The 493,326-nt window shown below is 37.0% G+C and overlaps 1 protein-coding gene and 1 long non-coding RNA gene across 3 annotated transcripts; one reads left to right on the top strand and one right to left on the bottom strand.

The window, feature by feature from the left end:
* Positions 1–36,058: 36,058 nt before the first annotated feature.
* Positions 36,059–366,946, top strand: SEMA3A (semaphorin 3A). Of its 2 annotated transcripts, XM_050324359.1 has the most exons (19): positions 36,059–36,125; positions 123,998–124,068; positions 199,768–199,965; positions 247,767–247,924; positions 250,487–250,549; positions 267,468–267,587; positions 298,755–298,848; positions 305,415–305,534; positions 328,176–328,318; positions 329,457–329,571; positions 329,670–329,739; positions 330,802–330,946; positions 336,830–337,049; positions 341,956–342,047; positions 344,823–344,864; positions 350,477–350,634; positions 354,770–354,837; positions 360,539–360,681; positions 362,651–366,946. In XM_050324359.1, the coding sequence occupies exons 3-19, from the start codon at positions 199,854–199,856 to the stop codon at positions 363,104–363,106; spliced, it is 2,319 nt and encodes a 772-aa protein (XP_050180316.1). In that variant the 5' UTR covers positions 36,059–36,125; positions 123,998–124,068; positions 199,768–199,853; the 3' UTR covers positions 363,107–366,946. The 2 variants fall into 2 exon arrangements, with proteins under 2 accessions (XP_050180316.1, XP_050180317.1); XM_050324360.1 differs by lacking the exons at positions 36,059–36,125; positions 123,998–124,068 and having other exon boundaries at positions 199,755–199,965.
* On the bottom strand, positions 189,291–192,336 carry LOC126644701 (uncharacterized). The gene is made up of 3 exons (XR_007630000.1): positions 192,294–192,336; positions 192,016–192,179; positions 189,291–191,180 (listed from the first exon to the last, which is right to left on the bottom strand). It is a non-coding gene; the product is annotated as an uncharacterized LOC126644701 (long non-coding RNA).
* Positions 366,947–493,326: the final 126,380 nt, after the last annotated feature.

Consider the following 493,326-nt stretch of genomic DNA (forward strand, 5'->3'; position numbering starts at 1 on the left):
ATATTACTCAACTACCATTTTTTGCCTGTATATCTGTGCCTATGCTGGTTCTTTCAATGTCCTCATGCTTTTAATGCTTCTAATTAGCATTTACCTGTGTTTCTAATCCACAATCTAAGCTACCAGCAATAAGTAGGGACCACACATATTGGGGAAGGGTTTTTAGGTGTCCTCAACCTTTTTTTGGTATGAGACACCTGCTAACCTTGGGCAGAGCTGGGTCAATTTTCATGACTCATAAGTCTGAAAGGAGACAGGGGTAGAGTCTTAGCATTATACTTTCTACCTGTTGACCTTCTTTCTGTGTTGGCTGTCCTCACACCAGAGAGTACAGAGGATCAGACCTTGTTCTTCGTAACCTCTCTGAACCCGCTCACACCTGCGTGACGCACACAAGAAAACATGTTTATCCATTTGAAATAAGTCAAGGGAACTATTGCGTAGCACTCTCTGGATCTGGCCAAGAAGGAATGGCTTTATTGCTGCAGCATGTGTTGGATCTTTATTTTCTAAACATCCTGCTGGGAGACATGCAATAAAAACCCTTTTTGCAATCGTTTCTCTCTCCACGGCGCTAAGGGTTCCCTGTTCCATCCTATTCCAAATAACACATGTGAATGCCTTGCCTTTTGTTTTTAAGTTAGGACAACTCCACAGGGCACATATTAACACACATTAATGAATGGATTATGGGCTTGTCAGAGCTTCCGGTGATGAATTTAGAGCCCATTAAAGACTAGGCATTGATTGCACTGGAGACTGTAGCTCTCTGTTTAATCCCTAGCAGGTGGGCACTGGTGCAAGCTTCACCATCTTGCATCAGCAGTGAACCTCGAACGTGACCTCTCCAGAGGGAGAAGGGTAATTCATTTGCCGTGTTTACTTTATCTTCAGCTTCTTTTTAGAGGGAGGCTCCTAACTGTGCTGAATTGTTCTAAGCGAGGAGTGGCAGATGTGAGATGTGGCTCAGGTTCTGGAAGGATTCTGTAGCAGTCTCTGTATGCTTGACCTTCAGACAGTTTAAAGTCAAGTCCCTATGGCTAAGAAATGAGTGTATATTATGAGCTCTGTTAAATTAACTGTAGCTTTCTTGGTGGACTTTCATTCCCAGAACATACATTAAAATTACACTTCTGCACAATGACTCTAATTTCTGTTAGGTAAAAGCACTGCTCAGCTACTGTGGTGCTTTTACAAAACAATACCCAATAAAAAGATGAAAACACACTAAATAGGACAAAGTTATAAATAAAGTTGTTTTTTTTTTCTTAGATCTTATGCCAACACAACATACTCTCTTTTCTAAATCACAATGCAGTCCCAAGTGTCCCTTGGATACCATGGTGGTAATCAGATCTAAACAAACAAACAAAAAACCTCACAAAAACAAGAGGAAACCTATGCAGCCTAAAGTTTCATTTCATGCCAGACACTTTTCCTAACCACTATCAGTCACTGAAAGATACTTTTGTCTTGATTTTTGCAGGTATAGACCCACATCTGGTCTAGGCATTTGCAATGGAGTATGGAAAGAGAATGCAGTCTGTTGCTCCTTAGATAATCTGAAGTATGTGCTGGAAGATGGTGTACTTGCTATAGACTCAATACCAAAGTTCAGAGATTTTCACATCTGGGCATGAGGAATGAATGCTTTATTATTATCTGGCAGTTTAATTCACACTAATCCAACCAGATTAAAGGAAAGTGCAACTGGAATAATTTTCTCCCAAGACCTAAACAATGTAATACTGTTAGAAAGAGACAAATATCAAAATGATAGGTGTGAGGGACTGAAAGGAAAGTATGCTCAAATTATTTTAATCTTATATTGAATTCAAATCATGATGTTTTTCTGTCTTTCTGTTTCCTTTACTGAGCTCCCCTTTCATGACTAGGTAGTTGCCAGTGTCTCATTCCTTATACATACTACATGCCTAACTCTCAACTTTTGGAGATAATTTCTCTGTTTACGTGACTTCAACAGAGAGTACGTGTTCTTGCAGGACATTAGCTCTTACAGACTCTACTTTGAGGTCTCCTAGGAGACCCAGAAGGATATATTATTTCTTCTGTAAAAGCTCTGAATTTCCTCATTAACCATGAGAGCAGTTTCCCAGGTTTCTTAAATAAAATAATAATAAAAAAAATTCAAACAAACAAACAAACAAACCCAGAAAAACACAACAACAAAAACCAACCAACCAAATAAAACCACAAAAAACCCCACAAACCAAACAAACAAAACCCCTCATTATTTTGATGTTAAATAGTTGAAGGTCTCATTCTGTTATATCACAAACTGATCACCTTATCAATACCTTTAGCAAGCAATAAAAGTCTCTTAGTTTTTCTCCTTCCATCTTTGAGGATTTGTTGACATATTTTCAGAAGTAAGTTACCTTACAATGGACTTGATGTCTTTATCTGCATACCTTAACCAACACAGTCAATATGAAACCCTGAACAGAATATGTGTATCACTCATTAGCTGGTTCTTGACAGAGGTGAGACATGGTGGCACTTCACCCTTTTTGTTCTTTTTCCCTCTCTGTTTTTCTGATTGAGATTCACGTCTGCAAATAACATCAGTGTAGGTGCTGAAAATGAATGTTGGTACAAAACACTGAAACATCCAATAGGTGAATATCTCGTGGAATTTGCAGCTGGCTCTGGGGAAAACAGGTTTAGGATGAAATCTCTTGGCTCTTCTTTAATTCAGGAAGAACTGAACTTGTTCAGAAAACTTTGATAGGTCTCTTCATGCCATCAGTACACAGCTACTGTTATATCAGTACATTTTTTTACTAGTGAGGCAGTGTACCAAGACCACCAGAGAGCTCTTGCCCACCAGAGATTTTGATTGCACAATGTTTCAGTGGTTTTATTTTCCCCATGCCTTTAGCATTCCTCTGCTTCTCAACAGCTGGTCTGAGGTCTGATCTTTGTTGACTTCGAAGATGTTTTATCAGTCCTGAACTGGAGCTTAATCAACGTTTATCTAAATACTGACCTGGAATCTGTGAGGCAGAGCAGCAATCAATCTGTGTTGTGTCTCATTTCCCTTCCTTCCTCTGGCACCAGCCTTCCTGACTTCATCACTTCCAATTTCAGAAGTGCACTTCATGCTCATTTTGCTGTCCAGAGTAGTGGGGCTTTTCTGTTCATGAGAACAACTCTGCTGGTAGATTGTAACATTCTTAGCACCTATCCAAATCTATTAGCCTATATGAAAGATTCCTCAGTTTGGAGACATTCAAAATGTGCAATTTTAGTTCAGTTGATTAGGTGTGAGATACATGTCACGGTGGACTACCTATGCAAGGTGACTCTCAACTCCTACACCTGCAGAAGGGGATTCTCTTTGGTAGAGTTACAGTGTCAAAGAGATGAAGCTCTGCTGCTCCATCTCGTGGGAGGAAATAAGCACACTATGATGCACTTGTCAGGCAGGTGCAACATCTCTGTAGCCAGTTTAACTGCTCCTAGTAAAGGGATAAAATCTCCATCTGCTGTGAAGGCAAAGATTCAAACTGGAGAAAAAAGTGACACAAACCCAGCAATGTTCTCTGAAGGTAAGTTTTCACTTACATAAAAGTTTTCATAAGTCCACTTTCACATTCCTCAAGAAATGAAATTCCAGCGATTGTGGATGTAGGAGCAAGACTAGACCAATCACGTCTACTAGCCTCAGTTAATACATAGCTCCTAAGAGTTGTTGCCTCATAGCTCCTTCAGTAATCAAACTCTCTAGCCCTACATAATCCTGTGTCCTCAATCCTCACCCACTCCCTTTGAACCTATTAAAACTACATTTAATGAAAGTACTGGCAGCCAGATGATTTTCATGTCATTAATGGTGACAAAGTCTACATTGTTTTCCTCCCATTTATTTCTAAATCTTCATGTCCCTTTGACCACAAGTTAAGTGTCTGTTCCTTGCAGTGTGAGGTTTTTGTGTGACTGATCAGTAATGACAGATCACCAGGCACTCCTTTGTGATGATTTTTATCAATGAAAATGACAATAAACTCCCTGTTTCATTGGTATTGGCCTGCACAGTCCCTCAATGACTGTTCTCCTTCACAGAGTCCAGCCAAACAGGAATATCTTAGTAGAACATAGTTTCCCCTAGGATTTTCTTGTCTAACAAGTATGGTATAGTTTTTGATTTTGATTATTTCAGAAAAAAAGACATGTCAGCTAATATAAAATTGAAAGGAATAAATTCAACATGATATAAAAAATTTTAAGCTTAGTATTCTAAGAAAGGCACAAAGTCTTAGATACACAAGCATACACATATTTTCCTTTTGAAAAAATTCTACTTTTTAATGTACATCTTCATAAACATATATATATGAATTTATTCAATTTAATGATATTTTTGAAGGAAAATTGTGCAAAATCTTCAGGATTGCCTTCAATGTGATCAGGTGAAACCATGGAAGATTAAAAGGAATTTTAGTCTACTTTTTGTATTTACCAATCCTTTGGAAGACAATCCTGATTTCATTAAATATACCATGTAAGCAACTCTTTTCCTTTGAAGACTGAGAGTGTAGGGCCCTCAGAATGTATTATTGAGAGGGGAAATCAGCTGAACAGCCTCTATTACCTTAGTCTGGGAGGAATTCCATGAAAGTCAAACATGAATATTTTACTGGGGAAGGGAATGCCAGTTTGACTTGCTGTAACTTATTTATGAGTTAAATTTCCAAAGCTTTTTAAGACACGTGTATGCTTTTTGGGTCACACTCTGCTTTCATTACATCAATACACAGAATAACTGCAATGTCTTCAGTGAGGTCATGGCATATTTACGGAGCTAAGAACTGAACAAATATTATTAACCAGATTGAATCTAGATCCTTCACTTTGCTTACTCACACAAGCCAAAAGAACATCGTAGTTTCAGGTGTTAGATGTCTTAAAGAAAATTAACACATTAGGTCTAATATCCCCCACGTGATCCATAGGGAAATAAATGCCTCACAGAGTTTGTGTTTGGCCATAGTCTGCAACTATCTTTTTCTTGTCTTCCAAACAAATGAAAGCAAGGCATGCTTTAACTAATTAGTTATAACAAGGTTTGATAATGACTAGGAGTTTCCCTCCAGTCCCAAAATCTGCCAACAGTTCTCTGATTTTTAGGGGGATAGAGGATGAAATCTATGACAGGTCCTTGGCATATAGGAAGAAAGGTCTAGAATTATTAATTGCAATGTCACTTGTAGTACAAGTAAAGGTAAAATTTGAACCCAAAGAACTGAAGAACATCTGATGAAAAAGAGCCTTAAATCCACCAGGCAGGTATTTTAGATCAGAAAATTTGAAACAGTGCAATTTTCTTATTTATTTTGTGGTCCTTGATTTAGCAGTGAATTTATAAGGAGGAGGAATTGTCAAATTCTGAGATGTTAGTGAATGATTTATTAGGTGTCCAAAAGCAAACCTGTGAACCACAAGATATAAAGAAAACAGGCCTCAAATGGTCGGTCCAGATTTCCTGCTAAGGTAAAGACTGTTATATTCATTAAGGAATCTAACAAAGAAAAACATTACAAATATCAAAACCACATCTGATCTTAGAGCTGTAAAGTAGGAGTTTAAGAAATTTCAAGATGGTGATTTGTTTAACATTTGCATTACCTGCATGACATTGTGTAATCTTAGTGTCACACTCTTGAATGATAACTCTGAAGATCAAACTGACCCCTTCGCCTCATGCTGGCTTTCCCATCCCTTGCTAATTATGATGTTTGCCTTTGTGGGACTTTTATGTGCTTGGCATTCAAATGCTTTTTCCACTTGTGGCCTCAGTTGGTGTGATCCTACTTCAACAAGAAGGCATGAAGCAGGACTGGTTTTTTTTTCCATGTTTCTCTTTCTGTGCTTTCACCTTCCAGCTAGAGGTTGACAGAATTTTGTCAGAAACACCAGAATCCCAGTAGGTTAGTAGATAAATATTTAACTCAGGAATATCCCTTACCTACCCTGGGTTGTGAGATTATTAGCTAATGTCTGCAAAGAGCTCCAAAATCCTTGGATGAAAAGCAGAATGAACATGAAAAGCAAAACTAAATGTACATCTAGACTTTTAAATGTATGTGTGCGTGTGTGTGCAGAAGTGGGTGGGTGTGCATCTATGTGCTTCAGTATATATACATATGCATTCCCATATACATTTAGAATCACTGCATTTAGGAATCTGTAGCTGCTGCATATCAACACCATTCAGAGGACTTCTTAGCACCTCTCCAGAACTACATATGAGACTCCCCTTTTCAGTAGTCTGGACTGTGCTCTGTATTTTTCCCAAGAAAGCCTATCCAGAACGCTACAGGGAAGAGAGTTGATTTCACCACAGCTACAAAAACTGAAAAGAAAAAATAACTTTTGTAATAAATTGAAATATTCACTGAAGAAAGTTATAGTCACCTCCCAAAAATTACATATTCTGGCCTAGAATGCTCAGAAAAAATAATCCTTCCACACAACTGCTTTCATTGCTTTCAGGCCATACTACCCAGTTGCCTAAATGTAAACTGGTTATGTATCTGCATAGTAGAGAAGTGTTCATGTATCTTTGGAGTTCTAATGCAGCTGTGTAGGCACAGCTTTTTGAACATATATTCACCAATCTTTTTTTTTTTTCTTTCTGCAAGATCTCAAGCGGTTTCAGTTTTCCCTGAGTGTTTCCTATACTTCAGTATCTTTGACTGCATCCAGTCTTTTTTGTAGGATCTTTGTCATGGATTGTCCTGGTCTTTTTCTAGGAATTCTGATTTTTGAAAAAAAATTTAGAATTTAGGCAAATGGTGTGATTATGAGATGGCACTCTTCTGGACTAATACCCAGCCAAGATTGTTATGATTTGTTTCATTACTGAAGAATTTTCTTAAACTTTTCTTTATCAAAAAAAAATATTTGTAATTCATCTGCAGTCAGTAAAGATTCTGGAGCACATTTCACATCCTTACAGCATTTTTTTTTTGTCCCCGTCTCATAGTCAGCACTAGTTATCAACAGATGTGGTTATGTTTCTTTTGTATCAACTTTGGAACATACCCTTGCCTCCTTTGGGATGAAAAGTGCTTTATAAATGTAAGCTTATTGTTATTTCTTTATGAGTATCTTTGACAGTTCACTGCTGTTGCCCATGGAACTTTGCCCTGGTAATAAAGCTGTTAGTAATACACTATCAGTCAAGTTTAGGAAAGTAATGCAGTATTTATTGGGTTAGCATCAATGTTTATCATTCTTGGTTCAGTGCTATACATTACTTGTGTATTATCTCTGATGGATAAACAGGGTCATTGGTGAAAAGATGGATGTGATTCTTCAGCGCCTTGGTACAAACCTTGAGTCAACATTAGTGGGAATACAGAATTTTCTACATTAAATGTGATACTCAGTGAGCTGTAGGTTAGTGCTTATTGTATATACCTCATTTACACACAAAACCTTAACCCTGTGAAAACAAGACAGCATTCTTTCAGTAAATAATGCTGAGATGAGGTGGGAAAAATGCCTATCCACACATTTGTTGCTAATTGCATGTTAACTTTGATGCTCACAGGCCTTAATCCAAAATCTCTGCACTTAATCCAAAATTTGGTGCTTTGAGAGATACTTAGAGAGCTGAAGAACAGAGTATCAGAACAGAGCATAACAGACTTTTATTTTTAGTAAGGTAGTCTCAAAAATTGTACAGAAATTTTTACCTTTGTTTTACTGTTCAAATAATAAAAGTGTCAGTGTACCCAGAGTGCAGCACAGTATCATGGAGTAGAAAGCAGTATGTAACAGAAACAGTTGTCAAACTGCACTTTCCTGCCTCCTCAAACTATGCAAAACCTTTTGAATGTTTTATCCATTTTGTTTATGCATCTTCCATTTAGCCTTTTACTGATATCCCACAAATAGAAGAGAGATGTGATATCAGTGTCCTTGATGCTTTAAAAACACACAGATGCAAAGGCAGTCATAGGAAAAGATACAAAGAATGTATAGGCTGAAACAAAAAACAGAAGATACAATGAAAAAGTTTAAGAATGATATGTTTTAATAAGCATGAAAGTCAGAGTTTTAAGAGAGAAATTAAAAGGGCAAAAATTGCATAGTCTTCCCTATCTTTATAAGTAACATAAGAAGCAGCATGGGAGGAAGTACAAAAGTGCTTGCCTGAAAATGGAACATATAGATAGGAGAATAAAGTACCACATGCCAAAGTCTGTTGCCAAATTCTGGATATGGAATGAGATCATATTCTGTCCTTGTTTCAATTATTTATCCATAAATCATATGCAAAAACTCTTGTGCTTTTCCTTCTAAATAGACAATAATGCAGAAATATTTACACTTTTATTGATGTACAGCTTTTCTTTTCATTATACACCATTTATTTCTTCCACCAGGAAAGCTTTTTTCTGCACTAGCTACAGTATAGTCCAGTTGATCTCAGCCTTTCATTCTTGGTCTTTTGGGGAATGGACACCTCAGGGATTCATGAAAGAAAAATAAGGATATATTTACAATACAAACTGGTAATAGAAAATGGCACTATAAAATGGAAAAGATTGAAAATTACTTATAGGAAGAAATCACTGTCTTCTTTTGGATAAGTGTAATTAAGAATAAGTTCCAACTGTGATCTCTGCAGGCTTTGGATTTTCATTGAATTAAAACTCAGTCTACCATCTCCAGCTAAGTGATTATCACTGAACAGGAGTTATAGAAAAGCAGAATAACAGACCAAAGCAACATCAAAAATCCTGTTTTTAACATTGTTCCCCACAATCTCTGTTGCCAAATGCTTACTATTATATAATTAAATTCTGTCAGAAGCATCTAAAAAGCAAAAAGACTTGGTCTGCCTGCAAATGAATCCTCATCATTATTTAGTTGTTACTAGATGTCAGCATGGCAGACTGAATATAAACTGCAGTGTGAGTGAAAATGTAAGGAGAAATTCTAAAGCAGTACATATTTGTTCTGTGGTCTCTTCTCCGTCACATATAATTTGCTAATACCTTTGTCATAATCCAATGGAAAGCAGTAGACTTTTTATTTTGTTTCATAAGCCAAGATGAGCCCCTTTGGAGATAGATTTCTGACAGACCTATTCTTTATATCATTTTAAATGAAGCCCATTGTAGCTGATTTCACTCCCTTTGAAATCCTCTTTACCTTCATAAACCAAAGGATCTAAAATATCTTAAGACTGATGTAATGGACAAAGGTTTAAACAAAAGTCTGCAAAACCTGGGATTTCATTTCTATAAACCAAGTCTGCTTCCAGCAGTATAGCTTTACAATTAAGAAAATTAAGGTTTCTTAAGACAATGTTGCCTGGAAAGATTGCCCTTATGGTTAAAAGATTTTTTGCTAAGTCATTTTAGAGTTGAGTGATGGATTGTTGCTTGCCATATAGCATTGTTTAAGAAAAGCTCAGACAAAAAATATGGCAGGGAATCATATACTTAAAACTGCAAAGAGTCCAAAAGAAACAGGAACAATACTTTAATAAACTTCACCACTTATTTAGCAGTAGTTTTTTTAATGTCTGAAACACAAGAGAGTTAAACAAAAGAAAAAAATATTAAGCAGAACTGAAAGTGATACTTTTGTGGTGGATTTTCACTGATATAATCTCTCTCTTTTTATTCCAGAATTAAAAAAAAAAATCTTTATTGTTTAACTCTACTAGGTGACCTATACAACAAAGGAAGCTTAGTATCTCTTTCTGTCTTAACAGTGAAGAGAAAACCACAAATTAATTGTGTTAGAAAGAAATCACAGCTGATATTGCTAAAAAAAAAAAAAAAGTCGTTCATAGTGTTGAAAGATGATTCTGCTGAGAGACTTGCTTGTTCATTTGTTCTGAGATCAAGTACAATGAAGTTTTGCAATATATCATGTCTCTCCAGCCCACTAGAAATTAAAACAAAAGGAATTTTTCATATCTCTTTGGTATTCAGACCATACAGGATGGTGCCAATTACATAGTAAACTTCAGCTAAAGTATCTGCTAACAAATGTCGAGTGTAATGGAATTCATAACACAGTAAACGTTCCATTTCTGGGACAAATAGCTTTGGTACAGGGAGAAAATAAATAATAAAAATCATGCCTCATATTGACTGATTATAATAGAAACAAGGCACATGGATGCCTTGGAAGCATAGATGCTTTCAGGATATAACTGGCTACATAAATATATAGTTTAAACACCCTTTATTTGTTTGGTTTTTGTTTTCTGTTCTTGAACTTCTGTTTGCATCTTCCATTAGATCAGGGAAATTTTCTATTGTCACCTGCAGCCACAAGACAATTCAATGTGATAATTATTGGTATCTAAAAATAGATGGGTGAAGATAATTTGGGAAGCTACAGTCCATTAGCAAGTAAAATAGATAACATCACTGATATAAGAAAAGGTTATTGATACTTGCTTCTCTCAGAAAATATTCTCCATTTGTACTGTGATACAATTCATTTGTAGATTCTGGAGAAGTGAAATTGCAAAACAAAATCTGCTTCCCAAAACCAGTAATGAATATACATCTTATTTGGAGGTTTCCTTTTTTTTTTTTTTTTTTGAAAATCAGTGTATTTTCAGAATTGCAGATTCTGTTGACATGTATTTTAGAAACACATAAAGTTTTCATGTGAGTTGATTTTACAGATATGAGGCTTATGTCTTCTTGGCTCATGTCCACAAACAAGGTGTCATCTGCAATCCAGCTATCATTTAACTGAATTTCGAGATGGTAATCTAATATCTTTATTTGTGTGTGTCATAACAAGACCTCCAAATACAGTGCTGGTCATGGAAATGAGAGCATAGCAGGACGCTTAGCTGAGAATGCTGCAGACAGGAGTCTCATGCTGTACCTAAAGCTCTGTTGGGGTATTGTTGATCTCACTAGAGACACAGCAAGTGGTGGCAGGGTCAGATTCTCTTCAGTTGAGCAGTGATGGAAACCAAATGTGTTCTGCATTGTTTCCAGCAATGAGACTCATTTTTGTAATATTGCAAGGTAAATAACACTGTCGTTCATTTCTAGGGATTTCAGTGCCCTGTGCTGCACTGATATGCTCCATATTCTATCTCAAAGTACCTGAGGAATGTCAGTGAGGGATTAAGTTTAGACTGGACGTTAGAATGAAATTCTTTGCTGTGAAGGTTGGCGAGGCACTGGCACAGGTTGTCCAGAGATGTTGTGGATGTCCCATCCCTAGAAGTGTTCAAGGTCAGGTTGGATGGGGTTCTGAAAAATCTCGTCTAGTGTAAGGTGGAACCAGGTAATCTTTAACTTCCCTTCCAGTTCAAAACATTCTATGATTCTCTGAAAATGCTACCCTAAAATTCATGACCAGGAATTAAATTCAAGACACCGTCTTCTGCAAGAGAAAGTATTTCCCAAACAACAATCTGTCAAAACAAATAGTACCACAGACTATGATAGGCCTCTCTTTGTGATAAAGAATCACCATCGTCAGGAACAAATGCACAGAGACACTGCCCAACACCCCCCACCCATAACTTCTGTTGCTAAGCAGTAATTTATTAAAAAAGATAAGATATTTTGGTTGTACATTGTTGAAAGATTCTTCTGGAGTCAGATGCATTTTCTTCTATCTCATATTGCTTTTGAGAAAGAAGTGCAAGGCAATACATTTTATCATAAGTTGATTCTGGCAGATCCACGTGTTGCTTAAAGACACCATGATTTCTGGATGAGTCAGAATTACATTAGAAATTGCATAGAAAGAAAAGACATAGCAGAAAAAAATGTAAATACAGGAGTGGCAATCAGAAACATATTGCAAGTTTTCACCATCAGATTTTATGGGCAATATTTGAGTATCTGAGTATCTGATCTGCATACGGAGAGATGCATATTCCTAGCTTAGGTACCGAGAATTATTCCTTGAAACTCTTATGGAGCCTGGGTGTTAAAACTGGACTCGCTTCCTTAAACTTGGTCCCTGAAGTTAGAAAGTAGCAAATGTAGTAGTCATTTGAGAATATAAACTTTAATTTAATAAGTAGTGTTCTCAAATTTCAGCTTCCTGAAAAAGTTTTCAAATTGCCTTGTTTTCAGGCTAGGATAGGTGGCAGGATAGAATATAATGAAAATTTAATATACAAGAAGACCCTACATGAAAAGTAAAAAAGGTTACAAATTTCACTTTAGTGCTTCTTTCCCTTTCCTTTTGCTGGATGCATTTGAATAGCTAAAGATTTGGTTAGATCACATCACAAAAAAATTCCTTCTGGTCTCCAATGCAGTAATATCAGTTTCTCGCTCTGTCTACTGAGAGAAGCAGAATGAATCTGAAATGGGAAATGTGCACACCAGGTAAGAAAGCTGTATTAATGAGTTAACTTTTCACTTGTGACTACTTTTAAAAACAGAAGCAACAGTGAAAGAGGTGGATCAAGTGTAAGGGTGGATAAACAGTCTAAGACAATCAAAATGAAAGGGTGGACATACCTGCTGTATAAAGACAAGTAAAATATATAAACAGTTTGAACTTCAATGATTTTATCAATATGTTTAAAAAAATAAGTCAAACTGTCAGCAGGTCTGAACGACTCAATTCGTCCCTTATGTTTTATAGCTTCTTAACCATACATTCCTTGGTCACGTTTTTGCTTCCTGGAGTGGTGTACATGCCTTCACACCAACAATGTGAAGTATGTTTTCACTTTATCACTGGAAATATGAGCTATTAAGAAACCTATTGGACTGAAATTCAAGGAATAAACGAGTAATTTCTGTGTCATTATGCTTTTCAAAAACCTTTAAACGATAAGACTGTTGGAGATATTTCATTTGTAATCAAGGATTTTTTTTTTCCCCTACCTGGAATAACTTGTTTTGGCAGAAGCATCTACTAAGGTAAGCTGAGTGCTACTAAACTGCTTAACAACTACTTTCTTTCATATGGCAGGTTGAATGAGAGACTCTGAAGCTGAAATCCATTTTTCTCATTAAAGACTGTGTTACTGTCTTCAAAGCAGTTAACCACACAATAGTTGATGCTTATTACCACTTATCTGCATATAGCCTAGCAAAAGCAAACTCCCTCCTCAAGCAGAAATCAAATTTTATATACCAGATTAATTCCAATGGCATTCAGTGAGGTGTCCTGTGAACTTTAGAAGAAATTTCACTAAAATAGTTTAAGCAAATTGCAAATGAGTTCCCACATCTGGCTTGAACTCATCTATCATTCATTGTAACAAGAATAAATGAAGACATTCATCACAAAGCACGCAACAGAAATTGTGTTCTTCTATTGATATAATTAAATACTCATAGAGGGCTAAATGCATAATAGCTTCCAGACCTTTTATTTCATGCCAGAATTCAATGGCTCCATCCTCATATGTTCCTAGTCAGAATCATTGTGAACGCTCTCCAGTTTCTAAACATTTATTGCTAGTGCAGTAATAATAAACATCTTGCATTTATAAAATGTAATGTTGCCTAGAATTTTTCATTTTTCAAGAATGTAGATCACACTGTCTAATGGCTCTCATATGTCCAGCATGCCCATGAACAATTTGTCTTCTGAGTGGAGTGTTAATCTGACACCTCAAGGACAGAGCCAGTTTCAAGAAGACTCCGAGAAAAGCTGGAATATTTCATGTGTTGCAATAACTACTGAAAGTCCAAGTATACTTACTCTGGGATTACTCAAAACTCTGGATTATATTACTTCTGCTTTTCAGTGTTTTATTCAAATGGGAATTATTAAAGATGCCAGGAGATATTTTTTTTCCTTTGGGTGTATGCCAAAAATAATTAAGAGAATTTTGTAATAATAATGACATTTATTGTGCAGCCCTAAACTGGATTTAGGGAAGGGTATGCAATAAGTTTGCTGGATTTCTAAAATGCTTGGAGACAAAAAAAAGTGATGCTCACAATTCAAACTTTTGAACATGAACTGTCTACTGTGCAAGGATGAAAATCAAGACATGTTCTATCATCCGTGTCTTCCTTTGATGTTACTGTCTCGCTTCTCATGTCCTTCATGAAATAAATTCCACTCATGAAATAATTATATTGACCTGATCCAAGACACGTTTAATTCTACTGAGTTGTCTTCTGTCATTACGGAGCTTTGAATCAAAAGTTCCTATGCTTTTAAAGTTACTATTTTATCCAGAGTGAAAATAAGTTGAAGAATTAAAGTTGTTTAATTTTCTAGTTAGAAAATAAATTAAATTGAGACATAATGAAAATTAAACTCAATTTAATAGGAAAAATACTCTGTCCTTCCAAAGTGACATAATTACACTGATTGAATTGATTAAAATGATTTCTCTAGGCTTGTTTGCATATGGTCCAATTATATATGTGATTGCTTGCTTAAAATAGGGCCCAAAATAGCTGGCAAGCAAGTCAGCTCATGGGCCAAGGACCTGAATCACTCAGTTTACACAGTTTCCTGCCAGCAATATTTTGTATCAGAAAATTGGTGACCATGTCCTAGAATTGTATAATGGCTGCGTTAGCCACTGGCTGTGATATTGTCTCGTTGGACTTTAGATGCCCACGTAGCTCATTGAAAGAGCAGATCATGTGATTTATTGTTAGATATCTTATTTGAGATGAGATGAATCATTGCCTCAACATGCCTGCTTCTCCTTATGGATGCTGAAGTGAGCCTGAAGTGACAAGCTGAGGTGTGGATATTTACCTGGAGCCAGATGACACTTGCTTTGTGTCTCCTCAATGGGAGTAACAGTAAGTGGTGACAGACACTGACCACATTGAGTCTTACCTAGGTGTTATTCCGAGGAACCTTTCCTATATGACTGTTTTCTGTTGTGAAAGAAAGGAGAAATTTAAGTGGCTCTCCATTTTACAGTCATACAGAGCTTTCTTCTGCTTTGAAAACAGAAAATCCATCATTTGGCATGAGGAAATTCCTACTCTGATGATGAAAGTTGGATGTTAGCTCTGATCGTATAACCATTTGAAGGAGAATGTTATCTTTCCAGCTTTATTAATAACTTTATAATTAATTTGAGTTCTATTTTCTAGACTTCACTGCCACGGAAACACTGCTGACATAGCAGGAAATGGAAGGATTGTAATTGGGGAAATTTTATTTTTATGAACTGCTCACTTTGTTTTATGAGGAGGATGCAGAAGGCAAGAGAAGCTTTCTTCACCTTCTCCAGCCATGCATTACTTTATCACTAGAATTCCAGTGTGAAATTTCTAAAATCTATAGGTCAATGAGACACAGACATTTAAAAACTGAAGTCTTTGTTGAAAATTAGAATAGTAATGTGACAGTCAGGTCATTTAGTCCTTGTCTAAAGTGTTAATCAAAATCAATTCTCACTAATTGCTCTATGAAAGGGCTATAAATTAATTTAAACCTCAAATTCTAGCTCCAGGACTTAAATGACAAAAGTATGTTCCTGAATGACTGGTAAATTTGTATTCCTAAATTGTTTTGAAACACTTCGCATGTTTTCTTTCTTGGATTTCTCATTTCATTTCACCATCCTTTTCTTGCCAAGAAGTTCGTTGTCTGGCTGAGAAAAAAAAATTTTTTTTAAACTCATATTTTGTTGTCAAAAAAGTGATTTGATCTAAAAATTCCATTCATGTACAGTCTTTTCCCCAGACTCTACAGAATCCAGAAATCTGCACTCAGTTGGAGTTGGACTTTGAGATTGTAATTCATATATTTCCAATTGAAGTAAATAGCCTTTAGTCTGGCTGCTATAGTGTTATAATTTCTTTCAATAAAATGACAAAGAGTGCAACCAAGTAAATTGTCAAAACGTTCTGCAGTGGTGTTTTTAATCATATGTTTATTCTGCTTTTAATTTATCACTTACAGAGAAATCTATTTGTCCCTCTCCTTATTTCTTATTTTTTTTCTGAATTTATTTTTTGTCTTCTATTTCTTTGACTTTAGTAGCTTTTGGTATCAAATCCTACTTGAAAAGAATATAAAGAATACATGGTTTTAGACTGAAACTCTGTTTAGGTGTTGCATAAATGTACCCACAGGAATTGCAGCACTTGGAAAGATTTCAAGTATGAGTTCTAAATCACACTCTGATATCATTTTATATTCATATGTGCTTCTTGGAATATCTTTTACTTGCCGTGATCCAACACAACTGGCAAGCAATATCTTGGGCACTCTCAAATCTTAGGAGTATATATGCAGGATGACAGTGCTCAAGGAACAATTATATATGGATTTTTTTTTCTTTAAGTACAGAGACTCTTGAGTTATTCTCACTGGTTTAAAATAGTTACATATGAGGTTATTTGTTCAAATAGTTTGGGTGCAAGTTATGGCTGAAGAGTGACCTGTAGTGATCTGTTCTCGGTAAGGACACCTGCTCGCAGGCACCAGCCGGGGATGACTGGAGTGTACATGACCTTGAACTGAAATCTTTTACCCCTAGTTCAGTTTTGGGGTGCAGCATTTGCGTGAAATCTTTGATAGCTTTTGTATCACCTATAAAAAGCCTTTCTGTAAGCCATGATTATCTTCCGACACCAGGTAAAATGTCCTCAGGAGGTCTGACTTTGTTTTATACACCAGTCATTTCTGTATTGTTCTAGAGAAACCTTGACCAACTGCTGAACAGCAAAATTGGCAGTGATGGACAACACTGAACAGACATGTTTCTCCTTATGTTCGCTTACGTTCCTGATTTAACTCAGTACTTGCTGGTATTTCAAGTGTTTTACTTCAGATTCCCTTTACTGAAGAGGAAAAAGAAGGATTTGCCTAATTTCCTTGTTTTTAAAGTGAAAAAAAAAGTAAAAAATTGAAGGCTTTCTAAAAATGAAGTTTTAAAGTCTGATAATCTCTCTGGTGGAGCCCCTGGTGGTCTAGTGGTAAAGGCGCCACGCTGTCACTGCCGAGACCCGGGTTCGATTCCCGGTCAGGGCCACTCCCGGGCAGGTGGGGCTCGTTAGCCCTTAAAGGCAACCCACCTACGTCCTAAGGACCTCACTGCCACTGTCCAAGCTCGCTTGGCCCCAGCAGATGAACCTTAGGATTAAAGGGTGGGCTCAGTTCCGCGCACACTGTGTCTCACCTAAAAAAATCCAATGCGCAGGCTGGAAGGTGTAAAGACCTTCCCTGGATCTTCGCTCGCGAAGACTGGTCTTATAATCTCTCTGGTAATTCTCTTCTTTCTGATTCAGGGCTTTATAGGTCAGAAAATGTAGCTATGGAATTTTTAAGACAGTTGCCATACTGTCATTTCTAGTAAAGGTGAGAAGTGACAGCCTTTAACAGGAAAGTCAGAAACTATGGGTGTTTTTGCTGGTGTAATAATTCTGGAGTCAAAGACTTTACAAGATCAAATTTATAAAGTCAATACAAAGCTCAAACCAAAACACACTAAGTTGGTCTAAGTGCTACTATAGTCATATCACTTCAGTTCTTTTGAAAGTGCAATTTTAACCATGACCAAATGAAAATTAAGAGATCCAACTTCTTATCATCAAAAGAATAGGATTTTTTTAAGTGAAGAATCAGGAAAAAATTCCTGTTGAAAGAGTTTTTTAAAATAAAAACTAAAAATTAAAGTGAAATTGGCAAAACTATTTTTACAAATAATATGTGTGACGAAATCACATCTTTGAAAACTTTACCTCTAGTAGTATGGACTATCAGTTTTTCTACAATTATGACATTATTAAGATTACATCAATCCATAACTAAAAATGTGATAATACAACATATAAATATTGACTACCATTTTAATTTGGGTCTATGTTAGACAAAGAACATTCTAATTTAAATACAAATTAATATTTCTAAATTTGTTTTTTTCTTTTTTTTGCAGTTTTTTTAAATTCTAGGAACCTGACTGCTTTCCTTATGTGTCTATTCTGCTTGGGAGTTGCATTCATTTCATTTACTTTTCAATATCTACACTGTATATATTTAGAGTGAGGTTATTAACTGTAATTTTTAATTTTTATTTAAGTCTCAGTGACTCCTCAGTCAATGAACTTTCTTATTTTATTTCTTATGTATTTTATTTTACTTTCATCCTTTCTCCTCTTCCCCAAAAATTTTAAAAAATATTTCTCAAGGATTAACAGAAGTATTACTTCTTAAGTGCTTATTCTGCCAGTATTAGTGTACTTTTTTGTTACAAAAAATATTTTTCTATAGGTTTACTTACTTCAATTTGACATTATCATTACAGAGATGTTTGAAATCCCCCAGTTCAGGAATAATAATACTAAACAATTAGTGAAGGTTCATAACAATCACAATATTTTAAGGTTTTTTTGAAACATCTACCTAATAAAACTAATTTTTTTATTATTGAAACTGCACACAGGAATAAATTCAGGAACTAATTAAGCCCCACATGGCCATGCTTCATTATGATACACTACATACTGGCTTAAGGATGAGATGTATTGATAGTTTCTAAAATTAAATACTTATGAAACTTCTACAGAAATGCCTATCATTACCTAAACATCTGAAAAATGGCTTGCACTTGCAATTCAGGTATATGGTTTCATTTTTAAAGCTGTTCGAAATCTTCTAGTTTCTGAAACACTAATTTGGGCATTTGCTCTGCATTCAACAACTTACAAACCCCAGGAGTTTGTAACTCTCTTCACTCTTAAGGCTACTGTATTTCATTTAGCCTCTTTATTTTCAATTACATGGCATAAAAAGGATTTCCAGCATGACACATGGGAAGAAATGGACACAGCTCCTATAACTTGTGAGTATATAAAGGGCATATAAATGCTATTTGCCTGGATGTTACACTACAAAAGGCTGATGTTGGTGGGATCTCTTGTATCTGAATGCTTAGTAAACTTCAGAATTATCTTCCATTTCCCATCTGTTTCTGTTTAAATTTGCAGGCGTATTAGCACAACTCCAAAGTGTGTCTTGTTATTTTGACCCATTGCACTGTAATTTACATGAATATGGAACAGAAAGAAGCTTCAATCAATAGCTGGAATCAAAACAGCCTGAAAACCTGGATCCAGATGCTCCTCACTCTATTGCTATAGAATAAACTCTTCCACATACAAATAGTCTCCAGTTTTAAGAATTTGTGTCTTTAGATCCTTCATTTGCCATCCTTCAGATAAGTCCACCTATAAAACATCAGGAACTGCTCTGAAAATACACCTGTACAGAAGGTCTGCAAAAGGCCTGTATGCGACTCTTTTAGTGATGTTTGTGCCAGATTGGACCCAAGTTTGAACAGCTATGAGTTTATAGTAAAAAGAAGTAAAGCTTGCTAATAATTCACACCATGTGGACTGAAAGTTCCTTAAAAAAATAAAGCGCTCTTGTCTCAGTTTCATAATATGAAGATGGATAAAAGCAGTAGCAAAATAAGCAAATATGTTTCTAATTGTGACCTTTAGCAATAAGTAAAAGGCGGATGAGGTAAACCACTAATGAAGCCAGTATATTTTGGAACAATGAGTAGTTTCTATATTAGTTTTCCGTATGTGTTGATTCAATTAGGAGTTCATGAAGTTTTTCTTCTGAATTGTCATCTGGCTTTTTCTATGGTCAAATAATCACAGGTTACTGTAGATTTACACAAATTTTGCAGGTGAAACTGTTTCTTTCTTAAGTTTGGAATTAAATCAATCTGTCTTTTACTCTCTCATTCTACCACGCTCCATTTTGTTTCCACAAAGTGTTCCAAAATATCTCACTTAGGAAATTTTTAAATATTTGGACTTTTATTTTCTAGAAAAAAAAATTAATCAGGCAAGTGTCTTCAGCTTACTGAGACAGGTGTATTGAGTTAGTGCATCAGTACATGCTTATCCAGATCCTGTCTACCAGGTCAGGATCCTAAATTCTCTGGAAAAGCATAGATTTACAGACTCCATAACATTAAACCTACTGGATATTTTACTACAGTGATACTTGAAAAAGAAAGGAGGAAAAAAGAAAAGCAAACAAACAAACAAACAAAAAACTCCCCACTATACTGAGTGCCCATATAGTGTTTACATATACATGTAAGTATATGAATCTACACACACACATGTACATATAGACGTGTATATACAAATCCTTACTTTCTCCAAAAAGGAGAAGGAAACAGCCTTTTACACAGCACTTTTATTGCTGTCAGGCAGAAAAGTTGCTTGAGCCTTCGTGGAAGAGGATTTGACATTAACTCTTTCCAGCAAACTCTTTTTTTGCCAGCAGGTTGCTATTTCCTAAAAAAAATGTTTTCAGAAGGTTTCTAGTTAGAAGATCAAACTCTGTTACAACTTATAGGTACAACTCCCACCAATTTCAGCAGGAGGTGCAAGTGTCCATCTATACACTTAAGAATGATGAAATAAATGTTCTGGAATTTTGTAATTTACTTTTGTTGCACATGTAGCCCCCCTGCCAGGTGTTAGTGGTACTAACCAGGACTGGGTTCAATAACATGTCTAGGGGACTCCTTCTAAAATAAATATAAATGGCGGCTTGGTCCCGCACCTACAATGCCAACATTTAGGAATTTAATAATTTAACCTTTTACAGGTGTTCTTTCTCCCATTGCAAGTACACAGGAGTTCTGAGACTATGAAACCACAAATACCTTTTATTTGGGAAAATAAAATAAGTATATGGTTTCAAGAAGTCAGGGAAACCTACAGAGCATGCTGGGGATATGACCAGCTTCACAGTTCCATTGGTTATTCACACAGCTCTTTATGGTGTGGCACATTCATTCCAATGGCAAAATAACCAAACCAGATGGGACCTCAGGTAATGTTACTCTACAGCACTTCTTCCTTATGAAAGATCTGCACTACTCTTGTCATGTTACCACATTATTATTTTTTACTGCAAAAGCAGGACATAGACCTGCTAGAGTAAGTCCAGAGAAAGCCATGGAGATGATCCGAAGACTGAAGCACCTCTAGTGTGAACACAGGCTAAGAGAGTGGGGCTGTTCAGCTGGGAGAAGAGAAGGCCTTAGAGCACCTTCCAGTACCAAAAGGATCCACAAGAGAACTGGAGAGAGATTTTTACAAGGCCATGTGGTGATAGGACAAGGAAGAATGGTTTGAAACCTAAGGAAGGTCAAGTAGATCAGATGTTGGAAAAAAAATTCTTCACTATGAGCATGGTGAGACACTGGAATAGGTCTCAGAGAAGCTGTGCATGCCCCATCCCTGGAAGTGCTCAAGGCCAGGTTGGATGGAGATCTGAGCAAACTGACCTACTGGAAGGTGTCCCTGTACAAGGGGGATTGGAATTGGGTGATCTTTAAGTTCCCTTCCAACCAAAACCATTCTATGATTCTATGTCACATATAGCATTTAGGCTGTTGCTTTTTCTTCTCAGTTGCTGCTCTTAGTTTGTTCCTATAAATTCATATCTTACAATATTGGTCATTGAAGAATCTGTACACCACTGCCAAACTTCCTGCTAAAAAAAAATCTTCCTTATAGAAATGGATAATTACCAACAGTTAAAAAAAAGAGAAAATACTGGTTTCTTTATAAGAATGGAAAACTTGTTAAGCCATGAAATGATGTCCTATGACAGAATTTTCTAGCATGTTCTCCTGAAGTCTTTTTTAATTTCTGTTGAGTTTTTTTTCAAATCCTCATTAATTTTTTGAAAAATGGGCAGTGACAATATTAAGTCTATTACTTTATGTTACAGTCAAATTAGATGGAAATAATGGTGAAAAAAAGGAAAAATCGAAAGAAAATATTGCGAGAAATTAGAAGTATCAGTCAGAAAGTTAAAAAATTATAAAATAAGCTTCAGTTAGACAAGAATTCTAATGTACAAAGGGAAAATTAATCAGACAACCCAATCACTTTAAAAGAAAGAATAAAGAAATAGTACATTTCAAAGATGTTTAAATCAGATAGGAATTCACAGCATGACATGATGGCTTAGGTGAACGTGATATTGGTCTGCCTGTATGGGAACATCTCAGTGTGTCTCCTTGAATATAAGTGATCACACTACAGCAAAGGGACTATTCAAAAGGATGCAGACAAATTGGAAAGGACTTCACAGATGTGAAAGAAAATATAGGAGGCCAGATGTTGATTAAGGAGTGCTGTGCTTTTGTTGGCTAGCTTTAAAAATTAAATCCATACACATACAGCATAAATACATAAACACAAGGGGAAAAGAATTCTTGTTTGCTGAAATACAGGAAAGTACAATTGAAAGTGCATTAGAAGGGAGTTAAAGATAAGAGGAACAGCAGGGAATATCTCTCACAGTAGAAGAGTCTCCTGGGTGAGATGAAAGGATCTCTTTCACCTGAAGTATTTACAACATTTTTGCATGGAGAGAGGTTGTCTCACACCCCTGTGGTTTCGTGGAGGAGAGAGTTTGGGAATTTTGGACAAAAATTCTACTCAGTATAAGAATGGAGTTATCAGACAAACGTATCATTTAGAGAACTGGGTATTGTTCTGTAGCAGACTTGGAAAGACATTTTTTCAAGCTGAAATTCTTCCACCCTTGTTTGTGACATTGAATTAACTGTCACCCTTGTGTGACATTGAATTGTCAGTATGAAAACAGCAGATCCGTTAATTATTATGGATTTTTTATTTATACCCATTTTATCAGCTAATGGGAGTGACTGAGTTGCCATGTGAATCCCGATGGACCTATAACACTGGCACAGAAGTCCACAGTACTGCTTGTTATCAGTTGTTATTGTTAAAGCTACAGGCAAATGGCTGGGCTGTGGGGCTTGCCCTGTCCTGGACTGATGTTAACTGAACAAAGCATGGAAAACTGCTGGACATGACATGAGAAATTGCTGGACATAACTGATAGCCATGTAAGAAGTTCACAAAAGTAACAGACAGTGTTGGAGGGAAGGGTTGAATTTCAGAGGTGGTTCAAGGTTATGTGAGCAACAACCAAACTCCAGAAATAGTTGAATTATGTCTGGATTAGGTACTAATCCAGTTTTCAGGGAGTAGTCCTGGATTTGATTGCTCCAGCCTAATCAGTAAAATAAATCACATCTATTCTTATGGTCATAGCTCATGAACTGAATCTGCTTCCTTGTTCAGAAAGCCTGGAGTACTAGGGGTAACTTTCCCAAACTGTTGTCACCAGGATGGTGCCCACTACAGTCTCAACAGCACTGACATCTAGTCATTGCTTTTTAACACCTATCAGTATAAAGATAGCCAAATTAAATCTATATCTGTTCGGATTGCAAAGTAAATATGCCCTAAACATGAGTTGAAAGCCACAATTTGGAAGATTGAATCCACCCTCAATTTCAATCCCCCCTCCTTAGGGATTTAGAACTTGTTCTGATTTTCATACAACAGTACTAAAAATATTTACAAGTGTATTGTCTAGAAAATGGTGCAAGCAAGTACTATAGGAGTAATAATAATAACAACTGCAATAGCAATAATGATACTAGTAAATTGAAGCATCAGCCACCAGTAACCACATATATGCAAGATCACAGTAACTCAGAAGAATTAAAAGGGTTAAATCACTGGGATAGCAGAAAGCCTCATTTGATCATGCTTGTCTTTCATCACTGTCCATCAACAATTTAATCTGTAAGGCTAAGCTCCATACACACATTTGCACCTCACTCAGCTATTAGGCTACTCTGGGAAGTCTGGTTAAGTAGAGTAAGGCTGTCACAGAAGTTTTTATATGACTGACTGACATTTATACCTAGCGTGTCCCCCAGGCTTTATAAAGAACACTGTTTAGTGCCAGTAATGTTACATCTCGGTGGGTGAACATGATACAGCCATGGTGAAAAAGAGAAATAGATTAAACCACAACTTTGGAAACTAAATCCTAGTTCTCTGGAAAGAATAATTTTGTCTCAGATTATCCTGGGGGGGATCAGTTGTCCTGTTTTTTATTTCTTTCTTTTTTCACTTAAAAAAAAAATAAAAAAAAAGTGCTGAGTTCTTTAACGTCCATCTGAAACCACATCAGAGCTGAGCAGAAGCAACCTTGTTTTTATCAAGAGTTGATCTTAAGCAATCAGGGGAGATATCTGGATTAGCTGATCAGAGCTACTCCATTGCTCAGCATAACACATTTCCCTGTCTTCCATTCTGTAGTTTTTGGCTCTCATCCAGCTTCAAAGCAAACTATCCTGAAATGATTCTTTTTCTTTTTTCTTTCTTTTTTTTGGTTTTTTTGTTTTGTTTTGTTTTGGTTTTGTTTTAAGAAAATAAAACCTGCATGAATTTTACAGTAAGAATTATGCCATTATTTTAGAATTACCTCCAGGTTCCTGGGTCTGCGTTCTGAAAGATATGCCAATAATATGTTTAATGCAAAACCCCTGATATCAGTGAGGATATTTGAGTACATTAAACCTTAAATCAATGCCACTGGAGAAAGATGCATGCCTTCATTATACACATTTATGCCTAGTCACAGTTTCCTAAATGCTGCATTTGCTTTTGAAAATATATTGTAAGGATGGTTTGGGAGGTGGAGGTTTGTCTGGATGCCATTCTGTTACAGACAAAGCCAGGAAAATCCTGAACGAGCTCCAGGAAGAGAGAAATTTGCCAAGACACTAGCTGGAGCAGGAGGTTCCAATTTGTTTGGACACTGTAATATGTGCCTGAGAGCTTCTGAGGGAGCAGGAAGAAGGCAAAACAGCACGGAATACTCTAGGATGAGTGAATGCAATGTCTACTGTTATCTCTTTGAACATTTTGGCTCCATTAAACTATGAAACAGATTATTTTAAACAAAGTACTGACTGTGTTGTTGACGATACAGTCATTGGGATGGTGTCAGCTGTTGTGTATCTTCACAACCTGTTTGCAAGAGGAGAACACAGGTGCATTAATATTCCAAAACAGGGAAGCAATCCACCTGAAGCTGATTGAGCTTTGAAGCTATGTCTGGACAGTTCAGAGGTGGGTAATTACAGCTTAGTTTTCAGGGAGAATTTTACCTGAAGTAGGTTTAGAGACCATGGAAGTAACATGGATTCAGTGCTCTGGGCAGGTAGGGAAGAAAAAGTGAAGAAGGGACAGAAATACATTGACTTCTGAGGCTGTCCCATCTAAAAATACTTGTCTTCTATAGTCAGAAGAGAGCATTAAGCATCTCAGATTATTAAAAGGATTATTAATCCTTTTTAAAATAGGTATTCTGGATGTGTGAGGAGGATCACTTTGTAGCCCATCATTTTTTCCCTCTCTGTGAATGAAATTTTGTCATTTTGCTTAGATTTAGCCAAGGAGTTTGAAACAAAGTTAGCTTTCAAGACAGGATCTATTTGACTGTGACTAGGTACAATTAACTTGCTGTTTTCTCCTTGATATTTTCATATTTCTCTGGAATTATCCTCTGTGGTCTAATATATATAGGTATTAGAAGTATTTCAATAAAAGATAAGGATAATACAGTCCCCAGAAAGTCATATTTGAATTTTTTTTGGACCCCTTGAAAACTAAACTTCTTCTCTGAAGTGCTTTCAAAGAAATAAGAATGGCTAAATGTGTCTGAGACTCCTATTTGTTATGTACATATTACTTTGGAGTGTAGTAGGAAAGGAAGGGATGAGGAGAGTGGGTTGACAATATTGTTTGTACAAAAGGATTTAACTAACTGAATGACTGGACATTGATTTAAACTGTGTGACCAAATTCAGTGCTTAAAAGTGTGAAGTAACAAAAAAGAGGATATGCCTAAAGGGGGTCTGAACTAGCTATTGTGTCACTCAGAAAAAAAGTGTGCAAATGTTTGAATTTTGTTTGGAGGCAACTGAAAAAAGCAGATAGCATATCACAGATAGAAGCCTGGGAAGTTGTTAAATCTCTGATGAGGTTGGAACATCACATCTTCTGCCACAAAGAAGGTATGAACTAAATTAAGAAAAAACAGCAAGGGGGACCAAAGATAGTAAAAGTCAAATGTAAGTAAATCAATAGAGCAGTGACATCTCTCTTCATGTGGAAAAGACACATACTATCCTGAAAAGGCAAATTTGAATTTAGTCAGACTAATTCTGGCCTGAAGTACCATTAAGTCTTCAGGTAGAACCCATGTGAAAAAGTTTCAGAGATGAAAATAAAATTTGTGGAAAGATACAATGGTTTAATTTTTGAGTGAACCAGCCTTATTTTCCCCCATAAATGTTCTGTTATGGCAACTGATTTTTTATCAAGTTTAGATTAAGCTTTAATTTTTTATTAATAAGAAAAATATTTTTTAAAAGTGAAAAAAAGAAAAAAGAAGAAAAAAGTTGCATCCTTTCTTCAGGAAAAAAACCTATCCCTAAACTTTTCACAAAAAAAAAAATATTTGAACTAAGTTAACTGCACCAATTTCATTAGACTAAGAAAAATAAATAAACAGTAAAAGTTTTGAGTGTACCAAAAAAGGGATGTTTTTCTACATCTACTTCTTTCATTCAGACAAGGTAACAGGCCTCAGAAAAATCTCAAAACTACCTTCTTACGTTACCTACCCCCTTGATTGAACTTCTAATCACCAAAACCTCAATTGAGACTAAATTGTGTAACATGTACACAGCAGTACAGTAGCTGTGCTGACCACCAGAGAACCTGTCATTCCTGTGGCAGGGTTCATGGTGGAACAAACTGGCTACGAGAAAGAAATTTTATGGAATACTGGGGGGGGGAAAAGGATGGACAAGGAAAATTGTGAATAGAAAATAAACAAAACCAACCAACCAAACAAAAATCTTTAAAATGCTTTAATCATCCTAACACTGCTTTCCAAACCTATTACTATTTTAGTTCTTCCACACACCATGCTGAAAGTTTCATTGTTGCAAATAGTCACTGAATATCAAAAAAATCTTTTTTCTTTTTTTTCCTTCCCATTTCAAGTAATTTGTGTCTGACTCCTTATGTTTTTATTGAAAATAATTAATGTTATACATTTCAAGTCTTGCACTGTATCTGTATATGTTTCTTTTTCAAATGACCACTTAAATTGAGTTTAGTTGGACCTTTTTATATGATTCTGGTATTTTATTTATCTAGACACAATGAGTCTTGCACTAAAAAAGACAGAGACTGCAGGAACATGAGATGTTATGAACTCCAGATAGAATACACACACTCCAGCTTGCAACAAATCGTCATTTTCATGAGTGTTAAGAGCAGAACTTTAAGATTTTCCTGAGCTTTGGTATATTCGTCAGTGATTTTCCTCAGTGGAAGTGATCTAGGGGAGATATTTTATGTACTGCGTCTTAATTTTGAAGACTTTAGGTCGTCTTGTATGAATCTACATATGGAAAGTTATAGCTGCAGAGCAGTCAAATGTTATGGCTGATCACTTGAGATTTTATAATACCAGTTGATCTCCTGGAAATACCATTATAACATGACTTACTGAATCCTCAAAACATCCTGTTGACAGTCTTGACAACTACTGGTGATGAAGTTTTCAGGCAAGGTCTGTTTCCAGTACCTGATATATTGTGGCCCTGGTTCTGTCCATTACGTGTCTATGTTACTACAATAATGTGTTTTTAAAACACCCTGTCCCTGTAAGTGTTGCACATCTAGAAGTATATACAGCAATAGGTTAAAAGTGCCCTTCAGAATGCTCACTCTTTGTCTTAGAAAAACTATCATGCACTCTGAGCCACTCACTCTGCGTTGCTTCTCACTCAGTGTGTTCTGTCTCTGTGAGAGGATGTCATGGTCTGTCCACTCAATTCAATGCAGCTAATTGCTTTTAATGAAAGGAATTATTTTGGCTCCAAAGGTAGAGGGTTTAGCTCTAGTTTCAAGAGAAAATGGTTTGTGGAAAAATAATTCAGAAGCCTGAGGAAGAGAGAGCAAGATATGAGTGAGCAAGAAATTGAAATTTAAGACTTAAAGCTTGAGTAGGAACAAGGCAAAATGGGAGTATAAAACAGAGAAAAAATTATGCCTGGGACATAAGGAAGTGGAGAAGGGCTAAGTGAATAAAGGAGTAGGAATTAGAAATTGTATTAAAAACCTGAATGACATCAAATAGTGATAGCAATGTAAGAGATCTTAAAAATGAGCATAGTCTGGAGATTACTGTTGGAAAAGTAATCAAAAGGCTGATTCAGAGATGCAACCCATGACGCTGTGATGAGATCTGAGCACAGATGACATGAATCTGAGCCCATTCAGTCAAACCACCAATTCCTCTTGGAGTCTGAGATGAATTTGGGATAAGCTCCAAACCTCAAGTTGTTCCTTTAGGTTCCAAAATAAGGTCTGGCAACTCTCAACAGGAAATGATTTATTTTCTTCACTACCCCCAACCAGGGAAAAGTCAAAATGTGAGGACAGAGTGGGGGGATATTGAAGGAGAGTTGGTCCATAGAAGAACAGAAAATAGTTTGGTAGAAAGTGCAACTACAAAGGGTCAAAATGAGAAACCTCTATGGGATCCCGGGCAGTAACACACCACTAAATTATGAATGAAGAGAGAGAAGAAAATATTATGCTAAAGAAACTGAACATCCTGTGCTTTTAAGTTGTGGTCATAGCAAAATCTGGACTTACTAAATAGGTTGCACTTGCCTTGTAGGGTTCCATGACATAAATTAAATGACACATGTAATATGCCACTCTAAAATGTGAATTTACTGTAGAATGAGAATTTGAACAATGAGAAACAGCTTCCTCTTCCACTTGAAATTTCCTGTGCAAAAAGGCCTCAAGATTTGTTTCTTTTTTTTGACAGTTACACGTAAATAGGCCAAAGAGTCATAATCAAAGTTTTTTGTTTCATAAATTTGTAGCTTCATAAATGCAAAATTTGTAAGTAGGTATAAGGAAGAATTATGATTTTATTTACAGAAATACCAATATCATTACCTAAAGGACCAAAAGAATTTTCACCTGATAACATCAGAGAAGTGGATCTTCAAAGCGAAATAATTCTTTCTATCTCTAATAAAATCAAGGAAATCCCAATTCTTAGCTAGGAGAGCTATGCTAATTTAAAATAGTGAGGAACTGGCCATTAATTTCTCTTTCCCATTGCAGCTTTCTGTCCTGTAAGAATTAAAGAAAGTATATTACTGTTGAAAAATACGTAAACCCTTAGTGAAGTATGCATTTTGTGACATTTAACTAGGCTTGTGGAAGACCCACCTTGTAACATAATAATAAAAACGACTTCTTGTTCTGCATTTGCCATCCATAAATCTCTAACCACCTTCCTGGAGGACAGTATCATTGCCTTTTGACAGGTGGTGAGACTAAGGAGCAATAAAATAAAGCAAGTTACCCAAAATCACACAAAAGAACACCAGCTTCCACTGCTTGTCCAATTCAGAAGTAATATCAGAAAAAAATACAGGGGCAAGGCTGCAGGGGTGGTCTGAAGCATTTCTGTCTGCAGTATCATTTCTGCAAATTTGTGGTGGAGGGAGAGGATGGTATGTGTCAGCTTGGACTGACAGAAAAGGTTCTGCTCCTCCATGCAGATTAGATCCATCCTATTAGTCTGGAGTTCAGCCACTTCCACAGAAAAGAAATGTGTTTAGCAGGGGCTACTGGAGGAGGAAGAGTGGGAGGACTAGATGCATGAATCCTAAAACATACTAACCTGCTCAGTATACTTTTTCACTCTGAAAGCTGAGCTTTGGGTTTCTTGATGCAACTGGTTTGTGGCAAGAGCCGAGCAACTGACGTTTATCAGCACTGCTGAGAAGCCCAGTAATAAGTCACTACAGAAATATTTATTACCTACCAGTAACCGCTGGTAATTGCTGAAAAAACAACCTGAAATACACGTCTATGCTCTTTCTGGAACGACTCACCATGATGTAATTCCCTAAGCACCTCCACTAGGAGACAGTAGTAAAAACTTATGAACATGTTCTCCCTGTTAACATTCTTTCCTTCTCTCTTTAATATAGCCAGAAAAAAAAAAATCAGTGTGTACCCATAAATTCACTAAAAAGCAAAATCAGTTGCTATAAGTGGGCACAGCACTGCAGAAAGACATTTTAGAAAGTCCTGTAATCTGTAAGGGTACTGCAGTTTTTTCATGTTAAGGTGTTTAATTCACACGTATTTTCCTCATTTTGTATTTAAAGGCATTAACACAGAAATAGACCAAGTTCTGCAACTATTGTCGTCGTTGAGGCGATAGAGAAGCTTCTGATAAAATAATACTAAGTTTCTGTTTTGGGTAACCTTCACCTGGTATTTGGGAAAGCTCTGAACGAATTGATGCACCTTTTACAGCAGTAAGAAATTACAAAACTTGAGATTTTGTGAGACACTGTGAGCCACTGTCCCAGTTCACTGACACAAGGGAAGCCACACTGTGCCTGCAACCTAGCCCCATTCAGGATGGGGAGCAAAGGCACCTTCAGGTTCAGCACTGATAAACTATCAGACCGGCCAAGATTTGGGCAAAATCGCAGCAGCAGAGCCTGGTCTGTTACCTCTCATAGGCAAACTGTTCTCCTAACAGGGCAAGAAGGCTTTAATTACCATTCCTCCTCCCCCTTCCTCTCCCCCCACAGCACACTCAGCAATTCCCAACTCATCTGGCTAGTTTCAAACCCATATTTACACCAACTGGTTAGTTTTGTTCTATTAGCTCTCAGACCATTTAAACCATCTGGTTTTCCTCTAGCATGTCCTAGACCCCTGACCTGAGTGATCTCTCCATTTGAAGTTCATCCATGTCTGAAGTAACAGTTTTTAGAGGTGACAATCCCAATTTCACTCACTGGAGTGGGCATGGTCCCAAATCATGCAGTGTGGTTATATGATGCCTGTGCATCTTCTCCCCTCCACCACCTCCTGCCACATTTGAGCCAGGATTATAAAGTCCTTGCTACACGCAGTGCACCAATAGAAAATATTCATATTTTGTAACCACAAGAAGAATCTTGAGTATTAGTGCACTTTATATCTCCTACACTATTTAACTAGCGACAAAATTGTGATATTTTTTCCAGGAACAGTCTCACAACAGAGAGTGCCTGGGTTTGATTTCTAGGGATTCTTGCTAAAATTGTTATGTGACATCATCTCAGGCCCTCACCCAGAAACCTGGGAAAATAAATTGCCCTGTCTGGGTGTTCAGAATAAGAAGTAATTCCTCATTTAAAAACAATAGGTTTACATAAAGGGAGTTAAATGAACAGAGTTTTATCGGGGGAGAGACCTTCTAAAACATTACCTTGGGAAACTTAGGTAACTCAGAAGGTGAGACTGCCATCCCCAAGGCCCAGCCCTGGCCCTGAACTCTTCCTACAGCAGCAAGGGGCGGTCAAGGTTGTGGGCACTGTCCTCCCCCCTTCAGTTGCATCCAATACACACAACTCATTATCCAGGCTCAAAATCCAATTTGAGGGCAGTTTAAATCCTCTGGCCCAAGTCAGAGGCAATCAGTTTGTACTAGTGTGTGGGCTGTATGGGATCCTAAAAGGGCAGGTTAATGCATCACAGGCAGCTTAGGAGCAGGCAGGAGGTGGGATGAGTTGTTCTGGCAGTGCTGAAATCTGCCCCCCAGCATCATATTTTTCCTCCATTACAGCTTTCTGCATCCTTCTCCCCACTAACTCATTGCTTCTGAAAAAACACACAGCTTTGCTGGACATAGGTGCACTCATTCAGTGTGCAACCCAAAATTCAAGGACTGCTGGACAGAGCTTGATCTAACGCGCACACAGATGTGGCAGAGAGACTTGTCATGCAGGCTTCTCCAGCACTGTTTTCAGGCAGCAACCACCAAGCCTAGAAGGTTGGCCCTGCTCTCTTAAGAGTTGTGTAGCTTCTGTGAGGTTTTCTCCCCATGCCTAAATTAAAGACCAGGCTTCTCTCACCAGAGAGGAAGTGTCAGTAAAATCCATACCTTGACAACTGCTCCAGGTGAGTCCTATCATTCCACAGGCAACTCACTGAGCTTCTTCCCACTGCCACATCATCTTCTCTTGTCTTCCCATTACAGTCATATTTTGCCACAATTTTGCTGCCAGAGAATCAGTCTTCCTTGCAATACCATTGCCCATTGAGGCAGTCCTTACAATTTCTTGAGTATTTTTAGATAGACATCAATGACATCATATGGGAAATATTGACTGAATATTAGTTTCTTTGAACAAGACACTTGAATCATTTAGTTTCCATTGAGGCAGCTGTAACCTGAACTGTTTCAATAAAGGGAAGATATGGACCCAGTTTCAAAATTTTTTTTCTTTATTTTTTTTTATTCCACCTATATTTTTGTGAAGAAGGCATTTTCTACATCTTGTGACTCAGGTAAATCTCAATATAATTATATGTGAAGGGAGAGCCATTTTCTACCCCAGGAGAAAATCAAAATGGGAAAATCAAAGGCTTTTTTGCCAAAAAGAAAAAAAGTGAGAATATTTCCATACAAGGTCACAGTTACCTAAATAAATCACAGCCAGCTTCACACTCCAGACTGTATTTATATTTTGAGCCAGGGAACATCTGTTTAATAGTGGGTGGTCATGTAACAGTTCCATAGACAACAGAGCCATCCGAACACTCTTGGAGACATCAGGAAGGGACTTATCCTGAAGTCAGTGAGTTGTAAATGGGATGAGAGTAGGCCCCACTACTCTGGAAGTTCTCTTTTCAGAAGCCAAGTAAATCTATGTGCCAGGAACTACATGGCAAAAGACAGACTGCCCAGGAAAATTCTTATTTAAAAGTGTAAAGTACAAGTAAGAACACCACATCAGTTCCTCAATAACAGCTACAGTATTTTTTTGCATAAAGACATGAGAAAAACTCAAAATATGTCAGTAACTTCTCAAGCTGGCAGAGTGCTGTCTCCTAGCATCTCCCAATGGTTGAATGAGGAGCACAGGGGAGGCAAAGACCCTGAAAGATTTTACCTGTACCTTATGCAGGTCAGTCACCTTCATAAAGAATTAGCACAGAAAATGAACACTGTATAGTTTTGGGTGTGGAGTTGACTGAAAGCACAGACATTACCAGAGCTAAACTGTATTATTCTTCTCAGTCTGTTGTCCACGGTCTGCTGCCACTTGTAGACACATGACCTCACTGACTATTGAGGGGACCTTTGGGGAACTATTCTCTTTTGTCTTTTGTGCACACACTCTGACCCTTTCCACAGCACCCAAGAAACCAAGAACGTAATCCTCAGCATGCAGGGTGCTGATGGAGATGCCACAGTGAACAGAAGAGGTGATCATTGTTGAACACCTCCTTCTGTTTATCTGAGGTGCCTTGTTTATTTGTCAGATTATGTATCTTCTTTCATTTTAGGTTATTTCCCTGAAAGTCCACTGATTCCACTTCAGAAGGTCAGAGAAGGCAGGAGAAGGGCAGAAATTATGCCTGTAACAGAGCTGCCTTCCACTCTAAAATATTTCTGTTGAAACCCTCTTCTGGTATATATAAATATATTGATCCTTGGTCCAGTCCTTTCTCTTTGTGAAGAGACCAAATCTATCTCTGCATTCTGTCACAGATGGTCAATGTATTTTTCATTAAACTGTCTTTGATTAAACAGTCTGTGGTAAATAGAAAAAGTGACATTTTCCATCATTGTTACCTCAGGTGAGGCTCAGCTGCAAGACTAAACAATGTAGCTTTCCCATGCTGAATCTGAGACAGGGAATCCTTTTCTATCTCACCGAAAGTGCAGACATTTAAAACACCTAATTCCAACTAGTCTGTTGTTATTAGCTGGACAGTGGCATTGGGGGTTATAATCTTTCTTGTTGCCTTGAAAATTGGAAATTCACTTTTTACAAAGGTTAGACTTCTACCAGAAGTCTAACAAAATGCTTCAAGATTGAAGGTGAACCCTTCACTTTTTAAGAATGCCAAAACTGTAGGCTTGAAAAGGGCGACAAACTGTTCAGTGTTGTGAGGCCTGAGACATTCTGCTACTGTCAGACTCAAAATTGAAGACTTGATGAGGTTTAAATGTAGACTTCTAACTTTTGGCAACTTTAGTTCTTCTAACTTTAGGCAACTCTCACATATGCATTTTAAGCCTCATTAATCCCTAACTCTTGCTTAATTTCTTTTGTGTGACTAAGAAACTTGGTTGAGAGAAGAACGTGCCAACAGTCTACCTTCTTAACCTGGGGGAGCAATGAAAAAATACAAACTTGTGAAACAATTCTAGGATGAGGGAAAAAAAGAAACTTTATTAAGAAAAGAAAAATATTTGTCCATTTTTTATGTTTCCTTTGCTGTTTCAGTTACCTGGATATGAATGGACCTTATTGAAAAATTAATAACAAGAGCTTAGATGGGAAATATCCATAGGATTTTGTATATAAACCACTCTTGTCTAAAGGTCTTGATAAAACAGCTGGTAGATATTAAGGACCAGCATTCCCCATATACAATAAATAAGGACTATAGTATTCTACATTGGTGTCCTAAAATACTGTAGTAGTATTGTTTTGGACTGCATGATGATAATCTCAGTTCTTATAAAACATCATAATTATGCTGATCAATGCTGATTTAAACCAGTTGTGGATCAGACACGGAGAGAGATGGATTTGCCTTAGTTAACTCAAATTGGAAATCAACAGGCACAGGATGTGATTCACTCAACCTCTTTTAGATATCTCCATAGGCTCAGTCTAGCTGCCTTCCAGCAGTGCCTGTTTCTCACCATTGGCCCTGAAGGCATCCCAGGGTGATCAGCTCACATGCAGGCATCTGCACTGTAGGATGTTTCACTGTTAGTGGAAAAAAATGAAATATAGATTCACTGAGGGAATTGTATCAGACTCATCATTTCTGAGTAGAAGTCCAGCAAAAAATGGATAAGCATTATTTAAGTTCTACTTAAACCTCAAAGTAGACAGCCGGTGCACACATGATCTCACACATGGGAGTTCTGCACTTGAGATCATTTCAGTACTGTACAAGTAGCTCTTCTCTCCTGTCTGCGTAGGAGTTTAACGTGTACTATTACAAACCATTGTTGTGATAACAGGGATTCTCCAACCATCTGCTGTGGCCAAGTTTCAATAACCTGGGAGAGGCCACATGAGAAAATCACCCCTGACATATACTGGTGCAGTTATACCGGGGCTGATTTTGGCCCTATACATGTCAGACAGAAGTTTGTAATAAGGTTTTCTTGTTCACTTCTCCGACAATCTGCTTCAACCATTCTCAGAAATAACTGCTAACGGCAGATTCACTCCCACTGTTCAGCTTCTCTTTTTCTTTTAAACTGAACCAGACGTGAGAGACAATGTAAAAACCCTCAAAGTAACTCTAATCCATTTCCAAAAGATGCTTCAGACTGTACGGTAGCCTGGGATTCTGTTTTGAATAAACCCATGCTCATGCTCTTTGAAACTGAGTATTTCTAATGTAAGTGCCTGCAAGGAGGAGGAGGAGGAGGAGGGGAGAGAGGCTCATTAATAATCATGATCAGGGTTTCAGTATTGTTGCATAACTCGGCCAATTTGATCATCCGCTGTGCTTTATCAGGTTTGTTTTATTGCAGTCTGCTTGTGTCTGTGCCGTTCCCATTTTGGGGAGCTTCAGTTCCTGGGAGCTTTCATGCTATCCCCACTTCCAAGCACTGTAAAGCGGCGGCCTGCTGTTTTAATCACGCCTCTCTTTCTCCAATGTTGTTTGCGCCCTGGTACAACCCATCTGCCTCGAATCGAGTGCTCCGCTGGGGCTGCACACATCTGCCAGCCAGACTACCTTCGTACACAATTACTCAATCCACCGTAAGGCTCTTTAATAGGAAACAAGTGTGACAACGGCAAGCCCTTTTTTCTCTCACTCTCCCTCTCTCTTTCCCTCTCTCCCCCTCTCTTTTTATTTTTTTTTTTTCTTCTTTCAACCACATAGTCAAACTGCCCTAATAGAGATGAAGCTTGATAGATCCACCCAGGTGTAGGTGAAATGGTAGAGCCTCAAGCGTAATAGATGCCGTGCTCTTGTGCTGAAGTTCAGCCCTGTGTCCTGAAGGGTTGTCTAGCAGCACAGAGATGGGTTGCTCTTTGCACAGTTAAAAAGTCACTGTGCTTCCTCCAGCTCACATGTATGACTAATTTAGAAAGCAACCTGGATCTAGGTGAGTGCTGCAGAACTGTCTCTTCTCTTCAGTGCATGGACAAAGCACAGCACACAGTAAGTGGAAAATTTGTATTTACTTATTTTACTTGGGAATTAATTAACTGTGTTTACTTTTGAGGGAATCCTCTACAGGCTGGTGAAGAAATGAAGCAGAATAATGTTTGCATGCAGATCCCTTATGTATATCTTCCTGTTTTATTTTACACTGTGCCCTTGTCCTGCCACTTCAGCCTGATTTCTCAGATCATACAGCTGGTCTGAAGCTACTTTCTTATCTAAAACTTGAGCTATTTAATGATATCGGTAACACATGGGTCCATTTCTTTATTAAGGTATGTGTCTGTACAATATATGATTGCTAAGCAAAAGTGGGGTTTAATCACTTTTATTAAAAACTGTATAAATGAAAAATTTTAAATTAAGAAAGTAAAATACTTCAAGCCTCCTCTTTTTCTTTTTCCTTTTTTCTTTTTTTTTTTGGAGGGGGGGGGAATTGAGGAGGGAAAGGAGGATGCAGGAATCAGAAATGTTAGGTATTAAAAAGGGAAGTCATTTAATGTGAAAAAGAAAGCTGCGTTATTTTGGTAAACAAACCATTAATTGAAACATACTGAGAATGTTGCCAAACTATAAACTAACAAACTGTATCAAGTACAGTGATAGTAAAGCTTGAAACAAGAAAAGAGGGTTTCTTGTCTAAAATGCAAGAGGCATATTAGAACCAGATGTACAGAATCTCAACTTTGAATACTCAGTCTTTCATGCTTGGTTTAAAGCAGCCTTAAAATTGCCTTTACTTTGCATTTACAACTTTGTATTCGCTGTTAAACTGCACTTGAACTTGAAGTCAAGATTTGATCTTAGTACACACATATTATTTGAGCCTCCTACCAGAGATTTACTTTGCTATTGGGAGTCTGTTTACTACTGTACCGTATATCCTGAAGGACATTAACAAGCTTTCTGTGATGGACTTTCAGGTGGAATGCCAGCCCATGTAAAAGAATGTGTCCGTTGCATATACGAAATGTTCTGTCTGAGAAATAAACACATGCAGTACAAAAAGGATCTGTCGGCATCTCAAGTAGATGATGACACAGTGTAAGAATTCATATAAGAAGTATGTCTGAATTTATTTTCTGGAGGATCCAATGAGCTGACACTTCTCACTTTAGACTTAATTTATTCTGAATATTACCCAGGTTGGAGGCTGTTGTCAACACTGGAAGTGGAACAAATGAGTCTGCACAGTTATGTCTATAAAACATTTTCAGTAGTCTTCCTTTCTGCAGAAGAGTTATTTTCTTTGCTCTTGGACAGACAAGTATATATGGTTCTTTTAATTAGCCATGGCTTTAGGCTGCTACAGTTATCCTTTGTGCATGATAGCCATTAGCCTGATGCCGCTGCTGCAAAACACTCAGTCTGTTAACACCAGGCTTCTAAATATGGCAGTTTAAAAGGGATGAAGTTGAACATTTGGGAAAGTAAAACAACCATCCCAGAAGAAATATTTAGACCTCTAGTTGCTGGCATCAGACAGTGGTCAACGTCTACCCCCTACAGGGAGAGAATCTAATTTCATTGTGTCTCCCCTCGTGCATGAACACTGGAGCAGTTCACTTCTTACACTTGAACAGTGGAATTATTCTCTGGCTCCAACAACCTCCCTGTAATGGCAAGGTCAGGCTGTGATTAATAGAAAGTCATTTGCAAAGAACTAATAAATAGCATAACTAATAAATAGCAGTAGGCCTTTTCTCTTTCTTAAATTTAACCCAGTGAAAAAGGGCTTTTAGACTTTCAAAGCCATAGTCAGCTGGGCTTTCTTTCCCAATTACAAAGTGCGTGTTCACAAGACATTCCTGCTTACCTTAAGTCAGTTGCATAATTTATGTATCTGGAATACAACTTTGCCACAATCCATACGTAATACTAGTGTAAAACATGGCCCTAGATATCACAGTATGGCTATGAGGTTAAGGTACAACCAAATACAAGTGAGACGACAGAGTTATGGGACACATTGTTTTTGTCATGTTCACATCTATTCTAACAAATTCTGAGTGATTCTTTATTCTTTGCTTTCAATACAACCCATTCCTCTGTAAGGCATTTAGGGATAGCATCAAAAAAGGATGATGGTGATACCAACTTTTAAGTTTCTGCTTACATAAACACACCTGACAAAATTATCCCAAGTTTCTAGTTAGTTAAATTCACAAAAACTAAAAAGGTGTCATGTGTTTTGATCTTACATACTGTGTAACTATTGTGCTTTAATGTAATTTTTAATTCCAATGTTATGCATTTGCATGTAAGTTACAGTATCATCTGCTACTTTATAGAGCATTTTTGCAATAGGACAACTTTTAAATATTTTAAATAAGACCATGTGATACCCTTTCTTCCCATTTGTTTATTATGACTATGGGTTTTGAGTATGTGCAGTGTGAGCACCTAATTTACTTCTTTTCTCTCTTTACTGTCTTTCTTATATACACACGCACATACACTCACAAGAAATGTTACATCCTATCCTTTCTCCCCACTTGGAAATGGAGGTTTGGGTCTTTCAAGACCTCTTATGATGGTTTCAGTGTCTAAAGTAATTTCAATGGGAAAAAATATGACATTTCCATATTATAAAGCCTAACCCTGACCTCAGGTACAACTCAGGAGTGTAAGTTTTGGCTTTATGCATAAACTAGATTGTCATTACCCTTACTCAAAAAAGAACAAGGAGCAGTATGCTGAGCAATAAAGTTTATTTCTATTATTAATTAGTGGCGACAGTGTACTTTACAGCAATATGTCCATTACTGTAATTATTATGCCATCCACTTTTAGAATTAATTTGCTGTGTGGAAAAAAAAAATAAAAAAGCAAAAAGCATCAGGGTCTGAAAAAAAACCCTTGATTTTAAAACACACAGACCTAAGTTTGTCTTCATTAGATCTTTTGTTTAAATGGACGAATACAACCCTGGGAGCCTTAGCTTAGTCAAAGATGTTTGAGGTTTTTTGCTATATTAATTGTAAGTTTAAGCAAGAGCCCAATGGCAAATTGTCAGTTATACTTCAAATTTATAATGGAGGCATAGAGCCTAATACTTCAGTAAACTATAATAATAAAGAATTTTGCTAATTAATCACTATTAATTTTGAAAATTTTGTTAATAGACAAAATTTGACAAAAATGTTTACTAACAAAACTCTACTGAAGACAGAAATATTAACCACCTCTTTTTTTCTTTCTATAGCTTTCAGCAGAAGGCTTTAATTTTACTCCCACTAGCTAGTGTAGTGGAAGCTATAGGTATTGTATGACACAATGAATCCTGTATTATCTTCTTTGATACGATTACTCATGGCTGCTAAAGATTTAATGAGTCTTAAACTGAAAAAGATGTAGAAAAAGTGCTTATAGGCATAACAATGTGTTACTGATGAGCATCAAAAGATTACCAGGACATTAGCTAGGGTTACAGGAAAACCTCAAACCATGTATGTTCCACAAATCCAAAATATTTTCCATAAGCAATCACTGATGAAAGTTTCTTTTCATCTGTATTATTATTCTTCATATAAACCATCAGTTCTAAACCAGTTCAGATCTTTGTTCTTCTAAGCCCGGTGTGCCACAGGTCTGGTTAGCAAGCATTGTTTATGTTATTTACACTAAGATCACACCAGTTATTTACAACAACACATTGCAGATTTGCAAATTTTAGTTTCCTAAGTCTTGATTGCTTCAGTGAATTTATGTAGAAATGAACATAGTTTAGTTTTCATTCTTCTTACCTTAAGTAAGTATCAATGCTGATTTGATGCATGAGCTTCTGCTTAAGAGGGCATTTTAGGTACTGCCATTGAAACTAAGCCTTTGATCCAGAAAGCTTAAGTCCAGTGATAATTAGGTTTTGGTACTGAATGTCCGACACATACTTTTTAAATAAGGTTTAATACCAAGTAAATCTGATTTAAAGATAAACAAACATTTTAGGAATCTGGATACAATAAGATTTCTTGCTGATGTCTATATTAAAACTAAATCACCCCAAGTATAAAAAAACCCCTGTTTTTCAAAATTTCTGGTGTATTTAGACAATACTACATTTTATGTCTTGCTGCTCTATATCAACATGAAAGTATTAAAATACCACAAAGCTATTCTTTTCACTTATTTAACTCAGTGATATCACAGTAAAGAGGTGTTGATCTGTTGATTGTTGATAATTTTCCTCTTAATATATGGACTTGCAGATGTTCGCGAGAAGTGCTTATATAAAATAATGCTGTCATTCTGATTTATCATTCTGATGCTTTAGTACCAGTTTGTGAAGTGTTTTTTTCTCATAAATACTGGTAGGTTAATCATCAAAGGAGCTTAGATGCTGATGGCAGCAGGTACAAATATTCAGGAATAATGGAAGTTAAATTTCAGGAAGAAATAGAAAATCGTGCTTTTCTAGAGCCAAGCTTCATACTACCCTCTTTTCCCTATGAGGCATAGGAGTGCAAATGTTATTAAAACAAACAGCAAAGGAGTGCATTTTAAGAGCAACGTGCCTCTCTCCTTCTTCTAAAAATGTGAGTTCACTTGAAATGATTAATGGGAAAGGCTTTCTGGGTTTTTTTTTACTGCTGTTCTTTAAAGGGTGATAAAGATATATGAACCCCATGATATGCACAAATCCCATGCATAGTGACTATGAGTTTGATTCAGTAGCTTATACTCTGGTGTAAAACCTCAGAAAACAGTGGTAAGGAAACCATGAATCAGAATAATTTATTTTTCATATGTTTTTTCCTTTAAATATAAGAGTGAAAAAAATATTCAACCAGACAAAAATAGGATTATTTTGTGGTTTTCCTCAGATCTTATTTCGAATTTACTATTTTAAATTCAATTCAGGTGTTATCTCATTTTCCTCCTTGGAGTTAACAGCAGGGTACAATTTTTATTTGGATTGGTTTTAAAGTAACACCAGCTACACATTTTGTTACTCTGACAACTTTGAAATTAAAAAACCTGTAAAATTGGGACAAATTGGCCAACAGTACTGCACAGAGGAAGGACTGAGGTCAAAAATTAGTTTTCTGATGAGTGTAAGAACTTTAAAAGTTCCATGAATGTAAACCAGCTTTTGAAATGTCAGCACAGCAAATTCTTGTAGTGCATATCACAGATGTGGCTCATACCTGTATAATAACATTAGTGTTACCCTCAAAATTTCCATTAAAATGATAAAATGAAGGAAATAAACATTGTACAAGGTAATGTGATTTCCACTGGAACTTTTTGCTATCCCATGTAGAGTCTTTCAGCATCATCCCAAGAAGGTTTCCTAGTCCAACCTGCCCTATCACAAACTGGGACATTCATCTCATGATCCTGGGCATCATGCTTTAAAAATACCTCTTAGGAAGCTGAAACAGCTCTCACAATATTTCCCATGAATCAAGATGAAAAAAAAATAAAAATTCAAGTTTTGGATCATAGAGTTGTCACATGAAGACTTATGCCTCTCTGAGCCAAACAATAAGCAGAAAGGTCCTGGTTTGTAGAGCCTTTTGCTCTGTGGGGAAAAGCCGGTTTTGGTTTGTTTTAATCAGCGAGACAAAGACTCATCCCTAACAAATCTTCCACTGGTTAATGCACAGCTGAAAAGTGATACAGCATTATGGTCTGGATGGAGAAGGATACAATAGAACAGAAGTAACAGATAATCACAATTTCAACTTTATTAGTGGGACACCCCTCCCCTTAATTAAATAGAGCTGGCATTCATTTGCTGTTGATGAAATGGAGATTTGAGAAGGCTGTGCAGATGGCCAACGCTGCAGAGAACAGATCTGTCAGGGCTCCTTACGCATCCACAAGGACACAGCATGCCAGCAAAGCTTGATGGTCCATGGATCAGTGCTTCCACGTCTTCATGGGCCAAATATCCACAAGCTGATGAGTGCACGGGTGAGGTGGTAAGGATATACCAAGCTAAACAAACACTGTTTGTTATTTTGTGGAGTTACTTGTGGTTCATCATTTGTCCTGTTACAAGGAACTCCATCCAGGTGACCTTACTTGGCAGCTATTGTAGCAGAAAAAAGATTTAATGATATATTAAGTGAGCTACTCTGTTATCACTGCAATGGTTCCCTTCACACAAGTTTAAGGCACATTAACAGGGTATTGCGGGAGAGCAGACACAGCTGATGCCCAAGCTCGATTGGATCGGTGAAAAAACAGATAATTGCTGTCTCCAGAGGGAAAATTCTGCCAAAACTCACACTGACTTCCATAGTGCATGGATCTAGCATACGGTTTTTATTTAGCACCTTTACAAAGATTTAAATGTATATATACTTGCATTCATAATACGTCAATCACACTTCACATTATTAGATTTAAGATCTTGTACGCTACAAATTTACTTATTGTTAGCATTTACCAGCATTTTCATGACCAATCACAAATTTGATGAGGGATGACAACACCCATTTGCAGCAATTAATACAATCTCACAGAAAGCAAGGGTTTATGAACCTGATAATCTCAAGTGTTTTGGATTTGTTTGGGTTTAAAAATGCCAGTGGCTACTTGTCAAACTTCATTTGTAAATCAAAACTGTTTTTCAGTTCTACACCTGCAAAACAAGTGTTCAAAACTTGTAAACTTCTTTATGGATATGTATTCTTGGCCTTCAGATGTAGTGGAAAGAGTCCAAGACAATTTTTTATGGCTGAATTATAAACACTTGAAAAATGGAGTTTGAAATGAAAATGCTGACACAGCTTTAATTATTACAGCATGAATGGTTTTATTATACACTATCCACAGTGTCTATACATACAAAGTACATGCTCTAGCTTTCTAATATTTCATTTAAGAAAAAAAGCAATTACTTAGCAGATGTAGAGACCTAAGCATAAATGGTCTAAAGCAATACCTTTATGCTGTTTGAAAACCTATATGGAATGTTATTACCACATAAAAGGGTTTATACTTTAGAAGACTCAAAGGTACAGAGAACCAGCTAAAGCAATAAACTGCTCTGGTGTACTTAATTAAAAAGCTTCATGTTACTGAAGTCAATTGAAAAACAGAAGGTTTGATTCTTTAAGGTAATTTTGTCCTTTTCTGTTAAGTGCTTATCAAGTGTTAAAGAATTAAAATGCCGTCCCAGCAGTTTAAATAGAGAATAATTTGCTTTTCTTCTGTTGAAGGCAATTCTTTATGCTGTCAGCCTAGACACATGTAATAAAATGGGCAATATGGATGTAATTGGGTGACATGGTTGGATTTAATTTACCTTTAATTAGCGGAATTGTAGAAGAAGCTGGGAAATCAGTATTGAGGCATTTCAGAAAATAATTTTTTTGTGTCAATCTCTTTACATAAAGCTGGAAAACTTTGTAAAAAAAAAAACCACCAAAAACCCCCCAAAACCCCAAAACAAACCCTGTTAAAATATGTTCCAAGTTTATGAGCACAGAATTTCAGAGTGGATTTTGAGTCATGTAGAAGACCAACCTCTAGACTGGATTTGTTAGTGAAACTGGAAAGCCTATGAGAAATAATGGATTTCTGTGAGTTGTGCCTCTGCATTGTGCTAGTGTAAAAGCATTTTTTAGTGGTGTTGTTCATGATCCAGTTTAAAGAAGTACCTTTACATCTTTTTTTTTTTTTTCTTTCTAAAATGGTGCTACATTTCATTCAATTAATGAAAATGCCTCTTTTTGGGAAGTCTAGGGCTTGCATTCACTTTCTCAACAGATGAGAGTGGAATGTATATGGCTCAATGGTTCTTGTGGTTCCCTCTTTCTTGAGCCAGGTTTACATTATCCTTGGCATGGCTCATGTTGTGAAGTGGTACCAGGTGATGCCAAGAGCAGGCAGAGAACAGCAGTGCCCTGGACCCACTCCCAGGACACATTCTGGATCCAAATGCCATGAGGTGGGTGGTTTGTGCCATGCTCTGGGAATATCCACCTGAGGAGGCTAACTTCCAATGCCTTATGTACAGTGTTCAGCACAGCACAGAGACAGAGCAGCAATCTGCTTCAGCTGTAAAGAAATAGGAATTAGCGTAGGAATTATTGTTATTTCTATGTCTGCTGCCTGTGTTTAAAATTCTGCACTGTTTTACCATCTATGACTTGTATATGGGATCTAGCATTCAGATAACACAGACAATAAAAGCATTAAGAACAGCATTTGTTGCTGGCTCAAAAGAATAAGCATGTTGAGGTCCCATCTGGTTCCAGCATGGTTTTCTGTCTGGAAAGAAGTACAGAACAGGTATATTTTTTTTTAATTTGGAAAGAAGGGAAATAACTTGATGACAGTCAATTATAAAGCTGTTTAACCAAACTTATGTGATATGGAATTTCATTCACTCTGAGTTCATTCCTATTTCAAGTCTAATAGTCACAGTAGAATTAGAACACTTGATAAAAAATCCAGGTTGCTGCAACAGTTAACTACCATTTCTGAATTTTTCTACCTCCAGTTCCAACTATTCATTTTTGTAATGTTATTGTCCATATGTTTTATAGTCCTTCTATCTTTTTTTTTCCTTTCTGTCTAAAAATTGTGGTGTTTTTACAGATAGTGGTCTCTTATTAATTTCCAAGCCTATAGCATCCATCCACTGGATGATTAATTTTAGGTTGGTACTATTGCCCTCTGATCATAACTCTTTCTTTCCACTGAAAGACCAGTAGTAACTAGAAGGACTCTGCAGTACCCACTACCAATCTGGTGATGCCTGTATTAGGTGTTACTGGTGCACATGATAAATCTGGAGTTGAATTCAAAACTCTAATGTTATAAATCATATCCTCCATCTCTTTGCTCACTCTGTGAAAAACTCTGAAAGCACAGGCTTTGGAAAGCACAGAACTGGAAACAACATCCAATGCTAGTTACCCTAAGAGAAAAAAATACAGAAGTAATTTAATTTCAGTAACCCATATTTCTTTCTTTGGTTTTGATTACAGCCCTTCTTTTCATTTCAAGACAATGAAAGCAGTAATCCTATCAGTTATGCTTGTTTTAGAGGTGTGGCTTGATTGGTTTTCGTGTGACTCACATTTTGCGTCAGCTCATGTAAATTAGAATCAGGCTCTGTATATATAAAATTTTAGGTCTCAATGAGTTCATATTTCATTTAGTCCTAACCTTTTCCTTTAATTAACTGTATTTTACCCATACTACATAACGCAACATAATATTTCAATCAATCTTTAAGCTAGCTTCATGAGTGGATATTATGTTTCTTCTCCGTGATATATATTAGGTGAAATCAAATATAGTAAGATCCTATAGAGTTCACATTCAAAATTAATGTCTACCAAGCCATTTAGCAATCTAACTTGTAAAAAGGATGCTGACTAAATTTATAAATAATTTCTTCATTATTGTCAGAATGCTGGAATGTAAACCAACAGTGAAGCGAATTTTCAAATTCAGTATTAATTTTAGATACACTATAAAGTAGGGGAGGGGGAAAGCATGGTGAATTCAAGGGAGCAATATGATCTTAACCTAGAAAAGAAATTTCCTGTTTTTCAGATATTTAACAGTTGTTACTATTTCACTACGGCCATGCACTGAAAAAAAAAACTTATGGGCATAGAAAAGTAAGTAATGCTTATTTCAGAGTACTTAAAAACAAGCAAAAACCTAAATAGTTTGGTAGCCTAATATTTCATTTTCCAGTGACTTCAGTGACTGTAGAAGCAGGTCAGTAAGGGATGGTGAATCCACCCTTCTGTTCTCAGTTGCCCTGGTGTAAATACAGAAATGTTTCTTTCCTGCAGAGGTTAACTCCAAAGTACAGCAATGCCATCAAACCCCTGGCATGTGTAGAAGCAAGAAGTGAGTCAAGCTTGAAAACAATGGAAACAGATAGAAAAGGGGCCAATTAGTCATATCATTGATAAAATTAAATATGACACAAATAGAGCTAATTATGTCCTTGCTTTCAATTCAGATTTTATTAGTTTGGGAGCCCTTAGAGGTAGTCTAAATTATATGTATTATGTTTAGTTTGATGGGATTTTTTTACCCTGTTTTCTTTATGGCCTCATGGGCTGAATCCCCAGCTGGCACAGAAAGAGTTGCTATTACCTTCAGTAGGACTGGAAGCATTTACACAGTGGAGGATTAGGCACCCCAGCTGGATTTGTTGGCCAACTAACCAGACCCTTGGATAGTTTTTTGATTTTTTTTTCTTTTTTTTCTCTTTTTTTTTTTTTTTTAACATATGAAAGCATTTAGGTTTTAATCTCACAGCATTTCTCTGCAAGCTTTAGAAAAATGAACATTAATATACAATTGCTTTGATGGAAAAAGGAAAATTAACACTTGCTCAGTCTCTGTAAAAGATGAAAAATGCAGTGCAAGTGTGCTCTGTAGTACAACATTGATCTCTTAGTTTCCAGATCCTGGAACCAGTAAAAGTTCATGACAGTCCTTCATTTAGCATGTGCCTTTCCCACACAAATAGAAACATGGACATGTAGGGGATGACATTTATCCAGATATTGTATTACTATGAGGTAGCTCTCTTTTATTGTGTCTGTAGCATGACACATGGTACAAGGAATAATAGGTCTCAGCTGGCACTTTAGTAATACTAGTTATAATTACACCCCTGAAAGATGCATTAAAAGAACATTATTATTATGGTGGAGTTAATCACTTCACTGTTGCAATATGCTGGAATCAGTGTCACTTGCTCACATCCCCCTCAAGTCTTGCATAGCAATGTAGTGCCAACTTTGGGAGACATTTTTCAGTGTTTTGTATTCTAGTCATCATTTCCATGGGTGGCTACAGATCATCTTGTAAATACAACAGTCAAAATTGTTTTGATGGCAGACTTGTTAATATCTCTGTGGTTCTTGCCAGTTCTTCAATACAAACATATATTTGTATGTAGAACTCACTTTTTAAATAGAAGTGTGCTATTAATCCCATTTAGGAGGGGTCCTTTATCAGCAACATGCCTTTCCAATTGATTTACCCGGTACAAAATGTACATTACATGATATTTTTGAAAGGCAATTCCTCTAACAGATTTGTTGTGTCATCAAATAATATATAACTTTAATGAAGGATTTATTAAATTTATAAATTATAATTTCAGAGAGAATCTGGAGAAATCTCAATTGTCATAATTGTCAAGAATAACCATAATTCATTAATGTTGAATGTTAAACAGAAGTCAGTGTGAGGATCATGTAACAGCACACCATTCCTGAATCCGTGCATGTGACAGAGGGTATAGTGGTCAATCTTGTAAGAGAGTAGCTGAGAAGCAATGACACACAAGTGAAATTTTAAATCAGTTAAGGTGCAATATTCTCCACTGATTCACAGCCACTGAATTAACTGTGGTTGTTGAAGGCGTATCTTAAGAGAACAAAGTGAAGAGATAAGAGGATAAGTGATGAAATCAGACACACTAGAATAAACACAAGGTTGTGTTAATAGCAAGAAATAAGCAATAGCACTGATAAACAAATAAGCAATCGAACAGGCCAGATTCCTTCATGCAGGGACACAGAAAGAAAAGAAACTTCACAGGGAACTTACTTGTGTTTCTTGCTGTTGGAAAAAAGCCTTTCAGTTTTTTACTTCCAGGCTTTGTCTAAACCTCCCTGAAATTTCATAGAATTAGTTTTCCCATGGGCTTCAGTGGGTTTTGGTTCAGTATTTTTGAATGTAAGCTCTGGATCAGGTAGACTGACATCCAACAACTTCCTACAGGATGTGTGAAAAGATGAGGAGGGATATTCTAAATGTGATTGATATCTACAGAGACAGAAAGTTTGACCATCCATCGTCAATCCTTTCCCTTCTGTGAACTATTTTGTTTCTGATTCATTACATAATTTTGCAATGAGGCAATTACATTTTATTGGCTTTAAAGTGACAAGGTTAGGTGCTGCAAATGGTAGTATGCCATTTTTAACACCTGTTGAGAGTTTTTCCTAGCTGATCACAAAGAAGGCATTTTCTACAGATGCTATTTTCCTGAAAAATTGCTAACATAATCCTTTCATAATACGAGCAGCTGTAATAATAACATTAATAACCACTTGAGTGCTTAATCAACATTCATTGGTTAGCAGCAGCTTTCCACAATGTTTTTAAGATGATTTTGCACAAAGGTTGGCAGGAACTTTTTGACAGAGTATTTTTTTGTGTGAAGAAAATACCAGCTTCTCACAGGTACTTTTGAGAGGAACATGTCACTGCCAGTGACGGTCTAACCAGAGCCCATCTCTCAAGTAAGGGATAGTACAGATGGTTGTGTGGACCACAAATGGAAAGATAGAGAAGCTCACATGAGGTTTTTTTTTTTTTTTGCATCAGTTCATCTGTTTAGGGTGCTGTTTGGCCTGATGAAATTTCTGGTTTTTAGATGAGAGGATCAGAGATATTTTTCTTCCACCAACTGAAGGCCTCTGGGTCATAGTCTAGGTTGGGTGACGATGTCCATCCTGACATCCCCCAGCTCAGGCTATGGGAGAAAACGACTCAGCTTAATCTGTGTGTGTGTTAAGGACCATCACTGAACCGGAAGCAGGACTATTGAATAAACACAGATGCGACTTTTAATCTCTCTTCTTGATTTTCATTACTTTGGTGTAATTGATTCTCTACTTTGTTTTCATTATTTTGGTGTGATTTTTTGTTCTACTTTTTTGTGTTGTTACTGGTTGTTTTGTTGGGGTTTTGAGTTTTTGTTCATTTTAAAGCATTCTGCAGTAGAAAGGGAGACAACAGATTAAAAAATCATTTTCACCTTTTCTGTAACAAAACTTAAGAGACAACAAGGACAGTGATATAGGTAAGGAAATCTTCCATCAAAACCAGGCTGTCCACATGGGTTGATTGGTTCTGGATTTGGTTCTGGATTTGCAATTTGGATGGGAATTTAAGCCTTTTGGTCTGAAACATAGTGAAATGGAATCACTGGAAAAAAAAATGTCTAAAAACTTTGTGATTTTCTTGCAATAGTGTTACTATCTGAAATACTTTTTACAGGTGTTTAAGTTAGATTTTGGATCCTCTCATTCTTTATCCCTTTCTGCTGAGACTTACTTTCAACCAGTACCATTCCTATAGTGCCCCTTACCAAATGCAGTGCTGACTTTGTGAGCAGGTGTGCTAATTTTCAGTGCTTCCACCTTGACCTGTTAAAGCAAAAAAAGACACTTTGTTTAGGATGAGTGTCTTTTGGTGAAAAAGTATAAAACCTTTATAAAGATAAATAAATATGATGGGTTTTACCCTCTCTTGTGACACTGGAAAAGCACAGCAGGACCTGGAAGTATTGCAAATGTTTAACAGGAAACAATCAGCTAAATATAGAATAAGATCTATTTGGAAATTATAATGCATAATGATGAATACTTGTACTAATATTAAGATCGTGAAAAACTCCCATCATTAGAAGAAGGTGATTTTATTTTTTGCTGTGCATGATGAGCATAATCAACATCAGTATTCTCAAATACCAGAATGCTCCTATTGATCAGTGGAAATATTTATATCCCTGGTATGGGTGAGCCCCAGTGAGCTGCTAAACCCCACACAACTCCTCACTCAGAGGGCAGAAGGGCAAAAGTGAGAAACTCATTGGATGAGATAAAGAGAGTAAAATAAGCAAGATAGAAAAAGGAAAACAAGTGATACAAAAGTCATCTCTTCTCATCAGTGCACTGTTGCCCAGCCAGTCACCTGCAAAAGTCCTTCCTATCTTTTACTGATAGACACAACATTACATGACATGGAATTTCCCTCTGGTCAGCTAGGGGCAGTTGTCCTGGCTGTGTTCCCCCCCCCAGCTCCTCATTCACCCTCAGCTGGCAGTGCAGTGTGAGAAATGGAGAAGGGATTGGTGCTGTAAAGGTGCTGCTATACAGCAATAGGTGAAGCAACAGTGTTTTGTCACAGTTTCAGGACATAGTACTGTAGGAGTTGCTATGAAGAAGATTATCTCTATTCCAGCCCAAATCAATACAATTACTTAACAGTTACTATTAGATTAGAGGTTTGAGGGTTTCTTTCAGAGGGAAATGTTTAAGAGGTTGGTCTTTCAGCAGACATGTAAGTTACTTTGTGTGTTCCTGAAAATGCAGTGAAAATTGTTGTAGTAAATTCTTACGTTAATTTTTTCACTTCAAATATTTTTAATTATGCAGAAATAATTTGCTAAAATGAATTGCTTCAATTTCAAAACTTTAATGGCAAAACCAAATTTTTTTTTTTTAAGTTATAGTTCCTTAAATCTGAATGAATATTAGACTACATTTATGGACATGTTAACCTATCTAGTTTGGAACAACACAGGATACAGATTTTTTTGGTGAAAGTCTTGTAAAACTCCCAAGATTCTGAAGGATTTATAGTTTTCATTGTCCTTGAGATAAAATTTTGGGTTTGGTTTTGTTGGTTTTTTAATGACTGCAATGCAAATGAGACATGGTTTGGCTGTATTTCACTTTCTGTCATCAGATACAAAACAACCCAAAACATCAGTGGAAACAAAAAATTAGGAAATCCCAAAAGTATCGTGAGGTGAGGGGCAGGGGAAGGCTTTATGTAAAATTTTTGAAATCTAAGCCCAAAATTTCTGAAAAGCATTGAAATGTCTATACCTTTCATAACTCTTATTTCCCTTGATCTTGCATTCTCTCACTGAAAGTTTGTTGCATTTTTGTAGCATAAGCAGTCATTCAGCAGCTATTAATGCCTAATTAAAACCACATTCATGAAGAAGTTCCCCAAAGAGCTCCTTTAGGGATACCAGTGTATCTTTTCAAGACTTGCGTCTGTTTCTGCTATTTCTAAGACAAAGATAGCTGAGTCACAGTGAATGCTAATTTCTGTAATGAGATTGCCTCATGCAGAGGCATTCCCTCTGGAGCGAAGAACTGACAGTGCTGTAAATGCATCAGCTCATTTAGAAGGACCTGAACCAGCATCAACCTGTCATGTCCTCCAGGGAAAGACAGGTAAGAGGAAAAAAGAGAGAAAAGTCACCTCAACAGATAAGTTGTTTTCTCTGTGAAAACAAGGCTGCTTTGTGCTTGTCATTTCAACAGTTCAGGTCAAAAGTGACCTAGGAAAACACAATTGGGATTTTTTAATTGATTTTGTTATTCTTATTGCCTTTCACAGAATTCAGTCTTCCTGCACTCTGTCCCAGACACCCTCTTAATCTCTTTCTCTCCCACTTTTCTGGAATCTACATTCCTGTTCTACTGCCAATCTGACATATTTTGCATCATTTCACATCCTTTCCTTGTTGTATTCTGTCTCATGCACCTTCTTAGTCTCCTGTTTCTCTTTAGTTTGACTTGACTGGACAATATTTTCTTGATTTCCTATTTTCCCCTGTAGTTTGTATGAGATCTTGCTAACAGGGTTCTTGCTTTCTCACATAATTCATCAGTTTCTAGGATACCTCTAAAAACATCTTTGTCTTTTCAACCTCTACTACTTAGTCTTCATGTTAGTGCTTTTTCATTATTTTTATGCCCAAAAACGTCTTGTGATTAAGGTTTTGAACCAGATGCTGGATATGTGAAATTGTTAAAGTCCCATGAAAAAATCAGGAACACCGGTATTACTGGAGGGGGGAGGTACAGAAGAGACTGGTGTAAGAACTGAATTACTGCCTACTGGACTGCTTTCTCCTTTAAACTCTTTGTCCTCCTTGTTTAGAAAATACCCAGTGTTTGTACAATATTTACTGCAGTAGCAGTAACAGTAATGACCATATGATGCAGGACAAAGTGCCTTTTTTAAATGCACTAAGAACTTCACAAAAGGTTGTCATTACAGAGCTGTGGCATATTACTTCAGCCTCAGGTGCTCATTTTGCTCACTGAATTCCTAAGAATATGCTTATTCTTCCTTCCTTGTCCTAAATTCTTGCATATTGGTTTATATACTGACAAGCAGTTGCTACATTTCACCTCAGGGATTTCTGTGCTTCATTGCATGATGAAGTAATCCCTTTGTCTAGTTTCTACTTAAAATCTCTTGGGATAAAAGGTAACACATGAAGATGTGTAGAATTTCACTCATTTTATTCCAGTCTAGCTGTAAAAATCGAAAGAAATTATAATGCAAACAATAAGATATAGATTATAAAATTCTGTGAGGAACAAGTATTAGGAAAAATTACTGAATTGTTTAACTCCAATATAATATCCATCCACTGCTTGATTCTTGAACAGTTTTCATTGTGTGACTCATTTGTCAGATGTTGAGGTCAGCAAATAATGTTAACATACAGTAAAAATTCCTGATGACCACCCGTTGCATGTTAAGTATCAACGTTTTGCTTGTTGTATATGACACAGAAGGAGGAAGTAACACAACCTGCATTTTATTACTTGAATCAGACGCAAAAGGTTTTCAAAACTTCAAATTCAACTGAAAGCAGCTGTTGGGAAAATATCATTACATTATACCTTAAGCTACAAAAGCCAATTTAATGGTGACATTTTATTTTATTCAGATGGTCCCTTCTTTTATTCTGTCTAACCCAGTAAAGCCTGTGGAAATTGTATCTGGATGAAATCACCAGAAGGTGAAGGGCTCATGACTAAAAACATTCTTTAAAGATTATTCAAGGTTACAGTCAAATGGAATAGCAGCACTAACGAGAGCAAAGGTCTCCATAGCTACAGGAAGTAATATTACATCGTTTAGCAGGACCTATAAGAAAACACAGGCTTCTTACTAGATTTGGTTAGATGGTGATTAAACTGCTGAACAAAACCATTAGATTCTACAGTAAACACAGGCATTTTAAAATGGAAGGATGTAATTTTTTCAAATCAGTGTTCAGTGGAGTCTGCAGGTGGAACTATCTCACACCCAATTCATTTCAAATTATAGTCATTGCACAGTTTAGTTAACTATTCCCCCTATTTGAGTAAATTATTTTTTACCTGTCTCTCATCTTAGATATTAATGCATTTATCCTGCATGGGGACTGATCAGAGACATTGTACTTTTACCTTTAACTTCAGTAAATTTGATAAACTTGAGAGACGTCTTTCAAGTCAGCACAGAGTTGAGCCTGTACCAGTTTCCAGCCCATGACTGTACTCAACAGAGGACACTTCCAGGAGAATGAGCATAAAATGCCTCTGCCCTTCAGCATCTCCCCTGGTTTCTGCACTGCAGGTGCAGCTCATCTTTCTGGCTGGTAGTCCTCAAAAAGTTTTGCTTCCATAGAACTGTGACTATTACCTTCTTTAACTAGCTTAAAATTTTCAGTATCAGATCACCCCATGAATGTCAGCTTAAATATTTAAGTTTTCATTATATGAAAAAAAGGACTACTCTTTTCTTTTCAACCTACTTCTAGTTACCTTCACTTGGCATTCAGCTAAACTTGTTGGAGAAATGCTGAATGCTGCCTAATCAGATATTAGCATCAGAAGAGATTAAAATATAAAACTAAATTAGTCTTCCTTTTATGCCAAGGAGTTAAATTCTGATTAATTTCAAGAACTAAGCCCAAAGGCATAGAAATGTACAGGGAAAATAGGTATACAGATCCCTTTGGGGGTGGGGGTGTGGAAATTAAAGTAGCAAAGCCCGGGGATACTACTGGATAGACAAATTTGTATGTCTGCATTTTCATATACTAGGTCAAGTAATGCCTCCAGTCTGATGAGTTATCTTAATAATGAGGTGATTCTGTAATGTATATTCTGTTTGTTTGGGACCTTTATCAAACTCTTCAGAATGTAATGGTTGACATCATTATTTCCTAGAAAAATAAAGATGGGGGACTCCAAAGCTTGTCAGGAAATCATCATAGTTGCACCTATCCATGATCAGAACAAAATATACATGAGCATATGCATATATATAGCTATCCTTATGAATATACATTTTTACCAAAATCTAACTTAAGTTTTTCAATATATCAATTTCAGTTTATGAGCATTCTATGTTAAATAAAGCATAACAGTAAAACCAGGGTCAATTCACAAAGTAAACAAAGTTATTTGATTTTCCTCCAAATTCAATAACCTTAAAGTTATTATTAAATCTTTGGTTAACTGTTTAAATAAACAGCTATTAGAGATTTAAGAAATATTTTCAGAGGTGTCCTGACAAACAGTTATCCAGTCAATAGCCATTTTCATAAGTAGTTTACAACACACCTGAAAGTAACTGTTCCCTTGTTATGCATGTGCATAATCAAACCTTAAAACAGATATCTTTGTCTGCCCATGAAAGAATCAGGAAAACGACACTTTTACTCATCATTACAAAGACTTTTCCAAACACCAGCATACCAGAAGCTTAAATATACAGACCAAGAATTTTGAGAAAGTTCAGGACAGTCAGTGCTGTCAAAGAAATTTCTTGCAAAAAAGACAGCCTTGATTCCACTGAATAACAGTAATGCTGAGGTGGGAGAATTTTTCAAAAATCCCCTCAGATCCAACTTCTGTCTTTGCAGTTTAAAGTTCACTGGAGTGGAGTTTGAACTGATGGAGTGATTAGAGGAACCGAATCGCTGCTGAAGTTCTGTAACTGTTATGAAGCATAACCATTAGGAAATTAATTGATTTCTCCCAACTGAATTGCATACAGTGTGCAATATTTGAGTTGGCAAAGCATAAATAGGTTGGTCCTCTTGAATTAGATCATAACAAAATTTCTTTAAATTATTTTTTTTTCCATTTCCCACATGGCATTCCCATTATTTACAAAGCCAAAGTGGTTTTCCCTATTGTTTTGGAAAAGTCTTTCTTAGATCAAAAAATACAAGATCATATTTCTCCATGCATGACTTAGGCATCTGTTGACTTATGCATCTGTTCTAATGACTGTTTTAATACAAAAAAGATGAAGTGAAATAAAAATGAAATTGGGAATTTGTGTGCTTTTATAATTCAAAATGCATGCTTATGTTGAAACATTATGGCAATATTTTACTGTATTAAGTTAATTTGTTTATACAAATACTGCTCTGTATACTTCCTGCAAAAGATGCACACATTTGTATAACTGGAAAAGCAGATTGACATGTGAGGAAAAGACATCTTCCTAGATCAATTTTTAAGAATTTATGAAGCAATTCTAATGCAAGAGTATCTCACTGCAGGCAACATGCATTTGCCAGCTTTGGGTCTCACAGTAGCAAGGCATTTAAGCATGGGAGTTGAGAAGGAAAGAAAAAATTAACAAAATCTCCTAAAACAGAATTTTCAGCCTATCCTGCTAGGTTGGAGGGGAAGTCTGATTCAGCATTTCTGCATGCAGTAAGGATGTTTTGACACATTCAACCTTTTTTTCAGTCTGTCAGGCACATTGCACAACATGTACAATTTGTATTCCACATAATCTACATTTGATGATTGTCATGGTATGCTGTAAATCCCACTTTTTTGAAGTATTTACAACTACTGGAGAGTCCAAATTATTGTGGATCATTAGAAGGGAAAGAAAGTAAGTTTTAATTTGTCTAATTTGCTGGTTGTAATGAATATTATTGTTGTAGATGACAAATGTCAAGCAGCTTTTATGTTCATATATGCTAGCAAGGGCTTCTAGCTGCTTTACTAGAAAGGTTTTCTTTTTAACAGCCACCTAGAAGCACAATTTAAAACATTATTTCTAGTTAACATCAGTATGGAAGTAATTCTGCCTGCAGTGACCATATTTTAGTGCAAATCACTCTCAAAGTATAATGAACAGGTTAAAGTGTGTCTGTTGAGACAAGTCAGGGCAAATCATGTGTTAGTTACAGTTTTTGTAGTTTTGTGATGATTTTTCAATAATTTAATCCAAGAAAAAACTACGTCTCTCAGCTGTACCAGATAAAACTTCTAAGTCAGAAATCCCGTTAACAACAAGAAACAGAATTAAGACTTCCATGCTATGGAAGATATTCGAGTCTGTAGGCAAAAGTCTGTGCTTCTTTAGAATCTGTTCAAGGTGTTTAGTCTGTGCCATACACTGTAGCAGAAGTATAAACAGCTTTATCTGATGTACACCCCAAGTCATCCATAGCTGCAGATCTTGAAAAACTGTTTCTAAGCACCTCAAATCAACAGCCTATGCTGATAGTTTGGAGAATGCTGTGGCGGAATTCTCTCCTGCACTACTTGAAAAGGATGTAGTGGGTAATGGAAGCTGCACGTAACCCAGAATTTTTGCCAGCTTTTTTCCTCTCCTCCAGCTTGAACTTCTTTGAAGGCCCTCCTGCGAATTGCTGCATCCTAAGAAATGTTGATAGCTAGCAGTACTGTGCTAGTCTTGAAAAAGGACAAGCTAAAAAGGGCTGTAAATACTCATGTGCTTCAGTTTCTGCTGCTAAAGAGGAGAGATGCTGCAATACTGGAGTAGTAAGGATACAGATTGTGCTTTCTTCCATGTAAGGAAATCCTTTCCCTGGCATTTAATGGAACAAATACAGCTCCAAATACTTCCTATTCCTGTGCTAGTGTGGCACAGCATCTGGCCTATATTTGTTATCTCCTTCGAAAGTTACAGACCCAGATTTTTAGAGGCTGTTGGGTTTTTTTTTTACACAAATAGGGTGGGAGTGCTTCCCTTGAACACTCTGAATTGTTTTTGGCATAAAAATTATTTGACTGAGATCAGAATCAGACCTAGAAACTTGAAGTAATGAAACCTACAAACAGCTGGCAAAAGCACCATTTCTCCTTTCACATTTATCTTATTCAACTTGGGGGGCCTGGGGTTAATTAGAAGAACAAAAAGTCTGTTATACAAGGCTTTGTAAAGTAGATCTACGTTCTTTCTGGATTTAAAAGTCATTGGTTCTACTCTCTGGATAAGCATAAAAGAACTATTCACCTCTTGGTATACTCATTTCATCTCACCATTGACATTCGAGCAACTCAAACACAGCAAGAAGTCAACCTTTGGTGATGAAACACTAATGAATCTTTAAAAGGGTTGTTGATTTAATACTTTGCTGACTGGATAGTGAGTTCTTTATTTTTGTTTTTCCTACTTATAAACATGCTGATTGATGAATACTTCTTTAGATTCCTTAGGATTATGAGGGTTTTTTCTTGCTGAATTTTGATTTTGAAGTTTATTGTTCATTTTAATTAACTAAATATTTGCCAGCAACAGTTAGGGAATTAGGGAAATAGAAAGGGTTTGATACCAAAAATAAGATGGAGCAGCACTAGTTTCGATCAAAAAAGGACAAAATGAGAAAGTAAACAAAAATCAACACTAGTCACTTAAATTATTATTTAGGCATAATTCCCCACTGAAAATTCATGAATTTCTGTTCACTTTCTGTACACTGATTCGCTGTGTCCTGTTCTGTGCCGATGGGTCATTCACATCTTTTGCTCTGAGAAACATACATATTTCTTGGCTAACACAAGTTCAACAACAAGTAATAGTGTAATTTTTCCTACAGGAGTAAATTGGATGCAAAAGGCTGTTGTGTGTCGTCAGTTTCTGCTTTGCTCCTTTGTAGTACTTTATCAGAGCTTGTCTGTTGTCGTTCCTGACATCTTATTGAATGAATTTTGATATACTGTGTTTCAAGGAGGGATCAAAGTGTGTCTCCAGTTTGAAAAGATTAAGATTCTGAAAGAAAATGTCATAAATCCTTAGAATTTAAAAAGATACTGTAATAGCGTTTTACATAGGTAGGAAGTCTGCCATTTTCAGCAGGCAGCCACTCTGGGAACTGCACGCACATGGCAATGGAGATTGTACCAATAGCCAAGAACAAAAATGTTTAGGCAATTAAATCTACTGATGGATTGATTTTTCAAAGGCAGCCAACTGTCTCACTTTGGACACTTGGAGGAATCAGGACTGTTCTAAGAAATCAGCACCTAGACTGCTTCCAAAAATGCATCACTAGTTTTGAAATAATATTTATGGAAATGAGATATAAATTAAAACCAGGATATTTGTTCAACAAATACTTGCTCAAACGGGCTTATTTTCCCCCAGATATGTTATATGTGAAAGGCCATGTAATTTGAAAAGATTTATATAGAAAAAGAAAGATGAAGCTAAATAAGGAAAAGATTTCAGAATTTTATACTAATTTCTAGTCATATTTTCAAGACGATTAGAATCAATACAAAGGGTAAAATAATTTAGCACAAAATTGCAAGTTTTTTATAATTCAAAAAATTGCAGCTCCTTTATCAATTGAAAATCTACTTGAGAGGATACACAACTGTACATCATAATAAAACATACTGCATCATTCACATTCATAAAACTATTTCTGTCTTTGTCCTACAAGCAGAATCTTCTCAAGTCTGATCATCCTTCCAAATATTAGTCAGAAATTGTTTATCTTTTTTTAGCAACATATTTTCCTTTCCTTTGTTTTTAGTTTTCTATTATTCCATCTTTAAAAAAAAAATATACACAACAACTTGAACATTTTAATTGGATTCAAAAGTCTGAATGTGTAACTTGATTTAATATGGTGTATTTCAGTCCACAGAAAATATGATTTCCAGGGAGAAAAGGCCTTCAAATCTTTTAAAATTTTTCTTAAAGCAAAGCAAGACATCTTATATTACAGATGATACAAGGTGGCTTTGAAAATTCCATGGAGTCTGCATATCTTTAGGAGTCTGTGTTTAAAATTAAAGTTTGAGGCTGAAGTTTTGGGTATTTTTAGCAAAGCTCATCAAAACATTAAATGAATTCCAGCTTGTGATTTCTTATTGTTACATGTGGTATATAAAACCCAGAATCTTTTGATGTCATACTCTTAATGCTGAGAAAACTGTCTGATTATTCTCTAAACTTTGATATAGGCCCAATCTAGAATGAGCCCAGAAAATAATATTTTCTAACCCCTAAGAGATAAATTTTTATTCAGCAACAGTTATGGCAGGAAAAGTAACAACTTCTTTATTTAAACATGGTGCTTAATAAAAGTTTAAATAACATAACATACAGGGCTTGTATATAGCCTTGCAGTAACAGAGGTTTGCTTTTGTTAATGCCTGAGGTTTTGTCTAATGCCACATGCCTGTTTTCCTAATAAATCCATTGATATCTCTTTTCAAATAATTGTTTCTCTTCTATATAATATGGTATATTCTAAGTATTGTTTATTTAATTTATGATGTATCTCAGGTTACATCATCCCACAGCACATTTTTAAATATCCAAGAAGTTATATTGCTGTATACATCCACTGGGACAAATTCTCTTCCACTATACATACCAAGAGAAATCCTGTATGAGGAAGTCTACATGGAAGTCAATTAAGTGGCAATCATTTGCAGCACTTAATTTTACCATTAAACTCTAAGCAGGGACCATAATTTTTCAAATGTGTGTAGACATGTTATGATCAGGAGGTCTCAGTTGGTTAGGGATTAATTCTAGGGGTTATTGAAACACAAATACATGACATTCGTAGAGCAGAGCAAGAAGGATTTTTCTCAGTGAGTTTCACCCACAGTTAGAAATGAACTTTATTATGACAACAATGAACTCACAGTAAAACCAAATGCAGGGGTACTTCCCCCTCTCCCTCATACTAAACTATTACATAGCAGTAGTTGAAACAGTTTGTTTGAGAACGAACTCTTTCATTATGGTCAAACTAGTCACCTGTTAATGTCTGATTCTCTCTTACATGCTATTTAAAACAAACCAAAACAAAATAACAACATCAAAATAAAACAAAAAGAGAACAGCCTGCAAATTCCCTAAATATTTTTTAGCTCTAATCATGTGTTGTAGGGTTTCAGATTCCTGACCGTGTCAGCTTGACAAGATAAAGCTTTTATACATGTTTCTCTACAAACATCAACAAGGGAAGGGAAATATGTGACAGTTGCTAAAGATTTACGTCCAAAATCATGGTTTTTATTTGCTTGCACAAATGGTCAGAAGGAGTGATGAGTGACCTCTTGCTCTGAGTTCAGGCAAGTTACAAAAGGCAAAGAAAAATGGTACCACTGGTCACTGACAGCTGAACTCCCCATTTGTCAATACAGCTTCATTGGAAAAGCAGGTAATACCCTTGTTAACACCACTGATAAACTCCTCCATCAGTTTGGCCCACACTACCTCTACTTTGCTTGCAACTACTGCAGAAATGAGTAATGAAACCTTTGGACATCCTCAAGGGCTAATTTCATTAATATTTAATTAATATTATTAATAAAAATAAAATTGCTGAATTTTATAATACAATTTTGACAAAGATGGATGATATAGAGAAAGAATTATAATGAAAGAATACAGTGTGGGCTAATACTTTGAATTGTAGAACTGAGTTAAGTCTCAAAGCATCAAACTCCTCTGAAATGTAGAAAAGGCATAAACTTAGATTCAATAGTAGCTTTCTTTAACTCTAGTTTTTACTCTAGGCTAAAGTCCAAATTTATATATCCTGAAGTTCACTCAGAAGGTTGACAAAGCCACCTGCTTCTCTGACTGTTACAACACAGCAAGGTGGGAGGAAAGAATCAGTTTCCTCATACCATGGGTTCACATCTCTCTCCTTTCCAGATCTTCTAGTCTTTCTTCCATCCTTGATGAGTTTAGTCCACATCTCCTCAGTTCTTTACACTTTTATCAGTCCCATCCAGCATTAAACTTCAACAGCAGTAACCTCTAAGCCTGTTTATAATCTGCTAATGTCACTTGTCCAACACAGCTACCCACCCTTTGCTAGTGAAGTTCTCATAGTTTTCTGAAGCCTTCAAACTTTCTTCTCAATTTCAGCATTCAGAACAGTCCTACAATTCTCTCATGTGCAGAGATATATGTCATGACAAACAGACAGAAAAGGATTTAGTTATTGTAGGCTATTTTGTCAGATAATGACATCAGTTCCAGTCTAGAATGGCAACACATCCATCCCAGTTGCATGGTCTTTGCTTTTGTGGAAAAAATTTTAGTCTATTTTTGTTTCCCAGGGGACATAGGGTTATGTTTCAGATCAGTATCATAAGTAGAAGTCTGGCCCACCATTTTACATGAGAGCTGTCCAGTCCCGCTCTGCCTGACACTTCTCTGCCTGTGTTCTAGTCCTTGGGGGGCATGTGGAGCTGGTTGGATATTTGTGGTTTGTGAGGCTGCTGAGGGAGCTGGGCAGCCCTATTTCTTCCCAGATTACACCTCACACTGCAGCCACCTTTCTCTCTGTTGACCTCACATTTAACCACTTATTTCATGATGTAGTGCACTGACATATTCTGCTGCCCACCATTTTCTAACAAAAAGGAGTCTTATGCCTTGGGTCAGAAAAAAATTATGTATCCATAACTTGAACTTCAGTAACATTGCAGTTTTTATGGATATACCTATAATCCATCATTTAGAATTACGTACATGAGACAGCATTTTTGGTGTGCTGCTCCACTGCCATGTATTTTACAGTGATCTCTACTTTTTGTGGCTTCCAAAATCTTTAGAAACTCCCACACCAAGCCGGAGGAAGAAAGCAAAGGCTTTAACTTTTCATGGCAGTTAAACCAACAAGATTATTGTGGGTTGCTAAAACAAAGATAAAAACTAGGTGGAGCAACTTATTTTGCAAAGTCCTTGTTCTTAGATCAGTTTTAGCTTATATTTTTTTTAACTTGACTTTAATACTTGCCATCCTTAAGGTTTTGGGGTTTTTTTCCTGATTATTATGATTTTTCAGTAACATCATAGGAACAAGATGGGAGGGAAGAAATAATTGTGAGAATTTGAAGTGTATCCCTGGGGCCTGTTATGATACAGGAAATCAAGGACTGTGGAGAGAATAAACCCTGATGCTCCACCAGAGTTTAATTCCCAGGTCTTTGCCAGAGGCTGTGGAGTGGTAGCACTCAGTACTGAAAGGCGGGATCCGAGGAATGACTCACAGTGAAAAAAGTGGGAGACATCATACATGGAAAAGGTAGCACAGTTCAGTTTCCTTCCGTGCAGGCTGTAGAGATAGAACTGACAGCATAAATCCACGAAACAGTTTGGTGTAGGGTTCCAACAAGTATCAGTGTAGTGTCTGCAGGAGATTTAAACTGCCTGAAGAGGTCCTGCCTTGGGGATAATGCAGAAAGTACAGAAATCTCAGGATACTGTTAGCTGAACACATTAACTTTTTAGTCTAATATCAAATTTGAAGAGGAGGTAGAAGAATACAGTAGGATGCAAACCAGCACTGAATAGTACTGAAGCCAACTAAGCCTCATGTAGAGGTTGCAGTGCTAGTACAGAGACAGTAACAGTATCCAAGTAATAACTGCATTTTGGCTCTCACATTAATGCCCAGCTCTTCTTCCCCCACTACAGCACTGAGAACTTGCAAATTCCTCCTGTTTCAGGGCCCTTGAGCTGCCTGACCTTGTACGCTGTGTATGGAAAGGCGATGAGAAGTTGTGGTGCTAGGCAATGCCCAAGTGTATGTGCTTATCTTATCCTTGATTGTCCCACAATACAGGGCATGCCCTTGTCACTTGATGCAGTGGGCAGGAGAGAAAGGTTGTCAGGCAGCACTGGGTTGTGACTGCTCCTCAACTCCCTGCAATCCCTGCAGTCACAAAGCCAGAACTGATGACCCGGTAAAGCATGTCATGTAGTTACCACAGAAAATAATTGGAAACAATGGGCCATGAGAAGGTACAATGTTGAACAGTTTTATCACAGAATGATAACATATATCACTGTACACCTTCACCCTGCCCTGAAACATATATCTTTGCCTAGACCTCAAATATATTTATCCTTAGGGGTTTGATATTAAAAAATAAAATATTAGAAGCAGTTATGTGCAATTTTACTTTTATTTTTTTAATTTTTAAACCTGTGAAGTCTTTATTCAATACACATTCATACAGTCCATTATCTTATCAGTGATTAGATAACAGATTCCTTTTTATTTTCTTATTGTTTGTGCCATTTTGACATAAATTTGTTTTTTTAATGATTTTTAAAAGGCAAAGAAGAATCATAACAGACTCTCTACAAAACCACCAGTTTTTCTATATGGTAAAGTTATGTAAAAATTATCGGATTCTTTTAAAGAGATCGCTTTTTAAATACATTTAATTCTTTTCTCACTACTCTAGGGTCAACCCAGGAAGGATATGTCTTCATTTGATAGCCTTAATCTAAATCTTTGTGGTTAACCTCTGATAGCCTTTTTGGCCTCTGCTTAGAACCTCATATCAGACATGTCCACTCTTCTAAATATACCCTGATCTATGCCTCTATTTTAGTATACAACCCAGAAATTACCTTTCAAGCTCTGTATATGCAGCTCAAAGACATTAAATTGGCAGGATCTACACACAAACAGAAAGGAAGCAGCAAGAAATCTAAGGAGAGAAAAACAGAGAAAATAAGTGATTTGTATTTAAAAGTAAAGAATAGAAAGCAGTTTCAAATATGGTAAGATAAATAATTTTGAGAAATGTGCTAATTTTTTTTGCCTTTTTGAAGTTCTCTGTAGAAACCTTCCCTTCCCCCTCTGAACCTGAAAGTGAAATCTGATAAGAGGGGAATTTAATCTTTCTTTGAAGCCAGGTGGATTTGCACACATTAATATCTAATTGAAATCTGGTTGCAATATCACCAAATGAGCTGTAAACTTGCTCTCCCTACAATACTGGAAATCTTTTTGTCCTTTCTCCATGACTGAATGGTATGTTTGGTTTTTTTTGCACAGTATATCATTTCAGTTGGCCTTCCTGAACATAACCCTGAATTCTCCTAAAATAAATTTACCTGACCACAGCCTTCTGTGGTGGTTTCTGGGGTGGTGCTGTGGAGATGTCACACAGAACCACTGGTCTAGCCATATCTGAGATCATCAGATAAGGTGATACGCTATGTGGAGCATCACCACGCTTACGTGGAGAGAAAATCTCAGTTCTGAACACATAATTGTGTCAGCCCTATGTCATGCTGAGTCAAGTGGCAGTCTGACATTATTACCATATTTCAGGGCTGCCACACGCAGACCTGTTCATATATTCTACTATGCTGCTTACATGCAAATGTGGCCTCATGAAGAAAATCTGGAGAAAAGTAGGTGACTCAGCTAAACGTTCTGACTCACAGGCTTGTGCTCTGACTAGTGGGTCACTCTTCCCCTTGTCCACAGATTCAGCTGTTCCTGGCTTTCCTTCAAGGATCTCAACCAAAACTCATTGAAGTTAAAACAAATAATACCACTGGCATGTGTGGGCTGTGGGTCACTTTTAGACCAAAATAAATTTGGCTTTCAGTATTTTTTTCTGTATTATTCCTTATTAAAAACACATTCTTTTTTTCTTTTTTTTTTTTTTCCATCCATTTGTTTAGCTTTCTCTCCCTTGACACGATACCAGCTGAGGCTGACTAGTATTGTGCCTACTCCAAATAGGTCACTCCAAGAGCAGCAATGCAGACCTTTGGACATCTCTGAGATGACACTGGCAGCCTGCTGGCCCCAGTCATATACAGAAAGATAGAGCAGTGCTTGCTTCCTCAAGATGTTGTTTGCACTGAAAATCGTGCAGAGTAAGCAACCCATGTTTTCACACATGCAGAAATAACACTGTATTGAATGCTTTAAGGAGGATGTTTGGACTTGGGCAGTCCAGAAAACCCAGTTGCAATCTTGCCTCAAGTTTGAGAATTCTCATCTTTACCGAGAGCTTACTTCCAGCCATATATAAGATTCACAGTGTTCATGTTTCATGCTGCATTTGTTAGGTACATACCAAAACATAAATCACCTGGAACAGAAACAATACCACGTGGTGAACTGAGGATCTTCAAAATGAACTGTTCATAAATGAACTGCAGACCATGGTTTGTTTTCAGGGGGGAAAAAAAACTGCGAACATTTTTGAATTAGGGAAGCCATGAAAATTTCATGATCTCTTCATGAATAGACAGAAGGTGAAGGATATTAGAGAAACCAGCTTTTTCAAATTTTTGTTCTACTCAAAGTTATTAAATGTATCGATATCCGTTACATTTTCTGACTAAATAACATTAGAAAAAAGGTTGTGTACGAAACAAAAAATAAACTTGCTTTACTCTATTTTCAAACAAGGGTTTGATCATCCATCCTGTTTACAAATGGCTATGTTAATCACTGCAATCTGAGAATTCAGTGACATTTTAGTATAAATAGTTTATGGGTCTAAGCTTTCCTTTAGACCTGGTTCTTATAAACAATTGGCCTAATTACCTTTCAAGTGTTCCTGTATCTTCTGACTAATGAAAGATCTGTCTTGTGGCTTACACACTAGTTGTTTCAAACCTAATGACAAATAAAGAAAACAGAATTCTTATATAAATCCTAATGTCACAGACATTCACCTATTCTAGCCTAGAAAACACTTAAGCACATGCTCAGTTTACATTCATATTTACTTTTTTTTTTTATTTCAGTTGAAGTTAAGCAGGTGCTTAAGTGAATATGCAAGTGTTTTTCTGGAAAAAAGTAGGGGTTTTTTTACTGAATCACAGTGCTTTCAGCTGACCAAAACAGAAGTATCTTGATTGCAACACTGTTTAAATATAGGTTAGATCTATTACTGAGCCCCAGACAGCTGGCAAGCCAGACTAGACGTAATCAGTGGCCACCACATAAGCAGGAAGAACATCATATCAGTTGATATCATGCATCCATATGATTTCTGGTGGTATATTTAGGTATACACAAAAACAGAAGAAATTTAAGTGAAGTGATGTAGTTTGGAGGGCAAAATAAGACTAAGAGGACAAGAAATAAAGGGTGAAAACCTGAAATATATTCATTCCCAATACAGTGAACCTAATGAGGGGAGTACAATTGCATGGAGTCTTGCACCAAAAGTTTTTAAAGCTGATGAGAGCACGTTTGTGGCTTCACTGGAGGCAGAGGATTTTTCTTCCCAATAAAACATAACATTTCCTCCTAAGCACGCTATATCATTGCCATCACAAAGAGAAAGTATAGCCTTATTCTGGCTTCCTGTGTGTGCTTTTGAGGTTATGCTTAACAAAATATAAGTTATTCTCTGGAATATCAGGGACCTCTGTGGAATTTTGAAACCTGGAATTTACAAGGCCAGCTCCTTGCTGAGATATAAGATGGACTTTGATCTTCTAGTATTTAGTATGTTCTACTGAGACAGTTTCTTTACAAAAAGTATATATTTTTCTGGAAACTGTTATGAACTCAACTTGAAGTACCTGTGTTGACTCAAGTAAAATTATACCAATATCTGCCTTGTCCAATCTGACCACAGTTCAAAATTCTTATCTACATTCTCCCCAGCATGTTTGTTTTCTTCCTTCCACTCCAATAACTTTGGAGCTGCAAATAACAAATGTTTCATGGAAATGATCAAACTCCAATTAAAAGCTTTATCTCTCAGTATAAGAGAACATTTCCAGGATTTACTTTCTTTAAGGTCATCAGAAATATTTACCAGTGGAGGAAAAAGTCTCTGAGACATCTAATCTGAATGTGACTTCAATTAAAAAGACAGTCAGCACAGTTTCTTCAGCGGTGACTTTTGGTCTTGAAGGTCCTCTGCATTTCAGTTTCTTTTCACTACAAGCAAAAAGATATTATGTGTAAGATTAGGTAAAACTTTAATATTTTTCTTTATTGTAAACAAATATAGAATTATAATACTGCATGGTATCTCTTTTTGTATAATGGAAAGCTGTTGAAACTAGCTTACTTATTGAAAAGTACTGTTTCTTCATGGTAATCCATACCACACACATGCTCCTTGACTTACTGGACAGAGGAAAGGATTAAAAATGTAGAGATAAATGAGAGGAAGGAAATATGGTGGTAAGAGAATAAAGTCACTTATCAAATAATACCAAAGAAAACATTTTTTTTGTAGATGAGCTCAATGTTACTTTGCAGTTTGACAGCAAGATAAATCATTAATGATTAGGAATTTGTTTGTTGATGTATAAAACACTGGTGTGCGTGCACCTGAACCCTGAATATAGTCATCACTCCATCACTCTGAATATTTACTTTAGTGAAGGACACAGAGCCCCATCCTGCTCAATCATTAGTGCTAAGAACCCTGAGTAACTCCTTCGATGCTGGAAGAGTTATTCTGGATTTACTTTGTCATAACCCAACAAAACCTTATGCTCATATTAAAAAACCCCACTGAAATTGAACACATTCTTAAAGCATAATATAGAAAACTTATTTTATTTCATAAACCAAACAGTTGCCAGGTAAATGGAGAAGGACCAGAGATTGTGTTACCTCAGCTGTCACAGTCAAGAGTAAGATTCAGTGTACATGCAGTATGAAGAAATTGGTAGCAACACCCAGAGTTCAAGAGAAATGCTTTCCTCTTGTGGTTCCGTGGTACAGTAAATTAGCTTATAAATTACTACAATATCTATTACTGCATTTGCTCTAATGACTCTGAAAAAAAAAAAAGGACCTGTAATTATCAAGGCCAAGAGTTGGTATATTATAACACATTCTGCGGACTTCATTCTCTAAACAAAGGAGAAAAAAAATTAAAATAAGTTGGATTAATTTATGGTTTAATTGAAAACACGTGTTTTGAAATGGAAGTGATTTGGGCTGGTTGTGGTTGAATCCGCTTGGAGAATCCAAAGTCATGTCTGTTTAATGCTAGATACTACATTAGTATGAAAAGTGGAAATGGAAGTCCCATATGTGCTTAGATTAATAAATAGTGTCCAAATAGGTTTATGTCTGATGTATTCAAGATTATATGGAAAATGTACTCACAGTATGAGGGATGTCCTAACTGGTACCTTAATAGTAAAACAAAATGGGAAATAATTGCCTAATAATGCATTTACCATCTAAAGAACTGGTAGCACGTAGTCTAAGAGAATGTTTTTAAGTCAGGTTTGACTAAACAGAGAAATTACATATTTTGGATTAATCAGCACCTATGTGGGTATCACAACATTTTTCTTCTTTTAATTGAACCATTTCAGGATTAAGTGACACTCCACATTAAATGTTATTGATTGTGTGCTTCCTGAATTTACTCCAGTTATGTATAAATATTAAAGTATGTTTTATTTATATAAGATCTTTTTTTTTCCTCTTTTTTTTTTCCAATGGAAAAACATATTACCATACCAAGCACAGAACTTCTCAGACACTGAAGAGTGCAGACTGATAAATGAATTGGAAATTATGACTGTTGGATATGACTGAGACCAGGAAATTAAAACACAATATCCAACCAAAACTCTGTTCTTTCAATTATGAGTATGTCAGCTTTGACTCAAACTATGGTTATGAAAAAAAAATGTCTATGCCGTGGGATTCAATCTTCATTTTTGGTCTAGTTTTTTATGTAGACGGATAAATTTTTATTACCATATAAGGAGGATTCATCCATACCTTGCATTCCACTACTATTTCTACCTTACAGTTCTGTTCATGAAAAAAATATAGATTTTTCTATATAAACTGAACTAGCTGGATCTAGGAGTAACTGAGAGAGAATAAATAGGAGAACAAGTGTAATTTTCAAGATCTTTTTGTAACTATGATTGTATCATTTTACTACACACAGAACCGTTTTTTTTTTTTGGTGTCTTAATACATCCTAGGAACTGGAATGTTTAAAATTTCTCTATAACTGAATGCATTCAGATGTGTAGGTAATTTATTATATAACACTAAAGGCACTGAGTATTGCAAATAATTGAATAGTAGAAATAGAGTGTCTGAAGAATATATATATTTTTTTAATAAAGGAGTCCTTTATCATCTTCAACACAATAGATATATTCTTGTATTTTTACACATATGGGGGCAAAGTTTGTTTTTTGATCACTATTACAGTGTGTTCCTCTCAGAACAATACAGTTACTCGGAACCTCTAATTTCCTGCACCTTGTTTGACTGACCACCAGAATCAAACAGATTTCCTTGTGAAGTGAAACATTCCCAGCTGGATACACCATGAAGCACTCTGGACTGTAAAACTGATCATAGTCCAAATCAAATACCTATTACTTATTTCAAGTGCTCTCCTTTTATGTGTTAAACTGAATTACAATTCAAGTCAATGGCAAAACTCCCATTGGCTTTCAGGGAAAAAGATTAAACTCTAAAGTATGTACTAAATGTTTTGTTCTGATAGTCAGCTCAGAACTGTTGGGTGGGCTCAGGAGTATGTCAGACTAAAAATTCATCCGTATCAACAGCGTGAAAAAAGAAAAATATATTCTACAAAAGATGCTAAAAAAATCCTTTCTTCCCTTCGAGATATGTCTGTCATTAAATCAATGCCATATTAAATTATTATTACATGTAAGGGAAGTTAACCTTTCTGGGTGTGGACAAAGAGGAAGCTCAGTAACACATATAGACACCTACCTTTCTCCCCAGTGTATATTTATTTCCTGTTTTTCTGATGACGTGGGAAGCATAATGATAAGGAAAAGCTGAATCAAAGATTTAACCACAGTATTGTACTTCCATTACATTGTCAAGATAATAAGGGATATTTTCAGAATGCCACTATGTGTTGCTTTAATTATTTTCTTACTATTTTTTTATTGTCAAGACATAAGGTGGGTAGAAACTCTATAATGTTGTTCCCAACTATAATGGCCAGTCTTCGCGAGCGAAGATCCGGGGAAGGTCTTTCCACCTTCCAGCCTGCGCATTGGATTTTTTAGGTGAGACACAGTGTGCGCGGAACTGAGCCCACCCTTTAATCCTAAGGTACATCTGCCGGGGCCAAGCGAGCTTGGACGGTGGCAGCGAGGTCCTTAGGACGTAGGTGGGTTGCCTTTAAGGGCTGACGAGCCCCACCTGCCCGGGAGTGGCCCTGACCGGGAATCGAACCTGGGTCTCCGCGGTGATAGCGCCGCGCCTTTACCACTAGACCACCAGGGGCTCCCAACTATATAAACATAAATACATGCACCCAAGGGCAGAAACAAAAAAATAGGCTTAAGATAACAATCATTATTTTTCATATCAGAGCAACTGAAAATTCCAGGGCTGAAATCACTGTGGAATTACAAGGTGTATAAACACCAGTATTTTAGCAGGATTGGGGGGTCATTCTTTATTCATGGCAAGGATTTAGGCTTGGAATGGGAGGGGACAACATAGTTTATTTTCATTGCCAATTCAAACAATACTAGATGAACAGTCTCTGGAGAATATAGAAGAAAACACAAGTTTATCTCTCCTCAGACATGTGAATTCTAGTCCTTCATCGGTGTTTAATTTGTTTGTTTGTTTGTTTTTTGTTTATAATATTTTTTCTAAACCAGTAACTTAGCTGGGTAAACTACCTGCTCCATTGGCTCTAATAGTAAACTACACTAGTTAAAGACCTGATTCTTTCAGGATGTTTCCATCTTGTATTTTATTAGAAGGTACACAAACAAAGATTGCAAAATCTACTTTAAATCTAAAAAGATGTTTACAATTTTGAAAGAGGGAAAGCATTTGGAGAAAACAAACATCGGTTGTTTGTCCTTCTTTCTTTTCCCTTTTCATTTAAAGGCTGATTTTTCGCCCACCTGAGAGATTGGACACAGAGACAAAGTTGCTGAAAAATTAATATTTTTAAAATGCCCTTTGAAATTCTGTCACTTCTTAGAAGTTGTGTTTCTCTTCTGTAGAGTTTGTATGTTCCTGTTCTTACCTGAAGTTCCCTTATTCACAACTTTCAAGTCATCCACACAGTCCCAAGTGAGTAAAACGAGGTGAAAAAGCTGTGTCAAACAGCCTGGCTGTAAGGAGGGCCAGTGCCAAGTCACCTAGATGGTGATACAGTGTGTCTTGTCATAAAAAATTTTAAAATGATAAATTACTAAGTAGAAGCCAGGAGAACATGAAAAGAAAAAAAAAAAAAGCATGATTTAAAAATCAGGTAAGTGACTAAAGAGATAATATTTCTAAGAAATAATTTGGTCAACATTATATGGGATAAATGGTTTTGCCTTATTTTTCTGTGCTCTGTAAAGCATTTTATTTCCTTAAATTCTTCATAACAGTTAAAAAAAATATGTAGACCAAAGCATATTTTGACACCTTCTGCAGGACTGGAAGGCTCCTCTGGGAAAAAATTCCATGAACCGAGTAACCTTTAGCTGGACAAACACAAATACTCCTTGGCTTGAGATGGTTCTAGTAAATCAGGCATCACAGGTTTGGAATATTGTTTTCAGCAGACCTGTTCACCTTAATAGAGCTACTTTTACTGAGTAAACGTTGCAGATCAGAGAGAACATCTTGGCATACACTCAATAACAGCTTACACATACATGTCTAAATCTTAAACATCTTGAAAACACCAGGAGTGTTTATATTGACTTCAGAGTCTTTTCCCTCTGAGCCTGCTTCAAGAAGTTCAAGAAGTATCAATAAGTTCAAGTTTCCTTGACATTTTTGATGAGTTTGTGGCACAAAGCAAACTGAATTTTAACAAAATATCCTTGTTTGACTATTTTGTCATTCTTTTATTTGTCTTTTTAAAATAAAATTAAAAGTTAAGGTAGGTCTTTGATGCAGGATTGGCAATTTTACATTTCACTGTATCTTGTACAGCACATTGCAAACAGGTAGTATTTAGCACATAAGTGATATAAGAAAAATATGTATTATTTCTCTTTCACTCCTTGAAGTCCAATGGAGGATTTAAAAAAATATATATAAACATCAATTAAGTTTTCATCAGACCCATTTGGATCTAGAATTAAAAGAAAGAGTCTTTCAGATGGGATTTTTTTTTTCAGTTCAAGGGGTCTGACACTAAGTTTTGAAGCTCTTAACAGACAACCTCCACGGATAGGATTAAGATTCTCTTCTTTCTTCTAAATTAGTGGGTGGATCACCTATTTTATTCACCTCTTGTTTAAACCACTGTGGAACAAAAGCTACTCTCAGATAGCCAATGCAAAGAAAGGAGTTTTAGGGGGATTTCCAAGTGACAAGCACCGTTACTAATAAATTGTCTCAGAATGTAAAAACATGACCCTCTCAGGTGGTTCAGTCACAGTGTTTGCAAACTGTGACCAAGTATCGGATTCCTGCCTTTTTGTTTAGCACTTGCCATGGAACAATACAGGGCTGAGACTTCTTGCTCCAGCTCTGATTGTGCAGACCATAATTAAGGATTTGTATGAGGATGAATGGCAAAGAATGCCACTGTGCAATTGGCTGTAACCAATGCAACCTAAACTGATCCTGTATCGGGGGAAAAAAAAAAAAAAAAAAAAAAGAGAGAAAAAAAGAGAGAGAGAAGGAGGGGAAAAAAATGACCTCTTGTACCCTCTTCCATGATCCGTGTATGTAGTTAGCACGGACTCCCCTGCCAGGCTTTTCATCGCTGTGCTTTTAAAACCATTAGCTTGCTTTGTAGTCTTAGCAAGACATACATTTTTGAGCTATCATAAATGAAATCTTAGAAGATACCTTTCAACATATGCCAGGCACAGTTAAAAAAGAAAAAGACCATTATGGTTCTTTAAAGAAGGGGAAAGTACAGACGTTTTGTGGAATATGGAAAGTTTGAAAGGAGTTAACATATAATAAAGGGACACAAGAAAACACAGTTGTGTTATATAGAGAGGAGACAACCAGGATAGACTATAGTTTTAATAGGATTCTTTCTCTCTATAAATTAGTTTTCATCCTCTATGATAAGTCATAGGTGATGCCTATGATGCCACTTTGTCTCCTAATAGCTTGCTCTTGATATCCTTTTATTTAACAGAAATCAGAACACATTATGAAAGTGTTGTCTGGTATAATCCAGCTGTTATCTTCTGTCACAGGGGAAAACATAGGGCTGGAAAGAATGTATATCTCAGTTTGTTGAGGAAAAATTTTGTTTATGATTTTTCCAGTCAAAGTTTCATGTGGCATTTGGATAACACTGTGTGGAACAGATTCAACCTCCCAGCTCCCCTGTTTCCTCAGTGTACGGAGAGATGTGCCAAAGCTCTTTACCTGAATCTGGATTGCTGAGTCTAAACTTAGACCAGACATAACACTTTAATGATTGTGCTGGCTTTTGATTGGGATACAGATAATTTTCTTCATAGTTACTTGTATGTGACTTGAGCTGGAAACAGTGTTGGTAATTCAGGGGTGTTTTCTTTATTGTTAAGCAGAGCTTACACAATGTCAAGGCCTTTTCTGCTTCTCACCTCACCCCACCAGCAAGTAGGTTGGGGGTGCAGAAGAAGCTGGTAGGGGACACAGTAGGGACAGCTGACCCCAACTGACCCAAGGATATCCCAGACAGTATGACATCATGGACAGCATAAAAAATTGGGAGGAGAAGAAGCGGGGAGGGGGGGTGGATTCGGAGTGATGACGCTTGTCTTCCCACATCACTGTGATGCAAGAGGGAGCCCTGCTTTCCTGGGGATGGCTGAACACCTGCCTGCCTAAGTGGTGAATAAATTCCTTGTTCTTCTTTGCTTGCAAGTGTGGCTTTCTCTTTACCTATTGGACTGTTTTTATCTCAATACATAAGTTGTTTTTTTCACTTTTATTCTGATTTTCTCTCTCATCTGACCAGCACGGAGTGAATGAGTGGCTGTGTGGCACTGAGTTGCCGGATGGGGTTAAGCCACAACAATGATTCATAATGGCTATGGAAAGGGGTTTTTGTTGTACTAAAAGTATTTTGTTAGGACCTTGAAGCTGGCATGTTGTGAACTAGGGGTCAGAACACTTCTGCACTCCCATAATGGATGAAAAACAGAGAGGCAGATTTTAATGTTTTAAATCCTATTGGTAGTCAGGAGTGGGAGAGATCAGGTTCATTTTGCAACAGAGGAAAACATGTATATACCAGTGACGGAGGTCTGGGGCACACAGAGTCAGAGTGGGAAAGACTCTGTGCTCTTTTTATCTTCTTATAGTAAACAGCTGGGAAGTGTGGAGGAGTAAGGGCCCCTCATGGTAAAGATGCTTCTTTCTTAGAGCAATAAACAATAAAAATCCTGTAAGAAAATAAGTAACTGTTTTAACTGAAAGAAACACAAATGTCGGATTCAGTAAGACACACAAGCAAAGCCTTGAACAGATTCATTTATGGAATAATTATATTGAATTATAGTGTGTATAATATTTTTATTTAACTTTTCTGGTTTTATTTACCCTTTTTTTTTTTTTTTTAGTCATGCACATTTACTGAGTGGGAGGAGGTGGTGAAAAAGAAAACTGAAACTTTTTTTTCTTACTGTTTTCTGCCTGTTTAGAATAGACATAGCCTTAAAGTCTTACTCTCTTTATGCTCTGTCATTGTATTTTATTTACCCATGTTAATTCCCCGGAGTTAAATACATTCTAAAAAGAACACTTTGGTCTTAGGATTCCTGACCTCTGATCTCATCCAGACTGTTCCATACAAGGGATAGGTCCACAAAGGGGAAAAACTTCCCACTGACAAGTGATGATAACTTTCCCCTTCTCTTTAGCCAGGAGAGGGGTCTTTCAGGTACAATTGCACAGGGAGAAGTTTCATCTCAATATAAGAAAGAATTTTTTTCAGAACAAATCAGAGAACAATCAGTCTCTGGAACAACCTCCCCAGGTATGTGGTATACCTCTCATCAAAGAAGGTTTTCAAGACATGACTGAACAGAACGATAGATGATCTTATGCAGGATCCCTTTACAATGAAAGGCTGGACAAGATGATCTTTGAAGGTCCCTTCCAACCTAGAATTTTCTGTGATTCTCTGACTCTCTTTCTATTTATGACCCATTTAGTCAGTAAGGAAGACATTGCTATTACAATACTGTCATCCATCTCACTGACAATATTAATGAATTAAATCAAATCTTATTAGAAATGTTTGTTTCTACAATGAATGTGTGATTTTTTTATGACAGAACATAAAATAAAGAAGAGGTTAGAATAAACACTAGACTTATGTCTTCAAAAACAAAATATTTTTACAGTTTAGAAAGAAAAAGAGATGTGAGAAAGAAACTACCTAGTTCATTAAACAGCTGTAAACCACATATTCCAAGAAAGGAAGTATTCCCTAGTTTAGAATATTGACTAACCTTAGAATTATACAAGACTGTTCCTTACACAAATAAATGCACACACTCATTTAAATTGTTACACAGCACTGGAAATCTAAAGAATTCTAGTGTTAGGAAAATAAGGGGATTTTTAGTTACCAATTCTGCTTAGCACAGGTGTAGATTAGCAACCATAAAGAAGTTGTCAATACTGTGAGTCTGCCATTATGAGATGGTGCAGTCCAGGATCCTGCGAGGAACAAGATCACAGTCTTGAACTTCAGTAGAGTAGACTTTGGCCTCTTCAGGGATCTGCCTGGAATAATCCCATGAGACACATCCTGCAGAGAAGAGGGATCCAGGAAACATCTTTGATATTCAAGGGTCACTCCTGACAAGACCAAGAAAGATCCAACCTGATGAGCAGGGAATTAAGCTAAGATGGCAGGAGGTCTGCATAGATGTGACCTTCAGAAGTCCCAGGTCCCTGAGACTGCATGGGAAGTCTGGAACAAGGAAGATTTATTCTCAGAGGAAGAGGACAAGGTTAGGAAGCACTTAAGGAAACTGGACACACACAAGTCCATGGCCCTGATGATGCTCACCTACAAGTGCTGAGAGAGCTGGCAAATGTCATTGAGAGGCTGCTTCTGATTATGTTTGAAATGTTGCAGAAATCAGGAGAGGCCAATCAGGACTTGAAAAGAGATAATACACATCCTTGACCTAAGATGGTCAAGAAGGAAGACCCAGGGAACTATTGGTTTGTCAGCTTCACCTCAGTTCTGGGAAGGTGATGGAGCAACTATGCCATTTCCAGGCATGAAGAGCGAGGTGATCAGGAAAAGTTAGAATGAAATTACAAAGGAGTGATGCCTAAAATCATGCTTAACCAACCTAGTCACCTCAACAATGAGATGACTGGCATGGTGGACAAGGAGAGAGCAGTGAAATTAGTTTCTCTTGATTTTTTTTTTTTTTGCTATCTCCTATGACATTCTCACAGACAAAATGCTCAGGTATGGTCTACATACTATTGTATGGATAGTGAGGTGGACTGAAACCTCATTAAACTGATAGGTTCAAAATGTCATGATCTCCAGCCAGAGATCAGTCACAAGTGGTGTACCCTAGTATTGATATGAGAGCCAATATTGTTAAATTGTTCACTGTTCCCTAAGGAGATGGAGGACGAGACCAAGTATACCCTCAGAAAGTTTGCAGACAATATAAAATTTGGAAGAGCTGCTCATATACTAAATCTGTGCTGCTATTCAAGGAGAACTTGAATTGCTGGAGCAACGGACTGACAGAAACCTGAAATTTAACAAAGGAAAATACTAAATCCTGCCCATGGAAAAAGTAATCCCATGTACCAGTACACACTGGGAACCAACTATGTGGAAAGCAGCTTTGCAGATGAGGACCTGAGGGCTCTGGCATACAGCAAATCAAACATAAGACATCAATAAGCCCTTATGGCAGAAAAGATCAGAAGCCTCCAGGGATGCTTTGGGCAAAGCATTGCCAATAGGAGCAGAGAAATTATTGTTCCCTGCTACTCAGCACTGGTGACACCCATGGGGAGTACTTGGTCTGGTTCTGGCCTCCCTCCTACAAGAAAAAAACTCATTTACTGGAGAAAAACTAGTGAAGGGCTACAGAGTTGATTAAGGGGCTGGGCTATCTGTCATTCAGAGATGCTGGGAGAGATGAGGTTGCTCAGCCTGGAGAAAAAAAGACTCAGGGTGACCTTAGCAGTTTGTATGAATACTTTACTGGGGGAATCAAGAAGGAAGAGCCAGGTTCTTCTCAGTGTTGCCTGATGAGAGAACAAGAGTCCATTGACACTAATTGAAACCCAGCAAATCCCATATGAACATAAGGAAAACCCTTTTTAGTGTAAGGTTAGAGGAACTTTGGTTGCTTCAGAAAGGTTGTAAATTCTCAGTGCTTGAAGGTATTCGAGGCCCAACTGGACATGGTCCTGGACAAGCTGCTCTCATTGACCACGACTGAGCAGGGGGCTGCACTAAATGATCTCCAGAGGTACCTTCCCAACTTGGTGGTTGTGTGATAACCGAGAACCACACACTTAACAAGGTTTAGTGAGAGACTGACTGAAAACCTTCAGTTTACTTGCACTGTAACATTTACTGCATGTGAGGTGGTGATGGGCAATCCAGCTTCTTAATGAATCATGCGTTCGTGGTAAGCAGGCAAATAAGAGCACCTGGTTTACACACTGCATGTGTCAGAGCTGAGCTTGCTGAACTTGCTCAGTGAAGTGCATATAAAATTCTTCTTATAAAAACAACTTAAAGCAGTCTGAAGAAAAAAAAAAGTCTATTTTATTTAACTACCCACCTGTGAAATATGAAAGAACATCCTTAAATACTCTAGAGTGATTGTTTGGAAAATAGAAATGTTAAAGAGCCCAGCTCAGTACTGTGCTTAACACTGTGCTTAAACATAAGTATGTGTTCAAACCTTAATTCATTTTCACAGAGTTCAGTGATAAAATACACGTGTAACTGTGCAATTAAATGCTTTTAATTAAATACTTTGCTGAAAAGGTGCCCCTGACATTCCTGAGACATCATGTAGTCCAAGATGCTGAATAATGCTATGATTTGCAAATCTGTTTGTAAATGTAACTACCAGCAGGTATCTGCTACACTTAATGCCACTAATTTAAAATGCTGATTGTAAAAACTATTTAATCTATATTTGAGTGTATTTTAAAATTTACTTTTACTACTTTAATATTCACAGTCAGTTTTCCCTAAGACTTAAAAAACCCCCTGTAAAATCCCATTTTGCATTTTAGGTAGACATTATTTTAGAAGAAAAAAAAAAAAGTGGTATCATATTTCATTTTCCAGGATGCAGAAGTGGTGTTACCTGCTTGGGGTGTAAGATAATGTAGGAGGCAGTAAGACAATAACACTGACAATTTCACATGAAGAAAGGTCAATTTTTTATTTTTTTTTCCTAGCCTTTTTAGACATAGTGTGTTTAAGGATAAAGGGATTTGCCTCCTCTGAGTTTTTCAATAGAAATCAAAACTTAAAGTATTTTTCCAGCAACTAAAAAACTAACCAAGCAAAGAAAAACAATCAAACAAAACCCAAAACAAGAAAAATAAATTAAAAACAAACAAACAAATAAAACAAAACAAAAACCAACCTAAAAAAAACAAAACCAAAAAAAACTCCAATGCCCCCAAAAACACAAAAGCAAACTCAGAACTCAGAACTGCTCACTGAAGCCACATTTATTAAATGTGAAAAAATATGAAAAGCTGGGGTTTAGCTAAATTTTTTTTTAGTTTGTTTATTCTGTTCTATTGTGGGTTTAAACTCTATAGGGTTTAGATGGAATGACCAGTCACTGACCATTTTATGCACTCATTGAAACCCACCTTTTTAAATAATGAAGTTCCTCTTCAAAATGGCACTAAAATCATATATAGTTTAACAAAGACAAGATGTTAAGTATAGTTTTGATTCCAGGTGAATTTTCTTCCATAGATACATGTTGATTTGGGCAGGTGACCTGTGTGCAGTTCACACCTTCACTACTGCTCTTTGTCTACCAATGGTTTCCTTCAGTGCCCTTGAGCATAACAGTAGGACAGATCTGGGCTGTGTACTATTATCACGATTCTCCTTTAAATAAAAAGCTGGATTGTGTAGCACACATCCTCTTCTAACATCTCAGCAATATCACATGTAATCCCCTGTTCTGTTCTCTCTCCAGAAGGAGTGCTAATTGCATGTTTGATAATTAGACTATAAATATCCATCCAGTCAATGAGAATTAAACACCCTCATGGATTTGAAGCTAAACTTTTTGTGTCTGACACATCTTTTTTTTTTTCCTTTGATTATCTTGCACAGTAAGCTGTAATCGATGCCTGAGGTGTGGGGATATTTAGTTGCAGTAGAATGAGGATCTGAATGAGGAGGATGAGTTTGTGTTTATCTTAACTAATACAACATCAGGAATTTCATCACATCTGCAATGGAAGGCTGTTACCATATCTTCAGTCTCTCTGACTTTTTGTGTGATGCCACCTATATTCCCTTTTAATTAAAATTGGGCCCTCTAGAATCATGAATTTTCCCAGTGACATCAGTGGGAACAACATCAAGCCCTCAAAGACAAGCTCTTTAACTTTCTTACAACATTTAAATTCAGAAGAGCTTAACATAAATAGATATTTTCAGGTCTATTTTAAGACTGGATTTCTCATTTGAAACTAATCCCACCTGTCACCTGAAAAACTTCCTGAAGTGGCCCATCTTTAAAGCATGTTTGTGTATTTTTGAAGTATGCTAAGTACTGTTTGGAGTAATTCTTAGCCTAGGCTTGATGGAAAATAAACCTTTTGCAGGAACACAAAAACTCTGTGTATTCTGGGTAAACATAATTGTGCTCCCACAGTTATGTTGGTGAACAGAAGAAAACTATTGAGCTATGTTTTACCATTAAAATTAGTCATTTAAATGGGTTGTTTCCATTGTGCACAGGTGGTAAACTTATCTCACATGTTTTTTATATAAAAGTCTGAAATAAGTGAACACTGGCAAACAGAATCTAATGGTGTCATTAAAATGATTGTAAACATGCCTGTTGTGGCAGATGTGTGCTTTCCTTCTGTGGATACACATTCGGATTGTTGGTCAGGATCAAACAAATGCAGACTTTTAGCATGTCAAAAAATGTCTGTATTCTAACAGGTTCTGTTTGGAAAAAAGTCTGTTTCCTTGAGGCCAGAATAGCTATAAAATAACCAGACTACCTGATCATATCCAATGTCTACTGCTATTTTCTTTGATTAGAGCTGTATTCCCTGTATTCTCTGCCATCTATGGTTTCAGCTGAACAAGAGATTATGTGTTGCATCATTCTGGTTTGAGGAAACATTTCAACAGAGTAATAAATGTAGAGAAATATACAAAACTCAGGGCCAGGAAGTCATCAGCTTTTTCTTCTCTCTGAAAATGTTGCCCTTTGTTTAACTACAATTACCAGCTTTCCAGTGATTATTTACTCTACTATACAAGGTAACACAGGCATGGCTGTTGTTATTCACCAGAGGATAGGATGAATTTAAACACATTTCCTCAGAGCCAAATTCTCCAGCCTAAACCAAAAGTTGATGGACAGCTGGGAATTCAGCAGAACCATGTGCTTCCCTTCTGCTTGGAGCAGCTACTTGCAGAGAAAAGTATAGCTCTGTGGTTGCTCAATCCACCTTCTTGCAAAGAGTCCTCTGGAGTCTGGAGTAAGGCTCATGGGGAAAGAAGCCAGAGGATTTACAACCATCTGTCTGTACCCTTCCCCTGGGAAAATGCCTGTGCAGAAGTTACGTGTCCCAGAGGAGGAATTCCTTCTCAACATTTTTTTCGGGCAGCGTCTTCTACAAGAAAGGGTTGGTTTTGCCATCCAGGCTTTAAACTTCTGTTTAACCAGAGTAATGCTCAGAATCCTTAAATGCTCACAGTCTCACTTGTACTAAACCCTACTTTTCAGGCTTTATGATTTCAAAATTATATAGCTCACTTTAGTCAGCCAAGAAACATTGCTATATCCTAATCTACCTCTTATACATTGGCTAACAGCTCTCATCTTTGCTCAAGTGCAAAAGAAAGTCTGATATTCATTTTGTGTGTCTGTAGCTCTACAGGCAGTGATGGTGCTATGCCAACACATCAGCAGAGACAGCTGGTTTATAGACAGCTATAGTCATATGTCTGAGAAGTTAAGCACTTCTGTGTTGAGAATGTACTGAATTTTAGATTTGGGGGCTGAATCTCTTGTCATCAGCCTCAGTGAAAGTCCAGCACAGCTTTGGAATTACGTAGGTGTAATGCTGATGCATAAGACAGCAATATCCATTCCATACAGAACAATGCATCTTTAGAAATGGTAAAGGACATACAATGTCCCTTTCTTTTTAAAACACACAAAGCTCTTTACCTAAAAGTACATCAAAGTCTTGGACTTCTTGACTTCTTTCTGTGTTGTTGAACTGCCTGAATATAGCTTGCCTGTGGTGTTATTAGATTACTGTAGCTGGACTTGAGACTTGATACCTAAGCAACCAGTATCAGCACAATATCTCTATCCAATTTTCTTAGCTAATGAAAGCACCCTCCATGTTCTCTTAACCAGATGGAGTACAGAAGGTTATACAAGGAAAGTTTTCTTAGCTCAACTTGAATACTCCTGAATAAAATCCTTTATCTGAGTGCACCCGCAATGTAGATGAATAATAATGTCAGTGCAAGTATTTTGTACATAAGTTGATCTGAATAGGAAAGTGGCTCTTTATAGCAATTCCCTCTTACTTAGTTTCAAAAAACAGGTTCTGCCTGAGTTAAAAATAGCCAGGCACACATTTAGAATGAAAACATTTACCGTGACTTGTGGCTTTTGTGTTTCTCTGTTTACAACCAAAATTTCCAAAGAAAAAATGCAGTACACTTCCATATTTAGTAAATTGTTCTGGTGGAGAGAGAGTTAAGGAGCTACCCATACACCTTGGTGTCCAAATAGCCTCCTTGACTGATGATGCAAGGAGCCAACCTTCACCATGGGTCAGTGCCCAGCACAGCCCTGCACAAAGAAACATTGCAGAGTTCCTTGTGTAGGTGGAGACATTTCTACTCTGCAGCATTCAGACACATTAGATCTCTCCAGGAACAAGCTGAGGATTTATCATAATGGCAGTAAAAGTAGGTAATTTTTACTAATCTCAGCTTGGTTTTTAAACTTCTTTTTGTGGAAAGTAATCTTTGATTTAAATGTTTGAAGCTCTATCTGTCATAATGCTAAACCATTTAAAAGTAATTTTCTGCATGTTAACTCTCTCTCAAGCTACTGAGTCTTATTTTCATTTTGTGCACAGTGCAGCATAACTTTTTTAAATAGTGTATATCAACCTGAGAACACAGGTAGAGGTACTCAGACTACCTGCTCTACATCCATTTTATTTAACAATGCCTCTTTTATTAACTGAGTACCCTTGACTCTCAGTTGCTGGATAATTTCTTGATGACTGCTTTCTAAACAGCAGTACCAATAGCTTACCTGCATAGGGAGGGCTGTTGGCAGCAGCTGGATGATCAGGCAGGTTGCATTCCAAATTTCTTGTTTGAGTCGGGTTATGACCGTCACAAACACTGACCCAGTGCAAAGCAGTGTCCTGTCCCCACTGCGCCTGCTGCACTTGCTTTCAGAATTTCTTGTTTGAGCCAGGCTGTGTCCTTCACCAGCACTGACCCAGCACAATGAATGGTGCCTTATCATGTGGAGCTCTGAAGCCAGAAAGGAGCTTCAGTCTGGAGCATTAACACAGTCACTGTCCCTGTAGGATATTCCAGGAGCAGGAAAAACGTATTTACTATAGTTACTATCCACATGAATTGTCTACCTGATAGGATACCAAGGTAGGGTTGCTGGTAGGTTAACCGGGAAACTGGGGCAAAGTTGGGCTTCATTTCTGCTCATTCTCTATCTACTTCATTGACATGAGACTTTTGTTAATCCTTCATACCCTGTGTGATGGACAGCAAGGCATGTAACAGCCCTGTAGGAGTACAGTGTCCTCTCCTCCAGAACGTGTCATAGCTTAGCAACATCTTCTCTAAGAAACAGATGTCAGACTTCTGGATAAGGAAGGATTGCATCCAAGATTCCCCAGTGCAAATCAGAGTCATAGCCATGAGGCTGTTGCAGCAAAAACAACCTCTACTTCTCATGCTCAGGTCTATGCTGCTCATGGAATATTCATGGCACACATGCTCCTATGTATGTGTCCATGGGATAGGTAGGTGTAGCTCAGACTAGAGATGATGTTTCTGGTAATTCATATGGTAATAGGATTTTAAAACATCTTTTCCGTTTTCTGACAAAGCCAGTAAAAAGAAGTTAAAGTTATATTTAGAACAGTATCCACTGAAAAATTGTCATTGCATGTGTTAGATATAACTTCATTTTTCATGTTTGCGCAATTTTTAAAAATTTTTTAGAAAAAAACTCTAGGTATTAAAATCCTTTTGCAAATTTTGATGGTTGTCACTTCTAGTCTTCTTTTTCTTTTATTTTTTTTCACAGTGGCAGGCAAGATTGAAAGAGGGAAACTGCCATATCTAACGGACATTATTAAAAATAATTTCAGATTTTTAAATATTGCCATGCACTTGTAACAAGGCAACAAGCAGGATTTTCTCTCAGTCCTTTTTGGTTATTGTCTGGGGGGTTTTGTTTAATTTTATTTTTTTCCTTGTTTTCTTTCCGGGGAAGAAGAGAAAAGGTGTTGGGTAATGTCTTTTTCCTTTTTCTTTTTCCCCATTACTCCTCTATATGAAGGCAGTAACTTTTCTTGCACCTCTGATACAATGGTATTAAGCCTGATGCTTTGGCATTTTAAAGGGATACATCTAAAATTTATCCAGTATAGCAAAATTCCATTACTGGACATCTTATAGTCAGTTATTTGATGTCTGATAATGACCTATATTTTACAATTGGCAAGCAATAAATGAAAATCCTGTTGTCACATACCTAGGCTGTGAAATTACATTGCTAGTTAAAAGTAATTTAAGTAAAGATAGCATGGGATATGATAAGATGTATTTTAAAAAATAAATCATAGGGCTAAGACACTTTCTTTTCTGATAAAGATGTTTGATATCCATGCTTGGATTTATTCATATCTGTGGAAATTTTTACATAAAATGTGATTTTCTGCCCAAATTAGACGGAGTTCCTTGCAGAAAAAGCATGTGGCCTTACAAGCATTAGTAGCCATGGTCAGTAAATATTGGCAGTAGAGTAACAGGAAAGTCTCAGTAAGAAGTGAGGTCAGAGCTGGGTGCTCTGCTTTGCAAACATCTGAAGGCACAGAGGGTTTGCTGTCAGACAGTGGTAAATAAATGAAAGGTCATTATGTTCCAGTATAAAGTGGATGACTTTTTATTTTTTTAATCGGGGGGGTTGAACCTACTTAACCTTTAAGCCTTAAGTCATCCTCTGTTTTTTCTAAATGTTTCTGCCTTTTCACCTTATATTAAAACTACAGTTCTAGAACTTGCATCCACCAGGAAGAAAAGCAAAGGGAAAATAAAAAAAGAAGTCTCTTCACAGGCAAAAAAGGATCTTTGCAATTTATGAACTGTGTTTCTTTATATTTCTGATAACATATAGAGAAATTTAAATTATTTTAGATGGCTTTTAATATAGGTGCCTCCACCCACCCTATGAAAAAGCAAGTGTCCCCATTTTTGGGAGCCTCCTGTTGGTGCCCTCTGTGGTGTATAGAATGGGAACAGATGCGACACAAGCTCTTAATATTGTAGCAGAACACGCACAGTGGATTGAGACATTCTGAAAGAGGACATTTGGTACCGTGAAAAAAAAACGCCTTTGCCCTACACACACCCCATGTATAATGCCTTGTAATTTCCTGTCTCCTGCTCCCTCCCAAATTATGTGCAGAAACATCTAATAAACTGTCTTGCTAAAACATACTGCATAACCAAGACATATGGATGACAGAGAAATAGCACTGAGAAGAATATTCTGCACTGATGCTTAGTATGTGGACTTGACTTTTCACAAGGAATGACCTCAACCTCATTCCTCAAGGCTTCCCTTCTTTACAGTCCAAGCATTTGAGTCAAAATTGCTGGGACTTAAATGCCAAACTAATCTAATTTAATACTTTTAGCAATAGCTTGAGTCATGCTCTGAATGCTCTGCCTTGCTTCATTTAATTAAAAAACCAACACAAGGCAAAAATAATACAAAAGGAAGGCTGCCAAAGCTCTGTAGTCTGCTTGTTATCCAAGTGGGATTTGTTTACTAACTTTATACTTTATATAGCGAACAGTTAAGCTGTTCTCCCAAACTCATTTCTAACACCACTTCTCACCCAAGCTAAAGGCTATGAACTCTGCATCTCTTCCAACCAAAGAAGGAAAATGGTAGTTAATAATATATCATTTTTTAAACCAAATACTTCATTAATTTTAATAAGTGCTGTAACAATCTCAACATACCAGCATAGCAATAAAAAACCTGGGTATTGGTATGTCTGTTTGCATGGAAGAATTAACAGAAGACTAGCAAGAGAAAAACATAGGCAAGCATAGGAGGTTATTTTTTAGGCTTTATTCTTCTCATTTAGTAGATTAGAACTCCAGTAGAAATTACTGAGAACCTCCTTTGTTAAGTGAGATTCTTATCCACTTAGTCCTTTTGTTCTGATCCCTTATGGTACAGATAATCAACACACTATAATCTGGTAGAGGGTAAGGAGAAATTTCCCATTAAAAATTTCTGGTATGATTGTCTATCAGGAAGCTTCATACACTTGTTTCTAAACATCTACTCCTGGCCAATGTCCCATACTAGATGTTAATTTAGAGCAGCATGATAATATTTGCCCCCATTTACATATGTTGTATGTAAGGAAAATACAACAGTAAAAAATATTTGACATTTGAATGTGAACATACATGCAAACTTGTAGTATCTGTATCCTCTAAACTTTCAGGCTTGGGTTTTCTATGGCTACTTCATGTAAACTTTTGAAAGAATAATTCTAATCATCTTTAATTTACCTAATTTCCAGTCTCACAAAGTCATTGTGAGCATTTTCTGCACAAATATTGGGATTCATCTGAAGTGACATTAAATGCTTGCAATATAGATACACGTGTATTAACTGGTATAGATTGACAAAAATCCCCACTTGTAGAGAGTGATTTATCAGACCTATTTTAAATAATTTATTTACCAAAACATGACTCACACCTTCCAAGTTTCTACTCCTTCCTTTTGACCATAACTGAATCTAAAGATGGCTAGCTCAAAAACGAATTATAAGAGGAATTTTAAACAATCATGTCTGTAGTCTAGGTTAAGATCTCACAAGACTATGTTGACTGCAGAAATAGTTGAGCCTAAGTTGCAGCTTACTGAAAACTGGAGACATATTTTGATGCACAAAAAGATTTAATTCCATATATCTGTACTTACTGCTTAGACAAATGCCACAACAAAGTAAGAACAGAGTAGCACAAGTTGCAGCAACAGCACCAGCATCTGCCACCTCTGCACCGGGTCGGCCGTGGCTCTCTGAGCTCAGCGACCAGAGCTCACTGGCCAAGCAGCTGTTCCCCATCTTCTGGGGGGAAAAGGCAGTAGGCCAGATATTTTTCTGCACATACTTTGAAGTAGCTTTACCGCTGCCATTGGTACATATTCCATAATTAGATTTAAACAGTTTGTGCTTGCAAAGGGACCTGAAGCCAAATCATGTGTAGTTAAGACAATATTGTCACTTCCCATTTATTAAAATGAGGATTGAACATGCATGCCCTCATACTTTAGAAAAACAGTGGTATGTATTCATGCAAGAACGTTATGAAAATTCAAATTCTGTTGCAAGCAATATATGTTAGCAAAAAAAATGGATCTGATAATAAAGTTTAATTTTTAGGGCCATCTCTTTCTAAAAACAAGACCTCAGTTTAGGCTAGCCATGATTGCTGAAGCTTTATTTTCACAAGAGAAGGAAAAGGAATCTCAAGTCCAGTAAAACTCAGGATAGATGATAATATTTAATTCTTACCACCCACAGATGCTTCTTGAATTAAATAACAGGTCTGAAATCTATTTTCATCTTTGTACATCCTTGTCTGGCCCATTGGCAAATTCACTTTGACTCAGCTCCTAAAATCTACAAAACAGACAGAGATAAAAACATTTCTTCTTTTTCTATGTTTAAATTATTGACTAGGGAAGCCACAAAGCAGAGGCAGGTAAGTTAGAGGGCAGCCAGACACTAGATGTAATTGCATGTGAAATATTAGAAAATACTACATAAACATGGCATGGACTTTTGAATGTCTAGTTTTGTTTCCACTGAGGTTTTGTCTGCACTCCAAATTTACATTCACTGTATTGCTTAAGCCCATCTACTGAGCCACAGGTGACGGGAATAATCAGCATTATTGTTAAAGTCTTTTTTTGGACTTCTTAAAGTAAATAACATTGTAACTGAGAGGAAGAGGGACAAACAGGTATATGTTTCTAAAGAACCTGAGTAAACAGATGGTCAGAAGAGCTGTATTTGAGGACCTTTTAAAATAAGAAGAACATGGTCTAATATCACTAGCACTGGATCTGCAGCTATCTCTCTAACTGTCTTTGTAATGCCTAAATCATAAAATCCAAGGGCTGCTCTGCAGTTCTAGTGGTCATTCATCCTTCTGAATAAAAATATAAGGGCTGGAAACCATTCTAAAAGCTGAATTTAAAAAAAAAAAAAAACACACATTACTTTTTCCACCAGTCTGGCCAAATCTCTGCTCACCAAGAACATTTAGCATAAACATCAAAACCAGCTTTTCCAGACAGGCTCGTAAACAATTATAGCTCCTAACGAGACATTGACCTGACTTCCCATATTGTTGTACCTCGTTACTAATCCAAACTATTGTCAAGTATCAGTATGCTTTACTTTTACTGCCATATTACTCTGTGATTGCAGCGTGCTGATGTTATTTGAGTTATTACTATTGGTGGATAGAGATCAAAACTCTGACCTCTGAGTCAAATGACCGTTCATGAATAATGCAAGTAGCTATTTGTCTACTGCTTTTGTTTCTAAGTATTATTCCTCATTTTTTTCTTTCCTGTATTTCTAAAGACATAGCATACCTTTTATCTAGAGGCAGGTAAGCACCTTTATAAATTCTGCTTGGACTGAAAGATTTTTTTCATTTATTGTCATAAAAATACTTTGACAGTGAGATTTCCTGCTCTTGTGATTTCTTCCGTACATGGAGTACATTCCAATATTTTAGAAATGGGTCTTGCATTGCCAATAAAATGAAATCTCAATAATTCTTAACTATCCCCTAAATATTTGAGGGAAAACTAATAAATATCTAGGCATGTCAAACCCTTGGCAATAAAAGCCTATTAATCTAGAATAGTTTTTAAAGAATACCAATACTAGAAAAACCATCATCTCTCTATAGATATCCAACTGTCATGAACCTATCTTAATATATTCTCTGCATTTTCAATTTTGAATACAATTCCTTGCCTGTTTTACAATGAATATAATCTAGACCCTTGTATTTCCCTGTAGATATTGTTTAATTCTGATCACAGGAAAAAAACCCAAACCACTTTTCTCATTTCAGATCTTGCACTGGTATTTTCTAGTTACTAATAAGTACACTATCCCTACAGGAAAAGCAGAAACTATGTCATGATACCAATTCATCTTATAGATTTTTCTGGTTGGGTATACTCAGTGTTTTTTTCTTTCCTTCTATTCTTAAGACACTTCTCACCTTGAATTCACCTTTAGTCCCTGACCCAACATTTCCAGTCATCATCTGTATTTTGCACCCTAGTAGGTGACACTAAAATCTTTGAGAAAAATGTGCAGAACAATTGTGCTTTCAGTGTTAATCTGCTTTTAATGGAGTATTTGCTTTTAGCAGTCTGGAACAGTCTCCTTGGCTGGATCTCCTTTTAATCTAATGCATCTGGAGAAACAGTAGAAACTTCATTCGTTTTGTAAATGGATAAAGCATACCTTGCTCATCTTCTGTGTATGTGCATTGGAGTAAACTTTATTCATTTCAATTCAGCAATTTGTGGAAGATTTTTTAATTTATGGTAACCTTTAATTGCAATCCAATGAATTTTGGTTTTAGTTGCCCTTAGGTTTCTGGATCTTATCTTGGCTCAGCTCAACAAAGTGTGATCAACTGTCACAGGATAGACTGCTGCACAAAGATAACCTGTTTTGTGGGAGAAGATAGTTTATAACTTATTTAAGGGCTTGCTTCTTCAGTTGTTCTGTATGCTGAAATTCCAAAACATTCACAGGAGTTTATAAATAGCTAAAGAATCTTATGCTGAAATAACATGAGCAAAAATGACTGTTTTATTTAGCATGTGACTGGGTATTTACAGGCTAAATCAGAATGTCAAATGACTTCTGAGCCGGTGACACCCTGGATAATAAGGACTTGCCAATATATGACTAATGATCCAGTATAAACTGTGCTTGCCTAATTTTTCAGCTATATAGTGTTTTCCACATTAATTTTTTTCTATACTTTTTTTTTTATTATTTGAACTTCTCTGGGCCGGCAGCTGTGCATAGCAGGATGCTGACTTGGTTCTGCAAGAGTGATTTATAAAGGTATCGTACAAAGGCACATATCTCAGGACCCTTATTCAAGTTTTATAGTTCTCAGACAGATTCTTATTATAGTTGCTGCATACTGTTAAAATATTTGGCTGAAAGAATACCCATTAACTGAATTTTAAGTTAATCCTTCATACAAAACATATCACTAGTTACCCCAAAGGTATTTAAATACTTATAAACATGAATAGTCCTATCAGTTGCTACTTTATCTCACTGACCTCACTGTACTCCTGTTTTTAAGCAGTGCATTTCAGTGGATATCTCTTAAGTCAGATGTTTGTTTAAATACCTTCCTGATGTATAGACTCTTTCCTTCTTCACAACTGGTATGTTGGGGTTTTTTTTGTTTTTTAATGCATAGTAATTCTCTTACTTTAACTGCCAATATATATATGTTGGAGATAATTATTAATTACTAATTATCATTTCTAATCTCAGCTTCATAATAATGAAAATCGTTATTGTCATCATTCTGGGTACCCATATGTGTCCCCATTTTGAGTTTCACACAACTCTAATACAAAAGGCTGTTTCAAAAATATATATATATGAGAAACTAGAGAAAAAAAAAATCAAAAAAGGAGAGAAAAGGCCATGGAATTCATATGTATAAATAAATTCTCCCTTTAGCTACTTCTTCATGAGAAGTGTTGCATTTACATTCTTTACTTGCAGTACCCAGGCCCTGTTAAAACGAGGAGTTAAGCCGAGTGCTCTGTGCTGCTAACAAGATTTCCTTGAAATTAAAGGTCTTGCAAGAACACAGGTATGGGCTCGTATAGCTATGCTTTGTGCCCAAATGGAGGTGTTTTTGAACTTGAAAACACTTCAGACGTCCTGATCCCATGTTCCCAGGACACAAGGTTAGGATCTCCAAAGCAAGACCAGCTGCTCAAGGGACAGACATACTTCAGGCCTTGCAGGGGACAGAATTCTTTGCTGTTTTGCTGTCCTATTGCCCAACACTTTGTGTATTGCAGAGCCCACTCTCGGCTGCCAAAATATCTCCTTTGACTGAGACAAACTTGGGAGCCCATCTGTGAAGTCTATTCCCAGGACCAGGCATCTACATTTAGGCTCTGTCACACTCACGACTGAAGAAAAATTTGGTTGTTTTTCTTCCACTGTGGGTCAGGTGGATAAGAAATTTACCTTAACTTTTCAACCAGGTTTAATTTTATTAATGTCTGAATATATTGTGGGATGGTAGGGCAGCAATATGAGTTGGAGTTTTTTATCTTTTCTAATATTAAATTAAAAATATCTTTAAAAATAAGAAACTACTTCCTTGAAACTCTTTCGATCACTGCCCTTAAAACGAATAGGATTTCTTTTTCAGCCACAGGTAAAATGTAGTTAAAAAATTGAGGAAATAAAAGCAAAGGCTGAACAGAGTTTCTTCTAACTTAATAAATAAAGGGATTTATAAGTACTGTTTTCTTTCATTGCTAAAGCTCTCTCTTTTTTTTTTTTTTAAAAAAACCATGTCTCCCCAAAAGATATATTTTGTAAAATAATAGGACTTCATTAATATTTCTGGATTGTTCTTGCATTTTTCCAATATATTCCTGGTTTTAATTTTCTTTGGAATAATTTTAACCATTTGAAACAGTCCTTTCCAAGCTGGCAAAAATGGTAGTAAGAAATATAAAATGTATATGGACATTTCACTGAAAAGAAAGGCACTTTCCATCTTCCTAAACCTGTCTGTCAACACAGAAGAAATATGCAAAAAATGTGAGACAAACAAGCCATATGTTTTGCTTTTCATGCATCTGGCAAAAATGTGATTTCTTTTGCCATGTTTCTCCTGTGATGAGAATTTATTTCACAAAACTGACATCACATATTTCCTCTCATTTTTTTCCAAGTCCTCCTATTTGCCTAAATCTGCTATTCCACGCTTAATGTCCTGGTCTATTTTCTCCTAGGTCATCAGCAAATCTTGCTGGCCCATGACGTTGCTAAAATTGCAGGAGAATCTGTAATCCAGAGGAAAATGTAACTAGATCCAAGGGCTGAAACTGTAGAAAAAACAGTATAATAGCTTAACTGGGTGCTTTATTATAAACCTAGGTATTGCCCTTCAGCATGTGAGTTGAGCCTTTTATGATATCTTGCTGTAAGATATGAACTGGTTCAATCAAAAATTATGTGCACATTGCAAAATCATTGGTTAAATTCTTCTGTTTATGATGTGAGAGTTTAAAATGGATAACAATAGTGGTCTCTACTGTCCTTGAAATATAATAAAACACAATATGTCCTTTGGAGATATCTCAGTTGGATCATGCCTCATCATCTTTAATTGCTTCCTTCTAGAGTCTTTTTCCTATCTGAAATGCAGGACTGACTTTTTTTATTTACATAGTACAATAGAAACCTATTCAACCCCTCATTTGTTTCTACTTCCATACCTGTGGTATCACATTAATTTCTTAGTTTTTCTACTTTCAGTGCTCAAAATGTTCTCAGACATAAGATTTATTTTGCTATGCTCTATCCCATTGTTCTGGTTTAACCCCAACTTGAACTCATCCCCACACAGTGCCTTGCTCACTCTCCTCCGGTGGGATGGGAGAGAGAACTGGAAAAGTGGGAAAACTTGCAGGTTGAGATAAAGACAGTTCAACAGGTAAAGCAAAAGCTGCATGTACTAGCAAAGGAAATCAAGGAATTCATTCACCACCTCACGGGCAGGCAGGTGTTCAGCCATCCTCAGGAAAGCAGGGGTGCATCACGTGTAATGATGACTTGGCAAGACAAATTGCATAACTCTGAATGTCCCTCGTCTTCTTTTTCCCCCAGGTTTACATGCTGAGCATGACTTCATACAGTCTGGAATATTCCTTGGGTCAGCTGGAATCAGCTGTGTACCCTCCCAGCTCCTTGTGCACCCCTCCATCCTGCTTGCTGGTGGGGTGAGGTGAGAAGCAGAAAAGGCCTTGACTGTGTGTAAGCCCTGCTCAGCAATAACAAAAACATCCCTGAATTATTAACACTGTTTCTTGCACAAATCCAAAACATAGTCCTATACAATTAAATTGGTGGTAAACAACAACAACAAAAAAACCCAAATTCTTAGTCTTTATTCTTTGAATAGATTCCAAAAAACGACAATAACCTTAAATATATAGTCATTGTGTTTAAAATTTAAATTAATAACCACATTTATAGTAATTCTATAGAGTAACTCTATGTGGCAAAGGGGGTTATAGTAGTTTCTTGGATTCAGTAGATGGATAACTTCACAACTCAGCCATGATAATGCTAGTCTGTTTTTACAAACTCCTATTATCCTGTTCTATATCATCTGTTCATACCATATGCTTTCAAAACATTCATAGTTCAGAAATTTTAGGTTGACTACCTCTGAATTGAACATGTTTGTAAATGTTTGTAAGACAGAAACTTGATTTTAAATGCTAAAATTTTTACACTATGAAGCTCTCTTCCGTCAGAACAAAAACTTCTGGGCACTCTATCAAAAAATTAACTAAAACAACATTTTCTAAATTGTTATATCCCAAATAAAGCAAAAAATCTCTATATCTAAATGGAACAAGAAGAAAACTAAGGAAGTACATAATAACATAAACTGTTTTTGTTGAGTAAAGTGGCACCACATGTGGCAGATGAAATAGCTCAGGCAGAGATTTCTTCCTGCTTCCAGGTCCTCTGTATATCATCTACCATTTGCCACACATCAACAGCCCACAGTTTTGGCATGCAAAATTGCCAAACTATTTGGTGCAATTCTGGGGCTCAACTCCAAACCAAAGCACTTTTATTTCACACAATATCAACAAGCAGAAACTGGTGCAATGGGTTCAGTTCTCAGCTACAATAAAATGGTACAGTCTTATTGATTCCAAAGGAGGTGTGCTAGTTTATGCCAGTTCACTACTTATCAGTAGTAAAGAAAATACAATTATAAGCTACAAAACAGTATTCTATAAATTTACTGATTTCTGGTGGAAGTCTTTCATTTAAATGAAAGCCTTTAAAAATGCATCCCAAAGTTTTCTTTGATAATCTAAAGAACCAGAGTAGCTAAAATCTGAAAAAAAGCATCGAATATATAAACTACCAATACCAAAACACTAAATTAGTGCTTGCTTCAAATAAACTCATCCTGATAATTTATACTGAAGGACCCAATTTTTTTCCTTACCAACTCTTAGAATCATAGAATCATAAAGGTTGGAAAAGACCTCTACTATCATAAAGTCCAACTATTAACCCAACACCACCATGTTCAGCGGTTCATGTGCCCCCACGTGCCACATCTACTCACCTTTTGAACACTTCCAAAGGTGGTGTTTCCACCACTTCCGTGGGCAGCCTGTTCCAATGCCTGACTATCCTTCCAGTGATGAACTTTGTCTAATTATCCATTCTAAACCTCGCCTGGCACAACTTGAGACCACTTCTTCTCACCCTGTCACTTGTTACCTGGGAGAAGAGACCAACACCCATAGTTAGAGTTGATTCAGCTTTAAAAGAAATGGGGAAACGACCCTGCCTTTTTGCATCAGGCACAGAGACTGTAGATGTCTAACTAAACCTAGGTACCTGGTTTGTAGACAGCTACATTTTGATGAGGTGAATCCAAGGTTTAGACAAAAGAATAATGTCCTCACAATGATCCCAGATGCATATCACTAAGTCTCCCAATTTACATGGGAAAAGGAAAATTATTTCAATTAATAATCTCATTCTCTCAGGTATTCTCTGCTTCTCATTATTGTAACTATACTTTTAATGAAATTATTGCATTTATCATATTGATTTTAGTTTATCTTACACAGTTATCATTATTATTATAACTAAAGGCCTGTACAATCAATCAATTCATATTGCAAGAATACCCACAGGCCATAATCAAAACTTGGATCATATACAATCATGTAAAATGCAGCAATTGTACTAAATAGATAACATCCACCTAATTTGAAATGCAAGAGCAGGTCTACTGGCTGGAGGTAATGATGGCTGGTATAAAATATTTTCTGAACCATGTAAAAATATATTGTTTGTTACTTCTCCCCTTTATGTTCAGTAGAAAATAATCTGAAGTGTTATAAAGCATACATCTAAGCAATTTGTTCACATCTGTGCCTTGTCCTGGAGAGTGTTTTGGGTTTACACAACTGGGCAGGATTGTTATTTATTTATCGTTGATTATATTTATTTTGGAAAACCAACTCTCCATCATGGCATTGTTACAGGAGAACCAAAACAATAATTCTACCCTGAGCTCTATCTTGTGGAAACCAGGTGTTTTAGAGCTCTTATAAATTTAAAGTTGTGCTGCCATTAGTCTGATCATATTAACCACTCTTTGTTTTCTCTACTTTTATCTCAGCAAACAGGGAAACTGCTCATCAATTTGTGAACCGCCTCAATTTGGTTTTGCCACTGGCCTGCCATGTGGACTCAGAGCAGTAAATAACAAAGTAGATGTACTAGCAGATAAAGTAGATAACAGATGTACTGTAGCCCAGTACATCTGGCATTCATGTATTCATAGTACCTTTAGGCATATCGATCTGGTTTTGCTGCAGCACACAAAGATATTTACAGTTTCAAATTTTTGAAATACTTTCCAAAAAGATCATATGCATGTATTTAGTAATTGATAAGAATGGCATTTAGTGTCCTTTTCTTGGACAAGCAAACATGCAGAGACCTTAAAAATAAATTCAACCCACAGGAAAATACTGTGAATGGTACTTGGAAATATCTGTCTGAAGGAGATTTAGGTATTAAGTTTCTGAGATGGCATGTTGGAATGTCAGATGGGAAAAGTGATTTCACCACCCTCCTATAAGGGTGGGCACTGGCAATGGGGACTATTAATATTAAACAGATTTACTTTTTGAGGAGTAGAGGTTGAGTCTGCTGGAGCAGTGCCTAGGATGGTTTACTTTGCTGACCAGTTTATATAGGACAAAAGACAAATTTCACACCTTGGCCTTCCTACAAAAAAACTGATCTACATGGTAAGTGTGAATAAAAAATACGAAAGAAGTGGGATGTTTTTTTTCAGGATTTGGTTTGTGTTTCTTTTTCCTCTTGAGAAATTCTAAGCACCTTTAAGAAGAGAGTTAGAGAGTAGTTTTACTCAAAAAGTTGGAGGGTTTGTGGAAAACAAAACTCAACACAGGAGGTATGGTTTTCATCTTTGCATTTCTCAATCCACTTCCATTATAACATTCTGGGAACAGGTTTACAAATGTTTAAAATATGTTTTATCATTCCTTTTACTTTTAACACTTTAACTGTCTCAGTGGTTGACTCCCTTTGTTATCTGGGACAGTGAACTGAAAAGGTAAATGCAATGAGCAAACAAATTTTCTTCGACTTCTGTCAAGTTATTCTGTGTTTTTACCAAACTAACAAAGGAGGAGCTAAATTTGCAACAGGGGTGCTAAACTTAATAGCAATAAGCATTGCTAGAGCACAGAGATTTTCCAAAAATTTGCTCTGTTCAAGAGTTGATTGGTGTCAAGGATTAGAAAGAAAGTATTTACAAAGTCACTTATTTTAGGTATTGCACTTTTCTCTCATTAAATGATATGTTTTATTGATCTTTATTATGCAATGATGTGGCTTTATTTCAAGGAACCAAATTTACATTCACCTAATTAGTTTTCAGTGACTTGCTAGGAGTAATTAGAAAACACATTTTAGTAACTCTGTCATTAAATATGACTTCAAGTTGGACAGAAAGGTCTGGACTTTGCTATTAATTCTCTAGCTGTAAATAATTATTGCAACTTTGATTTTTTTGAACAGAAAACTTTCATATATGCATACTGCTGTGCCCCAAGCTGCCCAGCTCAAGAAGCTGCTGGTTTAGGATGCAATTTTGCTGTGCAATACACTTTCAGGAGTATTGACATATCTTACACTTAATTAAAAAATTACTATTAAACCCTCTGGAAGCAATAGAGTACGTATGACCACTACTATTCATCCAGTTTAAATCAAAACAAAACTAAATAGAACAACCAAAACTCAGAATCTCTTCTTGTGAGGAAGAGAGGTTGAGACATTTAGTGTTTCTTATTTTCTCATCTGAAGTGATTTCTCAGTATACAAAGTCTTGGTTATTAAGTTTCTTCTGTTGAGTTCTTTGAGGAATCTCTCTTCCTGTGATGCATTCTGTAGGCTGGCTAATTATCAGAAAGACACCATTTCCTGCTTAGGCTCTTTAGCCAAACTTTATGTAAAAATATTCTGTATAGGTGAACCAGTCTTTGCCATAGATTTGAGTCAGTCTTTTTTTTTGAGCACTTCCAGTCTTGCATTGGGTCCTGTAAATCTTCTATGTATCCTGTCTTTGACACTTAGGATCAGTAAATAATATAACTGCTAATGAAAGAATATCTATATACACACACACACACACACATATATATACACACATACTAATAGTACTACTCTTTGTTTGTGTCTGTTAATGTGTTACATTATTGTAAGAAAAACTACTGGGTCAGTTGAAACTCCCGGGTAGAAAAATTGTTCCTTCCTTAGAAATTATTTAGTTCATTCAGAGCAGACAAGCTTTCAGAGATTGAAATTTGGCCAGCAAAGAGTCCAAAATCATAGAAAGGTCCCCACACAACTGAGTGGGGAACTTGCTGAGAGGAGCAGCAGACAGAGACAACCAGGCATCAGAAATGAAGAAAGAAACTTCCCTAGGGCCACAAAGAGCTGTGCCAATTTTTCTGCAATTCCAAGCTACTGAGCTGGCCAGAAGCTGAGAGCATCCCTGCAGAGGCACAGTGGAGAGTTGTATATAGAGCCTTTTTTTTTGTATTGTGTTTGACTGAGTTGTGATTATTTATGGAGTTTTCCTAATGGGTATTCTAATTAAATCTGGCTTTCTTCAGGTTAAAAATCTTTCAGACTGTCAATGCAGATCTACCTCAAAGCATTAACCAGCTCTGAGTACTTTCAAAACGTCAGAGACTCTTATTGTCATAGATCTGACATAGTTATGCCTAGCTTTTTGTGCAAGAATTAACTGTAATCTGTATAGGCTTGCATATATATGTTTATTTATGTATATATGTGTGTCTGTGAGTAGGTATAAAGACATCCAGCCCAGCTTTGGTGAACACCCTTGGTTAAATACAGCTTTGCTGCAACAGCAGAAACTTCAGCCCCGATCAGTTTACTCTGCTTTTTTGATAGACCAGGTTAATCTACCTAGCTGTGATCTAAATACAACCATACAGTTCGGGTTTTTTCTGTGCACAAAGCTACAGGATGAGAAGACAGTATAATTGTATCAGAAACATTGTCTTTTGCTGTGCTATGTTTTCACTCTAAGCAATGGAAAGACAGTTTCATATATATTTTTTTTATGGATGGTTCTACAAGAACGCACTTGTAACCATGCACAGAATGTGCAATACAGTGAATCTGCACAATTTGTAATTCCATAATCATATTTTGTATTCTTAATGCCATAGTAGAAGGGGGTGGTAGCAATGGATGACTATTAAATCAATTATCTATTTATCTGGTTTGAATTTTGCATTAACTATTTGTTCACAGTAGATCGAGCATTCTTAGCCAGCCTCATTCAACATGTTTGGGCAGAGGGCCAGATTCCACCATGATTATTCCCTGAGAAGTACCTGACAGACCAGTTAACTCCTTGCCAATGGTGGTGCTAGTTGCCTAGGAAGGGGCTGCCTTAGGAGTGATTGAAGTCTGTAGAATCCAACTCTATAAGAATACTAAATGAAAACTGGGTATGGGATTTCAAGAGCATAAAAAAAAGTTTATTTCTGATCAAATCACCTAAATTCCTTTTACACTAGCCAAAAGGGTCAGCACATCCAAACACTGATTTTCCTTTTGCTAAAATAGGTATCAGTGTGTCTGAAAGAGTAACTGTTGGAGAAGAAGAATAACTACCTCAGACTTAAATATTGAACCTCAAATGGCTAAAATTTGGAGAAATATATCCTACCCTATGATACATATCCATAGGACTATGTAATATTGAAGAGTTGAAAGTTAGTGGCACAAAGAGGACAGCAGCAATTATAAGAGGATTTCTTATATGTATATGAGATTGTTACATCTTCCCTGCTTGGTACGGATATTTTTAGTCCATGAACATATGTAACAATGAAATGCTGTACAGATATATCAGATCAAATCTTTTGAAGGAAAATGCCTGCAGTCACTTCTGTGCCCCTCCCTCTAAATTAGCATCTGTGACCCAGCTGCATAAGCAGTTTTTCTGGCCAGGATTGAAGACTCCTTCCCACTACCCCATTGTAGTTTTTTTTATGGAGTGCAGCCATTTAGCATGGTTGTACTTCTTTCTCAAGGGTTGGGCCCAAAGCCTTTGACAAATTTTGCATTTGCAATTGATTTGCTCCCTCCTGGGCTTGAGAATAAAAAGCAATGGATAATGCCTCAGAATCCAACTTTTCATGATGAAATAATAAGGATCGGATGAACTGACAGCTTTTCTCTATAATGCTCATTAAGTTAGACATTGTTTTGATTTTTTACTGAAAAACTCATTTGCAAGGACTATAGTCAGAAGAAAAAGGATTGGGTGAAATAGATAACTATAAAAAACTATATAAACTGTAGCGCTATTATCCCAGAGCAGATGAAGGAACCAAGCATCTCTCCCAGAAAACTCAGAAAATTCATTTTTATAATGGAAATAGAAGTCTTTCTCATTTAAACTCCAGCTGTTTTGTTGGCTCATGCTCTAGCAAATATCAGTTAAACTTTGTTCTTTCTTTTGGAAATGAAACCAAAGTTACTTCACAGTCTTTTGCAATGAAACAATACAATCCAATGTCCTGTGGACCAGTTGAGAAATGAAGACCCCATGGCACTTTTAGGAAGAATAGGTAAGTTAGTTCCGGTATGGTTTTGACAATTATATACTCTCTGGTTTGAGATAACTTAACATTCAACTGTAAAAAATATTTTTCTTCACTTTCTTCAAACTGCCATGCCATGCTTCTTCTAGCTACTGGACAGTCTCTGCCAAGGCCAGACAAGAGGGAAGAAATAAGACAAGCAAAACTTTCTGAAATATGCATGCTGCTAAAAACCCAAATTCTGAACTTTTCACTACCTTTTAGTAAATTTGGACATTCTATAATGTAAGTTTATAATCAAACTATAGGCACTTTAGTATGATGATCATCTGGTGCTTATGAGCAAGGAACAAAACTTTGACTAAAAACTAGATTTTTATCTTATTATCTACCTTAGTTATTTGTAAAGGTAGGATCTTTAAGGAATGACTCTGTCAGAAGTGTTATATAGTTCAACAGCCTGCCTCTAAGAGATAACCAATCAGTCTGGTTCTAACAAAGGCATAAGTGAATACTTCATATGCTAATCTCAATTACTTAAGTATCAGATATGATTTACTGTCCTGGAAGATATACTCCAAACTTCTGGTTCTACAGTTGTAATGCGTCAGATCTACATCCTTGAAAAAATAAAAATAACATTAATGAAAGGATATAATGAAATTAATACTAATTTTCTTTGTGTAGGTCTCAATTACCTCGAGTGAATAGCAAAAAGAATGTGTTATCTAAAGAAGTAATGTTAGGTAGGTTAATCTGGCAAAAAATTCAACTCGATGGGAAAAGTGTCTGAGTTAAACCCTTTCAGGAAAATATTGTGACCTGCATCGTAGGTGAGGTGGTAAACTCTGCTGGAAGACACATGCTGCAGATAGCCTCTGCATTCCTTTTATGGCCAGAGACTCCAGAGAATTTGTTATTACATCATTACAAGTCATATTTTATGTTTGAAATATTTATAATTTTATTTTATGGAAGCTTAATCTTCAGCTAGGACACGGGGACATTTTTATACGCCTCCATTTTCACAGCCTCGTGTACACAGACTAGGCCTTCAGGGCAAGTTTTATTGTGCCAGTGTAACATATGTTCCCAATAGGTAAGTGACACATGAAAGGAAAGGAATGTGATTTAATGTTTCAATTTTATTGCTTGCAATTTAACATATGGCGGTGAAGAAGATACAATCAATAAAGTTACATGAATGTGAAAGCACACAATAAAAGATACCTCAGAAGGAAGGTCTGATTTAAAGATTTATTGAACCTAGCTAGTCAAATAATTCAACACAAAAATTGTATTTATGATCTTGGGCTCATTTGTTATTGGTGACTTAGTAGTGCATGGTTAATGATTTGTAAACTTCTTCCAGAAATTGTGTGCAGATTTTGTACTTCACCTATTTCCATTCCACTTGTATGAAGAAATTGTAACCCAAATCAACAGTGCACTACTATAATTGATTTTTTTTTTCCCCATGAGGTTAAAACTTTCGTTTTCTTATTTTGTAACCTCTTCTGTATCTCTTATTCATTGATTTTCCTGATGTCTTTTTTTCTCCTCTATACTTCCTTCACACTATCCAAAATTTCTTTCATCAGTTTTGGTCAAATAATGTCCAAGAAAATCATGTTCTGATTTCAACAGTAGTATATAATTCGGAAGCCTTTTAGGGAAAAAAAAAAAAATCAGATCCAGAAGCAGAAATAAAAAATAAAATCCCCCAGTCTTTCAAACAAAAAATGAATATTTTCCCAAAGCAAATTCAGTTTTAATGAATACAAAAATGTATCTGATTAAGAAAAAATGTCTGGTTTTATCAAAAAAACTACAATGAAAATCTAACAGTTTTCATTCCGTTTTCTAAAACACTCTAATCTAAAAAAAAAGAAAAAGAAAAAAAAAGAAAAATCCCTAGTTTTATTTCTTTTTAAAGAATAAATATTTTGGGGATACACTGGCATTTAAATGAAAAATATATATTCTTTTAAAAATAATTTATAAAAGACAAAATTATTAGCCTTGCAATGTGTACAGTGTAAGACTTCTACCAGTCTATTAAGTAGGCCCAAAGCCAAAATCATTTCACTTTCTCTCTTGGATTTGAATTAAATTATTTAGAAACCAAATTCCAGAAAGATTAACTTAATTACTTAAAATATTTATATGCCTTTGCATATAGTCAACATAACAAAGGACAAAAATTCCTCAAAAAAGTGTTTTCATGCCATTGTTCAGCTCGAAACAGGAGATTTGAGGTTTGTGTTTCCAGTATAGCCTAAGTTTTGATATTCAGTTCAATTTTGCATGGATGTGCAACCTTTCACAGACAGTATCAGCTGAATGCTTAAAGTTTTGCTTTCCTGCTTCTAAATATCCCATTCTGAACTCTTTCAGTCTTTTATCTTTTGGCTGCCATTTTCCATCTATAAAGCATAAACAACATTTGCAGATTTCACATTCTTCTTTCTTTGATTTACATTCACATAATTCCATGGATGGCAATATATGATTTAGCTTCAGCTTTGGTTTATTATCCTCTCAATATCTTCCTTTCAGAACATATCATTTTGTTAAAAATCTTTGCACACAAGATGACTTGAGAAAATTCTAGAAGAACTACCCGACCAGCATAGCACTAACCATTAGTAATAGTTTGCCATTTGTAAGAGATTAGACCTGAAAATATGATGTGGGCACCCATTGACAGAGATTAAGATCTCTCAGGTAGAGTTTGCTGTTTTGTTGGGTTGTTGTTGGGTTGTTGTTTTGGGTTTGGTTTGGTTTTTTCTCCTAGATTTGGGTTGGTTGATTCATAAAAACTAATTTCCAGTCAACTAGGAAATTTTAGTAGTAGTTTTTGTTTCACATCACAGCATATAAAAAGGTGTGCATCATTCTTGATAGAACAGATGGTAGATAGACAAAAATCATGCAATCAAATTATGTCAGATCTGATTATTAAAGTTCATTTAGCAACATAACTCTGTTGTAACCTGTAAACAAGAGCATATTTTAAATAGTACGTTTCAAGTTTTTAAAAAGGAAAAGAAGTTACTTTCAAAATAAAATATATTCTCACTGAAAGATACAATACGATGTCTAAGACAAAATTACGTATCATGCATTTTATTAAAAACATAAATTTATGAAAGTTCGGGATAGAAATTAAACTATTACCAGACTACTAGAAGTTCAGCATTAGGAATCTTAAGGTAAAATGGATTTTCTTTATGGTACCTACAGTTCTTGTGAGTTTCATGAAGTTTACCAAGAAGCAGTTTACGAACATCAGCATTTACTGTACATTATTAAAGCACCATTATAGAAGTTACATGTTCTATGTTTATACCACATGATTAATCTGGTTACAACAAATTGAAAATAAACTAATTGTCTGAAGGAACTGTTAGGATAGGATATTTTTAAAGATAACCTGAAATTTCATTTCACTGTGTTTTGCTTTCCCTTCTGTAATAATTTTTTTACTTCATGGAAGGAGAGATATTTCCTGATCCATTTTCTCCTTTCTTTGCTTTCTTAAGTACATGCGTTATTTCTTGAGGTAAGAGCCTTGGAGGACATAGATAGGTAGTTCAATGAGTAGATCATAGACTTACCTAGAGAGGTAGTGACCTTTTACAGGAAACCAACATAGTGCCAGCCAGATTTGTTAGTTTGAGGCCAATCAAGAATTTTCTTTCTGTCTAACATAAGCCTTTTCTTTGTGAATCTTTTTCATTAGCATATTCCCCCAATTTTCACACCCAAATGCCTTGAAACTGCTAGTTTTCAACCTTCCAGTCATGTAGGTATTAGACAAAACTGTACCTAAATCACATCAGGGTCTTGGCATATATGAAACTTACGCATGAAATAGGCATTGAACATGCACATACTATTCTAGTGAATCTAGAGTTTCTTCATGCATGGTATAACCTGAATCCATGCAGGTATATCACTGTGATCTCTGGGTGCCTGTAAATGTCTCTCCCATGACTATGTAGAACACATGGTACCTATTTGCTTTGTTGTCACATTTTATGGTTCATGAAGCTCCTTAGGATATGCCTTGCAATAAAAGTTCTATTTAAGAGATGATGGTAATTTTATATGTATGAACGTGTATATATACACACACAGGAAGAGAGAGGAAAGACATTTGTTAGACATCATCTGCATTTATGTCTACAGTCCCTGTCATTATGGTACAAAGGATTACCCAAAACATTTGTAAAGTCCGTGGGAGAGTGGCATAACTGTCAGGAATTTCCATGAGGTTTCTGTTGCCACATATCACTTCTTTTCTGTCTTCTGGCTTGAGTTGACACAAAGGTTGCTGGATTCATTCATCCTCTTCTATCTTCTAAATCCTGCTTTGTTTACCTTTGCCTCAATAGTGGGAGGTGGGACATGAAATATGTTCAGCACCAAGAGACAGGCATTGTAGGCATACACACCTCCTATAAACTGATGCAGCTGGAGAACTAGACCCATAAAATTGCACTGTGTGGGTGCCATATGGAAAAAGATTCCTGTGAAGCATTTGATCTGTATTAAAATTGTCAATATGTATCTTCTACACTTACAACTAGAGATGAAAATTCCTTATAATGTAGTGTTATTTATGTATTTATTTTTAAGCTTGTCAGCCATGTCCTTCAGGCAAAGAAGACCATTTGATTAAAAAGTGAAACTTTTTAATCAAATAATAGTAATTTACATTTACCCAAACAGAGTGTCCAGTAGATTTCTGTACAAATCCCACGTGACAAGTTTTCTATCATGATATACCTACATCATTCTCTGCCTAGCTTAATCATCCATCTATTGGCTAAAAATAAGTCCACTGCACCATGGTAACTGCCTACTGTTGCAAGGAATGTTGCTTTGGAGATCTTAAAAGGTCAGCAGCAAAAAACACCAGGCCTTCTTCACAGTGATATAATTAAAGCAAAATGATCTGCTTATTTGGGATCAGAAAAGAACCTTCACTATCTCTCTTACAATAAATAAATTGGAAGGTCCCCTTTCAGTTATTGTACTTACCCATATGTGTCTTTGAATAGTGCTTCACCCAAAATTATGAGTTTGACTGAAAGCCTGACCCGGCCTCACATGCTGGCAACCTGAAAGAGCAAATGTAAAGAATGAGCTATTTCATTACAAACATCCAACCATGCCTGACCTTGTAAGATCTATCAAGGAAAATGGCTGCAAACCAAAACCCTCAGAAATTTAGTCACCAGCTCTGAAATGCTGACTGCCTGATAGCTGCAGTTAAAGTGCCCAGGCTGCCCAACCAAAAACCACCTCAACTATTCACTACATGTGACCAAAGCCACAACTATGGGAAACAGCTTTACAGAAATTCTTTTCAGTACCTTCCCTTTTCCACAGTCCTTGCCAGCCTTCTACACAGTAGGATCCCTAGAAACAAGCTCCAATCCCTTTCCTTCTTGACACATCCATGATGAACAGCTGTAACTCCTTAGGCACTGAGAGCAGCTGCCTTGAGCTGCACCACTGAAACAATCCAAAAAGGCAGAAAAAATGGCAATATGTTATTGAGTACGTGGTTAGTGGTCTTCCTGCATCAGCTAGATGGGTGGTTTCCAATCTGTGTTACTGATGCTGCTGGAAACCATGCACAAAACACAAATCTGGTTCTTTTTTCACTGTTTTCACTCTGGAGATATTTCTGGGCAAGGAAAAAGTGAAGAAAACAAACAAGATTGTAATGCTCCCTTCTCTTCCTTCTTGGTTAAATTCCTCAGTGATATTATTACTAAACTTTTACTGCCTTCAAGGGAGATTCCTGCTGCATCCAAGAGACCAGCTAGTGGTCACAGTTATAACAATTCTGTGTTATTTCATCATATTCAAAGGACTTCAGATACTGAGAAAAGAGAGTCGTTAACATTGCTTTCTGGCTATGCTAAATTGGTAGACAGGTGAGAAATTGGTTATATAAGCTGAAAAGACTATTTTATGAACACTTGTATTCCTTCCAGCTCCCGAGGTAGCTCTTAAAGGACAATGCATTGCAGTGTTGGTATATCTCAAATCAGATTATGTTCTGATTTGAATTACTGGTAAAAGAGTGTTTGATTGTAGGTAACATAGCTGCCCTGAGCTCAGTTCTGTGCTCAGCAGACTATCTGGGCAGGCTTAAGCCTGTACACAGTGTTTTATGAAACTCCAAGTTGGCTGGTTGTTTCCTGTGAGGCCTACAGCAATTCCTACCACCAACATTGAGAGGAAATAAAAGACAACTGTGTGAAAAAAAAAGAAACGATAAAAGCTATTTGTAAAAAACAGTGCCCCACAGTGTTCTATTCATGGCACAAAATCATCCATCTGGGAAACCTTTGCATGATTATTGCTTGAAAACATTCTTCTTATCTGATCAAGTGTTTCTTAGGAATTTCTTCATAGGCTGGGGTCATAAGACTGCTTCAGAGAGACGTGGTGCTGCCTGGTGCTGGGCATGGCAGCCCCAGTCCAGAGAAATGCTTGGCTCTAAGCACGAGCAGCTCCTTTATTAACACATGAAAGGTATCTTGATTTCACAAATTAAGCAAGGGATGGAGAAATTTTGTTTTGGTTTGTGTTTCTATTTATTTGAAGCAAAGCAAGACATTTCAATGTATTTTCTACAGTTTATTTTACCCTTTCTTTTTTTCCTGGCAAGAGCGTTTATTCTTGTCTAATTCCACTTTCCTCTTTAGATGTATAGAATATCATACTGTATATGGTGAATTTGCTCTACAGTTGCTGAAATGCTTATTCTCTAGGAGGTTTAGGTGGGAATGGGCCAATTGCTTCCCAATCTAAAGCTGAAAGTGAAAAAAAATCTAGTGCTAGTTCTTGAAATTCTAAGTAAGACCACAATGTAAGTTGCCAAGAAATTAGCACTAGGAAATGAGAAGACAACAGGGTTTGGTTTTGGTTTGCATTTTAAGTTTTCATAAGAGAAATGGAAGAAGGCCACTTTGAGCTGTTGGTGCATATATTGAGATATTTCTTGCTAAATTTGGGAAAATTGAGCTTGCAGTTAGAAGATTAATAATTCATCATTGTAGTTAACTAGGGAGAGTACCTTCTCTTTGCTTTTGTCTTCACCAGGCTACTAGCACCAGGTGTAAATAGTTGCCAAACCGTGAAATAAATTAAAATAGACTTGTAATTTCTTATCATCACAAAACCAATATCTGACACAAGTAAATTCAGGCAAACAGGCTTTCTTCAGAGTCAGTATGGCAGAATCAAAGTCCTACAAGGTTCATTGATGTGTAAATGTGCAGTGACATTTTAAAAATGTGCATTGACTTTTTAAGAATACACTTGAAGAGTGGCTAGGAAAGAACCAGATATATCTATCAGGGTTCTGTGAACCAGTGTTTCATTATGGTAGGGGATGATGGATTTAGGCACAGGCTCACATACTTCATTAGGAAATCAGTAATTTTGGTTGTTAGGCTGAAGGCAAGTAAAAATATATTTGCTGCATCTGGGTTCAAAGATGAAAGTACACAATTCATGATTAGCTATGCATCTGCCTTCGATACCACACAGCAAGCAATAACCTCTTCTCATCATATATAAGACCTTCCAGACAAGAAAATCACAGTGGTCTGCAAAAACAGCATATCTTCATAACACTTCAAAGAGTTCTTTCTGAAGAGATATTATTTGCTCTATTTTACAGCTGAAAAACCAAAGCAAATAATAGTTACAGTCAATCTTTTCAGCCATTAGTTCCCTAAATTACTCCTGTTTGTCAGTCTTCAAGTTTTATTCTAGCACCTGTCAGAATAGTAGCCAAGCTCCTCCCATGCTAACTCCAAATGTTGGGTGTACTTCAGCTAGACATCTATAATTAGTGCCTAAGTAAGTAGAACTCAAGTCATCTGCGGTTGTTCATCATTAAGCAATCAGGGCATGCTTTAAAGTACCTACATTTACATTTAGAAATCCAACAGAAGCCAAGTAAAAGAGGAAACTTTTGGGAGTGTCTCAAAATGTCTGAGCCTGCAACCCACAAGTACAAGGTCATTCTCCCTTTTGAAAGGAAGGACGTAAAAGTGCATAGCATTGTACAAGACAATGAATGGAGCATAAGGAATATTTGCAAGTGTTTTCAAATGAATAAATTTAAATTTATAACCAAGCACATATTTCATATTCTGTTTTGTTACAGAACACAGTGAATAAAAAGTAGAATAATTTTTTACGTTATACTTAAGTATTAAAATAAATTTTAATTATTTTTACTAATAGCAAATTATATTTCTATGATAACACTCTAGGTTAAATGAACATTATTATATGCAGGTACAATTTGGAGCACTTAAGATGAAAAATCTGTCCTGATTAAAGAAACTCAGAAATGAGAGAGCTGACTAATAGAACCAGACAATGGAATCCAAGGTGCTGATACAGTTAATAATTTCTAACAGCTGCCTAACTCTTCTTAACATTGCAATATACTCATCAAAGAAAAAGTAAATTTTAGAAATTTCAGGAGAGATTCCTGTACTGTAAATTACTATAGGTCAATTCTGTTAAATTTTGATAGGAGAAATTCCATTAATATTTTCACAAATGGGCATATGTTGGTGACCTGAAAAAAATACAGTTACCTCTTGTTCTACTCATTAATATCCACAGCTAAGTCTTGTTAAACGACCTGAGTTCTTGTATCAGTGTGCTGGGGTTTTTTCAAGATAGGACACCTGGCACACATTTTTTAATAAATATCATGGAACCACAGAAATGGTGATTGGAAGGAAACTCTGGGTGCATTCAGTCCAGCTTCCTGCTCAAGGTGGGACTATTGCCAACACAAACGTTCTGGTTAATTTTTTTTCTTAAAGTTTGGGCTGAGCCTCCCAAGCTGCAGTTTGTGTTCCTTGACCTTTGCTGTGCTCTCTGCTGCTACCAAGGGGAGTTTGGCCCTGCTGTCAGTGCCACTCTCCTTCATCTCCCATCATTTCAGTTGTTGAGTTTAGAGTTTTGGCTCTAACATTGTTGAGTCTTTCCACTACTGAGTTTGGTATTATAACAGTATATTTGAATAAAAAAATCCCTGTCCCATCAAATTATACAGTTACAAATATGTTTTAATATACTTCTATATGAACACATATGCATGTACATGCATATATGAAATTAATGTTGATTTGTATAAAATGTCTCCCTTACAAATTGAAAGTAATTGAAATTTTAGTCTGAAAATGGTCATTTATTCTTGCTGATGGTGACCTCAAATGCATGAGTTTCTGTTCATATCCTTTTTTAAGATATATATTAGAATTGGAAACTAGATACAAACATAAACATGTGCATATAAACATACATATGTTCATTCCATATGCAGTCCAGACATGCCAGAGGTTGAAATATTTTATTCAGGAAACAATTTCATCATGGGATTTGTATATTTTTCCCTCTGACAAGGTTGCTTCTATGGCCTGAGCAAACTTTTGGCTTCACAGGCACCCATGGAAACGTGTAACTATTTGTGACTACAGTGCAATTCATTTTCCTCTGGGCAAACAGATTTTTGACTAGAGATGGACATCAGCCATGCAGATCAGATCCAAGTAATGATTTGAGAAGATTAAAACTTCCACTTAGTGCATCTTGGATCCAGGATTTTAATTTAACCCATTACAAAGATAGGGACTGTTTATGAAATACATGTACTGATCCATCTGGATGTTATTTGCATCTCTGATTTAGTTAAGGGTCTCATTTACATTTTATATTTGAATTCAAGAAACTCTTTAAAACACTTATCTAAGTAGCACTGGGATGCAGAAATCATTACACTGGAATAGTGAAAAAAGGCAGGCTGCAGTAAAATTATAAAATTAATAAAATTTCTCAAGCCACTACAGGAAAGTTTTATAAAAATCAGAAAAAAACTTACTCAGAACAAAAGCCACTTATACAATGTACTGCAGTACATATTTTCTAGGTATGGTGAAAGAGTTTTAAAATCTTTGGATAGTAAAAACCACATTTTATTTCTAAAAATAAGCCTAAGCCTTTCCTCCAAGTTTTTCTGTGGATGAATGCAAAACATAATCAATCTCACCTTCTGGTTACTCATGAGCACAGTAATGATCTTTTTTTGTTGTTGCTCTGCACAAAAGCAGACATTATTGTGAATTAAAAAAAAAAATTTGTCTGGAGTCCAGGGGCTATTTTATTTAATGCTGAAACTGGGAATAATGTATAGGGAGAATAATTTTAACATGTATAAACATTTATTCCACTAAAGAGGAGGAGGATGAGGATGCCTAGATTTTCAACAGCAGAGTTTACTTTCCTTCATCATCAAAAAGATAATATTTTTATTCTCATTTTACAGAGGAAGTGTCTAATATCAAAAAAAAAATGGGTCCTAATTACATTAGAAAATGTGTCACTAACTCTGAATTTAAATATAACCACATGTTATATACCATGTGATGATATTTTTAACATTGTTCTTTAACCTTGCTTGTTCTTAGACATCGTTAATAAAAAGACAGTAAACCCCACATTTACTATACATTTTTCTGCTACAATAAAAGGTAGTAGCTAATTCCTGGAAAAACTTAGCATATTAAAGGAAAATACTGTAAATCCAGTGAACTATACATTAAAAATGGCTCACACTTCTCAAGGAGTGTCCTCAAGAATATGATAATCACGTGATATAACTTGGCAGGACCCTGTAACTGTGTAGTTGCTCCGAGACAAAATGCCAACTTGTGGTTTACAGTAGCAGTCACACATCTTACAAAGCATCTTTGTGTGACTCATCAGATCCTACTTAAAACCTAGGCTAAATTGTTGCTTACCACCACAGTATTTTTTCAGTGTAAAATGCCTGTGCATATCCACTCTGCACATCCTCTCCTTCTTCAGTCCCTTGTGGGATGTCCCTTGTGGCAATAGTAGCACATTTTAACTTGTTATGTGAGTTGTACATTGATCTCTGGATTCTCTCTGAGGTTAAAAATATTCCCTACATAGATGACTATCTCTGCTTAGAGCTATTGTATTAGATTGACAGCATAATTTTTTAAGTATAAGAATGTATTTCCATGAGTTTTTGTAATATCAACGTTGAAACTGGAAATATACTGAGATTTTTCTGTGGACAGACCACTACTTAAAAGGAAGAAAGATTATACTTTATTTAGGATCATATGAATATAACATGGTAGATTACAGCATGAATTCAGAGCAAAATGATGGTTTCTTCTCCAAAGATCCTGCAACTTAACAGATGAAACAACACACTTAGGGAGAGTCCAAGGAAACAAAGAAATACTGATTAGCACCATGACCAGCGGTAACAATATTCACCTTTGGAAAAGATTGGTTGTATAAAGAACAGCAATTTTTTTAACAGCTTTTGATTGTGAAGTTATTTTCTCTCAGAAGACAAAAACAACACAAAACAGCAAACAAAGTCTATTAACAAGAACTATGCATGTTAGTTGCCATCTTTTGCTTTACCTGTGATATTATATTGAGATTATTACAAAGAGACGTAATATTTAATCAGTATGTACCTCAGCATAAAGTGAGAAACTGATTTCTCAGATTTAGATTACATATAAGAAAAAGGGTGCTGTTTTTCTGCACAGATTTTGTCCTCCAATTTTATCAACATTGAGATTGGTTAAACCTCAAATATTGGTCTGGATATTTTTGAAGTTGAAGCAAAAGGTTTATAAAACTGGAAAAAATAATATGCTTCATCAAACACATGAAAGAGACAGAGTGAGAGTAGAAGTAAAAGCTGGATATTTCATTTGTGTGTCCAGAAGAGTAAAATCACACAATGCAAATAAATTGAATGGAACTGTATTGATAAAAATAAAGACATTAATTTTTGTTAAAACATCTAGTCAGGGGTAATTTCAACAACTTGACTTTTAAAAAATTATCTTCTTGTTTTGCAGAGATCAGTAAATCCCTAAGTGACTCTTATTTAATGAAGAAAGGAATTAACCATAGCTTCTATGAGCTCTCACCTTACTTCACTTTCCACATACTGAACTTCCTAGCTGATCGTTGGCTTTTCTCTCATACTTCATTTGATATAAGTTTCAATTTGTCTCATGCCTAAAAGGACTGGTGCATGGTAGATAAATTTCTTCTTGCATAACTTAAAAGTGATTCAGTTCAATAGGTTTGTCTTTGTGTATTAGTTGTATTGCAGAGCAATGAGATTGTCTAAATTAGCATGACATTTACTCCAGCAAGCTTTTATGCAGTGAACAAATATAGCCAAGAATTACAGATATGAAAAATACAGCATGAAACTGCAGACAAAATCAATGGCTTAATGCTTTCTTTTCCCATTACGAACTACAGAATTGAGGCAAATCAGAGTGTTCAGGAAGGATGTTGCATTATTTGGGCTGGAGGGTTGCAAGGTCTCAATTCCTTTGTTCTGTTTTGGGCCCCTCGCTTCAAAGATAGACATTGATCTGCTGTGATTTGTCCAGAGAAGGGCAACAGAGCTGGGGAAGGGTCTGGAGCACAAGTCTGATGAGGAATCTGGGGGTGTTTAGCCTGGAGAAAAGGAGACTTGGCGGGGAACCTTATGACTCTCTACAGTCACTTGAAAGGAGGTTGTAGCAATGTTGAGGTCAGCCTTTTCTCCCAAATAATGCAATAGAATAAGAGGAGGTGGCCTCAAGTTGCACCAGCAGAGGCTTAAATCAGATGCTAGGATTAAACCACAGGAAGAGTTGACAAGCATTGGAACAAGCTGCCTAGGGAAGTGGTAGAGTCACCATGCCTGGAGATATTTAAAAGACATGTAGATGTTTAGTGAACTCTGCCCTTGGCAGGGGGTTGGAACTAGATGATCTTTAAGGTCCCTTCCAGCCCAAGCCATTCTATGATTTTATGATTCTATGTGGTGCTTAGGGACATGGTTTAGTAATGGGCTTTTACAGTATTCAGTTTATTGTTACATTCAGTGATCTGAAAGGTCTTTTCCTACCTAAATGATTCTGTGACTCTATGATCATTACCTGATTGAATTCTAATCAGATATAATGTCAAGATGATGAGGAATATGGGGAGGAATAGGCTAGGAAAACCAGAGATTAAATCTTCAGGCCTTCCTTGAAGACTCTGAAGTCAGAAAAGTAGACACTGCAGGAGAATTTTGCTAGTAATTTTTCCCTCAGAAGAGGACTGAGGTGGACTGAGTGTCTACGTCTATTCATTGGTTACAGAAATTTCATCAGAAGACATGGACCTATCTTAGCTGAAGGCTGAATGTCTCATGACAGGAGGTTGAATTGTGGCTTCTATGGGTCTGTGGCATGAAGAGTAGGAAATGCTGTTCTCAACTGAGAGTTGAAACATTCCTTTTAGGTAGTGTCAGCATATTAGCAAGAAATAGACATCTGATGTTCATTATCTTATTCCAGGAATTTTTGCAAAGAAAGCAAATTATTTTATTTGGTATCATGCGTCCTGAAATGTTCTTGTTTAGAACTAGTAGGATGGAGTCTGGGGAAGGATTTGTTTTAGTATGCCAGACAGTTCCATGGCTCAAAGGCTTGAAGCAAAGCTCTGTAATCATTTTTGAGGGAAGTTAGTGTTATTCAGAGTGTGCTCCTCTCCACCAGGTTGTTACTATATGTCTTAAGGTATGTGCAACTGAGTGAGAGCAGGATGCCTGTTTTCAGCTTGTGGAGCTGGCATAGCACCGCTACAGTGACATAAAACCATCAGGACCTTGGAGAAAATGGAACAGACGTTTTGAGGATGACTGAGTGGGAGTAGGGTGTTTAACCACACCCACCCTCCATATTTTAAGTCATCAAGCTGAAAACACCCAACAAAAACAAAGAATGGGCCATGACATTCAAATAGTTCAGTAAAGATTTAGATTCCTTGAGTTTTATTTCAAGCTGACAAACCAAGAAATTCCTACTGGTGTGTGAGCTAAAGCACCACTCACGCAACAGGCAGATGTTTGGTAGTGAACTTTCTTCTTCAGTTATACTTCAAATGCAATCATTCCAGGCACAAACAAGATCCCTGTGTTGCGGGTTGGCTGCATTAGGTAACGACAGGCCAGTGTCACTACTGTAAAGGTAACTGGGGCACATACAGAGCCACTGTTATGGCTCTGGACATGACCACTTGCTGCAGGGTTTGGTGCTCTCATTCTGACACCCCATGACTCAAATCACCTCAAGCAAACTGAGATGGTTTCATGGGTCTCTGTGAAGACTGAATGTCTGACCTTCTTTTCCAGGTTGACAATGACAATTTAATCACCTCTCTGTGCCACACAGGGCACATCTGCTCTCTGACTACACTCAGATCCAATCCATTGGTGATTGTCAAGGCTGAGCTCTGTTTATTTCAGGCTAAGGTGTGCAGAGATGCTTTTCCTCTTTGGAGTGAGAGAGTGAGATTGCCCTGTGTAGATCTCCGTGTGGGCAGAAAGGGAAGGACAGAGCATAAGATTATCTAAAATAGGGTTCCCATCAGATATGTGTTCATTGCCAGGGCATGTCAGGAGGGATTATGCACTCTTAGCACGGCAGTTTGCACAGCTGCTTGGACTAAGTGTCATCTCATCTATGGCTTTTGGGGAGATGTGGAGAACTCCAGCAGGGAAAATAAACATCTGCGGCATTTGGTGAGGAAGTGCAACTCTTGGTTAAACTCTCCTGACCTGAGGAAAGCTTTTATTTCAGCCCCAATCAGTTGGCTCAGATATTTTGTTTGCAGATGGAGAAGCTGATTTCTTTGGGATTCCTCTTTTGGGAGACCCCATGACCAGCTGAGATGAAATTAGCTTTTGAAATCTAGCTTTAAAAATCCAAAGTAGCAGAGATTGCCCAACTTCCTTCCAGTGGTGAAGCTTGCAATAAAAATGTTTCTTTGAGCAGAGCTCCTATTGCCAGACCATTTTCAGTGACCTTGCAGCCCCAGAAGTCATTTATCCAGGAAAGTGTATTCATTGGCACAAAGAAGGCCAGAATATAGGCATTATATACTCTGCATCATCAGTCAGGCATATATTATAGCTAATTTTAATATTCAATTTCTACTGTGCAGAGAAAGGAGTTGATTAAGCAGTAGAATAAGACACAGTAGATATACCGGTTCTTCTTGTGTTTCAACCAATAACAGGTTTCAGTAGGGAAAGGTGAAATAAGTCAATCACCTCTTTACCTTCTGATTCCTTCAGAAGATGGCAAAATGCTTCCATGTGCCAGAGACTTTCTTAGTCAAACAATATCAACATAAAGAACAAATAGGCCAAGAAGCAGAGAGTATAGTTTGTTTCCTTACTTTTATATTATCTCCTTTTCTTTGACAACTGCATAACTACACCCAGAGAAGTAGTAATTATGTTCAGAACCCAAAGAGGTCCATCATAACATGAAAATGTTGTGACATCATAGTCCTTGGTTAGGGAAATTATAATGATGGCAGAGATTAAAACCACAGTGTAGGACAGGCAGAGAAAGAGAAGAGCCTCAGAGGAGAGTTTCTTGCTCAAAAATGTACAAAACTCTCCCATTTTGAGGGAGGATTGTCACAAGGTAAGTCATCTTGCTTTTAAAGTGCTTCTTTGCATGGGAATGTTTTTGCAAGTGTTTTTCAATTGGTGTAGGCTTAAAACCACTCATGGGTGAGGTGGAAGAGAGGAAATAATGAGAAACAAATTCAGTGGAAAAAGAAGTGTTGATGGTGTGACTAGGCAATGAAGTAAATTTATGAACTGATTTGATCATGCATATTAGCACCTCCTTTCCTTCCAGTGTGAGTCAGAATGAACATAAACATCACAGCTATGTGGAAAAATTTACCTCTGAGGAAAAAAAAATTTAAAACCTTGAAATTTTTTGCAAGTTTCTTTGTTATCATTATTTTTTATATTTACTAAGAAAAAAAAACCCTGTTGAAATATCTGCTGCATTTCTCTTCTGACTAGGAGGAGAAAAAAATAACCAAGCACAGTGTGTGACACACCAATAAATTTCTAAGTTAAATGTTTCTAAGACATTAGGATTATTGTTTCTATTAAGATACCAACAAGCCAGGATCCACTATGTTGTGAACCGTACTATGATAGGACAAAAGCACTCTGAGTCACATTTTATTAACTTTTCAAACCTTCTTGGACTGATACAGGAAACGTTCTTCCTTCCCAAACTTGAAGCAGTCTAATATTTTCACAAGCAAATTTACATACCTTATACTTTTTTTCTTTTCTGTGGAAAAAGAAGACAACTTCGTGATGGTGTTTGTAATACATAACATTTGTCATGAGATTGTCTAAGAGAACCATTTGTCAACTATCTTACTTGCAGAAATTATATGAAGTGACTGCTGCTTCAATGATGAATTAGATATTCACTTTACTTTTCATTTTAAAATAAATAAAACTAAGTAGGCAAGTCTTAAACACAGATAAACATTTATCATTCCACTATGAGTTCCTCAGCTAAATCTTAGACTTCTTTCATCTCAGCCATGTGTTCGTTCTTTTGTGCAATATAACAATCTTGTTTTTGTAAGTTCATTGGAACTGGCAGATAACTGAGGGAGCTTGAATTCCAAAGCAGAGTCAAAATTTACTTTATATCCATGACTAATGTCAAATCTGAACTCTATCTAATAGAAATATTGAGTAACCTCATGCTAATCTCTTCTTGATACCAGCTATGACTGGTAATAATAGCTGAGGTCAGATCACTATCCCTGATGTATGTACTCTCCTCCCAGAGTTTTCTTTGGTAAGGGACTATACTGAGGAAGAATCCCACTTCTATTTCAGGCTGGCCTAGTAGAATGACACTAAAAAACATCATACACACCCTGACATTTAAGAGTCCTTGACTCATGGCTGCAGGAATACAAGGCTTAATTATTAAATCGGTAAACATTTATTCTCAAATGCTTACATGACACATATCTTCTAGGCTTTTGTTGACAAAACAGTTTTATAAATATAAAAAGTAGACCTTTGTGTAGCAGAATATGCAATGAAAAACTTTTGTCAATATCTTAACCTATATGAGGACTTTCCCCAAAACATGTTCTTGGAAAGAGAACAAGCAGATCCAGCTATGACTAGGTTTTTCTTCATAGGAGCAGAAAATTGCATGATGTAAATATTGTTTTTATTGTACAGATGTGCTGTAACAAAGAAAAATGCATACAATATTACATTTTCTCTACTACAAAATGAAAAAAAAGCTACAATAAAAAAGAGTAATCTTTACCCTGTGTTATATAAACTTAAAGAAATGGTAATCAACCTTGATGCGTGACTAAGGCACACATCTGTCTGTGTGATTTATGACAGAACACAATCAGAGAATAAAATGATTTTTTTTAAAAAGTATCCTCCCTGTAAGAGGATATTTCGCTCTACAATATAGCATAGAATATTTTCTTTCCATATTTTCTTTTCCCCTAAGCTAAGAGTTATTATTCAATTACAAGACCTAGTTTGTTAGCAGTCATTTTAGAAATCCTTATCAGTCTCTTCTGTATAAAGGCTCAGGGTTGTTCTTGAACAGAGAAAACATGTAACCTGTTTTATTTCTAAAGATGGTACAAGCTACTTCCAAAAAAAAATACTATATTTCTGAATTAAATGTCAAGGAAATTAAGAATTTTTAATTTCTATTCAAAAGTTAGTGTAGGGAAATAGAGAAAGCTATTGCAATTATTAGTGGTTTTTTGTAATGTACCTTAACTTTGAACAGGACATTTCTAAGGGCCAACAAATGTTGCAGCTTCACATTTATTTGATAAAATTTCCAGTAAAAGTACCAACCACAGTGAAGACAACATGGACCAGTGTCAGTATTGGAATTTGATGGAGACCATCTAACTAAAGTAATATAAGCTGATGAATTATCACAACAGATTAATTTTCTTTAATACAGTTACAGACTGTGTTTAAAGTGGTAAGATTTTAAGTAACACTTTTCACTTTTTGTCTAATGGGTTTGATTATAAATACAGGATTGTTTGATCTAGAACAGAAGGGCTCAAAACACTTGCACTGAACATCAGTTACAAGATTTCCACTATATTCAAGTGTATATTAATCAGTAATTTAGGACTCAATGTTTTCTAATGGACTGGAGTCCTAATTGGCTTAATTTGAGATCAAGGTCATTAATGTGGATTGAAATTTCTTCTATTGAACACTAGCTAACATCTCTGCAGTGCAGGAAATAACACAGCAGGATAGCAGAATATTTCACTGAATTGCAAAACAAACCCAGTCAGTGAAGAACTTAAAATCTTTTCCCTACTGTTGTTATTTGTTTAGAGCTGTAATGAATCGCTTTCAAAAGTATATCTCACCAAGTCAGTTTATGCTACTCGTGCTGGCTGAACCTGACAAACTGGCTGGTGGAGAATATGACGCAAGAGGCTCCCGTGCAAAATTTCTGAATCTCTGCCTAAGGGAGGAAGCAAATTGTGCTTAAGTGTTTGTCACATTTAATGACCTTTTCAGAAGGAAATTGCATGTCATGTGACATCTATCGGCAGGAAAGATGACTTAATAAAGACAGGGAAGGTCTTGCGTCAGTGAGAACAGAGTAGTCAACTGGTAATTCTACAGTCAGGACAAAGTTACGTGATGATGTTTATGCAATAGTATATTTAGATGGGCCTAGAGGAAACTTAAAAAGAGTGGGAGGCATGGGAGATGGATTCAGTCACTTCCTCTGCTATAAGTCAAATACCTCATAGCATTAGGTTATGTTAATCTACAATTATATCTGCTTCTGCATCTCTTTCATTCATAATGTATTTCTACCACAGAATGATCAGAAATGTCTTAAGCAATTCTGCATATGCAGGAAATGCAGTTGCTCCACTTAATAGAATTTAATTTGGAAGGCATAAACCAAAAGAGATGAAAAGAGAATATTTATCCCAATAAGTGTGTCTGCATGACACCACAAAATAAATGTTAAAAGACCTAAGCGAAGCTGATCAAGGATAACAGTTTAGAAACTACTCCGCACTCTGCTAAAATCTGTAGCATGCCCTAGGAGAAGGTTTCTACTTTTTCTCCTCTCTCCATATTCTAGTATTTGCCAGCATATTGAAATGGAATGAAACTTAGACCAGAATGACAAGACAACTCTATTATTCATTAGTCTATTGCTCTCCCAAATACTAGAAAATTGAATCATCCCAACTAATAAAGACCAGAAATGTGTGTATATCTGCACAGTAAAGATGTATTCAAAGACAGCAGTACATGGTTCACAGATAGCAGAGGCAAAAATTTAAAAAATATGAATAAGACACAGAATGTCATAGCCTACAAAGTACTAAATTGTTCAAGTGTAAGACTGGGCCCCTGCTAGTGCCAAAATACCAAATGTATTGGAACCTCTATTCAAAGTTATTCTAAAGCCTGTTGGAGTCAACTTAGACTCCGCTGATAAAAGCAGCTTTCAGTTGGGTCTCACCTCCATAGCAATCTCACATCAACCAGTTCGGGGAATAAAATGGATAGAATCATCTCATTCTCTTTGAATCAGATTTGGGAAATGCACAACATTTCCCCACATCAATCTGAGGAGGACAGAATACAACTTCTCTTGGACTCAAATATGGCATCTTGCTCCTGAGCCTGTGGGCCCCAAAGGTAGCCACTGGCTTCCCCCTTTTTATTTTTATTTTTATTTTTTTAAATGTAGCTAGAGCATAAAACTCTGGGTTTATATTCTTCGAAGACCACCCATCAGGTTTCCTCCTCCGGTTTTACAAAGCTGTTTTTCATTGGGAATAATGTGTTCACCCTTATATGTACCAGCAAGGAGAGGCTTTCATTAATAAGACCAGTTCTGAAAATGCCCATGTTCATTTTCACCAACAATTTCTAAGAAAAGGAAATGTTTCTGCATCTCTCTCCTTGCTGGTGAGTTTCCAAAATTTTATACACAGACACACACACACACACAATAGTATGCACAGCAGAGCTTCTGAAAACGTTTATGTCAGCTGGAGACCACGAAACCTAACTAAGAGGAATTCAATGTACTTTGTCCAAACACAAGCCCAGAATTTGCCTCTCTGCAAGCCTAATTTTGAAAAGTCACGTTTTCAGAAACACACCTTTGGAGATGGCTTGGGGAATAAAAATGAAACCTACAATAACCTGTTATTTGTCCATTAAAACAATACTTGCCCTCAAATGTTATCACTCATCATGGAATTATTATGTCTGGGATAAAGTTTATTCTCACAGAACACAAAAATATGTTTTACATAGCTTTCTATCTGCTTGCAGCTTATCGCAAGGCTTTGTGAAAAACACTTCTAACATTGGTTGAAAGCCAAACATCACCTCTTAGGACTTCTTGGTTTTGCAAATATTGATTTTTAGTGTCAGTGAGGATTTTTATGAAAATGTATTCACTCACATCTCTAGATTTGTGTACTTGATGAAATGCTGTGACAGGACACTTAAGTCAGGTATAATTATGATGTAAGCCTGTCCAAACTTTTTCTTTGAATGAGAAAAAACCCCAGATCTTCAAAGTTTTGTTTAATTAAAAACAGACAAACAAACAATCAGTGACTCAGAGAAAGCTCAGAAATCTTAGGTAAAGGAAATTAAAATAAGCTGGTTTGAAATATCACTGTTGCCCAGCATAGCTTTCAAATGAAGATCTTGTTCCCAGTCAGTACTGGGATTCCTGTTACCGGGGACAAATCTACTTTTCCATTGCTTCTCCATGTTTGCTCTCTACTTTTCCAAGGACTGTGTGTGCCATGAGCTCAGTCTTCCTTCTCACACTTCCTCCATTGACCCAGAGACCTTTTCTCTACTTGTGGCATAGGTACAGACTTCGCACTTGCTCTCAAGGAAACACAGTCACTCCTACCAGGGGGTCCTGTCTCACCTCAGGCTCAGTAGTTCATGTGAGCTCATGGAATTCTCTCTGATCTATCCCTCAGACCTCTCAATCATAAATTGCAAATAAAATACAATAATCATAGAGTGAAAAAAAAATTTAAACATGGAAAGATGAAGGGTTGTTTCATCTGAATTTATTTCATGTCTGTGTAAGACCATTAATCAAATAGGTACCAAACCTAACGCTTTATGTATGTGGAGTATTCCATGCTACTAACATGCTAACATACTGAAGTGTATGTGAAATACCTGCTTAGCTTATAATTGCTGTATGTCTGCAAAAGCTCATAGCTCAACAATTTATTTCCAAATTGGACTTTCAACTGAATAAAGGCTAATCATATCTGCAAAAGTTCCCTCTCTTCTCTCTCTCTCTTCCTTTTGTCTTATAAGAAAAATAAAGTGAGGAGAATTTCCTATTAAATTTTTTCTGGTTTAATTGTAGGACATTTAACAGGGTGGTCTACTCCTTTCAATCCTAGAGAAGTTGTTTGGGGAGCAGGGAGCTAGATCTGGGCTTGGCTGCTCATATTTGATTATCAGAGCCAGCTGGAAAGGGGTCAAACGGTGCCTATAAAGGACTGAGAAACCTCAGCTGTAAAAAAGCAGCAGGAGGTAGTTTGGCTCCTGTGATTGGCCCTGAAGTAGTGGGAGCACAGAAGAAGAAAGCAGTGAGGATCCTACAAATTGTTTAATAAAGATTATTTTTCTTTTCTGCATACCTATGTGTGTGTACATGTGGGTGGGGGGGTTGGTTGGTCTCTATGTCTGAGATATAAAAGAATTATTTGAATAAAATGTCTGAAAGAGGCACAAGAATGTTATCAGTCCCTCCTTGGCTGGTGAGGTCGACTAGTAAAGATGAAAATCAGTGGTACTTGTTCTGTTTATTACTGGGATGTTTAGATTGAGCTTCATATGCATAAGAAAGAAGTGCATGCACCTGCAGTAGGAATTTCAGAAGGGATTAATAATGTTGGGTGCTTAAACTTTTGATGCCCCTCCTGAGAATCTTTAAAAAACTTGACATTTTCTCTTTTTTTTTAGTGTATTTTCTGAGATGCTAGAAAGTCAGTTTAAAAAAAGAAAGAAAACCTTGACACTATTTTTTTTTTTTGTGGATAAAGATAACTCTAGATGTTTTCCACATGTGATTTTCAAAAAGCATAGTCTTGTTAACACAGAATTTTAATTGGAAACTTTTGTATGGATAACGCTTTTCTGTCCAGATGATACAAATTTAAAAATACAGATGTTTCTATATATTTGGAAAGTGTTGATAGAACTTTAACAGAAGCATTGTAATAATAATATTTTAATATCACTCAAATTCTACTATAATTCAAAGTATGTTTTCTTCAGCTGTTGTATCTTAAAGTTAATAGTTTAGTTATATGCACAAATATTGCAGGAAATACAGAAACTTTGAATTTAAAGTCTTTTAAAACTGATTTGGTTTGGGGGGTGGGCTTTTTAAAATTTTTTAGGAAAAATAAACAAGCGTGGTCCAGAGAGGACTGGATTAGCAGGATGTTCACAGAACTTGTGTAGTGATCAATAAAGCTCTAGCAGAATTGGAATGGTAAACCTGCTTAATACTGAGTTCACTCTCAGTTGTCTTCCCAAATAATAGATTAGGATCAGATTAAGAAAAGACAAAACATTATAATCCATAGAGGTATTTTTTATTAATTTTTTATCAGTTCACTTCTTAAATGTTCTCTGTTAGCCTCCTCAGATCTAGGGCTGTTAGATCTGATGTTTTGCATTAAGTTTGGATCCTGCTTCCACAAACCTTTGAAATGTCTTCCTTCACTGGGTTTTGTTCAGATTTTAACACAAGGCAGAGTAAGGTCTGAAATTTGTCTTTAGCCTGAAAAGAAGGACATCACTAGAGAAAAAAAAGTTATATTTCTGAAGAGCAAATCAGTAGCTATTGTTCCCTTTAGCAGATAAGGTAATTCATTTCATTTTAAATCACTGACAGTCTAGGTTACAGAAGATCAACTCTAGCATTTTTGAGATATTGAAACTTTATTTCTAATTACTGTAATTGTGCATCTTGGCTTCTGTTTGACAGCTGATGTGGGCAAGTTTGCAACACTTGTTTCTTCCACTGGATGAGGTTTCTTCTGCCAGCTCTTCAAAAACTAGAGACTAGAATATCTCTCTGCAAACTTCTTATAGTACATTTGCACAAGAAAAGCATTCTGTAATGTCATTTGCTTCTTCCTTGATTTCAAAAATATTTTAGCATAGTTCCTCCTGTGTCAGTCACATTTAGAAAGCCAGAGTACTTCAGGAAAACTGTAAATCATGAACCAAATACAGAAACTTTTTTAAAAACTATACTCACATGTAGTAAACTAGACCTTGCATAATTTTACGTGAGAATGTTGCTAGCTTTCTTGCCAAGGAATGTTAGGCATTGTGCAAGCACATATTAAAAATCCTACAAATCTATAGGGTCCCATAGCATCTGCCATCAGAAATATAACAAAATTAACCAGCACAGCCCATGTGTTCCAAACAGAAATCTTTAATTTGAAATGTTCAATGAAATGAATCAACCGTAGACCAAACTGGGTTTAATTCCATTTGGACTTGATCTTTCATGGATACACTCCACACAGAGAGTATTGAAAAGTATTATTCTCTGTTCATCCATAGCCCTGTCACTCTTTAGCATCTTGAGATCCAGGATGTACTCCATGCCCCAGAGCAGGAAACCAGCCCCGGGTTCATTCATGTGATGGGCATCAGACTGTCAAGTTTGTGCCAGTGCTTGAAAAGTCCATTTATGTGAGCAAATTTCTTGCTAATGAGTTGCAGAAATTCTTAAATATTTATCATTTACCTTAATTTCTTGCACATTTCCGGGGGGGGGGAGGGAAAAGAAAGGAACAGACTGAGTGGGGAAAAGGGGTTCATATAGTCTGGGTTCAGTGCAGGAAGGTCAATTATTAGTTTTTCCAGTGAGGAGTAAGTCTCTTTCACAGATGAAGTTTAAAGTTAGGTGCTCTGAGCTACTCCAATCTGAACCTGGCTTTCTGACAAACTCCCTTAGCTGGAGTTAGTCTTTGTGGGTGCCCACAAAGGTCTGAGTAGACCTTCAAGTCCAAAAAGAGCACAGAAGTTCTGTCTGGCTCTTAGGCAAGGGTAGCCAGACCACGTGTGTTGTGGTGTTCTGGCTGATGGTAGATGAGGTTCCCTGGCACTGGCTCTCTCTGGCTGCCTCTCTGACATGGGGTTATGTTTGCAGGGCTGCCCACCTGTGCTGTGTGCTGCTTCACACAGCACCACAAACCTGTGTCCCCCTCTCCAAATAAACATCTCCTCACTACCCCACCTTTCCCTAAGAAAGATTAACTGAATGGGCCATAGTAAAATGGTGCAATAATGTTTCAAAAAGTGAAACTAATTTAGTTCAATATCATCTGTGTAGGCTTGCTTTTATAAGGAGATGTAACTTCATTCCAGTAAAAATCAATACATTTAAAGGCTTTGGGGGCATGGAGGAGGTTGGTTGGGCTGGGATTTTTTTTTTCTCTGTTAATGATAGAATCCTGACAAACTTTACAGAAAAAAAGGCTGATACTTTATATAAGTGCAATAAGACTGTATTTCATCACAAGCCCCCTGCCATACACTTTCCTAAATCTTGTTGAATTTAGAATGGTCCCTGTTACATAGTCAAAGCTTTGGATGCTTTAAAGCAATGCTATGGTAATTGATTATGTTTTTACTTACCTTTCAGAAGTAGGTATGCTTTTATGTGTTTTTCTGTAAATTAGTTGTGGTTTTTAAACTTAAAATTTTCTTCCTTTAGGAGTATCAAAAGAGACATCAATCAAACTGGATAATTTTCCTTTGACCAGTAAACACTTGTGGCTGTTTGAGGTAAGCTCTTTTTCTCTTCTTTTTTTTTCTTTTTTTCTTTTTTTTTTTTTTGACATGCATTTAAATAAGTTGAAGCCAACAGTTCCTTCCTGTTTGTTTTACAGTAATTAAGAATTCTGTGCAAAATTACTATATTCCTTAAAGATCCTAACAATTGCTCTGAAATTTGTGTAAAGGATTAGGATACTGGTTTTGTTTAATTTTCTGTTAAAATCTCAGCTAGACCTTCATCTAGACACAGCTGATCTGATGGAGACAGGTAGATACCACACTTATAATAAGGCATTGATGTGCCCTATATTTCTGGTCCTTGGTATGAGTCCTGACAATGTCACGCCTGCTTGCTGGGCTGGGACCTGGCTCATTAGTTTGTGCATTTTAATTTATTTGGGAAATTTAGGTGGATGGCCACACCAGGGTCCTCCCTCCTGGGGAGGTGGGAATCGAGACTGGGGTATTTCTGCCTCAGGGTCAGATATGTCCACCACATGAATGCCTGATAGGACTGTAGATACACTACAGCTCTGAACTGTAAATGCTGTTTTCACACCTGGCAGCCTTTCTGTTCTGGAAGAAGCTCCATTTACAAGAGTTCACTCTTGCAGGTTAAGCTCTTGGCTGGAAAATTGGATGTCTGAAATAGTTTCAGGTGTAAGAGCTCAGTTATTGCGTCTGTCGTGGTTTTGCCCTGGGTCAATTTACTTTTATACCCCCACATACAATTACTATTAGTTGAGAGAAGGTTTATGCAGACAAAAAGAGACTGAATTAAAAAAAAGTATGAGTATTTATTATTAACAAGCTAACACTAAAGAATTATATTTACAACAATTTTACTTGAGTAAAAGGTACTATGTATTTACAAAAGATACTTTTCCCTCCACTTCCCTTTATATCAGTCCAAGGAGGAGAAGCAGTCTTTTTCTGTTCTCAGAATTCCAGCTCTCTCTCTCCAGTAACTCTGCAGCACTTTCGTTGCAGTTGGAACCTTTATTTCTCTCTCATTCTGTGTTGGCCTCCAGGGTTGGGCTTACCCCCCTCCTGGGCTAAAACCGAAGGTTGAGGGTTACCCAGGTCCTGAAGGGTCTCCTTCCATAGGCTTGCAAGGGGACACTTGCTTACTATGGATCTTCTTCCACAGGGTTACAGGGGATAATGGTTTAAGAGTTCACCCCTGTTTCCCTATGGAGGTCCCTCCCCATGGGAGAACAGTCCTTGATTGACTTCTCGGCATGGGTCTAGTCTGGATCCCTTACTCGGATCCCAATATCCCACCTGAGCCATTTTCTGCTCCAGCGTAGGTTCTCTCTAGCACCAGCAGCACGGATCCCACACATGGATCCCAACATCCCTACCTGAACCGTTTTGTGTTCCAGTGTAGGTTCTAATACCCGTCAGGGTCATAAATCTTCAACAGCAGCAGCATGGATCTCTCACTGAGATCCCAAGCTTATCTGAGCCGTTTTGCTCCAGCATAAGCATCGTCCCCTTCGAGGGTTACAAAGTCTTTAACAGGACTCTGCCTCATCTGAGCCGCTTTTACTCCAGCATAAGGCTTTCTCTCTGTTAAAGTCACAAATCTCTGGTGTATCCACAAGCTCCTCTGTGAGCCGCATGAGGGGTCTCTTCACCCCAACAAACTTCTACAGGTGGCAGGGTTTTATTTTTCAGTTTTTACCCTGCTGAAGGGAGAGAGAGCGAAAGGGAGAAAAACAGCAGCTCTCCCCCCTTCGAACTTTTCTTCTCTCTTCTGCGACTGCAGCTTTGACCTTGGAAATTCTGTTATCTCATGGCTGGAATTCTTCTGCAGCGGTTTCTCGTCTAAGCAGTTCGTCTTTTAAACCTTTTTTTTTCTTCACTCTCTCACAAGAGAGAAGAGAGGCTTCAGTACTACACCTGCCCCCCACCCCGGCCCAAGCCGGGGAGGAGGGGGCCTTGGCCCTCCTCGGGCCCGCTACCCTTCTACATGGCTGCTGTTCCTAATTTCAACTGCGCCACCAACCTTCTCTTCCGTTTTCTTAAAGATGTAATTAGCAAAGGCGTCATTGAACTTTTTGATTGGTTTTTTGTCCGGAAATCACCTGGACAAAACCATCCTCAGCCCCAGAGATGGGCTGGTGGGCAAAACCACGACAATTTCCCCCCTTTGCCTTTGTGAATTACATTTTAAGAAATCTTAAATTCTATAATAAACATACAATTATAAATAGACAAACTATAACTAAAAATTATTCTATTAAAAATTAAAACAACATCACTATAATATTTAATTCTATTAATCTCTTTTTACTACAACTGCAGTACACATGGTCAGTCTACTTTTGTCTGCAGACTTTTTTTTCAGTTATCTTAAAATCATTATGGCCAATTCCTTACATTAGGTACTAAAAATGTTGGGGTTTGATTCAGTCACTGTCTTTCTGGGCAGTCTTTGCCCGCATTCTCCACCAATAAATGTCGTGGTTTTGCCCTGGGTCAATTTACTTTTATACCCCCACATACAATTACTATTAGTTGAGAGAAGGTTTATGCAGACAAAAAGAGACTGAATTAAAAAAAAGTATGAGTATTTATTATTAACAAGCTAACACTAAAGAATTATATTTACAACAATTCTACTTGAGTAAAAGGTACTATGTATTTACAAAAGATACTTTTCCCTCCACTTCCCTTTATATCAGTCCAAGGAGGAGAAGCAGTCTTTTTCTGTTCTCAGAATTCCAGTTCTCTCTCTCTCCAGTAACTCTGTAGCACTTTCATCGCAGTTGGAACTTCTTTATCTCTCTCTCATTCTGTGTTGGCCTCCAGGGCTGGGCTTACCCCCCTCCTGGGCTAAAACTGAAGGTTGAGGGTTACCCAGGTCCTGAAGGGTTTCCTTCCATAGGCTTGCAAGGGGACCCTTGCTTACTATGGATCTTCTTCCACAGGGTTACAGGGGATAATGGTTTAAGAGTTCACCCCTGTTTCCCTATGGAGGTCCCTCCCCATGGGAGAACAGTCCTTGATTGACTTCTCGGCATGGGTCTAGTCTGGATCCCTTACTCGGATCCCAATATCCCACCTGAGCCATTTTCTGCTCCAGCGTAGGTTCTCTCTAGCACCAGCAGCACGGATCCCACACATGGATCCCAACATCCCTACCTGAACCGTTTTGTGTTCCAGCGTAGGTTCTAATACCCGTCAGGGTCATAAATCTTCAACAGCAGCAGCATGGATCTCTCACTGAGATCCCAAGCTTATCTGAGCCGTCTTGCTCCAGCATAAGCATCGATCCCTTCGAGGGTTACAAAGTCTTTAACAGGACTCTGCCTCATCTGAGCCGCTTTTACTCCAGCATAAGGCTTTCTCTCTGTTAAAGTCACAAATCTCTGGTGCATCCACAAGCTCCTCTGTGAGCCGCATGAGGGGTCTCTTCACCCCAACAAACTTCTACAGGTGGCAGGGTTTTATTTTTCAGTTTTTACCCTGCTGAAGGGAGGAGAGCGAAAGGGAGAAAACAGCAGTTCTCCCCCTTCGAACTTTTCTTCTCTCTTCTGCGACTGCAGCTTTGACCTTGGAAATTCTGTTATCTCATGGCTGGAATTCTTCTGCAGCGGTTTCTCGTCTAAGCAGTTCGTCTTTTAAACCTTTTTTTTTCTTCACTCTCTCACAAGAGAGAAGAGAGGCTTCAGTACTACACCTGCCCCCACCCCGGCCCAAGCCGGGGAGGAGGGGGCCTTGGCCCTCCTCGGGCCCGCTACCCTTCTACATGGCTGCTGTTCCTAATTTCAACTGCGACACCAACCTTCTCTTCCGTTTTCTTAAAGATGTAATTAGCAAAGGCGTCACTGAACTTTTTGATTGGTTTTTTGTCCGGAAATCACCTGGACAAAACCATCCTCAGCCCCAGAGATGGGCTGGTGGGCAAAACCACGACAGCGTCTATGATTGATTTGAGAAGCACAAATTTTGAAGATGAAAACTTCAGATAGGAAAGGAAAGCCATGAGGCCTTTTAATAGGCTCACAAAACCTATATATACATATATATATATATGGAGATTCTTTACTCTTGCCCTTCTGGGTTTTAATGTTCCCTTTTTTTTGCAGGAATTGTGACTGGCTGTGGGGTAATTTCACCTGTGTGAACTCTGGATCAATCACTGTTCATATGGGTTCTTCTCACAGAGGTTGACTTTGAGTACTAGTTTTATTTAGACATTTTGAATTCTTTTCGTATCAGCCTCTTTTACCTAATTGGAGTGTGCTTATTGTAGAGATGAAACTTAACATTACATAGTATGAATATATGTTTGTAGCTGCATCCTTCCAGTATATGCTCTGTGAAAAGGCTAAAGCACTTCTCTTATTTTCTTTGAGAATTTTTTTCTCCTCCCCAAGTGTCAGCTGTTGCATATGGAGCAAGGTGCACAAGGGTCCTCTCATATTCCTGTCCTTTCCCCCTGGAGTTACATTCACAGTAGGGAAAAAGGGAGGGAAGACTTCTCCCTCCCTTACGTTACCAAGAAAGAGTTATGATAATTTAGCCCTGAGTGTTTAAGCCATGCTTCAGTGCTGCTGAATTTGAGTTTGGCTTTATTTGAAGGAGCTTGCTGGAGTGTGAAAGGCACTGACGTGGGGATGATTAAAAAGTATTGAAAAATTATAGACCACACTGCAAGAGGCCCTCATTCAGGTGGATGAGGTCAAGGCAGGTTAATACACAAGGAACACTTTTGTAGCTGATGTCTGTGTACATCAGGCAGAGACATATTAAGAGTTGCTCCATCAGGTGTATCCTCTCCTTCACCTTACTGGCCAGACCACAATTGGCAGAACAAATTTTGTAGTAATGAAAGTTGACCTTGTTATTCCTATTTTTAGAAGGGATTATCTATTGAAAGGAGCCCTTCTCTGCACCTTCTTCTCTCTATCCTATACCTTTGATGTAAGTTTTTCATTTTTTGGTAGCTGAGAACCTGAGCAATAACAGAGAGAAGAAAAATAGAGAGTGGGGTATATGATGTAATCCCTCAGAACACACAGGTACTAAATGTCTAAAGGTATGATAAATTTTAAGGAGGTTGCTGCTTTCTTGAACAACTGTTTCCATATCTAATTGAACCTACTAAAAATGTAGTGTAAAGATTTTGCTTTGGGTTCATTTACAAGTAAAAGCAGTATGTTAGCAAGTGGCAAATTTCCAAGTTAACCACACACTTTTGGATGGGATGAATGTCATTTCCAACACTCTGGAACTATGACTGACCCCAAAGTATAAATATTTTTTGATACTCAATAATATTTTAGTCCCATTTTCATGGCTGTATCCCAGACTATAGATGAAAGCTAAGTATCTGTTTTCTTTTTTGGCAAACAATGATGTCCTGATTTTTCCAATCTAAATTGCCCTCCAGGGCACTAATAAAACAAGTCATGGCTCACAAAGTAAATTTCCTGTGTACTAATTGAAAACGGTTTCAAATTTATTAGGGTTTCAATCATCTTCCCAAGATCTAATGCTTGTGTTCACGGTATTCAATCTGACTGGTAATATACTTACCTGAAAGGTGAAAGAAACACTAAAAACAGTTCTCAGGTATTTTAAAATGGAGGTGGAGGACCAGAAAAGGGGGCTAAAAACAACAATAGCAGAAAACCACACATTTCATATTGTCGAAGGAGGTTTAAGACAACATCTGAAACTGAGTACTCATTCTCATTAAATATTTGGTTTTATTTTACTTGCCAAAACCTTTCCTATACGTGTTGCCAGACACTGGCTGTAGTGCAGGATCTACTAGGATTTGCTGGTAGACCTTGTTCTAAAGTGGTAGAAAAGGCAGGAAAGCCACAACATTCGTTTGTTCTTTTTTTGCTAGACTTTCTCTGTCTTTGCTGTACAAACTGCAGAAGGAGAGAGAAGGGCTGTTGAAATGTTCCAACTTTCTCCCCCTTCAAGCCACACCACAAAGAAGTGTAAGTGCTATGCAGACCATCCCCCAGCAACCCGCAGAGAGCCCGCCTTCTGCTCTGGGCTTCCTCTCTCCAAAATATTGTACTGGGAGGGAGGGCACTTGTCAGATTTTCTGGCACCACATTTCATAGCAGAGTTCCTCTAGCAAAAGAACCACAACTTCTTGTGCAGACTGAATTAATAACACGACAAAAGCATTTGGCCTCCATGTGGATGATTGCTGGCTGGAAAAATAAAACTCTGACTTCTGAAAGATTTCAGGGTTTAGAAGTTTGGGGTTTTTTCTTCATCGTGCTAAATCAAATTGTGAAAAGGATAACCAGTGTAGGGTAAAAAAAATCCCCAACACCTATAACCTTATTTTCCTAACAATACTAATATGTGAATGCTCTAAAATATCTCACTTGTTATGAAGATCATCTATGATTATAAAGGAAACCAAAATTTTTCTCTCACATCTCCAATAAAACCCAGGATAAAATCAGTCTCTTTTCATTGTTTTTATTGCAATTGTTTCAGTTTGTGCAAGTACTTAAATATTGGATGAGAGCTTGATAGGGATATAAAAATGAAATTTCTGTAGGGGACTGTTTTATATCTTGAGGGATGTGAGAGATTGCAGCTCAAATCTCACACTTGTTTTGGTTCATGGCGATCCCTCAAGAAGAGGAGGATGGGGCAAAGCCATGTTTGTGAAGTGTCTTCAAGGATCTCACTCTCTGTACGCTCTCTGTCCTTGGAGAGATACAGTCTTTCTGATTGTCGTTGCATATTTATATAAAATTATCTTCACTGGACCATGACACACATGCATTAATTCTCTGTCCTCATGTTTTGTCTAAGTAAAAGTACAGTCAAGGCAAATGTATTCCTTTGGGATAGTCTATGATGGATCTATCTGAGAAAAATTTCAAACACAAATCTTCTTGAAAACTATTCATTTTCATTAATTTTTTTTTTTAAATTGTTCTAACAAAACATAATTTTTGGATAGGAAAGGGACTTTGCTGGAGAAGTCCCATCCAGCTGTAACGCAGATGGCCTTTGCTCTGGGTATGTGCCCTGAAAGCTGCAGTTGAACAGCAGCAGTCCTCATGAGATGGATTCCAGCAACAGTTGTTGTTTGTCTGTGCTGCTGTACCTACAGTACCTTTCACCCACTCTGCCTTTCCCCTTCCAACACAAGAAGCAGCACTCAAAGCCTGCAATCCCTATTTTATTTAGCTCCAATTCTAAACACTGTGACTTCCCTCCACTTACAGAGGTATGCTCTCCAATAATATACCTAAGGGGACTACGTTAATATCTGCTAGCTATTTTATCCAGCTACAGCTTCTCTGTCAAGACTCATGTTCATGGTAAAGACAGCAGAAGCCCAGATGAGCCACAGTTGCAATTCTATAAACTAATTCCCAGATGTAGAAGAGACTAGTTGTAATGGCTGTACTGTACATGTGGAAATTAAGTCTAAACATACTGCAGTCCCCATAGGCTTGTGAACCAATTAAAATGTCAGTCATGACAGCAGCAGAGTAGATACTGTGTTTCTCCTTCTGTTCTCTTGTATGCATATCTTTTTGGTATGTTAGCAATAATTTATGGGAAAAAAAGATAATATAGATATTTCACCATCATATGGTTTCTACTATGCTTAGTACAATAGAACACTTAATTCCAAGAACTTTAGGAGACACCCATTGAACTCCAGTAATAACAGTTCCTCTCAAACTGTTCTAAGCAGCAGTTGCACTTTTTCAGTTTTACATACTAGTATTTTCCTATAAAGCTGCAGTAGATAATTTATCATTTTACAAACGTTATAATGTAAAATCCATGTTTTATACAGATGCATCTTTTTCTTGGCAGGATTGTACTCCATGATTCCAGTAAGAATCATGATGTGATTATGAAATCTGTCAATAGTCAGAAAATGTCTAATGAGAAAAATCTTGACACCCATTCTGTGGATTCTCTCAGATATGAGTCTACTTCTGAAGTTATAGCAAAAATATATTTTATTTTAATGGACACTTTATACAGAGATGAAAACATGTCTGATTTTCATTTTTATTTCCCATCAGTATGAGAGAGTAAAACAACTTCAAATTTAGCATAAATTATGTCCACTTTTGTACCGTTAACAGTGATGGAAGAGAGTAAAGTTATTCACTGGTTGTTTGTTGTTGTTTTGTTTTTTTTTTATTTTAAAAATCCTAAAGTTATAAACTGAGTCCTCTAGGACAGGTTATTTTACGTTCATAGTCAAAGTAGCATTTTCAGTTCTCCTTTTCAAATATTCAGTTTTCTCGTTATATTTCCCACTAGAAGCAAGGGGGGAAAAGAACATTAATTTAGAGGACACAGGTAGTAAGAAAGGGTCACAGAATCACTCTCCTTTATACTTCCATGCATTGATGAGCAGGGCTGCTGGATTTAGTGACAGGCCATTATCTTTCAGTGAAGTTTAGCTTTATAAGCAAGTTTGCATTTTCTTTATCTTTAAAAGGGAAGTGTTCTTACACCAAAGCCATAGTCTCAGTTGCTCAACCTTGAGCTTATTGAAAATACTGGCAAGTGAATGTTTTTCTTACACTGAAGAGTCAATGACCTCTGTCTCTGAGATTTCTTCCATTTCAGCAAATTTTGGTGCTTTATACTCTGGTTCCAAAGTACTATCAAGTATCTACCAGTCTTCATACACTGTTCATCTGAAGAATTTTCTTTTCCATACAGGGGTTTTGATAAGCCAACATACATGGGTCTAAATGAAAAAGAAGAAAAAAAAGGCTATATCTGTGTAAGGCAGAGGATTATTTAGTCTGGTTAGTGAGCAGCAAACTCTTGAGAAATCAATTCCTAGATTGAGCAAAGGCTCAACTGTCTGTGCTCAGAAAACAGTTACAGCTCTGATTATATGTAGATGGAAAAGGAAATCCCTGATGTCCCTCTCCCCTTACATATCACATCTTTGCATGATTTAACTAATTTTCAAATGAGTATTTGTAAAATTAACCACATCTTTTTCTCTTTTTTTTCTTTTCTTTTTTTTTTTTGTTATCAAGAATGCGATTGTGCAACGTGAGTTTCTCAACTAGTGTGACTCTGACAGGATTAGTTTAATGGTCTTTTCTGCTGCCTTTCCTTACATTGTTGCTTCTTCTTCCAGCTGAACTTCACTGCTTTCTGCTCTTCTGTTTGTTTAGGTCACATATCTGGGCTGCAATGTTGGGCTTAAGTATGGTGTTTGTTGTTCCCAGGATTTAGGAAATGGAAGGACAGAAATGCTAATGAGAGATGACTTCAATACTTCAGATCATTATCTTGTGTACCATTACAGTCATTTGTGCTTGTCAGAAAGCAAATACAAGTATTTAGCGTATTTTGATTGTATTCTTCTACTTCTGGATGGGAGTTCTTCTACCACATCTGGTTACTTTGTTGGGGTTCCAACCTAAAAAATGAATGTACAGGAACATTGACTATACCTCATTTCTGAAGACATTTTGAAATGGGATAGGAAAATTACAATTACATTGAACATTCTGAATAGCAGATGAGTTTGGTTTCATGGGTTTGGTCTCGAGTACCTTTTATAATTACGTAATTTAATTAGCATCCTTAATATTATGAGATTCACTGAAGGAGAACCCCTGCTTAGATAAATAAAGAATAAAGTTTATCCCCAGGTATCACAGAAAAATAGCTAGACACCACTTCAAAAGATTTTAGTACTTGGAAGCAACACTTCAGAATATTGAAAATTGCTCTGAGGTCACTAGTGCGTTTCTGTTCCTACAACACTTCTATTTGTTTCAGTGGGGGTCCAAATATTTTGGAATCTGAGTTGCATATGAATGTTGATTAGAGACCTCCTAAGAAAATAAGCTTTACCTTATCCTATTACTTTGGAGCTCTCACAAAATGTTTCCCCCAACAAAAACACAATCAATCCATTTAAATTTCAGAATCGAATTGTGTATTTTAATGATATATTAGGCGCAGTCAAAAACAGATGAAATAACCAAAGGAAGAAGCATGTTCCAATTTATAGCTCAAACTTCTATAAAGTTGCTTGGAATAACTTCTGCTAGATTTATCTCCCTATTGTGTTTCCTTTTGTCTCTGCATTCCTGTGCTAGGAATTAGGCCTGAGAGGGAAAGCTATACTTTTAGCCTAGCCAGGGGCCAAGTACCAATCAGTCTATCAGAACATTCCTCTTCTGTTAAAGGCAAACCTCACTCTAATAGAAAATCTCAGCTATGTCCCAGGACAATGCTACTTCAAAGGTCAGCGTGTCATTCACGTCTAAACTTCAGGGACATAGTAAAACTGACACCCGAAACCACGAGCCACAATGTTTCCTCAAGATTTTTTTTAACATGTAACCAGGAGTGGCTGCAAAGAGTCACACAGTCAGAAATAAACTGTGGACTCAATGAGGACAGAGGCATCCAAAAGGAAAGCAAAAGCAAGGCGATGTGTGCAGCGAAAAAATTGTTTCTAAAATGCAAAGGAACACTAGTTGCTATTCTGTTCTCAATATATGGTAGCTCGATTCAAGGGGGAAATATAGATTTTTAGGAATGTCAGCATGAAGATAAACATCACACTCGTAGGTCAAGGGGTTGAGGAAGAGGATATGCTCACCACATTTTCTGGCTTTCTGCCCTACCTATGAAGCGGAGCATAGTTGTACAACAAGTTATATGTGGTTATGATAATCATATTTAGAGACATATTGGCTATTTTGTTATTTAAAAAGTACATCTGTATCTCCCCAGGAGGAAATGCAGATTTGTTTCTGAGCCAGCTGACATAGCAAAATGAAAATCTGGACAGTCCCTTACTCAGCTGCACACACATTCTATTCTCACTGTCTGCTATTTTGAGTGAGTGTAGGATGAACTTAATAGTTACTTTATTTGTGTTGACTGCTTTAAGGGACAGCTTGGATAGGTCTGTATGACTTTTTTACCAAATTAGTGTTAACTGCCTAATTTTTCCTTTTTCATTCTTTTAGTATAGTACATTCTCTTCATTTAATATGATTGATAATACAAAAAAAAAAAATATTTACAAGTTTCCATGGTACTCAGAGATTATTTATATCACACATTGCTATATAACTTATTTTACCATGTAGAATACATATCACATATAAGTGTGTCACTTTGTTTTGAAGTGGTATCTGCTTGGAATTCAATGTCATCCAAATTAGGGAGTGTTCAAACTGAGATATTCATTTATACCAGAAAAAGTTACCTGTAATTAGATGTAGGGAGCTTTTTAAAAAGAGAACTATTAAAATCTTTGGGCCTTTTATTTATTTTTTTTTAACCTGTATTTTGTTTTGGTTTTTTCTTTTCTTCAGTTTGAAGTATTCTTTTATAGGGTATTCTTTATGCACTTTCATCTCTACATACAGACTTCCTTGGAATCAAAAAAACCCACCTTCACCTCTCATAATGAAAGTCATGTAGAACAGATATATGAGGCAAATTGTGATTGCTTTTGCCATCCACTCGTAAAAGTTACATGGGCTTCCCTTTCCATCAGCTTTTGTGCCCATTCTCTTGTTAAGACTTGTCTTTACAATTACACGCTGGGAAATGAACTGGGAAATGAACATTAGGCACAACGATCAAGAAAGAGAGTCTTTTTAAGCAGAAGTCTCAGTGTCTTGGTCTGATATAAATGCTAAGTAACGATTCAGGTAAGCTGCACCAATAAATGAATACACATTCTCAACTCTAAAGCCAGTGAAACAGTGGTAGCTATCGATTCCCTTTACCCCTCTTGACATTTGAATTGGAGTAGACAATTAAGCAATCTTAGCTTTCTCAAAAAGCCTGTCTTCCCAGTTGGAGCAGTGTGAAAGGAAGCTGTGAGAAATATTTAAAAAAAAAAAATAAGGCAAAGAGAGAGATATAAAGATTGATTTCTCTTCCCTTAGTGAGTGTTAGCAATTAGGTAAACTGATTTGCAGTGAAGTCATCAGTCACAATTGGAAGCTAATTTGAAAATGGATTAGCTTAGGAAGTAGCAATTTCTGCTCCATGGGATTCAGCAGCAAGTGATTCAGTTCTGTAACAGACCTCATAAAGTGGCTGAGATCAATGCCTACCTAATGTGCCATTACACACTGGGCACACTTCAGTGACAGTGGCTGCAGGGAGTTTCCCTACTGGATTTCCTCTGCTCCACACTCGTGTTCCACAGGTGTGTTAGCTGATTATTTTGCCTAAGGGAATAAACAGTTTAGGAGAATTAGAACACATGGAACTGTTTCCCCCTCTCTTGAGAATGAGCTTTTCTGTCTGAGATCAGTAGCAGCAAGTGAGAAGGATTAGTTAGCACACCCTGAATCTGCTATGTGAATGCAGGATTCTACAACAACACAGTAGAGTCTAATACAGGAGCTCCTGGCATTTACAGTGATGGGAGGACCTGAGTCTGGTCAGATTTTGGGGGCTGTGTGTGCACATAGGAGGAGAAAGACCCTGTCTTGTGCCCTGTCCCCCTTTTCCCAAGAAGACTTCCAATACCAGTCCTCTCTCTGAACTCCTTTGCCTCCTGAAAATTAGTACAGCTCTGTTGTCCCATCTATCCTTGGTGGGGTCCCATCTTCTTTCCCAACTCATACAAGCTCAGGTCCAGCTGAATTCCCTGAATGTGCTAATTGCCACCAGTTCAGTAACAGTGACCAGTGATGGTCTGGAGGCACTCAGGTGTATGGTTCAAGTAAGCTTTGTTGGGACAAGATTGAAAGTCAGAGTTAAGGTCCTCCTGGCGTGAAACATCTGAAAGAGTTTTGCATGCTACCAGTGGTAAGAATTCTGTAGTTCAAGACCAGGCTGAATTGAGTAAGTCTGGAGGAATATAGGTCTCTTGCAGTGAGAATTTTAGGATTTTTGAGAAATTTCTGCTCTAAATGTGGTCAAAAGCTTTGGGCTAATATATTTAGAATTTCACAATGGAAATCTAGTCGGATAACTGAAATGTTTTGATGATACTTTTACAGCATTTCCTTGAAATCAATTTTGACTTCTTAAAATTCTTACAGGATGGGTGGCTACCTGTGGAAAACTAGGTTTTGAAATGAAAATTGATCTTGAGAAAAAGGAGGGAATCTTTCCCTTAAAAACGTGAAAAAGCCAACAATTCCAAGACTTAAAATGAAAGTCTATGAAAACCACTTAGCTGTTTTCTGACCAAGACTTTTAACGAAGCTAAACCATAAAGACAAAGCATGATGTTACTGAGCTGTAATACCAATATAAATTTGAAAGAAAAAAATGGATGAATAATTGAAGTAGATAAAATATTAAACTTCACACTTGACTCCTAGGGCAATTTATGATTACCTTTTACAGTGAACTAATGAGAGAGACAATTCAAATACAAAGAATTTAGACTTCTAAAATTGAGGCTGTTTACCCAGATATTTGTGGTTATATAAATGTCACAACCATGCATACAGTAATGAATCACATTCAGACTTCAGACTCTTAGATACAGTTGCTAGCATTTCTTTTGTCAAAGCATTACTCAGAAAGATGCAATAGAAATCCTGAGACAAAATTTGAAGAATGCTTCAAATGGAGTCTTTAGGAATGAAACATTTCTATTGTCACAAGGAAGTTATTGTTAGTAAGTTATCTGATTACTGTCTTTTTAAAGAGTAAACAGACAACTATGTAATATTGCTAGAGTGTCATCCCACATGACCAAGCCATTTTGAAAAGTGAAATTTAACCTGAAAAATGACTTAGATGCCTACTACAATTTTACTAGGTATTAAGAGGGAAAAAAAAAAAAAAAAGAAAGAAAATCTGGAAAAAACAGAGTTAATGTGGCCTCTGTCAAAGCTGCCAGCGCCAAACAAAGGTGACACTCATGTTCACTTCCTTCCTTGCCATGCTTGCCTTGGAAAGGAAGCACATCCGCCTGGACCAGTGCAGAGTCATGGTGTGCTCTGCTATGTCTTGTTTAGCAGACAGCTGAGGAATCAGAGTGCCAAGGAACTGTATAAAAGTTATGTGCTTAGAAATTGTCTCTTATGATATCCTAAGTTCTATTTCCCTTTAATACAGAAAATTCAATATTTGCATGGAATTTCAGAGCAAATGTTTCAGATAATTATGAAAAGATGTACTTCCATTGTTTTCAATGTATTTTTACTTATCAAATTAATGATAATGTCTGGTTTCATAAACCTGTCAGCTATTCCTTGACATACTCTGAAAACTCAGAAAAATTAGTAGTAATATCTTGACTTTTTTTGCTTTGCTTGGAATTTGCCATCAAAACAAACAGAATGATGAAGAAAAAAATGGAAATCAAATATTAGGGGACAAAAATCCAACTAATGTTGATGTAAATTCACTCTAGGTTCTAAGAGAATTGTATGACGTCAATGACTACAATAGCAACAGTGTAGATGTTGAAAATCAGGATTTCTCTGGTGCTTTGTACCTAGCTATGCCTTTCTGCATCTTCACACCAACAAATACACTTCTTTTCCTGTGTCACTATTTCTTTATAAATTTTTCATGTGTGATAATTGTAAAAAAGAACTGTAAGATTTGGAAACAAAATATTATTTGCTATTTCCAGAGTTGGCTTCACATAAGCTTCACAAACACTCCTATGAAACAACCAGAACCCTGTAGCTCTCATCTTTCTCTTAATAATTGATAGTATCACTTAGAAAGTCTCTTGCTCACCTACTGTCACACTGGTGCAATTTTCTGCTTGCCTTTGGCAGCAGGGTGCTGAGTTTGGCAATTGAATGGGGCTACACCTGTTTTCAACACAGGAAGGGGAATTATTTAAACCAAGTCTAACCTGCCAGTGATTGCCGTGATTGGACTGTAGGGTCATTTTCATACTGCAACTGTATGCCAACATCTGTTCAATAAACAAACTGACACATTGTCATTATTGTATAGCAAACTAGAAGTGAGGTGAAATTTCCTGCCTTTTCTGTAGAAGAAAATCTGTAATGTCAGTGACACCATCTCCCATGTTTTTGGATCCTACAAGGTGAAAGAGGATGGTTGGGTGATTAGATGTAGGAAAATTAGTTTTTGATGAAGTGTTGGCTAAACGTGCCAAGTAAAATCCAGTCCTACAATAGCTCCATTGATCACACAGGAATAACACCAAAGTTTTTCTTAGTTTGAAAACAAAATTTCCTATATTTCCTAACAATTACCTTCAAAAATCCTTGCTGAAGTTCAGTGTGCCAAACCCGTCTACGCACAGAGTGAAAGAACTTTGCAGCAGACTTCAAGCCAAATTGACTTTATCTTTTTAACATAAAGCATATTAGCAGATGAGAAACCCTGTTGTCCTTTGGTCAAGAAAGTCACAAGTGCTCAAGCACTTTGCTGATATCTTGCAGAATGGAGCCATCAGCAACACTGGAGTGGGAACATCCATCTCCCACATAACCAGCTGATGCTTTATTACTCTCTACAAACAGGCATTGTGTCTTTCTCAATCCTCCTTCTAGGGGGCTTTGGGATACTGTTCTGTAACTAACTGTGATTCACCAAAAGTTTAACTTATCAAGAGTGTTGTTGGGTTAACTGGAGACAGATCCACAGTCAGGATGTAAAATTAAATACATGTGCTCCCTGATCCATTTTGCAGAGCAGAAATGAAGGTGTCCAGTTTGTGTAAGCTGACATGGTCCTGTTGAGGTATATGGGGGTATGATGATCTACAGCACCAGCACGTTGTCTGTGGTATTTACACTGCACTTCTGGTCTCTTGGACTTACCAGAGGTAGGAAAAAACAAGAACTAGGCTAAGATCTGCCCATGTACTATATGTGGTATATGTTGAAGTTTCAAAAAGAATGAAGTGGTTTCAGCCAGCCTGAGTGTCTCCTTCCTCACAGGTTCTCAAAGAATGTGTGCAACTCACTCTGTAAATCAGGTTGGCTCTTTTGTCATTTTAATTGTAAATGAATATCACCATATTTCATGGAGACTGGTCATTAAACTTCTACTGACTCAAAATGCTATGGGAGGGATGGGAACATAAGTCATTGCTGTGCCTGCTCTGCAATACCTTCCCACTATCTAACCACCCTGAAGGTATAAGTCTTTTTCCTAAGACATTCTGCAGTTAAAGTATCAATGTTATTGTTCTGGTGGGTTTTTTTATTTATTGTGCCAAGTAACTTCAAAGAGGGAATATATCATGGCTGTTTGCATAAAAATATTTCAACTTCATAAACACATGGAAATATTTAAAATTAAATACTGGTTTAGATAGCTGGAGAAACACCAAGTTCTTGTTAAATACACTTCTTGGTTTCTGTATATGAACATGAATCTAAAGCAAACCAATAATCATTTGTATATGAGTTTTCCTCTGAGTTTCTTTAGAGATCATTTCAAACCCACTATGTGTATTAAATTATGAACCGTAACTTACTTCCCCATATTTAATCCAACATCCATACAAATAACTTTTCAGCTATTTAACACAACTTAGATGGAAAAAAAAAGCATATCTTATTCATGTCAAAAAGTACCAGTGGAGAAAATAAAGTCCTCCACACTCAAAATGAGCAGAATACTATACTTAGCTTATATTGATAAGTATGACTGAGTTTTGTGTCCTATTGGATCACAGGGTCAAGAGAAATGCATATTGGCTAGTAGACACTTTTTAAACAGTTACAGATCTCCTATGTCTTAAAGGGAGAAGAGCCCATTAGGTTTCAGAAGGCAAAGGGCAAAGACATTTCACTGACACCAGTCGTCTTAAACTCTTTCTTCTAACATCTTCTTAGATGTTTCCATTATTTGAAAGAAAGCCAAAGTTGCCTGGAGTGTTCATACACTGCTTATAACCTCCTTTACCTCTAAAGAACCCACAGGTATTGTTTTTAGTCTTGATTGCTTCCCTTTGGTAACTTGACAGTTTGTTTGGGGATTTGGCTTGTAATCATTGGTTTCCTTGGATAGCCACACTCTTTTCTTTGTAAATAATGACTCACTGTGATTTATTCTCTGACTGACAGAGAGTATTGACAGTAGACTAAAAGTGGGATGAGAAAGTAAAATGTTAAATAACCACCCACTGGATTCATAAGGAACTTCCAGGAATCTAGAACGTGGTCTCTTTCCAATAAACTTAACCATTCAAAAGATGTGCACGTCGAGATTAGATATTAAATGGACTTGCAATCTGTAGCTACTGACTAAATCAGTGTCCCATCATGTATAGAAAGGATAAACACACCACTCCCAGTACTCAGCCTAAGCACACAGAGAAGTTCAGATTGTTTATACAGTGGTTTTCACATGAATAAACTCTGGAATCTACCCTCAGTTTAGCTCTTCTGACTTAAGAAATGTAACAGAAATCCTTTATCTTTCTGCCCAGATCATATTTCTTTCATTCAAACAAATGAATCAGAGATCTGGTCTGCTCCTTCAGGCCTGCTGTAGCTGTGTTTAACACAAGTCTTTAAGACTGGAGGACCAAAGTGTGTATCTTCTTTTTTTAGTGCCTGAGAAAGAGGCTTGATAACCAGCAAAGACAGGCTTCCTATTCCACAGCCCAGTAGCTTTGTTTGGAGCAACCTGCCAACTGGGTTTAATGCATAGCCTGTCCTGTTAACCCTTAATCTGTTCAGGTCCTCTGCTGACAAATTGTAAGACAGGGAAAACTTTCCAAGCCACTCAGGTCCATAATGGAGCATGGCAAACTGCCTTCAGGCCTGCTTTCCTGAATATTTAAGCATCCATGTGCTTGGGAACCTGCTGTGTTTTCTGCACATGTACAGCCGTAGGTTGTTCAGAGCTTTACGGCACATCCTCGCCTGGTGTGCCCTGCACGCTTTACTGTGACGCGTGTAATGACACAGGTCTTTTAAAAGGCAAATTTGATATTTTTAATAAGCCCTTTGAATTCAATCCTTCAGGTGATTTTCTAGTTATTGGCTGTTTGTTCATTATTTTGGGTCCCTGCTTTAAAAATTATGACTGCTATGCACTTGCATTTCAATATTTTGTTTAATAGTGGTGGCTTTTGCCTTGCTCTATTAAACACATTCTAGAATATTGCTTTGTTTCCCCACATACAGGTGTTATGAGGGTTATTTGTATTTTAAAGCTATATTTATAGTATATACCTGACTGCAATTTCATATTCTCCTCCCCTTCCAAATGAAAAAGAAAAAAAATAATGATTATTTAAATTTGTCTATTTAATGCATCTCCAAGGAACTTGAAACACCTGCTGTGTTAACCTATGCCTTATAACAACGGAGAAGTTATATATTTGATTTAGGCTTGTGAATTAAAATAAAGCTTTTCTTTATAGGAGTTCCACCTGGGAATGGCTGCCCTACAATTCTATAAAAACATGAGAAAATTTGTTTCCAGCCCAAATGACTTTACAAAATAGAAGAAATTAACATGAAAATGTAACTGAAACAAAGTTGACAAAAAAATGAAGTGCCATGGGAGAATCACAAATTTCACCCTGCCAACAACATTTTGAGACCTGCTGTTTTTCCTATAGGTGTCCACATGGCTTTGATTTTCTCCTGATTAGAAAAAAACATAAACATTGGCAAATGCAGTGAAGAAACAGTGCTGACCCCACTGTGTGAACTAGCACTTGATGCTTTTTGCCTTGGTAGAGTCTCAGTTTGACTATAAAGATGTATTCATTTGGTTTTAATTTGAGGAAATTTTATATTTCAATAAAATTAAAGTGAAATTCCCCTTATTCAGATTAGTAAATTGTGACAATCGGGTTTTACATAGATTTGATGACAGTTAATCATGGCTCTGCCATTACTTTTGTTGATTTTTTTGCTTAACATCTAAAGGAACTTTGTTAAGAACATACAAAAAAAAAGTGTAAAGAAAAATGGAGAAAATCTATAGAACAATAAATCAACACTTTGTAATTTTCTCTGTAGGTTGTGTACAATGGAAAAATCAAATTTAAGGTCATATTCAGGGCTGTAGGCAGCTAGTTGCAAGAGACAAGGTGACAGATTTAGTCTTAGAAAACTTTGGCCTCCTGGTATTGTGGCTGCAGTTGCTATTTGGCTACGTTGGGGTGTTGGCAGCGAGAACAGATTTATGCATATAAAGCTGCCATTCTGTTAGGGCTTTTATAACACAAAGTTCACTTCTCAAGTTGTACCTTGGTCTGAAAAGAGCTGAAAGAAAGAAGCAATTGAGCACCAGGAGAATGGTACCAGATGCTGGCCTTTTGACATCAACCAGTGGGCCATGGCTGAGCACTTCCTCAGCAAGCCCTGCTCTCAGACACTTCAGCTACCTTAAGAAACACTCATAATAAAAAACACTATCAAAGCCAGGGAGTTTCATGAACTCCATGTGACAACAAAAAGAAAAGGGGAGAAAAAAATAAAGGAGTTAACCAAACAAGAGGGTGATAAAACAAAGCATGCTGCTGTATTTGATTTCCAAGCTAGATGTAGGTTTTTAAAGGACTGACTCTCACCTTTTTAACACAGTAGAAATTAGTAATTAGACTTAATGGCAGGGCAGTGGGAAGAGCGTAGAGGCACTGTGCTAACTAGAATATCCCCTATATGAAGCAGTTGGGATGGGCTTTCAGGACATCTGCCTTCACATCCCGGTATCTGCTGCTGTTTTTATTCTATGCATCCTGAAAAAAAATACATGAAATTGTTCATGTTTGAGTTCTCCCTCTGTAAAATGGGGATGATAATTTTAAACTTCTTCTGCCCTTTCATCTGTACTTTCTGTTGGGATTTTAAGCTCTTTGGGTCTGAGTGTGTTTTTTATATCTTCAAATTCCACAAGGCCGAGGTGAAAAATCTGCTCATAAACACGGAGATACACATTAGGAATTGACTCCTGTAATTTCAATTAACTTCTTTGCACTTTTACAGTACCTTTTAGCCAAAAATCTCCAAGTAGTTTACAAACCATGTACTGCGCTATGTTCAACCTCACAATACTTTTATGAGTTCGTTAAATATTACTGCAGTTCTCTAGATGGAAAAAACAGGGAGATGTAGAAAGTCGGTGACAGAAAAATCGTTAGGCCACAGATTTTTCAAAGTGCCTATGCTTGGTCATAACAAATACTAACAAATGCACCATCCCTCCTCCCCTGCCCTCTGCCAACATGTTTGCAAAGTAATTTGTATGGAGAGTAGAGACATGTCAAACCATGAGTGATGCTCTCTCTCTAAGAAAAACCACAGGCACATATTGCTACATTATTACATCACCAACATGCAAATAATATGGCTGATGAAATATATGGAAATCAGTTTCAATGGTAAAAGTTGAGCATACCTTTCTGGATACAGAGTGAGGTAGTCTTCTTTAATGCAGTAAAGGGTCCTGTATGGAGGTATGTCAACTTTAGCCTTAGACTTAGCAGGGTGAATAAAGTGGAAATAGGTGACTGAAGGGTAGAAACAGAGTGGAGGTTGAGACATCCAGTTTATCAGTGTTGGATGAGTCCTCAACAGTACCTGTTCATAGAATAATAAATAAAATATTCTGTTGGCGCCTACCCCATAATAGATAAAGTACTTTTCCCCCCGCAGAAAAATTTCTTTTCAGAGATGAGATTAGATCACTATACTTCTTTGTTATACTATATATCTTCATCATATATTCTTCATTATATTACATATACATATACCTTTGTTATTTATTCTGCACTATATTACACAGTGTTTCTTCAGGGAAAGAAATGATGTCATATTGAAAACTGAAATCTTGAGACCTGGGTTAAGTTCCCACTTCTGCCATAGGCATCTCATGTCACTTAATTAAATCCTCCCAGGTTTTGTTCTTTTCTGCTTTGCCTGTTACACAATTCTTTAGAAAATGCTCTAACTAGATCAAGCTGAAAAATATTTCCTTCTGCTAAGACTATTCCAGGACAACTCTAAGTATGTGTGTATGCATTTATCCATATACCCAAGTAATCAGTACAAACAAGCAGACACATATAATTGTATGTCTGTACAAGTTTGTACACCTATAAATAGGGGCCATTTCCTCCAAGATGGGAATTCGGTCAGCTCTCAAACAAAGATTGGTAGATGTTTTCTGCTAGCAGTGTTTCTCAAGGAAGAGAAAGTGAAGAATAACTTCTCCAGTTGGGACCTCTTGGAGAACTTAAGCAAGTATAATGTCATTACGTAAGCTGGAAGTAAGCCAGGACACTGGGGTTAACACCACTGCTCAAGTGAAAGGAGCCAGGGGACCATTCACAGCTATAAAAGTGGTCAAGAGTTGTGGTTTTAGGTTACACCCTAAATACAGGTAACTCAAGGACATTGCTAAATGAGTACAAGCTTCACTTCTGTAGAATGGCCTAGCATTTTCTTAATATAAATAAATCCTTGAAGCAAGCATTTTCAGTTGTTACAGTTTTTGTTACAGAAAAGTTAAGAAGTTAAAGATGGAAGGAAAAATTACATTCAGTCCAAGCCAGAATTCAGTTGTGATCATGGTGAAACTTCAGGGATGTTTCCCTACTATTGAGAGAAGCATCAAGCGTGGTTTCATTTTTATTGTGCCTCACAAATAAAATGTGATTCTTTCTCTATGAACTTGCTTTGGTAGAGAGATCTCTACATGATGAATGTATTCAGTTTTATTTTCTGTATTCTGCTTGAGTGTTTTCTAAACACACACAAAACTTGTTTGGGAAGAACGTGTTGTTATATTAAAGATGGCTGTTCTGTAAAACTTCAAAGCACTTAGAAGTTTTTATAAAAAGTTTAGGAAGAAGATTAGTTGTGCTGTTGAGCATTTTCATTAACTTTCTTGCTTTTGCTCAGCTGAACTATGACTCTTAGGGGTTCAGAAAACATGTGCCCTAAAGGAAGTATACTCATGGACCTTACTTGTTAGAGACCCTTAGATCACATGTAACCTGAACTGCACTAAATTAATTTGAAGCAGTATTGGCATACCTTTTGATATAATTACTGTTACTTTTGATATAGTTATGGTTACAGTATTGCTTCAGGAAAGACAGGACTCCTTGTTTCCACACTACAGTGCAGTGCCTTCAGTCACTCTCTTTTGCAATATGTTCTGAATGAAGGGATTTTTCATCTATCCTAACAAACTATTTCCAGCAATGCAGGAACAGAGGGGTGAGGATTCATAGGTGTCCATATCTAGAAATCAGAACACTCAGCAGGGAAGTGGAGTCCTGGAGTTTCTGTTGTAAAGTCTACTCCTTGTTGCCTGCATTATTCTTTTTTTTTTCAACCTATTGATGTAAAATGTGAAAATAATTTATGTAAACTATCTAATCATATCTAATCTAATAGGCAGCTTTTACTTGATAACACAGGGCTTCTTAAGCTGACCTGAGTGACTTTGGTCTGAAGAGGATGCACGGCACTTATGGGTTCTGTTCCAGTGCCAGTGGCTCACATTGCCTACAAACTGGTGGGGACAGTAATATCTTACAGGGCGACTGTTTTCTTAGGGAAAGTCAGATCATGAGTTGCATGAACAACTGTCTATGGTGGTGTGCAGAGCCAATAGAACTGACAGAAAACGAGGGTATTAGGCACTTTCAGAGAGAAGATGACTGTGCAGAACGCTGTGAGTCTTCGGAAAACATCAGCAAGTGGTGCTTGTCTTCCACTAATTTGAGCCTTGCTGCATTTTGCTGCCTTTTCCTTCTTTCCCAGCCTGACTTACTCAGCTTGGCGTCACTCTGGCATCCACACCATGGGAACTTCTGCAGTAGCCCCTGTACAGCTGTGCTCAGCAGCCACACAGGTGCTTCTGCCTGTACTTTCTGTCTTGCCAACACTGGCACTGTATTTTCTCAAGGGCAGTTGGGATTTTTGGCAATCCCACTCGGATGTCCTGCAGCTAAAAGTGAGTGGAGCCCACCCAGCAAGAACAAGTGAAATCATCCTTGTTCCGCACTGACTTCCTGGTCATTCTCAGCCTTTGAGGAAGAAGTCAGAGGGGACAGTTGAATCATTTAGGAAATGTTTCTGTATTAGCATGCTTATTTTGCTGTTTTGTACCTTAGCCTGACAGGCTTGGACACAGCATCTGGCGTGCAGTGAGGTCCCGCCTTTCCCCCAGTGGTACTGTGGGATTGCTGAGGCACACAGAGGTCAAGAGACTGTCCACGAGGTCATCCAGTGACTGAATGCCTCAATTCAAACTCAGTCCCAGCATCTGTTTGACTCTTGGTTTTTTGTTCTGACCATGAGACTCACCCAAAATTAACTGCTGGGGAATTCAATGGTAGTTGGATTAAGTAGGTCCTTTTATGTTTGTGACAATAGTGTGTCAGTGCTTTCATGATGAATAGAGGAGATCTGGTACACAGCATCAACCCTTACAGAATAATCCAGTCCTTACAGGATGAACAAGCTTCAGAAGCTCAAATGATCACACATAAACAAATGAAGGAGACACAGACTTGGGGCTATTCATTGATTCAGTCAAAGACAAGTTTTCTTTGCTAACAGCTCTTGTGCTTCTGAGGCATTTTCTGCTGTGACCAAGGTCAGCATAACAGGGCAGAAATCACTCTGGTAGGAAAACAGCACTCTCAGTGCTGGTTTGTATCTTTCCCTTCTTCTTTTCTTGTGGTGTTTTGACACTGGATGGATGCCAAATGCACCATCAAAGCCACTACATCAGTCCCCTCCTCAACTGGACAGGAGAGACAAAATATAATGAAAGGTTCAGTTAGTTGATAAGGCCAGGGAAAGATCACTCATTGATTACCATCACAGACAAAGCAGACTTGACTTGGGGAAAATTAGTAGAATTTATTCCCAACCAAAATCAGGTCAGAATAATGAGAAGTAAAACAAATCTTAAAAAACACTTTGCCCCCCCCCTCTCCTTCCCAGACTTAAGTTTATTCCTGATTGTCTCCCTCCTCTACGCCAGCAGTGCAGGGAGATGGGGAATGGAGGTTTGCAGTCAATCCATCTCATGTTGTTTCTGCCACTGCTCAGAGAGAGGAGTCCTTCCCCTGTTCCAGTGTGGGGTCCCTCCCACAGGTGATAGTCCTCCATAAACTTCTCCAATGTGAGTCCTACCCAGAGGCTGCAGTTCTTCATGAACTGCTCCAATGTGGGTCACTTTTTTCTTTTTTACATGGGGTGCAGTCCTTCAGAAACAGGCTGCTCCAGTGTGGGTCTCCCACAGGGTCACAAATACTGATAGCAAACTTTCTCCAGTGTGGGTTCTTCTCCCCACAGTCCACAGGTCCTGCCAGAAACCTGCACTAGTGCTGGCTTCTCACAGGGTCACAGCCATCTTTTGGGCATCCACCTGCTCCAATGTGGGATCCTTCACAGGCTGCAGGGGGATTTCTGCTTTCTTTCTGCCCCTGTGGACCTTGCAGGGGCAGAGCTGCCTCACCATGCTCTGCACCACAGGCTGCAGGGGAATCTCTGCTCCTGTGCCTGGAACACTTCCTTTGCCTTTTTCTTCACTGACTTTAGTGCCAGAATAATTATTTCTCTCACATATTCTCAATCCTCTCTTCTCTGCTACAATTACTTCTGTGCAGTAATTTTTTTCCACCTTCTTAAATATGTTATCACAGAGCTGCTACTGACGTTGCTGGTGGGCTCAGCCCTGGCCAGTGGTGGGTGCATCTTGGAGCCAGCTGGCATTGGCTCTATTGGACACTGGGGAAGCTTCCAGCAGCTTTTCAGAGAAGCCACCTCTGTAGCCCACTCCCATGACCAGAACCTTGCCATGTAAACACAGTCCAATTCTATATCTTGCTTTTTATTGTTTCATTCTTTAAAAATAGAGGTTACACTGAAATTATATCTAAAGTCTTTGTTAAAGTCCCGAGTGTGAATTCAAAGTTTTAGAACATAATGTTTGTTCTCAAAAAATAGTCTTTAAGGGACAGAAAATAAAGTATTAACCTTGATTTTTATGTGTTTTTTTATATTCTTTTGTAACAATACTCAGTTTTGTTAAACATCCTTTTTTGTTGTTATTCCATCAGCATGCTGACATTATCCAGAATAAATTGCTAAAGAGAAGGGCATGGAACTGAAACATTGTTTTATGAATAGAATTTCTTGAAGTCTGTCTTTTAAGCCATTAGACCTTTGAGGAAGCCAGGACTTTCAATCTTACTAATATTTATTTGGATTTATTTAGCAAATGCTTTTAAATTGTTGGTGTTACAGTTGGATAAACACAGGAAAGAGTTTTCAGGGATGGTGGTTCCTAAGAAGATGAAGTAACTTGAGGTCATGGGGTGTTTTTTGATCAGCCACTTCTCACAAAAGAGAATTGCACAGGTTCATCATGTTGTGTTAGGGACATAGAAGCTTAAATTGAGAATATTTGTTTCTTTTGTAGGAGATTTAGGTAATTTTACACTTTGCCTGTTGCTGTTAGACAACACCTTTTCTTTCCATCTTTGCTGGAGCCAAGAAGCTGAGCTCTGTTCTAGATTAATCTCAGAGTGGAAATTACATACATACACACACAGAAACCACGAGAAATCTCGCTCCTTTCTATTCTGGCAATATTCCTGCTCCCTGCCTTCCTCCATAGGTTCTGACCAGTGTGGGCAAAGCAACACACAGGACAGTACAGACAGTTCGGAGGAGAAGGCAGAGAGAGAAGTCATCCATGACATGTGCCTGTCATATTGCCTGACACTATTTGGAGAGAGACCAGGTTACAGTAATGATAAAGGTGTCAAGAGCCTAGGCAGATTATAGTAGAGTTTCTAGGCCTCTGTCACTTGCTTTTACAGATAGATAATTTTGATCATGTCTGTTTTTCTGTTTTATTTTACACTGAAACCAGACCCTAAAACCCATTGTCATCCTACTTTTTAAGGAGATTTAATTTGGAGGTATGTGACTAAGTTTTCAAAAGCTGGAAACATGTAAACTTTCTGCATTCTCAAATGATCACAATGCACAGACTCTTTTTCCTCTTTAAATAAGTATTTTTAAGCAATTTCTCATTCAACTTTTTACTAGCTGTTTTAAAATGCCTGGGAATGAAATAGTCTGCTTGCAACTAAGTGGCAGCACTTGTCCTGGAAATGAAATTCACATTGCTAAAGTGTTTATGGAATATATGGAATGAGAGCATATAAATCATGGTCTCTCTATGTATAGTTCAAAACCAGTAATTTTAAACATTGCAGGCATTACAGTGAGTTGTGCTGAAAAATAAAGCACCGTTTCATGAGGGCAGGTGGGATGGCACTGACAAAACTCTTACCATGTGTACCAAAAAAGAATCTAACTTTATGTGCACTTGAATAAAGAATACACTTGATCAAACTTCACTTCTGAGCCTCTTTTAAAAACTTCAAAGGCACCGCTTATAGCAGCACTGAGACACACTGGTGGTCTGAAGATCACACACTCACAATTAGTTCTTCATTTAAAAAGGGGAAATACAACACCTTATTTACAGCAACTGAAAGGACCAAATTTCCATGAAGAATGACTCAGTGGGACAATTTTTTTCTGTTCTTGTGTATCTCAGTTAGTTCCGATCTTTTCATGAATTTGGTTTTATAGCAGAAAATTAAAGTGGTCAGATGAGATTATAATGATGTCTGTTCTAGTGAATATATAAATGAATTATACTAATTTTTACCATTTCCAGAAATGGTGTAGAAAGGCTGGCTTTGTGAATGCAGCTCTTAGCAGCCATAACCAGATGGAAAGAAATTACTTCAATGGGTAGAAAATAGAAGTTATTTGTCATGAGCTTCAGATTTGATACTCTAAAAGAAGAACTCCATTGTAGACATAAATATATCTTGTTATGGCGTTGCTTCAAATAGCATAATTAGATTATACTTTTGAACTAGAAGGTTTTATAGCCTGGGTTTTTTTGATTCCCCTTATCTTCCATTGTTTTATAAAAATGGACTGCAATTTCAAGCCAAGAATACCTGAAGTCAGCTTCCACATGCTGTTCCCAATTGCTGTTAGATAACTGTGTTCAACAGGAGAGTATTTGGCTTCTCACTGTACAGTACATAAATCTCCTGCAATTGCTGTTTCAATTTTTGTCTTTCCTTTGAACTCTTGAATGGAGGGAAAGAATTTCTTAAAGAGTTCAGTAGGAATGTCCCATTATGAAACATCAATCATCAAATGCCCATTGTACATGGAAAGTGAGGTGACTGTAATAAAATTGACATAACTAAGCAAGCAGCATCTGACCTTTAGGAGCCAGAACTTACGATCAGAAGACCCAGTCTTCTAAACCTTTAGGAGTTAAGAGTTATCATCTCCCACAAAAAAATACCTCAGTAAATGAAGTGCTACATATGAATGTATGTGATAAAAGAGGTGGAATAAATTCTTCCCTGACCCTTAGTAGGGGAGTGTTGACAGAACAGAGGTAGAGAGTGAGTTTTGAAAGGAAGGAAAAAAAGGAATGTATCTTTGGGTCTAGATGGGAGCAGCTGCTCCTCTTATCTTGCATCAGTGTTAAAGTAGTTGCTGTTCCTGCCATGTCAGCCAAGTCACAACACAGCATGCAATGCTGCCTGTAGTTGATCCAAAGAAAAGACGCAATGGGTACCGTCAAAATGTTGTATCCACAATATGAACATAAATCTTCCTTGTGCTTTGTCAACCTGTTTGCTTTTGTCTGCGCTCTGTTTTCCATGTAACATGCTGTCACTACCATATTACTCTTTTTGAGCTTGCCAGTTCTTCAAGTATTTCCAGGATTGCTTAGAGGAGACAGAGCTACTGAGTGTTCTGACTCAGCATCAGGCTGCTGAATTAATGCCTTTTTTGTACTGTTTTTCACATTTCATTGCTGCCTCCTTTTCTGCTTTTCTTTTTTGCTCTTCTGTTTTATTTGAGAGGAGTCAACCACATACACAACACATGTAGCTGATTAATGCAAACTAAAACATTGAGTGTTTTCTATCTTATCAGAAGGCTTTCAGCCATACCTTGAGGGGATTGCTCTTCCCATTCAGGTGCTGTGTTCTTTTGCAAAAATGAGTGACCATAAAGTAGGATGTAGTTGACTCCATGCATATACTTTGCCGAGAACGTAAATGTTACAGTCCTTTCCTAAAGCTAAATTTATAATATTGGTCAAATGAAAATGTACAGGAACTTAGAATGCAATATTTTGAGAAATTCTTGAGAAGGTTCTCTCTCCACATTATGGAGATCCTACTTAAATAATCCCTGAGTCAACTAGGTACACTTTTGATCAGATAATACATTAAATCAGTATACAATAGAATTGAACTGCATAGGGTCTGTTCACTGTAAAGTGAAAATTCCAAAGAATTCTAAAACAGCCTTATAAAATAAGTCTTTCCTCCCAAACTTAGACAGATTTGGACGTGTGCTTCACATTTATTACTTCCTTTAGGTTATTCTGTTAGAAATACTTTGGTGATTTAGGATGACTTGACTACTATCTTCTGAGGTTAACATCAGGCATAAGTGAAAAAGTGGTAAGCGATATTTCCTTATTACTCCTCGATTCATGAAAAAAAATGGAGATACCAGAGTGAGAAGAAAGTAGTAACAGTTAAATCCTTTCTACTCTTCTATCCCACTCTGAGAAATATTATGTGCAAAGAAAGAAATAGGGTAGGTTGCCCTCTACGTGTTTTTGCCTCCATCCCTCTGTCTCTGTGTTTATATGGCCTCCACTGCTGCGGTACTACAGGATCTGACAATTCACATAACAAATTCAGAGAGAGCCATTTCTGGCAGACAGTTACTATGGTCTCCGTTTTGCAAACAGGAAACTGGAATTAAACTTCAGAGCAGATCATCCAAGTAAGCCATAAACAGAGCAATACATTAAATTCTTCCTTGGTCCATCAGAAAAATCTTACTTGGGAGAGCACTTCAGGAGGTGCTTACTTCTCCTTTTTTCCCCAACACACTTTTTTACCCTGAGAACGATGTTATAGAAAGAATCTTTCACTTGGCCTAGCTTGGTAGTGTTTCCATTTAGGGGCAGATTTCTAGATTTCAGAATTAAGGATATTTATATCTCACAAACAACTTCATAAATAAAACAAAAAGAGGAGCTAACCATATACCATCTTCCAGTGTGTGTTTTTAGGGAATATAGTTCCAAGAGCTCTTTGAACTTGAGAGCTAACATGCATTTTCTACTCTGCAGATGTTACAGCAAACTATAACTCAGCATTGCTTTTCTGGAGTGTGGTGTACTGTGTCTTTAATTCAGCCAAGTACAGCATGTCAAATGTCAGGTTGTTATGACAGCAATAAACTTGTGATTCTCTTGAAGCAGATGTTTTAATTTGTTAGGTGTTTTTTTGGGAAAAAATCTGCTTGCATTTAAATACATGTTCAGATTGAGAATGGAATTTGCTTGAAAACATCTTTTCCACCTGTATGAAAACTTTATCAGAGAGGCTTATGACACATGTGTGAAGCGGAGAGAGAAATCATCACAAAGATGGCCAAAGTACAGAAATCTCCTTCACACCTGAGAGATGACCTTTCTAAAGTCACTTCAGTATAGAGTCAGACCTGGACCGTGGAGGAACCTGTTTAATGAATGTGATACTGCAAAAGGAACACTGAAATCAGGAGTCTGCTGAGGCACCTTCCTACCGAGGTGGTCCTTGCTGCTGTGAATTAACATCATGCTCTTCAGATCTTTCACTCCTTAGAGTGCTATTGCTTTCAACCTTTTTTCTAGTGACCAATGAGGTCTATAGTTTTAAAAGCAAATGCCAAAAGTAAAATCCTTTGATGGTTTTCAAAGGCAGGGAAGAATTATGTACCTGTTTGAGCTGTAGGTAAAGAGTTTTACAGCTGTGGGAACACTAAGTCAAACAATTAATTAATCTCATTTTGCTGTGAAATATGTATGGGACCTTACTCTGTCCTCAGTATATGGTAGGATTGTCCCCAGGCATAATACTGACACTAAAGTTCATAGCTTGCTGAATCTACATGGAAGGCAAAAATTTAGGAAACAGTCTGCCCCAAATAAACAGAGTACACAGCCAGATGTACTCAAAAGATTGTTCTAGAGTTCCTCTTGTGCTGGGATTTCATACTTCAGATATGGTCATTATTATGTCATATATGTTCACAGTTTAATTTTTTTTTCTGATTCTTTTTACGAGCTGGTGAAGGCCCAGTTGCTGAGGAACATATGCTCTTTAAGTTTCAGACTTTTTACCTTTCTAAAATCTAATAACCCCAAAACAAGCCTAAAACATTTTCTAGATTTTCCTTGAAAGAAAAATAATAATAATATAAAACCAAACCAACCAATCGAACAAAAAAAACGACAACAACGAAACCATCAAAACAAAACAAAACAAAACAAACCCTGCTTGGTTTAATGAGTCTTCTGTCTCTGATAACATTTTAGGAGCTCACTACAGTCCATCTAGGGTTAAAACAATTCAGCAGAAGCAGATGTGCAGAGTTAAAGCCCCACAAACCAAAATAATTTAGCCCAGTGTAGACTGATCCCAGAACCTGACACTCAGCAGTATTGTAGGGGCAATGTGGATCCATCAGCAGTGAGAGTAGAAGCATTTCTCCACATCATTTTGAATGGTTTATTTGTTGGTACGTCAGCCTACTAGATACTCTAATAACTAAAGTTGCATGGTAGACCATCAATTTTTTCTTTCTTTTATGGTTAAAAAATTCTTGCATATTCCTTTCATCTCAAAATTTCCACCATTCATACCTGAAAGAGTGGCTGCAGCAGCAACCATGGAGTCAGAATAGCAGAATCCTTTGAAAAGAAACTTACCTGTTTCTGGTTTTGAAACGTGTTTGAAATAAGAATTTGGGTAACCTGTAGAACTAGAATTAGGTTAATGAGAATTGACTTTGGAAACTTTGTTTTCACCTACAATATGGTTAATAATGTATTTCTAAAGACAGTAAGCTTGACAAAACACTGTCTTTAGGGAGAGTGGACTCTCTTGCTCCTGTTTTTTCCTCTCTACAATGCCAATACATCTTTGGGAGTTTGAGTATTTTAAAACCTGGGAGCCTGAGAATTTTAAAACTTTACTAAATGAATGGCCTCCCACATCCATGCATCATTACCATTTTGCTGGTACAGTGTTTATAATTTAAAAACATGGCATTTGACCTTTAGACCATGACCACAATATAATTACATTCACTCTGCCTCATTTATGAATGCAAATCAGGAAAATTTAACACAGCTTTGTGTTTACTCTGCGTATTTTTAAAAGACACTTCTTGCCACAGCATGTCTTTCTCCTAGACTCCTGCACTTCGTGGTAATTGCAGTGCATGCTGTCACGCTGGAATTGCAGGTATGGATAGTTTGAGTGGTGATGGAGCTTGAGTGGTCTGGAGATGCGTTGGATCTGTCAGCAGCCCAAACTGATGAGATAATTTGAACGGGACAACTTTGTCTTTGAATGGCTAACAGTACTCCAGATCCAGCTCATATACCAGGCCAACCAATATACGTTGGCAATAAAACTAATACATCTTAACTGAAACTATTTATGCTAGCCAAGGATCCAGCTCCCAGTTTGTTATACAAGTGAGAAGACCGCAGGTTGCAGAAAGCTCTGCCCCTAAAACTTGTCTACAGAAAGCCATTCTTCACTGTGCCTTTGAACCCTCATCATGCCTTGAGGTAAACTCCTCCCAAGTGCCAGTGGATTAAATAGCCCTTGTATGGAGCTACACAGGGAGAAGCAAGGGGAATTTCGACTGGTCATTATCAATCACGCAGCACAAACAGTTTGGAGAAGTAATCAGTCTCTCTGTCCTTCACACAAAGAGGTTTACAGCACCGGAGGAGTTTATTATTATTGCTGGCTTAAGATCATCAAAGTCATTTTGTTTCGTCTTGAACAGTAGTCACGGGGGTTAAAGGGAGGTTAGACTGCCTAAACAAAATGGAAGCAATTACACAGTGGGATCGTGGAGGACTGTTTGCTTTAACCCTCACTGACAAAAAAGGTACTATAAGAGAAAGATTGTCCGACTCTTCACAATCATTAAAAGCCTCTGTCTATTAAAGTTCATGCAAAGCTTCTTCACCTAAATCTTTGGGGAAATGTCAATGCTTTAAACACTATCAGCTTCTTCACAGTTCCCAACACAGCCCCTGTCCATCTGATCTTTGCAGCATTGTCATCACTTTACAAGTCGCTGCACAGGACAGGACTTACATGGTGCTGGAGATGTGCCTGTAAAAGTTATGCCTTAGCTTTTTTCTACATAATGACTTGGCAGGAAAAGACAAGGCTCTGTGGAAGAGCAGTATGATGGGGAATGCGGATTTGGCCCATTCCAAACTTTAAATTGCAATATGGGGATTTGACTCTTCTACTCCATTCAAGGTTATATCACAGCTGAATTGTCAAACTTGGCCTTCCAGTGACCTGCATCGTGTGCTGGGATGAGATCTGCCTCTCACTAGTTTTGTTTTTTCTGTTCCTTAAATATGGAAGGTATAGTGTAAACAACTTTCTCTTACAGCGTCAGCACTGCTGCATTATGAGGCTAAATGGAGTCTTTATGGAATTCCCTGAAGTTCCATTGCTGTTAAGCAGAAAAACACATCAAAGGGTACTAGAAATGTGATGTGCTTAAAGAAAGCATAGGAAAAAGTTTTAATTCTATAAGAAGGCCTTGACAGAGTGTTTATTGAAACTTGTCCTTCTGAAAGGGAACTAGGGCTTCTACTGATAACCCAAATGAAGAATTGCATGCCTAATTTTATCATTATGTAAGACACTTGCAAAATAGTTCCTCTGTACCCTGAAGGAGGGTTACTGAAATTGCTTTTTTATTGATGTGAATCTTTGCAAAGTTAATGGTGAAATATTTCTGTGATCTGGTGTCACACCTCCAAACACGAGGTGACTCTTTCAAAGAGTTCTCTGCATCCTGTGAAGCGTTTATCTTGTTCGAACTTGTTACAAGGCTTAAGGAAAAAACATCAGGGAATAGGATAAGAGGAGAACACTGCGTTTACAATTTGTAAAAGAGTTTGCAATTAAAAAAACAAACAAACAAACAAAAAACCCTTTTTTTAAATACAGAGAAAGCAATAAAACCAGCTTGTCAATGGAGCCAAAATGTTCGAGTACAAAAAAGATTTAGTAGAGTCCCAGTAAGAGAAGGCGGTTGCACAGGGATTAATCAGGCTCTTACTTCTCAAAACATTACTGTAAATGGCAAAGACTAAATAATATTCTTAGACAAATATCTGTGCATCTCTGATAATTAACCACAGCCAGCACATGAAGGAACATATTTTGTTCTGTCTTGCTTCAGATTTAAAGCAATGAAAATCTGTCAGATTCAATGAGACTATTCTTCATTTAAAACTCTGAAGTTGCAATGTGCTATTAGAACCGAGTTTATCATTTGTGAGGACCTGCTTTGAAAGTGCTGAAGCTAAAGACAAAAATACAAGTAGAGCGATGTAAAAAGGCTCCTATTTGACTGAAGTTTTGAATGGATGGACGAAAAGACTGACACCTGCTCCAGCTTATATGTTAAAAAAAATAAGAGTCTAATTTTTTTTCTCACCTGTCTGAGAGAAGATTGCATGAAGACCTAGTGGAAATGTGCTTTCTGTTACAACTCAGAAGCATTTGAATCTTAATAGTCAATATAAAAATGACAATTGACCACATAACATTAGTGTAGTATGCCATTCAAATAAATAAATAAATTACTTTTCCTTCCTCCAGATGAATAGATTATTGGGCCATGGCATGTTTTATGTGTGCTCCAACACTGGCTCCTTAGATGCAAGGACATAAATGTGATAGTAGAGGCACTGTTTTATAGGCAAGCAGACAACTAGATACGAGAACAGAAATAGGTCATGTTTTTATCATATAATGGTTATGATGTCAAGATCCTTGCTCTTGGGTCATGTCAGTGTAGTGTAGAGGAGAGTCTTATTCCTGTGGCCTCCAAAAGCAGGATCCTCCAAAGGACGTGTGAAGCGGCACCTGAGTTATGGAAACCTGCACAAGTCCAGATTCAGCAGCTTGTTTAATCACACATGGTGCAAGATCTTTATATCATATTTCTATCGATGTTTTTTCCTTGTACAGTCCTAAAATAAAAATTATATTATCCTGAACATAACTGAAGGCTAGCCTGGAAGTTATTTTACCCTGTCAGGGGTCAGTGGTGTTTAATGATGTTCAGGCTGTAACTTATTGTCACTATTTCACTGCTGGCAGCAGAGAAAAGAGCAACTGAACTGCCCTGCATCTTCCTCCCATTGCTGCACCTCCCCCTGCTCAACCCAGCTGCCAGCAGCTGCCTTGCCCAGGTAAGAGGCCACTGTAAATTACTGCACTATATAAAATAAACTTAAATCAGAATAGGATGCAGCAGAAAATGCTGTTGCACAGGGTAGTTACCAGTAGGAATCATTTCTTGAGGCAAAGAGCGTCTCTGAGGAATGCACATGGGTATTGAGTCTCACAAAGAAGAAATTTCTCAGACTTTCACTGAGAATGGCTGTTGGATGTCTGATGCTGCCAAATCAAGTTACTCTCAGAAAACACTGACACTGAGTGTCACTGATTTTCCTGTTCTGTACAAGCTGGACATCCACCTTCTGTAAGCAAGAGATCCGAGTATGCTGCACTCAAGATGCGGTAATAGTACTTTTGTCTTTGTTTCTAGCATTCAGAGGGCAGACTTATTTAGCAGAGAAAAAAAGAAGCAGTCATTTTGTCATTTAAGGTCCTTATTCCTGATACATACTGGCTTATGCAGAGAGGAGACATGAGGCTTTTGGACTATGCCCCAATAATTCCTTGAGATTTCATTCTTTCCCCTTAAATGGGCTGGGAGGATAAGATTGATAGATATTTTCAGGGCACTGCTCTGAATTAATGGTTTCAGTAGCAGGCACTGTAAACAATCAGCCTTGGTTACGATTTCTGATCTCACTCTCTCTTCAGAAGCTCTGAAGCCAGCTGATCTTTTTCTTTTTCTTTTTTTCTTTTAAATGTTTTATTTCCTTTCACAAACCAATTGCAAAGGATTCTTAAACTATAAAAATAAAATTGCTCCCTATAAAATATAATTGGAGCTGTATTGTAGTTCAAGTGACAACCAGATGCTGGAAAACAACCCCAGCAAACTGTTGGTCCAATTATATAAGTTTCTTAGTACTCACCGCACAAAGTCTGGTCCAAAAGAGATTTGCTTCTGCTAAGATCTTGCTGGTAATTTTTATGCACTCTTAACAACCCTTTTGATAGCTTTTCTCCTGTATCTACATGTTTTCTCCATATACAGACACTAAAACTTGTGTGTGTTCTGTAGGCTGAGAAGCAAATTCAGAAGTGTAATAGGTATGCGATCAGGCCATATAAAACCCAGAGCAGTAATTACAGGGACTGTTTTCTCATCATAGAATCATAGAATCATAGAATAGATTGGGTTGGAAAAGACCTCCAAGATCATCAAGTCCAACCCCTGATCCAACTCTAATTACTATATCATGGCACTAAGGGCCATGTCCAATCTCTTTTTAAAAACCTCCAGGGATGGTGAATCCACCACCTCTCTGGGCAGGCCATTCCAATGCCTGATCACCCTCTCTGTAAAGAATTTCTTCCTAACATCTAACCTAAACTTCCCCTGGCAGAGCTTGAGCCCATGTCCCCTTGTCCTGTTGTTGGTTGCCTGGGAGAAGAGACCAACCCCCACCTGGCTATAACTTCCCTTCAGGTAGTTGAAGAGAGTGATGAGGTCACCTCTACCCTTAACACACACAAGTCACCTCACCAAGTCAATGGATTTCCATCCATATTTAACAAACACAAATTAAAGAAAAATCAAGTCACTTAAGTTGGCAAAACTCAATCTTTTTTAATGAGTAAAAAAAAAAGTGTGTGTTTCCTGATAATTAAATACTTTGGGGTCTGCTTTCTTTTCTCCTCAAAGAACACCAGTCCCTGGCTTTGAGTGGCTGTCCAACCCACCCAAATTGTGTTAGAAATAGCAATTCTATTCTGTCTAATCTAGTTATCTGAGCTGAATATAGTGCTAGAAAATGTGATTTCTTACAGGCGATGGCAACGAGCTGAGTAAAATGATTGCCCTTGGCATCATTAGCATTGCTGAGTCAATGGCACAATGTTTTCCAAAGATTTGGAGTTTGTATGTTCAACTCTGGCACTGGACACAAGTATCACAGGATACAGATGAAAGAGAGATTTTTGGTCTTCCCACTGTTTATAGGGATCTCCAAGATCCTTCCACTGAGTTGCTGTATGACTAAGTACCTTGAACCAAGTTAGTGAAAGGGGCAAAAAAGGCTTAGTTTAAGTGCTGGAAATGTTTTGATGAAAGGAAATATTGGATAGACAAGGGGATTACACTCTTTGCTGCTCAAATCCAATGACATTTCAAGTGAAAATAATTGTCCTTTCTTCAAGTGATAATTTCAAAGTCACATACTTGTGAAGTTCAGTAGACAATATCTCTGTTTTCAAATGTCTGAACCGCAGATTAGTTCTTCTATTTATTTATATAAATCCCCATATTAAGATATTTTGTTTAATGGGTGAAATTTGTTAATCTAATTGTTTTTGAGCTTCAATAACAGAGCTATTGACACACATTGCACAAGAAAGTATGTTTGTTTTGAATCTCAATACCTCTTTCTGTTTCTTACAAGAGAGCACTGTGCAAATGGCCAGGCTTCTCCAACAACTGGCATTATCTAATGTCAAAAATATCATATATAAATTTAGCCTGAAGAGCCCCAGTTTGGACTTCGTGAATATCAAAGACAAAGCTGTTTCTATATTAAATATTTCTTGTACCTCCGCATTAGCAGCAGTTTCAGGGGGCTCTATAGGTACAGTCAGAGATGGAGAGCTGAGCAATAATTCAGTTCCAAGGTGATAAAGACATGAATAACTGTTGGATGTTTGGAGTCCCAAATCAGGTGTCACAACCCCTGCTTGTGCTAAGCATGTGTGTGCCCTTTGCAACCACGGCTTTTCAAATACAACAGCGTAGCTTGCTGTGATCAATGAGTAAGTTAGTTCACAGTCCTTTGGAGAGCTGAGGATTCCCTCTTTCTCATTACTGATACTTCACATACCCCTCTGGTGTCTCTTGAAGCACACAAGGATGACCGCAGTGTGTTTCAGTCTCTGCAGGCCTGGAATAAAAATTTTTACTCAGAGAAGAGAAAACATTAAAAATGGGTGAATATAAAAAGAGCCTTTGGATGTTTACCTTGGGCTGCTTTTGAATGAACTTTAACATCCAGGGCTGGAAAACCACAAACTTCTAACTAACAATGGAGAAAAATCAGAACCACTTTTTTTCTGGCAACTGACGTGCCCTGGTATTAGTTGTCAGAAGTAACATTAAAAGAGGAAGAATTGTTTCTAAATTAAAAAAAAAAAAAAAAAAAGAGAGAGAGAAAAAGAAATGAAGAAAGGGAAATTGCTTTGAATGGACAGCAATGTATGTGACATTTCTTTGCAAGTGGTTGCTATCTATATGATATACACCATGTGCAGCATGAGGTATAAACAACCAAAAGCAAAATCAGGAATACATTTGCAATGTTTTTAATAGGACTTCTTGAATATTTTTTGATTTCATAGTTCTTAATCTTTTGAACAGAACAACTTGTAACCAGCAGTGCAGACCAGTCTAACTGTCAAATACTGGCACTGGAAGTACTCAGTATTCAGACACACATACCCTTTCACATCAGATCTGTCTTTCTATCTCTGTCCAAAACTGTATGGATATTGGAGCTATAACACATTAAGCAACGTGACATACTCTTCATGTCCCTTCACAATTGCCCAGTGTCACCCTGAGGATATGCCTCTTTAAAACTCCCTCTCTTGGTAAGGGTGGCTAGAGACACCCCCCAACATTCAGGGTTTGGACGAAATCATCTTTAAAGACCCATTCCAACCCAAATCATCCTATGGTTCTATGAAAACAAAATCCAGGAACTCAGAATATTCAAAGCAGAATTTAAGATTTATTTTAGAGTGACACCATCAGCACCTGCATCTTAGCTGAGCTGGAAGGTTGAAATTTAGAAGCGAAAAAGGATCTTACTTGCCAAGATTTAGTGATCATTCTATTTACATCCTTAAAATCTGTGAATGATGGATATTCTTTTGTTTGTCTTTTCTGGTTCCAAATGCCGCTACTATCTTTAGCTTTCAGGTACAAGTAACAATTTGCATTGATATCTGTAGGCCTAAAACCAGGTCTCAGTTATGCACTAATGGTTCAGAGGTTTATACTGCAAATTATTTGGGGCAGGCATTATATCTTACTTGGTGCGTGTAACATATGAGTCTCTGAGGACCCTGGATCCCAGTTTTCAGTGAAAACAATTTTAATATTTTGCTTAACTGGGCTTTGGATGCGGCTGTCTTACTCCCTGAAATGCAAAATACAATTAGAATTAACAATTTTTTCACCCACCCTTTCCAAGAAGTGCCTGTAATCTGAATGTTCTTTGTCTTAAAGTCAGCTGTAAATTTTATGACAGCGTAAGTGTCAGAGAGCTTTGCACACAGACACGTTTCTCTGTTGTCAATAGCAGTTTGTGTCACAGTGGGAAGTTTGACTGCTGTCTTCAACACTCAAATGTAAGTGGCAGAATCACAGTTCACAGTCATAATTTTATGAATAAATTTACCTTTTCTTCACATCTCAGGGAAATTATTTATTTTGTTTGGATTGAGCACCAGCTCTTTTTGATGGTTCATATTTAAATTCAAGACAGTTCATTCATATGCAAATACTGTGCCAGGGGCAAGTGGAACAAAGTAAGTGATCTTCTGTTTTGCTACCCAAAGGCTGGTCCATGAGGCCAGGTTTCCATTCATATTTAACAAAAGTGCTCCTGTAGCACCTGATTTGGATTTAAGCATGCCATTCTCCTGCTTATAAAATAGCCATATCCTTGCCTATGATCTCCTGATATGAACATGCACCATGATGACAATCCTTTGCACAGGTCACCCTGAAATAAACAGCTTCTGAAAGCCACATCCTTGTCCTTTCCATCCCATAAACTCATAGTGCAAATCACACAGAGAACAACCAAAGCATAATATGTCATCAAGATGGTTGTGATTGCCATGAAATATAACAATATCTCAGTATGAATCTACCCAGGATCCATTTTCCCCCCTCAGACATTCATGAATACATCAGATAGAAACTCTTTCAAGTGTTTGCCAAGTGAATATAAATATGAACAGCTGGGACCAGGGAGGGAATCTTTCTTTTTTCTTGTTCTGTTATGCATCGACATTTGATTGGTTTGTTTAGCAGGTTTGGGCTTTTTGTTTTGCTTGTTTGTAGATGTACAAATTTTAATGAACAGAGTAGTCTAGTATGAATAAAATATCTGGAGACAACACAGACCAGTGATTGAGAGAGAGTGTTGATGTTCAGGTCATTTAGATCCCATTTCAAGTTCTGTCCCCTTTCAAAAATCTCTTCATTCAGTTCTAAACATATGCCCATCATCAGTCTTGCCCTCATCTTTGCTTTTGCTTATCATGTTTTTGACAATTCTTCCTTTTTTTCCCTGCTTTTTATTGCATCGTTTCACTGTTGTGCCTTTTCTTGCTATGTCTAGTTCAAGTCTTTAAAAATAAAAGGGTATAGAAAAAGTCAAAGCCTATTCATCATTTCCCATAACCTAGGGTTTAAGAGACCACAATAAAATTATCAGCTAATATACATTTTTTAATGAGGTATCTTTTTTCACAATAAAAAAATTATAATTTGAAGCCAAATGCTACTGGATTTTGAGACAAATAATGAAGTGAAGTGGACTAAAAAAACTCCCATGGAACGGAGGAGAGACCCACCAGCTGTGCCCTCAAAAGATCTGATTACGCTATGCTGGGAGGATGGTTCCCTTCATTCATTCCATTTTTCTTATATTATTTCCTGAAATGTCTACTGATATCTTCCACAGATAGGACTTGGGCTCTTAAAGCTATGGCAGCTTTAAAAGCTTTAAGTGAAGAAAGATTAGAGGAAAAAATGCAATGATCAAGGTGAGGAAGATATTCCATCTTCATTAAATAGCTATAGGAAGAAATCTTGCAAGAAAAGCAAAACAAAGGGAAGAAAAATGATAAGGCTCGACCAAAAAATATTCCAGTTGTCTTGTCACATAGAAGAAGTAATACCCAGACAAGGGTTTAGGCTTATTCCCGCCAATAAATTTCTTATAAAGAGACCAAACTGAAACACAGATGTCCCATCTCATCAAATGTATATCATGACTGGCCTTAAGCCATGCTGGAGTCTTACTCATAACTGATTGGGCATTTCAGAAATCCCTGTGTCTCAATTGGAAGAAGCAGCTTTAGGAACAAGAATGTGTGTGACCGGGACCTGCCCTTCAAATACTACTTCTGTTTTTTTTCTTGCAAAGTATGCACACAGGGCCAACCATAGCCTGAACCTAATGACAGAGTACAGTTAAAACCTGCAGTTTTAACAGTCCAGTGCCTGGACTGTGGAGTTTGATTTCACTGTAGTCTTTTCAAGGGTAGCAGGAAAATATATTGTTTGGTTTTCTCTGTCTTTGTTGTAGAGTATTTGAGAGAGCTTATTCTCACTCCCATTCTTTGGATAGGCTGAGCCTGCAGTAAACAGATGATTTAGGGGCACCTATGAATTCAAATGTCTTACAAGAGGTTATACAGGAGCAGAAAATCTTTTTTTCTTTTTTTTTTCTGTAGTAACATGATTATCAGGGTGAACTTTTGTAGCACAAATAGTGCTTTTGTGGGGATAGAAAATGCCCCAGTAGGTTTCTCTAATCCTTCTTGAGAGAGACATCCTGGGGCAATCAACTCATTTATACATTCTCTACATTTTTTCCCCCCTTTTTGTTGAAGAAAAGGGTTGGTTTGCTGCCAAGACCTGTTTAAGTGGTAACCCATGCAATTCATTCTAAAAACACTCATTTATCATTCCCAAATTAATCTTGTAACAGGATAGCTGCTCTTATTTTCATTGTCATTTTGCCCTTTGGATAAGAGATCACAAACACATAGATATCCAACTCAAAGATTCTAAGAAGCATATATGAAAGAGGGAAAATAGGAATGGCATTGCTATAATTATAAGCACAAACAAGTAGCCATACATCTTCATTTCTCACATATCACATCTATTAATAATAGAATGAAATGTAATTTGTGCTGAATATTGTTCAGAGTCTTGTGCCAGAAGCATAATTGTTTTCAATCAGACTGGTAGTTGGGAGGAAAGGGCTTTTTTTAAACACACAGTAAACACTCACAATTCATGCAAAATTATTAAAATATGATATATTCAATTTTTTTCTGGAACACAGTGCATTTTGACATGAAAAATTATATAAACAATGAAGACTTTGGTATGAAACTACTGTGCAGAATTTTAAAACCGTATATATACGCTGTTGTGAGTGTAAAAAATAATATCTTGGCACTGGCAAGAACATCTTGCTACAATGAAAAAGTTATAGATGTAACTTTTTTACTGCAAGCACACAGCCTTTTTCAAGCTATGTCTTGTAAAAGCATTGCAGACAAATTTAAACAAAGGGTCGAGGTTTCTGTGGCAGGTTTGGACGCTCGATTCTTCCTTTTTTGGGGGGGTGGGTGTAAAATTTTATGGGTTCTGCTCACACACTTAGAGGTTTTTCTCTCAAAGGACTTTCTTGTAGAGGAACACACTGCAAAATGTGTGATTTCTGACACCTCTCTTGTTCCCAGCAGCACAGGCCTAAATTTATGTTCTCTGTCCTGCATCCCACTCTACAGGGACACGGAAAAAATAATGTCTTATTTTTCCTTCATTTCCCCACGCACCCCCTTTCCCTTTATGTGCTGACATATCTCTTCAAATTGGCTTTCCCTGTCTTTGGATATTGAATATCTATAAGTGTTTTGGAAAGATGGCCCATGTCCTCACACAGTTGAAAGGGTTGGAAATTTTGGGTTTTCAAACACACATGAAAGTAGGAAGCATTCACCAAACCCACTAAACCATGATTTTTTCCATTGGCTACAATGAGCTTTAGACCAAGACCTTGATCTTCACTCTCCATTGTTAATTTTCTTTTTTTAAAATGAGTTTTCTCTCTAAGCTGTGAGTTATTATTTTTTGAACAGTTTACACAAACAAATTTAAGCTCACGGATTTAATTTTTTTTTAAGTGACAATTTGCTTTATTTATCCATCACTGGCTGCTCACTGGTTTGCCTGTGATGGGTCGCTGAGGTCACTGGTACTCTTTCTGCTCCATGAATGGAATGACTCAAGTGTTTGAAAGAGACTAATGACTCTAATAGCCAACAAAGGATGAATTTGCTTATGTATAAACATCTTTGTTTGTGTGCCAGTTAGGACATTTATGCACAGTACATCTATTCTTCCAGCATAGGTGTATGCAAATTGAAATAAAGCTGGGGGGGAATAGCAAATGGAGTTTGCATTTCAGATGGAGAGACTTGGGACCAGCCCAACTCCCTGGCGAGGGAGACAGCGTGGTACAGTAGGCGCCTCCGGTCCCCCTGTCTATGCTCTGGGTTTCCCACAAAAGAAAATTGCTGCAGGTCCCATCCAGTCTGCATGTCCCAACAAGTCCCTAGTTAGGGTGTTTGGAGCAGTAGGACTCCAGGGCACAGCACCACACAGGCCCACAGGTCACATTATAATGAGCTGGAGATGATCAGAGAGATGTAATGGACAACCTCTATTCCTGAAAACAGCTTGAGTTTCTGGTGTGCGTTACAAAGACAAAAAAAAAGAATAAAAGCAAAAGCCTTTTATAAGTCCCCCTCCATACCCCCAGAGTTGCAAATGCTGTAAAACGTGTTTTTCTGTCATAAGGGTCTGCTTTTCAGTACTTTTTTCCTGGTTTTTTTTTTTTTTTTTTTCACTTCTCTCATCAGAAAGTGACCTCAGAAACCTTCTATTTTAAAAATATCATCAATATAGAGATGCTTCTGTGGAACATTTTTGTTTAAATAGGCTAGCGCATATTGACTAAATTCTTTTTGGGTGAAAGTGTTCCAACTATCTGCAAAGGCAACCTTCTTCCAAAACTATTTCTCAAATAAAATAATTAAAATAATTTTTCAATCTCTTGTGGGTTTTTTCTTCTGTCTTTACATAGTTTGGATTATTTGTGTTTACTTGTTTTCTAAGACATCTGATTTCTTTTAATTAGTGTATCCATGAAAATGTTACATAAAAAAAAGAAAAATGAGGAAATATCTTACACTAGACCATTGACTATATTGGGGGTAAAGTTACACTTCAATTATTGCTGAATGTCAGAAGCACTAGCAGCAAACAAAAAAATTGAGCATTTTCTATTGAAAAACTATTTACATTGATTCTGTTTCAATGCTTCCTTCCATGTCTTTTTCTTCAGTCTTGACTATGGCATATTATTTTGTCCTAATACACTTCCTTGGTGTTCCTAATACACTTCCTGGAGCTCCATAGCTCACATCTTAGAACCTTCCAGGGCTCTGAGGGCCAGAAAAAGCTTTTAAGAAGCAGAAGTAGAGGTAGTGGTGCAGGACCTGCTCAGGTGAGAGCATCACAGACCCCAGACCCACCTCCTGCTGTCAGCTAAGGACAGTGTTGCTGAATGCCCTTACAGAGGGCAGAGACAAACTGATGCACATTAGTGCTTAAAGTCAAACCTGCCACAGCCTAAGATCTTTGGAGCCCAGCAGGAGCATTTTCAGAGATAAGCAAGAGTGCCAGCAGGTGGGACCATCATGTTCCACAGCTCACTAGGGTGCCTATCTGCCTTCATAACACATACAACCCAGTGGGCTCAACAAGCTGGAGCCCAGAGTTCCAGTCCAGGGAAATTTTAAGGTAGGTATTGCCATAGCATGTCTTTTCTGTCTTCAGTAGTGGTGATTCCAAGCTTCCACCCACAGCCTGCTTTAATGACAGTACTGTGGAGGACAGTGACGCCCACAGTTTGGTTCTAAGTCTGTTGTCAGCTCTCAAAGTTTCTCACAGAGTTTAGCTCAGCTATTTAGGGCTGATGAGATCATGCTGTTTAATAGATCAGAGACCAAATACAGATGATTTACCAGCGCTTTGGGGAACCACCGTTTCAAAATCGTTGAACAAAGCTAATCCCAGGACTTGATTCTAGCAGGTAAGATCAGCCACTGGAATTGCTCCTGTCTAAGAGGTGCAAAAAGCCTTGACTAAAGCAGTATTTTCTGGATTTAGTTCTGTAACACTGTTATGATTTCACTGATGCCTGCAGTAATGTATGAGAGTGAGAGAACAAACACAGCCATGACTAATACAGATCTTGGTCTTTGGCTTCAGCACTTTCAGAAACCTACATTTTCTTCTTGTTTGGTACCTGCTTTCAGTTTTTCTGAAGCTGTCTCTTTTCTGCAAGCCTATGTTGTGCCTTGTCTGTGGATGAATGGAGCTGTGAATTCCCCACAAGAAGAGATCTAATCCTTCTGGATAAGTGGATGTTGGTGGCATTGTATAAACACTAAGCTATAGGAGCCTCTGTGGTGATTTTTCACAGCTTGTTGAGAGTGGTTGGTCATGCTAGGGATTGAGAGAAGGCTGGCCTAATTCTTTCCTGCCAGCTGTCAGTGAGCCCATGGATCTGTCTGTAGGAGGATTAGGGCAGGTGCCTTCGGTCCAGCAGGTTTTCTTGAAGAGATGTCATACAAACCACACAGCCACTCTATTTGTCTAATGCTGTGTGGTGCAGATCCCAGCCAGGGCTTGGATTTGTGGCTGGGCTTGGAGCCTGCAAAGCAAAGGATTCAGGATTTGGCCTGAATCTGTCTGTGTATTTATATAATGACAGAAAAAGCAAATTCCTCAGGAGCAAATATGAGTCAAAACAAAAACACTGTGAAGGTCAGCTGAGCGCAGCAGTGAGATGTTATCCCAGCCACACATTCAACTCTTCAGCTGCCAGACCAGCCAGAAGGACTCTTGGGCAAAAGTCATGAGAAGATGCCAGCTGGGAAACCACCCACTGACACCCAGCTGGCTTCTCAAAACAACTGGAGCCCTAATGTTTGACACTCTGCTCCAGGCACAGCTGCAGGGCATAGCCCAGTCACAGAGCAATACCAAGGACTTCTCATCAAGTTTTCCAACAGAAATACTGCGTATGGATAACACTGTCATACATCCTAATTTGTAAGGATTTCCTTTTTATTTTTATAAGAGGATCAGCAATGTATTTAAGCACTTTTTTTTTTTTTTATTGCAACCTAGCTGGCACATTAATTCAGCAGTCAAACTCTATTTTAGGTTTTTTTTTTTCCTAAATATATTGGTTAGCATCTTGCTTTCAGCAAAGATACTATAAACAATTCACAGACACAGATCCTATCCAGAGTTCATTATGGCTGATCAAAGCCTATGTGCAGTCCTCAATTCCTAGTGCTGAGGATAAAAGCACTGAAGTCTTTGTTAAGGATGTGGTGCCCTTGGAAATATATATCCCCCCCTTATTTGTTTGGATTTAATTTAATTTCATTATAACCTCATGTCTTTAAATGCCCTTCCATTAAGTAATAACAATCTCTATGAAACTCTTCTTGGAAAAGTTTCGAAACTATCTGGAGGCATTCACTATAAATGTGTATTTCATTTCTGGAGTAATGTGTTTGCTATAGTCATTTTGAAAAGTTACATTGCATTGTGAACACTTTTTCTTGTAGGAAGGTTCCAGCTTTGGCCAGTTCCATTGAGTCAGGTGCTGTACTTAGGGAGATACAGTCAATACCTGAAAAGGTTTCCAGGCTACATGAACAAGACAAAAAGGAAATCCTGTATACATGCTACAAACAGATTTTAGAGACATTAGGGCTGAATCTAGAATGAAAATCTAAAATCTTGGCAATAGGGCTGCTTGTCCACTCCTCCCTCATCCATTGTGGGGCAAAGCCTGCATTTTTTCCAACCACCTACACTTCTGTTTCCTGGTAAAAGACGACCAAACCCACCAAGCAGAGGAGAATTTAACAAACAGCAGCTAGATATCTGTTGGAAATAGTTTTCAATTTGCACGCTGCATATCTACCATTCTTTTTAGAGAAAGCTAAAGAAATTAAAATCTGGACTTTAATAATAGCTTTGTTTGTTCAGTGTCATACAGAATAAGTTGGCCAGTGCCTCCAGTATGCACCAGCTTTGTCTCTAAACTAGGTTGCCTTTAATAGATACAGACCCTTCATGCAGACAGTAGGGTACTTCACAGTCCCAGGTAATAACCTGAAGTTGCTTTACTTCCTCGTACTTGCAGGAAGCATTACCTGGAGTCATTACCCTCTGCATTAACTGCCCTACAGGTCCTAACCCATGTTCATATTTATGACTTTAAACTGTTCTGGGCCTAGAACATGTTTCTTCCTGAAGGTCTGTACACACAGTATGTGCAGTCTCTACTCCGAGGAGTAGTTTTGTCTGTGAGGGAGAATCTGGCATGAAAGGCCCTGTGCCCTTTGACAGGACAAGCTCTCATGTGCAGTAGGTCCCAAAAGAGCTCTTTCATGTTACACACAACTATCTACCCGGTGCATTACGCTGATCGAACCCCAGATCAGGTTCTGTTTATGAGCCTACCTGTTGCCAGAATACAGTGCTCTCATAGAAATGGGAAATTGAAAATCTCGTATATAGCCTTGTTCGCTCCTCATGAATGGAGAAAAAAACAAGGACAGCAAAATTGGTCTATTATTCTTTCATATGGTAAATTACACAGACAGATACTTTGCTTTTATTTTTCTTCATTTTTCTTCATGTGTGAGTTTTGCCCATCTGGTAGTCTTCAGGACAAAGTCCCCTCACCCTATAGCATTGGTAGTTTCTCACAGAGCCTTCATTACCTGTAGAGGTAACTAAGTACTCTATTCCTGCTGTTATGATTTTGCAATATGCCCCTGAGAGCTTGATAAACATCATCAGACTTATTCTAGTGGGTCGCTGAAGGCCGTCTCTAGCCCAAAGCAGAGTTTCCATTTGGAAGTGGAATATGATTTCAAACTGGAAACCCAGAAGCAGAAGGATTATAATTTCTATTGTTCTTAACCTGGTCTTCAAAAAGTTTTCCTCTTTCAAGAGTTAAAAAAGACTATAGTAAAGTATAAAGCAAAATAATTTTTATTGACTGCCAGGTCTTGTTGCAATGAGTTGATCAAATTGGTAATGGGTTGAAGCCTTGTGCTCACAGTTACTAGAGAGACAAAACTATTGATGAACTTTGTGTTCTGCCTAGAAAATCAGTCTGGGCTATGTGGCTACTATTTCATGCTCTGCAGAAGTAAAACTATTTTTCCTTAACTGTTGAAGCAACAGAAGTATTCTCCTTTGCCATGGGGAAAAAAAAATAGAAAAAGGATTCTATCACTGTTGACAGCAAATCTTCAGTATTTAGTAAATTGTAGTAATTTCCTTTAGCCTATATTTAAGGAAATAAACCAACTCTTTGGGCTTGGATGAACTTGCAGTTAGAAAAATGTATTCTGTTATTATCTACTGTAGATAAATGAAAAATCACTAGTGGGAACACGACACAATGAAATGTCACGTCCAGCTTCAAATGTGAAATAGGGGAAAGTGCAACTTTTTAGTAGATTTTTCCATTTAGATTTTTCAGGGAAGACAGTTTCTGCTGCCTTTAAAATTAATTTCTGCTTCTGTTTTTCCTTCTAAATCACTATCTATTAGTCCTCTCTTCCCCATATCTGCGAGGACAGCTCTATATACATTTGAATTCTTCTGGTGTTTTAATTGGATGTGTCTCCAGTGTGATAGTTTAAGTATCTCATTTAGCGTCGGTGGTTTAACATCCTCTGGAGCAAAGTGAACCAATGACTTAATTAACTTCCACTTGGGCAGTTATCTACTCTAGGAACCTGCAGGAAGTATTATTCTATTTGAGGGTGACAAATGAACATACATGAGGTACCACACGCCACCCAGTGGGAGATCTGACAAGAAACATAATTTATTTCATTAGTGGTGCCAAAATGGGCTTTCAAGCTGAAAACCTAAATATGTAGCAGCGTCTTAGGAGAAGAGGAAACAGCATGGGCTTTGTCTGAAATAATTGATTGTGTACAGTTCATAACATATATTTCCATGGGAAAGTTTAAGTTTTGTGTCAGTCTTCATCCATCATACTGTAGTTTGTTAGGTGTTAACCTAAGTGGTGTATAAAATAAACACTCATATACACTTCTGGATTTGGTAATATTTATCAATTACATTATGAAAAATAGATTTAGAAGAAAATAACTGGTCTTGAATCAGAATTAACTTTGGTGATTTAGAACATACTTATAATTCTTCTGAGTATTGTAGATTTTGAAACACGGCTACAGCCTCAAAAATCTGTGGCTTTCTTCAGATTTATTGTAATTTATAGAGTAAAAGTCAGTGGCAGCCTCTAATTACCCACAGAACCAAAGTTTCCTGAGTGAAAACTTAAGATCAAAGGGCATGAATAATAGCCTTAAAGGCATCTCCCCTTACACAGGCTACTCTTAGCCCCTCTGCTGTCCTTTGGTATAAATTAAGCACCTTAGGATGAATAAAACATGAAGCACAGAAGGTTTAGATTTCACAGAAGATGAATGGTTGGATTATTGATGGGAAAAGGAGCATGGGAAAGTATAAACCATGTAGATCTAAAAATTTTAAACTCTGTAAGCAATCACCTTTGCTTTAGTAATTTTTTTCTTAATTTATTTTTCATCATTTTGTCCAAATCCTTTCTGTTGATAAGGCAGCTGGGTTGTTCTGTGTCACTGAGCTGCACTTTTAAGCAAGCTCAGAAGCCTTTCACAGTTCATTCTGTTGATTTCAGTGGGCATATGACCAGGCCATAAAACCACAAGAGCAATCACTGGTTGTTAAAAACCATACAAGCACTTACATTCAATTATAATGAAAAAGGTGCATACCTCTTGTGTCTCATGAAACTCAGACTTGAAGGCTGTTTGATTCCTCATATATATAGCATGAATCCAGTTCCTTCCTGATGTAAAGTTCATTGCCTTTCACTAGTGTTACACGTGCTGAATTTAATTCATTTCATATCCCGTCACGGTATAGATGTACGTAACCATAGGAATTGGGAAAGTAGGCTCAAAATCCTTTCTAATGTAGATGTTTATTTGTAGAAAAAGATTTTTCAAGAGGCAAAAGCTGTGTGTTTCTTTTGAACAAAATTCTGTATTGCCTTTCTATGAAGAACGCTTTCTTTAAAGGAAAAAAAAAGGTACAAAAAGACAAATCAGTTACTGTTTTGAGAAATGGTAAAATGAAATATTTCTCCACAATCTGTGAAAATGGCTGACTCTTCATGTGGGCCATATTTTGTCAGGAATTGAAATATTAACTTTGTGAAATTTGGACATTTGAAAAGTTATTCGTTTCATGTTTACCTGTATTGAAATCGATCAACAAAAGCAAATGCCCAAATTACCTTCCCTTGCAAATCAGAGAGATGTACTATTATAATCATATCTCATTAAATCCTACAGCCCAGCTATCAGGGTAGTCATACAAACATAGGAAAAGGGGCTTACTTTGTGCTTGATTAACATTAGGGCTTTGAACAAAGGTCATCTGCTTTCCGGGAAGTTGAGTCAGGCTTTGTCTCTCCTCTTAAGGCTGTTCCACTTTTTAGAATACAATTAAAAATTCATTGGACTGGGAACAGGAACCCAGGTGTCTCACATCCCTTGGGATGGGTCTACCCACTGTCTTATACAGTCATTTTCACGCTCTCTTGCTGGCTCAATAAATATTGAAGTATTTTATGCAAAACGAAAGACCCTCTGTGTCAGAAATGTAGATAAAATGCATTTAAAGAATCCTGTACATTGTGGGACTCCTGCTTTTAACCCTTTCTCTTGAATGAAGAGAAAAAGAGGTTTGAATCTCTCCCTCCTCATGTGGAATTGTGCTTGTTTTTGGAAACTGGATAAAAATTAGAAATTTAAACAAAACGGTGCATTGAAAAAATCTCACACTATCTCTTTAACTGGGTTTTCTAATTCCAAGTGCAGAAAGAACACAATTTGAAAATCATAATGGCAAGGTTGGGGCTATGTTTTAGGGGTTTTTGCAGTGTTTGTGTTTTTTGTGGGGTTTTTGTTTGTTTGTTTTTTGGTTGGGTTTTTTTGTTGTTGTCAGGGCTGTGTTGAAATTTAACATAAACTTTTTATTCAGTTCAGCTTATTTATGCAAAAAGTCTTGGAGTAACCTAAAGAACAGTTTCTCATATTTATCTTTGTTTTTCTCTTAAGAAATTAAATACATAATCAACTAAAGAAATAGAACAACCACGTTTCCTTGCTCATCTAATCTTCTGTAATTTTTTTCTCAGGCCCATTTATTTGAAGAAAGAGCTGTGAGTCAAAATTTTTTTGATTAGATTGTAGCTAAAAATCAGTTCCCCTCCCCTCTCCTCTCTCCCCCCCGTGAAGTGTGACAGGAAAAAGTACGATATTTCAAGCAGTTTTAATCTTATCTCCAAATAGGTGTAGTTGTGCTTAAATTGTCAGGTTTTAGGAAAACTTTGAGCTCCCAAAGCTGATCCAAAGCCCTCTGAGTAGGTGACAGTCTTTCTGTTGACTTAAGCTGTCTATAGAAGGGATGCTATCAGAGTTAAAACCTACAAAGTGCAAATCTGTGACTGTGTAATCTAGTATATTAAGACAGAGTTTTACAGGAAGAAGAGATACCTCAAAGTTATCTCAATATTGCAGAAATTTGATTAATTAAGCTTTTGAAGTAAGACTATTTGTATTTATTGTGTGTGCTGGTTTGGGGTTTTTTTTTCCTGCTAATTATGGATGTAACATATTGATTATGAGGGCACTGTAGAGGCCAATGATTTCCAGTCAATGTGAACGCTCAGAAACCCTCAGCAGTCAAAGAGTTCTAGCAAACAAAACCGTTTTATAACATATCAGCATACTCTTTGTATTACCCTGAGGAATAGAAAGGGTAGTTAGTTTAGGCAATCATGAAAAAATAAATCTTGAGAAGCAAATATTCTCACTTACAACAGTTTTCTGACAATAAGGCCATTTCTAACGGGAAGGGAGTTCACAGGTCATTCTTATTAAGTGCTTGACTGATTTATTTTAACACAGCTCTCCCTTTTGCTGGAGCTGGGAGAACTGAGGTGTATTTTTCCTTCAGAAAAGCCTGCTAATGCTGGGCTGGGCTGCTGAATGGAAAGGGTGAGCACTGCTATCCCAATGTACCAATTGCAGCATGCTTCCATCAGTGCAGCCAAAGCGCTCTGGAACGGAGAATTCTCCAGCTTGAGTCCACTCCCTTGCTGCCTCTCCCTGACCTCTAGAGTCTGCCAATTGTCCCTTTAGGAACAGTTAGGTGGTTGTTGTGCTTGTCCTTGCAACTGGATAAAATGTTCTCTCTATCCACTGCTTCTTCCTACAATATTAGTTGAGGAACAGCCCAATTCTGCCTCTGGAAGATGGCATTTTTTAATCTCTTAAAGCATTTGTGATGCCTCTCAAAGCCAGACTGTGTTGAATATTAAAACATAATAATGGATATTATTCCTCACCCATATTATAAACTGTATCCGTTGGGACTCCAGCTTTGCTTTTAATTACATCATTACCCTAATTATCTTATTAACAGCCTTCCCTTTATGGAAGGATAAAACACACATTTTTTTCTTTGCCCCCATGGCAGGCCCACAATCAAATATTCAGAAACTATTACACTAATTGTAACCATTTCACTGTTAGCTTCTACTTTGCCCATCTGTTTGCCCATATCCACTTGTTTCCTGCCATACTCTCAGACTGTCAGCTCTCTGAGGCAGGGTGTCTCACAGAGCTTTGCACAGAGCTTGTTCCTTATTGGGTTGTGTGGGTGGTGGAACAGTTATAGTGATAGATTTGTATTCCATATTATCAGTAACATAATTGCATTATATTAAGCTGTAATATTTTTGCCAATGCACTTTCTTACCTTATAATCTGGGAATACTGTGTAGGATTTCCAAGACAATGGGGGCCAGCAATTTGTTTATTAATTAAACAGATTGATAAATAGCAACTGAAGTAGTTTGGCTACAATAAGGGCATTAAATCCTTTAATGACAGACAATCATGAGCTCAACGCACTTAGCAGAAATGAGATAGGAAACAGTGAAAAATGAATTTGATTATGTGTTGTCACTCTAATTCATTCTTCTTATTTCTCACAATTGCTTTACGCCCTTCATGTATTTGTGTCATCCATGTAGCACTTCTATGCTCTTTTGTTTATCACCTCCTTCATTTATTCCTGCTTTGCAAACAGGACGTTTTTACAATATTGCTTGAGAGGAAATTGCAGATCAGACTAGCCAGTCACACTTTTTTTTCCTCTCCTTTCATTTATAGCAAGAAGAAATATGAATTGAAACCCATGTTCATCAAAAAGAGCATTGGTTGAGAACACTGGATGTTGGTTGCAGTAGTAAAGGAGTACAAGCTGAAAATATGATACAGCTGTGCCGATGTCTTTGTGATTATTTCGAAAAGCTGGCTATCTGCCCCATCTGACAGTCTGTGAACATGGTAGATAATTTAACATTCATGCAGCTCCTGTTTTGGCGTTATATATATGAATCATGTGGTCACCACTTTCCAAAATGGTAGTAGATCAGAAAAGAGTTAATGACTAAAGTTTTGGTCATGACTTGTTCCATTGTTCCATAATAAAAACCATTGTAGAATGAAATATCAAGGCATAAAGGACATTTGTGTCATGACTCATAGGTCATGGAGAACTTTTTTTTTAGTACATCTTAAGGAATTATTTCTAACTTTGGAAGTTTCCTGGAGAGCTGATCAGCTCAGTATGCCTGAATGCCAGGCAGGGTCCATGGATTCTTGTTGGACTCCATAGGATTCTACAACCCTGAATAACCAGCCACTTACTATCCCTTCTAGCGAGTTGAAAGAGAATATGCAAAGTCTTATTTCATCTGTGCTTCAGAAGTCTATGGAAGTTTTGCAATTAGAATTTCTTAAGTAAAAAAATACCTGTTTATTATTTGCCTGGGGTTTTTTATAGTATAGCTGAAATATGTGAGAAGGGCAACCCTCATTAAGTTACATGGGGAAAGGATGGCTTTTATCCTCAACACTGGAAAGTGGAGGGTCTTCATCACACTTACACCATTTGTGTCAAGCAAGTTTGACTGTGAAAATCCCTGTGGGGAGTAGCACTCTTGATCCTAAGTCCACCTGGGCACTGTGTTTATCTGCATGTCATTTCGGAGCAAAGATGATGACATAATTAGATTACATGCTGAGCCATTTTCAACACAGCATATCACTTCACCACTCCTTCCTCAGTGATTCAACACTGAGCACACGAGTGACCCCAATAGCTGACATGAGAGGAGCTTCTTTGTATCAGCGTCGCAGATTGGTTCTGTTAGAAAATCACAAGTTTCTGCTTATCTGGAAAGGACAAAAGTTTTTGTCCTTTTTTAAGGCCAAGCCACAAGTTAAAAGCGGTGACAAAAGACCTAAAGTTAGGTTTAATGTCAAGTCAACTTGGAGTTTTCAGAATAGGAAAAGCACATAAGGGCAGTAAATACTGATTCAGCTATGGCAGACACGTCCTGTACCTCTGTGCTTTGCAATCAGATACCTCAAAAGATCATGAGTTGCGTGGTCTTTTTGCTTATTTGAGAATTCCATTAAGATGTACATAGTATCACATTTACAAAAATGGGCAGAAAGAGGTTACCTCGATACCCGTTAGAGTAACATCCAATCTCTTTCCTTAACTCTCCTAGAAAGGAGTAAGCACAGTGTTGTTTCTTGAGTGCACGGAGAACAAGGAGGTAGGGAATAGTGCCACCAGCCTTCTTAGACCCCATGGAAGAGCCACCCTCCATTTCACAGTAAAGCTTGTGAGGCAACATGCACCAGCTTCTTCAAATGCACTGTGGGAATTCAAACACTGTCTCATCACTACCTAAATACTAGTCTGCTTATTTTGTCAAACAAGGTTCCTAGTTTACTTGCTGTTTGTGCAGAGCACATGCATACACCTGCCATATATTTGGCATCAAAGGCATTGTAGAGCTTATGTTCCAAAGCAAATATACAACTGATAGCAAAACACAGCAATCAAAAGCAGACAGTTCTTCAACTTGATGTAATGTAAAAAACATGAATTTGTATGAACCACGCTGATTTTATTTTTGTCTTCTAGTGCTATACAAGAACATTCTTTTCATGATAATTTGAGAAAACAAGAAGTCTGTTGAAACTTCTGTAGTCGGAACAACAGGAGTTGGATAACATTTTTTGGCTCGTGGGGTTGTTTGTTCGTTTGTTTGTTTGTGTTACTGGTGGCAACTGGAAATGTTCACATTACCCAAAGTGATGGGGAGAAACTGTCAGTATCACAGCAGTACCCACTGCCCCCCTCCATGAAGTAAAACACTCTCCTTATCCATCTGTGAAAATTCTGCCTTGATTTGAGATTTGTGAAGTCAGTTGCTTAGGATTAATAATGTTGCTAAGGATTGCATGAGAGGCTTAAAATCCTTGATTCAGACTTTATCCACCCAATATACCCAGTCTGGTTTACCTCTCTCTAAACAGACAATTACCTGTCATAACTAGGATTAAACAAACTCCTAGGTCATACAGTAGACCTTATAAATATTTTAACATAAATGGGAGCACTTAAAATTCAAGGGATCACCTTAATTTCTACAGCAAATTCTATGTTTGTCTGGAAGGTTAATAAAAGAAAACGAGGATTTGCAGCTTAGTCATTGAACAATTCTTTGAAGTTGTCTTTACATGGAGGTTTTTTTTAATTCATTAGTTAGCTCTGTCAGCATTTCCTTTCCAAAGTATCACATTAGTGTGAAAATAGCAAAGAAAGAATCACAATAAAGGTTTTGTGGCTTTAAAATTGTTCTCCATGGAAATATGGAATTCCCAGCTGAAAATGAGTAAGAAATCAATACAAGTGAAGTGATAAAACACAATCATGAGGGCAGTAAGCCTCGAAGTGCATACTCTACACATAAGCTATTCAGTTACTGTAGTGGGATTTTTTTGTCTCCACATAGAAATCAGATGAGTGTGCTATAGATGAAATGCAATTGGTATCATTTTCAATATACTGCTTGGTGTATCATTATCATACATACACACATTAAACTGTAACCAGATCATCTTCAAATACACTTTTGAAACCCTGGTTATACAACAGAAAAATGGGGATGTCATGGTCTAAACCCAGCCAGCAACTAAGTACCATGTGGCTGCTTGTGTGGTAGTATTAACAATAACAACAATAATAATAATAACAGTTGTAAAGAAAAGGAAAGAGAGAGACAAATAAAACCCTAAACAAGTGAGTGATGCACAATAAAATTGCTTACCACCTACTGATCGATGCCCAGTCCATCCCCAAGCAGAGACTGGAGGCTCCTGGCCAACTCCCCCCAGTTTCTATACTGGGCATGACATTCTGTGGTATGGAGCATCCCTTTGGCCAGTTCAGGTCATCTGTACTGGTCATGCTCCCTCCCCCCACCAGTTTCTTGTGCACCTACTTGCTGACAGAGCATGGGAAACTGAAAAGTCCTTGATTTAGAGTAAGAATCACTTAGCAACAACTAAAACATCAGTGTGCTATCAACATTTATTCTCATACTGAATCCGAAACACAACACTGTACTAGCCACTAAGAAGAAAATTAACACTATCCCAGCTGAAACCAGGAAAGGGCAGAATTTTTTTAATAATGATCTAAGGAAGCAAAGATAGATCAACAGTGATTTTTCACAACAGAATAAAAGCTGTGAACCATCTGAACTTCAGAAGCTACAACTGGATCAAGTACATTTCTTGCGTTTACAACACAGATGATATGATGACAATGCTGATGGAAGTAGCATAATAGCATATTTGAGACTGTTGGACTAAACCCCACTTTTTTAGAAGATAAGACATAGACTGATATGGGAGTGAATGAAAGGCCTGTAAGTAATATATGAATCACCTGTAGCCGTTCTGGGAGACATATTTCTTTATAAAGGTAGTGGCTTGAAGGTTCATGTCTCAGGAATATCAGAGGCAAGAGCCCATGTAATCTACTCTACCTGTGAGCAGTAATACCCATCAGTGGGATTTAAAGAAGCAGAAAATGATTCTTCAAGCTGCTTCACCAAGCAGCTTATCCTGGTGATGTTAGTGTTACAGAAGGGAACTGGGAAAACATATTCTAGAAAGAGTTTGAAAGGCAAGTCAGAGTAACATTTTTCAAATGTTTTCTGCACCAGTACTAAATATTTCTAAAATTATCAAATATGTATAAAAATTATTTAGATTAGATTAAATGGGTTGTCTGGGTGACATTTGGATATCTTTGTTTTCATGTTGCCTCTGTTCCTCTATTGCTGATGTTTCAACCATGAATTTGAGTCTGTTCACCTACCTTTTTTGCTTTTCTTAAAACTCACTCTCAGATGGGGAAGAGATGAGAAATAAGGATATTGCCCCAGCTTGTCGTTACTGCTGTATTCCTTCAAAGTTGCTCAGAGTTCAGACATTTGAGTACACTGTGCATCATTTGGTTTCTGAGTTTTTGAACTGAATAGTGCTACTTATATGAAACACCATATAAATTTGGCACTAGTTCAACAGACACGTGAAAAGACTTATTAAAAACATAGAATCTCATGTCTTCTTTTCACAGCAAAACATTAAAAAAATTCAGAATCATTACTAACATAATGGAGGATTTCAAATATGTGTAACCTCTTTTTTATTTGTATGTTATTCTCTAGTTGTAAATGCTCTGAAGTGACCAGTAGCCTCTGACATGCTGTCCCAGAAATGCTTTTATGCTTTCCTGTTGGGACCATCAGTCCCATTTATTTTTGTCTATGCCATACCTACAGGTTTCATTATGTCAACTTGCTGCAACTCTTACTCAAGTGATAATTCCTTAGGGAAAATGACCTTTTCAAATGTTTCTCCAAGAATTGTAAAGACATTACCCTTTCTTTAAAGTTTGTGTCAGTTTGGATGGACAGTTTCATCCAAAGTATGACATTGGTGACCTCTTGTTCTCACAACAAATTCTCTCTTCATTTTAATAAAATGGCCATTTCTCTTGGTGGCACCAAGTAAGTTTTTATTTTTCTTGTCTCTCTACTTTTAGTGTTGGGTCTGACAATGTTGGGTCTATTAATGTTTTCTATTCTCTCTGGGGCAAATAGTACCTCATGGCAGATTCATTGTAGCACTCCACAAGTTAGTCATGCTTAGCATCATTAAGAGCATGACTCAACAGGGGTTTTTATTAGTTTGGTGGTTTTGGAGTTTCGGGTTGGGTTTGGGTTTTTTTGGCACCATTTTCTTGCTTACCTGTAACATTAGGCATAGTATCAATTAAGGGTTGAATTCTATACCTGTACTGAAACTGCTTAAAATAACACTAGCTAAATTCTGGCAGAATTTACTGTGTAATAGGCTTCTATTAGACGTAGAGGTGGTTTAGCAAAAAAATGATTTAGTACATATGGCTACATGTTCAGCTGCAGTATTTTCTGTAAAAGTCATCTCTAGCAAGCCAGCATTATATTCTAACACAAGTATTTTGTCCTTGCCAATTTAAGCAATATCATCTATGTGTGCTTTCCTTCACAGTGCTGATTTTCCTTTATCATTAGCATGAGTTTATCACTCTTTCACTTAGTTTTGGCTCATGTGGTAATCCCTGACAATGTTCTTTATTTCACTGTTCATTTTGGGTTGCCATAAAATATTTTTGCCCTTTCTCTAAGATGTTTTTGGACCAGAGGATAACTTTTATGAATCATTTTGAATATGTATTCATGTAACATTTTAGCAATTGCCAGGTTGTTTCCTTTAACCAGAAGGCCATCCAGGACTGAATAGGCTGCCTTGAAATATCTTGGAAAATTCTGATCCTATCATCCCATACTAGTAACTGATGATTTTCCCCAGTTCTATCTCAGATGTAGCTCTGGCAATTTCAGTCCTCACCTATCCCAGACCTGAGGAGTTTGCTCAAGTGTTGACAACTCCATAACCTAGTTATAGACATTGTTCCACTGCTTGTTCACCCAGATGATGTTACTGTAGTTATTAAATCTTTCCCCCTTTTTTATCAGTTTGAATATGTAACTTTAGATCTGAAAAACTAATCATTTCCAGGTTCTCCAATACTGGAACAGTTTGTCAGATCCCCTTCTGATAGTAATAAATAATGTCTGACCAATTTCATTTTAAAAAGACATAAAGAGTTAGAAAGAATGAATTCAAGCTTCTTATTTATATTGCTTAAGGTCAATGCCTCCTTTTGGGCAGACTGAAGCTCATTTTTGGTTAGTGGTTAGTGTGGTTAGTGTGATACATGAACCAGTGCCGATCATTTTCAATCACACTACTGTGAGTAGACTCTGCCAGAGCCCTTCTTAGAACTTTCATAGAAAAAATTAGAGTTATGCTTTCTGGCATAGTAGCTATGTATTACTGCATCTTTTAACAAACCCATCAGTTTTAGAATCTCTTCCTCTTTGATAGCCATTAGGTTTTCTTTGCACAGTTTAACTCAGGCAGGAACATTTATCACAAATGCAGTGGTATGATTTAGTATTGAGAACTTCGGAAACTTTTTGTTGCATCAGGCATTTTAGTGATGACTTCAGCTTTATTATAAACTGCACATATACCTAATTGTATTAAGATCTCCACTGGATATATTATATCTGCATAGAGCCTGAATTATGGTTATTCAGATTTGGGTCACAATCTCTGTTTCTTTTCAAAACTCTAACATCTCAGAGCTGTTGATCATGGCTGTCTAATGTTTTATTTTGTTTTTCTAGAGCAAACAGTACTTGGGTGGGTCATAATATTGTCTACAGTGCAGACGTGCAACTTTTTTTATATAAACCAGCTATGCACAGCCTAAAGAAATATATCATTTAGTCCCTGGCCCCTTTAAATGTTTTCTCTTTTGTAAGGCAGAAGGATTTCCCAGACGATGCACTGATCCAGATCTCTATCTTCCTCAAGAATGTCTTAAGTCATTCTCTCTGTCATGTCATTTAATATATGCATAATGAATGTAATTATTACTTTAGAAGTGGTCTGTAAATCCATTTTTGTCAGGAAGGCCAGTTTTAATGAGGGTGCATTGAGCATTGGTTCTGTACTAGCATAATAAATCTGATATTCCTGGGAAGAGTGTACAGTATATCTAGAGAATGAGCATAGCACACCAAGGTCTCTCATTGCTCATCTTGCTGGTCCTGCATCAGCTCAATGGTGACAGGAACATATATTCAGATATATCCAAGAAGACAGCAGGGAAAGCAGGCAGACAGCTCCATGAATGCCACCTTCTCGAAAAACATACTTTGCGTAGAGTTATTCTCAGAAGGGTGATAGGGGAATCACTCTCACTAAAAACTTTACTTACTAATCTTTACTTACTAACCTTTAATACCCCAAGATATTGTTGGGAGGAAAAATTTAGCCACACTTTGGGCAACCAAACTATATGAACTCTGATATCACTGCTAATTATTCTGCCAAAGTTAAAAATGTTGATTTTCTTCTATGTTTATTTTGACAAATCTTCCCTCATTTAAAAACTTTCGTACTCTTGCTCAGATATATATGTTCAAATGACTTGTGAGTCTCATTTTGTAAAATGAGAACATTTAATGTGAAGTCAATTTAAGATCTCTTCCTTCCTAAGTTTACCCACTTATTCAGCTTCTGTTGCTGTACTGCTCATAGTTATTCCAGATTTCTTTGGCTCAAGTACTGTATGTGATTCCTTTCTGGTCATGGGATTTGGGGTATTAGGAAATACACAGATTATTCAGGGAAGCCTCAGAAGCTTCATGGTGGCTGGGAGGAGGCCTGTATCTCAACTCTCTAAAATTAGAGGTGACTGGATGGGATTGTCAGGTATTGATGGCACTATTTATCACAACTTTGATAATTTTTCTGATGTTTTTGATCTTCTCTTCCAGTATCTCAGTTTCCTACTATGCCTACTGCTCTTGCAAATGGCAGGTGCACTATTCCTCCTGAATGTAAATAGGATCAACCTTCTAATCCTGCTGGTTTATGTTCATATCTCAGAGACATCTCCACAAGCAAATGAACAGAGTATCCACTTGTTTTTCAAAGTAAAATTGTAAGACAGGTTTTACTCAAGCAATCAGATTTCCATGATATACATTAATTATTATTATTCATTGCATTAAGCTGATATCACCTGACAGTAGTATTCCTTTTTTTTTACATTTCCATAGAATCAGCAAACAGTTCACACAGCTTTTTTCCCTGGTTCTAAAAAGATATTACAGAGAATATATCATATATATTTTAAATAAAAGTAAGTAGAGGCTGAAATTCATACAAAACTCTAACAAAAATAGTGATTAATTTCCTATCATTACTCAAAGAACTTTATTTGTTGTGAAACAGCCCAGGTTCCAAAGGGTGTTGGTAGAAGACAGAGATATTTATTTATTTTTGATTTTTAAAACTATCTGCCTCCCCAGCCCTGGAGGCTGCTCACCTGTGGACAGTAGGAACACAGCAGAAATACAGAATCTGTGGAAACATAACAGGAAAAGAGAATCTAGATATGATTTTCTTTTCTTCTGAAGTGACTCTTCATGTGACTCTTCAGAGACATTTGGGAAATATTTTTACTTTTGAAAAACAGGTGAAATGAAGTGTGTAAAGTGTTCTTCATAAAAACCAATTCAGTGAAGCTAAGCTGGTTTTTGAAAGGGAATTTGTTACTAACTGAAGAATTGCATCCTTTTAAATACATAGAAAGAAGCAGCACGGATATAGACAGCAATGTATACAGTAAATCTTGTCCCGTTCACTAAGTGTGTTGTGGATGCATCACCTTCTGGTAATACAGCATGAGACAGTCTTTCTGGTTGTGCAGTTTTTGTTTCTCCTTTGACAATCAGTGTTATGACAGATTTTTTTTTGTAGTGTGAATTGTTGTCATAGAAAAAGTACAAGAAAATCCTTTAAATGATAAACTCCATCTGCCTTGGCCAGATTCCTTAGCTGACCGACGATCTGTAACCCATATTATTGGCTGTTGTGAACTGAAGTTTGTGTTACTTCTTTATCATTATTGTAACATTAACCTGTCCTGTTCCAGACACTGCTGATATTCTGGTTTATATATTCATAACAAAGGCTTCCTTCTGGAATGAGAGGTGTCCCAGCAAATATTGCAGAAATTAAATTACAGCATGTCCACTAACTCCCAACTGTTGTGAAGGAGGCAGAACCCTCCTGCTCTCTGTAACACAAATTTCTTGGTTCCTGAAAAGAGCTTTTATCTGATACTAACCAAGGTAGTAAAAATTCAAAGTCGGAAGTGGATCACAGCCAACTCTTCCACTTCTGCACAAGATAAGTGTGCCATTAACTATGTCTCTTAAAGTTATTTATCTCATGCAAGCAAATGAGTTCAAAGCCTTCCATTTACAGTTATATGATTGTAGATATCTGCTCTCAGGTCTTCCCTGGCTAAAGCTGGGCACTTCACAGGGACAGACAAGGAGTTTGCAGTCCAGTATGGCCCATGAATATAGGTTGTTTGCAAAATAATATGGCAGCTGATAAAAATACATGCCCTCTTCCTCTTTTTTTTCTCACTCTCTAAGTGCATACTGAGCACAGTATCAGCAGCAGCCCTCTCCTTTACAGGTATGTGCCCTGACATTGTGCTTTCCACCTTTAACTTGAGAGCTCTCAGAGACACAAGCTGGTCCAATATACTCACATCAGTTTGAGTTTATAGCATCTCATGGGAAAATTTCGTCATCTCTGTATCTCTGTTTCTCCCATCACTTGGCTTTTTCAGACGTTTTTCTCTTAGAGAATATAAAGGATATAGTACAAATATCAGCTCGATGATGTTACTAACCATAACGTTCTCTGGAAAGAGCTTCAATTTCTCTTCCCATCACTTAGCCTCTGAACTCAGAAAACTTCACTAGGTTTTGGGGATTTTTAACAATTCCTTTCCACATTCTTTTACCTCCTGCCTCTGATGAGATTTCCAACTAGAATGCTCAGTGATGGGTAAATTGCTTCTGTGCTGTGCTGCATTGACAGGAGTAAGGCTTAGTAGTGAATAGTTACTGTGTAGTAACTGTGGAGGCACAAGAAGGGACATAGGTGCTTTTTGCATTGGTGGCAGAGGTATGAGCTCACACATTTTTTACCATGAACTAACAACAGGCTGTGTTCACACAGTCAGATGATGCATAACAGCTCAGTCACACAGTACTGTATCTCAGCCCTACTGCCTAAGCCTCAAAACATGCAGCCTGCTGAGTAGTCCTAAGATGTTCCATACTGCAGAAAAAAACTACATATATATATAACTATCCAAGTGATAAGCTACCTGTTCTCTTAGCTGTTTCCATACATCCAGAGCTGTTTCTAGGTGGGTAATATAAGTGCCATTAAAACCACAAGCTCAGACAAGCTTTCTATAGCCACTCAGGGTGAACAAATACTCCTGGTGGCCTTGTACGTAACTCCATGCCCTAAATCCTTCTATGTCTTGCTTTTACCCCAGATTAGCTTTGGATAGGCCTTTGGTGTTCTAGCTTTCATGAATTATAGAATCATAGAATGATTTAGGTTGGAAAGGACCAAAAAGATCATCCAGTTCCAATCCCCCTGCTGTAGGCAGGGAAAGCTTCCACTAGACCAGGTTGCTCAAAGCACCATCCAACCTTAGCATCCAACTTTCAAGGATGGGACACCCACAGCTTCCCTGGGCAACCTGTTCCAGTGCCTCACCACTCTTACAGTCAAGACTTTCTTCCTAATATCTAATCTAAACCTCTTCTCTTTCAATTTGAAGCCATTCCCCCTTGTCCTGTCACTACATGTCCTTGTGAAAAGTCCCTCTCCAGCTCTCTTACAGTCACCTTTAGGTATTGGAAGGCTGCAATAAGCTCTCCCTGGAGCCTTTACTTTTCCAGGATGAATAATTCTGATTCTCTCAGCCTTTCCTCATAGGAGAGGTGTCCCATCACCCTAACCATCTTCATGGCCCTCCTCTAAACCCACTCCTATAGGTCTATGTCCTTCCAGTGCTGAGGAACCCACAGCTGGATGCAGTATACCAGGCAGGGTCTCACAAACACCACATAAGGAAACATATGGATGCAAAGCAAAGTGTTCCACAGAAGATACCAAAAGTCCATAAAGAAGTATCTTCCTTGTAATTTCAGGTTTTGAAAAGGAGACCCTTCCTTATTTGTCTGCTTGCGTACACAGACCCCATTGAATAGAATTCTAAATAGTTTAATTCCCCAAATTTAAACCCACAAATAATGCTTTCCAAGAGGTTTCCAGAAATGGTAGCTAGCTTTAATTGCCTCCAAATATAACATTCTATGAAAAACATTTTTAGGACACCCATTATTTCAAATTCAGGCTCTTTTAATTTGGTTCAGATGGAGGCACTCAGAATTAATACATGCTTGTGAAGATGATGGTACATATTGCACAAGGGCACGTGTCAAAGGGAGCTATGTAATACATTTCTCAACTGCCAGTAAGAATATGTTAATGATGTGATTGTGTGCAATGACATTGTTTTAACATAGTTGTTCAATGATTTTTACTTGTAGCATGGTAGGTATAATCACAATAACATGTAAGTAAAAAAAAAATTGAAAACCAGTAACAGCAATAATAATAGTATTATTTTAGTATCTTTATTTTAAATGTTAAAAAAAAAGGAAGAACTACAGTCACACACACACACACAAGATCTAGAATGTTTTATCACAAATGAACACAAGATAAAATTAAAAGGTCAAATGTGTGAGGATAAAATAGCATGCACAGAAAGTTTGCAAACTATTTCCTAGTCTCCAGACTTGAAAATGGTAGAGAAGAACATGTGGCAATTACAGAACCATTTTTATTGCTTTAAAACAACACAGTTTAATTGGTTTGATATAAACATTGGAGCATATCTCAACAATGAGCAAAGCAGTGTACTCAATCATGTTACTTTTAATGGAAATAGTCTTGAAAATAGATTGTGTGAAGAACATTTGTCATAACTGCTGGTCTAGCAAATCATGCAAGCACAACTAGATAAATAAGGTAATGTGTCCTGCCACTTCTATTTCATTAGAAAGGTCTTAATTTTCATCTGAATGTCTCTGTCTTAATGAGAACGAGACTTGAGTTTGGCTGAAGCCCAGATCAATTTCATGCAATAACAACAGCAACCATCTCAAACTTCTCCTTTCCAGTAATTGAACTGTATAATATGTTAAAAAACAAAACACATAAGTAAGCAAACAACTTAATAATCTCTATCATAAACTGAAAGCTTTGATTCAGGAGTCTTGAAAACACGATCAGTGAAGAAGTACGGCTTTTGAGGCAGTGGCTGTTGCACATACAAAATGTTGTAGAGATTAGTGAGAAAGCTTTTGCGTTCTTCATGCTGATTCCACTGGAGATGTGCTGAAAGCCATAAAGATGTGCTTCTTTCTCCAACTAATTTATTTCACATCTACAATAATTTGCGGTCAATAAATCTAGGGTGGATTTGCATGGTAAGGCATTGGTGTGGCAAACAGAATGGATAATAACTTTATCCATAATGTGGTTGCGGTATTTTTATAATCAGTTTTGTAATGTGATATTACTGGAGAGTATCATCAACGAGTGTTCAATATGAAACAAAGTTTTCCAAAGCAACACATGCTATATACTAATTCATGTCATCAGAGATCTATCTTATGGTGTATGAGACTCATCTTGTGTGCACATGGCTTTCGTGGAGATGATAGCACAGAGAAATATACTTTTACAGTTCTATAGCTGGGCATTCCAGATGGAACATTTTACCATACATTTTTACCAAAAAGAAACTAATTTTTTCACAAGCCAGAGTTCTCTTGACTTAGGAAGATAAAACTTGTGGAAGGGTTGGAAATTCTGGGATCTTTAATGAGAAATAGCAGCTTTAAAATAACAATTGCAGTAGAGACTATTAACAGAATATTAGTTTATTTCTTTCACCTGTTGATTTTTATATTTAGCATCTTATAAAAAGTAAAAATATTTAAATTAAGGAAGCAATTTCCTTAGAAATATCTGTTATAGAAGGAAACATGTTGAAATCCAGTCATTTAAACAGTCCAGAATTTAATATTTGTTAAAAATAATTTACAGCTCTGTATAATGGTCTACCATAAACATGAAACTTTGAAATTCTAGAAATCCTAGATCCTGCATCTGGCTGGGTTAGTGGTCAGGCTTAAATTTAGGCACAGTCTTCAATTTTCAAGTATTTTCAGTTGTTAAGAAGGTAAAATTTAAGTTATGCAGCATCTGATAACTTGTTTGCCTAGATAACTATTTTTCCTGGAGGTCCTTCCTTAAAGTTTGAAGTGTGATAAAGAGGAAAAAATTGTCTCTCTCTGATTTTGGATTGTGCTGTCTGTCCTAGTCTTTACAAAATTTCAACACACATGGGCATGGATCCAGCAAAGCATGTGCATAATTTGAAACCCATGAATAACTCCAGTTAAAGCTGCCAAAGATGGTAGGATGAACAGAGAAACCACTGAATTTCAGAGCAAAAATACAGGATAAAACTGTATCCTCAAACATAAGACTGCAAACTTTGGAAGGGTACTCATTCAGCGCTTGTCAAGAAGGATGTTGCTTTTCAAGTTATTCACATAAATCACTATGGTATCTGAAATTCATTGAACAATTCATGAGAATTATATTTGCATTTCATTTTCCTTTTCTTAAGCTCCTGTTTCTTGTGACTTTTAACTCCTGTGGGAGACTGGACTGAAAAGTATATGTAATGTTTTCTTCTTCAGCAAAATCATTAGACTTGTATAACCGAGCATCGCTAGAAAGTGGAAGTGTTTTTAAAGGTCAAATCATAAAAATGTAAACTATGGAGGGATTTATCTCTAGGGAGTTATATCAAGTGTACCACTCCCTTATATGAAAACTTAATTGATGTCACTTGGTTGAAATTATTATCTCTTGAGCTGAAAGTTGATATGACGTTATGTAAGATATCAGAGTAAAAGGCATTTTTTGGATCAGATTTTAAGCCCAGCTTGTAGTATCACAATTGGTCATTGTAAAAATTATTATTATGTCACAAACAGAGGATTATGATGTCAGGTGGGGAATAAGTGCAGAAGCAGATAAATTCTTAAGAAACAACGGTGATTCTGTTTTAAAACACTGTCCTCAGAAAGAAAGAACGAAAGAAAAGAAGTACAGGGAAATACACTGCACAGAAGAACACTTGTTTCCAAATAAGATATTTCATAAAGTTTTCCATAAGGTGACAGCTGCTTTTTCAAGCACCACATTCTGTTCTCTGTTACATCAGCATGAATCCAGAGGAATTGCATTTGAATTGGTTTTGCTTGGGACTGACATCAGGGTAACTGACAGTAAAATTTGGCTTTAGTACATTTTCTCAGAAATAGAACCCATTTATTCCCTTCAAAATAGAGAAGGGAGAATTACCACACATCATATGATGTCATGTATCGTTCAACACCTTGGAAGAAAAATGGGGAGCAAGATTTGTTTGAAGTCTGGGGTGTTGTTTTTTCCTCTTCTCCTTCCAATTTTCACAATTTATTGTGAAAACCCCTGTTGCTGAAGCACCATATAGACCTTTTGGGCACAAGGCAGCTCTCCCAACAGTTGGTTTTGCCATCATAATAAAACATTGTTTAGGTACACTGTTCCCTGTCGTTAGCAACATCACGCAAATAGTTTCAAGGCTCTTTATCAGCAGCTAAAAAGGGTGTGTTTAGAACAAAATTGTAATTGGTAAACAGGTCTGAGGTAGAACTCGGCTGCAAGTAGGTAAAGACTAAGCTTGTGTCCATCAGCTTTTGCAATTTCATGCAAAATCACCTTCCTGGAGTCAATGTTTTTCTCAACTTTGTTCTGTAGAAGACTGGGGAGAGAAAGAGAGTGAATTTTCAGTTGCTAAAAGCAAATGAAAAGAACCTGAATACTCACACATCAACCTGCTGCCTTCATTTGTATTCAACAGATGCCTTGGTTTTTCCCCCTCACTGACTAGTCTGTGCTGATCAGTATAAACAATGGAATTTTTGTCTTTATGAACATATTCTTGTTCTGTTTCACCTGAAGATAGAGATGAGCTTAAAGAAAAATAAGTAAAAAAGAAAGAAGAAAAGCAACCCTCATAGACATATTTATAGTTTATAAGGTTGTTGTGTAAAGCTTTAAGAAATACTCAGGAATATGGTTGAGAAATTCATGAAACCAGTGCATGATGCATATAAGCTTTAAACAAAAAGAAGAAAAAACCAAAAAAACACTCAACAAAAAAGAAAACCTGAGGGATTCATCTGTGAGACATTCTTAAATGCCAGGGGAAATGAAGATCCCTAATTATGCTAATTTTATGTTATACTATCAATATACAATATGCATTGTCTCTGTGTGTATATATATAGATAGATAATGTGCATATTTGAGTCCAGACTTTTTCCATTACTATTTTGGTATAATATAACATATGTTTTAATCAAAATACCTTACATACACAGAAAACCTGGCTTATTAGCATATAATTTTTTTCCTTCCTACTCTGGTCACAAGTCACCAAGGTGTTGCTAAGTAGCTAAATCTGGTCCAGAATTAAGAATTTCCATTGCTGTGGCATTACCAGCATCTTTGTCTTTCCTTCTCCCCAGTTACAGGGAATTACAGGCTCTGAGAGAGCAAAAAGGTGTTGTACAGTGTCAGTAGGTCTGCATTACCATATGATCTCCAATAAGCTGTCAAACTGACTTGGTGCAGTGCTCCTCCCCACATCTGGCCATCTTTGCCATCTTTACCACATCTATCACTGCCGTTAGTCCTCAGGGACTGGGTGAGGTGCTCTAAGGAGATCTGAGCACTGAAACTGCAGCTTCACACCCTGCTTGGAGAGAAGAGAAAAGAGAGAAGGTTAACTGCAACTGTTCAGACCTGGGCTTGAACCAAGACCAAGGTCTGGTATAAAAATCTTCATTGTAAAGTCAGGGATGTTTATTACCTGATGCTTCTCGTAGACATTCTCTCTGGTACGCACATACAAATGTCAAAGTATTTGAAGTACTTCTAGAATGCCTGAGTAACAGAAAATAAGCTGGGTTTTCAGCTATTTTCCTAGAGAATTGCTCTAATGATATATGTGTGTGCATGTGTCCAACCTATGTTTGGATTTCCACAAACAAGATTTATGTGACTGACTGGTTTAGCTCCATCCTAAATTTGTTTTGGATTTCAACACTTCAGGAGATAGAAGGAATCTTTCTTTTCTACGTCTATATTTACCTTCCTAAAATATCATGAACTCTGATGTCAGAGAAGCAAATAGAAAATTAATATAATGTAAAGATTTTCTGAAATAGTTACAAATTCAGCCTAGAGGAGGGATAAATTTCCTCTCCCCTGCTGAAATCCCTATTCACTGGGGACTCAGAGAGGGAAAGAGTTAGTTAATGCTTTCTTAGAGCTTGTTTTTCTTTGAATTCCCCTCCCTCTTCTCTTCTAGCACACACTTCTACATATTGCTGACTCTAAAAGCATTCCCAGAGGTCAAATTATTGAAAGCTCAACCAAGTTTTCCTAAGCTATCACAGTTTACTTACCATTCCCAGTTTCCACAGGTTATCTGAGTAGTGATTAAATACCTATCAGTTTTGGCATCAGAAGCCAGAAAATGACTGTTTAGCCCTTATGTTTTGTGTGATATTGTTTGATCTTCCAAAGGCAATTTGCACCTACACACTCTGTTCAACAGAATCAGACTTGTAATTTTTCCATGAAAAAAACATCCTCATTAAAAAGTTTTCCAGTCTAGAAAGTCAAATAGGGCATACGTATGAAGATGAGGAGTTGGTGGTTACAGTTTAGTTGGTCTTATATCTTTGTCACAGACTAATGAACCACTCAGTTTAAGAAGAAAAAAAACCAACAGAGAGAGAAGACGAAAGGTCCAGAAAAGAACGATGATCATAGAAGATGTTGCATAAGCTTTCAGTTTGTGGTTTGCTGCAATTCACCTGGAGTATTTAAAAGCCTGTGATGAATGGGCAGCACAAAAGATAGTGTTGTGTCTTTCAAGTCTTTGACAGTTGGCAGTAAAGATTACTAAGCAAAATTACATAGGGCCAAAAGGTTGGCCATGATGGATCCCAGATACAATAGAACTGGGGATTTTCTGTATACGGAGCGATAAGGAGGGACTTTTAGGCCTGACAGGAATGACTTACATACTATGACAAATGACGAGGTAAGAATGGGACTGTTGGCACAGTACGTGAGAAACACGGGATCGATTTCTTGTCATGTTAACGTCTCAGTGTGTGGCCTTGAGGAAATCCCTTGGGATCAGGCCTTGAAAGGTATACAGGGGTCTACAGATGCAAATCAGAACATAAGACAACTTTCAAAGATGAGCAGATAATCCTGAAAACAACATTTTTGTATTTAACTATGCCTTCTTTTTCTGACCATAGTAGTTTGTTGGGGTTTTTTGCAGGAAAATATTTTATGTATTGTCAGTTGTCCCAATTCAGAAAAAATGTGAGTGATAAAAGCTCAAACTGGATTTGAATGCCAAAGTAGCTGAATCTGTAATGCATTTGTGTGTAATAGACCTTGCAAGTTGTCTCTCCATCCACAAGTGGGGAAAAGGACAGGATTGCTTTATTATCCATCTTTTCAGAGATCAACCAGCTATAAAATCTGTTGGGTTAGAGGAGCAAGTGATTCTGCAGCTGGTCATTTGGGAGGAGACCTTCTGGCTTAATTAGACTTCCCTCAACAAAGTTCAGTACATCAGGCCTGGAATAGAATTTAAGGAGCCAAAAGTTTCATGGCTGCTGTTGCGTTGGTTTTCCCTTTATAACAATTTTTCTTAAATTGCCTTTTTTCTGAAGAATTAGAACATCAAATATTTCTTTGCATTTCCCTCATCTCCTGTAAAAGAAACATATGTCCAGTATTTCCTCAGTGAAGGCCCAACAGCCAATAAGCATAAGCAATTAGAGGGACGCAAGTCTCTGTACTTGGAAGTTAAAAGACTTGGAGGTTTTGTTCAATTTGGTTGAGTACACCAGTGTTAATCCATTGAAAACAGAAGCTACTGGCCCATACCAGGAATTGGGAAAAATAAACTTTTTGTAACTCTTATGAAAGTCACATGCCTGGCACTGAGATATTAAAGTGGGTTTCTTGCCATGGCTCTGGGTATCAGTGGCTGCACATTGGAGTATGAGATGAACATCAGGCAGCAGAGGCCAAGGGAACAGAAAAAGTTTGTTTAGGTTTGAAGAGAAATCTGAAAATGTTGCTGTTCAGACAAGCATATAACCTGTCTACAGAACAGGATGCAAAGAAAATTTTTGAAGAATTTGATGAGGTGTTTAATAGACCTGAAAGCATTGTGAATAAAACACATCATACTGATACAGATCCCATTATGCTGCCAAAAGTACAAGCATCACATAGAGTACCGTCTCATTAGTCCTGAGAAATGAAGGAAAAGTTGATTGTGACAAGATGGTAAGACGCAGTGTTTTTGAGAGAATGCAGATACTGACTGGTCTGGTTAGCAACCCAATCACATACAATAATAAAAAATGTTACGGATTTATGTAGATTGAGGAGATTTGAATAAGGCTACCAAATGCGACATAGCCCAAGGGAGCGCTGGGGAAAGACATGTCTAGACTTCCAATATCAAGGATATTTCCAGATCTAGATGCAAGCCTGTGATTTTGGCAACACCAGCTAGATAAAATTTTAAACTCTACACCTTCACATCTCCTTTTGCTGGTACATTTTTAAGTAACTTTGCTCTGTGATTGCTTCAGAACTCAAGAAGTACCACTCCACAGAATTTTAAATCCTTTAAAAAACAGATGGAAGCAGCTATTTATAACCTCTCAAGCTAATGTGATAATCATCAACGCTGTAAAAATAATAGCTGTTATCTAGTTCAGCTGGTCTGGCTATCAGAAGCATTTTTCTTTGTATAGGCCTTTTATTGGTTTCCTTCTTTTTTTTGTTTTCTTCCACAAGAAAAAGAGAACAACTGTGTCAGCAATAAGCTCTGTGTCAAATAGATTCCAGGTTTAGATTCCTGTCTGATATAGGCAAAGGCCTTGAACTTAGAGGTAGAGCTTCATGACATGTCACCTTCAGGAGTGAGATTAACATCTGAAGTTCCTCTGTATTGCTTCTTTACCCCAGTGCCACTTGACAATTCTTTTTTACTCCGTTAGTTGGTGCATTCACTCATCTGTGTGAAAAACAACCCTTTTCATATGCCCACAGGGACTAGTTTTAAACATTCTTCTTCACCATGTTTCTAGTATGTCCCCACAAAAAGTCTGTAGCGTTCCAAATGAGAGAGTGGCAGCCCGTGACAAAAAAGGGATTAGTGGTAGATGATGCCTGGATATTCTTAAATGAGACTTTGCTTCTGAAGTCCCTCTGCTGTGACACTGCGTTCTGGGTCTCTTGCATATCACATGACTACTGCACTTGTAATTGGTTTCTAGACTGAGCCTCCTTTTGGACCAATAATTATTAAGTTATTTGAAAGCATTTTTCAAGTATCATTATGTGTAGAACTGGAGCAATTTCAAAGGGACCCTTTACAGAACTGTAAATATTCTGCTTATCAAGCAATTCACCTGCTGTGGAAGAAAATTGCAGGGAGTTAAGATTTCACATTTCCTGCAGGAGTGTGCTCTCTAGGGAGGTTTTTAGCAATAAGATACGACTGAGATGGTTTTCTTTCTCTGATTTTAACCAAAAATTGCTCACTCAATCCAAGAAATCTTTCCCTCAGAAATTACCGGATTAGTAGTGAGTGTCAAAAACAGATTCTGGTAATTCCTGCGTAATTCTGAGAAGGACCTGATGACATGAATATAAACAACTAATGACTCATCCAAAACATAGGAAACAGTTCTGAAAACATATGTACATTTCTAAAGCACACTAAAGACTTTGTTAAAACAGTTGAGCTTTCGAGAGCTTCTAAGTATAAAAATCACAGCGGCAGCAAGGTTTGAAGTAATCATGAGTCAAGTAATACTATTTCTGAGTAATGAGAATGATGCACCAAAATGATGCCAACTTGTAAGTGATTGAAAGAGCAATTCTTCATGGATGGTTAACAGGGAAAGCCTAGAAACATCCAAGAAAAATTTTTTGTGGGATCTATCAATGTGAAGTGGCTGCACATATTGGAAGGTGGTATAAAAAAACCTCCAAATCAGAATGCAACACAGCATGAGAGCAGAAATGTTAAACAGAACCCACAAGGGTCTATCTCGGTTTTGAAACATAAAACACTATATAGAATGTCATATAAACACCATTACAGAAAATAAAAATAGGATCTGCAACAAATATGGGAAAAGATGCCAAAGAGTTGTTATTTCTTGTGAACTTACAGCACAGTAATGGAATAATTAATAAAGTTAATAACTGTGGTCTTCATTTCTTCAGGGGATAAGGGTATTATATGAAGAACTGGATTTTACTTTTTGCCTCTCTCTAAACTCAGCAGCTAGATCTCTTTTAAAAGACCAAAGAAAAAAGGTGAATAGATTGTTATTTGAAAGTGAGTTGTTGCCCACCCTAAATTCCCAGAGTTGATGTTTCTGGCACTTGCTGTAGGAGCATTGGCCAAATCATTCCTTCCAAACAGAGCCCAGTTTCGCCTTGGCAGAAGCACCATATGGCAATGGGTGCCTTTGAGATATAAAGCCTCTTCAAGCACCACTGAAGTGCTGCCATTGCCCCTCTCCTTATAAGGGAGTGTAGCATATGCTCTCCTGACTAGCTGATTAGCACTACTTAGAGCTAAATAGCAGGAGGATCAGGTTTTGCCCTTCTCTGTGTCTTCGGGATGGTGTATCCCACAGAGAAAGGCAAAAAGCAAGTGGTCTCTCACATGAAGGACGCAAAAAGTCTCATCTCTCCTCAAATAATGCTGTATCATATCTCTCAGGTGCAATCTTGGAAAAATCAGTATTCATTGTATTTAATCCATACATTTTCTGAGGAAAATATATATTGACTGGGGACGTGATTTGCTTATTTGATTGACATAAAATAGTCTGGAGTGTTACACATTCATTCTACATGAGAAAGACAGACTTTTAGCTTTGTACTATCTTTTCCTTATAAGAAAAAAAATAAATTAGCTGTCCCTTCTTTATGCAACTAGAAGTAAATTGAGTGTAACAACATCATTGTAAAATGATGTGCTTTATAAAGTCCTGAATATGGTGCATCTTTTGTGTTTTGTTTCTAATTGTTTGCTCTATACAAAAGGATAATTCATTAGGCCAATTCTCCAAATAATCTCAAAGTGACATGAATTCCTTTGCAGAGTGAATGTCTGTGGCAAGTAATCCATGGAAAACAGACAGGCGTCTCTTGTCATTTTGGAGCTCTAATCCACTGCCTGGAGCATGAAAATGCTCAGGATAACAAGTGTGGGAATGACCAAAATCAACACTATTTTTTTATTTTCTTTTCTTAACAATGCTGTTGATCAATAGAATTGCTGAATCTGGCAGATACAATGCCATGGGATTAATGAATTAAGCTCAGGAAGCAGAAGAATTTGTTAAAAAGGAGAGGAGGAAAAAGCCCCTTCTTTTCCACTGGTGTGTGAATATTAAGCAATGAAAGCAGCAATGACAGAATTTTAGCCCTTGCTTTTCCATAGCACCAAGCCTTGTTCTGCATGAGTCTTTACATTTTAATTAGAACCATACTGACACCCGCTTTTTAAACTATGAACTTCAGTTTTAAACTTAGAACTATTTCCCAATTGCTGATTAGTAGCTAGATCTGAACACAGAAAAGAGATGCTGTGTTCTGTAAAATTCAGAGTGTAGTGTGGTCACCATCAGTGGGACTAGATAACTGATTTTCAAAGCACAGTAAATAATGGTAAAAGGAAGGAAGAGACTCTCACAGAAATGCCATAGACTCTGTCACCACAAAGTACTCACATACTCTGTTTTCTGGAAAACCATAGAATGAAATAAAGAGAGGTCATCACACTTCCTATGATGATGCCAATGTTTTATAAAGGTCGATTGCCAGCATTTCTGTCAATACTGCATTAGGAATGTAATACAGGGTACATATCTGTGTAAGACATTACATTCCAAAAGGCACATTACATTGATATTCAGCACAGCATGGAAATTTTAATAAACCATCACTCACTAGAAGGGGGTTGTTCAGATGTGTGGGAGGAGAGAGCTTAAGTTTGCTTATATGTTTATATTTACAGCTCCTTAAAGACCTCTGGGGATTTTGTATATCCTTTTATTTAAACAAACAAACAAAAATCACTATCTAGTTTCATTGCACAAAAATATATTATAATAATCACAGTCCTAGAAATCGGGAGGTTTGGAACATTTTCAACTTATAAGAACACTTCAGAGAATACGCTGGTGTAATTTATGAGTCCCTCTAGACCTGTCCATGTCTTGAACTGATTGTTGAAGTGGGCTTTACTAGGAATTTCTTTTCCTGAATTGGAGTAGTGCAGGAGGTGGGGAGTGCAGGAGGTGGGGAGGGCGGGAGGGGTTAGAGCAACCTTCCCTAACAAGGCTTTAAAAGCTTCAGTTGTAAAGTTACGCTGATGGGGAGACTTTGTTACTTGTTTTTTAACTGGGAACAACCCGAAGCGGATTACGCTACGGGCAGGAGCTGTTATTTATGTGGGTAGCAACGTTGTGGGTTGTGTTGTGCTGTTGCTTTTAAAGGGGGAGGACGCGCATCTTTTGATTAGACCCGTAAAATGAAATTTTAAAAGAAAAAATAAAACAAACAAACAAAAACCCAAACCAAGCAAAAAAAAAAAAAAAATTACCACCCCAAACCCAACAACCTGGACAACGACACGAAACAGCTGGTGAAACGTCTAGCTCCGTGCCTTTCCCCAAGCTCGGTGGAGGTTTCTGTTCTCTCATCTCTGCCGCGATGTGTTTCTTTTTTTTTTTTTTTTTTTTTTTTCCCTTGCATGTGCTGTGCTGTGACAGCCGGGGAAGGGGAAGCGGGTGGCGGAGGGGGTGCAGGGAGAAGGGAGGGGGTCGATCCTGCCGGCGCTCCCATTGTCAGCCGCTCCCGGAGCGCGGGCACATCCCGGTGTCCCCCGCGCCTCCTCCATGTGCGGGGGAGCGCGGGGCCGCCCCCGCCGCCCGGGACCCGCCCGCCCAGCGGGAGCGGGCCCGGCCCGGCCCGCTCCCGGCCCGGCCCGGCCCCGGCCCCTGCCCCCGGCCCGCGCCGCCGCCGCCGCCCGCATCATGCCGCCCCCCCGCCCGCACGCCGCCCGGGGGCTGCCTCCTTTTCCGGCCCGCGGCGTGTGCGTGAGAGGGGCTTGAAGTTGCCCGGCGGCGGCGGCGGTGGCGAGCGGGGGACCGGGGCGGCAGCGACAGCGGAGCCCACCCCCATCACCTGTTACCTCCGCTCCCCAGGTTGCCTGAAGTTCCCCGGCGGCGCCCGGCAGGACGGGGAGCGCCACGGCTGCGGCTGGCGGGGACCCTACAGTGGCTGCTGCAGCATGGGCTGGCTCAGGGGGATTGCCTTGCTTTCCTTGGGAGTATTACTAGCGGGAAGAGTCAACTGCCAGCATGTGAAGAATAACGTGCCAAGGCTCAAATTATCCTATAAAGGTAAGACTGTTGTTCTTTCTCTTATTCTCGGTTTTCCTCCAAGCGCTCTTCTCCTTGCCCCGTCGCTCCCTCCCTCCCCACCTTACTCACTGCTTTTCCCTTATCTTCCAGAGGGGAAATTGGCATTAGGAGAAATTTATGAATAAAATTACTCGAAAAGCCCCTCCGTGCTGCGGTCGGCACCAGGCAGTTTAAAGCCAGACAAAGAAGAGTTAGTTGCGTTTGCAGACGAGGACTCCGGATCGTGCTGATCCGTGTTAGAGCATTTTTCAGTCTTGTGCTGTTTCATCGGACTTTACTCTTTAAAACGATGAGTCGTGTTTGGCCACCCAGCTCATCTTCCCCGTGCTGGGCATGCAGTGCAGCCACGATCCCAGATTTGTTTTAAACAGCGTGGAATAGATGATGATTTGTATTTATTTTTTTTTTTTTAGGCATGAAGTGGTTAATTTTCAAGTCATGAATATTCAGTTTGTACAAATCTGACAATCAGATGCCTAACATAAGCAGTAGATGGTGGGTTTGCCAAGAAACTATAAACTGAAAGGAACAGATCAGTCCAGAAAAGGAGGAGAGGACTGCTAGGCACCAGAAAATGCTGCCTATGGATGTTTAATGCAGTGCGATTTATTTGAACCAGCGTTGTTTTCGGTGTAGTCTGACGTGTGTCATTAGAGATCACAGGAAAGGTGTAACTGAAGAAAGAGAGCTGTGAGATTGCGTTTGCGTTTGAAATTGTGTAATGCCACTCACACTGCAGTTGTCAGTAATTAACTTTTGTATAGTAGTACCAGTATTAAAGGAGAACTGTGAAGTAGACAGGCTCTTCTCTTTATCAGCATAGTTCCACTCTAAGTACATTTTCAGAAGAATTCACCAAATCTGGGGAATGTGCAATTGGGAAAGAAGTTTAAAATGTAAAGAGCTGTAGAGTATTTTTTCTAAAAAGGAGAGCTATACACCAAGGTGTGTATACACATCCCTCTCAAGAGCTGCCTCCTCATAATTCTCAGATTATTGAAGGCTGAGAGAAGGAGCAGCAGCAGCTACGGTTCTGCAAGGGGGGAGGAGAAGTAACACACTGCTTCTACAGCGGGGAAAAAGAGAACATGTGTGTGCATGCCTGGTCATAGATGTCAATCTCAGTTTACATTGTGTCAATACATCTCTTGCCAGTAGAAATACGTTTTCCTTTTTTTTTTCATCTTTCTTGTGCTGCAAATGAGAGAGGGGAAAGTCCTCTCTGATACAGGGCAGGCGTCATTTTCACACTCCAGATGAAAAAAAAATTAAGCACCTGCAAAACTTGGATGCACTGTGTGAAATAAATGCATGTGCTGGATTTTCTTAAAGAACAAGTATATGCAAAGTTGTGTGTATTTAAACTTGAAAATACATGTATGGAAAGAACACTTTAGGGGTTCAGAATCCGTAATTTGATTTTAATGAGAAAAAACATTTGTATTTAACACAAAATTGATTATTTTGAATAATGGAGTCTGAAGAAAACTTCTACTGTAACTACATGTCATGTCAAAAAACTCATTAAAAACCTCTTAATTGCTTCCAAACCTTTACAATCATTCTGAAACTCAGATTAGTATACAGAAGCATAAATGCTATAAAAATATCCTGTAAAGGGGTTTAATGGCTAATTAATTATTGTTTATCTTTTTCACCCTTTTAAAGTTTATCTATGGCTCAAGTCTGCTACCCCTGCTCATACTGGCTAAATGCACAGAAACTAATTTCAAAAAGTGGCCAGATGTGACTGAGAGTGGTTTTCTTTTTTTTTCTTTTTTTCTTTTTTTTTTCTATTTTTACCCCGCTGGCACTGTATTCTAATGCAGTTTAACAACATTTTGCTACTCTGCTGATTGGTTGTTTTCCATTCTGCTCTTGCTGGGACAATGGGTCTAATTTTTGTTTTTTAAATATATGAGACGTCAAATTTTGATATATGATCGGTCCTATATGAGCAAAACAGGAAACTGAAAGGAACACTGAATCTATTTTATACGTGGTGGATCACTGTGTACCAAAAATGAGTTCAAGTGCTGAGCAAGCCTATCTAGCAAAGATAGTAAAGGCATAGTTAATCCAAAGCAAGTTAAAAGTCTGAAGACTTATGGGAATTCACACTCTGGCCTTTGATTCACATGTTTGACTTTAAACATGTAACTCTAAAAATCAGATCAGACTAATCACATACATAATGATAAGTACCAGAGTAAAGGCTTGGCCAGGTCAATAGGAGCGTGTTGCTAGTGCTGCTGCATTGATCACTGAATATGGGGATGTCATTATTAGTCAGGGAAAACTGAGTTTTGTCAGGTGGTGCTTTTCCAGACAAATTTTGCTTCCAGCACAGTATTCAGTGCACAGATCAATGTTAACACCTTGCGTAGGAACATCTTAAAAGCTCTGGGTATTGAAAATACATCTTTTAGGCACTGACAGAATGCCTCACATGCTAATATGTATCTCTCTGGATATACCTCACAGCTGTGTGACTATGTGATATCAAGTGATTCATCTCTATTTAAACTGCTTGCAAGTAGAAAAAGAAGCTACCCAGCTACTTACCCATTCCTCATCTCCATGAAGAGATGTGATTGAGTAAAAGAAACTTATGATGTTGAAAAAAAAACCCCAACCGTGCAGGGTGACAAGAATGACCCAAGTGACTTCACTTTTCTGTGACTGTGCTTTCTTTTAAGATGTGTGTTTGTTTTTTACCTAAACAAATACCTTGGAGCTAATTGTTGGTGCTTTATTTCAAAAGAAAATCGAGGATGTATTTTAACTTCTTGTTTGTCTCTACTAATTAGATGTCAAACATGGTTAAAAAGCTCAGGCATTTGCTTTAAAAGTTAGTGAAATGAGTCATGAAGGGTTAAATCCCTGCCAGACTTGATTTCCTATGGTCACTTGTTTTCAAAGGCCCAGTATTAGCTCTGCCATTTCCCAGGTTGCTGGACAGAAGTTTTGGTGAACCCCTGTTCTTGCTTCCTCTTAACTCCTTGTCACTCAGTCTTGCAGAAGATTACTAGCATCCTACGGGGCATGTTATGGATAGGAAGAGGAAGAGAAAGTGTATAAATGCATATGTTAAGCCCCCATCTGGGGTCTGAAAAGGTTCTTTTCGTTTATTATAAAACAGAGTTCTGGTTATTTGGTTTACATCACCTTGATTTTGGTAACATATTTAAGAAAATTTGAGGAGATCACTAGGGAAATCCTCGTCCAGCTGAAATCTGTGATGAAGCTCCTGTTCAGTAGGTTCAGGGTTTTGCTCTGTACTTTTTAAAGTTTCCAAGCATTTTCATCTTTGTGCATGGATTGGAAAGATTTTACGCAGATGATATTTATCTTCTTATTTCAGTCAAAGAGAATTAATATGATTAAAAGCCTGATCCAAAGTTCATTGAAGTCAGTAAGTTCTGGATCATAGCCTAAATGTGGTAGAACCAGCCATAAACCCGAAAGCTCCATTGAGCTTTTCAACCTCTGAGCTCTTCTTTTTGTGTCCTTCAAAGACTGTGTCCTTATTGTCAAGTAACAAGAAATGTCACTGTTGATATGTCAAAAGTAAAGGAATCTTCCTTTAAAGAACGTAGGGGACTCGTGTTTTGCTTTTTTTTGTGTTTGTTGTGTTTTTTCTAATCTCATTGACTTCAATTCTGGTGTCCGTTGTAAGTCTCTATATTGTGTCACTAAGTCACAGATTCTGTTCAGGAAGCTTCTACTGAGCGCAGAGTTCTCAGAAAGATGGTGATCAAGTTGAGTGTGCAAAGTTTAAAACAATAAATATAGCCTGAACTCCAGATGGATTTCTTGTATCGTTTATTGTTTCCTATTTTCTTTCGCTCTCCTCTGTATGGTGGTGGGGGGGGAGAACAGCACAAGCAGAGATGGAACCAGCTACAGTAACCTTTAAATATAAACAATTAAGCCCAAGAAAGAGAGCGTTTCCATTAACAGTTCCTTGATTTACGGATTTTTTTCCCAAGGCAACCCTGATTTTTGTCTCCAAACGAAAGTTGTGAACCCAACTTTCTCAAATCCATCTGTCATGTCTTATTTGTCTATTGAAAATTACTAAATGCTGTAAGTATGTTTTGCAAGAGTACATGTGTGGTTCTCCTTTGTTATTGTTGCTCAATTGGATGCATATTACTTGAGAATAAGTAAGTGGAAAAGCATTGCGCGCAGATTTAGCTGTATTACTCCCTGGCTCCTATTCAAGCCATATTAAAAATAAGTGTCTTGTTTAAAGTTGCAGTGATAGTGACAACTACTCCATCCTTGATGTGCAGTTGATTTACAGTTTTATAGGATGGATTTTTTTATCCAGATGAAATCCTGGCCCTAGTGAAAGCAATGGCAAAACTTGTGTCTGTTTCAATCTATCCAACATGCAGTGATGAAGGAGGAATGGCACTGCACTGAATTACCTGTATGTACACTGATGTAAATATGATACCTGGCTTGTAGTTTGTTGACCCAGTCTGGTTGTAGTTGATGACCTACTGGTGGGTTTGATTGTGGTTTCTCCTTTCCATCAAACTCCATAACTCACAATTCAATACCTCCACAAGTATTGGGAAAGCAGGGTGAAGTGGGAGAAGGAAATGGGGAGAGAAATATTGGCAAGGGAGACTGTTTCTCTTGAGTTGGGACCAGTATTGGAGTTTGTCTCATATTTCAAGGTATCAGCTTAAAAAACCTTTGCTTAAATGATGTTGTAAGAGTACTGTCTGAGGGAGGAGCCAATCTGATGTGCCTGAAAGCAAGAGAAGGACAGCCCCGACTTAGGAAGAGGACTGTAAAGAAAGGTAAACCAGGTACATTTGCATCTTTAGCTTCCACTGTTTCTGACATTTCTGCATGGCTCCAGCATTCTCGGACCTCACTGTTCAGTCAGTGCATGAGGCTGGGGGACAGTGAATATATCAGATGTAGCCACAGCCTCTTCACAATTTTTTTTTCACCCCAAAAGGATGAGTCTGTCGGAGAAGATCTGTCTGTTGGTCTTTCTGTCATTGGTTGATTGGGGCCTTCACGGCACTTGGGAACTTTCAGGGAGGTGGAAGGACTACCCTGCCTGCCTCTGACAGGCCACAGGCCGACAGGAGGGAGAAGCTGATGAAGGAAGTGCCTAAGCTCAGATCTTGCCTACATAGGGAAATTTTCAGCTAGCTAATTAGGATCTGAGACAGGCAGTGTAATTGGAGCAAGGAGGGTGAAAACCTAGCCCAACAAAATTCTCATTTTGTGTTTCCAACTTTCCCATTTAATTCCCGTGGAAAAAGTGGTTTTTGAATTACAGAGCCTCCCTTTTCTGAGAAGCTGGAGTTCTCTATAATTATTTGTGCTGTACGGTTTGCAAATGACTGAATTATTCATGTAAGGTGCTGTATTTACAGCCATGGAAACTCCACTCTTCTGCTGTGCACAAGCTTGCAGCACTTACTTGTACTGTTTGTTACAACATCTTTAAAACTCTGAACTAGTGGGGACTTTAAATATCTATAGTTTCACTGAGCTCAGTGATATGTGAAGTCTGCCTTAAAATTTACTTCTGTGCTTGAAGCTTTTGATCAGGACTGAAGTACCTATATATTTGCTTAGGGTTTATTAAGGTGTGTACTTATTTCATAACATTTAGCAAAACAATATTTTGAGTAAGAAACCTGGTCTTTGCAGGTTGTTATACTGTAAATGGGTTATTTATCATAATCTCTCCTGCATGTGCCTCCGTGTGCACAAAAAGCATTTTTTATGGAGTTCTCACCTGAAAAGAAACGATTAAATTATTTTATTTCTTCAAAGTGTTTTTTCAGGTTTAATTCAATGCATTATTACATATTGATCCTTTTAATATGCTTTTGGCTTGCTTAATCACTGATTCTGCATATGGCCTTTAATGCCCACAGCTGCTGTTAGAGATACATCTTTATTTACTTCCTCTAGCCCACAGACTTTTCCCTTCTGTGCATACCTGGAACACTGGAACAGAAGCAGCAGCAATACAAAGTTGCTCCAATATTTTCAACATTTTCTACATCAGCTGGAGCCTGACTCGACCCGAGTTCAATCTAAAGCAAAATCACATCTTCACCTGAGGCAGTGCCTAAGTGACTGAGAAGAAAACAAATCCTTCTAAGTGGTGTCAATGGTTGTGACATTTTCCAGTTGTTTGAAAGCTAAAAAGGGTAAAATTGTTTTCAGGCTCCTACACACTTATTTTTAAGCAAATGTGTGGGGTGGACCCTGGTAGCTCTATGTCAAAGTTTTAAATGGAAGTTCTGTAGCTTGTACTGGTGCTCTTGTTAATTAAGGTCACATGTAAAAGTTGCTGCTGGTGTGCTGGTGTGCTGGTGCTGGTGGGCAATTCAGCGAATTCCTTCCCTTGCAGGATTAAAGCTCCCTTCAGGAATGTCTGCAAGTTCACGGTCCTCCCACATACAGCCTTCATATAGGTTACCTGCTTTCTTCCAGTAACAGCTGGGGATAGTAAGAATAACTGTGGGGATAGTGCTTTTACTTGACTTTTCCTATTTTTTCTGAGTGGGATAGTGTCTGAATTCCAGGAGAGAAAACGATGGCCACAGCTGTTGAGAGCATCGGAAATCTTAAGAGTGTTGTAACCTTTCTCCTGCACCACAGGAGGTTCTCTGTGGTGTCTCTCTCTTTCTTTGTGACTGACATAGTTAGCCACATTAGGCTCTTTTCACTATCAGTGGAAGGAGTGGTACCTCCAGAGAGCTAATCTTAGGTTAGGCAGATTGAATGAGACTTTAAGGGTGCTCATCACTTTTCAGTGTCTGTAAAAGGAATTAAGCTTCTTGTTTATTTATTTAGCTTCTTTCTCTCTGGGAAGGTATCAAAAGAAGGTGCCAATTAACTGCTAGGGAAGAACTTAGGCTGTATTGTGATCCAAAGCTTCCTAATTTAAGAAACTCTTTCTGCTTAAATAAGTTGTGTAAAAATTGAGCTGATTAAACTTAGGTATGCCCTCACTATCTGTGATCTTGAGGTCACCTGTGACTACCTAAATTTGTATCAAACTTGCAGTTATGGCAAGAAATGTATAGTACCACTACAGTCTCCATATTCTTAAAATTACTACCTAATTTACTTCTCACATTTCCCATGCCTCTCCTCCTTAATAAGCTCATCCCAAATCCAGTGACATATGCTGGAAGTGACTGTCTGGAGCTGCAGAGCTTTACTAATTTAATAGCTTAATCATCCAGAGCTTTCAATAAGCTGTCCCCTGACCAGCTCCATTACTTTCTGAATGTTTCTACACTTTAAAGAGAAAAACATAGTCAAGACTCAATTCTGTGGAGTGTAGTTTGCAAATAAAAATCCATATGTATATGTGCAACTCAAAGGGCAGGTTCCTTGACCCTGAATCTACCCTTTTTCAGCTGAACTATTTCAATGGTGAGAGCAGGATGAAACCTAATTTATTAATTCCTAAAAATTCTAAATAGACTTACAGTTTGGGGGATTCTTTTCTCACTTTGAGGATTACAGATCCCCCTTGAGCTAGATGTATCTACAGCAATCCCTGAAATGTGTGAGCACTACTCTACTTTCTGCCACATTTAGTTTTCATCCCTTGCTGTTTGATAGCCAAATGCAGTAAAGTCAGAAGTTTTTGCCATTCTTCTAATGTTTTAAAGTTGTTTGACATTTATTGGGCCGCCTGCTTATCTCTCCAGCTGGATGTTGCAGAAACTTTAGAAGTGAGCAGTCAAATAAAATTCTCATCTCTTCTAAATATTTTCATGCAAAGTTGGATCTTGCAGGGAACAATCTGAGGAATGAAGTAGTTATTTGCTTTCATCTAACTTGTGGAAGGAGGTAAAAGAAAGCTCTCCTTTACTCTCCACTCTAATGAAGCAAAGCTGATGTTGGTTCTAACGGCCCCTCTTGGCTCCTTTTGAAATTCCAGCCTTGTGTGAGAAAAGGACACAAAAAAGCTCTGTGAGATAATTTAAAGGATTTAGAGTTGCCTTTCAAAGGGGAGGGGTTGGTGGCCTTTTCTAGAGGCAGGAGATGATAAATAAGCTCACAAGCTTCCAAAAGAGCTGCAGAGAGCGCAGGGTACAGCTTTCATGACCAGCTGACGCTGGAATAGCAATAGATCCCACAGGTGGCAAAGGCACAGAGCAAGGTTGCTTAAGATGAAGTGGTGATTTCAGGGTGTTAATATTACTTTTACTTCTTTCATGGATTTCCCACTGCAACTTCACTACTTTTGCATGAATGTAGAGTCTGAAATGGTTTGGACTCCTTTTTCTCAAAGCACAACAAAGGTCGTATCAGTAATGATGAGTGTTGCTCTGTGATATCTCTAGGACAACTTGGTCTCATCTCTATCATGCCAGGTCCTTCTCAAGGTCTTTATTCTGTTAAGCCCGTGTGGTAAATCCAGTTGCTGTCAAGTGATAGGAGGCACAGCAAAAATAGTGTCTAGGAATCTGGGAAGGACAACTTTTATCTTCCAGACTGTGTTTTTCCCCCCATATTCACTTCTACTACAGCAGATGAATGGCTATATCAAAATTTCTTGCTCTGATGGCCTTGAAGACAACAACATAAATGTATTCCTGAGCTACCTGCAAATTGCATAGTTAGGAAATCTCTTCATTCTAAATTGCTCTTCCAAGAGGTGTCAGAGTCCATCCACCAGACCAAGTGTATATTCAGTTGTTCAGGAAGGTATGATAACATTTCCAAAATGCTCTAGTTGGCACTTCTCTGGAATGTCATAAACATCAGCAAGGCACTATTTGCAGGATGTTGGCTGTGCAGTTATCAGTATGGTAACACTCTATCTATATTTTTGTTCCAAATATGTATCCATAGTTGTTTGTACTCTAGCCATAAAAACTGACCTGAAACAAATAGACAAGCAAGATTTACACTCAAGTGAAAAGATTCAGAAATTTGTTAAACTTGAAAGAAAATTCTTCATAGCTCATTTTAAAAGGGTGTTATAAACTAAATTATTAACAGCAATACTATATGTTGAAAGTTTTGCTTTTCTCTGAAGCCTGGAGTATTGAGATAAAGGATTTTCTAATTCTATTTATTCAGATTTTGTTTCAGATTTTGTTTCTCATCTGTAATGTGAAACTGCTAGGTATTCTACTTCCTTTTCTGGCATCCTTTAATAAGTTTGTGTCTTTTATCCTTCTTTAAGCCTGCATTGTAGTTCACATTCTTTACTGGCTAACAGTCACATAAATTAGGAATTTTGTTAATCTCAGCTACATCACCTACAAATGGAGGTTGGAGGTTAACAGAAAACCAGCACCACAGCTGATGATACACGGGAATTCTGTACTGTAAAGAGAATCAAAGAAAGTATCATAAAAGTGAAATCCTATTAATTCCTTGGCTCTTCTGTGTCAGCTTCTTCACCTGTAAAGTGGTATTAAGTGATTTCATGAGGAATTGCTTGAGGTCAGAGACTTGCCATGCTTATTCAGAGCTGTATCCTTCTCTCAGAATAATCCCATTAATTGTGTATTCTAAGTTCAGTTAGAACTTATTTTTTATCAACATGCAAAGGCCTTACAAGTACTTTAAGGTGATTATAATAATAATATTCACTGCTGTGTATGCCTGTGAAATCAAATACATTCCTATTATCCAGGAAGCATATCTAATTTAATTCAATTTAGATATTCCAGACAATTTTATACAGGAACCCTTCACAATATTTTTTGGAGTATCCACCTCTATTTCACACTAAATACACTGTGAAGGTGATTACAGATGGTTTGGGAGAAGAAGAGCCTTTGTGTTTAGTCTTTGCAATATTGTCTACTGAAGGTATGTGAGTGCTTGTGAGATTCTGCCCTATTTCTGAGTTTAAGCTAGGTTTCTCCCTTTTTTAATCATAACTGATAATATTTTAAAATTGAGAGAGAATTAAAAATTTTATTTTTTTTCTTGTGCTTATGAAACAAAACTAAACCCCTCCTTTGGGCAATTCCTCCCCTTTCCTCCCAGTCTGAACATATCTTCACAAGCCACTGGTGCATGATACTCCTTGGCTCCTACAGGTGTACGTGTTTCCTTCCCAACAGATTCTGGAGAAAAAAACCTTCTCTTTCTTTGTGCACATATCCCTTTTTCTGACTTTCCATACCCCAAAGGTTCCCCAACCTTCTCCAGGATAAGGGCAGCCTTTCTTAGCCACTTGGGGAAGCACTCAGTAACCTGTTGAGTCAGTTATAATTGCCTATCATTTGTGACTCACTCACTGGAAAACTGTTGCTTGACAGCCCTAGTTCAAACCTAATAATGAGGATTAACTCTTATAATAAATTCAGAAGTAGAATTTTGAATCTCTAGAAGACTTGCATCCTCATTCCTAAAATAAGTAAGAAAGGACCTGTTCTCTTCGTCATATATTCCACATACCTCAGATGCAGTATTTACATATTATCTTCAGTGAATTATCTCAAGGAATTTTTTTCTTTGCTTTTATACTTCCTCATGCTGCTTATGTGAAGTAATTGTTGTTTTGAATAGCATTTGTTTTTTCCACAATTAAGTACCAGTTTTCATGCTGTTAATTGAGAAATTATCAGATTTTCTATGACTCTGATGTACTTTTGAACTTCAGCCACAAGTCTCTAGTGTGACATGTTAAATTATGGTGTCTTACTTGACCACCTACTACAGTTTTTTTACAGTTTTGCTGGTGCTAGAAAAGCCAAGTTCAGTTCTTAAGGCTGGCAAACAGACCAATGTAAAAGGTCCTGTCTACTTGTGTCAAAACTGAATTTTTCATATGTCTTCAGAGAGGCAAGTATCAGGCTCATGTGTACTATTACTCTATATTAGAAATTTTAAGCTATCATAAATTATTCTGGTGTAAACCAAGTGTAACATCATTAAATGACTGTGTCTGCAGTGCTGCATGTTCAGACCACTAGTTCTGCTAATTGACATGGCACCAAAGGGAATGAGGACATGGCCAAGCAATGCAACTTGTTTTTTTTTAATACAATTTCCATAGCTGAGACCATAAACAGCCCCTTAAGGTCATTCCTCATAACTACCCCTGTCTTAAATATTTTTTTCTATCAGCATGTAGGAATATGACAAATGCTGAATTTTGTTTCACTGTAGATTCACCACCATTACTATGCATAGAAACTATTTTACCTTATGCCAGACATATGGAAGTGATCAATGTATGTAAATTGCATGAGGAGAGGTGAAATACAGCTTTTTAGACAAGGAAATGTGTATTTGTTTCTGGTTAGAAGACACTGAAATCACACCAGAAAAGACTTTGGGTCTCAAGACAAGTTTTCCTCTAAAATAACAACTGGCAAGTGGGTAGAATAGCAGTGATTTTTGATAATCACCATGAAAGCACAATATTGTCCTGAGCTGAACCACTCAGACAGGTCTCTCACCAGGGTTTAAGACACCAGGGTTTGAAAGGCAATTGCTTGCATGTGCAGGGCCAGACTGTGGACCTGTTCTATGCAGAGGTGAACTGTTCTGGGACCCACTGTGCTCAGCAGTGCAAGTCAAGTTTCTTCAAACACAAGGTTTAACTGGCAGGGCCCCCTTAAATGTCTGCTTTCCATTTTCCTTCCTTGATGTCCTGGTGTACCCACAGTGCAATGACTTGAACCTAGTCTCAAAATCTAGGGTTTTGAGGGGCTGAGTTACTTTGTTGGGTTCTGAGTTACCACAGGAGGAAAAAGCAAGAGCTAAAGTCTGCTATGCTTTTCAAATAGTGTTTAAAACTACTGTACCCCTGCTGGTCTCTAAGTAACCAATACTCATTTTATAACTAAGGCATTCACTGTGCTCCCCAAATTTTCCATTCCAAGGAAGTTGGACTTTTTTTTTTTTTTTTAATATATATTCAGTAATGCAGAATAAGAAACTAATCTAGAGTGTGGCAGGGCTTTATTCTAAGGCATTGTCATATCTTTCATTCTGAGTTGAAAAATGGACAGATCACTAGGTTTCATAAATGTGTGGAAAAGCTGTCAAAGCTTCTATTTGCATGTGAATGGTCAGCTGAGGTAGGAAGTGAGATATGTAAATAATTCTCTAGCTAGCTTCTGGCAAAGATCGTTGCATTTCAAAGTGCTGTGAAAAGCAGCACCATAAAACTTTAACCTATTCACAGGTATGGAAACTCCCACACCTTAAACAGATCTGCTGTAATAATGACCACTTGGGGAAAAATGAATCTTAAAAAGCAATATCAGGTCTCCAACTACTATACATTTTCCATTTCTTTTAATATTTCATAAAAGAGAAACTAAAAAAGCCACTCTCCCTCCTCCCACAAGGAAGAAAAAAAAAAAAGAAAGGGGGAAAAAAAGCACAAGATCTAAGCAGTAACCAGATGTAGACCTTCATTGAAAATCTGGCAGATAAATGTGATAGCAGTGGAAGAAATGTAGAGGATTTGAGCATTATTCTGTATTATGTCTGTATTTGACCCAGGAGGCACCCAAAATAATAATTACTTTAATTTTCCTTACTAACTGCTCAGCATTTCACTATTCTCTTCTGTTGTACTTCAGTACATGCTCAACTATGTAGAGTTGGTGAATGTTTTAGCTGAAAAATAAATGTGTCCTTCGAAATATACAGTTATTCATGTATCCAAAAAGGTGAAAAAGTAGAAGTAAACAGTAGAAAAATAAGGAACACCGAGTAAAGTAAAAATATTAATGGTCTCTGAGCCAGACAATTTTCTACATATTTTTTGTACCTTGTGTCTGCTTAGATAGAACTTGCATGTGTATATATGGACAAAGATTTACTAAGCCCTCTATGCCTGAAACAGCTTCAAAATCTGAGATTAGGCAGGCGCAAGGACTACAAAATGTTTTCAAAGTAAAGCTCACCTCCAAAATTCATATGGGTCATGTACCTACCCCTTAATCATGAGATAGCACGGGGCTGTTGCTGTAATTTACCAATATAATTTTCCCTGATATTGTTTTGTAGTCTCCATCTACTTTCCTTGAAATATTATGATGTATTTCATTCAACCTCCATATTTCAGAAAATAATTCATGCCACCCCTGTAATCATTTACAGAACACACTTTCTTTCTCAGAAAGCTTCTGTGCACTAATTTGATCTGGTTACACTGTGCTGAAAAGAACTCACAAAGTTAAATGCAATTTAATTCACTGAATTTGTAAAGGGCAATTATTCAAAGGCTCTGGGATTTGCTCAATCATACTAATATTCCTGTAATGAAATGTGATTTGTCTTGGTATTTACCAGGAGATTAAAAACAAAGAATCTGATCTTACAAACTCACGCTCATGTGAGTTGTCCTATTGATTTCAATGTACCTGGCACTTGTGGTGTGAAGTGCCCTTTCGAGAGGCTATACAAGTTACTCTTCACCTACAAAATAATCAACCAACAAACCTATGCAACTGTAAGGATCACTTGAAATTTTTTTGAGCTCTGCTCATTTAATGGAAAGAAATGAGGCAAAACCTGTTCAAAATATTGTTCTTTTCTCAAATGAAAATTTTCATTCATTAATAATCCCTTTTGATCCTTCTTATCCCATGGCTCCACTGTGCTCTATCACAAGAGATGCATTCCCTGCCTTGCTGTGGTATGCTGCATCCTCATATCTAGTGGGGTACAAAGTCAGTTGAAGTCACTATGAAAGACCCTCACTTAGTCTGGTAGATGGTTTTTTTAATGCCCAAGCAAATTTAAACTGAGTTTTTGAGCATAGGAAAGTCATATCCAAGCCCTGTCCCGTTTTTCCTATTAACAGATCTTTTCATTAAAACTTTCTGTGAAGTCCATGTATGTGACCGTACAAGGAGCACAAATTAGGCAGTTCCACTGATTCAAGCACAGTAACTTCAGCAGTAACTTTAGATAAGTAATGTTGCAGTGTCAGAATATGGTTTCCACAATGCAGTTGTTCTGTTTCAATAACTATGCCCGATCCATCAAAAACGGGCACAGCATTGTGGAAACTTTTACCCTTTACTGGAGTATTACTTATTTATCGTAGCTGTGGCTCCAGGCACTTTGAGTGAAGGTTGCTCCTGCCTGCTTCTCACATGAGCTCACTGGAGAGAGCCCAGGAGATCTCCCCACAGCAGGAGACTCCAGAGCTGCTTTCCTGCCACTCCAAATAGCTGCTAATGCTAGCAACAGAGCAAGGAATCCCTGCTCCTTTTCAAACATCAGTCTGACAAAGTGGGACAGCAAGCATGGGGCCATGTGCTCCCTCACCCCAGACATCTTGTCAATGGGCTCTCAGAGCTCTTTGCAAAACAGCAAGAGGAATCTCAAATTGCAGCCACTCAGATGTAGCCACTTGTGCAGACACTTCTATTACCCTAAAAATTTATTGTGGCCTGTGCCACATGTTAAGAAAATGCAGAAAGTCTCAAATGCAGTAGAGGGTGGTGGGGCAATAAAATTTTTCACATTTTGTGATAGGCATGCATTTAAAGAAGGAAACAAAAATAATGTTTTCTGTTAAAAATAGGAGCAGAAACCATTTGTGGCATAGAATCCAACAGGAAACACATTTGCAGTACTTCTGGTTATGGTGCAGTTGGCTGTGAAGTCCTTCAGTAGGCTGTAAGGGCCATCAGTTTAATTAATTGGAGCTGTTACTGAAATTACGTTAGCAATCAGTGAACAACCCACAGAGTAACTCATGAGTAAACAAGTCCGTGATGTTTCAGAACAGAGGCATCCTAACATTTCTCTGGTGCTGGCCAAGGATGAAGTTGTAAGGTCAAAATTGCCTTGTATTTTAACATGTATACAATACATTAATGTATAAAGAAAGCCCCTTACTGTAAGGAAGCACCATAGCATGTTCAAGTCATAACTAAAGGACATGCAGACATCAGACATCTTTACAAAACTGTCAGCCCAGTGGCAGGGTACATGGAGTGTCAATGCAACAGAAGAAACTCCTTCCTCTTCCCCTGCTTTGTCCTACTGAGATCAGAAGCTCTCTTCCACTTCCCTTCGCTTACAAAGGGATATTTGGGTCTGGCTAAGCTCACCTTATCCCTCTGTGATAATAAGTGGAGGGAAGAAACTTCCCAAATTCTGCACTCTGGAAATATCCTTAGGTGCATGCATGCATTTACCTACATAATGTATACAAATATGAAGCTATTTGCATACCCAGTCTTGGCTCAGATCCATAGACAGTGCAAAATTACACCACACCCTGCTGAAAAGTTATTTTTAGCTGTTCCTCAATGTAAATGTCTAGTTCATAATTAAGTTTCAAAATAATGAATGATGTGTTTTGTGTTTCAGTGGGTACAGACGTTTGCATTGCATAGTGGATGATTTAAGCATGAAAGGTCTTGCATTCCTAAATCTGTTACAGAATGTGGGTGGGAGGTGGATCTTTTCTCCTTTGCTCATACCAGGAAACAAAGAATGAATGAATATTTGTCATGATGTTTCATCAAGACAGTGTTAGCGTTAATTGAAGATATGCATGTATGTTGTGGCGAGAATGACAGCTTGCTTGCTGTAAAAATTTCTGAAAACTGGGGCATTGGGTTTTAGTATTTGTACAGGGTGTTAGCAGTGTTGATACTGAAACCACCCAAACATGAGCCTTGTGTAGTAGTCAGGTAATTAGGCCAGATATGTAGATCAAATGCTATTTTAAAAAAAAAGCGAACAGAAAACAAACAAAAAAATTCAAACCCAAACAGCAGCAACAAATCTAAACCAAACTAAAACCCCCACACCTGAAAACCCAGCACAATTTTCTTCAGCTCTGACCTAAGGGCTATTAGGAATTATGTCTTCTTTGTCCTCAAGTTCTTTCCTTAATCATCTGTGGCTGGTCTTCAGTAGTCGCTGAATTAGACTGGCTTTTGGTCTGGTTGGGTAGTGCTGTTTTTATGTTCCCATCTCCAAGATTAGTCTGGACCTCTCGCCAAGAGTGTTGGGATTTGTGCTCAGTCCTGCCCCCAGGGACAAGATGATCCCCGTGTACACCTGTGAAGGAACAGAAAAAGAGAGAGAGAAAGAAAAGAGAGAAAAAAGGAGAGAAAGAAGGAAAAAAAAAAGAAAGAAAGAGAGAAAAAGAAAGAAAAAATAATAAGAAGAAATAAATGGTCATTTTTTCAGCAGTGTCCCTATGTCTTAAACTGGAATTGCAATGGGATGTTATCCTTACATGCATTAAAAAAACACAAAAAACCCAAACAAAAACCAAACAAAAAACCAAAAACAAACACAAAAAAACCACCACACCACCCCACAAAACCAAAAACAACAGTACAAAACAAACCCCACAACAACAACAACAACAAAAAACAAGCCCAAAGAGAGCTATTTCTAATAAAAACATTAGTCACGCTACTGTCATAGCCCTGGCTTTGCATTTATTGGCATAAATGTGAACTTACAAAGCTGTGTGGATGTTTGCCATATGCAAATCTATCCATCCATAAATCAGCGTACAGACTGGAGACTGCACAGCTGAAGTGACTGTAATGGTAAATGAAACCTTTCACCACCAGGTCAAATGCAGTTCAGCATATGTGGTAAGTGGAAAAGCACTATCATACAGGAATTGATCTGTGGTGTATCTGAGACAAGTGACTGACCAGTTCATACTGTTCACCATCACAACTGGCTCCTCAAGTCGGACCTGGCAAATAAGTTGGAGTTGCAATGGCAAAACACTGAAGCAACCTGGCTGATGACTATTCTGTATAAGTCAGGCATAAACAGATAATTTGCCTTATGGGACTGTCTGGTACTGTATTACAAGGATTAGGCAGGCGTTTTTCTTCAGAATGAATTGTCAATGAGAAAGGAAGTTTCCATTTAATCAAAACTTTCCATCAGTTCTATCCAAATGAAAACATTACTTTGGACTGTGGTGCTGATCTAAGGCACATAATACTATATTCATCTGACATTAACCTCTATGTGTTCAGGGTAACAGCAAGCTTTATAAGAGTTTTGTGTGGTTTTACTGCTTTCTTGCCCATTTTTCCTTGCACAGGACATTCAGCTCCCAGTAGAATCTTTGAGAATACCTCAGAAATCAGCATAAGGTTTCTGTGACGGCAGGACAGCAAAAAACATGTGGTTCAGTCTCAAATCCTGGCCAACAGGTCCAAATCAGGGATTAGGCAGGTTTATCATTTGTATAAGGTGCAGTTCAGTGTCAGAGTTCAGTGAGAGAGGACACACTCAGAAGCATTTCCAGGCTTCTTGATTTTATGATATGACTTGACCATGGCTGGGCTGTGGAGTCTATTTTTCCCCCTTAAAGCCTAAGAAAGTTGTACACGCAGACCAGAACAAACATAGATAAAATGATAAAAAACAAACATTACACATTCCTGGATTTAATTTTTTTTCTAAGTTGTCAGTCTGTGAAAAGTTCAGCATTTTGACTGTTTATCTTAATTTGAAAACAGATGTTAGAATATTGTAATTTCCCTTGAGACAAAAAAAATTCCTTACTTTTCTCAGCTTTACTTATTCCTGCTATGAAACCGTGTTGTCACAGAGAAACAGTGCTTCATAAAGCTCCTATGTGAGTTGTGAAGCTTCAAAGCATCTTGACACATTCAGCTATGTGTTAATGTCAAAACATTTACTGCCGCTAAAACAACATTAAAAATGTATGTCTGATTCTTTAATATAATTTAATACATTATTTTAAAAATAAGTATTGTTATTGGTTATAGTTTGCTTAACAGAGCATTTGCTCTCCCTTTAAAGAATAAATTTTTTAAGCTACCAATAAGTTGAGATATGTGTTTACCTTCATGTTTCAAGGATGTTAATTATGTCAAGGAGATTTTTATGGTGGCTAAACCTGTGAATGGGTAGATGATCTTAAATTCCAGGATCTTACACAGATCTTTTTAAGTAACGTCAGACGATATCCCTGTGGCTCAGCTTCCAGTCTGTACAAACTTTTTGAAAACATTGCTTTATTTTCAGTTGATATTGCATGTTTTTTTGTAGGCAAGGGTTATGTTTTTGGGCAATGAGATTCTATCTGGACTATTCAGAACAAGTAGTACAATTGATAAATAACAGAAGTATTTAGTTCAAGGCTGAAACAAACATCTGAGGACTAAGAAAACAAAAGTCTTACTCTTGCTTTCTGGTACAAAGAAATAAAAAACTGAGTTTTAAAAAACCTTAGAACAACTACTTAACAGTATATCCAGCTTAATTTCAAAAACTAAGACATTTAGCCACTTGAAATTTAGTTATTTTAGTTACTTTAGTTATTTTTCCCTTACATATCTTCTTTATGTTGTGCAGTTCTCTGGATATGAAGGCTGCAAAATTATTCAAGTTTGCTACATACATTCATTCCAATATGAAAAGACATGTTTCTCTCACGTTGCTGGTGAGGAGAAGCAGTTCCCATTTTCATTCTGATTGGTGCTGAAACACTTTGTTTCTGCATTCTCTTTCTTCCCCCCCCCCCCTTTTTTTTTTTTTAATTTTTAATATGTGGTTTCAGGTGTAGTTTGTCATATCAGTCGACTGGAACATTATAGATTATCAGGGGACTTCCAGGTGTCACACAAGAAGAATGACTGTTTTCCAAAACAAGCTGTGCAGTCCTCTAGGCTCTGGCATAGATGAATATGTGAGTGTTGCTAGGCATAGAAAACAGTTCCTAAAAGGTAATTCCATGTTGAGTTTGAATATTAAGGAAACCATCTACTCATTCTGAGGGGTTTAACCTTTCTTCGGGAGGTAAGTCTGGAACAATGGTCCTTATTTACAAAAGGTTTCCTTTATTTTCCATAAGGAATACAAAACCAGAATTTCTCCTTTCCTAGAGTTGCTCCTTCCTTGCTGTAAGTACGCATTGCCATTGTTGATTCATTCAAATACAGATTATTGCAGTAATAATAAGTGACAAGTTATGTGTTATTTTGAAATAACATACATTATGGTTCACATCATGTCTTCAGAGACCTGAGCAATGTGTTATTTCACACTGACAAACGCTCCAAAGTGTTTGCACTTATGAATAAAATATTCTCCACATAACTCAACTTTCAAGTGTGCATTGTGCAAGGACATTACTATGTGGCCTCACCACAGGCATCCTAAACCTGTCACGTTCCTCCTGGATTACTGCTCTCCCTTCTGTGACACTTGTTCAAAGCTTTTGGAAAGATATCAGAGGACTTTGATCAGTCTTTTAAACTGCTTGTCCCTGCTTGCCTCTGCCTTGGTCCTTATGAGGTTCTGGATGGGATTCAAGTCCTCAGTATTGCTCTATGAAGGTGCAATCTGAAGCCTATTAAATTCAGCAAGAGTCTTCCTATTAACTTTGGGGCCTTACACAACCAGGCCACAGTCTTTGGTTATAGCTGATGTTACAATGCTAGTTCTGTTTCTGAGCTGAACAGCAAGAGCTGGCCTTACCTGCAGGGACAGGCCAAGGTATGGCACTATTTGCTTGCCTGGCATTTCTGTCAAAATATTCTAAGTGATACACCAACAGCTGTGCAATCTGGAAAATGCTTTAGCATCCAGGAATGATGCAAGGGCCAATTTTTGCACAGGCCCTTGCCAGCTAAAGGCAGCCCTTGGTTTGGTCCCCTGAAACTGAGTGTGTGTGACAGCTGAGAATTAAGAATGCTAACATTAAGCAGTGTAGGACCTGGTGTTACACAAGCTACTTTGGGCCTGGAGTGAACTGTGTTGTGTCACTGTGTCTTTCGTTAGGCTGCTCGGGGTGCTGCAAGTCTCCTGGGGCAGATAAATGTACAGACCAGGTGAGCCCAATGGAGCTTTTTCCATTGGACTGCTAGTGAATTTGCTCTCACAGAAGAAATATCCAGGACTGTGTTTTGTAGCAAAATCCAGAAAAATGTGAATCAAATCATCAGCACATCTTTTCCAGTTCCAGTGAAATTTACCTCCTACATAACGTTTCGAATATAGAAAGTATTTCAAGAGGAAAATCTCACATGGATTAATGTTTATTGGTTGCCAAGGCAATAGTTTGGAGACCTCTCTAGCACAAAACAGATAATATTATAAGCAGAAGTAGGTTAGTATAAGGAGAAAATGTATCGACTGTAGGAAAGACAATGCTCTGAGTGTCTGTTATACCTTTTAGAGATTATATTAATTTTGGTTTGGTCAGTTTTCCATTCATTTACGTATTTTTGTGCTGTTATTTGTATGTCAGGAGAAAATAAATCTCCCCATGAAGGCTGGATGCCACTGTACAGTGCAAAATAGTGTTTCTGTGTGGAAAACCTGACAGTCCATTTAACAAGTCAGCCCTAAGGTAGTCCAGGAACTGAGATGCTGTCAAATAAATGGTCATGCCAAGGTCATACTGTGGCTCCTTGGGAGACATGGGACAAGGACACAACCATATCAGTCGTGAATTATTCAAGTTTTAAATGGGCAAAGCCCCCCAAAAAACTAAACAAAAAATTAAAAAATAATTGATTTTATATTTGAGGAGTGAAAATAAGGTGCTTTAGCAGATGCTACTGAGATTTACAGCTGATAAAAAACAGTTAAAATATAAAGAAGGAGAATTAACACTGAGATTTTCTGTATTTATTTATTTTCAGCAAATCTATCTTCAAATTCTTTTTTGTAATTGTAAAATAATGTCAATATATTGAGCTTTTTCAAACCAAACATGGCTATGGATCTAAGCAAAAGAAGGCAATGAAAACAATATTCACTCTGAATCATTTCAAGCCTAGCAACAGATTTACGAGGGCACTTCAGACAGGAATGGGAGCTGAGTCCTGCACAGTTCTGTTCCAGGGTATGTGTGTACCAGCTCTTCCTCCCTTTTTTTATAGTCTCCCTTCCACCATCATGATTTAATGCATGTTATAGGGGAAGGTGTAAGTAACTGTGTTCCATTAGAGCCAAGCTTCTCTGACTCCTGGCCAGTAACTGCTCGGTTTGGTCTCTGCCATCTTACCTCTGCAGCTCCCTTTACAATTCTTCTAAGCCAGGACAAAGTGATAATGAATTTTTAGATTCTTTGATTGACTCATTTCAAATTATATTCAGTTTTATCTATACCCTTTGATATTTCTAAAGCAGCTCTGAACCTCAATTTTTCAAAGGTAGCTTGTCAGCAGAAGTGTTGGATGTTTAACACCTTTGAAAGTACTGTCTTTTAAGAGACAAACCATATCAAAATAATATTGTTAATTCATCCTTTAGAAGTTACGTGTTCTTCTCATCTCTGCCCCACACTATACATTTTTTAAATCATGTCCATAGTTCATAGATCACTTTTAATCAGATGTCACAGTAGTCTCTGTACTTTCTAGTGTATATATATGCATGTGTATTTTTTAATATATATATTATAAGGCAAGATAAAGATGTTGCAAGTACCTTATATTGCAGTGTCACCTGGATAGTAGAGAGAGATAAAGAAAGAAAAAAAGGGAAAATCTTGAACCTTTTGCCAGAAATCCAAGCCAAGCTTTTCAGATTTGGAAACATATTACCCAAACTTCTTTTCTTACATAGTAGTTTCTTTTACTTACTGTTGTGGTTTTCACTGACCTGAAGAAGTAGACCATACCAGTTTCCTTATATTTTTCACTCCACTGGATCAGAGGGCTGCTAACCTCTCTTGCCATGAGATTTTCTTTGCATCTCAGGTAAGAATTTTCTGTCTTCTTAATTGTTTACCTGAGAGATTTTCAGGTGATACCTCACTGCCTTCATCAGAAAGATCTGGCAAAATACTAATGTTGTCCAGCATTTTCCAAGGATGATGCACAGACAGACCCTTACAGAGTCCTAAGAGTGATGAAAGCAAACATATTTTGATATCTAATTGTCAGAGAACTCAGATATGGGAAGCTTTCTAACTCAAGGTTTTAGAGTTTATTCAGTACAGGTTTCTTAATTGTTAATGAACACCTACTCCTCAATTGTAATTATGTCATACCAGCTGGTGTTTGTTTTCTCCTGCTGCTGCTACCCCAAATGAATTTGACACATATTTTCCTTAGAATGTGGGTGGCTATTTCTATTCCCATTGTAGGTTTGGCTTGAGGTCATATTTGCTGAATCAGGAGGCAGGTCCAGTGGCACCAGGCATATATTGAAATTAAAAATATTTGCACTGCGTAACCCAAATGTCCTCTCTTTATTCATGCTACCTTTCTTGGAGGAGCTTCCCAGCATGGATGTCTCTTATGGATTTGTGAATATTAGCTTTTTTGTTGGACAAGTGAGATGAGTATGAAGGTCACAAGGATTCTAGACAGGGCTGCCAGAAGAAACCTGCATATTACAGTGGTCTGGGAAAGCAGTTTGATACAGAATCCACTCAAGCCACTGTTAAGATCCTGTGTATACAGTGAACATCATATTTTCTTGCATGAGTGGTAGAAAATTACACTACATGTTAGTCTTTCATGCTTGGTAGGAAATACAGATAGGTATGTTACAATATTTTGTGTGTCATGAAACTCTCAAGAATTGTATGGCATTATGCCAGCTGCATTTGGTGCATCTACAAAACATCAAAGATCAGTTGTGAGTTCACTAAGATGGCTAATGCAGTTGTCAGTATGTTCTTGTCATACAAATCACTCAAGAATAAGAAACTCTCTCTACTGTAGGGTTCAACTATAGAGAAAATATTCTATCTCTAAACAGGCGTACTAGGCCAAGAGTTTTGGAAACTATTCCAGTTATCTTGTGTCTATTGGTGGTGCCAAATAAAGTGTTGACTAATGGTCAGGGCTAGTAATAGATGTGGACTGACATTGATCATCTCATCCCTGCGGTGCATGATGCAAGAAGCAGAATAGGGAACTGGTGATCTGTAATAAGATATGTAGGCCTAAAATATTCCTATGGATGTGAATATAGTTTCTCAAGTCTTGAAATTAAATAATTTTTAAAAAGAAGAAGTGGTTAGAGTAAACCTTGGGAACATGGCTCTATGCTTTAAAAATTCGTAACAAAGTGACTTCAGACTGGATTCTCTATATCTCTATCAAAAGCAGGTGCTAAAGGAACATGCTTGACAATGTTAGTTTTCCACAGAGGTTATGCAGCAGTCTCTCAGAAGTGGAGTGCAAGGCTTCAGACCAGTTTTAAGCAAGAGGAGCTGAGTCCCAAACCATGATTTGTATCTTCAAAACCAAATTAAACTTCTTCATGTTTCAACTGTTAAATGGAGCTAGCACTACCACATCATCTTTGAACCATGTGTAGAGGCTGAAGGGTGAAAAGTATTGATATTATTAATAATGAATGATAACCATGGACATTGCAGAGGATTTGTCTTCACTAACTTAGAACAGAGCTATAATTCTCTTGAGGCAATTACACTGATATTAGGCTCTGCTTACCACATAGTGCTGTGTTTTTGAGGAACATTAAGTTACAGAACAATGAGGAACATTGTGAAGCAAAACAATTTTCAATATCTGAAAAGTAAACCTCTCTACCACATTTGATAAAGTGCCTGTGATCCAAATGCAGATCACATTGAAAAATGGAAGCGTTATTACTGAGGAGTTAAAATGTGAATTTCTGAAAAGTTGTGTATCTCTTTACCAGGACAAAGTTTGGTATTGTAATTTTACTTCTAAAAATAGGGGTACCTTTTACAGTAGTCCTTGGCTAGTCATTCACATGAACACATATCTTTTCTTAAATGCTTTGATTTTTAAGAGTAGCAGTTTATTGTTCTTAAAGATTGAGCATGTAAACAAAACAAGATATTGAGAAGAAAGAGAACATTTTCATTAAAACTGGAAGAATTGAAAAATGTAGTCAAGGCTTTGACCATACACACACACACACACTCTTTCAAATCTACAATAAGGAATAAGGACTCTTAAGAAAGGAAAGTGTAAAGTTTTTGTTTGATTGATTTTACAGTATTATACATTTTAGAACATTACTTGATCCTCGGGCTTGTCGTTGAAGACAGTGAAAAGGACACCTTTGCATCTCTTGTACATTCTCTTGGATTTTTGTTTTGAATTCATGTCAGTCTCTATTGAAAGAAAAAACTCTCAAAAACTAGAGTATAAACCAAAATAATGAGGTATGGACTTCAACAATATGAACCTCTTATACTGAGTGTCAGAGCCTGTTTAAAGGGATTTCTGTTAATCATTCTTTATAATTCAGTGTGATATTTTATTCCATCACCAGCAGCTTAATTTATTTTTTTCACCATCTGCTCTTTTTTTTTATTATTCTTCCATGCCAAAAATTCAATAGCAGTCAATGAGCAAAACAAAATATTCTGTATTTCAACTAAACTGATTTTATGTTGTTATTCAGAATATATTGGCTTATTTCTTTCACTAGTTTTGTTTAGCTAGGCAACCCTTTTGTTTTCTAAACCTGTAAAATGTGAAACAGTAAATACAGTGTGAGCTATTAGTGCCAGCACTTTTGTAGCCATTACTTCAAGAGACAAGTATCAGGCCAGTTGGTTTTTAATTATAGGCAATAGCTAAAGCTTAATAAGTTTGACTGTCCTTGCCACAGCTCTATCCAGCTCATCCCTTGTGCAGAGCGGGCTGAGCCACTTGCACAAACACAGACCAGGAGTCAAAGCCCTTTCCATGCCAAGCCATATCAATCTACTGATATCTCAAAATGTTCTTGGGTGTTCCCTGAACCACCAAAATAATTATGTCAGTTTTGTGAGCTCCTAGAACTACAACTGTGCTCTCATTAACACCTTCTGTTCCCGTGGAGATACAGATATACATGAGTCTTCAGAATACAAGGTTTCAGATCAGAGCACTTTGCTCAATACGGGACCAAATGAAAACCAAAATCAGTAATGCAGAAACTTTCTTGAAGGTCTGAAATAGAGCAGTTGTAAGGACTACACGTGCTTATTCATCAAGGTGATGTCCATCCATCTCTGATAGTCTTACATAGAAGGCAAAGAAACGATGGTAAATGAGTTTGGAAACTTCACACTGGGGCTTCCAAACTGTGATCACTTTTCTGGTCTGAACTAGAATATGTTGGACGTAGGTAATTTAGCCATAAAGTTCCATATCCCACAAAGCACTATGGTATCTGGGCTACGTTGGACGTTAAAGACTAGATATCCTATAATCTCAATCTCGTTGGTTTTTTTTACATAATATGATGCCATTAAATTTCACATCCTGGTGTCATTAAGTTGGTAGTTTCAGCTAACCTAGTTCTAAATTACATGCAAAAGATGGAGTATATGAACAGCCAAAAAGTGCCATGGCAAAACTCTCAAGAGTTCTTCCCAGGTGAGATTCATGCCCTTTTGTGTAAGACAGAAAGGATAAAAAAAATGTATTTTACTAGGGAAAATAAATCTAGCTGTACAGAACACCTTTCCACATGCACTTACAATTTAATACAATTCTTTCTTTCTACTAAATACTATTACTATAATGCCAGGAATTATGTTGGATTTCAGGTTCATATCCCAACTGTACAATTCAGGATATGCTTCAGACCTGTTTATTCAAATAATTTTATTCAGACTGTGGCTAAAATAAACAGAGAAGCAATTTAAAGAAACTTGACGCAGGTTATTCTGAAAGTCTAGTAGACATAATGATTAATATTTCCAGGAAGGCTGATGATTAGACAAAATAATGATATAGAGAAGAGCTTTCAGGAAAAAAAAAAAAGAAGAAAAAAAAAAAGATGGAAAATCACTCTTACTGAAAATTATTGGTAACCTAAACCACCTGAAAAAATACAGTGTTTGCAATTGAAGCCCTTAAAGTTAAAACAGAATTGAAAATAATACAATTATTAAATTAAGGATAATTGAGAGATAAAATAATGGGATTGATAAGTGCCTGTTGTTTTTCCTCTCTGATTTCAAACAGAGCACAAAGTGCATTTAGGATTTATCAAATGGATACGATGAAAGACAAAGAACTAGTAGGAAAAATATATCATAGCTTTACACAGTCATCATTATAAGATGTAGCTCTTTGTCAGCTACCAATTTATCAGCACCGAGAGTGCTTGCCTGCTGCACCTAACAACATCCTCATGCCAACAGTGCTGTTTTCTCTTGAAGTCTCATTTATCTTCCTACACAGGTCGTTAAAGTTTGAACCTGCTTGCTTGAAGTTGTGTCTACGGTTGCCACTTTCTCTGTATCCACCCCCACAGTGTTCCTGTGCTCCTGAGATCTCTTTATTTCAATAACAACAGCAGCAACAAAAGTACTGGAGTTTTCTCTGACAGAAAACCGAAGAAAGATTTGGTTTTAGTTTTATCTCAGTTTCTAATTCTAACTGGTTGCAATAGTTTTCTCTGAACTACAGGATCTCTCACTTTTACTGGGACTGAGTGGGATAAGTCTTAGAGTTTCTACTCTCAGCTGCTTAACACATAGCACGCATATGCTGCCATTATCTTGGATATTTTTGCTTGCTTGGCAACCTCACTGATTCTGTTTTAGGTGCTTTTGTGCCCTGATAGAAACCCCTAATTCATCATTGTGCTTGAGCCTTCCTACTTGAGGAAAGAAGTTTACCATGTAGACTGCTGTAGAAGTGGTGGGATATGTGTGTGTATATATATATATATATATATATATATATATGAAGGTTTGAATGCCTGTGTGAAAACTGCCTTAGCTGCTAAAAAGAGAATTTAAGTAACTTCATGGGAAACTGCATATAAGCCATATCTATATGATCCTAAGACTTTGTTTTTACCTAATGGATAGTGACAGTGGGCAGGTTTGTCAGTTATTGTAGAATCAGAGTAATTTAGGTTGGAATGGGCTTCTGATGGTCATCTAGTTTAATATCCAACCCCTGCCCCAAGCAGGACTGACTAAATCAGGTCACTAAATTTGTGACTCTGTCAGGCAACTTTTGAGTATTTCCCAGGCTGGAAATTCTACAGCTTCTCTATGCCTCTGTGTCAGTGTTTCACCACCTTCATGCTGAAGAAGTTTGGCGTTTGACCTGATTTCTAATAAAAATTTGCTGTGTTGCTCCTTGTCACTGGGCACTTCAGGGAGAGTTTGTGTCAGCCTTTTCTGTAGCCTCCCATTCAATAGTCAGCAATAGGACGTTGCAATAGTTGACAACCAGTGTGTGTATTTAGGGCTCAGTACTGCAATATACTCTAGCAAAAAATTATTGTAAAGATTACAGGAGATCAGCTAAGTACAGAAAGTGCCAGCCCAACTTCTGACTGGAAAAGGATAATCATACATGTTTTGTACTGATATACTGACTCCTGGATGACATAGAAGCTAAATTCCTTGCCTTAAAGGCAGACAGCACTTAATTGTATTATAATTCTATATTACTATTATTTTTAATAAAAATGTAACTGGATTCCATGTAAAACTTGAGGTATTTGAACATTTTCCTAGTCCTCCTTTGTTTTGATACCACACAGTGTGTATTTTGATTCCATGCCTTTTTTTTTTAGTATTGTGCTACTAGAATTGTTTGGCAGATGACTGTTCCACATGACTGGCTATCCATACTCCACCTCATGTTCACATATACTGTATATATAAGATCTGATTATTCTGGCACTGCTGGGACTGTGTCTGGCTTCTGGGTAACATCACCTCTTCCTGCACACAAATTGGATGGATTGAAACCAACATTCCCTCAGTTCCTTCATGCTGTCATAGCTCATTTTGACTTCTCTGCATACGACTGTTCATATACCACTACCTGAATAGCAGGGTGGACAGTAAGGTTGTTGTAGCTGGTATGTCTGGTATGGAAGGAGTTTACTTCTTACAGTTTTCTCTTTTATTGCACTGCTTAGTTAGGTAAAATGAAAATAAATCTTATTAATAGTAGAGACAGGTTTGTTTCTCATTCTGGCTCAGAGTTATGGAGATGCTGAAGCAAGACAGCTGGTGTAGACAGACACTCCAGTAAGTCAAGAAATTGAGGAAGAACATCTGTAGGATATATAAGAATATTTGATTTCAACAAGGCAGACATAGCAATGTCATTTATTCTTCTTAGCCAAATTACTTCAGAATAATTCAAGAACATTACTATTTGTTGTGCCCTTTGGAACAGTATGTAGGAGTAATTCAGAGAAATCTGAACAGGCAAACTGAGTGCTCTGCTCTCCTCCACATGAGTGCATTTTAATTACAGGTTACTGGAATAGATAAAAATGCATAGCAAAATCTACCTTCTGTGGCACATATCTTTAAATGTGGTAGAGAGGAGCTCAGGTGTGCCTTATTAGAGCTTTAAAAATTTTACATACTCAAAGCATTCCAAGATTTCTTGGCTTTATGAGACCACAGTTGGCACACATCATGCGGAGTCAGGCTTTATTTCCTCCTGCCTTCATTTGTTATCCTACATTCAGGAACCCAGCTAAGAATGCTTGCCTTTCCTGGAACCACAGTACAATATTTTTTTGGTAAAAGAACTTTTTCTTTCTAGCAGTTTGCTTTTTTATACAATATATTCATTGAAATTTCATTTTTAGTAGGTAAAATGATAATTTGGGGAGCTGTGGAGATTCCTCGTTTCTGCTGTGATCCTAATGGTGATGTCAGCTCATGCCCTATTCTGTTTCTCAACAAAAAGTCACAGATTTTGATATTTATCAGGTCATCTACTTCACATATTTTGCCACACCCATAGTACTCACTTCCCAATGGGAAAATCAAGCAGCACAATTTTATTTGTTTTTTTAATTAATTCACTAGAACATTACTTCTTGAGAGCTTCGCCAGATTGTTGATACAAGTTAAGTTGATGCAATACTGATGAAGTACAGCTTGTTTATGTCTATCCCAGACAAGGCTGGAGCTTTAAGGGCTCAGATTTTGAGAAGCAGCTGTCTCAAAAATTTTCAGGGGAACTATATGTGAATCAGTCCTCTTTTTGCCTAGCAGTGTAACTTATCAGATGCTGCAGACTTTTTAGCAGTTTTCCATTGTGAGGAAAACTGCTCATCAGCAGAACTACCATCCATGGAAAAAGACAGTAGAAACATTTATTAACCTTGAATAAATCTGCTTCTTCAAAACATACCTCTCTAACTGCTGCTATGATCTGTGCTTCAACCGCTACAGAATCTCTATGGAGTCTGAACTGTCAAAGGAATTTCAGACTGGTTGAGCCTGCTCTTCCCTGTATACCTCTGTGTGTGGGAGTCAGGAGAGGGTGAGATCATCCAGTGCTCAGCAGAGCCCCAACAGAGACTCCTGGGTTACAGGGTCTGAACTCACATTTGTGGGTCTAACACACACACCAGAGTGAAACCACCAGAAATGGTCTCTTCTCAGCTAGATGTTCTTTTGCTAAGTAATTCTTCTTTTGCTATCGCTAAGGTAACTGGAATCTTTGTGCTTTTTATCTTTCAGCACATCAAATGTATCCGATAATAGTTAAGTCAGAACAATAGGAGATGAGATGCTGTGTCAGCATGTGGGCTGCAAGTGGAACAAAAGAGTTTTCTTAAATTCAGTATGTTCTGAAAATACAGAGTTAGTGGCAATGTTCAGCCATGCAGTAGTAACAGGCCATAAAAGGAAAAGGAGTTGCTTTTAACACTGCAGTTCTTTTGTCTTTCTATATCAACATTCCCCTGTTTCTTAAATAGACGATATACTACACTCTGAACTCAGTAAATACCTTCAGTGTTTCCTCCAGTCTATTCTTCTCCAAAATAGACTATGAAACCATGTTTGTTAAGTTTCATTGTGCTCCTTATGGTGGTGGTGCACATGCTGTCCAGCAGCTTGAGTGAGATTTGGGGAATGGTGAAGTCAAAAGGACCCAGATTTGTTCAGTGTGTTGAGATTGTTGTTTAATCACCATTAAGATGATGATTACCTGTACCCCTTTTATCTGATATTTACCCCATTGTCTCATGAAAATTTTTCACAGGGACCTTTAATGTGGGAATGCAATAAAGGCTAACAGCAGCAGTAACAGTATGTTGTGTGTTCTTTCTACCTGAAGACTAAATTTAGATGAAAGAAATGGAGGACTATTTTGTAGAAAATATCAATCCAGAGGAACTGTTGCCTGTTCATGTTTGCAAGATTTATAAATGCTTTTACTTAAAAAGAGATTATGTTGAGATTATGTGAGGACAACAAATGAAAATATGATTACTAGATTAGCATCTACACAGCTATCTTGCATACGCTTATGCTGTCTGAGAATCTCGCCAAAATTGCATCTGAATTCCTGTATCAGATATATCTGCATGCATACACTACAATACATTTGATATTTCAGTCCTCCCTCTTTCAAGGAGAACTTTGGGTCCTCACTTGCCCAGTAATGCAGTAGTAGTAGTATTTACACTCCACTGTATCCCCCACATGCTCTACAAGAACCCATACGTGCCATATCTCCTGTTGCCAGTTGCTTGCTTTCTGCTCTTGCTTACAGTAAGGGAACTCTCACCCTCAAGAATACCTAAGGAAAATCAGCTTTAAGAGAGATTAATAAGTTTGGTTGTTTGTCTTGGTTTGTTTTTGTTTGATGGGGTTTTTTGGGAGTGTTTTGTTTGTTTGTTTGTTTTTAGTAACAGAAAGAATGTGCCTGCAATGTCCTATTATATTTTTTTGTTAGGTCCTAATTTATCAAATGTAAATCAGTACATTTAATTCATAGGGAAAAAAATTATGGTTGGAAGGGTCTAATTAAACCTCCTGCTCAAAGCAAGACTATATTGAGAATTAGATCAGAGGTTTTGTGTCTGATTCAGTCAAGTTTTGACGGTATCCAAGGAAGACTCTGTAACCTCTCTAGTTATCGTTCCAGTTAAGAGTTTTCTCTTTATATCCTATTCAGTATTTCCCTGACTCAACTTGTGCATGCTACCTCTTGTTATTTCATTGTGCCCAATAGGTAATCAAAGACAACAATTAGGTCACCCCTTAGCCATCTCTTTTTGTTTTTTTTCCACAAACATTACTCGCTCAGGTACAGTAAATTCCAAATCTGTGGTGCTGTGTCAGCCTGAAATGGCACTCACTGTTATGGTGGATTTTTTGCTTCATGTCGTGGAGATATTCCACAATTAGGTTAGCACAAAGAAGTTTTAAAACACTTATTTCCATTTTGAAACACTTCTGAACTGCCCAAATAAATGACTGTCAATGAGACTTGGGTCCTGTTGTTTATTAGATTGTGGTCAGATCTTTACATGAAGGATAATGCACAGTGTAATTAGTATAATTAACTGTGAAAATATTAATGTTTACTAAACTACTGTCTAATACACCGGGACAATAAATTATGCTTACTTTCTTTCACACAAAATTCTCATCTTCATATTTACACTCCATGGGTAGTGGTAGTGCAGACCAGCATTTCAATGAATCAGACTCTGGAGGGGAAGGACTGGACACAATTAGAGTATTAACTTTAGATAGTAATTGCTGGCATAGTTAAATGTTGGTTTATTTAAATATAGCCACCAAATTATAATGGGCTCTAATGCATGGGAATGAATCGTACTCTTGTTATGTTCAGTGAATACTTAGCCATATCCTTTATGTAAACATCCTACTCACAGTAATCCAGTAAGGACATAAGGTAGAGTATGTTTATTTTAAGAGGTAAACCACTCAGGATTATACAGGAATTAGGATGTGCATGCAGATACGGAGATTTCCAGTGTGAGGAAACTACAGGTTGTCCATTTCACTTTGCTTTTCCTCCTTAGTAAAATGTGGAGTGTGTTCACCTAATTGTTAAACAGTCTATATTCCTGACTTGCAGAAGTATTTTCATGTGTATAATCTAAACCAGGATTTAAATTCTGTTGAATTCAGTAGAGATGTGTGTTTGTTAATTTGTAAGACTAGAAAAAGTTATACACTTTCTCATAGAAAATGCCTTATTATTTGAACACTAATTATCTGTATCTGGTATTTCCTATGATAAATCAGTGGTTTTAGTTTATTGAAAAGTGTAACTCTCTGGACTGAAAGTTTGCGTTATGAGTGTCCTGCTTTTTCCTATTTGGAACTTTTTGGCCAACACCTTCACTTCTGGATGTGAATCTGTGACATAGCATTGAGTCTGAATTCCGGAGAGGAAGTCTTTATCTTCTCACACAACTGGAGGATTCAGCAGTCCATTTCATATGCAGAACTACCATGCAACCTTTAATTACACTTTTTTTTTATTTATCTCTAAAGCATTTCTGCATCTCTTGGTGCACAGAATGGGGCTGGGTAAAGCAGCAAGGTAAGATCTGTGTGTAACACCCCTACTTCATCTAGTGCAGATTCTACTCTGATGAGTGAGGCAGGGGACAAAAAGGTTAAGGTGATCGATTCCTCTACTACTCTTGAAGATCAGGGCTCATTTAGTCAAATCAAATGCCTATTATTTTAGTGTAATTTGTTTTCTTTCTTTTTGTGCCTACACAAATTAAAAATCATAACAGCTTATTTTCTATTGAATAATTTTCTGATTTTTACCATAGTATATATGAAAAGGAATTTAATAATTTTCTCCTCCACACGAGCATTTGAAGGCTATGTAGTCATTAGGCCAAATGCTGAAAAGCTCAAAAAGAGAGAAATTTGGTGTTTCATCCTTTCTGTACACTAAATAAAGTAAGGATAACATACAAAAAAATATATATTAATCTAAGTCATGATAATGAATGAATACCTATGGTTAAAACACTGCAATCCAGCTTAATGGTGAGGTCTCTTTTGCAGAATAAAATGGGATTTAATTAATTTATCTTCTTAAATAGAGACAGATCTTTTTGTGGAGATCCTCAGGGGGACCTCACAACTTCCACTGACCTACATAACACTTATTTTAGGCAAACTGCTTTGTGACATAAAGAAAACTTGGGCTCAGATCAGGTATTCACGTTAGGTGTAGTTCATTTATTTATTTATTATTTAGTTTGTTATTTTAGTAGTATTCTGAATCAGAGGTCTCAAATAGAATGGGAGACAGTGGGGCATGCGTAGAACATGCATGAACCAACACCAAATTCCACTTCCTAAAGCCTACTCTCAACTCAGATGAGTTAGACTAAGGCAAAATAGAAAACCCCCAATACTTATATTTTCCCTACAGAGATCATTGCAAAAGCATGTCGGCTTGAACATTTAATCATAAAATAAGGAATATATTTGGAGCACTGTGCATAAGAGTGTTACCTAGTGACATCCATCGGGACCCTGTGTTTTAGCTTAAAGTACATACTTTTAAAAAATGTTTCTGAGGTTATAAGGGTAAATGTTTTGGAGGAAGTTCCTGAAAACATAGGTCCTGTAGGAATCATACCCTTAATCCATTGGCTTGATACAGTTTTCAGCACAATCAGTAAAATCCCACTGCCTTTGCTTGGCTTTGGATTAGACCTCAAGGGTCACGAACTGGTTGAACTGAGCAGGGGAGCAGATGCGAGCTTCCTCAGCTTGCGGACCTTTCTACCAGATTCCTGTTCAAACTTGTTAGCATCTGAATCTCAGGAGTGCTTTCTGGAATATACATCTGCAGAAAGCAGCAAACGTGTAAAATTATTCTCTTAAATCTCAAAGTTTTACTTCTAAAAAGGGCAACAGTAACTTTCCTTTTAAGGAACTCAGTAATACTTTGGTATATAGCTCCAAGCTTCGAGACCTCCCCTTTTGTGGGGTGTTTATGCACTCCTTTTGCAGCTGTCGTACAATAGTTTAATTAAGCAATATTCCACTTAAACTGCAGTAAGCCACTATGGTCAGGGTACTTTTCCTCTGCCCACCATGGAGAGTTGGCTGTTCTAATTTCATTTGTTCAAATTAATGTGTTAACTCCCTCTGAGGAGGTAAGTAGTGTGTCACAGCTTGAGGCAGAACCTCTGCACACAAATCCTTTTAGTTCATAGCAGGATTCAGGCATGCAAATGTTGACATTTTCAAATTGTTTCCCCAGAAGGTCAAATTAGTATTAGTGGCTACAAAAAGAAAACACATCTACCCTGATGCCTTTCATAATTAGACTAGCTAGGAATATACCCAAGTGTTTGCCATTATACTTGAAACCATGTCAGCTGCTGCTGGAATTACATTTGTTTATGGGGAAAGAAAAAAAAAAAGACTTTGACTATTTATTTGACATTACAGGAAACAAAAATGGTTTAAATAACTTCTGAAAACTTTGGGAAAAGTAGTGTATTTGTTGTACGCAGATTATAATGCTCCATGGTGGCTTGGGATTCATTATTTTCAAGACTGTGAGATACCCATTCTTGAAAGTTTTCCAGTATGTATGTGTCAATAGGAAACCTCTTCATTATTAGGATAAGGAGTCATTTCCCCAGCTATCTTAGAATAGCAACAGAATGTCATGGTGCTGCTTTGTCATGTCTTTCTTGGCTATTACTTAGTATTCAAACATTATAAACATGTAGGAACTTTATTATGAAATTAGTTTATTCCAGATCTAATCAAAATCTTGCTAGAAAATAAAGAGTTTTAGAGACATGCTTAGTACATTTCACTTAAAGAGTTTAAGTTATATCCACATCTGCTGTAAATTAATTTGGGTTGACTTAGTCAATAGAGCCATAGTTATACCAGTTTCTAGTCAGCTGAAATCTGTCTTAAGAACTTATTTGGAACCACCCAGTGTTGCTTTAATTTGGAAACACTGAATCAGTGTCCTGTTCAATTTTAGATGAATTGTAACTTTAATTTTTTAAATTTTTTCCCCAAATCTCTGGAGTGTACCATTAACCACAATGTGTTAGTGTATGACCATCGAGGAAAAATGTGAGTTCTCCTTTAACTTTCAGTGGGGATTTTTTGCGAATGTTCCTCATCTGTCAGCAGTGATTCATGGTATCTTGGATCAGTGTGGGCATTTGGAAGCCTGTGCAGCAGTTGACATACATATACACTTGAATATTGCACCCAAAGGAGCATTCTTTTGGAGAGAAATTAGTAGAGTAACTAAGCAGAGCTGCTGAGGATGAATAATATCATTGGGTCTGGGAGGGTAACTGGAAAGTGCCCTGCCTTTTCCCCCAAAACATTCCAATTTTTAATGTGCCCTTTACATAAACCAAAATTACACTGAAGCTACACAATGCATGCAAGAGATTTATTAAACTCATTGTGCAGGCATGGCGATTTGGTGCCAGTGAGTAATGTTTCCTAAATTCAGGTGGAAAATGGTCCTGTTTTAAAGCACACAAAGTGCAAAGAAATGTAGAGTGTGAAAAAAAATGAAATAAGTTAAAATTTGGAGTACATTTTGGTAGTTCTCGTTTTACCTAACCCAGATAAGAAGGCAAACCCTGCTTTCCATTTCAGTGTGACTGGACCATTTCACTACTACCTTCAGTCTATAGGTCATTCTCTAAAGGCATTTGTTCTGAAAGGGACACAAAGTAAATGATATGAATGCGATCTCTGATTTCTGTCTTGGTAAGAGAAGTGTAGTTTTTGTGGCTTGAGCAAAAAATGATATAATGATTCTCATTTATATTCCACTGGAGCTTCAGAAACATAAAACTTCCATTCTTTTTCTCTCCTGATGGTAACACTGAGGATAATGATGCTATTGTGTTGATGCAAGAAGGAGCTATCATTTATTTAGATTGACAAGACACCTAGGATCAGTGGTGTGGAGTATTTCCTCCTTTGTGCTAGTTCAAAGAGAGAGGAAAAGAATTAAAAAAAACCACCAACCTGGAAACAGGTGGATTTTTGGCATGGTAGGTAGCCACACCAGCTTTTCCCCCCCTCTCCTCCCCTCCAAGTCAGTTTAATGGAAAAAAACATTGTGTTTTTTTTGTTTGGTTGGTTGGTTGGTGTTGTGGGGGTTTTTTTGTGTGTGCTTTTTTTTCCTTTTTTTAAGATGGTTTGTTTTGGGTTTTTTTTTTTTTGAGTTTTAACTTGTGTGCATGCCACCCTTTCTTCCTGACATTTGCTGCAGGAGGTGAGAGGAGGTGTGGGTGGACATGCTGTAGTTGGGCCATATCAGCTGAGAGCAGCCACCAGGAACCTGTTACAAGCCAGTTCAGGTGGGTCTTGCTGAGTGTGGTTGGAGTCAAAACATCCTTTCAGTTATTTTTGAATCCCCTTTTGAGGCTGCTCTGAATAGAGGCTGATGCACCAGGTGATTTGGTGTTCAAACAAATCCAACCATATTTACATTGGCATGTCTTTAAGCAAAGGAACTTGTGCTCTAAGGTCAAGGACCATGAAGTTGTATCCAAACCTCCTCATGCATTAAGGCCATCCAGACAGGAGGTGCTACCTGAGTGCTGTTGATAATCCACTCACTTTCCCTCCTCCATCTCTACTGAAAATTGCAGATGGGTCTTTCTGGAGTTCACTTAAAAGATCAAATATAGACAAGTTATTTCAAAACAAAAGGCATTTAGAAGGAATTAGAGGCTGAAATGCTGTTACAGAAGCTGGGTTCAATCAGCATGAAGTGATGCTGTTTGCAAATACTTCCACTCACCCAGGGAGGCCCCAAAGGCTTTGAGGAGGGGAGATGGAGTGGGGAGGAGGATGGGTGAGGGAGGTGCCCTGGGCAAGAACAGAGCACAGGCCAGCTGAGAAGGGAGTTGCAGCAGTCATTTTGCTGAATTAGATTTGAAGTCTTGCATTTTCACTTTCCTCGTCAAGGTCACGGCTGCACTTATATCCACAAGTGACTAGGAGGGAAATATGCTGTCTCCAAGCACAGCCAAAGCAAACACATAATATAGGGTTTCCCTAACTGGGATTCTCCATTGTAGAAGATAACAGGGTTAGGTCAGTCAGAGAGTGATAGTTCCCCAGAATACTCTCGAAGTTTCCTACAATTTGAGTTTCAGGAATGTGTGAGCTAGAGGCTGTGTCTCTAAATTTAATAGCCTCTTAAGGATTTCTTTTTCTTGATTTTATCACTTTGCCCCTTGAAACTATAAAAAATTTTACCATTTACAGCATCCCATGTCAGGAATTTCTACAGCTTTAACTGTGTGTTGTGTGAACTAGATTAAGACTTTTTTGGGAGATTTTAAAACTATTAAAGCTCTTCACACTGTAATTTCTTGGTGTTGTCAGAAGTTGTAGTCTAAGTTTACTTCTGTGTCATGAAATTTCAGGTAGAAATGCACACCTCCCAGCCCAGAATCTGGAAAGTAATGTAAAAATTATATATAAGGTTTATTTTCCATTTTGAATGTTAGCGATTAATCAGAAATTTCTTGTTCCTTATTTAATGTGTAATAATTACAAAACCAGTGAAAGTGGAACTAAATTGGTTTGTGTAACAAAGAAAATTTAAAACTTTGATTGATAGAGTGCTGTTCAGCATGAGAAAATTCACTCTGAGTTGAGAAATGATGGTGGGGGGTTTTGTTGCTGTTTGATTAATAATTATGTTTACGACATTTTGAAAGAAGGGAAAAACTGGAAATTCTTTTTTGATGCTCAGAACTTTGTAGGTAGATTTGATAAAGAATCATAGGAAACATTTGATAAATAGTGTTTACTAATTTGAAGTGTTGTTTATTCTAATGGACACTAAATATTTTATTCTAATGGACACACATTGCAGAACCAAAGTGTTAAGAATCTTTCCCATGGTATAACTCCATTGATTTTCATTAGGGTAAATTAAGAGCAAAATCAGGCATCATCACTTACTCTATTTTGGCACAGGAGTCTGTGCAAGGAGGGTCAGTGGTTAGAGGAAGTCCCAGCTTTATTTTGCTGCAATTAAAGTGCCCAGCAGAGCTGTGTGTATCTGTATGTGAGCTACACAAACTGTTTAACTGCAGTTGTTGCTTTCAGCCCCTTGAGCCCCTTGCTGATATTCATCCAAAACTTTCTTATGGATTAGAAGAAACAAGAGCTATCAGAAGAGAGAAGGATGTAAATCCAAGCATGAATTTTACTCATTCATTCTATTAATGTTAAAAGACAGTTCCTCAAAGTACTGGATACGTGATCAAAGTAAAGGGAGGATCCACTCTGGAAAAACAAATTTTAACAGAAGGAGTGTTGATAGCTATACCTGAAATTAAAAATATGAGGTCACTGATTTGTATCCATATAAGAAAACCTGGACACAGTCCATCTAAGCCAGCTGCTGTATAAGTTATAATGATTATAATGATTTACCTACTAGCAGAACTAACCCAAGGCCTTTTTTACATCTTATTAATCAGAGGAGTTTGAAGAGTTTTTACACAAATAGAGGTAAGAGTTTCATCCATGATTTGCAAGCATAAAAAGGATCTTTTTTGAAGCAGGTCAAATGTGTTTTCTATCACAAATCTGCTGAAAATGCAAGTGTTACTTACTCTATTTTGCCATTTTGCATATGCAACTAAATTTCCAGGGAAGCTTCCTAACCCTATTGTGCATATTAAATACTTCGCTTTAGTAAATAATTTGTGTAGTTTGTATTGTCAGTTCAGTAACTCAAATAGAATAAAATACATCAGAGAAGAACTTAGAAGCCTAGAATGGTTTGGGTTGGAAGGGACCTTGTAGATCATCAAATTCCAAAACCTTGCATGAGTAGGAATACTTTCCACTAGACCAGGTTGCTCAAAGGCCAATACAGCCTGGCCTTGAACAGTTTCAGGGATGGGTCATCCACAACTTCTCTGGGCAACCTGGGCCAGTGTTTTACCACCTTCATAGCAAATAATTCTTTGCTAATATCTAATCTAAACCTGCCTGCTGTCAGTTTAAAGCTTGTTTAATTTGAGATCAAATTTAGCTCTGCTGGATTTATCCCTACATCCCAGTTCCTGAAGATGTAGAGACACTCTCTCTTGCTGTCTCTTAAGCCAGTGAAAGCGCTCACACCCACACTCACTGATGGCCCACCCACTGCAGGTCACCCTCAGTCTCACACTGTCTCAAATTTGACATCTAAATCCTTCATGGGCCTACCCCATTAGTCTCATCAAGAGCCACTGATAACTTGGTTGTCAAATGGCAAAGTTGCACTGGAAAATAAAACCACTGGTCTTTAAAAAAATTTCCCCTGATATCCCTACAAAACGTAGCACCTCATATTTTTTAATTCTTCTAAATGAGCTCACTTGTTTTTGAAGTACATTGGTTTGGTACCCAAAACCAAGACTTCTTAGTTAGAAAATACTTTCATACTTTTGCCCTGGAAAAGGAATACACTTGCATGAGGAAGGGTTTTATCATAACTGCAATTCCAATACACATATGGACATTGCTGGAACTTTTGACTCCTGATTGTCCATGCTGTGTTAATCACAAAGACACTGACTGGATTTTTGACCATCTGGTTCAGTTGTTAGGAGTTTAGAATAAAGGGCACTGTTGATAAGAGATGAATGATAAGAAAAAAATGCATTGACCTCACTAGGCCAACTTTTCAGAAGGGAATTTTCTAAAACACCATTGTATTTAAGTAGTTTGCTACTTATTTTCATCTGAGAAGTTTTCACTCAGAAATAATGATTCTTTGGAAGATGAACTGACTTTAATAATAAGAAATAAAAACCTAAAACTTCTCAAACTGTACTCATACAAAAGTCATCATGCAGACATTTTGTCTTTACATTGAGTCTGTCTGACTTTCGTTGTCGTGATTATGACAAAGTATAATCACATCCCTTAAGCTAACTTCAAAGTAGCTTTCCTGCTAAACCTGAGGTAACACACTAGTCATTCAACATGCAGCTTCATTGTGTGCAGCTTCACACAATTAGATGAAGAGCAAAATCAATTAATCTGTGCTGACCTCTTAGTCAGTGTTGTTAGACACTATGAGTACCTGAGTGAGTTTCTGGATAACTCAGGTGCACCTGTACTACAGCGTGGTCAATGTTTTCAGCAAGTAGGTGTGCCTATAGAGAGCAACAGCTCCTTTCCTGCTTTGCTTTTGTTCTGGGAGGAAAAGTTCATGAATTGGAAAAATTGTGCTCCCTGCTACACTTGGATCCATCCAACGTGTAGACAGGCCATGCAGAGGATAGGATGTGACAGTCTTCCAATCTCAATCTTGCTTGTCCAAATGCGATACATCTGTGCCCTGGGAAAACAACTGTCTGTGCATTAGTCATTGCAAAGGTGTTTATGCCTCTATGATAATGACACAAGCTGGTACTGTTTATAGATAAGGCAATCAGTCCTTCAAGTGACAACTACCCACAGTTTTACTTTCCTGATAACCAGTACTGGTTCTGCTGCTGAAGTCCAGCTTCACAGAGGTATCATACAAATAGCTGAAAATTGATTAACTTCTAACTAGATCTGATAGCCGAGTTACTTAACGAATGGGATTTAGCTGGCTGTTTACCTGTGCTAGCTCAGATGGTGCAATGCAGGGTCATGCAGTGCCACACTGGGCTAACCAAGCTCAGAGCTGAGTTAATATGCTTACAGTGCTTCTACTTTTGAGTTAGCATGTTTACAAACTTTGCATTAGATCAGTATTGAGCTGTAATATTTTGCCACATTTTAGAGAACTTTGAGAGTTGCAGATGTCCTTAACATCTGGGTGTTCATTGGTATGATACATCACTTTCATTGTTTTTCCTGAGCATTTCTGATTCCAGCACAAGCGGGAGGTAGCAAAGATGGTATCTACTCAAACCTTGAGGTAGATAAATTTTCCCTTAGAAAGATAACACCTTTCTAAAACCAGATCACGGTCTCTTTTTGTCATCTCTTTCTTGCCATTTGATTCATCACACACACACAAAAATGCTATAGGCCATATAGATAATATATGTCTATGATTTTGTAATAATGTTGTACTTAAATACCTGTGAAGTTCACAGTTAAATATGTGCCATAAGCTATCTCACAAAGCCAAATTCATAATATGAGATGTTACAGTAAATTTTCAAATATATGAAATCAAGCTTTACAAGTCTTTGTTTAGCTCAGAGGTTAATATTTCTCATGTTTTATAAGAAAACAACTGACCAGTAGGGATAATCCGGATGCACTTTCAGACACAAAATGGACAAATAATGCAAATAATAAAGGGAAAACAGGTTGGCTTTAAAAACCTTAATGTTTTATATCTTTGAAATATCATGTGACTCCTTCAATTATTCAAACCAAAAACACTTTAAGGGCTGTCATGTAGCTAAATGGTGCTGACATTAATGAGCTAAAATCTTCTCTCAGTTTTACAGTATAAAAAACATATGCATCAGTATTTTGAAGTCAAGGGATTCCATGCTTATACTGGTGCAACTGAAACAAAACATTGGTGTAACATTCCTCCTTCCAAGTATCTGGTTTTAATCAAAGTATGCTCATGGCCCTCATGTTTTCTTTGCTGCAGTGGAAGGTAGGCAGGAGTGTTTCATTTTTAAAATGCTTGGTTTACATCATGAGTGCACAAAAAACTGTATATCTTGTCCTAACTACTTCTAATTGGTAAATTTTAATAATTCCCTGAACTGTGTTTCTGAACTACATGTTCTCTCAGAAAAAAAGTTTTACTTAAAAACAAATATGGTTCTGTTTTCTTTCTCCTTCCAGTAGAGTTCAGTGAAACCAGGTGATTGGCAACTGTTATGATAAAGTAGATGAAGAGGATGAAAGCTAGGACTGATTGAACAGCTGTGAGGGGCTCTGTTCCAATTGTATTTTGATTACTGATAAGATAACCCTCCCTTTTCTCCCAGTGATTTATCTCATTCAAATTACAATAACACTGAATTGCCATCAACAACAAATCCTGTGTAGTTTCAAGTTTCTCTGACTCCTAGCATTGTAGCAAAAACCCAAAGGTGCTGATTAGAGAAGTTTTCATGTTACATTTCTAAAAATGGATAAATCACTTATTACACTGTGTGATCTCATATACTTCATAAGCCTGTTTTTTGTTTCGTTTGAGATAAAAGTGATTACTTTGTGATATTTCCAAGCAGCATAATTTTAGAATTTTCTGAAAGCATAAGTATTTTTTTTGGTGAGGGGAGGGTGTTGATAATTTTCGTCTTTATTTTTCTGCTCCTAATACGAAATAAAAGTGTTATTGGTAAAAGTAATTTGTAAATATTGGAACAGTTTAATTGTTACTGAAAGATGGATAACCTGACCGGTTAAATTGAAAGATATATATAAAAAAAGTGTTTCTGCAATTATTGTTTTATTTTTTTACCCTCAGGTGAAATATTTAAATAGGATAAATTAGTTTTCCTTGTTTTAATTAATTGTTTTTTAGAAATTTGATCTGTAACATAGACTGTTAGCAAGTTTCTTATTTTTTTCTAGAGTGGGCAACTGAACCATTCTGCTCACTAAGGGCTAGATCCTAAGGTTCCAGTGATGTCTGAGGTGTCAATGAAATAAAGTAATTGTGGTATAAAGTGGTCAAATCCTGGGTAGGAGAAAGGATTAGTAATCCTTCAGGCCATTGGGCGTGCTACTAAGCATTAGATCTGGCATGGGATCAGGCTCACCTGATTTCAGACAAGCACCCATCTGAGTGTTTTTCATAATAAATGGAAATACCCTACTGAAATATCCCACTGTATGCATGGCAGCCATTGTGTCTCTGGGATGGGGGACAGACTCACAACAAATACAGTGCCTTCTCCAAGTTTACATTGCTGGATTTGCCAAATACACTCTGCTGGCTAATGCCTTGCAGGAAGCTGTCTTGATTTCCTGCCAGTCCCTGCCTTTTCCTTGACTCTTTGACTGGGGCAGAAGTCACCATCTACACTCACAGCAATAAAATGGGGAAGCTGTAGGAGAGGCTGGAAGTTAAAGTACTCACTTCTTTCCTTGCATGGTAGAATTACTATCTTAAGAGTTCAGCAAATAATTACTCAAAGAGTAATGACTAATTTACACCTGGAATTATTTAGAAAGATATACACGCTGATATACAGAACAGGCACAGTATGCATCTGTGTAAGCAACAAATGCATGTGCAAACATGCAGCCACCTGATCCTCTGTAGCCAAAGTAAAGGCCTGGCGAGAGAAGAAGGAAATGTTCTAGCATGATGTTGTGGGAGGCACTGCTCACAGTTCAGCAAAATCCCTGTTTGATGGCATAATGGCATTGACTCATCTTTTATCTACTGCTAGGAGATGTACAGTGAGATATTATCGTTGCTGGCAAAGGAATGAAGGTCGAGAGTTTCGTGCAACCAGCAACCCACTCGTTGGCTTCACGAGCGTGTTATGACGAGCAGCACTGCCTGTATAACCCAGTTGCTCTGCAGAGTCACTAGGAGTAGGACAGGTCCAGATCTGAATCCTTCTGAGGAAACTAGGAGACCTTTCCTCTGATTTTTAGAGAAATTGATGTGCGCCTTTGACCCTTATCAACAAAAATAATCTTGGCTGGTGTGTCGTTGTGAAGTCTATGGCAGGAACATAGGCCAAAGCTCACAAATTTTCTAACTTGTTACACAGACAAACTCCCTCTTGCTAAAAAGACACTTTCCCTGCTAGTAGATAAGGAAAAAATAAGATGGTTTTCTTTTGTTATGTTCTCCTCCTGACAAACTCTGCTGAAGGAACACAGACATAAAACAAGGTTTACGGTGGAATACCAACCATGGATAAAGCAAACCTCAGGATCTGCCTGCCTGTATTCATCTTAGCTATAGCTGTGGTTTTCTAGCTGCTTCTTTAATGAAAAAGTGTGATAAAAATAAACCAAATCTACATTCCTTGTGCATGCATATCTCCATGGATTTCACAGCAGGAATTTGGCTGTCTGTGTGTATACATGCTATTAAGTTACGATTCCATTAGCAAATTAAATAACCATGTATTAAGAGGAAGGCAAGGGTTAGGGACTGGTTTTCTTCTGTAATTTTGCCAACTTGGCCTGGCAAAGTGAATGTTCTGATTCAAGTCAGACTGGATCAAGAGAAACATTAGTTAATAGAAGAAAGACCATGCAGAGTCTACAGAAAGGCACATTGAAAAAGGTCAAATACTTCAAACTTGGACACTGGAAGAGAAAGACAAGTAAGATGGAGCAAGCAAGTCAGGACTGTGAATTAAAGCAGTTTGAAGTGAGGTGGTTCGTAGGAGAATCTGGCCCACAAACTTTGAGAAACTCAACCTCCATCTGGTTTCAGTGATCATCACTGTGAAAACTCATGATAGTATGATTACCGTTTAAGATATGGTGCATTTTGAACCATTAGTTTTGGTCACCTGCAGCGCTTAATAAATGGGAAGCAAGCACCAATAACAAAAGCAATGACATATCTATCACCTTCAAAATATCACCACCCACTCTAAATGTACATCTTAGAGCATTTTTTAGACAATGCTAGTCATTGTGTGCAGTGGTTAACTGTATAGGGCTCATTCATTCCTGTTCAAAACTACAGGCATAACTACAACTGAGGATGTGTCAAAAGGAAATAAGAAAATTATCTCTGGGCAATTACTGAAGAAAGGGTGCTTGACTACAAAAAATGGTGGTATAATGTTACATTTTTGCAATAAAAATAACTGCACAGATCATAAAGGAAGTAAAAAAAGATATTTTAAATACAGGCAACGATTATCTGTCTGTATAAGTTATGGATATGTCAACATTTAATAAGAACCAAAAAAACCCCGGAAAATAATTAGAGTATGCATCGTAGATGGTATTAATCTCACTGATTTATTGAAGGTATTCATAATTTTCTTCTTGTCATTACAATGCAATTTTTGTTGTAAATCTTGGTTTATGTTATCAGTGATCATCCGTGTACCTTGCCAGCATGAGTGATCGACACTTAACAGAATCGATGGATGCCAGTGCCCTTCTGGGACTGTGCCCTGTCTTTGCTGTTTTTCTCTGCAGTAGCCACTGATTGGATACTGAAGACACTGAGTAGTAAACACTTTGAAATTAATGAATTTGGGGAAATGGAATACTTAATTTGTATTGATTGTGCAAATGTCATTGCTTTGCTCTTCAGCAGCCTGTCCAGAATGTCCTATAAAGCCATATTAATCACTGGACAAATACATGTAAGTTAAAATAAACAGCAGAGGAGCTGCAGAAATTATTTAGGTTTTCACCTCCTACTTGTGATGTAGCTCACACCTAACTAAATTAGCAGTGATTGAGAATCATCAACGCACAAATGACATTTTTCTCCTCAACCTATATTCTCAACCTGATTCCTGATGGAGAGAAACCTGATGTCCAACAATTTGAAATACACTGCTTAGAGCATGCTTAGGATTAATCTTTTGGGCAACAGACCAGACAATCTAGTCATCTCCTGCAAAAGTCAGTAATATGACAATATGACACAGACTGGATTAAAACCTAGAAGAAATGTCCTAATCTTAGACAATGGAATTTAGCTTTTAGTTTAAGGTACATGTTCACAAAAAACCCCAACAGAGCTACCTTCAATATTGTTGCTTACTCTGAAAGTCACAGACAATTAAAAGAAAATATATATATGTATTTCCCTGCACAGCTACATCTGGTCCTTTTAAGTTATACTGTAGAGACTTATGAACAGTGGAGATGATGATGTAATTTACTCTTGGCCATAATAAACCTTAGACTCCAATGTTATGATCTCACATTCTTCATGAATATTAGAAAGAAAAGAAAACATCAATCACCATCTGTAGATGTGAATATTTAGAACTCTGTATTAGCAAAATCATATCAGGTTCCTTTTAAGCCAAGTAGCTGTGTGCCTAACTGATCTTATTTCCATTTTTATCAGTTTTACCTTTGTGTAACACTGACTTCAGCAGACACTTGTCTTTACACCGCAGTCACAAAGGACAGAATCATACCTATGAGTTCAAACCAAGAAAGATGAAAAAATTACAAAGGTTTTTGACAGCTATATTATAAGAAAAATGATCAGATACAGATGACAGCAAAGCATTTCTAGCCAAGAGAGTTCTAAGACAAGTTAAGCAATCAATCATCTACATCACTCACTATTCAGTGAGTCGACATTCAACATCTGAATCAGTCATTACAAAGTAAAGAGAATTAGTAAAGTCTCTAACAAAATGCAAATAAGTGAACCGGAGGACAATACAGTCAAATTCTAGAACTTGGCAGGAAGCCAGAAGAATTATTTTGACAAGAGTGCTTGGGGTGATTTGATTGTTACATTTAAAAGAAAAAAAAAAGAGGGAAAAATAAAAAAGGAACTTCAGCTTTTAGCAGTACAAGTTTTAAAAAGTATTCTGTGATACAAATATATAGTTATATTTAGTGAGAAAAAGTGTAGAATAAGGAACAAAATATAGTGTGTGCTCTGATGCTTTGCTTTGCAAATTAACTCTTTTTGGTGCTAGTGAGAGTTTTTAAATGCAAAGAACACCGGAGCAAAGCTAGACCAAATGTTATGCAACTCTCAGTGTTATCTTTGTCTTCCTTGAATATGTTGCCTACTGATGTTTTCCATGTTAGAGTATCAGCCTGATTCCAAATCCACCTGGTATAAGTGAACATGAAAAATAGGTTTAACATCTGCAGGACTACAAAGATGCAGGTGCTGAAATTCTGTAAATTCATAAATACCACTATTATGTAGGTCCAACAAAGCCTTACCTAACATATTCCTTGCTCTTGTTAAAATAGAAGAAGAGGGGGGGAAGGGAAGAAGAAAAATAAGATTTTAAAAAAAACCCCTCAGTTGAAGTAATGGTGGAAAATGGGAGGGATCTTACTGAAAACCAGGTAGTCATAGCAGGTAGCTGCACTGTTAGGCAAATCCTAGACATCCTCAGCTTGCACATATGGCAGAAGTAACACAAATGTTTGATACATGAAGCTTGGGCTACCAGCCCTTGGATCTGATGTATTCACTCCCTTTCTCCTCTGTCCTTCTGGGTGCATCAATGGAACTGCTCCTGCTCCTAAAACTGCATGTTTGCCTTCGTACTTCTCAAGGTCAGGGCTTGAACCACATAGGATTTGTCATCACCAGGAATCTTTCTTGTTGATGACTTACTACTGCTGGTATGCCTTAAAACGATAGAGGTGGTTTGGTTTTTACTCCTGATATGAATGTAGATAGACAGGAATAAAGAGAGAGTGTTTTCATGAGTATTTTTACTAGTAGAGTTTACATTATATTATGGCAAAAATATTTTTCAGCAGCAGTTTCAGAAAAGTGTGTATGACTTTGTTAGTGTTTGAATAGCTAAGATGCTGAGGATCCTTGTACTTAAAAAAATTATTGTTAATGGCAAATGCAATGGCTCTGTGAGGAGCACGAGAACTAGAGTATTACTCTTGAGTTTAACAGAAGCCAAGTTACCTTCTCCAGCTAATTGTCCTTGTTCCAAGCAAGGGAACAACATGCTGCCTATGTCAGAAAGCTCAGAAGAGAATAATACATGTAAGAATAGATGCTACATGTTACTTCCTCTCATCAGCTAGTCATTCTTATCCTTTTTCTCATAACTTACGGATCTATATGGAATAGTTTTTTCTGCTGAAAGTAGATTTTGTGTTTCAATGTGGTTTTTTATCAGCTGGTTATCCTCAAGTTTATCTTGCAATTCTCATTGACTGAACAAAATTGAAATATGTCCAACAGTTGATGAGCTACATGGATAGAATTTTACCACCTAAAAGTTTGTACATGCTTTTAATTGATTTTGCTGTTGTTTTGACCTTTGTGTAGAGCTGAATATCACAAGCAGTTTCAGTACTTGAAATAAAAACAGTCAAGTGCCCAGGTACATAATGTGTTCTCTAGTTCCTACTCGCTGAGCATAAATTCCTAAAATGATATCTATACAAGTCAAAATATGTCTGTATTTCATTTGACCGTATTAACAAGATAAGTATTCCCTTTATCTTACAGAAATGTTGGAATCCAACAATATCATCAATTTCAATGGACTAGCTAACAGCTCCAGTTACCACACTTTCCTCTTGGATGAAGAACGGAGTCGGCTGTACGTTGGAGCAAAGGATCACATATTTTCCTTCAACCTGGTTAACATCAAGGAATATCAAAAGGTACATTCATTCACGTTCTGTGCAATGTAAATATATACTTTTAATGTTGAAGACTTGTTATTACTCAGAATATGTTGTGCACTGTTGGAACTATGTAGTAAGTGTTTGGATGTCAGGAGTACTATTACAATGAAAATATTTGCTGACTCTATGAAGAAAAATTTATAACGAGCCTATGACCTTTGACTGTATAATCTGCAATATTTTTTTCAGACTACAAAAAAAAAAAAAGGTAAGTGATAAGTGAATAATCCAGCTATTTCCCAAACAAGACATACTTTCATGTGTACTCCTAAAAAAGCCAAACATCTCTTATGACAGTTTGCACAGAAAGGCCTTATTGCTCTTTATTTGTTTGCAAATAAAACAAGCTGTTTGAGAGTTCAGTGTTGATTTTTCTTCTTTAACCCAGCACTTGTAGGACGTCTGCTTCTGCTGCTTTCAAAACAGAACAGTTTCAGTATTAATAAAAGAGGAATAAGTCAATAAAATATTGCCATTCTTGTTGAAGAGTATAATTTTCCAGTATAAGTTGCTGACTCATTAAAAGCTGACAAATAGTTTAGTGTCGTTCTTCTGTTGAAGTCTAAATAAATAATTTAATTTTTCATTTATTTTAATAAGACGAAATGCCAAGAAGGTACACAATGGGATGGAGGTTTGATTTGTTATATTAAGTAGTTTGATGGTACATTTTAAAATCCAGAGAGTACCCTTTTATGAGAGATATATTGCTTTAATACCCAGGGATTATTTTTTTTTCTTGGTGTTCCTGACCTTTTGGCCGTTTGACTATTAGCTTCCTAAGATGATAGCAATAAATACCTTGTGTTTTCTGTTCAGAGGGAAGACAGGCTATTCATTTGTATTCTCTAAGGATAAAAGGATAAAAGGAAAACTGGGTATTTTCTTTTCTATTCTCTTTAGAGCAGCTATAAAGGAAACTAGCTATTTATTTGAATTCTCTGAGGGATCAATACTTAATGTGCAAAACATCTGGAATAATTAAAGGAAAGAAGGTGTTTCCATTGCAGAAAACAGCTCTGTAGAATGGGAGGAATTGTGTCTTACATACTTACATATTTAGATACCTTTAGAACACTCTTTGAAGTTATATACAAATATTAAAATATTAAATAAAGAATTGCTGCTAGTAACATGAAAAGAGAAAAGACAATTTAGACATTAGATTTAAGAATAGGCAAAAGGCTTGAAGAATTTGGAGATCTGTGTATTATAGACAGGGGAATCATGTAAGAAACTTAAATCAAAATTACAATGCAGCCAGTGTTACACTTGAGCTCAAATTTTACCAGTTGTTTCTTCTACCATGTAAAAAAACCCCTCAGGTTTCTGTCTAAATGCTGATGGCAACATCAAAACTCAAAAAGCCAAACCTTTCAATTTATTACAAACAGATTGATTTAGCTGTCTTTTAAACCAAATTTTAGGAAAATATTGTGCTGTGAGACTAAGGAAAAAGAACATAGAGAATAATGGTTTTAAAAATATAAAAATTTTTGCCCAAAACTTGAACTGAACTTGAACTGGTCCTTTTGGGAGATCTGAGAAGTTTGGTTAATGTTTTTCAACGTAGTAAATTTAAATTTTCGCATGTCTCTGCACGTTTTAAGCTGAGAATAGCAAGAGGAAGCAGTGGGAATCCTTTGAGAGAGAAGTTGCTCATAAAATTTTCAGCCTTATTTTATAGACTTAGCATGTTCGATTGCTGTTTGAATTTCATAAGAAAATTTTGAATAAAAAACTGTTGCAAGCTATTTTCAAATGTCATATATAACATGACCTTTGATCTCTTCTGTTATTCATGCTTCTTTCTTTTTGGTTTTTTTTTTTTTTTTTTGTTTGTTTTCATTAATACTTTGCCTTTTACTTTCTATATTGAACACCAAGACTGTAATCCAGACTTATGGCCATTCATATTGCATTATCTGAAGCTCCCAAATGAATAGCCTGGCATTTTATGGGAAGATCATGTTTTATTCTATATGTAATTCCTAAAAGCTTTTCAAAGAAACATGAATAATTGACTGTGAGGGTCTCTTGATTTTCTCTGTACGAGGTGAGATCCATTTTCCACTAAAACACTACCAGCAAACCTTAGGTCTAGGATTAGTTGTGTTAGGGTAGCTCTATAGGAACAGCATAAACATTTCTATGGTGTGATACTTTGCAAATCCTATGGCTTCTTTTTATTATTTAATTAAATAAACTTAGCAAAAGAGTAAACTAGTAGATACACTGAAGAGGCAAACAGCTCATTTCTGATGCTGTAACTAACGTGTGATTGTATTTCACACAGATCCCATTTATTGTTAGTAAGTATCTGCTATTTTTTCTCTTCGTCTTCATTCCATTGCATGAGATTTAAAACATTGAAAGAACACTCACTTAATGGAGAGTCAACCATCTTATTATTAGTATTTGGGATTCACAGCTGAAATTCACAATACAGATTATATTTCAAAATTGTTTCTGCTGTGACTCCTGTTATCCCTGTTTTGTTCCCAGCATTGCAGTCTGATTTTTGTTTTGTGTCTTTAGATTGTTTGGCCTGTATCTCATTCCCGAAGGGATGAGTGCAAGTGGGCTGGAAAAGATATTGTGGTAAGTACAAATCTTTTTAGCTTTTGTTTTCCTTTTATAAAACTTTGTAAATATTTTATTATGTCTTATTGTGTTAATTCTTAAAGTATTTTTCCCACTCTGTAAGATCACACATCTGATCATAACTTCAGTCTTGAGTTTTCTCAGTCATCTTATTCAGCATAATGAAATTTTTTCGTCATGACCAAGGGTTTAAATTTATAAATGTAAATCATGTAAATGAAATATAATTTATCTATCAAAAGAAAAAAATCAGTAAGAAGGAGAAGGGAGAAGAAATATCAGAATGAGAAATATTAACCCTTTAATACTCATCTCCTGAAGTCAGGGTAAATAATATTTTGACCTATTTTTTCCCTGCTCCAGGTTTCAGTCCTACAGTGAGCTCCAAGAAGTGCTTTCTCTTTGTAGCATCTCTGGAGTCAGAGGGTTCCCCTGAGCTCTTTCCTTCATGGAGTTCATAGCAATATTGAGGTCAAAGTGGTTTTAACATTCTCCATTAGTTTTGGTGCCTCAGGAAAGACCCTGTTACACTAGGCATCATTTTCTTTACATTTTCCCTCATTCCTGAGTACATCATATTCCCTGTATTTATGAGGTAGGAGAGACATAGCCGGTAGCCCCCAAATAGCAATCATTCCACACTGATAATAACTGTCTTCTGTATAGGAACAGAATGGGAAATGGGAGGAAAGGGCTGAAGAAGGGGGAAAGCAGATAAAAAATACATGCCTGCAAGAAGCCAAACAAATACTTGCATAGCAAAGCCAAATGGGAAATCATTGTGGTTGCCAAGGTATAAGTGAGAGTGGAACTTGGCCCCGTGTGGATATGCTATTGGCCTGATTTTCAGCGATGATTCTGTAAAATATTCATAATGCCAACCATATGCCTCTAGAGAGCTCCATTTGAATAATTTCCTAGGTCATAATAAAAATAGTTTCATCAGTCTTTACCTAGGCCATAGAGGACAGTTGTCTTCATAAAAAAGCTATTTGGGAACAGAAGAGGTGGGTTAGGTGAAAGCTAGGAAATGTGGGCTAAGCTATATATGTGAAGGGACAGCTGAAGTGCCAGAACTTAGGCTATCTCATTAGGTAAAAATAATACATTAAATTAATCCATATTCACATTCACAAATAAATTGCAGGAGTCCTTTGCAAGGTGAAACCTAGAATACCTAATATTCAAGGTTAAAAAAAAAATGCTAGTGTTAAATATGTGAGCAAATTAACTAGCCTTGCCACTTGATCTTATATGTATTATGATATGACATTAAGTAGATTTTTTAATAGCTGGGGTAAAAACCTAGGAAATTAATAGGAGATTCAGTGCCTAAAATGAAAGTATACTCTTTTATTTTGAATAATTATTTTCAGAAATTCACAGTAGTAAGAGTATGCTTTATATATTGGACCATGCTGATTCTAATGCAGTTGTGGAAAATCATAGAGGCACATATTCTGGAGTAAACTGGGAGGTTCAGGTCCCTATCCTCTGACTGTGCTAAGCTTGAGAGTTCATTTATAATGTAACTTCTGTTCACCTTGATTGCTTTGCTTCCTGTGATATTAGGACAGCTACACCTGCTGATCATGAGCAGAAAGTGAAGTCCGTACCACACTGCAGTGCAGTGTGTGCCCCTGGCACATGAGCTGCATGCTGTGATCCTGTGCATTAGGGGCAGCACTGCCATGAGCTGGTGGGCAGAACAGGAGCACAGAACTCAGCACTCAGTGCAGCCCAAACTGAGAACAACAGCAGTACAGCAAAATGTTGCTAGAATCTGCTAATTTGTTTTCAGGAACATTTTTCACATGTAGTGTTGTTAGTGCTAGTTTTGCGCCTTTTTTTTTTTTTTTTTTTTCATTTTGGAGTTCTCTACAAGAGTAGGTGGGAAATAAAAATAAAATAAAAGCATAGCTCATGTGTAATGTGGGTCCAGTTTCAGTAGGCAGGTGGAAAGATGGAATACATATCTTGGTGTGCTCAGAACATCATCTTTAAATATTTACAGCTACTTGTTCTTGCCATAAAACAGTGCATTACAAGCAACATATTTAATGCAACTGCTTCAGCTGTAATTACAGATAAAGATTACAGATCATTTAACAAACTTATTATTCCTCCCTTATTTATTCGTTAAAGCCATTGTCAGTACCTTGGGAGTGTGGAATACAAAGGCCATAAAAATAACTCAACAGACTTTAATTAGTGGGAATAGGAGAAATAGAGGACAAATACAATGAAATGCAAACCATGCTTGATTTAATACTGCTTTCAGCATGTACCACTTCTAAGATATTATATGCTCTTCACTTATGATGGTGCAAAACTTTCCACATGACAGTCTATACTTCTACATTGAGGTCTTTTTAAAAAAAAAAAACAAACACCACAACCTCTTTTAATTATTGATCTCCAGGGTAAGTCAGTGCTGAAAATGCAAGTCCCCACTAATGGGCCAGGTGCACTGCAGCAGCTGCAGCACAAGTGTAACCCTGGCCCTGCCCCAGTGCTAACCTCAGCTATGACCTCAGAGATTTCCTCTCATAATTATAAGGGGTAATTTACCATCGTTTTCACTCCTTCAGAGGGATTCCTTACCCTGACGCTGTCAGTCATGCCAATCCAGGCACAGCAGGTTTGTGGCTCAGGACAGTCCACGCGGGATTTGAGGAGAGCAGCTAACGGGGCTGATTCCCGCTCTCCTGCTACCCATTTGTTACTTAAGCAGTCATTTCTGTTTCTTAAAGGGCTTAGTATATGTTAATTACTTAAGCTTTACTCACTTTATAGCTAGATAAAGCTTTTAAAGTATGCTTTGGATCTTTTTTTCATATGAGTAAGCTGAGAGGAGATGCTGGAAGACTCCCCCCAGCTTTGCAATACCTACTTACAGCAAGACTTCTCTGACAGAGGTTAACTGCTACACTTTCCCACAAAATATAGATTTTTTTCCAATAAAGTCATAATTACTGTCCCATGTAAGTACTTAGTATTACAATAGATTTCCATTTCCTCAGTATAGAGTATCACAAGCACCAAAGTAACGTTGTTCATGAAAAATTAAAGACTATAAATAATAAATAAGATATTTGCTTGCGTAATTCAACTAAATGAGCAATTCTGTGAGGATTTCTTGCTATTCTGGACTTCAGTGTTTTATTTGATCTGTTCTGGTTTCTGTAAGTCCTGTGAATATTTGTCATGATTCCTGGCCAGACCTTGGTAATGATCAAAGAACACAAAGTCTCTACAGAATAATTCTCAGCTTTTCTACTAAACTTACAGAACAGTCATGCTGCTAGTCATATTCCTCACCAGTGAGCCTCAGTATTTTTGTTTAAAAATCTGACAGTCATCTGGGACCCTGCAAAAACACATGGCAACCTCTGCATTACATGTGGGTTGAGTAATAGGTAACTAAAAAAACCAAAACAAAACAAAAGTGCCTAGAATTCCACTCTGACATTCTTGGGATATCACAAACCAGCAAAGCAAAGCCTGGGTGATTTACAAAAGTTACCAGAAAAACTAGTTAGTTTTGCAGGTAGGGATAGGGCAGGGATAGGTTCCTGAATGGAAACCTCATTAGTCCTTAAACTCTTAATTTACCATGGTTTTAAAAATTTTGGCTGCTGTTTAGTTGATAGATCTCTGCACTAGATTTGACTGAGGCACCATATCAGTAGTTCACGTTACACAGTTAATCAGAGACATCTCTATTAAAGGGTATGATAGATTTCTATGACTTGAAGGCTTAAAAGATGTGTTTCTGAAGGGCACCTTAGGATGTTATTTTCAAGTACAATTTGACTATCGAATTTATTTAGTGGCTCTTAGAGATTCCAGCGCAAATTAAATTGTTTAAATGGTCCCTTCTGGCCTTGATGTGTATAAACCTTTAAAATTTCAATGGGTACTTTAATAAAGCCATACAGGACAAGCTGCATGATGACAGACATTTATGTACACTTTACATGCTGTATGATATTCGTCTTCTCCCTGGATGTTTCTGGTGAGAAATACACATTGATGTACAAACAGATGCAAAGAGTTCCAAGTACTTGGTACCAGCAAGCTTCCCTACATGCTCTGTCACATGAACATACACAGGTACACACATACAGGTCCATACAGAGCTACACTTTTGTGTACACAGCTAAAGTGTATCAGCAAAATTGTGTGGGGGTAAGCACTGAGTGTATTATAGTTTATAGGAGATAGGCATCTACTTGGGCTATTTAATTGCTATTAAATTTTACTTAGTTATTAACTTTTACCTGACTTCAATTGTAATTGATTTTTTTTATACTTTATAGTCCTCTTGATGATAATTTGGAATCACTTCAGGTCAGAAACCTATTTCCAGTGAGGAGGAAGCAAGACTGTTTACACTACACAATATATCTGTATTCTGTGCTTGCTTCTTTGCATTCAAGTGTGGCTGGCACCTACTTACTGAGTTTATTGTTCATGCAGGTGTAATCACATGACTGTAATTTGATTCACCATCTCATTTGTTATGATAATACTCAAAGCCAAAATGTTCATATGCCATCTCAGTTTATGCTTTCTTTAAACTTTTCCAGACCCTCTCTAAATTATAGAAAGGGAGGGGATGGATCTATAGGCTTATGGATCCATCAGTGTGTAAAGATTTAATTTGGAAAGAAAGAAGAAAAAAGAAAAAAAAGAAAAGGAAAAAGAAAAACCAGAAAAGAAAAAGTTATGTGTAACTCAACAAGTGTCCCTCAGCCATATCTGGTGATACTTTGGAAAAATAAAGTTGGCAATAAATGAGCACAGTTCCCTTTAACTCATTTTATTACTGTAGTTGCCTTAGGGAAAATAGAAGAACATGGAGGCAGAAAGTAAAAGTAATTCTTTTCATCTGTTATTGTAAACAAAGATCTAAAGAGAGAATCTGAAAATTAAATATACAATGCTGGCTGGACTTAGAAAGTCTGTTTCTAAATTCATCTGACAGGCACAATTTTTCTGGTCAAAATGCCTCTGGCCCTTTGGGTGTACCAAAGAGTAGTTCATTCCTTTCTGTCAGGGTTGTTCCTTTGGAGGACATCTACAGCCAGATTTCCAGCTTTTCTACCACCAACCTTCATCACCATCCCTGTTACATTTCTGGCTTCCTGTCTCCCGTACAGCAGTAAAATTCTTTAACAGAGCTTTAAGACCCAAGACCCCCATCCACCCTGGGGAAAAGGGAAAGGTAAATGTCTCCTGGGAGCAGGAAGGGGTAAAATAAGTAAAAATCCAAAGTAACAGACCTCCTGTGAGGTTAGGGACAGAATTAACTCTCAGTATGACCTACTACAAAAAGAAATGTGATTTTTGTAATGTTTGTCAGATAAACACTGCCACTGCATATTCATTCTGACTCTATCAGTTGTCCCAGTTAGTATGCTGTGTTTTTTAGCTTGAGGGTTGCTCACTTCTTAGTCTTGTCCATTTTGTGTAATGTGGACACGATTTCCTACTAAAGCATTTTTCACCATTTGGGAGATGAGGGAGTGAGACATTCTGTAAGCAGTGCTGCCTTAATACTGCTGCTTCGTAAAACTACTTTGCATAGACTACAAACAAAAGGGAAAGACAGATGGGGGTGGGAAATCCCCTCAAAACCTACAACCACTTCACTCAGAGGTGAACTGGGCTTGGTAAAAAAGGAGTTTTGGACACTGGAGCCTTTCAAAGTCCTTTGGAGCTCTCTAAGAGACTTTTCCACCCAGAAACTTTGTGCCAGCTCCAGTTCTTGGATGGACCCCCGCAACACACCCACCAGCATAAAGCTTCATTTATGGCTTATTGCAGATGCTGATCCTACAGCTTGTGTTCATTTAGGCATTTGCATATATTTCTTTTTATGTACTGACCAAGGCAAATCAGATGCTGTAAGGTAATAACTTGTGCCCTTATACAGAGGAAGAATTAACTTGGCAGTTGTTCAGATTTTCATGTTTTACCCATTTATGTATCATGGGGAGTCATTTAAGTCTTTCAGTATAGGGAACAAATTGATATAGATCAAGGACAAAGCTAATTTTCCAATTTGGGGCTTATTTTTCTGCTTATAGGTGTGACTATAGAAATTTGTTTCTGAAGGAAATTTAATAGTCAGCAGATTTAATGCAGTCTCGCAGAAATGTTTTCTTTGTTGCTTTTGAAATACAAATTCACAGAGCTAGAAAAGGCAAAGTAAAGGAGAAATGAAGAAAAATCATTCCCCAAATTATGGGGTTTAATTTTCTATCAGTAGATGTTCGTCATGAGCCCTTGTTTGGCCTTGGCAAATCTGAGAATTATTTATGGCTGAGTTTCCAGCTATTGCTATTTCAAAATGTTGTTGGGTAATTCCATGTTATGATTTACTGCACCCTAAGATGGACAGAGTAAATTTATTCTTCATACATTTCTTTCCAGAAAAACACATTAACTGGATGACTGGTAGAAATGATCAATATGTTTAGTCCCTGTTTTCTTTCAGGGCTTCAGTCTGAAGTTCATGAAGGTAAAGAAAAGCCTTCCCTTTGCTGCCAGTCACATCTTTCTCCCCCCCTTTTCTTTTTTTTCTTTTTTTTCCTGAATTTGATTCACATTCTTTGTATTTTAGCAAACAGACTGGTATTTTTGCTTGTTTGGTTCTGTTTTTTAGGTTTTTTTGTTTGGTTGGTTGGTTTTTTGTTTGTTTGGTTGGTTTTTGTTTTTGTTTGTTTGTTTGTTTGTTTTGTGGCATTTTTTTGGGTTGGTTTTGTTTGGGTCTGCTCTGAAAGATCACATACCACAGTTTCTCTATACTCAAGATATGGTCACTATGTCATCATTCAGTTTGTCCACTACTAATTTTTTCTGTAGTCCCATTACTTACATACACCAAAAATAGGTCTACTGAATTCCTCCCTGCTGCACACAATTCTAAAATATTGCCTTTTTTTCTATTGTAATAGCTAAGAGAACTAAAGGGAAAGTTCTTAAAATAACCTAGAAATAATATGCAATTATTTCCTATGTCAAAGCTAATGCCTTGTTCAGTTTCCACATCTTCATGTCAACAGAAGATATTATAAAAAGCCACTTTTCATTGTTGAAAAAGTTCTGTATTCTGAAGATGGTGGAACAAGAAAAGTAAGAACAGTAATTAAAGGAGAATTTATATATTTTTCTTTTGCATTTGTATTTGGGTTTTTTTGTTTGTTCTCTTTTTTTCTGATTGAGAGACGTAATCTTTGTTGAATTAAATGATCTATTCATCTCTTACGCCCTTAGGTAATTCCCTTCTGTTTAAGATTTTCCAAAAACTTTAGGTTGTATGCTTATATCATTAGTATATTAATAAAAGAAATCCAATCATCAAAAAGATAATTAAAAAACCCCAAAGTACTCAGCAAACTCACATTTCAATAATTTCACTTTGGTGCCAGATTTTTACTGAGTGGGAATTTCAAGCTTCTGTCACGTAAAGTTTCTCTGTTCAGCATCTCTCTGTGGTGCCAAAACAGTTTAATATCCCCACACAAATTTCCAGCATCCCACAGTAAGACACATGTAACCTCATAGAGTAGCTTACAGTGTATGTTTATTTACAGGCACACACACTGATAAGCAGCTGTCCCTTATAGATGCCACAGTCTTTCATTTCCTTTCAACACTTCGTGGGTTTATGTTCATTTTCAACAGAGAAGTTTTGAGTATACTTATCTTAGGTGGTTGTGAGTGGAAGTCATTAGAGGATATGCCTGTAATATTCTGAATAAAGGCAAGCTGACTGATATGGAGTCTAAGTGTGTTATGTGCCTGTAACAGGCTTGACAACCCGTTTGTCTGAAATACTCCACCCAGTTAACAGGTGTTGATCCCATTCGGAAAGGCGGGAGTGTAATCTGATTTCTCCAGGAGACAGGTGATTACTCCACCCAGATGGAAGAGATAGACGAGAGAGACTCTTTAGATCTAGGCTGTGGTTGCAACTTAGATTGCTGCTGGGCTTGATAAGACTGCCTGAGCTGAAACCGAACCCTTGTGTTCATTTCTTTGCTAATAAAACCGTGCTCATATTGTGGGACAGGTTTCCTCTATAGAACAAAACAAATTTTTATTTTAAAGTTATGGTCAGAGAAGAACTGTCTTCTGCTTGACCTTAAGGCTTCCCAATATGCTGAGTTATTTATTAAATACTCTTCCTTAAATAAATTTAGTCTGTGCTATAGGAAGTGCTTGCTACTACAAAGCATAACAATTCAAAATAAAGGAAGCTTGCTAGCACTCACGGAAAGGTTTAATGTACAACAGTGATACTGTGCCTGCAAAACCTACTTGTTTGCTGGACTGCATCCACAGAAGACTTTTGTTTGTCTTTTTAACTATTAACCAGATGTAAAAAAAAAAAAATGACATGATCATTAAATCAGGTATATTGTTCTTCATCCTTTTCTTGGCGTCCCTCTAGCTGTTATATACATTTGTTATATACATCTTCTGAGTGAAGATTTCAGGACCTGAAAACATGTCTTGTAATTGGAACGTTCCAAATGCAAGAAAAGATTGGAGAAAACTTTTGCTTCCTGAGATCACAAGGTAACACGATCATTGCTAATGACAAAGATTTAGAAGTCTGGTGTGTCAAGGGAGGCATCTTCAAAGCATGGCTTCTTTTAATGGCTTCTGGCTTAAGATTGTTTTCAGGACAAGCCCTAAGGAGTATCCCACCTAGCTTAGCTACCTCCATGCTTAGCTGTGGGAAATCCTGGGCCAAATGACCAAACATCAGCAGTGACCTAGATTTGCAAGTGGATAGGTAGACAGGCAGAGAGACATTTTGTGTTTTGCCCTCACTAACACAAGGGAAGAACCAGAGAAGCTTTCCATCTGCTGTGCAAGTGTGCTGACAGTACAACTGTTTGCTAATATGGCTTGCAGTTTTGTGGCTTGAAGGAATCAGGATATATCTGCTTTTTTCGCTGGCATTTTTTAATCATCTGCTTTCTTGGCTTCTTTTTTCTTGTCTTGATGCTTTAATGGTTTAGATTCATGCAGACATCCTGCAACTTGAGTAAATTATACATTTTAAATATTCTCAAGAACTCTTGTCGTATCAAAAAATCAGGCAGATAACAGGCAGAACTTAATTGGAAAGATAACTGGAAGTACAGTAAACTGTACTGTGCAACCAAAAATATCTTATCAACCCTCATCAGTCTGAAATTTCTCAGGGAACATCTTGTCAGCAGAGGAAAATCTGGATATGAAATTAATCAGTGGTTCCTGTGCAATGTTGACAGTGGTCACCGTGCCTAAGAGTAGAGTCACTCCTGACATCTCCAGAGGAGCTGGGTCCCCCAGATCACGATACCATATAAAGTCCTCCACAATTCAGCATGAGGGTCACTGAATGTGAGGATCTGTCAGCTCTTTCAAAGCTCTGAGGTGGGAAGACAAGTACAATTAAACTCCTCAAAATAACAAGGATTTATAAAGGGGACTAGGTGGTTTGTTTACCTAGACATATTCTTGGTTTGTGTTGGATTTGCATGAGTGTGATGAAATGCACACTGCTTATTAAGGCAGGGATGTAACTCCCAAGAAATAAGTTAATAGAAACCCCTTTCAGTAACACAGACTTCAATACTTCAGCTGCTCAACTTGCTTCAGTCAGCACTGCAGACTGGCTCTTTTTTGGAGGGTAAGACTATAAAACTTTGATCCTGCTAATTGCAAGGTACAGTAATGACAAAACAGGGATGTAAATGATGATATTGATCCCAACTGCAAAGGTACACAGTAATAAATCACAGATTGCAAATGTTTTCATGCCAGCTGGCCTCGCCTGCTCTAAAATTGTGCACCTGCCTATACAGGTTCAGCTGGAAGGTTATCTCATGGAGTACAGGTGCCAGGCAGGATTTCCCCACCCATTAGGTCCTGCACATAGCTCCCAGAACTCGGGGACTTTCTCTTTACTGCCAGTGTTAACACAATGGCTTTGCAGAACTGTTACCAACCAGCTTACTGCAATAAAATAAAATTTTAAAAGACCATTGCATTTTAACAGGACCCAAATAATTGGCTTTGTTCCCTGCTTATTCTGGGCCTGTTTAAGCAGACTGTGTTTTTGGACCAATATTTTTCTAAATATTGCTGTAATAAAAAGAGGGACACGGCAATAATTTTTAAATAATGTTACTGCATTTTACAGAATCTTGCTCCCAAACAGCAAGAGCTGTGAAAGCACACACCATGCAGAGCTCACCCTGAAGAGACTTCCTCGCCCATGCTTACTGACCTGCTAGAGTATTTGCCGGGTCTAGCTGAGAATCCATCATCTGTGTACATGGCAGTCACACATATATTTATTGCACTAACACTCCAGAAATATTTTCCTTGAAACAATGCTGCTGCATGCTGAAAAAGATACCAATACCAGCTGAACTGATGGCAGCCAGCAGTAGCCCACCAGCAAAAGAGGGAAGTTAAAAAGCTCCCTGGTAATTCTGGAACATCTTTCAGCAGTGTGATAAATTTGAATGACAGCAGTAATATCAGGGATTACTTATTCTCCGTGGATATCCCTGACCTCGTCACTTGAGAAGTCAACTAATTGGACAGATGAAGGAAAAAAAAAGTAAACATATTAATTAACCTCATGCATGGGACTTTATATGAAAGCTGTCCATCCATTTTGATTTAAAAGACAAAACACGTATTTATTTTGCTTGTCCAGCTGTTAGATGATAGTTTTAAATCCCCTTGTCCATCCAGTTTAGACAAAATCTTTTGATATTTTAATCACTTGGCTATGTGCGAAGGCTGAAATAAAGGAAGAATGTATTACTGGATCTGATCCTTATCTGGATTAAATCAGCAGAAAACTGTTGAAGCCAATGATACTGTAAAGGATCGTTTAGCCTTCTACTTATTGCCCTGCATAATCTGGCCATTTGCATTTACTATAATATCTGAGAAGCAGTGTGGATATCAGTGTTGGTTAAAAAAATGAAACCACTTTCTTAAAATAAGGAGAAAAATCTGGGCATTAGTTGGTCATGGGGACTTACCATTTAACTTCCACTTAAAAAGATGTCATTAAAAACTCTTTGCTGCATTAGTAATTCAGACTGAAGGATGCAAGTTCCAGGCTTCTGGAGGAGAAATAATTACTGGAAACTCATAAAAAACACCTAAATTCTGTTTTAATTTTCATATGCGGAGCAGATGTTTTGACAGATGGATGGACTTTATTTTTGTAACTGTCCGGGGAAAGTCTGCATAACACAGCCTAATCAGTGTTACATATCTGTAGTGTTTGTTTTTCAATCTTTCTGCATTTGACTCTTATGCTTTTGGTTGCAGACATTTTCTTTGTAATTTATTTTTTCAGGTTAATCTCTCTGCTTAAGCCCTTTTATCAACTTGATATATAAATATTAGAAAACTCTTAAAAAATAAATGTGCATATTTGGTTTGTAAGTCAGATATATTGATCTTCATATAGTGGGTGCCCTTCTGGAAAACTTAATTAACACTCTATCTTCTCTTTAAGACAGGCCCTCTGCCCTTATACTTAGTATATAACATTTGGAATTAAAAGTTAGAGTTAAGAAATCTGTCCAGACTCACAGGACCTTTTTGACTTTAATTCACACTCTGAATGTAAGTGGCAATCTAATAATTTCTCAACTTGTTCTACAAGTAGGGGTTTAGCATGGCAGAATTTGCAGTGGAGTTGGGGCTTTGGCTGTCTTACCATAGTATAATGTGTTACCTTAGTAGTGTTTTAGCCACTTTCATTCCAGTAAATCATCAGTGTGGAGCTGAGGATCTGAACCACACAACCTCCTCAGCCAAGTTTAGAGGAAGCACACACACCTTTAATGCACCTGAAGTTAAAACCTTTTTCTCTCTGAGGAATGGCCAGTGAAATTCTGGGGCGTGTTCACTCCAGGTGGCCAAATAAATTTAACTCCTAGACACAAGGTAGAATGGCTGCAGGGCATGTAATGCCCTTGTGCACTTACGTGCCAGATATAACCCCAGCAAATTCTGTAGGAGCTGCTTGGACTTTGGTGAGGGTTACAGTCCGTTTTCCTTCAAACAGAGAAACAAACTGGATTGGACCCCAGGTTTGAGGTGAGTGCTTCAGCTGCTGCACGTCACCGTTTCTTTGGCCATGCTTTGGAGGATGTTGGCAATCATGCTATCACAACTGTTTACAGATACAGATCCAGCAGTTATATGGTGAAAACATCATAAAGTAGCTATCTAAGGAAGTTCCCTCTGTCAGGACAGAGAGAGGAAGACCTTGCAGGCTGTACTAAAAGGTCTCAGACGTGATGTAAGGATTTAGCTACTTGGATTTTAAGATAGAGGCACTTCTACATGAGGTCAAAGGCAGAACCTACAGCTCTTGAGGAAACCTTATAGTATTTATTGAAGTATAAATGAAGACTAATCCTCTCCAGGGGTAGGCAAGAAAAATGAATGGGTATTTTGAGGACTGCAGTAACTCCCACATGATGTACCTAATTTTCTCTTTGAATATCTACCTGAATCATTATGTACCACATACAACCACTTATACTTTCTGCTGTATGTATATATGTATATATAAACTCAAGCTCTAGGGCATAAACCAGTGTTTAGCTTTATATAGAGAAGAAAAGTTTCCTGGTATTAAGCTACCCATTGTATTGAACAAGATTATTAGGTGCAAGAATTTACAGTGATTCACTATGGTGATCCCAGTGCTCAATTTTCTTTAAGATTTATTTTCATAACCCATCCAAGTGATACTTTCCAAACCTTGCATTCATTTTCATTCACATTATTCAGCTAAAAGTATTTAAACTCCCACAACACCCTGCTTTCAAATATGAAAAAAAATATTTCCACCTGGAAACTAATTTTTAAAAGTCTAATTTTCTTCCTTTATCTGTTTCACTTGACAAAGAGCAATATTCAAACGGTATGGATACGTCCAGAATATGTCCCCTTTAAACAATATCCCTTTCTTGGGGAAAGTGAAAATGGATACAAAAGCATGAATTCACGCTTGGACACAGTGTTTAAATTCCCTGACAATTTGTTCCTTACAGCTTCTGGCTCTAGGTTACCTCCTCTTCCTGCTGAGGGTACTTTCTCCTATCTGCAGTATTTTCTGAGATACTACATGCCTTTTGTTGTCTTTGTCTCTCTTCCAGTGCCTTGCACTCTGAGATCATATAGTGAAATGCCTTGTCCTGCTGGCACAGACCTTCATGCTAACAATATAGTGCTAGCCTGGGGGTCTGATGGGGGAGACGCTGCTGCCAAGTGGGACAAGCCCAGCTGGAGACACCCAAGTCATTCCAGGCCTCCAGCCAAGGGGGTTGGAGAATCACTTTGTATTCAAGATTACGTAGCCACCAGTGTCGAGACCAGCAGAGCTGCCTGGCAGGTTTCACAGCTGATGGTGCCTGAATGCCACTGAAGGAGTTGTGCTGTGAGGGCAGCAGAGGGGAAACAGACTGGAACTGGGAGTCAGTCACACAGGTCTCACAGAGTGGTAGACCCAAATTGCATTCAACGCACACACACTTTCCATGATCAGAATATCGTCTTTGTTATACACATGCACTGTGATTTAGAGTCTGAGCAAATCATTCAAAACTGTTAAAGTTGGTTTATTACAGATTTGTGGGAAGCTTTTTTGTCCCAGAGCCACATAAACCAGGAAAACATAGTATTCATTATCCCAAAGCAAATTCTTGCTGCGTTCAGTATATCAGACAACCAGGTACAAGGTTTCCACATGTGGTGATGTATCTGTGCAGCTATACTTGAGCACATTTAGACAAAGGAAGGAATCTGAGATGGAAATCAATGTGCCTGTTGCTATTGTTCCAGGGAGAATAGCACCGTCTCCCAGGCAGGGCAGAAACTTCACTTTGAACTTCCTGAGTTGACAAGGGCTTAAATCAGAACTGTAACTTTACTTTGATGTCATTTATTGGGGTTTAATACCCCTCTTTATTTATTTTTTTACTACCATGTAAAATATATAAAGAAACCTAATCTGCTAGAGAGGTGTATGAGAATTTACTGAATAGACCTTAATGGTTCCTTTATGCAGCTATAAAACAGAGGGAAGCTATAAGAGCAGTCTGAACTGGACTAGGAACTTTAAATGTTATATAAATTTATTCACCATAGTCAAAGGTTTATGGCTGTAGGTATTTACTTTCCCTATTGTTTAACTAGGTTGTGTATTTCTCAGACATCTACGGTAAAAAACACATTGTACATGGAAGTAAAAGAAGGGATGAATAAGCTAGATCTGCTTTTGGAAATATGTTAGAAATCCAGAGTCACTTTACTGATATTTACTCATTTACACTAATATCAATCCTAAACACTTGACATGCAAATACAGCTATGATAGGGTTAATCCCTTTTTCCCCCATGCTAATCTGGAATAATTCAGTGAAGCTGATGATAGAATATTTTTCTTAATTTCATCCATACAAATCAAAGAAGACTCTGTCCCTAACCTAAGTAGGGTTTTCCATCTCACCTTTAAAGTATTAGCTATCTAATGCCTTCTTGCTGTATGTTATAGATAAGAAGCTGAACAGTTTCAGTCGGTCAGACCTGGTGCCAATAACGCCAAGGTTATGGTTCGATCCCCGTAGAGGTCATTCACTCTTAAGAATTTAAGAGTCTTCTAATTCAGAATATTCTGTGATTATGTGATTCTGAGTGCATGTAGAGTCACAGGTGTTGTGCTGCTGTAAATCAGAATACCTCCTCTGAAATCGGCACAGTTCTTTTATTCACAGTGGCTGTGGGTCCAGCCCATCTACTCACAGCATTTTGTATGTAGCCACCAACCTCTAACTTTTCATATTCTTCACATAGGCAATTTTAAAAGCTTTAATAAATGGTAGTAATAGGCCACAAAGACATTTTTAAAATCATGATACTTTAAACCTGACAAGGCAAAGCACAGTCCTACTGAAACAGTGTTGTGTTCATATTTGGCCAGATACAACTCTTAAGTGAGAAAATTGTGACTTATTTAATAATGTACACATCATTGGTCAGTTTTAAATTACATAGAGTCAAAATCAGATGCTCCATCTGAAACACAGAATATCAGAAATTAAGAATAAATCTATTTCAGTTTTGTTAATTTTTAATGTTACATGAATTTGGGGTATTTGTCCATTTTACTCTTGCAGGCCTGGAATTGTTAACATACTTTTATTTAAAGGAGCAAAGGACAACAACATTAATAAAAATATTGAAACATTTTTTTGATTATTTATGCCAGATATTTGCTTAGTGCTCTACCACTGTGACAGTGGAAATCAGTCTGTGGATAAACATAAATATAATAAATATATGTTCCTGCTTATACTTGTATATGTGGGAAGAAAAAGTATGGACCAGAAATCGTGTGTGTTTTTATTAAGAAAGGTCACAATGGAAAGAATTAACAGTAACATCAATCTCTATTTCTTTCAATTTCCTGTTGGATTATCTTAACTATCTCTGTGTTCTCTCTTCCATCTCAGTTGAAAAGATAAGTTAACAGAAGTAACTCAAGGATGTAGTAAGACTCTTTATGCTTTTCTCTGGGTGCTCTTTTTAATACATTGCCATTATCTGTTATGCAAATATACAGAGAAATTTCATACCAGTGCATTCCTTTGTGTAAGGCAGGGAATCAGTGTTTCATCTGTGTAAGTTCTTTGCTTTTCCCTGTGGTGGCCTAAGGCATCCCTCAAACTGCACATGCATTTTCCTGGCAGAGGCTTTATTTTGTGTTTGAGAGTATCTGGTTTAATTAGCAATGAATTTACAGAGAGGAATGATGCTAGTCAATGAGATTTCTGTGGAGGTGGTAGATCAGGTGATGTTTCCGTGGGCCTTGGTCCACTTGGAAAGGTAGAGTTGCGCACTGTATCAAAAAAGTAATTAAATGTGCATAGAAAAAATTCCTTCATCTTAAACACAATCTTTACTGGAAATATTTATTCAGTTTCAATGTTCTTATTTCTCTCCTATTTGAAATGAGTTATTTGTCATTGTATCAGTAGACTGACTCACAGGCATTTCTTTTCGATGTTAGACCTGACTGAAATAAAAATATTAAACAAATGGAAAAAGTCGACATCTTGGCTATCCATTTTAATAACATTAGGCATTAATAATGACAGTTTTGTTAACAGATCATGTTTGTAGTAGGGACTGTTAGTGTTGCTATTCAGCTTTTATTTGCTGAGAATGAAAATAACTAACGATGGATAATTTATATAGAAAGAAAGAGTAAAGTCCAGGTCTTGCAAAGCTTACATTCTAGGGGTTTTCAATGATTGCATTAAAGTTTAACATATGCATTCATATGTGTAAAACTGGCCCTAAACACAAACAGTGGGGGTGAGGCAGCACTCATATGATTGTTAAAAATGCTATATCAATGATTTGTTTTTCATCAACTCCTTCCATCTGGCCCATTTTTCTTCTAATTGTTACTTAATTGAATACAAGCAAACAGTTGGTCCATTTTTCTTCATTATTTCGTTCTGACACATTTCTGTAAATGGGTTTTGTCTTACAGACATGGCAATAGCATAAATTACAAAGACGAAGCATGTCTGAAACAAAAATTAGGAATTCTTTTTCTATAGTCTTTTCTTCAGGGTTGGATGCTTTATTAAATAGCAACCAAAGATATTTAAATGAGAAATTAACTCAAGCTATTTATTAAATGCTTAGCAGTAAACAATCTTATGAACAGCATGAAATGATCACACTTTACAAATCTGTTCATTCAGCCATACATCCTTAAGACAGAAGAGCTCCCATTAGTCAAAATCACTGAATTAACTCTGTGAATAAATTTTTCCCCTTTTCTTTGCAGAGAGAATGTGCTAATTTCATCAAGGTACTTAAGGCTTACAACCAAACCCACCTGTACGCTTGTGGAACAGGGGCTTTTCATCCAGTCTGCACCTATATTGAAGTTGGAAGCCATCCTGAGGTAAACTATCTTAAACCAGTATTTTTCTTTTTCCTCTTTTTAATCTTTATTGGTGTTTAGCCATGACCTCTTCCTGCCAAAATGCGCTCTCACTGGTTTCTGTAGCTTGGGAGGTGGACCTGGTAAGACCTGCTCCTCAATCAGGTGCTGATGTGCTGATTGATAACTTACGGCAGAATCTCTGCTTTTCTCCCCTACACAGCATCTTTTCCCCCAGGGGCTTAAATAAATATAAGAAAGTCCATCCTACCTGACTCATGAAGTTAAAAGCACTCTCTTTTTTTTTAGTTGGGACAGATACCAGATATAAGAGGGGTAATTCAGCCAGTATGTTTATTCTGGGCCCAGCTCTGTCCTTTAGTTTCCTCCCAGTCAGTACAGTCTGGCACCACATCAGCTTTCTACCAGATGAGAATTAAAATAGTGTCACACGTTCATAAATCCCCCATCTCATATTTGTGCTAAGACACTGATAGTTTTCCGTATGTGACCTAGGTTTTGTTTCCTTAATTTTTTTGTGAAAAATAAATCACTCTCTCTTTCCCCCATTTTTTTAAATCTGTATCTTCCTGACTTTTGCTTAGTGTTGCAGAAACATTGAAGTAGCTCTTGTACTGTTTTGTCAGTTATCATCATAACTAGATAGATAAACATGGTTTGCCCTTGTAAAAGGAAGAATCACTCACAGGAGGCCGTGGGACTAGGCCAGTTTTCCTGGCTGAAGATTTGACTAGAATATCTCTGTCATCCACTTCAATACTTTTTCTCCCCAAAAAAGCCAATTTCTTATTTTCCTGCTAAGATGACTATGTAATATAAATTATTCCACTCCACTGTATTTTCTGTCTGGCTTACCTGAGCATTGCTTAATGGACTGTTTTAGTTTAGCAGACTTCTGAGGTGTTTTCAGCATCTATGGATATGTTTTACTAGTGAATCCATAATTATGTTGCTTGTAGCTTCTGTGATCTTCGAAAAACTTTCAAGTTACCTTGTGTTTTGCAGTTCAGGTTTGCAGATTTCCTTGAAAATAAAGACATCATTGTTAGATGAGTGAGGACTATTTCTTCTTGTAGAAAAATTAACAGACCTTTTTAGTGTTGACTTCATAGTCTGGGAACTATTTTTTCCTATAAAAATGTCTTTTGATATATGAAACATAAGTCTTTAAAATGTTCTAAGCATAAGATTTTGAAGGGATAAAGGAGCTGCAGAGCGGAAAGGGTTTTGTTCAGATTCTTTAATGCTTTATTAGAATGCATTCTTGGCAATTAGTGATTGTCTCTTGACCACACACAGTATGTCATTGCTTACTGCATTAAACAGATTCTCTGCTTCCTGAGATCCATTTGGGAATTGGTAGACGTATTAATTAACTCTAGTTCCGTAAGATGTGTGTCAATCAATTCTTGGCTATCTGCCAAGGGAATCTATCTGCAGAGAGATAGCTGGTATGAGGTCATTTACTTCTACATTTGGCTGTTTTATGGCTGTACCATAAAACTAACACACACTTTATCAAGGATTTATAGAAAGCATGATCAGAGATGAGAGGCCAGATCCAACCTTGGTTTAACATTCTGAATTTTTAAAGTCTTGAATCAGTGATGTGTTTGGCCTTGGAGCTGAAAGAGGATGTTTGTTTTAGCTTCCTTTTAGCAGTCTCTAACTATAAACAAATCCTAAATTGTTACCTTCTTTTTTTTTTTTTTTGATCATTTATGCAGTAAGTTTGTAAGTCCTCCCCTATGCCCGAATCATTCTCTTGGTTTCATCTTTACAAATGAGAGAACTCAGGAGGATGTTTTTTTGAACAGCCTCACACCTTTAGCTTTTGTTTTCCTATTCATACTTAAGCTATGAGTGAAAGCATCTTCAGCTGCCGTCCCAGTAGCACAAGTTTCTGTATCCTCTGGACAGTTGTGCAGGAGAGTTTACTGCCTTCTCAGCCTAGGTCTGCCAATGTGGAGAGAAAGTGAGGCAGGCATGAGGCAGCTGTACCCACATCTTCTTGGGGTTTGACAAATCTGACAGTCAGCCTGGGGCCTGTCCCTTGCAAAGGTGAAAATCTGATGAATAAATGAATTTATTAGATTTGCAATGAAAAATAATCTGTCCTGTCTCTGTCCCTCAGCTGGAGCGTGCTCCTTCCTTTCCCATAGTACCTAGTCAGGAATTTCAAATGTGCATCTCCTCTGGGAGCTGAGGAAGAGGAGGGTGCTTGATTGACAGTAGCTATTAGAGACACCATGAATGAGAGGGATACAGTATTAACCCCTGCACCCCTGAACACTGCATCTGTGAGAGCCAGATGGTTTATGTTCTCATGTCAGACAGCAGCACTGGATGTGTCAAAGAGCCATTGCTTCTGTATCATGTAGAGTTTATACCTCCCTAGCATACTAAAAAAGGTAAAAAGTATAAGCAAAGGTAAGCATTTGATTTTGAGTTAAAAATTGCTGTCTAAAACATTTCCTGAAGATTCCTTTTCTGCCACAACACTTATGGAAAATTAACTGATTTCACCATCTGCTTATTTATTTTTCAAGCACTTAGAGAGGTAAATGTGAACTGATTAGGGGAATAGTCAGGGAATGTACCTACTCTCTAAAAAGATTGCTTGTTTATGTGAGCTCTGAATGTAACCCACCTGTCTGAATCCAGTGGAGGAGAGGAAATCAGTGTGTGCCAAAATGAAGAGGGTGGAAAAGTGAAATTTAAAGAAAAGAGTGGCAAGTGATAGAGAAGACCCTGGAAGCAATTGGAGTATGCTGCAGGAGGCTGGAATATGGCACAATTTTTATGACTGGGGAAATGAAATAAATTACTTTGTGTGACAGTCATAAAGTAATGGGAATATGAATTGTTATATCTGTTGAATATCTCTTTGATATGAAGCAGTGTATCACAGCCCCATTCCATACCTGAAGAAAACCATTTCTAGTGATGAAACCAGGCAGCTCTAATTGAGTCTGATGAAGTACAGTATCAGAAATAATAATAAAAAGCTAAAAGGATATGAACGGCATGCTGTGCATCTGATTAAAAATGATGTGCGCAAATGTATACAACCTAATATGTTGTGAATTACACCACAGTCTAAGGAGTACAGCAGACTAATCTTCTCTTAAATCCATTCCAGATGTGTAAGTGAATAACCACAGTATTTAGGGAGAAGAATAAAGTTAATGTTTCAATAGACTTTAAGCACGTAAGCCACGAGGAAGCAGGAAAGAACATATTTAGAGAGAATGTACCGTGTGGATACGCAGAAGATACCTGAAGAGAGCCTAATTTAAAGCTTGATATCATCCATTGTATGTGCATGAGTTTAGGAGAGATGACCTAACACAGACACCTACACAAACTTTGGGGATGGGGATCCGGGGTTAGGCAATATGTGGCATTCTGTCCTCATAACGCAATACAATACAAGAAACCAATTACTAGACAAAACAAGAAAGTAATTAGTAAAGCTATGTTTTACACCCACTGACTTCTGAGGAAACAGGGCTGGATGTGTAGGAATGTTGTACTTAACAGTTGCAAAATTACGCAAGTCAGATCTGTGCTTGAAAGGAACAAATCCAACTGCAGGGAGACACAGAGGTGCATTAAACCCCCTAGAAAATCACAACAGGATGCAGAATGCACCTGCCTGTGCATGCCTGAGCAGGGGGAAGGAACCCTGCTCCCTTTCCCCAGGGCTCCCTTTGGGGTAGTTTGAGTGAACCAGCAGGGAACAATCCTATTACAGTAAGAACAGGATTTTCCATTTACTTAACCCTTTCATACAGGTGGAGGTGTAGAGAATGCCCTGTAGTACTTTTTTGGGGTTTTTTGTTTTGTTTTGGTTTTTTTTTTTTAATGCTGAGACAGGCATTTCAAGAGCTGTACAAAATTGTTAGCCAGATTCTCAGCAGGAGTACATTCAGGTTTCTTCAGCAGACTTAAATCAATAAGCACTGTCTGAAGAACCAAACCAGCTTCTTTTATTGTCTCCTAATTCCAAATTTCTTGTCATGGTTCAACAGATTAAAACTCATTTTTAACTACATGAACTTAAAAGGTCTGGGATCGCTTTACTTGCAGGTTATTTCTCAATCAATAAAGAAGCTTTAAATTTAGTTCAGATTTATGATGTACATAAAACATTAAGTTATTGCATATGAAGTTATATAACGCTACCACCTGTAACATATTTGCTTTTTCCGGACTCTGTGTATTTTAAAAATCTTTGGTTCAAGTCATAAAGTTTTGCTGAAATATACTTTCCACTCTTTTTTGTCCTCTCTTTGTTTCATATTAGAAGAGGTCCAGAGTTCATTTTCTGAGTAATGGACATCCTGTTCTGATACATTTATGCATCTATCTTTTTGTCTCTCTATATTTTATATATATGTAGTGATAGAGGAGCAGGTTTTTCTCCTAAGAGAATGACTTTGAAAGAACACACTAATTGAAGGACCAGTGCTACTGCTAGTAGAAAACTTGTGTTTGATTATCTAATATAAAAATTCAGAGTGAAATATTGATTTCAGTTGTAGCAGATGGGGCATAAATTGGCCTAACTTCATGGAAGACAGCAGACCTGTGTCACTTTACATCAGTTAAGGTTCTTACCTGGCTTTTTTTAAAGTTAAGCATTTGAGAAAATTATTTTCTAAGTTACAAATCACCTCAGGATAATTTTCTTTCCATCTAATTAATTACACTTTTATGTGGTATTTAAATGCTTACCAAAGATATAGAGAAAATATGAAAGAAAGGATACTGTTAAAGGATTATTCTCATTTGGGATATCACAATTGTGTGATGAAGCTGTTAGTTGTGACATACTAGCTCTAAGCATCACTGTAATCACAGAGAAATGCCAAGAAAGGAAGATCTAGTTCACAGACTGTGATAGCCCACTTCAGTTCACAGGTGCTTTAACCTTTCAAGCTACCAGATATCCTGTTAGTATAGTACAGAAGAATAAAGCTGAAGAGCCAGATCTCTAGCTTAGGTACAGTGCAAGTAGCTTTTAGAACACTTCTTTCCATTACCTGAGTAGTTTTACCAGGGAAGAAAAGAAAACGTCCCTTAGACGTTTAAAGTTGCTGATGTACTTCACCTTGTTTCATAAAAAGCCAGGTAATGATTTCTGCTATATGGGGAAATTCCAGCCAGTAGACCTTCTTCTGTACTGATGTTCTTCTCTGTGGAGGATGGCAGGTAACAAGATAGTTGGTGTTAGGCACACATGTGTCCAGGTACCTCACAGGGCAGTGGCCAAAATCACAAAACAAGCATCTGGAGGTAATGAGTCTATAAACCATCACTTCCACTGCTCCACATGACATCGATTTCCAGTCCCTTAGGCTACCCTGTGTGAAAAGACTTCTCTCAAAATCAGTTTTTTCACACATGTACAATTTACTTCCACCTGTTAAAAAGAATCTTGTCATATAGCTATCACCTTCCAGCATTTTTTTAAATATATAGTTTTATATACAGTTACATGTAGATATTTATACATATATATGTATATACTTTCTCCAAGTCATAATTCACTATGACATTGGTTGGGAAAGGATGTGATATGGGAACTTTTCAGTGACCCAAATACAACATTTACAAGAGAAGTACAGGGCAAGGACAGAGTCTTTTCTCATAAGACAACGTAAGCGAGCCAGTTGTTCTGCTAAGGTCTGACAAATATTTCAGTAGGGAAACCAGGATGTGCTGTTGGAAGCTCTACACATTTTTAAGCTCCATCATGCAGAAGCACATATTTCTTACAGGTCGAGTGCTGTGTCCCAAATGGCACCTCTTGTTATGTTGTGTTATCTGGTGATAAAATTACGGAAGTAGAAGGTCACCATGAAGAGGTAACTTGATTCCCATTTAAAAGGCTTTTTGAAAAATTCCATAAACCCCTTTGTAAACAAATATTAATCATGTTCATGGTTAAATGCTATTATTTATGAAGGCCTGTCTTTGAATACAGTGCAGGTCTCCTTTGACTTTAGCTGTATTTTGAACACTTGCTTTGCTGAAAGAGAAGTTAAACCAGGAAAACTCATAATTTTCAAAACTTCATCCTGTCATCCCCAAGCAAAATGTATTTCCAATAAACATTTATTTCCAGAACAGATCCTTTAAAGCAGGACTATTAGGCTTTATGCGATAATTTAGCTGTCGGAATAGTTTAATTTATGATGTAAACTTCTCTCAGCTGAATAACACACGTGGCAACAATGGCAGACATCTTTCCTACCCCTCACTGTTGGGAAAGTCTACACAGCTGCTGTGGATATTTCATCCTCAGCAAAGTGAGGCACTGAAGAGTAAAATTTTGAAAGTTTTTTTTCCCAAGTATCTTATTTTACGAAGAATCTATTTCCTAATAAAAACTATGATGCAAGTTAAACTTTTAATGTAAACCACACAGTTAAATGTAAGGAAATTTGAATGTGCAGCTAGTGTTTATTATCCTGATACATTCAATGAAGAAGGATGTGCCTTTATGACAGATGAATATTTGACAACTAGTTGATCCATTTGACCTTGCAGTTACCAACATAAATGTATATTTGTAAGAATAAGGCTATTCCAAAAAATAAGTATGCAAAGGATCTGTCTCAGTATCTTAAAATTCAGATGCAGCACAAATACCATTTTTGGGGAGAAAGTATTTAGCAAAGCGGTCATGCTTTAATCATTGACAGGAAATATGAACATTGTAGGTTTTCAGCTGTCATTTAATGCATTCAGTCCTGCCGTTGCATATTTCATAATTACACCTAAGCAATTTGGAATCTATTTATGTCTAAAGTGACAGAAAGTCAGTAATGATGTCTGAGACTTGCTCTGAGATTTACAAGCTGAACATTTACATGCAGGAAATGAAATCAGGTTTTAAACTATCACAAGTCACAACAATGTGGTGGCTATTTTATTTCTTCATCTTCATTCCTCAGACTACAGAATAAAATGGTTTAGGCAAAATGGGAGCACAGTTCTTTAGTAAGTGAACATGAGGAGAGGTATGAGATATGATGAGAAACAGAACAAAGACATGGAATTTACAACTGCAAGGGCCATTTGTTGCACAGCAGAAACCACTAATGAAACCCCAAGCACTATTCAAGTCTGATCATTTCAGCTATTGAGCAGCTATCTTTTGTTTAGGACTTTATAAATATATACAAATTGCTATGGCAGACCTCCCAGTTTATTCTTAAGAAAATAAACCAAAACAAACTCAAAACCAGACTCCAGAGCCATATTAATTTAATATTACCTTATACGTATGTTTTAAAGAAAATGTTAATGAAAATTGCTCTGCAAATGATGTTCCATCACTCTGCAGTTTGGTTTTGATTGAAAACTTCCCTAAGATGAGGGAGAACTAATAAGGATATGGTCTGTAGAGAGCATTCGTGTTTCCATTGGTCTGGTCTGATCACTACAGACCTTCAGCGACACAAAAAGAAGCTTGATAGTAGCAAGATATTGCATGTGCTCATCCACTGTAGGAAAAAAGAACTCTAAAAAAGTAACTGTTAACATAGGATTTTTAAAGATTTTTTCAATGCAAAAACAAAAAAAAAAGTCCAGTGTGAGCAATAATGTCAAATTTGAACCACTTACCTCCTAATGGCAAGAATCCATGCACTAGCCTGCTTCCACTGAGATAGCTGAGAAGACCATTGTTCCATCACTGTACGTGGCTTTCGCCTTTGGTTGATTACAGTGGAGAGCTGTATACAGTATGCCACAGCTGAATGGCTTCCATGAATGAGGAACTAAAGCCAGTCAACATATTCATTAGTTTCAAAGAAATGAGTCTCAGAACTGTGGGAAAACTTTTGTTTATATTGCTGGAGAGAAGTAAAAAACAACTGAGATAGAAAGAGACCTCCATGGAAGTAAATCTGCAGAGTGGAGCATGCACATGTGCACAGGCAAAACCATTGGGTGGACTTTTACTTATAACACATGTGATGTCTTGTTTTCTGAGTCCATGTCTTAAAATCACAGGTAACTTTAACTTGAATCACTCATTATCTGAGCATATTCAAAGACAGTCTTAGAATCTGGGTTTTGTTTTGTTTTGTTTTGTTTTAATATTGCATGCTTTTCCTAGTACTATTTATCTTCAGTGGAGTTCTCTGTGACTTATACTTGGGTGGCTAAAACTGAGGTGTGCTCTTCATTTGTATAGTTGCAGAAAAAAACATTACTTTCTAGGGTTGTTAGGTGGTTGCCTCAGAGTTTTGTGACTGCTTTGAGGAAATTAATTTTAGCGATGACTAACAGAGGACCTGAAAATACACCCACTGTTTGCATTTGGATGTTCGTTATTTCTCCTGTCAGTTAAAGGATGTTATGATGAATTATTTATTCCCACAATGTAAATGTTCCCACTGCACATGGTTACCTTACTTTACCATGAGATGATAAAGTTTTCCTAATTCATTACAGACTTAGACTGTACTTTTAAGAGACATGGTAACCATATTAAGATGTCGATCCAATTTTCTGGGTGGGAATATTATGTTGGTTCATCAGCAGAACCCATAACGTTTCTAGTAACACAGAAGTTCAGCATTTGCCTCTTGTTAGAATAACAATTGAATACACTAACCCAACTTCACAGTCATGCAACATATGCAAAATTTCATCCGCACACCTCCCAAAGCAAAAGACAAGTATGGCTCAATCCTTTGATCTCTCGACCAACATGGGGGAGAAAAAAATAAAATAACAAACCACCATCTGTTGGGAAACCAATGTAATAAAAACAGTGGAAAGCCAGCCTATAGTATAGACTTGACTTAATTGAGGAAATGACTAATAAATAGAATTATTTCTTGATTTAGAGGCACAGGAGGGAACAAAACTGAAAGAAGGAGTTACCGAGCTCAGGTTTGCATAGATTACCATCAAAGCAGCATTATTCATTGTGGAATTCACGTCACAAGGCTCCAGTTGACAGGGGCTGACCTCATGAAGAAGAATCATGTTGTAAGTGTGATTTCTGCTGCTGAAGGAAGTGACTGTATTGTGTTTGTAGCTCAGTACCAACATCTTGTCAAATAATCTTCAAACAGCCAAGGTCACAATGCAGCCGGTTTTAGCTGTGGGTGATACTCCGCATACAGACCATGGATCTGTGAAATGCAGAATAGCAAACTAACCGGTTACATTAAATATTCAGACACGAGAACCTAACAAAGATCTTATTAATTTCACTGGTCTTTGCCTAAGCCTTTCAGGCCTGTTTTAAAGGCTGTGAGATATATTTAACTGTCAGAGATGTGGGTCTGAAAACATGGCCTTTTTCCACACTTTCAGACCAACCTGATATTTCTAGTTTCTGCGTGTTCACGTTGTGTGAGCTTAACAGTACACTAGCGTGGTGAGTGGCTGGGGGGGTAGTCCCAGGAAGGGGCTCGGGGGGCCACGGCACAGGCTGACCAGCAGTGATGAAGAGGTTCATGCCTGAACCTCTCCTCAAAACATCCCCCTGATGTTGCTTCTGGCCGTAAGAGTCTCGCTGATTCAGAATTCCCCGAAAAGGGACATTTCCCCAAAGGAAAGATGAGAACACTCACGAATTTAAAAGCTTTCAAACAGATTCAGGAAAGAAAAAAGTCACTTTCCACAATGGAAGGCCTCCTTGGTGTGCTTCCAATCTCCTTAGACATGTCTTCCTTTCATCGGCAGCTGCATTTGGCATGACAAAACTGGCTTCTCCACAATGATTAAATCTTATTTCTCCTTTGATATAAAGCAGAGCAACTGCAGGTGAAGCTACTATTTCTGTGAGTAAACAGCAGGACATAGGTATTTCCAGCAGTTGCCTGGTGGAACAGGAAATAATTGTTCTTCTTCTGCTATCTTGATCATCCTCACTTTTATGTACAGACTCATATTTTATGTGAGAAAGCTTTGTAATGTTTTCCAGATGCTTCCTTGCCTTTAAAAGATTTTGAAACTGAGTTTCTTCTCTGCTTTTTTTATACAGGGAGTGTCTTAAATTTGTCACCATCTAAGTTAATTCAAATCAGTAAATTCCACTACTCCATAGTTCTGTAGGAAAATAATGCTAAATATTGATGTTTTGACTAGTAATTAGTGCTTTGCTTCTTAAGGAGAGAATTTACTGAACCATATAAGAACACAAATAAGAATTGATCCTGTATATGCCATATACACAGAGAAGATAGCTGCAAGAGGAAGGATCTCTGCAAAATAAAAGCAGATAGAATTCAAACATTGTGTAGTTTCTACCTTTACTAAATGCCCTTAAAAAAGATAGAGAATATGTGTTTTTTTAATCAGTATAAAACCTTTCATCTTTTTGCATCACGTTTTGCTGGCATAAGATGACACAAATAGGTTAACAGTCAGGTTTTTCAAGATCTCAAAAGTCTTACAGGACAGAAACCCCTCATCCTTGTTTAAACAATACTTTTGTGTGACTAGAGACCTGATACAGCAATACATGCTTCATTGCTGCAGTAGTACCTGTCAGCAGGAGGAAAATCTGGTTTTAGGAGTGGGTCATGGCTTAGACAGAGATTGTATTTTGTGCGCAGAAAGAATATGGGACTATCCGTAGAATTATCTAAAAATAACAGATATGAAAGCAGTGCATAGGCATAACTATCTTTCTTATACATTAGTCCATATAACGTTTGCCATGAACAGTTAATCAATTCACTGCTGAAAAACTGTGGGAGATTAAGAATAGTACTGAAATAGGCAGTGTTTTAAATATTTGTGCTTGCCCCATATGCCTACTGCTTGTGTGATGCTGGAAGTCAGACTAAGTGATTACAGCAACTCTTTTTGTTCTCAAAATCTAAGAATAAAACCACTTAGAGTCAGTTGGGAAAAAATTATTTACTCTTCCATTCATACTCTGTTCCAGCTTATATAGCTTGTAACAACTTGTTTTCTGTTTATGGCACTTGTTAAGTCTGTTTGGAAATGTGCCGACTCCTCTTAGCTCCTGAGCATAAACCATATAGAATCCCTGCATCTTCCCTTAAATAGTGTTCCTGTGAGGGAAATGTACTGTACCCTTCTGTTCCTTCCTTCATCTCTCCCTCGTTTATGTAAGAAAAACAATTTAATGAGCATGACCTGACTCAGATGAAATACATGCCTCTGACTCTTTCCTCCTCTGTGGACTTTGAGTAAATTAGTTATTTCCTAAGTAACTCATTTCATTGGAAAAGAGTGAGTAACTTTTGACTGTTTCTTGGGAACTCAAGGACAGACTAGCTAATATCTGCCTTTTCTTTCTCTTCAGGTTCTGCATTATTTGCTGTAGACAGTTCACATATGGTTATTTTTATTTTTTCCCAGAAGAATGCTTTGTTTTCAAAAATATTTTTTGTTTAACTCAGTGAGTCAGAAAAGAATGTGAGAAACACTTGAATGAAAAAAACAGTCACCACTTGAAAACTTGGCTAAAACAAGGTATTGTGGGTATTGTGCAGAATAAATAAATGTATCATGATAAATTCATGCCTATTGGAATTGGCGATGACTTGCTATGTCATCTAATCTATTCTAATTTGTGTACATTTGCAGTCATCTACAAGTCTGTAGATGTCTTCTCACCTGTAGTGATAGAAATCACAACTAGTGATTCTTGCAGTACAGCATTAATTTGCATTTCAATTATTTCAGTTTCGAATATTGCACAGCCAATCATTATTGTATATGGTATCTGTCCCTAAGCAACTCTTTCCTATCTAGTTTACATATCCAATAGGTCCAGAAGAGCTATCATATAGCTTCTCTCCTGTCTGATTGCATATAGTTTAGTTAAGAAGTGCTACTATATTTATGAAAATCTACGGATTTCTCCGACTTTAGACATGGTCACACTCAGAAAGATATGTTAATAGACGTTTGCAAGTACATAATCAGATGAGAATACAATACTCTCCATTATTGAAATATGATCCATAATGAATCTTGCATGGGAGTGCTAATAACTACCTTTAGGTTAAAGTGCTCAGATGTCACAGTATAACAATATCTGTCTTAGATGTGTATCATTACAGCAAAGTAATTAAAGGTTACTTAGCTGTTAAATGGTTACCTTGGCAAAATCCTTCAGTATCATGGCTTCAAACATGCCTTCACAAAGAAATTAATTAAGCAAATTAAATATCAGACTTGTAGTAACCTACTTTATGTGCAGGATAGCAGGCATATAAGCATCCAATATGCTTGGTTGCAGAAAGCAGAGGACTTGAAGATGTACCCATTTACTGTTAATACAATCTTCGTTGCTCCTATATGCAAAATAATGTTTATGCATGTTAAAAAGAACAGTGAAAAAATTGATGATGAGAAATGGAATGCCAGAATTACCACGGTCATGATGCTATGTGCTGCATGAGTGCAAAGCTCAAGTAGCACCACTCAAGATGAGGGAGGTATTAAAATTTGCTTGGTCTTTTTTACACCTCTGCTCTTCATGGAGTTAAAACCCGGTAACAAGTGACTAGAGTTTTGCTAACAGTTCGGTCTGACTCATCAGAAGGATGCTTTCAGGGATTACTAGCTTGCTGCCTTCTTCTGTATTTAATATAAACCACACCAGAAAAGTTGAGCAAGTGGCTTGATGTGGATATAAACATTTTTCATCACCTCTTAAAGTGGAAATATGACATGGGCAACACTAGTGACAGATGGATTTTGACTTAAAAAAATAATTTCCTAGCATTATGCAAGATGGCAGTGACAAATACACAGTATATTCTGCTTTTTTTCCTTTGTTTAATTAGAAACAATCCACTAGATAAATTGATCATTCATCTGAGACCTTTTCCTATGAAAGCATGAAAATGTAAAGTTCAGATCTCTGCTGTCCTCCTGAAATATTGGCCTTGCTCTGGGCAATGACATTATTCACATACCTTAAGTTTATTCTTATATAAATGTTTTGCCTGATCATGTCTTTTGAGGAAACAGAAAAAAAAAAAAAAAGAAATATGTCTCATGCTGCAGAAATCTTTGCTCACAACACAGCTAGGAAAGTATTGGCAGATGGAAAGGAAACATGAAGAATTTGTGATAGAAATCTGCTTTTTTCATGCTCTGGTATGTGGTCTTATGCCAGTGAGATAATTAGCAGTTGTGGCACCATCTTATCAGTGCTATGCAAAACTGCTGCACATTTTGGTTGAGGTTGACACCAGTGTTATGGGTTCTTCTCCAGTTCTCAGGCTTCTGCCCAGGGCAAGTTGTTTGGCCTTAATTGGTTTTGCTCTCTGCAATTCAGATTTCTTAGAAGATGAAGCTTCAGTCATTGTCACGTGAAAATGGTCCCATGTCCCCAGGCCAAAAGAAATCCCCAGAGAAGCTGAATAGAAGTGGTGGAGCTATTTGTCCACTGGATAATCTTTAGATGACCTTCAGAGACTCTCTGCACACATAAGGGCCAAGCCTACGTGAAGCTATCATATGGAAGTGTAAAAAAAAAAAAAAGTCTTAATCCTAGGATTCTCCTAGCGTGGTCAGTTCTCTGTGCTGCAGCTACTCAGGTAATACAGATTTTTACTTCTTAGGCACAGTAAAAACATATATACTGATTGATTCAGCCTGATTCCAGACCTGAAGACAGCTTTTGAAGGGGGATTAGAAAACAAACAGTTTAAGAGAGGGAGACTATCTTCCAATGAGTTCTTTTGCCCTGAGGTATGACTTCTGTGGTTTTTTTTAATTACGAACCAGAGCGTGTGTAATCAGAAAACAAATGGTATTGATTACTATTTCAAAGCACTGACTCTCTGATCATTTCAGCCTATACTTCCAGGTTGTTTGAAGTATGTGACCAACATGAAACCTGAAAGCATTTTGCCATTTGTATAAATCAACATTACTCTGTGTAGCCAGTGTTTATTTACAAGCCTGCAAAAAGGTTTCGTAAGGGATATACGTGCACCTACAATACAAACCATGTGTCAAACAGCAGAAAACTGCAGAGCAATAGTGCTGTTTGTTTTTTTCCCTTTCCTTGATCCAAGTTTCATTTTCTGTTTGGCTAAGCATCAGTGGTCATGAAGGTGGTATATCAACAATAGTCATGGTGGCATATTCAATTTAATTATAGTGGGTTAAGGTGCTTAACTTCATTTACTTTTTCTTAATAACAATTTATTTTATTCTGTTTTAACAAACCTTTCTGTTTATGCATTTCATCATCTTTTGTTATAAGAAAAAGGGATCTCATTTCATTGTATAACTGTGGGAGCAATGAAAAACTAAGTCTTCATCAACCTACTGTTGCTGTACTTAGGGTCTTTTCCTGGAACACTTACTGAAGAACAAGTCTCTTGGAATCTGTAGACTATAGTCTAGATCATTAATTTTGATTCCTGACTAAAAAGTTGGAAACTCATACCAAATTTAGCATATGGAAAGATTCGCTATCATTTATCATAGAATGGTTTGGGTTGGAAGAGACCTTAAAGATCATCTAGTTCCAACACTCCTGCCATGGACAGGGACACCTTCCACTGGACCAAGTTGCTCAGAGCCCCATCCAGCCTGGCCTTGAAAGAAAATTACTATTATTTAACATGGAACAAGGCCACAAAGATTCTTCCAAAATGTATAATATAATAATAAATTATTCAGATTTGAGTGCAAGATGAATGTATTCTCTTAAAGACTTGTGGAGATAAATAGAACAGTCATGGAGAAAACTGAGTTTGCTTAACCTCAGTCAAGACAGGGAACTGAAAAAGGAAAGTTTGAGCAAGGCAGTAGGTTTTGATAGTGAAGGAGCTCTCTGCATGACTTAAGCCTTGTCCATAAGCAAACTTTTGAATGTTTCACGAAATCAGTGCAAATCCCTGCACAGGCACTCTCATTTCAGTTAAAGTTGCATTTCTGGCCTGAAAGTGGCTGAAAATAAGCTACTCTTAAACTGAGCTCACTGTGTCGACACGGAGTGGCTGTGTTTACTGGAATCTCATTACATTCAAACACAGGGATACAAGTCTGCAGATTAGTGCTTGCCCTGAAAAGGCTGTTTAGCCTTTCAAAGGATTTTACAGGAAAGCAAGCTGGAATACAAGCCCTTTCTGCTTGTCATTTGTAGGTTTGTGAATTTGGCTTTTATTTCTTTGTGCAAATGTGTTTTCATACAGACATTGAAAAGCCGTGACCCTCTGTAAAAAGGATTACCTTGAAGGGAGATAGTAAGACTACAGTGTAAAGGATGGTTAATACAGAAATGCTAAATCTCGCTGTACAAAGATTATGGCACAATAAATTTTTTAACTCAAGGTACTTTCCTGACATTATAAAAACAGTCACATATCAGAATCACAAAATAAAAGTCTTAAAGAGAAGGCTAAAAGAAAATAAAGAAAAATATCTGGTATTTTTTTTGTAGAAGGATGATACAGAATCCCTTAAAAATGTGTTTTCTTTTAACTGACATTGTAGCAAGTAGTTTAGATAACACTTAATGACTTAGATATTATTTTTACAATCAGTATATTTCATGGAGTATTAAAGATAATAAATGAGGAAATATTTTAAAACAGATAATAGAAGACAGTAAAGAAAGCTGAAGATTTCATTTGCTTACAAAAAGCTTGACGTCTTACTTACATGAAGCAATGGCTTTCATGAACCACATGACCCATTTGAGTCAGAGGAATCAAATCCCAGTCTGGAATTATTCCTTTGGTGGAAAAAAAAAACCACGAAAGGAACAAGGGGTGTTTTTTTCATTTTACACCAAGAACGTTTTTCACCAAGAACATTTTTCTTAGTTGTTTGTCTGAGTAGTAAGCAATATCATCAGCAATAAATCTAGGTTTAACCCTTCAAAAGCTTCCCAAAAAGATAAAGGCAACATCTTTTTGGGGTAAACTAGGATTTCAATTACTGCAAGAGTTAAACTGGAGCAGTAGCTAAATAACTGTGATGAGTAGCACAAGCTTCCTTACCTGTTTTTTTTCTCTTTTGGGATTACTGCTTCTAAATCACTGGCCTACTCCAGGCTGAGAAGACTAAAGTAAATTTAAAAAAAAAAATATTATGATATACTGCAAGAAAATTCACCCAAAGATTTCACCTAAAGAGCAGAAATGATGTTGTAGTAGAAGCCAGTATGTAAAACAGGAAAAAATATGGTTGGACTTGACAGGTAGTGCTTGATGTAAGGAGAATTTTAAATGTGCTAGCCATCTGATAAGAGGTGAGATGAGAAGAGCTATAAGAAAAAGCATGAATAGCTACCATTTTCATTACAATGGTGCAGGAATGAAACTTAATGCTGAATTTAATTGCAATAGCTAGATTTTCAGATTATTGCATTAAAAAGAGATTGAAATAATTTTTCAAGATATTTCAATGAACGATTGGAGACAAAGAATATGAGAATGGCATATTTATTTTTAAAATTTCTTTTAAAGCCAAATCTCTGATGCACTGTGATCACTGGCTACTTTCTGATTTCTGTAGAGCTGGGATTAGGCTTTATGTGCCAACATGTCAAATTAGAGCATTAATTACCTGTGTGATTGTGTGTAGTTAAGTGCACGCTAAGGTTCTTCTATAAAAAGCAGCCTCAAAACCTCATTCAGAAGGAATTTGAGCAAATTATTTCGATGTTTTGAGAGATTGGACATACACGTGAGGTAAAACTGAATCTGACAACTTTCTGCATTTTGATGTTTCAAAAGAACAACCTAGTCTTTGGTTTTATAGGCTCTCCTTAGGCAGCACCACAGATGGGACACTTAGAATAGGAAAGGGAGAGAGATTTGGGGTTGCTTTTAGTGCCAGAGAACACTGGATCATGAAATGGAGGAAAAAAATGAGAAAGATGAATAGATGACAACAGGGAAGTATGTTGGAGGATTTGAGACGCTCCAGATTCTGTTCTTTCCTGGTGTTAAAGCAGTTTATCCCTCCAGACATAGATTACCCAAGTCTAGCCTAATTTCAGAGGGTAGAAGTCATTGTACCTGATTTAATTCACCTGAAGCATACTCTGTTGGTATAGTGATCCAGCCCTATCCTTGGAGAGAATTTTGCATCTTCAGAAATAATGCTTATCTTTCACATCTACTGCAGTGCCTGAGGTGTTCATGACCATGAAATAAAACTAAAAAAAATAAAATGAGACAGTCCCTCAGAAGCAGTGCATTTCAGAAAAGTTCCTGGATATCGATTTACATTTCTCTGAACTAGAAAGAATAAAATTATACAAATTTAATCCAAGAAGGGAAATCAGGATGCAGTATGAAATTTCAGTTACAATTTAATTGTACAAGACTTGAGGCAAATTATTATCCAGCTTAAAACAATCCACAACAGCCTTCAGAAAACAATAAATGAACTCAGATATGCTGTCAAACTCAGGTTTTAATGTTCAGACTCTTCACATGTAAGTCTACTGGAAGCATTTGGTGTACTTCCAGAGGCATTTTCATCTAAGACAGTAGATCAGGTCCCCATGCTGAAAATTATATAAATGCTGATAATTATATAAAAACAAATGTGATGGCAAGGTGGTGGATGGTGGTAGAAAGATGGGAATGCAGCAGAAAGAAAAAAGCATATGGCCATTGTAAGCAAGTCTGGTCTATTTTATATCCTGTTATTGTTACTTCATTTTCTGCTTGCAGCTTGCACTTACTAATTTTCTACCAGAAGTCTTCTGCTTTAGCTGCTCTATGCAAGCAAGTATCCTCATCATGGTACAGTTTTTAATAAATGAATTTTTAACTACTTATATTAGTTAAGAAGATTAACAATGCAGAATTTAAAACCTGTGACCAAATTTGATGAGACACCATTAAAATGAATGACATTTAAGATAGAAATAGGCTTCTAAATACAAAAAGACAAAATCCAGACAGGAGAAAAATAAGGTTAAACCCTTCTATCTGAAGCCATTTCAAAAAAATGAGAGGAAATGTGTGACATATGGTATCAAGTGCGGCACTTGAAGTCGAGTCTAAAAATGCTTAAAAAGGCAGCTGTTAGTTTGCATGATTAAAAGGGGAAAGGAAGGATATTATGATACATCAAGAAACAAGGAAGAGTTATGAAACAAGAGGTGGACTTGTTGGATGTTTGTTTGCTTTTCTTATCCAGTAGTTTCTAATGTTTTCATTAAATTTATCTTCAAATTCAACCTCCACCTCTATCTTCCGTTCTGTTTCTCCCAGTGACATCAGTGCTGGCTATTAACACAAAAACTGGGTGGATCTTTGAACCTTGAAACCAAATCAAAGAACAATTTAGGGAAAGAGATAATTGCATATCAGCTCTTCTTCCCTCCAATATGTTGAATTAGATTAGATTATTTTAATAAGTGTTGGAAATGATGGGAACATTTTAGAAAAATATTGTCACATGAATCTCCACTGGCTATATATGAATCATAGAACTCAATTAAAAGAACCCCAAATTTTTCTTTATGAAATGTTGTGATATGCGTTATCTGATTTTTATTCTAAACTAAATAACAGTGCTTTTAAATCTTTGTTTATATGATTGTTTAATTAATTAATGTTTAGTTGTTTTGGAGCTGGAAATCTATGAGAGGGATTTTTTGCTTCCACTGCTAGTCCTTGTAAAATTCCAATGAATAAAATGCAAGTGGCTATTTGCATATTTCAGTTTGTCCGTGTGCTGCGAATACAATGGAGATATTCCTTGGGAATTGCTGGGAGACTAAAGGCTAACTGGGCACAAAGGCTGATGTAGCCTTCCCATCGCAAGTGATCCTTACCAATTTTACTTGGCACATTGTGCATAGCTTTGCATGTGCTGAGTAAGCTCAGTTGCCATTAGCTTTACTGGGATTTGAGGCAGGACTATATACTTTTGTTTATGGCACTGGACAAGTCTCAGGAACTAGAACATTAGCTTTTTGCTTTGGCATAGATTTCCTGGCTAAATTACCTAATTTCTCTCTGCCTCATTTCATAAGAACAGTCAAATCTGTTCAGACCAAAGGCTCATTTAGCCCAGTATCTTGGTTCTCACCAGGTCCCATAATGAATGCCAGTGGAGGAGAATAAGGCAAGCATGCAGCAGTGCTTAGTGATAGAGTCTCCCAGGCTCCAGCACTCGTTGTTCAGGGATTTCCTGAACCAGGGGTGGAATCTCTGAGTTTAATGCTTTTCAATGGCTTGGTTTTTGTGAATTAGTACTGGCATTTCTTGAGCTCATATATCTTTTAAGTATCCACAGCACCCCAAGCCCTACAAATTGCAACATGGGGGGAACACTCCTTTATTTTGTTTTAAACCTTCTGCCTACCAGTTTCTCATTTTAGAACAAACTGAGAGCACTCTTTTCTTCATCCCTCCTCCAGCGTGTATGTCTTTTGAGTTAGAGGACTGTAACTTCATGCAATACTGAAAATGTAGAAATGTCATGCATACAGAGGCATAAAGACACTGTTGGTTATGTTCTTTACTTCTTTCATAAGAACTCATAACATGACATTTGTTGCTTTTTTTTTTTTTTGACTGTTACTGGGCATTGATCTCATTCATAAATTTTTTTTTTTTTTCAAAAAAATTATTGTTACTTTAAAACCTTATTTGTGGTCTATAAAAGATGTACTGCATAAGTGTTTCGAGAATTGCTTTCTGTGGAAAAATACAGAAGGAAACTGTGAACACAGCTTTACACAAAGTTCACAAGTTGTTCTGGTCTATTCTAGATACCTACAGTTAGCAATATGATGTTTTAGCTCTGACAAATAAAACATTTTCAGGCAACAGTGTAGTTCTACAATTCCTGTTTCTTTAATCCTTACAAAAACTGATTATGCTTCTAGTCTTTTAAGGTCTTAATTCAGAGGCTACTGAAACATGAGAGGAGAGTGCCATGGACTGAATCGGTTTTGAAGCAGGTGCTTAGTTATTGATATGAGAATAAAATGCCAATCCTACAATTTTGACTTCTCTGCTACCACTAACACCTCCTGAAACAGGAAGACAGCTGGGCCACTATATTTCAGGTTCCATTTGTAAGTGTTAATTTTAATGACTGCATACAAAAGGAAAGGAAAGGGGAAAGATACATTTTGTTCCCAAAGGTTTGCTGTGCATCTCTGCATGTGCAGTGTAGGACCAGTGGACCTTGCTGACCTTCGTGAGACTTGTCTTACAAGGGAACTCCAGCACCTTTGTAGATGTTTGGTCACTTTTCCTACAAGGCCATAACTCTTGAGTTCTTCCCCTTCAGAGGGACTTACATTTCAGGGACCAATTATCGTTGACAATGTTTCAAAAATTGTCTCCTATCTCCCAGGGGCCTGTTATCGGTTTTCAGATGTTAGGTAAACAAAGTTTGATCTCTAAAGAGAAGATAAGCTCCACAGAGTTCAGAAGGTGCCTCAAACAGCACAAACACCTTCTCCTGTTGAAATGTTTACATCCAAGGTGATAGAAAACTGAGCAGCATTATCTTGCAGATGGTCTGAGAAGATTTCATTAAATAAATACAAAGGGATGTGGTTTTATACCTACCAATTTAGTTCAAAATTTCCAGATCTGGGGATAAGCTGTAGTAAGGAAACAAATCGGTGTTCCAACTAAGACAAAAAGTAACCCAATGACTTAAAATTTGCATCTCTGTTGTGGATTTGCAAAAGACATATGGATCCTTCTGATATTTGTTCTTCTTGATAATCTCCAAAGCTAACTTTTTTCTTTAGTTCTGTTGGCTTTCACTAAGGTTGCACCAGCATCACCGAGGAGAGAACCCAAATCATTGTCCAAAGGTGCCTTTGCTTATGAATAAAAAATGAAAAGGGTAATTTGAGACATCAGGGGAGATGATTAATATTTCAGGTCTTATTATTTTTGTTTGTGGATGTATATGTTTTTATGTAATTATACATTTCAAGAATCAACAATTAAGTGGGGTTAAACATTTAACACTAAACATCTGAATAAATGCAAATGAAGCTTGCATTTCAGTCAGATATTGTAAAACAAGGAATCAGTATGGATTAAGAACACACATGATTTTTTTCTACTCAGTGTTTATTGCCATTACTTTAATGATGACAAAAAACAGAAGGGTGATAGTACAGATGCAAGTTTAGAAATCGTGTATTTGTCAGTTCAAACCTTCTAAATTGATGATGATGAAGAACAACTGTTTTAATTCATAGTCATTTGGAAGGATTTACCATGACCTCGCGTTAACATGTAAACATGGCAAGGGATATAAGAAAGATTCCTCTGGCGTTCACTGAACTTGAAGGGATCTTTCTCTGACTTTAGTGGGATCCGTGTTGAAATTCTGAGAGTAGGGTCTGAGAAGATCTGGGTGGAAGTCACAGGGATCACACCACATTTGGGATGGCACCGCCCTTGGTTGGAGTCTGTAGCATTTATTGCTACATTACTTAACACTGTGCAGAGCACAGACAGGTCCTGGATAACCCATTTCATGATCGTGACCACTCCTCACGGTGGCTGTGATCTGATGGTGGGTGGTGAAATGTGGAGTACTCTAAATGTTAGTTTTCTTTCTCAAAAAGAAAAAAGAAAAAAAGGCAAAATCATTTGGATTCCAATGAAGTTTACTGAAGAAATCAAACAGAACTTTAAAGGAAACTGCTTTTTTTTTCCTGTGAGAAGTTGGTGTGTTTGTCAGTTTGCTTTAGCCAACAAAGTCAATCTATATTATGCTGTACTAAACCATACTAAACTATACTATACTACACTACACTATACAGTGAGCCAGGATTTTGAGCCAAAGTTCTGTTAAAAGAAAGGCTGCATTTCTTCTTCAAAAATACAAGTATCAGTAATTGAGTTATCTGGTTGGATGCTGATTAGCCCCACTGACACTGTGCATTCCTATTTATGAAGGTACACATATAGACATATAAGCTGAGTGTACCACATATTCTTGCCAGTGTCATTGACTCTCTCCCCTTCTGGAGACTCTTTGGTGCTAGAAAAGCAGGCAAGCTAGTGAATAAAGAAGTGAATTTTAATGTACTTTTTTCAGTCACCCTGAATCAAACCCACTTAAATCCATCTGTTACTGTCTCAGGAAAGTTTTTGTTGCACTGGGAAAAGAATATCAAACATTCGTGACTTTTTTAATAAAAACCCCCAACGAGTATGAGAAATGCGTTGCTCTGAAACACAGTACCATGAGGAATAATTGCAACTTGTCACAGAGAGAGGTTATAATTATATCTACTGTTAGTTATGTCTCCATGTGTAGAATGGAAGTTACCTTTTCAAATGCATTGTTCTCTAGTGCAATACCAGCTATTAGAATCTGAGGATATTATTTCTTGCTAATGAAGAAAAATCAAATGAGGCTACAGAAGGTCTGGTTGGTGTCACACTGCAAGCAGATGGAGGGAACAAAGAGGAAAGAGAAGTGCTTGTTGCAGGGATTTCAGTTCTAAGCTTTGCCTCAGGAGAAGCAAATTGCCCAAAGGGTCTGTATTCCAGGCTTAGTTTATGTTTTTTCAAAATCTGCATATGTATCAAACACTGGGCTAGACCTGACACTTTATAGGTACCTTGGAGTGGAGTGCTGCAAATAGATTGCAGTATCTTAAAGAAAAAAACCAAAGTTTAGTAGTTGTTACAGTGGTTACAGTGGTGTGCTCGTCTGTCCCTTTGTTACTTTTACAAATTCTCTGAAAGTATGCTCACAAGTTCTTATAATGAGGAGAAATAATTTATAATATTTTTCTAGGCTTGCTCCTTATTCTGTCACTCATTTAGAGTCAGAGTTCTGAAGCCTTTAGTTAGGACATGTGCCTATATTACAGATTTCTCCTTGCTAGGAATTAAAAGCAATACACACATGTGTCTTTATTTTCAGAAGTGACTAACAGCTTTAAGTATCAGAATTTTAGATTGTCCAAGAAGGCATTCGGTGAAAATCAGAGCCCTTGAGCAAGTTTTAAATTGGGTGCCCAACTCGGGAGTATGCAAAATCACTTGGGAAATTAGAAAATCTTGGCCATATGCTTATATGTTAACTCCACTTGACTAAGTCCTTTCTATATGTTACTTCCCCAATTTGCAGTTGTTTTTGTGTTGTAAATAAGATACCCTTGACTCAGACATGAAAGTTCCTCAGGAAAACTGGAGAACCTTTCTCTTGTTAAACAGCACCCTAATTACAGAAGCAATTTTACAAACAATACCCCGAGGGAAACATTTCCATTCTCATCAGGAAGGCTCTTGAATAAAATAACACCTTTGCTAACTTCATTTATTTACAACAGGACACAAGACTGAGACTGCATAGATTTATTGCCATTACATCACTGATGCTCAGTAATTCATAAAACATTGGGTCTAGGAGTTAGCACTGCTGTTATTTCCTCTGATGCCTGACCTCACCACAGTCTAATAACATACAGGAAATCCAGAAGACAAAGGAGGAAAGCAGTGGTCTTGAATGCTAAAAATAACCATAGAAAACTTGTAGAATCATGCAATAAAGTATGGTCCGATAATTTATTTAACATAATAGTAGAATCTGCTAAAGCAATTAGAATCTGTTCCAAATGTTTTTAATGGAAAATATGTTGGGGGTAAGAATAAGAACACTTAAAGAAATGATATTTTTAGGTTATGTAGTTCAGTGACGTGTACTGGTTTTGGGTTTGTATATCTTATTTCTTACATATGCAGACCATTTAATGACTTGACTAGAACAGACAGTCATTGTATGGTGGTTATATTTCTAGAGGTCATCCTATATGAGCCAGACGGTGATCTTAGGTGATGTATTGCACTTGACAACTCAGAAAGTTGCAATACAAAGGCATTCTAATTCTCAGTGTCCTCTGAGAATTGTTCAATATCCTTGATGATATCTAGTGTCTGGTATGCCATTGGGATGACATTTTTGCTGTCTTTACTAATCAGTCAGGGCTAAGATGTCATTCATGTTAACTCTGTGTTTGGTTTGGTTTGTTTTCTTTTTTCTAGTTACTCTTTATTTGAAATATTTTCTGAAGCAGTATATACTAGAGTGACACTATAATGAAATTCATGTCTGCTCACTTATTTGCTTTAAAATTAGAACATTTTATCCAAAATAGGCAGATCTTTAAAACTGGTGTGAGTAGGTAGATGACATCATCAGGGAAAAAGAAAACCAAACCCAAAAAAACTGTTGCAGAAAAGTCAGGTAAGTCTGGGATCTTTTGTTTGTGAAATATTGCAAAAGCAAGTTCACAAACATACATATCTTTTTTGAACAGCTGCTCAGTTTGACTGTGCCTGCCCTCCTTTTATTTACATATGTTGCACAGTGATTTGAAAGAGCCTATTATTCATATAAATACCAGTATTAGTATGCAGACTAGTATGTTCAGGTGTGAACAAGTCTTCGCTATTTGACATTGACACTTGGTTTCTCTCCCAGTCAGAAGCAGAAGCACTTACTGATCATAAACCAGGAATAATGAACAGATTGAACCAGCTGTTCCTGAACAGCCCAGTTGGCTGTTTTCCCTTTTATTAAATTCATTGAATTATAATTATGCAGATAGATAGATAGATAGATAGATAGATAGATAGATAGATAGATAGATAGATAGATAGAAAACATTTCCCTTTTTGCAAAAGTGTATGGTGACTTAACAAATATTAGTAGATTTAATTTCAGAAGAAAACAGTGTAGTGTGGGATGTTTGATATTTGACTGAAAGAGAATTGTTGAGAAGTGATTTGTCAAAATTCAGCCTAGGGAGTCAAGTTTTCAAAACTGGTGCTTTCCAGAGTCATCTGCTGCATCTCAAGGCATCTTCTGAAGATCATAAGCTAGGAAAACTTTCCAGTAGAAGTGACCTATAGAGGTAAAAGGAGAAACAGAAAGCAAGATCTCTGTTCTTCTTTCATTAATCTACAGAATGAAGCTTGGGGCTGGTCATCATTTCAACAACTCTTTTATTTTGGTATTAAAAGTAAGGTTTCCAGAAACCAGAATGAATATCTACAAGTGTAGTGGTTTAGTGGAAAGTGTATCTTTTGAGTCTGAAGAAGAGGACACAGGATAATGTTGTAGAGACTATCTGAGAGGTCTTGAAGTGATCATACTGTCTGAGGGTTAGAGTTTGGGTGTTGGTGGATGCTGGGATTTGGGAGATGGTCTTAGGAGCTCGAGACTGGTTTTGTAGGTAAATACTCTTCCAGGAAGTTCCTTCTCTGTCACCTTTAGCGCAGCACAGCAATCCAAGAAAGTTTCAGTTCCAGGTCCTACAGAAGCTGGAAACTGTTCTTTGGGAGTACCATTTTACTAAAGATCTGTCACTTAGAGTGATTTCCCACAGGATTTTAAAGCTGGTTTCTGTAACTATAATTCTACTAAGCCTCAAGTTGGAAAAACAAAACGTAATAAAGGTGTTGCAGAGCCCAGTGTCCCCCAGATGTGTGTGAGTAAAACCCCCATAACACATGGAGCCTGAAGACTAAAAGTCAGAAGCCCATTGTGTGCATTTCTTTCCTTTTTTTTTTTTTCTTTTTTTTTTTTTTTAATAATTAATGATTTAAAACAGTTGCATTATTGCTTCAATCACTTTTCACCTATTTCCCCAATGGTTACCACTTGCCTCAACGTTTACATTTGTTTTAATATTTGTATTTTTTGCATAATTTCTCACATTACATTTATTTTCACTTGCACTTTTTTAAAAATAAAGCATTCCACGGGGATGAATTTAATAAAAGTTTCTCATTAAAAGTTCCATAACAGCATGATTCCCAAACCTGAAACCAAAGTTCTCATATTTAACAGTTTTCATGACTCAATAGATTAAGTGTGAAATAGGAAATATAACAATAACAACATGGCCGTATCCTGCACAGTTGTTTCAGTCAAAATTATTCTTGAAAAGTAACATAATTCATAAATAAATCATTTCTCAGAGAGTGAAATTTACTTAAAAGGCTTTCTGAAATACTCTTGATTATATCAAAATAGAATATGTGCACAGAAAGTTGTATTGTGCATGAGGCAAATAAAAAATTCCCTGGAATTAATATCTTGAAATGGACAAGTAAAAAAAAAAAGAAAAAGGGGAAAAACAACATCAAAGAGCAAAACCATCAATTTCTTTTTTTTTCAAAGTCAGGTGTCTCCAATCAGCTGCCTCTGCAGTGTTCCTTTCAGAAAGACTTAGCTCAGATCTGAATTCATAATATGAGGCTTCCTCTGTGGTCAGTGATGAGAGATCCTGCCGTAGGGAACTGCAGTTCTGAGCTGCTCTGACTCATCATTCAGAGGAACTTGTTGCTTTCTACTGAGTGTGACTAGAGCAGCAAATTCAGCCACCCCAACTAATGCCTCTATGTAGAGGGAGTAAATCCAAACCTTAACAAGTCCGAAAGTTTTTCTCTGAGTGGGAAGTGGAGCTTTTCCTTTTGTACTTACAACACTGAATAATAACAGAGAACACAATATTTCAGTGCCAGCAATTTCTGACTCAGTTATGAGACATTGTCATTGACTTTCAAGTCCCCCAAATGGATATTCCTTACCTGTTGCATTGTCATACTCCGGGCACTCTGGAAATCTGGTGGGGCTATTTTTTTCTGGGGTTTTGTGTGGGGTGTGTTAGTTTTGAATTTATTTTCTTTTTTTTTTTCCTTTTTTTTTTTTTTATTTCACAGTTTGTTTTATAAAATCCTTCAACAAGCACAAGAGAGTCTGTGAAAACAGCAAGGGGAATGTTAACATAAAACATGCTCATAGCTAAGGCCAACTCTACCATTTTTATTAAACAGAAGTTGTGATAGTTAGTAAGGTTCTTGGCATATTAAATATTTCTGGACCATTCCTTGTTCAACAGCTTGTTGTGGAGATCAGCTAGTCCCTGAAAGATACCCTGGAGATGTGCTCTTTTCTATTTATGGGTTGGGGGTTACAAGGGTAAGGATATGAGTTCCTTTGATTGCACTGGAGTGGCTGGGGAGCATCACTGCTGTCATTCCATGCCTTATAATTTAAACCAGTAATACCTTCTTAGTAGCTGTACACACTCCATCAACACAGTCTCTTCAGATCATTTTCTTGCACTGCATTTATTCATTACTGACCAGCAGTAGTTTCACTGCATTAGGCTCTGCAGTTCTGTGAGAATTGCCAGAAAAGATTCGGGAAAAACATAACCCGGAAATTCAGCAGTCAGTGCTGACCATACTGTAGGTTAGTCCTTCCCCACTAACCACACTTTTACTTGCAGGGCAATTGTACTAAACTGGAAAACAAAACATATATATTTACAATAACTAATATATGTTTTCATCTTCCTTGTACTTGTTTTGTTGAGACAGTTCTGGATTGGTTACCTTCAGGCACACTGACAAAAAATGTTTAAGAAATTACCATACTGGGTAGATAGATAGATAGATAGATAGATAGATAGATAGATAGATAGATAGATAGATAGATAGATAGATAGATTTATAAATGGATATACTGTTGGTATGTGTATGTTTATGTATATGTAACATATTTTATTGTCACACTGGCTGACTGAATCTGTTCAATAACAAGATATGAAATAATACTAGTCAAAAAGCAATGTCTTGTCACCACTCAGTATCATGATATGGCACATTATTTCAGTCACATTTCAGCTGTTTGAAATCAAATCTCTGGAGACTTGAAGTGGCAGATCATGGGAAGTCACAATAACTTTTTCGTTCATTTCCAGGACTGAACTGTAGTTCTTTCTGGCTAAGTCTTGCCATCTATCACACTATGTGCTACAGGAAAACATGTGTTTTACAGGAGCCAGAAGCATTATCTCCTACCATGCAAGGCATTTACTAGGTGAAACAATTCATGTTATACCATGAGCCAGCAGTCGGTTGTTGTCTTTATGAGTTTGTGGAATTTTGAGACCTAAACAGTCTAATTTTCAGAAGTTTTATTATGGATTATAAAGAAGCATCAGTGAGATATAAACCTAGAGTTTAATAACCCATAAAACATGCTTCAGCAAGGTTTTTAGCTACAACAATCCATAAAAAAGGTTTGAACTACATTGTAATGGTCTTTTGGGCTGCCAGTGCAACTAATGAAGGGTTTTAGACAATAAATTGGACTAATTGTTGAGTTACAAAGGCCTTTCTTTGTTCTTTTGGTAGGGTTTTTTGTTGTTGTTTTGTTGTGTTTTGTTTTTTTCTTTTTTTTTCTTGATGCATTTATACAGACTTTCCTCCCACCTGGCAATCTTCCTTTGTCATGAATTCCTGTCTTTGATTCTATAATAGCCCTCATAAAACTGAAACATTTAGCATTTGGTGAATACACAGGGTTTTTTGCTGTTGATGGCTCAGGCATTTGCTGATTCACTGCAGTACCATTCTTTTTATTCAATTAACTGCAAAATCCAAGAAGCAGCAAAATTATTAACTGATCAGGATTTTTCTGAGAACAGTGTGGTTTCTTTCTAGCTGACAGCTACTGTGCAAAAAGGGCCACACTCCCACAGTCTCCTAAATCTCTGAGCAGAACCTTGGTCTTTGCGATCTCCAGGCAGACTCACCTTGCTGCGTAGTCATTTCTCAAGACTACACAGGTCTTCAGGTGTAATTTAGGTGGACAGGACTTAAAACACCAGGAACATAGCCCACATTTTTTAACCAGAGACTAACACTTTGGAAAATGATCAAGTACACCTTGAAAATGAAGAGGTGAAATTTTACCCTGAAATATTGACATTGACTTCTTATCTCATCTTTTGCTGTTGTGGCATCTCAGGGAATAATTTGGGTGCAAATGCTGCAGACCAGTGACTTGCATGATCAAGTACCTATCACCAGTCATGCTGCTTCCTTAGTTTTCAAAAAGGGGGTGAAAAGTATGTAGAAAAGAGTTTATTCCTCTGTTGCCTTTATTTATTGTTGGTTTCTAGACAGAGGTGGCTTGACTTCAGCACCCAAAAAGCTGTTTGGGCAAGTTGCCCTATTTGTGACAGGTTAGACTTCCAATAGCATGTTTATCAAAACTCCTTGGGGCCTCAGACTAACCATGATACATTTATTTGGCACTTAACAGTGATGTATTTATTGTCATAATTACTTGCCCATACATTTGGGAACTTACAGTACATGTCTCCTCATTGCATTTTAACTGAAATACAAAAACACTGTGGGATTTGCATGTCATGCCTCTTATTTCAAATGTTTTATTCCACAAACACGAAGAGGAGGATAGATCATCTCTGACTTATGCTGACCTGGTTCTCCACTCATTCTTGTATGCTACACACCAATATCAGTAGAGTTACAGTGACATAAACCAGAAGAATACAGTCAAAAATCAGATCCTTCCTACACCAAATCACTTTCCACATCTGTTTCCTATTTGTCTTATAATGACACATGGGATTATCTTGGGAAGATATTCTGCTTTCACTGTCATGCCACTGACTTTACAGCCTTATCAAATATCCATTGGAGTGCAGGTTGAGCAGTTATCATCTACTAAGAAGAAATGCCACAAAAATGTAGATTGATAATATTTTTCAATAATGGCTTGTAGCATTAATGCTATTTTGTATTATTGCAGTTCTGGTCTAGCATTCTCCTCAATTCACTGTTTTTATTTATTGTGTAAGATCTAAGTATGGACCCTACAGTAGAATCTCAAAAATATTTTTCTTTTTGGTTATTTATTCATTTCTGATTAGAAGGAGCAAAGTGAGAAAACTGGAGAGAGGCAAGGAATGTGCCTGTGCTATTAAGAAATAGAAAGAAAGACAAAGAAAGACATTTAATACTGTGTAAGATATTATATACACAGGATGACTATAAATATAATCAGGCAGGCTACATGTATAATAACATGCCTTCGGAGATTGAACTTTAATTTCTGGAATCAAACTTCATGATGTCCAACCTTTTTATCTTACAGTGCAGTAAGCCCCTCCAGGTGACTATCCTGCTAACAGTCCATTTTCCCTTCACCTTTTTCTTCAGTAAATGGACTGAAATGTAAAATCCATCTGATGTTCCTTTTGAAAATATGTAATAAATGCACAGAGATATGTGCTAGCATGATGTAATTGAACAAGCCTGTAATAAAAGATAGAGGCTGTGACTGACTTACAGAAACATGGACTCCACAGGTTTGAAATAACACCATTTGTTGGTCTCTAGTTTGGCCCATGCCTGGGCTCAGTATGGATGAGCAAGTTAGGGAACACAGGGTACCAAGGAGAATGCTGCATCCAAGGTGGAGATCAGTCTCTTCTTTCTGGGTCTCTGTGACTTAATTAGGTGTCAATTCAAATTAACCACAGTGCAGGGGGGAAATGGAAATTTTAGTTTTTGGTGTGGCCTCCACAAGTCTTCTGTGAATGTAGAAGTCTTCTGTGCAAAAAGCATCAATTCTTCTGGTTTTACCCTCAGTCCAAAACACAAGATAAACACACTATTCAAATTGATTGGCAGACTTGGTCCCCCAGTTTAAATTAAAGTAATTAAATGTACTGAAAAGCCCATTGCTTTGGATTTACTGACCTCCATTTGACTTAGTGTTGACTGAGGCCCTTCTTAATCTCAGTTTAAATCCCCATATGCTTTGGCCAATGAAACATTTTAAAAGTTTCATTGCGTGGTTCTGAATAATAATAATAATGATAAAAAGCTCTCCTGTTGCAGTTAAAATTGAATTTGAGGATGCATGAAATAGAAAGTCACTAATTCTCAGGCTAGGAAAAGCAGAATTTAGCATCATGTTATGTTGCGGGATATCTCAGAAAAGTAGAGTCAGGGAAAAGTAGATTTTATTTTTTTTCAGATAAAAGTTTCAAATTCCTGCTTCATCAGGAATTACTATTACTCAAATGTATTCTAAATGAAAGCAAAAAGATTTCAATAAAACAATGTAAATTGTATGTGAACTAGGACAGAAGAGACACAAGATGTGCATGTGTATTTGTGCCTTTGACTAGCCTTCAGCACATACTGATTAGGAGGTTGGCACTTCTAGCAGACCCTCACTCATTGTAATTTGACTTTCTTAAGACACAAACCCCAGTATGAATCACATAAACAGCACTCTCTACACTCTCTGGTGTTCAACTTGCTTACTAGTGTTCTTTCATCAAATAATGTTGTTTTTCCTTTTTTTTTTTTTTCAATCCCACAGGACAATATCTTTAGAATGGAAGATTCACATTTTGAAAATGGGCGGGGGAAAAGCCCTTATGATCCCAAACTGCTGACAGCTTCGCTTTTAGTAGGTAGGTGCCACATAACAGGTTCACTGAGATGTGCAGTCACTGTAAATAATTGCCAATTTTCTGCCTTTTTTTTTTTTTTTTCTCCTTGCAGCACCTATGACAGGCCTTTGTATTGTGCAATTTATTTCTAGGTTAAGGTAATTCTGTTTTCATTTTGAATACAGTTGACCCAGGTGTCTTGAGATATAAACCAAGATTTGGGTATCACAAAAGCTGCTTTATACCCTGCAAGGCCTTGATTCTGCGAAGTGTTTTTCCTCCTCACATCTAGATGGAGGCATTTTAATCACCCAGTTTTACAGGCTGGATGCACTGGTGGTCACACCAGCACAGCTGAGAGCAAAGTGAGAGCAGGAACAAGTCATTCCTTACATCAGTTTTGCTGCCAAGGAAGGTTTATCACCCAATTGTACTGTGTGTGTATGCTGGAGACACATAAGCAGTCACAGGTCTAGGCCCTCAGGTGATGATTCAGCTGAAGAGAGCTGTCTGTCAGTGAATACAATTGCATTCCTGCCTAGAACAAAAGGATTTAAATAAATTAGGTGTTTCTGAATTGGTAATACTTCATTTCGTGGAATATGTAAATATAGAGCAACTGGACTGTGTTGATCTAATTGAACTAATGCAATTAATTGAATTTATCTAATTGATTTAACTTATCTGACTGAATTAATTATGTTCATTGTTATTCCTTCCCCTTCTCAGAAAAAGGCAAAAAGGTGTTTTGTGAGAATAAATTAGGAATGAAACAGATTCTTCTTTCCGTAACAACTCTGCCTAGGTGTAGCCACCTTACCCTTAACAACAAACTTTCTCACAATTTATTATAACTTCAAATCCAACAATAGTTTCAGAAAATTGCAGATTCTCTTTATCTCAGAAGTCTTTGGGAAATGGCACATAACCAAATAGCTTGTTTTCTCCAGGACTTAGTTCACATTGTTAGTCTAGGGCTTTGCCTACTGTCTACCCTTATTATATTTACTTTGCATTTATAAATTAAGCTATTCAAAATAGACAGCAACAGAAATTTAGTCCTAAGTGTGCCTCATTTCCTGATCTGAGAAGCCAGTAATGATCCCAGGTGATGAGCTACCCTGGGGACACACACTTTTGAACAGGAAAAACAGGAAAGACATACAGATCTTGCTCCAACTTGTACCCTGTACAAACAGAAAGGAAAAAAATGTGTGTGTAAAAGGCCAGTGTATAAATTAGTGCCTGAAGCGACTTGAATTTGTGGCAGAGCTACTCTCAAGCGAATAGCTTTACTATTTACTTTGATATACAATAAAGAAAGAGAATGATGACAAGCCAGTATTACATGGTATACCCGGTATGCAACTGCACAAAGTCAACAGTGTCTAGCTTTTCACATTCCTTTTTTTTTTTTATGCTCAGTCCGGCACAAATATGATTATCTTATTTCCCTTGGCTTAGGTTTCATGTCTTTAAAACATCTTTACTTTCTTGAGCCCACTTCCTATCACTATAATTTTCACTCCCTTCCTTCTAATAAAGAGTAGACAGGGCATGATCTTTTGTTTTGAATCAGGCTTCAGTGAGAGCCATTGGGTGTATTAACATATTGGAAAATAGTACAAATTCAGTATTCAAAGCCAGTGACTAATTTCTACTTCAGTGACTTATACGAAACTCAGGGTGAGGCTAGAAGTAACATTCCAGTATCCTGACCAAAAGCACCTTTTCTTCTCTGCCTCTTCATAGTTGCCTCACAGTCATACTTTATTACTCATTATTTACCTCGATCCTTTACTGCAGAGTGTATATTTCACAGTGTCCATCAGGTTCAGCACTGGTTCTCAACGTCTTACTTCTCTTTACCAAAAGAAACCAAACTTGCATTTTATGGTAAAATGATGATCCAAGGCAAAAGAATCTCCTCCCGTCAAAATAGGTGAGAAACAGGGAATGAACTGGCTAATCACTGACTCCATGAAGAAGTTTGGTCCACCTGCTCTCTGAAGTAGGTAGCACTGGAGTGAAGTAGAGAAAATGGCCATGAAGGCAAGAGGAGACTCTTGACCACAAAGGTCTCACATCAAGAAGGACATGGATAGATTGCTTCTTCTGTTCTCCTGAGCTGAACAATAACTCAACTACTCCTGGCCCCTCATGTGCCAGAATATTTGTCCTCACAAGTGACAGTGGTTTATCTAAGGTTTAAGAGGGCAGCTATGTAAAGCAATTACCCAGCAGTCATTAAAATGCGGTGTTATAATTAGTAATGCAAAGTAACTATCAGGAAGATAAAAGGCTGAGAAGAGTAATTTATATGGTTAAATACAGGAGGGATATATAACCTCTCTTCTTCATCAGAAACACTAAACAGAGATTTTGCAAAGAGTGGGAGAAGAGTATATTCTTGACACCATACTAGAGAGTAAATCTTAGGTAAGGGAAATGTAATCACCAAGAGGAATTTAGGCAAAACACCAAGGTTAATTTGCAAAAAGTAACTTCAGATCTTTAATAACCATTAGTGCCCAGGAGGCCTATTCTGCATTTCAACTGAAATAAACTCTAATAACTGTAAAGAGGATCTTCAGTTTTCCCTCTCTCCTAGCAAAATCAATAGTATTTGAAAAAAAAAAATCCACACCAAAACAAAACCAAAATAAACAGTTCATCATTATTAAATTGTTCCAATGTTTTACCAGTATACATTCCTTATCCAATCCACCTGCAAACATTTTTCATTGTTTTTTTAACAGTTGTTCATCAAAGTTAGCTATTGCTACCTTACTCTTAAGTAAATGCCATCAAGGAACATGATATAACCAGGTCCTAGTAATATAAGACACTATTCAGCCATTCCCATCTATGTGCTGCTAACTAAACAATCTCCATTTGAGTGGGCTAATGCATGAAAATGTAGAGACTAAGAAATCCCTGGGCACCACTAGTGATTATTCCAGTGCAGGAGGAAAACGAGAGGCAACTTAGTTTCCAAGAAATATAATCATGGGAGGAAATATCCCTGAATGTAACAGACTAAAGCAATTGTATTGGGATAGTTGGAAAAAATCTTCAGAGAACGAGGCAGCATTGTCCCACTATCAGTCAGTTTGTTTTTAGGAAATGACCCTTTGGGATTTTCAAAAGCTTTGGTGATCCAGAATCCTCCAAGCTGTTTATGTTCCTGTGTTTCATTGATTTTTTGTTTTTCTTTTAGAGTTTATAATTTCTTTTACAAGTTAACAGTTACTACATTTTTCATTTTATAAAATCAGTTTAGGTAATGTAATACTCCCAAATATGTATGAATGTGATCTGAAATACAGTAGCTTCTCACCAATTAAGAACTTTCGTATTGGATTTGTTAGAAATTAGATACTGAGTACATATGAGGTTCAGGATTTTAGAATTACTCTGCTTCCTGGGAAGTTTTAGTTATTGTCTTTAAAGGAAGTGAAGCTCAACCACCTTTATGTCTGAAAATCTCAACTTTAGTGAATAAACCTTTTACCCAAGTATAGATTTGATTTGTGAACCCTTTTACCAGTGAGAGCAGTCGTGACATTCAAGGCTTGATTTTGCTTGTATTCCTCATTTGTTCAACTTCCTTATTACTTCCAATGGAAAGTTTACACTTCTATTCTCTCCACAAATTATTTTGTTAAAAATGTAATCCTCCTTAAGAGCTGAATAGAAACACTTTATCATATTTATTGTTTAGTTTTTAACGTCTGTGTATCTTATGATGTCAGGGAGTTGTTTGCAGTTCCATGCTGATTACAAACAGTACAGGCAAAAATGGTTCCTTCCTTCCAAAAATCAGCATTACTATGGACTTTAATTGTTGCCTCTTTATTTAGTAAAATCAATATATGTATTTCTGTTTGCATTCATGTGTCAGCAGGCTAGTCCTTTAGAATAAGGTGGTTCCTGTCCAAAACAGCGTTTTTCCCTATGCAAACAACTGAGGGTCATCAACTAGTTCTGGACAGTTGTTGCTTTGTGCAGCTGGGCTGGAAATACGAAATGACAAGTTTTTATTGGCTTTTTTGCCCTCCTTCATTCTATCCCTTTGAGAATTGTTTGTCAGTTTTCAAGTTATTAACTTCCACTTTCTTCTTAATTTAATGAAAACTTCTTTTAAAACACAGACATTAGAAATAATACAGTAAAGACTATACATGACATTGAAGAATCATTTTCCAGACCAGCAATGAGTAAATTTCAGTCCAAAAGAAAGTATGCACAGGGACACAAATATGATTGTACTTCTGTCTACACAGGAGGCAAAATCCTCATACAGCTTTTGAACAGTACTAGCTCAAAAGATGTGCACATCTGGGACATGACTTGAGGCTTACCCTGAATTTAGCAAAAATTATCTAAAGCCTTACAAAAAGTGGTATTCCTTGGTATTTCTGTCTGGAAGAAGTCAAATTCCCCTTTTTGACTGACTACAGCAAATTAGGTCAAACTGCAGGCACTGGCCTAGGTGTACTGAAACTTGGAGGGGCTGTAGGAGAAAGGAGAGAAAGGTCAGCTAGTTTTCTACAGACCCTTCCCCATATGGAATATGCTGAGGCCAGTTACTGGCAAAGCTTTTATCCTGTCACCATTGACGAAAAAGTGTCAGCTGAGCTGAGACCAGCCTAGAAATTATGTTACTTCCAGTGATGTTTATAGATTGAATTAGAAGCTGAGGTGCCAAAAAACCTTACAATTCTAACTATTTCAAATATGTAATTTTAGTAAGTTTTTGAACTGTGTTTGGTTTAATTTTAATAATATAGTAACAAATTTAGATTTTTTTTTTTCTTGGTTGACTGACCTCTAGATCGGTTGATAACTTAAAAGAAAAGTAGGCCTTGTTGGTTTTTTCTTTCTCCTTTGATTTATATTGATTTATCAGAACTCACTAGGGAATGAAAGACAAGAAAATGAAGATAAGGTTAAAGAAAGGTTAAGCATAGCATCAAAGCCCTTTTCACAGGCAAAAAGGTTTTATGATCTTTAAAATCTCAGCTTCAGACTCTGTACATAATAATCACTATAATTAAGTGATTGTCTCCCCTTCAAAAAAAAGTTCAAAATGGCATAGAAGAATGATAAATCGTTAATTAATGATATGCTGTTCTGTTTCATTTCTGATTATACCTCCTGCTGGGCACAACTGGTCTATTTGCTTCTAATCTCTGCTGTGAATTCATTCAATTCCACGCCTTTCCGCTATCATGTTTTCACCCTTCCTGACTTTCATGGCTACCATATGGTATAGAGCCACTGTAGGTTCAATTTCATGGTGTCAGTGTTCTGGGGAAAAGATGCCAGTGATATCCAATAGACATGCTTGGATCTGGTTGTCCCACCATGGAAATATCTAAAATTGCCATGAAAATTATAAACTTGTTCCTAAAGGGTGTTTTAAAATGAGGGTATGGTAGAGTTCATCATGACCATGAAAAATTTATTACCTTAGCTAAAGAAAGTTATTTTGTCCTCAAACTTGTCTTTTTTCACAAGGGACCTGTGTAATATGGGTAGCTTGAAAATAGTAGTTGGAAGGAAGAATACTTTTTAATTCAATATTAACAGTATAGGGTAAGGTATTTCATTTCACATACATATGTAGAAGGACACAGTCCTAAAAATGCATTATTAGCATTTTGAATTCAGAGTAATTTCATGGACAAGCTCTACGTTAATGCCAGAGAGATATGTGTTATACTTTGATCCCTGGTTCTTTTCTGAGGGTCTTGTTACAATGTAGTTACTATTATTACTCTCTCTACCAGCTGGGCAGGTGTTTAACTCGACCTGCTCCTTTGAATTTAAACAGTCTCTCTGCCTCCTCCATGGTATTTCTAGCTGGCTGAGGAGGGATGCTCTGGGATGAGTTCTGTCTCCCTGTAGGTTGTCTGAATGCTTTTCATGGGCTGAAGTATCACAGGTGAATTTTGAGTTCATTTGTTTACTGTGAAATGCATGGGGTCAAGGTAGCAGGGAATGATCTTGTTTATTCTCTCCCTTAGCTGTTGCCCTTTGCCAGTATCACAGATTAAAAAAAAAATCAACCAAACAAGAAGCCACACAATTTCTGTATGAAAAATTGAAGAGACCTAAGGACTTTCTGAGGCAAGAGTGAATGAGCTGGACTCTTCGGTTCCCAGGGTCACAAAAAAACAGTGGGTTGGAGGGAATCTCTGGAGGCCTCCAGTCTAAATTCCAGTTATAAACAGGGCAATTTCACATTTAGATAGGATTTCTGAGGCTGCATACTACTGCCTGCCAGGGTGAGGTGTACTGGCTGCTACTGTTGCAGCCTGAGAATTCAAACGTTTTTGAAAAGTGACTGCACCAGCAGTCAGGAGATACAGCTCATTTGCAAGAGGTTACAATTAAGCTCTGCAGTGAGAAAGTGGGTCTAATCATCTATTTTCAATGACAATACATTGCATATGGCTTGTTGCTTTGTAATTTTCTCATTATCCCTATTAGTGTAATATGAACATAGGACCAACAGCTTTCTCTGACTTACCATGACTGGAAAATTGAGGAATGTTGCTTACAATTATGTCCTCCCGCAGATGGAGAGCTCTACTCTGGCACAGCAGCAGACTTCATGGGCAGGGACTTTGCCATTTTCCGAACTCTGGGGCATCACCATCCCATCAGAACAGAGCAGCATGACTCCCGGTGGCTAAATGGTATGTAAAATGTGCATCTCTCTGGTTACATTCCTCTAGCTGTTAAAGACTAGCACACAGCTTCATTCCAGCAACATCTGTGACAAATACACCCCTCGTTTATTTGGAGCAGAATTTTGTCTCAGACCAGTTAAACTAATCAAAAGTGATTTATAAAGGAGCATTTTTGTTTTGATTACACTGGGATTTGTGGAGTGTGATTAAGTTTAAAACACATACAGATACTACAGGCAACACAGTCATGCAAGTTAGACAGAAGCTTGGGGGTTGTGGACGCATCAGGCAGACATGAACACAAAGTAGCTCCAGAGCTTTGGGCAGGACTGTGCTTTATACGGACTTTAATTTTTTACTGGGCTGAAGGGGATCTGACACTGGCCACCAAAGTCCAGCAGAAAATGAATCAGCAGAACTTCCTGAGCAAGTCAGAGTTAGGAAGAGTTTGGAAAAAGTGAAAGGAGTCTTGGGCATTCCAAGCATTCTGATTTCAAAATGTCCAATATTTGACAAGGCGCAATAGCTTACATTATTGTATGGATATTACTAATCAAGCCTGTGGCTGTTTATTTGCGTGTATGAGGAGAGAAGGATAGTTTCAGAGAAAATCTGGTTTTGGCTTCATGTACCAAAATACTTTAGAATGCATCTGAGTACTCTATCCAAGCTCTACTGAAGTCAAAATTCTGACAGCTTAAATAGAATTACACTTGGCTTTAGCTATACAAGGATATGAGCATTTTGGAAATGAGAATTCATTGTCTGAAAAAGCTAACCATAGCTAACTAATGCTAACTGTGGTTACTGGGTTAATTTGTATTTTAATTTTTGAAGAGTTAACTAGCTATACTTTTGCTGTACATGCTGCTTGCATTCTGGGTTTGAATTCACAAAATATTTAATTCTTAGACATTTTTCATTCCTAGTCACGCTGTTTATGTCTTTGCTGAGGTTCAGGTTTTCTTATGTGGTTTTGCAATTTGGTGCAAATTGTTCACACAAATTTTAATGTGAAAGAGAAGAGTATGTTTTAAAACACCATTTCTTACTAGCTAGTCAAGAACTTCTGGTATCATACTGGATATCACATTAACTGTATGTACAATCCATAACAAATTCAGTACCAGACTCATAATTAAAACCACAAGATGCAATTGCAGCTTGGATTAACAGCTCTCTATATAACATACACATATCTAAATATGTACATGACAAGTTGTATGGATCTGTATTATTATATGACAAGTTGTATGAATCTGATGTTTATCCTGCTAAATTTACTTTTTGCCATAATTCATGTGCACTAGTGTGAGAACATTTCAGTTCTAGAGTCCGTGCTTACCCAGTACCCCAGAAATTTTGTTAAATATTTTTATTATAACAATATACAATATTTCTGGACTTCAGGAGACAGTGAAGTACAAGGCTTGTAGACATATCCATCTATCTTGGTACCTACTAGAGTAATAATATTTTAAAGATAACCAACACCCACTTTTGTTATGATAGTCATGATGACATAAAGCCCAATCATGCAGGCAAAATCTGCTTTTGTGCAGTAGATTTGCACAATGACAGCTGAGTCAGGAGGATTTATGTAGTGGGAAAGCTCAACCATTGTCCACAGCCCCTGTACTTCATCGCTGAAAATGTGTCATTCCTTTGTGGATTCAGTTATCAGTCTTTCAGCACTAAATGTGAGAACTGCTTTTCCCAAATTAGCACTAAGGTTACATCTGACAGGGTGCAGAAACCACAACTGCTTTGTGCTCAAGATGGGGAGGAGAAGACAGTCGCACATAAAAAGCTGATGAATCTCAAGCTCTCTAAAATTTAAGTATTGTCCAAAATAAGCATAAAAGTAGAAAGACAGCATTTTTTTGTATCTCAGTGTGAGGATGATTTCCAGCTCTAAGTAAAATTCTTGCACTATATTTCTGTATGGAAAGTTTCAAACTAATTTAAAAGAAGATAAGAATCAAACTGAGACCTTTAGAAATGACTCTCATAACTGTCCATAATTTAATAAAGAACGATCCTTAAGTACATTTTTGAAATCTCTCTCCCCATTGCAACCTAATGCTTTTACCTTCCTAATATGGAAAGGTTGGCCTAAAATCTGCACTACAACATTCCTATTAAGGGCTCTAAGGCTTTACTGTTAATTTCCCAGTGATAAGATCCTGGCAGCCTTTCCACACAGTACTCGTAATTTCAGCATCTAACAGGGAAATCCAAAAATGATAATTGTTTGGGTTTGAAACTCTGCAGGCATGCCAGTCCTTTGATTACTTTTTTTATTTGTCATTTGTCTTTTTAAAATATAATTATAAAAGATGCTCTGCGTTTGCATGTATTTAAAGTGGATATACTTTTAATGAAACAAACTCTCAGTGAAGGATGAGGTGTACTCTGCTTTCTTAAAGATCTGTATAAACTATTTTTGAACCTTAAGTTTGCAGACCCTTATGTGTTTTTTAGTAAAGACATGGAATGCTATGTAGTGGAGCGTTTACTTTCCCAGTTAAAAAACAGTATTTTGATGGACATGTATTGAAAGCTGCAGAAGAACAGCAGTTCTGGTCAAACGTAACAGAGACAAATTCTCATTGTCATGGAGTTTAATAGTTAGGTGGTAAGGCATCCAGTTTTAACCTTGCTAATGTTTACTTCAGTCAGAGCAAGAGCTTAAAATGGCTCTTTCCATACTAAGGCTGAGGTCAGAGCTGACAGGGTGCAGAAAACAACAGCTCTTTGGTACCAAAAATGGAGAGGAGAAGACAGTTGCACGTGAGGAGCTTGAAAACTTCCCAGCAATAAAGTCTTGCCCTGAACTGGCATAACAGTAGGGCAACACTGCACAGAGCGATCAAGTTTTTGGGATTTAAGCGTGAACACAGAGATCCTACACAGATCACACAGTCTTTTTCTGGAGATGCTCAACCTTCTTAAAGAAGGTGTATGCTTTTAGGAAAAGAACTGTGCCCAGCCCAAGAGAAGGTCTGACCAGCAGCCCTTACAGATTTTTTAAGTCCTTTAGAGATATTAAATACTCACAGGCTTCTAAGCCTTTCATTTTGTTTAAATAATTAAACAGTCACCAAGCCAAATAAAACAAGGGAGACTGATTCTATAACCATGTAGTCAGGGTATTCATCTAGAAGCTAGGGAACCATACATCATTCACTGTAGCAGTGTATATTTAATTATTGATACAGTGTTGGCCAGATGTGACAAGGAGACATTTGCAAACACAGTAAAATAAGCTGGTGTTCAGGGAAGTCATTTTGGATATGAAAAGCCACAGTTCAGTGCCCCAAACTGAATCATGTACTTTGTTATAAGCCATGTTCATGCACACACTGAACATTACTAGCTCCTCTGGTATGTGCATGGAGTTTCTCTGCACAAAAAAGCTTTGGCAGTCTTAGTTGGTCCCGGTGAGGGTCAAGAATAGTTTGGACCTTTCAGTAAAAAAAAAATCTGAAATTGGAAAAAACATTGGAAACATTGGAAATTGGAAAAAACCTCCTCTCCAGCTTTACTATAAGAAGCAACTTCTTTGATGTTACAAATACCTCTTAAAAAGTCTTACCTGTAAGGCAAGGACATGTTTCCCTTTAAATGTTCTGTTGCCTCTCACAGTTCAGAGCCATCAGAACCCAGTGTTATTTCAAGGAAGTGTGGATCAGGTCCTGCTTCTGTGAAGTACTTCAGCAATTAAAAAAAAAAAAAAAAGAAGAAATTTGTAGGGGCCTGAGCAGGTGGGAGCGGCTCACCCTGATACCAGAGAGTTCCCTGGTGTACGACAGGCAGTGTTGGCTGGACACCCTCCCAGCTTTCATGCGAGGGCTGAGGGCATGGCTGGAGGCAAGAAGGCAGAATTGGCAGTGCAGTGTACCAGAGCAAATGCTAAGCAAAGCAAAAGCAGTGCACTGAAGGCAGTTTTTCAAGCTGAAGATTTAGAGGAGTGGAAGGAGAGAGCTTGGAGCTGCTCCCATCTTCTCTGACTTGAGCACAGGGGATCTGGCCTTAAATTGTTAACGTTTTGTAAAATGAATAACCATAAACATTTATTTTAAAAGCAAAGCAGAGTGGGGCTGAGGAAGATCTGATGGGAAATGAAATCACGAAAGCTGCATTAAGATAGTATTATGAATCTGGTTTGCACCCCAGAAATACTGGCTTCACCCACCCTCTATTCTAGACCTGGGGTTTAAGAGAGACTGTCAGTCTGGATTTCCAGCTTTGGCTTGGAATTTCCTCGCTTTTTATGGGTTTAAACCACTCTATGATATTATTTTAGCATACTTTCCGTGGCTTAATTTTTAAAGTGGAGTAGTAACTGTGCTTAGTCCCCTGGGGTTATTGTCCTTGGTAATCTTTACGCTTACATAAACAGCTGAGAATTATAGAAGCTGAGCGACTGTTCAATAAAAAAGAAAATGTCCTCTTAAATTTCACAGGCTCTGAGGCAGGAAACATGGACTTGATACTCTCCTGGCATTCAAACAGAACTTTAGCCATCACTTTGTGTTGTTTCCACTTATGGTATTTTGTAGAATGTCCCACCACTGACATCACACACACTTAATTTTGAATATATATGTGTTGCACACTAGAGGCAAGAGAGAGACAAGATTTCTGATAGTTTATAGTATTTTTACCTCTCTAATAAAATGCATTAAATGTGTCAAGATGTTAGAAAACAGTTATTCTTGCTGAGACTTGGATGTATTCATTTGCTGATCACTGAACCTGTAATTTGTCTTTGGTCAACCACACCAAACCCTTTTCCTACCTGTACATACACACAGATGCCCCCCTCTGCTGTGCTGCTCCCTTGTCTCTAAATGCCTTCCTAGTTTCCCGCTTTCCAGCTCATGTCCTGCACATTCCCAATCCAGATATACAGCGTGCAGTAAAATACATGCCACCAAAGGTAAACAGATGTGGAAAGGGTCTGACCTGTCAGCACAGACAGAACCCAACTGTCCTGGTACCAAGGGGTTGTTTCACAAAATACATCTAAGATATAACTGGAGAAAGGAGGTCCTTTGAAAACAATAAATCTCCAGTGAGAAAATAGCTATTTAAACAACGGACATGAGGGGGGGGGGGAAGAAACCGTGTGAACTGCATATGAATATATTCAGTCTTCAAATTAAAAGTATTAAACCATGGTGGGAATGAAATTAGAAAAAGCTGCCCAATAGAAGTAGTCAGTGAGACAGCCTAGCTGCTTTTAACAAGAACTCAGGTAGCTTTTTAGTGTTTTTATATAACACATTTGCCTAACGTTGGAAGAGACTACAGTGAGTAGACTAAGAAGTCTCTTCCAAGTCTGCATTCTCATAAATTTACAAGGGCATATTTAAACACCCATTATGAGTAAAAACAGTAAGGGGACTTTTTGTGTGTGTGTGTGTGTGTTATTCTTTTTGTTGTTCTTTTGGTGGGATTTTTTGCCCTGAAAGGATCTCTTGCATTTAAAATATGCATTTCTATATTTGAACCACATTAGGCAGCTGATAGTGTGCTATCATGCAGGCTGTAGTGTGGACCGAGTTCCACACTTTCCCACCACCGCTTGTAGAGGCATGAACAACTCCAACCCTTGCAGGAACAAAACACGTCCATATATGCAAGTCTCATTTCTCACTCAATACATCCTCCCACCCCCATTCCCATTATCTTCATTGCTAAGAATAGTAATAAATAATTTCACAGTGATAAATTCCATGTGTGACAAATGCTAATGTCACCTAACGCAGTGCTAGGAAGTGCTCAGAAACTATGGTGATGGTGGCATAATACTGTGAACAGAATGGCATACAAACTTAATTTACGAGATTGAATATGAATTTTAAATTGTTTTTCTCATTGCAATCTAGTAAGTCTTTTTGGAAATCACAAAATAAGCACTCCTTTCTTATTGTTAGTACATGACGTTTATCCTGTCACTAATCTGAAATGGTTACAGCTCAGGAAGCCAAACCCCCTCTGAATACTTGATAAAAAGATACTCTTGTATTTGAACCAGTTCATTCATACTGTCTGATAACTGTTACCTGTATCTATATACAAAGAGAAGCATTTGGTTCAGAAATAGAAGGCCAAGTAATAATTAGAGAATGTGCTTAACAATTATCAGGATGTGAAAAAGGTCATGAAGATGGTGGGTAAAGATAACCAGAAATATTATAATCTCCCATCAAGTGGCCTAAATGAAATTATTTTAAATCCTTCTAGGAAATACATCTTCTCATTATCTCTCTCTTCCAGTGCCCACTAGGTTTAGGTAAGCTTCTTCATTAAATATTGATGCTGTGGATGAGATTTTACTCTGTTTAGGTATGAAAAGTTGGTAAAAGTGGCCAAGGGATGAGTTCTGAAGTTGGAGTGGAAAAAAATGGGTAGGAGAGATGAAGCAGAAGAGAACATTCTCCTGGTCTGATTTCACATTTAGAAGACTTCCTGGCACTGTACAGAATATGACCTGGAGCAAGACTTGCATCAGTAAATGTACTGGTCTGAGCTATAGACACAATACACTTGGGCAAGTTAGGATACAAATTAGTCCAGGAACATCTGACTTAGGATATGTGTATATTATTACATGGTTAACTGTGGGCTTATTTATGGGTTTTAACTTGGTCAGCCTTATTATCCACGTCAAAAAGATAATAGTTGGGAGTGTAGTTTAGAAGCCATGCTTTGCAGCAGCTTGTACTGTGTCTCTCTTTATAGAGCATATAAGATAAAAAATAATTTGAGAGCTCAGAGTTCTTTGTGCACTGTTTCCACTGGAGACCAGAGAAGTTTGTCTGCTGCATATAGGACAATTTTAGGAAAGAAGTTCATAGCTCTTAAAACAAGCAGTGTGGGCTATGATCCCAATCCCAAACAGACCAGTGCAGCATAGTCTTTCTAAACAAAGACTTGGTAGTGATGACCAGTTTGGAATCTGTCCTCATTCTTTTGCACTGAACTGGTCTATTGGTGATGTGCCTTAAAATTGCCAAATTTTGAGGTATTTATTTCAACAGTGAATTGAAAGGTCAACATATCAACACGTATCAGGCCAACAGCCCAGTAAATCCTGATGAGTCTCATGTCAAGGTGAGATCTGAGAGTGTAGCCCTTCCTATCACCTATGTTCTGACTTCTCTGGGGAGGCAGTCGGATGAAAGAACCAAAACAAGCTCTGGGTAGATACTAGATGTGGATAAATAAGTGCACCTCTCTGTACAGGACAAATTCAGTGATCTCATTTGGATGTTCAGATTCAAATTTGATGATTCAGGTGAGTTGCTTTCTATAGTCATCCTTCAAAGAAATAAATCTGTATCTCATCTGCCACCTCCAGCAGCAGGAGCTGTGTAAAAACTCATCTGCATGACTGCACTCCAGGAGTCCACTCTTGATCCTGGATGTCTACAGCTCTGTGCCCTTCTCACGCTGATAAAAAACAATTCAAATTTTCTGATTATCAGTAATAATTAGATTTTTATTTTTTTACCTTAGAAAAATTGTTTATTTCTATGGATTTCTTTCAATGGATATCTTTTAAAGCTGGCAATGGATGGTTTTGTAAAGTGATGGTCAGCCCATTTCAGGAAGGTGACAAACTCAGTATATAACTCAATCAGAGGTACCTGTGGCAATGATCTCTACTAGAAAGCTTTGAGTACTACTTTCATGTAGTTATGATTAAAAAGATCATATCTATCTATACATATCTATACATATATATATAAATATATACATATTACATGTACACGTGCATCAGTTTGTGGAAGCCTCTCACTTTTCCCTAGAGATGAATTTCAATATTAAAAAAAGAGTAATTTGTCCAGGACAGGTGTAGTGTTGAGTTTCTAAGTTTGCAGTTTGCTTTGCTTTCGGTGTAAAACCCACTTTAGATTACACAGCACAGGTTTCTTTGTAATTATCATTTTTGCAAAGATCCAAATCAGCTTAAGCAAAGGAAAGTTCAGATTAGGTGGCAGGATGCCAAAGACAAAGCCTCTGTGTTATAGGCCTTGCAAATTCAAGTCGGTTTCCCATGATCTCTGAGATCTCTGTGAGAACTCATCACATCTCTGATGTTTGAAAAACAGTGACTTTTAGCTTCCAAATTGTGCCTCCTTTCTTGTTCACAAAAGTCGCTAACCAGTTTTTCAGAAAAGTTAACCAGAAATCTGTTTTTAGGAATCACACAGCAGAATACTAATTGATTTAAACAAAGCAGGAGCAGGTCTGTTACAGCCCCCTTCATTGGGATATGACATACATCCGAATTTTCTTTCTGCGTTCTTGTGTTGGGTTTTTTTTTTCCCTTCTGCTCTAGCCATCAATTTAATGAGGGTTGACCCTGTCAATACCAATTTCCTCTTCTCAGGCCACCACGTTCAGAGTTTGGTGGGCATTCAATAGAGATTTACTGTTGACTGGGTAATTTGAGTTCATGTGTGTGGTGAAAAATTAGTGAGGAGAATTACCCAGAAAAGTGGATGCCATGACAATGCATGTCACCATGGTGTGACCAGCTCTGCTGACATAGGTTTCAAAAGCTCTCCCCCTGTGAAAATGGGGCCTGTTTGCAAATTAATTAGTTTCTGGCAGCAGCTTGATTGTTGACCCAAAGTTTGTAGAGTGGAAAAACAATCAGATTAGTGTGTTCAGTATAAAGGCCCAGCGCGGCACTCGAGTGCAGTTTGCCAAACTGTTGAAGCCGTGAATAGAGTGAAACAAATTCTTTTTTGAGAAGCCAAGGCAAAGGTTAAGTGTGATGTGACTGGAGCACGCTGGCCGCGGGGCGGTGGGGGGAGAAGTGGAGGTTTCAGCCGCACAAAAATAGAGAGTGTTGAACGAGTTTCATTGAATTTAATGAAATTCACAGCTTCAGACGCAAAAGTGTTTGGCAGTGTTTTAGTCTGTGTTAAAGGGAGAAATAAGATGGCTTTGTTCTAAGAAGTTTTCTTTGTGCATCCATGTGGGACTCCAGGGACTGAGCCTCTAAAGGGTATTAGAGACACTTCCTGAGCCTCCACGCTGTTTCTAAGCACCTGCAGACTCTGAGGTTTGTACCAGTTCCTCCCATTCCCTGCCACACACTAACTCCCTTTATCTCTAATGATTTAATCCAAGCTTCCCATTCATCACCTCCAACATTTGGGCAGGATTCTTTTAAATAGTTCTGGTGTTGAGATTCATGGACAAATGCATTAGAAGTCAACACTTGTGAATAGATGGACTGGCTAAAACTTGTTATCCAGGTAGTGAGACAAAAGATAGATACTAAAAAATATATAGGCCAGATCTTTAGTTGATAATACATGACAATGGCCCCAGTGCAGCCAAGACCTGATTTCTACTCACCGCAGTGCTCAGCTCATTTCATTATCATGCTTCATTTCATCAATGGATATTTTTTTAATATATGTCACCTTTTGTCATCCTTTTATGGCATTCACTGTTATTATCACCCTTATAATATTTCCTCTATATCAAACAATTACTATGTATTTTTAAAAGTATAATTTTCCCACTATGACAGAAAGAAAGGAAATGCCAACAAATGTGAAGGAGACCATGTTCATGGGAAGTTAGGGTATATTCTCTTGAACCAATGTCTTAGCCCTGTTGGCCTGGATCAGAATGCAGGACAGACCCAGGGGAATGGGAGGACAGAGATGCTGAGCTGAAAATATGAAGGGCTCCACCAGCACTTAGCTCCCACCCCATCAAGTCACTGACATGCCCAGCAGAGTTAATGATGTGAGGATACAGACCCTTAGTCTGTTCCCACCTCTTTCCCTCATTCCATAAAATTACAGCTCCTGACCTGTGCAAACTTGGTGATTTGTTCTTGCTAATGGGGCTGAACCTACCCCCTTTACACTAACATTCCTGAACCGTGAATTGCTTGTCCCAAAAGGCATTTAGTGTTGCTTGCAATTAACACAACTGATTACTCAAAGCCGGCACCTGAGGTGGCATGGAGCCATCTGGAAGCATAATTGGCTCCTTAACTGGAGTAACATCCACTTCACAGTGGAGTCTGTGATGACGGAATTATTAGTTCAAAGTAAGCCAGGTATGTGAATACCTGGTCTACACATTAAAACCTCCACTAGCACTAGACACAGATGAATTATTGCAGACTCAAAGCCTCCCTTTCTCTCTGTCTCTGTAACTTCCCTTCTCTTTGTTCATGAAATCACACATATTTCAACCTGAATGTTTGTAAGGCTGAGTAATTGCTTTTGTTCTTTGGGTTATTTAATTACAAATCTCAGTAGATGACAGGTCCTCTGCTCTAAAGGAAGACATCACATTTGCACAGTTACAGAATCCCAACACAAATGTGTGTGGCAAATCAGTGACTGCAGATTTATTCATGCCCTCTGGGACCTGCACTGCCTTTTCAGCTTAGCATGCAATATGATTTAAATTACAGCTTGTGCAGAGCTGTGCCTTGGGATTACACTCCATGTTTCCAACTGTTTATAGTTCAGTGAGCTTTAACCTCTGTGATTCTGAAAATTAAATAATGTCACGGCTGATATCAAACTGATGGCTGGTACTAGATTGCTAAATACTGTGTAGTATTAAAAACCTATTTTTACAACAAAAGTGGAAACATCAGTGTGTTTAAAACATCAATGGCACATTCAGGTAGTTCAGGAGCACAATTCAAAAGTCACACTAGCAGAGAATAGCAAAGCTAATATCAAACTCTATTATCAAGGATATTATTTCAACTTCTGTATTTAGCAGAATTGTGGCTGTGGACTTTACTAGAGCAGGACTGAGCCTAACACTAAGTAACACTGAACCTAAGTACTTTGCAGTGCGAGAGACACAAAGAGTGGGCAAGATCAAGAAACGTAGATAAAGCATCTGTTGCAGTTTAATGCAGATTTCTTAATTCCTTGAAGATTTTATAGTGTCATTATTTCTGAAATACTGTGGCATATCAAGTGTTACATCTTGAAGACCCTTTTGTGCGTAACTGTGGACATCTTAATATTTTTCTTGCCATTCAACAGAGGAGGAGAGGAAACACCTAATTAGAAACTCAATTTTTAATATGGCATGTAATTTTCCATCAGATTACTTTTCACTGTTTGCAGGGGTTTAATTGATGCAAAAACTTTGAGAGATTTTTCCTCATTTAGTTCTGGAAACCCACGTTTCTAGGATAGAAACTACTCCAGTCCCACTTGAGCCACTTCATCGTGTTCCTCCCCAGGCTCTGTCAGGCAACACCTGCAAAACAAAAGGGTGAAAGCGATGTTACCACCAGCATCATTTAGCCCATAGAGCCTCATTCATGGCTCTGGTGTAAGGAAGGGAGAACAGGAAGAGAAAAGGACAAATGGGAGAGACAAATGGATACTTACTTTTCACTTGTAAAGGCAGCATGTTTGACTAAATAACAGAGAAAATAAACAAAGAGGAATTCACAGAATTTCAGTTATCAGATATGATGGACAGATCACAGACACACAAAATGCTTGACAAATGGTTCTTCATTTGATGCCTTTAAGTTGTGACAGTGCAATAGATCCTGAACTTCCCATTTTGCTGCATTGCCAAAGTGGTAGTTCTTTTTCCCCTTCATCTTTAGAGTGCCCTGTACTACTTATCTCAGACTTCAGTGTCTCGCTTTTACGTATCAAAGTGTGTCAAAAGTATCCCACCCCTTGCTATTCCATTGGATTCTAGAGGCTTATATAAATCCACCTTTGTTGAAAGGTGGCCTTTAAATCTGATTTTTTAAACATTTAGATAAGTGCTTTTACATACCATACAGTAAAAAAAAGAGACATAGTAAAGTAACATGGTAAGATATTTATGGTAACATACAAGATTTGTCAAAGTATACAGGTGATCATCAGCTAATAGTTGATAGTCAGTAGCAGTAAATACATCAGATGATAGTGTGCAAGTAATACAGTATTACTGTAATGTGGTAACATTGCTTTTAAGAATCTCAATTTCAGTGTCAAATGATGCAGTGTTGTCCAAAAGACTGTTGGAGTGACCCGCCAAAATTGAACAGCCAGTTGATAAGCCTTTTACCTCTTTTTCTCTCTGCTCTCAGATCTGTATCACTGGTGGCTATAGGCTGATTGTAGTGTTACCAGGGAAAATAATTTCTTTCAAAGGCAATGATTAAATTGTAAATCTTTGAGACTACCGCTTATTATGCAACATGCATAGAATTTTATGTTTCTGAGCACTTTGGGCTGTCACAAACACACTGAGTAAATTGAGGCAAAATATTCCCTTTCTGATTTAACTTTTACAGGGATGGCCTGGCCTGTGCTTTTATTAGATTCCTTGATTATGGAAAAGAGTATTTTTAACATACCTTTATATATATATATATATATATATATATATATATAATTTCATTTCATTTTGGTAGGTTTTAAAGATTTCTGTTCAGGTAAGTACAGCAAGATTTGTAGGAAGATTTTATTAGAGGGTTTGATATAAGCAGAAACAAGATAACCTTTCAGTGACAGCTTTTTTTATACTCATCATTCAGAAAAAGGAAGAAAAGTTATTTCAAAGACAGGATTACGCATTTTTTCCATTCACTCCACAGCTCTTATGAAATAGTTGCAAGCATTCAGTGATAATACATTATCTGTGAATATGGCCACACGTCTGGGGATTGGTGTTTATTGATTCTTTTATTGCCATGTGAGCAAAATTCAATATCTTTATAAGTAAGGAAAAGTGTTCCAGTGATGTCAGTGAGATTATTCATATTTCCTGAAATCTATAACAACATTTGACACACTGTAAAATTTGGTTTTCATGGGGCACAGCTCTCTTCACTTACCCACTCCTTTAGTCTCTGTGTCCTATTCTCAGAAAAAAACTCCATGAGAGAAAAAGGTGCAAAAGCTTTCTATGAGATATTTTACATGGACTAGTGAGTCATCAACTTTTTCCACAAGATTGTGTAAATGGGTTGTCATTATCAGTACTCAGTTCTACTCCATGTTTGACATACTGTCAGATTTAATTTTTTATTATGGGACCTGTATTTTTTACTACATTTCTTTCTTTTATTACTTTTAAAATATTTTGCTAAATTTTCTGCCAGTTCCTCTCCCCATTGTTTATGTATCACAAGCAAGTGTGCTACAAAATCCTCCCTCAGTGCGTCTAAAAAACACAAAAAATTTGAGTCTGATACAATGTTGTCCTAAGAAATTTTTCATTCATAAAAGTCACAGAAATTACATCAAATATTTCTCAAGTGCTGTCAGTGAATAAATAAAAAACGAGGTTTTGCTTGTACAGAATTAAAATACAAATCAATTAAACAATGTGTGAGAAGAACAACCTTCTGACAGAGCAATGCAAAAGGTAATGTTGCAAGACTTCTCTGTCTGAAGCAACTGCACAGTTTTCATCACACCTGTGCTATCAAATGCTTTTGTCACTATTTTTAATGAACAGAACAAAGTTGCACATCAATGATAAACTGGTCCATTAATTCAGTTGGGTAAAATCCTGTTAATACCTTATGTTGACTGAAGCTAAATTAAGTTGGAAATACGTATTATACCCACATGACTACTGAAAGAGGTTGCCATAACTGATGATATCACACTGAATACCTTAGCTTGTGCTGAGAGGTTTTGCTTCCTCTTACAGATGCCTTACTGCATTTTATGTTGCTGTGCTACACTGACAGATCAACTAAAACCAGTCACTCACCCTGCCCTTTCCTCAGTCTTTGCTGCCATTCCTCATTAATCTTACTGTAATGGATTTTGTGTCAAGTTGCTTTACACTGGCTGTAAAAGTTCATTATAACAACAAACCCTTTCTCATAGTTTGACAAAATCACCTCAGTTTTGTAGCCAATTCTAAAGGATTTAAGGAAGAAATTAAGTTACAGGAGATTGGAAAGGTTAGGAAATTGCTATGGTAGTGCTTTTTGCTGGATGACTCCTTGGGACCTGGCATGGGCTGATGATCATTTCCAAATGAATTAACATCCTTTACGAGAGTTGGGACTATGGCAGAGTCCTGTCCAGTTTTTTGATGTGACATCAGGGAGGAGATTTTATTTTTACAGCTACAAAACCCCTTTCACACATTTCAAATTGAACCTGGCAGTACAAAATTTGGAATTTTTCTTCCTGTTTTCAGAATAGATGGTTTTTGGCACAAAGGCCATATTTGTTCACTTTGTAGGCAGAAAAAAAGTGACGTGTCTGTGGATAAGTGGTTCTTCTGCAGACAGGGTTGTGCACTGCATAGAGCTGACAGAGAAATGTTAGGAATTTAGGTTTCAGGAGACAAAGAGAAGGCTGATGATGCACTTGTCAAGCCAGTGCTGTTTAGTTTGGGGTTTCATGCTTTTGCCAATCACACTACTGAGGGCTGTCCCACTTTACCTATTTAGCATTTTCCCACTGGAATTTGTTTGCCATGTTAATCCCCAGCTACTGCTCACATTCAGCCAGGTATTTGCCTCCTGCAGTGTGCTGTGTCAGGAACTTGTGAGGGTGTTGCTGCAGCCCTCTGCCTTCAGGACAGTTCCTTGTACCCTCAAATTTCCAAGTGGCAAAGAGGAAGAATATTCTACCAAGACATAAATGCATATCTCTTAGCATTCTGAAAGGCCTGAGAAAATCACATTAGTGGAGAGGAACAGGTTTGGTTTCTTAGTTTTAGATCAACTACCATAAACTGCTTGGGCATCTCCAGGGACTTGTGCTCCACCTGTGAATCTTCAGAGCTCACGAAAGGCAGGCCTACAGCATGGCTCTGCTTGCCAAAAGTCTGTAACACCCCAAATCAGAAACATCTTTTGTCTTCAGTGCCTCCATGCTCCAATTCCTCCCTTAATACCTCACTTCTTTACATAAAGGCTGTGATATTTAGTTCTTGTCACTCATCCAGAGCTCTAAAGATGTAGGTTACACAGTTAAGGCATAGGCTTTCTGGTGTTTTTATTTCCAAACATCAATGTCAAAAACTTCAGATAAATGACTGAGAGAGGAAGAAACAGGCTCTTAGCTGGAACTCTCATTAGCTGTTTCTGCAGTGAGGTTAAAAAATACAGAAAATTGAGATTAAAATATTCCTAAATGGAGACAATATGCTGCAAGCCTCCCTCTCTCTTCTATGTTGCCCAATTATTCTTTCTGAGGGACAAGGAAATCAGTTTAAAATTAATTGTGTTGATAGATATACAACAACTTTAAAACATAGTCAGTAATGAAAAAGAGGTGTTAATTTTGATTGTTGTTCTGTAAAGAGATAATAATCACCTCTTTTAAATTAAGTAGGGTGGATAGATCATAAGCATGGTTTTGTGAGAAATCTAATTTATGTTGAGCATTAAGCTATAATTTTACTGAACTTTGTATTCACTTTTCTTCACCATATAATTAGTCTTTACAGGGAATCAAAACTATTGTTGTCTCTTTAGAACAAAGGCTTCAGAAACTGATAATTGCATCAGAGATCAACATTTTCTTCCTTCTCTCTCCTGTGGGCGCTAAAATGTTATTCCCAGGAAATATTCATGCTGAATTATGCCTCTAAGGCAGAGGAGGAGAGAGATCTCAGGGTTGTGGCATTGTCTTGGCTGGTTGTCAGGGACTCATTTACACTACTTTAGAGGTGCTAAACACCCCAAAATGAGGTTGTTCTCCCTTGGAGGTAACCCATGGCTCAGTACCCACCCTGACCTTGCAAGTTTTCACTTCTGCTAGCTCTCCAGTCAGCATGGAGCTTATAAGATATAGGGTGTCACTGATGCTCCCAATGACACTTGCCCTTCTCTGCTTTTACCCCAAATACAAATCAGTAGTACCTTAAAAAATCCCATCATTTTAATAAGATTTGTCATCAGTCACAATGAGAATGATATCCATAGGTGTCATTTAAGGTCAAAGCACAGAACAGACACAAGGACTAGACTCCTGTTTCTGTATTTGTAAGTGTAGCATTGAGATGTGGAAGATACTAGACCTGGAAGAGCATTGCATGTCTTTTTTTAATGTGTGTCTGTCTGCGTGTTATATTGCTGCTGCATCCGTGTGTTGAAATGACAGAACAGTGGTATGTTGTTACTTCTTCTGATATCTTTCATCCTTGAAAATCTGTAATCTCATTACATCACAAAATTCACACAAGTTACCATTGAAACACAGCAATTGGATTCTGAAGAGGAAGGTTTTTTTCCTGATTATGAAAAGAGTTTTGAATAACATAAAATAAAATGTACACTGTTGAAATTACAGGAAGCCTTAGTTAAACATTACATTTATTAGCCTGTTTTATAATCTATGTCACCAAAATTGTGTTTTCTAATCTTTGAAAAATTAGTAAAAACAGAATGTGGCTTGTAAGGATAAACTAGCTGACATAACTAACACACTAATTAAACATCATCGTTCTTCAGCATCAGTCTGGTTTGACTCAAGCCACTTGGTAGATATAATCAGTCTTTAAAACTCTTTCTGATGAGAATTTCCATTGCAAAATCAGTGAGTGACCATAGGGCTCCTTACCTTGTAATAGCTGCTGACAGCTTGACCATGCATGGCCTGCATGCCACACATCCTCCTCCATCTACCCAAATTTTGAAAACAGCATCTTCAAATGGCATCTCTACTCTGTGGTCTCCCTGGTACTACTTTTTGTGTTAGCATCTGACAATAAGTCACCACAGAACCCTCATATTGCTCCATAAGAGCCACAAGTTATCCCTTGTTCAAAGAGCATTCCCACTTTGAGGATATGGTCTGATACCATCCTTGTTGCTGAGGAGCTTCACTGTAAGCAGTGAATCCATAAGAGCTCTGCTGCGTTTACTTGAGTAGACAGCAGCAAGAGGGGTGTGAAAGCTGAAGAATTTAAATGAAAGGACTTTGAAAGAACACCACTAAAAGCTTTGGTGTTTTGTAAACTACATTTGCGTGTGTAAAACCACAAAATGACTTAGCTCTCTCATCACCACATATTAACAGCTTTGTCCTCTGGTGACCTTGCGGAGTGTGCTGGTGGCAGACAGCTCTGCTCTGCACATTTGTGACTGGTGCTGCAAGTCTCCTCTCTGTGGGTAGCAAAGCTTGCTCTGAGTGCAAGTCCAGATTTTCCAAGGACAGTATTTGGCTCTCTGTGCTGGGTCTCAGCGGATGGGCACTGTACATGGTTATGAAGTCTTGAGTAGCTGTCTATTTTTGTTGTTGTTAAATGTTTAATTTCATCTTCTCTAGTCTTGTTTGTCTCCTCAGGGCCTCAGTCACCCTCCAGTACTTTTCATTAAATTATAGCAATTGCAGTTTTACTGAGCATAAAATTTCCCTAGTTTCCTAGAATTTTCTTGCTGTAGCCTGATAAATTAGTCATTTTGACCGTAAATATACAATAATAGGGGCATCCAGTTCAAACTCTTTACAAAACATTTCCTGGGAGAACTGCCCTTTGGCTCCTGTCAAGTGATGAAGAGATGACCCCAGCTTCTGTTCCTTCAGCTTACTCAGTCTTGTCAGCTAAAGGTAATTTCTGTGCCTTCAAGTTTATAGATCTTCATTAAAATGCTAATACAATTCAGTTAGTTTGAAAGGCAATTTCTGACTTTTATGGTTTCTTACTCTTGGGGTGTTGTATTTGTGCGGTTGTCGCCGCTAAAGAGTAACATTTGTAAAAGAACCAATGCAGATCGATTTTCCTTAGCTTTTTCTCCACCTGAAATGCTGAGACAAGCAAAACATGTTTTCATTACTTAACTAAGCAAACAATGGCATATAAATCATAGAGGCAGCTGGACCAAGGTGTCGTTTTTGTAGAGAGCCAGATTTCTCACGAAGGACAGTTTAATGGGCTGCTGCCAGTGAAATGTCTGCAGAGCTGGTAATTGCAGGAGGGCACAGAAAGTGGTGTTCAAAGGTGTCATGTGGGATCTGAGAAATAACCCCACAGCCAAGACAACTGGAAAAAGGAGACTGAAAAGGTGTGGGCTTTAATAATTTGCTTCTTGAGGCTGATTGTTTTAAATAAAAAGCTAAGTTTTTATTTTTAGCTTGTTCGTGTTGGCTGCAAGATCAGAGAAGTGTTTTTAGCTGTAATTTTATTTTGATCATGCTTATGCTGTGGCTTTGTTTCTCCTTTGATCATGCTTAAACATGTTTCAGAAATGTTTGTTTGATGTATGCTGTTTTCTAAAGCACTGTTCCACATTGTCTGCTTGTTTTTTAAAAGCAATGAATCACTGCAAAATATTTGCTGTCAAATTATTTCTTAAATCCATTTTCTCAAAACAAGCTTTCTGGACTTTTAGCCAATGGGAGACTGTTTTCAAACAAGAAAGTGTTGAACTGCTGTAACAGCATTTTTTAGGGCTACACAGTTTGGAGACTTTTTTAGGGTTGCAGAATACTTGATAATTCATACATAGAATTTTGAAGTCATCCCATCTATCCACTATAGCTGCAGTACGTTGACTTTTGCAACTGTTACTCGTGGTTTTGGATCAAAGTCCCACTTTCCATTCAGTAAAACTTGCTTGAAGTTCACTCTAGCTTTTCTTTTGGGGGCTGTGTTGAATGTATGAAATAGGTCAACCCTGACTGAATTATTTTAAACTTCCCATGGGGACCCCTTGATACCGAACCTGTTTAATTTTGCAGAGTAAGGCAGGGCAGTCTCAATACTTGAACATACACATTCATGGATGACATTCTTTCTTCTGCTGCCTGGGTGAGCAATTAGGAGAGTCAAGAAGAATTCCCTAATTCCCTCATCTATGGATATCTCCTTTCCAATGCTCAAAGAAGAGCAATAAAAAAATGTGGTCCATAGAGAGGGCTGTGTTGCGTGACTGCTGGCCATCTGGCAGATTGATTCATCAGGACCCTAAACAGTCAGTAGTAAGCATGGTCTGAAGCCCTGGAGTTAAATGCAAGTGTGCATCAAGCCTCAGGCAAGTTAAACGGCTCCTCCACTAATGAAACAATAAAGAACACACTACAGATCAGAGTAGTTCACACCACCCACTTCTTAGCTTTATAACCTATGAAATCATGAACTACATTTCTCTCCCTCTCTCCACACATAGTATCATGATGTTGCTTTTGTGACCATAACATCCATTCTGAACAGAAATGAATCTATTTCTTTGTGCAACAGAACACATGTAGCCTGTTCTTCCTTTATTTGCTTCACTGCATAGACATAAATCTGTTAGATGGAAGAGGGGAAAAAAACACCACCAGGTAGCAAGAGCAAGGGCCCTATTACATGAAGAACCACTCTTTTATTGACTAAAATGTATGGATTTAACTAGATGGAAAAACAATCTAAAGTATGTACAGTAAGAAGCATCAGTGTTGTTCAAGAAAAACTATTCCATGATGTACAGTGGATGCATTCTAATGTCAGGCTGTGTGACCACTTTATTTTCAGGCATGTAGTTAGGATTGTTAATCACTAAGTGAAAATCTGAATTTGTCTCAGATGAGCACAGGTGAGTGTATACAAAGCATACTCACATGTGCTCACTCTATGGCAATAATTTTATCTGCCTTCCTCACAGTCCTCTCCTCTGCTACCCCTCTGACAGGATCATTTGAAATACATATTTTCAGTTTATTAAACTATTTTTCTATCGTTCTTGTGTCAGCCCTGCTTTAATACTAAACTGTCTTACTGTTTCGAGGTTCACTTGCAAAACTGTGAGAGGGAAAGAAAATAATAATAATATGCTAACTGAGGGCAAGTTTATATAACCTGTGCTACATCAGCAATATTTTTGACTCATATGGGACTCCTCACAGTATCTTCATAGGCCAATGTAAAGTTAGATTTTTGATGCCTGATATTATAGTGATTTATTTTAGAACTTGATATCTTGTGATTTATAAAACACGTGCTAGAAACAAATCATTCAACCATTTGCAAATGTATTTAGATTTTAGTTGAATGTGATTTTTTACCATTGTTCTTTAAGACCTTAAGAATGTCAAAACAGCATATTCAGATGAGGTTCCCCAGATCCAGTAGCCCAGAACAGTGGTCTACTAATGGGTATCCTCTTTCTCTGATGGATCCTTCACATGCTGCAGTGCAGAAATTTTCAAGCTGTAGCCCTAGTTTCTTGAAATAGAAGTCCCATGTGAAGCCCTAGTATATCATATATAAAGTATAGATATTTACCGTGCTACAATATAGTCTAGATGGTATTTATCTTGGGTCTCATGTCATTGTAACTTAAAGGCTGTTAAATGCATTCTAGAAAGAAAATCACATTTAATAGCTTGCATTACTGGAGTTTGGGGTGGAAAGCTTAAGCTGTTTACAGATTTTTCAGGTTTTCAGATGTCTAAAAATACTTATTTTAACAGACAATAGGTAGTTTCACAGTTTCACTGAGATCTGTTCTGTGACCTATGTTGTTCAACATCTTCAGAAATAACCTGAAAAAGAGGTTGAGTAGCAGGACGAGAATTTTTTTTTTCACACGATACTAAGTTATCCAGCATAGTGAAACAAAGGAAGACTGTGAAGAATTACAAAAGGATCTTATGCAACTGGGTAGCTAAGCAATCAAATGACAAGTTAAATTATTCTTGATGAATGATGCAGTGGTAAACCATGGGGAAAACCATGAGGAAAACATGCCTACCTTCACATAGAAAAGAATGGTCTGCAGACAGAGCATCACCAATGAAGGGTGAGGTTCTGGGGTTATGGCACATAAAGCTCCATGACAATTTCAGATTGCTGCTTAGGTACTGTCAAATCTATATTAAATATTAGGAATTAATAGGAAAAAAACCCAACAAATTCAACAAACACCACTGCTGCAGCCCTTGTGTAAGAGTTCATCCACATCTCGAGCACTTGGTGGTGTTTCCAATACTGTATTTGAGAGGAACCAAATGAAGATATTAAGATCAGTGTTCAAAACACAAAAGTAGAAGCAAATTTTAGTTCATTACATTGTGTAGGTGAGGAACAAATTCCAGAAGGACACTCTGAATGCTGTAAATTTGTGTGGGTTCAAGAAGAAGCTACACAGATAACTGGTGAAAACTTTATTGAGAGTTCCTAAGCATGGAGAAAGCAACAAACTCAGGGAATCAGCTACACTGAAAATAATTGAAAGAAAGTACTTTATTCTTCGATAGTGTTAGTTGTACTCACCGTGTTCTTTCTTTGTCTTGAATAATTACTTCTGGATAATGTTGGAGTTCGTATATTGATCTGAGCAAACTTTGACGTAAAGCAGTATGCTCATCCTTCTGTACACATATATACACATACACACATATATATGCACACACAGAGAGTACATGAGAATATATATATACCCATGCAAAATTATGCAATATGTACTCATATATTAGAAACATCTAAACTTATATGTGCATATATATAAATATATCAAAATATGTTGCTTAAAAATACTGCCATCCTTAATAAGGCAATGGGTTCCACAGGGTGGCCAGTGCAAACTGGCAAAACAAAGCAAAGTTCATTATTTCCATGACTATATAGCAATAAACATACACTGAAAAGATGTTAATAAATGACACTAAAATAGCTTACAATTTCGCATAGGAACAGGACTCTGAGTAGTTAAATATAGTTCACAGTTAATTATCCCAGCAGGATGTTAGAATGGTTATAAAACAGATTGGTAAATCTGTTGGATATGCCTTCCCTTTCCAAATATAGTGAAAGATACCAGCTGAAGTATCTCTGTAAAATACAGCGATGAGCCAGATTCACCACTGGTATGAATTTACTGATATGAATTCTATAAAATTTTCTCTCCCAAAACTTGTTTACAACAATTTTTATATAACCCATCAGTATGTCCACATTTTATGTATTTTCATTTGTTCCTGTATCTTTTTTTACCACCAAATAATGTGTTGTCACTCTAATTATCAAGAAATAAGGTTTATTTATAAAAAACCACCAAATTTTACAAAAATGACAAGACAGAGTATTTCAACAATCTGAATAAAAATTTAAAAATTCATTTACCTTCTGAAAAGAAGACAAAAAATTTGGGATTTGTGGTATCATGTGGAAGTAGACAATATCAATGAAAATTTATTTTTAAACTTAGCCTTTTGAGAGTAATGAATAAATGAATAAAGCCTTTTTAGATGTGAGGTAATTTACATATTCTTTTTTATTGTTAAAATGATGAATATTACATTTTTCTCAATAATTCTTTCATTTTACTTGTGACATATGCAAAAAGGTTATTAACCTAAGTCTAAACATACAAAGAAACAAGAAAAATGTCAGTAATGAATACATGGCATTATGAAGCCATGCTGTAATGGTATACAACCATTTGTAAAGAAATTTCATTAAAGTTTATTTGCTCTAATAATAAAATTAGGATCTGTTTATTAGATATCTGTAGTGAGTACCTCTCTGTATTAAAGACAAGAGGAATGTAAATATCCGTCACATGTTACCAGGTCATGATGCACCTAGCATAGAAATATTTGCCATGTGATGCAATGATTGATTCCTGGGAAGCTAAGTGACAGTTCATTGATGTAAGGAAGACAAGTAATTCAATCCATGGAATAGTAACATGAAACAACGGCATTGTCTTCTCAGATCCCAGGTTTGTCAGTGCTCACCTGATACCAGAGAGCGACAATCCAGAAGATGACAAAATCTATTTCTTCTTCCGTGAAAACGCGATTGATGGAGAGCACACTGGGAAAGCCACTCACGCCAGAATAGGGCAGATCTGCAAGGTAAGATGGTAACTTCTTCATGTGAGAGTGAATGCACTTGCAGCAGGCTTTGCAAGCAGTTTTAGAAACTGCATTTTCTAGCCTGTGAGCTGTGCAGTATTAACGTTGGCATTGCACTAAAGCAGGGGTCATCCCAAGTGAAATGTAGTTAGGGAATAACACACCAAAAGGAATACTATTCAGTTTTTCTTTTTTTGGGGGAAGCATCACAGACTATGATGTTTTGTTTAAAAAGTCATAGGCATCTTCTGAGGCTTAGAATGTGCCTGCAAAAGAGAGTCTTTTACAGGAAATGTGATACTTCCAGGTGGGCCAAAAACATTTGAAGAATTTGCTTTTTAAAAGTTAATACCTTTCCATTCCCACATTAGTGAAAATCTTTAAAACAGTTGTTTAAGGTTAGCTCTAGAAATGGGCAACCATTCCAAAGACCCTTAGTGACTGCAGAATGAATCATTCTTCCACAGTAATAAACATCCAAATTGTTTTCTGACAGACTTTTAAAAATATTTCTACAAATGAAATTATATTAAAAAATTGTAGCTTTGGCAACTGTGATATTTACAGTACAAATTCATGTTAATCCATAAGCACAATTTCAGTTTAGCTCCTCAGATTCAGAACTAGCTTCTTTAAAACCAATTACTCCTTAAGTATGAAGTCCTTGGGGCCCTTTATTCCTACATTTTGCAACTGTACAACTGATCCCACTGTTCTGGCATTTTTATCTACTTTGTTGCATTGCAACTTGCATTTCTACTTTGTTGCTACCCATTTAAGCATAATAAACCCTCTCAGCTTTTCCAGGACAGGGCAGACAGGGAGCTCTGAAGCAAAATATTCTGGCTGTCTTTTTTCCAGTGTTATGTATATATATATTACAATATACAAAGAGTTTTGGGGTTTTTTTGTTTTAAATTATAGTGCTACTATGAAATATGTCACTATACAATGTTAAATATAAGTTTTCCATAGTTTGGGTCTTTGGAGCATTATAATGCTTTTGTATGCAAAGGCTGAATTCTTCCCTCTTGTTTTCTCTATTTGGAATCCTATTTACTGTATTTTTTCTGTACTCTATTGCTACTTCAGACAAAGACTGTTAGTATATATTAATACCAAATACCTTTGTTATTAGAATGACTTTGGTGGACACAGGAGCCTTGTTAACAAATGGACAACCTTCCTCAAAGCACGCCTAATTTGTTCTGTGCCAGGACCCAATGGCATTGACACACACTTCGATGAACTGCGTAAGTAGCAGAAATGGCTTTGAATATAGAAATATTTTCAGGTATTATCTGTATGCATTTAACCTAATTTTCTTTTCTCTCTCTTGTTATGTTTACAGAGGATGTGTTCCTAATGAACTCAAAAGACCCTAAAAATCCAATAGTCTATGGGGTGTTTACAACTTCCAGGTATAGAGCATATCATTTTACTTGCATGGAAATGTGTGTGGCTGCTTGCTGTAAAGAGGTCTCTTTGTTAGAAATGTTTTTAAGAAACACAAAATTTTCTTAACCTTTGAACTGAGAAGTCAGTGGCAGTAAGAGTAATGAATTAGGTCTCTTTCTTATGAGCAGTGTACATCATCACTCCAAAGCTGGCAAGCACAAAGACTATCAGTTTCTCAGGCTGTTCTTGCCATTGAATTGGCTTTTTATAGTACTGGTCAGCATGGGTAGCCCTTTCCACACAGATTTGGAGAAGGAACACAAGCAAAAATAAACTTGTTTGGGGGCAGTGCAAAATAGAAAATCTGTGGTGTGAGAAATTGGCTAGTCAAGGATATATTAGTAAAAAATACTGCTGAAATCTGGAAATTTTAACGATCTTTCAAAAGTTGTGGTTTTGAGTCACATATAACTGTGACTTGAATGTTTTTTGTTTCACTGTGCTTTCACCAAGAACAAATATACTTGTAGCCTGAGGAAGGTTTGCAGTACTGATTGTACTGCCACATTTATCTGTGAAGGGAACAAGTTTTAGCTTCTAAACAGAAAGAATGTTTCAAGTGATACCAGAATAGAAACGGGAGATTTACAAGTCCTTACCGTCTTCTGTAAGAAGTCTCAAGGTAAGAAACAGCACTGATGTTTGCACATGTGCTGCCCAAGTGGTGAAAGAGAATGCAAAAAAAAAATGGAAAAAAATTGAAGTGTAGGAAAGAATTGAATAGTTCTCTAGGGACAGCCCTGCTGAAGTTTACTCAAATTTAGGCTTTGGCCTTCTGGGGACAGTATGTTTTAAGTAGTGGAATAGCAGCCATCTGCTTAGGAAAATGTCTGGGAGATCGTATCAGTTATGCTGAACTTTCACAGGAGGTGAGTGAGGATTGCTCTGAGAGCATGTCAGAGTTTTGATAATCAACACATGCAATAAATTAGAAAGCACCAAGCTGCTATTCCCACAGCTCTACCACTTGATTAAACTGACTGATATAAAGAACCTGATTTGATTTCTTCTCCCCTCATTTCTAGTAATATCTTCAAGGGATCAGCAGTGTGTATGTACAGCATGACTGATGTGAGGAGGGTATTTCTTGGTCCCTATGCCCACCGAGATGGGCCAAACTACCAGTGGGTTCCCTTCCAAGGGCGAGTGCCATATCCACGGCCAGGAACTGTAAGTACCCTCAGAACTGCAGTAATCAAAGCTGGGAAAACTATGGAAAATATTTTCACACGTTACATGGTCCTTGAGCTGAGATCCAGGAAAGAAACTGAAACAGATAACAAAATGGATAGGCTGGCAGAAGGGAAAACTAACAGTTCCTCCAGGTCCAAAATGTACTGATTTTCTTGTAGCATATGAAACTGCAATAACAACATCACTTGGATTTTAATTTTGGCATTTGTATTAACAACTTCAGAAGAAGTTTGAGCAATGGCTGAAGAATTTGACTGAAAGTCAGATATTTTAATCAATTATGCTGCGTTATCCTTTCCTGGGAATTGGTTTTTGTTCCAAAGATCGGCTGAGACATTCTTAGTGAGAATGAACAGAAAACAGAGCATCTGCCTGCCTGTTAAGAAATTTTCAATCGGCATTAAATCTAGTACAGTGAAACAGATATTTTTGCAGTGGGTTACAGAGTGATTAGAATGGCTTCTAACTTCCACTGGCATTTTTTAAAAATGTTTGCTTCTACCTGATTCTCTGGTTTTAATTTATGAATGACTAAAATATCAGTCTATGTAAGACATCTGTATTTACAACTTCCAACTAATATCATCACATTCTAGAAATATTTAACTGCCTTTGAAATTTTCAGTAGTTTAAGAAGATGGGACATTTATGAAATAAGCATTAATTGTATGCATGAGGTCGCTCCTTAGTTTGTATTAATCAGCTTGGCCCATTTATGCTCTGAACTGTCATTGCAGAAGATTAAATATATATGTACACATGTATACATATAAAGTATATGTGTAAATAATATATATGTCTATAATACTCTTTTAAAAGCCTTTTTAAGTATAAGGCACAAAAGAAAGCAGGAATAACTTTGCTTCTTTAATTCGTCATATTTTCTATTTTTATCTCGCATGTTTGAAATTGTCCTTTCAAACCTGATCTTTCAACTGATATATATACTCAGCCTAATGAAAATTACTTCCTAAGTAAAAGAAAACAGTGGCTCTCTGACAGCCAGATTCCACAGCACTCCTCACTTCTTCACTGCAACTGCTAAAGGAATTTCTAATTTTTTCCAGAGTTAAAACACAAGCTCTGCAGCATAGAAGAGATTTCATTTCTCATTTGATGGTTCCCTTTTTTTTTTTTTTTTTTTAATAACTACAGTTAATTCTTATATATCAGAAGGCTAGTTTTTTTGAAGCTGTATTTCCTTACATCTCTGGGGAAAACGTGAATGAGTAGATATTTTTGTTGTTTCTTGTATAACTACTGTCACTTACTTTTCAGTCTGACAGACTTAGTGTTCATTATCCTGTTGATTTAGATTCCTCTTCGATTCTAGTATCCATTAACCTTTCTAAACAAAAACAGATAATAGGCATTATATAGAACTGCGAGAAAAGAAGAGGATTATGTATTTCTGTCACATAAATAGACTGAGATAAGGAACTGACTGCTGCACAGAGGGTCTGTTACATCCATTCCTCTGCAGAGATCAGATGAAACTCTATTGAGGTTCTGAATGCACAGCTGAAATATTTGCCCGTGAGACTGGCAACACAGTTCAGCCCACCTCAGGTTATTCTAAGACTTCTCTTAGGGTCTTGAGCTGAAATCCGTATGGGAAAAGAATAACTTGATGAAATTCCCCAGAACAATCAGAAAAACAGGGACTCAAATCCAGCCCCTAAGTGGCAAAGTGACCTAAGCCACCAAAGCATTTGTGAAAGTAAGGAAATGCAGTTAGGTTGCATATGCTTTTATTTCTGTCTGTGCTCTCAGAATGAATCTTACCCTTAAAATTTCATTATAAAATGCTTTTAATAAGATTCACAAAGTTCAAAGATGTTCAGATTCCACTGTAAAAACTGTTTTCTTGCTTAAAGGCAAATGTGATCCCAAACTTTACAAGTGTACATAGCCCTGCATTTGCATCATGTACTGAAGGAGGCCATGCCACTGTAAATGGTGTTAGAGTGGCTGAGGCCATCAGTTTCCCCTAGCCCAATGCACGTGACTAATCCTGAGTTCTGCTGCTTTGAAAAAAGATGAGTCCCCTCACAGTTGCTAAGATTATTCTATTATATATTCTATTATATTAATAGAATAAAAGTGGATTTTAAAATAAGATACATTTCTGGCTGAAAAGAAGCTTTTTGTTTTTAAAGTGATAAAGTTGGATGTGTTTTCAGTGGCTTTGAAGACCTGTTGAGAATAAAGAAGAAAGATTTTTGAAGTTCCTTTAGATCTTAGACATGGGGATTCCTTTTCCAAGAAATGCAAAAAGAGAAAGGGGAAAAAAACCCTTAACTTCTTACAGTAATTCATTTCCAGATTCCAGTGTAGTTAAACAGTGCTGAATTATCTCAGGAATTTAATAGGTGAGGTGCCAGTAAACTTCTTGAGCATCTGGTGACTTACCCACTATGAGGAAACAAAAAGGAAAGTAAACGGCTCTTTTAAAAAGTAAGTAAACTTTGTAAACAATTCTACATCAGCTTCACATTTAACAAAAGAGTTGCCAGAATTTTTCATGTAAGATCTATAGAACTGGAGGGGTTTTTTTTTCTTTTTTTTTTTAACTTTTCAACAGTATTTGGCAGAGGAGGGAGGATTTTTGTGTATATCTCATCTTAACTGAGGTACCTCATTCTGAATTCTTAACGACTTTCTGTGAATTCAGCTACAGAGCTCAAGTTTTCTTACTACCTGATTTGTTGTGTTCTTCAGATTCACTAATAGGCCAGTTAGGGGATAGCCTAGTTCCCTCCTCCTGATTGATGAAATCCCCTGATGTTGCCTACTGGGAACCAACAACTGGAATTGAATGTAAAATGCAGGAGTTCTTTGACTCTACTTGAATCCAAGATCAAACTCATTTCTCCAAACCTTTTCAGGATATTTGTATTCAGGCCTGTGTTTTGGCAGATGAAAACCTATTTCTTTGGTATCAGTGGGATTGATATGGTATATAAACACAAGTTTTGATTAGGCACCTTGGCAATTAGCTTGATCTAGACCCACTAATATCAAAAATGGTCCTGTCATTACCACCAAGAATAAAGTCTTTATTGTGTCTCCTGGCTTGGTGTCCTTCACATAAAACATGACAGGTCTTTTCTCCCCAGGACAACTTTTCTGTTCTGTTCTGTTCTGTCCTGTCCTATCCTATCTTATCCTATCCTATCCTATTCTGTTTCTGAGTTGAGATGCCTATTCAAGGAGTTTGGACTATGGATGGGCTACATCTCACCTGATAATGGTGCCCATTTTACTCAATGAAAAAGGAAGGATTTATAGCAATGGCAGTTGGATTTCATCTCAGTTTTTGAAAGTAGGATGGGATGAGTAAGAGCCACAGCCTAGTCCAGGTAATGCATTTTACATGTAAAGACACAAGATTACAGTAATTTAGAAAAGAAAGGGATACAAGGAATAATCTGGGACTCAGAACTGAGTCTTAAACAAACAGAATTATGACACTAATTCTAGTTTTATGATTTTTCTGCACAAAATATATCTTGGTCCATAGAATCATAGAATATCCTGAGTTGTAAGGAAACACAAGGATTTTTGAATCTGACTCCTGGCTCTGCAGACAACAGCCCCAAAAAATCACATCATTTGCCTGAGAGCATTTGTCTAAATGCTTCCTGATCTCTGGTTTCGTGCCATGACCACTTTTCTGGGGCGTCTGTTCCATATTGCTGCAAGTAAAATCCTTTACTGGAAAATGAGACAGAAAGTAAATATTTAAGCTATTGAAACACAGCTGAAATTCATTTGCTTATAATTAAAATGAATATTCATTTAGTATCTTTTTCAGTGTTTGCCCAGATGCAATTAACAATACTTAGTTCTTCTATAGTGAATTTTGTACTTAGAACACTTTACATATGTTATCTAATTAATCATTATCTAATTATTATGTAATTAATCTGAATAATTACTATTGAACTGTAGTTAAAATATTAATTGAGACAGAAAGCAAACTTAAAATTGAAGTGTAGAATTTGAAACACAGTTTTTGAGACAGACAGTGGTTTAGCCAATAAAAATGAAAAGTCTTATCTGATTTTTTTTGGCACAAAAGAGCAAGTACATATAATAAAACTAAAAAGGTTAAAAAATTTTGACACAATAAAGTAGGTAACTAACTTGCTTTCTGCTTTGTCTGCTCCACATGCATTAGTCAAATATTCTCCCTCCTTCCATTCCTCCCATACTGTGTAATGAAACAGAATGAAGGAATTTGCTTACTAACAAATATGCCAGTGAGGGACAATTTGCACTTTATATGTCCATGCTGGAAGAGTCCCTTGCTGAATATAGCAACTATTCCTTTTGCCAACATTGATTTTTAAATTTAATTTCTGATGAATTATTAATAATGTGGATCAAGGTGATAGCAAAGACAATTGATTTCTTCTGCTGAGCATCCTGCAAGGCCTGGATTTTTGGTTAATAAGATGTTGTCCTCTAAGTTTTTAATTTAATTGGTAGATATTTTATACCTGGATATAAAGGGCAAATTATCTCAGTCATTTTAACACTAGTTGTTTATATTGGAGGTTCAAATACTGGAAAAATAATTATTGTCAGCTGGGTTTCAGAGTTTTTTATGTCTTAAATAGTTATCTGAACAGATCAGCATTGTGGTCACCAAGTTCTCTGATGAGTATCTTTGGCCTGGTGTCAGTGTGGCTCATTTTCTTCACCCATTCAATAATACAAATAAACTACTAATGCTTACGTTAAAGTAACCTCTAATTATTTGTAAAATAATTACCAATTCTGCAGAAGAGATGAGGGCAGATGATGATGATGATGATCAACCACAGTTCTTGAGTATCCTGATGGGGATATGTGGTAGCTGAGAGCGGGGGAATACTTCTGTGGCTACCAACACCATGGTCTTACCTCCCCTTCCCTTTTCAGCCTCTATTTTTTGCTTACATTGGGAGAACATGAGCTAAATGTGAAATCCTCTGCTTTTCACAGATCACAGGTAAAACTGTCTGGCCTACCCAGGACTATATATGGGTGCAAAGTGACTCTCTATTGTGTGGATTCATGGGGACCAGATTAATCCCAAGGGGACAGCAACTTTTCAGTCCCTGTGCAGGACACAACAGTGAGGAGCTATTTTAGTTCTTTAATAAGACTCGTCTCACTTAACTGTTCACATGGTCTGTATCATCAGCACCACTCATAGAAGGCTTTCTTTAGAAGCAGTGGGGAGAAAAAGAAATACATTTATGACGTGACACATTAGATTTGATTTAGCGTAATAGGATCCGTGTATCTGGACTACATGGATGACACAGGCTTGTTGAGACAAGCAGGAGTTTGAAAACCCAGTAGAACGGGGAATTGTGCCAGGAATTAAGGATTTGGTTCCTCGGAGAGTAATTTGTACTTCCAGTCAACTTCTGAAGATAACACTTTGAAACAAAGACGGTGGCATAGTTAATTAAATTTGTGCTGTATACATGACCAAATACTGAAATTGCTTTCCTCATATTGAATAATTTTGGATATTTCAGGATTTCTTCCTTCTGCCAAATAAAAACTAATACTAATCACAATGGACCGAAAATCCTTTTGTTCTGCATAGTAGTAAGACAAATGGTGTATGAGGATCATTTGTATTCTGTTATCCATATTGGTTTAAATCCAAAATAAATCAAAAATTAGAGACTGTCAGTAACAAAATTAAGTTTTGCTCTCAGTCAAAAAACACTTAAATTCCTTGTCATATTTGATTATGCAGCAGTTAGGGTGGTTGTAATGAAATGTGTTTCTAATATGTTTCTAGTGATAAATAATCAAATGTAAAACATTTCCTTTTTTTTTTTTAATTTCCAGTGTCCCAGTAAAACATTTGGAGGTTTTGATTCCACCAAGGATCTTCCTGATGAAGTTATAACATTTGCCAGAAGTCATCCAGCCATGTACAACCCAGTATTCCCCATTAACAACCGTCCAATCATGATTAAAACAGATGTGGATTATCAGTTCACACAAATCGTGGTAGATCGAGTAGATGCAGAAGACGGCCAATATGATGTGATGTTCATTGGCACAGGTAAGAAGTCCTGAATCTACAGCGTTTCCAGGCATGGTGGAAACATAGAGCAGATAAAATTTCGTGCTCTGAAAGACAGAACACTGGCAGAACAGTGTATACCTGTGAAAATTTGGGGCAGGACTCAAAACTGTGCGTGTGGGGAGGTCTTTGTTACATACGTTGACTGTTACGGGTTCAGGCCATGGCCTGCACAGCTAAACTCTTTAGGAGCTTTGCCAACTGGATTAAGATGAAACCACTCTCTTTTCAACTACTGTTATTAGGGATTTTTATTAGAAATATCTTGCCTTATGAATTATAATTTAGTATTAAAATGAGGGTTTGAGGTACATGTTTTGAAGTGCAGTGTAAGAAGTATTAAGACAAGTGAGGCAAGCATCCAGGTATGGGAAATGTCTTGTGTGCCTTTCAAGTATTTCAAGTATTGCCTTAAGATGCTCAGCTCTTTAGCCAAAAGGATGCATCATTTTACTTAAGATGAAGATATCTGGCACATACAAAGTGTTTTCAGAAGAGCCAATATTCAAATAGAAACATGATATCCTTTCCAAGGCATTCTCAGAATCATACAGCTTAGGCATCCCACAGAAGTGGAAATATGCACCCAGAAAAGACATTTTCTCCAGAAAAGCAATAATGAGAAATAAATGTGTCCAGAAATTAGCTAATATTAATTTTCCTATGTTCAATACCTTCAGAACTGTGCTGAGTAGTAGTGGGTGGATCTGTTTCTTCACCTCTGAAGATTTTCCATTGGTTGTCTGATGTTTCAGTTATGTTGAATAAAAGTATTTTCAACTTCTACTGAACATAATTACTAGCAATTAGACATTGGCATCATGAAGCCAAAACAAACCAAACCAAAACCCTACTTTTTTTTTTTCAGCTTTGGACCAAAAAAATATCTGTCTGACTGTCTCTCTTATAACAGTCCAGATTTTTACACGCTTTAAATACAGTTTTGGTACTTTAGACCTGGGGTAAGATTTCCAAAGCAATACATATCAAGGTCTCTTTCATGTTGATGCCTGAAATACATTATAAGTAAACTGAGAGCTGATGAAGTTTTGTGTACCAAACACAGTGCAAGCATAACAATTCAGACCATTTACTGCAGAAAATGCAGCTCTGCAGAAAGGGTTCCAGCACTTTAAAGCTGTGAACTGAGTTATTAGATACCAGTGCTACAGTATGCTCTTGCACAAAGCATTGTAAAGTATTTCCATATGATTTTACACAACATATATATTTTCCATCACTCATTAGAGACTTCAGTGCCATCTAAAGTTGGCAGTATTTGGTGCCTTTCAACAAGTCTTCTATAACCTGTCAGCCCCCGCCCAAAAAAAAAAAAATCAATGGCAGTACTCCCCTTGGCTGTGCTGTGAGGGAACAAGCCCTTCAGCATCTAGAGTATGATGCTGAGCAAACATAAGGAGCTGATTTAAGTCTATATCTTGAGCAAAAGAGGTGCCATTTATCTCACCAGAGCTTGGCATTCAGACTAAGAAAGCTGCACTGGTTTCTGCAAGGAAAAGCAGTAAGTTAGTCCAGAGAGAGATTCACTGTACTTTCTTCAAGACCTCTGTTAGAGTAAGAGGAAGAACACAGAAGTTCCTGTCTGTTTTCAGTCAGCGCAGGAAGATTTGCTTAAAGCTGAGCTACAGCTTTTAGATAGTTACCGTTACGTACACTAGTTCTTTAGTTATCATTGTAGTGGTTCTTATGTAAATCAGTGAGGCAAGATCTCCCTCTAAAAGAACCTGACAATTTTTACTTTGAGTTGGGAATTTAGGCATCCACCTAATTCCCAAAACCACTAATATTCAGGTGTGTGGTAAGTGCTTGGGATTCCATCCAGTGTTGGCAATAGCTGTGCCCAAGAACTATAAGGAAAGTATTGAAACACTATTACTTGTATTTGCCAAAAGATATTTCAGCAGCAGAATCCCACCTTTGTAAGTGTAGAGTGTTACTATGTCTTGAAATACTACTTTTGTCCATAGAAACTGTCCTTTTTCCAGCAGGACTTTATACCCTTGTGGGACAAGAACAGGCATTACAGCACCCATGCTTGGAGCTCGAGTACAAAAGATGAGCTCTTCTAAGCTTGCTTCTAAGCTCATCTGTACTGTGGTTTTCAGAATGAGGAAAGGGCATCTTCCATGTGGGGGAAAAATTAAAGAGGCACAACCCAGGCCCTGCCTGGCTTCTCACTGAGCCAGCTGGTCAAAGTCAAATGAATCAGAAACAGATACACAATCAGTGTGTATTACATCTTCCCAAGCAAAGAACTAAACCAGGGAGCAGATTAAGGACTCTAGTCCGTTTTCCCACTTGATGATCTAAAGCCAGAATTATGCTCTCTGGGGTATGACTGGGTTTTTCTGTGCAGGTCTGTCCCATCAGATTAGATATATTTCTCTGTATTTTCCCATTGCTGCTACAGCAATCTACATTATTCCCATGTGATGCTAAACTGCAATATATTGAAGAAGTACTTTTTTTTTTTCCTTTTCATTGAATAACTGATGATAATTGACCACAACATAATTAATAGCCTCTCAGTGTGGTCACATTTTCCTTTCCTGTGGGTGAAATCTTTAGCTGAGCAGTTTCTTTCCCACTGTGATTGTACCAATGTGTTTCACAATGAAAATAAAATCCTATCGGCAAACTTGAAAAGTATATCAGAAAAAAACAGGATTTAAGATATGCACTTAATGAATATCCTGAATGCCTAATGTTTGGGATCCTTTGGCACAGTCAAAGTACCTCTGTCAGTAAAGCAAATTAATAACAGTAATTTTATCTTACTATTGATCCTAAAGGAGACGCCTCATTCTGTTTGTGTGAAATTACTTGAAATACTACTCTGTAAAACTTGATCTAGAACTCAGATAAAGCCCCACTTTGATACCTGTGGCCTGACCAGAGTCACCGCAGTGATTAACACGGTGTATCTTTGACCTCAGAGGCTTTCTTGAGATCAAGCAACTGTAATTGTTGCAGGATCCACTTAAAAGTCAGACCTTCTGTGGAAACAACATTATGGGAAGCTTGTGTCTGCTCAGGGCCCACTCAGGCTGTTTCATGAAAAATCTCTCTTTATTTCTAAAAAATGACATTTGATGGATTTTGATTGAGGACAGTCCCAGTCCAACACAGAATACAGTTGTGACACTTTGCTACAGTGTTAAATTTATTAGATCAGAGTTCTCTGGCTTTTACCCGTAAAATGTATTTTCCTCAAAACCACAGTCATCAAAATATCGGGATAATTAAGGAAATTAACTCATCCATTAAATTACATATATAACTAGTGCTAAATTATCTATTGTTCTGAATTACTCTGTTATAGAAATGTGGATTTTTTTCCTTTCTTTTTTTAAAGTTTATATTGCATTTGTTCTGTACCACTCTCAATATTTCTTGAATTAAATATATTCAATTAGCAGGAGTAACCATAATGAAAACCACTTCCAAACCCACTTATTTGGTATATTTTACAAGCTTCGTTTTTGCATATAACTGCCTAAATAAAAACAAAGTTGTACTTTGCTTTGCTGTTGCTTTAAGAAATAACTGTGTTTTTTTCTTTTTAAAAAAGAATATATGAATTCATTACTAATAAAACATTATGTACATATTTGAGGGGGGCAGGGAAATTACTTCTTTCTAAACTTCCAAAAATGTGTATTTTGAAACCAACATCTGCTTAAAGGGAAGCATATGGAAAAATGAAAAATCTCAGTTCTACTGGATATTCTAGGTTTTCTAGGATATTTTAATACAAATTCATTTAAAGAGGTTAAACACCAGAATTTTCTCATTAAATCATTAGCTTTTAAGTTAATTGCCTTATAAAAACACTTTCAACACGGGTAATCTCTTTGTTTCAATTTTATGCGTATTTTAAACATAGAAATGGTATTTTGTCATCTTTTTAATCAGAAGTTTCAACTAACACACACAAATACATATAATTATAAAATGTATATATACTTGATTTTGTGGTTAAATTGATGGTTAAATCCTTAAGAATGTTGACCCTTACAGTTCTTAGAGAATTTTATCCACTTAAAGTGCTTTGCATTTTCTTAAGCTATTACTGCTGTAGGATGTGCAACATGAAAAGTCCTCGGGACAGAGGAGGTCTTTAGTCTCAACCATGTTCACAAAACCAAAGGCTGTAGCTCTGGAATTTCGAGCGCTGGCCTTGTTCATGTTAAAGCCAATTGCAAAACTCAAAAAATGTAAATGGATATATTATTAAAATTCTGGGACACACTTATTTCCAAACTAAAGATTGGAGTTGTATGCTTTTTACCCCTCAGTGAAGACCAGAACCTAACAGGCAGAGAAATGTCTTAAGGGGCTGATACATCTTAGGAACTTCGTTTGTCACAGGGAAGATCCCATGTACTTGAGAGACCCAGCGGCTTCATCTGTCTAACATTTGTCCAGATGGCTTTATGTCCACACTGGAATATCTTTACATGCATTTTAGGAAAGGCAGACATCATATTCAAAATGAACAATAAAACATACCTGGGTAGACGTAATGCATTTCCTTCCTCAATTATGCATCTGTCATTTTATACTGTCACTTAAATACTATTTCAGTACTGTTTATTCTTTAATAACTATAATAGTATATGTCTTCTTTTTGCATTTTGATAACTGAAAGACTTCAGTAAAATTCCCTACTGAAATTCAGTGTTTTCTGAGGTTATTTTAAATAGCAGTTGTTATTTTGAATGAGTGCTGAGAAATGTGTAGCTTCACAATATCTATATGTGAAATAATAATATACTACAAGAAATACTGGCTGCTACAAAATTTAAGTATTCATCTTAAGCACCTGAAAACTCCCTTTTTTTTTTTTTTTTTCCTTTTCAAGATATTGGAACAGTTCTTAAAGTGGTTTCAATTCCTAAGGAGACTTGGCATGAACTAGAGGAAGTCTTGCTGGAAGAAATGACAGTCTTTCGGGTAAGTGAGGCTAAATTTCAAGTGTCAGGTTGTAGATTTCTCTGTGGACAGCTGCAAACTCAACTTCTTGCAGCCTAGCCAAGGAACAGCCTGGCATACCCCTCTAATTAGCTTGTTATTTAGAGACCCAGACACTAGTCAAAATAAACCTTGAAACTTTCAGTGCTAGCTGGAGGTTAATGATAAAAGGAATGGCATTCTGGACTTGTTTGGTGGTTTAAGAAGTAAATTATTATTTCTGAATCTTAGAGCTATTGCATGCTGGAGTTAAATATCTACCTGTGCAAGTCTAGGAATAATGCCTGACTGTTATCTCCCAGAGTTAAGCAATATATGAATTTATAGTTGCATCAACTCTTAACACTATTCAGACTATTAGCCTGTTGTAACTAGGAAGATACTTGAGGTAAACCAGTGATCTGCCCAGATTTCATACACCTAATAATCTGAGGAACAAAGAAAGTGTTTATATTTTCAAAGGTGACTTTAGAGACTCAATTTCATGTTCTGACACAAGGCACCGGAAACAACCTCTAAACTTCAGCACTTTTTGGTGAAAATCAATCCCTTCCATTTTTCCTTTTGAGCCACCAAAAAAATACGGCATCCCACAGGCACTCCTTCCTGCAAGGCGAGGCTGAGCAAACCTTTCAAACAGTTTCCAGACAGAACGCAGGAATGTCTCGTGTTTTGTACACAACAACGAATCATTTACATTCCCCAGGTTATTCTTTTTGTCAGTGCAGTTTTATGGCACCATTTCACTGGCTCCAGGCTTTTGGGGAGTTGATACCTAGCTGGGAGCACGAGGTTAATCTGTCAGCATGAAGATGATGCTTGCATGCTCTGAGGGCCTCGTGTCGTGTGGTCTCGCGCCAGATGTGCTGACAAGGACTGTGTCCTGGACCTGCCAGAGGGGCCCAGCCACCACGTCCTAATCAAACTCAGTTGCCATCCCTTCATCTTTGATTTCTGAACAGAGACAACATATCTAAATATGAGAGCTTATATTTTTATTATTATTATTATTTCCTATATTATGTTTATTTTTCCATATGGGAAATCTTGTCTTCACTGGTTCCAGTCTTGTTTTAAGTACCAGATATCACTGAAATATGGGTCTCTGTTTCTGCAGTCCTTTTTTTTTTGAGGACAGAAAGTAGAAACTATGAGTAAAATGAGAGAAGTAATTTTTGAATCCTGGCTTTTTTCTTTTTCTTTTCTTTTTTTTTTTTTTTTTTAATACATCCAAAAGTCATTACATTAATGCAGAGTAATTTGGCAACTGCTGATAATGTATGAGTCTCTTCCCTAAATCAAGTAGAAGTGCCAAGCTAAAGGAGATCAGGCAGAATAAAAAGGGAAAGAAGGAAAATAAATGGAGTGAGTTTTATTTCAGAAAGGTTTTACAGAAGCAGAATAGTTAGTGCCAAGTTCGAATTTATTATTTTACTTTATGTGTGTATTTTTTCATTACACAAAAGGATTTTGGTGTTCTGATTTACTTGAAAGCTTTTTTATCTCCTTCGGCATGTATTTAAACCTTAAAAAGGATGTTAATGTACTTCAACGGAATAAGGAGAATTTGTGTGTGTGAGATATGAATCTTTCAATAGGGAATTTACAGAAGATTTTTCAGGTACCTTATCCAAATGTAAGTTTTCTTTAGTTGCTAAAGAGTCCATGTGCATCATGAACAATGTATTTTGTTGTTTAAACTGCACTGTTCTGAGTACAGTGCTTTTCATTTGTAATTCCACAAAGCTGAAAATCTTTCATGTCTGTTACATTGATAATAAATGCCTCTTTTACCCCCATTTGTGCAATATTTAACTGAACAGCTGAGCAAACGAACGAACGAGTTCAGTTTTCATTCAAAAGTTACAGTTAATCGATGCTTTCTAATAAAAGGTCTGTTAAACCCTCTGCAGTGGCAAGTTCACTTGCTTACCATCCACTGACCCATATCGAATTCTCTAAGGATAAACAAGTTGAAAGCTACACAAGTGCAAAAGCTTAATAAGGACTTTATTAATGTACGTAACCAAAAGTAGGATGTGTGGGATCAATACCAGATATTTAGGTGGAATAAAGTTCATGCAAAATTGACTTGCACACTTTGTAACCAAATTATGCAACTTTTGCTCTCAAGATTAAAATCCATCCAAGAAACTGGACCTAAAAGGTGTAACAGTTGATTAAATAAGGGATATTCCAGGGTGTAAAAAGTCTCTTGCTCATTTCAGTTATGGGTTCTGCAAATGTGACTGACTTCTTTGTAAAGAAGTGAATAGTGTGGTGCAGTCAACAAGATTACTCTTGGAATTAAGACTTGTTCTTATGAATAAAATTTCACAGGAACCAAGTTTTCACCTTGGTATGGTTAAAAGGTGTTGCTTATTTCAGTGTTATCACCCTTAATATATAGTATCTATGAATATAACCATTATTATTTTCATATTTCCTGGGAGGTTCTTTAAATGTAATTTTAATATTAAGTGTAGAAAGTAATTTCAAGATGTGAAATTAGTGACAAAGTAATCACAATGAAACTGTAATATTAATGGAAAATTACATGTCTACAATCAGTATAGCAATCAAAGATGCATGCAGATATGTACATGCATTTTAATTCATTTGCAGCTAGAAATTATTTCAGTGCAAAAGACAACAAGAGTTTTATCACTAGGGAGTTTATAGTTTAATTTCAGGGTTGTGAAAATAACATTTTTATGCTTATAGCTCATTTTATATTTTAACTCTATTTTTCCCTAGGAACCCACTGTTATTTCAGCCATGAAGATTTCCACAAAGCAGGTACTATGTGCACAAATGTTAAATCACTTTCAAATATTTATTGGTCTCTGTCTTTTAGAGACAGTAACTTGGCAGTCAGCAGAGACATATTAATTGCAGCAGCAGCATCCCATCCCTTTATATAAACAGCAGTAGTTTCTCAGGAAAATGTGACGTGCAACGGAGAAAGGAAAAGTCTAGTTTGCGTTACTGGTAAGGTGGAAACTAAACACAAAGTAACCAGGTGTCTGGTGGCTCTCTATAAAAAAAGCCAAATGTACATAACCAAGGTCCCTTGTTATAGAAAGTTTTCGTGACAGAGAAACTGTTGAAAAGGAGTAGCCAAACTTGGTCCCTTGCTTTAATGGGACTAGTTCTAGTTTCTGTAGGAATAGTAAGGTACAAAATGCAGATGGCAGAAGCAAAGGGATATGAGACATCCTCCTGTCTTTTCTGTCCTATGCTCATTCCATTCCTGGATATGCATCATTCAGCTTTCACAAAGAATTTAGATCTGTTTCAGTCCAAATTTTCCATGGCCTTCTGGTTCAGTGATGTGGTTAGGATATGGGTTCCAGACTCCAGAATTTATATTTCCTACTTTCTGTTGAGTACACTAAGAGCCAACTGCTTATAGAAAAGGTTTGTGTTATAAGACCAGGCCATAACTAAAATGAACTGAACTTCTTGATGGATAGAGGTGGTTTTGTCTTACAGTAAAGGTGATTCCCGCATTTCTAGGCAAATACAGGGAATTATTATTAGGCTTCTTTGTGAAGCAGTTGATGAATTATGTAGTCGTGCAAATAACATTGGTTTACAGTCCAGGAATGAAGTGGGTATTAAAGGCCTATCTTCAGTTTTGCCTGGAATTCAGTGGATGGATCCCAGCCACTGTCGTTTCCTGTTTCAGGACTCTGAGGCATAAAACTTAGTGTCAAATTTAACTCTTTTTTTTTCCTTCTTTTTCACATTTGTGCTTATTTGGAGCCTAATTTAGTAAATATAAGTAACTTGTTCACACTCATTAACTTTTCTGTTAATGCCATTGTCAGTAAAGAGGAAGTTTGGTATTACTTCAGGACTAGGTGACTGAAAATTGTGCATGTTATAAAAAAGATTTAGTTAATTCATCTACCTCACTCTATACATTAGTAAACAGAAGTTAAATTAATTCTGCAATGGACAGAGCCCAGTATTACGTTTCGAATTATGCATATTTAACTCTGAATTCACTGTATTTAGATAAGTTGTCTGAAAGCATTCATGTGTTTGACAAAAGATTTGGGGTGAGGATGCTCTTCTATGATAGTTTACCACCTAAACCAACAAAAATGACAGGACCCAAAAAAAGGTACTGTTGAATACTGAGATATTTAAAAACAAACCTGTCAAGTTGTATATATGTTCACATCATAGCAAAATGCTCTGCTTTGGATTATTTTCATAAGTACATTCCCTTAAAGCAACCAATCATATGTGAAAATTTACCATGCATTTTCATACAGCTTCTTCTTCAAAGAATCTTTAGTTGTTCAGGAGAGATTACAATTTTCCCTGAGTCTTCTGAAAACAAACTTACACTGCTAAAATTGTTTAAAGCTAAAAAAGAGCATACAACACAAGTTATTCAGGCAGAGTAAGACTCGTGAAAAATCAACCAACCTCAGGCTAAAAATGACAGAATCATGATACAGGGTGACAAACTTTTGGCAGTATGTATGAAATAAGTATATGGCAACATGTTTCCATTTTACATTTATGATTTAAAAATCCTTTAGCTCTATAACTCAAACACTTTACTCACTGTGCTCTGATAAGCAGGGCAGTTTTTGTATAAAAAGCACAATAATTCTATGCATTGTAGAAAGCAGGAGAATGAAATATAAACAATAAAAGTAGCATGTTCTATCAAATACCTTAAAAGCAATCACTTCATTTTGATTTCTCACTAACAAATCTTTCATCCAATGAGAAACATGGCACTGGAAGCTACTCCCTATTTTTTTAATGTTTTACTACTCTGATTATTCAAAGCTACCTCTTTTTCGATTATGCCAGTATGTTATGTTACAGATTACTCTTCTAAAGACCAAAATCTACAAATTCTTCAGGAGCAGAACTTAACTTCAGTTTCAAATTATGTAAAGCTATAAGGCTCCTGTGTCTCTCTCTCAGAGTATGCATTCAACCCTTGAGCATGTGTTTCTTTGAGCAAGGAAATTTAGCCTTTATATGCAAGACTAAGCCTTGACAGTCTTTTGCCACTCTGCTATCATTAACTCACAGGAATTGCATCTATATTTTCTCACTGAAGCTACATATTCCTCCTAACTGTGTTCAGAGCCCTAGGTTTGTTTAACCCTATCACTTAAACAGTGTATGCATGGTTAGCAATAGACAAAAACCATTGGAAGTATGGCATCCTTAAGCCACTGCAACACCCTACAGCTGTCTAAGGTCCCAGTTATGTGGGACACCCTATCTACCACCTGAGCCTTGAGCCTGTCAAGTGGAGCTCCATAATTTTTTCCTTGATTTGTAAATGTGGGACCAGGGCAAAAAGTCAGGCCTGTTTTGTGGAGAAAGCTCTCATCTTTTTCTCAGGTTCAGGTTTGCGATGCTATTGTTTCAAAAAGCAATTGGATTTCTGGTGAAATGGGAAAAGGAGATCCCTAGCTGATAAAGGCCAAGTCCTTGTCTGGTGAACTGCTATGAAGAGTTTTTGTTTTTCCTCTATAATATTTTCAAGTAAAGTGAAGGCAGAGACCTTCAGAAATATCTTAGTGACTATTTTTGTAGCATATTTCACAAAATACTGAATTTTTTTCAAATATCACCATTTCTGTCCACACTGGGAATACAGAAAAGACCAGCTCAAAATAGATGTATCACTTAAACAGCCTCCTGAACTATTCTGCAATCACTTTCCAAGACATAAAATTAAATTAAATGGGATTTGAGCCTCATACTCCCTAAAGTTCCCTATAAAATTCTGCTTAAGTTCTTCTTTTTAAGCATTACATTTTTTTTTTCTCTCTCTCTCTTTGTAATTCCAAATGGAGAATTCTGTTATCTCTGTCTGACTTGGGAAAGACTGTTTTTTTGGGCAGCACCATGGTGCAAACAGAAAACACTGGATTGCTTAAAAAATTAGTCTCTTCAGTTTTTCTTGAGTTCTAATACTTCTACAAGAACTTTTAGAGGACAACCTTTCTTTTTTTTATCCCTCTCTGATTTGATCTGATAATCAGCTCATTGATTAAATTAATGTCTTGGGAGAAACTCTGCCCAAAAGGCAGTTTGACTGGGTATGGCAAAGTAAGGTCAGACCATTGATGCAAATAATTCTGTTACTATTTTCTGATTTTTCTTACTGCCTGGATTTATATATTGATAGTGTCCAGAATAATGATCACCAGCTGGAGTCTAAAACCAGGATCAGAAGAGCAGCAAACAGGACAGCAGCTTCAGGCTGTGCAGCACCTGAAACACATGCTGCAGTTCACTGATTGAACTTATCTAAAAGGAATAGTCTTTAAGTAACCCTATTTCGGCCTCAGTTTTGTTTTGTTTTGTTTTGTTTTGTTCTTGTTTTGTTGTGTTTTCTTACATGTTTCTACTCATTCTTCAATTCTAAAGACATTTATTAGAAATCATGGAGGGTTTTTTTACCAAATGAAATTGGTTACAGAGGTACATGGGAAACCATTACACCATTCTTTATTTTCCCATGTGCATTCTCTGGGTTGATTTTTGTATTAGTTGCACCACACGTTCCTACACGCTTATACAGATATTAATGCCCCAATTACACAGGACTCAGATCAATACCATCTGGACATTTAAGATACTTAACTGAAGCTCTAATTTGACCTATGCTGCCTTCATAATCAGTAAAGAGAAGAGGCATCCCTTGAGAAGCAGTTAGGTCACCTAAGATTTGAATTGCTGCTCTTTTTAGTGCAGGACATACCCCTGAGGTGGATACTTGATTAAGTGAGTTAAGTTAGAGAGAAATAGCTTATCATGTCTGTTGCCTGTTATCTCTTCTCAAGGCTACAACACTAACTGGGACTGGTATGTGCAGTTAAGGCTTTGTATAGAGCTCTCTGAGATCAGAGGTTTTTGCCTGGAGAATGTGGGTTTACAACCCAGCTATGAAACTATAATAGATGGAAACAGCTGCTTAGAAAGGGTTTAGTTTTCAATTTACCAGTAAATTTTCCTGTGGGTGATTTCCTTGTCATGTTTTCCTTGAGGAAATACTGGTGTTTGTATAAATGCATGGGATGTTTCTGTTACAATTAATATGTCTGTATAAACTGCCAAGCTGCTGTCTCTGAAAGAAGTTAATGCAACACCTTTTATGAGTGTTTTTGGTGTTGCTGTCTCCTGGTATCCAGGGCTCATAATTTCTAGTGGGTAGGTGACCTCAGCCATCTTCCATCCCTGAATTCCCTGGAAATGGTTCTTCTGGGACATCACAATGCAGGAGATGAAGAATTTTGAAAACATTTCTTGAAATCCTATTTTTCAATTTATATTTTCCAAGAAAGAAAAATGAATAGAAATTTGTATTTTCTTGGTGGGACTGCTTGGACTGCTTGGAGTGAATACCTTCAAAAGAAAGGTATTCATTGCTCCAGCATGGGTGCTGGGTGACAAAGTTTAAGATTTGAATAGAAAAATGTCAGTGTTTCCAAAACGGAAAGATTGTGCCATTGAATTTTGTTTATCTATGTGCTTTGTTTTCCCCTAGTTTTGAATCTCACCCATACTTATTTTCTTTGTGAATTAGTGCTAATCTGAAATATCTCTGTTTGGACTTTCACATGGGATCAGAAGTTCAGTTTTCTCATATCCCTCTGGGGACCAACTTCCCTAGTGGACCACGTGAATTTGATATCAGAGAGGAAATTGAGAGAGACAAGATATTCTATTGTGCTGCCATGTGAGGCTGTAATTCATTTTGTATGCATGGTTTTTTATTTACTTCTGCATTTGAATTGCATCTTCTACTCAACACAGGTTTTTATCCAAAATAAAATAAAGCCTCTCCCCTCATTAAAGATAGGTTCCAGTTAGAGTATGTGACCTACAGAAAAGAGTACAAAAAGCCAGAATTATCAGACATGCAAAGACATGCATGCATGACAGCACTTCCAAACTGAAATATCTTAGCATCAGTCTGAAGTAATTTACTTCAGGTTTCCCCCTCACATACATAAATCAAGGTCATACTTAGGAAATTTATGTTGAAGTTTTGCTTTTTGTTTATATTCGAAAGTATATTCTCCATTGTGTTCTGTCACTGACTGTGGTGCTTTCCCACTGGGGTTTGAATACAAAAGAAAAAATTGAAGAGTACTTTAATTTTTTTACTGTTTAGAGAAGTGATCGAGAGCTTCATGCAAAAATAAAGTTTTTCCTATTTGATTTTTCTTTTACCCTGGGGGCAATTCTGTTCTCATTCCTCTAGTGCACATCGGGATCACAATCCTTTATTGTTTTTGTAATGGACCTAACATATGATTATATAACTTCTTTATACTTTCCTAGAAAAAAAAAATGTAATTTGCAATATTTTTTCTTTTTATTTATTTATTTATTTATTTAAACTTTTATAACAGCAACAGCTCTACATTGGCTCAGCCACTGGAGTTTCACAGCTTCCTTTGCACCGCTGTGATGTGTATGGAAAAGCATGTGCTGAGTGCTGCCTTGCAAGAGACCCTTACTGTGCCTGGGATGGTTCATCTTGTTCACGTTACTTCCCCACTGCTAAGAGGTAGGGACAGTTTTGGATGGTTTTCTACTTGTTTTAACTGATGGTCTCAATATGACCACAGGGCTTTGGAGATTTGTCATGGAATAGTTAACTGGAGCCCTCTCTCCTCCAAAGAAAACACTGTTGTGGGAGTTACATGCAATATGAAGTCTTGGTCGATTTAAAGTGACCACTGCTACTTCTTGGGCTGGCTTAAAAAGCTCCTGTAAGAAAACATTCATAGAAGAGTTCTCTCTGAAATGGATTCATAACTTTATATTAATTTATAAACAGCAAAAAGAAAAAAAATAATTTCCTCTATCTTTAGAAGGGGTCTTGAAATCAAAATAGAATCTCTACTTGCCCAAGTAAATTATTCTGCATTTTCATGAATTCTAATTCAAAAGAAATATCCATAAAGTGCTTGGACAACAGTAGAAACCTTTTTGGTGATATATAACACTATTGTTATTATTCAAAAGTATAACTTGCATGTGTTGATGTATGTCCAAGTGCTACCAGATCAGCCCAACCACTTTTACACTCAGTCTGCAGTGATACTGGAGGCTTTGCAATGCAAACATTAGGGGAAAACTGACTCCACAAGTCAAAAATACCAATTTTATAAAAAAATGTACAAGTCTGGTTGCCTGATATGAAGGTTTAAAATAATATTTTCTTTTCCTGGCCTTATCTCTGAAACTCTTTCTCTAAAAGTACACAAGCTTGTTACTGAAGAGCTTGTCCACTGAAGTAGAAGTTAGGTATAACTGAATAGATAATTACTTGAAAATAGAAGCAGACATTGGTGTAGTGTTGAGATTCCCATGATAAATTGGCTAAAATGATTAAAAAAGTGCTCACATTAAATTGAATATGCCAGACATCTTTTATTTAGGAAGAAACAAGGAATCCAAAGGTTTAAATACATAAGGGTTTATGTAGGTAAAATTAATGGTAGCAACTAAGCTGAGAATGTCAGGACTCCAAATTCCAGGTTTAGATTGGCTGTTGAGGCAGATGAAATGTGGTAAAGGGTGGGAAGTTGAGTTTGTGTCATAGACTTTTCAGATGGAAGGAATTAAAATTTCAAGGTTTGCATTACAATATTACAATGCATCCTAAAAAAAAAAAAAAAAAAAAAGCTGCTTGTGGAACATCAGGTTCTATTTTTTGCACCAGGAAACAGAGCTGATTTGAGACAAACTTTTTGTGAAGTTCCTTGAAAATAATTGAAAAGGAGAAATAGACCTCATCCTAAAAGAAGACCCAGTCAAATTTTCTCTGCTGAGTGGACTAAATTCTTATTTCTGGTTTTATCACAGCAGCTTCTCTGGAGAAGGATTGAAGGGAGAGGGAACAGTGAGGTTTTCAAGGAGAGTCTAAGAATTTGATTTGATCTGAAAGTTTTTAGGATTAGAAATCAGTATGTTTGAGTACTGCCTCTGAGTTGGAGACAGTAAGGTCAGGAATCACTGAATTACTCTTTTCTGCTACTCTCCTACTCCTCTTTATCCCTGAACCTCATTCGTTCTCAGCATTCACTAGCACCCATTCCTGTTCCCAGCCATCTCAAGATCCATAGAGCACATAAAGTGTCATTCATCTGCTTACACTGATGGAAGAAATAGAGTTCTTTGTCTTTTCCATAACTATCTCTGCAGATTGAGCTCACTATTGCCATCATGGGTAAAGGGACTGGGACCTGTTCTTACAGATATTACAGGGCAGGGTTACTGAGGCTAAACTGGGTTGCACAGCTACAGAAAAAAACCTTGGGGTGCAGAATTTACTCTTCTTAAAGCCACTGTGAAAGAAAAAGTTTGTCCTGATAAGCTGGGATATGGAAAATGCATTCAGAAAAAGATGCTGTCTCTGCCACTTCCCCCCAGTTTTCCCTTGGCAGCAACAGCGACAGAGCCAAGGTTTGTGTTACTGGGGGAGAGGATGCTCTGTTTACCTGGTGCCTGCTGTACTCACTGTCTCAAGCCAGCTTGGAATGCATCTATGATCAAATCAGAATTGCTGGGAACAGCTTAAATGTCAACATTTTCCTAATAATAAACTCTTGTAATTTTAGGCTCCAGAAATATTGGGAAAACTTGAGTCCTGAGGCAATGGTACAGATGCTTTAGTAGTAGTTGCTTTTGGGGTTTTGTTTGGGGTTTTGTTTTGTTTTGATTTGATTTTTCTTCTATTTTTTTACGAGCTTTTATAAGCCTTGATTTTAATTTCCTTTTCTTTCTTTGTGTATTTTACAAGTATAAATGACAGTCCAGAGCTCCTGTTGTGTGACCACTTTACTTTACCCCATGCAGATATGTTCTGGTTCATATTTATAAATCATTGTGTTGATACAATTGCGATATGTGCAACATTTTCCTGAGATTCTAACTAAACATCTCATCCAAACTTCATTGACAGTAATATGAGGCTTTCCACAGACTTTTTTCCTACAAACAGTATCCTATAAATATGCCATGTTTCCAAATTTAGGAAGGAGTAGCAAAATTTTACAATTCTTGGGTGTGGTTTTGTCGGTGGTAATGACTAATATATAGATATTGGAAATTATGAGTAGTACATTTTTTGAATCATGTATCAATCAGCAGAAGATTCCTTCTTACTAAAGTGTGCTAAGATGTTCTAATTCATGAGTTTAAAGAAGTTTTTATTCAGAAAAATATAAAAAATTGGCCATCTCAATTTATAAAAAATATTCAGATGAGAAAAAAACAACCTGTTGCTGTACTTCATGTAACTAAGTTCAGGTTTAACACTCCAATAGTTTTCAGTGGAAAAAATTATGGTTAAAATCTTTCAGGCAAGAGGAATCAGCTAAGCAGTTGTGCCTCAGTGAAAACTCTTGGCATGTGCTGATGCTGGGCTGTTAGTGAGAGCCTGCAAATAGGGCTGATGGAGACAAGAGAGATGGTCTGCACCGCAGAACAATGGCTTTTAAAAATGTGGGCTGTTGTCACAAGGGAGTGACCAACAGGGCTTTTTACAAGGCTACTTGACTTTTGCATATCCGTTGCTGGATACCATAATCTGAAATCGCAGCATTGTTCAGCAACCTAATCCTCTTTGTTCTCCTCTAATTTTGCAAGCCCTCAGGCTTTCTCCGATTCCTAAAGTAAAGTGCTCACACTTGAAACACATCTTTGTTTGCCTTGTTCTTTTTTTCTTTCTTTTTGTAGGAAAGCTTTTCACTGGCTCCGTTGAATTTTGTATCACAGTTATTTAAATAAAAATAGGAGCAGACAAAGGGAGAACAACACATGCAAAATAAAACCATATAAAACTCTTTTCTGAAATACAACATTTTTTTTTTTTTAGCACAGATCAATATGTTTTTCAAAAGAGCCAGTAGAATTCAAACTGGGAAAACATTATACTGTGTATACATGCAATTAAAGGTAGAACTCAGACTCAAGCTGCAAAAAGTGGAATAAACAGCATTTCAAAATGTTTCTTTTCAAGTGTCTTATTCTGTTTATTTTAAAGACAAAACCACTTGCCACAGTTAAGTAAAAGGTTTTTTCAGAAATTTTTTGGTGAAATCTGTAGTGGCTAAAATGATCTATGTATTTTAATTTATATTTTGTAGAAAATACTGCACTTCAGCATTCTTTGAAAGCCACCCATCCTAACATTTAATCTATCTTAAAGATGCCACAATACTCAAAGTATTCTGTACTTGCAGAAAAGCTGTAGCTTCTTCATTGGTTTTGATGCATTTTAAACTGTACTATTTATATTTTAATCCCTCGGCAGTCCTATATCTGTGTGTCAAGTAATGAATTCGTCTGTGATCCATATTGCCCTCACAGTGAAAATAAACATCGTATTTTGTGTAGTATATCTTTATTATTAATAATAATTTCGAATATTATTTTTATTTAGTGTCTCAGTGCAAGAGATATGTATTTACCAGTTTCTGAAGACTTGACCTGTAATTGTAAAGGCTGATTCCACGCACTGTTACAGTGCACAGAATACAGTAGTGACAATGTGATTTCCTTCCTAGTGTAGTTTAGATGCCCTTGTGACTTCTGTAATTATATATGTTCCACTCATTGCTCTTCGGTCACGGCAAATGTGTGTGCTGACCACTGAGAAGGTCACTAACAGATTCCTAACATGGTATTTGCAGACGCACTAGACGGCAAGACATCCGAAACGGAGACCCGCTTACCCACTGCTCAGACCTGCAGCATCACGGTGAGTTGTGGGCACAACTGAAGTGCAGCTAATTTGTATGTAGTTTACAGACTGTGCATGAGTAGAGTAGGAAGCATGTGAATGATTTGTTGGTGAAATTGCCTCGAACATCTGCGAAAGATGAATATAATGCATCATTATCCCAATTTAGATAGCTTACAATTGCCTGGATCAGACACTACAGACTATTTGAGGGGTGTTTTTTTTTGCTTTGTTTTCCTCAAGTTAACAGTTTTAAGCGTTTTAATTTTCCTTCTTCTCTTACCTGATAACACTATACCATCAGGTTAGGCATATTATATCAGAGAAGACTTGTAACTCCTTCAGGATAGCAAGAAGTATGTGCACATTGTTTTATATAGTTTGCAGAAGATGATAAGCAAATGTGTTTGTAACTACCTTCGCAAAATATGGAATGACCCTTGTAGGTGTCACACTAAAAGGTGTTAAGATCAGGATGTTCCTTGCAATAGGCCTGTCCCATACGCTTTCAGCATGGGTTTTCTTGGACATATTTTGGTTTGTTTTTTTGTCAGCTGTTTCGTTTTCACAATGTGTTGATCAGATTGCTTTCTGGACTTGTTTGACTGATAAACTTCTCACAGTTACTAATTTGTTGCCAAACTTTTCAGAAGACCTTCACTCAGAAAATTAAAAATGCCCATTTTGCTGTCAATGGAGGGAACATTTAGGCAATACTTCCCTCTGCTGGAAAAAAGTGAATCTTTATGATTGTAGCAGGTCTATACACACACAGAATATTCTGAGTTGAAAGGGACCCCCAAGGATCATCGAGTCCAGCTCATGAGTGGCCCACATGCGGATCAAACCCACAGCCATGTTGTTATTAACACTATGCTGAAACCAACTGAGTTAATCCAAGGCTTAAACCACTAGAGAGATCTCTGGGATAAGGAGGTGACTGAAAATGGAGATACCTCAAAATCCTCATGTCCTTCCAGTCCATGTAATAACAAAAATGATAAATAGTCCAAAGTTGTACTTTGTGTCAGCTATAATTCACCACCAATACGTTTCACTAATAGTTTTATTTATCTTCCTTTCAATCATTTGAAACTCACAGCTAACATTACTATAGCTTTTCCTTTTACTTCTTGATTAACAGACTCAGGCCAAGTTACTCAGAGGGCAAAAGGGTTTGTAAAAATTCATGAGTGGATTGTGATCAGTATGTAGTTGTCACATTTTGAGAACTCACAAATGTACAGTTAGTTTAGATTTGAACTAGTCAATCGGCACTAGGAGAAAGTTCAAAAATTTCTTGTTGCATCATAAAAAGTAATGCACATACAGTGTAGATATTGAGGCTGAGATGACATTTCCCAATAGGAAAATTTCACCAGGCACTAAATGTTGATTTTAATACCAGCAGAAGCATGTCTTAACTTTACCTTTTTACTATCTGGACATGTTACTCATGAGTAAAAATATGACCTGGGCTACCACACGTCTGTTCATTTTAATGTTTTCTAGCCATGGACTGCTGTGCTTTATACAACCGTAAGTTTGTTCTTTATTTTCATAGGTGAAAAAAGCATTTCAAAACACTTTGGTTTTTTTATATCTTCCTGTATTTGGTAAGCATATTTATCTGATAAAGATATGTTCTGTCCAAAGGGAAGAGAGTAATACAGTTTTGCATTAATCCAGAAATGCATTTTTTTCATTGCAACAATCATGGCACCCCTGATCACAAGGAGCTTCAATACAGCTTTGTCAAAATAAGAAAAGCAAGTATCAGTAAGTTAGAAAAAATACTGAGGGAATGAAATTCTGGATCTTAGACTTGAAGGATGCACTGTTAAAATGCTTAATGAGTGGTTTAGACTGGTCTTGAGTTAAATTTCCTCTAAATTAATGGAGTTGTAAGTCTATTACATTTTCCTATATTTATGTGTCATTTACACGAAGTCACGTGTTGTACAGGTGACTGCATGGCATGTAAACTTCCTATGCCAACTTATGCTGAGGTTTTTCCTTGTTTGTGACCAGTACTTTTCTGGACATTCTTCATCTGGACAGATGAAGAATTGGGTTCTCTTATAACCAAAAATAAGCTCCAGCAATCTTTTGCTACTTGTCTACACATGCACTTGCAGTAACTGCTAGTTGATTCTCCATGTGAACCAACAAAAACATAAAAAAAGAAAAATCTCACTTTTAAAGGTATTGCAGAAACCAACTTTGTGATCAGTCTGAAGAACTAATGTTTTTAATAAGGCTTACATAGCACTATCCATTGCCCTTTGGTGCAAATGTATAAGAACTAATATAAAATGACTACACAACAACATTAGAGGGAGCTGAGGATCCTTAGCTGTACAGGTGTTTGGCTAGACATTAATGCTTAAATCTAAAAGCATGGACACCTTTGTGTCAGCTAAAGAACAATTTTTTTTAACATAACACTCTAGTATTTTTTTGTTTGTTTGTTTGTTTGTTTGTTTTGTTGTTGTTTTGTTTTATTTTGTTTTTTTAAGAATTTGTAATAGAAGAGGCACCTTTTTGAGCTGATTTATCCCAGGGAACGTTTAAAGAATCACTGAGTTAAACTGTATAGTGAGACTGATTCATCTGCAAAGCAGTCTTGGTATAAGTACTTGGCCTTTCATACTTCTTTGGTTATGTCAGAAATTATGTACTTAAAGGACATTTATCAGGGTAGTAAACTGATATTGCTGTTGGGTTCATTTTGGGAATTACTGCTCTCAAACAGGATTGTGGGCTGAATTTCATAACCAACTTCACGACTTCTATACTTTTCTAATTCCTCCACCTGCTTTTCTGGACTTCCTAGACTTTCATTCTTTTTTGTAGTCTCTTCAGCTTCTCCCTCAGTCCCAAAGCTGCACTCTGATCCTGTGATTATTTGATCATTGCTTACTTTCTTGCACTCCACATGCTCAGTATTACATGGACTTTACAGACATTTCTGGATCTGCCTTCTGCTCCGTTAAATCATGGAAATGGAAATTGAAGGATCTCCTAAATGCTTCCTCTCTCATCTACCACCCATACTTTATTTTCTGCAGCTGTGAAGAAATTTAAAGAGGACTTCACTCCCTTTCCATGGTGTTCTCTAACACACTAGAATGTCATAGATCAGATCCAAGAAAACAAAAGTTTGAAATGGTGTCAGAGCAACCAGTTTCAAAAAAACTCTTCTAGCTTCTTAGATACTAAAGATATCCTAGGTACCTAAGTTTTCCAGCAGAAACTTCTCTATATACTTAAAAATACGCTACTTCTCTTGGGCAGTGGGACTTTGCCAAAGAAATACATGATTTTGTCCTTTCTACTGACATTTGGAATCTAGACAGTTATCTTCCTTGGATTTAATGAGACTAGTGTTACACATGCTCTGGTCCTGTGTAATTCACTTGAACGAAGCTGTGTTCAAGGAAAGTATAGTCAGTGGTACTGCAAGCCCCCTAATGTGTAACCTGCTAGTTAAATCCACTATTTAGGATGTGGAAGATGAGGACCTAAAGTCCATTTAGGCTTAGGAAATTGACTTGATAGTTGTACTTCCAATACAAACAGCCAAAATGTTGGATTTCTGTTGTTTAAGTTGGGCCATTCTGCAACCACGATTCATGGAGCCTGGGAGAGGAATTGAAACAGAGTGTGCATCCTAGGGTGAAATCTCTGTGTTTCCATCCTTTATTCTGGAAGCCTGTAAATCACTGTTTCACAGAAACAAATTGCTGGAGCAGTAACAGAAGTGTCCCAGGCTATAAAAGGGGACATTTCCTATTTACTGTTTTATGCTGCAGCCCTGTACATGCTATCTGTTGTGGATTCCAATTCAGATATCAAACAACTTCTCTCTGACTGTGTGAGGATCCTTGGCTGCCTGCTCAGCCCTGTGAATTCTGTTCCTTAATTAGAAGAACTGAACCAGAAGAGTCAGTACATCATTCACAGTGTTGAATCTGGACCCATAAGTTATCAGCCAGTCAGTCCCATTTCCAATCTTTATCTTAGCACTTCTAATTATATTCAGTTAGTCTCTTCACATACTTCCAGTTCCCCTGCTTCACTGACACAAATTCACCTGTGCTCCATCTCAGAGCTTATCACCAGTACACTTGGCTACATTCTCTTCCAGCTGTCTCACTTTTCTCTTGCTGCTTTGCTTTCTAATTCTTTCTTCCATCTCTCCCTATCTTCCTGACTCAGAGCTGCACTGACATTCTTCATGGGAATGTGGTTTCTGAAAAATGTCATAAAAGTTGTTTCACTTAGTTTTTTTATAGAACACCCCACTTAGTTGCTTAAAAGGTCCACAATCCAGCAGAGGAAGGCAAGCAAACCCATTTCCTATTTGTTTAGTGTTAATAGGCTATTTGATGTTTTCTTGTGGAAAACTGGGCAAGCATCAGTTCCTGTTCTGCCCCACATCCCTTCGCCCATCCTCTCTCAGGGCTGCAAGTCATTATTGAAAGACATATGAGTCTGCATCAACATAAACCAGGAGCTCAATTTTAATTTTACCTTTGTTTCAGTCATCTAGTAAACAGCCTGTGTTCTGTAAACAACATTAGCAATATGATAGAGGCACAGTTGGGAGCAAACGAAACTGGACAAAGGATTTCTCTGAAAGGGTTTTAAAGAGACATAGTTTTCCTGTTAAAACATATCAAAACTGGTTCCTTGAAGATTTCCAGTGCTAAAGTTCAAAAGTGGAAAATGGAAAGAATGGCAAAGAATGACAAAAAAGTCAGGAAACCCCATGAGATCCACGCAGTGTTAAATAGCCTACCAAGCCCTTCCTCCTCACCTACTCTTCAGGATTGTTGATCAGTGGCCACTTAATTCCATAACAGCATTTTAAATAGCTAAGGTGGAGAGCTGAAACTTACAGTCTCTGTGGTATTGGAGAAGAATCAAATATCATATAAATCCTATAGCTATGTGATATTTCCAACAAGTTGATGAATATCTTGAAACATTGTTGTTACAAAAGGAAGTAATTTATTTAACTTTCTTTTTCCCCTCCCATAATGTCTGGTTTATTAACCTCATTATATTTCCATAAATTATATCAGTATGAGAGGAAATGATTAATTGAAGATCGTTTCCTCAAAAACATTATTTCTAGTCATTAACAGCTTCAGCAAACTGCAGTGCCATGTAATCTAAACACATTATACTACTTTTAAATAGCCTCATGTTTTATTACTTTGCTCTAAAGTATTATGACCATAGAGCCCAGGAGGCATCATTACAAACATTCTGCAACTACACCCTGAGTTTTCTCATTGCATACAGTTTGCTATTAAAAATTCTTGTCGTGTCCTAGATGTTTTCCTTGATGAATAATAATGAGGTTTACAGAAAATTTCACAATTAAATTCATTAACTTCCCATATTGAGATGTTAGCAGCTGTTAGGATTTAAAATACAATTAAAAAAAAAAAAAACACCCCAAAAAAAAACAGTAAAACCAAAAATCTACCAGGGATCCTTACAAAGACAGAGAGGTGTTGATGGAAATTTTCCAAATAGCATACTGATATGGGGAAAGTTTCTTTTAAGTGTTTATGTTCAAACACTTTAAGGGAGCCCAATTTCTAAACAACAACAACAAAAAATTACTCAGCAATTACGTAGGGATTTTTTCAGTAATTTTAATTCTTTTCTTTTATTTTTCTCTTTTTTTTTCCATGTTGTACAGATAACCCAAGTGGTCACACCCTGGAGGAGAAGATTATCTATGGAGTAGAGAATAGCAGCACATTTCTTGAGTGCAGTCCAAAATCTCAGCGTGCCGTAGTCTACTGGCAATTCCAGAAGCAAAATGACGACCGCAAAGAAGAGGTACACTAAAAAAAAAAAAATGAAGAGATGCAACTAATTTTCTTTATAAACTTCAATCTGAGTCCTTCCCAGAATTGTTTTAGTTTAGCAAAATTCCTCTATACTCTTATAATTGCCATTGTTCTTCACCATTGAATCCTGTAATCTCTCAATAGGTTTTACAGATTGTTACAGCAGAAAACATTCATATTCTGTCCTTGCTCAGACTCCCTGAGCAAGTTTGTTCTGCAGTAGAGATCCCAGAAATATGAAAAGTTTGCATTCTATCTTTTTACCTAAAACATGAAACAGGGATTATATGAACTTGAATATCACAAAGACCTTAAAATTGCCTTTGAGAAAAAGTTTACCTGCACTCATCTAATTACACTGTTTGACTGAAGCATAGTCTATCAGGAGCATCTATATACTGCATGCTCCAAGACTTCATTGCACATAAGGCAGAGATAGAATGAAGAACTAAGGACTGTAGTGGACGCAAGAGTATGAAAACTTGTACATTTTTTTCAACAAAAACAATATTCTTAGAGGCAAAAATACTGACCTTCCCTGTTTGCTTTACTCTAAGCTGATACTTTATTTATCTCCTTCTCTTGTCACCAACATTCTTATGTTATTAATCACCCAGGTTTTCAAGTCATGTTACTATCAAACCAGGTCACCCATATCTTAAAAGAAGAATCTGCTCTGGTAGCTAGGGAGGTCATTCTAGGAAACAAAAACTTGGGTTTTGCATGGAAGTATTTTTAAATAAATGTATATTTAAAGCATGTTCTAAATAGTTACATTAGCACCTTTAAATATTTTTCTTTTGTTTGCATAAGTAGTAAATTATTAAGAATTTATTCCTGGTGAAGAGAACAGCAAACGGGTTTGTAGACTTTCTGTCTGCATCCATATGTGCATTCAGAAAACAAAGTTACATGACATGAATGAGTTCAGAAAAATACTTTATTTTGAAAAGCTGCTTTTTGAATATTAAAATTTTCAGATTTAACCCTTGATTGTTTGTAAATTTTCCATTTATGCAGAATCCACTTCTATGCATAAGGGGTTTTGTATTAAGGAACAATAGGAAGACAGAGAACCTTTCCCATAAAAAAAAACTGTTGCCTAAATGGCTGTGGGGAAAAAAAGACTCCAAACCAAATTAGGTAGGAGATAAGATAAGGATTCAAAAGTTTTAATGAGCCCCCAGGCTTTTTGGAATACCCCAGTGCTCCCGAAATACAGATGTCCACAGTTTTTATAATGATTTTCACCCGATCCCGTCCAGCTACCACCCAGGTTCTGCCCCTGCCACGCCTCTTGGGAATTGGGTCTGGGGTCGTTTTGGGACCCCCTCTTCTTCATCTTCATTTTCCTCAGAGCACGTAATGTCCTTGGAGGCCTTCCAGAATTCTAGGCCTGAAGGTTGTTGGGTCTATGGCTATATCTTAGGGTGTTCTTCTACAATTCTACCTTGAAAAAGAGACTAAACAGGCTATGGAATTTAGGGAATTGATATGGGAATGGGTAACAGGGGTTTGAGCTGGTGTGTTAAGGGTAAAGGGATAATATGCTGCTACTCTAAAATCTACATTTACTACATAACTACTTCTAAGGTCTACAAACATAAAAAAATTAAAACATCAAAACTCCAAGGTATCAGTATCCAAATGCATCCATGCTGACTCTTACCAGCAAGTCCATCTGACAGATTTGATACAGATCTTTGTTCAGCAGCAGCAAAGACTAAGGAGTAAATTCCTAATTCCCGAAGTCTTTGCAGGGCATTGGTTTCCAGAGTATTTGAGCCTTTCATAATTACAGATGAATGGCAAAGGGTTTTCCATTTTTGTGGGCTTGGGATTTTTTGGCCAAGTTTTACCATAGAAAGGAGCAGTACTAAGGAGCTAGTATGGTTAGAAGGTAATGTGGCACATATGTGAAAGACAGCTATTGAAATTACCACTTTTTTCCAATACAGATAAAAGTGGGTGATCACATGATCCGGACAGAACAGGGCCTATTGCTACGAAGTCTTCACCGGAGAGACTCTGGTGTGTATTTCTGCCATGCTGTGGAGCATGGCTTCATGCAAACTCTGCTCAAAGTGACCCTTGAAGTGATTGATACCGACCACCTGGAAGAGCTGCTCCATAAGGAAGAAGATGGCGATGCTTCCAAGATCAAGGATGCTACCAACAGCATGACCCCCAGTCAAAAGATCTGGTACAGAGACTTCATGCAGTTAATCAACCACCCCAATCTCAACACAATGGATGAGTTCTGCGAGCAGGTTTGGAAAAGAGACCGCAAACAGCGCCGGCAAAGGCCTGCCAACGCGCAGGTGAACACAAATAAGTGGAAGCACCTACAGGAGAATAAAAAGGGTAGGAACAGGAGGACCCATGAATTTGAGAGGGCACCACGGAGTGTCTGAGCTTCATTACCTCTAGGAACCTCATCCAAGTAGAAACTTGTATAGACAGATAACTGGAAAAAAATGCAATATTCATGAACTTTTTCATGGCATTATGTGGATGTTTACAAGCGTGGAAAGTTCAAACGATTTCCACTAGGTTTAAATAAAATCCATTTCTAACTTTCCTAGCAATTCCTTCCTCTCTGCTCTGATTCTAAGACCAGAAAGACCAGAGTTTCAAGGATAATAACTCACCCGGACCTAACTTACTGCTCTAAAACTTCTACAAGTATTCAACAGGCAAGTTTTGTTTTCTCTTTGCCGGAGATATAAACAAAATGCTGTATTTCATGCTGTCATCTTATAGAAAAGAAAAACAACCCTCACCTTTCATCATCAGCACTACCATTTCTAGACTTATATATAAAACTGCATGAACTCATTAAGCTGATGAACGTCTAAGCACGTGATTGGACACAAGGATTTTGTTCTTGTTTTGTCTACCAGTTCTCCTGTTTATATGTGCTAGAAGAGGAAAAACAATACTGAATGAGATTAATTGTGGAAATCTGAACAACATAAGCCATCCATCATCTGGAAGAAAAAAAAATGTGGAGTACACTGGCCTACTACTGATGACTTCTTTCCGCTTTGATCTAAAGATGTATTTTATTAAAACTATAATTTAAATGTACCATGAAAAATATGCAGCAAACTTTAGCTCATTTCTAAAATAGATTAGGCTTTTTGTCTTAGAAATATTGTGCTTCCTAATTATTGGTTTAGAGGAAAAAAAAGACAACTTCCAATTATGAGGTGCTTTACTGTTTTGTTTGGAAAAACTTCCAGGGGAGCTAGTCACACTGCAGTTAACCTCCTCCCCTCTCAGTAATCTATATGACATGTAACTTCAAAGCAATTTTAAAATTAAGCTATTTTAACATGAAAGTCACTTCATGTATAGCATGGAAGTATTCTACATTCTGTTCTTCTAAGTATGGTATTTGAAATTATTCAGCTTGTCTAACACCTTGCTATAGATTGAACCAATGAAGAGGAGAGCATTGATTTTCAGTTGTATAATTTTTTTTAATTAAAAAAAATACAAATAGCATTAAAATACCCTCTACTAATTACACTCTTGCTTTCTTGGTTCGTATTTGTGAATGCTAGTATTTAAAATACTGTGGCTCATAAACTGTCATATATCCATGAGCAAAGCTCTTATTCAGTTTAAGGAGTTGTGTTCCCAGCTCTGTGGTAGAAATATGTCCACACTACTGATTATCAGTGCTCCATTCTTTCTGTGGGCCAGATCACCCAAATGCAAAGAACCAGCACTAGGTTACATAAATAGTAACCTCAAAGCCCCATTTTAAGATCTGAGGGACAGTTTTATCTGTGGGTAAAATCTGCTGCAGTAGTCAGTTGGTGAAGTTCAGCTTAAGACTAGTTTATACTAACAGATAATTTGGTCCTGCACTTCTGTCTTATTCTATATACAGGAGAGCAACAGGGTAAAACAGACAATGCACTTGCACCATAAGTGTCAGTTTAGGGTTATAAGTAGTGGATTTATTCACCTCAGCACAGATGTGCCTTTGGTCCCCAGTTCTATGGTGTCCAGTTCTTTTGAGATCATCTTTCTCCAGCCTCCCATATCTTATCTTGATAGGGTCTGTAAATGACATAATTTCAAGTAATGTCATTGTGGGGAAAATTACTAGAGCAAAATCCTTAGTTTGCTAAAGGAGCTTTTATATAAAAGTGTGTCTGCACTGATGACTGATCTGTTTTGTTGTTATTCACGCCAGGTTATTTAATTTATCTATTGCTACACTATCAATGTGTTATACAATATAACACAGCTGCTGTGACAGCTTCTCTCACAGTTATGCCTAAGTCTCCTTGCCTCTCACTGATTCAAGTATTGCTCTGCTTAGTGAAGTCTTGACTTCTCGCCTCCATAGCAATTGGATTTTCACTAACAGCCCAGTTACTTTAGTCCCGTTTGAATCCTTTGCAGGGGATGAACTGGCAAGATTTTTTGTTATTTAATTCTTTAGCAAAAAAAAATCATTGAATAGACCAGGACAAGGCTGTAGGGCCATGATTTAAGAAAGCACTTGGGAATTTAGTTTTAAAGCAACTTTAAGTCTCTCTTATGTTTAACCTAATATGTTGTTAAATTCTCATTCTTTCATGATGTGCTGAATAGGGATGGATTAAAACATATGTTCAGCTATATGCTTTTATGTACATTAGTATTAATTTTTCAGCTCAGTTTATGATTAATTTCTGAGCATTGTTGTCAACTGAATTATTTAATCACAGAACACTCTTTAGCCTTTTATGTAGGGCTATTTTGTACCATCTAGTTACTAAAATCCTCTTTCTTACAAAGGGAAGCAGTTTTAAAATGAACCTCAGAGAATTCAGTGGGAAAAATACAAATTGATTTCAATAGATCCTAAACTACTTTGTTTCTTTTTTTACATATTAATGGAATTGCTATGTAACTTTTTTCTCTACCATGCTCATAGCAACTAGTTCTATAGCAACTTGCTGCAAAAAAAAGTCAAACCAAAACCAACCTCTTTCACAATGCCTGAAGAAGAAACAAATTAAGACAGAATTCTAAAATGTTTTTCTGTACTGAGAAAGATAATATGTGGGAAGAAAGTACAGAAGTCGTAATGCTTTTGTCATAACCTGGCACTCTCATTGGACAGTTGAGATGATCAGATCTTACAAACTTCAATCCAGTCCTCACTGACATGATTAGTCTTGTTTAAGACTTTTGTATTTGCTTATATAAAGAAGAGGTCAGAAGATCAAGCCAGCAGTGGAAATTTTTGATTTTCAGGTTCATATTATGGTCAAGTTATAACAATATTTAATATCAGTGTGAAATGAACTTTGTTTCAAAAAACATAGAACTTGATGAATTAATGTACGGAAAGATACCCTGCAGCTTCAGTAAAATTCATATCCCCATTTGTGTCATTATTATTTAAAACACCATAAGGTTTGAAAATAAAGATTAAAACAGTATTTCTGTAAATTGTCAATAAAACCCTCTAAGCATCTAGTTACAGACTTCAGAAAAAGTAAGTAAAAAGTTGTGTTTAAGCTGGAGAGAAATAAAGGATTTCATTTATAACCAGAAAAATCTATTTTGTTTTGCTGTAAGATATCCATCTGCAAGGAACAAAAATACATTGAATCTTACTCTTATGCATCTACACTTTGCACTTGCACAGATCACTGAAATGGGAATTTGTTAAATGGCTTCTAAAAACTGTATGGTTATGTTAAGCTATAACATCAAACTGAGAAAATGTGCATCTTTGCAGAACAAAGTTAAATCTTCATGACCCAATAAAGTCACTATGTAAAAAAAACAAAATTAAATTAAATGCATGTGAATGCGCATTTACTGTTCCTTTTTATGTATTATTTAGTGAATATCAATGGTATGTGTTTAATAGTTCAGTTTTTGCTACCTACACATTAGTCAAAAGAGGTGTAAATATTTTTGACTAGATAAGGAGGTACAGTGTAAAGTACTGTTATCTAGAGGTACTCCATTTCAGTGTGTTCAGCAAAATACTAAAATGCAAGATTTTGCCACACAGGTGATAAGGTGGTTTATTTGCTATATCAGTGTCTAAGTTTTGCGCTTATTCTTTAAACGCATTCCTCACTGGGTAGTAAATAATTCTGCTTCTGTATTTATCACTTCAATTCATATGGGAACTAGAAAACTGGAGAGAAAAAAAAATGTAATGAAACTGCTGCTGTAAATTATTTCTTTTAGCATGTATTCAGTTGTTAAATAAACATTTCTTCCAAATATTTGAAGTTTGATGTCTTGACTGTTTACACGGAAATGCACCCTGTAACCTTCATGAACATATGGAGTGCATTGTTGCCAATATAGTGCTATCAATGTATATGAGCTCTGTGTATAAGGCCAGAAGGATTGCTATTTTTATTAATGGCAGAGTTTGTTTCTTTTTTGAAGACTACAAACTAATAATGGCTGAAATGAAGGGTATGAACTTACCTTCAGCCTATCTTTTGGCACAGCTGCTGGGCTTTTGTGCAGATAAAGCCACACATATACACACCTCCACCCTCCACTCTGCCCATGAACCAAACTGTAAATCAGCCTGGCAGCCATGTGAATGTGAGCAAGTTGCTGTGCTTGAAGAATTTTCATTCTGTGCAATGCTAATGGCTTAGGACAGCTATGCTGCTTCCTTTTAGAACTGGCTTGCACAGACAGCAAGTAGAATAAATCAGGTTCTGTCTGTTACCAACATACCCTTGTATCCTTAGGTAAACTTAGCAGCTGTTTGACTGTGCTTAGGGGCTCTATCTAAAAATAATATGCCAAGGCACTAAGCATTGTGCAAACAGCTAATAAGATAAATGCTGTCCTGGACAGCATGAAGTTTAAATACACAGACAAGAAGTGGAGAAAAAGTATCCGTATTTCCATTTGGCAAATACAGAATTGGAGAAACCTCCAGCAGTACTTAATCATCACTAATGCATTCAGCTTCGCTCATGTTCCTTCCTCTAAAGCAAGGATACAGGAGTCCAGTTGGAAAAGATGTTGTAAGAATATTTTATTGTTACTACTGTCTTCTGAAAATGAAAATAATCCCTCAACAGCAGCCAGGAAACTCAGTAGGTTACAAAAGATACCTGCAAATAAAACAAGGACAAAAGGAATATGGCAAGCCATGAATCTGCTAACTGAAAAAACCAGTAATTTTGCTTTTCTGTGTCTAGTGAATGGTTTATAAATACCCACAGAGGAAGATCCTTGTTTCTGGATGACACCAGGCTGTGTCCCTTGCTAGAATTCCCTGCAGAGCACAGCTAAACTGAGTGTCCTCTGTTACTACTCTGTACATTGCAGTAGTGTACAATGCCTACGGACAACGTTCATTGACACTGACTGGGAAGAAAGAAGAACCATTTGGGATTTAATACCTATTTGTTCTCACATATATATGCATAGATAGATAGACATACACATACACTGAAACAGCCAACTTTCACTGAGGTGAAATCCTCTTTCCTCTGAAGTATGTAAGGCTCTATGTGTAATTCTAGTACATCTCTGAATATGTTTGGTGGCTTCAGCTATAAATTGTTATAAATGCTTCCTCTGTAAAGACTGAAACACACTATTCTGTTTCCTTACAAGTCACATTCACGGAGCTCCCGATCAAACATCCATTTAATAAGAGGAAAAGTTATGATTTTTTTTTCCAAAGCATAAAACAAAAGGACTATTCTCCCTAGAATGCTGAGTAACAGGATACAAGTAGAATAGTATTAGTGACCCAGCCAGCTTCTTTGCTCCCCATAAATTCTCATGTGAAAGGTTGGAGGAGCTTCATAGAAAAACTGGAAGCTATGGAGCACAGGCCTTATTTGGGACCTTTTTGTCCTGGAATTTATCAAAAGTTGACATTTTGGAGAACTTCAGGATGATCTGAGCTAAATCACAAAGCTCTGGTGAAGCAATATCCAAACTGAGACAGTTTCCCTTAGGTTAAGAGAGCAAACTCCCTTTCTCTCTTAGCAGTTTTTCACCCCTTCAGGAAATGAGTTTCTTCTTGCCTCAGTATTACATAAAGGTCATTATATGGTTTCTGTAGTCCTTGCTGAAGGCTACTATCTTCTTCAGCACACTTGGGGAACCCCATTTCTGATGACCAGCCCTGCCTGAGCTGCTTTGTGTTCCAGGTACTCCAGTCAGACTAGTATGCAGTCTACTCTTGCCGCATCAACTAGTACTAAATCTAAAAATGTCCTGTTCTCACCCACAGGTATAAAATTAGGATTTGGTGGGCAGTAAAAAGCATGTCTTCATTGAACTATGAGGTATAATGCAAGAAGATGTTTGTCAGGGAGTCACAAGGGATGACACATTCCTGGTCCAGGGGTAGCTTGGGGTTCCTGGGGTGTCAGGGCAGGACCTGGCAGCCTGAGCCTGTCCCCCACATTCAGGACAGAGGGTAGCTGGGGAAGCTCCAGCTCCAGGCTTCAAGCATATCCCTGGAGATGGGGATTGAGCATCAGCCCACATGTGGACCTGGCTTGGCGTGGTCCATGGGCAGGGTTGTGTGGGACAGGAGATTGTATCCTGCAGCCTCTCTGGGGCAAGCACTGATGGCCCCAGGGGCTGGAGTGGGGTCCTGGGCCATGGGCAGAGTGGGAGGAGCTCTAGAGTGGGCAGGGGAATTAGGATCTCCAATCATGTGAGCTGGAGCCTGGTGTTTGCAGCTAAGGAGTCTCAAACAATCCTTCTGAATTGTTTCCAACCAGCTGAGATCATTTATCTTCCAGATTTAGTCAGTTCCCTGCCTTCTGAAAGCCTGCAATAGACCAACAGTACCTTAACAGCACAACTCAGTTCCAGTTTGACTGACCTAGTTTAGTTGACACTGGGAAAAAAAAAAAAAAAAAAAAAAAGGTAAAATAGACACCTAAACAGTTACTCTGAATTAATGTGCACAGGGTTACAGGGTTATAACACCTTTCCTTTGGGCAGAAAAGTCCTCGTGGAAATAAGGGTCTAGGCCTTCTCTGCATACACGAGCCTGCCATGTCTGCCCATGCGCGACCATCTGCCACCAAGCTGCACCTGAGGCACTTGGAATGGGTTTTGAAGGATGAATCTAACTTCATGAAGAGGCCCAATACATTTTCAGGCCATTCCACCTTACAGCCTGGTGTAAATTAAATCTGATAGTCTGTCCTGGGAACAAAACTCCTCTTTGCACCTCTCAACATGGGGTAACGCTGCAGCCTGTATAACTTTCATGTTTTATCCAAATATATTATATTCATTTCTCTGTGAGTTTCATGGTCAGCTTTTCTTGTAAGTGTGTTAACATGAATTATGATTGTTTATGCAGAAGGAAATGGAAATGCATGTTTCTGCGTGGGAAAAAGGATAAAGAGACTATGGTAATTCTGTTAGATCTAGTACATCAAGAAAATATCAAATATGACTTGAACTTCTCTTTTCTTACTATAGCTGGGGGCAGGAGAGGAAAAAAGCAAACAAAAGAAATACAGACATTTCAGCTATGTTTTGCAATGGCCAGTCCCTTAAGCCCTTTAGTTTCACATGTCACTTTTTTTCTGGGTTTGTAGCACTACATAGAAAAAATGCATTCCTATAAACCCTGCTTTCGCTGAACAATACCGCATTGAATAGCTCCATAAACCAGAACAAACAGACAGACTGTGCCAGATCCTATGAAGAAGGCTTAACTTTCCTCTTCTGTTTGTTATTTTATTATTATAGTTGGGCCACTGCTGCTCTTTCCATTAGTGTTTTGTCAGCATTTTTATTCTAAAGCCCAATTTTTAGGGCTTTGTAATTTTGTCTAAGGTATTTCACTACAGGTTAAAGATTTTAAATATCAGCTTTTAATCGATAAATCATTTTAAAGTACCTATTAGAAAATTGCTGAGGTGTGATCAAAATTCCGTTTTGAAAACCAACCAAAAAAAATTAGAACTTTAGTCATGTCAGGTGGTTGTTTCAGTGACTGCACTGCAAAAAAATTATGGGCTGAGTAAAAAGCTTCCTACCTCACTGGACTTTGTGTTTGTTTTTTAAACATCTGTGTGTTTTTCAGAGGTCCTGAATGAGACATCTTTCTTGTATAATTATTTGTGACTTAATCATTGTTGCTGTTCCTAAGGTAAATCTTGGAGTAGAATGTTTTCTTGCTTCATGCCTCAGTCTCTTAAGTTGATTTTTAATTGCTGTTTTGTGCGAAAATAATGTAGGCTCAACTTTTGGCCCAGTTTAACAATTGTCTGATATCCAGTAGAGAAAAGAAAGACTGCTTGTGCTGTTTTGCATGCTAGATAGTTAAGGAAAAGTGATCTTTCTTGTTCTGTGGTATTTGAAATTTGAAGGATGGAACTGATCTAGATCTGTTAGAGCACTGTGGAATTTTCCCCATATTAATGGGGAATTTTCCCTTTATTAATGAAATATGTGCACACACCACTCTTATAAACATGCCAGTGCTTCTAGAAATCAACAAGTTGTAAATTTTTGTCTGTAATGCTAACCAGTATACTCAGCTAGATCCTCACCTAAATAAATAAAGCTGTGTGCTCCACCACTGTTTTTGTTGACTGGAATCTATCAAACAGTCAGGGCACTGAAAGGTATGAATTTCAATCCTTGTGCTATTCACTATGGCTCAAAATGTTACTTATGAAAGCTAAACAGTTTGATGCCAGTGTAAAGCAATGGAATATAACAGGGCTTCAAACTATGATAAATGTTTCACATGTTATGCGTCTCTCTGATCTTCACTAGCTGGGGGGGAGAAATGACTGAATGTAGAAAAATAAACTATTTATAGTTAAGTTCACTGTTGCATGTCAAAATAGCGGACATAATGCAGCTGAAGAAATCTTTGGACACTGAGTGGAACACAGGCACACTCGGCATATAATGGTTCTTTGTCTCCTAGAAATTCTCCTGTTTGGCACATTCACTGTGGCTCGACAATATGTTGGCAATTGTACATACTGTTTCCTGACAGAAAAGCATTTTTGCAAATATTTGGAACTGTTGTTAATGCTAAGTCCTTTTTTGTAGCTCTTACATTGGGAAGAAGCTGAAACCTTAAGCTAAGGCTCCAGGGATACTTCCAGGTATGGTACCCTTACAAATTATAGTTTGCATCTAATCTCTGTGTAAATCATGGCAAATCTTTCTATGACCACTAAAAGGGTTAAAGATGGGCTCTGGACAGAAATGAAGAACACCAGAACATAATATCTGGATGCCTTTTACTGAGAAAAAAAAGATAAAATATAATTTTAAGATTAATAAGAAACAAGATCAAAAAATACCATCTCTATTCAAGTCTCACTGTCTTCTATAATTTTGTTTTGTTTTATTTTTAAAGTTAAACACATTGTTTCCTCCTTTTCACAAGTATGAATGTTACTTCTATTACAGGCATTGAAGACTTTTGAGTTCCTTGCAAGCCAGTTAAAAATGAACACCACTAAGAAGAGAAATGCTTATCAAGTCCATAAAATGGTCTGTATAGCTGCTAAACCTTGATTCTTAGATGAGTTGGGTCAGTTAGATTTATATAGTAGAACCAGCACATATATCACAAAGAGGTAATGTCATCTGTTGAGGAATACTTATTCATTTTCTCTAGGCAAGGCAGTGTACTATTATTTCCCCCTTAAACTGCCTTGCCAAAGTGGGACTTAGTTTAGCAGTGCCAAGGAACTGCATCCCTACTGCTTTATTCCAGTGACTCCTGGCAGGTAGATGATCCTGAATGAAATCTGCTATATTTTACCTCTGGCACTCCTTAAAGTCAGCTTTTAACCCAACAACAGAAATGTCCAAAAGGATTTTTTCAAATCTTCACAATAGTATTAGAACTACAGTGCTAAAAGAATTAAAATTATGTAATATTTCCCTAGTAAATGTAAGAAGTGGTTGCAGTTACTGGTATCCTCTAAAGACCTAGTTTTATATTTGAAGGATAAAGGGGTACATGCACGTGCCCTGAACTCTTCTAGTTCATCTGAGTATTACAGGCATAATGAACTGCTAAAAATCAGGAAAGTTCTTGAAAATTAGTGAAATCTGCTTCCATCGTAGCTCTTGGAAACTCTACCATTATCTTTAATGCAATGGGATCAAGCCAGGATTTATATTTCCTGACATGAGTCACTAAGAGCAATGGCTTGAGGCATTCAGGCCTATATGGAAACCAGTTTTGGTAGTGACTGAATAGAAGGGGGTGCAGAAACAGTATTGCATTTCTAGTATTATCAAGCTGCTATAGTTAGGATATGTTTTTAGCCCTGATTTTGCATTTGAATTTTAGGTATAACAGCTAGAAATAAAAAAAAAAAAATTATCTCCCTACTTGTTTTACGTAAAAGTTTACATTTCTCTTCTCACTCTGGAATTATGTGTCAGTCTGTGGTCACTTGGAAAGGTGACTGACAACACTTTCAACACCAGACAATGACTCCCCAGATCTCTGCAGAAGATCTTGATATTTAAAATATACTTGCAGAAGAAAACTAAATAGAACTGTCAGTTTTTCATATAAACACCTCTAGGGAGTATAAACTTCTAGTATTACCAAAAGGGATATTTTCACATCATAAAAAGAGCTCAGCCTGAATTTTGAGCCAACTGTTTCAAGTCTGGGTTTTCTTTTTTCAGCATCTTTCCTGAAATGATGCTTTATAAGAATGGATTAATATAGAAAGTACAATACTTGTCTAAAAAATCGATGTGTGTTGTTCAGTTCCATGTTTCAGAAAAGAAGTACCAGCTGCCTCAGATGAAGGTGTAAACTGTTCATCAATCAGCAGCAATGAGGTAACATGCTCACATGGGAACTTTTTTCCTAGTGCTCTTTACTTGGAAGATACTTTATGATTTAAGTTTTCAGACACAGTTTTCTCTCTTCTTTCTGAGGAACGTGAAAATGTAGATTGTTTGGATGCATTCAGGACTGTTCATTCAGTTAGACTTAGACATCATCATAACAGAGCTTTGGGAGGCTGAAATAAATCTTCAACACATTTATTATCTTGCAGGTTATTACCAAGGTATTATAAACCAAGGCTTCCTTATGCTGGACTGCGTATCCTTCTGGGTAATGTGTACAGCCCAGGGCCCTATGCACCTGTATCAGTGCAATCCTCTGGTCCACAAACCAGTCCAAACTCCTTTAAATCCATAAAAAAATTCACCCTCTGCAATAACTTTTTGGTGAGTGGTTGCAAACCTTTAACCTATGTATGAATGACAATACATTATTTTACATTTTCTGATCTTGATATCTGATAAATTCATATAATGGTACCCCTTTAGTTTTACTGAGACAGTCCTAGAGTAATCAGTCTATAGTCACCCTCTGTTTGCCTCATTTAAATAATTACATTAAGAGATTCACTTAGGCATTGTTTTCTACCACGCACAGAGGAGTTCCAAAATTTAATTGTTTCTGAAGTTTACTTATTGCATTCTGCCTGTCTGATATTCTCTATGTAATTCTGCTTAGGTTAAATGATAATTTGTTGTTTTGTTTTGCTTTTTTTTTTTAAACATGAATAACAATTGCAGTAGTTTAACAACTGTTCTACTTCAAACTGAATAATCTGATTCTTCAGTGTAAAACCCTAATGTACACTCTGTATCTTCACACAGAGTGAAGTATTTTGCAAGTAAACAGATAAATATAAATATCAGATATTAAAAAGTCAATGGTGCCTAAAGAGGTATTCAGAAGTGCTATGTAGTACTCAATACTAGTTTTTATTTACTGCTGTATATTTTAAGATCATAAAAAGATTTATGATTAACGATGATTAATCATAAAATACACAAATAAGAAGATGACCTGTACAAAAATTGTGATTACAGCCTAACGAAAGAAAGAGTAGGTCAATACTATAGTCAGCTGGGAAGAAGCAACAGACAATACTAAGAAACTACTGATTAGTCTAATAAGCAATTGCTTTAGTACAACAGCTAACCAGCTATTGCTGAGCATTGTATTATGAAACAAGGAAAATGCCAAAGACATTTTCACTGAAGACTCCGAGAAAACCAATTGCACAGCTGAAACTCTGTAGAACAATGCAAAAAATAGGATTATACTTCTTCTATCATTATCCATTTTATTTTTATAAGCATGATGGGAAACCAATTATGATGACAGCTGTGATAAGTCTTCTTTAAAAATTGTACTGATTATGCCTTGTTTCAGATTCCCCATATGAGGAATAACTAGAAAGAAAAATAAACCTGATCCTACATGCACAGTACAACCTAGTGTCATCCTAATTCACTCTAACAGCTCTCTAAAAACAACTGAATTCAGTGAATAATCAAATTAAAAATATATTTCTAAGTATCAACTTTGCTTCCAGAAACATGATTTACATCCCTAGAAGAATTAGGATTATTTTGTGTTGCTTATTATATACATTGCTCTTCCTACATTACTAACTTTCAAAATACATTGTTTTGCACATGAACTTCTTTGTCTTCCATGATAGGGGTGAAGGTTGCAGTGCATGTCAGTGTATATATGTGAACATTTAGCACATTGCCCACAATCAGAATTCAGAATTGGAGTGAAATAACAGATGATTGAAAGAGGAAAGACATCTGTATATATTTAAAACCACAGTGATTATTTATCTTGGCATTTGTTCATTACTAGTAGATTAAAAGTACCTTTTCCGTAAAAAGTTAAATTATTTTTTAAACAAAACTGAAGAGTTATTTATTAGATCCTTATCAAACTTCAACCTTTTAAATGTGTTATAGAGACAGCCAAAGTGCCTTCAATATTTTATTAAAAAGCATGCATGTTTTTCTTAATCTTCTTTTATGAATGGTCTTTCATTTCATGGGCTCATTTTAATATTGCAAGAAATGGCACAGGTCTTTGAAGAGAAAGAGTAATCAATGGAAAAATCACTTAAACAATTTGGATTTCTCCTGGAAATCTTCTTGATAAGTATTATTTTCCTTAAACAGGTTGTGGCTTAGAGTTATCACATCTTGACAGAGTTAACAGAGCTGAATTTTTATTAATTATAAACAATCGTAACAAATTTTTTAGACATAGAGTCAGAATGTGTCTTGATCTATAAGGACACTTAGATACCCTAGTTCATCAAGTCTTCAGTAACAGATTTCTTTCTTGCTCATGACACATGTAGGAAATGGTGCTCTCATTGCTCTATAGCTGAGAACTCAGGACAAGGATAAACAGAGTGGCTGGGTAACATTGCCTGAGTGCCTCAATCAGAATATGAACCCAGCTTTTCGAAGTCTGAAACCACAAGACTGTCTGCCCTTCCTGAATAAATGGGTTTGCAATATGCATTTCCACATGCTTTGTGTTTGCACTACCCCAGAATCATTCACAAAATAACCTAATCATCTACAAAATAACCTAAATTCCTTACCACAATTTCTGTTTGATATGAAACTAACTGCTTTTTTTTTTCTTTCTGTATATAATATAGCCTTTCAATCTCTTTTTTTCATATTCTCACTCATTTTAAAACATATCTTGTTCCATAGCAGAGATTATATGTGGTATGGTCCCAAGCCAGCTCTGTTTAAACTACACAGTATCTTTCAAACATATGAAATATATTTGATCAACTATCTGGGAAATATGATTTTTCCATATGGCTTAGTTTTCACATAAGGGAGTTTAGTGTTTCTATGGAGAACATAATATGCTCAGACAATTATAATAGGTAAAGAGTTGCAAACCACCAAGTGGGAGAAGCAGGTGTCCAGCTGGATTTTCACATAGGAAGGTCTCGAAGGTCACTGATGGTGATGAGGTTTCAGAGATTCCCAAATCCTCATAAAGCTATTCCTTCCTTTCCCAATACACTAATCTCCTACTGCTCTTGATAATCCAGTGACTCAGAAGGCAAGGCCAGTTTTTTTTTCCTTTTGTTTGTCAGAAGCAGACTAAATAACAACAATTTTCTGAATTGCCATTTATTAGGGTAGAACAAGAGCATTCCCAAAGGTCACCACCCAGAAGAATATTCATTCATTGTTGTATAAGTGTTTGTCTTCCTGCTGTCAGACTTGAATCTCCAGAGAACAAAAGCATAATGGTAGTAAAATTTACAGCCAGGTATGACTTTCCCCACTGTCCTAAAATGGAAGCACAGACAATTTGATACCCTTGTCCAGCAGGGAACTGAGTGATGTCAGCCCATTCTAAAGGGAATACTTGATGGTCATTTCCTTCTACTTCCCATTTCACTCAAAGAGATGGCTTCCATCCAGATGAGTTGGTTGATCTTTGTCATTTGTATTTTATCCTCTCTTACCTTTCCCTCTGTTTATATGATTTAGCTTTGATTATGATTCACAAGAAGGTTTTGCTTGGTGTTTTCCTCTACCTGTTCTCTTTATAAATTATCCTTCACCCCCTGATGTCCTCGGCTACTTTCAGTTGAGGATTGTTCCCACAACAGAGAGTGCAACCACTGCAGGGAATTGTCTGAGGGAATAGAACTTAGAAACAAATAATATAACCTTGTTTGATCGTTTTACTACTGTTATTTCTCATTCTCAATGCAGCAGACTTAGAACAACTTGTGAAGAGGATTGAATACTAAAGTTACAATATTAATTGAGCATTGTAAATATTACTAATTTTGGGGAGTTCATAGAGGTAATATATTAAGAAAACTATACAGATGCACAACAGTTTTCAGATAGCCTCCTCAGTTAGCAGCATAGCCATTTGGCAGGCTTTGATGTTTCAGATTTAGCCTTTGGTAAATCTGCATCTGGTTTTTCACAGCAAAATTGGCTAAGAGGAGGAAGAGTGAATATACTTTCTCACATATCATCAGAAAACCAACATCCTTTTAGAATTATTGCCCTTTGAAGGGAAGATGAGCAGATAACCCACATCTCAAATCAATTGGGATGTGAGAAATCACAGACAGGGACACTGCTGGAGAAGAGGGAGCAGATCCAGGATTTAAGAAACAGAAAGATACTGCAGTATCTCACGCATGTAATTCACACTGTGTCTGACATTAAGTTCTGCTGTTCAGCAGCTCTAAATGGCCACAATTAAAAAAGTACAGCATCAGGTTAAAAAGTACTTTCAACCTCAAACCAGAAGAGAGCTGAAATGGAACAGATTGGCCACCAGATCCCTGTAAGGGAGAAAGCTGAGCTGATGAGGGTCTTTGTTTTGTGTTAGTAGGACTCAAGAAAGATGTGCAGGAAGGTATTTTCTGTTTCAGAATAGTTATTAATTTCCACATTTTGTTACAGGGTAAGTATAACAGCTGCCTTTCACTTATTATAACGATAAATTACAGATAAATTAGTTCACTTAGTTAACCAGGGTAAACAATCATAAATTCTACCACATAAAGCATGGAGGTACATACCTTTGCCCCCAAAAATGGCATATTAATGGCACCTTATGTTCTTGACACTAGTTTTTCTTAAGTTTGTGAGAATCAATGAAAAATCAAAGAAACAGAAGAGCATAAAAAATAAAAGAAGAGAAAGCATTTTAAAAATAAACATTCAGAATGTGAGGCTGAGAAATCTTATGAGATGCTTTCAGTGCTACCTGTGTTACTGTTTCTAATTATTTGAATCTTATTTTGTTGTGGAAAACAAATTTTTGAACATTCTTTGTAAATAATAATTACATTTGAAGAGAAAAAGAAAAGGAAAGGAAAAAAAATAGAAGGAAAGTAAAAGAAAAAAAATTTTAAAAAGGGTAGCAGTATCATTCTATCTCCTTCAAATTCTTCCTCCAAACAGAAAACAGACATGGATACTGTTAAATAATTGAAACAGGAGAGACAAATTAGTGATTTTGTCTGTGTTGGTCACTGTAGTTGCGATTGCTACTTGAACAGAACACATGAAACACACTGGTTGTGTTACTGCTGGGTGACGCTGAAGGCATGTGGCACAACACAACACCTTGTACACACCTGAGATCTCTTCTCCACCCAGGCAGGACACAACCAAATTGCCTACTGGGAACGGCATCTTCCTTCCCCTAATCTGTCCCGGTAAGGATGGAGAGCCCTAGTTAACATGGGCCAAAGCTGACCTTTGTTCAAAAGAGAAAACTAAAGGCTGAACTTTGATGCAAGTGGTTAGTTGCCTTCACACGTCCCAGGAATTACAGAGATCTAACTTTTAATAACTAACACTTCCCAAAATGGAAATTTTATATTCTGCTGGACAGTCATTGTCTTGTAAACACATTTTATTATGTAAGGAAAACAAAACCAAAGGTCATAACTACTACTAATAAAATCCATTACATAAATGTTGTTGTTTTTACTCAGTTATTTGTCCTATATAGTCATCATCAGTGCCCTGAAGGGGTATATTATTTACTGATGACTTAAAGAGTATTCTAACTATGTTTGTAACTATCTCAATGAAAAAGTGGTCCCCAGTCACTGCCAAGCCTTCTGTTTTTCTTCAGCTTGACCCAGCTGCTGTTTACAGCAATCTAGGGTATTAAAGGTGGAAAGAGAGTTTTGTTGTTATTTCCATTAGAGTTTATCCACTATCTTATTTATAAATAGAAGGTTTACTACAAGGCAATGACACATAAGACCTGATGAGATTTTTTTTTTTTAGCCTTAGGCAGGCTGCATGATAGATTTGCCCCTTCAGCTACAGTGTCGATGAAGTCTATCAACAGAGTCACTAAGGTTATGGATGTCTTTCACCAGGCATGACAGGCATGAGCCTAAAACAGTGACAGTGACTCAGATTTCCTTTAGCACTTCTTGTACACCTTACTTTCTGGTGTGTTGAATACTTGGAAGGAAGCTGGTATGTGTTTTGGCCATGTCTCAGTGGATGGTTGTTACTGTCTGGGGTTGTATTTCAGAATGTGGTAACTGCTCTTAAAGAAGTGTATTTTTGTACTCACTAATGCAGAGTTAGGCTCCAGGGTGGCTTGTGTTCAGATTGCACTGATAAAGTGAGAGAGGATTGTTTGCTCTCAGTCTCAGCTGTGCTGAAGCGTTGTAGTAACTTGTGGAGGATTTTATCTTCATCTGATTGTGTTTTCTACTGAGGCTCCCTCTGGAGCAACAGAAGTGATAGCTGCATATTCTACGCAAATCCAAAGCTCTTGAGAGGCAGCCACCTGGTCAGGCTTGAAGTTTTGAACATGTTACATCTGCAGCACAGTACAATACTTCACCATGTGCAAAACAAATGTACAGGAACAGAAAACCAGTAAGTATCACGGAAATATGCAGCATGATTTGGATAGAAACATTCAGATCTTGACATCTTCATAAAATATGTGAAAAGGGAAATAGTCCTCACACTGTGGCTTTAGACATCCAATTTAGGTGACTAAATGATACCCTAGGCACTCTTCTCCACTCAGCAGAGCTCCTGGTCACCAGTTCACCACTCCAAGCACCTCATCTGCATAGTTCAGCTGAAAGGGTGTGAATTCTTTACCTTGTCTCGGGCCTTCCCCCTATATGAGAGCTATGAGATATGGGATATTGAATGTTTTTAATATTGAAATGTCTCTTTCCCAGTAATAGACATTTCGTTTTACAGACCTACATGCTTGTGTAGCACACACACATTATTTTGCGGAAACATTATTTTGCTAAGAATTATCCTTCTGTGGCAGAGGGTTGCCATGAAATGGAACAAGTATGCATGCAGTATTTTCTTAGACTGCATGCATATAGACTGAGGCTTGGTTACCTGCATGTCAGTTCATTCTTTGATGCAGATTCTCCTTTACTTGATACAGTAGACAATGATGTTTTTGTAGCAAGACTTTTTCAGAGGTTCATAAAAAAGTAAGGGCAGTTTTGCTTGGGTTTTTTCATGAGCTTGCCTTTTTGTGTGTGCCTTTCTTATTATGTGGGTATCAGCTCTGGAATTACCATCAGTACCAAAACATCTAATGAGTTTCCTTTACATGCCACACACAAACAAAGGTGGGTCAAGAGCTCATTCACAAGCAGATTATTTGTTTCTTCAGTGGGAAATGGATGGGGAGACAAGGCAGCAGTCTCCTTATTAATCCTCAATGATTAAGCAGTCCTCGCTCTCTTGTTAAAATGTTTTTCTGTTAAGCTCTAAATAGCAATGTCAGGCCACACAGCAACACACCAAAATCTTTATTGACCATGGATTTGCTCTAGTAGTTCACAGAGAAGATAAGATTTTGGGACTGGCTCTACTTCCTCTGAGCTGAAATGCCAAGCATCAAAAGGTCACCAGACAGCAGCCTGGTAAATCATAGAGTGATAATATTGCTACTTACAGGGTGACAGACACAACAGGGAAAGCTTCTGTGCCAGCTGGAGGAAGCAGGTCGTGGAGGAGGGATATCTTAGCCTTTGGCAGGGTCATGGTAGGGGAAAGCAAATAGGGAGGGGTAACTGAATCCACCACATGTCCAAGGCAGTAGAGCTGAGATTTCTTCAGCTATAATCTTACTGACAAGATGAGAACTGTACCAAGACCACATTTGTTACCGGGACACCTGGATCCTACAAAGATTTGCATTTTTAGTATGTTTACCTACTCTGACCTACCCTTTGCCTCCATTTATCCATCTGGAGAAAATCATCTCACAGAAGCATGAACAAATATAACTGTTGTAGAAGCAGGAGATTATTATTGTTTCAAAGCATGTATTTCTGATACAAAAGATTCAGTATCAAACTTAAAAGGTGAAATTCCACATTGATGCCAGCAATTTTTGACTAAGACAGTGATAGGATACGTGGCATCTTGGCAAAACTCCCCAGTTTTTTAAGGAGAAAGTGGAATTGTAAAGGGAACTTTTGGTCAGCTTTTTCCAAGAAGTCTGGAGAACTTATTCCCACCTGGAGGAACTTGGTCCTACCAACTAATTTGGAGAACAGGAAAAAGGAAATTGCATGCTGGCGGGGTTTACGGTAGACAACGGAGCAATCTCCTTATTGCTTAAACATTCAAGCTGGATACTTTTGACTCTACCTCTCTTTTGTTGTGGCACCTCCTCCCTCCCCCAAAAAAGCTGAATAAACATGAAAGATCAGCGGATGTATTACGTTTTACACAACAGAGTGCGGCTTTATAGGGCTTTCTAGCACCTTGAAAAGATTAAGTGCACCTGCATGTGAAGAGTTCCCATCCCTCTGAACAGTCAGGCAAAGGCACCTCCGTTACAGAGCACAGGACATGCTTGGGCTGCAGGTTTAGTTAGCCAAGAGTGGATCCTCTGATTGTAAGGAGCAAGGCTGCCATCCAGTGGCTCTTCTCGAGTACAAAACTGAATTGAACAGCAACAGGTTTGGAGAAAATTCACGTTCTCCTGATTTAAACAGGGATCTGTGGATCTGCTAATTTCTTTTTTGTTTTGATCTTTGACCTAGATAACACGCCAGCTGCAAACTGCACCGAGTAAAGAAAGGTTATGAGCTTACTTTAATTTATCACTAGCTTTTGTTCTTCTTGACTTGGATTTTAAATGTATAACTTGATAATAATTATGCCTACATGAAGCTGAATATAAGTACAAAACATTTTCTAAAAAAATGCCTCCTAGTGAAGTAATAGTGTCTTGTAATGTATGCATCACATTCTAAAATGAAAGATACATTTATAAGCTTAGTTCAAAGCTTGTAAGAATAATTTCATTCTTCAACAGGCTTTGACTCAGACCCTCTTTGAATATAAAGGAAATTTGAAATTATTCAATCTGGAGGAAAATTATCATGCATATTACATATACTCATCTCTGGGGACTGACAGATCCACAGGTAGCATTAAAAGGAAATTTCCTGATGTTTATCCCCTTGCAGATCCCACTCAAACATAAATGTTTTTATCTACTGAAAAGCTGAAGCTCAGGCTGGTGAATAAGGTAGAAGGATAATCTGGTCCTGAGGCAAATCATATAAATTCCCTTTGCCTCCATTTCCCTGTCTAAACCAGGGATAATGCTGGTCTAGCTTCCAGGCAAGATGTGAGATTCAATACACTGTGAATTACAAAGGATTTCAAGCTCCTAAGAAACAAGAGAGTATTTGTGTACTTCTTAATACTGTTTATACAAGACAATAATCTATCAAAGGCTTGAAGGAGGCTGCATTGCCCAGCTTCTTCCACTCTGCCTCTCAGCAGCTAATACTGCTTAGCAGACCCCCTGGCTCCCAGGGCACCAATGAAGATAGGGGTTTGTCCTCTTTAAGTGTTATTATTAACTTCAAGTACTCTTGTTTCAATAAACTCGCTAACAAGGATGAATCAATCCGTTTAGTTTAACCAAAAGAAAACAAAGACATACTTTCACCATAGTTCGGGGGCTTTTTATTGGGAGACAGAACCCAGCTAATGAAGAGCTCTCAGTCTGCAAAGTCATAGTAACATTCTGTACTAAGATGAAATGGGATAAATTCAGATGCAAATGAGGGCATGAATGCCAACAATAAGAATGCTTAAGAAGAAATTTAGCTGGAGTTGTGGTACATTCAGAGTCAGGACAGATGATTAAACCAAATGTAGATATATATTCTGGAAATCATTAATGTGGAACATCAGTTAACTGGTAGAAGTCTGATAACCTCTTTTACCCCACAGATCTAACTAGACTATCACAAGGCTTTCTCTGACTTTAAGATCTGTTAATATACAGAATAGTTTAGGAAAATTAATTTGTTGTTAGAAATACTTGTTAGGATTACCAGAAATTGTTACAGTTGATGAAAGGAAAGAAGAAAAACATTTGAAGTAAGAAAAAATGCGAATATAGTCTAAGGAACAGCTGCTCATTTTTATTGGAAATTATTAAAATGTTCACAAATGTGTCATATGTGAAGTGTCAAAATATTTCAAGCAGGCACATATTTAGTAACACAATTAGGAATGGGATTTTTTGTGGGAAAAAAGTTACTCTTAAAAATGTTTCTTTTTCCTTTTGTCTTTTTTATTTCCTGTAGAGACCACAGAGCATCTTGACATATGTTTTTACTTCAGACAAAGGAGTGACATTAAAACCTGCAGCATTTTCTGTTTATGGTGAGCAACACTCCTCTCCCAGCTCCTCCCTCTTTTGTCCCAATCCTTCAGATGGAAGAATCATATTATAGAGTGAATACTAGCTGAAACAAATGCTATTTTTGATTACAGGATATTGGGAAGATAGGCACTTTTTCTGGGTTTTGGTCCATCTGAGTGAATTAACCTTACTTCCCTTTGGACATGTGAAAATCCTACATTACATGTGAGGCAGGTGCCACCTAAGGTTGATCATCTCCTTTTTCTAATACACTTTTGCTAAGTTGAGCTGAACTGCCCTCTGGAGGTTCCTATTTCTCTCCTACGAGTATGTGAAGAGCCTATCATGACTAGATCAGTTTTAGATTTCTAACTTTGAGATGCCTAAATTGAAAAAAATGAATTTTCCTTCTGTTTCCAGCACAATCTAAACTAGAACCCTCTAGGATGAGCAAAGTCTTTCTCTTTACTCAATTTTCATAATGGTTTTTGAAAATTTTAGTCTTTTTTTTCTTCAAATCCATTTACAACCCTTATTAATGCTTTAAAAAAAAGTTACACTTATTAAAGCAAGAAAAGCATTTTACCTCTTGTCAGTCACTAACATAAAAATCCAGTCTATTTAACTTTTGATGGTAATCATATTAATGAACTTGAGGCCATTCAAAGAGAGGGTTTCCAAAAGGCTCTCATTTATAGGAAAATTTAAACCAGAAGAATGAAGCAGCTCCTCTGAAGTTTACTACTAAGAATTGCTTAAAAGAATTTTTATACAATCAGAAATTAATGCCCATTTCATGGGCCAGACATAAAGTATCTATGTAAGCTGTTAAATACCAACACTGTTCTAATTTTGAAATGTAACTTCTATCCTTAAATACAAAATTGTCTCTAATAACATGCTCTTCTGCATATTTCATTGGTCATGCTACCATCATGTTGCAGTTCCCTAAAATAAACAAACTATTTTAAATATGTCACTGTAAAATTATAAGCTTTATTTAGGAAATATTTCCACAGACACTTGCTCTCTATACTAATAACGACAAAAAAAGATTTAACTCAAATCTTTTTAAATAAAAATATTTTTAAAAAACTGCAAGAACAAAAATCTAAACCAAACCAAACAAAGTCCACAGCTAATTGTGACCTCTGCACTATAAGGGAGGTGTAAATGGCTTTGTTTACATGAAGACAATAATGATCTCATTTTCTTCTAATATTTCATGAATTGTCAAGCACATTTATCTCCTTCCAGCTGGGCTATGAAAACAACAAGTTGTACCTGGTTTAATAGTGTGCAGAGTTTCAGCTGCCTCATGAAAGCTTTTCAGATCTGTGCAATGAGAAAAATTTAACAGACGCAGTCACGCTTACTTAGATAGTTTTTATTTTGCACTGTTTTTTTCCTTGTTGCCCCATGACTTCTCTCTGTGATATGGGATAGTCTCAGCTGGATATTATTGTAGTGAGCAAGAATACCCTCTAGTGGTAATCCATAGCCACAGTTAGCTTTTTTTCCATTAAGCTTTATTTGCCAAGTTGGCACCAGGGAACCTTTTGTTGTTTAGAGGTACAGAGGTACCACATCTTAGCTGTCTAAACTCTTACAACAGCCTCTGCCTCTGTGTTGCCTCACATCGAGGGCTACGTCTCATGCACATAGCACAGCACCATGGGATCTGTGAGGTGTTGTCTTCCCTGGCTACGCCTTCTGAACTAGGACCATGAAGCAAAGGATGCTCTGCAGCCTATCGTCCTGTAGCTGGGAAGAATACTACTGCCTAGAAGCATTCTGTGTTCAGAAGAAGCCCTCTAAGAGGTTCCTGTCCCTTTTGCAACCTACAACTATGCCTTTTTATCCACTATATGACCTAGTATCAGAGTTTCTTGCCCTGGGACATGACATGATCTATTACATGAAAATTTGTACACTAAAAATTAGGTATTGAAGACATCTTAGATCATTGCTGGTCACAGACTCAAAGAAACTACAGGTGTTAAAGCTGACCAGGCCTGCAGGAATATCCCAATGAAGACATCAAATACTCATTCTGAAAGTTCATTTTATTCTGTCATAAATCTTGTATAGAGCTGGCCTCAGAGGTTAGCTGGTAGGATGCTTCCTAGAAGAGAGCTATGGGCTATCAGGGAAAGAGCATGGGTACTTGAGAGATTGCTCCTCTCTTATTGGATTTCCAAGGGTTTGGGTACTTTGAAGATTCTGTAGTGATCAGATACCATATCTCTCCCAGTCTATAGGTACTCGTACAGCCCTTGATGCTGTAATGACCAGAATACCCAGGTGGTATTGGAAGGAAATTCCACACATCGAAAAAAGTTCATAGGGAAAAAATATGTGGGGTAGCACATGTGAAACAATCCAAACGTGTTTGAAATGTAAAGCTATTCTGATACATGTAAGTGACAATAAAAGAACTATTTATCTTTGAGCAAAAAGAGCAGCTGTGAAAACATCAGCTTTCCTCAACAGGGGCTTCTTCCAGGTGAGCTCAAATATTATCCATAAGTATATCAGAACTGAACATTTATTTTTTGAGATTTACAAAGTAATTCCTGCAGTTATTGTTTATTATTCTTAGATCTACTTGAGTTTTCAGATTTTTTTTTTTCTTAAAGAATGACAAATTTAAACCACAGTTAAACTAAAAAGGAAAGCTCAAATTTGGGGCTTGTCTGGGTTTCTTTTGCATATTATGTAAAATATTTTAAGAAGAAATTCTATAAAAACATCATTGCAGCATATCTGTGAGCTTTATTAAAAATCCTCTTAAGTGCAGTCAAGTTGTAAATGTGTGAAAAAGACAAGTTTTATAAAGATGACATCCTGCCAGGTACTTTTTATTTAATTAAAACTCATTTTCATGGAACATGAGGTTTGAGCAATTTCGCCCAATTCTTTTACAGTATCATATAGAGATTCTGTCTGAAAACTGAACTGTATGAGAAGTAAATCAGTTTTCAGAAAACAATCATGCTTTAAAAAAACACAACAAGACAAACAAACAAACAAAAACCAAAACAAAAAACCAAAACACAAACAACCAAAACCAAACAATCAATAATCCAAGAAGGAAAAATCCTTGGCAGTCTGAATAGCTATGATGTATAATACAGAAGAGATGACAGAGTCTTTTGCAAACAAGGTTTCAGTAAAAGTCCATTATGATTTTTCAGAACCTTTGAGCATACATAATCCTCACAGATGTGAAGCAGAAAAAGGGAAGTTCACACTTTTTCAAAATTAGCACTTGGGATTTGCCCACTTCTTTACAAACATATGACTGATTTGAAACTTCAGTCAGTATTTTATATCTTGTCAGGTACCTTAAATGAGAAAAATATCATTATTTTATAAGGATAATGATTTATCTTACGGTTTGGCCTGATCCTGTTTTGTACACTGAGTAGCTGTTGCTCTTTTGGTTTATGTACTTTAGTTTATAATTTTTTATTACTACATAGTACCACATTAACTTTTCTTAATACTTTATGTTAATTGTTCTGTTCTTTCCAGAAATAAATTGTTGACACTAGATTTTGGCTCTATGGCATAAAGAATTTTACTTTTCTTTCTCCCAGTTTTCTAACCATACTGTGAAGAAGAGATGGGAAGTAACTGAATGCCACCTGGCTTTTGAATGTCTCCAAAGCTTTTATCTGTTCATCCAGATGGCTCAATTTGCACTGACAGTTTTTGTGGCCACTTCAATTAGCTTAAGCTGCTTTATGGTGCATCTAATTATACTAGTATGCATTTAAAAAGAGCCTTAAATTCTAGAGCAGATTTTAAATAAAATGCTGGAAGGAAAAAAAAATCTCATATCAAAAAAACCCAACCCCCCAAATGCTTAAATATGTGACGATGAATTTGCAGTCCTGTAGACTAGATAATGTTTGAAGACTTTGTAATTATTAAAAAGAAAAAAAAAATCATATATCTTGCTGTGGTACAGAAAATATAATTCAACTTTTAAATGTTTTTCTAACTTGTTTTTACTTCTTTCTGTTAAATTGTAGCACATTCTGAAAATCAATATTCCAGGCAGATCATTGTTATATAAATACTCCAATGGAGAAAATTTTTGTTTTGTGGAAGTTAATGTGAAAAGGTTAATTTTAGATCAATTTTTACTAATATAGAGGAGACTTGTTTGACTGCAGTTAAATATATTTACTTCTTAAAGTTCAAGGAAATCAAACTGGAAATTGTTTATTATATTTTGAATATTAAATAATTTCCAAATATTTTTATGAAGTAAATTTTGCAAGAACTATGAAAACAGCCTTGATTTTCTTGTCTTAGGAAAAAAAAAAAAAAAGTTTTTGGTCAGATTGATCTGGAAGATAGTATTGAATTTTTAACATGATCAACAAAATATTTTTGGTGTGTCCTATGTAATGAATTTGTTGCCAGCCTGACTATGCCATATTTACACTTGCCAACATGGACTAATATCGCAATTGTTATAATTTGTCAAACTTAAACCATGTCAAATGTACTGCATATGTGTAACTGATCTGTATCCTGAGTCCATCACATCCTAGACACTTCAAATTTACCACACATGCCAATTAGCCAAATTTGTGAGCTATTAAAGGTTTCTTCTGGAGTTCTGATCTAATAAAGCTTCCTGCTCAAAAGTTTAGCTTACCATGCAAATGACTAGAGCTGGTATGTTGCCTCCCTGACAGTGTGACTTCGGTGTAACATCCCACAATCTTTCTGTTTCATCGCACTATTTCAACTGCATTTCTATATTAAATGTATCTTAATCGTGAAAGTGTTACTTGAAGTTGTAATGAAGATATACAGCTGCTTTTGTATTCATAAGTAATTGGAAAAGGACAAGGGAGAAATGTAGGTGGAACAGGGACAAAAGATAGCATAGTCAAGTCATTTCAGCTTTATTCTGGTTCAAGTACAAAAAAATAGCAGTAAAACACAGCTTCAATTCAAGAGAATAGTCTGATTTGTAATATTGTTGAGTTAAAATTAGGTTCCACTGCCTTAAAGTAGTTGTTTGTGAGTTTGTGGGTGTTTTTTTCTTTTTTTTGCCAACCATGACTGTGCCTGTTTTTTACCCGCAGAAAGTGAAAAATGTTATAATAATAGATACTGTTTAAAAAATAAAAGATGGACAAAAAGGATGCCTTATGTTCATAAAGTAAGGAGCAGATAGCATGACTGATATTTTGCTCCTCCACGATTCCAAAGCACATTTTATGTCCCTCCAGTAAGGCTGTGTCAGGTTTTAGTTTGTGATTAAGTTGACAAAGCTCATGAACCTCCAGTTTCCACTAGAAGGTGTTGTCTGCTTAGTGATGTCTGTGTGACTGTTGATGCATGTATGTCAATGAGACTTACTAGGATATTGTATTGCTCCAGCTTCTGGTACAGAAATCAGATAAACACATTGAGAGAATGATCATTTTTCAGGAAAGGCCTAATGTGACTGTAATTAGCTTAAGTAATGCAGTTGAATGATTTTACCAGAGGTTTGTTTCAATGACCACATTTCATTTTAGGTCTCAGTTTTTAAGGCCCTGCCTTATTCCTTGAAGGATGTAAAGTTAGCACAGAGTGCCCAAAGGAGTGCCACAAAGCTGGGAGAAGGGTCTAGAGGGGAAGCCTTATGAGGAGCAGCTGAGGTCACTTGTTTTGTTCAGCCTGGGGAAGAGGACATCAAAGGGAGACCTAATCATGGTCTACAAATTCCTCATGAGTGGAAGTGGAGGGGCAGGCACTGATCTCTTCTCTGTGGTGATCAGTGAGAGGACACAAGTGAATGGCCTGAAGTTGTGTCAGGGGAAATTTAGGTTGAATATTAAAAAAAGGTTCTTAACTCAGAGAGTGGTTGGGCACTGGAACAGGCTCCCCAGTAACATGATCACAGCATCAAGCCTGACAGAGTTCAAGGAGCATTTGGACAACGCTTTCAGGCACATGGTGTGATTTTTGGTGTTGTCCTGCACAGATTCAGGAGTTAGACTCTATGATCATTGGGGGTCCCTTCTAGCTCAGGAATATTCTCTGATTCTATAATGTTTTCCTATCTTTTTCAGTTTATTCACTTTTCTCTCTTTTGATTTGCTGAATCTTTCACTATCCTGACACATTTTGTATTATCAGATTATTAGTATGTAACAAAACCAGAAATAAGCACATATCAACTGCTGAAAGATCAGTGTGGAGTCAGCCTCAAATTTTGAATTCATTTCCAAGCTATGCATAGCCTTTCTGTGTAAATGTGAGCAAATCCTAAGATCTTACCTTTCTTTTCTATTTGGAAGTAGAAATACTTAACATATCAGAAAACAAAACATGTTGCCATAGATTTACAACTAAAAGTGTGACAGTTTTAATCCCCATTTGTGTAAGCACAAATTGCACTATGATGTGCAATTTGATCAATCATGCAATGAAAATGAGTTAAGCAAAGTTACTAGATGTTTTGTTGCCGTAGGCTGAGAACACAATTACACTGATTCAGTGCATGCTCAGAAACTTGTTGAACACTGGGAATTTGAACACGTGTCTGAGCCTTCTGTGCAATTATTTTGTATCTCACATTGCTGATTGATTCTGACTAAGCAGTTTTCCTTTCTGTTGTTTGTCATGTGCAGCAGTATGTGTTCATTTTTCTGTGTTTTCTATGCTAAATTTGTTATTCCTCAGACTTCTTCTCTTCATTCAAGGTTCACACTGCCCTTTTTTAAAATTTGTGGTTTTTGACAATGTGTTCACCCCACAAAAGAAGTCCACCTCTCACATAGCCAAACTGGAAAAGATCCCAGAATAAAGAAAATATTAAATAGAGCAGAAAAAAAGTCACCATATGGATGCTATTGGTGCAGCAGGAAAGTAGCCAAATGCACTGCAGAAATTCCCATTCGGAAGAGATACAAGGAAGCAGTGTTTGTTTAGTTCACACTGTTGCCAATGTAAAGCACTGTCATGACCTGTAAAGTAAACCCAGGAGGTGGAAGGATTGCCTCATAAAGGGAAACAAAAACATTGTAAATTCAGTTTTCATTGTGACCAAATGTACATGAAGAATGTATCAAAAATTTAGAGAAGACCTCTCAGTGCTACCATATGGGAAAGTAATGCAATCAGTCCAAGATCCAGATAACTCAAGGTTATGAGGCACCTCTAGTGACAGACGTCCTCAATCTAGAAAGAATTGTAGAGTCAACAGCTGGTGTGAAGGCAAAAATCATATCAATTTGGACTGGAAGAGAGACCTCCAAGTTTAAAAAACAATTAACAATCATTAGCTACCATCTGACTAGCCACCATTAATTATATTTTAATAATACTGGTGCATTTGCATCTCTGTGGGGATCACATTGAAATCATATAAGTTCCATATTGAATTTCCTAGTGAAATATGCAATGGTCTCTGAAAAATCACAGTAAATTGCATTTTTGAGATATAACATCAGGTCTGTAAGAAGATGGAGGAATGAATGAGGTATGAATCTATGAAGATGACAGAATTTGTACTGCAGTGAGAAAAAAGCTTGAACTTCCATTTTAAAAACTGGGAAAGAAAATCATCCAGTGAAGAGAAATCAGAACAGCCTGTGAAGCTGACAGTTGAAGAAGGAAGACAATCTTTGTCTTTCATTTACCTGGGAGATTAATTTACAGTAGATTTAACTCATTATCATATGAATCAAAAAACCCTACCTTTGAACAAAATATCCTATTGAGCAAGATCACGGACTGCTGAACGATTATGCAGGAACTAATTAATGTCTAACACCAAACCCTGAAAAAGTGTATTTTCTCTGAGATGCTGAATTTTATAACTCAATAGCATTTGTGTTCTTCATTCCATTCGTTTGCTTTCTGAAACAGAGCATCCCCAGGGTGGGGATGTTTTGATAATGAAAGATGAACAAGGAAAGAAACATGGTAACCTGTGGCTAGTGAATCACAGTCCTTAGTAGAGATCCCCTCTCCTGTACTGAGTCTAAGTATATTGCAATCTCAGAAGTTGGTGGAATAAAAAATTTTGGTCCTTTCCATTGCATTGTTCCTTTTAGTTCAAATGATGAATTTAAGAGTGTGTGCTTCTGTCACAGTATTCTTGTTTCATAACATAGGATTTTTTGTAATTTTATTGAGAAAAAGATTTAAAGGAATGTTTTGAAGCTGAATACACGTGTTAGACTAATAGGGAATACACAGAGGTATTTTACCATATTTTTTCACGACTTCAAAACTAGTTTCTGATATTAAGTCTATCAAAGTCTACTTGAGCATGATCTTCCAAAAATAGGCCACACCATTTTCTTGATGAAAATCAAATAAAAATCTCACTTTCTCAGTCACTGAAGAAGTAGAAGTGGTTTCTGTAAGCACAGAAATAACGCAGATCATAAAATAGTGGCATAAAAATATCTTATTAAGCTTTAAGTGATCAAAGTTAGATGCAATCTGGTGAAAATCAATCATATGGATTCTAACCTTGATGACTGCATTCTGTTTTTTCATAAACTGTCAGACTACAAAGGTCATCATTTGCACTTCCCTGCAGTGAAGAACAGTCACAGAGAAATGTTAAGCTCAAAATAATTCATAAGCATATACACATTGTCCTATTTTCCTCATAGCACCTTATAATCCACAAATCATTCCTGCTGAGCAAGGACAAGTCTGAAAGCACTTACATGTTGTCCCAAAGATCAGGCATTAAATAAAAACTGAGTACTTTTAAGGTCAGTTTGATTGAAGCATATGGACAATATACTTCAGTCTTTGGTACTAAAAGACATCAGCACTGAAGAATTTTCTTAAAATTTGGGCAGACATAATCTACATTCTTGTAGTTTCCAGAAACATCATTGCACACAAGAAGCTGCAAGTAAACAAATTTCAACTAATCCACATAGCTTAAGGAATGACTCAGTATTCAGTTATCTTACTTGACAGGAGTAGCATATAACTAATATATGGATCAACTTAAAATAGCACAACAATTTAGATTGTATTAATTCTGCCTGTCAAATTCATAACATTTTTGAACCTATTTTATATTTTATTAATACTTCTGCTGTTACAAAACAAGGTAGCAGTTAGGACGTGTCTGTACTAGACTCTGTGCCTCTGAGAGGCCTTATAACCCACATAGTCAAAGGTTAAGATACATAATAAAGTTAGGACATTTTAATAGGTTACATAAATAGTGGATACTATACATCCTTTCTTCAGCTGTTGTTAGTGAACTGTATAAAATTGTAATTTAACTCACTTTTCCTGAATTTTATGTTACTCCATTTAGCTTCATCCTTTTCACAGGTTCAAATAAATCAAGTATAGCAATATCAATACCATACCAACTATGTAAAAAATTCAATTTCTGAATTTTTTTTTAAAGTTTAAAATTAATGTCTATTATTCTAGAAATAAGGACTTCCTTGCCTGGAGATATATTTAAATCTTAAAACTTGAGTAGTTCTAAGTCTTTCTGAAGTTGTGTAGGGAAATTCACTGTGGCTGCTTTGGCATTCTGAATTAAATAAATGCCAATCACTATTTAAGGAAGTTTATTTTACCCACTTCCTTTCTGTCAGCTGGAAGTCAAGAAACCCAACAGTTCTTTGAAAGATGAGATTTAGAAGCTGTTAAAGTTTAAATGGTTCTGGGTTCATGTTCTTTTGTTATTTCAGTCAAGAATGTTAATGATTAAACATCCATATTAAAGCTATAAGAATTGTGTTATCAGAAACATGATCAAAATTTCAATTGAAAATGTTATTCCTTTGTATAATGTAAAATTTACCAATTGAAAAATGTTTTTTTTTTAATTTCATATATTTCTAAACATGTCTATAATTATAATATACAGCATACTGCCCCAAGTCTATTTTTATCAGACTAGTTAACAGGCTTAATTTGTTTGCCAAAACTGAAGTTCCGACAACTGTTTCCCATTTTGAGTCAAATAACTTCTTTCAAAATAACTCCTTAGGGAGAAACATGAAAAAAAAAGAAAACAAGAATATTTTACATAAAATCTTTCAATATTTTGAAACCATTTTAGATTCTCTGAAAAGCTCTAACTTTCTTTTTTTTAATGACAAAGTGGTGGTAATAAATCTCTCTCTAAACAGATTTAAATGTACATACAAGCATATTAGGACAAAATTCAGTAATCGAAGTTCAATGCACATGGATCCCTGATCAACATATCACAAGAATTTATTTGTCTTTCTTAATTCCATCCATCAAGTGTTTTTTCTCATATAAAAAGTTCTTGAGAGCAATAATAAAACCACTGAATTCACATTCAAGTCTTCTGTTTGTTTATGTGCCTTTTTTGGGTGGAGGAGGCGGGTTTTCACATCTGGAGGCTGTACTTGTTAAGGTTAGTATTTGTGTCAGGTTAGTAAAACAGAGGAGAATTTTTCACTGCCTGATATTACAGTTAAACATGATGTGGCTAATCTATGGGTTCAGACTGGAAGCCAGAGCAGGGCTAGCTATACAAAAAACTCCACTGCTCACTGTCATTTAGCCTCCAGCCACAGAAATCACTGATAAGAACAACATTTCAGGAGTGCCAAATGGGAAAGTTTCCCTGTACTCAGCAAGCAAGGGAAGATAAGCATCCTACTCTTTGTCTTCATCCTCAAGGGAAAGAAGTTTTTACCTGGATTCAGAATACTCTGAATCAGACATGTGTCTCAGGACAACCTTAAACCATGTGACCAATATCTAGATCAGACTGTGACTTTCTGAGGGATGTTTTCGCCTTTTCTGCTAATGCTTCCACAACCCCTCACATAGAATATTTAATGATTCACCTTGCAAAAACCCAGTAAGAATAAAAAGAGCCACAGAGATCAAAACAGGCTATAGCTGGCACAATTCTTCCAGTGAAACACGTCCTAGACGTTTGGACATGAAGTAGTAGCATATAAAACTTTATTTTAGTTCAAAGAGAAAAATCAAACAAGAATATGTGATTGAAGCAAAGACTCCTGAGTAGAACTAAGGCAGTAATATTCCTTTTAATATTCTTACATTTGAAGTTCAGTGCATGAAAAATTCAATGCAGTGTTCAACACATTCATATTTTTGCTTCGAATCATGCAATAGGCTCATGGAGACACAGTAAACTCTGATGCAGAACAAGGTTCACAGCTTCATATCAAGCAACTGAACAAGAAGCCAAACAAACTCATATTAAGTTGGCTGATATCACTTGAATCCAGGGCTCTGAAGAGACACAGATCTTAGCCACTGTGAAGAACACTGACATAGCTCAAAGAATCTGCCACTGTGCTGAAGAAATGGAGATGAGGACAGCTTTACTCATTTTCTGAAATAATGATATTTCCGGTATTATCAAAATGAGTTATTTGAGAAATTATGTGCTATTGCTAAATTTAGAATAAACAATAAATCCAGTGGCCTTCCAGTTTATAATATCAAGAATTCTGGGAATTCCAGTGGAATCTTCCGGGGAAGTCAGAAGGGCAAATCTAGTTACCATTAGGTTTCTTCCACTAAAGAGTCTTACACTCTTGTCCTTTATTTCTGCTTAAAGTCAATACATACACAGACAAAAAGATTTTCCTTGAATTTTGCAAAACATTAAAAATTGATATTTGCTTCTAAGCAGCTGAATTACTCAAAATTCATATCTGTGGTTCTGTTTATGCCTTTTCCACAACCCAGAGATGTCAGTATGGAGCCCACACTCCAGCAGTCAGTAGCTCACAGTCCTGCAGGCTGTGGCCCAGCAGACTGTGACCCAGAAGTGCAGTGTAACAAATATCTTCTTAGGGAGACTACTAAATTAATCATTGCAATCCTTTCTCTAAGAATCCTTTGAAGGACTGAGAAAAAAATTTGGGAGTTTGTTTGGAGGTTTGTTTTGAATTTCTTTTTCCTGCTCTTTTTAAAAGTTATGTTCTCCTTTAAATAAAAATATCCTATGGTCTGTGTCAGGAAGAAAGATACAGTCTTATAAGTCTTTCTGGTTTGACAATCTATGTTTATAGAAATAAAGTACATCATTTAATGATGCACACATCACCTCTTTCTCTTGGCACTTATAAACCTTTGATCTATTAGTTCATCCATTAATGCAACAAAAAGGTATTAGTTTCTAAATACATGCAGCTTAACTTTCTCTTTTATTATTCATTAAATTTCATTTTCCTTCCACCCAGCCAGTCTCTTTTCTTGATTATGATTGACTCCTGCAGTGCTGTAAAAATGTTAACACAAAAAATATGTCATTGTGTGAATAATATTTTGTAATTCATTGAAAGTTTTTTATAAAATCTATGGGTTTTTTTACAGTTCAGCTACAGCTTCATATGAAATCAAACCTGCACTCTCAAGGTGTAAGACAAAGGAATGATAGACCACCTACCTTCAGAAATTCTATTTAAAACTCTGGCTGAAGTGGTTACTCACAGGTTGCATTTATCTGTTACTCAAAAAGAGGGAACATTAGCAAATTCGAATCTACCTATTCACCAAAGACTTTGAGATTTCTGTCCTGGGTGATAGTAATCAGAAACACATGTAAGACAGGGCAATTTGTGACCAAGTGTTCAATAAAAAAAAGTAACTCAAAAGGATCAACTTTCATGCCTCACGTCACTGGATATGCAAAAGTCCCTTAAGCAGATATCCTCAGTATAGTATATCCTGAAAATCCCTTTTTTCTTTTTTTCATAAGAACAATAATCCCCCATTCTTCCCTCTCTTTCTTTTTGATCAGTTTTAGACAAGCTAGAATCAGATTTCCTCTGTTACTGTAAGAAAATCACTTAAGAGATAAATAGTGGGCAAGTATTAATTAAAACTTTTTCACAGTGAGTGCAAGGTAAAACTTTTTCACAATGAGTGCAAGGTACATGCCTCCTAACTGAACCTTTCCTCTGTTATCTGTCAGTAATATAGAGTACCAAAATGATGCAAATGCCTTGCACCAATCAGGTGAGTATTGCATGTGGACTAAAATCAGAATCCCTTGGTTTTGTCATCGTACTGTTTCTTTCTGGTCTCTGCCTGTGACGCAACTCTGTGACATGGTGGAAATTTCTGGGGACCCCAAACAGAATGATTATCCTCTGATCTTCTGCAGTAGATGGTTCCCTCATTCCCCTATAATGCCAAGCAGCACAACAACAGACATTGACTTATTTCTTTGTGCTTATGCTTACCAGGATTTTTTCATAGGATATCGTGTACTTCAAGAAGACTTCTGGCTATTTCAGACAAGCTTAAAAAATTTATTTATGACTGCCTTATGATGGCAACCAAACAGAAATTATAATCCTACCTCCTATGATGATGGAGTAATCATAGTCACCAAAGTTCTAGATCAAACATGAGTCCTGGTGATGAAGCAGAAATAGGAGAAATTTTTCCCAGGATATTTTGCCAAGAGATGACTTACTCAAACTGCATTAATTGCTGGTGAGAGTCTGGGCTGTGAGGGACTGTAGGAACAGATGACAAGTAGGGTGATGCAGGGAAGGTGCAGAGAGGTTCAAGCTCCCAGAAAGTACAACAGTAATTGCTCCTTGAATAAAAATTGTACAACATCAGCAGTCATCTCAAATCCCTAGGCAAATAGGACCTCACTCTCTGGAGCTGCTTCCCTGAGCTCACAAACTTCTCATTATGGAGAGATAGTATTTAACCACAGTCTGAGTGAGGATACAACGTGACTGGAGGCAGACTTGTTGACCAGCTTGCTGCTCTTTGTAGGTCTGCAAGGGTTCCTTCTCCTTGCCAATCTCAGCCTATAAATAATAGCATTTCCTTCTGAGTGCTTGTGTTTGAATATGTACAAAGTATGAGCATGCCACATTTGCTGCAATAGTGGTGTATTTTATTTTGCTTTGTCAAATCAAAAGGGTGGATTGCACAACATGTACCGAAGTTGTCATCTGGTTCAACCAGATACTGATTTGGAGCATCAGGCAGCTACACAACATGTGCTGTGGCCTGAACAATCTGGTCCAGTGGGAAAGTGATCTTTTTCTTACCTCTTTTATCTAGTCCAGAAAGAAAGAATGAAAAGAAAAGGTCACATTTACCTGATATTGTCTGCCATTTCAATGTAAACAGTAGTCACAGGATTTTCTTAATTAAGACAATAATGGTTTTTGTCTTTCATTATACCTGTTCTCTTTTTATTTGTCCAGAATCACTGAAGGTCTTTTCTTTCAATAGTGGGGGGTTTTTTGTTGCTGTTTAAGTTTTTTTCCTCAGTTTGTTCTAACTGGAAAATCCTTTTCTAGAGGTTGTCTCTAAGCAACTGGGTATTAAACTCATCAGAGAAATAAGTTTGCATTGCTAAGCCAAAGCACATAATGCAAACCAGTTTTCTCTTGAAACCACACTACAAAACTAATCACCTTTTATACACTAATACATGTCTGGTTCAGATCTTGTTTGCCTTAGAGAGACAACCGTGATCTGTTTGACAAAAATAAGGCAACAAAAATGAGATCCAAACAAACAGGCAGAAAAGTGAAAAAAAAAAAAAAATCATAAAACACCCACAACCAAAAACCCCTACCTTAGCTGTAGATTGGGTGAGTTATATGGGAGCATGGTCACACTGCCCTGACAGCCATCACCTTGCTGTTCTAATGCATCATCTCAAAACAGAAAAATTCAAACTATGACAGAGTACCAGAGCAGCACTTCCCATACGTAACAATAAAATCTTTGCAGATGTTCTTCACAGGTGTATCAGCACATATATGCACAGCTATGATTTCATTCATGTGTAATATGTAGTCCATATATAACACTTATTATACATCTCCAGTTCTCATTAAAATGAGTTAACTAAAATTTGTGCAAGTGATTGTGACAGGGTCAACAACATTTTCCAGTTTAGTTATAATAGAACCCATAAGTTTAGGAAAGGCTGAACATTTTTTGAGTAAAAAAAAGCATTTTAAAGTGCTTTTGATGAAGTTAATGTTCCCTTTCATTACCATTCCTTCCTGTTTCCTGATATTGATTTGCATCTTTAGTGATCCTCATTCAGTACAAGTCAGCTATTTCTTGCTGCAGCTGTCACTCTACAGGAGCTGTGTGTTGCACATCACAGAAGGATCACTTTTCCAAGTCATCTATACAGTGAAACTTAGTGTCATATCATCAGAGGACGATACATAGGAAATAGACTTCAGGACTCAAAAAAGTCTTTGGGTTCCAGTCACTGCACATGGATGTCATGTTGATTTATCTGGCACTTTATTTCAGATACAGTGATTTTTCTGCTTGCAAAACCTTTCTTCATAAGGTAGCTCAGCTTGGTATCTCAGGCTGTTTGCACTAAAAAGAGCATATGATGTTCTAACGAATCTTAGGAGTCACAGCAGGGAATGGGGAACTTCAAAACTTTTAGCATTTGGCTTTGATTGAAGTAAAAATCAAAGAGCCCAGATAGGTAACTGAACAAGTCTGACATGTTGAGTTAGTGATTTGAGGTTGAGAGTCTCCATTTTCACCTTTCTCAAAATATTTTTATCCTTTTGTTTTGTTTCTGGCAGAAAATTGCAGAAGAACAAGCTCTATTCATGCAAATGACAAGGCATCTGTGGCTTCTTTGCTACAAAATATTATTGATGCCAAAACACTGTGTGATTTAAAACAAGACTAGACATTTATATACAAAGCAGAAAAATTCAGAGTGATCCTTCTCAAAGTTAGCCTTAGTGTTCTGGAACATACAAAAAAATTATATATATAAAAAAACCCCATAAATCATAATGAATGGTTTAGACCACCACTTTATAAATAGTGATCAGTAAGAGTTGCCAAAGGAGCCACTAGGAAATACCACTAGGTTACACTGTGAATACTCTGCTGCAATCCTTCTTTTGGTTATTTTATTCTGAAGTTGCTTAAAAGGTTGTTAAAACAGTTTCCCACTAACTTTTGTGTGTGAGTTACACAAATTAATGCAGAAAGGGAGTGGGAAGACTTGAGTAGAAAAAGACATATCAGTTTCCCAAGGCCATGGCAGATCCTTCATAAAACATCCAAATGAACTTTGCTCAGGACAGTTTCTTGAAGTTTTACCTTTGTAAAACTTCAAATATGAAAGAATTTAGAAAAAAATACACATCACTGAATAGATATGGTTCAAATAACCTCTCCGTATTAAAAAAAAAAAATCAGAATTTTCAACCAAAAAACCAATTGACTTAGTGTAAGGTTAGAATCTCTCTCTATTTTGATGATAATTCAGACCTAGACTATCATTTGGACTCTGTCCTCTGTTGAGAAAGAGTTTGGTGTGAGACTGTTTCTTAACCTGCTTTTGCCCTGCAGCTGCTTGTTCTGCAGACAAGTCCCTGAGTGCAGCACCTTTGTGGGAAGCTTTAAAGAGAAAACTGGCCACAGAGCCTCTCTTCTCTTTGTCCATCTAGAGGCAGCACCGAAGTATGGATGTGTGTCCCTTCATGGTGACATACAGACACTTTACATTGCTAACTGAGGAGAAAGCCTGTGATTATTATAAATACAACCACCCTTTTTCTAGAAAAAGGGCTTGAAAAGGAAACGGCTAATGGATGCTGTAGAAATGAGGGCTGGAGACATACACACTTGGATGTAGACATGGCAGATTAAAGTAAGTGTCCTTACACACTATTAATTTTCCTGCTAGCAATTTTCTTTCTATTTTCTGTCTTCTCCTTTTTTGATTTTCAGTTCCACAATGAAAGTTCTGGTTGATTTAAACAAATAATTGGATTAATTTAAAAGCACAAAAATCTGGGATGAATATATAGAAAAACTCCTGAGAGCAAACCAAGTAATCAGCAAAGTCTCTCAATGGAAGCAGTAGAAACTCTGTTACTTGGGACTTTTAAATTAGAAGGTACTCTGGGGAACAATTTTAGGAGATGGGCTTGATAACTTGCTGGGACTTTCGTATCATTAAACGTGTAAAGGCAGTCATAATCACCAAGAGTAGGAACACGGTTCATTAAAGTTTATAACGAAAGCTGAAATACCCACCTAGGTGACATGAATGCTGATGAATCAGAAAACAATGCAAACACCACCAGACACTGAGGGAGTCCCAGCTCTCCTTTAAAGAGTGGGGGAAGAACGGGGCGATATGAAGTTTTGTTCTTTTCACTGTCCCATGTCTTTCCTGTGCACCTCACATACAGACTGACTTGGGGATTTAGCAGTTACATTCCATTCACCTTAGTGAGCACGTGAGACTGCATGTCCATGTTGTTATATTTTCATGATTCTTAATAGGTAACATATTTTATATGAGAGATTTATAGCCAGCTCAGCAGGCAGTAAGATGCACTGCAAAATTATGCAAGAGAAAAGAAGAGGGGTGGGGGGAAAGAGTAGTTATGGAAGCAACTTGATAAGTGAAAGTTGCGGAGTGGACATTATGTTTTCAAATTTAGAGGTCCCAGGATTTAGCGTGTCAGGATCCACTTCCAAGGCAGAACTCGCTGGTTTTGTCTACTTTAAAGCACTCTAAAGTACTTCTGGATGAAGAAGGGTGAATAGGGTGCTGGCTTAGCATTTAAGGTAACACACCCAGTCACAGCTTTTGTAGACCTCATAAATCAGTTAAGCATAGTCCACAAAGACATGTAAGAGCATCATTTCTATAATTTCAGACAGAATTAGCTGTCTAACACCCTGAAGTATAAAATATTCATTTCTTTGTGCCTAATTCTATATGCAGAATGGTAATAGTAGTACTTCTCACCTCACAGGATATAAATACATCAAGATTTAAGACATTTCATCCCTGTATCAGTAGACCCATATAACCCCTAAACTACTAAGGTTGTGCAGTGCATGCTGACAGTAACACACCACAGTCTCTGGCCTACTGACTTTAGTTCTGTGTTGCAAATTGTGATAACAGACTCTTCTAACTCAAGGATAATTTTACGTAGACACTGTCAGGTTCTTAGCATACTGTAGAAATATTAAGCAAGACTTAGAAAAGATTTAAAGCAGAAAATATTTCATTTTGAATGACTAGTCTAAAATTAAAAAAAAAATAATTAGTTGACCCTGAATCCTGCACTAATTATAACTACATGCTACTACAAATTCTTCAGTGTCCAGGTACAGTGTACATAGTACATAAAATCTATTTTGATTTTATTACAGTTTCATTTTCTACTTTAATTATATCAGACAGGGTTAATCCGACAGCTAGGAAGCCCTATGCACAGTAATTTTATGTAGGGGATTTAATTAAGCCTAGGGGATGGTGTTTTAGTTAGCTTCATAAGATTTACTGGAGTTGGAAATTCTTAAACTGACTGGTACCAGAAGCTGTATGACATTTGTGCTCTTATCAGGAAAGAAGAGTATGGTACTTGTTTTGGAACAAATCCTCACTGAAATATAAAGTAACCTAAAAATCTGTGGAGTGCTGATTCAATACCTGTGCCTAGAAAGATCCAGTTACAAAAATCTTTCCTTATTGGTGAGACTCACTGAAATGAGAAGACAGGAAAACGAGAAGATTTGGCATCTGAGTGCTTAATTGTTATCATGCCAAGTGGCACTCAGCAAGACAAAGCCCAGACAAAATTTAGGGTATAGCCTGCACTAGGGACTATTTAAAATAAGCAGTATGGAAAAACTTGTCATGCTGGTTTTGGCTAATCTGAGCTACATCACTTGTTCAGAGAGCCCAAGAATGGATCGGGGCCCATTTTCCTTACTGCCGTGAATGCAGACTCTCCTTCATTGCGCCTGGGGAAAGAGCTGATGGCAGTAAGAGCATGTTGCTGAGTGAACCTGGCTCTTGTGTGGTTTTGGCAAGAGAGGAGAGAAAACTGGCAGCAGTGGCAGCCCTGACTTCATTGCCTTCATCCTTTCTGTCAGCAGCACACTGCAGACTTGCAGACATCCCTCCCTGCCCTAGGCCCTCAAAATGTGCCCATAGGACCTTGCTATTTCACCTCAGTCAGTTGCTCCTTGTTTTCCCACATCTCTCCAGTATTTCAGCAGCTGTTCCCAGAGCTCCCAGGAGTCCAGTGCAAACGCACTCATTCCCCAGCACTCTTGGGACTACTGTCACCTACCCCACCATAGACCTCTTTAGCGAGGAACAGGGCACCTGGAAAACATTAGTCTATCATTTTGACTCTGGGTTCAGAGAGCTAGAAGAACTGGTAGTTCAGGTTTCTTTGGATATAATAAGTGGATTCTTGCACAGGTTTGCTAAAGGCTTAAAAAAACCCCCAAAATCTAACAGTTCTGCCTCAAGATAAGATGAATTACAGTAAATAATCATCATTATCAGTGCACCTATCTGCTGTTATCAGGTGTGTTTTTCAAGTGAAGCTTAACAACAAAATGTTTGGACACCACTCAAACTCACAGTGGCAGCCTTGACCTGACCACAAAAGCCACATTTTTGCTCCAGTGGTTGAATTTTACATCCAGCAATGCTAAAGGAGATATTTTTGAACTTGTTATCGAAGCATTCTCCTGCTAAGGAAACATCCTTCTGTGGACTATAAAAATTTGCTTGAAAACACTTTGTGCAATGGTAAAAATGATATGTATCCAGAAGAACTTCTGACATAGGGACAAACTTTGAAGCTGCATTAATTTCAGCTGCCATCATGGTAGATATCATAGTCTAAGTCTAGTATTTGAAGTAGAGATTTCTGAGATACAATTATGTAGGAAGGAAATTAGAGATTCAGTAGGTAAACTATAACTTATTTTGCAGTAAATGTTAAGAAAACACTGTTTCTTGTATACCATCTTTCAGAAAAAAAATAGATCTTGACTGAAATATCAGAAAAGAGCTAAGGGGAAATGTTTGCAAAATCTTTTCCTGGATGACCTATCTAAATTATCTTTGAGTGATCACATCTTTCTTATGCAAAATTACCCTGTAATTTCATTTGTTTACATTACTCCTAATTTCCTTTCCTAAACACGGCATGTGATGCTGATGGCAGGAGATGTTATATTCACTATCCTGAGATGCATAAACAAATTGTAAAGTTGTTATATAGACTGAAAGATATGTAATAAAAGTAAGGTATTATGTTTTAATATGATTCTTGCAAAATCTAACTTCCAGGAATGATGTCACCTTTTTAGCTGGAATATCTTGGCTGACCTGGTAGTGCCATTTCTGGAAATCCAAAAGTAAGTAAAACAGGCAGGACTATAAATAATTCAGCAGCGTTCAATGATTTTGTGATAAAGTAGATAGGGCACGCATGATTCCAATCTATTTCCTGCCAAATGTTAGGTCATACTTATGTTAGGTAAGATATAACAATGGATTTTTAACTCATTGCTTCATGGGATTATTTCTGCACTTTGTGCAAGTTGTGTGTGTCTTTATGGTAAACAGTTCTTATGAAAGATGTAGCAGTGATCACACCAGACATTATTGGTGAATCCTGCTGCATACAAACAGTTCTTAGTTGAGTCTTCTCTACAAACAAGCAAAGATGTTTAGGAATGTAGTTCTGTGATATGTTTTGTGTTGCACTACGTTTGGGATGCACGCTTCCATACAGGACTCTTAAGTGCACATGCAAAACATATTATAAACAAAAATAACATTAGAACAGCAAGGTGCCTGTGTTATGGTCATTGGCAGTGATCACTGCTAACAACTTTTGTAAAAAGTATGAAAAAAGCTCCACTGTGAGCAATATTTCATAATCTGGATTTAAAGAAATTTTGTTCCTGGTGTCCTGTAGTTTACTGAAGCTTTAAAGATGGTACCCCACTTCTTCATTTACTTGGCTTTCATATTATCTCTTCTAAATAAATAAATATTTGTATAGTATGTTTTGACTTTATGAGTTGGATTTGTTCCACCACAACTTAGGAAGAATAATGCAAATGCTAAGATTTTGGAGAGGTATCTGAGAGGTATTCTGTTGTAGCTTGAGGCCTTATTTTTATTAGAAAATGTTTTCTGTTCCTATTTGAAGGTTTTTCTCTCTTCCTATTTGTTTTGGAAGTTTCATATTGTTCTGTTATATGGAAAGAATAATGTTTTTATTATTATTATTGTTATTCAAAATAATTTTATGAGAAACACTCAGCAAGAGAACAATCTTATTTACACTGCAATAAGGTTGGTACTTGTCTGGAATCCTGAACTTCTGCTCTTGTAAAAGGGGTTTTTCTCCCACCAAGACCATTTTCTTGCAGAAATTTGCCTAAAAGCAGACCTTTGGGAGCTGTAAAAAAACCCTGTTCTTGCTGTAGAGCTGGAGTGACAGATCAGGGCTATCAGTTAACCCTTCCCAAAAGCAATGTCCTCCTTTTCCCATACAGCACAGAGCACAGCTGGTGTATGGCTATACTGTTGGATGGAGATGCATTCAGCCTCTGCCCTGATACTCCATAATGACAAGGCTGAGCTGTTTCTGCCCAGATATGATTTAATCCTATTACTGCAATAAAAGATTTGTGCTATTAAAAGCTTGGCTGAAGAGCAGAGTGGCATGTAGCAACGTGCTGGTGAAGACATTCAGCTTCAGCCTGCAGAGTTGTAGCCAGTTGCATGACAGGCAGCAGCTCTTGGTGATGTTTTAAATGGGACAGGGCAATATAGGGAATGTACAGGAACACCACAAGTCAGCCAGGAAAGGTTTACTGTCTACCTGCCTGGTGTATGACTCATGTCTGGAGCTAAAGCTGGCCTCTTTCTCTGGGCTATGAAAAACAAGAGGAAAAACAAGAGGAAAAACTATCTGGAAAACAGTTGCATCATTTTGTTAGAGCAATAAATTGTTTTCTGAGACTAGGGCATGAACCAGCTTTGGGGGTGGTACTGGTGCCTTCCAAATGAGTGTCCTTCCACCCAGCAGAGCCAGAAGCAAGGAAGAATGACTGCAGATTCACCAAGGGCATACAGGAGATGGACTCCAAGAAGGGATGGGGAATTAATTTTTTCCATGCAGAGAACAGTTTTATACATGCCAATGACAGAAACATCTTGATAATGTTTGAACTCCAATCATAAACAAATGGAGTAGTTTGATCACGTTTTGTTCCTATGAATATTTCATATGCTTCAATGACCTGAATAGTTAGTGTTTACATAGTAAAGCTCAGGCCCTTCAGCTTATATATGCTTCTGAAACCTTTGAAGATTTCAGCAGAAATGACCATGTCTGTTTTCAATAAGGGCCAAGGGAGCATATGTGTCCATGAAAATGCCTTCAGAGGCATCAGTCTTACACTTTAATCTCATTGAATCTTGTTGGTACTTAGTTTTCCCTTTCTTATTTAGGCCAGAAAGGTCCAGGAATTCAGCATTCATATGTCCCCACCTTGATCAAGCTATTAAAGGCCTCTCTTTATTTCCCTTTAACCTTCCTTTGAACAAGCGACACAGTCTCTCCTGCCTTTCTCTATCCTGTCTTTGTCTCAACATCTAAGCAACATGAATTGCTCAGCCCTTCAGAAATCCTTCCTGGGTTTCTGGCAGCTGCAGAACTCTATGTTGGTGACCAGATCTTGTAAGATAGGGCACAGAAGCCACTACGGGTTTTGCTGGGCTGGGCTTCTCTGCGCCATCAACATCAGCATCCTAAGACCAGATGGTGTCCCTGCAGAAATCTTCTGTTACTTGTACCAAAATGACCTTTTTGATCAAGCACCTACTGTAGCCCACCTCCTCAGAGAAGTTCACCAGGCTAACAAATAAATCTTGAGAACTCAAAATTTTTTTTGGTTCTTATACCATCACTTGGATCGGTCCAGTTTATGCTATTATTTGTGTTATTAGGCCTAATATTTCCAGGTATTTGGGGAGTAATAATATTATGGGTTATGTTTCCTGAAAGTGTTGAAAATTAGACCTTTATTTCAAAGTAAAAATTACCCAAAATTTAGAGTCACTTTTAAAATTCTTTGATATAAATAAGAGAATGGAAAAAATTGCTTCCAAAAGTTGGGGTATCACTCAGAGGCTAGAAATGTAAGTAAATTAAGTTATTGCCTTTATCAGGTCCACAAAAAGAAGATCATAGCAGACCACCTGTAAGATTAGTTGATGTCAGTGGGGGCAGACTCTCTTGTGCGGATATAGCCAGATGAATAGGGAGTCCTTTCACTGGAAAACCCAACACAGACAGATTGACATTGCGTGTATGGTAGAGTGGTAACTACATATGGATTTAATCTGCCAACAAACCAAATGTGCATCTGTGTCAGTTGTTAATGTAATTCACCATGTCAATTCAGAGTTTAGTAAAACAAGTTTCCCATGAAAACTAAACCTTCACCTCTCTTCTCTTTATGTTTTATTTCCCGCTTTCCCCTTCAATGATTTTTATCTGCCTCAGATTTCAACACCTCTGTCAAGCAGTCTGCAATACCTCAGGTTTAACATCGTTTTACCTTTAAAACACAACTACAGAGGTATTTGGTTTAGCTCACTGGGCTTGTCTGATCTATGTGATTGTAGCTTTGCAAGTATTCAGTTAACCAACAGCAAAGCTAAGTGAGGGGGATTGTCAGCTTTTTATTGATCTAGGCAGTTCTGCCTTAAAAGAGAAGCACACTGCTGCACACAAACTTGTTCTGATACATCTATAATCTTTATAACTCCCCAAATGGAGAGATAGGAAGTGGGGAAAACACAATTTATTCATTTATATATATTTTTTATTTATTTATTCAATGGGAGGAGATTGACTGGTTTGATTGAAGGAAAGAATATGACTTGTAGATTTTCACAGAAAAGAACCAAATCCAAAAGTCTTTTATTAAAAAAAAAGTTTTGAAAGCCTTCAGTTATTTTTTTATTGAATGAGTTATATTTATACTTTGCTATATGCAGGAACTCAAGTTTCAGACTGCCAAGAACACAGGATGGGATCATGTGGTTATTGGCTGGTCTACCCTTCAGTACAACAAAGTCACCATTGAAGCATTTGCTTTTAAAATGGTTCAGTGTATCCGCATCAACCAAAGCTGGTTCAGTGTAAATGGCTCAGTCTGCCCACACACGCCACTCACAAAATTCCAGACACTGTTCTTCCCTTTCTACACTGTGCTTGGCATTATTCAGGATATTACATATTTTATAGCTTTTTAAGGAATAAAATTCTGTTCTTTTCTGTTTCTCTTAAGTGATATGTTTGTAAAGAATTTACGAAGATTCTAAACCAAAGTTCAAATAGTTTCAAAATGCATCCAATGAAGAAAAATGTATTCTTAATATTTTTTCCTGAGTCTGACAATTCATTAGACATTTTATGATTTGAGATATAGAGGTTCAGCTCTCTGCTTTGCTGCAGAAATTTTTGCATTTTCTTAGACAAATCAATTAGTTGTAGTAAAAAAAAATACAACTATATAAAATTAAAATAGTAGAAGAAAATAAAATGAAGTGAGAATAATTGTATAAAAGATAGTGATATCTCTTATATAGTCACAAACATTTTATTGTAGCAGTTAGTAATATATATATGATGTTATATTGAAGAGAAAAATAAAGATTAGCACTGAAAAGCTGAGTGCTAATTTCTAAAAAATTATTGGTAACAAAATAAATCACATCTTTCAAGATTAACTACATCAAAACCAATTGAGCTTTTATGAAAGCTACGTTGTAATCAATAGTTTGAATTACTACCTTTGCTACCTATTGAAACAGCTGTTCTCAGCTAGTCTCTGTGAGATCTCACAGAGAAAACTAGTTGATCCAGCAGTGTTGATATTTCTGTTTAATGCTGCTTTTTAAATAATCAAGAAGCTCTACCGGAACAGATTCAAGACATTGCAAAGCTCATTCATTGACATAGTAATTCTTAGACTAAGCACTGCCAGAGAGTTCAAATGAATGTGAAACATTCAGCATCTCTTGTATTTGGACTCTAAGACTACAAGAGTAGGATTCATTTCTCCATGCGTAGACAACTTCTAAGTTCTGCTTGATGTACAGACACAGGCACTACCGTCTCACACTACAATAGTTTTCTACATCTTCTCTCTGCTGTCTTCAAGGGGTAATAGCAGACTCAGACAAAAAGCCTGTATTTTAGATATATAGAGTGAAATTAATGAAATCTCATGTTCTCCTTGAACCCTAGTCAGAAAAGGACAACTGGAGCCTAACACCAATAGCTTTGTGTCTGCGCTGCACAGAGCAACAAAAGCCACAGAGTTTGTGTACTTGTGCTAATGAAGTCTCATGAAAAAGACTTGCAGATGCTTTAACTGATGCTCTGGGGATACTCTAAGTGGCAGAAAGGTTACTAGAGAACAACAGCAAAAAAAAGTGGCTCTAAAAATGCTACTTTACTGCCTCTTGTGTATCTCATTTCAACATTGCGTGATAAGTCAGTGTTACAACTCTAGTAGCATCTGTTTTATCTGAAGCTATCATAATACTTTGTGACAATGGATTCAGTTTATGGGCACTAAGAATATGTCTTTCTATTTTATCTGAAGCATCATGCATTTGGAATTATTGTTGTACTAGAGAAAAACCTCCTAGGCAGCTGGAGAGGTATCTGCAGCCTCTTTTTTATGTCTTTGTACAACAAAATGTGTCTGCAGGCTTTGGATGAAAGACTGTCAAAGCAAGAAAAGCAACTCCATCCTGTCTGACAACCATCAAGAGAAGTACAGGATCTTCCTTTAACATTCCAGGAGGCTTCCTTCCAGGATTCATCCAGATCCCTGGCCAAATGCAGCCATGTCAGTTGATCTATAAAGCAAAATTTCGTTTCATTACTCTGTTTTTTGTTTGTTATTTAATTGTTGTTTGTTTGTTTGTTTGTTTTAACAAAATAGGTTCAACAGTTCTTTTTTTTTTTTAAATCTTTGCAAGCCTTAAGGGTCCTTTTTTGTCTGAAATGAGTTTGTTCAGATGGCAGTTCTATGGAACTGATAAGGGACTGAAGAGATAAGCAAGCAGGAACAGTCAGAATAGATTATTTTTTTAAGCAGTGCAGGTAAAATTGAAAGAGAAGGTGGGAGTAAGTTTTTACTAACTAGTCACTCAGCAAAAATCTCTGCAACTCTTTTACACTCGTTTTCAGACAGATAGGGAAATCAACAGTGGTGCTGGCAAGATAAACCCTCAGAAGAAATCTCTCAGTGAAAAACGTATTGCAGCTTAATCCTGCTCTTACTGGAGTCAGTGTCAGACTCCTACAGGACTGCAGGGATGTGATAGGGATGGGTTCATTATGCAGATACCTATTCTTTAAACATGTTCAAAAACATAACCTATCCTTATAAAAGGAAACCTTACAGAAGGAAACGTGGCAGAATCTTCTCTTAATTTCAAATTATGAAAGGTTTTCTCCATTTGTCTCCAGTGACTCCCTCTTTCTGTGTGCATTTTCAGTCCTTTCTAGAAGTGTGAGGAGAGTAATTTTGGTTTATCTTAAGTTTAGTTAAGGTCATCTCTTAAGGCTTTGAAATACCTTTGGAAATCTATACCAAAGTAGAAACACAAGTTCTGATTCTTGACGCAATCACAAGAAAAGCAGTCTTCATTTCTAAAACAAACCTGTTCAGCAGCATATTCCTTATAAGAAATGAAGTTTTTGGTGTTTCCATTTAATTTCAACTGAGTTCCTTTTGGCTGCATTTAAAAAGTTTTGGAGCTGTGTTCATTTTTAAATAATGTGTTGAATTCCCCTTGGTTATTTCTATAGACATTAAAGGAATGCAAATAATGAAGAACAATAATCAGTACCTGCCATTCCTTAGAAAAGTTCATTAAAATCATTTTTTTGTAAAGGACTGTAAATAAGTCTCTCAGAATAACATCCAGAATATGCCTGGGGACTGTCATAGGAGGAACGTTTTCCAAAAACTCTTCAGTGAGGTTCTAATAACTGTTTTCTGTATAACAGAACACTCGGTCTTCAAAATTAATTCAGCTTTCATTAGGCTGAGAGTTTGCTCTTCTTCTTTTACTACCAGTTTGAAACTGTACTTTATTTCCTATTGTTTAAGAATGAGAAATGGAACGCTATTTTCTCTAAAATAAGTCCTAGTTGTAAAGTTCTATGTATGTGTACAGCTGTTGCATTATTTCTTGATTCCACAGGTGAAAAGTCTTCCACAGAGTCTACACATAGCACGCAACTCTGAATCAGTTTCTGAAAGACAAAAAGATTGTCTACAGCTACTTAAATTATTTAATTCTCTATCAAGCCTATCATGCACATATAGGCTGACCTTAACCTGAGTATGATTTTCAGCCATGTCTCGTTTCACTATGGCTCAAGGGATAGAAGTTATATATCAGTGCAGGGTATTATTTTCTCACACATCTCAATTGCTGAAACATTTGGTCACCCACAAAGTGACCATCTACCGGTTTGAAAGTTGATTCTGTTCTTACATTGCTATAATAGTTGCTAAGACCTATGGAGGAGCAGCTTAAATTTAGTGCCAATAAAAGGGGAAAAAGGAAATTATCTAGCTGGTCACATTTCTTTTGGAAATGTAGTCTCAACATTTTGTAGAGGATGCTGCATGTTTAGGAGGAAAAAATTTTATTATTCTGGAAATTAAACTACTTTAAACTACATATATAGGCAATGCTCTCCAAAATTGCTACTGTCAACACATGAAAACCAAGGCAATTTGTTCTGTACATAAATTAATGGCAGAACTTCAGATCAATTTATAAGGAAAGTAAACATCCTCCTCCCTTATATGCTATCCTTCAGCAGTTTTTCAAATTCACAAAGAACTCTTTCAAGTTTTCTGCCACATAACCTTCTGTAAAGTGCCTTAAAATGTCTCATTTATCTCATAACTCTATGGATAAATTTAATGGGTGGATTAGTAGTTTTCTTTAATTGGATTTTAGACATTTGTTTTGAGTCATAGCAGGGATACACTTCTTTTACAAGTGCTGATTTTTTAGTTTATTATTTCCCCCCTTCCACGCCCTAATTATTGGCACTAAATTTAATCTGTTCCTCCAAAGCAGTATAAAAAATATATTTTCTATCAGGTCTAGCTGCTACTTTGTATGTTGATTGAAAAAACATTTCACATTTTGTGGAAATTAATTGCAACCTATAAACAACCTTGACAGAAACTTTTGACACAAAAATGTGAAAGCTATATCTGATTTCTAGCAAAATCTTTGGGCTACTGTGTTAATGGCTGCAATAACCACTTTTGTGCTTCATTCCTACTAACACTAGTTAAGCTTCTATCATATAACCTCACAGAAAAGTGGTCTATGATTCATATCATTGTTACTCAGAAACACCTTTGATGACTGAATCAAAGCTTCTGGTAGCAGCTGAGTTCAGAACCTGCTTTGAGCTTGAATTAGACGATCTCTGGAAAACCCTTCCAACCCTTTCCAAAATTCTGTGATTCTGTAATTCTCTGAACAGTGAAAAGACCCATCAAGCTCTACTGATCATTAAAGCCAGATAAATGAAATAGAGGGGAAATTCTGGACCAGCTGTGCATCTAATAAAGAAGAAAAAATTAACATCCTTCTTTTGAAATTTAACAAATAGCATCATGTTGAAAAAATACACAAAACTAACTAAAATTTTATTACATTTTTTTTGTAATTTCTGTTTTATTTAATAATAAAAAAAGAAGTAACAGAGAAAAACAAACCCATAGTAATGACTTTCATAATATAGGACTATTTTCAATTCAAAATTATCTTTTCTAGCAAAAGATCATTGCAACTATTCCTCTTAAAATCTTGATTTATGAAGAATAATATTTTAAATTGATGATGTCAATTTTCAGTTCTTTTCTTGAAATGTTCTTCTACAGCAAGGTAAAAAACTTTAGAACAAATGTTTGAATGGCAAGAGAATTTTAAAAATATTTTTTCCTTTTTTTTTTTTTTGTGCACCATAAAATGCCATTTCAATATGCCTGATATAGAAAGTAACCACCTGTAATTTTAAAAAGAGAATGTTTATATTAGTCCTCTATTTTCTCCTCAGTAACTGTATATTACTATAATTTTCAGATCCTATAGACTATTTTTGGGTGCAAGATTCTGTTTACGTAAAGGATGTTATTTAATCAAAAATTATATGTTTGATGATATTTGATTTTTAGTCCTGAAAATATACAGGAATATGCAAAAATAACTTGTTGCATAAGATGACTGAGGCTGAAATCACTTATATATTCAGGAAGTATATTTCCACAACAGCAGACCATGAAGTACTGAGTTAACTACATTTCTTACAGCAAAATAAAGTTATTATTCTTCATAATGTTACAATACCAGATGAAGTAAAAAACTTAGAGTGTTTTCCTAAATTTTATAGTTTTTTCAGTTTTAGTCAATTACATGATTATTACACTCTTTAATATTGTATTATGTTAATAACAAGAGGCTGCTAAAAAAAAATCCAGTAGGACAATAATCTGTGTCAAGGACCTGAAATCATAAAGGAATTCTTCTGAATGCTTACTCTTTTTTTAGGAAATGAGAACTATATTAATTGGGATACAACTTTAATCAGCTTTACATATGTAAAAGAATTTGCTTTTCACGTAGCTCAGAAAGAAAATGAGAGCTAAAACCTGTAATATGCCTTGGGTATGAAGAAGAAATAAGAAAGTTTAAGATAACGCCAGAGGCTACAGTATGAGGAGTACTGACAAATAAATTAAATGAAGGTTGGATATTTCATTGAGTCCCATGATCTACTTCTCCCTTACATACGAAGAGAAAAGTGAGTTGCAATCCAAAATGTAAGAAAGTTTTAAGATTTAGGTAAGCAGAAACTGATGTGTAAATGTCCATTTTTCTGCTTACTGTCCCTTTGGTGAACATAATGGAATTCTGAAAAGGCTTCTTTGAGTCAGCTACTGAGTTAATGTGTTTAAAGGATAAAGAGACTTTCTGTGTCAAGCTCAAATGGGTAACAAGGCCTGCTGCCCTGGGCTTCACTCCAAGTGTAGACTGCAAAATTGCAAAGGTGCAATCATGCTCTGAGAGAAGTGAAAGAAACCTGTCAAGTCAGGGGGGCCATCAGGAGGATGAAATGGGATCTCCAGAAAACTTCATGAATGATTCACTTCTTGATTCTTCATGGTCAAACACAGAAAGGAAAATACATCAGTTTGAGTTGGCCCCTGCCCAAGATATTCCCCATATTTTTAATCAAAATGGAAAATATAATTAATTTCAGGTTCAGGAAAATGAATAAAAGAAATTCCCCAGCATACTAGGGAAATAACTTTCTTTCCTTGTTTTTCTGAAGACATAGTTCATTATTGAGGAATTTGCCTTGTCATCACATTATTACTTCACTGGGGGTCTCTTTGGCCTGGCTTGAGCAGCAGAGTTGAACCAGGTGACCTCCAGAGGACTCTTCCAACCTCAGCCTTTCTGTGATTCTGTGCTATGATACAGACCATGCTGCAGTTTTCTTCACCTCCCCCCTTTACTTTATGTGGTCATTTACCTACTAAGTAGAGAAAAACTGAAAGATATCCTAGTGTGTATCAGAAACAATATAGCCAGTAGGACTAGGGAAGTGATTCTCCCCCTCTACTCAGCACTGCTGAGGCCACATCTTTAGTACTCTGTCCAGTTTCTGGGCCCTTCAATTCGGGAAGGTCCCTGTGGTGCTGGAGCGAGTCCAGAGAAGGGCAACAAGGTTGATGAAGGATCTGGAACACAAGTCCAATGACGAATAGCTGAGGGAGCTGGAATTGTTTAGCCTGGAGAAGGGGAGCCTCAGGGGGATCTTATCACTCTCTACAATTACCTGAAGGAAGATAATTGTAGCCAGGTGGGGCTTGGCCTCTTCTCCCAGGCAACCAGTGACAGAAGGACAAGAGGGCATGGTCTTAAGCTGCACCAGGAGAGGTCTAGGTTGAACATTAGGAGGATTTTCTTCACATGGAGGATGATTTGACATTGGAATGGGCTGCCCAGGGAGGTGGTGGAGTCACTGTCCCTGGAGGTGATATTGTTGTATTTGGTCACAGATTGGACTCAATGAACTCAGAGGTCTTTTACAACCTAATTGATTCTCTGTTTCTGTGTGATATAAGCAGAATTGAGTTACCTAAACAAAACCCTCTAATTTAATTATTTTGGGTTTCTGCCTGCTTTTCCAAAAGGGCACATTTACCCTCTAAGCTCTGTATCCAAATAATGGCATCAAGAGATAACTTAATATGCTATGAGATTACAAGTGGCTCTCAAAGGCTTAGTTACCTATCATGGGTACCACTAACATGTCTGTACCTCACTTTTAATTTCCCCCAGTTCAACCTGTATCTAAAGGACTATTCAAGATAAACAAGTACCATAAGGAGAGATTGAGGGCAATTTGTCATTGGCAGAATCATTATCGCTGATCAAAATTTAAAAATCAGTCATGAAGAAGTAGTGTTTTGATGACAGAGGCAAGAGTGTTAGGATAGTTTAAAGCTCCAAGTGGTCTTCCTCTGCACTCTGTGTGAGAGCAACTGGTACAGAACATGGAACTTGCCTACATTTGATTTTACTCTCCAGCAGCTCTACTGCCTGACTTTCCAAATCTTACTGCAATTTGAAAACACCTGAAGGTATTGAAAAATCATGTCTTTGGTTTCCTTACTTCTAGAGCAAAAGGATAACTGACACTTAACCAAAGTCTTCTGACAAACAAAAATGCCTCTAACATTTGAAGTCTTTAAGTTTGGTGGGTTTTTTTGTTTGTTTGGGGTTTTTTGTGTGTTTTTGTTTGTTTGGTTGGTTGGTTGGTTGGTTTGGTTTGGGTTTTTTTTTTTGTTTTATTTTGTTTTTTTCTGCCCTGGAGATAGTTGCTTAATAGGCTACAAGGGAGTTTTCCACCTGGTATTTTTTCTTGTTTGCTGAGCATGCTGTACAGTATATTGAAATCAGAGGAAGATTCATATTGACATTACAGGATTAAGTCTCACTAATGTGTAACCGGTTATTTTCAATGCAAGCGTAGTAACTAGCAATCTTATCAGAAAAGATACTACAGTGCACAACACATTTTTCAGTGTTTGAAAACATTAAACATGCAGCTTCCTTACCAATTGTCTGGAACTGCAATTTCTGTGTTTAATTACTTAGTATTTTTTAATTCCTTAGTAATTTTTAATTCCTTAATCAAATTTCATGAAAGTAAAGAAACACAATGTATATGGGGAAAAATTGAGTCAGACCAAACTATTACTAAAATATGAACATTGCTAAAACAAAGTCTCTTATGTTAGTTTTTTGCCAAATTCTTCTGGGGAAATTCCTAGCTTTCAACTTTCTTCCTCATTTTAACCTGTCAATGCCAATTTCAGAGATGTACACAAGCATAATTTTAAGTGCAATTTCTTTTACACTACAAAGTAAGTCTTCCTACATTAATGTAAGCTAGTCTGAAAATTAGTCATATCACATAAATATGCTCAAATATTTCATAACTCCACCATTCAAATTAAGCTACACATAGTAATTATACACTAGTTTTGCAAAGTACCATAGTTCCTTTAAGTTAATCACGTGAAGTTTCATTTCAAATAATATTTATCCATGACATGTCCTGCTAAAATAATAATAAAAAACCCTTATGCTCTCAATAACTTCTGATGTTAGTTGGTATTGGATTTACTAATTCAGGCTGCAAACATATTTAGTTCTTAAAACATAGTTACAATATTAAATGGGCTGCTGCTTTCTTAGCTACCTGCTAAGTACCTACTCAGTAGCTGCTGAGTAATTCAAATCTGAGGATTTATAATAGACTGCAGTGTAGACACTATGTTAGAGCTCCTGTGTTAAATGGTAAAGATAATTCCGTGGTTGGAGCTTAATAAGAGGAGTACATCAAATACTCTGTAAAGTCAGTAGAGAAAAGTACCTAACTTAACTCTTATTTAAAGGGAATTAGTCTTAAACTTCCCATCATACTCTTATAAATCCTTAGCATTTAAAAATTGACTTCTGTTTCTTTTTATTGTTCAATTCTAGTTCACTTCTCACTTATGTCTGAGAAGGTTCATGTTTTTGCTTGTCTACTTCTTTTTTCTTAAGCTCTGAAAAGTTTAATCATGGCATTCTCTTTCTTGAAGTTTTTATGCTATATGGGAAGCAAAATAGTAATAGAGTGATGTGGGAGTTTTCACCACTTATCAAGTTTTGTTAATTAATATTTTCTGGAGAAAAATTGTGGTCAATGCACACAGAAGATTTAATTTTATTATTCAACAAATAAAGTCTGTTTTGTCTTTTCTATATTTGAAATAATCCCTTTTTGAAACTACACATCAAATGAGCTGTTTGGATGCATAATACTCCAGTGTCCTGGTATCTAAACTAATTGGAATTATTGGAGGTTATGGCATTAAGTCAGGCTGGGGAAGAATTGAGGACTACATCCAAAACCAGACTAGAGACAGAGGTATAATGTAGACTGACAGAGTTTTATGTATGGACCAAGTGGTGATATCACATGTTATTATGCTGCTGCACTCACGTAGACACAACCATGCTGCTTTTGGGGCATGACCTAGATTAAGTCCTTGAATTAGCCTTAATTGCAAAGCCATTTTAGGCTGAAATGTAAAGTAACTAGAGGATCTGAGTATGACTCCTATTATTTGATAGGACAGAGAAGTAACATAAGAAAGGAAAAATACATTTCACAACTGGATGCAAATAAACTTTAATAAGAGATACATGATTAGATAACATTTAGAATGTACTCCTAATATATGAGGTGTTGATTTTTATTCATCAGTAAATCTCATCTGGTCCAGTAAAACTTCCATGAAGAGTTAGCAATCTAAAGGTTTGTAAGTCTTGAAGATCTTGCCTGTTCTGGAGTAGGATTCATCCCACCAGCTTAGAATTGCACACATGGACATTATTACCCAAGATTGACATCCCATGACCTCTTTTTAGTTAAAGGAGGGAAGTGGGGATCTCCATGAAGGATTCAACTTTTATCCTAAAATAGGATAAAATTAGCCAGATATATTGCACAAATTAGCCAGATATATTGCACACTCTATCTACCTCTTTCTCTCTCTACCACTCTTCTGTCCTAAATTAAATTCTTGTCTGCACAGATTCAGCTTGGAAGCGTGTTCTGGCACTTCTAGGGTGCATTTTATCTGATCTGTGTTAGATGTCTTCTTTAGAATGAGATGAACCATTCCCTACAAGTACCCACTTCACTCCATTGACTATAAACAAAATCTAAATGACTCCTTCTGTAGGCAGCTATGTAGCCAGATGATTCCCATACACTGCCTAATGTAGCACACATAGCTGGAGGAAGAGTTAGATCATTTCAGAATAATGAACATCCCCAGTGTTTTATATATCCCCTCTGGGGCTATATATAACTTAGCATTTATTGAAGCTGTTCTGATATATGTTAGCAGCCAAACTGGCACTAAGATCAAGGGAGAGCAGAGATACCCTAAACGACATTTCATATTTCTTCTTTTGGCCAGTCCTGAGAGCAGGTCACTCTCACTGAATCCATTCTTCATGAGATGTACACATGAACTCTGGATAAACTTAATCCAAACCCACATTTTGTCACAGGATAAATTCAGTGTTGTGTGCCAGAACCAAGTGTAATGGGATTCCAGTCTGTGGAACACAAGGATGATTTTGTGCAAGTTTGGCCAAGTTTTAGATAAAGCCTAGACAGTAGAGACATGTTGGTAGTGTTTTGTGAGGTGAAGGGAAATTTTGAGGGAAATTAGGTTGTCTTTTCACAGAATGGCTTGTGAAAACTATCAAAGAGCAGTCTAGCCATTAGCTACTTATTCTCATAATTTGGTAACACTGAGCTGTTAAGGAAGCTCAAGATGTTAATGTAACGACTTACTTTTTTGATTTTTTTTGACTTTGCATCCCTCAATAACTTCATCTGTTGATCTTAAAGCAGCATAAAAGAAGGCAGTATGATCTTCATATTATGCAGATAGAAAACAGAAGGCATCAGAATGTTTCCAAAGGATAACAAACAGGCCCAGGAAAATTCAGAATTGCAAAACCTGTTTTTTTAAGCTGTAGGCCAGGCTTCTTTACATGAAACAGCACCCCTTACACTGGAACTAATATAAAGTGTGTGCACATGCATTAGAGCATGTCTAAATCATCAGGAAGTTGACATGACAGCATTTAAATTTCTAGACTAAATTATAATTTGTTTCCATTGCATGGTGTCATAAAACTTGATAAAGAATATGTTTTCAGGCAATGAATTTACTTCCAGTGACGTAGAAACTGAATATATTCCTGAGAAGCTGTATTGGTTCCAAGGCAAGCAGATCCCAATGCTGCTAGCTGGCCTGAGCTGTTGCTGAATTGTTCTAATTGGTGCTCAATACATTACATGGCAAAATATCCTAAATAATTTTTTCTTGATATTACATTTGTAGGCATAGATACAAAATAAAATAGTGTTGTGACTTGACTCCTCATTTTAGTTGGTAGTGCTCAAAAGCAGATAGCAAATAAAAACCCAGATAAAATTAAGTGTTTGAAAATTGAGTAGCTAAGGAAAAAAAAAAAAGGAGGGGGGCAAACTGAGAGCATACTCTGTTACAGACAGGTAGAAAGATGATTACTCTCTGAAGATTGAAATAATTGAATATAGGATACGAGTCATGTAGTACAGTGACAATAAACTCATAAAATTTCCCAGCAAAGGAACAGGACTTAAATAAACTATCTATATTTGAAGGGCTCCAAAGCTTCAATCTTAAGAGTTCAAGAGCTTTGTATTTCACTTTTAGAGGCTGCTGAGCTAGTTGAAGGTGTTTGAGAGAACATATTTAAAGAGCATTTAAAAAAATGAGTCTGTGCATATGCCAAGCATTACTCCATGGAGACATGGAAAGGCCCTGAAATAGGCTCTGCAGAGAGGCCACCTTGCACTGTGGTTTGTTCCCAGGCTGCACACAATCCTGACACTGCCAGTGATAGCTCTGCCCATCCTGGTGGAAGAGTAATGGGAATTGGGCTTGACTGAGGCTGTAGTACCTCATTGCTTCCATGACTTTCTCCTGCTTGAGATACAGTAAAACAATCATGAGATATTAACTGTATTTCACTTGTCTTGCATCCTTAATAGCCTGTTTATTTGCTTCTCCACTTTCTTTAGCATTGCCTCCTGTATACTGTCCTCTGCAAACCCATCCACAAAACCATCACCCTTTCTCCACTGAAGTTACTCAGCCACGTCTGCCATCATGCCTAATGTCTCCAGCTGCTTCCCTTAGTCAGCTATGTCACACAGAAGTACCTCTGGAAAGGGTGCACAGTGGTATCAGTGTTTTTCCTGACAGGCTCTCCACTCTCTTCTTATTATTTCCTATCCTTTTTGATTTATGTTAACCTTCTACATTACTAGGTTGAAGACTGTGCCATTTACAGTGTTGCTGACCTCAGACACTTAAAAGAAATGTGTCAGCCCCTGAATAATAATAAGCTTGGTTTTAAAAATATGTATTTGCATGATCATGTTTACACATTTTATTTGCCATCTTCAAGTTTACATGAGATTTAACAGTAAACGTTTTAACCCTGAGGGCTAAGGTGGGGTGTTCTTTATATGAAAGCTGAGCTTCTTCTATAAAAATATTACTCTAGGAGCTGAAGGTTAGAGAAAACATCAGATATCCCAAAAGCTGTGATTAAATTAAAATACAGTCTTTATTTGTGTTGAGGAGACATCTGTTTGAATACTAAGGTTTTACTCCACCATTATTTATCCTCCAGGATTCTACAGCTCAAAGCTCTCCTTCTGTCAGAGTTCTTTGTCTGCTGATCAAGAGATGATAGAATCATAAAAGCTGAACCACTGATGAAGTTCTTCATTTTTTGAGGAAGAGGAAGAAATGCCAAGAAATGCCAAAGTTATTCTGAACTTTGGCAATTAGATGTGAAAGGAAGAGTTCAGTGCAGTTTACCAATCTGCCAGACACTTTTATCACCACAGCTGAAAAAAGAACTTGAAACTGGGTGTACAGAGAGTGAGAAAGAGGCTTCCTAGATAAGACTGAGAACTTCGTTGCCTGGAAAACCTAAGATGTCAGTCTCTGAGGGAAAACTGGATGGCAGACCTGGATCTTAGACTTGATAGGAAAATTCTGCTGCATCTGGAGAGAATGAGTGTAAATGGGAAAACAGATAGCTTAGGTGTCTAGTTCCCAGTGAACATTATAATAACTAGTAGCATGTGTGTTCAATTAAGAGTCTGTACCTCCATTCTATATAGAGGATTTAGGACTGGAAATCTGGTGTTATGGTGCTCCAAAGAAGTTCAAATCTGATTTCATGGCTTTCTTTCTAATGATGGAAGGAAAAGAATCTAATATACAGTGTTTTCCTGAAGGTGTGTAACTAAAAAGGGGCAGACTGGTAAATATGGTTGTAAACAAATATATTTTCTTAATTCCCTCCACCCATCTAAATGATAACCATAAATTATGGAAATTTAAACTTAGATTTTTCCTTCAGGTTTGTCAACCTAATCCCAAGTCTTTCAAATAATTATGACTGATATATACAATAACATTTCTATTACTTTTAGTGGCAATATGCCATGCACAACATTACATACCTTCATGTTATTTATAGGTTATAATTTTGTTAGGTGTAAATAAATAAATATGAGAGGTCAAATCCAAATGGGCAGATTTTAATTGCTGGTCAGAAAAACTTCCAGGAAAATAAATATACCAGGCTTAATGTGATTGAAAATGTTCCATATTTCATAAAATACATTTAGGACCTTGTTGCATTTGCTGCATTATGCAGCAAAGATTAGCGGATAAAATCTCTGTCGTGCAAAGTAAATATTTCCAAAGAGCAAGTTGTGCAATCAGTAAAAGTCCTTAAATTCACCCCAACCATCTAGTTGTGCAAAGAAAATCTCTGCTTGAGCACTCTGGCATGAGAATCTACACGTTATCCTGCCCGATGAACAGTGAAGAGATTCACAGGAGTAGAAAGAACATCTTTATGCAATTTCAGAGAAGAATGGCTAACTGATGTTTTAAATGATGATATGACAAAATGATTAGACTGAGCAGAGGTAAGTTACTTCCAGTATCTGACAGTGGAATGCAATTTCAATCCAACAGCATCATTTCTCTTGTGAGATTTGACCAAAGGGGAGTACTTGAAAAGATAAAGATCAAAGGATGGTGGGCTAGGCTGTGGGAATCTTGTAGATAAAATTCCAAATCTGGATGAGCAGCATTCGTTGCTCTCAGCTTCTTGGCCTCCTTTCATTCCACCCAAAATACAGCTGCAAAGACTTTCTATCTTGTTCTTTCCTTATTTCCTTACATATTAAGTTTAAGCTTCTCTTCCTTAACTTTCAAAACACTTCACAGGTCCACTCCTAGTTGCACCACTGCTCTCCTCCCCTCTTCCTCTCTCTGCAGCCTGCCAGCTCTCCTTTGCTGACTGCCTTCTTTGTCTCCTAAAACTACTGAACATTTTGCACCTTTTTTACTGTGCCACCCTGTAGCTCTGGAACAGCCTGGTAATTATTCCAGGCCAAACAGCTCCTCTGTTGCCCTCAAAACCTGTTTTAAAAATCCCTCACATTTATGTTTTGGTTTGTCAGGGAATAGACTTTCTTCCCTTGATTTGATGTATAAAGGAATAACTTCCATCTATAATTTCTGGCAGCCCACAGCCACATAGGAAAGGAGATAATGAGCCAGAGTTCATGAGTGGAGGAGTGTGGGGGGTCTCGGTACTTGGCAAACCTCTGCAGGTCAGGAATGGAGGCAACTACACGACTTCAGACAAGTGGAGTTAAGCTGAAAGGATGTAAGGACACACAGTTTGTTTCACTCTTGATTTTGTTTAATTTAAACCATAGCTTGCTTTTAAGCAAGCATAAAGCACTCTATTCTATATGAAGGTGACATATAGAAGCTTGTACCAATTATTAAATTACTCTTTTTATTATACTTTTCATCAGCACATGTGAGAGCACTTTACTTGCAAGATGGCAGAACTGTTCTCACTTTGAAGAAGTGGAGACTGAAATACAGAGACTCGAGATCCATTTCCAAGGGCACAACAGTCTGTAGTGGACAAGTAGAAATAAATCCATGTCCTTTGAATTCCCTCTTTGAGACCAGTCCATTACAGCATGTGGACAACTGCCTGTTCTTTCCTACTTCCTATCAAAACTTTACAACTGCAGTAGGTAACAAGAGGACAAAATTCAGTGGTCAAGCCATGAAACCAGTTCTCCTATGTTTATGAACTGGTTCAGAATAGTCCTCTAAAGTAAAGCTCACAAAAGCTTTTGTCTTCCCCCCCCTACTAATTGAATTCATATTTTTATAGCATCTGGGTAAGTAAATCTCCTAAATGGTTTCTTTCCTCTAAGAATGAAATAGAAGTCAGAAATATTGCCTCATAAAATGTTAAAACCAAATATCCATCTCTTCAAGGATGAAGAGTCATTATCACCAGTTAGTGGATCCTGCAAGTGACTTTTTAATTTAGATGTCTAGATTCAGCAGGAAAATAGTTTTGATTTGAAACTACTGGAGTCATTAAGAGAAAAATATACTTGGAAAATGAGAAAATTAGGTAATGTACTCACTTGTATTCATATATGAATTCCAATAACATGGGCAGAAAACTGAAATGAAAGCACCCATTCTAGACAGCTATAAATAAACTGGAAATGCAGTCCTGCTGACAGAAAGAGCTCATGGGGCTCTTTATTTTTGGTTTGCCACTGAAGAAAAGCTCTTGCCTTTCACATATGCTTTACAATGAAACTGTGTTCAGGCTAGATAGTGCTGTAAGGTCAATACATATACATTTGGAAAAGAAAACTTGTGGAAGACATATGAACAATTTCCTTTGTTTAATGCAGAGGGTTGTGTTTGGGATCTCCTAAGAGAATGTATTGGTGGTTTGATACAGAGAATGAATAAAAACATGACCTTTTGAGAACCAAAGGTTAATCTAACACAACAGCATCCAGAGGAGAAGTTATAACTACTCAGAAGCCCCACAGAATAGCCTGAGGCAATAACTGGCAAACAGTGAAGAGAGTGGTCCAAGTAGGATAAAAACTTTTTATTTTTTTATAAAAAATATATTCCAAGCTAGTATGTAACCTTGACTTAAGTCAAGGTTACACACACTGTCAGGAAGTTGCATATAGGTTCTGTACTTAGGTCCCTCGGGTTCTCAGGCACTCTGGAGCAAAAACTAGCCATTCTGTGACTTTCAGGCTTTTTATTAAATTTTAAGAGGAACATAAATAGTTCAGTCTACCTAGTGGGTTTTATTTTTATGTCAAAGACACAGTTATTGACCTTTTGCTTCTGAAAGTTAGTTTGTAGAATATGCAATTCATACCATAATTCGCACAGAGCAGTGTCTAAAGTCCCTGTAAAACTGAGCAAATCAATGTGTAATTACAACATGTAAATCCATATCCTGGGCTGCATCGCAAGAAGCATGGCCAGCAAGTTGAGAAAGGAGATTCTGCCGCTCTACTCTGCTTTTGTGAGAAATCCCCTGTAGTGCTGCATTGTCATGGTTTTACTGGTTCAGAGAAACTAAGTAGGAATTTTTCCCCTTCCCCCTGCCCACTGCATGCAGAGCTATTAAGTGAGCACTTAAGAGACACAAAAGAGACTGGCTAATTGCTCACTCTCCTAGGAAATGGGGGAGATGAGGGGCTCCTCTTTACTTTTTTCCCTTGTCTCCTGGGAAACATGGGGAGGAGTTTGTATGTTGGCTGTTGTTGGAACTTGGGTTGGAGTGGAAGCTTGGTGGTTCTCTCTGCCCTCAGCCGCTTGTCAGCTGCTGGACCCTACTTGAATTTTTTTTTTTTCATCAGAGAGGAAATTGTGTTTTCTGGAAGTTTTTTTCCCTTTCCCCATTCCCCCTTTTTTTTTTTTTTCTTTGGTAGTGGTCCTTGTGCACATCAGGGAGAGAGAGAGGACTATACTGCACAATTTGACCAGCCAGAGTGAGTTTGGGGTTTTTTCTTTTTTTTTTCATTGAGAGGACTTTCTTTTTGTTGTTGTTTCCCTTCCCCCTCTCCCTCTCCCCCTCTCCCCTTTCCCAGTGTGTGGGAAGGGAAACCCATTTTTTTTGTTTGTTTGGTTTCTCCAACACAACCCGGAGGGTGTTACCCACAAACACTCCCCCCAGTGTGGCAACAACCAGTGATTCCACAGTGCCCCCTGCTGAATGGCATAAAGAACTGCAGGCTCTGCATCTCCAGTGATCCAACAGCGCCACCTGATGACTGGCACAGAACACTACCAGCTCTGCATCTCTGGTGACCCAATGGTGCCCCCTCTTGACTGTGGTTAGAATTGCACCAAAGGGTGCAAATTGAACTGGTAACCTTTTTTTTTTCCCCCTTTTCTTGTTTGTTGGTTTGTTTTGAAGGGGATTATCTGTGGGCATAGTAGTATTGTTGGGTTGTTTTACTTGTTTCTTTTTGTTGTTTCTACCAATACACGCATACCTTTTAATACCTCCTTTTCCTTCAATCTTAGTCTCTTAATTTTGGATTTATAATTGCGTAGAGGGAGGTGTTTGGGTCTTTTCTCATAACTCATCCTCAGCAAACCACCTGTGTCTCATTTAAACTGGGACATGCATCCACCTCTTGAACCCCAAGTAAATAAAAGAATATGGACTGGCTTGAGTGGATCCAGAGGAGGGACAAATAGATGATCAGAGGGCTGGAGCACCTCTCCTGTGAGGAAAGTTGGGGTTGTTTAGGCTGGAGAAAAGAAGGCTCTGAGCAGACTTTATAACACCTTCCAGTGCCTAGAGGGAGCCAACAGGAGAGCTGGAGAAGGACTTTTTACAAGGGCATGTAATGATAACAGCAGGAGGAATGACTTTAAACTGAAAGAGGGTAGATGAAGAAGAAACTCTTTAGTGTGAGGATGGTGAAACACTGGAACAGTGTTGGGCAGCAAAGTTGTGGATGTCCCATCCATAGAAGTGTTTAAGTCCAGACTGGATTTTTTTTTTTGATCAACCTAGTCTAGTGAAAGGTGTTCCCTACTATTCTGGATTGCCCCTGGCTAGATGCTACGTGCCAACTAAGCCACTCTATCAGACTCCTCAGTTGGAAAGGGGAGAAAAAAATGTAACAAAAAGCTCATGTGTTGAGATAGGGAGGGGCAGACATCACTCACCAAGTACCATCATGGACAAAGCAGATGATTTAGGAAAATTAGCTGAATGTATTACCAATGGAAATCAGAGTAGGACAATGAGAAGTAAAACAAATCTCACATATGCTTATTCCTTTCTTTTCTGCCTGCAATTACTTCTGTACAGTCTTTTTTTTTTTTTTTTTTTTCTTCTTAAACATATTTTCACAGAGGCATTAGTACCAGCACTGATGGTTTGGACCTTGGCCAGTGGCAGGTCCATCCTGGAGTTGGCTGGCACTGACACTTTAGACATGGGGAAGCTTCTAATAGCTTCTCACAGAAAACACTCCTGTAACCCTGTTACTGCTGAAACCTTACCACACAAACCCAACATATCTGCCTATGGCAGTGGGTGTGAACTAGATGATCTTTAAGGTCCCTCCCAACCCAAACCATTCTATGATTCTATGAAACCCAGTGCATTATATTTTTAACTGAAGTGACTTTATTATATTTGAATTCATATTTTACAATATTAAAAGTCTGTGATTTTGAAATATAATAACACTGACTTTAGTAGTGTTATGATACCAGCTAACAATTTTATCCTCTTAAACAATCCATCAGAGATCACAAATAAAGATAGTGAACAGTTTCCTCAAGTAGTTGAGTGCAATGGTATTTAGTTACATGTGATTTTTTTTGTGGCTCTCAGAGGGTTTTCTCTGGGGCCATAGGTAGTTTTTTTGGCACAGGTTTTCAACAGAGGTAAATTCTCTTTCCTTAGTATCCTAAAATATTTATTATTATTGCAGGATTTGATTCAAGCAGACAGAACAGAGATTATTCATCATATTGGTCTAAATAGGTAGTCTTAAAATTGCTATAACATTATTTTGTATTCTGAAATTTCTTGATAAAAATTTAAAAGATTTTGTGAACAAAAAAAATCAAAACCCACATAAAGTTAACCTAGAATTTTCTTTCTGTAGCAAAAAAAAATTGCGTGGATCCCATTTCTGTCCAGCAATGTTTTGCAAATTATCTTACTGCTAAGAAAGCCAGTAATTTCCAGTCAATATTTTTTCTTTTTTTCACAATGGTGCATTTTATAACCAAACAACTTCCATTCCTGCATAAGTTACCTCTAGTTAACAGTGCCATCTACACTCATGATTCTTCTTGCCGTTCTCCAGCTCTTGACTGGATACTTCTAAAAAGTGTCACTATATACTGTGATGTAAAACATTGGCAAAATTATTTAATCAAAGTAGAACAAATGTTTTCTCTCTGGAAAAGCTTAACAATTTGGGATTGAGTGAACCAATTATTTTGTTTTTCAGTTTTGGTTTGACTGCAGTTCTTCATGAAACTCTGTGATTAATCATTCTATGTTATACTTCCATCATTAAAACCTTTTACTTCCTGACATATTCTGTCAGAAAGTGTCTCCTGCTATTTCTAGCAAATCTGTATTAGACACCTGATTTCCTCACTTTTCTCTTTTTCTTATTCTCATTCTCTTTCTCTTTTTTGTATCTCACCTTCCAAGAACACAGATAACAGGGACAAAATAACCGGTGGCAATAGTAATAATAATTTTATCTTTAGCTTCACCATATTTCTAAAAAGCTGAATCTTTTGTCTGATTTTCATTGTAAAGATTTTAGGAGGCCCACAGCACTACTTCAGAACATTTATCAGTCTGTCAAATTCAGTTAAAATTGGACATTGTATTCCAGAGCTATTTAGAGGGAATATAGGCAGACAGACACAGAGAACTCTCTCTTCAGTTTCCTTAGAAACTTTCTCTTTTATTCCAAAATTAGTGACCTATCTGTGAAAAATGTTTGAGTAGAAGGCAACCTATATTATATCAGAAATGTGATGCTTGGGGAAAATAGTAAGAAATATTTCTGAAGAAATTGAATATCTAATTCAAAAGAAAGTCACTGTTTACAACCTGCAGTTAAAGAAGAACTAAATCTATCAGTCCTGTCAAGTTAATTGTGTAGGATTTAATGTTTTTAATTGTATAGATGATTCTATCTCTGACATCTCTTTTGTTCTGGGACTCCTGGGATAATACTTATTTTAGCTTTCATTAAACTGTTTATCTTTGATACATATTATTATGTTTTATTATGCTTTTTCTTCAGTTATATAAAAAAATTAATCTATACAAAATGAAAAAACCTCAGCAAAAATCTTTACAGTTTGGTAGATTAAATAGCAGAGTACAGTTCAAGAAACAAAGTCTTGCTAGAATAAATCTCTCGCTGTGTTACCTTAAGGAAGCTGCTGCCATTTGTTCCTCTCTAACACCTGGATAATGGAAAAGATTTATTTGTGAAGTAAATTAGGATTTACAGATAAAGCACAATAAGAAAGAAATAATAGATGATTATGAACTTATTTATTCAATTGAATATGGGCAATATATTATTATTATATATTGGATTATTATATTGCATTATTAATATATAATTTTGTAAAAAGTCATAGAGGATTATATGAATAGAGGTTGGTTCCTTCTGCCAAGACCATCACTATGGGCATATCCAGACTCAGCAAGCAGGTTGAAAAAATAAAGTATCAAATACATGAAAAGTGCTGCATTGCACACTTGAATTTAATAATCCACTATTATTACTCTTTAAGCATGTGTTCCATTGGAACTGTAAAGAATACACAGGTAGCCTGAGTGGAATAAGCTTTGATTGTTCATACTGATAAATTGGAATAGATCTGAGTTCTGTCTGAATGTAAGATGGAAGGCTAATCCTTTTGCCATATGGTTTGGAATCACTATCACCCTTACAATCTCAGATGTTGGTCTCAAGTGGTCATTATGGCTGTGCAACATCCCCTGTGGCTCATTAATTAGCTTAGAGGTTAGAGAGATAACTGAACTGTTATTAAAACAAAAGACTTGAGAATTGCTCAAGCAATAACAAAAAGAGAGATCTGGAAAGAATTGGCAATGGGATCTAAAAAGTTAACCATTAGAAAGAATAATGTTCTTTGCTAGGAAAACAAATGGGAACAATTTTCCATAATTTGGCAAACAGTCATTAATTATACCAAAGAGATGGGAAAATAGGATAGAGTTTTAACTTTATGTGGCTTTTACTGTGGTAACTTAAGAATAAATTGTTTAAATAACTTTAAGAATTGGAACTTAAAGAAATACACAAATAGAAAAGTGATTTCTGTGCCTCATAAGCTACTAACTTGTCATCAGCAATGAGCTATGAACCAATATAATTCCATGAGTATCAAATACCACAGATATTGCTCATAATCCAGGAAATATTTTATCTTGAGTCCATTTTAGGAATAGAAAAGAACTTCCACTCCAGAATGAAATTTTCCTCATACTTGACTTCAAAGTTTTTAGCTGGGGGGAAAAAAGCAAACAAAAAAAAACCCCAACAAACCCTCTGCCCTACCCCAGCCCCCATTAATAATAATAATAATTAATTATAATAGGACCAGTAATCTTCAGAACTGCCTCAGAAAGCCGCATTTAGTTTTAATGACACTTGAATATGTTTCCAAAGATGAAGATAAGAAAGACTGTAAAGCAGAAAATCTTGAGCTGCAGGATAAATGTATGTTTGTAGTGAGTTATTCCAAATAGGTTTTGCTAGCCTTCAAACCAAGATATTCACTTATCTATGAAGGTAAACATTGTCCTAAATACTTGCAGCATTAAGACTTTACATAGTAACTGCAAAAAAAGCCTTCCAAACACTCCAGAAAAAAACAAACTATAGAGCAGAACACAATTTGAGGTAGGAATTCTTAAAACACACTCACAAAACATTCCATACATTTCAAAGATTATAGGTGGAATTTGTCTAGTACACATAGAAAAAAATCTACAGCTGAGTCATAAATTTGTCTTTCTTCTGATATGTCTTTCTTTTGATATGTCTTTCCCGCTCAAAGGCATCCCATCCAAACTCATCAATACTGTTTCCTTTAAACCTTCAATGAATAATTAAAATATTTCTTTTCATTTTTTTGTCCACTGATTGTAAGTGTCTTTATGAGTATTTTATAGTAGTATTGATAATGATGGCAGGTTTATACTGCCTTTATACAATGATCCAGGAAACAGTGATACCAGTGGCTTACCTCCAGTATGTACCATAAATATCACCACCTTATTGCATTTTAATGAGGATCATTTCTAATCAGACAGCTTAGAGAAAGGCAGAGGGATGTGAAGGCCCTTGTAGTCTTCTCATTAGCATCACAGATAACAGTCTATTCAGATTTGACTGTGGGGTATGGGAGAGTCTGTGGTTCCACATCTTCTTTCTCTAATGAGATTAAGGATATTCTTGTGTGCATTTTTGTTTATGTTATAGGAGAAGTGTACATGGTGAAATCTTTGTACTTTCTAACCACGACATCCACCTGAAAATGCAATTAATCACTGTAGTGACAATTAATTTTAACAGATATTTCTTTAGAAAATGTCAAGCCAGATTTTTAAAAATATCTTGATAGCCAACTTAATTTTTAGGAATGATGGAGTGTCTTGTTAGCTACCCATTTACTTTATCTCTTATGTAAATACCTTTTTCAGGTATATTTCTAAAAAAATATTATTTTTACTATCAGAGAAGAAAATCAGGAAGACAAAACAAGGAGAAATGTGACTTTCACAAGTGTCAGTGAATGACCAAATCAGCGAAATAGCCAAAACCAGCTGTCACTAAAACAAACTGCCTTGTGATTTGTTTCATGATCTTGGGTTAACCTGGCAGCAATGCCCATAAGACTACAATCATAAGACTACAAGTTTCCCTTAGTTTGTAGGTGTAAACTTTACACTGGAATAGCAGTAAGGCCATGAGATGGGTACCAGGAGTAGGTAACCTGATTACATCCCTTTCAATATTAATAGCTGTTTAGTTAATTGTTGCAATTAAGCATAGCCTTCTGAGACATTTAAATTAGGAGCCAAGTGTCTCAAAGCTGTTTCTATAATCAGTGGAGAGATGCAAACCCATTCCATGGAAACATAGACTGAATCTCTGTGAGGTCATTAAATCCACATATTAGCCATACTACCTTCTCGAGGTGCCTGTCTCTGTTCCCCAAGCATGGATGAGCCTGGGAAGCTGTTAAATCAGCACCTGCAGCTGGAAGAATTATTCCTGCCTTCAGTGTCCATACTGACACTTGTGTGCTGAGACTCTGAAGGTGGGACATGGAGAGAGGTAGCTGACGTCTCCTACAGCGCTTAGGTGGAGAACTTTCCTTCCATGTTACTCTCAGAGCATCAGAGTTCACTGAGGTAACTATCCAAAATGCTAACAGCGTGTAATATGGATGCAATATATCTTCATCCAAAGAAAAGTCTTCACATTTCGCTGATTTCCAGGAGATTTTCCTACTTTACTGATTTCCAGACTTCTCGAAGAACAATGACCCTTACTCTTGTTGTTGGAGTTGTGTCTATTCACCCAAGAAATTATTAGGACAATAAACAATAATTTCCAGATTGTATTTGATTTTAGTAATCTTGAAAGTGTTTTAGACACACAGTAAATTCAAAGATGTTCTTCTTAAAGGAAGATACATCTACTGCTTCTTAGATCTTTAGTCCACTGCAAGAGGATACTTAAGCCTGTGTTTTTAGGCAACCCAGCTGCAAGTACATCACTTATAAAGAAGCTGGGAGCAAATTTTTAACAAATTGTATTTATTTTGTAATAATAACAGTGAATTTTATAAGGTTTTACAATCTGATCTTTCATTTTGAGAGTGTTTGAATAATGTAACAGGAAAATACTGTTTGGATTGATCAGCTTCCAGTCTGTAAAATTTTCATGAATTTCTGGCTTGAAATGTCAGCATTTTGCAGTTTGTAATGGCAATTAATACAGCCATTTGGAAGATGAAGGAAAATTATTAAATAACAGAAAAGACCAAGTTTATTTTGAAAAGGAAAATTATTTTATAATAATAGGGACATCTAGAGTTGATATATTATTCTGCAGAGAATTTATTCTGGTCTGATTCTTTGAACACAGGAAGGTTTGAACAGACAGTAATTCCTGTGTTCGTGTTCCTAGGTCTCTCTTTGAAGGCTCATTGCCTCTCTTGGTTTAGAAAGTGGTACCTAAATGGTGGGTCCCTGACAGAGTTGTGATCTTTATTTAGGCTTTGGAACTTTACCTGAAGTCAATAAACTTGAAAGAATCTTAAAACATTTATGCCAATGTTTGGTGTAATGAGCCTAATTTGTCACTGGAAATGTATGGGAACTGTCACAGTCTGACCTCTGACCATTTTATATTATATTTGAAGATATGATTTTGATTGAAGCTCAAGTAAGAGACTTCTATTTAGTACAGAATAAATTGCATTTTTGGGAAGAAATAATCTTTTGTATAATACAAAAGTCAGGAAATGTGAATTTTCAACAATAAATTTAATTTTAAATCTCTTAGTTGTTAAAAACTGCAAGGAGACATCTAATGCCATCAAAGTCTATTTAAATCTTTGAATTATACTAATTATTTCTTTGAATTATGTTAATCATTACTTGTATAAACCACAAGATGTGTTTTAGCACCACACAAGAGAATTTTTACTGTTTACCTTCATATAGAACAGGGCAAGCCAATGTGTAACCATGTAATTATTAATTATGCAAATATGAATGGACTTGATCTGTGGAGCTAAAGTTTCCAATGTTTGCCCAACAAGTAAATATCTGGTCTCCAAACTGGTCGAAGCCAGTTGAAAACCATACCCTTTTAACATTTTATTATTTTCTCCTAAGTCCCCTGCAAATTTTGTTTCATTACCTTCACAAAACACTCAGCTGAACCGACAGCTGCTGCGAGTTGAAGTGTGTGTACACTTTAAAGGTAATTCACTGCTGGTGTCACTGAACAAGAGTGTTTTTCCAATAGCTAAAGGGAGTAAGGAAGATTGCAGCACTGGTGGGTAGAAAAGACCAAAGACCTTCAATTAGCAGAAGCATTTACATTCCTTGGCTCTTTGAAGGCTGTGACAAGTTGCTTAAACTTGGCATTGAGGACTTGGCATCGTAGACTTGGCATTAGATACACACTGTCAAGCATGAAAGGTACAGGCATATGGTAAGCACTTAAATATCTGATGCTTGAGGGTATGGGAAGTAACTAAGCAGAATTGGTAGCAGATGTTCCCTCAGGATGCACGTGTATTTAGGTCCTATGGAAAGGCCCACAGCTTTAATGACAACTACTGACATTCGAGCTATGGAAGTTCCATAAACTCTGCCTCACCTGTAGAGCTTTCTGTGTAATCCAGTCATTTCCCCAAGATAGTCTTGTCCTTCCTGTATGATTAGACAGCTACAGAAAAGGTAATGAAGTTGATCTACTTCTCTAACCATTTAAAATTACATGTTTCTTAATAAAAGAGTTGACTGAAGTAATTAAAATTATCCATTTATTTTTTTTTCTTCTTCTTCTTTTTAAAACCTCAAATTAGTGACAAGTATATGTAGAAAGAGATTGGAAACTTTAGAGATTGTGATTGGGTTTTAGGGTAAAATACCACCAGTTAGAAAAGCATCCTACGAATAAATAAATTACTTTAAATATCTAGTGTTACTGTTTTCACTATTTCAGAAGTGCAGACATAAACCATCCTATTTTGGACTTCTGTTGTGATATATGTGATCTCTTTTACACATTTAATTGTTTGAACAAATTGATTTTTTAAAAAATAAATTATTTTACATAATTTATGAAATTTTGTTGTTTCACTTTCTTTATAGCCTTTTTTACCTATAGTTTGTGTAGGAAATTATCTTCCAAATAAGAATTATTGGAAAGTAGGCTAAGAGTAATAGAGATTTAAACAGAAAGAAGCCATCTATGCCAAGTACTATATTCAGGACTGTGGTAAATTTTGGGGTAGAAAGCATTAATGAATTTGTTAGATTCTAAAGGTATACAAAAATATTTGTTACTAAAGCAATGAGGAATGCATAAAGACAGGAAAATATTTATCCTGCCCATTTTTAACACATTCCAAAATGGATGGATCATGATGCAGCCCATGAAATGATTCCCTGCTGCTGGCTAATGCAAAATTATTTCAAATAAAAATTATTTCAAATTAACCAGTACCAAGAGGTTTATTCTGGGTCTGTGTTAACTCTTTCCCTCACACGTTCGCTCAAACTGCTTATTATTTTCTTCCAAGATTTGGCTTTTTTTCCCAGCTTTCCCACCTTAACAGCCTTTCCCATTACTCCTACTCAGGGACTCTGCCACCTTTCTAAATCTTAGTCATACAATGAATTAAATAATATGAAGGATATGATTCGACCCTCACAACATGTGTTGTGGTATAGTCTGAGTTCTATTGCATGTGTAATGGTGAGCAACACATGTGGGGCTGGGGAAAAGCAAAAGGACAAAAAAGTTGATATATGTTTAACAAGTAAAAGAACTATGATAATTTCTAGTGATGTAAAGGAAACTATTATGCTGTTACTGGATAGTGCAAAATTCATTGAAATAAGTGGAAATATTCTCAACTTACAATAAAATATTATTTACAAATCAATGTGAAAGAAATCCTTGTACATTTTAAAAGAATAAGCATAATCTCTCATAATTTGATTATTTTATAATGCAATAGTTATGTTGACTAAATTTTATATGAGCTAGGTTTGACTTTTTATTTTCCATGAATATTCAAAGCTTGTTATTGAGACTAAAATAGAAGCCTACAATAGTGTCCATTTAAAGGCTAATGGACTTGAGACTAAATGACTTACTTATCATGACCATAAATAATCTTTTCCAACCTTTATAGTTGTTACAAAGTTGCCAGTACTTGGTTAGGAAAAAAAAAGTCCACTTTTAAAAATAGAAATATTTGTACTGTGCTAAGGATCGGATGTGAAGGCTCTTATTTGGCAAAAATACATACAGTGATTTGGTTTTCCCTTGTTATATTTAATGTCAAGTGCTACTCTGTCCAGCAGATTCAAATTTATTCCTTTTCTGAACATGACATTCATGAAAAGCTTCATAATGATCAAGAAAGAGACTGAAAGAAAACAGTTCCCAACACTTCCTGATAAAAATATCCACAATTCACTTTCATGTGGTAACATGCATTTTGTAACATGTAGAGAGAACTAGACAGCAGGTGTCTTCCTACTTCTTTACTTGTTTCATTTCCCTTTGACTGATGAGAAACAATGTATCTTGTACCCAAAGATGATCCTATTCCTTCATGCAACAGAACTTCCCATCCTCTCCAAATTCAGACATGCTAATAAAAAAATACCAAACCCTAAGAATTTTGTATCTAGTTGTTGTTTTGAGTTTGGCTGGGTTTTTTTTTCAGTAACCACACATCAGGATTGAGTCCCTACACTTCAGAGATTATTAAGGAACTAACATTTCTCCACGGGCCTAATGGGCCACTGTAAGAAAGAAAAAGTACTCAAGAAATAAAGAGAAAAATTTTTTCATTGAGATAAAAATTGTTATTCTGTGGTTCCTCTGATGTTAAGGAAAAACTTTTAAATAGGTTTGAGAACCTATAGCATTTTAATTACTCTTCATTCCTTATCATAGTTTGAGATATTTTCTTACATGTAGAATGTAAATGGATTGGAAATTTCAGTCTTTGCGGAATCTGTGCTTAAAATACAGCTATGACAAAATGAAAAAGCAACACCATAAAAGTTTTAGTTTGGAATAAACAGTATTTTAATCTATCAATTTAATGTCTAAGTAGTGGCATTTTCACCTTTAAAATGTGGCAACAAGAGGGTTAATATGGGCTGTTGTTCATCTTGTCTTCTACTAAGAAAACTATGGAACAAACAAATAAACACATGTTGCCAATTCAATAAATTGATGAAAGACCTAAGATAGGGAACTTCTTGCCACAACTTGTTGATGGTAAATTCTGACTGAATACAGAGCAAGGCTGAGGAAGTTCCTGGAAGTGAAAGCCATCAGGGACATAATTTTAAACTCGGAGAGACCCAGAATCAAATTCTTATGGTGTTGTATAATTTTATTTTTACTCTCTCATTACGTTTTCATTAGCCATTCACATCTAGACTTCATTGGACAAAATGTCTTAGGCTAAATAGAATTTTGACCAGACATAATACATCTATTATGTATCTATTATGTACTTATTTCTTATATGCAAGTTTCTCAAATACTAGAAAATAACTTGGCCAAACTTCTTTGAAATAATGCATTTAAATAATATTAATCAAAACTTTTAGCAAATATGTCCTAGAAAAGTTTAGATATTGGAAAAAGTTTCAGTCTAGTAAAGATTAAAATATCTTTTAAAAACTCATAATGAGTTTTTAAAACTAGAAAACTGATTGTCCCATTGTGGTAAGTTTCCAAAAACAATAATTTCACCTGAAATCATAGCAAGACCTTGAAAATACAGGAATAAAATTTAAATGTAACGGAGAGGTTGTTTTAGGTGAAAAATCTGTTTAATATTTCATAGATGTTTATCTCTTTTGGTATTTTATGCCATTTGTGCTGTATTCTTCAGTGTTATTTTCTCCTTTGAAGTTCTGAGTTAAACGAACAAGTCAGAGGTCAGAGTGATTCATTCTAATTTCAGTCACACCTTTGACTTTCATTAGTCCTCATTTTAATTTGTCCAAAATTCGTTGTCAAGATCTGGTTGATATTCCTTTGGTCTTGGTCTGTGGGACTAACTTTACTATTTCAGTGTAAACAGCTATAAAGTTTAAGAAGTGAGATAATAATACCTGACAAGTGATTAAAAAATAGTTACCAGATTAAGAGATTCACTGTAATTTTTGGATTTTTTTTTCATCAGAGAAGCTTTTTCATTACACCAGGAAAAGTTATTTCCTGTTCTTTGCAGGTTTTTACTTTAAAAAAATTTTGATATTCATGGAAATAAATTAGCAGAATGAAACCTGGAACAACAATGATGTTATTTCATTAAAATTTCACAACTACATTTCTCCTTTTCCACTCTTAGATCTTTCCAGTAATTCAGCATTAGGTAGGGCTAGATATATGAAGAGAGCTATTGCTTCCTATTTGTATCACTGATTTTTGGTTTGTATGTTGTCTTTGTGGTTATTGAATTCCATGGCTTCTTTCTTTCATTCAGCCTGCTACAAGCTGTTCTCTGTGTTGGTGACACACACCTTGCAGCCAGAGGGCCCTCTGTACACAAGTTAGGCAACAAGGATCCCTCTAATTCCCCTTCCCTCTCCATCCCCCAGCTGCATGCTGGATTACTGCGATTCCCCTCCATAGAAACAGCATATTATCTGCACTAGACCTAGCACAGAACTCCCACATATAAATATGAACTTTGAGCTCTAGAAACACAACCTTTTGAAAATTGACCTAATAATAGCCAGGATTTTTCATTCCTGAATTTTCTATGAATTTTCACTATGTCACTTGTGTGCACTGGGTTGAAGACTTGGCTTGTTAGTGCCCAGAGGAATTCAAATGATGTATTTGTTACCCCATGCCTCACCGAGGTCTTCGTAGCAGCAGTAAGTAGGTTTTTATCTTGGGGTGGACCACACAGGATTCACAACAAAATTTCCCATTGCATAACGCTATTTCATCATTCATGAGGAAGCCAAAACCTAAATGAAACTCCATTTTAAATGCTTCTTAATAAACTAACCTTTGTGAATGATTTACTTGTGGGCCCGGACTTTGCACTTCTACAGTTTAGGTTTATTCTGGAAGGAAACTGAAAGGAGTGCAGTGGTGTGATTTATATAACAAGCAGTAGGAAAAGAAAGGAAGTTCAATAATTAGTCTAGTATAAACTCTGTACAGTATAAATAATGAACTAACACTTCTAATATTTGTCAGCTAGTTACTTTCCTGATTCAATTTTGCTCCTAGTAGGTATAATTAATTCCCTCGGGATCAGTTAAGGCATCCCTGGCACCCTACAAACATTAATGAATGTATCCTTAAAAGAGACCTTGAAGTTTAGAGATGGGTGCTATGGCACATAACAAAGGCAATTTATATAGACTCAGGAAATCTGTGGCAGAGCTGAAAACAAAAGAAGTATCTTACATTTTAAATTTTTCTCTGTTTTTTAGCCACAGGGGGTCAATTCTAATGATAGTAAAGTTAAGCAAAGTTGTTTAAACAGTTTATAAATCATCAGTATTTTCATCAAAAGTTTTCATAAAGTCATGTTTAGTGAACATTTAATTTATTATAGCCAATCATTATGCACCTCATACTCTAACTGGTCATGATATCATGTATGAACTACACCCTGTCAGTCCACATTTTACCATTCTCCCATTGCAGGTGTGGGCAGCATCCCTAAAAGCATAAGAGCTTGTCCCAGTGTCAGGCAGAGCTCCTGGTGTCAGGCAGAGCCTGTGCTGCATGAAGTTTCTATTCTACTCTGTGAAATAAAGAAGGATTAAAATGTGTCTTCAAGAGGACATTGGGAATTCCTTACGTGCAGTACAGAGTGAGCATAGACAGATTCATAATCCTTCTTTTCCAGTGAAAGAGAAACACCTAAAGGAAAAACTAAGAAAAGGTGGCTGAGCAGATCTAAGTGAGCTCCAGGTTTGAGAGGTGAGATGGTGGCAAACAGACCTTTTCTGTTCCACCTCAATTCTCTCTACTGAGGAGTTTAACTTCCATGTCTTCACTTGTCATACAACGGTTTCTAAGTGTTGCAGTTACACTGACTTACAGTGAGCAATAAAAAGAAGCTGAACCTCAAATTAAATTATCTCAACAGATGTGCAATGTTCTTGAAAACCATCACTCTTTACATTAGGTAAAGCAAAAATATGATTTCAAGTTTCTTATAAGAAAGATTTTGCTGACTTGAAGTTACATTGGTTTAGGAAGTACAAAGTCAGCAAATATATTGCTGACTTATTGAGTGATTCATCACACTTTGGATATACAATTCATGTGTTATAAATAGCATCTTCATTAGCATGTCTTCTGTATCTACATTTTCCTGAAGGTACTATGACTGTCATTCTTAGCTGATACATTTCTGGAAATGAGTTTTCCTTTTTGTTTGGCCTCGATTCAAATAAAGGAGAAGATTCCAGATGCTTTTATGTCTTGAACATTTTTATAAGGTTTTTATAAGGTTTATTTGGTTTAAGAAAAGAAAAAACAATGAAAACTTATTCTGATTTGATATTGTAAGTCCTTGATGCAAACATGAAAGGAAAAAACAAAAAGCATTTCGAATTTGCTGATGGGCTGAGAAGCTAACAAAGGCTGATCTCTCATGGATTTGTGTTCTTTATGACCCAAACCTTCCTGTAGCAGTAACCATGGCAAGACAGAGGCAACAATTGGGAAATATTTAACATGTGCTGCTGATAATCCTGAAGTACACACACTCTTTATTGCCATGCTGACAGGCCAGCCATCTGTCTGAGTGCAATATATAGTTCTGTCTGTCTGATCTAGGAGTCTTATCTGTCTGAATTTGATGTGTCTTTCCCACAACAGGGCTGCCAATTCAAATCTCTTTCCGATAGGTAGATGACTGTTTTCAAAAAACTTGCAGGAATTTAATTTTTTTTTAGACTTTCTCCTTTCAAATTTGTGTGAAATGTTCAAAGGTGATTAGGAAGAGAACGCAGGGAAACAAATTAACAGATGGATAAAGAGGCAGCCAATGCAAATGCACACACCTTGTTTCCTGGGGAAATAGCAGCAGCTCAAAAATGGCAACAGAATTGTCAGTCTTTCATAAGATTAGAGAAAAACCCAAACTTATCCCCTTCAGATCATGTAAGGCATGTTGAAGTAGATGATTAGCAAGACAAAAAACTATAAAGACAGTTGGGAAAAAGTGCAGTTTCTAGAATATAGAGTCAAGATCCTCATACAATGAAATTGCCTTGCACATGAATAAGAGTTCAAAATTCCTAAATATTAGTGGTTCAACAGTAACATCAACATAGAATCATATTTGCCAGATAGTTATGTGGTGAGAGAGGGAAATCCCCTCTCCCTTGGAAAGTGACTTCCAGGGATCAAAATATAGGATTGGTTTGATCTGGTGGTGTATAGCCTGGATAACAAAGTTTTGATCCATACAGATTCCTCAGAAAGAAAAACCAGCTGAAGTTTGTATTCTTCATCCTGCAGAGTCCTGACATACACCACTATGTGAAGGAAAATACTGAAAACAAGCTTAGTACAGTAATCTGAGGCAACTACCCTTGAGTTCCTCACATTTAGATGGCCAGGGGACAGAGGCTCCTAAATCACATTGGTGACTCACCCATCTTAAAATTAAGGTAACTGCTGCCTTTAGACTGTTAAAATGTCTTAGACATTTAAAAGACAAAAGTCCTAGTCACTTAATTAAAACTTTAATACATGTATTTTGATCTGTGTAGTGACTTTTTTTTTACTCTTTTTCGTTTTGTTTTGTTTTTGTTTTTGTTTTGTTTTGTTTTGTTTTGTTTCATTTTACTTACACTGGAATGACTAATAAACTATCTATAATGAAGCTGGAATTTAGAGGTTAGCACACAAATTTCCCAAAAGATCCTTTTTCTTCTGTATTTGTTGGTCTTGTCTTTTGCTTTCTGTCAGTCATTTCCTAATGTCTTGGTGGTTTCTGTATCTTATTAATTAAACACTATAGCAGATTACTGAAATCAGTTTTCATACTTTGATGAAATAAGATAATTGTCAGGCATAACCAATATGAGTTTCATCTCAGCTGAAAAGTTTCTGACCCTTCAAAATACTGGGTGTATTCAGTCAGCGAAAAACTGTGCTGCAGTAATATAATATAAAATCTTTCTAATAAAATGCAGGCTGGAATGTATGTATCTGTTTGTTGTCTTCATGGTTTTGCAGTTGTTGAGAAACAGTATCCCTCTTTTAGTTTCCAGTCATAGACTTTTGGAATATATTTCCAAAACTGTAGATAGAAATGTTTTCTCCTGTTCTTGCAGTGAACAGAAACAGCTCATGTTGATTATACCACTTTGCTTTTGACTCAAAGACTCAAAAGAGAAAATGCTTTCATATTCAAGAGTGGGGGATTGTGCATTCTTTCTCATTATTCATTTTATAGCCCTGGCTATTGGTGCCATTTCCCTGTGGTATCCCGGATTACATGTGATTGCTGAAATACAATAAAAGTATAGAGGAGACCAGAATCTATTGCCATATATGATCATTTGAAAAGCTGATCAAGTTTTAGCATCCTGTAAGTCATTATGAGTATCTGTGCACCATGAGAAGACGGAGATCTTCTGGTGAGATGGATTAGGAATGTTCCTGGTTTGGATTTCCTTGCCAAATGAGAATAATAATAGACTGCTTCTAAGTGGCATTTTCTAATTTAAAATTAAGATATTAAAACATTATTAATTAGACCACTGTTTCAAAACTCCTGTCAAGTAGAGATCCAAGGAACACAGAGTGTCTGTGCATAGTCAGTACTGGTAGCTGGCACTATATCTTTGAGGAATTCACCCAGTGTAATACAGAGCAAATTTTAGAATTTCCTGTATCTTCTGTCCTACAATTTTCCAAATGCTGGACTTCCAGCCCAACAGATGGTATCATATTTGACACCCAAACACCAAGATATATAAAATAATCTTTGACTTAAATAAATAACCACTTCTAATAATTTCAAAAATCCTGTGCCCTCATCTTAAATAAAAAAAGGTTTTGCAGATAAATTTTGGTCCTGATAACACATGCCAATGCCATTCAATTTTCAAATCATTCATTGGACTTGATAATCAGCGAGCATAAGCTCAATCTCCCCCAACTATATTATGAATGTGGATTTTTACTTGTATTTGATTTCTTAATGAAACGTCTCTATCAGCAGTTTTGTAGTGCCCTCCTATTTTAATGTAGCTTAATTGACATGAATCTTACCAGCTGTGAGGGAGCAAAGGCTAATGGGATGACAATATATATCCTCTACATAAGCCATTATGGTTAATTAATATTTTCCATTATATGAAAGGGAGAAAAATTGTTGTCCTAAGGGAGAAATTAGGGCAAATTTTTTAGGGCCTTTCTTATCAGTACAAGTCAACTGCTTTGGATCAAGGTGCTGATTCTTTTTTGACTTCTAAATCCAGAATCTCATTTCAAGACTTCATAGAAATGCTACTAAAAATCTTTATGTCTTTTTTTCTGTAATGAAATCTTTCATCACTGGCCATCCAAGGCTCTAGAACTACCATTTACCAGATGTGTCTATAGGATACTTAAGGTATCCTTCTAAATACTTTTACTTACTAAGATTTCAGGGATGTGTTTTGAAATACCACTTCAGATAATTTTTTTGTAAGAAATAACATATATCTCATTACCAGTGTGGTTCTCAGCTCAAATGTATTCCTCCTTTATATTTGCTTGGGTTTTCCCTGTAATAATGTTTGTTTTATTTTTTTCTTCTGTAGATCAGAGGAATACCTAAGAATTATTTAATGGTTGCTTGGAATAAAAGACTTCTACAGATTTAATAGAAGGAAGCAAGCCCAGCATCATTTATTTAATTATTTTTAATATCAGGAAATACTTTCTGCTGTATTTTTTCTACTTTATAGAAATAATTTCTACCTATCATTAGTCTCTTACAGAAAGAAGGATGAAGCCACAACTGTTAAACCCTTTTAAACAGCTAAGTTCTCATCAGAGGTCAATTGGAAGTCAAACCGGACATTTTTTAAGCAATTGAATAGGAGAATATTCCATTATAGATGTCAAGATGAGATGTGACTAATGTCAGGAAAGTTAAAGGTTAGGGGCTAATCCACTGAGAAGTCATTCATGGATCATATTTAAACTCTTCAGACACTTTTAAAAAGTGTGTTCCCTCACAAGATCTCTGCTGCCTTACAGGAGGTCCAGCTCCATCTGTAAGTAGACTTCCTTTAATATCTGTGTTAGCATTTAAATTGCTGAACTAGGCTTTTCCTTAAAAATAGAAGAAAGACCTTGTTAATTAATTAAAAAAATTGTCTCTTCCAATGTATATTAATTTAGTAAGACCAATATTTTCTAAAATTCATTTACTCTTTTGAAGATCTAAATTAAATCAACCCCATTAAAACATGTGTCTGAGAGAGCAGAGTTCCAAATATTAATGTGGTGAACAAATTCTACTATAAGAAAGATTATTTATTTGTAAACATATCTACTTTTAATAAAACTGCTTCAAAGAATGTTGTTCAAGGGAAAATGTTAAGAGTCATATATACATTTTTTTCCAAATAAAAGTTGCCAGAAAATGAAATTAAATAAACAGTTCACAAAAATATAACAAATTTAAGCTCTTTTGGTTTAAGGGGAAAAAACGTTATTTCCTTATATACAGAAGATACTGATTAAAAACAGCAGCGTAGCACACAGCTGAGGACTAAGCCATGCCCTCAGATGCCTTTGTAGTACTGACATGGAAATTTTAGTGGGAAGAATGTCATTGCACAAACTGGATTATGGCCAAAATACAATTAATCCACCTTGACAGGTTTTTATAGTGATTTCAAGAAAAAATAGTGGGATTCAGTGAATAAATGTAGATTTTTTTATTGTTGATGTATAATCTAGTCACCATTGGTCAGCAGACCTATATAGACATGTATTTTTTATCATAAAATATGAAAAATATTAAATAAATCTAAGTAAGTATTAAGTAAAAATCTATCCAGAAGGATGATAACTAGTTTGGGTAGAGATGATGGAGTGCTTCAGTCGCCTATCTACAACCTAATAAGGCAGAGAGGTTTCCTTTCCTCCTACTACTTATGCAAATATGACTTTTAAAAAAGATGCTCAGACAAAAGACTGTGAAGAACAGGAAGATTTAATTCCTCGTGGATATTCTGCATATCATAAAGATGTCGACCAGCATATCCACTGGAAATTATTTTGCTTGATCTGTGCAAAAGTGAAAATATCACTATTAATTATTACAGTCATGTCCAGCCAGACAGGTGTATGCATATTAAAATACATATTTGAGGAATACTTCCAGAATTTCCATTTGGGACAACACAGAAAACACTTTGCTTATACTTTGGGTTCTGTCCTAATCTTTTAGAAGTTTAAGAAGTTTTTTAATATATATTGCAGAGACAAGCTTTGAGGTTACCTGCTAAAAAGACAAATAAGTGGAACAAAACGCTTATGCAATAGCAGCTCTGTGTATTTTATTTGGAAAGGAGGGGGCACAGTTTCCCTTTGGGGAACTAACTATACTAATATTTTTGTCTCTTTGAAGCCATACAGCTGGCTTTTTCTTGCCTTTAAGCTGTAATGTCACAGATTAGCTAAGAATTTTTGATCCCTCATCTATTTTCATCTTCAGTCCTAAAATGTGTCATAGCAGTGTTTGTAATTGTTCTGATTTTCACAGTATCATGATGCCTTATGTTAAGTTCATTGGGGAAAACATTTTTTGAAGAATACTTATTTTTGACAGTTTACAGAGCTTGTTTCTACAATCATATAATACAAGGTTGGAAAAGGGCTTTGGAGGTCATCTGATCAACCCCAACACTCACAGCAGGGCTAATTTTAAACTACAGTAGCTCAAGGTAGCAATAAAATGCCCTCTCTACTTTCTTTTTCTCTACATGGAGGGAAGTTTTCTGATCTTCTACTTGAATATCACATGCTTCAGACCCCTGACCATCTTGCAGCCTGACCCTAGACTCCCTCAAGTGAAAGCACAAAGAAAATAAATGAAAGATTAACTTGTTTCTTTCACTGTTTCATAGATGTAAACTTGTTGGGAAAGATTTCTTCATTACACAGGTTTTAATTTTAACGTATCTGCTCTCTTTCCCCCATTGGAGATTTAAGAGCTTCCATGAGATGGAAGCAAAGGGATGCTGGTTGTCGTGAGATTCCTGCCTGCTACTTATATGAAAACACAATTCCCCACATCTTCCTCTTTGTGAGTCTATGTATTTCTTGTACTTTTTCATTTGGACTGCAACTCAGTACTGTTTAATTGTGCCTCAGCAGCATCTAGAATAACGAAGCCTTGCTCTGGCAATACTGATCTTGATGCTGTGGCACTGCTTTCCCTCTCCCCTTGTCCCTAGTTGCAGAGGTAGAATTAAGTAATGTCCCAGAAATGTGTCCTCTCAGCCACAGTGTCTCCCAGAGCTCTCCTGTTTTCCATGCCACACATTCCAAGTGCCTTAATGCACTCCCCAGCCTCAGCATACAATTAATAAAAGTCTGCAATTCCTGCTATGAGCAATTACTGAATCTCTCTGCTCAAAATATGCTCTGTTCAGCTGGAGTACCCCACTCAGAGTTTATTAAGATTTGGCTCTGTTATCATCTGTTTCCCAGACAGGAATTATGAGAGTTATGACACAGGAGGAAAACTAAAAAAACCAGAACTGACATTGATTTCTATGTGTGCATGATTTTCCTCCAAAGACTAGTAACATAGCAACAAGGGCTGGATTCTTTTCCTCTTTTTTTCTCTATTTATATAGCCCTATTCATCTTTTTTTTTTTTTTTTTTTTTTTTTAAGATTGTGTTTTAAGTTGTGTGCTTCCTTCAGGGCATTGTGCTTATATTCAAAATAGAGGATGAGTTCACAATACCTTGTTCACGGTACCGGCTTCCAAATATATTATGCTTATGATACTTAAATCCTGATGTAGCATCTGGTTTTGATGAAGTTTCTGCTTTTATTTGGTAATGGTGTTGGTCTGACCAGGTCATCATGTGTGACTTCATCTGATATCAAACAGTGTGGTTTAATTAGTTTATTTTACATCCAAACCTCAACATCTCTATTTCACTCTTTACAACACTCTTGTGTAACTTTCTTCAGGAACATCAATCAAGAGCAAGCTGATTTTTAGAGGTGCATTTTATTTCCACTCTCAACCTGAGTTACCTTTTCGTGTCAATCCATTATTATCCTCTCCTAACCTTAGCAGTGGAGCAGAGCTTTCAAGATATGCATGAGCATTAAGACATGTAACATGACAATAGCAAAATCTCAGCTAAATTTTTGGATATCCCCCTCCCTGGACACTTATGTACTCAGAGTAGGCATCAGGTCTCATTAGCTGGTGCATGAAGCTACTACAGTAGGGAATTTCAGACTAGTTCCATGTTTAAGAAGCTGAACAGTCAGAAATGATAAAGAAGCATGCTGTGGTTTAGCATTTACCCTACTGACAATTTGGCAGGTACCTGTGTCAGCTTAGAATTCAAAGCCATGAAAAAGCTTTCTTTTTCCAAAAGGAAAAAATAAAGATCAAATCCTTGACAAGATACGATTTTCTTCTTATACCGAGTGTTAAGAGAACCTTCTGATAGTGAAGCTGAAATCCTTTATTATTAAAAGGGAAAATGCTACCACGTATAGTATTTTTATCACCCAACTTCACTAAGCAGCTTTTACTGTGAAAAAGACAGGATGATTCAGAGCAAGAACCTAGTTACATATTGACCTAGTTATTTGCAGCGATTTTGAAATCTGCTTATAAGAAAAATCAAGCTCCTGAAAGGAAAAATCCTCAACTGTAAGTGCCCTATCAAATCATAATCATGTGAAATATTTCCTAGTACAAGATTTTAGTGCTTTTCCATCAGACAGATAGTATGACTGCTTCAGAACAAAATAGTTCAGCAGAAGCTGAGGGTGTCAGTTATGCACTTTCTGTCAATCCAAACCCTCTTGCCAGAGCCAGCCTGACTATTCACCTCTCCCCCTCAACCCAGCTCCTAGCAGGTTTTTATGAGGTCCAGGTGATCTTCAAGCCATTATTTGATCCCCCATCTCATGTGTACAATCCTGAGGCAGCTGATTAGTTGCAGATGGAACTGCTTTAAATTTTAAGAACTTTAAGAACTACCACCTAATGCCAGATTTCAACTAAATGCCAGGGCTCTGATCATTTGTTTGATCTCCACATGTGCACACATTCAGAAATTGTTAATTTCATAGTTTCTATCTAGAGCTTTACTGAGCTTGGGCAGAGACCAAAAACCCACACTCCTTTCAGTTAGCTAAATTATGCCATGGTGACAAGAGTCAGGAGGACAAAACCAAAAGCAGACAATAGATTTAAATGTTACCAAATTTCAGTTGTCAAAAAAGACAGCAGAATCTGTCAACATAATTGTCTCACTGCACCTAAGCACAAATAAAAAAGAGGAGGTTTTGTGTTGCTATTGACAATAGACCACTTTTGAAAGGAAAACAGGACCCATTACAATTAGCAGGCAGCAAATTTTATGCTTTCTGATCCCAAAGAGGACTATACCAGGAATGCTTTGGACTTGCATATCTGACAGGTGGCGTCAGTTATTTGGAAGAAAAAAGCAAGTACTAAAACAGATGAAACTTGAATACCTTGTGTCTTTCAAAGCTTTTTTGGGTTTTGTTGTTGTTGCTGTTTTGCTTTGGTCTTTGGTTTGGTTTTCTTGGGGGGGGGGTAGAAATTGAGTGACTTTACTCTGCAAATATGCTACTTGCTGTAAATTAAAAATTATATTTAAAGGGTTCTCCTATATTTTGATTTCTGAGAAACTACAATAGAAATACCTATGAACAAGAATATACTGATAAATTCAAACAGACATTTAGGTGTTCTAAATAATTTATTGATACTTAAAAAAGAACAGATAAATACGCAGGTGGCTAATTTTTAATGGAAGCCTCTCAGTGATTTACTAAGAACATCTGCCAGTTGGTTCAGTACCCAGACAGTCATAAAGGAATTATCCTGAAGGAAAGAGAGAGCTGCTTCATAGTAGATGTGATGTATACAGTGCCATGCACATGCCAGTGCTGATAGAGAGATTAAGTTTCTATCAAGGATTGTTGAGTAGAAATGATGGGGTTTTTTCTCTTAGTCATGACAAAGTTTAGTCAGAGGGTAAAAATACAGATAAAGGATTCAGTGGAGATTTTGCACAGGCCTAACTTGTATAGTTATCTAGGAACACATGGATGAAAATACTTTTATGAGCAAGTAAAACTTTCTTCAAGAATCTGCTGCAATTTCAGCAAGGTATCTTTAGTATAGAGTTTCCTTTGACTTCATATGTGGTTCGACTTCCTTTGGCTGAATTTGAAGAAAACTTATGAATGAAAATAATCTCTGTTGGAAGTCAAACAAAACTGTGATGTTAAGTATATGTGGCTGAGGATAGTTTTTTTCCAAAATAACTTGTGCACATTAATGTGAGTATAATAGAGGAGAACTGAGCCTTTGGTACATTCATGTGTCACCAAAGTCAGTCTCATCCTGAAACACATGATCCTGCAGTGGGATATAGCTGTCACATGCCGTATCACTGCAGTATCTCCAAACAGGCCAGGTTATTAAAGCTAGCTCTGGAGACAAGTGCTCCCTGAAATGAAGTTTCTTGATGGAGGAACTGAGGAATACAAGCCCTGTCCAGTGCAATAGCAGGCACTACAGCAAAGCACTTAAATACCTCTGTAACTTAAAGCAAACAGTGCAGTCCCCCTGACTTCCAAGAGTTCTCACACACCTTAAAGGAGACCCACTTTTCACCACCTTGCTGTCCCTGACAAGAATAGCTAAGTGTATTTTTTTATCTCTAAACTAGAATTAAGCTATTTTTAATATTTTTTTCCTTCACTGATATTCCTATTTGGTGGATTGTTTGAACTGGGCAGCCTGTTACAAATACAATTACTCAACTAATTCATTTGCTATTTTGGTGCAACTAATAAGTAGTAGCATTTATCTGCTAATATTACTGTGCTGAAATCCTCAAAGAATTCAGCTAATAATGTACCTAAACTAACTGAAATATCCCAAATCACTGTCAGGAGTTTATTACTAATTAATTATTAATATTATTTTTTGCAAAAGAACTTACCTTGCCATCTCTTAGCCTGGTTGCAAAACAAAGATTTTTATCCCATTGTACCAAATAAATCAATGTACCACTATTCTTTGTTAAAACTAAGAACTAAATTAAATAATTATTTTCTTGATGACTTGTAAGGAAGGACTGCATTAATTTCACTCTCTTGTTTCTTTTGCTAAGCTAACATAAGTTAAAAAGAGATAGTTTTATTTTTATCATTATGTCAAGTAGATTTCACCTGTTACAGACTGGGAACCTGAAATCTTTGAAACTGAAACTGAAATGTAAATAATTTTCAGGATCCAGACCACTGAGCTCCTCTGTGTAACTGTCTTTGTATGTTGCTTTAAAAGGTTGAAACACTCCTGAATACCTTGAAAACAGCAGGGAAACCAAGTAAACAATAAATTAATCCATCTACCCACAAGATTCTTTTTCTCTGCTTTCTGAAAAATGCTACCCTAATTTCCCAAACAATAAAAAGGAACATTGAAGGTGGAAGGTTGGAAAAAAAAAAAAATCCCAAATGGAAGCTGTCTGTGTTTAGTGTATCTTTTGTCAGTTAAGCCTACAGCTATTTACTTGACTAAAAGGAAGCAAAGCTACAATGGTTATCTTCCTATCTTCTCATAAGTGTTCTTCAGGAAGACATTCTAAGCAAAATCATTCGCAGCTAACTGCAGATGAAAGGACAATATAAATAGAACATAGTGACAGTGCTTCTGCTCTGTAAGTTTCCACCTATTCTAATCTGTTTTCACTTAGTATCCACCTGGCCTATTGTCCTGAGTTCTTTTATGTTTTTTGACTGTATTTAATGACATCCTAAAAAAAAAAAAAAAAAGAAAGAAATCTAGGGTATTATAGTCAGGACTGTGGAACAAAGGGAAAAATACAGTTTCGGTGTGCAGATCAACACTGCCTAAAAACACTGCTACCTTGTATAAACAAATCAAAGGAAAAAAGAAAGTTTAAGCTCTGTATAAACCGTGAATAGATATTTTTGTCTGAAGCAGGTGTAACATTTTAATTTTTTCTTCAACATTCTTGGTAAGAAAGCCTTCAATAAAGCAGGCCTCTCAACCTCTCAAACTGAAGTTAAATAAATAAAAAGCTATTTAATGGTAGCTCTTAATGCATGTTGACATAGTAGGTAATGGCTGTTTCAACATTAGGAATCTAATGAAAATCAATGTAAGGATGATGCATGATCTGGAAAATATACCTTTGACTTTCTACTGTATAACTTTGTATCATAAAGTCTTGAGAGGTTCTTATCTGTCAATAAATTAGAAAAAAAATTATTGAGGTCATTTTGACTTTAACACTTTGTCATTTCTTTTTATTCTCTAGTTAGACTTTAAGGCATCGAGGCACTTAATCAAAGCCTGAACTATTAGCATAACAGTGTTAAGCAGATGTTTCAAAGTAAGCCAGCTTACCATTACACTTTGTTAAACTGGAAATGGATTATCAGGTAGCATGAAGTGATTTATCATCATCCTTCAGTCTACACCTGTACCTTTGCTGCAGTGATGGTGAACAGCAGTCCAACAAAGTCTTTGCACCAGCATAAATGCCCACAGATGGTGTGGCATCCCACCCTTGGGGGAAGAAGCACCCAAGATTCGTAGATGCTTGTGGTCAAAAGCAATGACCAAAGTCATAGAGTCCTCAAAAGCTTCTAAAGCTTTATTAGTAAATAAGCACGCTTGGAAATTGGTATAAGTTGGTCCCTGATCTCCAAGTATAAGCACACTGCAGTGGGTTTTGGATAAATGAGCAGGGTGAAAGGAAAGAGAGAGATGTATTAAAGAAGAGGAGAGAGAAAGAAAGGAAGAAAGAGAGACATCACCAGTCCCAGTTTCAGTATGGATTCATCTGATGGGGTGCCCAGGGTCTTGGGGTGCACACACACATGTGCTTTGTGGGTGTACCTTTTTATAGGTAAGTTTTCCCTGCCCTGTAGATAAGTTTCTTGTTTTCTATGCAAATTAGTTACCATGCACAGTCCATTTGTCTATGCCTGTCTGGAAATGGGTCTTGGGCAGTCTTATTCCTCCCCTACAGCCCATGCCTGTTTCTCAACCTCATTCATGTGCTTGTGCTGAACTATGTTGTTCTTATCTCCAGGAGCCAGAAGAAGGAAGTCTGTCCAAAAAAAGTGCTGCTCTAACTCTATATGACCCCCTTCTCGAACCACATCATGTTCTTTCTCACAGTGTGTTATTAACAACAAACCCTGGCTGTTATTAACAACAATCCTTGGTTGGCTCCACAAGCATCCAACTATTGATGTTTGAGATATCCACATTAGCCCTCTTTTCTTTTAGGCTTTTACAGAGATAATTAACACTTTCAGCTTTAGCCAAGGTCTTCCTTATACCCCTCAGTCTAAGTGATATCTACTGATATAACCATCAGGTTGAGCCAACTCTCAGCACTTTCCTTTTGGCCTGTCTACCCTGCAGTCAAATGTGTAATTGCAGGACATGTAGAAATATTGGGACTGCTGTAGACCAGCTGCCTCATAGCCACAACCAGGTAAGCAGCACAAAATGACAAAAGAATTTCACGGTGGAACAAATGCTGCAGGTCTAAGGGCACAGTATTCCACATTCTAGGTGTATGATAAAATCAACTAGAGGTAGTTTTACATGTGTTTCAGTTCACATCCAAACCACAGAACAGACATATCCTAAGTACACCCTATTGAAAAGGATTAAGTAACAAACTACTCCTTAGAAGATGACAAACATGAGCTGCAATAATGAAAATCATAGCTTAAATAAAACCAAGCTGTTGTGGACCCAACCCAGCATCCTTCCTCTACAAATGGCTTGTGCCAAAGGCAGTGGGAGAGTTTGCCTCTATAAATATGGAAAGATCATGTCAATTCCTTCCAATAATAGTCATTAGTCTTTAAAAATATGTGTGAAGTAATAAAAAAACAAACACTGTTTGTAAGCCAGTGTTACTTTTACCCCAGTGTAGTAAATTTAAATGCTGTCTATTTATTCAAATAATAAAATTCATCATTTTTTCACTCTATAAAATAATTAAATCCCTTAGTAAACTTTCATATTTGTTTTTTCTAATTATTGTTTCTAACCTGAAAATCCACAATTCCTTTGTTATAAAAACTCCACAACATTCTTTCAGTACTGTGAATCCAGGCACAACAACTTTGTGTTATTTCAATAGACAGCAAGACAGATACATGTTTGTGTCTGCCAGCATGTCCTGCCCAGATGAGGATGGAAGCAAAACACATAAGGTACTCCAGTTTGTTCAGGCCTTGAATCTTCCCTGTATTTTCCATCCTTTAAGGAAGAATTATTTCTCCACCCTCATTCTCATTAAATGTACTCAATTTTCTCTATTAATATGAACCCAAAAACTACTGAGCACTTCAGGCCTCTAAAGGCTTCCAAAAGTGTAATTTTTTAAACTTTCCAGTCCTTTCACATTCCTGTCCATAAAATTGTTGGGTCTAAATCCTGTACTGTTTCAAGTCATTGCCAAAATTTGCAATGAGTACCTTTACAGCTGGAGCTCCAACCTATTTTTGCATTTGATAATTGTTTCATGGAAGACACTATTTAACAGAAGTCAAGATATTTTGGTGAATTGGTGCATACTTTTGGTCAACACTTTTGCTATTCAACTTGTTTTCTAATTGCTACTGCTCACTTTTCTAGATTGTAAGAAAGAGGTAAGAAATTATTATAAATGTCAAAATTTCATGAAACAAAACCAGACAAAGACATAAAATGGGAATAAAATGAATTTTTGTAACCTGTACGTTATACATTTGGAAGGTAGCTTCCATAAAACACCTACAACAAGCAGAAAACAGAAAATATTTATATCCAACAATTTCAGGGCCCCTATATCTATCTTTCTTTCTTTCTTTCTTTTTTTTTTTTGTGTGTGTGTGTGTGTGTGTGTGTGGAGAGGGGAAGCTGACAACAGCTTATTCTTGAAATCAGTGAGATTTGCTCCTGGTGTTTTATGGATTTTTCTTGATCCTGCGTATGTGGGCCAAAGCACTAATTTGGGAACTAGAAAACTGGGTGTCATATAAACTCAGTATTCTCTGCTCCTTTCTTTTGCTGTCTGGAGAAAAAAATCTAAGGGAGAGAAACAATCCCTTAAGGTTTTGCTTAGCTCACATAGTTACTACACTAAACTTCCTCACTCTAAGTCCTTCATTTTCAGGGGAGCCAGTAAGTGTGGCTGTCATCACTCTTATGCTTTCACTTATGCTATTTTCCAGATTTACAGCTTAAGCTGTTATTGTTCTCAGAAGTTTTAATAAAGTATTTGGCTTGCTATGTTCAATGCTATAAATGTTTTGATATAGTATTAGACTTAAAATAATAACAACATTTTTAGTGCTATTATTGAACATAGTGAGAACAGAGAGGTTAATGTAAAGAATATTGCATAAAGTAAAACAGAATATGAAGGAAAATAAAGCTTTGCTATTGGTTGGGACTCCAAGAATGGAATTTTACTTATACAATTTATTGTGAATCTGTTCCTCAATTAGTTTCTGCTTTCAGTCAGTCTTGAACTGTTACTACAAGAGTAAAAAAGTGCCTTTACACATAGACTATACATAATTCTTTGCCAATGCAGAATTACTGTAATGTGTTTTCATGTAGATTACTGTTTGGTTTGTCAGTTTTCCTCTTTCTGACAATTTTTCACTGCTTGTTGAAAGTTTCTTTTTTTTTGAAAACTAACCTAACTTAGGCCCAAAGTCAAAAGATGGTCCAGCTCTAAAGCATAGAAGCATAGAAGAGAAGAGAAGAGAAAATAAGACCTGGATTTTGTTATATTTCTTTAACTTGTTCCAAACATTTCAAATGTTGGTGGTAGGTAAATATGCTTTGGTTCAGATCTTTGCTGTTGGACTAAATTAAAGATTATCTTTCCCTTAAATTAAAGATTATCTTTCCTTTATTTCCCACATCCCCCTTTTAACGTTAATAAATATTTTTAAACTACATAAACTCAAATATTGCTTGTCAGATGTGATACACCAGTCTTGTTGATGGAGGACAATGCATTGCTTTAAAAGTTGTGCTCAAAAATCTTTTCGAGAGTTCTTTAAGATTGTGTGGCTTTAATTAAGAAATTAATCATTAGTAGTGGGTTTTGCCTTTCAACTTTTTTGTGAGTTAAAACCTGAAACTCTAAAAATGCAGATGATATATTCCCATACTGGTTTTACTTTGACCATAGTCAGGAAGTTCATAATGATGGTTCTCACCACAACTGTACTGTATTGGATATCTTATTAAATTTCTATGCTCATATAAAGTAAAAACTGTATATCAAAGAGAATTTCCCATAACTTCACTTCAATATTTTCCATCATAATGTTGGTTTGTTAGATTTTTTGCAATTTATTTTCTAGTATCTTTCAAGATATTAAATCTGAAAATGTTCAAGAAAATATCCCAAATTCATGTCAGAATTTATACTCATTTCTCTTTCCGGAGCCTTAGATTTGGAGATCATTCCTATATCAGTCAACTTCAGCACCATAAACTCCAGTCTGGCTGAAAGAATATATTAAATCATGTAATCATCCCATATAAATCCTTATTCTCAGACATGGAGAGATTAGGGCATATGGTTGACACGTGGTTGACTCATTTCATCAGTGACACTCTTTGATTGATTACTGATTACCAGGTATATGAAAAGAGATTCTGGTCCACAATATTTAAGCGTATCATGAAGCTCTATAAAGAAATTCACGGATTTTAAATTATCTAAGGAACTGAAGAATGCTGTCTTGGAAAATCCATGACCAGAAAAAGCTGGTGAACTCATCCTTCTCCAGTTTATGTGCTGAGGTATGGGTTATCATCTTCTGGAGATTCCTAACCTCTTGAGTGACCAGCAGTCTAGCAGCATAAGTTTCAGGGAACTTTTTTGAATAACTGGACATTTGTTTTGTCTGGATATAAGGCTGAACACAGTTCAACATAAACTTAAGAAATGACACTATATTTTGCATCCATCCGGCACTGTATCAATCCTAATTTGGTAAGAAACTGTGAAGACCTAATGTCTATGATTAGGGATTTTCCCACTTCTCTGGTGAATGTGTCATAAGACAGTAAATGTGTTATCTTCTTCAGGTGAAACTTTGCAACCCTGATTTAAGCCTCAGGAATCTGATAAAAATATGAAATTAGAGTTGTTCAGTGTATACGAAGGAACGCTTTCTGAGGAAGCCAAAGACTAAAACTCTAGGACATGAGCGAAGTAACATATCAGATCATTTGTATCAGTCTGGTTGGAACAGACAACATTTTGTACACCATCAAAATGATATAACATTAAAAAAAAAAATAGTGAAAGAAATGTTAAGATTTTTTTCATGTTTTTTATTTTGAGGCACCCTTTCTCCTTCAACAATCTTTTTGGATGATCAACAATACAATGTACTTTTATTACTGTAGAAACACTAACTCCTGATCTCTCTCAAAAATTTCTATTTAACATTAGAGCTTTACATCCTTTTTAAGACAACTGGGCAAGATAAATTATCTTATTCTGATAGAAGATGTGTATTATCACTGATGAGAGGATTTCCAAGGGATTCCTCTAATTACATTATGTGGATAGAGAGGGAGAGTGAGGCTTGTTAAAATGAAATGGGGCACATGATTCTGGCTGTGGGTGTGCTAATGGATCACCATTTCACACTGTAAGTATTTAGGGATACATAATTTTAACATGTTAGAGGCTACTGAATCCATTAGTTCGGTGAAGTTGAGGCTGTTGTGATTCCATGTTCCAAGGTTCAGCAACATCGAGCACGAACAAGTGTCCTTGGCTCTCTGTGGACTTCTCACCAGGGACAAAGTTCTCACCATTTTCCTTGAAGAGCCTGAAGAAAGTGGTTCCTGGTGTCTCATTCATGCTCATTTACTGGGGTTTCTGAGCCTGAAAATATTTCTCTGAATGCTGCTGGGCTTCTGTGTTCATAGTGATCAGCATTTAATCATATAATCTAACATGAATTTTACAAGAATTTTTCTCCTCATATCATAGTTAATTGAATTTACAAAGTAATATTTGCCCCTCCTGGTCAACAGCAAAATATAAATGCAGATTTCTTCACAGACATTTTGCAGGCTTGATTTGTAGGGCATGAGCTGTTCCAACCATGTATGACCATAGCCTTTATATCCAAAAGTACATTGCTCATGTCTATTCTAATTTTCTCATTCCTATGCTCCACTTAGAAATGGTAGGGTTTATTTAATTCTATTTACATACAGTCATGCTGAAATACCTTTATGTTATGGATAAGGAGATTTGGTTTTTTCTTTAGACTTGATGAAAGAGATAAATGATGAGGATATAGGATTTGCTCCATAATTTGTGGTTTATCCTTTGCTCAACCCCAATGTTCGAAGAGGAAAATCCTTACTTTTGCACTTGAGTAATGGACATTTTACCAACAGATTAATCGTCTGCCACTACAAGGTCTTTTAGACTAATTTGACTGACAGTCGAATGACATAAAAATAATATCTGGGCCCAAGAATATTATTCGATAGTCTGTTAGGATGCCAGACTGAAAAGTGAATGAACTTAACACACTCCTGATAGTCTGTTACTCAGGAAATATGTTTCAACTTTTGAAATTATTCTGACTATTCTTACAAGCTGAAGGTTTCATGTCCTGCTGATTTGCTGCTGTACAGCTGTTACATGATAGCATCTGGTTTTGACTTTTGTGATGATGAATTATATCATGTTGGGACATTCATCTTAAATACCTTTGCTAGGAGATCCATATCCATTTAGAGAGGCAGGGGGAGAGATTTATTTTATATTGACCATACCTCAGAAGTTTAGTGTCAGAAACTAAACACAGAGGTAAATTTTTACATTCCTAGTTCATGGGTTTTTTTAAAGGATAATACTAATTCTGAATCAAAGTTAGGGTTTGATTTCATTTGAATACTGCAGGATAATTATCTGAATTGGTTTTTGAAGAATTTTCCCTCTGGTCCAAGAGAAGATAAAATTTGGTAACAAGGTAAATGGGCCTCAGAGGGGACTTACAGACCCTAGAATCTTCAACTGCAACAAAATCTTTAATTCACAACCCATACACCCTGCAACAATAAGTTAACTTCCCACAGAGAAATATCCTCCTTTCACCCCATACAATGAAATTCTGTAGAATGCTATGAATCCAGTATGACTAAAATACATGGGAGAGTGATTGATTTAACTTTGTGTAAGAATGAAAAACATGATTTATTCTTTAGAGGAGGAGACAGCTTTTGATTTGTTTGTTTGCTTGCTTGGGTTATTTTCCATATGGAAATGACTTTTTCTTGTGATGAAGTAATTTCGTGAGATCATATCGGTCTTAATAAACTCTGGAAAGGAAGAAAATCCTGAAAGCAAGTTCACTGTCTTGTGTTGTGGGTACAGTGGTAGAGCCATCAGCCTGTACAGTGCACTATCTCATTACCTTTCACTTTGTATTTCAGCATCCACAACACAGTTATTAAATAGTAGACTTTCTAACATAGGTTATTTTTACATGAACTACAGCATTAACATTTTAATTTCACAGTACTGTACAGAAACAGGGGATCTCTATGTGTTATTTTAAATATTTTATGGAGAATTTGTGCTTTGGTAAATTATTTTTCACTGTGTAGCATTCAGCCTAAGTATTACTGTATATCATGCAGTAATGTTTCATTTAAAATATGTGTGGTTTCAGAGCACTTTGTGCTAGAACCTGAATTATAAACCAAGTAGCACCTCATAAGCCTGAGAAATAGAAAACACTAGAGGTCAGATGCTTTCTAGAGAGTATGTACAAACTTCATTACACAAATTCATTTTGTCGTTAGCGAAGAAGAAGGACACAGTGGTTCTCATTTGTAATTGTGTCCCTTTTTTCTCCCACTTAAAGAGGTCAAAGTGACAAAATCTGGTAAGGGCTGCTAAAGTGAGAATTTTCCTACTCAAGGAGATTCTATATAGATGTAAAGGCTGTAGTGTGTCCTAATAAAGACCTGTAACTGAGGCAGAGGAGAAGCTAAAAAAAATAATAGCACCTATAAAATATTTGTCCAAAACATGAGCTGAGCATATGAAAAAATGATTTCTGAGTAGATAATTAAGAACAGAAAAAGAATAGGAATGTCCTCAGAGCAAAAGAGGAATCAAAACTATTTATGATATTATGAGAAGTGAAGGAATTCCTGAAGCAAAGAAATGTGTGAAACAAAAGAAAGATAGTAAAGCAACTGTCAGTGGAAAGGGCTTGGAAAGCTTTTACAAGAGGGGTAAATGTAGAAAAGAAAATTAATTAAATGGAGAAATTAAACTATATCTGTACACAGTTTTAAAGAAAAGGTTAATAGCTAAACAAGAAATAAACTTGGAAAGAAGGTTGATTAAGCAGATAAAATTTAAGTCTACATGATTTTCCAATATACTACTGTCCATGGACAGATTTGGAATGAAGATACTGAGTTAAAATTCTTGCTTCTGAAAAGACCAAGATTAATTTTTATCTGAATGATGCAGAAATGCCCTTGTCTCCAGCTGAAACTGAACACTGTCAAAATTCTTGAATCATTGTGCAGGTGCCTTTTTGAAATTTCGTCAACTAGAAAAAATATTTACTGTTCTATTCTTGCTTATTTTCTTTAATATTTCCCCTGGAGAGCTGTCAAGAACAGCATTAGTAATTACCTTTGTTGGCCAAACTGTTGAAAGAGACAGGCTTGCCCAGACTTCATTAGAGAGCTGCAGAGAGGTGTGCAGAAACACAGAATAAATTAAAAATACTGTTAGTTGAATAGTTCCAGCAAAAGTTGTGAAAACAAAATGAAAAGCCAAAATTATGCAGGGTTTGAAAGAAAAAATGGTTGGGGTCCATGCTGTAGTGAGATTAGTTATAAGATTTTCTCTGTGGAAAAGAACAGAGTTTTGGAGTGGATAGGTTTTTAACATTTCAGTGTGTTCTCTCCCATTCTCAGTGATTAATATCTCAGAAGTTATGCATAAAAATGCACATTTAAATAAAAGTATCAACAATACCTGTGGTGATATTTTGTAACCAACATTTCATCATGAAAGGGAGAGAGCAAAGAACAAATTTGGGAAAATACAGATACGAGAATTACTATTACAGAGAAGAATTTTGGTTGAATAAGAAATTTAACTCAGGACCAAATTTTCAAAAGTAAATAATTTTTTGTTCTAGAAGACTTACAAGCTTTTAGTACTGTGACTATGTTACACTGTGTAGCAGTATGCTATGCAGTAGACTATGAATGAGATCTCAACTCTAACATTAAAAGTTTACTGAATTAATGTCTATCACAAACCAGAGCTACTGACTCTTCACACACTGTATACTCATGGTGAATGTGAGGATAAATATGCTAGAAATGTTTAAGTTAAAATGTCTCATATTTGTGAAAGGATTTGCATTGTTCTTCATCAGCACTGTCTTTGAGCCCTGTATCTGTAAAACTGAAACATGAGAGTCATTTTCTCTAAGGCCAGTCATTTACTGGGGTCTGCCACTGAGCCATTTCAAGGCTGATTCTTCCACTTCTGAAACAGGAGTCTAAGGTGAGTGAAACAATCACCCATTTTAGTCTGGTAGTACCTTCTTCCTCACCTCTCAGTGCTGGGGGAGCCTGGTCAAGGATGATCATAGTTCAGTGAGGTTTATCTCACCCTCAAAAATTTACTGAATTCTTTATAACATGTTTAGCAAGTGGGTTCTGGGAAAACTAAAAAGATAACTTGTTTTTTTTACCCTCTGCCGAGTGTAAGGACAGGATAGTTCACCACCAGCCTTGGAGGCAGCAGACAGGACACCTTGCTTTTTGAAACCTTGTCTGAAACAACACAGCAACTGCTTTGCACTTGTGGGGACATCAACCAGCCATTTCTTACTTACTGGAAGGGCTCTCCAGACCTTCCACCAGACAGTGTCAACCACTGAGAACCAGTAAATGGAAACAAATTCTTACGAGATTAAGATAATTGTCATTTCAGCAATATATGTTTACGAAATGCATGTCTATGTTAAAATAAGATTATTAAAGCAGCATCTGACAATTAAGGAATTATGAAGGTTAGGTTTACATGTGTAAAGATAAATAACCATCTTGTCGTGATATGCCCTTTGGCAGAAGAAAAATTAGCCATATATATTTAAAGACTGCATCATATTTCAAATGAAAAAGAATGTCTCCTATTTCCTAATTTTGAGAGTTCATGATTTACAGAGATTTTCAGATGTCTAGTATCAACATTTTAAAAAATGAGACTGATTAAAATAACAACTCTATTACATTACCACTGTCTTGGCCACTAACAAGTTTGAACTGTAGATTCATTGTTCAGACACGTGGAACAGCACAGGTAAAGCCTTATTAACTGTCAGCAATCATAGGCTGTGATCCTTTATGTGGGTGAGATAAATGAATACATGTGCCCCTGAGTTTCACTGAAGAAAACTGTGAAGCCAAATACAGGGTTCAAACTATGCTCCTCATTCCCTCTCAAACCTTCTTATCTCTTTTAAAATTCAAGCAGCACCTTTCAGATCCTTTTAATTCCACCTTATCTCTTCCCAATTTTAATTCTGACCAGAGAGCTCCTTGCCTCTTCCTGTTTCAGTCAGGTTTCCCCTGTATGTAGGTTTGGTGGCTTTGTTCCCACAGCTGTTTCTGCACTAAACAAAAAGGTCATATTCCAATTTATTTCCTATCATTTTGAATGCTTAAGGCAAGATCTTCCTAAAGAAAGTAAAGAATTTAACAGTCACATAGGATTATTCTCAGACTTTCACTTGTGACAGGTTTTCTTTTTGTTCCATTAATGTGAACATTTTGGTATGACTGAAACCTTTAGAGAAAAGATGTAACCTATGGCAGACTTGTGGAAGTTCAGTCTAAAATACCATCTTTGTCAAAACCAGAATCAACTAAATATAAGGTTTCATGATGGAAATTACTGGGTGCTCTTATTAACAAGAAGTGATACACCACCCTTGAATACGAAAGTGCAATTTTTTAATTAATGGCCAGTCTTCGCGAGCGAAGATCTGGGGAAGGTCTTTCCACCTTCCAGCCTGCGCATTGGATTTTTTAGGTGAGACACAGTGTGCGCGGAACTGAGCCCACCCTTTAATCCTAAGGTTCATCTGCCGGGGCCAAGCGAGCTTGGACAGTGGCAGCGAGGTCCTTAGGACGTAGGTGGGTTGCCTTTAAGGGCTAACGAGCCCCACCTGCCCGGGAGTGGCCCTGACCGGGAATCGAACCCGGGTCTCCGCGGTGATAGCGCGGCGCCTTTACCACTGGACCACCAGGGGCTCCACTACGAAAGTAGGTGAACTATATTTATGCTTTGCAAGTACAGTTCTTGAAGTAGTTGTGAAACAAATTTGTTCTCGGGTCATCCAGCCCTCCTCTGCTTTCTTTGGTTCTGAAATTGCTCTGACAGGTTTCCAACATCCATGTTTCCTTTCACCTCACTTCCCAAAACACACTAATCCTGCAGCCAGGACTCTCTGGCCTCACATGAGTTGAGATTTACTGCTGTGAGATTTAGATGCCAAGCCCAGGAAGGTGTTTTTCCACCAAGAATAACACACAGTATGGGGCAAGCTTCCTGTCTGGTCTCACTGCTTCTGTCATTTTGGAATGGTATAAGTGGCCTCTGCAGAAAGATTCTGCTCTTGAGATGTGAGTTGTCCTGATGCCATTTTCCTCTGACAGACTTCAGTCTGAAAACTTGTTCCATTCTAAGTGGTTTATTACCAAAAATAGCACAAAGAGACTGTTTCCCCAGAACCACAGAATGGGTAAGGTTGGAAGGGACCACAGTGGGTCATTTGGTCCAACCTTCAAATACACTTACATGCACTGCAAAGAAAATACACTTATGCTTCCAATATGCTCTTGACATACTTCAGCAGTGGATAAGCAAGTTGTGAAACTTTAGTTTGCTATTGTAAAAGGTAAAATTGTAATGTTTTTAAAAGTATTCAGAGAGCAAATACATTCCTTTCACAAATATTTTGTTTACACATGACCAACATATAACAGGGGAGAATTATCTACTATGCAGCAAACTGGGCTGAAAATTTTAGCTATCTATCTGCTATTCTACCCTTAAGTTGTTAGATAATTTCAGGAAGAAATTTTCCATTTCCATGTTTTAATTTCTCTTCCGGGTGACTGTGAAGAAGTTAGAGATTTAAACAAAATTTTGTAATGTTGCATGGTCAAGCTGTGAGATTCAAATGCTGCAGATGGTATATACCATGTTCATTGTGTCATTTATCACATGATAATATTAACAAAATTAATATTAGCACATGATAATATTAACAAAACAAAAAAAAGTCACTTATTATAATACTCCCTTATGCCTGATGAATTTGCAATCATCTAAGACAAAAAGGGGAGAGGAAGAAGCAGTGCTATCTCTTCTCAAGAGGTAGAGTTATGGGCTTAGACACAGGGACAAGTTCCCACAGAGATAACAAGCTACTGAAGAGCAACCAACTTGTTTTAACTGTCCTTTTGTATTCTCTTGGTTTGTGGCAAATGTGAAGTAATTCAAATAATCCTCATCCTCTTTCATCACATATTTTGTTGAGGACCAAAGAAATGTAAATCACTTCACACTTGTCACAGGCTAAGAGATTGGAGATAAACTCTGTTGCAGATCAGCTATATTGGGCAACTCATGGCACCGTGATGATCCACGTGTCTGTGACTTGAGACTTAGACTGACTTTCTGTGTCAAACACTAAATCTACACTTTTTGAGCCTTACTCCCATGTCTAACCTAAAGACAAAATCAATACTGTTTTTATAGTTTTGCAGTAACTCAGGAAAGCCTAACCCTAAGGTATAGCTGGCCTGAGAAAGTAAAAAAAGAAATCACAAGTATTGAAATCACAAGTATTGATTTCCAACCATCACACATAGATTCAAGAAGCTTACATGTTCTGCTAACTAACATTTGGAAATTTTTTTTTCCATGAAAAAAAGTTGAAATGTTGGAGGTTAGCCAGTTCTCCATCACTATTCTTTATTAACATGGTGTTATTCCAAACAACAATCCTTTAGCTGATAAGGTTATGATTGTATCTAATAACAAATCTTGAGACAAGAGAAAAATTCTAGCAATGCATCTGCAGCAGCTTCTCAGTTTAAATATGGTTGTTGTAATTTTTAAATCATTATTCCCACATGCCTTGTGTTTCTTTTTTGATTTGTGGGGAATAAATGTTTTTGAGCTGTGGTTGGTTTTGTTGTTTGTTTTTTAGGATTTTTTTTTTCCATAAAATGTCAGAATGGAGTTTGACACTGGGATGAGAAACTGGGATCATTAGTGCTTGTTCAGAGCACCAGCATAATCAATTACAGTTTTTCTTCTTCCAACAGACTGCCAATTATTTTGGCTCAGGAGAAAATGGTCATCAGCTGCTAAGCTTTGTAACATTTTGATGGTAGTATCATAGAAACATAGAATGGGTTGGGTTGGAAGGGACCTTTCAGATCATCTAGTTACAAATCCCTTGCCAGACCAACCTTCCTCTAGACCACAGGTTGCTCAGAGCCACATCCAGCCTGGCCTTGAACACTTCCAGCCGTAGCTTTTGTCCTTGGGGAAAAAAAAAAAAAAAAAAGGTGGGTTTTTAAAAAGTATAATAAACCAACTTTGATGAAAGCAAGATCATAATTATTATTTCCTTACAAATGTCGCAGGATCACTCAGTAAAATCTTGCAGTATGGTCCTTCTAATTGCTTAAAAATATAGGAATGGTAAAATCCATAAGGTACATGACTCCTGAACCAATCTGTGGTCCATATTCTCCTGAAGTAGACTCTGAAATTATATATAACAGCAGTAACAGTTCCTCATGAGGAATAAAGAGTCAACACAGACAGATCTCTGACTACAGAAGGCTTATTGTGAAGTTTATTCGCCGCATTATCTAATTTAAGCTAAACTTGATGCCTGGAAAAAACTCCATTTAACTGTCTTCGAAAAAACTGTCTGGAAGAAGATTTGCATTTGTTAATGTGTAAGTGAGAATATCCTCTTTTGGGTGGATACAATGATTTATTTCAGAACTTGATTGGTTGTGCTTCTGAATATTCTCGACTTATTTAAGCTTTTTCCTTTCTTCCCCAAACTCTACCCTCCAAACCTCAGTCTTTTATGCATTTTAGTCTTTATGACAAATGAGATATGTGTCATATTTGTTCTTGACCATACATTTTCCTCTCTCAAGATTCGGTAAGATGGAATCACCTCGTGGCGAAGACAGAAATTCTTAGAGACTTCAGAGGAAGACAGGCAAAAATTTTAAATGTGAGACTGGGGAAATGCAGCTCGGAGATGATGAAGGTGCTATGAAAAACAAGGACTGATCAGCCAAGGTTTTGATGAAACAAATGAGAATCTCCCTAGGGATTAGAGCGTGTGCACAGTTTCAAAGATCATTGAGTTAATTGCAGCATCATATCAAAGCAAAGTTCTACTTGCAAGGGCTCATGGGGAAAGGGGAAGTTGGTGCAAAAATATTTCTTGTTTTTTTGTGTAATTCATGGATAAAAAGGGTTCTAAAATATTTCTCTGTACAAAAAGAACTTGTAAATTCTAGTTTTCTTTCTTATAAAAATGTAACTTTTATTGATTTTAAAACCCTGTGGTCTTCTTCATGGAAATCAATCTAAGGGAAATGTCTCTGTTTTAAATTAGAGTTAACTTGGTTTCCCATCAATCCTTTTCCAAGAAAAATCATCTGAAGTCTGTGCACTATCACTTTTGTCTTTCTCTGTCTTTCTCTGTTTGTGTGTCTGTATGCATACATACACATATCCAACAAGCACAGCTATATGTTTGTTTGCATGTGCATAAACATATATATGTATATGTAAATATATATGAAGAAAGAGATATTGATATATTCTTCAGTAATTCGATAACCTCAATAAAGAGAAAATTACTAAAGGAAGTGTCATTTTAAATAATTTTTATTTGCAAAACATTATTGAAAAATACATTTAATGTGTAAAGGCATATCATACTGATTTGGCAAGAGCAAAGCCAGTTAACTAATCCCAGTTTCTATGAATAGAATTTCTTTCCTACCATTTCATCCCTGTATTTGGAATTACCTTCTGAAGTTAAAATTGCACATGTGGAGTAGACCTGTGTTTCAGTAAATGAGTTCTGTTAACATAGTCATTAGGTTTAAATTTATGTGAACAGGAGACCAGGAGCAGTCTACTAGCCCCAGTGGATTCCTTCAGCTTAGATTCACAATTTGTGTAAGTTATGATAACGGTCTAATTAGTGCTTTGGACGTACAGTTTTCCACTTGGCAGATAGACTACAATAGCTCTTTCAGAAATTCTACTCATTATGTCTTATTAGTATCAGGCAAGACAATATAAATCTCATTTCACAAGCGATTTATAAGAACTCCTACTGGGAAGCGGTCCTTTTCCAAATGACCCCTATTTTCTTTTTCTGTGTGTCAGCTGGATATTGCTGGAATACAGTCTTTAATATTAAGTATAGTACATAACAACATCTGCAAATGTCAGTGTCTGAGAAAGTAAATAGCATTTCTTCAAGATAAAACTACTCTGGGGAAAAAATAATGCTAATAATAGTATACCATCAAATTACTGCATCAAAATGGAAATGTTTCAGTACATATTTCCTAATTGAACTCTGAACAACTCTAAATGGCTTAAATGTAAATAATTTTCATTTACACATGTAGCTGAACATCTTAATTCTGGATAGGAATTCTGTTTTTAGGTTTGAAGAGTGTTTTTTGTCCCATTTAAATAAGTTTCAACTGTTGGGGTTTTTTTAAGTGGATATTCACTAGACACCAAATCTTTGCACATCTGATGTGTTTTTAGAGAAGTGGCTTTTGATTTTTTTATTTGTCCTAGAATTGCCATGTCCTGGTTTTGATTGGTTTTTATGGGAATATAACAAGACTAATTAAATGTTGAAAAAGAATTAACATTTTTAAGATAGTTATATTTCATATAACCGAAAAAGAAATTGGGAAATGCTGTTAATTCTGCTTCTGGTAAAGTTTGAGTATGAATGGTTGTCCCATAAGCTCAGGTTTTCCATCCTACAAAACAAGTCAGCTCTTTCCATACTGCAGCCAGAGGGCAACCCAGCGTGGAGCTAATGTTCTGTGTTGGGAATTTGAGCATGAACTCAGAGCCATGACTTGGTAGAAATCCCATAGCTAGATGTGGACTACAAGCATCTGGATCTGGGATAAGCTGTACAAAGACTAATTTCAGTGTAAAGAATGACTTATTGTTTCTTTTATAATAACTTTTTATGCTGTTCATGAAGGTTTTGCAGCAGTAGGTGATTGAACTTGAACAGCATCAACTATGCTGTGTATGTTGCCATGTCATTTGAATTGGGTTCATGTGAATAAAAAGAAAAGAATGAGCCTCTGTGTTTCACACTGCATTGACATCAAAATGCACCTGATTTGATAAGTGCAGTATTCATGGAGAATACTCTATATTGGGTGGAAGTTGTACAAGAATCCAAGCTTCCTATGCAGTGACAAATCCTACGGGAAGTATTTGCTATTGTTTTTGGGAACCAACATTGTTGCTCTTTCATTGTAAGATACTAAGTTCATCTTGATTGTAGTTCACATTTTAGTGTCAGCAAAACAATTCATTTCTCTGTAGGAAAACAGAAAGGCTAAGATGCTTTTGCTTACATCTGCATGGGCCAGTGACTCATCCTGTGTTTTAGCAGTAGGTCAATTTTCAGTCTTTGGTTACTGTCAGCTGAAAAATGACTTGCAAAGCCAAAGAAGAAGAAGAAAAAAAGGTGTGATTTCTTCATCAGTTAAAACCAGGTACAGTGGACTTAGTAACAACAAAACATAAATGCATGGAGCCAGATTTGGTTTACATACAAACTTTATTTGTAATAAACCTTTTGAATGTACTTATGGTAAAGTACATGTAAGAAGATGGATTTCCCAGTTGCTCTGAACAGGGAATGAAAAAAAGTTTGTAAAGTCAACAGAGTGCTCATTTTACCTGAACACAGGTGATTTAAACCAGAGGTCTCAACTACCTTATGTCTTGGAAATCTTTTACCCTCAAATTGCTTTTAGTTTCTTATTTGTTCAGTTTGGGTTTACTTTCCTGTGGCATACACTTCAATAAGTTGTAATACACTGCTTTCTGTATTTTTTTCTAAAGGTATCATCTTATGTTATGAAACCTATAATTCATATTTCCATCATGTGCTATGGAAAAGGTAATAAAGCAGAATGTATAAAGCAAATAAATAGTTCGCCAACTTGCATATTAATTTAATTTTGTTGGTTTCATTTTCTATTAATTTTTATTCTTTCAACCTGTGAATGAATCATTTTGACCCTAATACAGCTTTGTGAGAGATGTATGAAAAATGCTTTTAACATATTTAAGGCTTTAGCTTTTATATTGGAGGTTTTCTTCCTTTCAATTAAATGAAAAATAAATCCAGAAGTTACCTATTTCTAGTTGGTTTTGGTTTTTGTTTGTTTCTTTTTGTAAGTTGTTTGGTTAGTTTTGGTTTGGTTTTATTTGTTTGGTTGGTTTTTTGAAATATTTTAGAACAAAGAAATCCAATGTAAACCCTATTCAATTTCATCAGTGTCAAAATTTGACCTGGATATTTTGGGATATAGTCAGTGAAAACTGTTGCATACCTGGCTTTCACCAGGCAAAATTTAGAAAGTCTTAAATCATAGAATCATAGAATGACTTGGGTTGAAAGGGTTGCTCAAAGTTCCATCCAACCTGACCTTGAACACTTCCAGGTATGAAGCACCCACAACTTTTCTGGATGTGTTCCAGTGCCTCACAGTAAAGAAAATAAGACTTCACTGAAAAAAATTGAAGGAGTTTGTTGAAGGTATCTGAGACCTTGTCTTCACAGTACAGTTTTCCTGTGTAAAGCTAATACAGAAATACCTGACACATTGCCTACTTCTCGAGCTGGACTGTTCACATTGGGAGGTAATGTGGGATAAATTGTGTTCCAGAAAATCACATCCTACTTTACTGAACACTAACTTCCCTTTTTAGACAAGGCTGTGCTTTGAGATTTACTTGTAGAAAGGGATTTGAAAATGCAGTTCCCTCAGACATGCTCGTGAAAGGTAAATATAACCTGCTATACAATTAATTGTGACTTGTTCTTGGCAATTCCTTTTGAAACAAATGAAATACTAACAAGACATTGGGTAATGATATCTTGTCTGCAGAGATTTCTATTTTTATATTTTGCTAGGCTTAATTTTGTTCTTGGCTTTGTAATTAAAAAGAAGGTGACTTTTTGAGTTCAGTATTCACAGAATCAGCAGGCATTGCAGGCAGCTCGTAAAAAGAGAAAAACATATCTTGTAAGTGCATGTATTGTTTTTAGCTACATCTCGGGTAATCAGCAAAAAAATGTCTGGGTGGGGGGTGGTGCTGGAGCACCTCTCCTACAAAGAAAAGCTGAGAGAGTTGGGGATGTTCAGCCTGTAGAACAGAAAGCTCCAGGGAGCTCTAAGAGCACCTTCCAAAACTTTCAAGAGTTTAAAAGAACAACAGAGAGCACTATAGTGACAGGACAAGGGGTCGTGGTTCTAAACTGAAAGAGAGTAGATTTAGATTGGACAGAAGGAGGCAACTCTTGACTGTGAGGGGTGTGAGGGACTGGCACAGGTTACCCGGAGAAGCTGTGGATGGTCCACCCCTGGAAGTGTTTGAGGCCAGGTCAGATAGGACTTTTTGAAAAAACTCATCTAGTGGAAGGTGTCCCTGCCTGTGGAGGAGAGGGGTGAGGGTGTGGAACCAGATGATATTTTAGATCCCTTTCAACCCAAACCATAGCAGGTTTCTATGTTTCTATGACTTTACTGAAACATTTCTATGCATGTGTTGTAGAAACAATTTGCAGGAGCAGTTGTGCAGGAACCTTTAATGAATAGGGCAGCAACTGTGTATATATTTTCTAGCCTGTGGTGTTAGTTAAACAAGACAGCATTACTAACCTTTTTTCCCTTTTATTTAAGCATTGAACTAGAAGTCTTTATAGTAATGCTTCAGGACAGAAGGAGGCCATGTAGGCCACTGCAGTCATTTCCAGTAACACTTCACTAATGTTTTCATTGCTTCAAAGTGCTTGTCTAACACTTTTTTGAATAATCACAGCTGTGGTTTCTGGTGCCATCTCATATGATCAATTCTCCACGTTAATTACTCCTTTGCATTCTGCTGATTGTCATTACCTGATCTTCTCATTTGACCTTGTGTCTGTAGGCATTAAAACCTCTAAAGTTTTATGTAACTTTGTCACATTTCTTAATTGTCTCTTTTCTTTTGAACATTCACAGTGCACAGAGAACCATGAAAAAGGGTTATACTCCTGCATGCCGTGTATTGAACCCTGACTCCCTGCACATGAACTAAAGATGGATGGTAATGAGAATCCAGGTTTCAGATTCTCTACCTTCAGTTACTTAACAATGTCTAATAGGAATTGCCATTCTGCATTCCTCTGCTCAGGTCCCTATCTTTTCTTTGGGTACAAGGAACCATATACTAAAATTCAGAGGTCAAATTCATACCTCACTGCAGTCTACAGCTTCCTCATGAAGGGAAGCAGAGGGGCAGACACTGATCTCTTCGCTCTGGTGACAGGACCTGAGGAAATGGCCTGAAGTTGTGTCAGCGAAGGTTTAGGTTGGATATGTTCACACAGAGGGTGGTTGGGCACTTGAACAGGCTCCCCAGGGCAGTAGTCACAGCACCAAGCTGACAGAGTTCAAGAAGCCTTCAGGCACATGGTGTGGCTCTTGGGGATGTCCTGTGCAGGGTCAGGAGTTGGACTCAACGATCTCAGTGGGTCCCTTCCAACTCAGGATACTCTATGATTCAATTACCTGCCCCATGTGAGGCACCTGCTTTTGTTCCCATTGTGTTCCTGTAAATGCTACTCAGAGGGTGAGCTGGAGGATCACTGTTTCTCTCATAGGCAAAGCACCAGTGACTCTGTTCCTCTACATCTTGGCCCTGTGTAAGGCCATGGCTCGCAGACTGGCTCCCAGATGCTCTCAGCTCTGTCAAGGAGTTTACAGCTCTTGGAGAAGCAGTGTCTCTGTGAGAGGCAGCAGATACGAGTTGCAAATATTTATATCCTGGAAAGTATTTTCTGCATTCATTTCCTGTTCATTTTTCATAAGCATTTAATGTTTACTATTCACTAAATATTAATAGCATAGCTATTATTAAAACTTCTCTTTTATTTCTGTATATATTTTTAGAAGAAATACTTTGTGCTGTCCCTACATACACACTTTTCCAAAGTTGTTTTTTTTAGACTCCTTGAATCCTTTCTTTTTAATTTTCAGTGTCTTGCTTATCTGTTCTGTTATTTAAAATATAAATAATGCATAAGGTTACTCTTCTATTTCAGTAGCCTTTTACTACATTTTTCCTTATTTGCATATCTAGGCTTTTTGTGGTTCAGAAATGAACTTCAAGCACTGTAGACTATCTTTTGCTTTGGATATTTGGTAGACATTTGGCATCAGGAAGATTAACAAAATTCAAGGAAATATAAAAGGCACTTAAATACGAGTTTCTTGCTGTCCATGCAGATTCTTCTCCCCACTTCAATTCTCCCCCCACTTCTACTTCTAATTATTATCTGAAAAAACACCTCATGAACAGAAAAAGAAATGCAGAACAGGTAGTCTAGTACCTGTAACTTTTTCATAACTTTGAGTATTACCTTGCTGAGTTTCATAACTATGTTTTCTTTTTCCCTTGTTTATAATCTCAAAATTGCAGAACTCTCTGCCAAGTGTGACCTAATCACTGAATGGTAGTGAGAAGATTTTGCCAGTTTCTGTTTCTTTTTCCTGATTAGTAGTTTCTTCATCTCCTAGAGGTTTGTGTGGGTTTTGGATGCTGTGGAACAGTTTTCAGCTGATCTTTGTATCATGCAGTTTTCAAAAACATTCTTCTTTTGTGGTTGGATTCAGTTTGGCTTCTAACATATCTTGCCAGGGGCTTCAAAGGCCCCAATGAGCATAATTAGATGGTATTTGCTATACATGTCTAGATGGCATTTAGTTCTAAATGGCAGGGGCAATCAAGATCTGGGACTGTGCTTCAAGCCAGCTCACGTGCAAAACCCAACACGTCAAAAGGCAGAATGCACAAGCTCAAGCTGGAGAGAATTTAACTACACTCCTATGCTTCCCCTTTGACTATGTGTATGAGCAGGCCTCTCTCTGCCTCTGTTGTGGTTTAAGCCCAGCCAGTAGTCAAGCCCCACACAGCTGCTCACTTGCTCCCCCACCAGCAGGATCGGGGAAGGAATCAGAAGGGTAAAAGCTGGAAAACTCATGGGTTGATAGGTTAATAGGAAAATCAAAAGCTGTGCACACAAGCAAGTTAAAACAAAGAATTAATTCACTGCTTCCCAGGGGCAAGCAGATGTTCAGCCATCTACAGGAAAGCAGGGCCCCATCATGTGTAATGGTTACTTGGGAAGACAAAAGTCATCACTTCAAAACTCCCCTTCCTTCTTTTTCCCACTTATATACTGAGCATGATGTCACACAGTATGGAGTATCCCTTTGGTCAGTTTGGACCACCTGTCCCAGTTGTGTCTCCTGCCAGCTTCTCACCCCCAGCTTCCTCCCCAGTGTGGCAGTACGAAAAGCAGAAAAGGCCTTGGCTCTATGTGAGCTCTACTTAGCACTAACAAAAACATCTCTATATTATCAGCCCTGTGTTCTGCACAAATCCAAAACAGCCACTGTGAAGAAAACAGCACATCCTGCTTACAAAAGAGTGTATTAACAGAGGCTTTATGATCCTGGTCCTTGTCTTGCCTCCCTGCTCACGCCAGAGTGACTCGATATGTCAACATTAGTGATAGTTAACTTGTCAATGCATGATGGTGATTCCCATTATAAAAGTGGAGGCCTCTCCAATCCCTCAGGAAGTGAGCTCTTAATAGTGACCTGTTTAACATATTCACACTTCCCTTCCTTTGCAGACTTTGACTCCCAAGCATTTGAACATCCCTAACATGCAGGTTCCAGGCAATGTCCAGTCACTCTTCAGAAGTTTAATTGTGTACATAAGTGCTGTTTCTTGACAAATAGCAAGTCTTTCAGTAAACTCTGACAAAACAGTAAATTGTGGTTTCCTGACTTAATGCTGCAAATGTGCCCAGGGATGACTTTCCCTGGTTTGTATCACATTCAGATAACAACTATGTTTGCAGTAGTTAATTATGTGTCAGCTTTCAGGGGTCTGATTTGTGTCTTTCTCATAGCATCTATTACATCTCTTACATTATATTCCATGTAGTTGTTGCTATTGATCTGTTTTATAACTGTGGTGAGGTGTTAAAAATTAATGTCTCTCTATAATTTCACATACTATACTCTGTAGCATTTACAAGTAGGTGAGTCTGAGTGTTACTCATTTCAGTGAAAATGAAAAAGTCTTCTTCCAGTCAACAGTAGCTGTGGATGGGAATTGCACTATTCCTTCACAATTTTTTTTACTGTTTAAGAGGTTTGAGTAGGGTTTGATTTAGCCCAAAACCTCCATGATATCCTTTTATTCCTGTTCTCAGAGAAACTATTTTGCACAGTAACTCAGCAGAGCACTTGGTGTGTGTTCACACTTTGAAAAAAAAAAAAAGAAGCCGGTATAATTTGAACATGGTTCCCATTGCTGGTCTTTTATGCTGAGCCTGTTTCCACATCATGACTCTCAGTTCTTGCATAATGTAAGTTTTCCCATCAACTTGTAAGCAGCTGAGGAGCCAGGGCTAAATAAAACTCAGATAAAAGCTGTTATATGTGATGTAAATAGATGTGAACTGGCAATTTAATAGTGCCCTTGCATTTTTCCATACAGTATAGGATTGTGAAAGCCAAATCTGGCAGAAACTGTGCACTGTTCACAAGCAACAAGTAAGTCTTGAATTTAAATTTGGTAATTTATGTGAGTGCAAGTGGATGCCTGTGAGTGAGATGAAATTATTGGGTCTAATGGCAGCACAGTCTCTTATTCAGAGAATTTTAAGACTCTGATTTGTAATCCCTGAAATGCAAAGCAACATATGTTTCACCAATGGATTAATAAACTAGATTAAGGCTAAACCAAACGTCTATATAAAGTTCTAGCAATATTCATACAGATATTTTCTGTTATAAATATTATTTGAATTATATACCATAACCACTGGTGAAAAATTAAAATGAGACCTGTACAGTTTTAAACTACTCTTAAAATATAACACCCTGTTACTAGATGGTTTACAGACAAATTATTGGACTCAACAGAGGGGAAATTCTTTTGCCTGTGTTATACAGGTCAGGTTTGATGATCAAATGGTCCCTTCTGCACTTAAAAGCTATGAATCTACTCCTTTTCTACAATGTTCACATAAAAGGTCAAATTTCCAAGACTGGAACATTTCACTGAAGGAACAGAAGCTCTCTAAGATGTCTTTAAAATAATGAAGGGGGTAAAAAAGACATACAATAAGGACAAGAGAAGGAATACAAAATAAACTAAACTAAGGAATTTCTGTCTTCAACATACAAATGGGAAAAAATGTTAAATATCAAAGCATGCCATTTGCTTCCAGAAGTACTTATGTGTCAGCGCTTAAAAACAACTCCAGCACACAGTTCAAGCTAGTCTGCTTTGCAAGGAGTGATTATGCATTATGTCTCACCTAAAACCTGAAATTCTTTACTCAGAGGAAAAATATTTTGTAAATTGAATGTCTACATGTCACCCTATGTAAATTCATAAGCATAGTTATGGAGTTCCAGTGAGAAATACCAGGATTGAAATAGCTACTAACTACCAAATGGCATTAACACAGTCCTAGTATTAGCATCCACCCTCCCATAGTGTCCCAAGATGGAGATATATACTGAACAACATTTTCATTTTCGGAGTTCATGCTCTAATCTCTTAATTAATTCATCAGGGATTTCAGTGTTTAGAGGAAGTCTCAATGAGGGTCACTCTTAAAAGAGATACATGCTTTTGAGCCACCTTTTAATTTTGTTTCTACCTGCGCCTTGTTTTATAAAGCTATTATACATTAAAGATTACTTTTTAAAATTTTTACTTTAAATACTTATTTGGTGGCACTATGGAAAAATACCCCATTCAAATGCAAACAGTACAAGCCTATACCCTCTTAACAATCAGTACATAATTTAGGTTCCTCTAAATATTTACATTTCCCATAGATGACTTATCAAACACAAACAGAAATCAACATTCCTTCTACATCTTGGTGAGTTTAGCAACGTTGCAACACTGACTCCTCTATAATGAAGGATTTCTAAACTGTAATAAAAAGGGATACATTAAAATAATACACATGGTACTTATTAATTCCCTCCATCAATATCATCTGTATTTTGCGCCCCATTAACTTCCACCACCAGGCAAGGGTTTAATTTCTAATTTATACAATTGTTTTCTGACCAACTATCTGTGCTGGTAGATAAGGCAAAACTAGTAAGACATGATATTTGGAAGAAAAAATGCTGAGCTAGAGAACACAGTGAGAGGTGTTTAATTTAGTTGACAGTCTTGCATATAACAGTTCTTATCCAAAGACCCAAGAGCTTTGAGCTCAAGACTCAAATTTTGCAGCCAATATGTTAGATCGTTGTATCCATTATTGCAATTCAGCTATGGCTGATCTAAAAAAACCAACATCCTTGTGAAATTTAGTAAAGATCCAAAAATTATAGCTCTGTGCCACTTGAATCTAGCTTTATTATACTTACATCTTATGGAAAGAATAATAGCCCTCAGAATTTCTTCCATAATACAATATTGTACTTCTATTTAGTACAACATACTTTTGTTTTTATATGTAATTATGACTAATAGTAACTAATAACTGCAGATTAATTCCCTGATATGAGTGGGTCAGAGTTTTACTTGCAGTTGAATGATTTGTGAAGTTTTTGAATGGTTAATAGTTTCATTTCTAAATTTAAAAAAAAAAAAAAAAAAAGAGCACCAAACAAGGATTTTTATGAACTTCTTATTCTCTTAAAGCAGTCCAAAACAATGTTGTCATCTTGTTTTCCAGGGTACCTGAGCTAAATCCAATTAGGTTCATACTATACAAAGTTTCAAAACTAAGATGAAGAACTCTTATTCTGTTTAAATAGAATTCTTATTTTAGAACTATCTGTGATAACATCATAAAATTTCTTGCTGTGTCCCTTTATGTAAAAACACAAAGCACGTTTTATGCGACTTCTCTTCCTTGCTCACCACTCCCTTACCTCCTCAACCATCCCCCTCCACACACCCGCATTTAGGAAAGGGAAATTCTTGACAGCAAGCCCTCAGTGGCAATGACCATCTGGCTTTGTGTTCACTGGCAGGTGCTAATTGGCAGTGGTGAAAAGTAGTGGTGATAAACACTCAGCCCACTGTAGCCAGCCCCGTTTGACTGAAAAAGAAAATTCTTTGGACTTTACAGAATTTTTGACAAATAGAGCTTTTTTAGGTTAAAAATGGTAAGATTTTTAACAATGTTAGAAACACAGTAGTTGTGTCTTTAAGGATAGAAAAAAAACCATACTGGCCTGACACTGTGATTGGCTTTATAGGAAATGAAAAAGAATTTAAGTCCTGGTACACTTTTGGCCATTAACATAGCTTTTCCTTTCATAATTGCTGCCCCAAAGGAACAGTTTTGGTGCTTGTAGCCTACAAACAGAATAATGTTTTAGAGAACCGAGGCTTTGGTTTGCTGTACACCTTCATACAGTGGCCTGATTTCATGGGAAGTTTCTCAAATATCAAGGTTTAACAGTAGGACAGGAAAGTGAAAATCACAATGTTACCCAGTACATATGTTTTATATATGAATTGCACAACCTGGCAGTCATACTCAGTATGTGTGCTCAACAGCACATTTCTTTCCCCAGAATTGAAATTAGTACCCCTGGATCCAATAAACTAACTCAGGGTAGGGAGCCACTGGCAGAATCACATCCATTATGGTTCTGACTTATAGATACATTCATTGTTTCTTCAAACAATATTTAGATATAAACTAGTTTAAAGGAAAGGTTCTAGTTTGCAAGTGGGTAAATGTATTTGCATTTCTGTGACTATTTCATTGAGTTTATTCAAGAAGTCACAAGTATCTTGAAATATTTTTATTTTGTCTAACTTATAAGGTATTCTGAGCCTTTATAGGCATGACTTCTACCAAATATATTTTAAAAAAATCCTACAATCTATTCACTTCAGTAATAGATTGTGCTGAAAATTCATAGCATGACCCTTTGCAAATATTAGACAACAAAACTGTATTTATTTTATGTATTTATAGAATATTTATTACTGCAACACACTAAAGCAAATAAAATATTTTAGGATTTAACACAAAAAAGAAATAGGGATTCATTTTGAGTGCTGATTTTGTGTGATTTTTAAGGTATCCTTGTTGAATTTACCAATGTTCAACAGACATCTTGGAATTTCAAATTGGAAGTCTAACTTTTGCATGGAAAAACAGAGATGAGATAAAATTTATCTGTAGTTTCTGTTTACAGCAATGCTAGTACTCCTCTGCCCTTACTAAATCCTTTTTCTTCCTTCTGCTGACCTTTCTCCATGTAAGTTCAAGCCATAAAGAAACAAATAGATGCAAATTCAAAATTTGTGACTCTTTCCTTTACTTCCTTCACAAATTTCAATCATTACAGGGATAGTATTTCACTAAATATCTGTAGGACATTTAGCATGAGAAGAACTACATCTTGTCTGGTAATTCCAGTTGCTACTGATATCAAGAAAAGAGCCTATACCCTTCATTTCTTATGCCATTATGGATCTGATCCCTAGAATTCTCAGCTACATCTTGGTTCTAGAAGATTAGAGAAAGAAAGTCAATTCCTAGCTTTATATATTTGCAAAGTGACACTTGCTAGTAAAGTTGTCAGAATCTTATTATGTTTCTCCAGTTGGAAGGTTTATAAAAGCTACTTCATCCATATTAAATTCTAAAGTGAAATAGATTTGTGTGGGAGAGAACTTAATCTCAGTTTAACAGCAGTACAGTACCCCAAAGAATCACAGTTCATGTCTGAGCTTTTGCAGCACAGTCACAATCACCTACATGAGGAAACAAAAAGATGCCATAACTTAAAAAGAAAAAATACTTTATTCTGTTCTGCTTTACTCTTTACCTCTTGCTTTCCTCTCCTCCCCGTCCCTCCCTTTAGAGAAACAATACACTGTATTTTCAGATTCCTGCAACAGATAAACAGACATATTTTGCTAGTGATGACCTTGTTTATCAATATTTGAAAAACTTAAAATTATGTCTGGTCATATTTTTATAATAAAAACTATCATGGTTTTTCAATTTCCATTGAACTCTGACTATAGAAAATCCTGAGTTCTGGCAGTTGAGAAGAGAACTCTAATACTGATTATTTGGATAGTTACCACTATGGCTGACAATCTACAGCTGAGTGTATGGATTTCTCTAACTTATAATGTGAAAATCCGCCACTTCTATTAAGCTCATAACCGTCTTCTGTGGAATGGGAAAAAACTGAGGATCCTTACCACTCAGTTTTCTAGAAGCCCCTGGTGGTCCAGTGGTAAAGGCGCCGCGCTGTCACCGCTGAGACCCGGGTTCGATTCCCGGTCAGGGCCACTCCCGGGCAGGTGGGGCTCGTCAGCCCTTAAAGGCAACCCACCTACGTCCTAAGGACCTCGCTGCCACCGTCCAAGCTCGCTTGGCCCCGGCAGATGAACCTTAGGATTAAAGGGTGGGCTCAGTTCCGCGCACACTGTGTCTCACCTAAAAAATCCAATGCGCAGGCTGGAAGGTGGAAAGACCTTCCCCGGATCTTCGCTTGCGAAGACTGGCCATTACTTATTACTTTAGAGGACTCTGTTATCTAAAATACTCAGGACATTTTATATTGTTTTAGTAATAGTACCTTTTGAACAAGTAGGTAGTAGCAAGAACAAGCAGGGTTATTGAAGGAACTTTAGTGTATTTTCTTTCCCTCTTGCACAGATCAAAAGGAATACCTTGCAGTAAAGATTAAATACATATTATGCACTAATAAAATATGGTACAATGCTTTCCATTGAATTCATGGCAACAGTGTGCTCAGACTATCAGTCCTGCTTTCAGTCACAGTACAATAAATTCCTTCGACCTCCTTACCTGTTCCCAGTTCCTTGAAGAAGAACTGTGATTGTATCTGAAGCTGTCAAGTGGAAATGATGGCTGTACACTGGGGGTAGGAAATGTTTTGCAAGTCCACTTATTTCAGTTTTAGAAGAGTTGGTGTTATGTGTTTTGCCCAAAAGGCCTTGCACTGAATATCTGATATGACTTGCTGTGTCTTGTTGAAATACAAGAAAAAAACACACTTGTTTTTTCTTGTCATGTCTTCTCTCATCTTTGAATGAATGAACATGTTGAATCAATCCAATTGTTAGAGAATGATTGAAGAAGAAGTTCAATCAGATAGCTTTTAAGGTAGGAACAATTGGGGATTAACACTGACAAGCAGGAATCAGTGCCCAAAAACAAGAAGAGTCCAGATTAAATCAGAACAAAGAGCACATTTTTTTGCCTGATGCAATGCAACATTTCCTTCCCAGATCTGGAGTTAAAATTTTTTTTGTAAATAGATTTTCAAAGAATAAATGAACAGGCCTTATTATAAAATATTTATGGATCTTGGCTCTCTACTTACATTCCTTCTATTTTTTTGTGGTTTTCATTGAGAGACTACACTGGGACACAGTTTATATCTTCATGCAGCAAGAACTATAGCCAGTCACTGGCTAGTTTTGTTAGTGAAGAACAACTTGAATTAACCCAGTCAGTAAATCACAGTCTTAATGCTAAGCTGGTACTATTAGAACAAACTTTCAGTTTCTTAAATTCTGAATAAAATATTTTCAGTTGTCTAATAGCACAAGTAACAGTGACTATGATTATCACACTCATATGTCAACACTTTACTAACTTCTTTGGCTCTAGCTTTGTGAGTTAATGCTGGCATATAGCGATTTTGCTTAATGCTTTTAGTACAGAACTTAAATGGGACAGAAACAAGGCATCTAAATAAAAGAAGAAGGTGGCTACGTGGCCCTCCATGGAGTGTTGCTGTAATGCTTTCCCTGTGAAACCTTTTTGCATGTCGAAAGTAATCTAACTGATGATGAACAGGATGCTGGGGAGCCTTCCACAGAGAGTGGTTGTTCACTGGTTTGATGGGACTTAGAGCAAATTGCAAGTGTCACAAAAGATTTTTTATTCCTAGATTTTGAGGGAGCTTTTAGAGAAAAAGAAAAGAGTAGAACAGCTACTTGAGAAAGGAAACAAGAAAAATCTGAAATACCCATGTATGCACAAGTGGAAAAAATCTGCTGTCTTCCAACTGCCACAACACTGGTAACTTTGTGATTGATATTCAGTATGCACAGTCCTAAAAATAAATCAATGCACATTTTGAATGCTGTCTGTTTGGGTACATATCCTTGTACATTTTTTTATTTTGAAGTCCTGATAATGAATCTTGTTTCTGATTTTACAATTATAATATGATTCGTAGCTTTAGAGTCATTAGGATTAACATCAATAAAAAAGGTTAAGGTCTATATTCTGAATAAAATAAAAATTTTAAAAAAAAATTGTCTGGAGTAGTGATGTGCCTTGAGTATGTAATAACTTTTTTTTCTATTTTCTATTGACTTACAGTCTATTATTACATGTTGCTGGTAGCAACCTTAAAGCCAAAGAATGGCTTTGTATTCTACAATCCCTTTGGAAGTTAAGCCACTCAGAATGATGTCTGACTGTTACATAAATCAGATTTTACGTAAGTCAGTCTTAATAAAAGAACCATTGTAACTTTGTTCTCTTTGGGGGTATGCTTTTTCCAGCCGCATGCAAGGAAGTGCCAGCCTGTCCTCAGTGCCTCCACAACTGTTTCTAGGGGATCTGATAGTTATAATGCATGATGTTTGCCAAGTCCAACCTAGTCTCCTGAAAAGTAGCTATAGCAATGAAAGATTATGTCATATAAGCCAAAGTCAACTGTCATTGCAAATATCAGGAATGTTCCACTGGATAATGGTCACTGTTAGACATAGCAGAGCCTTAGCTGAAATCTTCTGTGGTGATTAAGGGAAAAAAAATTTGATTTTATCTCATAAGCATCATCAAAAGGATGTAACATCTTGGAAAACACCTGAAGAATAGGAGGCCTGGCATCCACCTCTGAATAAAACTCTGCCTCCAGCTTTTTAAGTATGGACATGTTCCTAGAAGGGGACAAACAAGCTATATCAGATCCTGTCACAGGTCTCTGGTGGAAATGTCATTTCACGTGGAAATGTCGTGTCATATCAATTCATAAATACCTTAGGTATCATTAACTCGCATAGTCTGACCTCCTGCATAATTCAGAGGATATCTAACTCAATGGTAACTCACCATAAACATAATCTAACTTTTCCTGTATGAAATTTAACAAATCCATGTGACTAAAGCACAGCTTTCAAAATACATTTAGTTTTATTTTGAGGATTTAAAAGTGGGGCATCCAACATGTAACACTGTAACACATCCAACACTGTAATATAATTGTTAAGAAAGAATACAATATAAGTGTTAAGAAAGAATAGAGACCTTATTTTTATTCATTTTTTTCTGTCAAATTTCCTGTCATGGATTCTTTTTGTCTTCTCACAACAAGATGAAAGTATCCTTGATACTTTTATTCTCATTTTGTAAAGTCTTAATAATAGCATTGCAAAGCCTATTAATAAACAGCCGTAATTTATATGAGTCTGCCTTTTTGTCCTGTTTTCACTCATTGTCTATGATGATATTAGAGAAATACACCACCCTTACTGACATCTTAACTTTGGAAGTATCAGACCAAAGTTGTAACTTTCTCCTTGCATTAGTAACACTTGATTCAACTTTCATAGTATAGGCTGAAGAACTGAAGAATCACATAGTCGGTGGGACACCTTTCAGTATGTGTGTTTTGTAACATAAGATGTGTGCAATCTATGCATACAATTTCAGGCTCTTTTTATTTGGATTTTGCTAAAAAAACAGATTAATGTCTTTAAGTAGAACAAGTATCACCTGTATCCAGGAATAGTCCCAGAGAAATTAATGGACTACTTATGAACTAAGGATCTAATTTAGGTCAGGGTGAGGTGACATAGCTTGACACTTACTTGGCCAGACTTAGCAGGTCATATATTTGTGGACTGGTTTTTTTTTTTTAAAGTTAAAAAATGTCTCTCTACCTTCACCCAAGGATTGTGCATTTTTTTCTAAAACTGATCAACAGACCAAAATTACCTAAAGTGTTATTCTTTTATTATTATTATTATTATTATTATTATGACTTGTAATTCTCATCAAACAAGGCACCAGAGATATTCTGTGAAAAGGTACTCCATGGGTCCCATTAGTTTTCTTGTGTCTTTCTCTGAGTTATTGGGTTCTGCCAAGGAAAAAATCCTGGGCTTGACAACTGTGATTCACCATAATAGCTCTTGTGTTTTAGGAAGGATATTAGTCATTGAAAAAAAAATCATGTGCAGCCATGCTCTTGTATTCTCTAAATAAATTCATTATTCTTAAATAAGTTCAGGATGTTACTCAATCAGTTCATCAGAAAATTTCTGAGTAGATGGACCAGAATCACATCCCTGTTCTTCAAGGGGAAGCAATGTGATTTTGTCTTTGCCTAACTATTTCCTTGAAAGTTCACTTCATATTTCTGTACCTGAAACAAATAATCAGGCTGTCCTGAAGACCCAAGTAATCCAGCCATACTCTGAACATATTTTAGTTTAGCAACTCTGCAGAGCTCCTGGGAAGCTGGTCGAGAAGGTGGTGAGGGAATCTACATTACAGAGGAAATAACCTCTCTATTGGTAAGACCTACATAACACCTCCCTGCTTTTGTAGTGCTGATTAAAATGCCAGCACAGGCAGAGAGAGGGAAGGCAAGAAGGTATTGCTTTTAGTATTTTATACAGCATAAAAAGCAAAGAAACAATCAAAGTAATATTAACTGACATTGATGAAGCAGAACTGAGAAACAGAAAATGTTATGTCACTGAAGAAATAGCAGGGTGTCATTTGTATATTAGAAAAGGGTAACATATTCCATATAACTCTAAATACATATTTAAAAAGTTATTCCAATAGTCTAATAAAATATTGGACTGCAATTTCACATAAATGTCAAGAGCTAACAAATATAGATCGAAAATTTGGAGTCCCTCTGAGCTAAAAGTCATAGTCCAGAAAGACAGAAATGAAACTAAACATTCTGCTTTCAAGGGTCTTCAACAGGAAAGTTGGTAAGTCTTGAACAGCCATGTGGAAATTTTCTGCCTGTTTGGAAACTTAGATTTTCAACTGCAAATGCATGGAAACGATCAGAAATAAAAGAAAGCTATATATTTTTTACTGTAAGCAGCTCTGGTCCATAACCAAGAAAACCTATTTTTGAACTCTTTTTCATAGTTTGTATTTCAGACTTTTTTTATTAACTTCATGCTTCATACAAGGTAGACAGTACCTACTTTGGTATGGTATAATTTTTAAATTCATTTTTTAAATGGTCCATCTATGTAATCAGGAAAAAGCCTATTTCACATCTGCAGAGGAAAAGAATGGATTGTGAAAACTTTTTTTTCTTTTTAATTACCAATAAGGCATTTGAAATGTGTGAAGTTTCATCTCCCAAGTCTGTAAAATTTCATGTGTTTATTGGGTAGAGGATCTGTATTTTGCCTCCTCGCTGTTTAAATGCTTTAAAATTACTTTCAGTTTCTCACTTAAGTTGAAGAGATATTTCAGAAAATTAAAAGTTTTTGAATGAAATAATTAATCCATACTGATCATTAGTTCCTTACCTATCTGCCTAATGACAAGCAGAATATTATATGAAGATTGCAACTAGAGGACTTGTATAAAGCCTAGCCACAAATTATTGCATGAGTAAAGATTCGTGTGAGAGATGTTAAAACATGTGTGCAGTATTAAAGAAGTTAATGAATCTACTCATCTGGATTATCATTTCTTATGTGATAATTTTAGATTTTAATGTTCAATGACTAATGAAGAAGAATCAGTTTTGAACTAAATGGTCTTGAAGAAAAAAAAAGTAAACAGCAGTATGAGGGAATCATTAAGAAAAAAGAAAACATATGGTCACATAATTTATTCCAAATATACGTAACTCTCAGCTAAAGAGTGAGAGTTTCCAATTTTGGAAAGCAAATTCTATGACAAATCAACAGCAATGTTAGCAATAAAAAATGTTGCATTCATTTGATTCTAGTATTTAGTTGCTTTAATTGTTTTACTCTGTATTTATGAGGTTTCTATTGAAACGAATTTTTGAAAAAAGCCACACAACTTCTGTGCTGTGTTAAAATGGTCTTTTTCAACCTTAATGGTTCTATAATTCTATGGTTTATTATTGCAATTATTACTGTGATATATATACACAATTTTAAATCTTCCAACACTTGCACAAAGGGTCAAAATTTAACACAAAAGTAAATGTAAAAGTAAATTTTATCACATTTGTAAAGAAATGAAGGAGTTGGGAGCTTGGGATCAAAAGTATATCTTCCTTAGCTTAAAGCAGATGCTGGGAGAAGAAGGATTAACATAACTTTATTTTGATGCATTTGATATCTTGGACATTCTGGATAAAATTAAGAGTAAAATAAAATAAGAAAAATAGCTTCTGTCTACTGATATGCCAGCATTTGAGGTTCAGGTCCATAGTTCTAGTCCACACTCAGGTGTGTAATAAAAATTGTTCCATCAATCAGTTGAAAAAGGAGAGGAAGGAAGGAAGGAGAGAAAAATGACCTTTTCAGGTCATTCAGAGTCGCACAGGAAGCCAGTGAAGCAGAACCACATCACACTGACTTGTTGGACTGTGCCACGATTTGTCACTCTGTTCTAGTGCAAACTTCATATTTTTGTACCATTATAAGGTCAGAAATCGATGCAACAGAAAAAGTCGTTCAGTACCAACAGATGTAGTCACACAAAGGTTCCTCCTGTAACATTTTCTTTAAAAGGAAAACCAACATTCCTTCTTACTGAATACTACATTAGTTTTACCACCTCTAACAAAAATAACACACTGTAATTTTCTGGTTCACTTGCAGAGCTACTGCACTTTTTACGCTTTTGTGCGGTATGAACATAATCTCTATTTGATAATTAATAACATCTGCCTCCCTTACATGACAAATGATGTTTGTTAAACTGAAGTTGTTTCCTTTTCACAAGTTTTGCATGAGACTTTAAGGAAAAGTTTTAAAACGCTTAGCTTTGGGCACTTTTCTAAAGGGCTTCAAGCTTCTGGGAGAGCTTATCTTAGCTTTTGAACCTGAAAGAACGTGGTTTATTTAAGATTCAGCTTGTTTCTCTTGTGGCTGCTTAAGCAGGGAATATATGAATACAAAGAATTAGTCTTACAGTGTGATGTGTAAAGTATTTTGAAGTTTAAAATGTATACATTTTTAGAAGATGATTGTCTATCCAAAAGCTGTTTGTATTCCAGACTTGCTATGTTTAGACTTCATAAATATGCAAGGAAATATCCTTGCTGTATACTTTTAACATGAAAAGTAATATCTCTGTTTTTAATTATGGGGAACCTCAGGCATGAAGAAATTAAATGACCTGAACAAACATCATAAAAGCAGAGTCAGGAATTGAATCTGGATCTCCTGAATGGTAGTTATTTGGCTTCATTTGCTGAATTAATCCTTTTGGAAAGAAATTATGTGTTGCTGTTCAGCATCTTTCATTTGACATTCTTGCAGTTTTCTTTTGGTTCCAAATAAAGCAGGTTTAGAAAGTAGCAAAAAGCCGTGAATACATTTCAGCAACTGTGCAAGGAAGCAGGTAGCTTGTTATTATTCAAGTAAATTCCATTTTTCTGGACCTTGAAACCAAGTTTTGTAGCCAGCAAAGGAAATAACAAAACAGATGTGTGTGATCCGTGGTGCTACGTAATGGCTGCTGATTGGAAGAAATGGGCTTGGAACAATATTTTCTGTTGAACAACACAACATATATTTTAGAGAGACAGACTGCATTCTTGATAACCCTGAGACACCCAGGTAGATTTTATCTCAGCTAAATTTGGCTGCTTAAATAAGTATAAACCTCTAAACTATGCTATAGAGCACAGATACCTAAACATCCACTACAGTCAGTAAAGAGATGTACCTACAACACAGACTGAGATGCATTTCTGAGACTTAACACTCGTAGTTGACAAATATTGAGGTGAAAAGAACTCTGTGTTTAGTGTTCACTCAAGGTCTGTTTAAGCTTCGTGACCACTACAGCAGTTCCATCCTAAGAACTCCAGAGAGGAAAGCAAGCCACAAGAGGAGGAGATATTTTGTCACTGGGTGGAACAAAGAGGTAAAAAAAAGTGGAAAGGACAAATAGAGAAATCTAAGGCATACTTGGTTTTGTGTGTGTTACATTTCAGAGGTAGTTATTTTAAAAAGACTTGTATCCCTGGAGAAAATATTTTTAAGCATTTTTATGTATCCTGGAGGAATTTTGTATGTGTTGTTCTGTTTATCTACCTGTTTAAGTGTGCTTTTTATTTCCTTGGATGAAAATTGTGATTGTTAAATAGGGTTTGTTAACTTTTCTTCAGGTTAGAATTATAGCTCATAGAACAGCACCAGTGTTTGTACAATTTTCCCAGGTTTCTAGATGGAGTCAATGTTTTTGTAGTGACCACTGCAAATTTAAATACAGCTCTTGCTGCTGCCAGTGAAATTTTGGCAGAGGAAACATTGTACCAACATCTTATGATCTTCACACCAAAGATTCAAAATCACAAGCCTGCTCTCCAAAACATAAACAAATTTTACAAATAAAATCCCTTTCCAATTTTTGCTTTTAAATTTGATGATTATTTAACTGTAGAAGTTATCCATATGAAGAACCAGTATGGAAATAATTACAAAAAGGGAAGAAATTGGTGAGGGAGGTGTGAGAGAGACTAAAATACATGCCTAAAAGCAAGTTATATATAATAAAAGGGAAATAATGATTAATTAGTCCAAACACATTACATTTCATATTTATTATGTTTTTATTCTGTGGGAATTAAACCCAAAATATCCAAGGAAGGTTGCAGTAAAATTTTGCTATCTGGTGATAATAAAAATATTATCTTTTATAGAAGGAACTCAGACACCAAATGTTGAGGAATTTCAACCTGAAAAAAAGTCGCTTTTTAGGCATTTTGATCAATGCACCATCACAAATGCTGCTGTGAGTCTTCACAGTAAAATAAAGACCAGGAGATTTAAATGAGCATTTTGCTACCAAGGAGTCAATTAAATTTTGGATGCCTGTAGAAATCCCACAGGGATGAAGGGCAGCTTGAGTAAAGAAGGAGTTCCAAATTAAAGCCAGTTCACAAAACTGCTACTGATTATTATTTTTTATTCTTACTAAATTCTTTGCATTCTCTACATTCCAAATAACACAGAATGAAATTACAAATTTATGAAGAATATTGTTCCAAAATGAATACAGTCTACAGAATATAATTTCTGATTCAAATTCACAACTTGTAGAGTACCAAGAATTTCAGAGATTTGTTTCAGGCCAAATTCAGTCCAGAATGTTAGTAGCTATAAGAGGCTAATTTCTGGTTTGGTTGACCAGTGGTCGGTGTGACATATTTAGGCTGAGTTCCATGTTCAGCTAGGTTTAATACCCTGAAATGACATGTGACACTTTGTCATGGCCTCAGCAAAAAAGGTACAAAGATTGATTTGATTGTACAGGATCATGTGGTTCTTGTGAGCAAGACTGATGGTGTGGTTTTTTCCCTTGTCAATACTGAAGTACACTTGAGCTCCAAAATGTACACAGTCTCTCTCTCAGAGCTGTTGCTTCTAAAATTAAATGCAGATACTTAGGCCCAAACGCTGACAAAGCAAAACCTTTCTGAACTGATGGCTTCTCCCACTGCTGTGGCTGTGGAGGCAAAGTTGAAGTGGTCTATAGACATGAACCATCTGTGCCCATTCCATGACCACAGTCATTGAGACCTTAATACTATAACAGACTCTGTGTTCTTCATAGCTCCTTTGAAACCTTCTCTTTTAGTTTTACCTTCACTGTTTCCATATCCTATCCTAAAAACACAGTGGCCTGAAATGACATTTTTCAATTTCACTGCGCATCTACCTTCATCTCTTTGTATTGGCTCCTCTTCGACATACAACTTGCAAACAGGTTTTTGGCACCAAGGCATTCTCTTCCCTTTCTTTGTCTAAAGGCATGTAGACCAACTTCTGATGAATTCTATACATATTTCTTGTTTCTTTCAAACAGGACTGTGCTCCTAAGTATTAATTTCCCACCAAAAAAAACCCAACCAACCAAGCAAAAAAAACCCACTAAACAACTGAAAAAGGTAATGTTGGTGAATAATAGCTCAGTGAAAAATATTTCTTAAATCATGGATTTGGGGGCCAAGCTTGTGGGTCTCCTACAGAAATTATAAGAGAATAATCATAAGATCCTGACAGTATTAAAATCTGGGGGAAAATTCTCAAGGAAATCTTTACCCAAAGACAAATTCCTTAGAATATCTGTGGAAAGAACTAGTTCAATGACACAGGCTTTGAATTAAGTCTTTCTAAAAGTTAAGTGCCAGTGAATGACATGTAAGTATGCAATTTTATTTTTAGGGAGATAATTTAAAGATATTTTAAAAACAGGATATTAGCTATGGAAAATTACTGGCCCTTGAACTGAAGTAAATAAAATATGACCTCCAGTACCAAATAATTCCTCCCATCTTACAGCTATTCAAACACAGAAGTCAATTGGTCATTTGTTGGGTGTTCAGTCCACAGAGAAATAAACTCCCAGCTATGGTTGATGAAGATTTATGTATTTATAAATATATAATTTTAGCTGGCAGGCTTTCTTGATCAAGCACACCCTTTTTTAGAAGAAAATGGCACTTTTCCATAAAAGTGACAAGTAATAGTAATCTTTCTCAGACAGGCTTCCATTCTGCTGAGTGTTTTAGTCTGATGATCTGAACATGGGAACTGAGTGCCAGATGTGGTGAGGTTCTGTGAATAATGTGCTATGTGAATAATTGTAGTTCAGTACTTTAAAAGTGAAAATGATTTTTTTGGTATATTAGGAGGGAAAATTAAGTCTCAAGTTGAATAGAAATAGAACGCAAAAGAAAGTGGTTTTTTCCTGAATGAAAGAAAAAAAAAAAAAAAAGACAAAAAATTCCAAGAGGAGTTTAGATTCATGAGTTTAAATCCAATTTTGACATAGTTTAAACTTGGATCACTCACATCTAGGCATCTCATCACAGGCATATTGGATTAGCATAGGCAAGATGCACACTCTTGCTTTATCATTTTTATAAGCCTAATCACTTCCTAGCTATTTCCATGAAAAGTAGCTGTATCTGAAATCGTTCAACCAATTCAATCTGAATTTGTCAGCAGGCAGGAGAAAACATTCATTTTTATTAGTTTTTATAACATCAACGAGACTTGACATCTATGCTATATGAATTCCAGGAGCCTAATTTTGGATTAGTTGTAGATTGATACCAGGGACTGGTGCCCAGCAACAGCAGGGGCATGTTGGGTGCAATCCTGGAATGTATCTTCCATTTTAGTTTCATCACAAAGGAATCCAGTTTGCATCTTCTTCCACTGCAGTGCAATGCAAACTGAGGCGTGGTGTGTGAATCGGGAAATTCACTCCAAATTCATAGTACAAAGATTTGGTCAGAAACTGATGACTAGTTAGAGCTGTGTGGTGACAGAAGTGGCTAACCCAGCCTCCTAAATAATATTTATTTCCAGCAAAGTGAAATAATTGCTAGGCACTGATTAGAATTTGTTATCACAGAATAGTATCTGACTGTTAAAAGCTTGCACAGCATAAACAGGCATAGGCAATTGCCTACAAGTGTGTCCTGCAAGAGGCAACAAACAATTCCCTTCATCTGCAGCTGGGATGGGGAAGAGCCTTTGAGACTGAATGTTTTGTAACTATCCATTCACAGGCTGGGGAGGCAGGAACACTTTTACTGCTACTGAAGCTTCTAGATTCCATGCTGACTTTGTCCTTATGAAGAGGAAGGAAGTGATCCATCCTCATTCCATGTAGGATAAGCTCAGCCTTTATGCCAGTCTAAGATACAAAGAAAGAGAGCATATAAGAGAGCATATCAGTAGCAAGAAAAAAAGGAGAGTGCTTATCCTGCAGTGGGAACACTGAGGGCAGGCAAAGGCTGCAGCAAGGGAGACAGAGGGATCTACACGTATGGGGAGGAGGGAATGGCTCCTGCCCCACAGATGAAAAGGAAGAACAAACATAAAGGTCCCTACCCTCCCTCCTGTGTCTCTAAAATCTCTTGGAGCCCATCTTAGCCACTTGTCTTTGTACCAACTCAGGACTAATTAATATTTTTTGTTCCCTGACTCCTTTTGGACTCTTCCAACCAGTTTGCTCCAGTTACTCCAGGAGTGCTTCTTGGCAGCTGGTACAAAAAGGCTGCACCAGTCTTTGTCCTGCAGAGGCCTTCAACACTATCTCTGTAGGCTTTGCATCCTCAGAAAAGCTCACAAGCCCTCATAACTCACGCGATAGCATGCAATCACAGAAAATTAATTTTGTTTCATAAAATCGCCAAACTAGTGAACCATGACACAACTCATGAGGTCTTATCAGACAGTTTGAAACTAGTAAAACACCTCAGGAACTCAGGATTGCAGGGAATCAGTTTGATTCACACTTTATGTAAGTGGATGTGACCAATCTGCATTATAATGAATTATCCCTAAACTGTAGGGAAACAGGTCAGTTTGATCCACTCACTCTTATAGTCAGAAAGCATCCCACAATTGTCTTAGTATTTGAGACATACCTTTCAATCCCACTTACACCCCTGGCCCCCCTTGCCTGCCCAACTAAAACCTCAGTTTCCCACCATCTCAGAACTTTTTTTTTATTGTACAGATGCAAAAATGTGATCTTTATGTGGAATCAGTTTCATGGAAATTATCGTCTGTTTTGGGGAATTCCCAAAATGGGATAAACAGCTCTAAAACTAAGGAGTACCTTGTTCTTTTCTATCATTGGGAAAAAAAAAATTTTTGTTTAATTTCCTATTTTTCTGTTACTAAAGAAATTCAGGATTTTGAACCCCAACTAGCAATTAATGTGCTTAACTTAAAGCACATGAATGCTGCTGTTGAAATCAGTGTGACTTTGTAGTCAGAAGGATAAGTCTGAAGTGTTGGCTTGAATTACTGAAACAGAAAAAGTTTATTATATTTATATATAAATATAGTTTTCACAAAGAGTGCTGCAACTAACTTGATGCAACCCCAAAAATTCTGTGTTGTGAATGTAATACATAAAATAGGTTTGTTGTTTTTTTTAAAAATTAATATGTTTAACATATTCACATTTCCCATCAACAGAGTTATTATTTCAGGATATTTGGTGTTCCTACTTGTCCCTATTAATAGAAATTGAATAAAGTCATTTTACACAACCAGAAAATGAGGCCATCCTGATTCTGGCATTTTTGATGATGCAATGATTTGGCTCTGAAATCTTAGGAAAATTTAACTGAAGGAATAACAGCTACACAGACTGCAGAAGTCATACACAGAAACCAAAATGACAGGGTTCTGCATTTTAAAGAGCACTTTTGTATTCCAGATGACTTAACAACTAATATTTTAATTATTGTTATTTTTAAAACTTTATCATAGCAACTACTGTAAGTAATTTTGTTGAGCATCAACGAGCACAGCAACACCAGACTGTATTGTAAATCAGGGATTCCCCCAGGCAGCCATAATTTGTCTGTCCTTCTGGTTTTGTCTACTTTAACTTTTCTATTTTAGGGACTACACATGTGCTTTGTGTTAGAGCAGGGAAGTCACAGCAGACTAAACTACAGTTGTATGGTGACTTTGCCTTTTGGGTCGTGCCCTTCTTTGGTCTTGGAGGAAGATGGTCACATATAAAAACAAATTATGATTCAGAGAATCCCTACAGAGAGACTAACCAGAGAAATGTGGTTTTCACTGTGCCCTCATCCAAACTCCCTATATAAATAGTCTTGTACTGGTCTAATTAATTGACTCTCTAATCCTTGCCTTGCCCACTACATACAAAGTGGTTTTGTAAATTCAAAATAGACATGGTCTTGAGCCACAACATTTATAAGATCATGGCATTTAGGGATGAAAAACAACTAATACATCATCCGGTACACCTCCCCAGCAGGGTAGGGTAGCCTAGTTAAAAATGCCTCAAATAACATGGCTCTGACCACATCCTGAGCCAGTCAGTCCACTGCCTAATTCATCCTGCTGCCATGATGCTTTCCTTGATTTCTTGATACCCTGTTTCACAGCTCCAGTCTCTAACTTTGAATTCAGCTCAGCTATGGTGAGGGAGAGAACCTCCCTTGCCTGAGGACAGCCTTTCACATAGAGACAGTTGCTCACCTCCTGTTTATGCTCTATCTCATTACTGTTCTTTTTAGTTGATTAATTTGTGTAGATGAAATTTCTTTGTCAGACAACACAGCCTTAGGATTTGATTTTTGAGGTTTTTCTCACATCTGGCAATACTACTGCACTTTCTCTACACAGCTGTAACACTGGATTTCTGAGTAGTTATTCTAATGTAACCATTGATTTTGCCACCAGAACAATGACAAATGATTATGAACAGGGTAGTATCTTAGCTGATGGGGCTAATACTTGTACATCATTAATAATGATATAAATGATCTTAACAGGAAGACAACAGATTTCCCTGAGATAAAGTATTCACTTATCTAGTTGCAAAATAGACTGACACTCCTCTCTCATTTCCTCAAGGTTGTAATTTAAAGGATTAACGTAATACTGTTTGATACCCTGTCCAGAGACTTCTTGAAAGCTGAAGTCGTTGGCTCTTCAATAAAGAAAATATATTAAAGCCTTTGGTTTTGGGGTTTTTTTCTTCCTTTTTTTCTCTTTTATTAGGTAATGTGTTGGTGTTTCAAATAAATATCCGTCTAGACAGATGTCAAAAGTGAAATCCAGTGATAAAGACTTTCTTCATGATAATAATAAAGCAGAGGGTAAAAAAAAATATTTGTGGTGTAAAGAACACCCAAGTTCTGAATGCAGAGCCAGATCTTTTTGTTTCAGCTACCACACAGCAAAGACCAGTCAATCAGACCATAAGTTTTCTTACAGGGAGATATTACTCTCTGTGAGGTAGTGTGAGTGAGGGGGCATGTGCACGTACAGGAAAGTGGTTAGAATTGTAGCAGTGGATTTTGTGGTTTTCTCCTTTGAAAGTTATGATCTGGCTAATGCTGGGATTTCTGAAGACCCCAAGGGAAATAGATTGTTTAGTTTTCACCACATTGGGGTCTCTTTCCTTTGGGAGGTTTTGCGTAGAGTCTGAAAGGTTTGACATCTCCTGTGCTTCCCAAAGCTCCCCATGGCTACAGTGAGATCAGCCACTGCTCACCAGGAACTGCCGAAGAACCCTGGGGCTTTGTGTGCTTCAGTACTCAGCATCACAGCACCTGAATGTTAGCTGCCTGACAGCTGTAAAGGGATTCGAAGCAGGATATTTACCTATTGACGTCTTTAAGCCAAGGGAAGAATTAATGCTTTAACCACCGTGACACAGAACCGTATCCACTAAGCTTCTTTCCGCACTGAGGTTGAACACAGACAGCTCACTTCCAAGCAGGCTCCATGTTAAACGCCACAAGAGCGTCTTTAGATTTCCTTCATCTTTCCTTCAGGTTTTGGACACACATTGCTGCCGCAAGAAATCCAGTTCACTCCAGAAAGCAGATTACGTCCCACTGATGCAAATCACAGTACATACCAGCTCTCTGCTTTTGAGATCTGTCATGGCATGCGTATTTCACTAATAGGTGTAAGTAAAAACACAAAATAAATGTAGCCCAGAACTTATGTCCAGACTGATGATGTCATCACCTTGCTCAAGTAGGAATGTGGAATCCATTAACGGGCAATAAAACTGGAACTTATTTTTAAATATTTTGCATCAAAATGCATTTGCAGCTTTAAAACCTGCAACTGATTTGTGGTCAAAATGATTGATTTTTCACAAATGCTTTTCATTTCACCTTAAGATGATAATTACGTCAAATGGTGGTCATAGGCTTCAGATAGAAAATCTGTAGGTTGTAATTTTGCATGTCTGATCAAGGAAAGGAAACTTTTATTTAC

This window comes from Myiozetetes cayanensis, unplaced genomic scaffold (assembly GCF_022539395.1).
Source record: "Myiozetetes cayanensis isolate MyiCay16 unplaced genomic scaffold, myiCay2020 scf3, whole genome shotgun sequence".
Classification (NCBI taxonomy): domain Eukaryota; kingdom Metazoa; phylum Chordata; class Aves; order Passeriformes; family Tyrannidae; genus Myiozetetes; species Myiozetetes cayanensis.

Bases quoted from the DNA above. Each gene is read 5' to 3' on its own strand.
- SEMA3A (XM_050324359.1), top strand. From the start codon at position 199,854: ATGGGCTGGCTCAGGGGGATTGCCTTGCTTTCCTTGGGAGTATTACTA. The intron at 247,925-250,486 runs GTACATTCATTC...TTGTGTCTTTAG, and splicing joins ACATCAAGGAATATCAAAAG to ATTGTTTGGCCTGTATCTCA. The intron at 298,849-305,414 runs GTAGGTGCCACA...GTCCTCCCGCAG, and splicing joins GACAGCTTCGCTTTTAGTAG to ATGGAGAGCTCTACTCTGGC.